The 522,993-nt window shown below is 46.2% G+C and overlaps 14 protein-coding genes and 2 long non-coding RNA genes across 33 annotated transcripts; 9 read left to right on the top strand and 7 right to left on the bottom strand.

Moving 5' to 3' along the window:
- Nucleotides 1-13,674: 13,674 nt before the first annotated feature.
- UNC45B (unc-45 myosin chaperone B) lies at nt 13,675-49,627 on the top strand. The gene is made up of 20 exons (XM_078595841.1): nt 13,675-13,763; nt 21,219-21,380; nt 23,314-23,350; nt 26,985-27,160; nt 30,478-30,567; nt 32,574-32,741; nt 33,400-33,568; nt 34,419-34,589; nt 35,283-35,454; nt 36,042-36,342; nt 37,163-37,257; nt 38,667-38,808; nt 39,471-39,611; nt 40,723-40,850; nt 41,386-41,452; nt 43,219-43,332; nt 43,681-43,796; nt 44,853-44,970; nt 45,661-45,816; nt 47,824-49,627. Exons 2-20 carry the CDS (start codon nt 21,219-21,221, stop codon nt 48,082-48,084), a joined length of 2,784 nt encoding a protein of 927 aa, XP_078451967.1. The 5' UTR covers nt 13,675-13,763; the 3' UTR covers nt 48,085-49,627.
- Nucleotides 49,628-56,678: 7,051 nt separating this feature from the next.
- On the bottom strand, nt 56,679-80,442 carry LOC144719704 (spastin-like). Its single transcript, XM_078595842.1, has 16 exons — nt 79,815-80,442; nt 76,774-76,857; nt 72,496-72,579; nt 71,207-71,583; nt 69,393-69,535; nt 67,697-67,790; nt 67,000-67,074; nt 66,813-66,884; nt 65,951-66,026; nt 65,434-65,525; nt 63,582-63,661; nt 63,186-63,228; nt 61,667-61,746; nt 60,879-60,949; nt 60,307-60,347; nt 56,679-59,191 (listed from the first exon to the last, which is right to left on the bottom strand). The coding sequence occupies exons 1-16, from the start codon at nt 80,293-80,295 to the stop codon at nt 59,063-59,065; spliced, it is 2,022 nt and encodes a 673-aa protein (XP_078451968.1). The 5' UTR covers nt 80,296-80,442; the 3' UTR covers nt 56,679-59,062.
- A 2,226-nt stretch (nt 80,443-82,668) lies between these two features.
- On the top strand, nt 82,669-94,449 carry PLBD2 (phospholipase B domain containing 2). The gene is made up of 12 exons (XM_078595840.1): nt 82,669-83,085; nt 84,023-84,116; nt 85,291-85,449; nt 86,486-86,586; nt 87,701-87,951; nt 88,439-88,533; nt 89,017-89,177; nt 90,631-90,726; nt 91,138-91,209; nt 91,813-91,965; nt 92,594-92,756; nt 93,469-94,449. Exons 1-12 carry the CDS (start codon nt 82,880-82,882, stop codon nt 93,649-93,651), a joined length of 1,734 nt encoding a protein of 577 aa, XP_078451966.1. The 5' UTR covers nt 82,669-82,879; the 3' UTR covers nt 93,652-94,449.
- A 13,034-nt stretch (nt 94,450-107,483) lies between these two features.
- RFC2 (replication factor C subunit 2) lies at nt 107,484-114,852 on the top strand. Its single transcript, XM_078595839.1, has 11 exons — nt 107,484-107,700; nt 108,196-108,265; nt 108,389-108,430; nt 108,905-109,011; nt 109,904-110,005; nt 110,848-110,948; nt 112,408-112,565; nt 112,953-113,018; nt 113,358-113,438; nt 113,775-113,888; nt 114,386-114,852. The coding sequence occupies exons 1-11, from the start codon at nt 107,549-107,551 to the stop codon at nt 114,494-114,496; spliced, it is 1,104 nt and encodes a 367-aa protein (XP_078451965.1). The 5' UTR covers nt 107,484-107,548; the 3' UTR covers nt 114,497-114,852.
- An 8,273-nt stretch (nt 114,853-123,125) lies between these two features.
- ANAPC5 (anaphase promoting complex subunit 5) lies at nt 123,126-152,373 on the top strand. 3 transcript variants are annotated; one of them, XM_078595831.1, is made up of 21 exons: nt 123,264-123,901; nt 124,423-124,557; nt 124,857-124,939; nt 125,143-125,222; nt 125,391-125,468; nt 126,143-126,252; nt 126,933-127,188; nt 128,211-128,274; nt 129,692-129,793; nt 130,164-130,266; nt 130,853-130,937; nt 132,318-132,399; nt 134,599-134,691; nt 135,070-135,266; nt 135,567-135,708; nt 135,905-135,979; nt 137,499-137,620; nt 138,397-138,513; nt 140,567-140,714; nt 150,860-151,031; nt 151,699-152,373. In XM_078595831.1, the coding sequence occupies exons 2-21, from the start codon at nt 124,440-124,442 to the stop codon at nt 151,971-151,973; spliced, it is 2,502 nt and encodes an 833-aa protein (XP_078451957.1). In that variant the 5' UTR covers nt 123,264-123,901; nt 124,423-124,439; the 3' UTR covers nt 151,974-152,373. The 3 variants fall into 3 exon arrangements, with proteins under 3 accessions (XP_078451958.1, XP_078451957.1, XP_078451959.1); XM_078595832.1 differs by lacking the exons at nt 123,264-123,901; nt 125,391-125,468 and adding an exon at nt 123,126-123,229; XM_078595833.1 differs by lacking the exons at nt 123,264-123,901; nt 124,423-124,557; nt 125,143-125,222; nt 125,391-125,468.
- LOC144719700 (uncharacterized) lies at nt 139,830-145,625 on the bottom strand. Its single transcript, XR_013585659.1, has 2 exons — nt 143,771-145,625; nt 139,830-142,752 (listed from the first exon to the last, which is right to left on the bottom strand). It is a non-coding gene; the product is annotated as an uncharacterized LOC144719700 (long non-coding RNA).
- Nucleotides 152,374-152,464: 91 nt separating the features above from the next.
- LOC144719699 (uncharacterized) lies at nt 152,465-189,413 on the bottom strand. 4 transcript variants are annotated; one of them, XM_078595834.1, is made up of 7 exons: nt 184,059-189,413; nt 183,201-183,375; nt 180,400-180,865; nt 161,685-161,815; nt 159,501-159,755; nt 158,305-158,658; nt 152,465-158,149 (listed from the first exon to the last, which is right to left on the bottom strand). In XM_078595834.1, exons 3-7 carry the CDS (start codon nt 180,813-180,815, stop codon nt 157,293-157,295), a joined length of 2,013 nt encoding a protein of 670 aa, XP_078451960.1. In that variant the 5' UTR covers nt 180,816-180,865; nt 183,201-183,375; nt 184,059-189,413; the 3' UTR covers nt 152,465-157,292. The 4 variants fall into 4 exon arrangements, with proteins under 4 accessions (XP_078451960.1, XP_078451962.1, XP_078451961.1 ...); XM_078595836.1 differs by having other exon boundaries at nt 183,265-183,375; XM_078595835.1 differs by lacking the exons at nt 183,201-183,375; nt 184,059-189,413 and adding an exon at nt 182,938-183,194.
- A 17,974-nt stretch (nt 189,414-207,387) lies between these two features.
- On the top strand, nt 207,388-227,645 carry LOC144719694 (tyrosine-protein kinase receptor Tie-1-like). Its single transcript, XM_078595825.1, has 13 exons — nt 207,388-207,931; nt 212,414-212,529; nt 214,978-215,179; nt 215,851-216,059; nt 216,861-216,993; nt 217,289-217,423; nt 217,582-217,704; nt 218,274-218,488; nt 219,849-219,968; nt 220,774-220,885; nt 221,252-221,351; nt 222,129-222,228; nt 224,057-227,645. Exons 1-13 carry the CDS (start codon nt 207,904-207,906, stop codon nt 224,129-224,131), a joined length of 1,668 nt encoding a protein of 555 aa, XP_078451951.1. The 5' UTR covers nt 207,388-207,903; the 3' UTR covers nt 224,132-227,645.
- LOC144720141 (uncharacterized) lies at nt 227,585-242,863 on the bottom strand. Its single transcript, XM_078596648.1, has 6 exons — nt 242,641-242,863; nt 241,037-241,168; nt 238,994-239,061; nt 234,773-234,894; nt 231,112-233,690; nt 227,585-230,454 (listed from the first exon to the last, which is right to left on the bottom strand). Exons 1-6 carry the CDS (start codon nt 242,861-242,863, stop codon nt 230,300-230,302), a joined length of 3,279 nt encoding a protein of 1,092 aa, XP_078452774.1. The 3' UTR covers nt 227,585-230,299.
- A 779-nt stretch (nt 242,864-243,642) lies between these two features.
- KDM8 (lysine demethylase 8) lies at nt 243,643-253,716 on the top strand. 4 transcript variants are annotated; one of them, XM_078595829.1, is made up of 10 exons: nt 243,643-243,888; nt 244,450-244,601; nt 245,969-246,133; nt 247,092-247,234; nt 248,068-248,200; nt 248,697-248,738; nt 249,294-249,344; nt 250,972-251,145; nt 251,888-251,943; nt 252,113-252,245. In XM_078595829.1, the coding sequence occupies exons 1-9, from the start codon at nt 243,735-243,737 to the stop codon at nt 251,927-251,929; spliced, it is 1,056 nt and encodes a 351-aa protein (XP_078451955.1). In that variant the 5' UTR covers nt 243,643-243,734; the 3' UTR covers nt 251,930-251,943; nt 252,113-252,245. The 4 variants fall into 4 exon arrangements, with proteins under 4 accessions (XP_078451955.1, XP_078451954.1, XP_078451952.1 ...); XM_078595826.1 differs by having other exon boundaries at nt 243,657-243,888; nt 251,851-251,943; nt 252,113-253,716; XM_078595828.1 differs by lacking the exon at nt 251,888-251,943 and having other exon boundaries at nt 243,649-243,888; nt 252,113-253,716.
- Nucleotides 253,717-255,675: 1,959 nt separating this feature from the next.
- Nucleotides 255,676-271,125, bottom strand: ASB5 (ankyrin repeat and SOCS box containing 5). Its single transcript, XM_078595830.1, has 7 exons — nt 270,628-271,125; nt 262,464-262,543; nt 261,957-262,064; nt 260,508-260,655; nt 258,205-258,339; nt 257,654-257,977; nt 255,676-256,880 (listed from the first exon to the last, which is right to left on the bottom strand). The coding sequence occupies exons 1-7, from the start codon at nt 270,821-270,823 to the stop codon at nt 256,756-256,758; spliced, it is 1,116 nt and encodes a 371-aa protein (XP_078451956.1). The 5' UTR covers nt 270,824-271,125; the 3' UTR covers nt 255,676-256,755.
- Nucleotides 271,126-283,105: 11,980 nt separating this feature from the next.
- Nucleotides 283,106-292,828, bottom strand: LOC144719693 (neuronal membrane glycoprotein M6-b-like). 2 transcript variants are annotated; one of them, XM_078595824.1, is made up of 7 exons: nt 292,187-292,827; nt 290,764-290,953; nt 290,309-290,465; nt 288,779-288,926; nt 287,900-287,973; nt 287,266-287,331; nt 283,106-285,700 (listed from the first exon to the last, which is right to left on the bottom strand). In XM_078595824.1, the coding sequence occupies exons 1-7, from the start codon at nt 292,188-292,190 to the stop codon at nt 285,599-285,601; spliced, it is 741 nt and encodes a 246-aa protein (XP_078451950.1). In that variant the 5' UTR covers nt 292,191-292,827; the 3' UTR covers nt 283,106-285,598. The 2 variants fall into 2 exon arrangements, with proteins under 2 accessions (XP_078451950.1, XP_078451948.1); XM_078595822.1 differs by lacking the exon at nt 283,106-285,700 and adding an exon at nt 285,709-286,842 and having other exon boundaries at nt 292,187-292,828.
- Nucleotides 292,829-310,540: 17,712 nt separating this feature from the next.
- LOC144719689 (striatin-3-like) lies at nt 310,541-434,809 on the top strand. 5 transcript variants are annotated; one of them, XM_078595818.1, is made up of 18 exons: nt 310,542-311,231; nt 334,164-334,267; nt 363,382-363,455; nt 383,399-383,480; nt 386,136-386,318; nt 393,393-393,549; nt 394,641-394,779; nt 401,171-401,281; nt 410,064-410,207; nt 413,269-413,399; nt 414,019-414,194; nt 419,314-419,361; nt 424,446-424,567; nt 425,353-425,526; nt 426,211-426,348; nt 427,425-427,532; nt 428,397-428,483; nt 431,086-434,809. In XM_078595818.1, the coding sequence occupies exons 1-18, from the start codon at nt 310,950-310,952 to the stop codon at nt 431,253-431,255; spliced, it is 2,430 nt and encodes an 809-aa protein (XP_078451944.1). In that variant the 5' UTR covers nt 310,542-310,949; the 3' UTR covers nt 431,256-434,809. The 5 variants fall into 5 exon arrangements, with proteins under 5 accessions (XP_078451943.1, XP_078451941.1, XP_078451945.1 ...); XM_078595817.1 differs by lacking the exon at nt 431,086-434,809 and having other exon boundaries at nt 310,541-311,231; nt 394,641-394,743; nt 428,397-430,309; XM_078595815.1 differs by lacking the exon at nt 431,086-434,809 and having other exon boundaries at nt 310,541-311,231; nt 428,397-430,309.
- Nucleotides 434,070-439,852, bottom strand: LOC144719692 (uncharacterized). Its single transcript, XR_013585658.1, has 2 exons — nt 439,789-439,852; nt 434,070-439,491 (listed from the first exon to the last, which is right to left on the bottom strand). It is a non-coding gene; the product is annotated as an uncharacterized LOC144719692 (long non-coding RNA).
- LOC144719690 (uncharacterized) lies at nt 434,909-451,343 on the top strand. 4 transcript variants are annotated; one of them, XR_013585657.1, is made up of 9 exons: nt 434,909-439,288; nt 440,527-440,605; nt 440,746-440,799; nt 441,581-441,626; nt 442,983-443,110; nt 445,064-445,181; nt 447,376-447,489; nt 448,243-448,380; nt 449,899-451,343. XR_013585657.1 is itself a non-coding variant. In XM_078595821.1 (7 exons), exons 1-6 carry the CDS (start codon nt 439,138-439,140, stop codon nt 445,137-445,139), a joined length of 534 nt encoding a protein of 177 aa, XP_078451947.1. In that variant the 5' UTR covers nt 434,909-439,137; the 3' UTR covers nt 445,140-445,181; nt 447,376-451,343. The 4 variants fall into 4 exon arrangements, 1 of the variants encoding a protein (XP_078451947.1); XR_013585656.1 differs by having other exon boundaries at nt 448,558-451,343; XR_013585655.1 differs by having other exon boundaries at nt 448,243-451,343.
- A 25,208-nt stretch (nt 451,344-476,551) lies between these two features.
- On the top strand, nt 476,552-518,545 carry FSAF1 (40S small subunit processome assembly factor 1). Of its 2 annotated transcripts, none has more exons than XM_078595813.1 (8): nt 476,552-476,801; nt 499,778-500,056; nt 507,792-508,003; nt 508,950-509,003; nt 510,228-510,323; nt 514,140-514,226; nt 514,630-514,685; nt 518,316-518,545. In XM_078595813.1, exons 1-8 carry the CDS (start codon nt 476,684-476,686, stop codon nt 518,428-518,430), a joined length of 1,017 nt encoding a protein of 338 aa, XP_078451939.1. In that variant the 5' UTR covers nt 476,552-476,683; the 3' UTR covers nt 518,431-518,545. The 2 variants fall into 2 exon arrangements, with proteins under 2 accessions (XP_078451939.1, XP_078451940.1); XM_078595814.1 differs by having other exon boundaries at nt 476,584-476,801; nt 514,630-514,735.
- Nucleotides 518,546-522,993: the final 4,448 nt, after the last annotated feature.

Here is a 522,993-nt window from a genome sequence, read left to right as displayed (position 1 = left end):
CGCTGAAACGTCGCTGGAGAGGAGTGAAGTCCCATGGGTAACCGGTTAAACTGGAACAGCCCCCCTGGAGTCCGAAATGCTGTCTTAGGTTTCGACTCTTCGTCGAGCGGCAACTGCCAAAACCCCGATAACAAATCAAGAGTCGAAAAATATCGCGCACCAGACAATGCATCGAGGGACTCATCCATCCTGGGGAGCGGATACGCGTCAGCCACAGAGATCTTATTCAGGCGACGGAAATCAACGCAGAATCGCAGGGACCCGTCCTGCTTCTTAACCAGCACAATAGGCGCTCCCCACGGGCTAGAGGAGGGCGAAATAATATCGGCTTCTAGCATTTCGTTAACAGCCGACTGAACGTGTTCCTTCTCCATGGGACTCAGTCGGAAGGGATTTAGCTTGACCGGCGCCGCATCGCCCGTTTCAATGTGATGGTGCAACAAATCCGTGCACCCAATGTCATACTTATGTTTACTGAACACATCAGAGAATTCAATGAGCAACTCGCGCAGCGCACCCAACTGCGCCGCCGACAAATCGTCCGAGGCGGCGCATAGCGAATGGACCCACTCAAGGTCTTCCCTTGGCTCAACGTTCCGCGCGGGGCTCGAGCCCACCTGCGCAACCAACCCATCATCCACAGGGACCCGCGCCGCGTGAGCCAGCACGGTGCCCTGCGGAATGACAGCTGGTCGCGACCCCGCGTTCAAAACCATCACAAACGGATCCCTGTCAGCCCGCACCAAAGTGTGAGCCACCGATAAATCAAGACCCCTGACAGCCTTGTTAGAAGGACCCAAAAGCATACTTTGTCCCGAAGCCTCCCTCACCCATGGTTTCCGCAACCGGAAGGGAATCAACATCTGTGAACCCGGGGGCACTTGCACGGTCTGCGTCGCCACCGCTTGTATCGTAGCGCACGCCGTCCGAATGTCAGTAGGGCTCGTCAAAAATGAAATCCGGCGACCCGATGGCAGTTCAATGCATCGTTGATCGATAAGAATTTTAATAGGCATTTTAGCCAAAAAATCAGTGCCCAAAAGACACGGAACTGCCAAAGAAGACGAAACGAAAACGGGTCCCGACAATTTGATATCTCCAATGCAAATGGACGCCCTAACCTGACCAATAATGCCCAACGATCCCCCATTAGCGGCGTAAAATGGCACATCCACTGGAAGCAGCGGACGACATTGGACTGGAAGAATATTATAAATGAGGTCCGATATAATAGTTGCCGATGCCCCCGTGTCCACTAACACCCTAATCTCAACCCCATCAATAGATCCCGTAACAACGGACGAACCCGCCGAAGCAGCCACAATTCTATGCCCCAATTCCGCCCATTCAATGTCTCCCTGGTCCCGGCCGAACCCCCCTCGCCGAACCGAATCCCCGAACCTTAACCGGCCCTCCTCCGCCGCAACGCGGCGTCCCATGTGTGCCGAATAAACAGGCCGAGCGTGTGAGGTGCCGCGACTTGCCGGGGATTGTAGAGATGACTTGGGCTCTCGGTCGTCGTCCAGCCGAGCTCCCATGGCGCGCTGACGCGGAGCGCGGCACCCGGACGCCACGTGGCCCCGGAGGCCGCAGTTATAGCACGTGACGAGGGTCGGAGTAGATCTTGGTTGCTCCGACTTTCGGCCCGATCGCAGAGGCGACCGGGCCCCCGGCCTCCAGTCCCCTGGTCGTCCCGTGGCGAACGCCTCCTCTCGTGGGCTGACGACTTGGGGTTCGGTGACCACCGAACCCGGGGCTGCGACGACAGCAGCGTTGCAACCAACGCCTTGTTTCCGTTGTAGGGCCTCGTGCGCTTGAATACTCGTGGCGACTCTCAAAGAAGAAATATCAATCTCGTCAGCTGTGTTGATAGGGACCCCCAGGTCCTGCGCCAACTTAAGCAGCTGCTCCAAAACCATCGCGTCTTGGCCCTCCTCGTCCATCCGAGGGAACGCAGCATCAGCAAGAGCCAGCAACGCCGTGCGATAGGCCAGCGCGGTCTCCGTGGCCGCTTTCCGTCTTGCGTAGAAATGATGGCGGCACGCCGAGGGAGGTCCATAGACCCTGGCCAACAAACCCAGCGCATCCTTCAGCGTGGAGCGGTCCGACTTCCGTGCAGACCTGAAGGCCGCGAGCGCATCGTCGTCCAGCATGGCGGGCAACGCCCGCAGCGCCGTAGCATCGGACCACGCTGACATCTCTTGATGCGCCAAAAACCTTCGCTGAAATTGGCCTTCCGCCTTGAAGGCTGACAACGTGGGCAGACGCTGCTGAAAAATGAAGTCATCCACCTCGTGGTTCCTCTCCGCCTCTCCGTCGGTGTGTAAGATGGCGGCTCCAGCAGCAGACGTAAAATGGCGGACCCCCTCGCGCGCTGATGACGTCGATGCACGCGCTTGGGAACCCACCACCACGTGGCGCTCGCCGTTCCCGCCAAAAGTAGGCCCAGGCGCAATGGCGGGAATCCCCCATTCATTTTGGCGGGAATCTGCGGGGCGACCTTGTAAAATGTCCCCCACCGTCCCCGCTCCTCCCGACGAGCTGATCTCCGCCAAGATGTTTGCGGCGGCGAGCAGCAGCTCCGCCAGTCGGGAGTGCGCCTCACGAAGCCCGGCGTCGGTCCCCGGTCGCTCGGCCGGCGCCGTCGACGGATCCTGTAGCGTGGGCAAGTCCTCCTCCTCATCCCCCGCCACCAGCGGCCCCGAGTCGTCCAGGTTTTCCTCGCGGTCAATCCCGTGGGTCCTACGGGTCTTCCTTGTCTCCATGCTTGGAAGCCCGTTTCACTTCTGACGCCAGATGAAGTATTGGAAAATGACGGCAGGAAACTCCTTGACGGGAACACACTTCTTTTATTAAATCTTGACTTGTAACGATACAACGCGTGGCCTCTCTTCTTCACAATGCGGTCACCATACAACGGTACAACTCGTGACCTCTTCTCTCCGCCCTACGCTTCTCTTGACTCCCGTAGATTCTGTGCTGCTGGCTCTCTGTGCCTCGTGTAGACTCCGCGCCTCGGCTACACTCTTCTCTCGTCGCGTGTAGACTTTGCATCTCTCTCTGGCTACACCGTATGCATACTCGGCTCGCGTAGACCTTTCTCTCTCTCTGGCTACACCGTATGCATACTCGGCTCGTGTAGACCTTTCTCTCTCTCTGGCTACACACTATACATCGCTCAGCTCGTGTAGACCTTTCTCTCTCTCTGGCTACACACTATACATCGCTCAGCTCGTGTAGACCTTTCTCTCTCTCTGGCTACACACTATACATTACTCAGCTCGTGTAGACCGTTCTCTCTCTCTGGCTACACACTTATACCTTACTCTCCTCTACTCTCCATTACTCTCCTCTCCTCTCCATTACTCTCCTCTCCGGGCTCTATCTCTGCACCTTCGTCTTCATTCTTAGATGGTCCCACTTCTGCCCTCTACTCCTCTGTGCATCACCTTATATATCTCTTCCTCCCGGGAGACGGAGCGGATGCGGACCTCAACGTCGGCACCGCTCCTCAGTTACCCAATCACCACGCGCTATCTTTACGATCCGTTTCCGCCCAGCGCGTGTTTCCACTCCCCGACCAATCACACCGCGCTGCCACCCGATCACTCCCTCTCAGCGCGTCACCGGCACACAGCCAATCAGCAGCACTACCCCCACCCGCGCACTGACGCCTGCTCCTCCCCGTCAGCGCGCGTCACCACACACACACCCGTACATACGCGCTGGCACACGACGTATACACCCAGCTCAAGAAAGCACATATACATGCCCGTCTGAAGTTTGCCAATGAACATCTGAATGATTCAGAGGACAACTGGGTGAAAGTGTTGTGGTCATATGAGACCAAAATGGAACTCTTTGGCATCAACTCAACTCGCCGTGTTTGGAGGAAGAGGAATGCTGCCTATGACCCCAAGAACACCATCCCCACCGTCAACCATGGAGGTGGGAACATTATGCTTTGGGGGTGTTTTTCTACTCAGGGGACAGGACAACTTCACCGCATAAAAGGGACGATGGACGGGGTCATGTACCGTCAAATCTTTGGTGAGAACCTCTTTCCCTCAGCCAGGGCATTGAAAATGGGTCATGGATGGGTATTCCAGCATGACAATGACCCAAAACACACGGCCAAGGCAACAAAGGAGTGGCTCAAGAAGAAGCACATTAAGGTCCTGGAGTGGCCTAGCCAGTCTCCAGACCTTAATTCCATAGAAAATCTGTGGAGGGAGCTGAAGGTTCCAGTTGCCAAATGTCAGCCTCGAAACCTTAATGACTTGGAGAAGATCTGCAAAGTGGAGTGGGACAAAATCCCTCCTGAGATGTGTGCAAACCTGGTGGCCAACTACAAGAAACGTCTGACCTCTGTGATTTCCAACAAGGGTTTTGCCACCAAGTACTAAGTCATGTTTTGCAGAGGGGTCAAATACTTATTTCCCTCATTAAAATGCAAATCGATTTATAACATTTTTGACATGCGTTTTTCTGGATTTTGTTGTTGTTATTTTGTCTCTCACTGTTCAAATAAACCTACCATTCAAATTATAGACTGATCATTTCTTTGTCAGTGGGCAAACATATAAAATCAGCAGGGGATCAAATACTTTTCTCCCTCACTGTAGCTACTGTTGCTACTAGGATAATCCTGGACTGTTTGTATGCCAGTTATAGGGAGGGTGGGAGGCAGAAGTAGCTCTAGAACCCTTCCAAAGTTGGGGTGGCACTCCCACAATTTCAAGCTTTTGAAATAGGGGGTCCTACATTACGGAGGGGAGGGAGCAATCGCCCCATGCCCCCCTCCCACACTGCCGAATAAAAGCATCAAGACATGCCTCGTGTCTCACACTGTTAAAGGCGGCAGCGATTCTCACGCATCTCCCACGCTTGAGAATGGCTACTCTACAGTGAACCCACCCTCTCTCGCAATGCTGTTATGTTAACACAGTCAACATAACCGCAACAAAACTCATTTATAAATTGACAACTAATTTCTTTAGAACTTCCACCCATAAGCAAGCTGAGTAAGACCTCTGATCTCACGCCATCATGAGTCAACCTCACGCCACCCACTGGCTACTGGCATTCGAACCCCTTCTTAAAACTTAAGAGCTCTGAAAAACACATCTTCTCTTTCCAAGGCTCCGTTCATTAGATAAAAAAAGTTGTTTTGTCATAAGATCTGATCTTGCAAATTTCATTGGAAAAGTACTTTTACATTTTTAAATCTGAAGTGGCGAAGTTTGAGGTCTTTACGTGACATTTTAATCTGTTGGCGATTTAAGCCACCATAATTAAAACACCCTTGTTGCGGTTAAAATTGCTTTGAAGTCAGAATTAAAAAATCTTTACAAGTGTCCCGTACTAAAATAGAATTGCAATAATCACCACAGGGAGTGGTCTAAGTATTGGAAACGTGTGGAGGAGGCAGGCATTGACAAAGTATGCATTGATGTATCAGTTATTCAATGAATTGATTCTTACACTGAAGATAATTGATTACCGATTGCTTTGTGTTTCATGTAAATGGTGCACGTACACACTGCAGCCACTAAGGACTCTAAATCACCACAATGGCAAAAAAAGAATTGATTCTGAAATCAAATTGATTCCCAAAATAATAACGTCATCAAATTGTGAGGCAGGGTAATCACTACGCACCTATTATTTACCAACTACACCAGAGCAGCAGCAGGAAGAGGTGAATTGAGCCTGCGTTCTGTGTGCTTATAACCCGAACGCCCAAATTTGTGAGTGCCTAAAGTCGCAATTAGGGCTTGGACAGTTGGATGAGCATCGCCGTCTTCATAACGCCCTAAAAATAGAAGGACGTTCTGCTGCTAGGGACAAAGAACACGTTACCGCTTACCCCTGCAGTAACTGCAGAAGGCTCTGTGTCAGCCGGATCGGTCCGCTTGGCCATGAACACTCCTGCATCGCAAATAACCTTAGGTTTTATAAAATATAAAAACCACTAATTCCAAGCTTCTGAGACAGCCATCTTCGTTTCGACGGGAATGTATTCACCGAAACAATTATGAGCACTCCACACTTGTTTTACTTCTCCAAAACCTGGCCGTTGGCATATTGGTGAGGTGAGAGTCTCACGGACCCTGTAACCTGTGGCACTCTGCGAATTTACTCCAAAATATGTGCTGAACAATCGTGGATTTTCACAGGTTTTAGGAGTTTCCCGCATTTTTGCCTCAACGCAAATGGAGCAAATCTGCTGTGTGGGTCTGTAGTTAAGGATTTTTAAGACTGGGTTCAGAGCACAGCTTGCAAACGACTTGCTCACCAACATCAGTAAAGACGATGACTTTTAATGGACTGACGCATTCGCATTTCATTCGCAGATAAAGTTGGCTAAGAATGGGTTCGGAGGTCGTGTGGTCCGCTAAGAGCCAACAGATATCCTACACAGCAGCTGGACGTGGCCCGACTATGGGGAAAACCCAGGAGGTAAAATGATTTCGTGCAACAGTTTACGTGTGTGGTGCAAATTAACGAAGCACCTTGTTTAAGTATGATTGTCACCTGAGGCGGCTCTCTTCATGTTTACCAGCGCGCTGCGTGCAGATCGTCTGTCAATTTGAGGGGCCACAAGTGCCGGCACTGTTATCGATGTGCTGAAGCACGATCTAATTTGAATTTTAATCTTTATTTAGACTGGAGGAATACGAAGAGCTATGAAGATCTTTTTCACAGATGTCCAGTATGCTGAGGAGCCTCTTCTAACACAACCCAGCAGCCACAGCGTTACATATTTAGAGTCCAAAAGAAGTTATATCTTCCGGGTATTCCAAAACCAATAATCTCAACAATACTTAGAAACATAGTGTCATAAAAAATGAACATTCGAACAATAGTTTTTTGAAAAGGCAGTTGAAAATAATCTTCACACACATATGGTTAGAGGTAACAAATCTGCTGGCTCAACCGTGGTTAAGCGATAGCGCTCCAATGTGTTTTCGGATTGTACCGCGTGTTGATCGTCACGACGTCCGACGTTTCACTCAATGTGCTGAGAGCTCCTTTGGGGACTGAATATAAGCTTTCAGTTTGTGGAACATTAGACATTGTGCAGAATAAGATGTGGTACAATCCGAAAACACATCATGCATGTATGTTGAATGTTCGTATGGTACGTAGCCCAACCGTGCTAATCTGAGGTGCTGGGGAAGGACAACAAACTGAACACAAAATCAGTTCTAATGAAATGCGTTTTCAATATGGATTTAAGAGTGCATAGCTCCAGTGGCTTCCTAATATCGGAAGGAAGAGCGGTCCAGACGGCTGCAGAAGCACATCTCAAAGCGCGCGATGCAGTGACCATCTTTGTTCGATGGTTAGCCAAAAGTTTCTGTGAGGATGGCTGGAGTTTGATTGGTGGTTTATGCTCCTTGATGAGATCAGCAAGGCATTTTGGTTCATTTGTGGTACGCACATCAGAGCTCTACAGCACAAGCGCGAAAACCTATGTAGTCACATTGTTAATATATAAAACGGTTGAGTATACTGTAATCTGTATAAAAACCTACTTACGCAAGGTGATACAACTCAAAGACCCGCAGAGACGGGTTCATGTACCCACTCTTTGAACTGCAATATCCTCAACGTTGGGCATGAATATTTCACAAATCGGCATCATCAAGCAAACCTTAGCTTTCTCTGCAGCTCAATCATTCGCTTGCTGAGGCACGTCCGAGAGAACGCGCCATGGAGGACGACCACCGTGGAAATGGCGAGATAAGAACGGTTCCATGTTTAGGGGTAAGCTGGGTCGTGGCATTACTCATTACTGTGGGCAGGGCATTGAGAGGCTTGCAACCAGCAATCAAGAAACTGCCTGATAATGATGATAAGGATGAAAGATTGAAGATCAGGATCAGCTGATGGTCATCTTATCACTGTCTCCAGTTACTGCAGTATGTATCTTAAACGTTTTTCGCACCGCACGTAGCCAACCATGCTAATTGGAGGTACTGTTGATGATGCTGCTACTGCTGCAATCGTGAGGGAAGGCACACGACACCTCCATCGCAGCACTACACCACCTCACTTCCCCTCTTCTGGGCATTTCAGTTATTTGCAAAGTTTCACAAATTAAAGGAATCATCCAAAAGTGGCCACTGGCAGAAACTAATTCCATCCTATTTTCCCAAATTTGTAATTGATAAAAGAGGTTGCGTGACTAATTCATCCTAATATATGTGATTAATCTTGTGGATTGTGGGAGTTATGCTCAGAAAAAATAGCATGCCAGCTCCTCGCATCTGAGAATGTATTTATCTGCAAACAGCGAGGCCCACTTAAACGTAGATGAGAGGCGTTTCACATGAATCATGAAACAATGAGAACTTGAAAATCGGACCACGTAACTTACAAACATTTTTCTTTAAATTTCTGAAAAATTCCTGAAACACATATTTTGAGCAGCCGGGCCAAATATGAATTGCCCAGGTGTTGACGCGCGATCATATGAAGCTTCAGCTCCAGAATGGGTCGCAAGGTTGCGTAATCTGACAGCTCGACAACGGCTCTATGTCACAAAGAGTAATGACAAGGCCTGACTGATGATCCCATTTTCACCCCCTCCACCCACCAGTAATTACCACAGCATTATTCGTACCTCCTATTAGCACGGTTGGCTACGTACGGGGCGAAAGAAGTTCAAAGTACGTACATTACGCTTCTTCACATCAACACATCAAGTGCAAACCTCCTGACCACACAGCTGTCATCATGTTATCATCGCTTATTGAACACAACACAGAGACATGACAGTGTTCGCATCTTTCATGTGAGATGTTGCCAGGGTAATGTTCAGATTTGCTTGTTCAGTGAACACATGTTGTACTCGAGTATAACAGACAATATCTCTGCAGAACATTCTTATTATTTTTACTTCAATAGTCAATATGTAGCGGGCACGTTATGAATATAATGAAAAGCTATAGAATACAGTACTGCATTGCATTTAATCCAGTTGGGCTCGATTTAGATTTGGCAAATACATCCAAAATGATGGGAATTTGACCAGACAGTTGTTCCTAAATGAATAAAAACTCCTGTAATGCATTACTATATTGGTGTTTTGAGTAATCAACTTCGATTTTCACTTGCACAAAAGCATCGATGACGTGAACATGTCTCCAATGTATAAATGTACATTTTTTAAAATCAATTTGCATGGACTTGCATTTATGTCCTGTTAATGCTGCAATATTACCATGATGGCGCACGATTTCCACTTGATAGATGACGGGAGAAACTTGAGATTGGCTTTTATAAATAGGCTTCTCGACGGGAACCAGCAGGAGTGGTCTCGTGGGATGAAAGTGAATGGGGTTACTTAATGGTTGGGGCCCTGTGATGGCAACCACTTATATTAAGTTCCCAGATGAATATTGTGGATACACGAGTTCTAAATGGTCCTTTCGCAGGTTTTTGCATGAGCCAGCCGTGTGTATTGTACTTAATCTGCTGTTATTCGGACCATTTGCTCTACTTAAACTGAGCTGAGTGTTAAGAGCGGCTGTAATAAATAGACTCTGAAGGTAATTATGATGTCCTGTTATAAATTCGATGCGTTGCATAATAAAGTGTCATAAACAAATGGCTATTGACTCGTTGTTTAATTAATTTATAATCACCATCAATATCGTAGCTGGGATGGCTTTCCAACATGTAATTATCATACATAAAACAGGCTTCATTTATTATTCAAGTACATTTTTAATATGTAACAGTCATAAATGTGTAAAAACAAATAGTTTTTACACATTAATTAATTAAAGTACAGTGACACCTCGATATAAAAAATTTTATATCACCAGCCGAATTGAATGTGAATATAATTTACAGATCTTTGTGCCTATCCATAGCTGGATGGTCATGGGAGTTGTTTCATGTTTAGTGCAGAATGATGCCTCGGACAGGATAATATTTCACTCACCACTGATGTTAGCCATGACCATAAATTTTACTCTGGTTGAGTAGTGCGCTAACCACAGAGCAACGCGAAAGCCTCCTCCACCACGTGCAGGATAACCAGTTTGACATGGGCAGACGTTCATTCACAGAACATTGACATTTATTTACAAATTAAATTTTAGACATGGCTAAATACCGAATCAGAACACATTGGCTGAACATTTCTCAATGGGGATATTTCTGGGACTTTAACAATGGAATGTTGCACATGGGGAAATGTGCAAATCAGGAACTTTATAATGATGATTCGCTGTGCCAGAGGTGGATCTAGAAACTTCACAAGGGGTTGCGGGCACTCCGGAAACTTCCAATCCTTTTCAATATTGCCCTGCATTAATTATACCGTAATAGTATTTTTTTACACAGTGTCTTTTCTACAGGTTGCGGCAATCGCCCCCCCCTATCTTAGACCTGACCCTTCCCCCTGTTATATTGTGTTGTGCTGCCTCGTAGCCATACAGTTCGCTCTTATTGCCTTATACGCAGACATTGTTCAGAAATAACCTGGCCGCAGATGATAGCTCAACGAAGTCCCTTATTGTGTGGATATTTACAGCAGCCAAATACTCTAAACGCGTGATGTTGATTCTAAATGTGGAGGGAAAAACCGGAGTACCTGGAGAAAAATACACGCGACCACAGGGAGAACATGCAAACTCCAAATATACAGCGTCAGAGTCGGGATCAAACCCACAACCTCCTGTATATCAGGCAACATCTTGCCACCGTGATAACATCCAGAACCTTACTCCTATCTCCACTATCTTGTAAATCCCTTCTCTTCACCCAATGCTTTATTTTTACCTTGTATGGACACACCACTCGACTTCTCCATTATGGAATTTTGTAAATTCAACCATAACAGTTAAACCTGCAGGGATGAACCCCCATAACGTGCTGAATTTTATCATAGCTCCCATTTGAATGTCACAGAATTTATTATTGTAATTAAAATAAATATTTTCACACGGATTTTGCTACTTTATATCCCCCAATAATAATTTTATTTTATTTTACTTCATGCTTTAAAGGGGATTGGAATAATTTTCCTTTTATATGGTACTGCATTTTACGTAAAGGCACAACATAATTCCAGTACAACGACAGCAAAGTTTTATAAACCTAGCCGGGTGTCACTGTGATTAGAGCATTCACAGGTCACAGAGATTAAATTACGGTTGGGAGGTTAACTTGGCAGATAACCTCTCGATGGTCAATACAACGAGGAGCACTTTCTGGGCATACATCTGCTATGGAGAGACTAACTAGTTATTGTTAAGTAGTGTTCCAAAGAATAGAAATACGGGCATTTAAAATGTGGTCTCTTTCTCTTGAAACATTAACTCACTAATTAGTGCTTTACTGCATGTGACACCCTTACAGGCTCCCACTGGGTGCTGTAGAGATAACACAGAGCACTTCAGGCAGTTTGCGAACTTATCGGAGCCATGCCAAGAGCACGAGCCAACGTACAATATTATTGGCTACAGCAGGCTCGTCTTGCGCAGGGTTGCAATTTTATGACAGAGCGGCAACCAAAGGAGAAAATACGCCCAAGGGGATGTCCCCCAGTGGAGCTGGAGTGTTGAAAGCAGGGTCGAGGTGTATTTGTGCATCGCGAGACCATTCCAAAATGGCGATGGCTTCATCCAGCAGTGGATAGACAATGGATAGGTCGCTCCACAAACTTGTCGACGGCAAAACGCGCACGATTCCCTCAACACTCTTCCGTGGCCCTCTGCAGTATGTCTACGTGGGCAGGCCCTCATGGATACAAAAAAATGGCTAACAAGAATAAATGTTCATGCTTTACGGTACTGCGCCTATTTGTACACCTTAATTGCGGATAGCGGGATGTATTTGCTGCTTAGTTATAGCACGGTTGTAGAGAGTGTGCTGCTGCGTCTGACAGCTGCGATGGCATCGACAGTGACTGGATACAGCAGCTAAGTCAATTATATATACACAGGATCATCAAACATCATCATCCATCATCTTCGTCACCAGCACAACATCATCAGTATTTACTTATTTATCTTCTCATCTTGTTGGACTGTTGCATAGTCAATATCCCTGAGGTCTTCTCAAGCAGGCATGGTCACAGTTCACTCTGCCATTTCCTGTCTGCGTGGTTACCAACTCTCAAAGGGTGCCTGCCCCTCCAACACCCCATTCCATTAAATATCTTGACCGCGTCATCATCACCAACATCATCTCCTCAGATAAGTGGTGGATAATAGGAAACCTTTAGTGACTCACTGCCCACGACCTTCTGGGTATACACAATCACAGCATGCCCTGCCTATAAACTCTGAATGACGGGTGGTACATGTGTGCATAATAAAACAGTAGTGGTAAAAGGGCCACGGATAAGATATTGCTTTGCTAGAGTGCCCCACTGATTGAAAAGTTTATTTGTTTTTGGTGAAGCAATCTGTAGCTTTCTCACACAGAGTGACAACCTCGATCGTGGAAAGCTTTAATTTGTAAAGCAACATGTTGGGGCTATATATATACTGTACTGCATCTCAACAATTGTTTTTCTTTAGAAATGTACATGAGTGAGTGGCTCATAATGTATGTATGTTGAACTTCTTTTACACCGTACGTAGCCAACCGTGCTAACCGGAGGTGTCTTATCAAGAACGAAGCCAGCACTGGCAACATGCAAGGTGTGAATCTGGGAAATAACGAGTGATGGAGTGAATTGATGGAGTGAGCTAATGGTCTCAGCTTGGTCACAAGTGACTGCCAAGCATGTACACAAATTATGTTGCTCGCGTACTTTAGTATAACCCTTTTATAAGGACTGAAATTATGGAGGAGGATGATGATGGCTCTTTACAGAGCTTAAAGTGCCACTGACTTGTTAGGCCAAATAAAGTCATCTTCCTTGGTGATTCCTGACCTCATGTCAGAGTGATGAGGGACCGCTTGCCAGGACACCATTTAAATGACTGTACGAGTCTAATAGCACCATTCATGTACCGTGTACAAGTAAGTGATAATGAAAATAATAAACATTCTGAATCAACAAATTAAAGTATTGTACACAAAAAATCATAGCTAAGTAATCAACTCTGAATGTTATGGGTAAGATCTATCTGAATTAGAGTAATAAAAAAACATTGTTAATTCCAATATTACAGATATTTGGACGTAACTTATTTCAGTAAGTTAACTAAATATGGAGTATCGTAATTATCAACATATGAATGTTTCTTTTAGCAAACCCAGTCGTAAAAAAAGAGATATTAATAAATTACAGTGCTTTATATGAGTTAAATAACTCTCGGTAATCAGAGACGTGAATTTTCGATGAAATTGTCTTGCATATGAATGGGGCCTGTGCGAAGTCCTTGTGTGCAGCTGCCTGATTCTTTCCTTTGCGAGAAAGCTCTCGATTATTCTATCTTTAGCCCGCAGCTGTCACTATCAGAGGCAGATAAATTTGGAACAGGCATGCACTGCACGGACACTTCCACTAATTTAGGGGGAGTTACAATGCACAACAAGTTAGACATTGCATTATTTTTGCACTCTCGTGTTTTTTTTTGCAGGCACTTTGAAGGCAATTGAATGTTTCATGTGTATTTTGTACAAAGCTTCTTAAAGTGCCGCTCATTTAGGTCATTATTTGAATATTAACGCCACGCAGTTACCCCCTTTCCCTGCCAGTGGCACCTTCCACAGAAAACTTGAAAAGGCAGCGAGTTCTGCTGGTTTCTTTTCTAAAGACAAGGGTCGCCAAGACTCATCAAGCTGAGGTGAGAACTAAAGTATTATACTTCACACATCCTCCTTCAAAATTACATTGCTGAAATACGGTATGCACGAATCTCCACGCTTTTAGCGTTATCAATTAATACTATGGCTTTTGGTGTGCAATATTGATTATTGATGTAATGTACTCTGGAGATATCCGTGGTAATGTAGTACAAAAAAGGATTTAATCTTTGGGCAGTTTCTCAGCATCACCATATATGTTCATAGCTCTATCTGGTGACTTAGTAGCGTATTAAGTGATTAAGTGAAAGCTTGGTGCTGGCTTAAGTAGATGATTCCTCCACATAACAAGCTTGCGCATCCTGTTTGTGCAGCATTAGGCACGATTTTAAAACGAAGTGGAGCATGTTGAGCGGTCTGCTTTAATGCTTGTGTATGGGAACGTTCGCGGGAGGTGGGCCCGTCATGCTTTTTGGCCTATTATCAGAACTGTTGGTGAATGACTGCGTCCCTCATAGCCACATGGGGCATGGGACACGTTAAAAACGCACGTCCTTGAGATAAATCGGCTTGCTCCAAACATGACCACGTTTCAATAAACCCATGTGAATCTGCATTTTTTTGTCTTACATGGTGTGTTTGCTTTTCCCCGCACCCCCCCCTACCCAAGTTTATTAAAGTAATTTTACTTTGCATGGTTCATTGAATCACACCTTTACAATGTGTGACAGAGTAAATTGGTCTCCATTTTCTATTTTTAAAAATAAAATACAGAAGGATGCATCTCGTGTACGTGATTCCACCGGTTTCCGCAATCTGTAGACGTTGGGTCTTTGTGTAAGTGTGGGATGGCGAGGAGAACGGCCTCCTTATCAGTGAGGAATAGGCCCCACATTCATTCCAAAATTCATACATACGGCCATCGCGTGAGTGGGCGAAATGATAGCCAAAAACTCGTTTGAGTGAATGCGAAGCTGTAGCCCTGTTGTGTACACGATATACTCATGACTTGGATTTAAACTCCATCGGTCTTCAATGCAGATACTCAATCGTCATAAAGTGCACGAGTGTATGCTTGTGCTTTTATGGAAGTCTTATCAAACTATAAACATCCCAATGTTAAAACCTTTGTATCACAAACGCTCTGAGAAACTACGCTCTCTAGATAATGTTCATGTTAATCCGGTGGAATGGTTGTGTCAGCAATCAGCAAGGCACCACGTGGCTCCAGGCCATTTGTCTTTCTTGGATGCCAGAAAAATAGTTCCCGCGGGGAAATTATCCAGAATCACTGCATTGGCAACTTGTTATAATTCTTGAAAAAGAATGCAATTACCAATGGACATATTGTCAGATAAGAAAATACAGCACTCCTGACCATTAGTATATCTCTCTTGATTAATGGGTACGTCACACAAGGCAAAATAAGCATACCTTTTAATAATATTGCATACAACATATTTATGTATATCATACCTGTGTACAGTTCAAAAACATTATCTGAATACTAAATGACACTGGACAATTTTGATATCTGTTGGTGACCCGGAGCCAGTGGGGAGAATCCAGATCGCTATCGCAGAGGTCAGTGTTTCCATAGAACAATGTTGACTTGGCACGCATTTTATTGGCTGTGGAGGGAATATAGAATGAGTTGACTCCCAACAGTGATTTAAACCCAAAACATTTGGGTTGTGATCAGGTATTCTAATGCAGCACCGCCAGGCTTAATATATGATACTGAATAATACCGGTGGTAGTTTCTGAACTGAAGTATGGTCAATCCCCCCCCCCCCCCGCCAGGATAACACGTTATGAGAATTTCATCCAACAGCGTTACACTGTCCATGAAGGAATACATTATTTTATTTAGATAGCACAAGTGGTTTCCTGCTCGAATAAGCTTGGCTTTATTCTCACTTTTTGTTTATAATCCTGAGTTGATAGTGGAAACTCCACATTACCATGGCAAGGGAGAGTTTAAGTCTACCGCTGTTGACTTTACACAACGTGGTGCATATATTATTGACCGTGTCGGAATGAAGGGCTGAGTTGATTCTCAACTGGAACTTGAACTCATATCCTTATTAATGTGAGTCAGTCGCATTGTTTTCTCGCAATGTAGCTTCTCAAACATAACACCATGAACATTTACACAATATCAATTCCGTTGCCCATAAAACTAAGATAATCGGTACACTTTAGAATTATCACCAGATTCTGTAGCTGGACTGTGAATAGGAATTTACCCTCAGCTCAGTTCTGAAAGCTTTCGCACTCATGAAAGCTCAGATGTGTACGGTGTGCGTGAGTTTATTACCTCAACACTACCCATGTCCTGATTAAATGGCCACGCAAGGGCTGAGTGTGACGGGATGTAAAACGTCAGCTGCTAAACACTGACGCAAGTGCCTTTGCTGCTGCTCTCCGAACATTCTGGAGACAGCACATGTTGCAGCTCAGAAAATGCCAGAAGGCATTGCCTGAGGGAGACTGAAGTGTGTGTCCACAGTTACCTCATTATTGAATGGCTAAATCTTCATTCTTTTAAGCAGTTTAATCTAACCTGATGAAAAAATGCTTGTCAATGTGTCTATCTGTAACTATACTCACAATCGCAATATTTTATTCACTGATCTAGTAATTTCACACTGAATGGACAGCATTGCGATAAGGACTCACAAACATAACTCTAAGGAAACTACAGCGATACCCATCAACAGTTATGTAGATCCTGTCCCGCCAGTGCCTGGCTAGCTGTAGGTGGAGAGCCCTGGGTAACAGGGTTTTTTTAAAAGACAAAGCCTTATATTGACTCGCCCAAATGGTACTAGGCTCCTAGCAAAATGTATTATTTCCTGACATATTTAAAAGTTTTTTTTATTAATTCCTGACCTATATATTATTATGTTTCCTCGCTGGTTGTAATTTATACAATGACTAGCTATAAAGCCTGACATGAGCAATGTCTGATTACAATTTAATCATAGCAAAGTACACATGGTAATTATTGCATGGTCACCCTCCACTCGAGGATTAAGGGATTTATCCTGATAATAAATCGTATAAAGAGTAATACAATTTATGTTGCGTTTTAGCCTAAGAACTGTCATGAGTGAGGCACCGTACTCATTAAAGGATGCTTACATATTTAAATCTAATCAATTGCAATTAGTGTTTGAATCCCATGCTCCTTAATCTACGTTAGACCTAATTGCCACGTGTGCACTCCGCACACTTCTCACCCAGCATTCCGTGTCCTCCCCCACTCGAAAACGACGTTTAAAGTACAGGGATACACTGATGCTTGCTTAGATGCAGTCTTCTCCCCTATAGCGCAATGGGCCTGTGTAAGATAACAGAGCCGAGAATATGGGCAGATGCCCCACCAACTTTGGATGGCAGGGCAAAGCTATAAACTGTGCCCCCCAAAAACCTTTGTGGGAAAACTTTGCCCACTGGCCCCCCACCACCACCACCCCCGAATTTCAGCGATGCTTACACAAGCACGTAGTGAAAATTAGCATCACCAAATAATTACCATCACCACATCACAAAAACCACCAACACCACCGTCGCCAGCACTACAACCAAAATGACCACCACCATCAACTACAACCGCCTACAGACACGAGCGGTTCACTGGCACGACGGGAGGTCAGGGCCTTGAATTCAATCACCAGCCTTCGCAGAGATAGAAACACGTACTCCTACTTGTTCCCCATGACTTTAAAGAAAAAAATCATGTTCAGACCAACACAGCCTGCAGTTAAGGAATGGCTCACCGCGGCTCTTGAATCGTGTATGTTTACCCACCTGTTGCCGACTCGCCCGCAGCTCACAGCTGACAGCCCCTACGAGTTGTAATGGGGGGGGGGGCTCGCCAATGTGCGCGCAGTGCGAACTTTCACGCGGGGACTGGAGCATATGTTGTTATTAAAGGGCCCTAAATAAAAACACATCAATATTAAAACACATTTATTACTTGCACAGTAAAGTCATTGATTTATTTTCATTTGCTATACAGCCAGATAATCCGACAAATCGCTATCCTTAAACACCCAGTCGTTCGTTAAAGTCGAAGGCGGTATAGTACTATAGTAATAGAGCAAGTGCAGAATCACTGAACCGGAATTGATAGCTCGAAAGCATTTAGCGCGGGGCCGTTGAAAGTGCGGGGCCCGTAGCAGCTACTGCACGTGTAGCAGCAGCTACTGCACGTGTAGCAGCAGCTACTGCACGTGTAGCAGCAGCTACTGCACGTGTAGCAGCAGCTACTGCACGTGTAGCAGCAGCTGCTGCTACTGCACGTGCAGCAGCAGCTACTGCACGTGTAGCAGCTGCTACTGCACGTGGCCAATACTACAGCACCCCCCCCCCCCCCTTGTGGATGCGACGACTTGAACTGGAAGTGGGGTTTTTGGTTTGTTGGAATGAGAGAAGCCGCGCCAATTTCCCATATTTTCGCGTCATCTCCGTTATTTGAAAGCCGCGTGACCCATTTTCTGCTTGATCCAATGTAATGAGCAGATAAGCTCGTGCGTCTGTGTGTTTAACTTCTTTCGCACTGTACATAGTCAACCATGCTGATCGGAGGAGCTTCATGAGGACTAAAATTGTCTTTCCCTTTGAGTGGGTTGCTTATTGCTTCTCTGAAAGGCCTCCTCACCAAGTAAAAGTTGGTAAAACTAAGCACTAAAATTATTTAACATATCGTTGTCGTCAGCCACGATATGCTCATTAATGGTCCTGTGATGCAAAACAAGCCATCTCGCTACTGCACACGAGATCATTGAATCATTCCGTATCTGCAGTGGACGTCCTTGTGGGTCTGTTCCCTCCTTCGTGTGCCGTGTCGGCCTTCATAGGTGCTCGCTAACATCGTTCATCTTGACCGTCAGCTTCATCCACTCTCGCGAAGTCTCTTGCCCAATCCCACTCACTTTGCTGAACCATTAATATGATTTCCCTAACCCTCATTTGCTCTACGATCCACCCTTTTCAGATGATTATCGCAATTGTTACCGTGTCATGTTACATATTTCAATATGAAGACTGGGGTGTAGCTGTCAGCACAGAGTTGCTGTTGCCTGGCTGGACACACCGTGGCTCAGCCGCCACTGGTGTCCCTTCAAGGGTTTGCACGCAACGCCTCGAATGAGTCACAGCAACACCGAGCACCTTTCAGATGACTCCCCTTAATTCGCGACGGTTCGAGTGGATGGGTTTGTATCAAGCGTGATTTATCTTTTAAGTTAGGCTATGGTTTAAATCTTAACGTCACAATATATATTTTCGTTTGCGTTGAGGTGTGCTTTTTCGCTTCGTCCTTGGAGACAAAAAGCTCCTTTAAGCCTGGCGGTCAATACCACCGTGAGGTGTTAATGGTCATGATTAAGTGCTGGTTTTTGTGTGAATTCTTCGTGTTGAGTGCGGGGGTGGATGCAACCTGGCTACGAGCGTGTGAGATCGCACATGGCAATTAGACCTAACTTAGATTAAGGAGCATGGGATTCACACATTGATTGTAATTGATTTGAATCACATTTTTAGCCCTGTACAGTGCCTTGTTAATGGGAGTAATTAAACCAAAAGCCAGATAAAGTGCGTTACTCTTCATACACTTTATCATCAGGAAAACTAGTTTTATTCCCCTCATCCTTGTAATATATTTCCGTCATATTTCAACACACTTCGTATATCTAATAAATATATTAACCAAAGTGGTATAAATGTCCATACATTTTTATTGCAAATTGTTTGTTTTAAAAATTTACAGCCAAATGTGATCTCAGAAAAAACGCGAGTGTACAGCATTTCCAAACGTGCAAATGAGCAGGATGGTGCCAGCATACTATACCATCCTCATCGTTTCCGTGATGTCGTAGATTGGGTGAACTTTCTCTGGTACACATTGGGGTTCGTCACCAAGATGTTCTAAGGAATGATAAACCTCCAGTTTGACACGTACGCTTTTGCGGCCAATAGTATTCATAATATATTATTCATAATATTATTCATAATATATTATTCATAATATATTATTCATAATATTGACAAAATCGCCCGATGAAGCTGGTTGTAATTACCAGCGAAACGTCGTACTCTAGTTGTAAATGTTGTGCGTTTAGTCGGCAACACACCGATGGGCTGAACTAGTAACTAATTGTAACGTTTTTGTTTTCGTGAAAAATCTTACTAATGCGGTATAACCCAAAAAAACTTTTATTACGAATAAACCTCCAGTAATTTTCACATTTTCAGATGACAGGAAGACCCTGAAGCAACTTTCTGGGCACTTGTGCTTGAAATGTGTTTGTAATCATGCAGATATAATTTATTATTTCAAAATTCTATCGTTGTAATATTTTCACGCTTACACGTCAATAGATTTTGAGGTATTTCACGGTGACTTTTTTTGACATTTTGGTGATTGAAAAAGATAAAATTAATGTGCTATTTAAATAACTAGTGTCACGCTGATTTGTGCATGTCTTTAGATACTGAAGTCAGAAAAATAAAACTTACATATCACACGGAAATTAGTTTCATATGCAGCAACTCACGATTCCTAGACATTGAAGGCACAACATTACATGGCCATCTTTACATAATTCTTTGGTGATCCACAGCTGACGTGAGGCAAGTGCTAGAAACTTCCTGTGCTCTACTGTAGACCGGATGGATTCATGCTCGATAATGCGAACGGGAAATGGCTGTGGCTGCTGACCAAATTAATCCTCGTGTCCAGTTGAGTGCTGCACTGACATAATTGGCACCCTCCTCAGAAGGGGAGTGGCCATCCACTAAATGTAAACATATTCAAAGGATTGAGAAAAAATAGATACCATAGTCTTACCCACAAACGTTATTGTTCTGAGAATTGGTATTGATAAGCTGTCTGGTAAGCTGCATAGAAATTGGTTTATGGGTGTTGTAGTTATTGCGATAGCATGATGGACTAATGGACTGACAGACCCGAGTTTGCTGACATTTTCAATAAACAGTCTAACGGCTCCATTAAAAGTTAAACGAATTCTGATGTCATGCAATATTCACATAGTGGGGCAACAATTATTTCAGACAGATATTTACATAAGCTCAGATGCCACAGCCATCCCAACAGAAGCCAAAAGCAATTTTAAATATCCCAGCAGGACATCAGCTCGTGTACAAACCACCATACTATAAGCTGCTCAAACATACTCACTCAAGCATTGCACTGACGTCCCGTTTATCAGCCATGGACAATCCACTGCTAAATGATGGCCTCCTGAGCTGCTACCATCTACTGTAATCCCACAATATAAGAATCCGGCCACCACCTTCACACAAGCTGATTTCATAGGCCTAATTCCTACCAGAGGGGCTCCTTCGATTGGAGGCCCTTCCTCCAGCAGTTGCATAAGCACGCAATTGCAGTGTAGCGCCTTTACCCTATACTTTCATTGTTAGAATGCAGAAAGCTCATCTACTCTCTAAACTGCCATCCACAGATGGATGACCCGGCTCAGCTGCGCGAGGAGGGCAATGGATTCTTCAAAGCGGGCGACTTCAGCAGTGCCATCTCCTGCTACAGCAAGGCCATCAAGGTGTGCCAGACCCCCAGCGACCTGGCCACTCTGTACCGCAACCGTGCTGCCTGCTACCTGAAGATGGTGAGCATACCTTTGAAAGCACACCAATTATATTTGTCGACAAGTGCGAAGGATGCACAGAATGTCAGGAGAACTCACAAGAGCATTGTAATCCCACAGGACAATGTGTACAGTACTGTATTATCACAGCACTGACTGATCCATAAAATCAATAGTGCAAATATGTATACTGATAATTGGTTTTTTTACCCTTCTATCTGGCAACAAAACTGACACCTTTTTTACAAGGAGTCATGTTTGCATAGACCACAATACCTGCAGTCATAATGCAAAAAAAGGACAGTGCACATTATCAGAGTTATGTTTTTTGTTTGCATTATGACTGCAGGTATTGTGGTCTATGCAAACATGACTCCTTGTAAAAAAGGTGTCAGTTTTGTTGCCAGATAGAAGGGTAAAAAAACAATTATCATATTTTTTACTGGCAAATGAGGTTCCAATGGTGTAAATGCTTACCCCGAGCTCTCATACTCTGATGGTGCATTGTCTTTGAGTTGTGCGCCTTTTGGCGTCATCTGGTCCAACCCATGTGAGACTAGGCTCTAAGGAAAGCTGTCTCGGGTGTGGACCAATCAACTTCAAGGACAGTGCACATTATCAGAGTTATGTTTTTTGTTTGCATTATGACTGCAGGTATTGTGGTCTATGCAAACATGACTCCTTGTAAAAAAGGTGTCAGTTTTGTTGCCAGATAGAAGGGTAAAAAAACAGTTATCATATTTTTTACTGGCAAATGAGGTTCCAATGGTGAATATGTATACTGTATAAAAACCTCTCTCATTCTCCTTAGTGATCATTATCTGAACTTATTCCACCCGCCCCCTTTTTCCTTGCTGACATACAGTTCCTGTATCTACAGTTGTTTTTCTGATGGAGTAGAAACCTAGTAAACATTCGTTTGGCCAACTCTTCCATGTAGTCAGAACCATTGGACCAATGCTGCATCCATGCTGGGATATGCCCGGCTCAGTTTTCTTTTTGCTGTTAGTTTCAGTAGCGGGCTTTAACGCTCCGCTATTTGCATCGTGGGGTTGAGAAAATGCCCATCTGTCCCACTGGTCTTCATAGATATGGTGGCCAGTGATTGAGCTGAGATCATCACATTATGGATCAGACCGTAATGTGAAGAACATTGTAATGTCCTCAATACGAATGATGGGACTTCAAAAGAAATTGGTGAACATCAAACACCAATTTTACGAAGCGAATGTGAGTCAATAAAAATCCTCGTTGCATTTGCAGGCTGAGCAAAACTATAAAAAAAAAATGTCTTGCTTTAAAATAGTATATGCTGTAAGCCATGAAATAGAACATCATCATATAATGTCAATGAAGAGCTTGTACAGTACAGTATATGTACTGTACGTATTACGTTGAACTTCTTTCGCACCATACGTAGCCAGCCGTGCTAATCTGAGGTGCGAGGGAAGGACACCACAAATGTACTAAACAAAATGGATGACCTAAGGTTTCCACGTTTAGATTTTTGCTTGACCTGGCAAATGGGGGGATGTCGGGGAAGAAAGCTAAGGGGATAAGGTTGGAACCAGGTCAAGATATTCGGGGGAATTGTGTGATTGGAGCTCTGAGTGGTTATTTATGTGGGTTTGGCCTTTGCTCCAAAACTAGAAATGTAATTAACTGGGTCAAAAACAGGCAAGTGGCAACTTGTATGTGACCTCTCCATGGCATCTGATGGGATATCGGGTTGGCATCACATTTGGAGTATTTTTCTTTATTTCAATTGGAAACCACTTAAAGCTGCCTTCTAACCTGTATTTGTTACGAAGTCTTAATAACTAGGGTAATGTCCTTTTTTGGCTCATTTTTATGCATAAAACAGAGCTTTTGAATACTGCACTGTACTTGGCATGTGGCGTTATATATAAGAGCATTGAATCATTCTGATTTTAATTTGCGTGTGTCAACACAGGAAAAATATGCCGAGGCAGCAACTGACAGCACAAAAGGTACGGTCTATTCACGTGGGCTGACAGGCGACACAGTGGTGTGCGAGCCGACTAATGAATGTAGCGTTGGAACAAGCATGCACATTCAATGTCATCCATTCCTGTCAGGCCATGTTAGTTATTTAGCTGGTAACACGTGTGTGCAATTTGCAAAAACGTACCCTATATCATTTGACGATTTCTGTATGTCTACTCGATAATTCTATCGGCCCTATTGAATACATCACCGTTTTGCAAGCTCTGTCACTTGGAATGTCCAAATGCATGGTCTTATTTGTGTTAATATAATAACTGTATACTGTGGAATCCTACTCATAAGTCTGCAAAGCCTTGACTAGACCGGGTTGATGTATGTACTTAAACCAATATTATTGCCTTCCCATTACTTCCCATTACTTAACGACTGTGTGTGTTTTATAAACAACACCGCAGTGTAAATAACTAAGTGGAGTGGTGGTCAGTGTCGGATTATCCTAGTAGCAAAAGTAGCATATGCTACAGGCACCTCCGCTCTCAACTGTTAGCGACAGTTTTGGCCAGATTAGGTCAGGGGTAAAATCCGGGAAATCATTTTGTGTGCGCATAGCATTGTAATTAAAATTGATAAATACCACACAGGAATTTAGCTTTTTTTTTATTCCAAACAGTGCAGTGGGGGCAATAGCAACGTTGCACGCTGTTGCTTTACACACTCTCGCATCCACAGACCCTGTAAATAGGATACATTTTCCGCCAACCATGGCTATTTAAAACTAACACCTCTCATACACGACTTTTCATAGAAAAACAGACCTGCAGATAATGGGAGTGTTGCCCTCTTAGAAAAGCCCAAGAACAGATATGACCACCCGTTTTGCCTTCTTAATTCAGCTAATTTGGATAATGATGACATTTTTGATAAAAAGCCCACAGCCCATTTAGATTTTAAAAAACGTTGCTCCCAGGAATAGGCTCAGATAAGGTAGAATAGACATTTAGATAAAATAAAATAAAAATTATAATGACATTTGTGAAATCGAGATAACTCAAAGGTCAGAGCGCTGGGTTCAAATCTGGGCAGCTGCCGTGTTCTCAAGTGTAATGAGTCGATGGTCTCAACCTGGTCACCAATGGCTGTACAAAAAACCCCATCATGTTGTATTGAATTTGGGTTTGCACTTGCTAACCAAAGTACTGAATAATGGTTTGATCATCATGCCACAAACAAGCAGAACTTGTGGAAAAGTGCACCCCCTACTGTGTATGGGATCAGATGGTTTAGTTCTCTGATCAATGTCTTCAGCGGCCGTTCCCTGACACATGGAGCGCAGTGCTGGCTCCGTGGGATTTCCGAATGAATAAATAATTGATCTAATGACATGACTCTGCAAGAAAATGTTGAATACATTGGGGGTGTGGGGAATGTAAAACCGATGGTGAAGATGATTCTGATGATTTTGATGATGAAAATATTGACATTAATGGCGATGAGGACATAATTAATCATCGATATTTATGGTAATGATAATACACTTGATAATAATGCTTTAATTTATCCATGAAGGCGTCACTTCATCTTAATGATTATTTTTCAGGATGGTCCTGCATTGGGTTGTATTGTATTGAGCAGTTACTGGACATCTGTGAAAAATAGCTTTATAGCTCATCGGATTCCTCCAGCATCAATGAAGATTCTGATTCTGAGTGCATTTATAGGCAGGTGTGCATGGAAATTCTACATTCTCATGATGGGGGCCAATCATCATGCTCAAAATAATTAACATCTTTGCAGATCTCCACACAGAGGGGAAGCACCACAAAATGCACATACGCACATGCCACTGAAAGCTCCATGAACCCACGTTGCTGTGCTGCCAAATCTTGGCGAGCTCGCAGCACAGCAGGTTAGGAATTTTAACAAATCTCTATGTGATTTACCAACCCTTGCCTCCAAGGTGCTGAATTGCAGGTGTGCACCAGTGCTGATGTTTATACATTTCCCCAAGGTGCTTACTCATTTAAGGCTGAGTTGACCGAGGGGAGCCCCAAGAGAGGTTAAGACACCACGTCCCACTGAAGACAGCCATGGCACCATTGGTTGATATATCACACATCTGAGGCTGTGTAAATACCATACATTGCAGAATTACGGCATAGGCGTGCACCGGCAGTAAATCGTAAGCGCATACATTTACACGTGGAATGCAACAGTTGGCACAATGATTATGCTGATGAAAAATGCAATGCACTGTGATTGATTACCTCGGTTTTGGTATTTACTCAGAAGACACGGCTCTTAAGGAAGCAACTGTTAAGAGGCAGATTCCCCCAAGACATTTTGTCTATCACTGATTAACTTCTTTAACAAATCATTATATGCTAATGTTACTGACATTTTCAGTGGCTGAATAGCCTTTCTGTCAGCGTGCCTGTCACGAGGTTGGTTTGTATAAAGCCAGCCGTACGATTCCATGATAATATCTGCGACGAATTAAAACGTTACGCCATTTGCCGAGGAGTGGACATTATAAGCACCGTGACATCGTACGTCACAACAAGAAGGCCATTGCCTTCCTTTGAAAAATAGAAACACAAATTCCAGTTTTAAATATACCTCGCATACAAATCCTGGTCTTTAATTGCTCAATTTATCTTTTTTGTTAGCAGGTTCTGCGTAGGTTTTACAAAATAAATAAATCCAGCAAGCCTATTAAATGTAATAAAATTACTGTTATCAACTGCTGCCTAGCAAATTGAGTGATGTTAATTTTAGGTAATCTTTTTAAATCGTATTAATATGTGTAATTATAATAGTTAATTTTAAAATTGCAAAAAAAACTCGTGGGATGTTTAGACAGAAATGTTAAAAATTCTATTTGACTTTTAAGGAAAGTGAGCGGGCATGTGCAGGAAAATTCGTGAGTAGAGATGATGGCCAATGCACGAGATGTGTGACAAAGCGGTAGCCATCTCCATCACGACCGCAGAGATGGAGCACTGAGAGAAGTGTATGGGCAGGAGCAAGATGGATTGCGGCATCACGGAAACATGAGGGATGGCAATGGCCTGTGGAGAGGCATTCATATAGTAGTGGACAGACAATGTTTGATGATCTTATATTTCGATTTAAAGCTTTTGTGACGGCATGGATTCATATTCTACGTGACTTTACCTAAAGAACCAAGAAGATGATCATATATGTAGACTCTTTATTGTGCTTATTGTGGAGACAGAATTCTAAATAATCCAGGCGTTTTTGCAAAACAAATAGTGTTGCATTAAATTTGGCGTTGCTTTGAAATCGGCATATATGTACGGTAATGATTGAGTTTCTCTATTTGCGTCTGTGTGTATAGTGGTGGTGTAGCTGTTAGTGCACGGTGCAACAACCTGATGGCCCGAGTTCGTTTACCGCTCACAGCCCACACCAGTGATGATTATCTGAACCGGTCCTGGTCCTTCCTTAGGTCGACTCAGCCTCAAACTAGTATCTCGTGCAATGTGTAGAAATTGTCACGAGGAAGACAAAGGTGTCCAGGCGTTGTGCTGACCACCCACCTCCTCGTGTAACGTGCCAGCCTTCATATGTGCTCGCTAATAGCATTTGCCCCAAGTCTGTTAAGGATAAACGGGAGTCTTTGTCTTTCATGTACAGCAATTGATGTCAACCAGAGTGACATAAAGGCGCTCTTCCGGCGCTGCCAGGCTTTGGAGAAGTTGGGAAAACTAGACCATGCCTACAAGGATGTGCAGCGCTGTGCCACGATCCAACCCAATAACAGGATGTTCCTGGAGACACTGCAACAGTTACGCGCCCGGATTCAGGAAAAGGTGAGTGCATTCAGTGGCTAATGTTATAGCAGAGGACTGAGCCTGCACCACTAAGAGCCTGGGTTCAAATCCAAGCAGCTGCCAGTGATTACACCTGGATCAGGAGAGACGTCAGATTTTGCTGTTTTTTGTCGATTTGGAAGAATGTTCCCGCTTATCTTGATTCAGAGGCTGCCAGATGCGGACAAATATTACCAATTTGTACTGTAAAGGTGTGATTGGAAACTTGAATTGCACTCTCTGACTCTTGCCCATTAGAATGTAATCAAACTTTAAACTTTGCTTCCCCTTGCTGACATTTTGTCAATTAATATCTTGTGCTGATAGAAAGTTGTAATACTGTTCTCATATAGCGGGTGCAGCACCCAGACCCGAATTATAATCTGTGCTTGATAAAATGAAACGTAAAGCAGTCAGATTATTTTATGATCCATCTCTCACCGATTTACTATGGTAACTCGCTCGCCGATGGTGTCGCCTCCTTGTCACTCTTCTCTCGCTACAACCACCATCATTACTGTTCCTACCAAATTTCGATTTAAAGCTTTCGTGACTGCAGGGATTCATTTTCTTGGTTCTTTCGGTAAAGTCACGTAGAAGGGAAGTAATAAAATAATAAAAATAAAACATAATAAAATAATTCTCACGACGTTTCGGCCACAACGCAAGCAGCCGTCCTCAGGTGAAGAATGAGACACCACCAAGCTTGGGGCATATATTTAAGCTGGGTTGGAGGGGGGGAGGTGGGAAGAAGAGCGCCTTGACAAAATAATTTGCATATCAAGAGGAATTTAGCATATGGAAAATGCATAGGAGGTGGGCGGGGGGGTTTCAAATTAATATTATGCCCGTGCATTATGCAGGATTAGCAGTATCAAAGGGAGGGGGAAGGGGGGTAGCATTAACAAAGGAAAGGAATGTTAATAGTATGTAGCTGCAGTTACTAAACAACCACGTAAAAAACTAAAGTATAAACTACATAAACAACTAAAGTATAAACTACATAGCATCATCAGTGTACTTACTATACTCTACAATAAGCTGATAGAGCCCAATGCATATCCGACCAGGAACACATTGCCAGTGAACTCAAACACGTACGCCAAGCTCTTAAGGCTAATGGTTACTCCGACTACACAATCCGCAAAGCCATCACTCCAACCATCAAGAAGGATCCTGTTGAGGAGCCTTTCAAGACCATCACCTTACCCTACATTGCTGGGGTCACAAAAAAGATCTCCAAAATCCTGATTAAACACAAGATCCAGGTCCGATTCAACACAGTACATAAAATCCGTGATCTGGTCCCGTCTGTAAAAGATGTGGTTTCATACATACAGTACCCTGGCGTCTACAAACTAAGTTGCCTCTGTGGTAGCAGTTACATTGGAGAAACCAAACGACATGTCTCGGACCGCATCCGTGAACATAAAGCAGACCTGAAACACGGTAGGACAAACACCTCAGCCGTGGCAGATCACTGTTACAACAAAGTGGGCTCACATGACATTGACTTCTCCAAGACAGAGGTTCTCTGCAAGCCATCTGGCTATCATGAGAGATTCGTTCATGAGGCGATCCACATATACAAACACAGAGACAATTTCAACCGAGAAGATGGATTCTGGCTTAGCAATCATTGGAAGGACGTAATAAACCATTTCGGATCTTAACTGATTGTGTTCACGTTTATGGTGACTTTCAGACCACGTTCCACTCACTGGCATTGTATTCTCCGCAGGGAATGGATTCTTTGCTCCGCTGCAAGTTTCCCTCCACGACTCACCCATTGACACGACGGTCAATGGTACAGTGTATAATAATAAATAGTATAACATTTATATGCTTAATACAATGTACAAAGTAATATATAGTATCGTAATTGTATAGTAAACATATAGCAGTGTGATACACATTAGGGTGGGTAGAATAATACATAGTGTTATATTAAAATGTATAAGGTGGTTTATAGCAATACAGTATATAATTTAATGTTGGGTTTGTCTATGGCAGTATATAGTACGGTGTAGACTCGTGTGATGTAAGAAAATAAAGTTTAGATGGAAGCATATTATATAATTTTTACGACGTAGAATTGTAATGTATTACTTACTGTTAGTAACTCAGCTTATTGTAGAGTATAGTAAGTACACTGATGATGCTATGTAGTTTATACTTTAGTTGTTTATGTAGTTTATACTTTAGTTTTTTACGTGGTTGTTTAGTAACTGCAGCTACATACTATTAACATTCCTTTCCTTTGTTAATGCTACCCCCCTTCCCCCTCCCTTTGATGCTGCTAATCCTGCATAATGCACGGGCATAATATTAATTTGAAACCCCCCCGCCCACCTCCTACGCATTTTCCATATGCTAAATTCCTCTTGATATGCCAATTATTTTGTCAAGGCGCTCTTCTTCCCACCTCCCCCCCTCCAACCCAGCTTAAATATACGCCCCAAGCTTGGTGGTGTTTCATTTTTCACCTGAGGACGGCTGCTTGCGTTGTGGCCGAAACGTCGTGAGAATGATTTTATTATGTTTTATTTTTATTATTTTATTACTTCCCTTCTACATGACTTTACCGAAAGAACCAAGAAGATGTTCCCACCAACTTCACTCTTTGATTTATCCACCAATTTAGAGGACTCACGCTACCAGACTGACTGTTTTGTCATCTCCACACTGTGTTCAACTACCACACTGGAGGTCACAGCATTTCTCGTTCCGCTTTTTTTCTCCTGGCATCGCTCCACTTGAGACTTCACCAACCATTGTTTATTTTCCCAAGCTCTTGTAAGCTTGTTCAAGTCAAGAAACTTGTTTGCTCTTATCTACTCCAAGTGTGATGGTGCTCATTTGTTTTCTCACCACTATACTTTGTGGGCCTGTGGGCCTCTACTCGGAAACTGTGGGGCACCACGGTGGCGAGATGTTAACTGCCTTGCCTGGTATACAGGTCATGGGTTTATCCCGACCCTGACGTCTGTATATTTGGAGTTTCCATGTTCTCCCCGTGGTTGTGTGGATTTTTTTCTGGGTCCACCGGTTTTTCCCTCCACATGATAAGCCATTTCGTTGAGCTTTCATTGTGGCCATGTCGCTTCTGAAAAAGAGCTTTATTGCCCAGTGGGCCTTACCTGGTAAAATAAAATATATAGTTTAATTGAAATAGTAATTTTTTTTTAAGTTTCTGTATTTGAGAATAGTCTCCTCTTTATTAATTTATAAATATTTTTACCCTGTATTAAAAAAAAATGTTTATTAAAATGAGTGCCTTGCGTCCCCTCATTCAAACCAATCCCTTCGCTCAAAAGCTGCATGAGCAGTTCTCCACAGACCGGCGTGTGGAGCAGATGTTTGAGATCCTGTTCGACAGCAGCATCGAGAAGGACAAGAAGGAAACGGTGAAAATCTAAAAGAACATCACATCCTCCAGATTACAACGCAGACTTCCTACAAACACCATCACCTCGTCACAAATCTCCATCACCATTCATCAAAACTGCAGTTACTCCATACTCTGCACCATAACCACCATCACTTGCTCATCATTATCATCATAATTATAAAATTCATGCAAAGACTTGCTCGACCAATATTATAATTTATAATTGGATTATTTTGGTGAAGATCGTGAAGGTATATAGTAATGCCAATTATTGACTACAATCCTCCAGAGCCAATCAAATTTAGTTGTCACGTGGGCAAATATTCAGATTGGTTTGGTTTATTAGCAAAACCGTAATGTTGAAAGGCAAGCAAAATATTGACAATTGTATTTCGGACGTTTCACTGGAGATTACATCCAGCATCATCAGGTTGATAACAAGAGTTCAGAACTCGCGTGAAAGCACTTCCGAGTCCTTAAGTAGATGCCATAATCGGCACAGTCAAATGCAGTAATCCAATTTAAGCATTAAAGTTGATTGTACGTTGTTTGGATGTGATGGGCAGGTTATATTAGCGTGTTAAGATGATGTGTTACATTGGCAAGATAGGTCGCAAAGTCATTACACGACTTAAATAACACGAAAGGTATATAAAATATTCACCAACTCATTTATTTGTGGTTGCATAACACGCGTGTCAGGAAAGGCACACCATTAAATTTGATAAGGTCAAAGTCCTGTGTAAAACAAATGATTACTTGAAGAGATTAAGTTAGAGAAATCAATTAAAATTGAGAAAAAAAATAATTAACTACAACAGCGCCGATAGCTATAAACTGAGTGCTGCCTAAATGAAATAACACTTAACTAAATTCATGATAAACTAAGCCCTGATGGCTATATCCATAATGATTAAACAAATATAGCTATTTAGACTTAATAAATGTATCATTTACTACGATAATGTAACACTAAAAAAAGCTTTTCAATCGACCTGTGCTACTCCCCATGATATTAATTTACGAATTCTAATAACCAGTAAACGATGAAGTAGAATCACAATAGCTTTAAAACTCCAAGCTTCATTGCCAACACAATACACCTTAATATAATTTAGAGTAGTCTATTTTCACCAACCTTCAACTAGACTGGTCTTATTATACTAATCTAACCTGCCAATCACATCCAATCAACTTACAATCAACTGGAATAGTTAAATTGGATCACTGCTTTGTGCCGATTACGACATGGCATCTACTTAAGGACTCGGGTCAAGAAGTGCTTTCACACGAGTTGTGAGCTCTTGTTATCAACCTGATTATGCTGGATGTAATCTCCAGTGAAATATCCGAAAAATAATTGTCAATATTTAGCTTGCCTTCCAACATTCCGTTTTTTTCCAATAACTCAAACCAATCTGCATATTTGCCCACGTGACAACTTGATTTTATTTTACAAAATAAATAAATTATAAATCATAATTATAGTCACCTCTATCATCTTTTACATCACCCTCTTCATCACATTCATTAACATCACAGAAGCATCGCCATCACTAATATGGCCGGTATCACCCACACCACCATCACTTCATAATATAGTGTGTCTTTAAGCACAATTTCTATGGTTTAAAAAAATGTACAAAATGCTGATTCTACTCTGCTGATTTGATCACATAATTCCCAAAAATTACTGGAGAAATAGTTTCAGCCAATACATAAATCAGACCCACAGACAGCCTTACATGTCTAGTTCCAGGAAATCTCTGTACATTAAGGTGCCATTTAATGATCAGAAGGGTGAAGCGTATGGCTTATGCCGTAGAGTGGCAGTCATTTCATAGCTGTGGCTTTTCTTCATCACCTGTGTGCGTCCACAAAAAGAGTACAGATAGAGTGAAATGAGTGGATTTTCGCTGCACGTCCATGTGAACGCCCATAACAGAGCCCCTCACACACTAAGATCCGCGATACCGGATGGCTTGACCGCGAGGCACGCTATGTGCGTTTTTGTTTTTCCAGGCGGCTCACAATCTCATTGTGCTGGCGCGCGAGGAGGCTGGGGCGGAGCGCATCTTCCGCAGTAATGGCGTGGCGCTCCTGCAGCGCCTCATGGAGTCCAAGGATGTCGAGATGCTCCTGGCCGCCATGCGCACCCTCTCGGAGCTGTGCAAGGAGCACCGCGCCCGGGTACGCCGGCACTCCGCCTCGAGCAGCGGGAGCCTTCCGCTTCGTAGAAACAACGCCGTGCTGACTGATGTCTCAAAGTCAAAGCGGTGTTATTTTCCGCTGCGTAGGTTTTCCGTGCTCGTACCGCGCAGCTCTCTGTTTGTGTTTTTGGGGTTGTGCGGTGCGTCCGGCACGATGTCTAACAATGGAGGGGCGGCCAAAGGAAGAGGGGTGCCCAAGCATACGCCTGCCCGCCACGAAGGTGGAGCGATGAGAGGAGCTCATACACAGGAGCTTGATAGCGTTCTACACGCCCATTTCTCAGTTTGGCTATATGACCATCATTTTCTAAATTTCTAAATATGGCTTGCGTACAGTACATATACATTCTCTTTGGTTCTTTCGGTAAAGTCACGTAGGTATAAAATAAATCACGACGTTTCGGGCGCAACACAAGCAGCCGTCATCAGGTGGGAAAGCATGATCTGCTGCTGAGGCAGACTGTTTTAAAAGGTTTGAAATGGGTGTAGCCCAAGGGTCATAAAGAAGTGGGCGGTGCTAGTGATACATTCTTGCTCATGAGACATGTGAATTGACAACACCATGGCAGGTCTATTGTGTTTTAGGCTGCTCTAACAAGGCAACCGTTGTATGCATCCCATCTTCTTTTGTCATGTAGGCCACAGCCATTATGTACCAAGTGGGGCTGGACAAGCTGTGTGGCCTCATGGCACAGAACCACGAAGAGATATCCTTGGCAAGCTGTAACATCCTGCAGACCATCTACACGTCGCTCACCGGCAAGGACAAATCCGAACACATCAAGAGGGAAGAGGCCGTCGTCAAAGGTGGGTTCTGAGGCACTCCCGTCGTCATCATAATCAGAATAAAATTCCTGTATACGAATAAAACAGCTACACTGAGATTGCATGAAGAAAAGTAGTGCAATACACGTTAGAAAAGTCACGGAAAGGAGGCCACGTTTATCGCCAAAATAATTCACGCGATCTGGAATCTTACACTTAACGAAATCAATGACACCACTTATTCAATGCATTGGCCTAAGACCTCAAACTAAACCTGAATCAAAAGGATTCCAGTGCTCGGGGGGCACCGTTTATGGAGCGTACAAACATCATCATGTGTGTGCTACCGTGGAGCTACGAGGTGATCGGTAAATTAGCAGTATAGCTAGTAGTTTGCTCACCTATCTGCTTGGATTCTGTAGTGGTAATTATTCAAGTTAAACAAATCTGGTCACGTATAGAAGTGCCCGTAACTTTTGCTTTAAAATACATGGAAAGAAGTGCATGTTATAATCCAAAGAATGCGTTCTATGTATTTTCTACAGTATATGCAAATATTATGTTTATTTTTCCTACGTTATTGTCATTTTATAACCAAATTTTTTTTCAGTGGCCAAATATGTATGCAGGTCAGATTGAGTGGTAATAGTTGGCCTTTAATTGAAAGGTTGGAAGTTGATATCGCAGTCGATGGCCAACTCAGCCTGTCATGAAATTAGCTATGGAGAGACTGTCCCATGTCTCGAGAATGTGAAATATTTTTCTGCTCATGGACCCAACAGAGATAGGCACTGCTCCAACACTCATTTTAGCAGAAGACACTTCGACTTGCCTGTTTGTGTTACATCAAAGATGAGGAGAACCCAGGGTTAACATTTGTTGTGTTTTACAGACGTTTCAAAGGACCTTCGGCGGATGCTGCTGAAGCTGTTGGACATGCTCATCGACAAGAAGGTGTCAATCCATGGGCGGGACAACTGTCTCAACCTGCTGATCAAGAACGTGCCCTGCAAGACGTTGTACGACCGAGACAACTCCAAAACCATCTTCCTCACCAGCTACGGTGCGTCTGCCACTGCTCATCTCTCCACATTACCCACCACAGAGCAACAGGAATGAAGACAGAAACGTGTCACGACCTCAGCAAAGTAAATTGCAACCGTGCAGAACGAGTAGCGTAAGAAAGGTTAAGTAGTAAATATACAAATAAATAAAATAAATTAGATTTTATGGGAAGGCAAGTCTGAATAGGCGTCTTACTACAGCTCAGTGCACAGCTTAACAATAAACTGTGCTTGAGTGTCTATCCATGAGTTTAAGTAAAAGCCGGCATGGGTGGTTGAAGACCCATGTTCTAGACACAGCCAGGTAGCTTCGGGGGATAATGGATGTGTCAGGGCAGTGAGCCAGCGCAATGAAATTGAGGGTTTGACCCTTTTACGGTCAATATACTCCAGAAATAATACTCTCATGTAAATGGCAGTGAGGGTATTGCATTTACAGTATTTACTTTTGATAGTATAACCGTCCTTGGGTGCAAAGAGGCTGTAAGTGGGGTTTTGTGTGAATTTTTGATTCACAATTGAAAGATTGCTAGTCTAGATAATATTTAGAGTCAAGTCGCGGTGAACATCACGCTGTATGACGCGAAAAACACATCGGAGATTTTGCCAGTGCTGTTCTCAGAGCCACCGACAAAGAACACGGCATTTGAGCGTGGAGACCCGTTGACTTTCAATTGACTTTGCCGCCGCAGGGCTGCCTCAGATCCTGACAGTGGCCGGCGCCATTCCGGAGCTTCCCGATGCTCTACCGGTGACGGACGAGACTCGCTTGAGCGCCTCCGTGCTGCTCCACAAGCTGTACGACGACCTCCGCAACGACACTGAGCGCGAGGTCTACGACAAGCTGTGCGACAACTTCGTCACGTGAGTGGCGCACTGGCGCATGGTTCATCCACATACTGGTACCTGCACAATGCATCTCATTGTGGAAAACGCCAAGGACTGCACGCCACAAAACGTGTAGTTGCACATTGCTAACGCGATCAGCGTTTCTGTGAGGCTCAACCACCACAGATGGTGAGCTGCCCCTCCCATTCCCCTCTCGGCCACACCTACTTTTACATAGCCACGCCCACTCAACCACGAGCCTCGTCCCTCGTCCATACAGTGGGGCAGCCTCCTTGCAACATTGGCCCCGTTTACTGCTCATAGGCCCCGCCTACTCCTCTGCCAACCTCGCCCACTACTGATGTAGCTCTACCCTTTGCCCGTATGAGAATCAAGCATCAATTGAACAAAAAAATTGGACAAAATCATGACCTCTGCAAATGCTTCGGGACACTGGTAGATCCTTTCTGATACCAGTCCCAGCCAAACTTTTAGTCGCTCTAACATCACAAAATGATTGTGTGCACTGCCACAGACTGTAAGTCCTCTCAGCTCTGCAGGGAATTCATCCGGCATTTATTTGCATCACTAATACACGATCGTCCCACAATTTTTTTCTGCAGTGGAAGCTTTAGCGGGGAGGACATGACAAAGAACCTGCATGCCATCCAGACCATCTCAGGACTGCTGGCGGGGCCCTACGATGTGGGAAACCGCGTGCTGGGCCAGAAGGGCGTCCTGGAGACGATCATCTCTCTGGCTGGCTCAGAGTCTGAGCTCGAGCAGCTGGTTGCCACTGAAGCCTTAGTGCTGGCATCTGCCAAGACCAGCCGTGCCACCTTCATCACCACCAATGGCATCACTCTGCTCAAGGATATCTACAAGCGTGCACGGAACGACAAGATCAAGATACGCGCGCTTGTTGTGAGTCGCCTTGCAGGAAGCAACTGTAGTCTCCGCCACACAGCTGATCAGATATAAGACCCATTATATAGTCAGCCAAATGTTGCTGGGGTCACCATGTTATCTGCAAGAGCCTGCTGGCTGGGCTGGAGTTGGAAGTTGTGTCTAATGTTGCAAAGAGCAACTGAAGTGTGAGACTGTTTTCTCGAATCTGCTTCTTTGCCTCCATTTCAGAGATAATTGCTTAGGAAAGATAGGGTAGCACGTGGTGTCTTTGTATAATGTCCACATATTTACCTTTGCTATATTTAGTCTGTTGAAGCTTCAAGTGTAGATCATGTTTAGTTAAGTTAAGTAATGGCCCACCAATATCGTAAAGGTTACAATCCACTCTGTAGATGAAAAAAAACTCAACACATTCATCAATAATACTGCCTTAAAAGGAATATATATACAGTATATATCAGGAAACAATTCAGGCAATGGCCTTTTAGGGCACATTATGAATGAATATGTTGAGTTTAATTGTGATTTGTGCACCACTGCCAATGCAGCATCACCAAATAATTTGTTTAAGCCACTATACAGGATCAGTTGGTTGTCCGGTTCATTTTGCAACATACATTCTCTTTACAAATACATTGCAGTGATAGATGCTTGTCAAGGGTCCGTGTTATTAACACATTGATCTTGAGGAAATAGTGTAAGAGCTGTGTTGGCATACGTCGTTCAGTCTCAGCGTGCAGAGTTCCTGTACATTTGCAGCTCGAGATCGATGTTGACATTTTAAAAGTGTTGACGTTGAAATGTTACTGAGCGCGGCTGCGCATCTCCCCGACAGGGCCTCTGCAAGCTGGGCTCGGCGGGAGGGACTGATTACAGCATGCGGCAGTTTGCCGAGGGCTCGACCGAGAAGCTGGCGAAGCAGTGCAGGAAGTACGAACGCAGCACACTCCCGCACTGCACAGGCGCACATGGCATTCGCTTGCACTGCAATAGACACATGGCTTCGTGCCACCAAAATACAACACTCAAAGAGGTTTCCCACTCGCCATTGAGGCCAGTCAAGATTTTTCTGTGTTTAAACAAATTTGACTCGAATGCACTGATCCTGTATGCGCATTGGGCATTGGAGGCAATGTTACCCATTTGTTAGTCTATTTATTCTACATACGCTTATATTATAAATACCAGACCATTCACCAGCAGGTACACACACAGTGCCACATCGCCCTCAGCTCTTTGATCATATATAACACGTCATCTCTGTAAAATCGCATCAGATACAATATTTGTAAAATGTCATTTTTTTCTGTGTGGTTTCTTTCTGTTGATTTCGTTCGTTAAGAACTTTTACCTTGTTTAATTGTGTAAACTCAGCATTACGAAGCTTTGGAGTACAGTTTGTTTCCCAATATGATAGCCAAATACACATTTATTCTGTATTAATGCAAATTGTTAGTTATAGATGAGGGCAGATGATTTTGTTTTGTTGCGAGCAAACTTCTGCATTAATTCAGTCTGCTTAATGTTTTACTCATATATGCATTCATAGAACGTGCGTGCGCATGTTTAAAAGTATTTTATTTCTAAGTTGAAAATTGCACAAAAATGCACACCTATGCAAATGATTTCAAAGTAATGTTAAGCATCCCTACATAAGTCGCATGAACGTAGCTCGCTTTGCAAACAGGATATATACATTGATGGGCTCTTTGCCTTATAAAAACATGAAAATAAATGTTTAAAGAAAACAAATTGCAGGGAAGGGAAGAGTGGTGGCACAGTGGTTTGCACACTGTGCTATGAACCCGACCGACAACCAGAGTTCCGGCTTAGTAGCGAGTGATATATAGACTGCTCCTGGTCACCCTTTCCCGCAAACAACCTGCTCTAGCTGACCGGCATGGTGAAGTATGTGTTCTGATTTTGTGCATGATTTAAGTATGCGTACAAATACAATTGTGCACGACCAGTTGCATCCGTGTGTGTACTCGTTTTCTACTTAATATGCGTGATCGCACGTGAAACTTAACGGCAGACTGATGCCCTTGGCAGCCGAGTACTACGTAGGCCTTGTGCCGCACAGGGATAGCTGCCATTGGTCTGTGGACGGGTCCCCATGGCTAGACCGCAGCAGGGCATTGGAATGGTCGAGATGCGAGATGTGACGCAAAGCGCTGCTTTGGGTTGCCGAGGCATTTATGCAAAGCGCCGCCGTGCATCCAAATGCTTACTTGCATGCACACACGCATACGTGTGTACATATTCAGCTATGCGTGCAGACACGTGTGCCTGAGTTTGTATCTGTGTCCATGTATGTCCGTGTGTGTGTGTGATGGCAGGTGGTTGTGTTGCCCGACGATAGACAACCGCACAAAGCGCTGGGCAGTGGAAGGCCTCGCCTATCTCACTCTGGACGCAGATGTCAAGGATGACTTTGTGGAGGATGAGGCGGCATTGAAAGCCATGTTTGATCTAGCTCGGGTATGTGTCGCATTGATTTTACCGTTGCCATTCCTTACCTGGAACTAGTTGGTGAGTACTGTGAAGGCAGACCACTGCATACGATGGTGCAATCTAGTGGCATCAGTGCCATGAATGTGTTGAATAAGCTTGACTTGTAACAGCTAAGTATGGTCAAACGGGCATGGTAAGATGATAAGAAACATACACGTTTTCAACTAATGTTGATGCCCATTTTCATGACATGCCATTGCAACCTACTTTACACAAGGGCAACATGTCTTGGCGCACCCCCCTTTGGAACTAAAATATTTATCAAGTGGAAATTTGTTTATTTAATTTATAATCCCATATATGTTTTTAGGAATTTACCACCTTCATGAAAACAATTTAGTGCTCACATTGTATACTCACATCGATATTGACAAAACATTTTAACTTATAGACATTAAATCTACCTATGTATATAGACGACTGATAATCAGCACCATTAATTTACTTTTTTTCTCGTAAGAATCGTATTCCAGTGTATTTATACGTGCATTGCAGACTATTGTCTTGCATTTCAGCAGAGACTCTCACCTGAATATTCGTGTGATATTATCGTGATCTTCTAGATTGGTCATCTCCCTTACACACCATCTCACTCTCTGGTCCCTGTCTGCAATGTTGACCTTGCGCAGGCTGGAGACAAGACAATCATGTACTCCGTATCTTCCGCGCTGGTCAACTGCACCAACAGCTACAACACAAAGGAACGGGTTCCGGAGCTGGTGCAGCTCGCCAAATACACCAAGCAGCACATCCCCGAGGATCACCCGAAGGTGCAAACGCGGGCAACCGCCCAGCCACGTGCAGTGACAATCACAACTATCATTCACCATCGAGGGTGATGTCACCACTGTGCCTCTGCCAGGCTGGGTGCCCTCTAAGGCTATGTGGAATAGCAAAAAAATATTGTCATTTCTAGGTTACAGGGACATACGCGGATGTCGTGAGGTGTGTATGTATGCACGTTGAATTTATTTCGCACTCGCACCTCCGTGCCAATCGGAGGTGTAGGGGGAAGGACAACAAATTAAACACAAGAAGCGAGGAGAGGATTAGGGCGACTGGAGCAGGGAGAGAGAGAGCAGAGAGGAGTAGCGTGGCCGGTCGTTGTGGCAACTGCACTCAACACGACACCTATTTGGTGTTTTGGTTGCCTGATGCTGTTCTTAACCATCGTGAGAATATCTTCACCGCCTCAAGTTATTGGATGTCTGTCGCCACAAGTTGCTGACGAGCCTCCTCTACTGAAGCCGTGTTGTAACTTGTGCAGCGGTCAGCGGCCTGCCCACTATCTGCAGGTGCAGCACTCAGTTTATCTCTTGGGCATGCAGTGTCTAGGCATGTTATTACTCAGCCAGCACAGCTCATCTGCCTGAGGAGCTCACATGATACATTTTGGAAGTATCTTCAATGCAACCAGTGCAAAGGACGGAGGATAGACTGAATAATCTGAACATCTTGAAGCCAGTGGATACTTCCTTGTCGGAGGGTATATGTCTCATCATGATGTCAATTTACCATACCATGGAATTTATTTCACCTTATGCTGTGATATCGTTTTTTGAGAAAAAAAATTCTGAAACGCGTTTTGGGATTTTTCCATATGAATCATGAAAATAGCGACCATGTCGGTTGTTCATTTATATATATTTTCCACCCTTCAAATGAAGCCAAATGCATCAAATTTCGCATAGACAAACCCGTTGTCTGACACGCACACACACCCGCGCGCGTGTGTGTGTGTGTACTTTTAGTCGGGAGGGGAAACTCGTTTGTTTGCCCCCTCCAGCTGGTGCGGAGGTGGGAGGGTGGAAGCCCCCATTGTTGTTCTGCTGGGGCGCGATTGATGACGGCGGGGGTGGGGCATTCCCCGTGTGCTTCTAGGACCATAAGGACTTTGTGGCTAAGCGTGTTAAGCGGCTGCTCAAGGCGGGCGTGGTGTCGGCGCTCGTAGTCATGATCAAGAGCGACAGCGCCATCCTCACGGACACCACCAAGGAGCAGTTCGCCAGGTCAGAGACCCGGTGCCACGCGTGAGAGTCATCACGATAACGGTGTGCCCGTGGTGAAATGGCTAACACACTGGATTCGCAATCCAGACGTCGCTTGTTGGATTCCATCTACCCTGAGCAGCAGGTGAAACAATGGGCAGGTTTTCTTGAACCCCTCCCCACATTCCCTCACCCCCACCCTGCTTAGCTTCTCAGATCAGGCAAGGTCAGGCACATTCAGGTCCTTTAGCCATCTCGAGAGTTTTCTCCAAGTACTCCAGTTTGTTCCCACAGAATACTTCGGAAATTAATACCCATACTTGCTAAGCTATTGGGAGACCCAGAGAGGCTTTTACGTGTGAGTAGACACAGCGTATTTTGATGTTGCTAATGTGCTCACGGCACCACAGATCTCACACGTACAATTACCTGCAAACTGGCTAAACGGGATCATCCGTGCAACAAATTAACTTAACTTAAGCTTGTGTATCATTACATTATTTTAAAAAAATCACTTGTCTCAGAGCTCTCCCTTGTGGAACGTTTGTGCACACAGAGTCTTCCTTGCACTGGCTGAAGACCCACATGACCGAGGCATTATTATTTCCCATGGAGGAGGCAAGGTGAGTGCCATCTCGACTGTAGCCACAAAAAAACAGTGAAATCTCTCTCTGATCCCACTCACATCTACAATCACATCCAAACTCACCCCATATTCTTAATCTTTTCCCTTCATCTTTTCCCTTCATCTTTTCCCTTCATCTATGTATGTATTTTGAACTTCTTTTGCGCTGTACATCACCAACCTTGCTAATCGGAGGTGCGGGAAAAGGACAACAACAAAAACACAAAATCAGTTCTAAAGAAATGCGTTTTCAATTTAGATGTAAAAGTGCATAGCTCCAGTGGCTTCCTAATATTGGAAGGAAGAGCGTTCCTGACGGCCGTAGATTTGCAGCCTGATCTAACGAAACAAAATCAAGTCACTGCATTTGAACAATTGACTGTAGTTAACCACTGGTCTAACTCATGCGTGCACTTGGATATTAGGAGGCAGAGTTCACATGGTTCGTGTCTTTGAAAATTGGGAAGCGCGTATTCTTCTTGCTGCCCTCACGCTCTTGAGTCCCGTGGTTGTGGAGGAAGCTTTACCAAACATTCACCAGGTTAGCTCTGTTTCCTGTCTGTCTGCTGCCCCTCAATAGTGAGAGAGTATTACAGTACAGGGACTCCTCCTACCTTTTCATTCGTTTTTTTGTTATATAAAAATAGCGTCTGAAAATGTTATTGACAAAAAAAAATCACTAATGTTGCTCTTTTGATGTATTTTTTTGTTCAAGGGAACATTTTTCGAATCGTTGACACGTAATTGAATAACACGGCCACTGGCGACAGAAAAAAAAGCTCTCAGCAATCGGAAGAGGACTGGCTAAAGAAGGAGTGACAAAAACAGTCGCTTTAATTACCGCCTAAGATTTTAAAGGCCAATTAGTGTGGAGCAGAGGTGCGGTTAAACACAGGTGCATGGGCAGTTTAAGCTGCTGCGGGGGCTGCATTGTCAGCTTCGTATGAACGCAGATCAAGCGCGGTGGACCACTGGCATCATCAATAACACTGCCTTTGGAAAGAAACAATAACGATAGCAGTGGTAGGCCAAGTAAGCGCCATTGCCTGACAGAGTGGGCTATCTGTCTTTCCAGTTTAATAACAGAGCCCTTCAGTAATACGCCGTAAACACATTCTGCTGCAATACAGTGCCCATTTTGACCATTCTCAAATGACCATTCTCAAATCACCAATGGGTGAAGACCTCCCCAAGGCTAGGTGGTGGGTCGTGGGTTTTTTAAAAATCATACTTCAAGCTATTGAGTGCAGATTGGGAGCGCAGGACTGGATCAGATATCACTCGCCTCTGACGTTAGCCGTGGCCTGAAATATAATTTAGGTCGTCTTGTTAATCGTGTCTTTACCACGACTGCCTGTGAAGAGCGTTTGTCTCTACACGTCGAGCACTGTTTACCTCTGAACAAGGAGTATTTATTTTAACAACCCCAATCGGATGAGCTCAGTCAACTGCCAACAGGATTTTAACTCAAAGACCCATCAGCTCACTAGTTGAGTCTTCTGCTGCAGTGCCACTTTTCTCATAAACAATTATTGTGATAATAAAGGTTACATTTGGTCTGCATAAGAGGCAAAGCAATTATTCAAGTCAATGGATGTCACCCCTGGTTTTCAGTAAAACACTAAAGAAATGGCCACAGCTGTTGCATTGGAAGTTATGACAACGACCAGGATACATGGAGGCCTCGTGTTCATCGCTGACAATGCAATGCCCTGTCCTGCAGTTATGCCTCACGCCGGCGATTGTGCGTGACGTGTGCGCCAGGGTCTAATCCCACTGGCCTTGGAAGGCACAAAGGAGGGGAAGATCAAGGCGGCACACGCTCTGGCAAAGCTCACCATCAATGCCAATCCCCGCATCGTGTTCCACGGAGAGACGGTACGTGTGGTGGGCGTTGGCGACACTGTGGTTTGATCTTCTGCCTGTTTGAGCAAGAGGGAATATATACACTGTACAGCATTACGATCATAGCTCTCCGAATGTGTTTCAGGGTTGTACCACGTGTTGTTCGGCACAATGTCCAACGTTTCGCTCGATTTGCTGGGAGCCTCTTTATACTCTACATAGCACAAACACGAACACCTACACAATAGTAGCGTAACACTCTTCTTAAAGGGGGTATCCGGAGACAGTCTCTTAAACCAAGACATTTAAATCCATTCATCTCCATTCAAACAACACAATGCACGTACTTTTCTACGAATAACGGACTTGTGCTTTGGATAGATTTACGAGGTGGTGAGGCCGCTGGTGAGTCTGCTCAACTCGGAGCTCGATGGCCTGCCCAACTACGAGGGGCTCATGGCTCTCACCAACCTGGCCGGAGACAACGAGAAGCTCCGGTGAGCATTTCACCGCCTACTGTGCCCCACGTGCTCCATCGTGCTCATCCATAAACGCCAACGAGCTGCGCTTTGCATGCAGCCGTTTGGAGATCAGATCCAAAACCCACGAACAAAAAACTCACAAATCCTGGTCATGGGTCATTACAACATTCATCGCTTTGTCGGAAGTCACCAGTGCAGCCAACATAGATGTGCAACTGCGCCATTGCTCATTTGAGAAGGAGGACACTGACAAATTGAGAAATGTTACATCTTGTTATAATCATCAGTGGTTTGCACACTGAAACACCGAATTCCACGATCTGAAGATGAACATAGATTTAGATTTTTTTTTGCTCTAGCCATTATACAACGTCAACATTTCTTCCTGATCTGGGGTCAGGAGTTAATATTTCCCTAAGACACGCACCATTGGCTTCCCAGTACCCACAAAGTAGCAGCCATTTCATTAACCCCCACACAGAATTGATCCGTGACTGGATGTTTAAACTCGCGACCTCTTGAGTTGAGCGCTGTGATTATAGCGACACCTAGCGGGGTGTAGTTATTGTTTGCATAAAAACAACATGGCGACAATCAAGGGTACTAACCAGTAGCGTAACGGGCGTGGGGGCAGGGGGTGCCTTGCCCCCCCTGGTAGCAAAAGCTACGAGTTGGGGCCCCCTTGACAACCACCATGAGATGTTTTCAACAGTTTAGTATTGGAAGTAATGCGGTTGTTTTAACCGTAAAGAAACATAATGTAACGTTATGCAACGTCATTTGCTTTGAATGACAGTAACTTGAATAAAAGAATATTGGAAATAGAACTCCATTTCTGGGATATTTATTTCATTATATAGGCGTCACTTATATAGCAGAGAGGTAATATGGAGCTGTAGTCGCTGCATTTTACAAATACGGAGCGCCCCTACAGTGTTAAATGTTCGAGACCGTGAACGTAACGAAGAATCAAATATTGGGGCCCCACATGACCGATTGCCGCACCCCCTGACCCAACAATGTTAGTCACTACGCCACTGGGACTAACCGTTGGACATTTTTGTCGCGCAGGCAAAAGATCATCAAAGAAAAGGCCATGCCCGAAATAGAGAACTACATGTTTGAAGAACACGAGCAGATCCGCCTCGCAGCTACGCAGTGCATGTGCAACATGGTGATCAGCAAGGAGGTGAGCACGCATAGCCCGTGTCTGAGTGGGTGCCGGAGTTGTCACTTGTCCTGGTTTTCCCAAGATCGTCCTTCTTTTGAAACGGCTGTCCTGGGCAATCTGCAAGCCTTTCCAGGACAATTAGACATCCTTTTTTTGTCAGCTGTGTTTATAATACACCACTCAAGACGACGATGCATCGTCGTGTGATTCGCCCCTCTTCCAGTAGTTTGATTATTCTTCGCATGATATATGTCCCAGTCGTTTTGTACCTCAGAGGTGGCGATCCTAGTGGGCGGTGGCCAACAAACCACAGGACACATCTGCAGAAAATGGGCAGTGCACTGATGGAGCTTGGTCTGCTGTGGTGTTCATCTGTAGTGCGAGGGCAGTCTGCAGAATCATGCACATGCGTAATGAGCATGGCAGTGCCCCAAAGTCGTTCCTGTGACCACGCATATATGGTCAGCATTTGGATGGTTACACACCATTATTCAAATAAATCAATAAGTGTTGCTATTTAGAATCAAGTGGAAAAGAAGTTAGTCATCACATTTTACAATGCGAGAGGCAACGCGAGTATGCTTACAACAACTCCTTCGTGTAAAATAAACGTACGGATCGCACCACGCGTCGCGTTCCCCTTGTGCGCATCGACCGAGCGTGACCGATCGCCGTGCTCCACGTGCCGTGTGCCGCTTGCCCTTGCAGGTCCAGGAGATGTTCCTGAAGGAGGGCAATGACCGGCTGAAGATGGCCGTGCTGCTGTGCGGCGAGGACGAGGAGCCTCTTCAGATTGCGGCCTCCGGCATGCTGGCTATGCTCACCTCGGCCCACAAGTCTCTGTGCTCCAGGGTCCCCACTGTGGTGAGCTCTGCCACAGTTTGCAGAGACTTCTCTCCTTTTTGGCCTCTACAGTAGGTGTTGGTGGCTGTGTTGAATGGATATTCAAATTGTTCACCTCTACGAGTCATTCTCCTTCCATCCCAAAGTTGACACAACACTATCTTTGGTCTTGTACGGGTGAAGACCAAACGCTGTGGACCACTTAATTAATCAATAACACTGCCAATTGAAAATAAACAAATAACGATCACATCCATCTCTTTAATTATTAGAAATGAGATGGTATCCCACCCCGGGTCCTCTGGTTTTACCCTCCACATTTTGAAACATGCATTGAGATTATTTACATTATTTTTCTGCTATAAATGTCCAAATGATAAGCCACTTTGTTGGCCAGGTTGCTTAATACCTCAGTGGGCTTTGCCTGGTAGGATGGAGATGATTTAGTACTGGTAGGAACCTCCTGGTTACACCAGCCCACAGGGGATTATTGTGTCCGTCGTGCAGGGAGGGGCTAGGTGGGGAGGGTGGGGAGGGGCTGGGTGGGGAGGGGCTGGGTGGGGAGGGTGGGGCTGGGTGGGGAGAGTGGGGCTGGGTGGGGGTTGGGAGGGGTGGGGCTGGGTGGGGAAGGGCTGGTCACCCCGTGGTGCCCTTATAAAACTCAACGTTTAACCTACTCACGCCGGCTTGTGCCCGCCCTCACAGTCGGCCATATTTACGGAATACACCACGCCGCCGTTAACCCTGGCCATTGACCGAGCAACCCAACGTTCCTACCAGCTCCCTCCGTAGGAATGTGTTTTTGTTTGTATGTGTTTTGGTGATTTGTTTACCTTTCTTATACTTTGCACTCATATGATGTTTTTGTATTGTTTGTTGTAATTGTATTACCTGTCCCTACTGGACATCTGTGAAAAAGAGCTTTATAGCTCATCGGATTCCTCCTGCAGTATAAATAAATATTCTGATTCTGATTGGAGAGGTTGTGCACAATACCGACCCCTGCTGAGCAAGGATGTGATTTTGAAATTCAGCATAGACTGGGAATCGCGACTGCGAAATCCTAGTTTAGGGAAGTCCCGGCAAATTATTAATAAGATATTCATAAGATGTATTATAATCGAAGCACTTGGAAAAAGTAAGTTCACCACAAGTACGTGTGATTAATGCAGACATACAAAAGGTTTCTATTTCGTGTCTGAACATCTTAACACCTGTTTTATTGCCAGAAAGGGTAAAACTATATTCTTATTTTTTCATACTTTGATACTGGCAAAAAAGTTCCCATGTTAAAGTAAGCCAAGTTACCAAGTCGGAAAACTTATGGTAATTCTTACACTCATTTCAATAATCTGTTGTAACCCAACATGCGAGTTTCCAACACGATATATAACAGCATTTGCTGGGCCATGAACAACACACGTATCACTGTGGAAGAGTTTTGAGGCATTTTTCAGCGTGAGAGATGAGTTGAGGGAGAATAGGATGTTACCAAAGGCAGGCATTGGAATGAATGGAAAAAAGTCAGAATGAATGGTTAACTCCAAGAACAGACTCTGGATGTTAGTCACGAACTGTGCAACAACTCTGGGATTGAGCAGAAGGAAGCAAGTGATTGTGAGGCACGGTGGCATTACCGGCATTGTCCCTGATGATGATGACGATGTGATCTTGGTCTTGTTGTTTGAGATGGTGTGGTGTGTGGGGAGTGGCAGTGCAGTGGTTAGCGCACTTCACTACGATCCCGGCAACCCGGGTTTGATCCCCACAGCCAACACCAGTGACGATTATCTGAACCGGTCCTGGGCCTCCCCTAGGTCGACTCAGCCTCAATTGAGTACCTGGTGCGGTATTTAAACATCGCTACTTGGGAGAAAAAGGCGGCCGGGCATGGTGCTGGCCACCCACCCCCTTGTGTGCCACAGTGTCGGTCTTAATATGTGCTCGCTAACAGCACTTGCCCCAGCGGTATGTTAAGGCTACACGGGGGATTTTTGTCTTTGGTGTGGTGTGTGGCCGGCAATGCAGACGACACAGTGGCTGGAGATCCTGCAGCGCTTGCTGCTGCACAAGAACGGCGACGTGCAGCACCGTGGTATGGTGATCGCGCTCAACCTCATGCTGGCAGAGCGTGACATCGCCCAGAAGCTGATGGAGTGCGAAGTGCTGGAGATCCTCATCGTGCTCTCCAAAGACGAGCGGCCCGAGCGGATGAAGATCACGGAGGCCGCGCGAGCCTGCCTCACCGCAGCGATGGACTATGGCCTCATCAAGCCGTTCTCCCATTGATACCTCCCACCACACGGCACGACACAACGCGACGGCAACAGGAGAGAGGGAGGGCGGCACCGTGCAAGAGCACGATATACAGCGGCGCAGACTCCGTGCGCCACAGTGCGGCATAGCATATTGTCCACAAAGCATCGTCTAGTAGCGGAGCATAACACAACACGACGGCATAACGGTTGCAGAATGCAGCACGGTGTACAGCATTCACAACACCGCACCTCCGAATAGCACGGTTGGCTACGCATGGTGCGAAAGAAGTTCAACGTACATACAACACACAACTGCAAAGCACGACGAGATGATTTCAAGCTACACAGCAGAGCCAAGTGAGTGAGACAGCGATGGGGGTTAACGAGCGCCTCTGATTTGTTATTTGCATACAGGTCTAAACACCGAGCAATTCCCTGTATTGATGACACGGGAGACATGGATATATTTTCAGCAAAATGTGGACGGGTAAAGGAACATTTGCTCACACGTTAATCAGGCCCATAGTTTGTCTGTACCAATTAGATTATTATTTGTCCACTGCACCCATGGGCGGGGGATGTATTATTTTTATTATTATCAGTAATATATTATAAGTGAACATTAATAATTATCATAAATATTATTACAAAATAGGCCATGGCGCACCGTGGCAAAGTCCCGTTACCCTGCCCCTGCATGGCGGGCTGTGTTTGCAGGCCGAGTGAGCACTCTGACTATTCGTCTTTAGCTCCACCGGATTCCCATTTTGTATACGAGTGCGTGTGTATACAGTAGTACGTTCAATCGTGTGCTGTTGAATTTAAATGTTCACCCGGCAAACAGGAGGCATTGTGTAGTGGGGTTTTTTTTGTGTTTCTAGAATTTCTGCTGGTCGTGGTGATCCGTGTTGATGAAGTGTTTTGATATTTCACAGCTACTACCTTCCACATCAATTAAGTATTTTGTACACTTATTTAAATGCTAACTGGTTACCTGCAGTTAAAACACGCTCTCATCAGCCATGATCTGCTGGACTGATATGGACGTGGAGTAGTGGCGATTCTTGATCACGGCTAACATCAGTGGCGAGTGATATCCGAACCAGTCCTGGGCCCCCCTTCACAAACCCACACTGACCAGCGTGGTAAAGTATGGTCCAACAACCCTTGCAACTGGCACGGCGTGGGGAGGCCTTCATTGGAAGTGGATTGGCTGTGGGTTATATTTTTTTACTGAAATGCTACGTGCGACTGTGGACATTTCAAACTGATATATGGACTACAGATGCTCAGAGACCACGTGTCTAACACAGTGAAGTGTTGCTCTTTTGGCTGCGTTGTGACGCTCTCGTGTCACGTGGTTTTACCGGTAGATACACACGTGCTGAAATTTCACGTACCCGGGTTTTAATACAAGGAGTGCTCATCAAATATAATAAAACAATTCGAGTGAACAACAACAGCTTGTAAAGCTTATTAAGCGTGGTGCACAAAAACATTTATTTAAAACATAACATTTGCTGGATTTTTTTTTATCTAAAGCACAATAAATACAGTACAGATAATTTCATCAACACCAAACCCATCATACCTTTGTTCAACAGCCACACACCACATTGGGCAAACATCAAACATGAGGAGACCCCTTGTACACAAATTATGAATACAGCCACAGAAAGGCACCATCTACTTACAAAAGCCGCTTAACAAACATTGACGAAAAGTCTTTGTGTGAAATATATGCAACAAACCCAATGTAATGGTGTGATATGTAAAACAAATACTTTTAGTTACAGCCACGCAACTCGGACACGGCAGATTTTTACATAAATCAAAAGAAAACAAAACGGATACCATCTTACGAGTATGAACGAAGGGAACTGCGGGAGTGCATCTGCCAATGAGTGTTGATGTACACCATGTGAATTCAAAACGTGTAAACCAGGGAACATGAAGCTAACTGCAGCATTCAAGCAATACGTGTAAGCTTAGTAAACATGTTCAAATTTGTTTGGTTGTAAAATGTGATACGTTTTTGTAAATATTTAAATTTAAGGCACGATGCACTGAATACGCCAACCAATTATCAATGGCAGGGCTTAATTTCTCATGGCTGGGGAGGAAATACGGGAAAATATTCCAGAGCCCTACCCTGAACAGCGCCAGATTACATGAAGCCCTGATCAATGTAACGCTCTTTGTCGGCCGTGTTATTCACTGCAAGCAGTAAATTGAATCACTAGAGGCGTCAACGAAAAATCGGTGACCACTGCTGATTGAAGCCCCTAACTGCATCCAGTACATTCTTATACAAAGGGCATGTCACACGTACTCGTGACGCACGCTGTTTCCATCGTCCAACCACGAGTCAGCCACGCTGCTACAGCACTAGCTTCAAGCTCCTACAGTTCCCAATACAACTGTATATGGGCAGTCATGCATTATGATTCTAAATGCCGAGTTCATATTTTTAAAATCATGATGAGGCAGAATGTGCATGACAATCATGAACACTGCTTCTCAGTTTTAGGCACTTCAGCCTGGGGGCAAATTAAAAACAACTCGTGGGATTGATTTTAAACGAGTTACATTTTTATGAAAAATAAGAGGTTTTACCCTTTCTTGTAATTAAATAGGTGTTAAGATGTTAAAACAACAAATAGATACATTTTGCAAGGGATCAAGTCTGCATGAACCACACACACTTGTGGTAATACATGTAAACAAACACGCTCTGATAATACATGCATTGTCTTGTAAACTTGATTCCTTACAAAAGGTTTCTATTTCGTGGTTTAACATTGCAACACCTATTTTACTGCCAGAAAGGGTAAAACCTATTCTGATTTTTGATATTTTGATACTGGCAAAACATTTCCCGTTGATAGTATTTTTTTTACCAGAAGGAAATAAGTGATGGTGAGACAGATGTGGTGGCATCAAAGACTCCTTGAACTTGAGCTCAGTTTGGAAATTCCTCGTGTTACATGTGGACAAACAGAACTGTACCAGCGAGATGACTGCGTGAAGATTCCAAGTGGAAACCACGGTAAGTTGTAATCACGAGCAGCGTGACATGGAAAAGAGTAAGCCACGTGCGCCTGTATCACGGACCCAGATTATAAAAATTACCCGCAAATTGGGAAATCACATCGGAACATTGTCCCCTAGTGACAGAAAATAAGCATTTGTGAAACATAGTTCTTTTGTGAAAGCCTCGTACTATAAGAATGGTACGAATACCAAATGCACGAAGCAATGATTCATAGCTATCACTGGGATGACTCAAATGAGAGTGGCAGGAGTGGATGGAGGCTGCTGCACACATCATCACAACGCTCATCCAGAAGTACCCCAAATATCACCAACCTCAGTCATCCCTTAAGATCACCAAACTGAGCCACCCTGGCAAAAGCCAAAGCAGCAGCAAATTAGTTTTAATTTAAGTACTTTACGCTCACAATGAGAGACACTTTATTTATTTTTGCAATAAATAATTGAGTTTAAAATAATGTTTTTTTACTTAAGCTGCAAATACATTTGAAGATACTGCGGTTGGCGGGCTTAGATAGTCATTTGGAACATTTGAAACGACACATTTTTAAATTGCCAGTCAATTTATTAACCCGTCCCCTCAAAAACACAGCTCATATTTTGGTTGCAATAGTGTATTCAACTCGGCACACCGCTTTGAAAAAAAGATCGAATGCGAAGCAATACATAACAGCAAAGGCGTGTATGATGGAATGTGATTGTGGATCTCTTAAAAGAGCACAACAACAGCCGCCATTCGCCACGAAGTAGTGGTGATGTCACCACGGGCCTCGTACCAGGCTAGGTGCATTTTGAGGCCACGTCAAGTGTCGAAGGCTCGCTGGCCAGAGGTCACGGGACAAACCCAGGTGCCGTGGGTTGACTGACGGAGATGACTGGCAGATGCACCACAACTGTGCCAAGAGCACAGTACACAGTACATGTATACACACGCACATGAACACATATCCACCGCATATTGTGACGACACTATACAGATATTGTATAATGGTGGCCAGTGGTAAATGTGTGTAAACTATCTTTGAACAGTACGCAGCTCAAATACAAAACAAATCACAGTATTAATGGCAGTGATGAAATCAACGATTCTCGCAGAATACCAACACGGAGAGAATGAGTCGGACGACAGCGATTGGGCGGTGAACAGCAAATAGAGCAACACGTGAGAACAATGTTCAACTCTGTGCTCAACAAATGTCGTCCAAAATCACATGCATTGACCTTTTTTAGCGAGTGTAGATATGACATCTTATTTGGCACCATAATCATAAGCAATGATGAATGAGAGCTATTTACAGTGTGTCCGGGATGAATCGGTGCAATCGCTCACCACGCATGCCTCCCAGGCCAGCCCCCCCGTGTGGTTTATGCTTTGGTCGCATTCATATTTGATGGTGATGCAGTACCCGCATTTATTGTGCGATTGGCACCACGGTGCAGGAATGTAAATATGAATTTTCCATCGATGCAAGAGAGGCCCTGTTCAGACAGGACGATGCAAATGGTGACTTTAATATTCAATGGAGCCTAATGGGTTCATGTACATTTTATGGAAAAGTGTGAACTTGTCACCGATGTCGGCTGTGCTGATGAGGAACTGGCCCATTCTACGAATTTCTGAGGAATTTAAGTTTTCGTTATTTGATGTCAGAAATTCTACCGAGTAATACTACTGTAACTAACGGGTCTCTTTTTGAAGAGGGACATACTCAAGTGTATTTGACTATAGTTATGTCGCTTTTGTTTTTTTTCTTTTTCGAAACTGTTGCAATGATAAGTACAGTTGACAATGTTCCTTCAGAGAATTGGTGGACAATCCACTAAGCGCCGCATCTCGATGGACTCCGTCATCCACCACAAATCACGACCAACAATTACCTGGATTTAACCCTATAATAATATACCATTAACATAAGGAACCAGCGCCGCCTATTCGTAGTCATATTTTTTACGTGTGAAGTCGTATTTGGGGATTTTTATTTATCAGCTACAATTTGTGTTATCCCCACCTCCGATTAGCACGGTTGGCTACGTACGGTGCGAAATAAGTTCAACATACATACATACTGAGAATTGTTGTTATATCAGTGTTCTGATTTGTCCCCGAGATCCACAAAGAATATGTTGCTATCAACTAGTGGATTGCGATCCACGTATTGGCCACTGCTGCGTTAGACCGGCATGGTTATGAAATGCACGGCTTTCAGAATTGTATGCACGTTTGGCTGATCGTACAGCCCCTGAGTTGCACAATGATATTGTGAATATTCATGCATTGTGGATACAGTAGCGTCGGGCCCCTCTGCCCCTAGAATAGCGTTTTAATGATTGCCGTCATATACTGTAAAAGCTTTGTATAAGCAGAGTTCTCATACAAGCAATGTATCGTTATATTACACTGGTGGTGGGGGGGGGATGCAGGGGAATGCAAAGATGAACTTCTGATACAAGCACACTTTGTATATAAGCACACGTGGCCTTCCAAGGAATGTGCATATACCCAGTGTCTACTGCGTTGTATTGCTTTAACGCAACCACTCCAAATACCGAACCTAAACTTGAGCTCGATTTTTGATAGAATGTCAGCTGTGAAACACCTACCAATAGTTTTAGGGCAAATGTGGTCAATTTAAGAGCTGTTAATTTGTGTCTTACTAATGCATGCAGCTGGCGATGGCTACTCTGAAAGTCTCATAGTGGGAATGGCCCAGTTGCCATCCAGGTAGGGTTGCCACCTCTCTGGGTTTGACCTGGATAGGTGGCAGTCCAAGAATTGACAGTCCAGGAATTGTCATCTTTGTTCTGGTGGCAGGAATTGATTTGTACCGGGATTTGGTACCGATATTGTGCACCGTAGGCTGACTGAGAAATAAGTCCAGGGTTCGGTGGAAAAGGTGGCAATCATACATACAGGCGAGTCTTGTTAAAATCATCAGTGACTCGAAAATATGAGCGACTGCAGTTGGAGTGGTACTGCAAAGAAAGGAGGTGTTACATCAGCAACGTAACTGTAATTGTTTAAGACAAGCGTGCTTACTCCAGGAGTGTGAGTACCATCAGTGGTTCTGTGGAAAGTGATGTCAAAACCAATATTTCATATGCATATATTGCAGTGTCAAAAATCCCACAGAATGTGCCAGAGCTTGAATAGCTTTGCACATTATAAATATAAAAGTACTTCAGCAAACGGCTCCTGATAGTTTTCGATTGTAGGTCATGAAGTAGGTCATGAAGTCCAAAAAACAAGTTTAAAAAGTAAATAAGTGTTTCAAACATACTGAACTGTAAGATCGCCGATAAAGAGTGATACATCTCATTAGAAAAGGCCAAGGCCTCACAGATGATGTACTACTATGGTATGTTCAGCCAAACTCTTAGAAAACCAGTAAACTGTGCAAGTGTACTAATCACTGGTTACAATTACACATTGCAATGAATTATGCGTGCATATTTATATAAACCTTTAATGTGTACTAAAAGGACCAAAAGTATATATGCAATACCATAAATATTATAACTGTAAATGGTCCACTCTAAAATAGACATCCCACGCTAGCTCCCTACAAGTTTGCTGCGAGGTGAGCCGGTGGAGAGCATAATGTACACAATATAACATGGTTTATGAAAGTATTTACTATTTCCATCTCAATAACAAAAGTACACATTACCATGTAATGTGCTTGTCAACCAAATGGAGCGATATCTGTTAGTCTCCTATTTCACAGACACGTTAAACAAGAATACGAACATCGCAAAGGATGGTATCCAGAAATATGGCTGCAGTCAGTGTACCCAAGAGAGTCCCCCTTTTAAGGAGCCGATCGCCATTGGCGATGGTGGGTTGATAGCGAGGCCCCATCCAAAATCAGACTCAAGGAGCACGTGGCTGGACTACCGTAATAGGTCACCCTGTGCCCTTCGTTGTGTCAGGCAGCCACGTGCTCAGCGAGAGTGATAACTTCGCGTTCTCTCATTTGTGGATATTTAATTTTCCAAGTACACAATTTACATTTACGTATTTAAAATCATGTTTATGTATTAAATTACACATTTTTACCCACCACCTTTGGCAATTGCCCTCCTCATCGCACGTCAAGAGCAGCTGTTCCATGAGCTACCAAATGTTCTGCCTGAGGTTGTTTGGATGTAGGGATGGCTACTCGGACTTCTGTGTGAGGCCATCACGCGATACCAGCATGCGATGCTCAGAGATGTTACAAGTAGAGGTTGTATGCCACTGGAGTTCCTTCATCCAGCAAATCATATCACGAGATATGTCTCAACACAGTAATGCATTGATTTGCTATGCTATGCAAATGTATATCCGAACTGGACATTGTAAGACAGAAGTAGACATTACAGTCTCACAACATCGCGATTGGCGTTATAGTTAAGAGAGATTTACTCACAATGAGAATGTTGCAAGTTGAAATCCTACTTCGCGATGAACTCAAACCATCATCCCTTCAGGGTCAACAAAAAAGTACGTCGTACAGCTTTGAGAGAAGTCAACAGTGGGAATCCAATGTATACAAAAAATTGTCCCAAACGATGACAATGTTGAATTTATACCAAAGGCTCGGAGCCACCAGTGATGAATGCCATCGCACTGTTCATTAAAGCAGGACGACACTTTGGCCCCAAATCATACAAATGTTTAGACTCTTGTCATTCCACCTCATTGTGATGTCACGGTCAGCCCGATTGGCCAGCTCGGCCCGTCGTCAGCAGGGCGAGCCAGCTACGCGGCACTCCCACGGCAGGCGGCCGGGTCTGGTACGAATGGCGCGTGACGCCCCTTCCACCCTGCGGATTGTAGCCAAAAACTCGACGTGCATTGTTTGAGGAATTGCTCTTCTAGCATATTCCATCATTTGGCTCCATTCCAGAAGTAGTGCGAAACCAATCTGTACATGAATCGGGGGGAGGGAGCTTTTTTCTTAACTGAACGCTGTAGAAAAGTTGAGTGAAATTCATACCGTGTCAACCCATACGGTTTAACCGTATTGTTGTCCAGGGAAATTACATTTTCAGGTCCATACGGTGTACAGCCAATTTAAATAGGGCAATAACAAAAATCTATGTGTTTGTGTTTCTCCCTTGTGATGGGACTTTGTAGGATTAAAGTAGACACATAAGATTTGAATTGGTCTGTAATAAGGTAGGCACTGATAAGGGGTTGGCAGGTATGGAATTGTGACACTTTGCAAACAATAAAAAGAGGAACCAGTAGCTGTGTAGAAAATCACAGGGACAGCATGAATTAACGAAGAGCAATATAAGTCAGTGTGGGATAATGTACCCAGTGTGATTATATTGCCATTGATTAGGCACTGGTTATCAGGAAGACATCCGTGATACGAAGTGATCGTCAATGATGCCAAGCAGCATATCCCGTGCTACATTGCATCGCGCGTGGTCATTTCACAGCCATGTTGATCAAATTCATATATTGATGTGTTTGCTGAGGAACGTTTTAACCACAAGATATGCACATTAGCTTGGGAACGGAAGAAATTATCCATGCCAAAAAATGCACTGCTGGATTGAAAGTGCTGCCCGCTGTTGTCTGTAACTGTATGAAACGTACGTAACCACGTGTTGGGGTGAACCCTTACGTCGATATTCATGGAATGCAGACTTAAGATTGAGTGCCTCACTGCTGAGTAAGTAATCACCCACGATTGCGTTGTCAGTAATGTTCATTTAAAGGATTCAATTGTGTTTGCTCGTGAGACTCAAAAGAACACAGTTTAAAAAACAACATATCAAACCTCGAAAGCAGTTTGATAAGTGCATTTGCCATTTTGGTATATTGAAGAGGCTTCGTGAATGACATTTTAATTTTCTTAAGTTTCTAAGTACATCAGAAAAGTATTAAAAATCAATGTCTCCACCCTCTGTTCACTCACCAAAATGTTTGTCTCTTTATATATAATAATAATACCCCTTGTTTCTGATTCACTAGGATCGAACCATGGGTGTTCCCATTGTATAGCCATTGAACCTGACCTCTTGAAACTTAGTTACAAGCAAAAATATTGTTGTGCTTAGGTAACATTAACAAACTGGTACATTTAAAGTTGGAAATTGCAAAAAATGTGTCTGACACTGAAATTACCAAAGCAAAATGCCCTCGTTTAAATATCTGGATATGTCCCACAGATACCATCTGCTAAGAGGACACCAGGCCACAGGTTGCATGAATCCTGAAATTGAGCTGCCTATCTTTTAGATAAGATGTTTTTAAGCCTCAGTACATACCGCTACTGCAATGAAAACACAACTTCGCAAAACGAAACGCCAATAAATATATGGGACTGCATTGTGAGCAGTGTACAAGCACGAGGAATGACATATGGAGTAACCACATTCTTAAATTAACACTGATCTTATTCCACAAAAATATAGTAAACTAATTGTTTTGGACCAGCCCTTCAGAGCAGGAAAAAGAGTTGCCGGTTTGACTGACAAAGTTGGAAAACGCACCTTGTAGTAAGGTACCTTTAAATACAGTAAAACCTCATGAAGCTGGACCAGGTAGGCCGCAATTCGGGGTAAGTCAGAGAGGGTACCGAGAAAAATATTGTAAAAATGCAACGTAAAACTCAGACCGGAACACCGTTTGATCGCAGGTTAATTAGCGAAAAGTCGGATAAGGCATGTGTGCTAATCTTACGTGGTCAATTCTACATGCACTTATTTAGATTGGGAAGTGTAACATGCTATCGTCAGCCATTGCAAAGCAGTAAATACAATGGGTGTGCATGAGCAATTCGAAGGCTAAATACATTATAGAGAATCTTCGGTAGCGCGTGCTCTCGGATGCCTCGATAATTCACGTGCTTTGCTTGGGGTTTCTCTCGCTCTCTCGTTTGCGTTGTTATAGTTTTTACTTTACACATATTTACAACAAACAAAAACACCTCTTCAAGCTCATTAAGAATCAACCGCCGTTTCTTGGGATTAATCGCCAGTCTTCCACATCGGCTTCACGTTGATGGTGACTGATTAAACTCTACAAGGAGTGATTCTGTAAGCGTTATTCAACAATAAAAATTACATTGGAAATATCGACTAATCAGTTATTCACTCAATATATGTTAATTAAAAGAGTTGGGTCTTAATTACAAGCAGAGGACTTGAACGTTACTAACTATGTGTTATTTGCAGTGGGCTTGACAACCCCGGTAACGGGAAAGGCTCTCCTTCAAATTAGTCAGGCTTCAAGAAGTTGTACTGTATCTGGCAAATATTTAAAATGTTGACATTGCCCGGTCTACATTGACATCATGAATAGATTTTCATTACACATTTGATTTATATTTTTGTAACTATTTCTATTTGAATTCGAAGCTCTTAAATGTTTTTTTTATCTATAGTTGAATTTGTCTGTTGCCAGATGTATAGTCTCAGCTGATAAAAGTCAGAGCATCTGCTTGCTCAATAGAACAATGGCAAAATGTTCATCATACCCTAAAAGTATCAAAAACTACACTACATATCAAACAAAGTTAGTCGTAGCCAGAGTAGATTATTTTTATATTTTCGTTAAGTTATTTTTAACAGCACTTACATGAGATTTCCTTCTCCACAACCTGGCAAGCCTGGCTAGGTAAATATTCGTAACGTGAGTGTATAAAGTGGTCCCTACCATGGAATGTTTTACTGTGGTATGAGGTGTGATGTGAGGTCATGCTCAGGCATGGTATCGTCATGTAATGCTCTGTGAGTTGCGTACTGCCTTAGCTTTGCGTTTTCGGGTCGTATCGCGTGTTGTTCGGCAACGATGTCTGACGTTTCGCTCCATGTGCTGGTAGCTTCATCAGACATAGCCAGAGTCGAAGATCACGCGGAATAAAAGGCGGTGAAACCTGAAAATCCGTCAGAGAGCTACACAGCACAAACGCGAACACCTTCGCTCTGTGCATTGCCTCGTGTGGCATCACGAGCAATCAGGCCACAGCGGCCGTGTCTCCGTAATCGCTGTTCCACTTCATGTAGCCTTCCAGAGTGACTATGTTCACACTGCGCTTGATCTTCTTAAGCGAGTCTTCAAAGTCTGATGTTCGGATGTTTCTCACCTAGGCACGCACAATCATTATGAACCGTTGATGTTACACGATAACTTCAACAAAATTCACGAATGATGGGGGAGAAAAAATTTAACCCTTCGTGCCACAATTTGAAATCACAACATTGATAGACACACATTATTATCCGGTTATTAAAACAATATGACAACAGCAGAGCAATGTAGTACTGACAGCGAATTGTACTGTACACAGTGATGAATGTACCATTAGTTGTCAGTGTTAAATTGATCTGCTGCAGGACTTGTACCTTTACCTCTCTCATAGTAACAGAGCGCTCATGTCATTGTGTGGCATGAGCATGAAGAATGTGAATGATGCAGGGTTGTTAGGATCTTGGTATTGTCGCTTTCAGAGTGTTAGGTCTTGAGGCTGGACACTGAATCCTTATTATGAGTGACCCTAAAACTAAATTGATGGCAGTGGTTTGGTTGTGGGCCTTATTCACACCCTGTGAAATTTTTGGGAGAGAGTATAGGTCTCAAGCATGAAGGTCATCTACTTGGAGTGGCGCCCAGAAGTCAGTGGCCAAGGGACAAGATCTGGAGGCAAATCATGGGATATGTGACATGACGACCTCTCAACCCTTTCCCCTTCCGATGACGTACATGTACTGATGACGAACACAGTGTAGGTCATCAGTTTTTCTTACGATTCCGTCGCGATGATGTACACGTACATCAAAACGAAACCAGAAGAAAAAATAAAATAAAACGACTTTATCGGTACTGAGGCTCCCACAAGGCCACGCGGCAGGGCGTGTGGCACAGTTTGACGCCTGCTATCATAGACTGCGGTCGTGTCGCTACAGTTCTCTGCGGTGAGGACAACAACTTTAAAAACATCGGCGATATTACGCCTCTCTAAATAAAATTAGCACCGAGCTGCTTGCGTGTTCCAAGATTCAGAGGTGAACGGGACCCTCACCCTGCAACTTGCAGACATCTCGGAACTAGGAAAGGGATCATCGCGAGTAAAGCACCCTGTGGAGAAAGTAATGTTTCAGCAGTGGGTTTTCCCAGATCGCTGGATAGATCACTACAACAGTGGACTGGGTATAGTTGGCAACGCAGTAGAGTAGGGAGTAGTGCGCATTATGAGCATACCTCATTTGCTGACATGTTTTTCACCTGCTCTGGGTCCAGTTCTGCAGGGGTAGATTTCAAAAACAAACGCGGGCATGCAACAACGGCGAGTATGCGCATCATGCACAGCCATATTCATATTTGCGTGCAGTCATATCCACGTGCACAAGAGACAAAGATCCCCGGTATAGCCAACGTAGACTGTTAGGGCAAGTGCTGCTGATAGAGCCAGGAAAGCAATGCCCCCGACTGCTTTTGTCTCCCCAATGTTGATGTTTTTGCATCACACCAAGTTACTCATTTAAGGCCAAGTTCACCTCAAGGAGGCCCAGAACTGGTTCAGATATTACTCGTCGTTGATGTTGGCTGTGGCTAGGAATTGAATTCAGGTCACCAATTTCATAGTGCATTGCAAAAAACCACTGCACCATCACTCTCCACATGCACAAACACACGCACATTGATTCATAGATTAAAATATATCAGCACATGGTGCTGGCAAACACTAGGTACCACAAAAGAGCCTATTCAGTATTCTCGTGTGCAGTACCATGAACTCTATTTTGGTTACATCATTCAAATGGATTTCTTACCACGAATGGGGCCCAAGGCTGCGTCTTTAGCAAGCGCTGTGAGGTCACTCCCAGAGTATCCTTCTGTGATGCTGCAGACACGATCGTGTGCATTCACAAAGCACACAATACATGCAATACATATACACAGGGAAATGCACATACCACCATCATCATTATTAGCAGCCATCATCTATCGACTGCTGGTGAAAGCCTCCTCATTTCATCTCTACCCCTTACAATATAATGTATTTTCCAATATTTATCCTTCTACACTGTAGGGGCAAGTAATGTGAGCGAGCACTTAACACGACTAATTATGACTAAGTAGTCATTTCAGGTGAGGCCCAATACAGATTCAGATACCATGTGTGCTGATGCGCATGGCTGGGAACGCAACTCGGTTTGTTTGTGCCCTGTATGGGCGTGACGGGCTGAGGGTAGGGTTGCAACTCGTCCTGGTTTTCTTGCTATCATACTGGGGAATCTGTAAGTCTTTCCGGGACTTTAAGACGTTATTTTTTGCCATTGGCGTAACAAGCACCGCTCAAGAAAATGCCTTTGCAGATAAAGTCATTCTGCGCTCTCCCAGTATTGTGAGATATTTGCCCTTCCCCGTGAGAATATCCCCGGCATTTTGGGACGTCGGAGGTGGCAACCCTAGCTGGTGAGTCATTTTGAGAGAAAGGGGAGAGAGATATTGCTCTGCTCACTGCTCCCCTCACCGCTCCCCTCACCGCTCCACTCACCGCTCCACTCACCGCTTCCCTCACCGCTCCCCTCACCGCTCCCCTCACCGCTCCACTCACCGAGCCAGGTGTGCCCGGTCCGCGTGGCTGAGCGGGTTGCCGTGCTTCCCCAGCAGGCGCGTGAGCAGCTTGAGGCGCGTCTGTCACAGCGGCACGTGTTAGAGCAGCGGTTCTCACTCGGGGGTACGCGGACCCCTGGGGGTACGTGGCAATGTCCCAGGGGCTACGTGAGGTGATTTATTAAATGTGTGAAATTAGATATCATACGTGAGAGTCAATGGTGAAAAATCATGCATGAATCTGCCAATATAAAATAACTACGATAACATTTAAATTCATATGGTAACCTAGTAGAATGATATAAAATACCTTTCTAAACTTATTGATCGTAAGCAATGCCATTTTCAAGAGTAACCAGCGAGAGCGTCCGTTGAATTAGTTTTTTTATTCACTTGCAGTTACTTAACTAGTTAGGATACCTCACAAAATTGACAATTGGTTAAAATATTGACGTTAATTTTTCATACATTTATTTCTCAAGACCAAGTTCGGGTCAGCCAAGTGGGTACTCAGTTGAAACAAAATTCAACAAGAGGGGTACATACAGTAACCAAATGGGGTTGAGAACCACCGGGTTAGGCGAGCGGCGTGGCAAATGGACGCAGCGTCGAGCGCGGATCGCGTTGCACGAATTGTGAGTGGAGATCGCGAGGCGTCGACACGCGAGGAGGGAACGCGCCGCGATTGCCGCGGGCGGCACGAGAGGGACACTCTCAAGAATCCGTGCGCGGTTTCGCGCAAAGTCTCCTTCTCCACGCGTGGGCTCTGGTTCCCTCCCACACGACTCAAGCGTGACCCTCCTTCAATAAAAAATAATATCTCCAAGACTCGGTGACACTTCCAGGAGTCAATTCAGGTCACCATCCTTTCTGAGGCTGATTAAATTGTTACCGCTGTGAGAACTGAACAACGCTCATCCTGTGGATGGACTGCCCTCTGATGTAGGAATTTGGAATTTCTGCTGCTGGCCCAGATCTGCGAACAGGGACGAGCACCAGGACAATTTTATGTCTCTGATTTCATTCCGATGACATCCCTATCACTATTGTGGCTTGCTCTCAATGTTCTTAATAGACAACTGTAATTCACAGATACTCATAGCAGTGAGTTAATTCGTTCTGAAACACGCATTATAGTACACGAACCAAATACTTTAACGGATAAAGGATCTGCAGAATTCACGTGGCTTATGTACACCACAGTGTACACACACTAACACGTTTAACAGTGCCAAAACAGGAAAAGATGTTCCATCAGAGCTTTAAACAGGCGACGCCCAGTTACCGTGCATGTTTTCAAACGTGGGAGTAGTCAACAAGTTCATACAGCCGACGGAAAAACAGAGCCCAGGATACTGAAGTCCAAAGCACAGCAAACATCGAAGACAGTGATACATTAAGAGCAAGATGATTGTGGAGGTAGGGGAAAATAGGATATGCACGATGAGTGAAATGAGACATCAAATTGAGACTGTAAGGGAGCCAGAGAAGGACAGAGAGACTGCGATAGCCGTGGGTACCTCCTCCTCGGGCAAGGAGACGTAGATCCTCTTGGAGAAGCGGCTATCCAAGGAAGAGCCATGGGACACAGGACACAGGCAATACCCGTCACGTAACCTCGCTTCCCACAACCCCTTCAAGCACTGGCCAATCTCTCCAGCGCCCTACCAAGCATGTTGCACTTTCACTCCTGGCTTTAGTCCTCAAAGTATCAATTTGCTATTTGAAAATCTCATTTAAAATCGTCACGGATTTTGCTAACGACCAGGCTGAGACCGTTAACTTGATATTCTTGAGAACCCGGAATAATCGCAAATGGCTAAAACCCACATTTTAAACCCACAATCTCAGCAGGCTGTGCTCGACGCATTGACATCGCTCCACCGAGCCACTCCACCACCACGGCCACCACGTACCGGAGCACAGCCTCATCCAGCTCTTGGGGCCGGTTTGTAGCTCCCATGACCAGCACGCGGTCTTCCCCAGAAGACTGCACCTAAAAACACAAAATAACAACTGTGACAACCACCACATAGGATGCATGTTCTGCGCATGATAGTCAAATTGACTGATATATATTATCTTCTTGGTTCTTTCAGTAAAGTCACGTAGAAGGGAAGTAATAAAATAATACAAATAAAACACAATAAAATAATTCTCACGACGTTTCGGCCACAACGCAAGCAGCCGTCCTCAGGTGAAAACCAGGTCCGTCGAGGTGACAGAGTCTGAATGAAACAGCACACGAGCTTGGAGCATATATATAAGCTGGGTGCCTTGACAAAGGAATTTGCATATCAAGAGGAATTTAGCATATTTATGGGAAATGCAGGAATGTGATTAGTACTACATATGCATGTGCATTATGCAGGATTAACAGCATCAAAGGGAACTGCAGTTGCTGCTGCTGCAGTTGCTGCTGCTGCAGTTGCTGCTGCTGCAGTTGCTGCTGCTGCAGTTGCTGCTGCTGCAGTTGCTGCTGCTGCAGTTGCTGCTGCTGCAGTTGCTGCTGCTGCTACAGTTGCTGTTGCTGCAGTTGCTGCTGCTGCTGCTGCAGTTGCTGCTGCTGCAGTTGCTGCTGCTGCTGCTGCAGTTGCTGCTGCTGCAGTTGCTGCTGCTGCTGCAGTTGCTGCTGCTGCTGCAGTTGCTCCCTTATCCATTTTAATATAACACTATGTATTATTCTACCCACCCACCAGAATAATACATAGTGTTATATTAAAATGGATAAGGCAGCAACTGCAGCAGCAGCAGCAGCAGCAGCAACTGCAGCAGCAGCAACTGCAGCAGCAGCAGCAACTGCAGCAGCAGAAGCAACTGCAGCTCCCTTTGATGCTGTTAATCCTGCATAATGCACATGCATATGTAGTACTAATCACATTCCTGCATTTCCCATAAATATGCTAAATTCCTCTTGATATGCAAATTCCTTTGTCAAGGCACCCAGCTTATATATATGCTCCAAGCTCGTGTGCTGTTTCATTCAGACTCTGTCGCCTCGACGGACCTGGTTTTCACCTGAGGACGGCTGCTTGCGTTGTGGCCGAAACGTCGTGAGAATTATTTTATTGTGTTTTATTTTTATTATTTTATTACTTCCCTTCTACGTGACTTTACCGAAAGAACCAAGAAGATGAATCCCTGCAGTCACGAAAGCGTTAAATTGATATATATTATTTTCAGAGCTGGAATTTTACTCGAATTAACCATTTCCCGTTCCAAGACGACTGTAAGTTGCAGGGTGGGTCCCGTTCACCGCTGAATATCGGAACGTGCAAGCGGTTCAGCGTTAATTTTATTTAGAGAGGCATAGCACCGTTGTTTTCAAAGACGTCGTACTCACCGCAAAGAACTCTAGTGACACGACCGCACTCTACAATAGCTAACGCCAAACTATGCCACACGCCCTCCCGCATAGCCTTGTGAGAGCCTCGGTACCGATAAAGTTATTTCTTTTCTTTCGGTTAAGTGCAGATCCAAAGTCAATATGATGGGGGGGGGGGGTTGTGCGTGGTCATTGGTGACTGGGCTGAGACCATCACCTCGCTACACCTGAGAAATCAACAGTGCCAGCTCAGCACTCTGATCTGTGAGCCACGCAGCCACCTCAATGATTATTATTATTGTACTGACCCCAGGGAGATGACAAGCTGTGTTGACCCCCAAGTGGGAGTTTGAATTCGCGTCCTTCCAATTTGAGTCAACGCTGTGCCACTGGCAGCCAGCCGGATGAGCATGTGGGTGCTGATTTCATGCCGGAAGCCATACCCCATCAAACTCCACAAGGAACTCCGTCTTGAGACGCCGGCTCGCCTCATGCTCGCCCTCCCGCCGCTCACACAGTACACTGTCCACCTCATCTGCGTGGTTGCACGCACATGCCAATAGAAATACACATATATAAGCATACACGTACGAACTCAAGCCATTGCCAAATAAAATCTCAGGAAATTTAGAGGGTTGGACTGGGCCACGGAACAACTGGGCATATACAATCATGGCAACGCACAATGACGAATAGCGAATCGTAACGGACGCATGTCATTCGCATCCCGGGTTTCGACTTTGCGACAGAAAGAAGGAAACGTTGATGGGATATGGTGGCATCGATGGCATTCGCCGTGATGATTTCTTGCTCAGGCACCGAGCCAGTTGAACAAAATGAAAGAGGGATCATTCTACGTGGTGAGTGAGTGGTGAGGATGCAGAATGGGGTGGAAACTGTGCAGTATAACGTGGCATGTGATGTGTGCTGCAGTATTGTCGTGGATCAGGGGTGCGGGACCTATGAATATGATCGAAGGCTGCAGCTCCCTCGCCACAGAAAACAAGGCTCGCACCAGCTTCTCGCCCTCTCCCACCTGGACACGCGTGAGGAGACAACGAGAATATGGCCCTGCACTCAAAGAGTGATGTTTGTACAGCAGGACATTGGAGAGCTCAAGGAGGAGGATAAGATACGATGGTCAATCATTCTTTGCCACTCACAATGTGTGGGCTTGCCTCACCATTACTGTATCTATCTCTGAATTGATGTTCAATTCCAGATTAAAGATCACACGAAATGATTCATCACTAATTCCAAAAGCTGCCGGCGTTGGAGCCCTCTCCTACATTAACATTAGCTGCCCCGCCCATCTCTAAACCTTTATCAACAGCTTGCCCTCAGAGGCTAACCTCCCTGTTCCTGATGACGACCGCTTGTGTTGCGATCGAAACGTCGTGATATTTTTATTCACTTTTTTAATTATTTTATTGTTATTTTTTCTATCAATGTGACTTTACCGAAAAAACCAAAGAAGATCTACAAGCTCACTTCCCAGTGCGCATATTTAATGAAAATGTAATATACAAGAAAAACGTAATGTGTTGGACTACACAATATATTCATTCAAGAGTATAACATAAAGTAAACATCATATCATGCAAAAAAGTTACACTTTTTTTAGAAGGCACCAGGGTTCATCCTACTGAGAAAATGGTCCTGACCATAGAAATGTGGAATGTACATGGCCCAGAAAAGCTTAAATGGTCAGCAACAAACCAACAGTGCCATCAAAGATGTTAACAGGTGAGAGTTAACACGTTTGTAGAATTGAGCAAAGTTGTCAGGTGCTTGGGAAGTCGTTTTTTTAGCGGTGACTCACATATTTGGAGGTGAGACTGGCCGCGCTTATATTGAAGAAGGTGGCGCTCGACTCGCTGGCCACAGCTTTTGCCTGAGGAAAAAACAGCGCACCCCAAGAGTGAGTTCCGCAAGAATAGAGCTCTGACGTGATGTCCTGAAGAAAGAAGCACAACACCTGAGAGCGGTGTGGATGCGACACGGCTCACCAGCATCGTCTTGCCGTTTCCTGGTGGGCCAAAGAGCAGGAGGCCTTTGGCCGGTGCGCGGAGCCCTGTGAAGAGCTGAAACACGCGCACGAGGGTGCGTGCACAACATCCAAAGACAGCGCACGCTGCATATGCGCACATTCACAATTACACCTACGCAATACGCTAAACATCCAACATGTTCAATCTTAATTTTTAGAACTTTCGTGACTGCAGGAATTATTATTTGTTTCTTTCGGTTAAGTCACGTCTTTAGACGTGAATTATTTGTTTCTTTCGGTTAAGTCACGTCTTTAGACGTGACGTCTTTAGACGTGACTTAACCGAAAGAAACAAATAATAAGTCCAACATGTTGTGCGTGCATGCACTCACCATGCACATCAACACACAAATTTATATTCATGAATGCCTACACGTACTATTGTACAAAGATCCCCCGTGTAATCTACACAGGCTGTTGGGGCCAGTGCTGTTAGCAAGCACCTATGAAGGTCGGCACGGTGTGTGAGAGAGTGGTGTGATCATAGCCGCATGTGAATTTGGCCCAATGAGTTCTTCCGGATTGGGAGCATCAGTGATTGTAAGTTCATTGCACTGCAAGGGCGCTTGCACATATACACTGCAACACGGTGTTGTCATGGTCAGCGCGTTGTCTTCGTATATATGAGCAGCAAGCGACGGACGAGGTGAGCGCACCTCTGGCCGTAGCGAGGGCAGGATGACGATCTCTTGCAGAGCCTGCTTGGCCAGCTCCTGCCCCGCGATGTCGTCCCACTGCACCGAGAGGACACTGCAGCACAGAGACACCCAGCGCTGATGATGCACACGGCACGAGACACGCAGCGCTGATGATGCACACGGCACGAGACACGCAGCACTGATGATGCACACGGCACGAGAAACGCAGCACTGATGTTGCACACGGCACGAGACACGCAGCACTGATGTTGCACACGGCACGAGACACGCAGCACTGATGTTGCACACGGCACGAGACACGCAGCACTGATGCTGCACACGGCACGAGACACGCAGCACTGATGCTGCACATGGCACGAGACACGCAGCACTGATGATGCACACGGCACGAGACACGCAGCACTGATGTTGCACACGGCACGAGACACGCAGCACTGATGTTGCACATGGCACGAGACACGCAGCCCTGATGATGCACACGGCACGAGACACGCAGCACTGATGATGCACACGACACCAGACACGCAGCACTGATGATGCACACGGCACGAGACACGCAGCACTGATGATGCACACGGCACGAGACACGCAGCACTGATGTTGCACACGGCACGAGACACGCAGCACTGATGATGCACACGGCACGAGACACGCAGCGCTCGACGAGAGCCGGCCACCTCTGAGGTGTACAGGATGCCCTCGTTGTTCACCAACTTGTTATCTGCGAATCGCATCTGGAGCTCTACACGACTAATGCATCGAGAGATGGAGAGAAAGAAAAGTGACGAGATAAAGGGTTGAGAGAGAATGCGATGCGAGATAAAGTGATGAGAAAGAAAGTGATGCGAGAAAGTTATGAGATATTGTTTATGTATTTAAAAGCGTATGTATATATTTAGGACAATATTATTATCAGCAACATTTGCTATCCACGAGCATCTCCGGAACGTATCCCTCACGAATAACGAGGAGTTAATGTATATCTATACACACATATATATAAGCAGCTTAGACATATTACTGGAATAAGAATGTTTCACATTACTGAAAGAGTGGAGAGTTACATCCAAATACATCATGGGACCTCCTTTGCCAGTACCAAAATATGAGAATAGGGTTTCCCCTTTTTTATGGCAACAAAACAGGCGTTAAGATGTTAAAACACCAAACTGAAACCTTTTACAAGGAATCATGTCTGCACTAACCACAATGCTTGTGGTCAGAATGCAAACAAAAAACATACTCTGATAATATATGCATTGTGTTTGAAACTGATTGGTCCACACCAGAGACAGCTTTCTTTCTAACCTAGCCTCAAACGTTGTTAGACCAGAGGACGCCAACACCGTTTGAGACGAGGCTCGAAAGAAAGCTGTCTCTGGTGTGGACCAATCAGTTTCAAACACAATGCAGATATTATCAGAGTATGTTTTTTGTTTGCATTCTGACCACAAGTATTGTGGTTAATGCAGACATCATTCCTTGTAAAAAAATTCAGTTTGGTGTTTTAACATCTTAACACCTGTTTTGTTGCCAGAAAAAAGGGTAAAACCTATTTACATCAAAATACATTATTTTGAATGGCGTATTGTTTCACAACTGCTACAAACTGGGACTTTTAAAGTCCTGGGAAGATTCGACACACACAGGACTCGACGCAGAGCGCCGATGCATGGCTCGTTTTTTCGCAGACCTGTCCACGATCTCATTGAGGATGAGGCTGGCCAGTTTGCTGTCCACGTTGCGCAGGTTCTTGAGTTCCATTTTGCGCGAGGGGGAAGAGAGCGGCGTGCTGCCCCGGCTGCTGGGCCGAGACGAACCCTTCACCCCAGCAGCCTGCACGTGCACAAAGACAAAGACCCCCCGTGTCACCTCAACAAACTGCAGGGGCAAGTGCTATTAGTGAGCAGCACCTATGAAGGCCAGCAGAGCACACGAGGGGGTGGGTGGCCAGCACCACGCCTGGTCGCCTTTGTCTCCCTCGTGGCGATAATTGCACACACCACCAGGTACTCATGTGGGGCTGAGTCGACCTAGAGGAGGCCCAGGACCGGTTCAGATAATCGTCACTGGTGTTGGCCGTGAGCGGGAATCCAACTCGGGTCGCCGGGTTCGTGGCGAAGCGCTCTAACCGCCGCCACTCTCCACGTGCGAAGTCGGGCACAGCAGTGATGAGGGGGTCCAGACTTCTGGTTGCCAAACCAATACATCATGAGGTCGCACTCATTAAAATCAAAGCGCTTACCACAAACGAACCGCAATAGCTCGCTGATCTCGTCAGGGAGCATAAACCATCACGCGAACTCAGATCCATCCTTGCAGCGGCATTTGGCTGGCCATCGAACAAAGACGGTCACTGCATCGCGCACTTTTTGGATGCGCTTCTGCGGTCGCCCGGAATGCTCTTCCTTTCGATATTCGCAAGCCACTTGAGCTATGCACTTTTAAATAATCGATATTGAAAACTAATTTCTTTAGAACTGCTTTTTGTGTTGCGTTTGTTGTCCTTCCTCCACAACTGCCATTAGCATGGTTGGCTACGCACGGCACCACGTCCCCTACACTGGGCAGTGGAAACCGACTCAAGTGCATGCTGGAGGAAGGTCTGCCTGTCTGCTCTAGGATTCTTTAGCGTAACCGCTTCACAGCAGGTGGTAGGAGTTGGCCCAACAGCAGCAGCAGTTTTCTTTGTCTTGGTGTGTGTCTCGCTCGGTGTGTCTCTGCATGTGTGTCTGCCTATGCTGTTTCCATGTCTGTGTTTTATCATTCATTCTTACCTGATGATGGCTGCTTGTGTTGCAACCGAAACGTCGTATTCTATTATTATTTGATTTGATTTTTAGGTGACTTTACCGAAAGAACCAAAGAGCAACAGCAGCAGTCTTTCACAATCTCTCACACACACACACGCACGTTTACCAGGGGCTACCACACAGTCGCCGATTAAAAATATGATATAATTACGTAGTTTATCATCTTTATCGTGAGCAGCTCTGTAATTTGTATTTGTTCACTCTTGGGGTCCGGTCACAAAAGCCCCCTAATGATGCTATGCCACTGCCCACAACGACGAGGCATGTGGAGATGGACACTTAATTACATGCCCAGGGCTGCTTACAGACACCCGTGTATAGAGTTCTATGCGAACACACGTAGATACCCATCTGCAGCACTGGAGTAGCGTGTCACACGTAAGATGGTGCTGTGGAGCAACACCACCAAGAGTGGATAGTGATAGAAACCGTAATATTCATTTTCAACAATAAGTCAGATTTCTGTTATTAAGCATATGCGGGTTGATTATTTTTTATTTATATTACTTTAAAATATATTATATATTTTTTTATATAAAAAAGGGGAACTAATTGTGTCAGCCGCTTGCATTAATGCGATGAGAGCAGCAGCCAATGTCTATGTTGTAGATCATTCTACAAAAGCTGCAGCTGCATGCATTCAGTACATTCATTTACGGTGGTGGCCAGGTGGTTCAGAGTTCAGAGCTCTGACCTTGGTGGTGGCTGAAAGGGCTGGCTGGCTCAGTTGGCGGTACAGCCCAGATGCGGGGCTGGGTGGCGAGCCCTGCCTGGGCAGTGGATTCACTGTCGCCGCTGCTGCTGCTGCTGCTGCTGCCGCCGCTGCTGCCGATGAGGTAGCCCCGGAGGGAAGGGAGAGTGGGAAAGAGGACCCAACAGGCCGCGGTAGGCCGGTCAGGTTGAGACCCCCTCCGGCGCTCCTGTGGCGCTGGTGGTTGCTGCCAGTAGGCTGGACGCAGTGGTGATGATGCGCGTGGGTCCGAAGACTGCTAGAATTCCCGGGGCCCCAACGTGGCAGGGACTGGCTCTTGTGGGTGAGCGGATCCCTGCGTCTGGGCAGGCTTCCCACCTCTACGCAGCACCATACGGAGAGAGCACGCACACATGCACAGTAAGGTGTGTATCATGCTAAGTCGTGCAGTGGTTAATGCGCCTGGTGGCCTGAGTTGTATTCCTGGCCATGGCTAACAGAGAGAGAGTGCTAACAGAGAGAGAAAGAGCACTGACAGAGCACATGGATTACCCGAGATGTCAAAGGGCAACACGGGTTCACCAAATTCCAGCTTCATTAGTGCACTGTGATCCAGTGAGAATGTTGTGTTTTACTTTTGTCAATTCTATTTATTCCGGTAGCTTACTGGCTTAACCTCCAATTCTGGTTTCCTTCAGTCCAGCTTCAAGAGGTGTTACTTTATACAGTGCAGGTCCCTATTATCTCAGCCTCTGACACTGTATGTATAGGTTTTTTTAAATCACATTTATGAAGGATTTTTTTCATGAATAGGCATCAGGGCATACCTATGCTGAAGGTTTCAGGGAAAATATTCTTCTAGTGTTTTTCACTCTGCGTGTTGAATGAATATGCATTAAGGTGAATGTCAAAGTTTACTAAGGCACCGCCTCTGCTTACTCATAACGTTTACCTATAAAAGGCTAATTTCATGTGTAGCTTACTAAATTATAACAGAAATTGTGGTCTCGATGTTATGTCAATTACAATTAAATTCCTCATCGCAGTTATTCGTTTCTGCCATTTTATCCCGTTCTCTACACAACTACATCATTGACAACATAAAGCCCCATTTTTATTCTGATTTGCATTTTAAATAATTCCGTCCATTTTCCCCTCAGGTCTTCGACGTAGGAAACAATGTGCCCCATCTGGCTTCAAAATGCTCACATTGGTTACGGTGCAGTTTGTACGGAGTAGCTGGCACACAATGGTGTGCCAGTGAGGTGGTGGTGGTGGAATGCGGTGCTCACCGAGAAGTTCCAGGCGGTCTTTTGCCATCACCAGGTTCGTTTTCATTTTCGCCTGCAAACGCCGCGCTCTGTCTATCTGCTCTCCTGCGCTCACACACGGTGATCGCAACATTTACACATCTTCATACGTGCACACGAAGACAACAACAAAAATGACAAAGATCCTCTGTGTAGCCTTTCACGGATTTTTGGGACAAGTGCTGTTAGCGAACGCATATGAAGGCCGGCATGGCTCACGAGGGGTTGGGTGGCCAACACCACAACCAGGGCCAGATTAAGATTTTGTAGGCCCCTGGGCTACAGGTACTGTGAGGCCCCCAGTAATATTTTCAAAAGGAAAACAAAGTTAAAGAAAAATCTAATTTATTTTTACAAGGCTAACAACAAATAAAATTCAGCATTCACAAGTAAAATAACTTTTCACTTCATCTCTGGAGGCCCCCTCCAGCTGGCGGAGGCCCCTGGGCTGCAGCCCCAAAGTCCCCACGCCTTAATCCGGCCCTGACCATGCCCGGCCGTCTTTGTCTCACTAGTGATGTTTCCACAACGCTTCAGGTGCTCATCACCATGAGTCAATGTTAACTAGGGTATGTTTCATTAAAGTGTGCCCCACACTAAATACTATAAACTAAATACTATAATAAGGCTGATGTGACACTTGTGTCACACCCAACAGCAAGGGGATTTTACCCCAAAGGAAATAAATACCAATAACCTTATCTGTGATGAGACAACTGAGATTTGGGGATATATTCTGTGAAGCATCACAGACTAGCTGATCCCCACATGGATTTGGCGCCCCATGAAAAGCTTTCCCATTGATAACGGGTGCTTAGCCACAGGTATACTCCAAGGCCTCTGCTGCTGCGTTGTCTTATCAGATTGCACTGAACAATGCGCGGTGCAACACGAAAAGGTCACGGTGCAGAAAAATATGCGGTAAAACCTGAAAACACATCGGAGAGCAATATAACACTTTGTTTAGACCACATATGGTGGCGTGACACAACGTGTGTATGTTCCGCATCTATTTGTAATATGCACCCTTTTAACATGAGGTCGTGTCGGCGCCAAAGACAACATTAAAAAAACACTCGCTGTTATAGGAGAATTCTGAGTAATAGAATAAATACATCTCTGAATCAACATGCCCTAACTCTGTTGTACTATGCTATGCTCCATATTGTATCCACACAATACAACATCGGCTATTAGATTAATGGCCTTCTAGAAGCCCTTGTTCAAGCGAACAAATGGACGAGTTTCCACCTTAGGTGTCGCATCAGCGGAGTCAGTTTTAGCGGATGGATAACGGTAAACATAAGCCTCGAAGAACAACAGGCTGAATATTAAATTTGTACTTGGAGATGTGGAAGAGAAAGTTGATTTACTTATTATCTGTGGGTAGAGCGGATGTACTTTTCTCATTAAAACGTGGAACAGCAGCATGAGATGTTGAAGCAGCTGCCACCTCGCCTGGGGCCAAACAGGGCAGCCGCAACACACGGGGTCTTGCCTGGAAATTCTCATTGGCTGCGGAAATGAATTATATATTACCCATTAAAGTAATTCATTTGCTCATAATTAACTCGGCATGGCAACACCTGGGGCCGGGAGAGGCTGTGCATATGGTTTCAAACTTGCAGCCCCAAAGACTCGACAGGGCAAGAGCGCCCCCCCCCCCCCCCCCTTGCCAAACGTGCAGCCCAGAGGGGAAAGCTGCCGGCATTAAAGACAAATCAGGAATTGAATCTAAAGTGGTTGCGTAGATTTGAAGCGAGGATCTCAGTGGCGGTCGCCAAGCGCTATGACCTCTGACCTACCGGGCCAGCTCCGTCCGGGCAGAACCACTGTGACTGGTTAAGAGCTCATTGAGAGTGGAAGTCTCTTTCAACAGAAACCGAGGTTACAGACGCAAACAAAAGCAAAAAACATCAAATCGCAAAGGCAAAAATGTCAAATTCCGTGAATAGACACTTAAATTGCGTGTGATGCAGATCAAAACATTTAAACGTCTAAAGCAACAACGCGTAAATAATGGAAGCAAAATAAATAATAAATGAGCTAGAAAGCTATGGAAAACGTTTACATCCAGATTGTTCAAATTACGGAAAATAATTACTACTGGGGTAGGCAGGCGCTGTGAACATCTTAAAACAAATCATCTAAAAGTAACGGACACTAACAAATTCATGCAAATTACTGAGTGTCGTACAATTCTGTAAAAATTCTTAATTGAGCTGCAGCCTTCCCAGCTGAGACAGCCACAAAAAACCCCGTGGCGACCCCCCAGGGCAGATTTATGTCTTCAGAGATCCAAGGCAAGCGGACTGAAGCCAAAGGCTTGGGAGCCACCACCGCCCTGGCCACGGCAGCGCACACAGCCCTCCCCCACATCACTCCCAAGGGGTTCCACAGACCTGAGATTACGTCACCCTGCGCTGCACATTCATTACCGTACACTGTACATCAGTGCATGTTAATATGTGTCCTCAAATAATTGGTCATAAGACAGCGGAATACGGTATTTCAAGATCCACGAATATAGTTCTGTGTTATTCCTACAACAGCAAGGATTCTGGAGACCTGCAATTTCATCATCCTCGGCATCATCTTAGAATATGTATTTACTGCAGAGAATCAAATGGTAGAGGGTGGCGTTTTTAGTGAGCAGCGATCGTTCCTTTAGGAGAGATGGAGCGACAAAATCAACTCGCGTGGAGTCCCTACTGTAGGTGGATTATTCCTTTGCAAAACCGTGAGAAGTGATGACATCTTTGGGGAGGCCTTCTTCCCAGAATGGATAAATGAATGCTGAGTGTGCTGTGCTGCGGCGGAACTATCCTCGCCTCGTATGAAACATCAGCTTTGTGGGAGGCTCAGAGCCAGCATCAAAGGTCCCTGCGGTGCCCTTTGTTGAGCAATGTGCACGTGGCACACCGATTCTAGCACGAGCGAACGGCCACACGGAGTTTTGTCCGTGTCTTATAAATCAATCCGCTAGCATCTCTAAGTGACAAAGGTAATGCTTCTTATCAGAGAATGCAAGTTAAAATGTTACCTGTCTTATGAATATGGTCGCAGGAAGCCAGGTAAATAGGAAGATCATAAGTACAATACAATGACATTCTTCTCTGAGTCACGGTTGATGGGCAAGAACATAACTATGCCACTTTCTGTCTAGAATGTAGTACAGTCTATCTAAATGTTATTGTGCAGCATCTTCAGATGCTCTGACATTTAAACAATACAAATATATGTTTTGTCATATAAATACATAAAAAATGCAAAGTAGAAGGAATACATATGCGTGACAAGAGGTGCCAAGTTGAACCACGCTCTCTTCTGGAATGGGACTCGATTGTTGTATACAAATTATCACCTTCAGGGATTTTAATTACCTCTGGATGAGTTGATATTGTTGTGGCTATTCACAGGGAAAAGTGGTATCCTGAGACAAGATCATCATTGTGAAATGTTTTTTCGTTGGTAATTCCTTATCTTTGCCTTCCTTTGGTCAAACACACACCCTTAGTTTTAGCCAGCTATGCTTATATGAAACTATACATGGATACTGCTCGATTACAAAATATGCAATACCTGAAGGTTATATGAAATTAAGACGCAACATATTTTATTCACAATATATTCTGCGTCCCTTTTAGGAGCTGAAAACCATGGCTTACAAAATCCACTGCGAGCGCTTTGCTTTGCACAAAAAGGTGACAGATTCAATCATATCAACCATATAAGAATATATTTTACTCTTTCTGGCGATGAAACAGGTGTTAAAACAACAAACAGAAACCTTTTGCAAGGAATCATGTCTGCATTAACCACACATACTTGTAGTGAACATGCAAACAAAAACATGCTCTGGTAATGTATGCATTGTCTTTGAAACTGATTGGTCCACACCAGAGACCGCCTTGTTCATGGCCTAATTGAAAACTGTGTTTAAGATCTTAACACCTGTCTTGTTGTCAGAAAGGGTAAAAACTATTGTTATATTTTGATACTGGCCTGAAAGGTCCCACATTATCAACCAGTCAATATTTAGAAATACTACCAAAGTTTTCACTTTGAGAAAGTGCACGTGGCCAGTTTGAAATACCTACGTCCTCAAAGTTCTCAGACCAAGGACACCACAGGCCACATCCCCGAGACCACGGTCGAGGTCAAGAGCAGAGCAGGTGTCTTTAAAGCAGCCTCGGGGCCTAGAACTGGTCTTGAGTACCCTTCCTGGCTAAAGCCCAACCTTTACATTGCTCAACGTACCTTCCCCCTCGATGGAGATGCGGATTCCCTGCTCCAGCTGGGAGATGCCTCTCCTATACCACTCCACTGCCTCCTCCTTACGGCCTGGCCCAATTACAACAAGGTAAGGGAGGTCAGCATGGCATGGCAATAACGGAGCATGGGGATAATGGGCAGAGAAGAGGGAATTGGCAAGAAAATTACATTTTGACATAGAAAATGCATAAAGAATGGGAAGTTATGGATAAAAGTGGACCATTGAGATAATGTGGCCAGACAGAAGACAGGAATGGAATGTTAGTAAAAGTTAGCTCACAGGAGGAGTGTAAAGAATAGATTGATAGGCGGAGACGAGATAACAAAAACGTGCATGTAAAAACGCGTAGACAGATTATCAGGAAGAGAAATTGAACATGCAAGATTGCACTATAATGCCAGTGCTGGAGAAATCCTGCATTCATATCCATGCAGTCATCTGGGATTAAAACAAGTTCTCTTGGATAACGGCTGATACAATCTCAGGCAAGGCATCAAAGGCTACGGGAAAATGCTTAATTTGGAATACTCCAGGACTGAAGACAATTCGTCTAATAAGAATATGCAATAGCATCACAGTATAATGTTCTTCACAGGATTTGTATCCAAATGTAATAAACCCTGCATTGCACTGATTAGGAAACCATTCACAGGCTGACGCACAAGAGGGTCACGATAATGAGTCTCAGCCCTGCAGGGTTTCCTGAAAAATAGGATGCAGCATTAAAACTGTATAAAACAGACATGTAAAGTAGACCGTCACACTGCAATTCTGTGCCCTTAGGGGCCGTGAAACAAATGGATGATAGTGGAGTTTCAGCATATGAATGTGGGCAATCATGAGATCTGTATTTTTTAGATGTCCAGGAGGGAATTCAGGCAGCAGCAAACCACACTAACACTCCCCAGCACACATTCACAACAGCAGGTGATTAGCACATTGTGCTATGACAATGACAACCGGAGTTGGATTCCTGGTCATGGCTAGCATGAGCGGCGAGTGATATCTGAACTGACTCTAGGCTGACACCTGTCCCTTCACCAACTGCCACTGACAGGAATGGTGAAGTATATTCAGAAAAACTCCATGACTGAACGGTGTCACGTGATCTCCATCCAGCAGTGGATTGACAAAGGGCTGTCAATTTTATGTACAGATATACATCACCTTTTATTCAGTTTAAATTAGGTTCTGCTGTCAAGACACTGGCATGGCCGATTGAGAGTAATGATGCAGTGGAGTGCCCAGCATGTGAACCAGTGTGGGGTGTTATTCTGCCATCACGTGCTCGAGATACACTCCAACATGGTGTCACAGTGTGAGGTCATCTGGTAGTCCATTTTACCTAAGTGGTCGTTGTCAGAGTCAATTTCAGTTTTACACGTGTTTATGTCTACTCGCTACTGTATGCTTAAGATGCAATACAGTCTAATATATTGTTAATAACAAGCCTACACTGCTTAAATCCATTTCCACACCTCCGATTAGCAGGGTTGGCTACACATGGTGCGAAATAAGTTCAACATACATGCATTCAGTCACCTGTGATTAACCAAAGTTGAGATTAAATCACCTGAGATGAAATCAAGATATCATCTGTCGTAGGTCAACAACTTCAGTGTATTCATCACGTAAAATGTAAATTTTCACTTAATTTATCTAAGATTAATTATCGCAACTTTAATAACACAATGGTGGCATAACCAACTTCAGTAAAAAACACAACGTAAAATGATGCGCTATATGGTGGGTGGTTGGGTCAGAGAAATATTTTCGGGAGTGACGTGGTGTAGTTCTTTGGGTCATCATCATCCTCAGGGACGTGCTGTGGTGGAGCAGACGTGGAATCCAGAGCGGTTGCTTTGCAATGTGACCTAATCTTGACATCTGGATTATGATATGAATGTAAACATAACTGTAAACTTCTTGCTTAAAATGCAACACTCGCAATCCACTGATCTACACACCAAGATGTGGGGAATTTGTTAAATGTCGGTTCGCTCATGTGGATTATTGTCTTTACCTGCCCAAACAGATGTAACCCCCCAACTAAATGTGTATCGGTGCAATTGAGCAATCAGACATCGAGGGCTATTCTGCTCATGTAGCTCAGTACACAATTTCAGACACTCAGCACCTACTCTTTCTCATGACACTGCTCGCACAATCTTGATTGCTATCTCTGCAAATACGTTATAATCGGTATCTATTTACGACGCACAATGCAAGTGCATTCTGAGAGTGTCCAGAACACATGAAATGAAAAACAATTAACAGGGCTCGGGGTTTAAGTGCCTAGTTCAATTTCGCTGAATCAACTCATTCCTCGAGGGCTGTTTCATCTTAAGGAAACACTGCCACAGCAACGCGCACAGTATGCAGGTTACGTAATGGGCTACCCAGGAACACATATGGGAACACCCATCATCGTTCATCATCAAAATGCACACCCACCATATTTTATAGCGAGTCTCAACCTCTGCACCACTCCCACCTCACTTCAATAACTGAACATTTCAACTGATCCCCAAAATCACAGATTGAACCACGCTATCACCGAACCGCAGAAATTAGACACCTCACTTATCCACAATGCCTCACAGTCACACAATGTCCACCACCTGACTCGGCCTATTTTCACAATACCCAACACCTTCCACGAATTAGAAACTCAATGTACAGCACGATCACACGAACCGCCAGACACGTACACCAATACCTAACGCTGTGCTTCAACCCGCCAAATCTCGATGTGCAATATTCCTTTTGGACCCCTGTACTTGTTCCCGGCAATATTGCTACTGTATTTTTATTTTATTTTTGTTGCTATTGTGCTCACGCACCACGGATCCCCCTTGTAAAATAACCGGACAACTGGCTGGGATCATGCCTGTTACAAATCAAATTAACTCAAACATGGTTTAACCACAAGCTTGTTCTCTTCGCACCCATGCTGAGGGATATCAAACCATGCCCATCCCTGCTGCCGCTCGGCCACACGACTTCATGACCCACTGCGACCCACCTTTGTCTTCCTCGTCAATCTTGAGCGCAGCCGAGATGCACTCGAACGCGTTTTTGTGGTGGGCATGCAGGCACTGGGTGGCGTCTTCGGGCCCCTGCCCCTGCTGGCGCTGCTCCCTCTGCCCATCATGGGCCTGCCCTTCCTCTGCCTGCCCCTGCTCCGCCTGCCCTTCGGGTTGCGGCTCGGCACGCCGTGCGTGCAGGTCGCCCAGGCGCTCGCACACGTAGGCGATGAGCAGCCACAAATGGAAGGCGAGAAACCTGAGCACTCCGAACACAGCGAGCAGCGGGTACGAGAAGTTGTGGAGGTTGCGCTTGTGCAGGGACACCCTGTCAGGCTTGGAGCCGCTCCCGACGCTTCCACCTCCTCCTCCACCACTGCTGCCCGTGCTCCCCCCGGTGGCCCCGGTGGCCCCGGTTCGGCTCGGCCGGTGCGGCCCCTTCCTCTTTTTGTTTCCCTTGCCGGCGGCCGAGGGATGCATTCACTCGGCGGGATGGGCAGGCTCGGGCATAACACTTCCACTGCGCCGGGATGGCCGTGGACAAAGAAAAGCCCAGCACAATGGGCGAGCGTGTAATGAGCAGCAGTGGGCAGCAGCAGAAGGCTGCGGACAGTAAACGGCTGCAGTGTCTGGGGGCAGTGGACCTGGTTCAGCACCGCGGACAGCAGCTCCACAGGGCAGGCGGGCGAGTCCATTCGCTTCCGGTGGTTGGGGGGGAGTCTTATTGGTCGCTGCTATAGCTCATGGAACAAAATACTTAAATCTACCGAAGAAAACCCGTGATGACAAATACACACCCCGTCACATGTATTCGCATGACCCGAGCCAATAATGGGGGTTTATTGTTGTTGTTTATGATGACGCAATTATATTTGATGATATCACATTATTGATTTTAATGTTTGAATTGTGCACGCGTTCCAAAACTAAAGAGCCGTATCTTAAACATAAATCAGTAATACAATAATATAAAATGTCGAATATCATTCCGCATAACCAATACAGTATATGCATTTAGAATTACAGGAAAGAAAGTATTAATGACACTGTTTGCACGTGTGAACAGACGTTAAAATACATGTAATTAAAGGCGTATTATTGATTACATTTGCTCGTATAATGTATCGCCTGTACATGAGCCCACGAAGACTGTTTGCGCACCCTCTTGCGGTTGGGCCAACGTTGGTCCAACCACATGCCAACGTTCACCCGAAAGTGTTCATGTTTACTCGACAATACAAGAGTGTAAATTCCGACTTCAAATGGGGAGGGCCATGTGTAATAAGGCATGACCAAGAGATGTATCCTGAAAATCATTCGGTTGAAATAATTACAGCTAATGTAGCGCCTTTCATAAAATCTCGAGCCAATTCTCATAAATGGGGGTGGGGGGGGCTGAGTTAAAATAGCAAATGACTTCTGAAAGATAAATGTGTTTAGGCAAGATGTAAAGATCCCGACCGAACCGAATTCTCTGACAGCCTTCGGCAGAGAGTTCCACAATCTGCATGTGCCACAGAAGTGGAGGCCAGATCGCCCATGGACTTGAGGATCAATCTGGGGATACAGAAGAGATCCAAGTCCACCGACCTCAGAGTTATTGCTGGAACGTAGGGACGCATGCAGCAACTCCCAAATATGTGGAGGTGCGCGATCATTCAGGGCCTCGAATGTGAGGACCTTGAATACAATCCTGAATTTGAGCGGAAACCAGTGAAGGTGAATTAATAGCGGGTTTTTTAGTTAAATCGTGTAAGTATAAATGTGTCGATAATGTAGTCATATAAATTACAGTGGATATCTATATTATTGGCTGGGTTATTCACAGTTCATTAACATGTACGTTATGTATGTACATCCTTCCGTTTGCATCACAGTGAAGTGATGCAGGAATGTTCGGTTACGCATAAACGTACACATAAACAACTCGCTCACAGCACTTGGCCCATCAGTCTTTTGAATGCTATGAAGGATATTTGTATTTTGTGTGTAACCGTGTGGGGGGTGAGCGGTGGCGCTGTGGTCAGGGCAATCAAAGACAAAAGAGGCAAACATCAAGAGAGAGGTCGCGTAGAGACAAGGAAACAGATAGACAAAGAAACGGAGTAATTTTTTTAGAGATATGGAGACGTAAACACATAGACTGGGAGATTATAGAAAGAGCAATGATGACAGACTCAGAGAGATACTGTGCGTTAACTTGGTACAACCACATGCGTTCGGGGCTAATCCGACTGCGACGTGGGTCACCGCGATGCCTTCAATCGAAGCCGGTAGTATTACATCTTGACACCGTCACGTCGAAGCGCGAGGCCCCCCATAGCGCGGGCCCGGGGCGGTCACCCTGATTCGCCATACCCTGGGGACGGCTCTGCTGATGAGTCATGATGAGGAGGAAACCGGTCGATATAGTTCTCTCTCTCTCTATCACTGCCGCACGTCAGCCAGTCGCTCACGTCGGCCTGAAACGAACCCGATGGTAACCTGATACAAAAAAGTATATTACAGTTCTTCAGGAACTGTTGATGTTTTTTTGCATCGTGCACAGAGGGTGAATATGCATGCTGCATGACAAGCCACTCCGTTGAGCCATCATTTGTGACCAGGTCGCTTCTAAAAAAAGAGGCTAATAAGCTCAGTGCGCTGTACCTGGTAAAATACAAAATAAACAAAGTGATTTGCTTACCTTTACTACACTTTGCCCTCCTATCGTGTTTTTGTTTGTCTCGTTTGTTGCTCCAGCCGTCTGACCCCGTGCCTCTACTTGACATCTGTGAAATAAAAAAAGAGCTTCACAGTTCATCGGATTCCTCCTCCTCCTCGTGCTGCTGCTGCGGTCGAAGTCGAGATCGCGAACAGTCACGAGGGGCGTGACGCGTCTCGGTCACGTGACCGCAGTGAGGCTCAGCGAGAGGAAGCGAGAGACGAGAGTGGCGGTGTTTGTGTTGGTGGTGTAAAGGAGGTCTCATAGTGTTGTTGTTGTTGGGGATCCCTCTCCTCACTCGCCTCCCGTCTCCTCGCTGACAGCCACGGGAGACAACAGCGAGGGGACACGCGGAGAGTCATGGGGCACGCGGCGCGGATGATGGAGTTTGTGGCTGCGGCGGTGGTGGTGGTGCTGCTCGTGGCGGTGGATGTGAGCGGGGCCGCGGTGACCCCCGAGCTCGCCTCGGCTGTGTGGGACTCCCAGCGCGGCCTCGCCGTGGTACGAGGCATCGATCCGGGGGCCCTGGCCTGGGCCAACTTCACTGACAGAATCTCCAGCACGGGGTGCGTGTGGCCTCATCACCATCAACAACATCGACACTGACATCATTTAGTCCATTACCGTCAGAGTCACCACCACGCATATCATTTTTGTAGCCGTCATCAACAATACCATCAACATCACTCATCATTGATACCGTCATTACAGCCATCGGCACACACATCACGATTGCAACTACATATACTCACAAACATTACCATCATCATTGTTACAAGTTTGACCAATACAGCCGTTATCATCAACGTCGTCATTATCATACAAGACACATGGATTTATATTACGTCTAAAATATACCGTATCTTAATACGCTGTGCAAAACGTTCAGAGATGGGCACCATTAGGAAAGGAAACCGTCAGAGACAATGAGGAAGCTCAGCCATCAAGCATCACGTGGTCACCAACACCATCATAAGCACGAGGCATTATGACAGCTACTTGACTCTCATCAGCATAGCCATCATAAGTCATTATCTTAATCATTGTCGTCACTATTGTCATCATCATTGAAATGTCGTGTGATATTGTAAATACTCGACATTGATATGAATTATGCACGGTTTAACCACACACCTGTTAATCAGTGGATGTTTCTCAGCTCTCAACTCCAAAGTGCAGAGTCGAGCCAACTCATCATACCTGAAAAGTCGATACAATATCACTTTGTGGGTAGTCAAGTGGTGGGCTTATGAAGAGTCTGCCGCCTGCCAAGAGAATGTGGAATTGTCACCACTGGCTGAGGGCCACGAAGATTCGCACCACTTATCATTTGTCTGAGTGGACACGCTGCAAATATTTGAACAATTCCAAGGCAATAGACCAAACGGGCAGGATTTGATAAGTAAGAATTGCTGACAGTGATGTCTTCAGCTGTTAACATTTACAGGACAGACTGCAGTTTAAGCGAGATCACGCGGCTCTTCTTTGATCTTTGTTTTGCAGCTGGTCTCACCTGACTCTTGCCACAAATGAGAAGTATGACGACGCCTTACAAGCCTACGCTGCCGGTGTGCTGGAGGCCAACGTGACGAGCAAGGTCCAGCACGTACACAATATACAAAGACCCTCTCATCATACTACAGACTGTGCAAGTTCTGTTCTTATCAGGAACTAACTTTAGGCTGAACCATCGTAGGGGAGGCACACAACTGGCTCAGATATCACTTGTGACTAATGTTAGCCATATCCGGGAATCTAACTGAGTGAAGTGCTTGAACCACTACACCACCGCTCCCCACACGTACACACATGGGTGCACAAACAGACCAAAGACCGATGCTCATGGATTCACACTCGCCTTATCTGCCTGCATGCAATATTCATATCATAGTATTTGCCCCCTTTTTATATGTGTGCACCAAATAGCAAATTTACTTTCAAACTGGGAATACAGCTGAGTAGCCTGGGGTTTTAAGGAGGAATTGGAAAAGCCCATTGACTCGTGAAGCAAACTCCCAGCCTTCCTGATCGTCTCTCTGCCCTCACATCTCTGTGCTGTGATTGTCTCCACCTCTCTCCATGTGGTTTGGTGCTCATAGCAGACTTTCTGTGGTTTATGTGGTTTATAACATTACATGTCATATTCTGCAGTAGGAATTGCATATTTATGATACAAATGGTTTACTTCAATGTAGATTATTTGACCTGTTTTGGTTCGAACATTCCATCAACTGCATCAATTTAAAGATCGCACTCACTATCTTAAAGCTCCTCCATGGACTCGTCTTGCTACTTTCCTCTTATCTCACTCTACTCCTCACCATGCACCTTTTGCTGAATCAACCGTGGCTTTCTGTAGAAGCCCTCACTCAACTTTCACTCAGTGAAAGGTCACTCATTCTTATTTGCTGACCCAAATAACTCCCTTCCCAAAACCATCAGTGCTGTCAACTCCCCGCCCCTGGTCCAAGTCCAGGCTTAAGGCTATTTTTCCTCTGCCTATAACTGACTGCTCCTCTATATACAGTAATGTGCTCCCTATTTCTGTACACGGTCTTGAGATGTAGTCATATTTTTTATGCTATATAAATCCAAATTGTATTCTCTTTATAAGGATTCCACTGTATTATGTTTATAATTATGATGCAGGTCATAGACTTCAATTCCGCTTTCGAAACAAATTACTCCATGACATTTGGCAGCTTTTGACATGTACTTGTTAAATATATAACTTGCGTGCGTGTGCATGGTCGGTTGAATGGATGCTGCAGTACATTAAGCTGCAATGGCAGAACACGATGGAAGGATATTGTGCCAAGGGCCCGCAGGAGTCAGCCTACTGTGGCAGGCTGGAGGGCTTCCTCAAGGACAACCTCGACTGGATGAATGCACAGATCGAAGCAGAGCCAGAGAATCCACTTTGGCACCAGGTGATGTTTGTGAAATGTAGTGATGTTAAATACACTGCAGTTATCATGGCTGTACTATGAGTGGGACTCTTATGAGGTACAATAGAAAATGGTTTATGTTTTCACGCATCAAATTTAAATAATGTTCAATAGAAGGCATGCTTCTGTAAAAATGACACGTGTACTTATTCATCTGCAACGCAGACCTGGGGACTTGATGAGATAGCTTACCATACTTCACCATGCTGCTCAGTGTGAGTTGCTGCAGAGTGTGTCCAGGACTAGTTCATATGTCTCGAGCCATCGGGTTCATAGTGCAGTGCACTAGCCAATGCATCACCACTTAATCCTCTTTTATTCATCACTTTTTTGTGACTTTAATTGCATTGATAATTTGCTACTAATTAAAATTGTTTTTACAATGTGAGCAAATATATTTTGTTGGTAAAAAATTTATTTTATATTTTAAAACATTACCCTAAATTGGATCGTCCGTTTACATTTGTTTAGTGTGATTTACAGTTGAAACCACTACACGTGTGTAGTGTGATTAATAGTTGACACACCACTACACGTGTGAACAATGAACGCGTACAAGCCAGGCAGTTGGATAATGTTAGAGATGTAACAAAACTATTCACCAGTTAATCAGTCAGATTAAATAACATTTGTTACCGATTTTGACACGTATTCAGGAGACTCAACATATTTAATCTAGTTATGAACTTATGATACTGGGGAATATGAACCGATAGTTTAGAAATGATTTTACCGTGATGTCATCAATGTGCCACCTTGTTGCCTGACAAGTTGAGAGCTCACATACACGGTGACATATTGCTTAATTCACCAACCGTGCCTTACAGCCACTGGATTACAGGCATCTGCCATCATATTCCCAGCTTGGAATAAGGGTTTAGTTCGCACATTTGTTTACAGGAGTAATTCTTCATGCAGTCACTTACCAGGTTGTACATTCAGCTTCTGTCAATCACCCTAGTATTACTCATATACACCTTGGTACTGCCCTGTCCCTTGTCATTACTTATGTTCCCAGGTGCGGCTGGCCTTACTGCAGTTCAAGGGCATCGAGGATGGCATGAGTGGGAATATCGCCCTCCCCACCGGGAGAATAGACATCTCTCCCTTTGGATTCTAGTATGTAAACTCATCCGGCGATATAGCCATTCCTGAATTCATCTCTTTCTTGGACTACACTCAACCAAAGCCTTTCCAGGGTAGATGGCCGCATTGCGTAGAAACATGCATAGCTACTTCGAGAATACTACAGATGCTTTGCTCCTACATCTTGGAAAAAAAATATTCTTCCTCTGGTCCTGCTGCAGGAGTCTTCATGCACTGGAAATAAAGGCTGCTTGAACAAGCAAAATAAATCACCTACCCTGACTTAGTTTGGCCAGCTTACTGAATGAAGCTCTTTAGGATAGTAAGGTTGATGACAGGCACTTTCACCTTCTTTGAGCTATAGCATAGAGGTGGGATCAGTCATCTAGACTGGATAAACAAACTGGCCTGGCTATCTTAGGTTTACCAAACATTGAATTTGTGGCCATCAACCCACAAGAGGTACTGGGACTCAATACTGATGCATACGGTTTTTTTTTATTCACCTACATATCGACCACACAATCACACTGTCTTCAATAGAGATTGTGACCTTTCTCCCACTCACGTGTTCTTACAAAATATTGTCAAAGTGATATTAATAAGTTAATTCAGACAATGCGAGTTGGTTACTAACCTAAGACAATTATATGTTTCATCGTCTTGGTTCTGAGGACGGCTGCTTGCGTTGTGGCCGAAACGTCATGAGAATTTTTTTATTATGTTTTATTTTTATAATTTTATTATTTTCCTTCTACGTGACTTTACCGAAAGAACCAAGAAGATGAATCCCTGCAGTCACGAAAGCTTTAAATCGAAAATCAAAATTATATGTTTATTAAACTATAAGCATTTACATATGTTTTACAATCACTGCTGCACACATTTTAAAATGGAATGAGGCATTAAGAGATATGAGAATCAGAATCTTTATTTAGACTACTGGAAGAATCCAGTGAGCTATGAAGCTCTTTTTCACGGATGTTGAGTAGTAGTCCATTATACTGACGCAGTTATGTTGGTTTTAAATCAAAATGTGTTTTTACTGAATTATGGTATTCAGGTGAACATGGTAAGCATGTGAATATGGTATTGACGGGAATATTTTGAAACATTTAAACTATTGTATTTGTTTTTGTCCATACAGCTTGGGCCAAATTGCCACCGATTTGGGAGATTTGGAGCAAGTTCTCAACAAGACTGCCGCGACGCAGAATCCTGCCTCTGGAATGGAATATGAGCGTCGTGGTCCAGTGGGGAAGGGCCACTGCTCCGCCCTGATCAGGCTACTGCCAGACGGACAGGACTTGCTGACGTCACATGTGACTTGGGGGGCCTACCAGAGCATGCTGAGGATCGTTAAGAATTACCAACTTGCGTTTCACACTACACCCAAGGGTACGCATGCGTGGACACGCACATGTATAGTTGCAAACGTATCTCGGTAAACTTTGTTTAGAGAGCATAATTGAAAGTAAGACGTGCCATGATTTTATGCCACGTCTTGTGTGTGTACTTAATTAAATATTGGGGTGACTCTCATCTTTATTGATGGGCATGAGCCAGTAGTGGACATTCCCAATTCCCATAACACGGGCCAGAATGTATATAGTTTCTTCACAGTTGATTACCACAAAGATTTTAACTCGCCATCTTCCAATTTTGTTGCATGTTCTAACAACAGCTGTGGTCATACAAATGTGAGTTCACTCTACATTGAGAGATTTTGTACCAGTCACTTTTTTTTGCAGAACTCATAGTGGTCTGTATTACATTTTCCGTCTAACAAATAAACATTGATTTATTTAAAAAATTGGAATCTTGCATTCCTGTCGTGTTAAGCAAGTTTTCAGCTGATTTGGGCCTCTCTCTGATACCGTTTCAGGTCAGCAGGTGATCCCTGGCCACGAGCAAGCCTTCAGCTCCTACCCTGGTGTCACCTTCTCCATCGATGATTTTTACATCCTAAGCAGTGGACTGGTGTGTGCCTCTAGACATTCACATGTACAGATATATGCCAGTAAATATTTGACATGGCGACCTTTCCAGTGTATGCTGGGTATCTGTAAGAACTACTGAAAAGTCGGACATATATGGAGAGGTGCATAGCCACATGTAGAAGCGTGCATGCATATTAGTATGTAGGGTTTATCCGGTTTTTCCCTCCACATTATAAATATGGGTTTAGAGTATTTGGCTGCTATAAATTACCACGTGATAAGCCACTTCGTTGAGTTATAATTTGTGGCGAGGTTGCTTCTAAAACATAACTATATAGCTCAGTGGGCCCTACCTGGTAAAATAAAAAATTGTTCAATCAGTATGCACATGCATTCGCAGCATATTAAAGGTACCTTTTTAAACGTTTTGCTTGGATTTTTGCTGTAAGTATCCACTTATTGTTATCTATTAAAGGTCTGCGGGTAATTCACAGTATAGTTCCACACGTGTTCACGTGCGCAGGTTGTGCTGGAGACTACTATTGAAAACAACAACCCTGAGCTGTGGCACCTAGTCCAGCCAAAGGGGCAACTTTTGGAGTGGTTGCGTAACGTGGTGGCCAACCGACTGGCGACGTCTGGCCAACATTGGGCAGAAACATTCAGACAGCACAATAGCGGCACGTAAGTGAATGCACTGAAACATGTCTACATGTGTGTATTTAGTAGAGGCAAGGTTGTGCACATTAGTGCACTGCATTAGGCTTCAGAAGTGGCTTGGTGATTTAAGAGTTGGAGCACTGAGCCGGTACTGCTGAAATCGAGTGTTGAAATCCGTGCAGCCACTTGCAATTACACCTGGAATGGAATATTTTCCTGGAATGTTACGGTAGCAATTCTAAAGGAGCATTCTGATAATTGGGAACATTCTGAAACATAATTCTTAAGATGAAAGTTGTCTGTCTGGTGTATGGGCCCATATTTGTTAGCAGTCCTGAGCCATTGGAAATTCCATAGTCCCATGGAGGTGATCAGTCTCTTCATAGGACAACTGCTTTTGACTTCCCATGAAGTAGGTTGAGTCATCCTCCTACTGAGATTTTAACTCTTAAACATCGTTTTGAAACAAGTGTGTTGCAGCAACACCTGGATGAATTCCGATGTATTTGTGTATTAAATGTAGCATAAACATATAAACAATGGCTCTATTTTAAACGTTATCTTTTTGAAAGTTGGATAAGAGACTCATGTAATGATTTCATTATGGCATTCATTGTGTATATACGTCGCAACGTATAAACTGCTGTGAGCATATACCATGTTAAAAGGTCTTCAGATGTATTTCATACTTATCACAAAAATGCTGAGCTCCATTGAAACACAATACGTGTAATAAAATGTTTATATGCCCGTTTCATTACAGAATTCAATTGAAAACTATTGTAAATCATCCAATTAATGTGGCGTGTTTTATAATGTTGGTACAGTAATTTGAACACAGTAAAGCATGTAATGAGGTTCCTTGTGGCATGCTATTAAATCACTAATATACAAGCCGCCCTCCGTTATCTCAATTTGATTTACCAAACGCTATCAAAAATGTAATATGTTTTATAGACACGACTGTATGTTTCAATCTGTAAATGAGCACTTGGAAAAACTGTAATGTTAATTCACGGTGTTTCCAAGCGCACACAGGGAGTGGGTTATCATTTATATACGAGCCTGGCGTGTACTTGATTCTGGTAAGAACCACGTACTAGTCGCAGGACCGTGAATGGCTGTGAATAATTAAAGTCAAACAAGCAATGGGGCTGCATTCGCCACCACTGGCAGGCCAGAACAGGTGGCGGTGAGTGACGTTCCACAGTGGTACTCCTTTAGATGGCCCCAAAGACTTGGGCTTCATTGATTCCCAGTCGGAGTTAAATTTGTAACATTACACATGCACGTCTTGCGGACAGAGCTAACGATTCAGATATAAATGCTTGTGTCAAATATTCAGCCAGGCCTTAGCAAAGACTGAAAATCGACTGTTCTAGTCTCATGTCAGGCTGTTGGAACAAAAGTGTTTGAGTCTTTTAATCCATTTTGCACAACTACAGAGCATTGATTATGATATATTATTGTTTTTCAGGTACAACAATGAGTGGATGGTTGTTGACTACAAGCGTTTTGCTACTGGATCATCAAAATCGAGAAGTGGAATCTTGACCGTACTTGAACAGATGCCGTCAGTAACCTTTTATTTATGTTTACTCAAACCAGTGCTACGCTTGTCTTATGGGGACTGGCCCCTGCCATGAGAAGTAGAATTTCCACAGTGGCTAGGGCCACCAAGATATATTTTAACCACCTCTTTGCTCTTTTGCTTTGAGAGATGTTTTTTTCAATTGACAAATACATAAGGGGATTAAATAATAGCACGCCGTTTATCCTCACTTTGAACCCGGCTCAGAGCCATAGCCCTTTCTCTCGAATGGAAATGCACTGGAGAATATTCCATGCCATCTCGACTTTGCTTTAATAGCACCCAGGCAATATTCCTGTCAAGGCAAGATGGATGAACATATTCTAAGTCATTGTGCTGAATACCAAAGCCTCGCACATAATCCTGTATGATCTGCATGTGTGTGCTCCACAGGGGCCTGGTGGTGTCATCAGACCTGACGGATGTCCTTTACAAAGAACAATACTGGGCTAGCTACAACATCCCGTGAGCACACGCTGGGCATACCATAACCCGCCCTCTTTCTGGCCGGATATAGAGTACAGAGCTACTGCTTAAATGCTTCATTATGCATGGATTTTCTTAATACCTTACGTAATTTTAAGATCTACGAAACTTTCGTTGTCATGATAATTTTTGCTAGTATATGCCTTTAATCTGGAGTTTTGGTGGTGGGGTTGATGGATCATGTAGAGTTTGGTGTGTATGTGAGACAACAACCTGCAGGGATTTGAGGTGATCTGAAGATGGCAGGACAGCAATTACATTAGAAGGCAATATTGAATGTATGCGATTGCACCTCATATAACAATGTAAAAATATAATGAGGGGGCTGCATATTGAGAGGTACCAAAAGAGGAGTTTCTTTGTAAGTGTTGTGATGCATGCATGTAATACAGTGCTTTAGAGGCAGAATCGTTAATTTTATAGTATTAAGCACCGCTCTGCGTATTAATACATTTTTCCATAATGTACCTTAACATACGTCATCGCTAGTTTTAAGCTTTTGATGGATAATCTTAAAAAAAAAATTGTCTAGGTACTGGGTAACTACACTGAGAAGCTAATTGATTTCAATTACATTTGCAGCTACTTCCAGAAGATCTGGAATGTGTCTGATCAGCAGGCCTTGGTGGACAAGTTCGGAGACTGGTTTGACCATGACCGCTGCCCACGTGCTCAGATTTTCCGCCGAGATGTCCACACAGTCACCGACCTTCCCTCCATGGTGCACCTCATGAGGTGGGGGTTTCGAAGACGACGCGGGCGTACTCGTATTTAGTGACTCAGCTCCTGCTCGACATAGAGCGCCGAGTCATCATCACCAAAATCATCCTGGGTGTAAATCTCGGAAGTCACCAACATTCTCAAGTGTAGAATTTGATGGTCTTAGCCTTGTGTTGCCGTCAGCAGTGACTACATAACAAAATACATGAATGAATATACATGTTCCACTGAATTTCACCTACCTTAGAGGTTTTCAAAATGTTTTGACCCAAGATCATCTTTCAAGCAGCTGACTACATCACAAAGTGGGGATAGGTAGGGATAAAATAAATAGGATGATCTACAAGTCGGACTTTACCTCGGCATCCGTTGTCGAGTAAGCAAGGTCTATTCAAGTGACTCAACAAGAGATATGGGAAAACGGATTGGAGATGTAGAAAGGAAAAAAACTAAGAAATAACCATCCTAAGTGGGTGTTGTAAATTACTTTGGCCGGTGATGTTGGCCAAGACGGAGGATACAAACTATGGATTACATTCAGCATTGTAGAAAAACCAAGGAAGCTGTGATTTACAGGAGCAAGGTGTCATCTGAATCTGTTTTTGTTCGTGTGTGCATGTGTATTTATGCATGTTGTTTGCAGGTACAACAACTTCATGAATGACCCACTGTCGGCGTGCAAGGGCTGTGTGCCGGGACAGAACGCAGAGTTTGCCATAGCAGCGCGCTGTGACCTGAACCCAGCCAATGGAACCTATCCCTGTGACATGTTGCAACAGCGCAGCCATGGGGCCACTGACATGAAGGTCAGTGGAATACCGCTCTCTTCCAGATAACGTATGCATTCAGTCGGTGGGATAGAGCACTGAATGTCATTAGTATGTCCTTAACTTATTGTAATTAACTTAAATACCGCATATACAATACGAGATATACAGAATACATTTAATTAAGTTTCTGATCTAAAATTTGCAGGAACTCAAAATATATCAAAACATATAAAAGTATGTAAAATATTCCTTGAGTTACTGTTGTAAAATTGTCGGAAATTTTAGTTTGGAAAATTAATAGCATTCACCGTTTTTAAACCGCACACGTTTATTAATTAGAAACTGTAATCTTCAGTTTAACACGGAGGCTTTCGCGACCAATATTCATAATAAAGCTTTTTGGGTTAGATCGCACAAGTATAAATGTTGTGTCGTAACCTTCCACCACCTGACACAGCCAATTAGTAAGGGATTTGTCACGTAAACAAAATGCCAATTAGTTACTACTTCAGCCCACCGGTGTGTTAAAGAGTAAATCCACATCATTTCCAATTTGAGTACGACGTTTCGCTAGTAATTACATCCAGCATCATCGGGCAAAACGATCTAACCCAAAAACCTTTATTTTGAACTGTAATCTTGCATAGTTTGCTGCACAATAGCTCTACATATAGTCTTGTTTTTCATTCGACATGCTTGTAATGTGTTGAGCAAGCAATGTGCTAACATGCAATACTTCTGTTTGCAGATCACGAGCAAGGCGATGGTGCCACGGCTGGAAATGGTGGCCCAGAGTGGTCCCACATGGGACCAGCAGCCTCCCTTCCAGTGGAGCAAGTCTCCCTTCCCCAGCCTCTCCCATGTTGGGCAGCCAGACCTGTGGTCCTTCTTACCTGAGCACATCAGCTGGCGCAAACACTCAGGCCAATAAGAGCATTGTTGCCAGATTAGAGTAAATTCTTACTCTGCAGATTAAAACTAGTTTCTTTGTTTTCAATTTGGATTTACGGAATTCACAATGTTTGGATTTTAAGAATTTGATTCTGGTTTTTGGGCCAGTGCAAGCAGGTGTGGTCTTAAGGTATACACATCTTTAGGGATCAGGCTGGTAGTATCATCATGGTCAGAGCAAAAACAGCCAGGGATCTTATATTCTTTTCTAATCCATGTCTGTAATGATCGTAAGTGTCTTTGTTAGTAAAAGTTGAGTCATCTGTAAACCCATAAACATGAAGCGAAAGTAAACGAAAACAGTACCAGCCGTGTAACTACGTTGCTGCACGAGTGACGTTTCTTCTGGAGTATAAAAAGCAGCCGTAACAACAGGGCCAGTGTAGGCCACCAGGTGGCAGGCACAGATCACAACTGACCCTTGTAACTCAGCCAACCATATCAAACTTGAATTCCCTCCCATTTTCTATTGTCTATTTCTCACAATTATTATACCAAAAATATAATGACGCATTCATAGTCTTCATCTTTATTTTGAGGTGTAAGTCATTGCAGTCTTTTTTATACTTTATATCAGTGTTCTTCACTAATTTTCAGAGGGGGGGCCACATTTGAAACCATTGGGGTATGACAGAACGATGATGATGGGGGGTGTTTTCACATGTTGTGTATTGTCGGGAGCTGCACGTCAGGGGCCGCTAGTCGCCCGCGGGCCTTGCAATGAAGAAGAACACTGCTTTAGATAAAGTCATTGTGAGGAATCACTGCCCAAACTAGACACATGCAAGGCAATCATTTATATACTTTACTGCCTTTGGAGCAGAGATTAACTGTAGCTTACATTTTTTTTGTTACAAGACAGCAGTAAAGTGGTGGTAAATTACATTCAGCTTTTGCTTCAACACCTCAGCAAAACGATAACTGAAATTTATTTGTTCTATTTCAATCATTTTCAATGATCTGGCAAAGCTGACATTGCTTAGAATCAAACATTCACTGCTACAATTTACCAAGTTTCTCCAACCCTTCCTGTATTTCCAGATTGAACATGAGATTGAATGTACACAGCTAATGCAATAAGAATGGTACAGCTTGCCTGCCTTTTGAGTCATGATTTGAACGCTAATCTTAAGTCGCTGTTTTACATGAGCCACACCAAACTGAAACATTTACAAGGAATCATGTCTGCATTAACCACAATACTTGTGGTCAGAATGCAAACAAAAAACACTGATAATATATGCATTGTCTTTGAAACGGATTGGTCCACACCAGAAACAGCTTTCTTTGGAGCCTAGTCTCAAAAGGTGTTAGACCAGAGGGACGCCAAAAAAGACGCCAAAAGCCGTCCTCTGGTCTAACACCTTTTGAGACTCGGCTGCAAAGAAAGCTGTCTCTGGTGTGGACCAATCGGTTTCAAAGACAAAGCATATATTATCAGAGTACTGTATGTTTTTTGTTTGCATTATTATGACCACAAGTATTGTGGTTAATGCAGACATGATTCCTTGTAAAAGGTTTCAGTTTGGCGTTTTAACATCTTAACACCTGTTTTGTTGCCAGAAAAAAGGGGAAAACCTATTCTCATAGTTTGGTACTGGAAAAGGAGGTCCCATGACGTAACCTCCTTGTGCCTCATATTAATACTGCTCCAAATTGAGAATCCAATTTTAAAGCTTACATTTCACGTTGAAAAGTGTTTTTAAATTGGTACATTTACAGATTTGTGACAACCTTGACGATTCGTTTAAGCTTAGCAAATTTAATAACAATTGACAGTGCATCTTGTACTTTTTGCAGAAGGCTAATATTATTTACATAATGCTGTTAAATTAGATGAAACTAATTATGCCAATGGATAAGTGCCTGATCTATCTTGTGGAATTTTGGTTTTCACCAGGTGTACATTTTATGAACATATGCCTATGCAGTGTAAAAGTATGTTGTAGTTTGCAGCCCTTGGCCAGTCCACTAATGGATAAAGGCCTCTGCCTGCTGTGAGGGTTTGATCATACTTTACCATGCTCGTAATTATGGGTTTAATGGGGGGGGGGGGGGCCTAGGACCAGTACAGATATCACTTGCCACTTATGGTAGCCATTTCCAGAATTAAAACTCAGGTTATTGGGTTAATAATCCACTGTGAACTACTGTGCCACTGCTCCCACCCGAAGTATTCAAATGTACCTCAATATAAAGGAGAATTCAGTTTCTCTTTATAGCCAACATATAGTCCACCACATTGTTAGATGTCTTACAGGTAAAAGTCTTCACAGTTTCACCCTTGATTTAAGTTGTTAAATGTGTGGCTGCGTTATACCTCCATATAGTGGATGTCATTCAAGCCCATAAATAACTGTCTGATGCCATATAAGTACTAAAATTGTTCGTGAACAAAATAAAAGATGATACCAAAGGTACAAATACTTAATTAAATGGTCATTTAAAATGGACATGAACCACTTTAACAAGGCAATGGTCATATATTTGATACAGTACGTTGACTTTTTGCACTTGCAGTTTTGTTATTTTTACTTCAAATGAGAACGATAGTAAATTAAAAATAATAACATCTCATTGAATGCTTGTGTATGCCGATTAATAAAAGCTGATTGCCTGCAGTGAGTTTGTTTTGACGATTGCTGATGACGATTTCATAAAAAAAAACTCTGGATAGGTGGTTAAGACGATACAAGAGGCCTGAACGGTGTGTGAGTTAGAAATGCAGACGAGGTTTGGACAGCGTATGGCCATATGCGAATATATGTCCGAGCTAATGGCTTGTGATTGGTTGAGGCGTCCCTAAAAGTATCAATTTTATTCCAAATAAGTAATATTTAAAAAACACTTTTTTTTTACTTTAATGAAATGTACCGCACCAATAATGGAAGAACTCCACGACTCCAGGAAGTGGCCCCGAGGCTTGCCACAACGTTAGGGGCCGTGATGATTTGCAGCCAACGTGAGTTGACCGTGGACAATTAGACCGAAGCCGAAACATAGCATAATATTGAATGTTTATAAATATATTTCTTTATTTTTTTGATAGAATATAGTATTGTCATCAGTATGACATAAGTATACCAAGTTTGCAGTCGATACCACATTGGGAAGTGGGTTAAAATAGAGTTACAATATTTGAGGATACAACAACAACAGACTGAGTTAAATAAAAAGCGTGTAAATAAAAATACTGAGGCGAATGTAGCCACTTTAGCATCTTGTATGGGGTTGTTTTAAAAAATACACCGGCTAGTTTCGTAACGTGTGCTCTATCAAATAAATATGTTACAGCACCGGTGGAGAGGCGATGTGAGCGAGCCCTGCAATAAAACCATGATTTGAGATGGGAGACCATCCAGATGAAGTCGAAGACCAATGGGGGACGGATGTGTTCACACGACAGGAGAGAGACGAGTGATGGGACATCAATGTGTTCGGAGGTGACTAAAGGCAGGAGATGAGATGTAGTCAGAAGATATGGAAGAGCAAGGGGAGAGATGCGTTAGACAACGTATGTGAGACTATGTGGATATACTGTCCTGTGTACTGCCACTCGTATGATTGTTTGATTTTTGAAATAATCACGTTAATGAAATGTACAATTGTACTATTTTCTGAACTGTCCGGTTCAAGACAAATCTTTACCGTTCACGATTTGGCCATATCGCAATGCACTGAACGCGGCTGAATCCCGGTGAGATGCGCCGGGTTGGAGCTGTGATCGATCGCCCGACTCACAAGGACGCCTGAGAGAAGGGGAGGAGACGTGGGTCGACTCGGCTCATCATCATCCCTGCGGGGGGCGATACAACACAGTACCGCTTTGAGGGAGGGGGCATCTTAGATTATACATAGAGTACACACACATATACTCATACTGCATTGCATAGCCACGTCAGTTACAGGTCCGCAAAGTTGGTGAGCGCCGCTCAGCCGCTGTGAGTGCGAGTCGGGAGACCGACGTTTCGATGTCCGACCTGGCAGAGCGTCGTGGTTTAATGTTCACACGCTGCAAGGGGGTGCGTTGTCAGCAGAAGGGGCTCGGCGACATCAATCATCGTGCTGCTGCTGCTGTAGCCATACCCCAATGCCTCATCCAGCAGTGGAGTGTACTATTGCGTTGTTTTGCATAATAAAAACTCCCAAATCGCGAGTACGGTCGCTGTAATTGTCGCCGTGGTGGTTGGTGGGTGATGGGTGGTGGTGGGGGAGGTTCGCGAGTTTTGATTCCCGGCTCCGGCCGACATCCGAACCAAGTTCCCCTTCGTCGACGAGCGCGGTGAAGTTTGTCAACAACGACCACGAGGAGCGACGCGTCTCGCGGCGGGGCCCCCGGGGGGTGGTGACCGTTCACCCGGGTGACCGTTCACCCCCCCGAGGTGACGAGGGAGCCCTGCGGCGGCGGACAGGTGCGGCCACGCTCACCTGCACCACCGCACCGACCTGCACACACGCAACTCGCCTGCACCACCGCCCCGACCTGCACACACGCAGCTCGTCTGCACCACCGCACCGACCTGCACACACGCAGCTCACCTGCACCACCGCACCCGAATAAACAACTCGCCGACCTGAACATGACCACCCACAATAACTACCGACGGGCAACCCCGCGTAGTTGTACAAAGGGAGTCCACACGAGCCGTCCTGCTCAAGGGACTCTGTCGTTGTCGTTGTTATTGCCGTTGTTGTTGTCGTTGTTGTCGTTGTTGTTACGTTCAACTCCCAAAACAAACACTTGGAGGACAGGGCAGGCACAGCACTGACGCTTGCAGGGCACGAACGCCTATTGACTATTCATAATCGTCAACTTATTGACTCGTTTTTTTATTATTCCCGAAGCCGCCAGCTCTCGTCTCACATCTACGTCGATATCTGCCTTCCTTCTGTAACTATTTCCTGGGCTTGGCCTCTACAGCAGCTCATCCTACCTCGCCCTGCCTACCATTCTACTCTCCCCACACCTGCTTTTAGAACCACAGCTAATTAGCTTAACTATATACACACCGACCTACATAACACAATTACCCTACATATTCCTGTCACCTACACCCCTCTACCTACTTACTCGTACATGCGTATTCACCTAACAACACCTGCATACAAAGCTGCACTTACTTATCGACATATAATACACTTTGTATTGTTCATGAAAGCCTTAATTAATATTAGATTTGCAATACTGTGCAGTTTGTTTAACTTCTCATGTGATAGTTATTTTTGTTACGATTTTGGTCACCCAAGTCACTTTCAAATCAAAAGATATCCTGGCCTCTGGAGGTCTCATCTGGTTAAACAAAATAAACGTCATACTTTCTCAGGTTTATTTTGCATGTTTCAACAATTACCTTTGGGTTTCGAAGGAAACTAGTGCTTATATAAAGATGCATATGATGGGAAACACTCATATACAGTATCATAAGATACCCTGTCAGAAGCGTATTTGCTCTACTGCCTCCTTCCAGCAGATGAGGGTATTTTGCACATGATCAGGCCACCTCTAAGGTTACCAACCGATCTCATCTCCAAGTTGGTGAATTAAAGCCATGTGCCACCACACTTAGCCATGTTGTTTTCCACCAATTCCCAAGGACTGTAATCCCAAGTGACGTCTCTGCTCTGTTGCCAGAGTCCCCTGCCTACCGCCACTTCACTCCTGCCTGCATGGAGCCCTTTTCCTCGCTGCTGCTGTCGGACAGAATTTGGGTGCCCCATGCCTACCGCTGGGACAAGCTGGACTGCACGTGCCACCTGATTGCGGTGCGAGCCGGACACCTCAACTCTCTGCTGGAAATAGTGTACGCAGAGGCAGAGTCTGGGACCGAACGTGGGACCCAGGCAGAGTCTTCCTGCACCACACCTGCTGCTACTGCCGACACTGGTTCTCGTGTCGAGCTCAGCTGTGGTCTGAGCGTCGTAGCTGAGGCTGGCACTGATGGCAATGCCATGAATAAGGATGTCAAGAAAGAGAAGAACTGCTGCTGCTGGTGAGTTTGTTCTTGCGTGCTTATGCTTCACTTGTACAATGTATGTCTTTTTGGGAATTAACCTAATAATAACTAAACGCTTTATCAATAACACTACAAATAAATAATAATTATATAACGGGTCACATTTTTGCCATTGTCCCTTTTGTGCTATGAAAAAGGGGTAAAGCCCAAAATGTCAAATTTTTCCTCTTTAGGAAAGTATTTTGGTGAGTGGATTGAGTTTTTGTTATTTGTTCTAGTGCTTTCTTGCCATTGCAATACATTAACAAATAATACTTGTCTTGATAAAACCTCACTAAGTCTCAAAACGTATTTAGGTGGGTTTTGCTTGGTATTTTGGGTCAATTCCTCCTTGAATATTTTAGGCTTGGAGGAAAACTGGAGCGCCTTGAGAAAAATGAATGGTTAATACTCAAAAATGTGTAAAGAAATGTCAACAACCAACTAACTATATTGCCATCTACATGCCATCTCACTGGCCTATGGGTGCGACTATCTCATGCAGGATAAACATCCACTGACCCACACCTCCAAAGTATTGTATTACAGGCATTCACAATGTTGAATATCAGAAATGAGAGACAGGTGTGTCAGAAAGTGGGAGTTGCTGCTCACGAATAAGCATGCACAGGCAGTCCGCAACTTACGAATGCCCGACTTACGATGATTCGCACTTACGAACGAGTTTCCATAAGATGTTTATTTTGTAACCATCCGACTTGTGAACGTGAACTCGCATATGCGAACCCAACCGCGCAACTATTTACAGTGTGACATGCAAATGTACAACATTGATTATTATTTATGAGTGTAACAATGCTTCCCTTTTTTTTTAACAGTAACACATTTTAAAACACTAACCGGATGTGCGTTTAAAAGCAGTACATTGTTGTGTTCTAACTTACGAACCGTTCGACTTACAACATACTGTCTTTTTATAGCGCCTAATTTGTATAGCGTCTAACTGCGACAGATCTCTAAATGCGACCACATTTAAATTGCATCTAAAAGTGACTACATCTCAAGATGTTGTACATAAAGAGTGGGATTTTTTATTTTTGTAGTTATATGGAAATAACTGGTTCTGTTTATTGTGCCCTCAGGATGGGATTTTACAATGTCTGCAAAATTGATGGGTTTTTTTCGTTTTATACTGTGCTCCTGATTGCATTGTTGGCAGCGTCAGCACAAATGAAGATGATAACAGTGCTCCACCAATCAACAGCACAGAGAAAGAGGACACCACCATCAGCACTCAGACAGAAAGAGAGATATTCAAACATTGCTGCCAAATAGATAAAAATTATCAAAACATAATAAAAAACCCTGCCATTGCTAGAGATGCTGAGAGTAATACGAAGCAAGTGCTTCCAGGCTGCATAATGCAAAAGGAACGTAATCATCCAGATGTCATTTATCCCAATAACAAACTGAAGGGTAATGACCAGAGTCAAAACACCACCAATCTGCAAGGTGGAAACATTGACACGAAAGAGTTGTGCAGTTCCAGCAGTTTCCAAGCAGCAGAGAAAGCAAATGTCCCAAACTATCCCATTTTCAAGACTGGGACAGATGTAAACCTTGAACAGAGTTGGTGGAAGAGTGACAAAGCGCTGCACCTTCTCTGGTTAGTCAAACTCAAAGCAGCACAACGCAGCATCCTGGAAGGATCAGACCTTGAGAAAATGGAGAGAGCCAGAATTGCATGGGAAGCAGCCGAGGTTTCTATGAAAGGGTCAGAGTGTGTTCCACGAGTAACAGGAACTGGGTATAATACAGTTGTGCCTTCGATAAGATGGTCAGATTATGTGGAGAAATCGGAAAAGCTGACAAAAGATGATGTGAGCCTTGCAGAGAAACAAGAGAAACATGAAAAGGAATTCAAAGTTGGAAATTTAAGAGAAGAAACTGACCAAAAAGATGAGACCAGATTGGAAGAGGATGAGTCTAGGATGCAGCAGGACAGCCTTGACCACCTGTTCCAGATGATGGACTGCTACTCCAGTTTACCTATAATGCAGGTATGCTTTGTCCAAAAGCTTTGTTTGCTGATGTGCAGAAATTAGTAAATGTGGTTGAACCTATTCTTTCCTTGCACATCTACTTAACGTCCCATTTGATGTTGAGCTTATTTTAACATTTGTAATACACAGTGATGGGTTAATTTATAGTATTGTTCCAATGTTTTATTGAGAAACAACTCTGAAGGAAAACATACATTAAAATTAAGATGTGTACAATCATATGAACATACCAGGAGAGATGCATTTGGCGAAATTGGCAAGATAACATGCACTGTAGTTGAAGGTGATATGCCCGCTTATAATGCGTTGAATACTGTAATGTAATGTGGGTAGAGCGCGCGACTCTATAAAAGTTAAAAGTTACAATTCTGTCTTTCTGGTTCAATTGTCGAAATAAGCGAGGGTTGTCTCACAGGTGACTGACATCCACCATAGAAATATGGAATGTTCAAAATAAACTTACGACCATGAGCCAAGATGAGAATCGATGAAGATAACATCGATTTTATCTTTTAAAACAGATAAGGGAGGTTGCAGAGCAACAACTACAATTTCACATTCAGTCTGGCCCTGAAGAGTGCCCATTGGCGTGGCTCGTGTTGTTGCTCTGGAAATGGGGAGATCGATGATCAATGTTCGGTCGCCGCGTTGATGGCAATCGTGGTGATTTCTTTCTTAACAGAGTGGGCCGCGTGAAGGTTGCCATCTTCCGCTCCATTAATACATTTGAAGAAATATTTCAGATAATAAAACGTGGATATGTTTTTTGTTTATAAGCTTAACAATGTTTATTTGTGATGTTGTGTTTCTAAGATGAGGTCTCTTCACTATATCACATATAAGGAGAGGTTCCCCACAGTTATTTTGAATACTAGCAAAGTCTTGGAAATCATCTCGAACTTGAGACTAACAATTATGGTGATGTAATGGTGATGTTGAAATGCTGATTTGTTACACAGGAAAACACAACATCTGGAGAGACAGGAGGTGATACAATGAGAGTTGGGACCTCTGCTGAAGGAGGTGAGTGAAGTAACCTCTTTGGGTTTCAAACACTGGATACGTGTGTCATTTGAGAGCAGCAAGGCCATGGGAGACAAGAGACCACGGATATAGAGAGACCAGCAGTGACAGAGGCTCCACTAGTTTTGTATAGTGTGTATTCATGTACAAGTTTCCTTTAGAAAAGAACAGATATTGACAGATTTGGTTTTATTGTAATCTGAATGACCAGTGGCAGGTTGAATGAAATTGGTTGACATTTCAAGGAAAATATATGAGAATTCACGAGGTTGACCAACACTTTGTGCCTCTGAAAGTTACACATTTGGGTAATCACTGGGTTATTGCTCATTATGTGATGCCATTAAATATGAATTTTCCCATATTGGAATGTTTTTGTATGCTAAATTTACTTTAAATTGTTTCAACATTAATTTTCCTAATGTCATGAAACTCAATTATCTCAATTATTCACATGTTTGACTTTCTATTTAGCTTTAACATTTGGGGATAAATATCTGGCTGGTTGGTACTGTGACCAAACAACTGACTCAATCATCTCTCCAATAAAAATGAATACTGGAGATGAATATGATTAAATGCATCCCTCCCACCCTATTTAAGATTTCAGTTATGATATTAATAGAAAGATGTTCGCTGCAGTGGTGATGAGTAACATTTTCACAGCACACCTTAGAGGTCAAGTGTCGACGATGCAACAGTTTTAGGACCTAGAAGGACTGAAGTGACTAACACGACTCCTAGGTCATAAACGTTGGAGTACACATAGTGTGTGGTGTTCGGTATGTAGTTGCATTGTGTGGTGTGTTGTAGAATGCTGGCACGTTCCCAATAGTGCATGGTGTGTCCCACAGACAAGCCCGAGAAAGTGGAGGCAGGATGCAAGGGGAATGAGCCATACTTGAATGCCAACCCCTCAGTCAAGGTGCAGGTAAGATTACCACAATATTGAAATAATGCACAAGTTTGGTTTGTTAGAAGCAAATAAAATAATACTTTAAAACATGTAGACAATATACTATAAAAACAAATATACAACTATTTTCCCTATATATAGATACAATTTTAATGAAGTACATTGATTCCACAATGAGAAAATTCTATTATGGCGAATTCGGAACAGTATACATTATATTTAGATGTTTTGTCCTGTAAACCCAAATAGTATTGTATTCTCATGATGATTCTTGTATATATATATGAGTACTGTAAGACACTGGACAAACTAAATAACGAGGGTAAAATTCTTGAGAGACTTCGCATAAAATTATGAAATGTCTTCACCAATGTGGCATCATCGACATTTGCAGCATCACAAACGTCATCACCATCATGAGCATCACTATTCCTTTGAATATTACTGATATGACTAAAACAATATATGTCACCTCCAGCATAGTTAACTGCTGTGCTTATTATAATTTAATCATCCAGCGTGATTTTTTTGACAGGCTCCTGTTTATGGTTCCCCATGTGCCACCACATCCCAGCGCTTCTACCAGTGGATGCCATCCAACCAGTTCACCTGTATCCAGACCGTCTACCTGTCTCAATCACTCTACGGCACCCTCGTCTACCACCCGTCGATGTTCACTGTGCCCAGCTATACCATGGGCAGTGGCAAATTGGCATTCAATTCCTTTAGCCAACTGCAGTATGTGGTGCCAGGCCAGGTGCCACCCACACGAAGTGGATGCATGCAGTCTGTCATAAATTGGCAGGAGCAGTGCACACCATACAACAATGTGGTCTATCAACCAACTGGCTGTAACCAGAAGCAGGGAAATGTTGTTTTCTCACCATACATTAGAGATGCGTGGATTAGAGGTACTAGACCATAGCAGTAGTTGGGTACATCTACATGGAGAGATGGACCCTGCAGACATGATTAAGGTTACACATATTCTTGGATCTTTCGGTACGTGACTTTACCGAAAGATCCAAGAATATGAATCCCTGCAGTCACGAAAGCTTTAAATCTAGAATTAGAACAGGACTTCTCCATAAAAGAGGAATGTATTACATTCAGTGGTTGCTTCAATTAGTGAAAGTTGTATTGATGTCATTTATCTGGCCATTAAAGAAGATAAATGTGAGTAATTTTCTAAATTGCATTTGGCTATGGTGGGGAGCCCAACAGATATGTAGTGGAGACCAGGCTCAGATCGGATTCTCTCAAAAGTAATTCATGACCACATCTTATATATAGGTAGCTATTTGGAATATCCTGAAGCCTACACCAGCCTAGATCATGATGGTCACCAGGAACAATCGAAGCCACCATATGTGCAGCCCACTCAGTGTGGAGAATGTTACTGGGGAAAACCCGATTTAACTTACGTCCACCAAAGTCTCCTTCACTGGTCACTTGTATCAATAACAGATAAACCCATTTTCCTACTCCTGGTACACCTTATAGCCACAATTATTTCATTTAGAGTACTGTACGCTGTGGAGGTAATTACAGTACCTAATAATTATATATAAGATTGTTTCTTCTAAATACTCTCCCTGGATATCTGGTTACTGAGCTGAGTGACCCTGTGGCTAAAACTAAAACACGACTGTAATGCTGAACTTGGTTTACGACTTTAGGCCCAGAAATATATATGCACACAATTGAACAGTATTCACTATTTGACCGTGTTTTCAGCTGACCTTCCAGCTGTTTTTTGTTTAAGAATTTGCACATGACAAACGTTTTTGTGCAATTCGTTCATATTGATTGTTTTTGCCATGATACTGTATAACCAATCTAAATTCCCAAAAATATAGTAATTTTGAGCATAATCTTCGTAAGTGTATCTCCTTGTACGACTCCTTTTCTGATTTGTACTTTGCTTAAATGTTAGTACAGACTAAAGGTGCCATTTCCTTCTTTGTCAATCGTTTTACAATTTCCATATTTTTAAGGTAACGGAGTGGCTGGATTGGTTTCCACTTTGTAAAATAAAAGTTTTTAAAACATGTTTCAGTCCTATTGCCAATTCATTTCTGGATGGCCTTCGCATGCCATGTCAGTAAAAATGATTGTTTGACCATACTTCACGATATTGGGGAGCCCAGGACCGATTTCACTCGTGTAATGTTGGTGATGACCGGCAAATATACTCAGTTCCCCGAGTTTATAAATCAGTGCACTAATCACTGTGCCACTGCTCCACCCAGTTGACTCCGAGGAAGGCAGTTTCATGATCAAAAGGCAAGCAATCGAATACTCAGGGATTTCAATGACTCGTTGATGGCAAGTGGACAATAGGATTAAAAAAAATCTCCTAAATATTGCTTGTCAGTGTTCTTCACTCATTTGCAGAGGGCCACTTTCGCCGATAAGACATCAGTGTGAGGGCCGCCACACTGCTCATTGTGTATTGTCGGGGGCCACACTAAAGGCCACCAGTGGCCTTGCAATGAAGAACACTGCTTATGTGCTTCATTGGCATCGTGCTTCAGTAATTGTGTTTCCTGTGATCTTCATGACACGATTTTGGAGGCTGTATCTACATTTCTTGAAACTCGTTTTGAATTGCCCTTTAGACATGACGGATGAGCGCTCCGCGAACGACGTATTAGCGTGCAATCATATATTAACATGGTCTGGTATTTTGGATTAAACAGCTGCTCACTCTTTTTCATGTCCACGTTCTATTTATTCTATCTGGTCCAGTTAACAGAGGATATAACTGCTCTGCTCAATGACAGGTAGACACGTGAAGCCGTTGACTTCTAGATTCCTTATTGAACATTCTTACTTTACATTACCTTGCACGTACATTTTACACGTGCAGCCTTTGTCAACCCTTTGATGGCGCAACGCCGTCGTCTGACAATACTTCACCTCGATGGTCCATATGTCGGGTCAACGAAGGCGGGGAGCATAGCACTCTTTGCAGTATAGTACAACACATCAATAGCTTATGCTGCAGTGCCATCTGCCGCCCAACAGTTTGCCCGCCATATATCGTTCAAATATATGTGCTCATCATGTAATCTTTGCTTCTCCGTAAAAAATATGTACGCGCCTGACGATAGCTTAACACATGGCACACACAGTGCAGTGCACACATACACACAGTGCAGTACACACACACACGCAGTGCAGTACACACACATTACACACACACGCAGTGCAGTACACACGTAGTGCAGTACACACGCGCAGTGCAGTACACACAGTACACACACATAGTGCAGTACACACACAGTGCACACACACACAGTGCAGTACACACACGCAGTGCAGTACACGCATTGCAGTACACACACACGCAGTGCAGTACACACACAGTGCAGTACTCACACACGCAGTGCAGTACACACACAGTGCAGTACACACACAGTGCAGTACACACACAGTGCAGTACACACACAGTGCAGTACTCACACACAGTGCAGTACACACACACAGTGCAGTACACACACACAGTGCAGTACACACACACACAGTGCAGTACACACACAGTGCAGTACACAGTGCAGTGTAGTACACACATGCAGTGCAGTACACACACACAGTGTAATACACACACAGTGCAGTACACACAGTGCAGTACACACACAGTGTAGTACACACAAGCAGTGCAGTACACACACGCAGTGCAGTACACACACACACGCAGTGCAGTACACACACGCAGTGCAATACACACACACAGTACACACACACAGTACACACGTGCGCTCCCGCCCCCCCTGGTAAGATGGCCGCCCTTTTTGTACGGTGCGGGTTGCATGTCCATGTCGTCACGTCCTGTCGTGCCGGGGGGTCACGTGCGCTGTGGTGGTCGTAACTGTCACGTGGTAGTGGTGGTTGGCGGGAAAGGGGCTGCGTGGCGGCATGGAGGAGGAAGGAATGGAGACGGAGTGCGGGGACGCCTCAGAGCAGCCGGGGACCTCGGGGCTGGCGGCCACACCGCGGTCGCCAGGCACAGCCAGCGACAAGGAGACGGCGGCGGCGGGACCCGGGCGCGTGGGATACGAGCTGCCCTGGTGAGCGGGCACCGCCAATCCCAGCACGCGTTATCCCCCTGACAGACCCAATCGTCATAACCTTAACCCAAGTGGCATGCGTTACCGCAGTCATAATTAAGCACTATCCCAACCCTGGCCTCATTCATACCAATTCGAAACCACAATCATAATCCTGGCCCTAACTATAGCCACCGTGCATCTACTGTACCTCAACTTGTATTGTTCCCTTCATAGTCATGGGCAGGAGCGGTGGCGCAGCAGTTTGGTGAACCGCACAACTAATCCGGCTACCTGAGCTGAGCTCTTGGCCACTGCTACTGTCTGTAACGAGTGGCAATCGTGTCCTGTCCTAACAACCAGCATTGACCATCGTGGTGAAGTATGGCACCACCTCATCCAGCAGATAGACCTGGGGGCTGTACAGTACTTGTACACGCGTGTTTGTAGCCGTCGTGCACGGTTACTGATGTTACATTGTGTGTGCTAATAACATTGTGACGTGACCATGTGTAGGGTGGAAAAATACAGACCTCTCAAACTCAAAGAGGTTGTTGGAAATGAAGAAACCGTGAGCCGCCTAGCGGTAAGACTGCGTACGCAGTGTGTGTGTGGTGTGTTGTAGGAATATCACATCGGTTATCAAACTTCAGTCGGAGTAGAAAATCTTGACCTAAAAAAATTTCTGGTATTTTTCGTGTGCTTGCAGGTGTTTGCCAGAGAGGGAAATGTTCCAAACATCATTATTGCGGTTGAGTATATATATTTTATTCTGGTTTGTTTTCTCTTTGAAGCAGTGTTGATAATGTAAGATGTGATTTAAGCCAGGCTACCATCAGGGTCAACTGCAATCATTTCCATGAGGCTTGTGCTTGCACCGATGTGAGTGGTTCGTGTCATATACACGTGTGTGTGTGTGTGCTGGTATTAGTCTCGGTGTTTGACGTTCATTGTTTTAATGCGTTTTAAAAATAAACAAGCTGCGCAATCTTGACACTTGTGCATGCTAAATGGATCTGCTGGGCATGAATACATGCGTCACGTGGGTGTACTTGTTTGACAATTGGTTGCAGTTGCATGACCTGTAGGCACTGAACAATGATGCATGCTCTGTGCATGCAGGGCTTGGCACATGTTTTTGTATGTATGTTATCTATGCTTCAAATCGGTCTGTGAGCCTCTAAAGAAAGTACATTCGTGCTGGTTCATGTTCGGTTGAATGCAGGGCCCCCCTGGCACGGGCAAGACGACCAGCATATTGTGCTTGGCACGGGCACTGCTGGGCCCAGCGGTGCGGGATGCTGTGCTGGAACTCAATGCCTCCAACGATCGGTGGGAGCGGTTTTACACTTGTTTGGGGTCAGAACAGGGGCACCGCTTTTACACGGCCGTGTTGTGAGCACGCGAGTACGAACAAAGGGTCTGTCTTGATTTGAAGCTTTCGTGACTGCAGGAATCCATACTCTCAAAGAGTAAAGGGTTTGTCCTTAATTGTGCTGTCGTGCATGTTAAACTCGGAATTTTTGTTATGACTTTCAAAACTTTTGCAACAATGATAAGCATGGTTGGCTACGTACGGTGCGAAAGAAGCTCTACATACGTACATTGGTTGCTACTTTGGACTTTATTTTCACGTGTGTACGTATAAGGTGTGGTACACTCAGACCTGGGGTCAATAACAATTGCAATTGTATTTTTTTTTATTAATTGCAATCAAAATGTAATTGCAAATTGCAACGAGGATTGCTCCTGTAACTATATTTGACCCCAGGTCGGTAGAGCAGAGGTGCTTACTTTTGCGTGCAGATGTCTGATACATATCACAACTTGTTTATCAGCTCGCACACACATATCAAGCGCACATCCCGTACAGACCACACGATGCAGAGAACCTGTCTATCATGTACATATCCCTCATTATGCACACACTTTTGAAGAAAATCTAAATGTGCATCACATATGCAGATCATGGTTACCTTGATTAATAGTTAATAATGAGGACAGTAATACTCGTATTATTGGGTAATTGTAGATAACATTGATGCTGCTGATAAACCGCAGTTAACAACGAGTGGTTAGTTGTGGTTGGTAATTTTGAAAAAGAAAAACATGCTAAGATTTGAAATATTTATGACACACACCACCATGGGAGACATAGATAATACCTTGTGGCTTCTTCTTGTTACCAGATTCAGTGTTTGTGATCACTCTAATGTGTACGCAGGGGTATAGACGTGGTGCGTAACAAGATCAAGATGTTCGCGCAGCAGAAAGTAACACTGCCTCGTGGCCGGCACAAGATCATCATCCTGGATGAGGCTGATAGGTAGGGAGTGTGATGTGCTAGAACGTCTGTGTTGTACACTCTAAAGAGTACATTAACTTTACGTGTATTTGTCTGTTAGGATGGATGTTGGGTTATTTGAGACAGTGATTTCCATGATTTTGTGGTACAAATTTTTAATTACGTTGTGTTACTGTTGTGGCCCCTATTTTTGAATGTATTACTTAATGGGAAGCATTACTTGATGAACTGGATCTCATCATAGGAAGGAGGAATTTGCACCATTGCCCTCTGCTTGCCCACTTTGGAATAGAACAAGAATTGGAATAGGTGACAAAGCCTTTGCCGTTGCAGAACCAACAGTTTGGAACAACCTTCTTTCCTCCCTTAAAATCGCAAATCTTTAAAAATATTCTGAAGTGGAAGATCACATTCGCAAATGTGATTTATAACTTTGATACTTACCCATGTCTCTATAGTTTAATGTGAATGTGCCATTTGATTGAGGGGTTATGTGCTGTCTTGGTGTTGTCTGGACTATTGTTTTTGCTGCCTTGCCCAAACTTGATCAATCAGACGTATATATATATATTAATGACTTGCTTACCCCTTTCTCTATTTTGCACTCCTATCGTTTTCTTTGTTTGCCATTGTAACTTGCTGACTCGTCGAAACTGGACATCTGTGAAAAAGAGCTTCATTGCTTGTTGGATTCCTCCAGTCTAAATAAAGATTCTGATTCTGACATTGTTGTATTAAAACGACGCTATATTAAATCACTGTTGACGTTTATCTCAATGATGGGCATGCGTAGAAGGCATTGGTTAAGTCTCCACTCGGTGAGTTGCGTTCCTCTGTGTCTGCGTCCCCTCCACTGCGTGAAGCATGACCGACGGAGCTCAGCAGGCACTGCGGCGCACCATGGAGATCTACAGCAAGAGCACACGCTTCGCTCTTGCGTGCAACGCCTCCGACAAGATCATTGGTGACTGTGCGAGGGCTTTGATGGGCGCAGTGGGAGAATTGTGGTCATTGAGCCACATTGCATTTCCGCTAAATTGATTTCACATTTTGGATGTAAATGTCCTGTAGTGGTTGTTATCACGTACCTTGGAGCTTTCTTTAGCTTGAGTATGTGATGTGATGCATCAAATACCAGTTTTGGGAAATCAAACACGACTTCTCTGTCGTGCCAATCCCACAGTTGTGTTGTGATATCTGCTGTACATAATGTATAATTTGGGTTTAAAATGTGACTGCAACTCTAAACTTTGTTCAAAGTCGGGAACGCACTTGAGGTCACGGGATCTTGGTTGAGAGGCCTGTAGGGGTGCTTGAGCGGTTATTGGAGAGGTCACTTGTCAAAGGCAGAGGAGAAAAGTAAATCAGTATTGTTGATCACTGACACCACCTTCAGGTTTAACCATGATAAATCTTACAGAGCACCCATCCACAATGAGGTCGTCAATTTTATATCCCAGTGGGAGAGTAACTTTACCAAGATTTGCTCCCACCAGGTTACATAAAATCAGTATAACTGGGAAGTGTCCAATGGTTATACTCGGAATGGGTCCCTGCCATGGAAATATGGAATAGCCTGCTCTGGATGAAGGCCACAAATGGATGAGCACTGCTGCATGTTTGTTTGTGTTGTTAGATTTGACATGTATGTGTACATAGATATCTCCAGCATATGGCATGCATATGCACCTTGTTATTTGTTCGTCTTGTAACTATTTCCCTAGATTTTACAAAGCAATAAATTGGAATCACTATTTAATTCAAGAAATATATTTCTGCCATTGTGATTGTCATTGGAGGGTTTATGTGAAATCATCATATACAACATATTTATTGAAAATAGTTGATTATCATCAAGATTTAATGTAGATATAACCTGAACTTGTCTGTTAATTTTAATTAATGCATCATTACATGCCAATTGTTTCTGTAACTAATTGTGGTTGTATTTTTCCCTTGTTAGGTACATAAGCTTGAGTATGGCCATTTGTGTACTGAGTTTGTTTGGTGTGTGTAGTTGTCTACTTAGTTAAGAGGTTTTCAGCTGGCAGCCTGCTGTCTAGATTTGGCCTGTGAAGCCTCCTGGAGTGGAGAGAGATATGGATCGCTAAGATATACTGAGATTTATATTTGAGAGATGAAAGTGAGATAAATTAAAGGGAGAGAGATGTATATGAGAGACCTGAAGACTAGACCTACAGATTAGCAGTCAAATGTACAGACGTTTTTACCTCATTCATTCACTACACCATGTGATGTCAACGATCTGTACACCTGCCACTGGCATGATGTGACCCACCACCACATGTTAATCTTATTTTTTGTGTGCTGGAAAATAAGAGTTCAAGAACCCGGTTCTTGTGTATGCAATATGTGTGCATGAATAATCTATTTTATTGGTTTCCTACCGCCACTATGCCTAGAACCAATCCAGTCGCGCTGTGCAGTGCTGCGGTATTCTCGGCTGACGGACAGCCAGGTGCTGTCGCGCCTGCTGGAAGTGTGTGACCACGAGTGCGTGCAGCGTACGGACGACGGCTTAGAGGCCATCATCTTCACGGCACAGGGCGACATGAGGCAGGTTCGTCAGTGTATGGGGGCTGTAAAAAGAAATGCACACTTTTTATTTATTTGCAAATTGTTCATGCCAAGGACTTATTCAATGATAATGCAAATTATATTGTTTTAAGATGATGAAAAAACCATGCAAGAGTGTTTTAAAGTTTTGAGTTTAAATCCCGATGGGGGAATCTAACCATCTCATCTCTCAGTCATTAAAATTAGTACCGCTTTATGGGACGTCAACAGTCATTATATTTGAGGAAGGTGGACCCATGGCAACGGAATGTATGAGTTATATTACTGCTGAGGGCCAGTAACAGAGATGTGCACTGCCCGACACTCGATTTAAAAGGGGATACTGTGAGTTTTGACTTGTTATGTACGTCTCTTGCGTATGTGTCCACAGGCTCTGAACAATTTGCAGTCCACGCACACTGGGTTTGGATATGTCAACAGTGAAAATGTTTTCAAGGTGCACCCTCCCACCACCAACCCAACCTTCACTGGTTTTCACTTGGCCTTCCCACTGCCTTGTACATTCACTCTCATAGAGCATCATATCACAAAGGCATCAAAGAGATATGTCGTACAAAAGAAAATGCAAAGGAATTAAGTGAGTGATGTTAATTATTTTTTTATTAAGAAGTCATGTTTGGTTTAGATTAGTGCATCAATGTGTGGAGTGTTATACAACTTAAGGTAAACATGGCATCAAATTAATGTGACGTTTTGTATTCGTAGTGAGAGTGGTGTGATTACTCGGTATTTAATGTGTGATCTCATTTGGTGTGTTATGATGTGACATGCTTAGGTGTGTGATGAACCACACCCTCTGTTGGTGAAGGAAATGATTGGGCACTGTGTCAGCGGAAATATAGACCAGGCTTACAAGGTGGGTCACCAATGTATTGTATGAGTGCGTGCGTGCGTGCAATCATTGCATTAACAAAAAAAACATCCTCGCATTCAAACATTGTCCAGGGTTAATGAATGCTCGTTGTCCAGAGCCTATGGTGGGAATTTCACATTGGTGTAATTGTGAATAGCCTGTTAGTTGGTTTACCACTGACCCTGGAGTATGATAGCCTGAGTTATATCTGGTTGGGATATGAATTCTGCCTTATTTTGGCGAAATCCTGTTGCTTTACCACGTGATTTATACCCTAGCAATAGTTATAATAATACTTTCAAGGGTAGAATGTTCTCATCCTATTTACTGACTCCACAGATCATGTCACATCTGTGGAAGCTGGGGTACTCACCCGAAGACATTATTGGCAACATATTCAGGGTTTGCAAGACCTACGCTATGGCTGAATACCTCAAGCTGGAATTCCTTAAGGTTGGTACAGGAGATAGTGGCACATGGGAAGTAGGTTAAGAGATGATGGATTAATGGTTTTGATCGAGGTGGCTTTTGGACATTAGATGTGGAGAGTAGTGTTAGCCAAATGCTTGGCGAGGCGTTGAAAAAAAATGCTAAGGGAGAGACGGAAACAAAGGAAGGCAACACAGAGATGGAGATAGATGGACAGGAGAACAGCAACGTACAGTGCGAGACCGAGAGAGTGAAGGCGAAAGGGATACTGAGATAAAGAAAGTGACTTGCCAGCTAATTTAGAATATACGTTAAAAAGACTACTATTAATTTGGCCATATACCCTGTTAGGTATATGGCTGATAAATTGTAAGTGGTATGCAGTACACACAGTCGTAAGCCAAAATCCTGAAGTGCAGTGTGCCTGGATACTGTGCGACTCCACACGGTTTGTGTGGCAAGTAACGTGCTTTTGTTGTGAACTAGATGCATGCATCAATGTGTCTTTGTGCATTCTACAGGAGATCGGGCTGACGCACATGCGCATCGTGGAAGGTGTCAACTCATTGTTACAGATGGCTGGGCTACTTGCTCGTCTCTGCAACAAAACAGTTGCCCCTGCTGCCAGCTGATCGAAACACCAAGCAACAACATTGTCCTCAGTGATCGATGGCAGTGGCAAGCAGAGCCCATTTATTCTTGTATTCTATTTTGATCAATGATGCTCAATCAACAACAAGTATTGCCTTGGCCATCAGAAGTAAATTTACAAAGGGTGAGTTTGATCCCAAATAGTAAAAAGTAGCTGTATAAAATTGACTGCATGACTATATGAAAACCATCATGGGACCTCTTTTGCCAGTACCAAAATATACTAATAGGGTTTTTCCCCTTTTTTCTGGCAACAAAACTGACACCTTTTGCAAGGAATCATGTCTACATTAACCACAATACCTGCAGTCAAATGCAAACAAAAAACAACACTCTGGTAATTTCTGCATTGTCTTTGAAACTGATTGGTCCACACCAGAGACAGCTTTCTTTGGAGCCTCGTCTCATATGGTGTTCGACCAGATGACGCCAAAAGGCACACAGTTCAAGACAACGCACTACCAGAGTAATGAGGGCTTGGGGTGAGCAGCTACATCATGGGACCTCTTTTGCCAGTACCAAAATATACTAATAGGGTTTTTCCCCTTTTTTCTGGCAACAAAACTGACACCTTTTTCAAGGAATCATGTCTACATTAACCACAATACCTGCAGTCAAATGCAAACAAAAAACAACACTCTGGTAATTTATGCATTGTCTTTGAAACTGATTGGTCCACACCAGAGACAGCTTTCTTTGGAGCCTCGTCTCATATGGTGTTCGACCAGATGACGTCAAAAGGCGCACAGTTCAAGACAACGCACTACCAGAGTAATGAGGGCTCGGGGTGAGCAGCTACATCATGGGACCTCTTTTGCCAGTACCAAAATATACTAATAGGGTTTTTCCCCTTTTTTCTGGCAACAAAACTGACACCTTTTGCAAGGAATCATGTCTACATTAACCACAATACCTGCAGTCAAATGCAAACAAAAAACAACACTCTGGTAATTTATGCATTGTCTTTGAAACTGATTGGTCCACACCAGAGACAGCTTTCTTTGGAGCCTCGTCTCATATGGTGTTCGACCAGATGACGCCAAAAGGCGCACAGTTCAAGACAACGCACTACCAGAGTAATGAGGGCTCGGGGTGAGCAGCTACATCATGGGACCTCTTTTGCCAGTACCAAAATATACTAATAGGGTTTTTCCCCTTTTTTTGGCAACAAAACTGACAAACTGACTTGGTGTCAGTTTTGTTGCCAGAAAAAAGGGGAAAAACCCTATTAGTATATTTTGGTACTGGCAAAAGAGGTCCCATGATGTAGCTGCTCACCCCGAGCCCTCATTACTCTGGTAGTGCGTTGTCTTGAACTGTGCGCCTTTTGGCGTCATCTGGTCGAACACCATATGAGACGAGGCTCCAAAGAAAGCTGTCTCTGGTGTGGACCAATCAGTTTCAAAGACAATGCATAAATTACCAGAGTGTTGTTTTTTGTTTGCATTTGACTGCAGGTATTGTGGTTAATGTAGACATGATTCCTTGCAAAATGTGTCAGTTTTGTTGCCAGAAAAAAGGGGAAAAACCCTATTAGTATATTTTGGTACTGGCAAAAGAGGTCCCATGATGTAGCTGCTCACCCCGAGCCCTCATTACTCTGGTAGTGCGTTGTCTTGAACTGTGCGCCTTTTGGCGTCATCTGGTCGAACACCATATGAGACGAGGCTCCAAAGAAAGCTGTCTCTGGTGTGGACCAATCAGTTTCAAAGACAATGCATAAATTACCAGAGTGTTGTTTTTTGTTTGCATTTGACTGCAGGTATTGTGGTTAATGTAGACATGATTCCTTGCAAAAGGTGTCAGTTTTGTTGCCAGAAAAAAGGGGAAAAACCCTATTAGTATATTTTGGTACTGGCAAAAGAGGTCCCATGATGTAGCTGCTCACCCCGAGCCCTCATTACTCTGGTAGTGCGTTGTCTTGAACTGCGCCTTTTGGCGTCATCTGGTCGAACACCATATGAGACGAGGCTCCAAAGAAAGCTGTCTCTGGTGTGGACCAATCAGTTTCAAAGACAATGCATAAATTACCAGAGTGTTGTTTTTTGTTTGCATTTGACTGCAGGTATTGTGGTTAATGTAGACATGATTCCTTGCAAAAGGTGTCAGTTTTGTTGCCAGAAAAAAGGGGAAAAACCCTATTAGTATATGAAAACCCTTACTGTGTGATAACATTTGTACATTCTTTTTTCTAATCACATTTCTCATTTGCTTTATTTAGTAGTCGTAGATGTTTAAGCTTTATCTGCAGCCACAAACTAGCTGAATTGAATGTATTTTGCATTGAAATACAGTATATGGTCAAAGTTCTGTCATTATTTTCAAGTCATTTATTTATAAATAAATAAAAACTTTCATGTGAGTTATGCAATGTTATTTTATTTCAGTTCAGTCTTATAACGAGGTTAGAATGCACTATAATACACTAGCTCTTGTACGCACAGCATTTTGTTTCAAAACTTCCCCGTTTGAGCATCGGCGATATGCCAGGGTAACTGCCATCTTGGTCAGACCTGCTTTGAGCTGTGCACAACTTTTTAAGTTCCTAATTCTGACGATTGTAGTGTGTGTTTACATTTTAATGCACGGAATGATTTATGTGAATGCATGCAGCTTGACTGGAAATGTTTGCACCTGGAAATTTAAAACTAACTCGAAATGGCTGGTGATAGACTTAACTGTGATATGTAGGTGTGGTTATGAAATGCAAATATAACAGTAAAGGTAATTTTTTATACTCTTGGGTCTTTCGGTCAAGTCACGTAAATAAAAAATAATAGATCACGACGTTTCGATCGCAACACAAGAAATCGTCTTCAGGTGAGAGAGAAAGCTGCTGAGACACGGTCTTATAGGCCTGAGATGGGTGCATCAAGGTCGTTGGGTGGAGCTAGAGATGGTCCAACCACAGGCTGGGGCAGTGGACATCCAGCCTGTCAATACAAAGGCATACAACCTAATAATGAAACTCAAAGAGTCGGTTAATATCGGTAGAAAGGATGGAAACATAGCAAGTTAAGACTTTACCTAGTTAATCACGTCCTTCTATTGATTGCTCAATTTGTACCCATCTCGGTTGAAGTTGTCTCTATATATCTGGATGGCTTCATGAACAAATGTTTGATCGTGGGTTTGCAGAGTACCTTCGTCTTGGAAAAATCTATCGTGTGAGCCCACAGCGTTAAAACAATGATCAGCCACGGCCGAGGTATTGGTCCTGCCGTGTTTCAGATCCGCCTTGTGTTCACGAACACGGTCTGAGACATGTCGTTTAGTTTCCCCAATGTAACTACTGCTGCAGACAACTTAGTGTGGAGACACCAGGGTATTGCATTTCAGGGATCACATCCTTCACAGATGGGATCAGATCACGAATTTTATGTACTGTGTTGAATCTTATGTTCATGATTTTGGAAATATTTTTTGTGACCCCTGCTATGTTTGGCAAGGTGATGGTTATGATTGGGTCCTCAGATGTTTTTTTTTCCCACGGTTGGGGTGACAGCTTTGCGTATTGAACGGTCCGAATATCCATTCATCTTGAGGGCTTGGTGTACGTGCTCCAGTTCACTGGCTAGGTGGTGCTGGTCGGAGATGTAATGGGTAGGGTTTTGATGAGGGGATTCTGGGCTGGATGGTGGGAGTCTGGTTTTAGGTAGGCATCCGTGTGGGTGGCTTTCCTGTAGACTGTCCCAATGAGCCATTTGGTCTATTTTCGATTAAAACTTCCAATAATGGTAACTTGCCATCCTTTTCCACTTCCATGGTGAATTTGATGGCTGGGTGTATGGAATTTATGTAGTTGAAGAATTGGTTCAGTGCTAGCAGGCCATGTGGCCAGTTGACGAACGTATCATCTACGTATCTCTTCCACAAGGAAGGACGTAGGGTGGATGCCTGGATGGCATGTCTAATTTTTCCATGAAAACAGCTACCACTGGCGATAAGGAAGAACCCATTGGAGTACCTTAATCTTGTTTGTAGAATGTACCATTCCAGGTGAAGTAAGTGTTGGTACATCAGCATTCAGTCCTTGGACCAAATATTCAATTATTGCAATGGTGTCAGGCACAGGAACTTTGGTGAAAAGAGACCAGATCGAAACTAACAAGCAAATCAGCTGGAGATAGTGAGATATCTTTAATTATAGAAACCAAATGAGCTGAATTAAGTACAGCAGAGGTGGTCTTGCCAGTGAATGGAAGAAAGGTCTCAGAAATCGGGCCAGTTTGTAGGTGGGTGAGTCAATGGTGGAGACGATCGGACAGAGCGGTCTACCTTTACGGATTTTTGGCAAGCCATAAAATCTGGGTGGTCTAGCAGCAGAGGGTTTTAGAGAGCCGCTTGGTTGGTTCGATTAAAGATGCCGAGCCAACCAAGCGGCTCTCTAAAATCAAGAGGATATCTTGATTTTGGTATAGCTGCCATCATTGAGTAGGTCCTGAATTTTGTTATTGTATGTGGTTTTATCCATGATGACAGTGGCATTGCCCTTGTCGGCTGAGAGGATGACTATGTAATCTCTCTTTCAGTTAAGCAAGCTCAAAACGCTCATCCTTGCTGATGCTTCTAATGGGTTTTTTAGCGTTTTTGAAAATTGCAGCGATTTCTGATCTCGCCACATCTGCAGAAATGTGTCCCAAACCTTTGAGGGCTACGTCGACCTGGGCAATGATATCAACTGGGATGTGTTTAGGGGTGACTGCGAAATGCAACCCTTTAGCTAGTACCGATTTTAGGCTGTCAGAAATTGGGCTGTTACTCTGATAACAATCTTGTTAACGTCTAACTTTTTAACGTATGGATCAGGCTTATTCTTAAACAGGAGGATGAATTAGGCAATCCGCTTAACTTTACATATGGCTGATATTAAGGCGGCTGAAGAAGCTGTCATGCTATCTACACGGTCCCAATCAGATGTAGACATTTTATGTCAATGCTAAGTGTGATTGTAAGAGAGTCTTATCTCAACTATCTAGTTCAAATCGGAGCAATCTTATTCTCTCTGAGATCAGGGCTAGGCCGGCCCTGAACAAGATCCGTTTAGCATTAGGAGAAGTGACAGCAGCAGATGTGAGTGTGAAGGCGATCGGTATTATCTTGGTGTTGCGACATCTCTTCAGACCAGATGAGCCTTCTTGTCTCGAAGTCTGTTAAAAGATCTAATAGTTGTGTGGAAACCCTTCACGTAGAGGCCGTTAAATCTTGATTTAAAGCTTTCGTGACTGCAGGAATTCATACTCTTGTTTTAGTGAACACCAATTTGTAACAAAGTAAATATAACAGGCGTACGGTCTTGGGGTCACGATTCAAGAATTACAATTTGTTTGGTGCACGTTGAATCTAGTGGCTGCAGGGTGTTTGGGAATCAATTGCAGTATTCAATCATCGACGCATAATTATTCTCAACTCGATAATTACTCTTCTTGGTTCTTTCGGTAAAGTCACGTAGAAGGGAAGTAATAAAATAATAAAAATAAAACATAATAAAATAATGTTTTATTTTTATTATTTTATTACTTCCCTTCTACGTGACTTTACCGAAAGAACCAAGAAGATGAATCCCTGCAGTCACGAAAGCTTTAAATCGATAATTACTACTATATTGAGCCAAGAATGTGTGTGTATCCCATGAGTCACGTCACTCCACATGAGGCCCACCCCCTCATTAATATTCATTAGTGGGTGCATTTTTACACTGACGCAGAGGAAGGTCGAGCTGAATTAAATAATTGATGACGCAAAGTCGCTTCAAATATGACGTTTCTTTACAGAAAGTGACGGTAAAAAATAAATATACCCCTCCCTCATTAATATTCATGAGCGGGTGGATTTTTACACTCCCGCAGAAGAAGGTCGAGCGTAAATAAATATTTTTACGCAAATTCGCTTTAAATTTGACGTTTCTTTATTTAAAAAAGTTATTCAAATAAATAATTCTACATAACGAAGTTTTTTTAGTGTCCATTTCTTCAGCACTTGAAACAAAAGGTAAGTCTAATTTTTGCATCTAAATTATGAAACATATACATTTCTTTGTGAATTTCCAGATATTGTTTCGAATTCAAATTGATTACAACCCCAGCGAGCGAAAGCAGAAGAAAATAAAGTATCAGAGCAGTGATTTTGAACTAATTGAAGGTGAGTTAAATACAGTGCTACAGTGACATGAAGTTAGGTGTTTTATGACAGTTTTGTGCAAGAATCACTGCCATTTAATATTACAGCTTCCGTCCTAGGACGGGCAAAAGGCTAGTATATATAAAAGTATTAAATAGCCACAAGTTCAATCGACTCATGACAAATACATTTGTATAACATTGATTATGAAATTGTCATTACTTGTAAAGATCAAGTTAATGAAGGCTAGCTTATAGCCACTTGTGCGATGCATGTTAGCTTGGTTGTCAGTGCCACGTGTCGTACTGATAGCGGCATAGGCACTGCAGTAATAAAGTGGCTGAAGTGGACCTGTCATTCAAGCAAACAGTTTTGATGGAGTTGATGCTATGGCAGTGTGCTGTGGCATAGCGACATCTGCATGTGTGAAGCAATGGGAAGTGGGACACGGGGACTTGAAACACATCGATATTGATCCTAGGAACAGTAACCTAAGAACAGCAGCAAACCCAATATGTAGAGAGAATGAAAGCTCCAGATTGCCGAGTGAGTTGGGAACAATGCATATTGGTCACTACTGTGCAGGATGGGTTTTATGTGATCTGGCTGCTGAACGTTCAGTGCGTTCCTCTATAACTGCTCACACCATACTTGCCACACTCCCTGCTCCTTGATTTGAGAGGCCACTCGCACTGGACCCTTCGCCTGTCAGATTCAGGGGGTCATAAAGCCAAGGAGCCATGAGAATGCTCGATTCCACCAGCGGTTCTGAGTTGGAGTTCTACATTACTGTGACAAGAGCCAGTTTGTGCATCGAACTACCACGGCTGCAGATCCAATGTAACGTTAAAGAGGTATCACGTGCATGGTGTGTAGGACATTCAACTCGTGAAGAGGCATCTGTTGGCCGTGTCATGCTGTAAGTGGGACTATATGGTTGGCGTTTTGGGTTTGTGTCGGTGACATGTACACAATTTGGCATTTCCACCCCATTTGTATTGTGCTAATGTGAATTAGGAATAGTTTTTACATTTCTTCATGTTAATTAGTGGCGTAAAACCTGCATTAAAGGACACCTCTACTTTGGCAGGTTCCTACTGCAGCTCTATGTCCTGGTTAGGTCTTTGCTCTTCCTATTTATAAATACTGTCGTTTCTTTCTCTTAGCTTGTGTGATGTATTACGAATAAAATACTGTATGTATCGCACGTATGATGCATACCAGGCACAAAATGCATGCATTTTTTTAAATTGCTATCGATACAAGTGTTAAACTATCCAACGTAACACTGCCATAGAATATATTAGATTAACATTGTCAGGAACGTTACGCTGAGCCGAACAGTTTCGTAGGCGACGAGTATCGCATTCCTCGTACAAATAAATACACTTGTTAAAAGTATAAAGCCGCAGGAACCAGCGTGGAGAAGTATGGCAAAACAACCCCAATGGCAACAGCGTGTGAGGGAGGCCTTCAACGGGGGGATTGACAAAGGGCAGCTGTCGTTTTGGGGCTTTACAAATAATAATTTAATAGCACAACACAGCTTTGTATAAGCGCGTTGAAACATTGCCATGAAGCCATTGTGCAATGTGCATCTGGCGAGTAAGGGACCGTCCATAAATGACGTCAAGCACCTAGGGGGGGGGGGGTTGAGAAATGTGACGTCACATCAAAATGCGCAACTTTAAATAAATATAGACAACACGTTCTACTTAATTAAATAGACTTTTTAATAAATGTTTTCTCCTACATCAGGTTGCAGCGCCACATTAAATACGCACTACAATGACAATAGTTTAAAGCGATTTGAAGCGTGTTTTATATTTTGGGGGGGGGGGGCAGAGCTTTAAGACGTCATATTTTGGGGGGGGGGTCTGACTTTTTGTGACGCCGTGCGACGAAGGGGGGGGGGGTAAATAAATCGTCCAAAATCGCGTGACGTCATTTATGGACGGCCCATAATCGGAATGATCCAATCAAGTGGCTGAAGATCCTAAGGGAAAGGTAATGAAAGGCTGCGATGTCCATAATAGGTTTTTGGGTTGGATCGCGTAAATATGTGTCGTTAAACCCGTCACCAACCGACAGCAAATCAGTAAGGTTTGTCACGTAAACAGAACGTGGCAATTGGTGACTAGCACATGACACCGGTAGTGTGTTGGAGAGCAAATCCACAACATTTACAATTCGAGTACCGTGACGTTTCGCCAGTCACGACAACCGGCATCATAAGGCGACAGCCAGAATTGGCTGTGTCGGGCGTGTTTAACGACACATTTATATTTACGTGATCTAACCCGAACCCCCCCCGCCCCGCATTATGGATAACTATCGTGTTTATTGAAAACTGTTTGTTGCCTGGCGAAGAAAGCCTTTCGTGAGGAAGGGGGGAAAACTAATCGCGTTCGGCCTCGCTGTCCCGTAGCCCCGGCACGTGTTGACGCTCCCCCAAGTCACGTGCTGACGCCCCGCCCCTGCGGCCCCGCCCCTCCAGCCACGTGACCCCGACTGGATCAGCCCCGCCCCCTTTGGGCAAAGCGGGGGGGGGGGCGCGCGCGTTTCTTGGGCTTCAAGGCCAACGGAGCCCGCGGGTAAAGCGCGAAGCGCGCGTGTTGTGTGTAGTCATTGTGTGTGTTTAGTCACTCACTGTGTAGTCTGTGTGTGTGGTCACTGTGTGTGATTAGTCACTCACTGTGTAGTGTGTGTGGTCACTGTGTGTGTTTAGTCACTCACTGTGTGTGTAGTCTGTGTGTGTTTAGTTATTGTGTTGTGTGTAGTCTGTGTGTGTGTAGTCACTGTGTGTTTAGTCACTCACTGTGTGTGTAGTCAGTGTGTGTGTCACTGGGTGTGTGGTCACTGTGTGTTTAGTTACTGTGTGCGGGCGATACCCACATCGTCGCTCGCCCCGTGAATGCACAAATCGCCTTCGGGATGTCGACGCCGAGCTCGGTCAAGGGAGGGGGGTGGGGCGGCGCTAGGCGCCTGTGAGAGGCTGTGGGCCCGAGACGTCGCCCGCCCCGTTCGCGGCGTCAATGCACTCGCCCCGACTCCACGAAGAAGGGCTTACCCATCACAGCCGTGCGATTCGTGAGGGTTTCTCTCCCGTGACCCGCCCCGCTGGTTGCGAGACGGTGTTCGTCGCGTGGCGAGGAAGCGCAGTGCGGTAGAGGCGCAGCCCTGCAATGGCTGATTCACGCGCCAAGCTGGTGGATAGGCCTCCACGAGAGTGAGCTCCAGGGGGCTGCTCTCGAGATAACAATAGTGTAAGTTGAACTCCAGGTACATTGAGTTGAACTCCAATTATACTGGAGGGGAGGGGGGGTTCGACCTCCCCGCAGATCCTGTAATTGATGGCGCACCGCGATGTGCAGATCCGCGGTGGCTTTGCTTTGAAACTCGCCGCGCATTACGATAAGTTCGTGCTTGCGCATTGGAAACAAAAACTTTCCCCTTGCGGTGTCTCGTGAATGTTTGGGAGTTTTTTTTAGTCCGCGCCCCCCCCCCCCGGAATAACCACACAAATCCGTGGCGAGTGTGACCTTAGCAGTTGTGTCACCGCGGAGAATAGAATTCGCGGATTATTGGAGTGAGATTTTTTTGGAAGTGTTGTGCAACTAACAGCATTGTGAGTGTTATCAAGCAAAACACAAACGATGCAATAACATTGCGAAATACACTAACCAAGCTACGGTCTCATATCGTATAAATGAGTACCGCTTCATGAAAGAGTATATCGTGCCAACTGGTGATCACAATGAATGTGACTTTGCGATGTGTCTGACAGACCAGACGACGTTCCCCATGGCAGCCCCGGCTGAGGGTGGCGTGTGTGTGGGTGTATGTCCTGGCGGTTCCCGTGAGGATGGACTTTCCCCGCACGCATTGGGAGTGCTGGCCCTTTTGGTGGAAGCTGCCAGGAGTGAGGCACCGCACGACGCTGTTCGCACACACTTGAAATTGTAAAGTAACGATCACAAGCATGGTTACACTTCACAATAATCGTGGTGTCGTTCACACTTTTACTGTTTGCACGGTTACCTACGTGCAGTGCGAAAGAAGTTCAACATACAAACATCGTTATGGTAATGGTGTTTATGCTCGTGGAGGCGGTGATTACGATATTGTTGATTATTTGGTTTAAGACGTAGGCTGATTAGAATAGTTCCAGTCAAATTGTAAAAAAGTATTATTTTTAACATGACTTATGTTGGTGTGCAGCTGATGGAGATGGAGTGCATGTGCCCCCCAGGACGCATGCCCAGCGGTGGAAACTCAACGAGCTCCTATTGACTCTGCTGCAGGTGCCTTTAAGTCTGACTTGGGTTGTTTTCAGTGGTTTCATTGAAGTTATTTTTTTGCAGGACAATAATCTGTAAAATATATTGTGGGTTTGGGGAATGAGCCACTTCGAAACAGGTTTGCTGAAATTTAATTCCAACTTTTTTGCCGCAGCAATAAAATTGACACGGCTCGGAAAATGTTGGTTGATGTGTGTGTTGTGCAGGGCTGTGATATTCCCCTCTCTCAGCTGCATACCTGTGTACTTGACTGCTGTATCTTCTTGGCAGATCGTCTCATCCAGAGGTACCTTTCTCATTTCCTCTCTCTTGACTTGTTCTTTCGCTTGGTGTAATATTTAACGAAGGATTGTTATAAGATGCACATTTGACTGCTAAAAAAATTAAGAAAATTAAAATAATTATTGAAATGAAAAATGCTTATGTTGCGACTTGCATACGTGTGATTATGCAGATTTGTTTTTAAAAGATGCATTCCTCGGAGTGAACCAGGACATCTTCATTACTCGTCCATGGGCCTGAGCAATATTCGGTACTTCTAGAGGTGGCAACTATTGAGTTATACCAGTTTGTGCATGTGGTTAAAATAGTGGACTGTGATAGCATACATATTAAATGAGGTTATTGCATTATTTACTTTTATTGGCAATTTTAAGATGTTGGTACAATACCTTTTTTTTCATCTCTGGTGGTATCAACAAGTACAATATTTTGTGCGAGCCCATAGACTATACTGGTGTGGTGTGCGCTTACCTAACCTTGTGGCCATCTACATGTTGTCCCATTGCGTTGTAATAATATAGTTATATTTATTAAACAAACCATCAGCTCAGTGGTGGCTGCCTGTGCCTATACTTATATTATGATTACAGAAAAATATCACTGATAGTGGCTATATGTGATGCATCTTCCCAAATATGCAGTTTAATAACCCATATGGCAAAAGGTCCAGGATTAAAGAAGCATGAGTGTGAGATAAGTGAAGGCAGGTTTAGGAATCGACAACTATCCTCTGTATAAAAAGCCATAAAAACACTGAATACATTCCTGAGCATCTACACCTGTTTTTCCTGCCTCATTGTATCTTGGCATGTGTATAAAGTTTGCAGCTAGAAGTTTTGTCATGGAATTTGTATCTTAATACTGCAATATTGGTATGCATTGTGTCTATTATGGTGTCTGTGGTGTGCCTTGGTTTACTTGCAGGCTGGGTGTGGTGGTGCTGGGAGGCTCACAGGCAATGGAAACCTTCTTTCTTTCTTTTGAGGAGCTCCTATCTGCAACCTCACCCACCATAGGACGACACGGCATACTGGGTAGGACATAGAAACATTTAAAGACGGTGCAGCACTAAACATATATATACGTTTTTTTAAAATACCACCACAATATACATTGATTGTAATGTGGCAGTTGAAATAATAATCTGTAAAAATGCTAATTTTACCTCTCAAATCTTGCCTCCAAGCAAAAATACTTGCAAACACAATGCAGTATTTCCTGCTTAATTTGCATTGAATGACTTACACAGTGGACCGTGTGTCGAAGCTGAACAGGATTTGGAGAGCTTTAACACTTCCTCTCCGCCACCCACTGAAGGCCCCAACTGCCCACGTGACACCCATCTACTTAAATTCTCCAATAATGCCTGCCACGTAAATTTTCCTATCCATTCCCTCTTTTTACCAATGCTCTCACCTTCAGCTCGTATGTCGCTTTCAGAGGTCACCGCCACATAAAATTAAATGTTTCATTCCTAAAACCACATCCTCCCAGATCTCCCTCTCTTGAATATCTGGTGTGGTGTATTGACATCAGAACCAGGGTGCCATTGGTGGTCAGGGGTAGTTCTGGCTACACCACACCCTAGTGTGCTGTCCTGTCTATAATGAGTGCTCAATAATGTTACTTATCTCTGCATTTTATGAGGCTCAATGTGTGATGTTTTTATGTGTTTTTGTGTGTGCCTGTGTACATCTGGACACTTGTGGTATAGGCATGTTTGTGCGGCGAATGCTGTTGGCGTACAACCGCTTGTCGTTCGCTCAGACCAGACGGCTCTGTCATCAGCTGCGTAAATACTGGCAGGGCTACATTGGGGTCACTCAGGCCGACTCTGCAGTTGCTGGAGGTACAATGGAGGTCACAGCAGGCTCTGGGGAGGCAAGGACAGGCTCGTGGCTTGAGATGGAGGCCTCCGACAACGAAGACATTGGAGAAGGGCCCTCACGGGGAGATGAGCCTATGTCAGGGTGAGCCCAATTCGGTTATGTCTGTGAATTATAACTGACTGCATACCCAAGCAGACCTTATTTGGTTAAAAGGATATAAACAGGCATGGCACTAGCTAGATAAGAGATTGACAGTTGGGGTAAAGAGGACCTGGGGTTGGGTGGTCTTGCTCACAGTTCATGCCAACATTTTCATGTTTAGCCTCTGAGGGAGGATCATAAATGATACGACCGGGCAGCTCGTAGCAGAGAAGTGATGTTCAAAATAACAAGGCATCCTCTGGTTTAAACTGATATCGTGTGTAGCATAGACGGTGCATCTGCACATAATGTGGATTTGTTAACTCAACACCTAGTCCTGTCGTATGACAACATGCCAGGAATTCATGACGATTCCACATGGCCTGAAAGTACACCTAGTCTGGCACAAGCATCGTGCTGATACCTCTTCATCTTGGCAATTAGCGACTGCTATTATAATCTTCAGATATGTAACACTAGTGACACAGTAGTTGGAACACTGCAGTGTTGCCCGAACAACTTAAGTTTAATGCCTGTCTATGTACACTTGAACCTTCCCTGCTTCTCCCAGGCGAGCTCAGCTAGAGTTATAACTGAGGACACAAAGGTTATCAGATGAGTTCACGCCACTTGTTCTGAGTGTCCGAAAACAGAGGGTTGATAGGCCACGTAGGAGCCCAGTACTGAGCATCTAGACACTGCTGCTGAAGAGACTACGTCTCCATACATCTGCATGAGAATTGGGTTATATCATCGCCATTGAAAGGCAGTGGTGTCTAAACCATTACTTGAGAGCATCTTTCAACAAAGCTTGGAAGATGGCAGGTTGTCTTATCACCAGTTCTTGAGACGCTTGACTACCTACATCACTGCTTGAAAAAAAGACGAGCAAGGACGAGTGCTGCCACCACCATCATGTCGATGTGTTCTGAGTAAGCTCTAACCCCTCTTAACGAGCTTCAACATAACACTTTCTAGATACGCACTCATTAATACATCAATGTTTGTTGTGTGTCTTACAGCGATGACGATCTAGAAATGGATGCGTTATCTACAAGAAGAGCTGCATTCTTTCTAATACAGCAGGTGTGTACACGTATATGTCAGTCAATGCATTGAGCAAGCAGTCATTTCTGAGCTTCATAGACTCCATAACTTACTTTTATCATTATACTCCTTTAATTAACAAGCCATCTGCCATGTGCCTTATACCTCCACTTCTCTAACACAGATATGCATACGTTGCTCACTTCACCGTTGTGTATGGTGAATATGTCTGATGTATGTGCTGATTATGTGAATGGCACGTGAACGAAAATTGTGGTGTCATACAAAATGTGATGCACATTTCATGAGACGTTGATCACAGTAATATAACATATGAAACCATTCACCCCACATCATACTGTGATTTTGGTGGCAAGCGCTGATCTATTTTGGCGTAGTACTGTCTAAAGCCACGAAGAAGTTAAACGTCAGAAAGAGTATTGTCGTATATCAATGTTCAATGACGTGGCATGGCAACGTGGTGTAATCTATTGTAGTGAGTACGCATATATCCAGCTTGATGGCACTCGCAGATTGTTCAGCTCAAACTGAAAGATAATGGTAATAGTGAGTCTCGGTGCTGTGTCCTGGCTTCTCTTTCAACACTCAATGTTTCTCTTTGCTGTTTGCCCACATCACTCACTTCACACACTTCCAGTTCTGTATCTCCACCTATCTAATGCCATACATCACCGGAATGCACATTTTTCCACTTCTTTCCATGTGGCTGAGTGCTCAATAATGTATGTATGTTATTGAATTTTTTAAATCCTTTATATTAAGTTCGCTTGCTTGCTTACGACTGTGCAAATCTTTCGTTCGTTTTTTAACCCACTTCCCATGATTCATTCGAGCTGACATTTTCCACACAGACTCGTTTTGCGTGACAATTACTGTTCGTGAAAATTTTTTTCCAAAATTTTACACTTTTTAGGACAAAAATATTATATTTAATGACCAATTGCTTAATGGTGCAATGCAATCATCTGACCCATAGGTGGCAGCCATCTCAAGCCAGAGAACGAGAGGACTCTAGCCGCCACGCATATAAAGGATTTATAGTGAAAAACTTTGTTTTTACGGGTTATACTTGTTCACACCACTCAAAACCAACCATGCTTATCAGAGGTGCGATAATTGGAGGTGCAATAATGATGCGTCCTTAATTAGTGTCTGTCGGGACACGTGGAGCAGGAGCTGTGTGGAGTGAGAGGTGGGAGATATTGAACATTGTGCGAGACAGAGGGACACCACAGGTGACCTATGGAGGGAGAACAAGTTACCTATCATGTGTATCACAATGGATTACAGGTCAATTTCCATGCTCTGCTGTGCACGTTATCAGTACCTTGGAGATTGACATACCATTGCATTAGATTGTTTATAATGACCATGGTGTGATTTACGCTGCCATGGTATGACATTGTGCTGCGCTGTTATGCTGCATCATATACAGGCTGACCTAGTGCAGAGAGCAGACGGGGCAGCGCTGGCACCCCGTGACCTACACGCACGACTTTCCAGCCTACTGAGGGCAAACCCGGACTGCGATGAGGCTGTGAGTACAAACCACTATCAGTCATTATTGGCATCCTGAACATATGTTGTCATTATCGTTAAGAGTATGTCTCCTTGCACTGTACATCTTACTAAAAATATTTATGCATAAAAACCTCAGTTTCTATTTTTAGGATGTTTTTGCATTGAAATCTTTGGCCAATTTTTATTTTTACGTAGTTGTTTTTCTCTGGAATGACCAGAGAAAATCCATACATACAAGGGGTTAACATTCACAGATTTGCACAGATGAGTATCGAACCCATGATGATATCTACAAGATTCACCAACTCAACCAGAGTGGATTCATCAACCTCCAAGACACGCATCCCTATGTTAAAACATGCACGTGTGTGTTTCTGGTAATGCAGCACCTGGTGTCGTGCCTGAATGCCGTCCGTGTGCGGGACACCTTGTCATCCCTGCACTCCCTGCACCACTACTACGATCGCGCCACACTCAGCACATCAGGCGGTGAGCCCAAGCACCCTTTTGCTCAACAGAGGGTATAGGTTCTGTTCCTATGATTTCCACTTCTTTATCAGAATCACCAATAGCTGCTGTATTCTGGGTATAAAGTAGAATTTTAATCAACAACAATTCATTTTTCTCCTCCTTGTATATCTGTCAGTAAAATCATATCCGTAGCTCCTAGGTTTGGCCCTGAACCTCGATATACTGAAGACACACTCTTATTTTACCATATAATTTACATTTGCTGAGGATTCATATGTAAAATTAATTAGTAACATGCACCCATCCGTAAGCATCCAGCAGCGATCATCTCTATTGGTGGAAATGAATATTTTGTATGGCAGGAAGCCAACTTCTCAGTCGGTCTGATTAGCACCAGTTAGGTCCCATAGGATCTTCTGCTTGTCATTGATCAGCTGTGCTGTAGTCTGTCATTGTTTGCAGCAATATATTTTTCACTCAGGGCTGAATTGTATCTTGTGCTGTAGACGTATGTGACGTACTGTGTTGTGGTTATGTGCATTGTTTTGTATTATTAAGTAGTGGCGTGCTGTGCGATGGCGTTGTGTGCCACGTGCTATTGCAGGAGGCGTGGAGCCCCGGGGAAGTGCCCTGAATCCACGCTACGCAGCTCTTAACATGGCCGCCCTACACTCCTTCTTTGGACACCTGTGAGTGCAGCTCCTTTTAGATAAAAAAAAAACTAATTACAATAGAGCTTTTTCCCCCACCTCTAGAATTATAATATTGATAAAGGTGGCACTTTAATTGGAGAAATCAACTCACAATTGCTAGAGTGTGAGTTCATTATATAATTACAATAAACCCGCCTCTGATCTCTGCACCTGATTGGGTCAGTGATGATTTCGTCCTGCTCTATTTAAGACCGGAAGCAGGTGGATTGCTTCACTATTCTGGCAAATCACCTGATGATGCTGGATGTAATTACCAGTGAAACGTCGTACTCAAATTGTAAATGTCGTGGATTTACTCTCCAACACACGAGTGGGCTGAAGTAGTAACTAATTGCCGTTTTGTTTACCTGACAAATCCCTTACTAATTGCTGTATCGGGTGATGGAGCGTTATGACACATTTCTACTTACGTGATCTAACCCAAAAACCTTTATTATGAATAATATTGGTCGCGAAAGCCTACGTGTTAAACTGACCAAAATAGTATTTCTGGCTATTGTGTTAAAGGTCTGGAGCAGGGCATGTTGATGTCTAATTACCATGCCAGGTTTCAGACCCCACAGGGTCTCTGCTACTGACACACACAAAAAAGCTCGTGATCTCATGGTAAAGTTTTGCAATCTTTGGGCAGAGCCATAAGGCGTGGGATGTTTGTACCATGCCTAGAGGTCACCTTGGACAGTCTGGTGAGACCTCCATAAATTTAGCTTTTTTCTCGGTCGTCAAGTGTGCTCCACGTATTAATTTAAACTGGGAAGAGCTCTTGGGCCGGCTCTTGCGGCTCGCCTTGAACCATGTTAGTCTTCTGTATTCGTTATTCCAACCCCTTCGGTGTCGCTTTCGATTAAATGTCTTTCGAACTTCTGCCATTTCAAGTCAATTCGATATTTATTTATCACATGGAGAATCCCATTTAGCCAATTTCCCAACTAGAATCATTGGCAAATGGCTGCAGCCACTAACAACAGAGTTACTGTGAGGGCAGAGAGGAGCCCAGCCAACAGCCAGCCAGGAAAGTCAAGGCATAGATTATGTTTAATAGTAGTACGAGTTAAGTTCTGAGGAGTTTAAACATTTACCGTAATTGAAATAATGCAGTGGTTTTGCTGATTTCATATGCTGATGACCGATGTTAACATGAGGCAGACTGTGGAATGATCCATCCGTATATTCATGTTCTTGGTCAGTTGACTCTTGTGTTTTTATGTTGTGCTTTCCACACAAGTAGATCTATTTTTAGCAATTATCACTTTTTTGGTCAAATTAATGAGTAGCCAAATATCATTGTTAATTAAAATTACAACTCGGTGTCATATGCATTCTTGATACACGTGTTGTGCTATTGGGCGACTGCAGGGATGAAGCGAGGCTGGCCCTGCAGGAGTCCATCAGCAAAGCAGAAGGGCAGAACGACCAAGTGTGTCTCCAGCACTGCCTGGTGAGGACCTTGCGCTTATGTTTGGTGGGAGCTGTTGATCTTGACGAGAGGTGTGCGCGTGTAAGAACATATTTGCGTAATACCACCTCAGTGGGCTTTGTCTGGTCGGATGGGGATGGTTTGGTTTTTCTTGTATGTTTTTGGGTGATTTGTTTACCTTTCTTGTACTTTACACTCCTATCATGTTTTGTATTATTTTGTTTTTATATTCTTTGGATCTTTCTGTAAAGTTACCTAGATAGGTTCAAAGAAAATAACAAAAAACTATGATGTTTCGATCACCGAAATACCCAAAGAATATGAATTCCTGCAGTCACGAAAGCTTTAAGTTATTGTTTTGTTGTTGTAACATTCTTACCGCCCCGACTGGACATCTGTGAAGAAGAGCTTATATTCTTGGTTCTTTCGGTAAAGTCACGTAGATAGAAAAAAAAATCTAAATTAAAAGCAAAAAACCCACAACGTTTCGATCGCAACATAAGCGGTCTTCTTCAGGTGGAGAGAAAAGAGGGGGGCAAGCTTCCAAATGCAGCTGCTCATAAGGGCTCCAGAGTGAGTGGGCGGGGGAAAGGGCTGTTTGAGAGACAGGGGGAGAGAAAGGGGTGGGGCAGAGATGGGGGGGAGGAGAGAGGGGTAGAGATGGGAGGGGGGGAATTGCACCTCGCTACGCCCATCCACACTGCTGACGGTAGTAGTTGACAAGAAAACACAAATTCAAATCATGACCCAAAGTGGTTGATGACATCTTTCCAATGATTGCTGAGTTTAAAACCGTCGTCTCGGTTGAAATTGTGTTTGTGTCTGTTTCTATGGATGGCTTCGTGAATTAATCTTTGTTGATAGCCAGTCAGCTTGCAAAGTACCATCGTTTTAGAGAAATCTATTTCATGTGAGCCAGCCGCATTAAAGTAATGGTCAGCTATGGCAGAAGTATTGGTCCTGCCGTGTTTCAGATCTGTCTTGTGTTCATGAACACGGTCCGAGACATGTCGTTTGGTTTCCCCAATGTAACTGCTGCCGCAAGTACAGCTAAGTTTGTAGACGCCGGGATATTGCATGTCAGGGATCTTGTCCTTCACAGATGGGATCAGGTCACAAATTTTGTGTACTGTGTTAAATCAGACCTGGATCTTGTGTTTGTTCTAATTTTTTAAAATCTTTTTGGTTATCCCTGCTATGTAAGGTAAGGTGATGGTTTTGATTGGATCTTCAGATGGCTCCTTCCTCACGGTTGGGTCGATGGCTTTGCGGATTGTGTAGTCAGAGTATCCATTTGCCTTGAGAGCCCGGTGTACATATTTGAGTTCACTGGTCAGGTGTTCATGGACGGAGATACATTGAGCTCTACGGTGTAGCGTTTTGATGAGGGAATTCTTCCGGGATGGATGGTGGTGGGAGTCAGGTTTTAGGTAGGCATCAGTATGGGTTACTTTCCTGTAGACAGTGGCTCATTGAGCCATCTGGTCTCCTTTTGATTAAAACATCCAAGAAGGGTAACATGCCATCCTTTTCTACCTCCATGGTAAATTTGATTGCTGGGTGAATGGAATTGATGTGGTTGAGAAATTGTTTCAGAGCCGGTCGGCCATGTGGCCAGATGACAAACGTGTCATCCATGTACCTCTTCCAGAACAGAGAAACTACATAGAAACTACATAGAAACTAACGAGCAAATCACCTGGGGACAGTGAGATGTCTTTAATTGACGATACCAGGTGAGGTTAAGAACAGAAGAGGTGGTCTTACCAGTGAATGGCTGCAAGGTCTCAGACAGATATCGGGCCAGTTTGTAGGTGGAAATAGAAGTTTAAATGGTCATCGGATTCGTCCAATATAAATACATATTCTGAGTCTAATTCAATATGCCTGTTGGGTGCTGCCAAGGCTATGAAACATGTACAGTATAGGACTATGTATGTAGGTGCACATGTACACAATATACTTTTTTTTTAGATAAGCCAGTGTTAATGACGAGGGTGTTGACTTTTTTGCTTGTGTGCCGCTGTCAATGTGACCATTTAAACTTCTATTTTCAATGAAAATATTAAACTCGATGGCAGTTTGATTCCCACCAGTTTCAAGAGTGCAGTTGTGTGTAATTTCATGTGTATGAAACATTACCGCAAATGTTTTTTTGCGTGTAATGTTGGTGTCAGTGGGTGCTGTGAAAGTCGTGCCCATATGTGTGCGTATACTCAGAGCCTGCTGGCACACCTGGAACGAGCGCGCGGGGTGCGCTGCGTGTCCCAGCTGGAGCTGTCGGTGCGGAAAGCCAGCCAGGTCGGCCTATCGGTGAGTGCCGGGATGCCACGCATCAGTGGCGCTTACTTCGTAAGTCAGTTGAGCCAAGCAAAAGCACCCTGATAGAATCACACGCAATTATAGAAACCTTTTGTCTTTTTTCCTTCTCAACTTTGCTGTCGGTGTCATTCGGTGAGATGAAATTTCCATTGATAACTCGGTCACCATAAAAATATGTTGTTTTCTCCAGAAAATAATTGAACAAGAGACAATAATTGATGTGGAGTATACACTGAGATTGTGTGGTGTGCTTATAACGCATACATGTGATGTCCCTGTTCGCTGTAGTATTATCACGTGTAAGCAGCATTTTGACGTGGTGTGGAATGGTTTGAGTTGACGTGGTGTGTTCTGTTGTTTTGCATCCAGCTGACAAGTTGGCTGGGAGTGCAGGCGTTGGTGTGTGCGCGGGCGAGCCTGGGTGTGCGTCCCAGTGTGCTTCTCCGATCGCTGAGCGAGGCGGAGAGGGTTGGGGGTCGTGCCCAGCACGCCATGTCGGCGCTTGCACAGCGGAAACTCAACAACAGCGCCCTGAAGACAGCACTCTGGAACCTTTATGGGAAAAGGTGGGTGGATATGATGACTCGTTTTCCTGTGTGCAGAGAGAATCACTTTGCTCTTAGGTGCTTCATAATGGATACTTATGTAAGGGGTATATTCATTTGTGTGGTAATTGTATGCATTTTCCGTGACTTGCGCAAATCTGTGTGTGCTCACAGCCTTTGTTTTTGTCTCTATTTTAACACAAGTATTACTTTGTCAACACGTAAATATGATAACACTTAAAGATTTTACTTAGTATTTACCTGCATATGGCTTCTATACTAAAATACTCACTTTTTCTGTGTACGGTGCACGGTATGCAGTGTGATGGCGTGTCAACAGGCCCAGCGCATGGTGTGCTACAAGCCGGTGGTAGACTTCCCATCAACGCACGGGCCCGGGGAAACCAACACTGAGGCACTGTGTGTGGCCCTGTGCCATCTTGCCAGGCTACATGCGCATCAGGTAAGTTCATTAATATATGTGTGTGTAGAAGGGAAGGGTTTAATTGCTGCTCAAGTAACAGTACCCACCAACATGCCCATTCAGTGGTTTAAAATAACAATGTACCAAGTCCACTGGACAACACAAGACAGGGTGTCATTTTAACTCACATACTTGTTTGTTTGCTGTATAACTGCCTGTGTACTTGTTTTACCAGGGCCTGTACCAGGCCTCTATGGAGGTCATCGACTATGCCCGGGAGAAGTTCCCCCACGACACACACGTTTCTCGGGTAATTATTCTGTAATTTACAGCACTTTGTCTGAACTAACTGTTTTTATTTTACCAAGTAGGGCCGACTGAGCTATACAGCTGTTTTTCAGAAGCGACCTGGTCACAAATGATAGCTCAAATGATCACTTCCACTTACTAATGAGAATGGTACGTAATATTATAGCACATGCAGGCTTCTCCTAGCTCTCTGTCTCTCACAGTCCCGTGATGCAACATTCCATCGAGAGCACCTGCACATGAGCTGCTTTCATCGTCCCATCTCTGTGGTGGATGTTCCCTAAGGCGTGTTCCTTTTGCCACCACTCCGTTGTTAGCATGTCTTGTCCAAACCCCCTTACTTCTCGTTAAAGTGCATATGATTCATGTGTTTTCTCTAATCCGTGTGTTCCTCTTCACATCAGCATCCTATCAAACAGCATGTATTTATGCATTTTTGTGCCCTTTTCAGTTAGTTTCCATTTCTTTTGTCATTTGCCACTGTACTCCACTGTCCAGTGTAGAGTTGTCCATGATTTTCTTATTGCAATTTCACTGTCATGAAAACTTAAATTAACGTGAAAATAATGTGCTACGATAAGTTTTACTTGAATGACACATCAATTGAATGACACGTCAATTGAATGGCGTTACATTTTGTTTCCTTTTCAAATGAATCCTGCAATGCCAGGTGGGAGCATTATAAAATTCCCTGACAGGGAGATGTTATTTGTATTTATATTTCTTACACAATGTGTTAATACGTTTTATTATTGGTATACCTCGTCATGCTTACGCTTAAACATGAGCGTGCATATGTTGAGTAAATGTGCATTCATTTGTGAAATTAACATTTATGGGGGAGCAAGGGCACAGTGGTTTACACACGGTTAAGAGCTCCGTAACCTGAGTTCAATTCCCGATAATGGCTAATATCAGTGGCAAGTGATGTCAGAACTGCTTCAAGCCCCCCTTCAATAACCCAACTCGTGTGTTCCATTATGGTCCAACAACATCCATAATCGAGTCAGTGTCAGGAGGTCTTGGAGTGACTTAGTGCTGTAAATCGTTGTATTATACCACATTTGTGACTTTACCTTGAAAAGTATCTCTTTGCTGTGAAGAAGGGCAATTGCCTGAAACACTTTTTTTGTTCTTTTTAAGGCAGTGTTATTGATAAATATGTGCTGAGTTTTATTGAAGTTGAAGTGTGTTAGTGTGCTTTCCACTTATGGGGAGCTGTAGTGTAGCGGTTTAGCGCACTGCACTCCCGACCCGGTGAAAAGGGTTTGAATCCCGCTCATGGCCAACACCAGTAACGATTATCTGAACGAGTTCTGGGCCTCCCATAACTGGTCGACACCTCAAATGAGTACCTGGTAGGATGTGTAAACATCGCCACTTGGGAGACAAAGGCGACCAGGCATGGTGATGGCCACCCACCTCGTTTGACGTGCCGGTCTTCATAGGTACTCGCTAACAGCACTTGCTCCAATGGTATTTTGAGGCTAAAACAGGTCATCTTTGTTTTTTTGCGCTAGTTGTGGAAGCTGGTAGAGCTAGCTGTGAGTGTGCAACGTGAGGTGAGAGCGGGCCGTCCCCACGTCGCAGAGGCGCTCATCCCACACATCACAGCCCTCAACCCTGCCGAGGGCATGTACAGGTACAGCACAGGCGTTTACGCCACAGTGTCGCTGCGTTTTGTACGAGCCACTCGTTATGCAGACTGCTATGCACGCCCGTGTAAAGTGGGTGCATATATCTATGGGTGCAATTAAAATGTATTTAGGAGGCACTAATGTGTTTTCTCCTGCTTTAGTTTCAAATTAGGAGAGGGAGAAAATTAGAAGGGGGTAAGAATGATGTAAGGTCACTGTTTACACAAAGGTGGTTAAATCTCCAGCACACCTCCATTTGAAACACAATTTTAAAAATGTGAGTCCTGTGCTATTGGTGTTGTGTGTGAGGTATTATGTGCTATATATCAATGCTTTTCTGAATAAGTGGTATGCCGCATGTGGCTTTAGTTGGGCTGTACATATGGGCTATTAAAATATTCTGCACATGCTTGTCCATATTTCTGTGTGCTGTGTTCTGTGTATGCTATATTGTGCATGTGTCGTGCATGCTGTATTGTGCTGTGTGCATGGTGTGCTATATATATTCACTTTGTGTGGTGCATGAAACGCTGTGCTGGTGTTTTGTGTGGATAAGTATTATATGCTATGTGCGTTGCTCTGTGTATAGTATGTACCGAATAACGTGTACATATGTATGCGTGTCATATCATACTTGTGTTGTATACTTGCTGTATTGGGTTGTTTCACGTGCATGGTATTCTGTATATGTAGTACTGTGCCATGTTTGTGTGTTGATGCATGTACACTTGGCTCGCACACCATGATGTGTGCGTTATTTTCGTGTGCCGCATGCGTGCAGCCAGGTGAACGTGCTGAGAGCACAGGGCCGTCTACTGGAGTGTGCACAGCTCCTGCAGACTCTCATGAGACTGTGCGAGGAAAACCGACTTGGGTACACACCCGAGCTGCACACCAAGTGAGAGTCGTGTGTGCTGCTTGTGGACGTGGAGCATACAAGTTTTGACCGCAGTGTACCCGAGTTTAGCTGACCTAGGGTCAAAGCCAGATAACACTAACATAGCAAAGCAGCAACCTGCATATGCAAACACCATACACACACATTCGTGAATGTTACACACCTAAACATATCCACGGATCAACATCTCTTGTATACAATTATCACAGCTGATTGGTGTAAATGGAAGCAGAGGCCACATTTAACTTTCAGAGATTTCACCTAGTATGTTTGGAATTTACGACAACTGTTTAATTAGAGCATATATAGGCATTGATCCACTATTAACACATGGTCAGACTGACTCAAACCATTATCTCACAGGTCCTTTGATACCACTTGCCAGTAACGTCACACAGAACCTGTAGCAGCATTTGGCTAACAGAGCCAGTGGCATCACATGACTCACACATAGCTGGTGACATGATTTGACTCACACAGAGCTGGTGACATGATTTGACACATAGAGCTGGTGACATGATTTGACTCACACAGAGCTGGTGACATGATTTAACAATGGGATTGACTGATGTCCCTTGACTGTCACACAAAGCTTCGAATGTTACTTGACAGGGTCTGTGACATCACTTGACTATTACACAAAACCTGTGAAGGAACCTGTGGCATCACTGATGCAGAGCTTGTGACATCACAAGACAATCGCCATCCTCGATGGCGTTCAAAACCACGTGGAGTGGATTTCCAATGACCTCGTAACAACTTGGTAAACTCTGTCAGCTGTCTGTATGGTGACCTTGCAGTGAAAGAAATCCACATGATGCACAGAAGAATCTTGACTTAAAGCTTTCGTGACTGCAGGAATTCATATTATTTTGGTCTTTCGGTAAAGTCACGTAGATAGAAAAAATAATAACAATAAAATAATAAAAATGAGAATTAATTGAATGAAAAATATGTTTTATTTTTCATTGACTTTATGCATGTCATATCATACAAATAATAACAATAAAATAATAAAAATGAAAATTAATTGAATGAAAATATTTTTTATTTTTCATTGACTTTAAAATAAGAAATATTTTTCATTCACTTTATTTGCATTTTTATTATTTTATTGTTATAATTTTTTCTATCTACATGACTTTACCGAACGACCCAAAGAATATGCACAGAAAACTTGCCCTGTTATTTGTTAAATTTATTTTAATAAATTCCTTCCATTTGTAACACAATGAAATGCCATGTTACACTCATATTTTCTTCCTCTGCAGATGTATGCAGAGCTGAGTTAGAAGGGCCATCATGAATGATATTGCGATGCATCAATCAGAATGCTTTATTGTTTCATGACATGATGCCAATGGCACAAATTGGAATACAATTAAGAAAATAAAATCACAGTGATTGGAACCAAATTTGGAAACAATCATCAGAACAGCGCTGTGTTCAGAAGTTGCAGTAGTTCTTCCGTCTCCCTGCACGTCGGCGCTAATCCACAGGAGTTTGTTTTATCTCCCTGCTGCGCAGCGCTAATCCACAGGAGTTTGTTTTATCTCCCTGCTGCACGTCAGCGCTAATCCACAGGAGTTTGTTTTATCTCCCTGCTGCGCAGCGCTAATCCACAGGAGTTTGTTTTATCTCCCTGCTGCACGTCAGCGCTAATCCACAGGAGTTTCTTTTATCTCCCTGCTGCACGTCGGCACTAATCCACAGGAGTTTGTTTTATCTCCCTGCTGCACGTCGGCGCTAATCCACAGGAGTTTGTTTTATCTCCCTGCTGCGCAGCGCTAATCCACAGGAGTTTGTTTTATCTCCCTGCTGCGCAGCGCTAATCCACAGGAGTTTGTTTTATCTCCCTGCTGCGCAGCGCTAATCCACAGGAGTTTGTTTTATCTCCCTGCTGCGCAGCGCTAATCCACAGGAGTTTGTTTTATCTCCCTGCTGCACGTCGGCACTAATCCACAGGAGTTTGTTTTATCTCTCTGCTGCACGTCGGCGCTAATCCACAGGAGTTTGTTTTATCTCCCTGCTGCACGTCGGCACTAATCCACAGGAGTTTGCTGGCGCTGGGGGAGGTGCACGTGGCGTGCGGGAGCCCCGAGCGCGCCGTGCCCCTGCTGCTGCGAGCCTTGCAGGAGGCGCGCACTCAGCACGCCCACGGGCTGCTCAGCAGCGCGGCTGTCAGCCTGGCACACGCACAGGTAGGCATAGCGGTGGCGTCGTGTGGTTGTGATGTGCCCGGGTGCAGTTGTGCGTCCCTGCACACTCACGTGCTATGCTTATGAGGTATGGGCTGCAGGGCACACTGTGGTCATGTTTTCATGATCAGTGGAGTTTCTAGGGTTTACCAGAGATGCGAATAGAGTCTGGATACTGATTTTCAAATTAGAATTCATTACATTATGAATTTGACTAAATACATACAACCACAGGTAGGCAATCCGCCAACCTTCAGGAATCTAAATTTCATGGTAAAATTGGTGGAGCCATCTGTTTTTGTATGCACGTACAATCATATTTTGAACGTGCTTTTTACAATTGTTTCATATTCTTACATTTACATTATTTATTGTAGTTCTTCATGACAAATACTGTTGAATTTAGCAAAGTATGGCAAAATTGGTTGAGTCAAGCACTGAATGGGATTTGAGCTCGCTACCTTCCAACGTGAGTTGGCTACTCTGCCATTTAACATACAACATTGCCGTTTCATGATGAACATAACTGAGAATACGAACTATTATTTTTGTTTCCAATTTTTTTTGTTATTTGACTCATACTTACACCTTAACTGAGTTCTGTGTTGTGTTTGCTCAATATTTATGTAATTTTGGTTCGTGCAAGACGAAGCCACACTATATAGAATAAACCCCACACATAGGGGAAACACTTGATATGCACAGGTAGGTCAAAAAACGTATTATTATACTCCCATTTACCTTGTTAACCTGCAGGCGAGTGACCCAAGCACTTCATGGCTCCATTGCTTAATCCCCCAACGCTGATTCACTGGGGATAAGTACATTCTTTCACGTGTTTTTTTTATTCATGCACAGTTTCAAAAATGTAATTTGTTTGCTATTGTATATGAGCTGTTGGACCACATTTGCACAATTCATGTAACAGGATAGCTATACAGACCCAATTATGAGATATAGTTATCCTTTCTACAGCACTTGTTTGATATTTCACAATGTAATAGGACAGTAAACTTACTTTTATTCCTTGTTGGTAAGGCGTTATTATTGCACTCGATCCCCATATATTGTGGCGCTAATAATGCTCCTCCGGTCCGATACAGGGACCAGTGTAGTATGCAGGATGCGTGTTGCGGTGCAGATAGAGAATGTGCTCATGCAGCACTCCGTACCTCAGGCATATAAACAAAGCAGTTATCGTGTTGTGGAATAGTACACAGTGATGTCACCGTTCATGATCAGTATAATTTTTTTTATTATGAAATGTGAAACTTTTGATATGTTTTGTTGGTCAGTTCTATTCGATATATCGAATGTAAGCATGTCTCAAGGCTGACAGGGATGCAGTGGCGGCACTATGGTTCATACACGGTGTTATAAGCCCAGCACCATAAATTTGATTCTTGCAACAGCCATCACCAGTGGCGAATGATATGTGAACTGATTCTGGGCACCCGTTTACCAATTGGGCACCGGGGGGTGACCTTTATTCAGTAATGGATTGATAAAGGCTTGTACTTTACATTACACGTTAATGTACTTTACCAAGTAGTTTAAACCAATTTTCTTTAACTCGTACTTGTTGTGAGGCTAAGCATTGCATTTTTGGCAGCATAACTGAATTCAAATCTTCTTTCCTGAGGTCTTATCTGAGATCTTGTTTACGTAGATTTTTTGTATTAATAAATGCTGCTACATCTGCTTAATACTAATATAGTTTGATAATCATGTTTTATGTATGTAGAGCTTGTTTCACACCGTACATAACCACCAACCATGTTACTCGGAGGTGCGGAGGAAAGACAATCAACTAAACACAAAAAATTGTTCGAAAAAATATAGTTTTCATCCAATACATGCTATATAAAATAACATGTATTTTTAATCAATAAAATGTATATATTGTTTACAACTTTCGGCATGAAACATAAGCACACATGTCGAGTCTCAGACTTGCGTTGTTTTAGACTTGCTTGTTTCAGCTGTGAGATGCTCCACACAGCAGCAATACAGCTTGCATCAGGGGGAGACTCTTGGGTGCCTACAGATAGTGATTATAAAGGCATTGGTGGCCAATCACATTGATGTAATCATTGTGAATCTGTTCCAGAATGAATACCACTTGTTTACAAAATATAACACGCCGCAGTTAGTAGCATCCTGAGAACTCAATTTTATTCGACCATGCTGACTGCTGTGATAAGGTGTTAGGATATCATCATGTATAGAAAATCCTGCATAATCTTTTAAAGCAATTTATAGCTATGCAGTGCACAGCAAATGATTAATGGTGTGACATAGGGACCATTCGAGTGGTAATTGATCATGCATGTGCAGTTTGTTATTTATACTGTGACTGGTTAATGATCCTTTGTGAGTAATTTCTGGTGAGTGGGTACTAGAATTGTTTAAGTATATAGTGATAATTCTTTGGTTCTTTTCGGTTAAGTCACGTCTAAAAATAAAATAATAAATCAGAATAAAACAACACATTACGACGTTTCGATTGCAACACAAGCAATCATCATCAGGCATGAAAGAAAATAGCAACACAAATCTAACTAGAAAACTATAGACCGACATACACGCAGACAGACATCACAACGGCACACATAGAGAGGAGTATACAGGCACACGAAAATTAAATAACCTAGTAAAATATTGAAATGTGATGTAATACAACACAGAGAGTCGGTTAACACACAATTAACGCATGGCCTGGTTGACTACGTGTTTAAAAATTTGCTAAGTTAGAATTTTAAGTGTGAGCAACAATTATCTAACTAGAAAACTATAGACAGACATACAAGCAGACAGACATCACAACGGCACACAGAGAGAGGACACAAATCGGCTGTGTGAGCAACAAACATCTAACTAGAAAACTATAGACAGACATACAAGCAGACAGATATCACAACGGCACACAGAGAGAGGACACAAATCGGCACAAAGAGATGGTCGTTTCTGTGACGGTCCCTTAAATATAGAGAGGAGGGGGGAGGGGACGGGGGGAGGGAGAGGGCGGGGAGATCAATGAGTTCACGCCAACGTACTACCATTGTAAGTGAGATGATAGACGCGGCACGGGAGGCAAACCTGAAAATTAGGACAAACGCGGCACGGGAGGCAAGCCAGAAAATTAGGAGACAAGCACACGAAAATTAAATAACCTAGTAAATTATCGAAATGTGATGTAATACAACAGAGAAAGTCGGTTAACACACAATTAACGCATAGCCTGGTTTATTACGTGTTTCAAAATTTGCTAAGTTAGAATTTTAAGTGTGAAATTTCAAGGAGAGGACACAGGCAGAGAGAACAAATAGCCAGAAAGAAAAAAGGATAAGTTTAAAACTTCCCCGTAGAAGTGGTTCAATCTTAATTTGGAAGCTTTCGTGACTGCAGGAATTATTCTTTGGTTCTTTTCGGTTAAGTCACGTCTAAAAATAAAATAATAAATCAAAATAAAACAACACATTACGACGTTTCGATTGCAACACAAGCAATCATCATCAGGCATAAAAGAAAATAGCAACAAAAATCTAACTAGAAAACTATAGACCGACATACACGCAGACAGACATCACAACGGCACACATAGAGAGGAGTATACAGGCACACGAAAATTAAATAACCTAGTAAAATATTGAAATGTGATGTAATACAACACAGAGAGTCGGTTAACACACAATTAACGCATGGCCTGGTTGACTACGTGTTTAAAAATTTGCTAAGTTAGAATTTTAAGTGTGAGCAACAATTATCTAACTAGAAAACTATAGACAGACATACAAGCAGACAGACATCACAACGGCACACAGAGAGAGGACACAAATCGGCTGTGTGAGCAACAAACATCTAACTAGAAAACTATAGACAGACATACAAGCAGACAGATATCACAACGGCACACAGAGAGAGGACACAAATCGGCACAAAGAGATGGTCGTTTCTGTGACGGTCCCTTAAATATAGAGAGGAGGGGGAGGGGACGGGGGGAGGGAGAGGGCGGGGAGATCAATGAGTTCACGCCAACGTACTACCATTGTAAGTGAGATGATAGACGCGGCACGGGAGGCAAACCTGAAAATTAGGACAAACGCGGCACGGGAGGCAAGCCAGAAAATTAGGAGACAAGCACACGAAAATTAAATAACCTAGTAAATTATCGAAATGTGATGTAATACAACACAGAAAGTCGGTTAACACACAATTAACGCATAGCCTGGTTTATTACGTGTTTCAAAATTTGCTAAGTTAGAATTTTAAGTGTGAAATTTCAAGGAGAGGACACAGGCAGAGAGAACAAATAGCCAGAAAGAAAAAAGGATAAGTTTAAAACTTCCCCGTAGAAGTGGTTCAATCTTAATTTGGAAGCTTTCGTGACTGCAGGAATTATTCTTTGGTTCTTTTCGGTTAAGTCACGTCTAAAAATAAAATAATAAATCAAAATAAAACAACACATTACGACGTTTCGATTGCAACACAAGCAATCATCATCAGGCATAAAAGAAAATAGCAACAAAAATCTAACTAGAAAACTATAGACCGACATACACGCAGACAGACATCACAACGGCACACATAGAGAGGAGTATACAGGCACACGAAAATTAAATAACCTAGTAAAATATTGAAATGTGATGTAATACAACACAGAGAGTCGGTTAACACACAATTAACGCATGGCCTGGTTGACTACGTGTTTCAAAATTTGCTAAGTTAGAATTTTAAGTGTGAGCAACAATTATCTAACTAGAAAACTATAGACAGACATACAAGCAGACAGACATCACAACGGCACACAGAGAGAGGACACAAATCGGCTGTGTGAGCAACAAACATCTAACTAGAAAACTATAGACAGACATACAAGCAGACAGATATCACAACGGCACACAGAGAGAGGACACAAATTGGCACAAAGAGATGGTCGTTTCTGTGACGGTCCCTTAAATATAGAGAGGAGGGGGAGGGGACGGGGGGAGGGAGAGGGCGGGGAGATCAATGAGTTCACGCCAACGTACTACCATTGTAAGTGAGATGATAGACGCGGCACGGGAGGCAAACCTGAAAATTAGGACAAACGCGGCACGGGAGGCAAGCCAGAAAATTAGGAGACAAGCACACGAAAATTAAATAACCTAGTAAATTATCGAAATGTGATGTAATACAACACAGAAAGTCGGTTAACACACAATTAACGCATAGCCTGGTTTATTACGTGTTTCAAAATTTGCTAAGTTAGAATTTTAAGTGTGAAATTTCAAGGAGAGGACACAGGCAGAGAGAACAAATAGCCAGAAAGAAAAAAGGATAAGTTTAAAACTTCCCCGTAGAAGTGGTTCAATCTTAATTTGGAAGCTTTCGTGACTGCAGGAATTATTCTTTGGTTCTTTTCGGTTAAGTCACGTCTAAAAATAAAATAATAAATCAAAATAAAACAACACATTACGACGTTTCGATTGCAACACAAGCAATCATCATCAGGCATAAAAGAAAATAGCAACAAAAATCTAACTAGAAAACTATAGACCGACATACACGCAGACAGACATCACAACGGCACACATAGAGAGGAGTATACAGGCACACGAAAATTAAATAACCTAGTAAAATATTGAAATGTGATGTAATACAACACAGAGAGTCGGTTAACACACAATTAACGCATGGCCTGGTTGACTACGTGTTTCAAAATTTGCTAAGTTAGAATTTTAAGTGTGAGCAACAATTATCTAACTAGAAAACTATAGACAGACATACAAGCAGACAGACATCACAACGGCACACAGAGAGAGGACACAAATCGGCTGTGTGAGCAACAAACATCTAACTAGAAAACTATAGACAGACATACAAGCAGACAGATATCACAACGGCACACAGAGAGAGGACACAAATCGGCACAAAGAGATGGTCGTTTCTGTGACGGTCCCTTAAATATAGAGAGGAGGGGGAGGGAGAGGGCAGGGAGATCAATGAGTTCACGCCAACGTACTACCATTGTAAGTGAGATGATAGACGCGGCACGGGAGGCAAACCTGAAAATTAGGACAAACGCGGCACGGGAGGCAAGCCAGAAAATTAGGAGACAAGCACACGAAAATTAAATAACCTAGTAAATTATCGAAATGTGACAGAAACGACCATCTCTTTGTGCCGATTTGTGTCCTCTCTCTGTGTGCCGTTGTGATATCTGTCTGCTTGTATGTCTGTCTATAGTTTTCTAGTTAGATGTTTGTTGCTCACACAGCCGATTTGTGTCCTCTCTCTGTGTGCCGTTGTGATGTCTGTCTGCTTGTATGTCTGTCTATAGTTTTCTAGTTAGATAATTGTTGCTCACACTTAAAATTCTAACTTAGCAAATTTTGAAACACGTAGTCAACCAGGCCATGCGTTAATTGTGTGTTAACCGACTCTCTGTGTTGTATTACATCACATTTCAATATTTTACTAGGTTATTTAATTTTCGTGTGCCTGTATACTCCTCTCTATGTGTGCCGTTGTGATGTCTGTCTGCGTGTATGTCGGTCTATAGTTTTCTAGTTAGATTTTTGTTGCTATTTTCTTTTATGCCTGATGATGATTGCTTGTGTTGCAATCGAAACGTCGTAATGTGTTGTTTTATTTTGATTTATTATTTTATTTTTAGACGTGACTTAACCGAAAAGAACCAAAGAATAATTCCTGCAGTCACGAAAGCTTCCAAATTAAGATATATAGTGATACTCGTAGAGTGGTTCGTGATGCCCTGCCAGTGGTTAATTTGTGTATGTTATTAATCCTGTGTGACCATCTCTCGAGAAACGGTGCCTTAATGCGGCGAGAGAGTTTGTGTACGTCTGAGAAGCTGATCGCTATACCGTCGAGAGCCTAGTGCTCTCAGAAGGGTCACCCAAGGCGGGAAGACTTCAGTGGAGACGTCAGACAAAACCCGTTTCGAAAGGTCCCCACATGACCTTTTCAAATAAATTGTGATCCAAGAAAGCAACGGGAAACTACTTGGATTATTTCTCCCTTGAAAACTTCAATGATGACAAGCAAAATCAACAAAGGCCCTGAGTATCGGCGTCCTTTAAATAGGACAGGGGTGCTAAGAATCTCCGAGCTTGTGTCAAAGAACCCTTTCAAAGTAGCAACTTGGAACGTTAGAAGTTTACTTAAAGCAGGAAAACTAGCCAATGTCATACAAGAAATGGATCGACTTAAAATCAACATAATCGGTCTAAGCGAAACTAAATGGCCTGGAACAAAAAAGTTTATATCGAGTGAACACCACATCTTCTGCTCCGGAGGAGAAGAAAACACCAAACAAACATACGGTGTCGCCTTTATAGTACACAAGAAATTAGCGAATAAAGTCAACAACTTTACCTCAGTATCAGAACGAATAGCACTACTACAATTAGCAGGCAACAAAGTCAACGTGAACATTCTACAGGTTTATGCTCCAACAGCAGATAAACAAGATCATGAAATCGAATCGTTCTATGAGCAACTAACCAACACGCTGAAGCCGCTGAAGAAGCACGACATCACTATAATCCTCGGCGACTTCAACGCCAAGGTTGGCCACGGTCGAATGCAGAACATTGTCGGAGAACACGGACTAGGAACACGGAATGAACGAGGCGACAGACTGGTTCAATTCTGCCAAGAAGAACGTTTCAGTATTGCTAACACGTGGTTCCAATTACCACCTCGACGACTGTACACGTGGACCTCGCCGCAAGACTCCGACAACAACATCGTCAGGAACCAAATCGATTATATCCTAATTAACATCAGGTTTAAGTCCAGTGTGATTACAGCAAAAACCTACCCTGGAGCCGATATATCGTCAGATCATAACCCAGTAACAGCTACAATAAGACTCAAATTGCGATCAATACAATGTACAAAGACGAGACGAGCAGACCTGGAGAAACTGAAGAACAGCGCCGATAAAAGACAAGTACAGCAACATCTCAACGATAGCATCCGCTCAATAACAACAGAAACAGCAGATGTTCAGGAGTACTGGCGCTCGTTCAAACAATGCATCACAGAAACAACAGAAGTCATGCTGGGACATCAGCCACCGAAAAAGAAACAACGATGGATGACACATTGTATTCTCGATCTAATGAGCAAACGAAGAATGTACAAAAATAACAACTTGGAGAAGTACAAACAAATGCAACAAGATCAGAGAAGCAATCCGACAGGCAAAAGAAAAGTGGATGGAAGAACAATGCGCCGAGATTGAAGAACTAATTAAAAAACATGACAATTTTACTCTGCACAAGAAGCTCAAAGAAGCTGGTAACATCTACAGACCAGCCTCAACAGCTACATTGTATGCGGACAACAACCAACCAATCCTAAATAAACAGTAAAAAATGGACACCTGGACAAACTATATACACAAGCTCTATGGCGCTGCGAGAACATCTGCAGAAAAAGACCAACAGATGTCGAAAGACGCTCTACACATTTTAACATCAGAAGTAGAACATGCAATCAAAACAGCTAAGTCAGGCAAAGCGTGCGGGCCCGACACAATCCATGTAGAATTGCTCAAACTATTAGACAGTAACAACATACGACAACTGACTAATTGGTACAATCAAATATACAATGGCAATAAAATTCCATCCGACTGGCTACAATCCATCTTTGTGGCCATACCAAAGAAAGCAACAAGCCGGAAATGCGAGGACTACAGACTGATAAGCTTGATGAGCCACGTGCTGAAAGTCTTCCTGAAGGTGATCCAACAGCGCATACGCTCCACATGCGAAAATGCATTGAAGAACACACAGTTTGGCTTCTGCAAAGGACTAGGCACAAGAGAAGCAATCTTCTGTCTACAGATACTACTACAGCGATGCTACGAACATCAGAAAGAAGTGTACATCTGCTTCATAGATTACGAGAAAGCCTTTGACTCAGTCGACCACGACCGACTAGCTGCTCTATTAAAACAACTGGGACTAGATAAAAACGACATCAACTTCATCATTGCTCTTTATTGGAAGCAAACAGCCCAACTCCGATATGACAACGAATTGACAGATCCAACACCAATACAAAAAGGTGTACGACAAGGCTGCCCACTTTCACCCAGTCTTTTCAACATCTACTCGGAGCAGATTTTTGATCGAACACTAGCAGATAAAAACATTGGTATTAAAGTCAATGGACAATACATCAACAACATCAGGTATGCTGACGACACTGCACTGCTGGCCGATTCGGAACAAGACCTACAACAAATCTTGGACGAGGTTGCCACAGAGAGTCAAATATGGGGCTTACGAATTAATAAAAAGAAAACAAAGGTTATGAAGGTCAGCCGAACTACAAGCGAAATAACAATCAAGCTTGGCAGCGAAAAATTGGAACAAGTACACCGATTTAAATACCTTGGTGTAATCATTGACGATCAGTTGAACCATGAAGTCGAAATCAAGAGCAGAATTGAACAAGCAAGGCAAGCATTTATTAAATGGAAAACACTCCTTGCAGACCGCAACTTGAGTACATCACTGAAACTGCGCACACTGAAATGCTACATCTGGTCAATTTTGCTGTACGGAGTAGAGACGTGGACATTGACAACAACAGCAACAAAAAGGCTTGAAGCTTTCGAGATGTGGCTGTATCGAAGAATGCTGAAAATCCCATGGACAGCCAAAACCACCAATACACAAGTTCTGCAAGATATGGGCACTGACAGGCAACTGCTGAAGACCATCATTAGCAGGAAGTGTTACTACCTAGGCCACATTGCCCGAAACGACCACAAATACCAGCTATTAAAGCAAATCCTGGAAGGAAAAATCGAAGGGAAAAAACGACCAGGACGGCCAAAAACGACATGGCTCAGTAACATCAAAACATGGCTACAATTAACAACAGCACAAACTCTACACGCCGTGCTAGACCGGGACCAATATCATCGTGAAGTCGCACACGCCGTTAGGCAGCACTAAAGAAGAAGAAGACCATCGGTCATGTTGTGTAAGTGATCATTGATTCTATACAAGTGCTTAGTTATCCTTTAAGGGTAGTAGGCGATATTGTGCTCGTGGTTCGTGATCCTGTCGTCATGTTGTGTAAGTGCTCAGTTAACGGTTTGTGTGTGATATGTATTCCAGCTGCTGCTGTCCCAGGCGGAACAGGCAAATGCCCTGGTGTGTGGAGTGGTGTGTGGAATCCTGGCTCATGGCGCCATGTGTGAGAGGGCGCGTGCCCTGAGGACACTCGCCCAGACGCAGGCCGCCTTGTCACGCACTGCACACGACTCCAACATCAACGCCTCCCCAGAGTGTAAGGCCCGCGGCAGCTGCAGCACTAGCATACTAATCGACAACCACATACTCCCGACGTCAGTTGCACCCTGCACTGCCATTCACCACTAATTGGCAGGCTAGATGAGGGCATATGATGTGTCAAAGACTCAATGGCAGGAAGGCACAGGACAGACATAGATGTTATGGGTTAACTGAGTAAGATAACTGGCAAATGTACCACCTGTGCTGCCCACTCTGCCAACTTTCTGCTGTTTAGCTAAGCAGTGTTCTGCTCATTGTCAAGAATAACTCCTCCAGCTCCCATTGTTGCTGGAGGGTAGTTGCCATCTTTCGAGTCCCCTCCACAGAGGCCAATCATGACACCACTGGTACCAGTTGTCAGCGAGTCCATTCAGCATAAGTTTGTATGTACCACATCAGCCCATCTCTTAAAACTTTTGTGCATATTTAGCCATTTCTATTAATTGTATGCTCACCGATGAGTGTCCAGATCCAGTCTGTTAACACCCCAAATGGGTTGTAGGGCAGCGAGCCCCACTGGTTCAGGTCAGCAGAGGTGTTCTGTGAAAATGGCAAGCAGTGCCCGAACGATAGCTAGTTGTCCCCTGAATCATCCAGTCACCGCAGAAATTCCCTGTTAATGTAAGAAATAACTCCTCTTGACCCCACTTGTTTTCACACAGCGATGGAGAAGTGCGTGGAGAACCTGGAGCAAGCAAAGACGTACCACCAGATAGCAGGAGAAACGACGCGCGTGCGCGACGTGCTGTACCTGCAGGCGCGGGCTCACCATGCGCTGAGCACACACTATGTCGGCGCGCTCGGCACAGATGTGCAGCACGCACAGTGGGCACACACGCACCACGTGCTCAGGAACAAGTTTTCTCGCGCCTTCAGGGACATGCAGGCAGAAACCATCACCAGCCCGGGTTGCGTTCCACTGGTGGCGTTGCCTTAATTGTCATCTTGCCGCTTGGAATTTTAGGCTGACCTGTGCTCGGCAACTGTTATTTTAAAAAAAAAAATCTGCTCTGCTTGCGCGCGTGGAAGCATGTGTACCGCCATGTACAGCATGTGGCGTACTTTGTTATAAAATATATGGCCACAATGTTTTTCACTCGAAATTTATCCACAACACTATACAAAGTGTGTGAATATGGAAATGTGTGTTCTTTTAATTTCTTATTTTACATTTAAATCTTCCAAAGAACCTTTGCATTGAAGTACTGTACTTGTTTTTGGTTAACTTATGACAGTCTTCTGAATAAAATATACAACTGCGGGCCACTAACTACATTCTTGGGATCTACCCAGTAGAACCAGTAACAAAGCATTTGCTATTAAAACTGGTGAAACCACATTGTAGTCATTTAAAGTCGTCCTTATTGTGCAATCTGATGTGTTCATATGAGCAGTTCATGACTTGACAAGTGAGATGTATGCAGAAACTGATTTCTTAATGAGTAGAGTTTATTCATAGGCACTCAATACATGTTCAATACATGCAACAGGCACTTAAACATGTTTAAAAGTGTACCTGAAAACCATATAACAGTGCATTAAGTGTATCCTCACCAATATGTAAACACGGTCTGTAAAATGTGTCAATATGTACGAATCGGTAAACGTGCTCATGAAGCTACAATTGCCAGATCATGTCAACGATTGGCTTCACTGCATTTCATGTGCATCATTACCAATTGCTAACCATAGCACTAGCAGAAAGCATTTATTAGCAGGACAACATTGCATTAGTGTCTTGTATTGCTACTATCCAGAACCAATTTTAGACAACCACACCCGTAAAACGCATCATTGCTTAAACATTTTTATGTCGTTAAGCATATAATCACGAGTGCTGCACACTGGGTGTTACAGAAAAAAACCCCTATTTGTTTGAGATAGAGAATTGGTGGTGTATGCATCGTGGTGGTGAGGGGCAGCTGCTCCTTCATTATCCATGAGTAGTGATCAGTTTATGTCAGCTTTAGAATTAGCTCGCATACGTTAATAGGTGATGTATAACCCATTATGCATCTATGAGCAAACAACTGCTGGTGACACTCGATACACACATATATAGTTATTGTTATATATGTATAATTAACTTAGTTTTGACAATGCAGTTCCAGTAAACCAATGTTATGCAGTAATTGATCCTTATGGCGGTACCCCAGGGTACCAAATCATACAAACTGGCCGAGGCAATTAAATATTGTATTTCTGGGACACGAGTTTTCCCAGGGGTTTACTTAACTCCGCGACTGGGGTACCAATCAATCCGAAATCGGTGCTACTCCACTATGTCGAAACGCAGCGAGGACGATTGCGCTGAAACCCTGAACGCTCATGGTACGCCCCGTAGCGGTGCATCGTGTACAGCTCGTCGAGATGAGTCGATTGCCGCATTGCCGACCATCAACAGACTAAAAATGACTGCACCCACGAACATTGTGCGAGAGCCGGGATACTCTGGTACCCCGGGCTACCGCCATAAGGTTCAATTGCAGAAGTCTTGCCCCCTACTTAATGCACCAGGCAGGCTGTCGTACAATGCCTTTAGTCCGGTGCTTTGGAGGAGAGGGTTGGTGGCTCCTATACATTTGATGAACTGCCCACACCTGCTGGGCTATAAAGTGAATCAGAATATTGATTGATACTAGAGGAATCCGATGAGCTATAACGCTATTTCACAATTGTCCAGTGGCCAGAGATGGCAGTACATCAAGTGGATGGGTTCTTTGTGTCCAAAGCCTTTGAGTGTTTTCTCCTTTGTTGTGGGGGTTTCTCCAGGTAATCCAGTTTCCTCCCACATGTCACCTTGCTAAACATCCCAAATACAGGATCCTCCTAAAAGCTGAAAGCCTAAAGACTCGGTGGGTTGCCTGGATGAACAAATGGAATTCCTATAATACATACTGTAAATGCAGTGCTATGAAACCAGTATTCTTTCAATAGAGAAATAAGGGGATACTACATGGACTTTAATCTGCAAATGCAAGGCATATGTCTAGTAACACTATCCCCCAAGCTGCAACCCTAAAGGCAATGTAATATTTTAAATGCAAATTTGTTGATGCTTTTAAAACAGTCCCTATTTTTAGTAAATGTGTGAATATGGAGGTGTATATAAGCCAGCCACTGGCAAAGCTCCATGTCCACTGCATTGTTTAGGCACACTTAATGAATAGGCGGTAATTAAAAGCAGACAGCAACTGTGAATTTTGCTGTTGGCATCCCACAGTAAAATGAGGTGTAACTGATGTGCTTACACTTACAAAGCAGCAACTTATACGAGTATGCTGGGTTGCACCTTACAGAAATGAGGCACATCCCTACAAAGGCACGGTTATAAAGTGAACTCGCTATTGAAAATGGGTTCCTCCGTAATCACCACATGCACCGATATCCACAATAACTTTTTCCTCCGCAAATTTTAAACCTTTCAGCATTTAAATACTAAGAGCCTCATGCAAATGCACTGACAAATGTGAGAGGTGGGCAGGCGGCACAGAGATCAGAGCACTGAGCCCGCATCGTTGAAATTCAGGGTCTGAATCGGGGCAGCCACCTGCAATAGTGGAATTAAGAAATGGGTCCTTGGAAGTTTTTTGTGAGGCGATGCCCAGTCACGACCGCACACGAAAACCATCTGACGTTTAATTACATTCTTCACTTCATGTGGCTAAATTCCTGCTCTAAAAATAGATAAATGCAGCTGACTGTCATGCAAATGAACATCTCTTTAGCAGAAGGTTGGACAGTGTAGCACCCCTCGTGTGGATAAGAGGTCACTTTAAGGTATCTCAGAAGCAGTAATGTCATATCACTGCCTGTGCTCTCACGTGGGGCAAGGCACTGTTCTTCCTGCAAGAGTTCCAAATGGACACTCTTCGCATCACGTGATGCTAATAGCACAATTAGAATGACACTAAAACATTTAAAAACTTCTCTAAAAGAACATAGAAATGTTTTACTTGCAAAGTAACCAACTCCCAGAGGTGGCCTACTCTGAGAATATGCTTTGGACGTTAATGTAAATTATTAGAAAACAGTTTGCATGGGCAAAAAGGTAGTAAACAATATATTTTGGAATTGTTAATTTTACAATATAATTAACATTTTAAAAAGTAGAGTACTATAGTGTATAAAGTATATGATATGACAGAACTATGATGTTATTTAGGCTACTTTAATTACTTACTGTTTATAGTACCGTATATGAATACATTCACTCGTATTTATAAAATGGCCCACTACACATACAATATATGGATACACAATGCATACCTATGTTTATACATTATCAGTTTTGTAGTGAATAAAAGTATGCAATCAAAACATTTCAAGCAAAGAAGAGCTTTGCTCCGGTTGTTGGAATGCTTTAAACATTTAAAAATAGTTAAACATTGTTTTATGTAACAAGAAGAACACTTTGGCCCATAGGAAGCAGCAGCATGTGTGGCAACAATGAGCTGCGGATAATTCAAGGGAGGTTATTTTGGATACGATTACTTTTCTGAAAGCCAAACATTAAACTCGCACACCAAAACACACAAACATAAGCCACGGAGCCTTATAGATCGCAGAGACAAGTGCTGTTCATGAGCACCTAACCAACGCACGGGGATATCGCCTTTTAAAATGTCCATGTACTTTTACACTGCATCTAAACATTGGGAAGAGATGCGAATGACCCCTGCTGACAGGCACCTACATATAAAACAAAGTCAAAATGGCAAAGTGCCATTTTTATATCGTGAGAGTAAGTGCTGTTAGTGAACACCTTATACAGCCAGCATGGTCCACAGTCCGTGCATTGAGCCTGTTTAGTCATCTGCCCCCTGGTCTTGTCCGGCTATGATACCACCACGATGTTCATCTGCCCGGAACGTTTGCAGGCATCAAACTGGAAGCATCACGACAGTGGGTGTGAGAGCCTGCTGCCGTCACATCGTGGTGGCTTTACAGCTCTTCTGGGGCCTTCCGCCACTCATTGTGACAGCACGGGGAATTACATTGAAGTTGTCTGCGCGGGGACACCATGGTGGTGTGGGGGTTCTCCCAGGCAATGATTCTGACTACCAGGCCTGACACACCAGTCACGCAGTGCCTGGACGAAACTTGCAGAGCATCAGGTGAGCTTCGTGGTTTGATATCTGCCCATCTACCGGTGAGTTTCATGGCTAAGTTTTTCGCTTAAAACCTGGTCAGACATTGCCAATGGGTAAAATGGTATGCATGGCAGTCTGCATATATTTCTCCACATTAAAGATATTTAGCACATCAGGCACACTTGTAGTGCAGTGTTACTTCAAAATACAGTCAGCACCTGCTTACGTTCTTACACTTGTACTGCCTGTCATGCAACAACTACCCCAGCACTCGCTAGCACGGGGTCACAATGCCACCGACCACGAGTAAAACACCTTAAAGCAGGACTAGGAGAGCGTATAGCACTTTCTTTCCTACGGTCTAAATTTCGACTACCAGCATCATGCTGACCGCACGCACTTGGGCGCTGGGAAGAGGATTTAAAATGTACAATGTAAAAGGCTATTGCAAATAAAGACCGCATCGCCTCAGCTTTTGGCATCACGGCCGCAGTTGTAAACGTCCACGAAAAACTTTGGTGTCACAAGTTATATCTATGTATAAGCCCAGCCCTTCTGTATATTAACAAGGTTATATACAGCAATAAAACAACTAAAATGCACGCCTAAGGAAAAAGCGTTAAGTTCAAGGAAAAATACGAAGCCAAGTGATTGATTTAGGTATGGCTTGGGGGTCTGGAAAGACCAGTGGTAATCCTGTTCGGGAACAGTGGGGCCTGTATGCCCCTAGGGCTCCTTGTGAGCAGCAGTGCCTTCACATGTGATCCCTCGGTTCAAAGCAGCTCCTTGGGGAGACAGGTTCAGGTGGAAGAAGTCTTCAGTCAATGCCGCTGGTTCTACCACACCTCACAATCGCTTATTTCATTATGCCAGATCTTGTAGCAGCGGCATAGTTGACACCTAACCTCAGGGTCTGTCTATAGGTGCCCGACCATATGAAGTAGTGATGCCTGCTTGGTGGCCCCAAAGTTGACATTGTCCTAGAATGGATACTAAAGAGGGGCTAGGAGAAAAGGTAAGATATTAAATTATGAGCATGGGCTGATCACGGCTAAGTGCTAAACAGTTGCAACATCAGAGGGCATAATGAGTGGTGAGGCATCACGTGAGGCGATGGAAGAGGAAATGGTCTTGTCGTTCGAAGTGTGAATTGGAGAGAGAGGCTACACGGCAGTAGGATTCTGCGAGCTTTGTTTGTGCACACGCAGCTCCGTCCCCACGTAACGCGGCAGGCTGGAGGAGCGGCGAGTGCCGGTCGCGCCACGGTTGTGTGTTTGCACGGCGCCAGGTTGCGTGGGGCGGCTTTGCGTGGCGCACGTTTGCGGTGCGCGTGTCGGCGTGGTGTGTGAAGACCTGGCATGGCGCGGCGGTGTGTTCACCGGCACGGCTTGGTGGGTGCCGTGTGGCGACGCGCCGCGGCCGCCCTGCCGGTCGTCGCTCCTCATGTACGTACGGTTCAGCATCTGGCCGTCGCGAACTGGGTTGTGCTGTGACGAGACGGACAATAGTCTCGTCTGACCAAGGCTGCCGCCATTCGTTAAGTTATTTGCAGGACTCGCAGAACGCCTGGCCCCAGCGCCTCCCATTCCTGTCGCCGCAGGTGCAACGGCGATTACATTGTTGACCCGGCCCACTGATCGCCCTCGTGGTACGACGGTGGCGAAGTTGCGTGCGGGGCTCCTGGCTTGCCTGTCACGGAGGGAACGGGATGCATCGCTTGGGATATTCCCAGCACTTGGGCTATTGGAGCGCCTCACTTTGAGATGCGAGGCATCCACTGCACCCAGCATAGCAGCTCCAGGAGGGTACAGCGGGGCTCCAAGGCTGCCAGGGTAACCAGAGGTCGCTCCAGGCATCAGAGAGGGGCGCGACTTTGGGACGGAGCTCCGTCCTTCCCTCTCGTTCGACCTCCCATTGGCCGGGGGTGACAAGAGAGGTGTGGCCTTTATGGGCCGTCCAGGTGACGGGGTCCTTACTGTTGTCTGGAGAGAGGGTGGCCGCAGATGTCGGAGGGAGGGGCCTGTTGAAATAAAGCATAAACATTTTTTGTAACAGTACAGGTATTTTCTGTCAGCAACACACACAATTGGTATTGATGCCTGTCTTTTGCGAAAATGCATCTCGAGTGACATTTTCTCATCGATAATGGATTATGTTTAAGACACAAGGACTCACTCATGCTGCGGTCACGTCGGATGAGATCTTGCGGTGCTCGGTCCCTTGGGGCTCGCTCCCTTGGGGCTGGGTCACGAGCCAGCTCACGAGGGGTCGTGTCATAGGAGACGTGCTCTCGTTGAGCCCGAGTGGAACGGGACCAGTCGAAGCTCACATCGAGCCCCGGGGTGCGAGCCGGCTCCCGGCTGGGATCGCCGCGGGAGGTCGGCTCGCGAGGAGTGGAGGCCGAGCGATGGGGCGACACCGGCACCCCTGAGGGAAACTCCTGGCTGGACGGAGACACGAGGCCGTGCCTCGACGGGGAGGAACCACGCGTTGCAAAAACCGAGGAGGTGGAGCACTCCAGGCGCAGAGCTGGGAAGCGGGGGTTGTGAGCCGAGGAAGATACAGCAGGAGAGATGTAAATAAAAAATAGTAATTTACACTTCTTTGTTGATCCGCTGCTGGATGGAGGCCTCCCCATGCTGTGTCAGTCATGTTGTTTTGTTTGATCAGACTTCACCATGCTGGGAAGTAGAGGTTGTTGAAGGGCAGTGTGGGACCAGGTATTACCACTGACGTTAGCCGTGCATGGGAACTGAACGCATAGTGCAGTACACTAACGACTGCACTACTACCCCACAATTGATATATTCTGGTAAGTTAGACTTCCACTTTACACAAACGTTACATGTGTTGGACCAGGGCTGGAGGTTTCCTGTGAGTCAAAAGTATGAAGCTGAGTGTTTACTGCTGTGTCTTGTACAGCGCATTGAAATCCTCGATGAAAGGTGCTATATAAATATAATTATTATGAAGTGGGAGAGGCTGAGGCCAAGCAGCTTCGTTACTGCGTAGATTTTTTACAGGTCTGCTGTATAGCTCTCCGATGTGTTTTCGGACTGTTCCAAACTGATTTCAGTTCTCAAATACAGTTCCTGAAAAATCACAAAGACGCAAACGTCGGACATCATGCCGAACCACGTGTGGTACAAATAATCGTAGAGCTAAGCAGCTTACATTTATGTATCAGGTGTGGCGAGCAATTATGGGATTGTTGGCGCTGGGCCCAGGCCTGTTTCCGAATATGTATTTAAATACACCTGCGATAAGCAAGGTTGGCTATGTACAGTGAAAAATAAGTTCAACATACATACATAAAAGGTCCATAGAAACAGGAGATGTATGTGGGTGTGTGTGTTCTTGATGAGTCACACCTTCCTCCTGTTGTCTGGCCACACTCTCCACATCTGTAAGGCTGCCCAGCCGGCCCATCCGCTTGCTGGTTCCTGGAGCAACCATCTCCCCAGAGACGGTTGTGTTGGAGAAGGTGTCTGTAACAGCCACTAGTTCCGGAGAGGCGAGAGTGAATGTGGACCCGTAACCACGGCGACCCAGCATGTTGTTCCCTATGTCCGGTGGGAGTTTGGGGATATTGAAGTCATCGCCATGCCAACTACGCCTGCGGGTGGCTGCACTCACACACAGGAGGGAAATACACGTAAAGTTACCATCAAACTTCTGGAAACTTAACCAGGACATTTGGCGAGCTGGCAGTCCCATCAGTGCAACCCACTTTTTAATAACCCGCTCAGGCGCAATTCCTGCCCACACAGTAACATTTTACTACTTATGACCTTGGTCTTGGTTACTGCTCCTTGCCTACTCCTCTTCCAACCCCAAGCACGAGGCCAAAACATTATTACCAGGAAAAAAAGTCGCAATTTTCGCAACCCTTCTGAAATCGTGACTCTCCCAGTCAAAGTTGGACATTTGGTAGCTTTAACTGCTGCACAACAATGATAAAAGTTCCTCTGTTTAGTCTTATAATTGTAGGGAGTAGTGTGGGCAGCATCACATTCCTGGTCTCCCAATGCTCATGTTTACACATAGTACAAAGAGTACGCATTTACAGCAACATCGGGAAGCTTAGAACACATTCTGATGCTACGTACCACGGATGCTATGACAAATCTGACCAGCTGGTATCAGGGTTGATTCTGGTTGGCTAGTATTAACCAGAATCCTCAACTCTTTGGTTGTTTCGGTAAAGTCACGTAGGTATAAAATAAAATAAATTAAATCACGACATTTCGGGCGCAACACAAGCGTCCGTCATCAGGTGGGACAACCACAGCAAGAAACAATTGATCTTCTTGGTTATTTCGGTAAAGTCACGTAGAAGGAAAATAATAAAAGAATAAAAATAAAACATAATAAAAATAATTCTCACGACGTTTCGGCCACAACGCAAGCAGCCGTCTTCAGGTGCAGAAGACGGCTGCTTGCGTTGTGGCCGAACGTCGTGAGAATGATTTTTATTATGTTTTATTTTTATTCTTTTATTATTTTCCTTCTACGTGACTTTACCTAAAGAACCAAGAAGATGAATCCCTGCAGTCACGAAAGCTTTAAATTGAAAAAATAAACAATTGCTGAAGTGGGCAAAAGGGCTGCTGTAACAAGAGGCCATATAGGTAAGAGAAGGGGGGTAGGAGCCAGGGAGGAGAGACAGGGAGGGTGGGAGTGTGGGGTAGGGAGGACACAAGCACGGAAACTTCAAATCTAGACAGAATCCTCAATGCAACACATTACCTAGACATGAGCCATTCCTTTCAAGGCTCTCTTCTTGCCTGCGTGCCATGCCAGGCTGCATGCAGTCCGGGCCCTCCCTACAATGCCCTCAATCCGTTGGCATTCTAAAAATGGATTCATGACTCCAGGCTAAGAATTGTGAGAATGGCCCAGCTCCAATGTTGATGCGATTTATAAGTCTGTACAAGTCACTTAAAATAGTCTAGATCCAGTTTTCATTCAGGTTTATTTGAAATTACATCAGAATCTGTTCATATCGTGAGCTTTATGCCAAGGCTGACTACTGTCTCCTATCAATACGGAGGGACACACTTTGATCTAAGCTTGTTTTACAGCATTTACCGAAATATTAACATCAGCTTTTTACAGCTTATTTATACTGTATTTAAATCCTCACAATTGAAGCTGTGCCTCAAAATTCCTATGTCATGCTCCGTGAATTTACACTTGATTGGTAGAATGTTCATAAATTCTCTACGCTTCAGGAACTTGGGACAATTCAGTGTCATTTAATCACTTGCCTCTTAACTGAGTTTCTACGATAAACCGGTCTCACGCTTGAACAATCTGCATCCAAATGCTTTGCACCGTTGTTTTCTGTCCCAGGTAGCCTCCACCAAGTACCGACTTGTGTTGACGTGTCGCGGTGTGCGTACTGCGCTGCGGCGTGTGCAACGAACGCGTCACTTTGCTGGTGCGCGCACGGCGGGTCGTGTGCTGCGTCGTGGTACGTAAGCCATGCCCCCGTCGTGCTGTAGCCATGGTGGATAGCCGTGGTGTAGCCGTGGTGTTGCAGTGCTGGTTACCTTTTTCTAGACGGCGCGCCAATGCGAGCGTAGCCTCGCGCATCTTGGGGCTCGGGTTGTCGAGCACACGGCGGCTCCACTCCAGGGCATCCCCATCTCGTGTTGGCTTGCGGCTCGGGCTTGTGTATAACCTATGCACACAGACGCACGCACCTCCAATTAGCATGGTTGGATACGTATGGTGTGAAAGAAGTTCAACATACATTAACCTTGACCAGGGGCCACGATGCCACTACTTTAAAACTGATACATTTTGACTCCCCTAAATCTAAATTCTCTGTTATCTTTGATTGCTCCCTATGGGAGCAATCTCTAACATTCTATTGGTTTACTTACAGCCCTTTGTCAATCTACTGCTTTGGTTATGGATGTTGTCATGGTGTAACTTTCATTGTAACTTGATTTGGAGCTTTTGTGGCTGCAGGAATTACTCTTTGGTTCTTTAGGTAAAGTCACGTAGAAAAAAATTAAATTAAATAAGAGCATACGACGTTACACCATGCAAAAATAAAAAATAGACTTTTTTTGGTGGGGGGGAGAGCTCAATAATGCATATATTTTGCACGGCAAGTGAGCTGTGACGTCACATCTGCCATGTGACCCATATGTGGAAGCGTAACGGAGTGTGCCTGTTGATGTCACCCCCCCAACCCTCCGCGGGTAAAGTGAAATACAAATGTGTTGCAGGTCGAAGGCATTCTTCGCGCAGCATTGCTTAATTATTTCAGTCGTTTACTGCCGTTCGCACCCTCAAAGTTGTGTGTGTCTGCAGCAAGCGCGTGTATGTGTACCTTTGGACGCGTGCGTGTGTGTGTGTGGGGGGGGAGCGGTAGTGTAGTGGTTAGCGCGCTGCGCTACGAACCCAGCGACCCGAGTTTCATTCCCACTCACGGCCACCGCCGGTGACGATTATTTGAACCGGTCCTGGGCCTCCCCTAGGTCGACTCAGCCTCAAACGAGTAAGTGGTCTGGTGTGTCAACATCGCCACTGGGGAGGCAAAGGCGGCCGGGCGTGGTGAATCCAAGTCCCGGGCGAAGCCGGGTAGTCAAGCTAGTATGATATATACTCCCCACGTCTAATTACAGGTGTCCTTGAAAAGTCGGCATGGGGCAGCACGACATCACATATCCCACCGTCACAAATCATCCACCCTGACCAACTAACCACCCTCAGTGCAGTATTTGTGCATGGTATAACTGCCATTTTCTAGATATGTTCACATACCTGATATTTTTCGATTTAAAGCTTTCATGACTGCATGGATTCATATTCTTGGTTCTTTCGGTAAAGTCACGTAGAAGGAAAATCATACAATAATAAAAATAAAACATAATAAGATAAAATTCTCACGACGCTTCGGCCACAACGCAAGCAGCCGTCCTCAGGTGAAGAACAGGGCTGTCATTAGGACACTGTCTTTCCGACAGCCGTCCTCAAGTGAAGAACAGGGCTGTCATTAGGACGCTGGCTTTCCGTCAGCCCTGTTCTTTACCTGAGGACGGCTGCTTGCGTTGTGGCCGAAACGTCGTGAGAATTTAATCTTATGATGTTTTATTTTTATTATTTTATTATTTCCCTTCTACGCGACTTTACCGAAAGAACCAAGAATATACCTGATATTTTCACATAACCACCTATACCTCAGTCACCAGCAAATCCGATATGTGGACACTGTACTATATCCTACGTAATAAATCGAATAAGAGTTTACCTACTTATAGATCAAGCAACAACAAATACAGTTTTAATGTAAATATGTAAGCGACGAATGGCCCAGGCTATAATAATTTCTATGACACATGGTACTGTCATTCATTTTAATAAGCGAGTGACCGCTGCCTTCAGTGAGCTGATGAGAAGTAAGAAAATGCTTTGTGTACCTGGCCCATTGTCAAGCCTTGCCTCATGTTTTATTTATTGAATACCCACGGAACATTCATATGTACAATGCAATAACGTATGGCTCCAAGTCTCTGAAGAACAGGATTAGGTAATGAGTTTACACAGCATAAACAAGGGACAGCTTTATTCATAGGCAGGTAATTTTAGCTGGGCAATCCAAGCAATCCAATTACTGGGTTGTCATGCGTATTGCAATATCGCAGGTATGGCCCCAATGTTATACAATTTTGAAATAATACGTTATCATGACTCATGTATCGCAAACTGAAAGTGATATGGAAGTGAATAAAAATCCCTGATCAGCCCAAACCTATTTAATAATGAAAATAAATGTATAAAATGTGATCCACCTACAGCTTGAAATTAGTACCCAATACAGTAAACACAACACCTTGGCTGCTATATCTGTTGGGCAATACCTTGTGATACAGGCAATGCCAATGAGTTATGATCCTATAGTAGTGCACTACAATGTATTTTTATAGCTGTTATAAATAATCGCACATCTGGGATCCCATTGCTCACATCACAATACCTGTTAGAAATTACCTATCCTGGTAGCTTTGAAATGAAAATAAAGGACACGTGTCCATGTTAAATTGAGCAATGAGCTGTAAATCACATCCTTTCGTGGTCCTGAGCAGGTTGTGGAAACTGAAAATACTCACTAATGAGAGCACCATCCTAACGGAGTGGAATTGCAAATTGTTATAAAGTGGGTGGGGACACAAAAGGCTCAACATTTCTGCCTGGCGCAAAACCAGTTTGGGAAATTGAGAGACATTACGCGTTACTGGTTACAGGTGGGCAGCTCTGCCACGACCTCATCATTCTAGAGTGACCTACTTCAGCGAAGTGCTTTGGGAACTGTAGTATCCACATGTAAACACGGGGAGGAGATGGAAGCGGATTGAGCATGTACACAAACGTATCAGAGGCGGTTCTATAGAAATGTCCTAGGAGAGGAATGGTCCCTAAATTTCAAACCTTTGAAACAGGATCCTAGACTAATAATAACACAATTAAATGTATTTTCTTTGGTAAACGTCAAAAAATAACCAATTTTTGTGGTTCTAAATTTGAAGTTTTCGTGACTGCAAGGATCCATACTCTTTGTTTTTTTCGGTAAAGTCACGTAGATGAAAAAAAAATAAACCCCATCGTCCCCTCCAAATCCGCCACTGGCAACTGTGCAGATCTTTGTTATCACTTTGTCGTATACCCGAGTTTTCTCCAGGTCTCGCTGTATCCTTCCACGTATAAAACCCTCACTCCGACGAGCACGGTTGGCTACGTACGGTGCAAAAGAAGTTCAAAATACATACAAAAGGGGTAGCTATCATTAACATCATTAATAGCAGCAAGGGTAACATCAACGATCATCATCACCTTTATCATGAGCATACTGAAATAAGCATGTGGAAGAACCATCCACAGCAGCTGCAACAACATCTGCAGTGCTCAGCAAAAGTATCGTCATGAGCAGCGACAGCATAATCAGCAGCAGCAACAGCTTCATTTTCATCATCATCCCTGAGCATTATTTGGTTTGAGGGATAAATATATGGTGGGTGACTGGACCAGGTGGCAGTCTGCTCCTACTAATCCAATAATCTGGGCTAAGCTTTAATAAAACACCAGTGACATTTTTGAGCAAGAATAAATTGGTAGGTGAATGGTTGCTTAAAGGAGTGATGCTGGCACTGGTATAGTCATGCCTATTATAGATTTGAAGCTTTCGTGACTGCAAGGATTCATACTCTTAGTTCTTTCGGTAAAGTCACGTAGGTAAAATTATTGTTTTAGTTTTATTAATTTTACCTACGTGACTTTACCGAAAGAACTAAGAGTATATAGTCATGCCTCTCCAGCAAACTTGAGGCAATGAAGCTGTCCGCTGGCTAAATGTGTTGGAATGGCAAAATAAAAAATTGGACTGATAAAATAATAGTGACTCCTATGCTGTTGATGGTGCAAGAAGAATACGAAATCTTGGCTTCCCCAAACCCTCCGCAGTTGTGTTACCTTAGTGGGTGACAAGGGGTGTCTTGGAGGAGGGGTGAGGGGTCAGTGTCATGTTTGTTTGTGTTTGTCAGTCGCGTTTCTCAACGCCAGTCCTCGTGACCCCCTGCGGTCTGAACATTCGTGATTCCCACTCTTGTTTATTCATACACCGTACACTTAAGAACATGCACACTGCAAACACTCGATGACTGGTAATTATGTAAAGCTGTAGCTTGGAATGTCCCGAGGACTGGAGTTGACAAACGCTGAATGAGAGTGCATTTACGTTTGATAGTATGCATGTGCGTTGAACTTCTTTGGCACCGTACGTAGCCAACCGTGCTAATCGGAGGTGCGGGATAGGGTGGTTCAGGCGACTCACAGCAAGAGATACAATAGTGATGTCAGCGGGAGATGAAATGTGCTGTTGTGTGTCACGCATCGTGCCCGGTGGGGTAATGAGTTGCGGTGAGTGGGGATAAGGAGTGAAGAGGTTGTGGTGACTGCACTCAGTGTGGAGGATTAGGTGGTTCTTGGATTTAGGGTCGAGGTGAGAGGAATGGTGATGTCAGAGCATTTGAAGTGATATGGGTAATGGTGCCTATCAATAATACATGGGGGAGAGTTCATGAGGCTTCCATAAGAGGTTTTTCTGATCAGATCGAGTCAATAAAATTGTGTCGTTAAACCCGCCACCGACACAAGTAAACGAAACATGGCAATGAGCTACCAGTCCAGCACACCAGCTGTGTGTTGGAGAGTAAACCCACTACAACATTTACAATTCTAGTACCATGACGTTTCGCGGTGTCGGGTGGTGGCGGGTTTAACGACACATTTATATTTATGCGACCTAACCCAAAAAAAACGCTATTAGGGATATTGGTCGCGAAAGCCTACGTGTTAAACTTAATGAGGTTTACAGTAGGCATTGGTGTCCCACACACGTGTATCAGCCTGTGTGCTACTTACAGGAGGAGGGGCCTCCGTGGGTTAACATGGTGGAGGACCGAGATGTGTTGCGTGAGTGAAGGTACGGTTGGGTTGCGTGTTTTTATGGACGAGGTCATGTTCAGGGTTTATGCCGAGGAGGGGAGGGGCAGGGGGGGGTTCGAGGTAATGGACGGCAGAAGGGAAGGAACTCAACTGACCAATCCACAATCAGCCAATGGACAGGGCATACATGCAGTGAGAGCTATGCAGGCGGACATGATTGCTGCATGTATACTGACAGAATTAACTGGGGGTGGGGATGTGTATGTAGGGAATAAGGGGGGAGTGGGGTGATGGCAATTTGTCATGTATTATTTATTTACACGGAAAACCCTGAGGAGCATACTGTACTCGGATGTTTAACCACTTCCATTAATGAGTGTTTGGCATGTGAGAAGAAGCCAGAGTACACAGAGAAACCCACATACACAAGGGGATTGCGCTCAAAGCTCTGCGGGGATACATTCAATAATCCATTGCTGAATTGCCATATTCTGGTCACCTTGGAAATTAATAGGAGTCTGACGGTCAAGTCCACAAACAACAAAAAATGCTTTTAGTAATGAAGTCCAAAATCAATCGAGCAAGGGGTGGCATCTGTTGGCAGCCTGGAGCCAGTGGTGGACTTCGACTTTGTCAGCTGGCAAGGCTCATTGAGCTTGAACAGCTCGTTTACAAGGATGACTAGAGTTAGGGTTGGGTTTTTGTTAGTTGGAAACTTAACTCCCCCATGATGGAATCAGTCTCTCCGCACTACGACCACTGTTGCTAAAATTAACACTGCAAGGGATGAAAATGTCAGAGCTGTCTACAACAACACGGTATGGATATATAAAGTATCAAGGCACTGTACAGTACACGGACAGAGGCGCCCGGGGATTTACGATATTGCGAAGGTGGATGAGGGTGAATAATGAGTTCTGTCTCGAGCCCTCGGAAACAATGGCATCAAAGAGCATGCCTTCCAGTGAGCAGTCTGTCCTGTTTAGCGGTGGGCGAATATAGAATAACTTGTGGAAATGTTTGTGCAGGTACATTATTGATCACGATGTTTGCTTTTACTTTATTTGTTGTCAAGGATAATAAACATTCAGCTGTTTAACAAGAATGCCCTGGGGAGGAGCTTTGTGGAGAGAAAAAAAATTACAGCAATGTCTTGCCTCACGGCAGATGTGGAGTGTGTGTTCACAGGAAGTTCCTGTTTTTTTATGCTAATGTTGGTCACGTGACCAGGAAGTGACGATGTTAGATTTCCACTGTACCACGCGGGCGTCGGCCATTACACAGATAAGTCAAGATGGCGGCACGCATCGCATCTCAGTGAGACCACAGCCGCACTTGTCCATTGTGGGAGCTTAAGAAGCATTATCTGTAAGTTGTTTATATTCCTATAATATTGGAAATGCTGTTGTAATGTTGGAATGACCGTTATAGCAATGTAAATGCCTTTATGGTGCCGTTAAGTTGTTGTAGTAAATACGAGGCCTAGTTAGTAACGAAGCCTGTGACTTTCCTTATTGTGGATGTTACTTGTGATTTAGTAGGTCGAGTCAGACTTGTGCCTATGTTGCGATCCTGAGAGTGATGACGAAGTATCTCATCCACAGTTTAGTGTTAAGTGTAATGCTGTACATTTGGGGTGCAGTGGGATGAATACACTATGTGCCTGTATGCAACACACCAGCTTGTGCCTTTGTCTAGTTGTTCAGGGGCAGTGGCGGCTCCTGCAAAATCTCTCAGGGGGGGCAAATGTCTGGATGATTGATAAGGATAAGGTCCACCCATGCAATGGATAAATTAACAGCTTAAGCATGTAAAGGCAACTTCACTTCTTTAATATTAATGAAAAATAAAGTGACTCTTACAATACATCTTGTTTGCTTCTATACTCACTATTAAAACAAACCACTCAGGTTTATTTTATTAAAGATTCCACTAGGTGGCGACAAATTATATTGTTGGATGAAACGTGCTTACGTATGATGACGTAAGCACGTATGATGACGTAAGCACGTTAGGGCGAGCCCTCCCGGAACCCATAGAGAATGCATTGCAGTGCCCCCGTTCGAAAAAAAACATCTTTGAATGTAAGTCTATGGGACCACTCGGGGCGATTCTCAGCTGGAGGGAAATCGCCCAAAAAGAGGCGGTACTCCACAGAACGTAGCATGACGCTGATTGGACTATATCCAGCGGCACAGTGACGGCTAGCGTGACTCTGTGGTTGAATGACATTGGTGGTGCGTCGCCCAATCGCCCTAATGAAGAAACCGCCCCTGTTCAGGGGTAATGTGGGGGCCTGGTCCTTCCAGGATCTATTGTTATCTGAGACAATGTTCTGATGCTGTGGTGTTCATTGTGTGGGTGTTTCCGAATTATAACAGATGCTGTATCTGTGTTTTCTCACCAGTTTTACCTGTTACAATCAATAAATGACGATCGGAGTTGGACGGTCATCCTGGCTCCGAGGGTTTATTGAACACATGGTTATCTACTCGACTAGCGGTCAGCTCTGCAGCCAGCCCTGCAGCCAGCTCTGCAGCCAGCCCTGCAGCCAGCCCTGCAGTCAGCCTGCAACAAGCAAGGAGCTCTGCAACGAGTCTACATTAAAATCGTGCTGCAAGCATCGCAGCATGGAAAGCCACAGTTCAGCAGGGAGAGATGCTGAAGAAGGTGAACCAAGCAATCCAGGATCTCCCATCCTGCCTCAAGAGGACCAAGGGAGTTCAAGGCCCCAGAGGGAGGTCAGGTTGACGCAACGGGCCTTGGAAAGCTATGAGGCTGAGAAACAGGACCTTGATGCCAGGATACAACGGGCATGGAACCGGGTTGAAGCAGATTTATCTGAAGCTTCAAATGCCTCAGACACAGTGGCCTCAATTCAGCGGGCCATCCAGCGAGTGAATGTGAGCAGCTCAAGCTACAAGCTCCTGGCAAATAGATACATCTCCCTCCTGATGAAGGTGAACACAGATGAGGGCATTGAGGGAGTGCGCAGACATGAGCACTTCCTCGAACTGCTCGATGATAATGTGCAGGCAGTGATACAAGATGCAATGGACCGTGTGGAGGGCTTAAGAGAGACACGATCTCAGCACTCTGTCTCATCCAGGTCCACCACAAGATCTAAAGCCTCAGCACTCACATATATCATCTACTGGTATGGCAGCAGCTCAGGCACGCGCCGCAGCAGAAGCAGCAAACGCCCGTATCGCCTACATGGCTGAAGAGGAAGCCATGCTAATTGAAAAGGCTCACATACAAGAAGAAGCAAGCATAGCAACTGCCGCAGCACGGAGGAAAGCAGAGCTCGCAGAGCAAGAAAGTCTATTAGCAACTGCTGCCGCACGGAAGAAAGCAGAGCAAGAAAAAGCAGAGCTTGAAGAGCAAGAGAGTACATTAGTGGCTACTGCCACACGGAAGAAAATTGAGCTGGATGCTAAGTTAAGCACCCTACAACTCAAAAAGGAAGCAGCTGCTGCAATGGCCCAGGTAGAGGTGCTCGAAGCAGCAGCCAACCTGGATAAGGAAGAGAATTGGAGTGAGTTTGGCACGCAGATACCTGTCAAGGACCGTGATCAACTCACCAGAAAAAATATTTTGGACTGGTCTGAACAATGCATCAATGCTCCTCCACCAAACGATACTGAACAAAGGGTGGACGTTCAGGCATCGCCATCTCCACACCGAATGAACATGAATGCTGTCTACAGGAATGGTGGAAATGCATATCCTGCCCTGGCAGTTAGTCGCCAACTCAGCGTCGCGCACGTGGGGTCAGACGTGGATGCATCAAGTCAGACCCACATTCCAGACAGTCACATAAGGGGATCCAACCAACGTGATCGAAACCCTTTGGGCCCACAGTCCAACGCCATTGCAAATGACGGCATGCTAGGCAATACAGCCAATAATGCCGCCTCACAAGCGCCAGTATGGACACACCCTGGATCAGCAGGACTAGGAGACTTTGCTAGGTACCTGGCTCACCGCGAACTAATCAAGACACGACTCGTTAAGTTTGATGACCACTCTGAGAACTATCGAGCCTGGAGATCTACCTTCAGGAATGCAATCCGAAATGCAGACATCTCTGCAAGTGAAGAACTCGACCTGTTGGTGAAATGGTTAGGAAATGAATCTGCAGAGTACGCAAAGAGGATCCGGTCAGCAAACATTGACGACCCCGCCTCAAGCCTGCATGCGGTGTGGGAGAGGCTCAAGGAGTGCTATGGTAGCCCAGAAACCATTGAGAAGGCTCTCTTCAAGAAGTTGCAGAACTTTCCAAAAATCTCTGGTCGAGACAATAAAAGGTTACGGGAGCTTGGAGATCTTTTGATGGAGCTTGAATCAGCCCAGGCTGATCCCTACTTACCAGGTCTCATTTTCTTGAATACCTACCATGGCGTGAACCCCATCGTAGAGAAATTGCCATTTGACGTGCAGGAAAAATGGAGAACAGCGGGTTCAAGATACAAGTCAGAGCATCAGGTTGCATTCCCCCCATTCTCTTTTTTCTCAAAGTTTATCCGCAACCTGGCTAAGACTAGAAATGACCCGAGTTTCATGTTTGGCACCACGGGGATTTCCAGTCCAGATCTCCCAAAAATGGAAAGGACAACGGCGAAACGAGGAACAGCGAGAGTGCCAATTTCCGTACACAAGACTGAGGTCTCTCCTGCGACATTCGCAAACTCCGTCCAGGCAACCACCACAAAGAAAAAGATAGAGGATCCAGAGAAGCAATGCCCATTGCATGATGAACCTCACTCCCTCCAGAAATGCCGTGAGTTCAGGAGGAAGCCATTGGAAGAGCGGAAGAACATGCTGAAAGAATTTGGAGTGTGCTTCAAATGCTGTGCTTCTACTAACCACCTTGCAAGGAATTGCAAGGCAGATATCAAGTGCGAGGAATGTGGCAGCGACAAACACGCAACTGCTCTGCACACATTTTACTCGAAACCCAGTAGCACTAAGGCTTCCGATCCCGAAGCAGAGCACGGCGGGGAGCAAGGCGAGACCGCCGCACTCACTTCGTCAATCACAACCAAATGCACAGAAGTCTGTGGAGAAGGCTTCAAAGGAAGATCTTGCTCAAAGATATGCCTCGTCCGAGTCTATCCCAAAGGACATCCTGAAAGGGCAGTAAGGATGTACGCCATAATGGACGACCAGAGCAACAGGTCTTTGGCAAGGTCAGAGTTCTTTGATCAGCTAAGTGTAGGTGGGAATTCCTTTCCATACACGCTCAGAACATGCTCAGGACTGATGGAGACAGCGGGAAGAAGAGCGAGCGGCCTCATGGTGGAAACCATAGATAGCACCATAAAGCTAGCCCTTCCTACGGTGACAGAGTGCAACGAGATACCGGACGACAGGAGTGAGATTCCCACGCCCGAAGTTGCACGTCACCACCCACACCTGAAACCCATAGCAGAGTTCATCCCGCCATTGGATCACGCGGCACAGATTTTACTTCTGCTCGGCAGGGACATGCTGAGAGTCCACAAGGTTCGTAACCAACGCAATGGACCTCACGACGCTCCCTATGCCCAGAGACTCGACCTAGGATGGGTCATCATAGGTGACGTTTGTCTGAAGGGAATACACAAACCAGACCACATTAGCACATTCAGAACGAGTGTGCTCACGAATGGACGCACGTCGCTCTTCAAACCGTGCCCCAACCACTTCACGCTGAAAGAGGAACTCGGCGAGAGAAGTCAAGGCTGTACCGTGCAGACTTACGAAGAAACCACCATGACTTTGCTTGTGCATCCACCGTCTTCGTTGGAGTTTGTTCCTCCACGTTTCTCCAAGCCAGTCCTGACTGACGGGAAGAAGACTAAGGTGAAGCCGCTGCTCGTCGCTCTGCTGGTGGTCGTGGCGGTGGTCGCTGTGACCGTGGCCTCTCCGTTCCTCGACTCGGAGCTATCGTCCGAGTGGGAATTCTGGAAGGAGTTCCACGGCAAGGCCCCACAACCGGAACATACCATCTCAAGGCTCGAGCTGTGCGGAGCCATTCTTGCTACAGAGGTGGCGGAACTGATCTTAGACGAATTTGACGTCAAACTGGACGCGGCCAAGTTCTACACGGACAGTAAGGTCGTACTAAGCTACATAAACAACCAAACCAGAAGGTTCTACACCTACATCAGCAACCGGGTGGAGCGCATCAGGAGATCGACGCAGCCGGAGCAATGGAATTACGTTCCAACTGACCAGAATCCAGCAGATCTCGCAACTAGGTCCGTCCCTGCATCTCTGCTGAATCAAACCATCTGGCTGACGGGTCCAGCGTTCCTGTTACGACGTGACGTTGGCCCATGTACTACCAAGGAGACCTTTGGACTCTTAGAGCCCGAGTCCGACAAGGAGATTCGTTCTCTAGTGACAACTTTCGTAACAAATGTTCGACCAAGAAGTCCACTGAGTCCACACCATTTTGAACATTTCTCGAAATGGACGACGCTCGTGCGAGCGATAGCACATTTAACGCATATCGCAGACTGCTTCCATCACCCGATGAGAGGCACCACTGGTAGCTGCAATGGATGGCATTACTGCACAGTGCCACGCACTGAAGACGAGCTTTCCAGAGCAAGGAAATCAATCTTCCGCTGTGTGCAACAGGCAGCTTATGCAAGTGAGATCAAGGCCATTAACAAGGGAGAAGACCTTCCTAGGGTCAGCACCCTCAGGAAGCTAAACCCCGGGATGGACAAAGACGACTTGCTCAGGATCGGTGGTCGGCTAGGGAATGCAAAATTAGATGAGAACGAACGAAACCCCCTCATAATCCCAAGCCAGAGCCACATCGCAATCTTACTCGTGCGCCACTACCACGAGAAGGTCAAGCACCAAGGTCGGCACTTCACAGAAGGAGCAATCCGATCTGCAGGGCTGTGGATCGTTGGAGCAAAGAGGTGCATCGCCAGCACAATCCACAAGTGTATCCGGTGTCGCAAGCTACGTGGAAAACAGGAAGAACAGAAAATGGCAGACCTCCCAGCCGATCGACTCAGTGTGGAACCTCCCTTCACCTCTGTAGGGATTGACGTGTTCGGACCGTGGACAGTCATCTCCCGCCGCACCAGAGGAGGGCTCGCGAACAGCAAACGTTGGGCTGTGCTGTTCACCTGTATGAGTACACGAGCAGTGCACATCGAAGTAATGGAGTCCATGGACTCTTCGAGCTTTATAAATGCGCTCCGGAGGTTCTTCGCCATCAGAGGGCCAGCCAAGCAACTCCGTTCTGATTGTGGAACCAATTTCATAGGAGCATGTAAAGAGCTTAAGATCAATACGGAGAATGTCGAAGATTATTCTGTCAGGAAATACCTTAGTGACCAAGGCTGCACATGGATCTTCAATCCTCCCCACTCTTCGGACATGGGTGGAGCCTGGGAACGCATGATCGGGATTGCTCGACGCATTCTCGACTCCATGCTATGTGATGTCGGGTGCACACGGCTCTCTCACAAGGTGTTGACCACTCTCATGGCCGAGGTCTCAGCCATAATTAACTCAAGACCCCTGATCCCCGTCTCAACCGACCCGGAGTCACCATTCATCTTGACTCCTGCTACACTTCTTACCCAGAAGACAGATGTGCTCACAGCACCTACCGAGGAGGCCAGCACTGCAGACCTCTACAGACGTCAATGGAGACAAGTGCAGAGCTTCGCGAACACGTTCTGGCGTCGCTGGAAAAACGAGTACCTTACGACACTCCAAGTGCGCAACAAGTGGCAGTCTAATAGACCAGACATCCAAGAAGGCGACCTCGTCCTACTGAAGGACAACCAAGCCAAACGGAATGAGTGGCCAATGGGCCGCATCCTCAAGTCGATTCCAAGTGCCGATGGAAAAGTTCGAAAGGTCGAGGTTATGATTGCGAAGCAAGGTGTCGCAAGAACTTTCATCAGGCCCATAGTCGAGATAGTATTACTTCTCTCTCGCAAAGATATGGACAAATAAGTCGACCCGTTGAAGTTGTTATACACTTGTTTATGAGATAGGAAATAAATGGTGGTATCTCCTAGATACCAGACGGGGAGTGTCTTGCCTCACGGCAGATGTGGAGCGTGTGTTCACAGGAAGTTCCTGTTTTTTTATGCTAATGTTGGTCACGTGACCAGGAAGTGACGATGTTAGATTTCCACTGTACCACGCGGGCGTCGGCCATTACACAGATAAGTCAAGATGGCGGCACGCATCGCATCTCAGTGAGACCACAGCCGCACTTGTCCATTGTGGGAGCTTAAGAAGCATTATCTGTAAGTTGTTTATATTCCTATAATATTGGAAATGCCGTTGTAATGTTGGAATGACCATTATAGCAATGTAAATGCCTTTATGGTGCCGTTAAGTTGTTGTAGTAAATACGAGGCCTAGTTAGTAACGAAGCCTGTGACTTTCCTTATTGTGGATGTTACTTGTGATTTAGTAGGTCGAGTCAGACTTGTGCCTATGTTGCGATCCTGAGAGTGATGACGAAGTATCTCATCCACAGTTTAGTGTTAAGTGTAATGCTGTACATTTGGGGTGCAGTGGGATGAATACACTATGTGCCTGTATGCAACGCACCAGCTTGTGCCTTTGTCTAGTTGTTCAGGGGTAATGTGGGGGCCTGGTCCTTCCAGGATCTATTGTTATCTGAGACAATGTTCTGATGCTGTGGTGTTCATTGTGTGGGTGTTTCCGAATTATAACAGATGCTGTATCTGTGTTTTCTCACCAGTTTTACCTGTTACAATCAATAAATGACGATCGGAGTTGGACGGTCATCCTGGCTCCGAGGGTTTATTGAACACATGGTTATCTACTCGACTAGCGGTGCAACGCAGCGCACAGCGAGGCCGAGATAAGCAAAAATCATGAACCTGCAGACAGAGTAGCAAACACATTGAAGGAAAACAACATATATGTTATCATGAATAACCAAAAAACATTACGTGTAAAATATGCAGCATAGCAGAGGTGGGACAAAGTCATTGTTATGCAAGTCCAAGTCGAGTCGCAAGTCATCAAATTCATGACTCGAGTCTGACTCGAGTCCAAGTCACATGACTCGAGTCCACATCTCATAGGTGGGACAAAGTCATTGTTATGCAAGTCCAAGTCGAGTCGCAAGTCATCAAATTCATGACTCGAGTCTGACTCGAGTCCAAGTCACATGACTCGAGTCCACACCTCTGCAGCATAGTGCTCCTTCATATGAGCTGTATTATAATAGTGCCGAGCCGGTGTCAAGTAATGTTAACACCAATATAAATACCGTATGGAATCTGTACAGAGCCATATCACAGGTAACGTGAGTTTCAACTTTTATGGGCATTTCTAAAATTAAACATAACCTAATACAAACTTTAATTATATAAATAATTAACAATCTTACTGTCATGTTTAAAGAGTCCCTAGCGATCTACGCTTGTATGGATATTTTTCACATGCCTGAGCATTTGCCCTTATGACTTTGAGATCGCTGATACCTGTTCCCATGGATGAGTCTAATACTCCACTCACAATGATGGAAAGGAACACAACTCACACAGCCATTGCAAGGCTTAGAGAGACATTCTCAACTGGAGGATTGTAGTTGCGTGATGTGGTAAAGTGGCTTCATGTGCCTGCCAGCACACACCTATTATATAATAGGTGGCCCACCGAAATATATCGTTGGAGAACGCTGGTGTAGACTATGTAACGGCTCTGGAATTGAGCATAAGGAAGGACAATGGTGACCCCTTGACTTCGGTCAACAAACAACATTTTAACACGTAGGCTTTCGCGACCAATATTATTAATAATAAAGGTTTTTGGGTTAGATCGCGTTATTTATAAATGTGTCGCAACCCTCCACCACCCGGCACGGCCAATCAGTAAAAATTGTGTCACGTTGACAATAGACAAATAGTTCATTACTTTAGCCCACCGGTGTGTTGAAGAGTGAATCCACGACATTTACAAAAAATGTAAATGTTACAAAAAAAAATTGTTAATGTTGTGGATTCACTCTTCAACACACCGGTGGGCTAAAGTAGTGAACTATTTGTCTATTGTCAACGTGACACAATTTTTTACTGATTGGCCGTGTCGGGTGGTGGAGGGTTGCGACATATCTATAAATAACGCGATCTAAACCCAAAAACCTTTATTATGAACGAACAACATCTCTGCGGGAGGCAGCCCCTGACCGCTATCTCTTGGTTGCATGTGCTGCCCAACACCCACACCAAACAGCAACTCCCAGCATTTACATGTCCAGGGTGATGATGGTATTTGTATAAACCTCAGCCTCTTCAGAGGGCATGTATATGAATGCTCTGTTACCATGACTACAACTTCAGCAAACATTTGTAATTCAAAAATAAACTTTAAAACACGATTTCACAAGCGTTATATATAACTCGTGAAATATTGTTTTTATTTTGTAAATTAAATTAAGATATGTGGTTGTTTGTATTTAACTTCAATAAACGATAGTGAACAACATGGCATAGAGCAAAGTACAGCGTGTGTTTATGGTAAAAAAAATATGGCAACAGCGGATGCTGGAGGCGACCATCTTTAGGGGCGGCCCGTCCATATAGGTTAACGAGGCGGTCACCTTCGGCACCAAGTTAAGTGGGGCGCCAAATTTGAGGAAAAAAATACAAAAAACAAAGATGTCATTATATCAATTCCCGTGTGCATACAGAGGATATATGAACTATAATTAATTTCTCAACATATCTGAGAATGTATTTGTTGGACAGACGCACGGACAAACCGACTAATTATGCCTCTGTTTAAAAAATACGCTTAAAAAACATTAAATGGAAAATAGGGGCAAGATTTTCCCAGTTTACCAAAAACCTCAGCCTAGATCAGCCGTTGTGGTTTGGGGTTAGGGGCGCTGGTTGCATGGTTCGGGCACCAGTTGCTGGCAGCTAGTCTAGGGCTACCTCTGCCCATATTGATGATGTGCTTGCATAATATTAAAACTCACAAACTTCTCATGTATTGTAAACTATAATTCCGGGTTGTACGTGTATTGTTTTCGGAAATACGTGTAATAAAAACTAGAACGTCTTTTCTTCTGATAACCCTTTTCAAGTCACAACGCATGACGCATGGTGTGTACTCTCAAATCTTAAGATTTCAAGGGCTTCCTGTTCCAGACGGCAAACGAAGTGTCACGCTTAAAATGTGTACCCCTAGCCCTCGTGTTGTATTATCCACTTAAAAGTTAGCTTGGTTACTTGTGAATTCTTCCTGCCTTGACTTTGTTACTATGTAAAGTGATGTATTCTTTCATCTACTCATTAATGGACTAACAATGAGTAACAGCTTCAAGTATGTGGGGAAAAAAAACATACGGGTCTCCTAACTCATGTGTAAATGCAATCCCTTTCACAGACAACCTCGTGACTAACCACAAGACTGACCCAAAGTGTCCGCCCAACAGTGCGACCTCCATACCCCTCTGTGCTCTCCTTTTGTGAGCCAGCAAAAGCACACAGTGTGGTTCAAGAAACTGTGTTTGGCTTGATGGATGTTAACCCACTTCACTGTGTTTATTGCATAACCTGTTTTCTTTACTTAAAGAGCACCTGAGACAAACAGGTGGTGTAAACTGACATATGACCAATACACCATTACCATTAATGTTGTGACAATTTTTTCATGGACGGGGGGGGGTCATCATTGGGTCTTTCCCCCTTTTCAAAGAAGCTCTCCAGCGACGTTTGTTTTTTACTCATTGTGGCTAGGGTTATATCTTGTGGGCTTACCAAAACTATGACTGAGACAAGTACGCGCAGCAGTACGGTAAAGAGGTGCGGACGGAAGTGGTAAATAATAAAACAATGGGGGCGGGCCACGCGCGGACCCACCGCCCTCACCTCGTGCTGTTCCTAACTGCCCACGGACCGGTACCGGTCTGCGGCCCGGGGGTTGGGGACCCCTGCTCTAGAAAACCAAATAAGCTTATTCCGTGCTTATTGTACCTTCATGTTCATGTTATAGGGAAACTCTTCTCTTCCATGTCTCTGTTAACTGCTACTCCTATTATCCACATATTGATTATTTATATTATCCATGTTTATCTATATATATAAAAGGGAAATTTGTGAATATGTGTGACTGTTCAACATTTCTAGCGTACTTCCCGACATGCAGCAAACTTTAAATTTGCCATATGGGTACTTTCCAGACTGTACACCATGCAACAATTATAAAAATAGACTTTTGTATATTTTTTGGGGGGAGGGGGTGGGGGCGCAATAATGCATATATTTTGCACGGAAAGTGAGCTGTGATGTCACATCTGTCATGTGACCCGTATGCGAAAGCGTAACGGAGTGTGCCTGCTCATGTCACGGACCCCCCCAACCCTCCGCGGGTAAAGTGAAATACAAATGTGTTGCAGGTCTAAGGCGTTCTTCGCGCAGCATTGCTTAATTATTTCAGTCGTTTACTGCCGTACGCACCCTCAAAGTTGTGTGTCTGCAGCAAGCGCGTGTATGTGTACCTATGGACGCGCGCGCGCGTGTGTGTGTATGTGTGGGGGGAGCGGTAGTGTAGTGGTTAGCGCGCTGCGCTACGAACGCGGCGACCCGAGTTCGATTCCCGCTCACGGCCACCACTGGTGACGATTATGTGAACCGGTCCTGGGCCTCCCATAGGTCGACTCAGCATCAAATGAGTAACTGGTGTGCTGTGTGAACATCACCACTGGGGGGACAAAAACGGCCGGGCGTGGTGCTGGCCACCCACCCCCTCGTGTGCCGTGCCGGCCTTCATAGGTGCTCGCTAACAGCACTTGCCCCCTACAGTCTCACAGGCTACACAGGGGATCTTTGTCTTTATCCTGTGTGTGTGGGGGGCGCCACGACTGCGTAGCGATTCGCGCGCTGCGCTACGAACGCGGCGACCCGAGTTCGATTCCCGCTCACGGCCACCACTGGTGACGATTATGTGAACCGGTCCTGGGCTTCCCATAGGTCGACTCAGCATCAAATGAGTAACTGGTGTGCTGTGTGAACATCACCACTGGGGGGACAAAGACGGCCGGGCGTGGTGAATCCAAGTCCCGGGCGAACCCGGGTAGTAAAGCTAGTATGTGGATAAAAGGAAGTCAACCAAAACGGTGGGCCATATGCATCCTATTATTCGCAGGTTAGAGGAATCACGTGGATGTGGCAGCTGCTTGCACCAAATTCATGGTGGAGAGGGGAGGATGGTGGTGCTGATCATAGCTCTGCTAATAATGACGATGGTGGTGACAATGACGGCCATAATGATGGTAATGATGATGTCATTGCGTCTACTGCTAAAGCTGGTGGTGAAGATGGATCGCCGACAGCTGCACAGGCACAATCTGCAACATCCACAATGACGGATGCTGTTGCTTTTCTGCAGGAGTTGTGCGGCAAGTTCGTTACTATTTGCACTCATCTCCAGACCAGAAATCACCTGGAAGTGATATCCTAGCAGTGCCAAATAAAAAAAAGTTATTTACATGGACAAATGCGAATAACAGGATCCATCACTTGCAACCCTCATATGTACTCAGACAAGAAGACTGCCATCAAAATCTACATTTCTATGGCAGAGGCCAACCACTTCTCTTTACATCGATGGCAGATAAAACACGAATCAAGTCAGCCCTATCAAGGAGTTCAACGCGCGGCATTTCTGTTGCCAGTTGAGCACTCTACATACATTGCAACCCAGCCTCACCCAGACGAGGATGAATCTGGACAGGAGGCATTTCCAATTAAGGATATGAGCAACTCGAGTTCCAATTAATGTGACCGTTACACTTACCACGTGTCATCCTCCACCACGTCCGTCCTTTGCAGGTCCAGCATGACCACATCGTCCAGAGTATCAGCAGTAGCTGCAGCAGCAACCACTCCATCCTCATTTTGAGCACCACTCTGCGCCGTCGGTGAGCCACTCGGCATGACACCACCGTTACATCGCGCCTGGTTCCCCACTGTCTGTACTTCCCCGGCACGGTGCGGCGCAGCGGTGTCAGTGTCGCTCCGCTTCTTGTCGGATTTGGCGCTGTGTCTCCCGGCGGCACCGGCGTGCGCCTCCCCAGCGCTGTGCGTTGCCGCTGCTGCGCCGGATCCTCGGCGTCTCAGCTCGGCGTTTTGGGTCTCCAGGTGGCTGACGAGTTTGCGCAACCTCGCCATCTCTTGCGTGAACTCGGCTGAAATTTCCCCATTCTCGCCCATAGCCCTTTGAGAGCACGTTGGAGTGACCAATGGTTCACTCGCAACTTTACCTGGAATGACAGAGCGATGGCACACGACCACACAAGGTAAAGAATAATATCAAAAGGTTCTACAGCTAGCACATACAATAAAAGCATCTATACATTATACCAGATTTTTGTGGACGTGAGGTCTGATTGATCGAGGTATTGTATTACTATTATCGTGTAGGACATATTCGGCAAACAATTAACTTTATTTGGAGGGACCTAATTGGGAAACAGCAGAATGTATGTTTTTATATGAACTGAAGAGACGAATGAGAGCAAAATGGAGACATGTTGAATATTTCTGTAACATTTATGTAAACAAGATGTCTTGATGCTATCAATGGCACATGATCACATGAATTCAAATAGATTCAAATTGAAGTGATTCCACGCGATGCCAATTTTGGCTGGAAACGCTTGGATGTGACTTAATTTACTGTAACGTTATATTTTTCAGAATACACGTTTAACATTTTTTTACTGAAATGTTATGCATTCGATCATCGATTATCCGGCAGCTTCGGATAGGTGGGGGCGCCGGATATTCAATAATTCCAGATAATCACTAATCATCATTAGTTAAAATAGCTTATTTTTGCACATTCTTGTATGACATTATGTTTTTAGATGTTGTTATGTCTTTTTTGTTTTACATTTGTTTACTTTGTGAAATGGTCATAAATAAACAAAGAGATAGACAAAAATAAATATCCTACTTCAAAAAATGACTATTTACTATACCGTACTTACCACTCCAGTCTCGAGGACTCTGAATGGGGTGATGTATACAATGCAGTATTTCCATTGTTTAGGTTATAGTATATAGTGTATAATGTACTGTATATAATATTTGACACTCAAGTCAAGCAGAGCTATTATTTTTGTCACGCGCATGGTGCCGATCACTGGACTGGTGGCATGCCGGATCGCCCCAGGACTGCCAGATCACATTGGAAGCCAGATGATCGACTGACTCTATTTAGGCCAGATTTTTTTTTCAGATTTATTCCAAAACATCACGAACACGTCAAATAAAACTACACCATTAAATTTGATTATGACTGTGTATACGACATTTGATTATTCGTGAGTAGGTCTATGCAAGTTATATTTAAGCATGTTTGTATGGGTAGAGTATGTGTGCCCTGTGTCACATGTTTCAATGTGAGAGAGAGCAAAGCGAGTGGACTTAAACCGTGGAGACGTTTCGCAGGAGTTTAATAGTTAATTTCTCCCCCCCCCCCCCCCTTTTAAGTAAAATCACCGACGCGCTCGTGATTACTGTAATTCGAATGTACTTTTGCCGCACCTGCCATAGCTACAGTACAGGTGTGGTAATGACTAAGCTGGTGTTTTAAACCACACCTGTAACCACGGGCTTGCCGCGATAACAAGAAAAAACAAAAATACTTTATGCAGGGAGCCCATGTTGCCATTAAACCCAGCTAATGTGACAACAACAACAGCAACACCAGGTCTGTATCTTCTATCTTCTTGTTTAGACGAGCGAAGGGTGGAAACTCCATATCCCCACAGCGATGAACAACAGCCACTCCACAGGACGACCACTGCTGACTTAGCACGAAGTGGTCACCGAAGTTATTCACCCGGAAGAGGTGACACAGGTCGTGTTGATCAATGATGGTCTCGGATGCAGTTTGAAGCTACAGGCAACATCAGCGCTCGCAAACTCAACAGGGCCACACGGGGCCAGCGCGCATCTGCGTCGACGGTCCAGCACGGGCGATGACAAAATTCCACATTCTCATGACGGGAGGCAGTCGATTTAGCAGGCCGCGTATTCCTATAACACCCAACACACATGTGAAGGTGCACGGAGACCCGGCATCTTTAGCGAAGTCTATCACCTTGACGTTAAGATTTGTCAGGGATCGCTCATACAAACACACTGACAGCCGCCAATCGCCACGAAGTGAATATGACGTTACCACAAGTGGTTGTGCCAGACTAGGTGCACCTTGAGGCCTTGAAGTGTGTGGGGGGGGGGGCTCGCTGCTGGCAGGTCGCGGGGAAGAAAAATAAACTCAAGATGTCACGAGTTAAGCTGGGATGACGGACAGAGAGAGACCCACCACCATCAACCACCTTGTTCTGCCCACGACTCTGGGCACGCAGCGGCAGCTGTGGCAGCAGCTGTGGTGGTGGCGGCAGCAGCAGCCACCTGCAGCGGGCGAGTCGGAGTTGCACGGAGCACAGAGCGGGTGGCGGGTCGCGTTCACTCGCTCACCACTCAGCCGCTCGCTCACCGCCACGTCGCTCACCGCCACGTCGCTCACCGCTCGTCCACCACTCACCACTCGCCACCCACCACCACTCACCGCTCTCCACTACTCACCCAATCGCCACCACTCGTCCACCGCTCGCCCGCCACTCACCGCTCACCGCCACCCGCCGCTCACCTGCGCACGGCGATTGAAGCCCCCCTCCCCCCCCCGAGTGTTTGTGCCGCTGACGTCACCGCCGCGCGCCTGGAGACTGCGCGTGGTGCGCGGTGGAGGCGACCTGCACCGCTGGGCCGAGCCCAACAACAACAATCAACAACAACCACCACCACGTCAACAACTTGGTCCAGCCAACGGCGTGGTGGCCCTTCACGTGAGATCGCAGTGCTCTCGATATCATAAGGCGACGTTTTGAGCAATGTGGACCTTCAGAGCACGTTGTGTTGTATTACGAGGAGGGGGACATTGCCAACATGAATGTGCGTGCGCTATGAAGAAGACCCATTGCCCAGAACGTCGCCCGTGATATCGTGTTCCTTCTGGCCACAGTATTGCTATTGACGAATGTAATGAGGGTTTCGTTATTTGTGCACTGCCAACGCAGCAGCAGTCACCAAATAACGCCCAGGGACTACGACCACCACGGCAGGGTGCGCCGGGTGAGAATGCACCGAATACGTCGAGGACGCGTGCGAGTTGCAGATCCACTGCTGGATGGAGGCGTCCCCACGACTTTCCCGCATGGAGAATGAGTCGATCTTCTGGTGTGGGGGGGGGGACGCCGTCACAGCGGTTCGCGTTGATTGGGCCAAAGGTTTCCATTTGGGGATGCGGGGAGGGCCCACGGGACCCACCTCCCCTTCGCCGGGCTCTGCCACGGCGCGTCGGTCATGGTGAAGTTCCTCCACCGTACATTTTGCTTGGGCCGTGGCGTATCATGGTAAAACGCACATTCTGTACTGTACTGCTACCTGTGAAAAGGAGACTTGGGCAGGTGAAACTTGAACTGCTTTATTCCATTGTCACCGCTTAGGGGCCGTCCATAAATGACGTCACGCACCTAGGGGGGGGGTGAGAAATGTGACGTCACATCAAAATGCGCAACTTTAATTAAATATAGACAACACGTTATACTTAATTATACTTTTTAATAAATGTTTTCTCCTACAGCATCAGAGTGCAGCGGCATTAAATACCCACTACAATGGCAATAGTTTAAAGCGATTTGAAGCATGTTTTATTTGGGGGGGGGGGGGCAGAGCTTTGTGACGTCATATTTGAGGGGGGTCTGACTTTTTGTGACGCCGTGTGACGAGGGGGGGGGGGTCAAAAATCGCGTGACGTCATTTATGGACGGCCCCTTATACACCACAGCAACACTCATCATCCAAACCAACCACATCACACGTTTTACAGTCCCTTATAAACCCCTACTTCACCTTCCTTTCCGGCTCTCCGAACCAATCCGATCAGAGTGTCAACCACTCACCCATCGGATTGGGTGTCGTGCACGTCAGCGCATGCTAACCCCTGCGACCGAACCTACCAACACCGATGTCCTGGCCGTGGCTGCCACTACCCTTCTCGCTAGCCGACGCTACTTAGTGACCGTGTCTGGGCATGGGAACTAGTGATGTGCCTCCCGAAGAATGAGATGCGTGAAGGAGTGAACATGGGGTGGATGGTTCCGGCCGGGTGTCTGAGGTGTGCGCACTCGCCTGAGTTGGGGCGGCTGCTGGTGAAGCTCGGCGAGTCTGGCTGGTCGTCCCAGCCGCCACCGTCCTGCTGCGGCATCCACGAGCGATGTGGCCCTTACGACCACACGATGACAGATGACTTTGCCCCTGCCCGGGAGTGTTGCTCTCGCCTCCTGAGGTACCCAGCGTCGCGGTCGCTGCTCTGCTTCTCAAGACGTCCCTGAGAGTTGTGGCAGGGCCGCCTCCACCTCTGTCCTGTAAGCCTCTGCCAAATGCATGTGCTCCCCCGGTGGCTCTGGTATCTCCATCATTTGGGGTTCCGCGTCATCGCCGAGATGTTCAGCGACGTTTGCTTCAATCGACGCGAGTCCTGCCATTTCCTCGTACGCCTTGAGATGCCGTGCGACTCAAAGCAAGGTGCCGGCTTCTACCCCACCAACGGCAGTACCACCCCTGCCTTTCGTGCCGTGATGAGGAGACGCTCCACCACCAGCGAGTCCAGGACCAGCTCGTCAAGCTACGGGAATGCGGCTTCTGCCAGCAACAGCAGTTTGATCATGAAGACCAGGAGCAATTTGGATGCGTTCCACTGCCGGTTCTGGAATTTTTGTCGAGCCCCAGACGGAGGGTCAAACACCTCCGCCATCTCCTTGTATGATGCCTGTAGGGATCCCCTCTTTGAGTCAGCATTGAGTCATCCAATGCGGTGGGTAGTGCTGCCAGGGCCTCCTCCTCTGTCCACTTCAGTGCCCGGACCACTGTCTCAAAACGGCAAATGGAAACGTGCCAATCTCCGGTTTTGGACGCGAACTTCTCCAACGCACCCAACTGGCGACGCCATCCTCATCCACATTTCCCGGGTCATCCCGTTTGGGGCGCACCTGGGTTTCTGATCCCGATTTGTCCTACTGCCCCTTGCCTGGCCAGCTGCCCTTCACTGTGACCCGGATTCTCCCGCTCTCCTTCTGCTGCTGTCGGCAGGGCCATGGAATGTGGGATAGGGCTTGCTCCATGGTCCCATGCGGGACACACTGTCCGCAGTGTCGATGGTGGTTCGTCCACTGCTGGCTGCTGCGGTGTCCCGGGTTGGGTGTCCTGGGTTGCACGAGGCTTCTGCCATCTTGCTGGGGTGGTGATGCAGCTTGAGGTCCCCGCAGTTGTCTCCCATCAGGCCCCAGCCGGCGAAGCAGCACTGATACTGCATTAAGTAGCTGATCCATCCTCCGATCTCTGGATGATGGTCTGCTGCGGCGGTGAGTCTGCCCCGCCGGGTTGGTGGACGAAGGTGCCCATGTCAGTTGGACTGCTGCCTTGGACTCTGTCGATGAGCCGGGAGATGAATCCCGACTCGGCGGGTCCGTTTCTGGGCAGTGCTCGTCCTGGGCGCCTAGAGTGTCTTCTGCTTGGGTCTCCCCTCGTGGGAATTTGCGTCGGCTGGGTCGGGACATCCCACCGCTGCCACCAGATGAAAAGGAGACTTTGGCAAGAGCACTTTAACTGCTTTATGCCGTTGTCACCACTCATACACCACTTATCACCTTTCTTCAATTTCCCGCTCTTTCCTGATCCACTCTCCAACCAAATCCGATCAGAGTGTCAACCACTCACCCATCGGATTGGGTGTCGTGCACGTTAGTGCTCACACCCCAATCTCTATTCCCCACTCGAGCGTGCCATGTGTGTGATGTAAGTAACCCCTGACCTCCGACCTTTCCCTGGTGCATCCCCCGTGTACGTGATTGATGTGTGTGGCGTGTTGTGATGTTGAGTGCGGAAGGTATGCGTGTTGTTTGTGTGGTGCGAGTGTGTGAGGATGGGTTAGACATCCTCTACACCTGTATATGTGTAGCGACATCGCTGGATGTCACTGTGTGTGGCCGGCCTGGGAAAGGCACGCCATGCAATGTATTGACATCACGGACACCACTGAATGGGGATGCAGTACCGGCCCTAGCGGGGCTCGGGCAGCACTGACTGACAGTGAGTGATGGCACCACGCTCTACGTGCAGTGCCAGCCCCTACAGGATAGGGTGCGAGAGTGCCGGCCTCGGAACGGGGTTGCAGGGGGCCATGGCCCTCTGGTTGACCCTGGAGGACACGTGACCGGAGGTGTCTACCCGGAGACCCCCAAAGGGGGAGGCTGGGGGTGATCACGTGTCAAGGTGGAGATCTTCCTCGAGGATTCCAGAAAGGGGTCGTGGCCAGGGGCGGAGCGAGCCCCGCCACGAGGATATAAGCGGGTTCCTCAGTGGGACCGGCTGTTGTTGTAATCCTGAAGACTCTACGTTCTATGCCCTACGTCCGGAAGACAAGATCAACACGGGGACCGGGACCCAAGCTGGGGTCCCGTCCATAGTAGCTCCTCCCTGTGCTGTTAGTGTAGCTAGCCTGGTGGCCCACCACCATAGGTTGTTATCTGGTGAAGGGGCAGTTACCCTTTCGTAAGTACGTGTAAATGTTAATAAACGTGTTGCCTCCAAAGTACAACTGAGTCTCCGTTTGAGCCCACTACATATGCATGATTGTGCCCCGCCTCGTGGTATAATTGGTTTATATGGTAGTTAGACGACAGACGAGAAAAAGACACGTGAATGATATATAATATAATGAGAGAAATGCAGGCGAAGGATAGAGATGTGAGATGAAAGAAAATAGTTATATATATTAAACTGATGTAATTAAGTGAGAGAGATGTAGACAAGATGTAAATATGGAGTTTTAAGAGAGATGCAGACAAGATAGCGATGAGAGAGAAGAATTATCATTTGTGATGATTAGATTTTTACGTATATTAAGATTTTAATTTGAGCTGATACTATATTTGGTTCATCCCTACGTTTTAATGGTTATCAAGCCCTTAACTAAGCATTGGCTTTGTTTGCTTCGACCGAGCGCCACCACTGGCTGAATAGCATCTTCATATATTCCACCCTGACCAGTCCTAGCACACTGTGGTCTTGCCTTAACGAGTCTGCTTCTAGAGCTATAGCCTCGCAGTCCTCGGGAGTTTGTGACCAGCGACTTTAGGGATCCTTAGCTTTCCTCTTTGGTTTTGATCAATTTCCTTGTTCAGTATTTTTCTGCTAATTTTCTCCAAACAGCCCGTGAATATCCATCCTGTAATCTTCATTGTCACATATCAAGACGTCTCCAGGAAGTGGCCCCTGTGGGTGATAGATGAACCCTGGGCTGTGTCCTGCCATTCTTGTGGGCACGTCTGCTGTTTGCCCGGCTCTTTCTGCTCTCCCTCTCTCTGATTGGGTTTTGGGCTGTGTGGTGATTGTGAGTTTGTTGCCGCTCGGCTCAAATTATTGAGTTTTTACGAATTTGTTAAGTTTAGTTTGTATTTGTTGGTTCCCCTGCTTGGATGTGTTACCCCGTGCCTCCTGCCCCTTATCCTGCCGTTTTTCCTCATCTCTCAAGTCCCACGTGCCAATGTCTTGTGTTTCAGAGTGGCATTGTCAGGCCCTTTTTGGAACCTCCGGGTCTGTTATCCACTCTCCCTGGGACTCCGTGTTGGTGCTGGGGTTCCCCAGTGCCTTCTGAGACTGAATTCGGGTGATACCAAGATTGGTCGCGGATTGTTGCCTTGACAACTCCTCGGCGGTCCTGATGTGTCTTGTGGAAACCTACATTGTTGGGAAACTAAATCGGTCCTTTGTGCACCTGGGGTCATGGTGTGTGGGTGCCGTGGTAGCGTCATGTCTTTTTCCCCCCCGTGGCCTAGTTGAGCTGTGCTGGAACTATACCACGATGGTGTCAACGCTTCCTCCGTTGATCGCTGACGCTGTGCCACAGTGGTGCTAAGTAAGCTCGGCAACTTGCCAGGATCGTGCCGGGGAAGGTGCTAGGCAGCTAGGGATTGCTGGAGTCATTTTGTGGTAGGATGTGGTGACTGTTCTTGTGACATGGTGTGACTGACTGCCTTGGTGGTGTCTGGAGTTATTTTGGAAAACTGATATTGATAATAAAAGGAAACTTACCAATATGTTGTAGAAATAGTTTTCAACATATGGATTGGACACATGAACAAATGACAAAGAAAATGTAACAAAAGCTGATTAGCGTACAAAGTAACATCGAGAGAGGCGTGAATGCAATTCCACTGAGAGGAAGATAAACATGATCGGAGAACAAATACAAAGTGAAAACAATAATGACTGTCGAAAAGTAAGTGGTCTTGCGCAGGACATATTGCGAGAAGGGAGGACATGAGACTCGTGGTATGGAGTGGCAAGCAAAGGAGAGAATGCACCCAAGAGTACATTCACTATAGAGAAAGAGAGATGGCCTGTGGCCTTGTAAGAATATGAGGGATAGCAACGGCATGGGGTGTTCATCATCTAGCAGTGGATAGATGATGGTTGACGATGAGATACTTGTAAAGAGTGTGAATGTGATGCTCAACAATTGGAATACATGTACCACATCAGCTGGAGCCAAGATGATTTACAGACACCCTGTTAAACTAATCAGACATTTCATTCACTTGATTTGAAGTGTTCTTGCCTGCAGGAATTACTCTTTGGTTCTTTCGGTAAAGTCATGTAGAAAGAAAATAAATAAAATAATTGAATCCGACGTTTCGTTTGCCACACCAGCAACCGTCATCAAGTATGAATGAATGAGAAAACAAACCTAGTAAACTTAGAAATGTAATGCAATACAACAGAGAGTCGGCTAACACAACAGTCAACACCCTACCTGGTTAATTACGTTCTTCCAAAGATTGCTAAATTTGAGAGAAAGACAAAACACAGACACGGAGACACATAGGGAGACACACAAGCAGAGAGAGACACAGAGCGACACAGAGAGTCTCTCAAATTTAGCAATCTTTGGAAGAACGTAATCAACCAGGTAGGGTGTTGACTGTTGTGTTAGCCGACTCTCTGTTGTATTGCATTACATTTATAAGTTTACTAGGTTTATTTTTTCATTCATTCATACCTGATGGTGGTTGCTTGTGTTGCAATCGGAACGTCGTATTCTATAATTAAATTGATTTTATTTCATTCACTACATGTGTTTTTTAAATAAATGAAAATTATGATGTTTCCTGTGCGAGCAGCCCACTAAATTTGTGTGCCATTGTGGCTCATGTCTAATCAGCTGCAGCCATATGTTCCGCAACTCCCTACTAATGGTAGCCTTTTAGATAGCATATCCCTTAGCCACAAACAGCTCCGTGCCAGTGGCCAAGAACCACCAGCAAAGAGTTGCCACGTGCACCAACCCATACCCGCCTGCGACAGGAAAATCGAAAGCACACACAACAGCACAATAACTGGAATTCGCCACTAAGTGGCAGTTACACCACTGTGGTGTTTGTACTTGTCTAGGTAAGCTTTTAGGCAACATGAAATAGCGATTTAAGACTTTCTGGCAGGTCACAGGACATGCCCAGATATTATAGGTTAACTGGTTCTGGTGACAGGCAGTTGGATGGTCTGCATGCTACCCTGTGCTTGTTCAATGTGATATAGCCACCTGACGACACACTGCTCATTGTGAGAATCGCTCCTCTATCTCTTGTTGCTGGAGGTAGCTGCTGCCAACTGTGTAATTGCATCTTTCACAAGCTCCCTCCAAAGACGCCAAAGAAGCTGATCTTGACTCCAGGTGTGTTTTTTTAATGAGGGGGTCCAAATTTCACAAGTATAGATAAGATATGGGACGATTGTGGCCAAGGAGATGGGAGAGTCACATGTAGCTTCCATACAGAATCATGCAGCCAATGAAAGGATATTTCTGCTCAACTTATTTTGAGTAAGACCTCTGCAGACAAACCAGAGCATATAATTCGGTGACTCTCCATCCTCTACAATTACCCCAGCAACTCGTAGTGGGGAAGATGGCGTGTGGCCATCTGCCGGTCGAGAAGCAGAGTCTCTAACTTATTTGTATGGGCAGTGATCACCATCTAGCTGATCAGCATACGTAACATGATTAAACAGGGGTCATCTTATAATTGCACCCTGGCATCAGTCAGCCTTCGATTGTATCCGTACCAGATCGAAATTCCACTGATGCTGCCTTTTGGTAACAAAAATAAGTTCAATAGCGTAGAAGCTAGAGGACATCTCTGTCACATGCCAAGGAATTGCTCTGATCCCTGGCCATCCATATTTACCCAGGCTTGCCCATCATCGTGAAAGTTCTTAATGATTGTCAGAAGAGGGTCAGGAACACAAAACAGATGTGCCCGCACATCCTTTAAATTAAAATGTAAAATGTCAATCCATCTCCCAGTGCTGTCATGTGATGGGTCTGTTTGACCATACTTCACCACACTGCATGGGTCAGCAAAATTAGCCCTGGCCTGAAATTAAACCCAGGTCACAGGATACATAGGGCAGTGCATAGCGCAGTATTGTCAGTGTGGGTTGGTGGAATCGGGGAGTATAGATGTGGGGATGTAGAAGTACAGGATAACAATGGATTCTACTGCACAGCCCTCTGCTGCCCACCATGCAGGCCCGCAGCAACCTTTAGCAACCTATTTGGTGGCCCATCCACGCACCATCTAGGCTCAATCCTGATATGATCGGACAAATACCTGATAATTGGATCTCGCTCGAAAATCAGGAGTGACTACCGTAAAAACTATAATACTACCACATTAACACTTTCTTTGACAGAGCAACTCCACAAATGCTTACACATACATTTAAAAGCAACGCAATGGAATTCTTCCAATATTAATCTTACATAAATGGTAGCTGGTGCAAAATACATTTCCTCAGTTGACCTGCGCAGAGTAAGGAGATATGAGCACATCACACCAGGTCTTGAAATAAGGTTCATTGGCATCAGAATTCGAAGTATATTTTTCACTCAGTTGAAGCCCATTGAGCTAAGAAGCTCTTTGTCGAGGGTCACTTGGCCAGCAGACAACACAAAGGCATCCAGTGAAAGAATGCCTGCATATTAACATCTTGAGCCTGATTGACATCACTCTTATAGATTTGTTCTTGCGGAATAGTCTTCTGTTATAACTTGGTCATGCTCTCCTCTGCCGAGTTTTAGGTCAGGCCTTATATCATGGTTCATTCATAAGGACGATGTGCGGTTAATAGTTGAATGCAGCGTGATTAGTAGTATACTGGAGTGTGATGGTGTATTCATGATTGTTCATTGTAATGTGCCTTGTGGTCGTTCGTTCCATAAAAAGGTGTGATGTAAACGTGATATGTTTTTCATCACGGTAAAGTATTACAGCACTGCGCGTTATATATCACGCCAGGCAGCCTGCGTGGAATCGCCGCCCTCCCTTGGCCGTTCACTGGAGAGGTCACTGCTCGACAGATCGCCCCGTCTCAGTCTCCGAGTTGCCCCTCACTCCTTCCGCCAGTCACTGTTCTGTTGCTAAAGCAATGTGTATGATGTCCTCGTAAATATGGGCACTGCTCATCCCTTGTGTTTATTTGTGTTGGAAACATCACTTGCATGATTCGCACGTAAGTGAGCGGTGATATTTGGCAATAAACGTGAGCTTAACCTGTGATCCGTCCGATTATATCATGAGCCGTATTTATTACCAACGTGCAATATCGTTCTGTTCTTGCCAGTGACATGCGATTGTTGTTGTACCACAGTGTGATTGTCAAGGCCCAAAGCTGTAGCAAAAAAAATGTGCTTACGACTCTAATTCAATTGCTGACTATTTGTCACTAATTGATTTTGCTTAAATATGCATCGTTATTTATATGCTAACCGACCACTCATTGCTCAAATGTGTTTGTAATAGTTTCACCAGTATTCACACACATCTCATCAACTGGAAAATTATTCGTGAATATAATTGTGCTTGGAATCAAACACTGTGAAGAGAGAGAGGACTTGGAAAGGCAATCCCATCTCATGGAAGAAATGTTCTGAAAAGCTGCTTTGGAAGTGGTAATCAATCGCAGTCGCAGCGTTATGGTTCGTGCACCGTGCCATAAACTCAGCGACATCATTTCAATTCACGGCCATGGCTAATATCATCGGTGGTTGATATGCCCCTTCACCAACCCGCATTGACCAGGGTGAAGTATGGTCGAACAAACTCCAAGGACAACACAACGTGAGGAGGCTGTAATCCAGCAGTAGCTTGACAAAGGGTTGAACAATATTACTGGAAAAATGCTTTTGAACTTACTGGTGCTGAGAATTCATACGTAAGCTTAACAGTCATAGCCTTTATACAAATACAAATAAACCTGTACGTACATGCAATTCAGTTATAGTAAATATTGCAATCTTAACGAACAGATATTCTGCAAGAAAAAAAGTCGGAAAGGTCAGACAGAGGGGTGGAAAAGAAGATATGCTGTCGCCAAATTATTTATAGGCCGCACAGAAAATGTATACCACTTTGGAAAAACAGGCATTAAAATAGTGGGGAAAGAATTTGTCATTTTGCATTGAATGCGCCAATCGTCATTATGTCAACAAATGCAAATGAATTTACAGGAATTCATCCCAACTGCTCGCATGCAGCACGGCAAGGCTCAACTTAAACACAGAGAGAGAAAGCAACGTTCATGCACAGTCGTTTTTGCAAATAAAACATTTACTGATGGACATATTCAAATATAAATTACATAATATATATATGTACATTACTGTACTATGTTTCCAATACTATTAATAGGTTAGAAAAAAATGATGCTCATGCGCACATTGTGTAAAACTTTCCAAACGTGGGTTTATCTTCGAAACTATTTAATTAGTTGTATGGAAACTCACAGATACTTTTCAGAGAAAAATAACTTTGCATATGGGCAACCCTCATCAATTTGACCGTCTTTCTATGGGGTTAGTGCCTCATAACAACACGATATACTGACGTTTAGTTGTATGACGTTTACGTAAATTATAGAGCCTCCCCGAGACAAATATCCCCTCATGTAGCATTTACTATCGGCTATTGACCGAGTGCTGCGAGCAAGCAGCTACTAAGCTCGGCCCAGGGCAGGAAGGGTGGTGTGCCCAGTACCACGCGTGGCCACTTTTGTCACCCCACTGCTGATGTTTACACACCTCACCAGGTACGCATTTGAGGCTGAGTCAACCTAGGGGAGAACCGGTATGAGTTAAGATATCACTGCCCGCTAATATTAGCCTTGGCTGGCAATACAACTCTAGTAGGAAAATTTGTAGTGCGGTGTCCTAATCACTACGCCACCACTACACACATAACTGTGTAACATATATAACAAAGGCAAATATCCCCGGGGTAGCCTTCATGGACTGTTTGGTCAAGTGCTGTTACGGAACACCTATGAAGACCAGCACGGCACATGATGGGGTTGGTGGGCAGCAGCATACCCTAGATTATCACCGTTGGCTACGTACGGTGCACAATAAGTTCAACATACATAGTGGCAATGTTTACTCATTTGAGGCTAAGTCGACCTAGAGGAGGCCCAGGCCGTGAGCGGGAATCGAACCCGGCTCGCCTGGTTCAGAGCTCAGTTCTCAGGTTGTGAAAAAAAAAATTGCATTACCACGGAAAAACTATTGTGTTTTACCAGTTTGCAACAAATATAGACATATCTGGCAATAAACATAGAGGATGTTTACTTCTTAAACTGAGAAACAAAGGGATCTGCCGTGGTGTGATAGCGCACAAGACTCCAGTGTAACGGTGCCTCTCTCTGTCCACTCAGAAGAGTAACGGTGCCTCTCTGTCTCACTCAGAAGTGTAACGGTGTCTCTCTGTCCACTCAGAAGTGTAACGGTGTCTTTCTGTCCACACAGAAGTGTAACGGTGTCTCTCTCTGTCCACACATAAGTGTAACGGTGTCTCTCTCTGTCCACACAGAAGTGTAACGGTGTCTCTCTGTCTCACTCAGAAGTGTAACGGTGTCTCTCTGTCCACACAGAAGTGTAACGGTGCCTCTATGTTTCACACAGAAGTGTAACGGTGTCTCTCTGTCTCACTCAGAAGTGTAATGGTGTCTCTCTGTCTCACACAGAAGTGTAACGGTGTCTCTCTGTCTCACTCAGAAGTGTAATGGTGTCTCTCTGTCCACACAGAAGTGTAACGGTGTCTCTCTGTCCACACAGAAGTGTACGGTGCCTCTCTGTCTCACTCAGAAGTGTAACGGTGTCTCTCTGTCCACACAGAAGTGTAACGGTGTCTCTCTCTGTCCACACAGAAGTGTAACGGTGTCTCTCTGTCCACACAGAAGTGTAACGGTGTCTCTCTCTGTCCACACAGAAGTGTAACGGTGTCTCTCTCTGTCCACACAGAAGTGTAACAGTGTCTCTCTCTGTCCACACAGAAGTGTAACGGTGCCTCTCTGTCTCATTCAGAAGTGTAACGGTGTCTTTCTGTCCACACAGAAATGTAACGGTGTCTCTCTGTCTCACACAGAAGTGTAACGTTGCCTCTCTGTCTCACTCAGAAGTGTAACGGTGTCTCTCTGTCCACACAGAAATGTAACGGTGCCTCTCTGTCTACACAGAAGTGTAACGGTGCCTCTCTGTCTCACTCAGAAGTGTAACGGTGTCTCTCTGTCCACACAGAAGTGTAACGGTGCCTCTCTGTCTCACACAGAAGTGTAACGGTGTCTCTCTGTCTCACTCAGAAATGTAACGGTGTCTCTGTCCACACAGAAGTGTAACGGTGTCTCTCTGTCTCACTCAGAAGTGTAACGGTGTCTCTCTGTCCACACAGAAGTGTAACGGTGTCTCTCTGTCTCACACAGAAGTGTAACGGTGTCTCTCTGTCTCACTCAGAAGTGTAACGGTGTCTCTCTGTCCACACAGAAGTGTAACGGTGTCTCTCTGTTTCACTCAGAAGTGTAACGGTGTCTCTCTGTCCACACAGAAGAGTAACGGTGCCTCTCTGTCTCACACAGAAGTGTAACGGTGTCTCTCTGTCTCACTCAGAAGTGTAACGGTGTCTCTCTGTCTCACACACCACGTGTATACATTTGTTTGCCTTTGGAAGTAATTAATTAGCAGTAGGCAGCTGAAAATTATCTGCCAAGAGAAAACATTAAAAATTAACCCGTAAAAACAAAGTTTTTCACTATAAATCATTTATATGCGTGGCGGCTAGAGTCCTCTCGTCCTCTGGCTTGAGATGGCTGCCACCTATGGGTCAGATGATTGCCTGCCACCATTAAGCAATTGGTAATTAAATATAATTATTTTCCCCTAAAAAGTGTAAAGTTATGGAAAAAATCTTTCACGAAAATAAATTGTCACGCACAACGAGTCTGTGTGCAAAATGTCAGCTCGATTGGATCACGGGAAGTGGGTTAAAAAACGACCAAAAGATTTACACGGTCGTAAGCGCGCAAGCAATCAAGCAAGTGAACTTAATATAAAGGATTTAAAAAGGGATATTTTTGCCAGTATCAAAGTATGAAAAAATAAGAAAAAAACAATAAGGGTAAAACCTGTTCATATTTTTTCAAGGCAAAACATCATTGCAAATCGTTATTTTGGTGCTGGTTTGTATCTCCAAGGTGTGGACAACCCTTTGATAAAATTAAAACTAATTATATAGTGATCCTGCGCAATGGTGCACAAGCACAAATAACATAACTCAACACATTCGTTAATGGCAGCGTTATTGACGGATGTGTTGAGTTATTTTCTCTTTGATAAACATCACACCGTAATACTTTAGTTGGTAGATATCTTTACGAGAGTAGTAATTATTGGTTGCAAAGTTATCAAAAAAATATCAGCATCATATGCAAAACAAAGACTTTAATAAGAGCACATTGCTGTTTTATTTTCTAGAAAACTGAGCTCTTTAATGAAAAGCAACACGCATCACCATCAACAGTGCATCAACATCAATGTGTTTTACATGGGTTTTAAACCTGGGTGTGACAAAGAAAATACAACTATTGTTGGTGGTCTTGCGTAGAGATGCACAATACTTAGGATAATCACTCCAAAAGAGGAATTACTCCTGTAGATGGGTTTGGTGCCGCATGCATGAAATCCAATGCTTTATTGTTAGTTTTGGTGCATTACTCCCGTAATATTTTTTGTTGCAGTAAGATGTCTCATTCTGGCAGCCTGGTTTCGATTCACAGTCACAGCTAACGTTATCCGTATCACGAACAAGCCTGCTGCCTACGCAAAATCACTTGTCTAATTATCTACAACAGGAAATTGTGTGTTTGCTGCACAACAATGATAAATGCGGGCCACTATGCACTGAACGGGGGGAAAGGGAAACCCAACGATGCAGGGGGTAGATTAATGCCAGTTTAAGGAACACATTTATATCTATTCTGCATTGCAAAATGACATATATAGAGACGTTTACTGGTATTTTGTCCTGTACGCTTTTCTTAAAGTGTATGGCTCTTCTTTTGAAGATACCTTTAGAGGCAAGCCGCATGAAAGTTGGTGTAACTACCGACTATGCTTTTTAAACATCCATAAGCCTGTATGGTGCAACTTACTGCATCAAACACAAGTTTGTTTGCCTTAGCAATTCACAAGATGCCATTTTGCACTGAGACTAGCAAGCTATAGATGCAATCTAGAGCCACTGGGTTTTTTTGCATCCACGATTTTCTCTGTCCACCTTAGCAGTGTTCACTTGCAGATCTCGAGCTCATCCAAACCTTACTGTCGAGCAATGAAAAAGAGGCTGACTGCCATGTGAAAGGATGGCAATAACTTTGTTTATGCATCAGTTTTATATGCACATGATAGTCCGTGTTGTGGGTTTTCTCTCCAACACACCGGTGTCCTGAACTCGTCACTAATTGGCATGTTTTGTGTACGTGACAAACCTGACTAATTGGCTGTGTCGGGTGGTGGCAGGTTTAACGGCACGTTTATATTTACGCGATCTAATCAAGGAAGAAGTTACTATTTTTTACACATATAATTTCGTTCATATATAACAGCTTGTTCTCAGGTACTATCTTTACCTTGAAATTGAAATATGGGGACTGCATTAGCTATGGTGTAGAAACATGGCAAACCCCACATCGATTTAACTAAAAGTAAAATATACAGATGTAGTGGTGATACGCGCTGGCAGTAGGGATCGTGGGGTAGCGCGTGGTGATTGGCTGTGTGTTGGTGACGCGCGCTGACGGTGAGGGATCGTAGGTCAGCGCGGGGTCATGGGTTATGTGATGGTGATTGGCTGTGTGTTGGTGACGCGCGCTGACAGTGATGGATCGTGTGGCAGCGCGTGGTGATTGGTTATGTGCGCTGACACAAGCTGGAAGAAGGGATCGTGTGGCAGCGCGTGGTGATTGGTCGACTAGGGTGGGTGCTCACATCGCGGTCCGCATAGGCTCCGTCTCCTCGGAACGGAGGGCTATATAAGGCGGTGCGCGCGGGCGCTCGGGGAGTTGTTGGTGACCAGTGAAGACGGAAGACGGAGGAGGAAGAGATAGGGCCCTGAGACACCTAGTCCCGCTGTCCTTGTAAGGACCGGGGCCCTGTGTGGCTCAGAGGCGGGACCTTGGGACCCGGGGGCTGGACGTCCGTGTGAGGACCGGGCTGCGGGACCCAGTGGTCGTGACCCATACCCAGGCTGGGGTGGGTCTAGAGGTTCCCCCGGATGCTACGGGGCTGGAATGCCCGTGTGTGTGTAGCCGGGTGGAACGCGTAGCGTGAGCTGTAGTAACCACATGTGTCGGGTGGAACGTGTAGCGTGAGCTGTAGTAACCACACGTGTCGGGTGGAACGCGTAGCGTGAGCTGTAGTGACCACACGTGTTATTGTGGCAAACCAAGTGTTAATAAAGTGTGCTACCCGTCAAGTGGTCTCCCGCCGTAGTTTACTACACTACAACTGGTGTCAGAAGTGGAACGGTCTTCCTGCCATGGATACCAGGAAGACTCATCGGACTCACGAGTGTGACCGGGAGGAAAACCACGACGACTCGGCGCCACAAGACCCTTCATGGGCGCCCAACAAGCGGCTGGGGGCTGACGCCGGACTCCGCCACGCGCACTCCCGCCTGGCGGAGCTACTACTCGCCGCGGCGTCCATCCTAGCGGAGATCACCACGTCTGGAGGAGCGAGAACGTCGACGGACAAGGGCTCGCCTTGCTGATTCCCGCCAAAATGACTTTGAAATTCCCGCCATTTCTGCTGAGCGGCCATCTTTTGGCGGGAACTGCGAGCAACACGTGGCGGGAGTCCTCCAATCCCTGCCGCTTACGTCATCAGCGCGCGCTACGGGCCGCCATCAGCCACCCGCCATAGGGGCTGCCATTTTGCAGGTCGACGGTGCGGCGCGGGAGAGTCACGAGCCAGAGGACGACATCATTTTCCAGCAGCGTCTTCCCGCGTTGACAGCCTTCAAGGCGGACGGCGGGGACTGGGGCGCATTCCAAAGAAGATTTCGCGCCCATCAAGAGATGTCGGCCTGGTCCGACGCTACGGCGCTGCGGGCACTGCCTGCCATGTTGGACGACAACGCGCTCGCGGCCTTTAGGTCCGCACCAAGATCGGCCCGCTCCACGCTCAAGGCTGCGCTGGGCCTCATGGCCAAAGTGTACGGACCACCTTCGGCCTGCCGCCACCAATTTTACGACCGACGGAAGGCGGACACGGAGACCGCGCTCGCCTACCGCACGGCGTTGTTGGCTCTCGCCGACGCCGCATTCCCTCGTATGGACGAGGAGGGGCAGGACGCTATGGTTTTGGAACAACTGCTCAAGTTTGCGCAGGACCTGGGGGTCCCCATCAACACAGCCGACGAAGTGGATATATGTTCATTGCATGTTGCAACGAGTATTCAGGCGCACGAGGTCCTGCAGCGGAAACAGGTGGTCGTCTGCACTGCTGCCGCGGTCTCAGCTCCGGGCCCGGTGGTCACCGAGCCCCAGGTCGTTCGCCCACGGGAGGAGGCGTTCACGGCTGCACGGCCGGGGGATTGGAGGTCGGGGGGTCGGTCGCCTCTGCGATCGACCCACAAGCTGGAGCAACCGAGACCTCCGACGTCCCTCATCACGTGCTACAACTGCGGCCTTCGGGGCCACGTGGCGTCCGGGTGCCGCGCTCCACGTCAGCGCGCCACGGGACCTCGGCTGGACGACGACCAAGGCCCCAAGTCGTCCCAACTACCCCCGGCAAGTCGTGGCACTTCACATGCTCGGCCTACATACACGACACACATGGGCCGTCGCTTTGCGGCGGAGGATGTGCGATTGGGGGTCGGGGATTCGGTTCGGAGAGGGGGGTTCGTACGGGGCCGGGGGGACATTAAATGGTCCGAGTTGGGCCACAGAATAGTGGCCGCGGCGGCCGGTTCGTCGGTCGTTACGGGATTCATAGACGGGGTCGAGGTCAGGGTGTTGGTGGACACGGGAGCGTCGGCGACTATAATTTCAGACCTCATTTATAACATTCTCCCCGTCCAATGTCGACCTCTGCTTCCGGTGGACGTGCCATTTTACGCGGGAAATGGGGGCTCATTGCGTATTATCGGTCAGATTCGGGCGACCATTTGCATAGGGGATATTAAATTGGTGAGACCTGTTTTCATCTCCTCTTCCCTAGCGGTTCCTTGTCTGTTGGGCACAGATTTTTTGGCTAAGATGCCCATTAAAATTCTCGTGGATCAACGTTGTATTGAGCTGCCATCGGGTCGCCGTATTTCATTTTTATCTAACCCTACTGAAATACGGACGGCGTGCGCGACGATCCAAGCGCTAGCGACACAGACGGTGCATGTGCCCCCGGGTTCGCAGATGTTGATACCCCTCCGGTTGCGGAAGCCATTGGGTGGGGAGACTGCGGGACAAAGCGTGCTTTTGGGTCCATCGAATAGAGCTGTCGGGGGTCTGGATTTGGCGGTGGCTCAAACGTTGGTTCGGGCTGACGGGGACCCGTTCGTTATGGTGTTAAACGCTGGTTCGCGGCCGGCCATTATTCCGCAGGGCACCGTGCTTGCTCACGCGGCACGGGTCCCTGCGGAAGAGCGCCTTGTTGCACATGTTGATCCCGTCCCGGCGCAGAAAATTATATCGGGTGATGACCTTGAATGGGTCGATTCGCTGTGTGCGGACTCGAGTGATTTGTCAAGGGTACAACTGGGTGCGCTGCGCGCTCTGCTGATCGAATTCTCCGATGTGTTCAGTACGCACAAATATGATATTGGGTGCACGGACCTGTTACGCCACCACATTGAAACAGGCGATGCAGCACCAGTCCAGCAGAATCCCTTCCGGCTGAGTCCTGCCGAGAAGGAACACGTTCAATCGGCCGTCAATGACATGCTGACGGCCGACATCATTTCGCCCTCATCCAGTCCGTGGGGAGCACCTATCGTTCTGGTTAAAAAGCAAGATGGGTCCTTGCGGTTTTGTGTAGATTTCCGTCGCCTGAATAAAATCTCCGTGGCTGACGCGTATCCGCTCCCCAGAATGGACGAGTCCCTGGACGCATTGTCCGGGGCGCGGTATTTTTCTACACTTGACTTACTGTTGGGATTCTGGCAGCTGCCACTCGACAATGAGTCTAAACCTAAGACAGCATTCCGGACCCCAGGGGGCCTGTTCCAGTTTAATCGGTTGCCCATGGGACTCCACTCCACTCCCGCGACGTTTCAGCGCCTTATGGAATTGGTTTTGTCGGGTCTGGAATGGGATACTTGCTTAATTTATCTTGACGGTGTCATTGTTTTCAGTAAAACTTTTGAGGAACACCTCCAGCGATTAAGAGGGGTGTTCTTGCGGATGCGTTCGGCTAAGTTAAAGTTTAAACTGGCGAAATGCCACCTTCTGCGGAAATCCGTAAGGTACTTGGGCCACATTGTCGATTCTTCGGGGATCTCCACCGATCCCGCGAAGACGAACTGTGTCAGTTCATGGCCAACGCCCACGTCGGTTTCTGAGGTCCGCAGCTTCATTGGTTTTGCGTCCTACTACCGCCGATTCGTGGAGCATTTCGCCACCATTGCCAAACCCTTGCACGCTCTAACAGCCAAAAGAGTCAGGTTTCGATGGGGGCCAGAGGAGGAGGCCGCGTTCTGCTCCCTTCGGGACGCCTTGGTGGGTGCCCCGCCCTTACGTTACCCTGACTTTACGGGTCCCTTCTTGCTGGATACTGATGCTAGTAACACGGGCATTGGGGGGGTGCTCTCACAGGTCGTTGGGGGAGTTGAACGGGTGGTCGCCTATGGTAGCAGGGTTTTGTCGCCTGCGGAACAGCGCTACTGCGTCACCCGTCGCGAGTTGCTGGCTATTGTTTTTTTTGTGCAGCAATTTCGACCTTATCTCTATGGCCGTCATTTTACGGTCCGGACGGACCACACGGCGCTTCAGTATTCATTGAGGGTCGCCCAACCCTCGGGCCAATTGTCATGGTGGTTGGAAGTCCTCCAGGCCTATCAATTTACGACCACTTACCGTAAGGGGTTGCGCCACACCAACGCGGATGCCCTGTCGTGGTTGTCGCCTAGTCCTGAATGTGCGTGCTTGATGGGGTCGGCGCGCTGTAAACCGCCAGGTGCTGTGCCCGAGAGTGAGTTGGTCGCGGCCGCGAATGCGCCGATGGTTGACGTTCCCGCTACCCCTGCGGGCGGGGACTCGCTACTCTCACTGTCTCTCGTTGAGTGGGGCCGACTCCAGATGGCTGACAGCTCCCTGCTCGCGTTGCGTCGTAGGGTGGGGGGTCCCGAGGAGGGTCGAAAACGGGCTGGCTCCTGGCTGCTCAAGCAGGGCCTGCTAATGAGGTGGGACAATATGTCCCGGCGGCACGCACTCGTCGTGCCTTCCGCTATGCGGGGCAAAGTTGTTTTGGCCGCACACGAACGCCTCTTGCATCTGGGGGTAAACAAAACGCTTGCTCTGCTCCAGCGTGACTATTATTGGCCGGGGATGGGGAGCGATGTGGTCAATATACTGAAGGGGTGTGTGGATTGCGCCAAACGGAAACCACCGCCCGTTGCGCCAAATCCACCGCTGCAGTCTATTCAGGTCTCGCGCACCAACGAGCTCGTTGCGCTGGATATTTTGGGGCCTTTTCCTGTCACGCCTAGGGGTAACAAGTACCTGTTGGTTGGTGTGGAATACTTTACCCGATGGCCTATGGCGTGGCCACTCGCCAACCAGTCAGCGGCGGCCGTGGCGGACGCTTTTGTCCAAGGCTACGTCTTGGACAAGGGGGCTCCCGAACGCTTGCTGACCGACCAGGGAAAGAATTTTTCGAGTAAATTGCTGCAGGAGGTGTGCGACCTTTTGGGTACTAAAAAGGTGCGTACCTCCCCGTACCACCCACAGACTGACGGGATGGTGGAGCGACTCCACAGGACTTTAACCTCCATGTTGTGCCAGCAGGTGTGCGAGGCACAGGTTGACTGGGACTTGCAGGTCCCGGGGGTCCTCGCCGCGTATAGAATGGCCCCCCACGCAGCTACGGGGTTTTCCCCATTTTATCTGATGTATGGTCGGGAGGCCGATCCGCCCATGGAGACTCAACTGGGACTTTCCGTGCCACGGCTTAATTCCAAATTGGCCGATCATATTAAATTTAACATTGCTAAACTCGCCGAGGCACGGGAGGCCGCACGGCTTAATTCGAGATCTCGGCAAGTCGCCAACGAGCGCTTGCGTGCACGGAAGTTGTCCGTGCACGATTGGAAACCGGGCGATAGCGCCTGGCTGCACTGCCCTCATGCACCTTTGGCTACGTCGCCTAAATTGTTGAGGCCATGGCGGGGACCCATGGAGGTCGTGCGGGTTGCACGCCCCCAGTGTGTTCAGATAAAATGGGGAAAGCGCCGGTGGTACGTTCACCCCTCCTGGCTGAAACCGTTCTCGCCACCATATGGCCTTCCTTTGTGTCGTGAGGACCGAGCATGTGATGTGACCGACGACCCGGGGAGGGAAATTTCTTCGCCTGATCCTCACATGTTTTCGCCTGATCCGCTCCCAGGTGTCTTGGAACTGACGGCTGCCGACCACCGGCGACCGGATCCCCGCGGCACGGCCGGTTCTTCCAGGCCCGAACCGTGCCTTCCTGGGCTGCCGGAGCCACCGGACGGTCGACAGCGTCTCGTCCCGTACGACGGACCGGCCAGGCGGACTCGCGCTAGGTCGCGCAACTTTTACTGACCGAATAAATGGGGTGGGGATGCGGGCCGACGCGGACGGAGCGTCTCGTCACTACGTTCCCCGTCCGCTCGACCGCTCTATTACCCGTTCAAGGAGCGTGCGGAAGGGGGATCGGTAGTCAAGGAGATACGGGACACGTTTTTTTTCGGAATAACTTTTATTGTGTTGCTCGTCGGTTTGTACATAGGTTGTTGTTGTGTTGTGTCGTTGTGTTGCGTTGTTGTTGTGTTACGGGGCACACTTGGGGAGTGGGGTTTTTGTTGTTGTTTTTGTTGTTGTTTAGCAGCCGGGCCGGCTGCGAGCTATGTGGGGAGGGGGTGATGTAGTGGTGATACGCGCTGGCAGTAGGGATCGTGGGGTAGCGCGTGGTGATTGGCTGTGTGTTGGTGACGCGCGCTGACGGTGAGGGATCGTAGGTCAGCGCGGGGTCATGGGTTATGTGCGCTGACACAAGCTGGAAGAAGGGATCGTGTGGCAGCGCGTGGTGATTGGTCGACTAGGGTGGGTGCTCACATCGCGGTCCGCATAGGCTCCGTCTCCTCGGAACGGCGGGCTATATAAGGCGGTGCGCGCGAGCGCTCGGGGAGTTGTTGGTGACCAGTGAAGACGGAAGACGGAGGAGGAAGAGTTAGGGCCCTGAGACACCTAGTCCCGCTGTCCTTGTAAGGACCGGGGCCCTGTGTGGCTCAGAGGCGGGACCCAGTGGTCGTGACCCATACCCAAGCTGGGGTGGGTCTAGAGGTTCCCCCGGATGCTACGGGACTGGAATGCCCGTGTGTGTGTAGCCGGGTGGAACGCGTAGCGTGAGCTGTAGTAACCACACGTGTCGGGTGGAACGTGTAGCGTGAGCTGTAGTAACCACACGTGTCGGGTGGAACGCGTAGCGTGAGCTGTAGTGACCACACGTGTTATTGTGGCAAACCAAGTGTTAATAAAGTGTGCTACCCGTCAAGTGGTCTCCCGCCGTAGTTTACTACACTACACAGAAAGCTAACATTTATGGCAAGAGCCTCTCTGCTTTTGAGATGTTTTGGCAGTTAATATAAGGGAAAAGTCAACAGTGAGCAATGGATACCAGCGTGTGAAGTTAAAGGTGGCTTTTGATTTAAAGCTTTCGTGACTGCAGGGATTCATATTCTTGGTTCTTTCGTTAAAGTCACGTAGAAGGGAAACAAGTAAACCCGTAAAAACAAAGTTTTTCAGTCGAAATCCTTTATATGCGTGGCGGCTAGAGTCCTCTCGTCCTCTGGCTTGAGATGGCTGCCACCTATGGGTTAGATGATTGTCTGCCAGTATTAAGCAATTGGTAATTAAATATTTAATTTGTTTTCCCTAAACAGTGTAAAATTTTGGAAAAAAATTTTCACGAAAATTAATTGTCACACACAACGAGTCTGTGTGGAAAATGTCAGCTCGATTGGATCACGGGAAGTGGGTTAAAAAACGAGCGAAAGATTTGCACGGTCCCAAGCAAGCAAGCGAACTTAATATAAAGGATTTAAAAATATATTCGCCTGTGGAGGACGCGGGGATCGATCCCGCGACATTTGGCATGGGAAGCGAGGGCGCTACCAACTGCGCTACTCCGCCACGGCCTGTGGAGGGCTTACGCTCTGGGCTCCTATACTGTGACGTTCAGCCAAAGCCATGAATAAGTTCTATTTGAATAAATGTAAAATAAAAAAATTTTGCCTAAAAAGTGTAAAATGTTTGAAAAAATTTTTCATGAACATTAATTGTCTCGCACAACGAGTCTGTGTGGAAAATGTCAGCTCGATTGGATCACGGGAAGTGGGTTAAAAAACGACCGAAAGATTTGCACGGTCGTAAGCAAGCAAGCAAGCACGCAAGCAAGCAAGCACGCAAGCAAGCAAGCACGCAAGCAAGCAAGCGAACTTAATATAAAGGATTTAAAAATAAAATATCACACCTGATTATGATTGCTTGTGTTGCAGTCGAAACGTCGTCAGAATTTTATTGTTTTATATTTTTGTTATTTTATTTTTTCCCTTCTACGTGACTTTACCGAAAGAACCAATACTATTAAAGGTGGCTATCATATGGAATGTTTGGCTTCAGCCAGTGTCGCAGGGTCACCGATGGAGACGACCACCGGCCCATGCCGATTCGAGCAATGATACCGTTTTGACATTGAACCAACGAGAGCTATCGACTTTACCAATTTTCCACCTTCGCACTTTGTATTTCACAGAATTTTCCGGTGCGCAAAGTGCGGTTGAAAAAACTAAAAACTCGTCTAGATGTGCAGGAGGGGGGCGCGGGAGGGGGCAGTTGGTCAGGGGCTGGAGTGGAGAGGGGTACGGGGAAGGTTTGAGTAAATCAGCTAGCAGAAGCAGTGAGGTCACAGCCATTGTGATGTCACAAGTCTCATGGAAGGAGTGAGTAGCTGGCGAATGACGTCCCTGCGGTCAGAGACCATGTGATTTCACCAAAACGAATGCAGAAAAGCAGATTGTGCTGCTAAATATAGTTTGCTTTTGAGGGCAGAGGGTGTGCATGAGTGTGTGTTCTGTGTTTGCGCGTTGTGCCCCTGTCTCTTGTTTTTCACAATACACTGCAATGTAATTTCGACCTCGAACGCAAATCTCAATAAATAACAGGATATGTCATAGAGGAACCACAGGTTGTTGGAGGAGGACATCGATCATGAAAGTGTAATGCAAATCAGAATGATGTTATAAGAGTATTATTTAAGAGTGATGGCGTAGTGGCGAGCTCATTGCGAGGTGATATCTGAACCAGATTTGCCTGGTGCTCGATCTTTACCGTTTAAAATAAACGCAGTTTTACACGCCTGATGATGCTGGATGTCAATACCAGCGAAACGCCGTATTCAACTTGTAAGTGTTGTGGATTTACTCTCCAACACACCGGTGGGCTGAAGTTGTAACTTATTGGCGCGTTTTTGACGTGACAAATCCCTTACTGGCTGTGTCGGGTGGTGTAGGGTGACGACACATTTATACTTACGCGATCTAACTCAAAAACCTTTATTATGTTTAACATAAACTCATTAACACCATTTCTAAAGTAATATTTAAGGATAAATTAATAACATCGACAGTAATTATATTGCACAAACAAGTTATACACTAAAATTTAGATTTAAAGCTTTCGTGACTACAGGGATTCATATTCTTGGTTCTTTCGGTAAAGTCACGTAGAAGGGAAATAATAAAAGAATATAAAACAATAAAAATTCTCACGACGTTTCGACTGCAACACAAGCAATCATCATCAGATATGAAATCCACAGCAAGAAATAATAAGTTATACACTTTTATAATGCATAGTTCATCGACCTAGATCGTCAAATCATGGATCAAACATCACAAATGAAAGAGAACTGGAACAAATGGAAATAAACGATCCATACAAATCTGAAAAAAGACTCTTTCAAAGCACATTGATGCCTTTAAGTGAATCCAATAATTTTATTTGTCATTTAATACGTTGAAAAAAAATTCACGGTTACAATAAGTCAGTAAAATTATTTAATCTATATAGGTATGTATTTCATCATTAAATGTAAAATAAATTGGATATTTATATTCATCATCAGCATCGCCCACTAGCCATGTTCTCACGGCATAGGATGAAGCCCTCATGCAGCAGTGGATCAACAGAAGGGCTGTACGCGCACACATCACGCCTGGGCACATTGTGCTACACGTACCGATTTGTGTCGCACGTGCATTTCCCAAGTTACATGCGGTGCAGTTTACGCAGTTGACCATCCTTCGCCTGCATGCGCCACCCACTCCCGTCTCATCCCACTCCGTCACGGCTACACACCGCACTGATAACCAAACTCAAGCTCTGGCCACAACCTTATCTGCGTGCGCAGACGAGCGCCGTCAACGCTTTCTCACCTTTAGCCGACCCAGCCTCCCCACTCGCTGATCCCCACCCCGCATCACACAAAGCAGCCCGCATTATGAGTTTTGCTCCGATTTCGAACGCAGAGACAGAAACACGCTGAAGGCGGCAGGTGCAGCGGGTAAACAGAGGGGAGTCTGAGCAACTCCGGCTCTCCCAAGACATCATGCTTCCCTCTTGCTTCGTTATGGCGGGTAAGTGCTACACACGCGCAAATGCACAAAGTACAGAGAGGCCTTGCCTTTAAACACCAGGTGATGCAGTCATGCCTGACTGCTGAAGAGACAGTGAAAATCGAATCCGACGTTGAAGCGTTGTTGTAATTATTCCCTGACAAGAAAGCCGTGTGGCTGAAGAAAAATGTTCAAACATACTTTTTTTAAAATGTACGTGGAGGATACAGATTGTATACTCATGTATGTTATAGTAAATTAGATGTTAACAAAAATAATTCATTTACTATAGTAGTAGTATCGTAATAAACAACTTTGAGCATGCACAATTTTGCGAACGGACCGCATCCTTGGAGTGAACATTTCGCTGGATGAGGTGCGTGCTTCGGTGCTGTTCGACAGTCCTTGGTCATCGGATACCATACCAATATGCCCAACTTATTTCTGGATAATTTTAATGACATACGACGATTGCTATGGATCAATACATACAATTAAATAAGGCAAGTGGTGACAATTTTGATTTTTTCTGGCATTTTGACATTTTAAACATTTTTCATGACATAAGCATGTTTCTTAGCAAGCAACACGAGTTAATGATGTTTTTTTTGTATTATTGACATTGTTGTGAACACTGGAGCAGAGGTGTACATTACAGTACATTGTTCATTTACGATCTATTTCAGTGGAAATGTAACGTTTTCATGACAGTATATGCTACACGATATTAAACCATAATTACCACACTGGGCTCTTTAAAATGATCAGAAATTTTACAAGTGAAACTTAGATTTTTTTTGTTTTAAATCCAATGTTACACGCCCTGCTTTGTTTGTGCCTCTGAGCCAGTGGTGAAGATTCCACATTCCTATGGTGGGAACCAGTCCACATATAGGCTATCCACTGTGAATACACACTTAATTCACTGCATGATTGCGTTCACATATACGGTGTGTATAGCCACAGCGTTAACAGTGCTGGGTGACACTGAGCTTAGAGTGCTCGACTCACAGTCAGCAGTTTGCAAGGTGAATTATCCATTCGTGAGTTATTATCCCTCAGTTTATCATCCCTCCAAGGTCAATAAAAGAGTACCGCTTTGTGGGAGGACATGGGAAAATGGAGTTAATAAAACTCACTCAATCACCAACGTAGATGCCGTTCGTTGCCAAAGAGAAACACGCTCACACCACGGACAGGCATGCAGAACATTAACCCAATGGCATTGTTTGGAAATTGCCAAATACTGTTGTGTATGCAAAGGACCTTAGCACAATAATTCTTACCGAGGGGTCTTACATCGTAAGTAGCACCACTTACCCTTCCTTGCCTTTGGCTGGTGGAAAACGGAAGGTGGACATTTTTGCAAACTGCTATTGGCTGTTATGGCCGCTCAGAGGCCAGTTGTCAGTGATAGTGCAACAATAACTGAAATACAACATTAGCTCCTGTTTCACTCAGTGTCAATGAAGGGAGATTTTTACCCAAGGTGTATACAACTGGACACACACACACCAGTGGCCCCACCACGTCTTAATCTAGTAATCTAGCGTTGGTGTGGCAAGCGTCACGTGGATTCTACATTTATTTCCCATAAGGCAGAAATGCCCGTTTAAAGATGTCGCATGCCAAAGGGTAAGCTAACGGTTGCTGTTCACTCCAGTGTTACATCGCATTGTGACATAAATACATTCGAACATTGAAATGACACTGTTACCGAGATTTACTTTCAGGCTACATTATATATTTGTGTTCCTTTTCGTACTGGTAAAACTACGGTTTGTGCTTTTTGCATGTGATGTATTATTTGCAGACTTTGCTTACACATAGGTGCCCCCTCCATTAATTTAAACAAAAATGGCAAATGTTCTGGATAGAGGATAAATGATCAGTGATATGCTATGATTATTGTGCTTTGAGAGAGTGGATTCAACAACTCAGTAGTGCACTCCGTTGACATGAATCAAATGCAGCTACTCTTTTTTTTATTCCCACTTAAATATACTTTTTTTAACAACTTATTCTGTTAGCAGTTTCATAACCAAATTTGGTCAGTTACCAAACAAAAAACTGCTGAATTATCAATTCCTGACATCTTGCTGGAGCCAGATACCTCTAAGAGCCAGTTATATGTATTCCTCTCAAGTACACTATTGTGACATTGGTGAGCACAATATCAGCGAGGATTATCATGTTATAACATATTAATTATCAGTTTGTTTGCATGTTCACCACAAGTACGTGTGATGAATACAGACTTAATGCAGACTTTATTTCTTTCAAAAGGTATATATTTGGTGTTTGAGCATCTTATCAAATTTTTTATTAACATATTCTTATTTTTCATATTATATTATAATGTTGCAACAGTCCTGTAGGGTTGGGGCGGGGCTGGAGAAATGGTTGAACCCCTCACTGATGAGGCCACAGGACCCCTTTCCAAATTCTTAACATTTGTTTAAAGTAACGTCTGGAGAAGCAAGCAAGTCAGCTACAAGACCAAACTGACTGTCTTAAGAACATGCATGTTCAGTACAGCTTTGTATGCCTGCGAGACTTGCACATTAAAAAAGACTGACAGGGACAAAATGTATTGCTACAGAAGGATACTGCATCTAAGCTGGAACCAAAGCGTGACTAATGTAGAAGTGAGAAAAATGTTGCACATAGAAGAAGACCTGATGATGCGGGCAGTGATGATAAGGAAACTGGCACTATATGGACACATATGTAGGATGAACAACAACACGAAAATGAAGAGTGTTGATCATAAAAAAGGAATGGGACTGGAAAGAGAGGAAGACCTAAGAGAGAAAGGCTTGATGACCGCATAAGAGATTGGTGATAGAATGAGTTGGCACTACTTTAGCATATTGGCACTACAAGACAGAGGAAAGTGGAAACAAATGATGAAGTGAGCAGTGGACACCTACGGACTATCTGCCCATGGATCGTGATGATGATGAAAGTTTAAATTTCGATTTAAAGCTTTCGCTTTCGTGACTGCAGGGATTCATCTTCTTGGTTCTTTCGGTAAAGTCACGTAGAAGGGAAGTAATAAAATAATAAAAACAAAACATAATAAAATAATTCTCACGAATTTCTTCACCTGAGGACGGCTGCTTGCGTTGTGGCCGAAACGTCGTGAGAATTATTTTATTATGTTTTGTTTTTATTATTTTATTACTTCCCTTCTACGTGACTTTACCGAAAGAACCAAGAAGATGATGAAAGTTTGTTTAACATTGACTGTGTCATGAACCCCCTCAGCTTTAGTATGAACCACTTTAAACATGGTCACGCTATAGAGTTGTTTTGCTATATTAATATGGAAGTATCATTTGCATGTATGGCATATGAAACCTTGGTGAGTTTAACATTATTCGCAGGTGTATGCATGTACTGTATGTGTATATGCAAAACAGATGTATGTTTCTCATTGTGGATTAAGTCAGCTCATTATCCAGTCAGGGTCAATAAAATGAGGACCAATTAGTGGGCAGTCGTTCATATTTGTCATTTTGAATGACCACTTCGTGGCAATATCGAGTTTCCAGCATTGGAAACTGTAGCAACTTCGATTATTTATATTATAATAATGATAATCCATGATCTATCCACTATTGTATAAAGGCCTCCCCAAACTGTTGCAATTATATTTTGACTTAAAACTTTCGTGACTCAGGAATTCATATTCTATGGTTCTTTCGGTAAAGTCACATAGATAAAAGAAAAAAAAATAACAATAAAATAATAGAAATGAAAATAAAGTTTATAAAAAATAATCAAAATATGACGACCACTTGTGTTGCGATCGAAACGTCGTGATATTTGTATTATTTTTATTCACTTCATTTTCATTTTCATTATTTTATCGTTATTTTTTCTATCTACGTGACTTTACCGAAAGAACCATAGGATATGTTGCTATTATTTAAACGTTTACATTTCAAAGGCTTTGTTGGCAATGGTTTTATGATCAGAAAACAAACCAACATTTTATATTACAAATGGCGTTATTTTCCAGACACAACAATTATAAAATGTTCCATCCAGCAACATGTAACAATGACCATTCATCTGCCTTTTTCCATACATTACGAATATAGCCTACAGTGTTACATTCTCATTTTATGAATAAACTAGCAGCCCGCCTGCCCTTTTGGGAGTGTTTGTCCATCCCCCCCTCCAGCCAGCAAAACCTGTGTTCAATACTGTCGAGTACGATAAAATGGAGCGTGGGCTCCGGGTAGAGGGTAAATGAAAAGTGGTGGAAAACAATTTCAGTTATATCATTGCCTACTTTACAGGATGGGAGATATTTTGAATCGAAGCGAATGGTGGTGATTGTGATGGTGATAATGGTGGTGGGGATTGTAACAACTTTCATGATGATGATGACAAAACCGACTTGTTACGTTTGTTTTAGAATCGATGGTCGTGACATGCTTTGTGATGATGGTGATGTCGACCATGATGATGATGTTGTGTTCTGACCCTCAGTGATCCTGCTGAAGGCTGCTGCGTCCACCAGGCCGACATCTCAAGTACAAGCCGGGGAAACGGCCAAATTAACGTGCAAGGACGCGACAGAATTTAAATATGTGAAGTGGTTGAAGGTGAAACATAGACGCGACTCATTACACATCAACACACGGCGTGTTGCACACCACATGCCGCAGAATATACAACATGCAGCATTACAATATACAACATGCAGTATTACAATATACAACATGCAGCATTACAATACACAACATGCAGCATTACAATACACAACATGCAGCATTACAATACACAACATGCAGTATTACAATATACAACATGCAGCATTACAATACACAACATGCAGTATTACAATATACAACATGCAGTATTACAATACACAACATGCAGTATTACAATATACAACATGCAGCATTACAATATACAACATGCAGCATTACAATATACAACATGCAGCATTACAATACACAACATGCAGTATTACAATATACAACATGCAGCATTACAATACACAACATGCAGTATTACAATATACAACATGCAGCATTACAATACACAACATGCAGTATTACAATATACAACATGCAGCATTACAATACACAACATGCAGTATTACAATATACAACATGCAGTATTACAATACACAACATGCAGTATTACAATATACAACATGCAGCATTACAATATACAACATGCAGCATTACAATATACAACATGCAGCATTACAATACACAACATGCAGTATTACAATATACAACATGCAGCATTACAATATACAACATGCAGCATTACAATATACAACATGCAGCATTACAATACACAACATGCAGTATTACAATATACAACATGCAGCATTACAATATACAACATGCAGCATTACAATATACAACATGCAGTATTACAATATACAACATGCAGTATTACAATATACAACATGCAGTATTACAATATACAACATGCAGCATTACAATACACAACATGCAGCATCACAATATACAACATGCAGCATTACAATACACAACATGCAGCATTACAATACACAACATGCAGCATTACAATACACAACATGCAGTATTACAATATACAACATGCAGCATTACAATACACAACATGCAGTATTATCATATACAACATGCAGTATTACAATACACAACATGCAGTATTACAATATACAACATGCAGTATTACAATACACAACATGCAGTATTACAATATACAACATGCAGTATTACAATATACAACATGCAGCATTACAATATACAACATGCAGCATTACAATATACAACATGCAGCATTACAATACACAACATGCAGTATTACAATACACAACATGCAGTATTACAATACACAACATGCAGTATTACAATACACAACATGCAGTATTACAATACACAACATGCAGCATTACAATACACAACATGCAGTATTACAATACACAACATGCAGTATTACAATACACAACATGCAGTATTACAATATACAACATGCAGTATTACAATATACAACATGCAGTATTACAATACACAACATGCAGTATTACAATACACAACATGCAGCATTACAATATACAACATGCAATACTACAATATACAACATGCAGCATCACAATACACAACATGCAGCATTACAATATACAACATGCAGCAGTATTTGAAAAAACGCGCCCCCCGCATAAATATGCGGACTTTGGCTGATTTTGCGTGGAATCTTGCGATCGCATAATCGCGTTTTTCTGGAGGGACTGATTAGGAAGCCACTGGAGCTACATTTACACTTTTAAGTCGAGACGTAAAACGATTATCTTTAAAACATTTTTGTTTTGTGTTTAGTTGTCCTTCCCCCGCACCTCCGATCAGCACGGTAGGATACGTACGGTGTAAAAGCAGTTCTACATGCACACACGCGTGACCACACAGCATGTAGTCGTCAGTCATCGACGTGCAGACTGAGGCCAAGGGTGGAAAAAACCTCGATTTTTTTGTGCGAATTTTGTCGGGTTATTGGTTTAGTTAAAAAAAATATTTTGTCGAAAAAACCCCCCACGGTTTTAATCTGGCAAGTCAAGTTGTCGTCAATCGGCGCCAGAGTCATCGGATTCGCTGTCCTCTTCGAACATCTCGACCGCGCCGGCGAAGAGGTCGTGAATGTTGCTCTTGACGAAGACGACCTTCTACACCGACTTCACGCTCGGGCTGCTCCTCAGCTCAGAGTGAACGAAGGCCGTGGTGGAGAAGTTCCTCTCGGATGCGGCACTGGACGTGGCAATGCTGGACAGCTTGACGGCGATCGTTTGCAAGCTCGACTTAGCTTCCGAGATTTGATAAGATGTTGGGTTCATTGTGACGCCACTCGACATGCACCGCACACCTCCCCACGCAGCTACACGTGCAGTCCCACTGCGGTACACCGGGAGTTGCCACCTCTCCTGCTTTTCCCTGGATCATAATGCACCACTCAAGGCAATGCATTTACAGGCAGTTCTCCCCTCTCTCGGTTTTTGTTGCTGCACCTCAGCGAAACTGTGCATGATGCGACACGTATTTGTGAATGCGTGCGTGCAGGACGGTAAGCGGCTCCTCTACGCAAAGAAAGATGACGTGACGATCGACTGGCCTCACCTCAAGCACCTGGCCACACAACCGTGGACAAAGTGGCGCGTGCTAACGATCCCCAACGTGTCGCTCACGCACGCCGGAAATTACACCTGCCAGATCGACATCGACGACTCCTTCCACTCCACCACCACCTTGCTAACCGTCATAGGTCAGAACACAATGTTTTGTGCTGGGGTTTTATAGCTGAGAATCGCAAATTATCACGCTGGACGACAATACAGGAAACCTGGGTTTGATTTTGCAGCTCTTGCACTTTTGCGGAAAGCGGAATGTCTGAGACTTTCCTGGGCCTCAATTGAGCTTTAACAGAGTACTTGTTACTGAGCGAAGCGCGGAGACACACGTGGACTCTGCTACTTGTTTGACATTAGTCAATGTCCGTACAGTGTTGCACGTTTCACGTCAACAAAGGTGTCTCAGAGCACTTGGCATTAAATAAAATGTACATGAATTTACACGCACAACACAAAATATTCCACATGTAGTTGAACATAAAGCAACGTGTAATAAGGCAATATAAATGTAAAACAAATGACACATTTGATTATGATTACGACAAATTAATAAAGTATTTGTATAATAACAGTAATAGCAGATTCTCAGCTCACCTCGTGTATTTGTACTAAATTACAGATGCATCCGAAGAGGTAGCTTTATAGAAGAAAAAAATAATCTATGCCGCTTAAATGGCTTCCCCAGAAAATGGTACTTATTGTATCCACCTTGGAGGGATGATAGGCCGAGTCAACCCACAACCAAGATTTTGATTAATGTATTCTTAGAGAGTGCTGATACCAACGTCCTAACCCCCATCCACAGAGAGGCAAATGACGACGCCAGGCCCGGCGTCGACCGTGAGGTCCCCGCTACCCGTCCAGGATGGCCGCAACACGACGAGGGCTAAAGCGGTGGCGCCGGAGATGCACGGCCCAGTCACCAGCAGCGTCATGAAGTTCTCCCTCCTCGCCGTCGGCCTTGCGCTTGCCATCACGTGGATCGCGTGCGCCGCTTTTGCGGTCTTCAAGAAGGTACGGCCACGTCCAAGCCTCTCTCTGTAGCTTGGGCAGTCATCGCGCGCTGCCAAAGGGGCTGAGAGAGAACGTCTCTCACCCACTGTGGGCATTGCTGGGGAGTAATGTGCATGTCAAATTGCCAAAGCAGGTACTTGTAATCATGCATGATGTTATTTAGTTTTAAACATGTAATACAATTTATGTTGTTCAGTACTCTTTTATCCTTGTTTTTACCCCGATTGTGCCATCAGCCTGACGTCACAATGTGAGGCATCCTTTCGGATCTCTGACAGAGCAGTGCAACCCTTTCTGTTGGAGAATGGCCCACGGAAGTGGATATCACAGAGCTTCCTCTGAGATCCCTTCAAGTGATACTCGGGTCCACATCAATCAATAAGACCAATCAATGATCCATACTAATCAATGAGACCAATCTATAAATAACAGATACTTATTTATAATTTTTTATCAGTTACATATAAATTCATCTCCGTTACATTTTCATAAATATGGTTGAAGAACCCTGTCCGATGTAGGGTTGCAACTTGTTCTGGTTTTCCCAGGAACATCTTCTCGTGGTAGCTGTCCTGGGAAATCTAAAAGTCTTTTCGGGACATAAAAAATCCTGGTTATCATCAAGTGTGTGATTAATACATCCCTCACGACAATGTATTTGCAGTCGGTTCTCCCCTCCTCCGGCACTGTGAGCTATTCGTCTCCCGTGATGAGTGCCAATCTGTTGTACCGAAGAGGAGGAGACCCTAGCCATGTGGCGCGGCTTGTTACCAAGCTCACGGAGCGCGCTGATGTCCGCAGGTGCTGCAGCCCAGGCAGAAGAAGGTGGCAGAGGCACTGAGGCTGCTGGGAGGGAACCACAGCCTCACGGTGGTGGGGGGAGTGCCGGTGGAGGGGGTTTACGCACCTCGCGACCTCGCCGACCCGGAGAGGGGTCAGTCCACACCGCTGCAAAGACACACTCGCACGTTCACACATTAACCCAAGCTGCTGACATAATCATCATCGCCCACTCTTACAGTAAAATAGCTTTTTTGTTATTTGTTTCAATAATAAAAGTAATTTAAGCAATAATAAAAAGTAATCGTCTCGTGTACGCCAAGTCGCAGTAATTTAGTTATACTCTGCTAGCGGAGCAATGACGCAGGATTAATGCTCTTTACTGCTAACCACCGTCGTGTTTAATCGAACGATGCGCTGGCTGCGTGCGGCCCCGTGTGCGAGCGCAGACTTGCTGATTCCTGCTCACCGCCTGACTCTCGGCCACTCGCTGGGCTCGGGAGAGTTCGGCCTGGTGCTCGAGGGGCACGTGAAGGATGGCAGCCTATGCGGACAGACGCGTGTCGCCGTCAAGATGCCACTCGGTGCGCGACACAGCAGTCCACGGCGTGTTCCCACCTTCGACCGCCGCTCTGTCGTCACATGTGATTGTCGGCCACTGTCTCTTCGAGCGGCGTGTCCTGCCCTCGCCCGCTTACTAATCTCTGGCCCCGTTTGTTGCGCCCGAACCGCCCGGTGTTAGACGAGGGCGAGCAGTCTCGGGCAGAGCGGTGGCAGCGGTTTGAGCGGGAGGTGCGGGTGATGCTGCACGCGGGCACGCACCAGAACGTTCTCGCCTGCCTGGGCTACAGCAAGGCACCCAACGGTACGGGATTGCCCGCACAAACACAAATATTCCCCAAAGAGCCTTTAGCAGACGGTTGGAGAAAGTGCTATCAGCGAGCAGCTATGAAGGACGAAGCTGTGCACGAGGTAGCATTGTGGTCTGGACCACACCCTTATGCCTTTGTTTCCCCGATATTGATGTTTACACACCGCACAAGATACACATTTTAGGCTTCGTCGACCAATGAGAGGCCCACGACTGGTTGTAATATAAGCCACTAATATTAGCCGTGGTCGGGAATCGAATTAAAATCACCCGAATCGAAGCTCAGTGCGCTGACCACCACGCTCCCGCTGCCCACACATCGGCACGTGCACCACACTTCACCACACTGGTCAGTGCGGGTTTATGCAGGTGGGCAAAATAGACATGGGACCACAGAAGTACAGTACAACACCGAATGTTGCTGTACTGCCCTGTGCTGACTGACACCCACTGGCTCTCCCCATAGGAATTTAGAATTGTCATCAATTTGTCCAGGGCTACCAATGCAGATGAGGGGCGTCCCGTTGCTAACCTCGTCACTTAGACTTGTCACTGCGTTTCAGGTTTTCCCATGGCCATTCTGGAGCTGGCTCCCGGTGGCAACCTGCAGACGTTCCTGCGTGAGTGCCGGGGTCACGTAACGTCGAGGCCGGGCCAGGCTGCCTATGCCGCTGGCAGCTGGGCCAGGGCCGGCAGAGGCTCGGGTCTGAGTGGACAGGATTTCGCCCTGATCGCACGCGGGGTGGCGCACGGGATGGCCCACCTCACCAGGCAGCGTGTGAGTGTTACATGCACGCGCCCTGATGTGCCCACCACAAGCACAAAGGTCGCCCGTATAGCCTGTAACAGACTGTTGGGGCAAGTGCTGTTAGCGAGCACCTATAAAGGCCGGCATAACGCACGAGGCGGTGGGTGGCCAGCATCACGCCCGCCCACCTTTGTCTCCCTAGTGGTGATGTTTACACACTGCACCAGGTACTCATTTAAGGCTGAGTCGACCTATGGGAGACCCAGAACCGGGTTAGATAGTCTTTACTGGTCTTGGCCATGAGCGGGAATCGAAATTCATATCTTTAATATAAAATTAATGACATTTAATTTTTCACATGGCCTAAACACATGTTTTATTTTTACATTGTATTTGGTCTGCAACAATGTAATTACCGAGTAATTATTTAAAGTAACCCTTTGCTCTGGCGCCATGATATACAGCATGGAAGGCGCAGATCGAATAATAACGGATGATTCTGGTTCCCATTGAGACCTAAAGACCAGTGGCATAGCCTCGCAGTGCTATGTGATGAGAAGCAGAGGGCAGTGCAGAAAATAAATCCATTGTTGTCCTGTACTTCTGTGATCCTATGCCTTTGCTTCCCGCCTTTATCCAAGCCGAATTGACCAGCGTGATGAATCTTGATTTGAAGCTTTCGTGACTGCAGGAATACATATTATTTGGTTATTTCGGTAAAGTCACGTAGGTATAATGCTAAAATTTCTCCCTAATCTCTCTTTTCCTAATCTCCCCCATTAACACAACTGACGTGCTTGCGTCCGGGGATGGAATTCCTTTCCCGCTCAGACCCCGCTTGCTTGCCCATCGCCACATAAATAACCTCTTGTTGTTGTAACAGCTCTCTCACTGGTTCAGCACTTCCACTGCTGGATTATTTTTTTTGCCTGAGGACGACCGCTTGTGTTGCGATCGAAACATCGTGATATATTATTTTTTGTTTTATTTTTATACCTACGTGACTTTACCGAAAGAACCAAAGAGGTCAGCGTGATGAAGTGCGGTCAAATAGCCCCCACGACCCACACAAAGTATTGAGGCCCTTATCCATTGGTGGATTGAAAAAAGGGTGGTAGAGGTACAAGAGGAGCCTGGAGACAATATGAAGTTTCCCTAGCAGCAGTTTGCAGCGACATACATTGGAATAAATATCTTCCAAAGTGTAATGCTCTCGTGACTGAGGACGTTCAGGAAGGAGGTGTATTGATGCTGGAGAGATGAAGGGCTTAGCCAGTGGCCAACTAAGATTTGAAATTGCATCCTGTCGTTAGTAGGCTGAGCACTCTGCCCCATGGCAAGCAAGCAAGACGCTTGACGTTGTGTGTGCTTTGTGGTTTGTGCTGTGCAGCTGGTGCATGGAGACGTGGCCACGCGGAACATTCTGATCGGACAGAGCCTCGCACAGTGCAAGGTGTCCGACTTCGGGCTCGCACGCCTTGAGGACGAGCCCGAGCACATCCACGCGCAGGTTTGCCTGCACCACGTCTTGTCTGTCACGTGCTCTGTCAGTGTCTGTCATGTGCTTGCTCAGTGTCTGTCATGTATTTACTCACTGTCTGTTATGTACTTGTTCAATATCTTTGGTTGTGTTAATTCAGAATCCATATAATAAATATATTTAGCATCTGTATCTGTGTCAACTGCAGCTTTGGACAATGGTGTTATTTTTAACCCCGCCACCTCTGGCTGTACTGTGCTCATTTTAATGCGAGGTGTCCCTTGGAAAGCACTCGAACACAAAAAGATCCCCGTCCAGAAATGATGAGTGGGTTGAGAGTAATACTAATCATTTAGATTTATTTGTAAGGCACCTTCCACTAATGTTTCAAGGCACTTTGTAATAATAAGGTTAAGGAAAGGCCAAGTGAGCAGGAGAACTAAATAGAATAAACGGACGAGTAGGTGTATTATTAAGTGAATGAAGAAGGTTCATTATTACATTTCGATGTGAAAATTATCTGCGGGAAGATGACACAATACAAGCCACTAAAAGTAATTGGTCAAGTGGCTTCAATGAAACAAATATAAACATGGGCTGTCAAAGTATTGACCAGGATACCCTGCAGATGCACGTAACATAATGTGATATTTTGAAGTGAAAGTGTGGGCCTCAGACATATGCTGTGTGTGTTTAAGCGAGTGCAACGAACAGTTACACATCACCTTTGATAAGTACGGTTGGCTAAATACGGTGCGAAATAAGTTCAACGTGCATACATGCATACGTGTGTGTGTGTGCTTACGCGAACGTGTGCTGTGTGCACGTACGGCAGGCTCGGGTGCCATTCCGCTGGTACCCCCCTGAGTACTTCTCATTGCGTAGCTACACGCGAGCGGGCGACGTGTGGGCCTACGGAGTGCTGCTGTGGGAGCTCGTCAGCTTTGGTACGCACCGTCGCACACACACTGCCGCATGCACATGGCACACTCTGTATTGGCTTCGTAACGGCATTGCTGGTGATGGTGAGAGTCAGGATGATGAAGGCAATGTTGCCAAATACTTCTATTGAATATGGTAGTGTTGTGGACAGCGCTGCTCTGGTGATGTATATGACAAGAATATTGTTGCCACCGGTGGTGATGTTGACAATTGTGCTGTTTCTGGTGATGTTAGTATGATGATGGCAATGATGTCGGTGACAGCGCTGCTGATGATGTTGTTGGTGACATTGATGACGGCAATTTTGACAGCGCTGTTGCTCATGATTATAGTGATGGTGGTTATGATTCTCTTTCTCTCTATTCACACAGCCTACACTCCGTATGCGAACATTACGTGCCACGTGATGCTGGGCACGCGGTTGTTGCAGGGACATCGCCTGGCCCGACCACCACACTGCAGCCTTGCCATGTACGTGTGCACGCGCGTGTGTGTGTGTGTGCATGGGCATTCTTTTGCCTGTGAGTCTGCATGTGGAGACCTGAGATTCAGTTTGTTAAAGTGATGCAGCTGAGCGCCATTGCATTATCGGCCGGAGCGGTGACCCAAATGATGCGGTGCACATAAATAAAGTTTCGGTAGTTGCATGGACCAGAGAACGTAGTAGGCAGGTGTTAGAAGGGACAGTGGCTGGTGGTCAAGACTAACAATGAAATAACAGGCAAGGGAGGGAACTCGTCAGAGAGGACATTCACCGTGGAGATGGAGCGATGAAATCAGCTCATGTGCAGGTGCTGGGTGGAGCATTACATCACAGGACTGGCTTGGGGAGGCTGATGATGATGATGGAGCGCATAGAAAAGTTCCAAGTGACAAGTGCGTTGATAGCACAGGTGCTCTTGTGTATTCTCGCAATTTGTTGGTATCACACTGCCACTTGGTATATGGAATGTGTCACAACATTAGCCAAGGTTGTGTGTGTGTAATTTACCTGGGGTATTAATCAAAAGCCATGCAATGGTTTGGTGACTGATTGCCGGAAGGACACGGGAGCAGTAGCCCCACTATGCTCACAGCATATGTGGATGCCACTTGCGTACTTGGGAATCTTCTGCTGAAGCAGGTCACTCCGCCCTGTTGCAGGAGCTATGAAGCGAGGTCGGGTGAGAGGTGGCATTGGCAATGATCTGGCTGTGACGAGCTCTCTTGTGCGCATGGGGACCTCAACGGTGTCTCTCTGCCGTTCAGGTACGACCTGATGATGCGCTGTTGGGAGGGGAACCCCCAGCGCCGCCCAGACTTCCAGGAGGTTGCCCGCACCCTGCACACCATCGCCAACTCCCAGCAGGTGAGACCACTACGCAGAGCGCGACGCTTTACACTCGCATAGTCAGCGCCGTGTTACGGTTATTGGGGCCCCAGGATTGTTTTACAATTGGAGGGCCCTTTTTGGATAATCAATTCCTTCCCTTTACTTATTTTACCACCACCCACATACAAAATACGAAACACGACATTATTATTTACCTTCGTTATTTCAGTAATAGTTTTCAAATGTGGCATACGAATTGTAAAGCGAAGTCAAAAGTTAACACCAACAGGACTATTATTGATTTGAAGCTTTTGTGACTGCAGGAATTACTCTTTGGTTCTTTTAGTAAAGTCACGTAGAAAGAAATTAAATTAAATAATAGAATACGACGTTTTGATTGCAACACAAGCAGTCGTCATCAGGTCGAACTAAATTTGAGAGAGAGAGAGACAAAACACAGATACGGAGACACACAGACAGACACACAAGCAGAGAGAAACAACACAGAGACACACAGAGAGATGCACAACTGTGTCTATGTTGTGTGTCCCTGTGTGTCTCTGTGTTGTCTTTCTCTGTTTGTGTGTCTGTCTGTGCGCCTCCGTGTCTGTGTTTTGTCTCTCTCTCAAATTTAGTTCGACCTGATGACTGCTTGTGTTGCAATCAAAACGTCGTATTCTATTATTTAATTTATTTTCTTTCTACGTGACTTTACCGAAAGAACCAAAGAGTAGGACTATTATTATTTTGGCCCACAACAAAGTAATGCTTTGCCTTTAATTACAACATTTTATGCAGGATGTATCATTCATTGTATGTCATGGAGAGGAATTGACCTCCAGTTGCTTAGATCATAGTGCACTTGAAAAACCTTCCACCAATCTCCACCTTATATACATCACACTCTGTACTTTGCACACTATGCACCTCGACCTTAAGACACCATGCTGCACTGTTGACTTACAGCTAGGCCGTAGCCATGGAGTCAACATCGGGGGGGACCAAATCTTCCACGGTGTCTGGGGGTCCCAACCCAGAAAAATATCTAAAGTTGAAAACTAATTTCCTGCCTAAAATATTCAAAAATTCACTAACACATGGGATGGACTCTTTTTTTACCAAAATGTCGAATAGTGTATTGTATTACATTGCTCTGTTTTAACTTTTTTTACCATGTCTTGTTTCATTGTATGTAATGGCAGAGATTAGGGATTAATAAAATACAACCATAACCACAATCATATAAACAGAAATCTATGCATTGATTTATATGAAGACAAGTCCAGATGTTGTGGCCAAGGTATAGCAAATTGTTGTTTTTATTTCCATAGCATAGCAATTGTTTTTTTATAGCAATATATATTGGATGTGTCCCCTCCAATATATATTATAATTACGGCCTTGCCACACCTTGTTAAATTTATCGCGTGCGTGATTACGTGACGAGGGGTGGTACTGTGGTTCGCGCATTGTGATCCCGGACCTTGGATAGCGAGTGATACTTGAACTGGTCCTGGGACTCCCCTCGGTCAACTCAACCTTAAAATAAGTACCGGGTACAGTGTGTAAATATCAGCATTGGGGAGACGAAGGTGACCAGGTATGCTGCTGGCCACTCACCCTCTCATGTACAGTACCATGCTGGCCTTCACAGGTGCTTTCTAAAAAGCACTTGCCCCAAGTCTGAATGGCTACAGGGAGAAGCTAAGTTTTTATAATTGTGTACTTAGGTAATGCGTTTATTTGTGCATACAGTAATGCGCGTGATGTATGCAACATCAATGTGTAATTGCAGATTAATATGTGCGACGTGCATCTTTGTGTAATGTATTGATGCGTGTGTTCGTATTTGTGTTCAATTCAGGACTATGTCAATATGGCCGCCTTCAATGCAGAGGGCTACGTGGACCTGGCCCCACAACCTGGCGAGAAGCTGTGAAGAAGCCCATCCGTTCTCAGGCCAACTATGTTCAGCTAATTCAATTGATTTGATTTTATTAATTTCAATGCTCAAAACTCAGAAATAAAAAGGGGTAGTGTTTATCTAAGCAAAATATGTCCATTACAAGAACAGAAACGATCAATGAATGAGGGCCGCGACCACAATACCGCATGATGGTGTTATATCCCACGTCTGTAAAAAAGAGCTTCACAGCTCATAGGATTTCTCCAGGATAGATAAAGATTCTGAGGATAAATACACCTCATACTTTGTTAATTTGTATAAATTGATCATTAAGGTAAACGTGTAATTAGATTACTTTACTTTGAAAATACCAAATATCAAATTAGTTTACATTACTGCACTTCTACAGTCTTTACGAGTTGTTAATTTGGTGACCGATTGAATAATAATCCTCCAAATAGACGTCGCGCATGATTGGATCTATGATCTAAAGGTAGTGCAAAATTGACCTACGTATTATAGAAGTGGATTAGTTGAATTTGCGAGTGTCTTTTAATAACTGTGCATCAGGCAACTGCAATGATGTATTGATACAATTGAAGTTCTGACACTCAATAGCCATGCATCAGATTGTGCAAAATTCGATAATTTCCAATTACTGGTCATTATTTGCTCATAAAAATCTCGTGCATTTATACTAATTGGTGGGGGGGACAGTGAATGTTAAATGTCTACTGTGAATTGCGACTACTGTATTGTGATTGAAATGGGACCAATGTAATTGGCTCTTATTTTCTCTTCGAATGTCTAAGCCTGTACTCAAGGTTGTAAACCACGTGTTTACACCACTTGTGGTGTATCTATGCATTTAGTACTTAAGTGTCGAGTTTTTACCTCGAAGCATAAATGTGGTAAATGCCTGGGCAGAAGAAGGCCTTAGGCTGGGACTTGCAACCTGCCACAGCCTTTCTAAATTATCACAGTGCAGCTAATAGTGTTATACATAATGAGGCTTTAGTTAAGTCACTGCAAGGAAATTCATTAAATCCTGGAAAGTAGGCTTCCCATGGATAAATATATTAATATGGACATTACATATTATTTTATGTCTCCTCAGCCCCATTTAAACTATTTTAACGCTTTAAATAGCTTCCGTGATTTTATGCTGTTGTCCCAAACACATATATGCTTGTAAATATGACTGAGGTACAATGCTTTTCATATTTTGTTAAATCCATAGACGATAACCCGACTGCAGACTCCTTCAAAATAAAAAATATTCCCAGTGGCCTTTGTTAAAAAAGGCAATACCCGATCAATTTTAACTGACTTAATTGAATCTCGGTCGTGAAGTCAAAACAAAGTCTCATGGTAAACCATGAATGTCAGATATTAGAGTTTACATCATTTCCTTTCAGTGATTTCAAACCAATCCCCTCATGAGTTTCAAAAAACAATTTACGATGGTAGAAACAAAAAGCATTCTCAGTATTAAAATTGTACATACATTGGTATATTGAAGCTAAAGCATACCCAGGCTTTCCCTGAAAATATCTCTACGTGAGATTCCCCCACACCTCGCAAACAAAGTGCTTGGTGTTTTTGCCAACATTCGCCGCAATGCAGCAGTGGCAAATGAAGGTGCCGTAGCTGCCCGTTTACACTTTTCCTTCTTTATTTGGTCCACTGCATTGTGGGTTCTCTTTAATGTGTAGGGAACGCCTGTTTTGCAGTTGATACTGTATCTAAACAGGGCTAAAGATCCCATAGTTCCAATACTCAGGGTTGTCAGGTCTCACGTCGCACGTGCAACGCACACATTGCTCTCGTTACAATCAGGCTTGGGCTTCATGGCACGACAATATGTTCACCACCAACTATTTTGTCCCTAGTGGACGTCATTGCAATTCCCAGACCTTGACAACGATGCGATCTGTTTTTCCATAATAGGTTGGTTGCTGGTTTGCATTTCTTGACGACCATATAGTAACGATGTTCATGAAATAGCTTCCCAGACAAATAGTGTAGCACTTTGTCAATGTAAAAAAGTCAGGAAAGCTTTCCTGCACCAGCTAATATTCAAAACCATATACCTCTCACGTCGCTTGCATCAGCACACGAGTCACGCACGAACTGGCGGCACTTGTGATTCCTGAGCATTTCACAGACTTGAGAATCCACACTTGTTAATGCCACAGCAAAATCACTTCACTCCTCTCCTGGTCTCACGCCATTGTGAGACAATCCCGCAAAACCCGCCGGGTCAGTGACGCATCCTGCGTCTCCCGAGTTGATCTGTGCCTTGTACAACCTCACATTGGCTGCTGTAAATGTCTCATCGCTCGAGAGGTCTTCGTGGTGGACATAACCCACGGATGGGTCATGGTTTACACAGACGTAAACCAGTGGTTCCCAAGCTCTCTGGACCCCTTGGATGATTGTCAACCCTCAAACTAATTGTCGCAGACCATCGAGTATTGACAAATCTGGTGCGTTGTGAAAAAAATATGAAATCTGCAACAGTTCAGAAAACCAATTCCCATGGTTCGGGGAGCCACCAGTGGGCCTGCGGGCCACAGGTTGGGAACCACTGCTCGAAATGCAGAGAGACGTCTTGGCGGTACACCGGTCCTCATATCAAAATTTGAACCGACGTTTGTCTTCCGACTGCTTCGACATCACGAGACCTTAGTTTGACGCTCACCCCGCAAGATTTTCTGACTGGGGATGCGAATCGCGGGAAAATAATTGATTACTGCGTTTAAAAAAATGTATAATGTACACCACCGTTATACCGCCAATACATTAATGGGTCCCTTCCCAGAGATCTGTTCTGTCCTATTGACTAGCATGTTGTAAATTACATCTATATAACCGACGTAAATATACTTTTCTATCTATATACTGTAATACGATACTACTCTTTTTAAGTTGTTAGGTACGCATTTGTGCATACATGTCGACTTGTGATGTGCTAACATTGTCAGAGGAAAATGCGACCCATACCTCGGCGGTTCAACATTGATAGCGCGAGGAGCCCCAGACCGCATTGACTTGGCAAAGCTGATTCTTAGCCAAGTCGACGATCACCAAATTCCCGCAGGTGGCTGTGTAGCCTCAGGGTCAAGGCGCCCCCCACTTCGTGTGCACAGGATCGATTCCCACTGCTGGTAACACACCAAGGTTTTCCTGGTGATTAGCCAAATACGTTACACTATCAACCAATGCAGTTCTCTGTATATTGTTAATTACAGTACCTTCTACATGGTGCCATATTCGGATCTGCTTTGAAAATCTGATCATTTGAAATAGTTCCAACCTGGCTGAATGTTTTTTCTCCAAGGAGGGAACTCAGAGGTTTGTTTTACGTGGTCTCCATCTGATTCGCAAAGCCTGTTTTTGATGTATTTGCCAAATGCAAACCTAAACAATATATATACTACTGAACATACATTTACTGTTGATGTAATACATTGGACACCGTGATGTGTGTAATACTTTGTTTTAATTGCTGCATTTACAAGCACGTATAAATGGTTGTTCTTTATACAGTCTTGATGTGTATTTTGACCGGTTGTGATTGATCAGTTATTACACAGCAGTATGCGCTGGCTGAAGATTGTCGAGATTATCAAGCATTTCGACTGCAACGATGAGGAATTGCAATAGTCCTCATTTGGCACAAAATAAAAACATATACCGATCTCGGTAAAAGGCAAACAACAGCTGGGCTGGGCGAGGGAAGCCATGGCAAGGTCTGGTGCCATCAACTGCATTGGCTGTGATGACCTCTAACCTTGACAGTTTGACACAATGGGCAATAAGAAACGAAAGACAAATAGTTCACTGCTTTAACCCACCGGTGTGTTGAAGTGTCTTTTGTGAACGTGACACTTTTTTACTGATTGGCCGTGTCGGGTGGTGGAGGGTTACGACACATTTATAAATAACGCGATCTAAACCCAAAAACGGTGAATATGAATAATATTGGTCGCGAAAGCCTACGTGTTAAATAAGAAACGAGTCACACTTTTATTTACAATTCGCTTGAGCACAGACTTGCCCAACACATCAAACCCAGTGCGTCTGTCACTGACATTCAAGAGTAAAACATGAACATATGAAACAGGTCTTAAGAAAATATTCTGTACGACTCCCTTGGGTGCCAAACACATTTTGTGCTGAGCTACCACAAGCTGGGAGCTGCAGTGGTTTCCCCCCCCACCACCCAGCAAGTCGATTGGCAGGCTGCATGGGGTAAAGTGCGAGTCCTCCCAATTCTTCAACATCTTGGCCAGTGTGGAGAAGAGGTCAAGTGTTCTCCAGGGGGCCACTCGAGAGCTCCCTCTAGTGGAGGCCCTTCTGCTGGCAGTGTCGAAAGAAAAACGTTACAGGGCTGCACATCTACATTACCACAACATCACGTGTGCTATTTATCTTCGAAGGATTGACTAAATAAGAAATAAGCCAAGCCGGATCCACTTTTCTTTATGATGCAATGCATGGCTATGCTTACATCACGTTCTGAATAAACAAGCTAGTGTAAAAAGAAAGTACATATTTACTTTAAAAGATTTGTTTTGAACCTCCATTATTCAGAACAGAAATATGAAAAAAATACTAGCTGCAGTTAGCTGTCAGTCCTGATTTGAGTGAAATGTTATTAACGTTTCAAATAATTCTCAGGGGGGAAATGTTAGCCATGCTCATGCTTTAGCAAAAATATATCTACGTCATTCATAGAATCCTGGAGAATATGGCAAAGGTGTGACTGCAACGGAGCACAAAAGCAAATAATTTTGTATTGTAATATATACGCATAAAAGCCAGTAGGGCCAAGTCTGTATCGCTCATGAAGCCAAAACAGGCTAAAACGCACAACACTGCACTGCCGCTTAACCAATATTTTGGCGTAAATTAGTCGTGCAGCCTAATGTGTAAAAGTCTATTGCTATTCTCAAGCCTGGCCAATGGTGGCTGAGCTCCAAGTGAAGGGAGGAATTTTGCCAAGATACCAAATAGGAAAACTATATCATTCAAAATTATCTTGGCCACAAATGCAGCTGTCTGTCATGACCTTAAATGTTGAACCAGAATCAAGAGAAGTACCAGAACGCCACTGTTGCCAAGAATGTGGCTCTGCAACCAATTAGAGAATTCACATTTAAGCAGCTGAGCTATTCTTTCACACACACATAGGCAGTTGATTACAGGCGATCCAACACAATTTAGAAATTCTCTTCATAAAAAAATGACACGAACTGTAAAATGAAAGTAACAGCATGGTCATTCCCCCATTTCTTAATGTCAGCCACACTGGAGTCCCACAACCACCATGCGGCAGTTAGGAAGCGCCAAAAAGGCACGGCTCAGCAATGACGCGTGGTACACCATGGAATGTGTGCTCCATATGGCAGCACACCATCCTGGTGCCTCGGACCAGGGCCTGACAGATACATTTCCATTATGCATTCGGTTGCCACGGTGTTGTGGATCGATGTTTTTGAAAGTGTAATCAAGAGCATCCCGTTGCATGGGTAGCATTTTCCTTATAGGTGAAAAGGTAACACTTCAACTGCCTGTATATTCACATATCAAGGCATAAGATCTGCCAACACAGTTATTCTTAAAAGATTTTTCGGAACGAGTTGATTTTCTTCGACCTATCGAAAGCATGGTATAACAGTTTCGGCATCGTCCCTTAATGTGACCGCGTACAATTTAACTATTCTGTAAATTCATTTATTAAGGCACAGGATATGTCAATAAGGATATTCTTAAGAGATTCTTAGGAACATGTTGCATTTTCATGGGGTTAACCAAGCATTTTCTGAACATCAACCTGAGTAGGACGACTGATATTTCCAGGGACCACTTTAGCGGTATCTTTGGCAATGCACTAAAAAAAGGGTCCACTATGATGTCTCACCCCCTTCCAGCGTGCATCAGCACTCATTGGTTAAGTTCAGAGGAACCAGCAGCCAAAGGACTGCTGGCTCAGATGAAGGAAAGCTTACACATTTAATGTATTAAAGTACACAAATGCGCAGCAGACTGCAGGGAAGAGAGCAAGAGGGCAGAGGAAACAAATGGCTGCTGTGCGTGGAGCAAAAAGACACAAGTTCAAGAGCAGACAAGTGCTGCTCTATTCAGCCGGATGAAACATCATCAGTGCTAAACTGTAGGTCACATTCACAGCTTTCAGGTTTTCGTGTTTGTCTGAGAGTCATGCAGCTTAATGGGTGGCCTTGTTGTGCGCTGGGTGGCATACTGCTGGCTAGCGCTCTGCCTACGCCGATCCAGCGCCTCTTGCCTCTTGCGCTCAATCTCTTCAGGGCCGCATCGCTTTGGGCCTCCTAAAATTCGCGCACAGAAAGTGTATGCATTAGGGGTACGGTTAACACAGATTCTTGTTAACCAAGCCTGGCACAGAAACCACAGTAACATCACCAGCACTGTAATTAATGATTGTTATACTGTGCAGATTAGTGTAATTGACACTATCTGTACACTCCAGTGTACTCCATAAGCTATGCTTATGTGTATCGCAGTGTACTGTGTGTAAATTGAGTAATCAAGTTGGCCAGTTATATAAATCTGAAGTAAAAATTTCCCTTGGATTAAACCTATTCAGATAAGGAGTTAGAAGACATGGGATTTGAGCTGTTTAACAAAATGACCTGTCTACCCTATGGATACACGACCCAACTAATCAAGACAATACAATACTCTTTGGTTCTTTCGGTAAAGTCACGTAGAAAGAAAATAAATTTAATTAATTAATTAAGTAATTCCTGCAGTCACGAAAGCTTCAAATCAAGACGATACAATGTTCTATAGTATTCCTTATGACAGGGTACCCTACAGTAAACCACATGGTATGCTATGCTTGTGTGATCTTCATACATTCCACACCGTAATGCTTTGTGCTTAACAGAATTCAAACTTATGCTTGTGGATATCCCACTGCACTTAAGACATTGCTTCAGTGCGGACAAGAGGCCCTTACATACCTGTAAAAGTCACTGTCGTGTCCGTGTAGTGTCTCCGCAAGACAGGCTTCGAATTCGTTGACAGGATGTCAAATGCTGAGCGGCTGCGGTTCAGGGGGCCACCCGGAGCAGCTGGGGGCGCGCCAGTGGCCCCACCGCTCCTCCCCTGGAATTCGCCGATCCTCGGTGGCCCTGGACACGCAGCTGCTGCCTCGGGCACGGTGAGTCTGCGAGTGGGCGGCACCACTGAAGCCCTCGGTTTCGACACAAATGTCTGGGCGCCAGCTGGCAGGACGCTCGATAACGGCACGAGCATGCTCGCCTTTTCGCTCCCTCCTGCCGCCCGAGCCTGCAGCGGCATATTTATGGACTGGGTGTGGCTGGGCAAGACGGTGTTCAGATGCACCATGTGTGGAATGGTCAGTGCAGAGCCGGATTCACCCACGGCGCTCCGTGTTCCCATGCCACCCTGGGCCAATAGCGAAAGCCTGCTGGAGTTGTCACTCACCCTCTCAACAGCCGAGTTGTTGTTCGTTCGGACGAACTTGAAGCTGTGCTGCTTCGTGGGACATGTGCCTGACGATACCTCAAAGCAGACCGCCCCAGCTGTTGCTGCAACACCGCAGGAGGCACCAGAGCCACTCGGCTTCGCATCCGCCCTGGCAGGCGGGCAGTCTGCAGTCAAACTTTCCGAAAGTGTGCACTCGTTGTTCACGGGGTCAATGTCTGATTGCTTGTCCCAGATGCCGTCAACGGGCTCCCGGATCCTGCTCAGGAGCTCGTCCATATTACCAAGGTCATCCCATTCATCCTCACCGATGACAGTACTTGCAGCATTGGGTTTAACTGGGTTGGGATAGGAGATTGGGTTAAGATTGGAGTTGGAATTGGAGGTAGCATTGAGGTTAAGGTGGACATTAAGGTTCAATTTGGAACTGTGTGCAGGATAAAAATTATGGGTAGGGTTAACTTTACAGTTGAAACTAGGTTGAAGTTTGGTGGAAAATGTATAATTAGGCATAGAGTTAACACTCTGGTTAGCTTCAATGGTCTGATTCGGGCCAACAACTCGGCAAGCAATTCTGCCCTTCTCTTGGCGTGAGCTTGTTGCCTTGAAAAACTCACGGTTAATCTGAACCACAGCAGGGCCCAGAGAGTCTGCGCACTCGAGCTTAGTAGACATTTTCATTGCTGCATCCCTCTGACCAACCACTGCATGCAGACTTTTTACTGCGGCCTGCATTGGTCTGTTTGGCCGAAATCCACTGGCACACGGACCTTTACCAGACTGGTCTGCACTCCCTCGCTCTATGCCTGTCGCAATGCTTGAGGACGCGCTCTGCAGTGGCATGCTGGGAAGTAAATTCTGTTTTTCTAGGGAGACCTTATTAAAACCGTTCGGAAAATATGCTGAATGCGCAGATGGCATTGCACTCTGCTTAATAGGGGCATTCATTAAGCTAGATGTAGCTTCAACAGAATCAGGTTTCAATCGAGCAGGCCCTTTTGTTTCCCCCTGGTTGTCCTGCATTTCATCCACGACTAAGGTTCTTGTGGCAGTGGCATCCACACGTTCGGAGTTCGTCACAAGGTCAGACAATTGAGAGGAAACAGCGATGAAGGAACTGTCGTGCATCCAGTCATCATCCTCCCAGTCATCAAACACGTTCTCCATGGGTAGATTCGACCCTGGAATCACACGGGCCGCCGTGACACCATCCCGTGCTGCGCCCTCGGCAAACGCCAACACTGTGTCTCCTGTTTTCGTGTTCGTGGGCCTGGCACTCCCAACTTCCTTATTCCGCTGTGCGCAGTCAGTAGCACCGCTGGGTTCATAGCACAAAGGTCTTGCCCTCGCCCCAGCAAGCGGAGCGTCGATGACGCAAGAAGACAGGTCCCCAGCCAATAATACCTGCGCCGCCTCAGATGTGCAGCGCAGACCTTGAACACTGTGACATGCCGTTTTCTTGGCCAGGCTCGGAGCAGCGGACGCCGTCGCGAGCTTATCTTGGGAACCTGTGCCCACCGCACCCCCTCCACTGAGGGGATGCGACGGGTGCATCGTGTCCTCGTCGAACAGGGCGTGCAAGTCTGCCTCGTACTGCCACCCTGAGCCATTGGCTTTGGGCGTGCTCTGCAATGGTGGACAGAAAGTGAGCTGTGATGGCCGGGGGCGGTCGCCGCTGTTGGCGGACGCGTGTTCGGACGCGGGCTCCGGCGACGGTTCCAGCTCGTGAGGCAGCGAGACGATCACCAAGGAGCTGGACACGGGAGTGCCGAGGATTCGCGTGGGAGTGCTGTGATCTTCGCGGCCGTTTTCTGAGCGTCTGGCAATGCCCGCGCGTTCCCTCAGGATCTCTGCGCGAGTTAGACGCGTCGCCGAGTGGAGAGAGCCCTGCGGCGGCAGGTCTGCTCCAAATGCGGTCGTCACTCTTGCGCAGGTGGTGGCATTGCCATGCTGAGGCGGGGACCGGACGCGCTCCGAGCACACGGTCGACGGGGCGTTGTTGCCGTCCCGGGACGCACGATCTATGTCCTTTGCCATGCTCACCAGCTCCTCAGGGTGCAGCTCCCGACACTCGACCCTCCGTCTTTTATTCCTGCTTAATAAAAAAACAAGAGCAAGTATCTCCATTTAGCTGTGTAGACTCTTATAGGACAGTCACTATTCGTGAGCCTTTAATATGGCTGGTAATCATTTGAGGGGGAATATAGCCAGAACCACAACTAGCTGTCATTATTTCTCTGACTACAAGAACTGCTCATTTAAAATTGAGTTAACTTAGCGGACGCCCATACCTGATGTTGGCTATTAATTTAACTATGATTACCGAGATTACAATACAGTACAGAATGTAATACAGATAATAATATGCCACATTGTGCCCTCACTTTCTCAATATACAATGAAGCACAGACACAACCATTCAAAAACAAATATTCAAATATTCACATGGCAATGACTGGCAGAGCATGCAAATAACTTGTTAGACCATGTGAACAAGACCTGGCGCTGGGTATTTTGACAGAGGTGACTTGAAAAAGGTTTATATCAGCTCCAGCCACCAATTTTCACTTGAGCGAACAGTAAAAAATTAAATAAGGGCGGATATAATTGCAGTGCAGTGGAAAAATATCCTCAACACCCCCCGCCCCCACACTCAGCTTAACTTAGCTTTCTTATCTACTTCCGCCCCCTGCATCACAAAGCTTCAGTTTCAACTCCAGGTTACCTCCCAGCCCACACCCCGCCCCCACACCCACCATGCCCCCTCCCCCCCGCAACAATATAATTCCTCGTCACAGCCATCTCTTACGACACATTTAAGCGATTATGCTTTCGCTACGTTGTCCCCACCTGAAGACGGACGCTTGTGTTGCGCCCGAAACGTCATGCTTTAATTTAGTTGTTTTAATTTATTTTATTTTTTATCTACGTGACTTTACCGAAAAAATCAAACAGTATGGATCTTTGCAGTCACGAAAACTTCAAATCTAGAATTCTCAACACCTCTGCCCACGGTGAATCAGAATATTTATATATCCTGGATAAATCTGATGAACTATGAAGCTAATTTTCACAGATGTCCAGCAACCGTGTGCACATACAAAAGCTCACACATTAACTCAAAAGAAAAAGTCTCCGTGTTTAAATCTAGAGCCGTGGCCTGGCCAATGTTACCCCTGGGTGCTGTGTTCATGGTTGATGGGCTCTGGTGAGAAGGAACTAGATGATGGAGAAATGCCTTCCCCGTCCATCCAAAAGGTCACCAAGGAACCCATACTGTTGGGCATGGGCTCTTCCTGCACACAACACACACAATCACAAAATCAGCACCACATTAACCACTTTCCCGATTCTGTTCCGATCATGTACGTTTACATCAGGGGTCCTCAAACTTTTTAAACAGAGGGCCAGTTCACTGTCCCTCAGACCGTTGGAGGGCCGGACTATAGTTTAAAAAACTATGAACAAATTCCTATGCACACTACATATATCTTATTTTGAAGTGAATAAACAAAACGGGAACAAATACAATATTTAAAATGAAGAACAAGTAACGTTAAATCAACAAACTTGCCAGTATTTCAATGGGAACTATGGGCCTGTTTTTGGCTAATGAGATGGTCAATGTCTGGTTCCATATTTGTCACTGCTAGTCGTAACAAGTGATGCAAGTGTGCATCCGTTAGTCTAGATCTGGTTGGAAATTTCAAATGTTTCATTCTGGAAAAAGTCTGTTCACAGACATAAGTGCTGCCAAAGATGGTTGCCATTTTGAGTGCATGGTTCCTGAGATGAGGATATGTCTCAGAGGGGAGAGATGCATAGAAATTATGAAGGCTGCTTGACTTGAATGCGTCTTTCAGAGAGTCACAATTCTGCAGTTCATCCAGTTCCATTTGGTAAATTGTATCCACATTTTCAATGTCAATAGAAAATGGGTTACGGAAAAGCTGTATCTCCTGTTCATGGAGATGAAGCTCTTTAAATCTAAATTGGAACTCCTTTTGCAATTTTTCCAGTGAATCCACACATGTTTTGTTTGGGAATTGCAACCAATGGTTTTTCCGCTAACAGATTTTGAGTTGTGGGGAGATGGCAGAAGTTTTCCTCCTTAACTTGTTTGATGAGGAGGCCTAATTTTATTTCAAATGCTTTGACATGTGATTGCATATCACAGAGGAGCTTTCCCTTTCCTTGAAGTTGCACATTGAAACTGTTGAGTAGCTCCGTTACATCTGTCAGAAAGGCAAGGTGCCATTTCCATTCTGCATCATTGAGCTCTGGTACTTCTTTGTTTTTTGAAAGCAGAAAAGCTGTAATCTGTGGAAGTAAGTCATAGAAACGTTTCAAAACTCTCCCTCGACTCAGCCAACGGACTTCTGTGTGGTACAGAACATCTTCATAGTCAACATTTAGTTCAGACAGAAATTCCTGAAATTGTCTGTGGTTTAGTGCATGAGCTCTAATGAAGTTAACACAAGATACCACAAATTTCATAACAGAGTTCCACTTCAGTGATTTACTACACAGCGCTTGTTGGTGGATGAGGCAGTGTATGGCTATTGGATGAGAATGGTTATGTTTGTCCATCTCTTGGTTAATGCGAGCAATTACTCCTTTCTTAGACCCCACCATGCTAGGAGCACCATCAGTTGTCACACTGGCTAGTTTAGCCCAATTCAGCTCCAAACCATTCACAGTTTGGCAAACCTTTTCATAGATATCCTCTCCTGTAGTTGTTCATTTGATGATTTGCAGTGCAGCAAACTCTTCTGTGACTTCGAAATAGTCATTCATCCCACGAATAAAAATTAGAAGTTGTGCAGAATCACGAACATCATTGCTTTCGTCGAGTGCCAAGGAAAAATAGGAAAGTTTTTTTGTGGAGTTTTACAAATGCTGATGCAAATTGTCTCCCATTTCTTCAATCCTCCGTGTAATTGTAGGTCCTGAAAGACTCACTGTACTAAATAAACCGGCCTTCTCTGGACACATCTCTTTGGCAACAGAAATAAGGCATTCTTTAACAAATTCTCCCTCCACGAATGGTCTGCCAGTGCACGCTATTAGCTTGGCAACTTGAAAACTTGCTCGCAGTGATGAAATATTTAGCTGCTTCTACTTCACAAAAGTATTTTGCTGAGTTGTTAATGTATTTTTCAGTTTTAATATTTTATCTTTTCTCACTTCTCCGACCAAACAATCATATTTATCTTTATGTTGAGTTTCATAGTGTCGACGTAAATTGTTTTCTTTGAACACAGACACTATATTCTGGCATATCAGACACACAGCTCTTTCCTTGTACTGCATGAAAAAGTAATCATAAGTCCACTGTTCTTTGAATATCCTACACTCCGAGTCAATTTTTCTCTTTCTTGACATCAGTTTCCTAGGGAGTCAAAATTGCTATTAGTAAAATACCAATATATATATACAGCGCTACAAAAACAATATACCAGCAATAACTTTGCCCACACAGAGACATACAGACTGCACTGCCCATCAATGCAGTCTGATTGGGGGAACTCCGCTTTTACCCCAGGCTCACACTGGTGCGGGTGCCATTAAAAAGTTAATTACACCTACAGTTTTGTTCACAGATCGCAGTACATCCCCAGCACACAGGAATATCACTGGGAGTGGAGCCGAGGGGCAAGTGAGGGAGCTGAGGGAGGGAGAGCCAGTCAAGCGCAGCCAGGGGAGGGCTGGCAGTCTTAGGCCTGGGGGGCAAGTCCAGTCAATTGGTCAATTAAACCATTCACCAGCGCAGCCCAATGAGTGCCCACCACCGCAGCTCAATCAGTGCCCACCGCCGCAGCTCAATCAGTGCTCACCAGCGCAGCCAAATCAGTGCTCGCCACCGCAGCCCAATCAGTGCCCACCACCGCAGCCCAATGAGTGCTCACCAGCGCAGCCCAATTAGTGCTCACCAGCGCAGCCCAATTAGTGCTCACAAGCGCAGCCCAATTAGTGACCATGGGCCGGATAAATGTCCTCGGCGGGCCGCATGTGGCCCGCGGGCCGTAGTTTGAGGACCCCTGGTTTACGTCATTGGAATATAATCGATTCCGAACGGAATAGGAAGGAAAGGGCATGCGGGAGGGCGTGTGGAACAGTTTGGCGCCATCTGTCATTGAGTGCGGTCGTGTTTCTACAGTTCTCTGTGGTGAGTACAGTACAATGTCTATAAGAATAACGGCACCAAGCCTCCCTACATACAATTAACGCTAACCGCTTGCGCGTTCAGAGATTCAGCGGTGAATGGGACCCACCCTGCAACTTGCAGACGTCTTGGATTGTGAAAGGGTTAATTCACCTACTCGCAACAAGCCACATTTCTAGAGAATTAGATTGTGGGTTATCAAATGTTCTAGGACACCCTTTAATTCATAGAATTGCCATTGGAGTGACGCATTATACAGGAATCCCCCATTATACGTAAGGGATGCGTTCCTGGGAAATACTACTTAACTCTAAATTATTTAAAGCGAACTCTAATTTCTCACAGATATAATGTTAAAATCATGATTTGCGTTCCTAGCCGATATTCCTGGACGAAACAATGCGTGACTAAATATCATTAACTATACAAAAAGCATACGATTATAAATTAACATACATACATTTTAACTCAAAATAAATACAAATAATTAGATTACACTTACCAGAGATGGTTGAAGAGATGAAGGGGTAGGATCAAATGCCTTTTCATCTGACGATGAAGCTGGAACCACTGGAATGTGCACTAGTGGGGAATCTGCCTCTCTTCTCGACTATTTTCCGGACTTTATGGCGTAATTGCAAAACGTTTAAAAAAGATATTTCCAAAGATAGCTGGACAGCATATTTCTTCTTCTGCTGGTACAGCTTAGCTCCTTGTAGCAGTGAATGCCAATGAATATTAGTGGTGGTGGTATCGTCCTCATCCTCAGCTCATTGATGTTCCAACTACATCAGCTCTTCACCATGGGGGACTCAAACAACTCCACTATGTTGTCCGACTCCTCCACATTGTCGAGTCCACCTATCTTGCGATGCAATACTGCACTGTACACATGTAGTGGGGTGAGAGCCCTCCACGTGCTACGCACGCATTTTTTTCAAATATGCAAAGCATTCTACTTGTAAGGAAATGTTCCCTCATTCACCAGCAACGTATATGCGAAACAACGCATAATGATGCAATTTGTAGCGGGGGGATTCCTGTACCTTTATCTGTATGCCTGTGTGCATGCAAAGGCATTACATAAAAAAAGATTTTCAAACACTGTTCGATGTCCTATTTTGATAAGGGGTGCATGAGTGTGAAATGATGAGGTCTGCATGTCCCGCAACACAAGAGTGGCACACTGCAACAAACCTTTGGAGCACCTCATGCGAATGTGCACCTACCACAGGCTTGAGCTTCTTGATGATGTCAGCCACGTTTGTTTTCGTTAACCAGGCTCCCCTCCGCTCGGCTGCGGCACACGCAGAACGTGGAAGCATGAGACAAAGAGTCCAACCATAACACAAACCGTACCAATTTAATTGTACTGCATGATGGAATCAACCTCACGAGTTTATTATTTATTTTACCAGATGGCTTTAAAGCAAATAGATGGGAAAATAATCTCATCTAAAAGAGCGTTTAAACTAAATGGCACTTTTTCCTGGCACCATCAAGCCCATTTGAAATTACACAAAGCATCAAGCAAACACCTAGCATTTCGCTCTTACTTTAACACATATCCTGCTAGTTTACGTAATATTCTGAGTAACGATCACAGTAATTCAGCAATGAATGGAAGCCAAATATGAAAGGTTTACGTGAATCATAATATTGACCAGAGAGAGCTGTAACAGTCCTGCATCTTGTGAATTAAGTGAACAGGCTGGTATGTAAAGATACAGGAGTTCAGTCAGGCCACAAAAAGGGAGGACAGTTAAAGCAAGGATTCATATTCTTAGGTTTTTTCGGTAAAGTCGGTGGGCTCTCATGAAATTGTCTTTTCCAAGACCAAGGTTCTCTGCAAACCTCCTGGCTACCATCAAAGGTTTGTACACGAAGCCATACAAATATACAAACACAGACATAATTTCAACCGTGATGATGGTTACAAACTGAGTAATCATTGGAAAGATGTGATTAACCATGCAAAAAAGATTTAACTACACTTATTTGGCCAATCTTATTTGACAGACAACTATTACAGGTTTACCATGTTCAGTTGTTTTCACCTTGTCACAGGTTGAGTCACAAACCGTACCTCTCCATAACAAAGGCTCACCCTCTTAAGCCTCACCTTACCATATGAATAAAAAGTGTGCTGTACTTGCCGCTTCCCCCCCCTCTCCAACCATTATATAAACGGAGTGGTAGCTCCTGCAATCTCTCATTTACTTGATACAGCTGTTGTGGCTGTGACGGTTCCACCTGAAGACGGAATCTTGTGTTGCCTCTGAAACGTCGTGATTTTTATTTTACTTTTATTAATTTTAATGTTTTACCTACGTGACTTTACCGAAAAAACCTAAGAATATGAATCCTTGCAGTCACGAAAGCTTCAAATCTAGAGTTAAAGCAAGGCTGTGCAAACGATATCGCGCCTGGGTTCATCAGCAACAGAGTGCAAAGAGGCCGTCCATAAATGACGTGACGCGATTTTGGACGATTTTTGCCCCCCCCCCCACCCATCGTCACACGGCGTCAAAAAGTCAGACCCCCCCCCCTCAAATATGACGTCACAAAGTTCTGCCCCCCCCTCCCCAAAAAAAATATAAAACATGCTTCAAATCGCTTTAAACTATTGTCATTATAGTGCGTATTTAATGTGGTGCTGCACTCTGATGTTGTAGGAGAAAACATTTATTAAAAAGTCTATTTAATTAAGTAGAACGTATTGTCTATATTTATTTATTAAAGTTGCGCATTTTGATGTGACGTCACATTTCTCAACCCCCCCCCATCGCCACACATCGCCACAAATGTCTGACCCCCCCCCACCCCTAGGTGCGTGATGTCATTTATGGACGGCCCCAAAGGATTGGTGGTTGCAGGGGGACATTGTGCAGACCGCGAGGTAAGAGGTAGTTAAGAGATGTTTTAATAAAGTGATAGCTCAGGACAAGGGTGCAGATGTTTTCTAGCCAGCTCGATGATTGAGTCTAGGACGCACACACTTGAGCGAGAGTATTTAATGAGAGTGGAGTTTTTTTTGTAAGAATGAGGACATATGGTTTATCAGCTATTTCAATGTGCAACAAACAAACGTAATATGTAATGCTTAGAAATTGATTTAATGCTAATATAATGATTTAACAATACATTGTCAATAATTGAGGATATGTTAAATTCATTTCTGAAATACATGATATTAAAAATCAAACGTAAAAGAAACAGCAACAAATATGACATGTGCCGTAGAGTCGTGTTCCTTGATGTGTTCTCGTCACCTGTGGGTCCCTGGGAGGGCGAGAGTGGGTTCCAGGAGATGTCGTGTTCAGACTCGCTGCACGTCGAGGTGTGAGCGGCCAGCCCAGACTCGAGAACAGCGCTGCAATGTGCGTTGGAGCTCATTATGTTCGCTGCGAAAAATAACATTACAGGATCTGAACACATTGACGAGGAAGCATGCACATACACTCGCTTGAATTGTCTCACACTCAACCATTCCAGCCCGATTGTAGTGCGCTCATGACGCCAACCATTAAAATGCAAAACGTCGTCGAGTCCAGGGGTCGGCAAACTTCGGCTCATTAAGGACCACTTCTCGTCCGTATTCGATATCGGACACGAATTCTATTGTTTAGTCAAGGGTCACAATACGCGCGTTACATCATATTGTGTAGAAATCAACACTTTCTATTTATTAAAATGTAATACAAATACGCCGTTACATCTCGGCTAACTTTGGAAAATATAGCAAACAAAACTGTACAAATACTGTACCTCTGATTATTTGTACGAAATCATTGCAACATACATACGCAACTGAAAATAGAAAAAAAAAACATTACAAGTATGAGACATTCCTTTAATCCAGTAGAGGCTTTAAAAATAAGTTAAATAAAAAACTTTTTAACACGCTTTCATTTAAATGTACCGCACTAGTAAATGGCAGAACTCCACGACTCCAGGAAGTGGCCCCGAGGCTTGCCACAACGTAAGGGGCCGTGGTCAATTACAGCCAACGTCAGTTGAGCGTGGACAATTAGACCAAAGCCGAAACATAACATAAATAAATGTGTATCAATATTTTTTTCATTTTTAATGATAGAATATAGTATTGTCATCAGTATGACATAAGTATGCCAAGTTTGCAGTCGATACCACATTGGGAAGTGGGTGAAAATAGAGTTACAAGATTTGAGGATACAACAACGACAGAGTGAGTTAGCCCACGTGCGTGACGCTCACGCCATGCGCCACTTTCAAAAATAAGCAACGCGCGACGATGAACGTCGTTCGCGTCGTTTGTAGCCAACCGGACGAATTGGAGGCGCACAAACAAGGCAGCTTTGGTGGGAAACCACCCCCCCCCCCCGGTATTTTGTTTGCGTGTTTAAAATAATATTTTAGTTTTTTGTAAAAGTAATATTTTGATTTAAAACGTCTAGATTTGTGGAGCCCAGCTCTGTACTTTGCCTGTCCTCTCCCTTTCACGCCGTTCCCTCATCACCATCATCAACCGTAGCCCTCTCACCTTCACCAACCCACCAACATTAACAGCCTCTTAATTTAACCTGATTTACTCCAACGTTTCATCTCACAAAGTAATAACAGACTCGAACGCACGCTATTTCATGATAACCGACAAGTGCATTAATGATAACAGTGTATTATGGCAAGGCACACCTTTGTTACAGAAATTGGCGTCCAGGCGTTTTAATGGGACGTTGTATTTTGTAGCTACGCGTCTTTCACGCCATTTGAAACCGCTTTAACACCCAACCACCTGTTAGAAACTTACACCCACGTTATTCTACTGTAGAGTAATGCACGCGTATCCCAGCGTTTGGTTACATGTCACCGATCCTGAGCGCTTCCCCGGCCTCACCCCTCGCCATCCTCCCGAGCTGCGAGGCGGCGGTCCTCGCCTCCCCGCGCCGCTGCCGGCTCAGCCTGGCGCCCTGCTGGGGCCTCTGCGGGGTGTGCGCCCCGTCCACCGCCACCTCCCCTCCTCCTCCTCCCGCCGCCGCCTCCTCCACTCCATCGTCCCGTGCTCGCGTGCCTCTGCAGGTCTCCTCGCCGGCTGTCGGTGGCTGCCGTCGGGTCCGCATGCTGCGCCCAGCACGCCCTGCGCCCTGCCGGCCCTGGGGAGGGCAGTGGGAGGAGGAGGTACCTGGGGGGGCTACGAGAAGGGGGGCTACGAAGAGGGGGGCCCGGTGGTGGTGGCGGAGTGGAGCCGACCCCGCGTCCCCATCGCCGAGGGGTAAACCGCAACCCTCTCAAGTGTCGTGATCCTGCCTTGGCAGTGGTGCACAGGCGGCAATAAAAGAATGTCAACACGCTGGTCGGCAACACTGTGCCACGAAATGTAAAAACGAAAACATAATTGGCGACGTTTCGGGCAATGGCCCTTCGCCAGAGCAGGCAACTTTATCAAAAGCGCCGCCTTTCCCAGAGGCTGCGCGCTGATTGGTTGAGCGCCGAGTCGCGCGGGACCAATCAGTCACGAGCTCGTACCGCGAGTAACTTTATCGACCATTGGTCGGATCGCCGCGTCACGTGGGATAATCGTCACGATCGCCGCCTGCCTATTGGCTGACCGCGTCGGGCGGGGCGTAGAAACCGCCTGCGCGTTTCCGCCATTGGCTGGTCATGGTCACGTGGCGGGCAACCCCCGAACCCCGTGGACCTCTCCCCGCTGCAACTTTATTGACAACGGGGGCGGGGGCGGCAAAGCCCCCTCGCCTGGTGGAGCCAATGGGCAAGCCTCTCTGCTGTCACGTGACCCGAGGCGAGTTGAAACTTTATTGCGGCGGTGTAGCGTGCGCCAGAAGCGCGCACACGGAGACAGCGCGCGGGCGCCTCGGGGAGGGTAGTGGGGAAAGGGAGCGCTCTCACTGGGGAAGGGAGAGCTTCACTGGGGAAGGGGGGAACTTTTGACTGGGGAAGGGGAGAAAGAAGGTGTCAACAGCGAGGAGAGGAATGCTCGCGGCGGGGCTGCCGCCCGACGTGGCGGCGCTGCTGCCGCGCGGCGCCGAGAGCCTCGCGCTGAGCTTCTGCCCGAGTGAGGTCCCCGCCGCGGCGGCTGCGCTCCTGAGGGAAGCCGTGGAAGCGCAGCGCGGAGACACGGCGCGGGGTGAGCAGTGAGACGGGGTGATGGGACGGGGGTGAGGAGACGAGGTGGGGGGTGGAGGAGACCTAAGTGAGGGAACAGGGTGGGGAAATAAGGTTAGGGGTGAGGAGACAAGGGTGATTGATGGATGGGACAGAGTGAGGAAGTAGGGCGAGGAGACAAGGGTGAGTGGTGGAGGGGACAGGGTGAGGGGTGAGGAGACAAGGGTGAGTGATGGAAGGGACAGGGTGAGGAGACAAGGGTGAGTGATGGAGGGGACAGGGTAAAGGGTGAGGAAGTAGGGTGAGGAGACAAGGGTGAGTGATGGAGGGGACAGGGTGATGAAGCAGGGTGAGGAGACAAGGGTGAGTGATGGATGGGACAGGGTTAGGGGTGAGGAGACAAGGGTGAGTGATGAAGGAGACTGGCTGAGGAAGCAGGGTGAGGGGTGAGGAGACAATGGTGAGCGATGGAGGGGACAGGGTGAGGAAGCAGGGTGAGGAGACAATGGTGAGTGATGGATGGGACTGGGTTACCTATTACACTCACCCCACCAAGGCCCTGTCAATGTGTTTCCTGCTCCAGAAATGTCAAAGGCAGCACTGGACGTGGCGTGGGAGGGCCTCAACTCTGCGTGCTGGCGCGACGTGAGTGTGGAGTGGCGACGGTTCTATGCACTGAGCGCCCTCGTAGCGGCTCTGTGTGAGGTCAAGGCTGGGAAAGAAGAGAACCTCAGGGTAGGTATGAAGTTGCTCATGTCCAGCATACATGTATCATCTATGATAATTGGTTCTTTACCCTTCTATCTGGCAACAAAACTGACACCTTTTTTTACAAGGAGTCATGTTTGCATAGACCACAATACCTGCAGTCATAATGCAAGCAAAAAACATAACTCTGATAATGTGCACTGTCCTTGAAGGTGATTGGTCCACACCCGAGACAGCTTTCTTTAGAGCCTAGTCTCACATGGGTTGGACCAGATGACGCCAAAAGGCACACAACTAAAAGACAATGCACCATCAGAGTATGAGAGCTCGGGGTAAGCATTTACACCATTGGAACCTCATTTGCCAGTAAAAAATATGATAATTTTTTTTTTACCCTTCTATCTGGCAACAAAACTGACACCTTTTTTTACAAGGAGTCATGTTTGCATAGACCACAATACCTGCATTGTCTTTGAGTTGTGCGCCTTTTGGCGTCATCTGGCCAACCCATGTGAGACTAGGCTCTAAGGAAAGCTGTCTCGGGTGTGTGTCCTTGAAGTTGATTAACTTCAAGGACAGTGCACATTATCAGAGTTATGTTTTTTGTTTGCATTATGACTGCAGGTATTGTGGTCTATGCAAACATGACTCCTTGTAAAAAAAGGTGTCAGTTTTGTTTCCGGATAGAAGGGTAAAAAAACAATTATATTTTTTACTGGCAAATGAGGTTCCAATGGTGTAAATGCTTACCCCGAGCTCTCATACTCTGATGGTGCATTGTCTTTGAGTTGTGCGCCTTTTGGCATCATCTGGTCCAACCCATGTGAGACTAGGCTCTAAGGAAAGCTGTCTCGGGTGTGGACCAATCAACTTCAAGGACAGTGCACATTATCAGAGTTATGTTTTTTGTTTGCATTATGACTGCAGGTATTGTGGTCTATGCAAACATGACTCCTTGTAAAAAAGGTGTCAGTTTTGTTGCCAGATAGAAGGGTAAAAAAACAATTATCATGTGGAGGACCTATTATATAACCTTCAACAAAGGCCAGAAAACCCTGGCGCAGATCGTAAAACGGTGCAGATCAAGCGGTGGGGCCAATGTGGGGAAGAAGCAGGGTCGAGAAAGGAACTGGTGGAGCCAACATAGGAGGAGAGACAGCAGGTCAGCGAAATTAGCCAAACACGTTGACGAACGTGTTGAGTTTTTTCATTGTTATTGCGCTTTCCGCTACAACCAATGCGGCATCACCAAATAATGAATGTGGTGACGGGGTGGGACCAAATAGGAGGGACAGGACAGTTGGGGAATGACCTTAACGGTGAACGAGGCTCACAGGATAACTTATCAGATCATAATGCCATTTTCCGCATGCTCCATTTGTTTATCTTCCCAGGAGGCTGTGCGGTTTTGTGACCTTGGTCTGATCATGGGAGCGGCGATTCTCGATAACATCCTCATGCGACTGGTTGCTGTGCTGCAAAAACGTCTCACTGGACTTAAGAGGTCCCATGACCGGTTAGACGATGCGCCATGTGACCTCAAGCACCCTGATGCAAAGGTAGCCACACTTGGTTGAAAGTATTGACTGCTGTAAAATTTTAAAACTAATTTTATTTGACCAGGTAAGGGCACACTGAGCTATACAGCTCTTTTCAGAAGCGACCTGGCCACAAATGATAGCTCAACGAAGTGGATTATTATGTGGAAATGTATATCAGCCATATTTCTAAATGTGGATCCAAAAACCGGAGGACCCGGAGAAAAATCCACGGGGAAAACATGCAAACTCCAAATATACAAGCGTCAAAGGCCAGACTGCTCAGGGGACAAGTAATTTAAACACCGCAAATTACGACAGTTAGGGGTTACCACTACTTGTGTTAACTTGTGTTCAGTTTAGCGCACACACCCTAGCACCTGACTCTGCCGCATGATACACGAGAATCTACTCTCTTGTGGCCTGCATGTGCACCAAACTTGGTACGTACACCTAGGGAACGTTATCACCCTGGTTTTGAAAGATGTGTGAATTATGTTTTATGGGGAGATGTGTCCTTTTGTGGACATGTATTTTCACCATACATTAGTGTGGCTTTAAGTTTTAAAACCCTGCCGAATATTGTGCAGATGTATGAATATTGGCACCAGTAGTGTTATCATTGGAGCACTGTGAAACTGCCGAGACAGGCTACGTTTGAAATCTGACCACATCAGAAATATCAAATGGTAATGGGAGGTATTTGTTTTTGTGTGTGTGAACCTGGCGACCAGAGTTCGATTCCCGCTCACGGCCAACACGACCAACACCAGTGACGATTATCTGTACCGGTCCTAGGCCTCCCCTAGGTCAACTCGGCCTCAAATTAGTACCTGGTGCAGTGTATAAACATTGCCACTTGGGAGATGAAGGCGGCCGGGCTAGCCCTCCCTCGTGTCCCGTGCCGGTCTTCATAGGTGCTTGCTGACAGCACTTGCCCCAACAGTCTGTTAAGGCTACACGGGGTGTCTTTGTCTAGGTGTGCCGCCTCTCCCCTGAGCGGGCTGTACCGCAGCTCGTGTGCCCATCCATTGACACATTCCGTCGACTGCACTTGCTGCCCGCTGAGCCCGTACTTCTGCAGGACACAGTCTCCCACTGGCCTGCCCTCACCAAGTGGAGGTCACTGCTCACCTACCTTTCTCACATTTTGTAGCTTGGCTCTGACTGTTGAGTGAGTGCTGTTATCATATCAATTAATTTGCCTATTCCGGGATAATGAGGGGGACCATGAGCTTACACAACCACCATTTGTTTACGAATTTTTGGTAGCACCCTCACTACACAAACATTTTATTACTCAATGCTCTGTTTTATTTAAATACATAATTACTTGATGGCCCCTTTCAATGTACCTTTAACAGCAGAAAAAAACATGTAAACAAAGGATATTAGCAAATAATAAGCCAAGGTGTTGGTTTAAAATAAGCCAGAAACCCAAGAGTTTACATTACAAGTTGATACTGCATTCTGTGAACTTTTTAATCCCCCCTCTATTTGTGGTGAATCAAACTCTTGTCACAAAGATGAAGCCGAATATATTTGTAATCCCTATCATTACCTTAATGCTATGGTGACATTACCTTTGCATCTATGGTGAATGCTCCATTGACGGACACTCTCAGGACTGACCTAGGTGGAGTATTGTTGGTCTTTATGCTGAATAATTTGGCTCCATGATCCCCATCACGAGCCATTCTAACTTTGTATTTAGTAGAGTGTGGTCCTGAAAATAAGTTGTTGTACTGTTTGTCTGTTCCATTGTCTATCCTCTCCATCTTCACACACCACACAAACAATCAGGGTAAGGTATGGCCAAATAATCCCCCTAGCCTGCACGGCATGGAGAGGCCCTCATCCAGCAGTGGATTGATAAAGGGGCTGTACATGTAATGACACTTTTTCCTGCATTCTGTTGGACGAAATGGGTTCTTTGTTTATTGATGTGTGTGCAGCTTGGGTTACCTAGTGCGCATGGCCGGTTGCCGAACTGTTCCAGTGGAGCTTGGCTCGCGCTACACGGACGCTCATTGGACTCAGACTCTCATGACGCTGCAGGAGTTTGTGGAGAAGTACATCATTAATGCGGTACAAATGCACATGATATGCGACCATTAGGAATCTCCAGCATTAAGTGTGTTTTCTCTCTCTATGTGTGTGTCCTCGTGTTGTCGCTCTAGTATTTCATGCAGTCACTAAAGCTCCAAATCTCTCATTGACATGCTAATTTCTCTACCCCCCCTCTCTCTCTTTGTCCCCTCTATTTAAGGCCTCGACACAGAGGCGTTGTTTCTCTGTGTGCCTATGTGTGTCTCTCTCTGTGTTATCTCTCTCTGCTTATGTGTCTCCTTGTCTGTGTTTTGTCTTTCTCTCAAATTTAGCAATCTTTGGAAGAATGTAATCAACCAGGTAGGGTGTTGACTGTTATGTTAGCCGAATCTGTGTTGCATTGCATTATATTTCTAAGTGTACTAGGTTTGTTTTCTCTTTCATTTGTACCTGATGATGATTGCTTGTGTTGCAATCGAAACGTCGTATGATATTATTTCATTTATTTTTTCTTTATACATGACTTTACCGAAAGAACCAAAGAGTAATTCCTGCAGCCACGAAAGCTCCAAATCAAGTTTGAATCTCCAGTATTTACACCACCGTCAGTCATGAACATCTCCATCTCCTTTCATTCATCACGATTCGCTTCTCGAAAGCATACGTCATTTATAACCATTATCCTCTATGTTTATTGCATTATTCTTTATAACCATGTTCATATCATAATCGTTACATCACAAATTATGTTATGTCTGTACAAATACATTATATATGTTTGACCTTACTTCCATGAACAGTTGCTGTTATTGGCATATCTGGCACTAATCCATGACCTTCCCTGAACTCCCTTGTCATTGGTTTATTGGCACTTTCATATCACCTCATCACCCCAGCAATGCGCCATAGTAACTGTTACCTTCTTGAGCCCGTTTGCCTGTGTACCTGCTACTCTGTTTTGCAAACATGATGCAGTAAACCGTTAAATACAGTGGAACTCCTCGTATCGGTGGTGTGTGTTGATAGGTGGTGCACTATTCCCAGATCCCATATGAGTTAATCTGCAAAATTAACAAGTGTTGTGAAAGTAACTGCTGAAAGATAGCATTGAATAATATTATTTTTTTCACAGGAGTCCCAACCAACAGTGGGTTACCTGGCTCAACATGAACTGTTTGATCAGGTGGGACACTTAAGAACGTACATGTACCCACTTGTATACTGACATCCATGTGTATGTATTTATACGCTTGAGTGGATATGTGCGTCTGCAACAGGTATGGGGAACAATACATAAAAACCTTTAGTTATGGTTTAAAATAAAATCGTTACGTTTGGTTGCGGGTATTTTTGAATTCTATTCCAGGATCAAAACATGTTTTCAGAATGGACTTTTGAAATTCCTATGAAATTATTGGAATTGAATGAAAGGACTTCATCGGGAAACATGATTGTAGCATGAACACGTGCTGAACTCTGCCTAATAAAAGCATGTGTTTTAAAAATATGCATAATATTTAGTGTTCATGCATGTGTTTAAGAAAACCAGACAGGACATCAGCTCACTGCATTTAACAACCGTGGTTATAATCCTGGGTAGTTAAAGCATGTGAATTAGACACCAACTTGCGTATGTTCTCAAATCCGTGCGTTCCTATTCTTGTCTATCAAAGTAATTCTAGGCATGTACCTGTCCATGTTAATTTGTGCACTTTTCAGCTTGTGTTCCATTTATGTTGCATTTTTTGTGATTCATTTTGTAATCAGGTATGATTCAACACAGTACATAAAATCCGTGATCTGGTCCCGTCTGTAAAAGATGTGGTTCCAGACATACAGTACCCTGGCGTCTACAAACTAAGTTGCCTCTGTGGTAGCAGTTACATTGGAGAAACCAAACGACATGTCTCGGACCGCATCCGTGAACATAAAGCAGACCTGAAACACGGTAGGACAAACACCTCAGCCGTAGCAGATCACTGTTACAATTCAGTAGGCTCACATGACATTGACTTCTCCAAGACAGAGGTTCTCTGCAAGCCATCTGGCTACCATGAGAGATTCGTTCATGAGGCGATCCACATATACAAACACAGAGACAATTTCAACCGAGAAGATGGATTCTGGCTCAGCAATCATTGGAAGGACGTAATAAACCACTTCGGATCTTAACTGATTGTTGTTCACGTTTATGGTGACTTTCAGACCGCAGTCCACTCACTGGCATTAACTGTGTATCTTGTGTTCTCCACAGGGAATGCATTATTTGCTCCATTGCGGGTCTCCTGCCATCGTTCTCCCATTCACATGTTTCATTGCTTCTACATACTATTAACATGCCCTCCCTTTGTTAATGCTACCCCCCTCCCTTTGGTGCTGCTGATCCTGCATAATACATGGGCATAATATGACTTTGAAACCCCCCCGCCCACCTCCTACGCATTTCCCATGAATATGCTAAATTCCTCTTGATATGCACATTCTTTTGTTAAGGCTCTCTTCTTCTTCCACCTCCAACTCAGCTTATATATAAGCTCCTAGCTTGGCAGTGTCTCATTCTTCACCTGAAGACGGCTGCTTGCGTTGTAGCCGATTATTTGATTTTATTATGTTTTATTTTTATTATTTTATTACTTCCCTTCTACGTGACTTTACCGAAAGAACCAAGAAAACGTACCCAGATGTATACAAATGCACAGCTGATGTTCGCAGTTGTGGTACCAGTAAATGTTATGAGAGCTGTGTTGTTACACCTGCTTGTTTACAAGGGTGTAATGGTGGTGCTGATTACATTAATATTTCTTGTGCAGATCCCAGATCTTAGAAATGATATTGTTATTCCGGACTACTGCTGCGTGTCAGAACGAGAGGGAGGAGATGACGAAGAGGAGGGAAGCGAAGAGGTCGTGATCAATGCATGGTTCGGCCCTGGTGGCACGGAAAGCCCTTTACACCATGACCCGCAGCACAACATTCTGGTGCAGGTACACAAGTGTGTGTTCACCCAGAGGCACTTTGAATTGCTATAATAACAACCATCTACACCACAAATGGTAGTGTGACATCCTCAAGGCACTAGTGCCAACCTTGGCACAACAATATTCTTCATTCACCACTAAGTCACATTTGAATCTTCTGGAGTTTGCATTAGCTGACTGACAAGAAGTCACGGGTCAGAGCTGGATGATATAGCTTAACAGAACAGAGCGACTGGAAAAACAGAACAACTTTAGAACTCGGTCAACTTTCTGCGTTAGCCACACGGTGCAATGCTCTCTGTTTTGAGTGTCACTTTGCTGCCTCCTATTGGTAGAAGCGAGAAGCCATTTGTCTCACAATAGATACGTTGTGAGTTTATTACCCACAATGATATGACAACATAGTTAACTGGCATTCCATTGCTTGCTGGAGCAGGGACACTGACTTATTTTATGACCTTACAAAATATGTGTACATCCTTGTTGTGTTGTCTCTACTACATTGCTGTGTATGCATATTTGGCACAAATTATTAACAGGTTGATTCGATTGTCAACATAAAAATCGGTAGTAGAGATATTTGCATACTTTTTGCAAAACTGAACGACAAAGAACGTTCGTAAACACATGAATCAGGGCTGTAACGTGCATTTAGCTTTTTAATTACGTGACCGTGTGTATGTGTGCGTGTTCATTAATGTGGGTATAAAGGTATTTGGACAGAAGTATGTGCGCCTCTACTCTCCAGAACACACTGACAAGCTGTACCCTCATCCATCACACCTGCTGAACAATACCAGTCAGGTACAAACACTGGCACATCACACTGTTTTGTCTGTCGATGATGTTGACGGTGGAAGCTTGTTACAGCGAGGAATTGTGCTATATCACCCACAGACTGTGAACATTGCCTGTTGTGATGGTCAATGTTTACTATCATCTGTCTCCCCCTCCTACTGTCGTCGTGTCCCAGGTGGACGTGCTTAGGCCCGACACGTGTCAGTTTCCCCGCTTCACCGAGGCCCCGTTCCAGGAGGTGGTGCTGTCCCCCGGAGATGCACTCTTCATTCCTCGCAAGCACTGGCACTATGTAAATTCACTCAGCCACAGCTTCTCTGTGTCCTTCTGGTGGTCTTGATCACACACGCACACAAATGCAAGGGCATGGACGGGCTACATCTCGCTTCGTAGGCTGGCAGAGACGGTGCTGTTCATGGCAAATACACAGGCCAGAATGCTAAAGAATTGGGTTTGTTGTACTAGCACCACTCACACATTTCTGTGCTCATGGTAACACACTGCACCAGGTACTAGGTTTTATTTATTTATAAAGCACCTTGAATCAAAGATCTCAGCACTGTACAAGACAAAGCAGATGATACCCCACATGATAAATTGTAACTTATGAATTGTAAAATAAATATTAAAAGCCATTTGCTGAATTACCTCAAAGTTTTATAAATGTAAGTGTATAAATACGTTTTCGGATGAGCTTAGGCCGAGTTATCCTAGCAGCGATGCAGTGGTTCGTGCATTGTGCTATGAACCTAATGACCTGAATTTGATTCTCAGCCGCAACTAGCATAATTTGTGAGTGATATCTGAACCGATTCTGACCTGCCTTCAACCTGTGCTGACCAGCATGGTGAAGTATGATAAAAACGGCTTCCATGACTGACATGGCATGTGGAGGCCTTCATCTAGCAGTGGATTGACAAAGAACTGTAAATTATAGTCTATGGTTCTTTCGGTAAAGTCACGTAGATAGAAATAATAATAATAAATAAAGTGACTAAAAAATTATACAAATATCACGACGTTTCGATCGCAACACAAGTGGTCGTCATCTGAATATTCTTTTTTATTCACTTTATTTTTATTATTTTATTGTTATAATTTTTTTCTATCGACGTGACTTAACCGAAAACCATAGAATGAATTCCTGGAGTCAAGAAAGTTTTAAGTCAAAATTTAACTAAATTATATTATTAATCGGGGAGGAAGGGTAGTCCAAGCCAAGTTTGTATGCCAATTGCCACTGGTATTGTGACTTTACAAAACCAGTAATGTTTGCTCTTATGGAATTATTTGTAAGAGTTGAATGTTATTCAATATAAGCCACAAACAACACCTTGTGGAAGACCGAACACAGAAGATCCCTGAGTTTAATCTCCCACGAAGCTCATGGTCCACCCTAAACTGCATCTACTGTGCAAACCATGACAATTGCAGATAGCTGATGCAAATGGAAAATAAAAAACTCGTGGTCATCCAGAACAGACCGTATAACGTATAATGACGCAATGCCTGATCCACAAATAAGAAGGAGACATCACAGCGGTGATGACACACTCCGCTACTCCTGACGCAGTTGACTGGCTTGACCACCTGAATGTGAAATTGTAGTTGTTGGTCTGCATCTTCATCAGCCGTATGAAAGAAAAATATTTGCTGAGTCGGTAGACCCATGCTGTTATGCCCTAAATCCAAAATGTGCTAACTATACAAAGTTATCCACTCTTGCTACCTGTACACAAGTCTGTTATCCAGTTGTACATAAAGGGAACAATTGACAAATTTGTGTTTTTTATGATTTAAAGTGTAATTTTGATAAATGTGTTGCATAAGAAACAAGCACACCATATTACATTTAGTCTCAGTATTAAATGTATTGAATCAATGAGTGAGAGATTGGTCACAGGGTATGTAAGGAAGGTTTCTATCACGGTGGCGAAATGTTATCTCCCTCACTTGGTATGCAGTAGGTTATGGGTTCGATTCTGACCCTGATCATGAATGTTCTCACGTTCTCGCCGTGGTCGTGCGGTTGTTATTCCGGGTCATCTGGTTTTGCTCTCCAGATTTAGAAACATGCGTTTAGATTATTTGGTATCAATTCCCACATAAAAAGCTATTTCCAAGGGCTGTCATGTGTGGCCTGGTTGCCTCTGAAAAAGAGCCACTAGCTCAGTCGGCTTTATCGGCTGAAATAAGATCGTTGAATCTGGGGAAAACATTGCACATACCTGATCAGGCACCACATGCTGCCCCCAGCCGCTGCCCCCAGCCGTGTCATCTCACCTGTCATCTGTGCGCCACCACAAGGCTTGGCTCTGCTACGGGTAATTTCATTTTCCTGGTAAATGAATTCCCCTTGAAAGTATTTACATTCGTCGTAGATATTTATTTTTTAGTGGCTCTGTTGGAAAATGTATGTATGCAACTTAAATTGATAAGTACAAATTCATTGACGTATAACAAAGCAATTTAAGTTCGATGTTAAGTAACCTGGGATGTTACATATTTATTATCCACGACCAGACAATCTGTGACACACCATTGTCGACTGCCCAAGTTGGGAGCCTTCTAAAGATATTTGAACTGGAGCTAATCTTAGCTCGCCGTTCCATAGTCATGCTCTGTTTAAATTGTGTTACCCAAAGTCAGAAAACAGCCCTCAAAACCAACTTGTACCAATCCACTGGATGTTTCTTACAATGGTTTTGCTGAAGCTGCATTATTTTAGCTGATAGACGATAATGATGATGGCATGACAGCCAAAGGAGAGAACATGCCAGAGAAGAACAAGCAGTGTTGAGATGGCACACAAGGATCGCTTCATGTGCCATCATTTACGTTCTTGTCCGTTGCCGTTTGTTTTATTCACTCGTATCCATGCCCACGAGATTCTCACGGGGTCTGTGTAGCCTGCGGAATTGTGTAATGTCACCCTAGTGTGGCAATACACTGGATTATATGAGTAGAACCTGCCTGCAAGTGGGACATTGTAGGGAGAGGACTAACCCATTTTCTAGCACGGTGTATCGGTTGCATACCAATGACAAGATTGTTGGGTAGGTGTTTGCCACCCATTCTATGGTGTATAAGACTGAGAAGATGGCAGACCAGGAGCTCATGATAGCTACTCGAGACCACCATATAGACTATAGAGTACGTGTGTATTGCAGTCTCCATTTTACAACAATACATATGGACTTTTGGCAAAGTAAATTGTATTAAAAGGCCAGTTTTACAAACTGCAAAGAAATGGTATAACATTACTTAATTACAACTGCATGGGATGTTGCCGTGGTGTAATGTCAAGCCCACTGAACAGGCTGCTGGTTCGATAATTATTTCACCCAGTGCAGCAGTTGAATCGATCGGCTTTTCTTAAATCCCACCGCCGCTGTCCACCCAGCAGTAAAAATGGATACACCATAGCCGGTCAGTAGGTTGCGTGTGCTACGGTAAAGTGCGGATACTCCCATCACTTTCTAAACCACGTGCAAAGAGTAGTCCGAACTCTGTTCCAGAGGGGCTCTCGAGAGCTTGCTCTCGTGTCAATCCTTCAGCCAGCAGTGGCATTCGCCAGCAATTTCAGGGCTGCACCTTCACCACTCCATATTTCAGCTGTCCTACACATTGAGGTGCCCCCAGAAACAGGACAAGCGAACGTTTAGTTTTGGAGCTATGAGACACCACTGCTGTACATCATTCCGACAGTTGGTTGCAATGACTTCACAATCGTGTCAGTTATACATATAGGTATATTTATTATACAAATTTAAACACAAGTCAATAACGGCAACAAAGTCCATATTTCTGTACATGGCTGGAAAAGGTACAAAAATGAAAACCGGATTCATAATTTCTTTTGGGTTAGGTCACATAATGATCCGACTAAAATCTCTGTCGTTGAGATCCTCCACCATCCGACGCCACCAGAAAATGTGTCGCGTGTACCAGTGTTTAACGCGCCATTTAATGTTTCAGCTCGCGGCAAGTTGAAAGAACAATCCTCGCAAACAGGTTTATCAATCGGATACGGGACTTCATTTCACACCACAATCCAGGAAGTCAGAATCGGCAAGTCAAAACGACTTACTTGATTGTTGTTCACTCTTCCGTGATCTTGATCTGATTGGTGGAGTTTCAAATGAAACATATCTAATTGCTATTTGGTTGTGAGGATTGTGCTTTAACTTATCAGTGAGCTGAAACAATAACCATTTATGCGGCAAATTCTTGTACACGTGACAATTAATTTGGCTGTTAGTTGGGTGGAGGGTCTTAACAATTTCACCAGATCATTGTAGCCTGCACAACAAAAATATATGAATCATAACACTGTCTGCAAAACCCTACGTGTTAATAAAACGAGTTGCTAATTAGTGTAGTGCGTGAGCTTTGGGAAGTGACTTTTCCATGACCAAGGTGCAGTCTACATCCGTAAACCTTTGGGGATTTTGCCTGAAGAGGTAAAAACCCTCCCTCAGGTTTTCCATTCCATGAAATCCATGTAACTTGTTAGATGCTGACGGGTTCATATTATACATTGCCTCCACATTACAATTAACAGCTTGCACATGTAATGTTGTGCACGTCAACAGTGTTGGCAACTTCCCCTACCTGACAGCCACAATCCGCTCAGTGGATTCGGCATATGCACACATTCACTTTCAAGACGTGATGCAACACCGCCAAATTGGCACAAGCAAATGAGCGGGTGAGAGTTAAGTGCATGCTTGTGACATTCAGCCTTGTTTTAAAGCAGACACTTTTATGTTTCTAGTGCGACAGCAAGTACAAACGCGCGCAAGTGTTCGTACAAGCCTAGCAGTACTGCAGGTAGTTGGTGATGATTCTGGGCAGGGGTAGACAAGATATCATGTGCAGTCGCGCTCGACCAAGCTTCTTTCGTATCGCCAGTCTGCATATCTGCGTGAGAGACTGCGGGTCTGCACACAGGTACATGGAAAGAGACAACGATTTAAAAAAACGTGTAGGTAACGAGTGTTCTTTAGACTGCACATCAAAATAGCCAGGACGTGTGACTCATTGTATAGATGCCTCCTTCCTTACCTTTGAGGGTGCTTACCTATAAACACTTGGCACTTCACCAGCATCCATTCAAGAAAGCCTGGTTGCTGATGAGACACTTATGTTGAACCTGGTCCAAAGTCTGCTTGTGCCAAATTTATGCCACTGAAATTAGGCACTTCCAGAATGCCTATATGGAGAAGACCTTGCTTATTTATTTCTCACAGCATATAAGCTCATCTGGCATATATGCTGTCTATGCCTCCCCAATTGGCAGTTCCACAAATTAAACAACCTTGGTAAAAATGTTAAAATCATGCTAATGGTACATATTGATGGTAATTATCTACGTTAAAAAAAATATGGCTTATAGAATAAGTGGTTTGACGCATACACCATCATCCCAGCATGGATTAAATATTCATGTCATCCGAATCCGTCCGACACCATGCAGTTTGAGGAGCATTACCTCTCTTCTACCTAAATTACTGTTTATAATTAGTTGACGTAATATGATGTCAAAAGGCACTTTGTGATTCATCATTATATCCCCGGCAGGCTGTCGACACAGCATGGTACAGCAGTGCATTGGCAATGGGCTGCAAATTATTCTCATTATGATAACGCATCTCAGAATACACAAGCAGATGGCGTATTCAACGTGCAGATGGCGCGTACTGCAGCAACGCACCTTCGTGCGACTGCAGCAACTGTTGCAGCGTGCACTCGGGGTGTGCATGGTGCGCGTAATCCACCGCTCGCTTGCCGTCCGCGTCCCTAACGTTGACGTCGGCTCCGAACTCGAGGAGCAGCCCGACCAGGCGCAGGCCGTGCGCGGTGCAGTACACGCCGCCGTGCGCGCCGTTGTCGCCCCCCTCGTCGTACACGCCCAGCGGGCCGTGCAGGCCCAGCACAGCGCGCACCCTGCCGTGCACATCCATTGTGCTGCTGTGCATCGCGCGCGATGCCACGTGCAGTGGAGTGGTGCGGAAACACCCCTTGTTGACGTCCGCGCCTGCACACGGACAAAGAGATGCCCATTTTCCATCGGCGCATCCGAGCCGTGCCTAGAATGGGAACCTCACCGGTACGGGTGGTTTTCCGCTGGCAGTTTGCCGAGCCGAGCCAGAAACAAACCGCGATGCTTTGGCCTCAGGATACTTTGGTGCTTTAAGATCCTTCGGTATTCAGGAGCAAAATAAAAGTGAATCCTTACAGAGAGAATTGTGCGTTTAACCGCACCTGCACGTAACAGAGCCCGCACACAGGCATCGCGGCCATGCAGGCTCGCCGCATACAGCGCCGTCCCTGTGTGGGGCAGCTCCGCGTCGATGTTTGCCCCAAACTCGAGCAGCGTCTCCAGCACGTCCACGTGACCTGGATGAGAGGAGGGGATTGGGGGTGGAGTTACTGGAGAGGTCTATTGCAGTGGGGAATGGTGGTATAGTGGCTCGTCTATTAGCGACAACGTACAACGTCAGTGGCACGTGCTATCAACATCTCATCTCGCCTTAGCTCGGTCAACTCAGAAAAGATGAGGATCTGGCGCTGTGTATGAGTATTGGCAATCGACAACAGCTCAGTTGGCAACACCATCCCTGTTGACTCATTAGATACCCACTAACAGCAGTTTATAGCACTTTATTGGGCTAAATTAGAGATATTTGTGAGTGCAAATGGCATCTAAATTTGGGACGGTGGGAGGACTGTTAAAGAGTGCGGTGAGCAGGCTTGCGATGACCGGGCAGCTGATGGCACTGGCCGCCAACAGAATGATCAACACAACAAGAAGCAGAACAAAGCAAGACCCATCGAGAACACAGCAAGAGGGAAATAGACGTGCGATGTGATCACCAAACACCCTACCCTGAAAACCCACAACACCTGCGTCTCCTGTCAGAAAGTTTGTGCCACTCAACGACACCCCTTGGGGCAGTATGTCGGGCACTGGCACTCTGGTGGTGTCTCCACCATGCAGCTAAAAATGACAACTGGTGTGGCATGAGCAATAGTCTGTTGCCATGGAGAATTTTCTTGAAATCAAAAGTCACTTATGAAATGTATGTGTAATTTCTTTTGCATCTTACTTAGCCAACCGTGCTAATCCTAGGTGTGGGGAAATGTTGAGACTGTAACAAATTCACAGACATAATGAAGAACTCATTTTCTTAATAGCTGTGAAACTCCTGCCATGCGGTGTGTGGGTTGTGCTTGCCACCAATGGAAGTCTGCGTTGCGTGATGTGGGATGGTGTGACTTTGTGTGCAAGGGTGGGGTGGTGTGACTGATGTATTCGGGTCCGGTTTCATGGTGTGCGGAGTGAGGTGCGTAACATGTTGTGGATTCATGGTAGGCAAAATGTTGTGTGTAGTATGGTGTGACAGTGTATGCGATGTATCATGGTGTGGTTTCATGGTATGCGGAGTGTGCTATGTAGAATGGAGCGGCACAGGGTGGTGATGGTGCACGTGGTGTGGCCGGGTGTGGTGTGCAGAACGATGTGACGGTGCGGCGTGTGGGGTGGCGTGGGTGCAGTTTAGATTCACTTTATTAATTTTTGCAGGAAGGGACCAATGAGTGTTTGCCTTTTTCAAGGGCATCCTGCGACGATACAGATGTTAATTACAATCATGACTACATAGGTCGAGATACAAAGAGCAAGCACCGGTACGTACTTCATATGATATAGGAATAGGGAATCAGTGGAAAACGTACACAAAAAAGCAGGGCTACATAATTTTAGGAACAAAAATAAAGGGGAAAAAATATAATGTAAGAAAGCAATCACATACAGACCCGGCTTACGCCTCTCTGCCAATCATTTGATAAACTTGAGTTTCAGGAGTGAATGGAGGTTTTTCATGATCAGCAATGACTGAATTCCCAAATCTAATGCGATGATATAGCATTCCACGAGGCAGCAGCCACCGATAATGCCCTGTTTCCGCACACCGAATTAAACCTGGGGATTTAAAAGAGGAAGTATGAGGAGCTTTAAGGCTTTGGTTATTTTCTCTTTTGGGGACAACAGGCCCATCAAGTATCTATGGGAGGCTGCTTTTGCCAGCATCAACATGATGAATAAAGAATAGGCATCAGTCTTTCCGGAAAGAATACAGGAGGCGTTAAGATGTTCCAACACCAAACAGACAACCATCACAAGGCATCTAGTCTGCATTCACAAAGCACGTGAGTGGTTAAACATGCAAACAACATGCTTTGATCACATATGCATTGTCCTTGAAACGAAATGGCCTACGCCAGAGACAGCCTCCTTCATGGCCTTTTCGCACTAGTTTTAGACCAAAGAATGCCAAAAGTCGAACAGCACGAAGACAATGCAAACATCAAAGCATGAATAGCTTGGGTTAAGCAGTTATATCCATGGGACATTTTTTTACCAGCATCAAGATGATGAAGAAAATAATGTATTTTGCAGATTTAACCAAGAGAACCATTAAAATCAACAGGGCCCAGTGGATGCTTCTACGGGCAGACTCAAGTTGACGGGACGGTGCAGCGTGCGGGGAGTGGTGTGTACCCACCACGAGTGGCCGCCTCGTGCAGCGGGGTGGTGTGTGCGGCGCAGTAGAGGGTTGCGCCGCTCTCCAGGAGCAGCTTCACGCACGCAGGGCTCCCGCGCACGCACGCATTCACCAGCGGGGTCACACCGTCTATCGTCATAGCATTCACCTAGCCACAAAGACAGAGATCCCCCAGTATGGCCTGAAACAGACTTTTTGGGACAAGTTCTGTTCACGAGTAGCACCTATAAAGGCCGGAATGGCACGCGAGGAGGTGGGTGGCCAGCTCCACGCCCGGCCGCCTTTGTCTCCCCAGTTGTGATGCTTATACACCGTACATGGTATTAATTTGAGGCCGAGTCGACTGAGGAGAGGCCAGGACCGGTTCAAATAATCGTCACTGGTGTTGGCCATGGGATTCGAGCTCTGGTCGTCACGCATGCACACACACACCCAGTTATGCAAATAACAGGACAGGAAAACCTCTGTTAACGACTAATCGCTTAACGACGGGCCTCCATAGAGCACAATGTCTTCTCTTACCGACCATTCCCTGTAAACGACGGGATGTTGTAGGTACACTAATATGAATGCATTTATTAACCATGTTTCTTTTAATATTCTAGATTTATAATGTTGTTACTAATATCCATTGTTTAAATATTAAAAAGTAAGTTTTTCGGGTGAAAAAGGCAACTTTCGATGCTATCGGAACAAATTAAGCCTTTAACGTGTATTTCCTATACTCAATTAACGACCGGTTTCGTGGAAACAATTACCGTCGTTAAGAGGAGTTCTACTGTACTCACATAGGTGGACGCCAATAAATATTCAAACCTTCTCTGATACGTTTTCAGATTTTTGTTTTTCGAAGTGGGAATCTCGTTTGCAATGTGTCTCAGTTGTCTTGTCTGTCTCTTTTGTCTGCCATTCCCGTGATATTAGCCTAAAGGTACATTCACATCTCGCAATGAATAAGTCGATGAATTGTGACATACCTAGAAATTGTATTGGCACACTATGTACCTGTGCATCACGCTTGACATATTTTCGGGATGTATTCCCAAATTTCATATCCATGCAAAATTAAATCTGAAAATCCTACCTAGATATGAAGATTCGAATGACGTGGGAAAAAAGTAGTTGATTCTAAAGTATGATGTCAGAGGGAATGTCACTTATATTACATCATGTCTATGATTTTCCCGCCAAAAGCAGTGTCAGGTGGCCGTGTGTGTGCGCGTGCCGTGTGCGTGCATAGGGGTCGTGTGTGTGTGTGTGGGTGCCATCTGTGTGCACGTGCCGTGTGTGTGTGCGTGTGCCGTGTGCGTGCATAGGTGCCGTGTGCATGGGTGCCGTGTGTGTGTGTCGTGTTTGTGCATGCCGCGTGTGTGTGTGTGGGTGCCGTGTGTGTGCATGGGTGCCTGCGTATGTGCGCGTGCCGTGTGTGTGTGCGCGTGGGTGTAATACCATGGCCCCCGCTTGGATGAGGGCTCGAGCACAGGACACATGCCCCCCAAGACACGCCTCGTGCAGTGGGGTCACCTGGTCTATCGTCAACGCATTCACATTGCAGCCCTGCCAATGACACGTCAATGTGAAGCGTACCATAAGAATATCACATTATTACCGCAGTAGGTGTGTGCACATGCACGCGTATAAACGTGTCCGTGCATCTAGAGCGGGATGGTAGTGTAATGCCAGCAGTGGTGGTTTCGTGGTCGGCGCATTGTGCTACAATCCTGGCGCCCTGCATTCCAGTCCTTGCCAGCGAATAATGATTGTGTCAAGTGACCGAGAACGTCAACTTCAGATGAAATATATACATTTCACCTTATAAGACCAGCGTCTAAAACTATCCGTGATTGGCTTTTGAAATTCACAATCGTGCAGGTCGTATGGTTTCATGCGTAGTTTTAAGTTGTTTTTTTATGTTTTTGCTCGTGTATTTATTTGCGGACCTGCATGCTTACTCACCTGTGCAATGTACGTTTTGAGTGAGAGAAGACGTCCCTGGCTCGCAGCTTCATGCTGCAGGCTCCGGTCGGCCCACGATCCTAACGCACGCATACACAACAACGTGCACGCAAGAACACGCACGCAAAGATATATAAAATACGGCCCCTTTGTAATTCCACAGCTGGAGGAAGGCCTCCCCCATGCCACGTCGGTCATTGTGGTCTCTGGACCATAATTCACCATGTGGGCCAGTGTGGGTTGGTGATGGGATGGGCCCAGGACTGGTTCAGATATGGCTTGCTACTGATGTTAGTCGTGGCTGTAAATCTAACTCGGGTTGCTGGGTTCATTGAGCAGTGAGTGCACCACTGGGCCACCACAAACTATTGCTGTACCACACTGTGGAAGTATTACATACAGACCCACCTCATCTATTCACATTATTCTCAGAGTAGGACGATGGGGTTATCTTTGCAAGCAGGTGGAGGTTTATTTAGAACGAATTTTCATATACTGTACATCGGTAGTGGCTTCCAGGCTGTAACTGATTAAAAAAAAAGTTTACAGCATTACCAATGTATGTATTTTATAACCTTGACAAATATTATTTTTGAAAAAACATTCGCTGACATATGACTAGCTGAGTGTTCTTTTGATATATAAATGCTTTAAAATCCTACTCCTGCCTGAACAATCATTGTGGGTCCAGTATAGTTGGAGTTGTACAAATATACGAGGTTTTCTTGGTTATTATCCACATGCCAACTATCGTTTCAAACCCTCAATTGTGTAAATCTTGTGTGATAATTTGTCCAGGAGAGCTTGACTTAAGATATTGCCAGGGTGGTTCCATTTGCATGAGTTTTTAAACCCCGAAGAAGCCGAGATACGGCCAGGAAAATACTATTTGGGATGGCTACGTTGGAAGAACAGGAGAGGATGCTGGCTGCGCACCTCTGATAAGCATGATTGGCTACGTACGGTGCAAAATAACATACAACAGAAATGTAAGGAATTAAAGAAGGAACAGCGCATTACAGGTCTGATTACTCTACTTCAACTTTTGCTACCCACTGATTGTATTATTGCGCCATTATTTAGCATCATGTTTGTGCATTGTACTCACCAGAAAACCTTTAATAAACACGTAAGTAAATAAATACCCCCAGCATGACGCTGCGTCCTCACCGCTCAAGGTTAACACCAGACACTAATTTTAGGTTGAGTCATCCGTATGGGAGACACAGGTTGAGATATCAATTGACAATGGTGATGTGTGCGTCCAGGAATAAAGGGCAAAACTGAAGCACAACCCCACACGCCCACCCACATGCCCCCAGCCAACTTGAACAACATGATGCCAGCCCCATTCTGGAGCAGACAGCTGGTGCTCACTCACACTTATTGTCACGGGCTTGGAGCTGATGCCTGCTTAGATTAGCCTACATTTCAGACATTACACAAGCAGCTTTGTCAAATTCATCAAGGATATCCTACTCACCAGCAATGTCTGGTTTGTCCAGAAGCATCTCAGGTTGAAGACAAGGGCTTTTCAAACTCAAGTCCTCATGCTTCCTCACTGCAGTTTGTCAGATCAACTGAGACACGTGCATGTCCATAAAATGTGCAGCTGTCTGTGCAAATAATTTGAACGAGTCAAAGTATTCCCATGCTCAAATGAGGGTGCGGTGGTACTGAAATTCCACATTCATATGGCAGGGATCATCCCGTCCACATTACAACCACTGATCACTTGCTGCAAAGCGATACTCAATTTTGTTATTTTTGGATAAAGGATAAAATGAGTTGACACCAGACTGGGATTCCAACTCGTAACCTCTTGATTGTGAGTCGAGCACTCTTGTGACGGACACCACCCGGCTGGAATGACTGCACTTTGGCAAACATAATCTGCAGACAACCAGTGTCCATTGGACGGTCAGTGCATTGCCATGTGGTCGATAATGAGACCTTCAATGCAGAAAATATTTGCATGGGAATGTATAAAGTTACATGGCAATGTAAATAATATTAAATAATGTGAGTGCAGGGGCGTAACTCCCAATTTCAACTGGGGGATATGCAAGATCCGACTGTCGGCCCCCCTCCTTTCTCCAGACTCCTTTCTCTTTTACTGAGACAGCTACTGGATGTTGTTAACCGGTATACAATAAAATATAGGTTATAACTCTCTATACATTATTTTAGTTGCACCTTGTATTTGATTTAGAGGAAGACAGTCTCACAGTGACAGTATTAATAAATAAAAACATTTCAAGGTACAATACTCACAATTAATGAGACCTTTTTCCTGTATGAAATAATGCAACATAAGAATAGGATTTGACCCTTTCTGGCAATAAAACAGCTGTTAAGATGTTCAAACACCCAATAGATACATTTTGCAAGGTATAAAGTCGATATTAGCCACACACACAAGCCGCACGCGTACAAAGGATAAATACGCCCCCCCCTCCTCCGTATGGCCTTGAACAGACTGTCGGGGCAAGTGTTGTTTGCGGGCATCGATGAAGGCCAACACGGCACACGAGGTGGGTAGCCAGCACCACGCCCGGCCGCCTTTGTCTCCCTCATTGAGGCCGAGTCTACCTAAGGGGGAGGACCCACGACCGGTGTTGACCGAACTCTGGCCGGGGTTCGTGGCGTCTGCGCGCTCACCGCCGCGCCACCGCTCTTGAATTCACGCGCACGCGCCCGCGCACGCGCGCGCACCTTGGCACGTGAGCACCGCCCACCCCGCGTCGCGCCGCCGCTTGGGTGGCACCGCCGCCGCTTCCTCCTCCGCCTCGCGGCGCTTACGTGACAGGTCCCACTCTTCCATCTCACCGTGCCTCCATACAACTCCTCAATCACTCGACAACGTCGTCGTTATCGACGTCGCGATGGACGCACGTGCGCGAGGCTCACACCGGGAATCGATTTCGCGCCGCCGATTTTCTCGGACGATTCTGCCCAGCATCGATTCCAGAGTGTCAGAGGTTTGTGATCGAGCTCCAAATATATCCCGAGGAGAGGAGGAGGGTGCGGCAGATGGATGCTCACCGCTCCTCCACCATCTCACTCCTCCACCACTCACTCCTCCACCATCTCACTCCTCCACCACTCACTCCTCCACCATCTCACTTCTCCACCATCTCGCTTCTTCACCATCTCGCTCCACCATCTCACTCCTCCACCATCTCACTCCTCCACCATCTCACTCCTCCACCATCTCACTCCTCCACCATCTCGCTCCTCCACCATCTCGCTCCGCCACCATCTCACTCCTCCACCACTCACTCTTCCACCATCTCACTCCACCATCTCGCTCCTTCACAATCTCGCTCATCCACCTTCTCGCTCCTCCACCATCTCGCTCCTCCACCATCTCGCTCCTCCACCATCTCGCTCCTCCACCATCTCGCTCCTCCACCATCTCGCTCCTCCACCATCTCTCTCCTCCACCATCTCGCTCCTCCACCATCTCGCTCCTCCACCATCTCGCTCCTCCACCAGCTCGCTCCTCCACCATCTCGCTCCTCCACCATCTCGCTCCTCCACCACCTCGCTCCTCCACCATCTCGCTCCTCCACCATCTCACTCCTCCACCATCTCGACACCATCTCGCTCCTCCACCATCGTGCTCCTCCACCATCTCGCTCCTCCACCATCTCACTCCTCTACCATCTCACTCCTTCGCCATCTCGCTCCTCCACCATCTCACTCCTCCACCATCTCAATCCTCCACCATCTCGCTCATCCACCACTCGCTCCTCCACCATCTCTCTCCTCCACCATCTCGCTCCTCCACCGTCTCGCTCCTCCACCATCTCGCTCCTCCACCGTCTCTCTCCTCCACCATCTCGCTCCTCCACCATCTCGCTCCTCCACCGTCTCGCTCCTCCACCGTCTCGCTCCTCCACCGTCTCGCTCCTCCACCATCTCGCTCCTCCACCATCTCGCTCCTCCACCATCTCGCTCCTCCACCATCTCGCTCCTCCACCATCTTGCTCCTCCACCATCTCGCTCCTCCGCCATCTCGCTCCTCCACCATCTCGCTCCTCCACCATCTCGCTCCTCCACCATCTCACTCCTCCACCATCTCACTCCTCCACCATCTCACTCCTCTACCACTCACTCCATCATCTCGCTCCTCCACCATCTCACTCCTCCACCATCTCGCTCCGCCACCATCTCGCTCCTCCACCACTCACTCCTCCACCATCTTGCTCCTCCACCACTCACTCCTCCTCCATCTGGCTCCTCCACCATCTCGCTCCTCCACCATCTCGCTCCTCCACCATCTCGCTCCTTCACCATCTCGTTTCTCCACCTCACTCCTACGTCTCACACTCCATCTAACTCCTCCGTCTCGCTGCTGCGTCTCACTACTGTGTCTCACCCCTCCGTCTCGCTGCTGCGTCTCACACTCCATCTCACCCCTGCGTCTCGCTTCTGCCTCTCACTTCATCTCACCCCTGCGTCTCGCTGCTGCGTCTCACTCCATCTCACCCCTGCGTCTCACTCCCATCTCGCTCCTCCATCTCACTCCTGCATGTCGTTCCATGTGATTTTTATTAAGCCTTATCACGCTTCGGAGTGAACATTCTCTTCGGACTTAAGTTACGCGACTTTCATGTTACACACTTTCAACATACGATGTGAATACTGCCTTCCAATATCGTTGCTAACATTGTGACATTCCTTGCTGTGTCCTCAAATTAGTTCATTCCCTCATGTGACCGAATCAGGACACCTTCCACTGCTGACCAGACTCGTTTACTCGTCTAAAAGCGTTAATCCACGGTGTATACATACATATATTGTACCACTGCTGTTGGACACATTCCCACAACAACAAAAATATATCGATAACTTTGAAAGGTCAGCTTGCCTCCGAAGACGTCGTAAAAATGTGGCTACTTCACGTGATGGCGAAGCCTTCGAAGCGTAAACGCGGCACGTGGTCCTCCCACCCTGTTCTACGCAGAGGCATTGCGCAAGAGCCGCCAAAGCGTCTGCTCTAAAATAAGCTCCGTCGCATCTATATCCATCGCTTAGGAAGTGGCGTCACCTCGAGACAAATCGAACTCTGCCGTTGGCATTTGCCGATTTGTTTTAAGAGATTGATTCCGGAATCGATTCTTGGCAAGATATTCTTCCTCTAATAATACTGCAAGGGGTCACTCGCCCCCAAGGCTGCCACCCCCCTCGTTCGCAGCTAAGTTTAGCTCAGAGAGTACAGCGCTAAATTAAGAACGCCCCCACGATCCAGCTCACAACACACGTGGCACATAAACAGCCCGTAGACACGGACACACACAAAGCAGGGCACACACACACTGGCACTCGCCAGCTGCTCCACTGTCAACGAGCCACGCGTGCGTGTCGCGAGACACTCTGCACAAAGCCATGCGCGGCTCCATCCTCGCCATCGAGTGTATGTTCTGGTTAGTGCACTGCGATCCGCGTGGTGAAGTATGGCCAAATAACCCCCACGAACCGCACGGCGTCAGGAGATCCTTCATCCAGCAGTGAGTGGGCTGACAAAAAAGGGAGCTGTACGATTACATGTCCATGAGAGTCGTATAGACGTATGCCAACTTACACTCGCAAGCGTCGCCATGAGATGGCTAAGACCCCATAGCTACACAACTACCTCCTGTGCGTGAGATACAGACGGGCTTACCAAGTGGCAGAGATGTGAGTTAGTCCAAATCGGTGTCAGATTTACACACACCCTCACGTGTAGGAACATTCGTCAGTGTGTCCATTGCGCACGCGAACGGTGGGCAGCGCTGATCTCCGGTGTCCGTCCTAAATCAGTGGTGGAATTTCCACACCACATTCATATGAGTGGTGGCCAGGCTACACACTGCGCGATCAGGATTTGGATGTTCACAATGTGGCACATACTTCATTTACCGCGGGAAGATCATTGGATGAGCCGACCACGTGCTAAACCACGTCTCAAAGAAACGACGCTGCCACTAATACGGCCAGGTGATATAGATCAGGTATGGGGGGAATGGAAAAAACAATCGTATATCTCGGTCACGTTTCCTCCTATCATCTCTCAAGTCGCTAAATTAAGCGGCAGCAAAGCCACGTGGTATAAGCTCAAGTGAGAACAGCGGCGACTGGCTGCTATTGCCGTGTCACGGTTGAGTACCAAACCTTAAGCGAGATAACCACACACGTTCACTCACCCGAGAAATACCGCCAACATTTAAAATAGCGTCCCAATTTAGTCTACCAGAACCATCGGTGTTAGTCATGCATCCAGTTATTGAGACCGTCCCACGTCCTGGTGCCACTTGTTGGGCTCTCTGATCGCTACAAATTCCGATGACTTGTGGGAACCGGCCACATTTCACATTCATCTGGCAGGAGCCAGCCTCTTCATGTGGAAGCCACTGTTATGCATCGTTATAGTAGCACGAATGGTGGGATAGGTGGCGTCTACAGCCGCTGCGAGAGACTTAAGACAAAAGTCACCCCGTGTAGACTTTTCAGACTGTTGGGGAAAGTGCTTTTAGCGAGCCCCTATGAAGAACGGCGGGGTGGGTAGCAACACGCGTGGCCGCCCCCAGGCCCAAGTGCTTGGTGCTTTACACAGCGCACCGGGAAGTATTACTCATGTAAGGCTGAGTCGACCTCGGGTAGACCCTGTACCGATTCATGTATCCTCCACCGGTGTTGACCGCAAGTGAGAACCACTTGGGCCGCCAGCGCTCTCCACGACGTGAGAGAGACGCGCGCGCACGGCCTCGCAGTGTGGAGCGAGCCCGCATCACCCCGACCGCAACACCGTCCACACGTCCACCCCCGCCGGTGGCGCGTTCGTCCACTGCCGGGTCGCACTCGCGGGTCAATCCGCACGGCCAGACTCGCCAGCCAGGGGGCTCTGCAGAAGCGCCGAACGAACGCTCCCGACCGCCGACCCTCCACCCCCAGGAGTCTATCCACCCCCAGGGATCTATCTCCACACCCAGGAGTCTATCCACCCCCAAGGATCTATCTCCACCCCAATGATCTATCCACCCCCAAGGATTTATCCACCCCCAAGGATCCATCAACCCCAATGATCTATCCACCCCCAAGGATCTATCCCCACCCAAGGATCAATCTCCACCCCCAAGGATCTATCCCCACCCCCAAGGATCTCGACGACTCCACGCCCCCCCCCCCACCGCGATCGTGGCCCCGCTCCCTCCATCGCTATCTGACTCCCCGACACAAATCCACAGTCTAGGGCTGAACGATTTGGGGAAAAGATCTAATTGCGATTTTTCTGACGGATATTGTGATTTGATTTGCGATTAAAATTTTTAAGTCAAGCTTCAGTTAAATATTCACTGTGTAATAGATTTAAAACATGTGATGGAGCATTACCACATAATATCATCAGCATATGAACTTCTCTATATATTCTAATGAAAGGATGAGAACTTAAAATATATGAATTGCTTCCAACATGCATTTATTAAACTGAAATAGAACAAACATAGAACAATTGTTAAGTTAAATACATAAAGTTCAAATTTTTTTTTTTCAATAAGTAATAGGACTTTTCAAATCGCAAAAAATTTCAGCCTTTGCGATTTACTAATCGCATTGTTTCAAATTGCAAATTTCGATTTGAAATCGATTAATCGTTCAGCCCTAAATTCCACATCGCCGCTGGCTCCGCTCCGCAAGGCGGCGCCCTCCTTGGAGCGCTCGGGGGCTCCTCTCGTTGACGAAGGCTCAACGAGAGGAGGAGGAGCGGCTCTTGGGGTCTTGGTCACGTCGCCGGGCTCGGTGAAGCGACGGCCGCCACGCGACCGCCACGCGACTTCTCGTCGCCTTCTCAAGCAAACAGCAAAGCGGCAGAGCGGCCGTGCCCCCAGGAGGCTCCGTCGCAAGCTCCGGGACCCCCCCAGCAGCGTCTGAGACGCGCGCCGCTCCAACGGAGATGAGACGATGGTGCACGGAGGGGAGGGAGATGGGAGATGAGACGATGGTGGGAGGTTATCAAATTGACTCCCTTCTGTCCATTCGCACTTAGCCCCCTCTCGGCCAATTCCCACCTCTTCGTAGCCCGACGCTTGGGCCACACTGGCCCCTGGGGGCCCTGGCGCAGTTGCACCGCCTGCGCACTCGACAACGCGCGCCGCCGAGTGAGAGTGCGCGGCCGTACCGCTGTGCTCCGCGATGCCGTAGAACTCGCTGGCGATGCGCGCCGCCTCCTTGCGGTTCCCCCGCACGATGTAGAAGTGGCTGAGCAGCGCCAGGCTCAGCTTCACGCACAGCTTGAAGCAGAAGAGCGCCAGGATGCTCAGGTAGATGTTTCCGAACTTGCGCGCGAACGAGAAGCCGTCGTCCTCCGCCGACATGCTTGTTACAACAAGTGTGTGTTGCTACGGCTCGCTGGATGCCCGGATAGTTGAGGCCGCCTCTCTGGCTGTTGCTGTACTGGCCGGTTCAATGTTGTTTGTAGTCTGGATGTGAGCCGACTGGCTGGTAGTATAGTCAGCTGGCTGGTAGTATATATAGTCAGCTGGCTGGCTGGGCTGGCTGGCTGGCTGGGTTGGTGAGCTAGTGAGCTCGTGGGCTAGCTGACCGGTGGGCGAGCTGACTGGACTTGGGTGAGCTGGGCTGGCTGGGCTGGCTGCTGTCCGCAAGGCTTGTCGCTATCTGGCCACGGGTCGCTGCTGCCGCTGCGGCCGCCTCCCGTGCGGTGGCATGGGGGGGTGGAGTCTGTAGCATGGGGGGGGGTGGAGTCTGTAGCATGGGGGGGGGGGTGGAGTCTGTAGCATGGGGGGGGGGGGGGGTGTTCTGGAGTGTGTAGCATGGGGGGGGGGAAGGGGGTGCTGGAGTCTGTAGCATGGGGGGGGGGGGTTCTGGAGTCTAGCATGGGGGGGAAGGAGGTGCTGGAATCTGTAGCATTGGGGGGGTGGTGCTGGAGTCTGTAGCATTGGGGGGGGGGGGGGGGGTTCTGGAGTCTGTAGCATTGGGGGGGGGGGGGTTCTGGAGTCTGTAGCATTGGGGGGGGGGTGGCGTCTGTAGCATTGGGGGGGAGTGCTGGAGTCTGTAGCATGGGGGGGGTTCTGGAGTCTGTAGCATGGGGGGGGGGGTTCTGGAGTCTGTAGCATTGGGGGGGTGGAGTCTGTAGCATGGGGGAAGGGGGTGCTGGAGTCTGTAGCATGGGGGGGGGGGTGTTCTGGAGTCTGTAGCATGGGGGGGGGAAGGGGGTGCTGGAGTCTGTAGAATGGGGGGGGGAAGGGGGTGCTGGAGTCTGTAGCATGGGGGGGGGGGTTCTGGAGTCTGTAGCATTGGGGGGGTGGAGTCTGTAGCATGGGGGAAGGGGGTGCTGGAGTCTGTAGCATGGGGGGGGGGGTGTTCTGGAGTCTGTAGCATGGGGGGGGGAAGGGGGTGCTGGAGTCTGTAGAATGGGGGGGGGAAGGGGGTGCTGGAGTCTGTAGCATTGGGGGGGGTGGGGTCTGTAGCATGGGGGGGGGAAGGGGGTGCTGGAGTCTGTAACATTGGGGGGGTGGAGTCTGTAGCATGGGGGAAGGGGGTGCTGGAGTCTGTAGCATGGGGGGGGGGGGTTCTGGAGTCTGTAGCATGGGGGTGGGGGGGAAGGGGGTGCTGGAGTCTGTAGCATGGGGGGGGGAAGGGAGTGCTGGAGTCTGTAGCATTGGGGGGGTGGAGTCTGTAGCATGGGGGGGGGGGGGTGCTGGAGGCTGTAGCATGGGGGGGGTTCTGGAGTCTGTAGCATTGGGGGGGGGGGTGCTGGAATCTGTAGCATGGGGGGGGGGGGGTTCTGGAGTCTGTAGCATGGGGGGGGGTGCTGGAGTCTGTAGCATTGGGGGGGGGGGGGGTGCTGGAATCTGTAGCATTGGGGGGGGGGAAGGGGGTGCTGGAGTCTTGGCGTCTGTAGCATGGGGGGGGGGGGGTGCTGGAGTCTGTAGCATTGGGGGTGCTGGAGTCTGTAGCATGGGGGGGGGTGCTGGAGTCTGTAGCATGGGGGGGGGGTGCTGGAGTCTGTAGCATTGGGGGGTTGGAGTCTGTAGCATGGGGGGGGGGGGGTGCTGGAGTCTGTAGCATGGGGGGGGGTGCTGGAGTCTGTAGCATGGGGGGGGGGGGTGCTGGAGTCTGTAGCATGCGGAGGGGGGTGGAGTCTGTAGCATGGGGGGGAGGGTTCTGGAGTCTGTAGCATGGGGGGGGGGGGGTGCTGGAGTCTGTAGCATGGGGGGGGGAGGGTTCTGGAGTCTGTAGCATGGGGGGGGGTGCTGGAGTCTGTAGCATGGGGGGGGGGGGTGCTGGAGTCTGTAGCATGGGGGGGGGGGGGGGTGGAGTCTGTAGCATGGGGGGGGAGGGTTCTGGAGTCTGTAGCATGGGGGGGGGGGTGGAGTCTGTAGCATGGGGGGGAGGGTTCTGGAGTCTGTAGCATGGGGGGGGGGGGGGGTGGAGTCTGTAGCATGGGGGGGGTGGAGTCTGTAGCATGGGGGGGGGGGTGGAGTCTGTAGCATGGGGGGGGGGTGGAGTCTGTAGAATGGGGGGGGTGGAGTCTGTAGCATGGGGGGGGGGGGGTGGAGTCTGTAGCATGGGGGGGGGGTGGAGTCTGTAGCATGGGGGGGGGGGGTGGAGTCTGTAGCATGGGGGGGGGGGTGCCGGAGTCTGTAGCATGGGGGGGGGGGGTGCTGGAGTCTGTAGCATTGGGGGGGGGGTGCTGATGTCTGTAGCATGGGGGGGGAAGGGGGTTCTGGAGTCTGTAGCATGGGGGGGGGGGGGGTGCTGGAGTCTGTAGCATTGGGGGGGTGGAGTCTGTAGCATGGGGGGGGGGGGTGCCGGAGTCTGTAGCATGGGGGGGGGGGGTGCTGGAGTCTGTAGCATTGGGGGGGGGGTGCTGATGTCTGTAGCATGGGGGGGGAAGGGGGTTCTGGAGTCTGTAGCATGGGGGGGGGGGTGCTGGAGTCTGTAGCATTGGGGGGGTGGAGTCTGTAGCATGGGGGGGGGGGTGCTGGAGTCTGTAGCATTGGGGGGGTGGAGTCTGTAGCATTGGGGGGGTGAAGTCTTCCGCTCGGTGGGGGGGAGGGGTGCTGGAGTCTGTAGCATTGGGGGGGGGGGGGTTCTGGAGTCTGTAGCATGGGGGGGGGGTGGAGTCTGTAGCATGGGGGGGGGGGTTCTGGAGTCTGTAGCATGGGGGGGGGGGGGTGGAGTCTGTAGCATGGGGGGGGAGGGTTCTGGAGTCTGTAGCATGGGGGGGGGTGGAGTCTGTAGCATGGGGGGGAGGGTTCTGGAGTCTGTAGCATGGGGAGGGGTGCTGGAGTCTGTAGCATGGGGGGGGGGGGGGTCCTGGAGTCTGTAGCATGGGGGGGGGGTGGAGTCTGTAGCATGGGGGGGGAGGGTTCTGGAGTCTGTAGCATTGGGGGGGGGGGTGGAGTCTGTAGCATGGGGGGGAGGGTTCTGGAGTCTGTAGCATGGGGGGGGGGGGGTGGAGTCTGTAGCATGGGGGGGGGGGGTGCTGGAGTCTGTAGCATGGGGGGGGGTGGAGTCTGTAGCATGGGGGGTAGGGTTCTGGAGTCTGTAGCATGGGGGGGGGGGGTGGAGTCTGTAGCATGGGGGGGGGGGGTTCTGGAGTCTGTAGCATGGGGGGGGGGGTGGAGTCTGTAGCATGGGGGGGGGGTGGAGTCTGTAGCATGGGGGGGGGGGTGGAGTCTGTAGCATGGGGGGGGGGGGTGGAGTCTGTAGCATGGGGGGGGGGGTGCCGGAGTCTGTAGCATGGGGGGGGGGGTGCTGGAGTCTGTAGCATTGGGGGGGGGGGTGCTGATGTCTGTAGCATGGGGGGGGGAAGGGGGTTCTGGAGTCTGTAGCATGGGGGGAGGGGTGCTGGAGTCTGTAGCATTGGGGGGGTGGAGTCTGTAGCATGGGGGGGGGGGGGTGCTGGAGTCTGTAGCATTGGGGGGGTGGAGTCTGTAGCATTGGGGGGGTGAAGTCTTCCGCTCGGTGGGGGGGAGGGGTGCTGGAGTCTGTAGCATTGGGGGGGGGGTTCTGGAGTCTGTAGCATTGGGGGGGGGGGTGCTGGAGTCTGTAGCATTGGGGGGTGGGTGGAGTCTGTAGCATGGGGGGGGGGGTGCTGGAGTCTGTAGCATGGGGGGGGGGGGGTTCTGGAGTCTGTAGCATGGGGGGGGAAGGGGGTGCTGGAGTCTGTAGCATTGGGGGGGGGGGGGAAGGGGGTGCTGGAGTCTGTAGCATGGGCGGGGGGTTCTGGAGTCTGTAGCATGGGGGGGGGGGTTCTGGAGTCTGTAGCATGGGGGGGGGAGGGGGTGCTGGAGTCTGTAGCATTGGGGGGGTGAAGTCTGTCGCACGGGGGGGGGGGGGGGGTGCTGGAGTCTGTAGCATTGGGGGGGGGGGGGTTCTGGAGTCTGAAGCATTGGGGGGGGGGGGGGTTCTGGAATCTGTAGCATGGGGGGGGGGGGGGTGCTGGAGTCTGTAGCATTGGGGGGGGGGGTGGCGTCTGTAGCATTGGGGGGGGGGGGGTGGAGTCTGTAGCATTGGGGGGGTGGAGTCTGTAGCATTGGGGGGGGGGTGCTGGAGTCTGTAGCATTGGGGGGGGGGTGGCGTCTGTAGCATTGGGGGGGGTGGAGTCTGTCGCACGGGGGGGGGGGGGGTGCTGGAGTCTGTAGCATGGGGGCGGGGTTCTGGAGTCTGTAGCATGGGAGGGGGGGGGGGGGTTCTGGAGTCTGTAGCATGGGGGGGGGGGGGGGTTCTGGAGTCTGTAGCATGGGGGGGGGGGAAGGGGGTGCTGGAGTCTGTAGCACGGGGGGGGGGTTCTGGAGTCTGTAGCATCGGGGGGGGGGGGGGGGGTTCTGGAGTCTGTAGCATGGGGGGGGAAGGGGGTTCTGGAGTCTGTAGCATGGGGGGGGGGGGCGGGGGTGCTGGAGTCTGTAGCATGGGGGGGGGGGTTCTGGAGTCTGTGGCATGGGGGGGGGGGGGAGGGGGTTCTGGAGTCTGTAGCATGGGGGGGGGTTCTGGAGTCTGTAGCATTGGGGGGGGGTGCTGGAGTCTGTAGCATGGGGGGGGGGGGGTTCTGGAGTCTGTAGCATTGGGGGGGGTGCTGGAGTCTGTAGCACGGGGGGGGGGGGGGTGGAGTCTGTAGCACGGGGGGGGTGCTGGAGTCTGTAGAATTGGGGGGGGGGTTCTGGAGTCTGTAGCATTGGGGGGGGGGGGGTGCTTGAGTCTGTAGCATTGGGGGGGGGGTGGCGTCTGTAGCATTGGGGGGGGGATGGCGTCTGTAGCATGGGGGGGGGGGTCCTGGAGTCTGTAGCATTGGGGGGGGGGGTGGCGTCTGTAGCATTGGGGGGGGGGTGCTGGAGTCTGTAGCATGGGGGGGGTGCTGGAGTCTGTAGCATTGGGGGGGTGCTGGAGTCTGTAGCATTGGGGGGGGTGCTGGAGTCTGTAGCATTGGGGGGGGGGGGTGGAGTCTGTAGCATGGGGGGGGGGGGGGTGCTGGAGTCTGCGCGCTCACGGCTCCCAGGAGACGGAGGACGCGGTGTGGATTTCTGGTAGGGCGCGTTTCGGGCATCTCCGTGTACGAGTGTAGGGGTGTTACGGATGGGCTGTATACATAAGATCACACGGGAAACAAACACAGTGGGCGGGGCTTCGTGAGTGCACGGGGAGGTGCTCTCAACGACGTCCGCACCGGGCAGCCTGGGGGGCTGGCCCGGAGTTGTGATCCCCCGGGGCCCCACCCCTCAGCGGGGGGTTTTGGTATAAAAGGGGATGAGCCGGAGAGCTCGGGGAACAATGTTAAAGCTAAACCAGTGAAGACCGAAGATCGTCTAGCTAGAGCCCTGGACTCCCCTGGGACGCCGCCCTTATCAGGGCCGCGCAGGACCGAGCCAGCGGCGTGGTCCCGAGAACCAGAGCCAGTGCTCTGGGACTCCGGGTACCGTAGCCCGACTTACCAGTGTCGGGCAAGATAGCCTCCCCTAGCCCGTTAGTGGAGGACTAGGAGGTAGGTCAGATAGGGCTAGCAAGTGTGTTCCCAGCTAGCCGGGTGAGGGGGCCGATACCCCCTCCAGTGTTGTATGTCCGTAGTTGTGACAACTATCACGGAATAAATACGTGTGCCTCAACCCCGGCGTCCAAGAGTTCTCAACGATATTACATCTGGTGACAGAAGTGAACGATCACGAACATGGACACGCGCCGGACAGCTCGAGCCGGGGTATCGGAGGCGGAGGACGCCGCTGTAATTGTGGAGCCCGAGACGGCTGAAGAAGGCATCGAGCAGCCGGGGCCGGACGCATCCTTACCGCAGCATCGGGGTGAAGGGGAGCCGTCAACAGAAGGACTGAGGCTGGCTCACGCGAGACTGGCGGAGCTGCTGTACGCTGCTGCCGCCACGCTCGAACAGATCACACGGCTGGGGGCTGGTGGACCGCCACGGGGCGAGGACAGCCGACGACCGGTGCGCCTTCCCGCCATTTCAACGGAGCCCAACTTCGAATCTCCCGCCATCGCCGCAGCAGCTGCTGAGGGCGTGGCCGGCCTGAACCTCGGGTCCGACATCGGCCGCACAGTGGCTGCCGCGTCATCACCAGCGGACAGAGCGTCACCACTGGTGCGACCGGCGATGCCATCCGTCGCTCGTGCCGAAGCCCAGCCGAGTGACGGGGAGAGCGGAGTGCGAGCTTCCACGGCGGCCGCTGCGCTGCATCAACGGCTACCTCCACTCAAGGAGTTTGTGGGCGAGGAGGGCGACTGGGGCGGCTTCCAGCGGCGCTTCCTCGCGCACCAGGAAATGGCGCAGTGGACAGGCTCTCTGCGCGCTGCCGGCGCTCCTCGACAGCGACGCCCTCACCGCTCTTACATCGGCGCCGAAGGACAAACGCTCCACGCTACAGATGGCGCTGCAGTTGCTGGCTGCGGTCTACGGACCATCGTCGGAATGCAGGCAGCTCTTTTATGATCGGCAGCGGGGTGCAAAGGAGTCGCCCCTGGCGTACCATACGAGTCTCCTGGCGCTCGCAAAGATGGCCTTCCCACGAATGGACGACAAAGGCGTGGACGCGATGGTAACGGAAAAGATCCTCCTGCTGGCGGACGACCTGGACATCGCCGTCGTTGCACAGGATAACACAGAGATGGGTTCCCTCCAGGCTGCGCGGCTCCTCCACGCCAACCTACTGTCGCAGCGACGGAAGGCCAGCAGGGCAGCGGCCGGGCGTACTGTGGCTGCAGCCACCCTCCCGGCGGAGGAAGTTTGCGCCATCGACCATCAACTGCAGCAGAGAGCGGGAGTACGGGCGGGCCGGGACGGATCGAGCCGCCTCGACCATCCATCATCGTCGCCTGCGCTCCCGCGCTGTTACAACTGCGGCATCCGGGGCCATGTCGCCTCGGGGTGCCGCTCTCCTCGGCAGCGCGGGACGACGCCTCGACAGGACGCCGGCCCTCCTCCCAAGCTCCATCAACATAACCCGGCGAGTCGCGGCACCCCTCATGTTTGGCCCACGCACACACCCGTCACACACTCGCACACCGCAACGAACGGGGGGCCGACATTGCGCACCGTCGCGCCAACACGCACCACTATGGGGACTCAGATCGAACCCAGGCAGTGGTCCGTGTTGGCCCATCGCGTTGTGGCTGCATCGTCGGGGTCGTCAGCCGTGGTGGGGCACATTGACGGGGTTGAGGTGCGCATCCTGGTCGATACAGGAGCATCGGCGACCATCATTTTGGAACTAATTTACAATATTCTCCCTGTCCAGAGCCGTCCTTTACTGCCGGTTAACGTCCCATTCTATGCTGCTAACGGGGGCTCACTTGGCATCATTGGACAGATTCGAGCACAAATTTATATCGGTGATATCAAATTGTCCGGCCCGATTTTTGTTTCCTCCTCGCTGGCGGTTCCGTGCCTGCTGGGGACGGACTTCTTGGGCAAAATGCCGATTCTTATTTTAATAGACCAGGGCTGCATTGAGCTCCCGTCGGGCCGACGCATGGCGTTTCTGCCGTCCCCCACTGCGGCTCGGACGGCGTTCGCAACGGTACCGGCGTTCGTCGTTAAAACGGTTCGCGTACCGCCGGGGGCACAAATGTTGGTGCCTCTCAAACTTCGTCGGCCCTTCGCTAAAGGCATTGGGGACCAGGGAATTCTGCTGGGGCCATCTAGGGCCGGGGTTAGCGGACCTCATTTAATTCCGGCCCAGACCATCGTCAAAGGGGACGGGGACCCTTTCATCGCGGTCCTCAATGTGGGGTCGCAGACGGTGGTGGTTCCTCAAGGGACCGTGCTTGCTCACGCAACGCCGGTGCCCTGTGAGGAACCTGTCGCGAATCACGTAGGCACTGTCCCTCTGCCGCATCCACATTCGATGAAGGGTGGCTCGAGGCGCTTTGTGCGGGATCGACGGACCTGTCGGATTTAGAGCGTCAAAAGCTTAGGACACTGCTGCGTGAATTTTCCGACGTTTTCAGTCAGAACAAATTCGATTTGGGCTGTACCCATCTGCTGCGTCACCATATTGATACAGGTGACAGCGCGCCAATACGCCAAAATCCTTTTCGGTTAAGTCCCGCCGAAAAGGACCATGTCAAATCGGCTGTTGATGACATGTTAGCTGCCGACATCATTTCTCCTTCTACCAGCCCGTGGGGAGCGCCGATCGTCCTGGTTAAGAAACAGGATGGCTCGTTGCGGTTTTGCGTCGATTTTCGCCGCCTCAACAAAATTTATGTTGCCGACGCATACCCGCTCCCACGGATTGACGAATCACTGGACGCCTTGGCGGGAGCGCGATTCTTCTCCACATTGGATTTGCTTTCGGGATTCTGGCAGCTTCCTCTGGACGATGATTCTAAGCCTAAAACTGCATTCCGTACACCGCACGGCCTCTTCCAATTCAACCGGTTGCCGATGGGACTCCACTCGGCGCCGGCGACTTTCCAGCGATTGATGGAATTGGTTTTGGCTGGATTGCAATGGGACTCGTGCTTAATTTATTTGGATGACGTTATCGTCTTTAGCAGAACATTTGACGAGCATCTCCAGAGGTTGCGGGCGGTTTTCCTCAAAATGCGGGCTGCTAATTTGAAATTTAAACCCCAAAAATGTCATCTGTTACGCGAATCTGTGCGTTATTTGGGACACATCGTTGGACGCTCAGGTATTGCTACCGATCCCGCCAAAACGCAGTGCGTCAGCTCCTGGCCGACTCCCACCTCTGTGGGAGAGGTCAGGAGTTTCATTGGATTTGCGTCGTATTACCGACGCTTTGTCGCGGATTTTGCGACAATTGCGAAGCCCCTACACGCTTTGACGTCAAAGGGCGTCCGCTTTCATTGGGGACAGGAAGAGGAGGCTGCTTTCCGCTCCCTTCGGGACGCTCTGGTTAAAGCTCCTCCCTTGGTTTACCCCGATTTTTCTAAACCCTTTGTGCTCGACACCGATGCGAGCAACACGGGTATTGGGGGCGTGCTTTCCCAGGTGGTTGACGGCGTAGAACGGGTAGTCGCGTACGGTAGTCGGGTGTTGTCTCCAGCGGAGCAAAGATATTGTGTCACCCGTCGGGAACTGTTGGCAATTGTCTATTTCATCCAACAGTACCGCCCATATCTGTACGGTCAGCGTTTCACCGTCCGTACAGATCATGCGGCACTACAGTACGCCCTGCGAGTTCAACAACCATCGGGACAATTGTCTCGATGGTTGGAGGTTCTCCAGGACTTTGATTTTGAAACCACGTACCGTAAGGGCGTTCGCCACACCAATGCGGACGCTCTGTCGCGCATGCCAACCACCCCCGAATGCGCATGCCTCCTGGGGTCGGGTCGTTGCAGGCACCCGGGTGAAATATCTGTTCCGGTCTTGGCGGCCGCCGACGACGCAGCGTCGATGACGAATTCGATCGCACAACAGGGAGCAGATTCCCTGTTGGGGTTGCCTGTCACTGAATGGGAGCGCCTACAGATGGAGGATACCTCCCTCCTCGCGTTGCGTCGTCGCGTCAGGGATGCTGGGCGGGGGAGGGGTGATGCCGACGCATGGGAAATGGTCACGGGTCTGCTGATGCATTGGGACGGGAAATCCCATTGACACCGGCTGGTGGTCCCTTCTGGGTTGCGGGGTAAGGTGGTTTGGGCCGCTCATGAGCGCCTCCTCCACCTGGGGACCCAAAAGACCCTCGCCTTGCTCCAGCTTGATTTTTTTTGGCCGGACATGACAAGGGATGTCGCAGATCTGTTGGGGTCATGCCCTCGGTGTGCGCAACGGAAACCACCAGCACGGGAGTCTAACCCGCCTTTGCAGTCTATCAACGTCTCCAGAGTCAACGAACTTGTCGCGCTGGATATTCTGGGCCCATTCCCCGCCACCCCCAGGGGCAATAGATATTTGTTGACCGGGGTGGAGTACTTTACGCGCTGGCCTATGGCCTGGCCCCTGGCCAACCAGTCGGCAGCAGCCATCGTGGAGGCCTTTGTCCAGGGATACGTCCGGAGCGGCTGCTGACCGACCAGGGCAAAATTTTTTCCGGCAAACTGCTCCAACAAGTCTGTGAGCTCCTGGGCACGAAAAAAATTCGTACCTCTCCCTATCACCCGCAAACTGACGGGATGGTCGAGCGTCTGCACCGAACCATCACGTCCATGTTGTCACAGCAGGTTTCGGACTCACAGACCGATTGGGACCTGCAAATTCAAGGGGTCCTGGCAGCATACAGATTGGCCCCCCATGCGGCAACGGGATTTTCCCCCTTCTTCCTCATGTATGGCCGCGAACCTGACCCACCTGTTCGGGCCCAGCTGCAGATCCCCGCGCCGCAGGGTAAAACTAAATTGGCCGACCATGTTAAATTTAACCTTGCTAAATTAACAGAGGCACGGGATGCTGCCATGCAAAATTCCGACCTCCGTCAGAAAGCTAATGAGCGGCTCAGACTGGGTCGCGCGCACGTGCTACAGTGGAAGCCGGGGGACAAGGCATGGCTGCACTGTCCCCAGGTACCACTCGCGACCTCCTCTAAACTGGTGCGGCCGTGGCGGGGCCCTGTCGAGGTGGTTGAGGTTTTGCGGCCTCAGTGCGTACGCATCAAATGGGGGAAGCGCCGGTGGTTTGTGCACCCCTCCAGATTGAAACCCTTTGTTGCGGTACGCAGTCCCACTCCACACACGCGTGGCCAAACATGTGGGGGGTCGACCGACTCAAAGGGTCCGTCTCCGCTGCTCTCGCCTGACGTGTTGCCGGCTGTCCCGCCCCCAGGTGCACCAGGAATGACGGGCTCACGCCCGACAACCCCTACGGGGGATGCCGAGGGTCTCGCGACATCGAGAAGAGATTCACTCGGAAATGGACAGTTGCCACCCGACGGCCCGCCATCCGGGGTTGCCCCGTGTGACGGGCCTGCTGCAAGGACGCGCGCAAGAATGCGCAGACTCTTGTGATGCCCAAAAAGAAAAAAAAACATTATTTTTCACATGTTATGTTCACTGTGTGCTGCGTCGGTGGTGTGTTCCTGGCACATTGGATTGTACGTATGTTGTGTTCACTGTGTGTTGTGTGTGTGCTGGGGTTCCCTGCAAATTGTATATACGTTGGTTTTACGGAATTCGTATTTATTCGGGGGGGGGGGGTGCGTCGGGTTATTTTCCCTTCTTGCTTTTCTGGTTCTTGTTGTTGTTCTCGTTCGCGTTATGGTTGAAAAAATTGTGAGGCACACGCGGGGTCGAGGGGTAAATAAACTTTTATTGTCGTTGTTGCAGCCGGGACGGCTGCGAGCTGTACAGGGGGGGGTGATGTAGGGGTGTTACGGAGGGGCTGTATACATAGGATCACACGGAAAACAAACACAGTGGGCGGGGCTTCGTGAGTGCACGGAGAGGTGCTCTCAACGACGTCCGCAACGGGCAGCCTGGGGGGCTGGCCCGGAGTTGTGATCCCCCGGGGCCCCACCCCTCAGCGGGGGGTTTTGGTATAAAAGGAGATGAGCCGAAGAGCTCGGGGAACAATGTTAAAGCTAAACCAGTGAAGACCGAAGATCGTCCAGCTAGAGCCCTGGACTCCCCTGGGACGCCGCCCTTATCAGGGCCGCGCAGGACCGAGCCAGCGGCGTGGTCCCGAGAACCAGAGCCAGTGCTCTGGGACTCCGGGTACCGTAGCCCGACTTACCAGTGTCGGGCAAGATAGCCTCCCCTAGCCCGTTAGTGGAGGACTAGGAGGTAGGTCAGATAGGGCTAGCAAGTGTGTTTCCAGCTAGCCAGGTGAGGGGGCCGATACCCCCTCCAGTGTTGTATGTCCGTAGTTGTGACAACTATCGCGGAATAAATACGTGTGCCTCAACCCCGGCGTCCAAGAGTTCTCAACGATATTACACGAGTATCATCGTCCCCCTGCCCCCTACCACCTCCCGTTGAACCAGCAAACAGCTCGAGATTGACTTGTTCAACGGCGTTCACTCTCAATACACGGCAACAGTAGTCATGTACTACATGTGCATATATACACAGGGATTGAGTTTGATGTGAGTGCGGGCGATAATAGGTTTGGGAGGGTACCGAATATTGAATACATTGAGACTGCGTGCGGTATAATATATGAAGTACTCTTGGTTATATGAATGTGGTCGTTTACAAAGGATCACAGAAAACACGCGGTGCACTTGGTTATTCACATTGGCACATTTATTTAATTGCTTATATATACTTAAGCAACAAAAATGGTATCCCACTTTAACATACATTTTCATCTGTCATTCCATAAACTATAATATACAGTAGTGCTCTCATGCATATCTTTGCACATAGCACCAATGTGGACTGCATTCGCAGTAATATAGAATACCTTTACCAATAAGCAAAATAAATGTATGCTGGAGAATATCAGCCTACAGATATTTGAAATACATACTTATCATTAAACTACATAGATACAAACTAAAAGTTACGATTTTTTAAAATAAATTTTCTCATGCAGTCATCCTGGTCATCAAGTTTGAACAGCAGTTTTACAATTTGCAGCCTATTTTAACTGTGAATGACACTTGCCGAGCTCTACGCCGGCGAGCACGCTTACCACATGTTCCTCCTGGGATTGCCATAGCAGCCGACTCGATATTATTCACGAAGTATTTGATTCGGACTTCATCTCTGACAATGTCACCCCAATAAGCTATGCACATGCACCCTTACGAATGTTGAGATGCAGACCGACGATTATGCAGGCTTGTAGCACACCAATATCACTGTACAAAACAATGGTGGATAGATTGCGGTGGCAAATAGAAGCAGTTTCTCAACGCAAGGCTGACCCACGAGTGCACCAGAGCAAAATATAAAATTCCCCTATCGTATACCTTGGGTCAATACAGAGCTCATGTCGGGTTTGTGTATATAGCATTATTACATGTACTTTTTTTTGTCAAGTTGCTTGGGTGTAGTTTTTTGACATGTGTAAACAAAATACATGCAATCCCTGAATGTCAAAATGTGCTTCTACAATCATTGAGTGTATGTTCAGGACAATAACTGTACAATATAACATACAGCGGTGGAGCACATGTAACCCAGACATTTTGAGAAGAGTATTGGTGGTTTACACAAATGTGTGAAACGTCCCAAACCCACTGGGCTTTGAGTCGATCAGATGGCAGTGCAGCAAGTGGTTTTAATATGTATGGAGCTGAATTGCTTACTCATGAATTATCTTGGTATTTCGGTTTCCTTCCACATGCCAAACATTAATTAAGAGACTTTACCAAACTGCCCAATCCAGGACCCGAATGAAACTATGAAAACTCAATGAGTCTTTCCTCTTGAAATTTCCAATGCAAATATAACAAAAGTTGTATTTAGTTGAAAAAAAATTCAGTGCAACTTAAATGCTCATTTTTGTGAATATCCCCACATTTAATTAATCATCTAAGTAATTTTCCTTCAGGTCTGCACATTTGCCGTAAAAGCGCAGAAATGCTATCGAGTGCAGTATTTACTGAAGAATATTACTGCCTCACTCCTGACACGGTTGCCCAAAGAAAATGTTTATCGCAGTTCATACTGTAAACCACTCCTGGTATCTATATGCTTTTTAAATGGAACTCATTTTCAGATGATTAAAACATCTATAAATGAGAAGCTATGAGGCTTAAACTAAATTATAAAAAAATATTGGCATATTCTATTTTTTTCATCCTGAAATAAATTACTGACTGTACTTTTGCTCTCAGCAATGGTACAGTATACTTTAATAAATGGTAACAACCTCATTAAGAACTCAGAGCAAAATATCGCAGTTTAGACAATCCAATACTTTGACTGGTCTTCCTGCATCACCAATTTATCTTCATTATTATCAGGCACGATCTAGCCACTATTGGATGAAGACCTCCCCACCTATTTACTGGATATAGTTTTTACATTTGTCGTACTCTTTGAAAACAAATGCCACACTTACTGAACAAAAATGTTGGATTAATATTAGAAAATAGCTTAATGCCTCCACCTTTGTTTTGGCAGTGTCATAGCGCAGCTATTGTACATTGTATTCACATGAGCAATCGTGACAATTTGCATGTAGGCCCTCCTGGTACAACATGCACTTTAAGAGGTGATTCACATTTAGTTTGATAAGAAATACATTCAACTGTATTAACCGATTTGTCACTTTAAAGTTGTACAATACATACTTGTGTAAATGTAATGCATTTTTCTTTCCTCTAATAAGCATCTATCTTAATTAGGTTTTAATGTACACAGTATATATATTTCGCAAACAAAAATGTTTTTACAAAATGTATTTAGCACGTAGAGAGGTGTGCAAACCCAGAAATGCCGATGGTGAATTTAGCTGAATACTTTAAAGTCGATATTACATCAGACAGCTGTGCAGCGTGTGTGCAGCAGACAACATAGTTTATCGGGGTGTTATTTCATAGGGTAATCTTTATACTGTACATTTATGTTTAACATCTTTCATGAAAAAAACTTAAAACAAATTCTACAAGAATACTTACTTTTTAAGTGCAAAGAGACAATCACAATGTTATAATTTAATGAAAATGTATGAAATAGGAATGTATCACTTGGTAACAAAATGTAATAGTTGTGTGTACGTATGTAGAGTATGCATGCTTGTGTACACACATCTAATTTAAACTTCAAGGGAGGTCGTGGTCGGCTTTTCTTTGCAGCAAGCACAAACGACTGCGCACCTCCTGCACGTAAGCCCAGTTCGCTGCCAATACCATTAGGTAGTGAATCTGCAATATTTTTACACAAAGACACAAAACTAGCCACAAGCGCGTGCACACACACACACAGCCATGTAAAGTGTAGGGGCAAGTATTATTAATATCTACTGAAGGCGGGCACAGGAGACACAAGGGGCTGATATGGGCAGAACTATTCGCTAATTGAAGAAAATGGTCAATACTTTTTATCACCAAATAAACATGCGTTTAGATTATTTGGCTGCTATCAATTTCCATATGCTGAGCCACTTCGTTGATTTGATTTCTAATTTGTGGTCAGGTTGCTTCTGAAAAAGAGATAATAGCTGTGTGCTTTGCCTGGTAAATAAAAGTTTAGTTTAACTGGGCAACATTGAAGTTCAGCTAACAATAACTTTATCCAGATATGAATGAGTTGTTTCACATGTAAAACTGGTTTGTTATAGATGAAAACCTCTCAAAACCAGACTTGAGTATGCCGAAAATAGGGTAACACTATTGGAAATAAATCTTTTTCATTAAAAAAAACACTCAAAAGAACACCAAGGCGCACTACCACAGACGGGACTGGCCACAGCGGACCGAGTTCTCTGTGGGGAGGAACAATCTCGAAAGACTACTCACTTCTAAATCTTTAGTAGTCATCTTTTGGATTACTTTAGTATAAATACATGTTAATTTTGATTCATTTGTTTTTTTCTCACTTTGTGAACGAAAAGACACAAATTCGCCCGTTTTCTCATTGAAAATTGGTAAATTTCAAAATATTACTGTCCTGGTCACAAAAGCAAAGTTTGTGGGGAATAATAGCCATTTTCTTTACTTTTCAGGCATAAGCAATTACGAAATAATAGTGTTATCTGAACCTGTCTTGGGCCTCCCCTAGGTCGACTCGGTCTCAAATGAGTGGCTGGTGTGGTGTAAAAACATCGCCACTGGGGAAACAAAAGGCGGTCGGACGTGGTGCTGGCCACCAACTTCGTGTACTGTGCCAGCCTTCATACGCGCTCGCTAACAGAACTTGCCTAAACAGTCTGTTTAGGCTATACGCGGGATCTGTATGTGTGCACATGCCCATTTGTGTGTCTGTGTGTGCACGCGAGTACCCCCGTGTGTGTGAAATTGTGGTGACTCGATGTCCCCCTTCCAACAGGCAAGCCAGCATCAGGACTCTAGGTAAGTGAAAATAAAACTGATTTTATTTGTTACTTTATTTTATGTTATATTTTCTATATAGTATGTTTACAGTGTTACGTGTAAATGTACATTTATACTTATTCATGAGTTTCCCAATGTGTCCCTTTTTTGTTGAACCATAACACATTTCATCACACTGACGATATGGGCATTTAAATACAATCTATAATTGTGTTCTGACTTACAAACCGTTCGACTTAGAAACGGGTCTCAGGAATGAATTATGTTTGTAAGTCGAGGACTGCATGTCACCTAGAGGGGCTCTCCCCCACATTAGTCCAGCTTTACTATAAATGTAGTTCTACTGAGATGAGTTGCAATAATTATAACTCAAAATGTTGTCACCATATTGATTCAAATAACGTGTATTACTGTGATAAAATGTACTCCAACTTTACCATGGCAATTGTAGCCAGCAGCGCCCCAGCCATAGAGACCACAAACAGATGGTACGTCACATCAAACTGTAAAACAAGTCAAATAATTAACACATTCACAAGGAATTACCCACATTGCATACGTAGTGTTTATAGCAAACTGGGCATTGCAAGCATCTGCCAGTCGACCTCACCCAAGAGCAATGTGGTAATGCTCATCTCTGTTGGTGACCTTGAGCCAAAGGTAGAAATTCACATTGATGTGACAAAGGGCAGTTTCCCCATTGGACAACCACGTGACTTCTCAGAATGTAGTCATTTTATCAACCTTGGAGAAATAATGTACTTAGTTAATGCACAATTGGGATTTCAGCTTAAGAGCTTTCGATCCTAAGTCAAAAAATGTTTCTCTAACCAGTGTCACCTGGCCAGATTAGGAAAATGGATGAATAACATGTAAAAATAAATAACAGGTTAAAACAGTTAGTCTACGGAACTATAATGATACCACAAACTGTCAAGAATTCATGACATGTCTGAGGTCGGTAAAGGGTTGACTGTCTCACCACAATGTAATGAGTCTTTAGAGTTAGGAATTCTAAAGGTGACTATTACAAGGCCATAGAAACAACGGTGATGACAGTATTTGTCTCACCTCTGCAGAACTGCACATGTCTTCCAATGCAGTTTCACACAGGATTGTGTCACCCATAGACCAGGGTAGGATCCCTGAAAATGTTAACATTCACCACACGATATACACATCAATTAGTTTTGAAGATGTACCACATTACAACACAATACTGAACTTAAATTAGCATTTCAAAACACAAGCACAACTTAAATTTTGCCTGCCAAAATTTTTTATTTTCACATATTCCAAATAAGTGAGAAACTTTTGCGCCATTAAAGACTGGACTAAGACGTTCAACTCATGACACTAAAGAGCCTGATCTAATCACAGGTGGCTGTCAAACCCAGGATTTCAGTGGTATATGCTCACGAGTGATAAGGAATCGGTCCATGGCCATCTGATCACCTCAGATGACAACTCGAACTCCTGCAAAGTGGTATTCGTTTTATTGATTCTGGAGAAATGTTGGGCTGAGTAGATCCCTGATTGATATCACCGTGTAACAAAGAAATGTGTTCCTGGGTAGTACATTTTATTTCCTAATTGCTTAGGCCTCAAAAGGTATAGAAAATGGCTATTATTCCCCACAAACTTTGCTTTTGTGACCAGGACAGTGATATTTTGAAATGTACCTATTTTCAATGAGAAAACGTGTGCATTTGTGTCTTTCGTTCACGTAAAGTCCGGTTCACAAAAGCAAAGTTTGTGGCGAATAATAGTCATTTTCTGTACTTTTGAGGCATAAGCAATTAGGAAATAACACTTACTACCCAGGAACAAAAATTGTGTTATATAATGTATTTCAATTGACAGTGATTATGTGCCAGGAGTGAAGCGCTCAATTTTTATTCTGTACAATTACACAGTGTGGGATGTATAAGGATGGATTGGGCACCATACCATATTGACGGATGTCGACACACACCGGAAACCCAAGGGCTGAATCGGCACAGGCAATTGATATGGCCCGGAACACCCAGACCGGAATTGCCAGCAATCCAGTTAGAACAATCCACACCAGCATGAGCAAATAGGCCACCCCTACACACTGACATGCAAATATAGGCATAAGCACACACTCAAGTCGCTCTACGTATACAAAAGACAAACTTCCCCTCATAAGCTATACATGTTGGTGAAAGCGATGTGAGAGCCAGCACTTATTTATGATTTTATACAGTGTCTACATCATCTCAAGATGCTGCAATAAGGTTGGCATGATGCACAAGAGTGTGGTGTGACCAGCACCATCCCTGGCTATTTTGTATCCCCAGTGCTAATGTTTAAACATCAAACTAGGTACTCATTTGAGGCTGAGTGAACCTATAGGTTAATATACAATTTGTCACGGATGTTAGCAGTGATCAGAAATGGAATTCACATTACTTTTGACATGCGCAATATGTTGATATCATGATAATTCTGCATCTCCATCTCTTGAGGCTTCCCATGTTTCTCTCTGGACTTCCTCTGCATCTTTGTGTTTGTTACTATCCATTAGGCCTCGGCAAGGTAAGGTAATTTACCCTTTTTACTGGGTAAAAGGGTAAAGGTAAAGGGTAAAGGTGTCGACATGCCAAGGGGTAAGGTAAAGGGTAGGGTAAAGGTAGCTCGGAAGAATTACCCGGTAGGGTAAAGGTAGCGCAAAGTATTACCCGGTAAATACGGTACCTTATTTACCGCTAAAAGCTCTGTGGCACAGTCCGTGGCCTGCATTTAACAAGTAGTATTTTAAAAAAACTTTTTTAAAACACACTTTTATTAACTGTACTAGTAATGGCAGAACTCCATGACTCCAGGAAGTGGCCCCGAAGCTTGCCATAACGTAAGGGGCCGTGGCCAATTACAGCCAACGTCAGGTGAACGAGGACAATTAGACCCAAGCCGAAACATAACATGTAAAAACATGTTTTGAAATATATTTTTTTATGATAGAATATATTGTCATCAGTATGACATAAGTATACCAAGTTTGCAGTCGATACCACATTGGGAAGTGGGTTAAAATTGAGTTACAAGATTTGAGGATACAACGACAACACCAACAACAACAGACAGAGTGAGTGAGTTAAAAGAAAGCGTGTAAAATTGGAATCATCGAGAGTATTCTATATGTATAAAGCGCTCTACCCAGCATTTACCGTTATAAACCTTTTTCATGTGTAGTTCCCTAGGAATTACCCTGTAATCAGGTAATTTGTATGGGGTAAGGGTAAAAGGTAGGGTAAAGGTAGGCTCGTTGTTTTTACCTTTTAACTTTTACCTTACCTTGCCGAGGCCTACTATCCATGTCTCTCTGTAATGGTCTCTCAATATCTGCCTTTGGGGGCCCATATTCCCCCCCCCCGTCTGCACAGAACCCCACTTTGTGACGATTGCCTGAATGTATTTGAAGTGGCTTGTGTAAAGGTGAAGAATTGTAAGTATTACCATAGCATGTATGCAGCGCCCGAAGGTTGTCATGCTGAATGTGCCATACAGGTCTGTGACGGACCCCGTTGTGTAGATGCTTTGAGTAAGTAGCATCAGTGAGCAGAACGCACAGGTGGAAGCTAGCCCATAGCTTAGGTACTGGGCCCTGCTAACACTGCGCACACACACATACACACACACAGGTATATTGGTAGAGATTGTACAAGAAGTCCACAAAACTCCGAGCAAAGCTGACTTGGGTAACACAAAATACAACTAATTTAAATACCAATTGGGTAGGTTTTGGATGGTATTCAAAATGGAACGTTACAAACCAATGCGATAATTAACTAAAGTCTAACCAACGAAGAGCGATGATTACCATATTCCCATAACAATCGTGATATCATCTGAAATGCAATCAATACATTATCCGTAAAAGTGATTCCCATGCCTAAACTGTGCAAGCTTACACATTTTGCATGTGGCTCAGCGCGTCTTCGTCAAGGGTGGAGTAGAAGGATTGCAGGACGGTCACGGTGCCAGTGAGGGCCTCGTGCCCACACGTGCACGCCAGGGTCACTCCCGTGAAGCAGAGGATCGTTGCCAGCAGCGAGGCGTACGGAACCCCTCCCAGGCATTTGATGCAGCACTCAAAACACCCTGCGCGACACGAGGACAATCGAGAGCAACAATTCGGTACAGTATTGTGTCTGTACGTACGGGTATGTTGGACTTCTTTCGCACCGTACGTAGCCGACCGTCATAATCGGAGGTGCGATATACACGCGAACGCACACTACACCCGTGATGCATTTTCGACCACTGAACCCACGACAGACAGGGTAAATACCTCGTCGGGAGTTGGGTCCGATTTCCAAGTGCGATGCACTTGGTGTTACAGGCTGCCTGCGGAGCCCTCTGCTAGCAACGTGGGTGACTTCTTCAGGGACCGCGTAGTAGTACAGCACAGTAGTTTACAATTCACACTTTGCGAGGTTTAAGTCTCAATAGCGGCTGGCGAGGTGGTCAGTGAATTCCCGGTAGCGCAGAGGCGTTTGACATACCGCAACACTTTAAAGTATTATTCTCTCTCCAATTAACGAAGTTTAAACTCGTGTTTTTGTTTTGCATTGGGGAGGAAATGTAGGTATTGATTCACCGACCCCATAATTAACTCGTCTGTCATAAAATATTTTCTATTTGTCCAATAACAAATGAACTTTGTAACTTCATACAATTTCTCAACTCGAGCAACTCATTTATTCAACTACAGCAGTCATTAATAATTTAGGATTATATCTTTAATTGTTCCTTTACTCGGTACTGTATTGCCATAATCATATTGTCACGTTAATCCGACAACCCATTCACCTAAAACGTTGCTTAAAACCATTTCTATTCCTTGAATCCGATCATCTCATTCATGAATAAATTAACTCTTATGCATCGTTTCAGAAAATAGTTCACATTCTCATTATTTAATACTTTGTATGTGGAACTTCTTTCGCACCATACGTAGCCAACCGTGCTGATCGTATGTGTTCAAGCGTCAACTAATTACATCAATAATTACATTCTCACCAGGAATAAAACAAGTGTTGCCAGGGAAGCTTTAATATAGCTCTTCTTAGTCAGAAGCGACGTGTCCCCTACACACGATGGCTCAACGAAGTGGCGGCGGCGGCTTGCCGCCATGTGGACATTTACAGCAGCCAAAGGACTCTCAACAGGCGCGATTATCACTGCGGAGGACCCGAAGAGAAATCCACGCGACCACGGGGAGAAGAGACGCAAACTCCAATGATGTAACCACGACGACCTCCTCCTGTAGACCTGGCGAGGGAGTCAACATCTCAGAGCCACCGCGGATCGGAGGGAACGAACCAAACTCACCCATGGCGCCTCCTCTCCCGAGCCGCGCTCTATCGATCTCAGTTCGCTTACAAGTGAATGAAAAATTGACCAAATGTGGAGTTAGGAGACGGTAATTATGCGATTGAATCGTTGGCAGTAAATATGGAGTGGATTACATAACTCGCTAAATACGGAATTAATCGATCTCGTCACCAAACATGACGGTGAATCACACAGCCAAGAATGAACGTGGAGTGAATTAATCACTAAATATGGAGTGAATCACCGGAGCAGTCAATACACGAGTGCATTCATTATACAGCGAATAGGGCACAGATGACATCGAAACAGAGTGAATGAATGCACCAGGGAGAGTGATCAAGGAGTGAATGAATGAACCAGTGAGAGAGTGAACAACACGGAGTGAATGAATGAACCAGTAAGAGAGTGATCAAGGAGTGAATGAATGAACCAGTGAGAGAGTGAACAGGGAATGAATGAACCAGTGAGAGAGTGAACATGGAGTGAATGAATGAACAAGTGGAGTGAATAAATGCACCAGTGAGAGAATGAACACGGAGTGAATGAGTGAACAATGAGTGACTGGATGCCCGAGGCAGTCGGTGGCCGTGGCTCCGGGTGGGATGCGGTGCACGCAGCCCCCTATCCGTCCCTCTTATTGGTCATCGGGAGTGGCCACGTGCCCTCGTCACAGCCAATCGGCGAAGGCGTCTCCCGGGGACCGTCGCACGCGAGAACGCGAACGGTGCGCTCCGATTGGTCGCCCGCCACGCAGCCCCCCCACATCCCCTTCAAATGGCGGGAACATTATTGTGGCCTCGTGCTGAAGAGCCCCCCCCTCCTCCCGAGTGGTACAGCCCGCGACGAGGGTAGAGACAACGCTGATCTTGGACCGCATCACTTGAATTGCCTGGAAGGGGGGGGGGGTCCAGAGGCGGATTACTTGCACGTTGTAGTCAGCGTTTTGCATTTCTCACGCTGTGGTGCGTGTATTGCCAAGGTAAAATAATACAATAATACATATCAACATTGTCCGTTCATACAAATACTTTGTGCCATTTCCACCTGTGTAATAAAGGTTTACAATTGCGGCTCCTGCAGAGTTCGGAGCCCAGAGCAGCTTGAAATCAATGCAATGCCTTTTCTGATAAGCTAATGCAGAGATAACATCATAACGCCTGAATGTCATGCCGGCAGAGGGCCATTGAAGCCAAGTGGCGCACTCGTTTGACACAACTAAGTCGAAACATACACACATCTGAATTGGACTGACATACCAAGCAGGGAGATGGACTTTGCAAACACTGTACAGATCCTATCACGGACAGATCTGCCAGAGCAGCTGGAAACACGAAGCTCTGCCAGCCATGCAGGTGCGGCAGTGGGCTTCACGATGTCTCAGACTAACCCCTCTGCGGAATGGTTTTGCATCTTCAATGGCGTCGTGGTGCCCCTGCAGAGCAGCCCGCTAGGCCGGAGAGCATCTGGCGGAGTCGGGGGAATGAACACAAACAGCGGATCGAAGAGGCCGCAGCAGGGACGCCGCTGCTGCTGCGTGCAGGCGGCAAGCACGAGGGGGGTGGTGGTGGTGAGAAGGGGTGCAGAGAGACCCAGAGACGGTCACAAGCGCCACGACACTCGAGTCGTCACGACCAGGACGCGTCTTGGTCCCACAGCAACTAAGCCACGACACGGGGTGCAAGTGCCACGTCTCATGTCCCACAGTGGTTAAGGCACGACACGGGGTGCATGTGCCACGTCTCATGTCCCACAGTGATTAAGCCACGACACGGGGTGCAAGTGCCACGTCTCATGTCCCGCAGTGATTAAGCCACGACACGGGGTGCAAGTGCCACGTCTCATGTCCCGCAGTGGTTAAGGCACGGCAAGGATTCATCGGACATTACGTCAATCTACCTTTGGGGGGGAGGTCGGGATAAGTAGGTGGTTGTGGCATTCCATGTCCTCATTAAGGACACGCACCACCCCAATGGACACATCTCACCCTCTTTACAGGCTCTTGGCACCGAGACGTGTGGCTGTAAAGACATCGGTGCCACTCAGCCCACAAGCCCCTGGTTGGTGGGAGCCACCATGCCAGACCTGTTACCACCGCTCTAAATCCAATACGTGAATAAGATGTAAATCAAGCCGCTACGCTTCAATGGGACACGACTTGTGCCCGTGTTGAAGGGACACGCTGCCGACTGCGTGAGATGATGGCCCAGCTGGACGTGCCACCTGCCGCTGGGACACTAGATCCACACCCCGTGGACTGCAGCGGCCAAACGGAGCTCCACATTTGGTCTGGCCGTGAGATACATTGTCGTGGAGGAGTTCCCGCTAACTCCTCTTGCATACCTGCTGACAGCGCCATTGGAAATGGAACACATTGATCAGAAACCATGCAAATCAGAGACGTATTGACTTAGGAAAATAAGTGGGCTTGGTCAGGGCATATCGCAAGAAGTGATGATTACAGATTGGCAGCCAGAGGGAACAATCAAGAGGATGACCACATTGGAGAATAGAGATGGAGTGATAGAATCAGCTCATGCGCAACAGATAGATGGATTATCCCAGTTTATAAATGTGAATTTAATGTTCAGCAGAAATCAAGAGCTATGGCGACAACTTGGAGACGCCTTCAACCAGCAGTGGATAGATAATGGCCAATGATGATTGGTGTGGTTCAAAATCAGAATTTCCCCAATTTTCAGACAAAAGGGTAAATTAAAATGATCAAACATAAATAAATATGAAGAACATTACATGTGTAGTTTAAATACTTTACAATTAAGATTGAAAGCATGAATATGTAATAACAGCCATAGAGGGTTCACGTGGGGATTGGCTTGCCGGTCCCGCTTTGTAGCCAATAAGGGGTGAGCCAGGGAGCATGGCCTCGGCGTGATCACGGCATGTTAGCAGGGGTGATTGGCCTGGCCAATCGGGGCCTCAGCTAATGGGAAGCCGGATCAGAGGCGTGGTCCCGGGATTGACAGGGAACCATCGGGAACGGTCAACGCTGTCTGCGGAGGATTGACTGGGGGGTACCACGTGACGAAGGGATTAAGAGAGAGAGGGAGAGAGAAGTCGGGAGCAGACTTGGGAACGAGAAGAGCAGGAGTCACGCGCGTACGGGGCTCTGGGTGCCACGTGCGCGGTGGGGACTTGGCGGGAAGTCTGCCCGCTTTCCGTTGTCTGTCAGCAACGGGGAGTGTGTGAAGTGTAACTGTGGAAGTTGAAAATAAAAAGGACTAATTCCGTCTCAAGAAGGTTTACAGGAATTTTCCTTCCATATTACATATCGTAAGGGGGCCCGTCACGCGAACGCTGACGCGCTCTCAAGGCTGCCACCCGTTCCTCCGTGCACTTGCCTGACGGGCACGCACCGCTGCGCGGCACCGCCCGCCTCGCCCTGCCCGGTTATGGGGGCGATAGCGAATGAGGACGACCAGAAGGTGTCGGTGGACACCGATGATACCTTATGGCTGCCACATGCGGTCTGGTTACGTGAGCAGGAGGCTGATACTTCGCTGTCTCCGCTACGGAAATTGATAGGGAAACAAAAAGTTAAATTGGCGGGATGGAAGTGGCAGATGTTCCGAGGCAAGTCGGGACTGTTAATGTGCACCGACGGGTTGTCTGACCGACCACGCTTGGTCGTGCCTACTTCGCTTCGCTACGACCTGCTTCGCGCTCTGCACGCTGATAAGTTGATGCCCCTCGGCGTCCAGAAGACTTTGGCCGCGATGCAAAAGGATTTTTTCTGGGCCGGCATGACGGCAGACATCAATGACTTTGTCCGCTCATGCCATGATTGTGCGAAGAGGAAACTGCCTCGGAACCAGTATGTACCGCCGTTACGTTCCATTGAGGTGTCCCGCATCAACGAATTAGTTGCTCTGGACATTCTGGGCCCGTTTCCCCCGTCGGCTAGGGGCAATAAATACCTTCTGGTCGGGGTGGAATATTTTTCTCGATGGCCGATGGCCTGGCCTCTACCCGACCAAACGGCTGCGTCCATCACCGACGCTTTCTTGAACGGGTATGTCATGGATAAGGGGGCACCTGAGAGGCTGCTCACAGATCAAGTGCGGAACTTCTCCTCTAAATTGCTTAAGGAGGTTTGTGACGCGCTGGGCACAAAGAAAATTCGCACTTCCCCGTACCATCCGCAAACGGATGGTATGGTGGAGCGATTCAACCGTACCCTTTCGGCTATGCTTTGTCACACGGTCAGTGAAAAGCAAACCGATTGGGACTTGCACATACCAGGCGTCTTAGCGGCATACCGCATGGTTCCACATGCGTCCACGGGATACTCGCCATTTTTTTTTATGTATGGCCGTGAGAATGTCCCACCCATCGATGTGCAACTGGGTAAGCCGAGTCAACAACCGTCCCGCTCCTTGCCTGATCACGTGCGGGACTCGCTTGAACGAGTTACGGAGGCGCGAGAGGCTGCCAGGTGTGCGACAGCCCGTGCCCAGGCAAGGAACGAACGGTATGCGCGTCGATCGCGTACTCGCATGCCTTGGTCAGTGGGAGACCTGGCATAGCTCCACTGCCCCCAGGTGCCGGTGGGCACATCCCCTAAACTGCACAGGCCGTGGCGAGGGCCCGTAGCGCTGGTGGATGTTCGGAACTCACAGAGTATCCGCGTTCAGTACGGAAAACGTCGGTGGTATGTTCATTCCTCGCGACTTAAACCCTATGTTGATACGCGTGTCGGTCCCTCATCCCCACTAGCTGACCTGCCGGGTTCTGCCGGGCCGATTACGTCGATTGCCACGCTCGTTGATCCCAAGGGGGACTGTGTTGTGCCTCCTACAGATGAACAGGTTCTGAGGGCTGAGGAAGCCCCCGCTGCCCCCCCTCCAACGGGGCCTGCCCTGGACATGACCGAGAACCAACAACCTTCTTCTTCAAGCCTACCACCTCCTGTCGATCTGGCGGCAAAGCGACCATGCGCTGGAAGCGGAGAGGGTCCCGCGTCGCGTACGCGATCGAAATCTCTCCCGTTTCGTTAACGTTTGATCGTCTAGCTGTTTCTTCCCTGTCGTTACCGCGCTGCAGGGGCGCCCTAATGTATGTTGGGTTTTTTCATGGGTGACTCTGTTTTTAAGTGTTGTTCGGCGCGGGGACGCCGTTTCACCCTTTATTGTTAAATGCACCTTGGTGCCCTAATAAGATGTTTTACGGAATTGGTTGATCACCCTTTTCCCAGCCAAGACGGCTGATTTTTTTCACCGGGGGGGGGGGGGGGGTGATGTAATAACAGCCATAGAGGGTTCACGTGGGGATTGGCTTGCCGGTCCCGCTTTGTAGCCAATAAGGGGTGAGCCAGGGAGCATGGCCTCGGCATGATCACGGCATGTTAGCAGGGGTGATTGGCCTGGCCAATCGGGGCCTCAGCTAATGGGAAGCCGGATCAGAGGCATGGTCCCGGGATTGACAGGGAACCATCGGGAACGGTCAGCGCTGTCTACGAAGGATTGGCTGGGGGGTACCACGTGACGAAGGGATTAAGAGATAGAGGGAGAGAGAAGTCGGGAGCAGACTTGGGAACGAGAAGAGCAGGAGTCACGCGCGTACGGGGCTCTGGGTGCCACGTGCGCGGTGGGGACTTGGCGGGAAGTCTGCCTGCTTTCCGTTGTCTGTCAGCAACGGGGAGTGTGTGAAGTGTAACTGTGGAAGTTGAAAATAAAAATGACTAATTCCGGAAGCCGTCTCAAGAAGGTTTATTACAAATACATTGGGTCTATCTGGCTGCTGTCTGAAACAGGGCTCGGGATGTGTCCCTCCATCCGCGTCCCTCTGACAAAAAATTCAATTGTTTCGTTGTCAAATCAGCCTCGTTGAATGTTTCCAGTCGGAGCAGCTTTTGGAGCGTTTAATATATACACTATACTGTGCCCTTGTGCAGATATTGCATGACCAAAAAGAAACCCCTTCAACAACCAGGCCGGAGGTATGGATAGTCAATTCATACTTTACATCTGTGATGAATAGCAGCCATCGCCGTCTGGCACACACACAAAACAAACCCACCCAATGTTGGGAAAGGCTGGCACCTGTGTTAAACAGCAGATGGCGATAATTTTCTGTACAGCATCACACGACTCGGGCACAGCAAACTGGACAGGACGATACTTCCCTTGGAAGATTTTCGTTAAGCGAAATGTAAAACGATGGCGAAGAAATTAATATCACAAATCGCTGTGTTCACATACTGCTTGGATGCGATCACACGTATGCGTGTGTTAATGAGAGCTCAGACATTACATCTTGTCATAAACATGCTTTTACAATACTGTATAAATATATAATATTACAACATTTATCATTTTGCTAACCTGACGAGTTGATTAAATCAATTTTAATTATAATGTCTCCATTACTTCTTCGCCCAAAATATCCACATTTTTTACATAAAACGATTTAGCTTGTTCCATGTATTTTTTTTTTAACCAAGTGTCCCTCGGCTCAAACGAGCATTAGGCGCTACCGTATCCATCTCCATTTGTGGCCGAGTCAGTGGCACAAATGTCACGTTCATAAACCAGGGACCAGGTTCTGCATGTGAGAATTACTGCTGACTCACCATATACCGTGTAATACCATATATATCCTGTCCCCTTTATTAAAGGGGAGAGTGCAGCTCAGCAATTGTTCTCTCGCACACCACAACTGGCAGAAGGGCCTCCACTAGAGGAGACTATGGGTGATGGTCCCCTATCTCTCATACCTGGTTCACAAATATCTCCGTGGCCTCGCCCCAACGTATCATCTCGCTTCCCTCATCTCGTTCTACGAAACCTTCTCGCTCTCTGCGTTCACAATCCCAGCTGTCTCCATCTGTTCCCCCTCCTCCCTGTGCACAATCACGACCACGTTCTTTCTCGCTTCTGGCCCCCTTACACCGTAACAAGCTGACCCTACACCTCAAACAATCAGCCTCGCTCTCCATTTTTCCTTCTTCCCTTAAAACACTCACTTTGTCTCGCTTACCCAAACTCCTCTTCCCCATAATCTCCTTTCACAACTTCCCTCCCCGATCATCGCACTCACTCATCATCAACCACTCATTGTCACTCTCATCATCGTTTATTTCACGCATCATCATCATGCTTATCATGCACTGCTATCCTTCTCATTAACTCATCTCATCACAGTTCTGCTGTACAAATAGTTAATTCTTTATACTGGTAGGAACGAAGTGGACCAGCCACCAATAGATTAATATCGTCCGTCCGTTTGTCCGTTCGTCCGTTCGTCCGTCCGTCCGTGTAGCAACATCGCCCCCTACTGCAAACACTTGGCATGACCCTACAAAAACCGAGACCTAGGCCTCAAACTCTCCCTTCGTATCGTACCCCCGCGTGTGTGAAAGGGAGTTAATGTTTAACAATGTTACATTCCCTGATGTTTTTTTAATAGAAACATTTACATTTAAAGCTTTTACATTAAAAACAACTCCCTACCCCCCCTCGTCGGCGGCTCTCCAGCCGAGCCAGGCCTGGGAATCTCTCCCCCGCTAGGGGTGTATTGGGTGGGGCTACAGCGGCAGGGGGCGGGGCTACGCGGGGCTGGGCGGGGCAACGGCGGCAGGGGGCGTGGGCACGAGGTGGAGGGCGGGGCTACGCGGGGTTGGGGCGGGGTTACGGCAGTAAGGGACGGGGCAACGAGCTGGGGGTGGGGACACCGAGATGGGGCGGGGCCACGGGTGGCCGGGGCGGGGTTACGCGGGTGGAGGGCGGGGCCACGGGGCATCCACTTATTGGCGGCCATTTTTTGCCATTTCATTTTATTATAGCCATTCAATTGTTCATTCCTACCAGCCCACCCCGCAGGGTCCTGTTTTGAGCGCCTTAATCAAGGCACTTTGCAAGTTAAAATAAGATATCTGTTCTAAATGTATGGTCTCCAAATTATCTTCTGAATACATATATCCTGTCTCTTATCTCTCTTCTGAATATATCTCTCATGTCATGTGCTTTCATTTCCTATATTTCCCATCTTATAAAAGCATCCCATATATTGCTAGTACTACTGTCTATATCTGCTATCTCATGTCTTGTCTGAATGCAACAACTACCGACTTTCGTATGACTATATCTCTCTTATCTCTTTTGCATGGATACGGCTCCTATTAATCAGCTATAACATGTAATATTGTTAGCATTATAGCACTGTACATGTTTAATCCTGCAGCTCTTTGCATGTTCGTCAATCTGTTTTGGGTTTGTAATATTGGCACAAACTCGTGAAAATCACTATTTTGTGGGTAGTCAGAAGTAGTTTATTTATGAGAGACTTGTCCCCACGACAGGAATGTGGAATTTTCTTCACGAGTAGGATCACTCATGGAGATGAGAATTACATAAAACTATTTGGCATTGAGATGATAGAAACTGCAATACAGCATGCAATTGCAAACTATTAATTTTGTTAATATGCCTTATACTTTGTGCATTTTGCTGTACTGCACAGCAACCTATTTTACCCGTAATATTAGGTTACTCACTAACAGGGTATAAAGATCCCACGATAAACCTCTGTCAAGTGGAAATTGGTCCTGGGTTTGCTTTGTTTGATCAAACACTACTGGGATACATTAATCTGAAGTGAACATTTTTTTACGGATATGCTCGTGCATTAAACACAGCCTATGACTTATACATTGCACATATTTTTGGTGTTGTGCATACACAAGTGCACACATGCTGCAGAAAGTGGTAAAAATGCACCATTCATATTTAATTGCACTTTGCACACGCAGACAATGCGCTGTCTAAGTGCATATTTCATGAATGGTGTTGGCACATAGTGGGGAAGCAGCAAAAACGCGCTGTGTATTTAGTGGGCTTTGCACACACACACACACCGTTAATCCAATACAGGATGCACGTACCTAGGTGGCACTATTAAGCCTAACCCAACGTTTAGCTGTACTTTGTGTAGAAGTTCTCATCATCACCATCATCAACCATGATCAATCTACTGCTGGATGAAGGCCTCCAAAATACATCTCTATCTCATGGTCCAACAATGCAAAAATTAGTGGTTCTAATGCCTCACGCTGTTCCATCATATCTTTGGGATATAGCACAGCTGGGATATTACTCAACTGGGCTATATATGTGAATACAACTGACATTTTGACCAAAGCACTTTCATATGATGCATTATTATTACTACTACTGCATGATTATGAATAACGTGAAGTTAAATTCCAGAATATTATTTTTCACAATGGGAACAAACTATATGTTAAGCGATTATTTTTATACTATTTCCTGAGTTAGCCTGACTGTATAATTCATGCAAATTTAAAGGGCACATGAAGCAAAAAAACAACACAATTGGTGGCTGCATGAAATAATCCTTGTGTAGTGATCCAAAACTTGCGAGCTGTTGGCATTAACCATGACAATGTTCCTTATTAAGCAGTGCAACCACTCGCCTGCCCCATTACCCCCCATTTATCTTGCAGGTTCCGTCTGCATGCCCTACCAGCTGTTCAGCAAACATATCGCCCCTTCATCTGTTTCTACTGATGCATCCGGGGTGTTCAATCAATCTGTTCCAAGCACATAAATATTGACCCATCTTATAATATTTATTGTAATGACTGCCCTCTCAACCCCCTCCATTTAAGGGCACTGTTTTAATTACTGTAATTTCCAGGTAATTGAATGTTGGCAACTGGCTGGCTCATATGGATATCCCATTGTTCTAAATGGGTCCTGGCTAGATGAAGCACTTATGTACTAGTTTTGCCCTTTTCAAATCATATTTTGTTTCTATACAGTCATACAGTAGTACATCTACGACATAAAATGGGCATGCCATTCTTGAATTTATTTAACCGATCAATGGAATTGGATAATGTATTTTTGTACCATTTATGTATGTACATTATAATATATTACACAGGGCTAGTCGCATGCAATCATTATTATATCACGTAACCAGGCAATGCGCGTTAGTCTATCTTTGGTAAAGATTATTAGGAACAATTTATAGTGTCTCGAAGATGGCGAAACAAGGTTAATTTTCACGTGCATTTATCTTGAACTTGTATCGCACCGTACGTAGCCAACCATGCTAATCGGAGGTGCAGGGGAAGGACACCAAACTAAACAGAAAAAGCAATTCTAAATAAAATTATTTTTATACTCGATGTAAAAGTGCATAGTTCCAGTGGCTTCCTAGTATCGGAGCGAAGAGCGTTCCAGACGACATCTGAAAGAGTTCGATGCAGTGACCATCTTTATTCGATGGTTAGCCAAAAGCAGTTGCAAGGATGACCGGAATTTGCGTGATGGTTTATGCTCCTTGGCGAGATCAGTAAGGTATTGTGGTATATTTGTGGCAAGCACTATGGTGTGTAATGAGTGCGACCTGACAATGCATTTGTTCGGCAACCGGAAGCCAATGCAGCTCAGCGAGTAATGGACAGACATGGTCGGATCTTACAGTACCCGTCACGATGTGTGCCAGATAATTTTTCAAGACGTGTCTGTCGAGTAGTCAGTTGCAATAATCGAGCCTTGTCGATACTATGGTACACGTCACCATATTAGCTATGTCACAACTCAATAGTGGTAGAATGTATCGTAGAGGCCTGATATGAAACTTGCAGGACCTGACTATATTTTGCACGTGGTGAGGTTAAATACCGACACAAAAGTCATCATGGCCAATGCCTTTGTCACCAAACCTCACCACTGCTTCCTTCTACGATCTAAGCCAGTCCTGTCTAAACCAACCCACATTGACCAGCAAGGTCAAGTGTGGTCAAACAACCCCCATAATAGATGGCATGGGGAAGCCTTCATCCAGCAGCTGATTGACAAAGGGTTGTAATAATAATCAGTATTGTAATATTTTTTTCAGATCAATGTAGCATTAATCTCCGAATGAATGATATGTCTGCCCTCTAGTGTCACAATCTGGGAAAAAAATATTTTACCTTGGTTGCCATGGTTATGCCCTATCCACTGCGCAATATTTACCAAAGTCAAACCGACACAGAGTATACATTATTAAACATCTCATTACTTAGTAAAACACCCTCGTATAACACTGTAAACATGGAGATGCTTCATTGATATGTTTCATGCATCATACAGTACATTTATTTCAGTTATTTTAGGCATAACCCATGCACTTTTCACATCTAGATTTAAAACATTTCTTTAGAACAGTTTTTTTGTGTTTAGTTTGTCGTCATTTCCCCGCACATCCGATTAACACGGTTGACGACGTACGGTAATAAATAAGTTCAACATACATTTGGTTATGTGTTACAGATGCATTACTTAGAGCAACCAAACTGATCACTGTGGTGAAGTATGGTCACACTGCCGTTTAAATCAGCCATCATAAGTTGCATCATCACATTTGCATAGACAGTATTTTCTAAGACTCAGATCTGTGAACAAATATTGTCAGTGTTTAAAAATTATAGACAGTACATATCAAAGACAGGAAGTCAAAATCCCAGTCTGATATAATTGGCAGCCCCAGTCTTGTGAAAGGACTCATCGTCTCCATAGTACAACTATTGTTGACTTCACAAGAAGGTACATATTATATACAGTATGGTCATTGATGGCAGGTGACGTTTGACCGATTAATTTGAATGAAACATAGATTCTGTGAAGTATTTAATATCCACGTTATGAGGCCTTCTCTAACACGATATTTACCGTGTGGACTAGGTCACTGGAAATAGTCTCAGAGGTAGCTCTGTGATAGCCACTTCTATGTGCCGCTCTCTAACACAATGAGTAGACACCGCTCTGCCAGATATCCAAATGGATCCTTTGTCTCAAACAAGATGCAAATAGCACAATGAGGATGAATCTCGAGAAAGATTACAATAAAATTAAGTTTAAGACATGGAAATGTCATGCTATTCACAATTATTCATAATATATAAACAATGATATTAGAATTATAGCTTCTCTCACCCGTGATTATCTTCATCCATGAACAGTACCACTGACTTCCATGTGGGCCTTTGCTATTGATGTCCCCAGGGTCTGGAATGCTATTGCCAATAAACTGCAACTGGAATCACTACCTATGAGATCTTCACTCAAAACTGCTCTAGAGGAGTTTTAGACCCCAAGCTGCCACTGCTATTCAGTGGCCTAAAATGAAATAAAATGTTTCGCTCCAGATGACCGCTGCAAAGTATTATCTGTGTCTTGATTTAGTGTGCTGATCTTAAAGGTGCATTGAAAAATGTTGATACTCCGACTGATGTTCCTGCTGTTGTGGAGTGATTCATGCAGCCAGCTATGGCTGCAGAGTTTGGTGGTACATGTTGTTTGTCGTTTATTGTGAAAATTCGGTCACAGTTCCTATGATCACTGTTACATTGCTTTTATGGCTTTATTTTGGTGATTTCGAAAACGTTTTTTGGTTTGGCCATGTTTGTTTGTTAGAGTACGGAGTTAGACTGATGGCCTTAATCTAAGTTGTCTTGTGGTTGTTGTTGTTTGACTTGCATCCCACTGGGATTTTTGCACACAGCGTTGGTGTACGGTGCTTTTTCTGAAATATTTTGTTGTCTTTTCTTGGATTTTATGTTTGCACATAGTCACATAGTCACTTTAAGATGTTTTCTTGTTCATGTTTTTGTTTGTTGCGGTTGCACCCGATTCAAGAGCCGAATGGCTCACATGGCTATACCAAATAAATGAAACTGAAAGAACTGAAACTGAGTTTAATAATGTGCATTGCTTACAGGGTGCTTAACTGCCTCAGCGACTCAAAGCCCTTAACCTCTCAACCATCCCAATGTGCTGCTACTGCTGCTGCAGTCTAGCCAAGAGGACCCCGTGTCAGCTGCGAGGTGTGCACAGCGCCAGCCTGCAGTGAGCATTCGGCCGCCAGTAAGAGGCAATGGTGTATGGTTTTTTATTATCCAAATGAAGTAATTTACAAGTAATTGATGAATTTCGGATCACGTTTCTGATACACACGGCCTACTCTCTTTTTTATATTGTCACAGGATCTGGTACGTCCACTGTGAAGCAGACGGTGTGTAGTTCTCGTCAATAGAGCTGCAGTATTAACTCGGGTGCAGTATTTACTATGATCCTGAATGCTGATTTATTTCTTGTCACTTCTACATTCCGGGTATCAAACCAGCATTCAACTATAAAGTGTTAGAATTCAGGGAGTTGTACAATGTGTCACACACAGCACCTACTTGTTGCCCTTGACATGTATGCTTTGTGTTTTTCAGCCTGGAATATGATTACCCTTATTCGCTACAGCCTCATACTCCCTGGGCATTTACACTGAGCCATGAACTAGCATCTAAATTAAGTTCAACGACGAAAGCAATGCTTCCTACAATTTTTAATTTAAATACAGTTTTTTTTGCTTCCACAAAGACATACTTGCCAACATGATATACTGTCTGCCTCAAATATAGAAAAAAGTAATAACATCCAGATCCCCAAGGATCACATGCACATATAACTGGATGATTACCCACACATCACTTCAGTAACTCACGCACAACATCAGCAGCTATTTTTTGTTTAAGTGCTTGTATGTTTCTTTAACATATGCTTTCACAAACAGCAACTTTATAGCAGGTCAGCTTTGAAAATAGCATAAGTTATAGTCCAGGACCTTCGACATGACGGCTTCAAGTTGTAAGCATGTTCCACGTGAACATGCTTGTTGGGTTTGTTGTCCTTACCCCGCACTTCCGATGAGCACGGTAGCCTATGTACGGTGCGAAATAAGTTCAACGTGAAGAAGAGAATATTGATTCAAATTAAGTAATTGGTCTCGTGTGTGTACTTGTTCTCAATGTAATAGAGGGTTTATTAAAATTAATATTGAATCATCGTTCTCCGTGGGACGTGTTTACCAAAGAAATGAGCGGTGTGTGACATGGAACATTTTAATGTGTTCTTTGTATGGAAAAGTTTGATAAATGTGTAAAGGCGTGCCATGGTGGATTGCGAGGACTGGGACTTGGGACACTCTATGGAGCTTGTCCACTGGCTCGTACTATTTAATGTATATGCATTCTAGCTAGTGGTTAAAGCAGACGTAACAGGGGGAATTTTATGCAAAGGGGGGCAAGGATGGGAGGGCAGGTATGGGCAGTCGACACATTCATCGACCAATATACACTGTCAAGCCTCCATGTACAAAGTAAAGTTATGCTTCTGTCAAATTTATATCACTTAAATAGCTAAACATTTTCAATAATCAGACCACTTGATGGGGAACAGAAGCATTTCCCTTGCTTAGGGGGGCAAGTTATCCTGCACCCCTACTCACTTTAATCACTGATTGCACTCACCCAATACAGGGAGCCCTTTCCACCCACTTGGTCATTCATGATTGGCTCCCTTTCACTTGACCCACACTCCTTCCTGTTACAAATCCACTCTCCTTCCTCTCACTTTCATTCCCAATTTCTCACCATTTCACTCTGCACCTCCGATTAGCACGGTTGGCTACGTATGGTGTGAAATAAGTTCAACATACACACAACCAACACCTCTGCAGTCTACTGCACACTTTAAAATTTTCTGCCACTTTCCCACTCATTCTTTCACCAATCACGTTCTCATACTCGTCTTCGTGTTGGCATAGCACCCGTCTCACAAGGTTGCAAGTTCAAGATCCCGGTCATTGCTGTGGGGTCAATAACTTAAGTACCTATACTTAGGTTTTTTCGGTAAAGTCACGTAGGTAAAAAATTAAAATTAATAAAAGTTAATTTTAAATTTTTACCTACGTGACTTTACCGAAAAAAACCTAAGAATATGAATCCTTGCAGTCACGAAAGCTTCAAATATAGAACTTAAGTACCTCTTTGTGGGAAGTCAACATCGATTGTTTACACAGCAGGGAAGTTACATTTGCACTATGGGCTCAGGACCAATGGAACGCCACCTAACTGATGGTTGAGAAAGTTGACCCACCAACAAAATACGGCAATACAACAGTATTATGACCCCCAATGGCGGGGCCCCATAAGCCCCCGGCTCTCGCATAAACTGCGTTGCGACGTCATTTTATATCTGTTAAAGGCGAACGGTACGGCAATCTATTCCTCTCGACGAGCTCTACACGATGCGCTAATCAAAGTTTTGTTTCTTCTGCGTATTCGTCCTTGCTGCGCTTGGACGACACGACAACAAAATGATACGCACCAGGCGGGTCGCGACGTTTATGTGCGCGGTGGGACGGAGTCGCTAAAAATAAATTCAATAATTACGATTTTGACTTCCGTTTATTCGGGACCCCGGGGTCCCGCCATAAGGTTCAATTTTGTCAAACCAGCCTGACTGCTGATGAGACCCAGAAGGTAGAAACTGGTTCAGAGTTTGCTTACATAAACAAATGCTGCTGGATAATATTGGTATTTAAAGCCCACAGGACGGTGAACTAAAGCATAGTTTACTTACATGTGGAGAATGGAGCATTGCTTAGATTTTAGTTTAACAAGTTATGTATACACGTACTGGTTGCGGGGCTGTGCTGTGTGGTTGTCGGCAGAGGGCAGTGCAGAAAAATAAATTGTTGTGTACCTCTATGCTCCCACGTCTATACTCCCCACCTTCACTAACCCGCATGAAGCAGCATGGTCAAATATGGTCAAATAACCCTCCTGATCCGCACAGCGTGGGGAAGCTCTCATTCGACAGTGGATTGATAACAGAGATGTAGGGCGGTATTCTGTACTGGGAGGCTGCAAAAATAAAACAAACAATGGCCATCGTGTGTGGTTAGGGTTGACATTTTAGGTATAATAAATGGGGATATGCCAGTGTAAGACGATTACCTCACAATACCTGAAGAGGGGAGAACTACTTGTAAATGCGAAGTTTTCAGCCGTGGATTATGGTGCTATTGATAAAAACTGGAACCTTACATGACTTGGGGGAAAACACAGGAGAGGTGGTAACGTTGTGTGCGGTACACATAGAGTTGTGTGTTTTGTTGGTGTAGTGTGAGAAACAATGAAGACCTCTCTGAAGGTTATGCCTATCCCCGGGCACCGTGGCTGTGGCAGACACTTTTATTTCGAAGGCCTTTGCAAGTCGGGTGTGAGGACACGTATTTAGTTTACACTTTTCACCTAAAGCGTGCACTCGGCACTGCTCCGGGGACAACGACAGTTCAGTGTCAGTGAGATTAGTAACCAGCGTCACGTTAAATGCGACGCTTTACAATGGGACAGAGGTGGGGACAGAGGTGGGCCCATTCCGGTTGTGTCGCACCGCTCGTGAGCTCCTTACAGTTGTGTAATAAAGTTCTATTATAGTCAGAGCGATTAGTTACTTGACTTTGTTTCTAACTAATGGTAGCATGCTGTTCATGATTTATACGATTTTTTATCCAACGTAATTTCTTGGAATTATTTGTCATGCACAGTACTATATTTTTTTCCAAAGATTTCATCCCACAAATAATTGTATCCAAATTATTCAATAGCCATCATGACATGATGTGGATAAACAATCTTTTAGAATTGCTTCACCTCGTGGAATATAAGACCACTTCAGGGAACAGCCCTGGAAAAAGGAGACGATGTCAAGATTTGATGGAATGTGTTCTTGAGTCTGTCTTCCCCAACACTGGACGGTGCTCCTTCTAAGTCACTCTTCTTGACCAAGGGCTGAGCTGACAAACCGAGGTCAAAAAATTCATACCACTTTGTGTAAATTCAGCACTGGGTCACTCTGGACTTTGTATTTGGAATGTGGAATTTCAGCCATCAGCCAACAGTGATAATAGTCTATGAGCCCAGACCAAATATTCTACTTGTCGGTACAACCTGAAGTGACATTACATTCATGGTTCCAGTATATTATGTGATAACCATTCGAAATTGGTGTGTTATCAGAATATTCATCTCGTATTAGCTGTATAAATACATTGTACTCAAGTTTTGATTTCTACTCTGCTTCATTGACTATAAATGGAGATAAGCACCACTTCATTTCAAACTTGAACAGGAAGACATTGCTTGTATATTTGTATCATAAGGTATCACTTTAAACAAGATAAATATACTGTACAGTATTTTATTTTTCCTCAACATTAAAGATGTTGCCATGATATAAAAGCACAACTGAACTTGCAATCCAGAGATTGTTGGTTCCATATCCTGGCACAGCAGTTCAACAAGGTGCAAGTATCTTACATCTCCCATCTCTGTCCACCCAGCACTATAAATGGGTACATCACAGCTCGTTGAATTGCAGTCGCATGTGGTTGGGCAAAGTGCTGTATTTTAGCCGTCTGGCTCGTTGTTGTGAGCGTCGCTCTTCTACCCTGTACACACACACCTATGCACACACACACGGATGGCAGAGCCACGAGGAGATGGAGTAATGGGTAGAGAAACATGAGACACGGTGAGAAACAGAGACCCCTCCCCCACTCGCCACTGGGACCTCGTTGATTGCCTTTTGTGACCTATCCTGAAACATTTACAATTTCCTCTCCAACATACCGTGTTTACTCTCCAACACACCGGTGTTCTGAGCTAGTAACTAATGGGCACGTTTAGTTTACGTGACAAACCTTACTAATTGGGTGTCGGGTGATGGCAGCTTTGACACATTTATATTTACGCGATCTAACCCACACAAAAACCTTCGTGGGTAATATTGGTCGCGAAAGCCTCCGTGTTAAACAGTATAATATTCTGATTCTAGATTGACCAGAGCGCTGCAGGGTGGCACGGGGCAGGGATTATTCGCATAAGGCACGATCACGAGAGTACAAGCTATGCCTATTCATAATAAACCTATATTATTGTGCCTTCTACTCCAAATATTTTTTATATAAAGGGTACAAGGACAAAATAAGGCGAGACGGATGAGGCGTGCCGAAATTATTTCCCAAACATCTGAAATGAAGCAGTGATGAAGAAAGGCGACTGCCTTCAACCAAATGCCACCAATTTACACGTGGGTCGGCGTGACGGCTCGCGAGGCCACGTGGTGCGCACCGAGCCACGCCCACTCAGCCCAGTGGGCAGAGCTCAAGTCACCGGGGACTGAGTGACGTCATCTCAACTGGTTTTGCATTCCTCAGTGTATATGGGAGCGGGGCCTCGTCGCCTCCGCACCCACGTGACGTAGTCCTGTCTTATCTGCTCCATGAAATGCAAACTCACTTCGATGACGTCCGTTATTGGGCTGTACCAAATGCTCCGTACGAGGCGGGGGAGTTTAGGGGGGTGGCTGACTCCAACAACACTTGAGAGGACCCGCGGAGCGAGTGCCGTAGGGTGGGAGGGAAAGCGGTCAATGGGTGGCGCTATCTCTCCCCCCTCCCCCGTGAGGTTCGGCGGGTGGAGTCGCCCGCTCCGAGGAGCGGCCCCGTCTCCCGCCTCTTTCTCCTGCAGCGGCCACGGAACCGCCTCCTCCGCCGCCCGTCACTCGCAGCCTTCGCCCTAGACGACTCTGAAGGCTCCTTGTTTCCCAGTCGCTCGCGGTGTAGATGCCGCTTTGAGAGCGAGGAGCAGCGGGAGGAGGAGAGGGGGACTGGGAAGAGGAGAAGGGGAGCGGGGCAGGGACGCGGCGGGGTGGGCAGGGCTCGCCATTGTGCGCGGGGGCGATGGCAGCGGCGGCGACCCGGCTCGTGCCGCTGCTGCTCGTCGCATAGCCTCGCCCATCCGCAGCCGACACCAACAGCAGCAGCAGGAGGAACAACATCACCAGGAAGAATAAAAGCAGCAGCATCTCGGACAACCACCGCGGTCGGTATGGACGAGCACCCAGCCTTGCAGGTTGGCTCGCCCGGCCTCAAGCAGCTCCAGCAGCAGCCGTCAGGGGGATCCGGGCAACAACAACAACAGCAGCAACAGCAGCAGCAGCTACTGCAACAGCAACTCCAGATGCATCAGCAGCAGCAGGGCGGCGAGGGGGGCAGCGAGTCCGGCCGGCCTCACTACTCGATGCCGGGCATCCTGCACTACATTCAGCACGAATGGGCGCGCTTCGAGATGGAACGGGCGAGCTGGGATATGGAACGCGCGGAACTGCAGGTAACGAGGGGGGTTTGGTGGTGCCTAGTGGTGATGGATGTCCTCAACATCGCCACCAGCCGATGGTGTTGATGTTGTGGCTCCGTGCTGGGAGGAGGAGGGAAGCGTCTCCCCTCTCCGCCATTTTGGAGTCAAAATGGCGATGGCGGCGCCGATTATTTTATTTTTAAAGAGCGAAGCGGAGATTTGCGAGGGGTCCCCTCGTGGCTGCGCCTCGCCGGGAGTCGTCTCCCGCGTGCGAGACGGCGCCAAGGGGCTCCCCGCAGCCCCCTCGCCTTTTGTCTGGAGGCGCCGCGGAGCCGCACTGTACGGGGTACAGTGAGGGCGGCCACGGCTCTCGGCTCCGCCGGGCGCGGCTCCTTCCTGGGTTCCCCGTCTCTCAAAGTTGTTCATTTACCAGTGTGCGTGTGGCTCTTGCCGTTGTCCGTGTTCATGTGCCTTCGTCTGGAAGCCCCGTATGTGTGCGGTCACGTCTGTGTGTGCGTGGTGATCGGTGTTCGGCCGCGTCTGTTTTTGTGTGGCCGAATCCGTGAATGCAGCGCGGGGCCGTCTCTGTGTGTGGCTCCTGTGTTTCTACGATCCTGTCTGTCTCCACGGTGCGTGAATGTGTATCCCGCGAACGTGGCAAAGTATCTACGTACTTTTCCATGTTCAGTAAAATACTTTTGGATGTAGAAACATTTTAAAAGTGACATCGATTAGACAATTATAGTCGGCAACAGCTATGCCACCTTCCGTAAATCACAGTCACATGACACTAGTGGTTGCCATTAAAGAAACCAATTCCGTATGAAAAGCAGTCCACATAGCTGCATACATTTGCTCTTAAACAGAGATGTTTTCTTATGGAAACAGACTGTGTGTGTGTTCACGTAACGCCATGTCTGGATCTCTGTGGCCTCGTGTCACCCTTGAGCGCGTATGATCTGGTCTGTCTCTGTACTAGCCAGTTGGTTCTTGTACATCCCAGTCTCTCTGTCCGAGCCTGTCTACAATACATTCCACTTATTCAGTCTAGTCCTCAAGAGTCTGAATGCTTTCAGCAGGCTCCAACATTGGGATGTTTGACCAATTCCATTCATAAATGTTTGGCATTTTGGGATGAAGCTGGTGTACACAGAAAGTAAACGAATGATACTCTATATACACTAACACTCAACTCCGAACAGATGGATTCAGAAATCGGTTGCTGTGCTGCCATGTTGTAGACACCTTACAGCCTAATACTACAGCGTATCCTATTATCACGCAATTAACCAGGGTGAAACGTATGTGGCTTTATAAGATATCTTCAGGTTGGGTTCGTTCAGTGTGATACAATCACATGGCCAAATTATGTTAATGTGGTCCTGTCTGTAAGGCCCTCTCTGTGTCTCTGGCATCATCTTTGTTTTCCTCTATCCTTCTGCTCTGCCTGTGATCAAATCTGTCTGTTGCTATATGGTACCCGTCTATTTCGCCCATCTGTCTAAATTACGTGTTTTCTTGGTCTGTGACTGGTCCTATCTAATTTCCATCTATCACTTTGGTGGCCTATGGTTGTTTATGCCTTGGTGTATTTGCTATTATCTCTATGGTACTCTCGCTCTTTTGACTCTGCCACTCATGGCTTTGTTTGCATAAATATGTATATCTCCATGTACTCCTTTCCATCTCTCTGGCTTGTCTCCTTATCTGTATGACCTTGTTTGTGTAGCCTTGTCTTGCCTCTAGTCTCACTCTATGACCCTTTGTTTTTGTCTTTGTTATGCCATATAATCCTGCCTTTGTCTCTCTGGTGTTGTCTGTCTCTCATTGTCTATCTTTGTATACCTGTCAGGCTGTTCATCATTTTGTCTTTTCTGGCATTGTATGGCAAATATGTCATTGTCTCTATCTTGAAATTCTGTTTATCTTGAGTGTTTTCCTGTGTCTGCCACATTGTGAAGCGTAAGGTTTAAATGTGTGTGCCTGTCTGTCATTCCCAATTTGTGTCTGTTTTGTCGAATTGTCTCTTCCTTTTTAGTCCTTTCACTCCATGCTTGATGTCATCGCTGGAAAGAGATACTCTTTCCAGCTTACTCTTGATTCATCTGTGTGGTTGACCACTGAGATTGTCTTGTCAAACGGAAGGTGCTTTATCAAAGTTGAGATTATTCCGATGTTTATGAGTATTACCCATTTGACAGAGATTGTTGCTTTCGGGCAGGCATTGCCACCTGAGCTCCCTCCAACGAATAGAGCCAACCCTAATGGTTTCTGTCAGTCTGAGTAGTTATGTTTTTGTTTATCGGATTGTACTTGTCATTTAGTCCTGACTCAACTCGCTGTCCAGTGATGTTGAAGCTTGATCCTTTTGTGGATCGATACCTGATATTGATGATCTTTGCAAGTTACATGGAAGCTTTCATTCATTTGGAATGCAATGATTCATTGATTTGAAATATAGTATTGTTGATACTGCTTTAGAGTATGTACTCGTAACCTTCGATTCATTACTGCATGGTAGGAAAATTGATTCTGAAGGTGGAAGTCATATGTTTAAGTGTTTAGCATGAGAGTTGAATCTATTTAGAACTTTAGCATCACATTCACTTCTGAGTTGTAATTTTTGGGGGGCTAATGATTTTTTTTATAGTCGTGAGGTTTACATTTGTGCCAAATTACAACAGCATCACACTTTAACAGCATAATTTATGTAACTCAGTCACAATCACCGGAGGTTCTGTATGCAAAAAACGATTGGCTTCAGAAATCGAATTGACTTCAACAAAGATGTATTGAAACATGGAGATTGCAAGTTGTAACATTTATATCCTTGCTTTGCACTTTTGTTGCTAGAGTATTGTAGTTTTGTTACTTTGATTATAACCCTCTAATATGAGTGATGTATTTCTCAACAAAGTATATATTTTTTTACAACAAAGGAGATAATTTAACATGTAACATTAAAACTACGATATGATTGAATAGTATGCTACATACAAATTATCTCAGTGAGTTCCCTAATTACTCGGCTATCCAGCAACCCAAGTCATAACGAAGCTCTAAAATGTGCTCTCTGAATTCTTGTTTCCTGCCTGTGTTCCTTGGCTCATGCATGAGCTCTCAAACTTCGTGTTTACAAACCCAAGATCTTGACAGTGCTCGTCTGTGTTGATGGCCTGGAATCAATGGTGCAAATTCCACAGTTCCTTAACAGGGACCGGTTCTTTTTACACGACAACCAGAAAACCTAACCCAAGATCACGACTCATTCCCGGCCTCTCGTTTTAAACCTTGGCTTAACCATAGCCTTAAACCCACTTCTCCCTCTTATTGGAATAAGAAGCCAACTTGAGCCGTGTGGAGGCCGACAGATGCAGGGTGCCCGGGCTGGGCAAGGAGACTGCTTCTCCAGCTCTTGTCACCCGACACCGGACCCAGCTGTCGTGCCCGGTCAGTGGGGCCGTTACTTGAAACCGTGCACATGGACGGGTATATATAACGCAATGGGTCTTAATTTTAGACGAGTCGTATTATTTTATCCTCGCGCCTTGGACTTTTTGCTATGAAAACACAACTGAAAAAACGAATATCGGTTATTTTGTTGATACAAACCTAGACTCTCTGTACCGAACTGTTGGACACCATTTTTTTATTTGGTTAATGAGACAAAGGACTTTCAAATTAGCATCTAGTGCGTCATTGTTGCGCCCTAGTAACATCGTGCAATGCCACTCCCATACATTTAATTACAACAGTGCAGGCATGTTGGTTGTCGCAGTCTTGTTGGACAGCCCATATTTGTCACAACCAATGTACGTATCTGTGGGTTGCATCTTTAAGTTACCTCTGTAGCGTTGTGCATCCTTGGTGGATTTGTCAATGATAGACCAAAAGCGCCACATGTGAATGTCTAAATTGCAGCGCAAATAGGTAGGGCGTGATTGTTTTCGACCGTCATTGATTTTTATGCCATTGGGTACATATTTTTATATCTTCAGTGGTTTGAGTGAGATTTGTGCGTTTTAATAATAATGCGTTTCATTTGTCCATGGAAGTCTCACGGACTGTCAAAAATTTGAATGCTTGGCCAATTCGATTTAGGGTTTTTTATGTGGAAGGGAACCGGATGCGGGTATAACACTTACATTAGGTCCACATTGGCTCACAAACCATTTTATTTATTAGCATCTTCTGGGCACCTCACATCCCGGCGGGTTGGAGAGTTTCATAAACCCATGCCTACAAGAGTACTGGATTATCGTCGCCCGGCTGAAGTAACCCATGCCCAACTCGCATCATTGTGACGCTCGCCAAGGCATTGTCAGACCACCGGGTCATCCTGTGCTCAATAGGAAGTCATTTCTCCTCTGCTGCCCCCCCTACTGTATGGAGTAGCCTCTCCCACATTGTCAGCACTGCTTGCTCAAGTCCAGGCTTCACACTCTTATGTTCTCCACTGCCAATAACTGCGCTCCTTAACTGATATTTTGTATCCACCTACTCTACAGGGTGATTTTTTTCTTGCACACTCATACCGTCACCACTCCCAAACTCGCAACGTCTTTTCCTCGGGGGAATATCTCGGGTTTTCCCTGCCGCAGTCCTCCATTGCCTGATGGAGCAAATGTCTCCTATTTTTACAGAATATTTAGATGCAGTCACATTAATGCGTCATTGTCTTGAATATGAATTGGAGTGAAACGTTTATCAAAAGCTCTGTCTTGTGTAGGATTTCACAAGCAAAATGGCAGGCACACGTGTCTTGAGATGTTTGAGCTATAAAGGGCCTCAGCGGGGCTGGGTGTAGTGCAATAACTAAGTGGTAAATGTAAGAACTGCAGCCCTGCTGGTCTGTCCATGGCTCCATGGAGAAGCCCGACAGAAGGATATCTCGAGCTGCCTTTGTTCGCAAATAGCGAGTAAGAGGGATTGTGCAGTTTTGATAATATTTGCCTCTAGCGAATCGGTGGCTAATAATTTTCAACGTGTGTACTTTATTGGGTTTTCGCAGTAATTGATTGTCAAAGAGGGACCGGTAAGTAGGACAATAAATGATTTGTGCCGAGTTTAGCATTGCCATAATGGTTTCCTAAGCAACATGTTTAGCTCTTGATTTTGAACACATTTGCTTGAGTAAATGTCACCGGCAGCAAACAGCTGTGTCAACGAAGCCCTCTTTATCATTACCAAGGTCAACAGTAATCTACAGTTTAAACATAATTGACTTAAGTGCAATTTGGGCTTTATTTTAAGAGATAGAATAAGTGTTACTTTCTGCGAAAAAATCAAACCGTTTATAGTTGATTACCTTATTTAAATAAGTTAGTGGGCCTTGTTTTGTTTATTGCTGCGATAAAATTTTGTATTGCCTCTGCCCATGGAATTTGAAAGTTCTAATTACTCCTGGCTGATGCTACTAAATTGCTGATTTGTCTTATTGTGTTGAACCACAGGGGTCACGTTGAGCTAAAGAATGTCACTTCGTGACTGCAGGGATTCATCTTCTTGGTTCTTTCGGTAAAGTCTTTACCGAAAGAACCAAGAAGATGAAGTCGTGCTTTATTGTTTATTTTTTCTACCTACGTTACTTTACGGAAAGAACCAAAGAGTATAGATGTGCTTGTCATGTATAAAATGCTTGAAACAAATTTAATGGAATTTTTAAATGCATAAATTCTGGATTCAAGACGGCCAACAGTGAAGTGAGCTGTGTTGAAAAGTAACATTATTTAACCACACGAGCCTTTGTAAAAACAATTGCACTCGTTCAATTTGGTGACAAGCTGAGGATGTGGTATAAATACAGCCCTATGCAACATAATGTAAATCTCCATTATACTTTCAACAAAGAGACTAAGTTATGTTTTAAAACACATCCCTGACCTATAGTACATACAACATATTGAAGTGTCATTAAAATGCTTTTTCACGTGCAATTTTGTGTCGGCGAGACACGTCTTCCTCTGGGAACTAATCGGGGTCTGCCATAATTCAGGTCCCATGGTTATGATTAGCCTTGTCTCCCTTTGTTCCAGCTCCTCATCTCTGTCCTCCATATGCCCACACCCTTGTCAACCCGTATACACACACACAGAGACAAATGCCTTCGCAAATCTGTCTCGGAGACTCCTAGACTCACCTTGGGGACCCATAGACCTACACACACCCGTATACTTCCTTGTTCATTCAGGCTCGAGACCTTCCCTTTTCATCTGTCTATGACTGACTGCCTCTTTCTGTCGAAAATAAATGCGCACTGTTTCTGCACAGCAACTTAATATGCGGTCATATTTTCAAGCTATGTAAATCGACATTGTATTGTGCGGTATATAGCAGTGGTTCTCAACCGGGGGCACGCGGACCCCTGGGGGTACATGAGATGATTTATAAATGCGTGAAATTATATCATACATAAGTCATTGGTGAATAATCATGTATTAATCTGCCAATATAAAATAACTATGAAAACATTTTAATCCACATGGGAACCTAGATCGATATAAAATACCTTTCTAAAGTAATCGATCACTAACATTGGTTTTCAGGACTAAACAGCAAGTACGAACAAATTGCAATTACGTCACCGCACGCAGAGCATCCCTTGGTTTGTTTGTATTCGCGTGCAGTTACTTGCTAGTTAGGATACCTCACAAAATGGACAAATTTTTTAAATATTAACGTCCATTATTCATACATTTATTTCTCAAACATTTACGGTCAGGCAAGGCGGTAGTACTCGGTTGATACAAATTTCAACAAAGAGTATTACAGAAGCCAAAAATGTTGAACCGCTGATATCCAGTAGCATTCCTCTGTGCCACCTCAGGAGGAATTGGAAGGAAAAGATCCTGTCTCTTGCCATACATTTGCCAACAGCGTGTCACGTCAACATTGGATTGTTGATTATGGCGGTGTCATTTTAAAATACAGTAATCCCGAGTTTGAGGTGGTAGATGCGTTCCTGAAAAGTACTGCGTTAAGCGAGGAATCGCTCTATCCAATCACACTTGCACAGTAAAATCAGCCTGCAGTCATCCCATGTCGGGACAAAATAATGATTTGAGGCTACGCCAGCGTGCTGTCACTCCCCAGTAGACCTCGGTAAAGTAATTTACCCTTTTTACCGGGTAAAAGGGTAAAGGTAAAGGGTAAAGGTGTCGACATGCCAAGGGGTAAGGTAAAAGGGTAGGGTAAAGATAGCTCTGAAGAATTAGCCGGTAGGGTAAAGGTAGCGCGAAGTATTACCCGGTAAATACGGTACCTTGTTTACCGCTAAAAGCTCCGTGGCGCAGTCCGTAGCCTCCATTTAATATGTAATATATATAAAGAAAACTTTTTTTTAAACACGCTTTTATTAAATGTACGAGTAATGGCAGAATTCCACGACTCCAGGAAGGTAAACGTAGGCTTATTTTTTTTACATTTTAACTTTTACCTTACCTTGCCGAGGCCTACTCCCCAGACTGTTATACCGCTTAGCTGCACAGCTCAGGAAAACCGTTCGTCATTCATTGCTCGGACACCGCGTTATAGCGACGTTTGTTCCGTGTTGTGCGAAATTTGTTTCCAAATATAAGAACCGCGTTATCGCGAAAACGCGTTTTTATGAAAACACTTTTAAGCGTAGATTTACCGTCTGCGTAGGATGGCTCTGCAGAGTCTTTAGCTTGCTTTCCATTTGGCACTGCACTTTGTACTAAATGAAACCTGCTCTGTTCATTGCCTTGACCTCTACTCTAAATTTGGTTTCCATCTATCTTAATGGAAGAAGATGCACCGGTATAAGTTTGTTTTTAATGCTATCGCTATTGACCTTGAAGTATATCTGGGCTGCTTGTTATCACGTATCATGAATGACTGACCAATTTAGAGTGTTCATGTGTCCATGACACCTCTCATACCTGGTACAATCTGTCTTATTTACATTTACTATTTACGATCTCCTCTCAATTGGTCTTCTTTGGTGAAACAGATGATCTGTTCAGAGCGTGGGTCCATTTGTTTTGAAATCACATTCAAATGGTTGTGTCTACTTAATTTGCTTTGCACCATATTTAATATGCTTCCATGTTGATAGCACGTGTTGAAATGTTCTTCTTCCTTCGTGTGGCATTGTAACACGTCCCTCTTAAATTAGATTAGTGCCAACAGGTTATGGTTAAACAATCAAGGATCTATGCGTATGAATGTAGGTAAGGTCAGAGTCGACAAGCAGGTTAATGTAATTGTTTTAAAACTTTATTTTCAACAGAGAAGATTAGGTATGGAAACAGTAGACATAAAGTAAATTCCCACATTATTGTTGACTTAATGTTCACAATACTGTTGTGTGGGAAGTCAATCGCGGTTGTCCTGAAGAGAGATTAGCCGTTGCCACATGTGTACGCCAGTTTATGAACTACAAATGCTCAAATGATTAACAGAGTGATGTCACTGTTTAGTGAAGAGCGATGTCACTGTTTAGTGGCCTAAGTAATGGTGCCCATGTGACATTAGTATGCACCTGAAAACAGGCACACAATTCAAAGGGTGCTTTAACAGAACAGTGATATGACGATATTAAAATATTGATGCTATTAAAATTGTAATTAATGTAAAAATTGCTATGATGTAGCAGCATGAATGTGACCCAAGAAGGAAATGCCAGGGTCTTGCACAATAATATTGTGCCATGGGAAGGAGGCATCAGCCCTTCTTTCACCTCCCCTTACCTGCCTTCCTCTTTCACAGCTCTCACCCAGTGCCTCTTCATTTCTCCGATCCCACACCCACTGAAGAAGCTAAAATGTCATATTTTTCACAGTACAATAAATTGTTATGTGTAATGTCTCTAAATGTAACTGCATCTCAAGATGCTGTACAAGAATGCGTATATGTATTGGGAAAGGCTCGATTAAAAATTACATGGAGAAGGAGGTGGGGGAGGAGGTTGTTGGGCTGAGTGATACAGGGCCAGAGAACGGCTGTAGTGCAATGTTGGCTGACATTGAATACATTGGTGGAGTGGGCCTGCCAATCAGGAGTGCTGACTGCTAGGAGGGGTGGGGAATTCCGGACAGCAGAGTCGAGCAGACGAGGATTGACCACCCACAGAGGAGAGCTATGGGACTGTATTTGGCTGTGCATGTTGTACATTCCTTTATAATAAAGAAGTGAATAAACCAATAAACAGTACATAAATTAACTGACACTTGCTGTAATATTCTGTGGGTTTTGTTTATGACTTAAGATCCTTTCTGGTGAGAAACATACAAAAGAGCATAACATGCAGTGAATCTTATTGGTTCTTTAGGTAAAGTCACGTAGATATAAAATGTTTTTTTAATAAATTGAAAATAATAAAAGCAGTGAATGTTCGTATGCAATGATTAATTGCTTAGAATACAGTATGTTATAATGGTAATGGAACACGGATCGAATGGTGCTGCAAAGAATGTATTATTTATGATTATGCAATTTGGAAATATGAAAGAGTGATGTCCTGCCCAAATGATCATTGAAACTATTCATATCCTGTTTACAGCCCAAAACCCGTGGTGGAATTTCAAGTTTCCAATGGTGGAGGCAAGCCTATCCATAAGACAGTCCCTGTTAGCTTTCCCACAATGTGGTCTTTATTTCATAAACCCCAGAAAGTTGATAGGCCGAGTCCACTTCCTGCCAGGATTTTAACTCGCAACTTTGTGAGTCGCTCACTCTACCAACGAGCAACTCGGGCCGATTATGCTCGTTGCATGCAAACGATATGCTAATATACCTCTTGGCTAATGGAACAAACAAGATAGACCTGAGCAAACTACACTAAAAATAATAATCTTGCATTGAAGTGTGACCCACAATCATAACATGTAATTTTCCCATGAGGAGGACTCGTTACATGCCCACCATCAGGTGCGTGTGGTGTGCTGTGGCTTTGCATGTCAACAGACTGGATTCATCATCAAGTAGTGCCACATTTTGCTGGCACCAATCTTTTATGTGGTCATCAAGCCATTCTCTCTTAGGTCTTCCACTCTTTCCAGTTCCTTCCTTTTTTCTGATCAACACACTTTTAAATTTTCTGCTGTTGTTCATCCTACATATGTGTCATAATAATCATATTTTATGTGCAACGTTTTTCTTCTACGTTGGCCACTCTTTGGTTCCAGCTTAGATGCAGTATCCTTCTGTAGCAATATATTTTCAGTGCCAATATCTTATTTCTGTCAGTCTTTTTTAATATCCAAGTCTCACAGGCATATACATCTGTACTGGACATGAATGTTCTTCAGATGTTCAGTTTGGTCTTGTAGGTGATTTGCTTGCTTCTCCATATGTTATTGAATCCTGCCATTACACCTTTTGCCTTTGCGATCTTCGCTCTTATGTCTTTCTTGCAGTCGTCCAATGTCAGTAGACTTCCCAAGTATACAAATTCCTTTACATTCACAATCTTGCTGCTTTTTATTATTATTTCTTTCTCAATGTCCTCCCTTCCAAACACCATAGTTGTATTTTGAACGTTAATCCTCAGTCTCGCATCCTTTCCTGACTTATTCGGCGTATTAATACTTTACTGCAGTAATATGCTGGAAAGATTCACAAAGGATAGATTGGTAATCACGAAATGGTGTACTGGGAGGGGGTTGGAGGTTTCGTGGATCTGAGTTGACGAAACACTACATGGATATAATGTGAATATGCAAAGTGTAATAATATATGTGTATTTGTTTATTTGTAATGCATATATCTTAATCTTATAGTCTAGGCAAATTGCAGTAACAATTGAGGCCTTGCCAGACTTCAAACACTGTTCACTTTCCATGTGTGGCAGATACAACATGGGCTTGGTTTCTCATTGGATATTGTGGTGACTCATACATAAATGATTGATTATTACGTTTACTTGTTTATGAAACGTGCCTGTTTTGGAATCTGGATCATTGCTGAAGCATAGCTGCCACTTGGTAATATTTTACAGAGCATTCTTTATTTTTATGTACAATATTCTGGAAGTGTAGGATGTTGTGTTAAGTGGTGTAGGATTATGTAATGTCATATTTTGTGTACCTGATTCATGCACTTGGCAGTTGCTGATTTGATTGCTCCATTATCGGTGTGAAATGTGCAGTAAAATGCAGAAGCAATTATATGAAATAATGTTCCCCATGATAAAAAAAAATTGCACCTGTTTAGATCATTATAATTACCCGATCAATGTGTATGTGTTTTATCATGGAGGATGGTGTTTTTGATTTTTGAGTGTCGATTTACATTTGTGAAAGCTAGACAAAAACACGTTTATAAATCATCTGAACCAGTCACCAACCCTCATTGACAAGTGTGGTTATGAATGATAAACACCCCGAATTATTGACATAGAATAGGAAGGCCTTCATCTAGAATTTTATTAAAAAACAGCTGAAAATAGTTATAATGGTGTTGACGCTTGAGTTTATAAAATGTACAGTGCTATACATTACAGTACAGCAGTTTTCTTCACACTTTCTCAAGCACGTGTACCCAAACTGGCTGGCCCAGCTCACATAGAATGTGTAACGGAATATGACCAGCTTTGATGGCATTATGGACTTACAGTGGGAGCCGTTTACTATTGTTTCGTCATAAAGATTTAGTTGCCATAATAATTCAGAGGCCACCGAGCCCTGAAGCATTGGTTTGTTACTTGGTCCACCGTACACCACGCTACCTCTATTATGGATACCAGTAAGTTATTGACGTTTGTCTCTGTGCATTTCCTCATGTGTAGCACAACGGAGGCCTATCCTGTTGGTTTCAGATTTTGTACGCTTCTTAGAACTGGACTATATCATTATTAAATAATTGATTACCCTATGAATTATCGGATTGATTTAGTTGAGAAAATGTGAAAATAGCTGGAAAAGTCTCACCTCTCTTTCCAGAGTGAGGTTTCTCGTTTGGGGCACTGTACCCTGTCCCCACCACCCAGGATGCTTCGCTTCATCTCTGCACTTGTCCTGAGTGCCATTAGAGTAGATTTAGCCACAGACTAATATTTGTTCAAATGTGATGTAAAGACAGGCAATAGTTGCCTTAAAGTGTTAATTGGCATCTTGGAGGACTTCATTTGGTACACACCAGCATTGAGCTGTAGGCGGTGTATTGAAACGTTCAGGACGATGAGAGAACCTTGGCTGTAGCTGTGCTTGGAGCAGCTACACTTCTTCCTCCTTGCAGCATGCCCTCAGTGAGGAGATTCACAGTATGGGCAAGGCCACAAGAGGTGAAGACAGACTTACTCATTAGGCTCATGCCACACACATCCCACCTATTTCGATTAGAAGTAAGCTTGCTAATAGGAGATCCTGTGATCCCTGCCAATGAGAACATGCCTGAGGCTGAATATTCAGAGCAGAATCAACCCAAGACCACTGGAATAGACCTAATGTTCTTGAAGGACCAACCTGCCAACTCTGAGCCTGATACCTTTTGTGATAGATAAGTGGAGAGCTCTACATTCACTGCAGCAACGGTCCTGAAATGTAACCTTCAGAGGACAGCTTGCAGACACAAGTTTAAAGTTAACATGCATGCCTTGGCATATTAAATGCGTTTTGTCTGCATGAGTATTGGGTGGTGCTCCTCTCCATTGGCAGTGGGTTTCCACGTTCTTATGGTAGGACTGGTCCCTACAGGACAAAGCAGTTTTCACGTCCCACAAGCACAAAGTAGTACTTATTTTCTTGATCCCGCAAGCAATATGGGCCAAGTGCACCCCTGATTAATTTGAACTCGGCTTTATATATGCAAGTTGAGCACTCTTACCAAAGTGTCGGCCATCGTCGTGATTGCATGTAAACACGTTCAGAGTGCGCAGGACTTGCCTCTGCTGGAGAGTATTGACGCTGTTTGACCTTGCAGTTTACTTAGGTGCTTGTCTCTTGCTTGTGTAGGGGTGTTAGAGAGAGAGCCGTTATGCATGGCAGCTTATGGGAAACAAACACAGTGGGTGGGGCTACGTGAGTGCACGGGGGGGGGTGCTCTCAACGACGTCCGCACCAGGCAGCCCGGGGCCCCACCCCTCAGCGGGGGTGGAGTATAAAGGGGGATGTGTCAGAGGGCTCGGGGCAGAATGTTAAAGCTAAACCAGTGAAGACCGAAGATCGTCTAGCTAGAGCCCTGGACTCCCCTGGGACGCCGCCCTTGTCAGGGCCGCGCAGGACCGAGCCAGCGGCGTGGTCCTGAGAACCAGAGCTAGTGCTCTGGGACTCCGGGTACCGTAGCCCGACTTACCAGTGTCGGGCCAGACAGCCTCCCCTAGCCCGTTAGTGGAGGACTAGGAGGTAGGTCAGAGATAGCTAGCAGTGTATTCCCAGCTAGCCGGGTGAGGGGGCCGATACCCCCTCTAGTATTGTATGTCTACAGTTGTGACTACTTGTACGGAATAAATACGTGTGCCTCACCAACGGTGTCCAAGAGTCATCAACGGTACTTCACTTGTATTTCAGCCGTGATGGAGCCTTCTGCTCTGAAATTGCTATGGCTTTCAGACCTCCCTTAACTCTCCTTAAATTGAGCTGCTGGTTTTATTTAAAAATGCAGCGGATGTGGTGGGCTTATCGCCCGTTTACGTTTCCATACACTTGCCTTTTCACTGCTGGATGAGTTCCCATTTTTAAACCTTAACCCGTAGTTTGGGTCGTTTACATTTTGGATTGTGCTTATTAAAGGGCTATATGTGAATGGGCTTTCACCAGCTGATTAGTAAATGTTTAAAAAAGATATAAGCACTTAAATTTCGATTTAAAGCCTTCGTGACTGCAGGGATTAATATTCTTGGTTGTTTCGGTAAAGTCACGTAGAAGGGAAATAATAAAATAATAAAAATACAACATAATAATTCTCACGTTTCGGCCACAACGCAAGCAGCCGTCCTGGACGCTGTCTTTCCGACAGCTCTGTTATTCACCTGAGGACGGCTGCTTGCGTTGTGGCTGAAACGTGAGAACTATTATGTTGTATTTTTATTATTTTATTATTTCCCTTCTACGTGACTTTACCGAAAGAACCAAGAATATATAAGCACTTATCAAAGAAGTCAAGTGACCTTCGGACTGCACTGGCAGCTCCTAAAACCAAAGACTGCATTCACGCACTACCTTGTCCTGTTCATGCTCATAATATTACTACATCAAGAAGGGAATGTTTTTCCATAACCCATCGCATTATTGCCTGAGAATTTCCTAACAAACAATTACATGTAAGCATTTTTTGCATTTGTCTTTGGCATAGGTTTTCTAGTGGCTCTTGGTATGTTGAAGAAAAATAAATGTCAGGTGGACTCTGTTCCATTACCTTGACATTATAGGTAGGGACTTCCCTACAGCAATGTGTGTATGGCACACTGCTTCAACAATACAGCACTGTTTTGAAACGGTTACTCTTGGTGTAATGTGGTTTTCAGTTAACATCAATCCTGATAGCCATCTGAATGTTTCACTCAAGGTTGGTGAAATAAATAATGTGGTTTTACAATGTTTTATTTCAAATGTGTGAGGTTGCCCTGCTCCTGATGCGTGTATGTGCACTTACGCTTCTGTAATACTATTTTTAATCCTATGATTCTTCCCTGCATGGTTACTGGAGGATTATCGATTCTTCTTTGGCCGATTACCATATTAAATTCTCCATTCACTCAAATGAGATTCTAACAGGGATGCTGCCGTGGAAAATCCATCCAGGGTTGCTTGCACGAAATGTGCACCATTTAACTTGTATCTCCATGCAAAAGCAACCAACATATAACATATGCAACAGATAATACAAACTAGACAAATAATATAATTATTGAATTAAATTGAGCCTAAATTTTTCCAATTCATAAAATTGTTTGAGTGAGGTTTTGCATGTCTGACAATTGAACAGGGAGTATGAGGTCTTTCAGTGCCTCTGTGTGCCATTCCAATAGTCTACACTACATATCTGCTCAATTAGTCAATTACCTGAGCCTAGCAATGTAACGGCCTAGCACTAACTACAGTTTGCTGAATATTGCCCAATGTGGCTGTGAGTCTCATCAGTTATGCCCACCACTTGTGAAGGCGGCAGTGTTTACAGACTGGGCTTGTTAAATTCCTGTTATTACCTTCCCATTCCCGATTCCATATGCAACATCTTACAGAGAAATGCGTGCCATATTGAAACAAAACGCTGCACTATTAGGTAGGCGATTGTCACTCTTAGGTGCGCTGAGCCAAAGGTAAAATTTATCATTCCTTTGGTAAGGACCCAGTCTCTTCCAAGCGACTATACTTCTCTCTCAATGGTCTTCATTTTTCCACCCACGGAGGGATGAAAAGTTAAGAGATGAATGTCGATAATGAAACCACCTCCAGTGCTATGGGTGGTGGGTCAGTGCAAACTTGGTTTGGAGGATTGGGCATAAGTGTGTGATGGGCCGAGAGTTTTCCTGTAAGTCCACATCCAAAACAACTTCCCTCTCCTTCACTGTTTGTTAGCAAAAACAAAAGTAATCGTAAGTTTTCATGAAATAAAATATACAATTATAGATATCGGCTTGGCAGAATTGACCAGAATCGTCATTGAAATATATAGCCGATGTCGGTTGTTTGGCATCGGGGGCCTCATTACTCTCGGGGCATTTATCGACCATGATACTAGCCCAATATAGACTATAATCTCTGTTGAGACGTATTACACAAGCATTGGCCGTACGCTTTAATAACAATCCACACTGTCAACCTGGCCACACGGACCCCTGCCGTACTTGATCACCAATGCTGATTTTGGTTAATTACCTTGTGAATGTTTTTCTGATATACAATAGTTACATGCATGCCAAAATTAACATGTTTATGGAAATTACATGAAAACTTCTTAAGTTTTGAATAATGTATTCTCCCATTATTTGGGATAAACAGTAACAATAGAAGTAACATAAAAAGCTTTGGCATGCTGATGTCACCAGTGTGAGATGGTACATCCGCGTGTTGTATTACCACAGCAGTGTTTACTGATCTGTGCTTGTATTAAAATAGTTTTCCCTTAAGTGAAAAACACTTAGAAAAATCAACCCTGTTGGATTTGGCATTGCCATGAAGATCACGTGTCCCTATCCAGACAATCACAGTGTGCAACAACAACATTTAACATGGGTATGAACAAAGTTTCTTATTGCAGAGCATAGCTGTATTATATTGTCAGCTTTGTAAACCTTTATTAACACAGCGATACACACGCCATTGTTTTAAGCATCATTGCTTTAAAATAGCACTGCTTAACTTGGGCTGTAAGGAAACATTTAAACAATGAAATGTTACATTTTCTGGCAACTCAGGTATTGTGAGCATCGCATTGCTTTTAAGCATTGGATTGTATGCCTACCAATTAGTATGCACTTGTTAGTCAACCTGTCACCCCCCAGTCACCAACTGTCTCAATGAGATGTCATTGAGACAGTATAATTTCTCTGTCGTATAAATATGAATTTTCTCCGGCTCGCCCAGAGCTATTAATATTTGTTTGGCGCTATACATACCAAAACATGTGTTACACTTGCACACAGATGCTACCACATACATTGTATCGCTGAACCAACCTTATGAAAGTCACATAAAAACAGGTAATTCTATTACCTTTTTTTATCACAATGGAAATGAGCCGGTGACATAGTAGAAGTAAACATGGGTGCAGGAAACTACAAGTGGAATCTTTTCTGGTTTTGCAAAAAAAACGCAACCCAACGTTGTTGTGAGAAATGGAACCAAAATTGCGACCATCCTTGGTGTGCATAATCAGTCAGTATGGGAACATCCAAAATAGTTTTGTTATCCTCGTAATAAAGTGAGATGTTATATTTCTGATACTAGATTTTTGGCAATAATTGTGTATAAATCATTTTTTTAAACACTTTCAATTGTCCCTCTGACCTTTGAGTTTCAATAAAAGAAAATCTTAACTCCTTCTATTTTGAATGACACTACTTAATATCAGGCTAATGACCATATGAAATATTTTATAGCCAATTACCAATTTTCAGTTTTTATGACGTCACATCCTCTTTGTGTAATAGGAGCTAAGGGAACGTAATATATTTTGTAAATTAAGACTCATTCTCACAACTTTAAACTCTACCAAAAGTCCAGGTTGTTGAGCAGACATTCCTTATTTTTAATGTCAACACTCCATTCAGAGGTCCCCATAATGTATGCAAATGCATGGTGTGTATGCAAGAACTAGCTTTATTTAATTTGTACCTTCGTATGCGAAATGAAACATAGCACAGTTTCATCCCGAGACTTGTTCGGCACATTATTTTCGTACTCTTGGGTGATGCGTGATGTATTTGCATTCTCAGGATGCTTTCACACCTCTTTCGTTAGCAATAAATTAGGACCGGAAGCTATTCATATCAGTAAAAAAAGTTAATTAGCTGAACATTATCGTAAATCTCTCACAGTGATTCGTACAACATTGTGATAGGGGAGCTGAAACTATTATTTACTGGTGGCTATGGCTGGGATTCAACATAGTGACAGACTGATCACAAGTCTTTTTTGCAGCCGATGTAGGCCTATCAAAATGTTGCAGTCGCCACACCAGGCTGCATTCCAGAAGTAGTCGTTGATGTCTGGTGTGTGTACCACACCTGTAAGCTCCACTCATGTATAACGCATGTCAAGAGTGACGGACAGGCACTTAAATACACGCTATCTTTTTGTTCTCCTGCCTAACAATTTTTCAGTATTACAATGGATGCTGTTCATTTTTTTAATTTGAGGTTTTGTTGAATTTACATTTCTTTTGGACACATTTGCCCAAGTGTTTGAAGCATAGTGCAAAGCTTGTCTGTGGCTTGAAACAAATATTAGAAGTGAGTTTGAGGGTATTTAAATTTGTGAAATATCTGTTTGAATAATCCCACTTATTACTTTGTGATATGTTTGCCCAGAGATATAGTCCTGGCACACATAACGACTGTGTGCATGTGTTGAAAGTTAATGAACGGATAATCAAAATATCAGAAATTTCACATTCAAAATAATTTAGTCTTCATGACAAATTATGGACTCTTAGGTTGTGCCATTTTCTATTTTAAAGCCACATTAAGGATTGAATTTCGCAATTGTTTTAGTAACCTTGTAGTGCATTTTCAGGGAGGGATCTCGCACTTTATTTACAATGGAACTTGAGCGAGCCCAGATGAAAGCACACATCTTTAGGCCACCCTTTTTGGTGGTGTTTGTATATTCTATGAACCAAAATAAATAACCAATTCATCAGTTCTCACCTAGGATGACATGGTAATCATCTTGAACTATAATAACATAAGTCTCGATGTGTAAATGCATGGTTTAAATATTCAGGAAGTATTAGCATTTGAAATGAAAATTTTACCTCGGAAAATCGTAATAGACGTGTGTAACAAGCCGATTAATGCACCTGGGCACATGTTAAAACAACACTATTTACACAACTGACAGTAGCATTTGGTTAAACCTGCTCTTGGTAAAACATCCGTTGCATTAACCCCCCCTCCCTCACCGGCAAAAATGCATGGCTTCCCAAGTATTACATAAGCTCAGTTCTGCATGTCCACTTGAGTACATTATTGAAGCGTAAATAACCAAGTCTTTTGTATGTTTTAATCAAATTATTAATGTTTGGAAGTATCACGTGTACATATTTATATCCGCTAAATATAAACGTAATTTTTATTGAACCATTTATTTCAAAAGCTATTATAGAGATATTTTAGAGCCAGAGTTTTAGATTGAAGTGGATGTTTTTGTGAAGTAGACATCGATTTGTAACCAGAAAGTAGATGGATTTTCATTGCTGTTTGGAGAGCATTGCCAGTCAAGGTTAAAGAGAGAATTTATTTTCCTTCAAATAGAGGTTTAAGTCAAATCAGTCTTGAGTGTCGGTATGTAAAGTGCGTGTTTTGGAGCTAGTCACTGGCCTGTCGAGTGGAGGAGATAGTCAAGTGGAGTGCGATCAACCACAACGTGGGAAGGCTTCACCCTCTGAAGTGTTTTCTCTTGCCATGTCTGGGCACCAGACATTGCACATTTGGATGCCATTGCATGAAGACCATGGGTACATTTAAGTTGGAATGTGCATTCCTGAACACTTCCTTCCACCGTGGTTTGAATATACTAATCCTTTCCTCACAGTAGTTTACACCATGATTCATATTATAATTGCATTGGGTATGAGAATAGTTGTTTTTTGCTTGAAATTCTGGAAATTCTGAATGCAATTCATGAATTTGAATTCACTAGATTTATTTCCAGACTGGCTGCCCTTAAAACTATACTGCAGGTGACAGTTGAGGTGGAGCCTCCCGTTAAGTCGCATTCATTTGGTAGATGTTTGTGTTCACATATATGATATCGAGAAAGCCATTTGAATGAAGGGGTTAATTTTCTCATCAGCCCAGCTCACTCCCCAATCGTCACCACTCATTGTTGATCCCTTCACCATTGGCACTGGCCCTCCGCTGTCACTCCTGCCCCCTCCCTTGCTGGCCAACTCTTGCATTTATTGCCGCGCAACTCAACGTACACCTGACCTTCACCGCTTACCAGACACTCGCTCACCAGTCAACTGAATGAGTTACTTATCACTCGACACCTCACACACTCCAAATACTCGCCTGACGTTTTATCAGACACTCACTACTCACTTGGCCCTCAGCAGACATTTCACACTCACCAGGCATATGCCACCTCTCACCATTCAAAAGTCACTCCTCAGGATGCACTCACTTGACGCAATTCACACTCACCATGCATATTATAATTTGTATGGCTGTTACCTTTCATACTTTGCATTACGGCTTTCAATAACACTTCAAGTCCAGCAGGCCGGGAATTACTGTTTGCAATTAGCATGCATCCTTGGTTTTTCATAAATTTAAAGTCATAATTGGTCTGTGGGTCAAATTCAAGGCCAAAGGTCACTTTTTCCGGCTGTTGTTGCCCCTACACTGGCCCCTGTAGGACGAACACGATTGCAATAAATGCTGTGACGGATCTATTGACATGCACCGCATAGCTGTTGCCTCTTTCATTGACTTCACCTCTTTCCTCTTTAGCCTTGCCCCTTTTCTTGGTGATCCCACCTCTATGAGACCTTCTTTACAAGTGGCAAAATATAGTGATAGTTTTTTACCCTTTCAACTGGTACAAAAACTGACACCTTTATACAAGGCATCATGTTTGCAATAACCACAACACAAGCAGTCAAAATGCAAACAAAAAGGATCAACTCTAGTAATGATAATGCTATGCACTGTCCTTGAATTTGATTGGTCCACACCCAAGACAGCTTTTCTTAGAGCCTAGTCTCTACATTGGTGTTGGACCAGATGACGCCAAAAGGCGACACCAATGGAGACTAGGCTCTAAGAAAAGCTGTCTCGGGTGTGGACCAATCAACTTCAAGGACGGTGAATATCATCATTACTAGAGTTGTTTCTTTTTGTTTGCATTTTGACTGCTTGTGTTGTGGTTATTGCAAACATGATGCCTTGTATAAAGGTGTCAGTTTTTGTACCAGTTGAAAAGGTAAAACCCTATCACTAGATCCCACCTCTTTCCGTTCACGTCACCACAACGTCTTGGGTTTGTTGGCCTAGGTTAATGGTTTACACATCACTTTGCCAATACCACAGGACCTTGACACATTCTGGTCAAAATGAGCTCTTATATGATGAAACATAGTAAAGTAAATGCTGTAATCATATGACTGACTTATAGATAACTATTGTTTATATTGATATAGGTGTTTGTGTAATGAAAGGATGTAATGTGTGGGTTGTGTATTGACATATAAAAGGAATGAGGTACTTATTACCAATTGGGCTGTACAGATACTAATATCTTCGAACATACCATGTGCAAGGCAAGAAAGGTCTCAGTGATTATATCGGATTTAAATTAATATTTTATTTAATGTGTTGGGTTTCGTCCTTGTGTTTGTATAACTCTCCAATGCGTTTTTGGATTTTTTTGGCGTGCCCTCTGACATGCGGAACATCCCGAATCTTTTGTTCAGAAATTTGACTAAACACACGAAGACAACTTTCTCTGGGGTTGTAAATCTCGAATGCCGTGCACACATTGAAGATGATGTACTCGTCACTCTTGACGCCCGAGTAGATGGGGGTAATCCGTCCAGGTCATCTTGCCTGTGGCCCCAGTCACTACAGAGAAGAAACATGCAGTGTTCTGCTTCCAGAAGCAGTCTATCACATGACCCCACAGCTGTTGTGTATGTACATTAATGATGAAGACAGTTAAGTTTAAGTGAGAAGTAATATTGATAGAAAAGGATAGTTCAGGCTTTCTTGGAATTCAGTACTCGGTCGTTGACTTGCTCTATGACAGGTGAATAACTAAAGATTGCCTGATAAGCTGGTTGGCATACATCCCTGAGAAACCGTCGACATTCCTGGTACATAACGTAATCACAGCAACTACAGTGCTCGGTCAAATTAACTCTCTGCATTCACCATTAACATTTTCCCGACAACAGAATCAACTATTAAGCATATTTATGGTATAAGGCAATGTAGTGAAGTTGTTTTTACACTTTCCGACACAGCCTCTTCATTTCTATTTACTTTTGCGATGCTTGCCCGTAACATACGTGAACTTTAAATTTCAGCATTGTATTCAGCGACCACTTGATTGTATCTGCCATTGTTACATATGACTGTACAGTGATACCTCGGTTCACGAACTTAATTCGTGAACTGACTCTGGTCGTGAACCGAATTGGTCGTGAACCGAGGCACATTTTTCCATAGGGTTCAATGTAAATCCGGTTTATCCGTTCTGACCCTTTTTTTTGGTTTTTGAAGCACAAAAATATGAAACAAATGACAATACACATTACTGTAGTACTGTACAGTATAGTAATGTATAAAGAGAGAACACTAACCTTGCTTGAGATGACTTCTGGCATGGAGGAAGGCAGGTGGGAGGCGGGTGGGAGACAGTAAGCACTCAAACGGGTGAACTGTACAATACAGTAAGTACAGTATTGTACAGTACAGTAGTACAGTACAGTACTGTATGTGCTAAAAAGCACACCAAAAATCAAAAAGTCACTGAAAGTGTCTTCACAGTACTCACAGTACTTCTTTCTGTCTCTGCTTCTCTCCACGATCTTCCTACAGGAAGTCACGACCATGTGACAGCCTGGAATTAGCATAAAAATGGACGCGGCTCCTGTTCGTGAACCGAAGCGGAGTTCGTGAACCGGAGCATATTTTTATGAAATTTTCTGTTCGTGAACCGAGTTGTTCGTGAACCGAAGCGTTCGTGAACCGAGGTATCACTGTATTTAGTGCCAATATGTGATGTGGTACCTTCGGATCAGTTTCATTTGGGCACAAGCTTGAATTTCCATAATTTTGATCTTAGTCCAGATTCAGTAGCTATCCTATATATATACTTTTATTTATTTTTCCAGTTGTATTGCTTCTGACATAACTCTTTGCTTGTTTAGCAACCTTGTCCATGACTTTGGTTTTGATAATATTTATCCCGAGTCCGACTTTGCACCTTCTTAGTGAATGATGAAATCGTTACCTGCAATACATTTTCATTGTCTGTGATAATGACAATGTGTCATATGCCTTGGTTCTTGAATCCATATGTTGGAAAATATCTTCTAATGTTGCTGTCAAATTGTCTTGGTGTGAGTTATTGCTTGCCTAACTCGTCTAATTTGTTTTTGCTGTGGTATGCTGCTGCACTCTCAGTGTATATCTAAATGTATATTCAACAATCTCAATTATATGTAAAAAAATTAAATTTTATTATAAATGATTGGATAAAAATTTGTATGTATGTTAAATATGCTTTGTGGGCTTGACTGGATGCGTACACATGTTTTGTACGTGTATGGGTGTGTGCGTAGGTGTGCATTTATCTACGTTTGTGTGTGTTGTGCGTATTTTTGTGCGTCTAGGCACGCATAGCATTCTTACAAGGAGAGCGGAAGGGACAGGAAAACCTGAAAAAGGACCTGGTGAGGAGAATAAAAATGCTGGAATATGCCCTGAAACAAGAGAGGTGAGTTCATCGGGCTGTCTTTCGCAGGAATCTCAATGCAACATGGGTCTTTATTCTTCAATAAACACAAGTGACCTGTGCTCTAGATGACCATGTGAATGTCTTGTGTGTCCACTAATTTGTAATGTACCTGTACTCGCTGGTGGGGGGGGGCGTTACCGTGACCCAATTAATGAGGTTGTCCATAACATTACACATCACACTATTTACTGTATACAGCTCCGATATACGTGTATGTAATGTTGTAGCATACCCTCACCATGTACTATAGCTTGGCTGTATACAATAAATGGTGGGGGTATTGCGAGAAAATAAGTGTCTGCCCTTAAAGAAATTCACATCGGTCATAAATTGTATATGGTGAAATAAAAGACATTGGATAGGTGTCAACCATTAATGTTGTACAACAATAGGACCTGTGTATCAACATTGCGAATACTCATACGCCCTTTCCCACAGCATGGTACAGATGGAGTACAGGATACAATATTTGCGTGCTCTAACCCAAAAAAAATCTGTATTATGGACTTTCAGAGTAAAAAAAATATATAAAAATACTTATTATTAGGGGTTTTGGGTTAGATCGTGTAAATATTTATGGATGATATTGGACGTGAAAGTGTACGTATTAAACATACTGTGTACATGTTTGGGTGATGTGTTTACCTTCCTTGTACTTCTCCTACTATAATGTTTTTGTATTGTTTGATGTTGTAACGTTCTTACCCCGTGCCTCTACTGGACTTTATAGCTTATCGGATTCCACCTATAAGAATAGGTTTACCCTTTCTGGCAATACAAGAGGTGTTAAGATGTTAAAACACCAAACAGAAACCTTTTGCAAGGAATCAAGTTTTCATTAACTACACATATTTGTGGTGAACATACAAACAAAAATTCCTCCTGCAGTATAAATATTCTGATTGTGATGTACGTCAAATGATGCCAAATTAACATCTGTAATAATAAATCGCGTTACTGGCATCTGTTTTGATCCATATTGCTCACCGTAGATATTGACCTGTTTGGAATGTACCACTCACTCAGTGGGGGGACTATACTAACAGTTTAGCATGGACTTATACTTTAAAACATAAAAAAAAACAAGACAACATTATAAAATCACTGCAACTGTTATTGTACAATGATTGACATTTCTATTGAAATCAATGGAATAGGGTTACATTTTATTTGTAAAATTGTGAAATAATGGGATGCAATCACCTGTGGTTGATAATGGTTTTTCTCTCCGTGGGTTTTAGCAGATATTTTTTAAAATTAAATTGTAAATACACTTTAAAATATGTTTTAAATATATTTTATTTTAATTAAACTTTAAAATATGATTTAAATATAAAACCACTTATTATTTGTGTGTTAACATTTCTGATTGGTAATGTAGTTTTGGCCAATCAACAGGCCGGAAAGCAAGAGTGTTACTGTGACACACGCACGAAACTACTAACATTTATACCTATATAGTTTAGAAGGGCCTGAAGCATTACCACCTTAAAACACTTGGCTCACCAGCCCCATGTCAGCATGCACATTCAGAACCAAGAACACCTCATGTATTTGTGAAGGGTCTTCTGACTCTTCGACAACCATACTTGTTGAGGTAAGTGCATTGACGATTTACAAAGCATTGACTTGTACATCTACCCCAGTTAATCTCAGTTATAGCCTTGGTTCAGGGGTCGCCAACCAAAATAACAAGAAGAGCCAATTTTTTTTCGAATTTGGTAAAAAACAAACTTTATTGTAAGAGCCGCAATACAAGTGGTGAATACAAGACGTTGGTCCTTAATAAATAACGTCACGAAGCAGCAGTCCTTAAAGAGGCGCTTGTGGCTCTGGAGCCGCAGGTTATCGACCCTTGGACGACGATTCCTTTGCATTCAGCACTACGGGGGGCCAGAAGATTATCGGTGTTCACGTAATGTCCCCATACCAAGTATTTGCGTAGCACAAACTACTCTGTGAAGACCGATGGTGTTAAAAGTCCAGCGCCATCAGACCATGGATGAAGAGGGTTCTACTAGTTGCATTATTGGTGATGATAGCAAATCCAGACAAAATAATAGTTATGCTGTTATGAAATTTATGAAATGTCGAGCAAGCTGTTTCCATTAGTGACTGCTGTCAGCCATGTGTTCATTAGCTGTCTTAGATAATGAGGGTTATCAGCACTGTGGGGCTTAAAACTAACAGTGTACAAGGCCCTTTGGGAGTTGGCACAGAGCAGTGGCAGTTAATCCCTCTGTGTGAAATGTTTACCAAATGGCAATGATTTTGATGGGCATGGTGAGATTGACCATTTTCCACAAAATGGGTTAAAATACATTATTTGTAACTAATCACAACAGTGTACAGTTTGCACATGCAAGATTTTTAAGGCACTTCTAATGAGGAGATCTTACCAAAGTGATTAAATGATACATGTGTTTTGTATTAATTTGTCTTAAATATTTATTCTCAATGTTTTAATTTTCAGAAACTACAGTACCACTATTTCACACGTTTGCCCGTTATGGAAGCTGCCTCCCGTGACACTTACACCCACCCATGTCATCGTTTTTATTTTATTTTTGGGGCCCTCTCCCCAGATATGTATTTACTTCCATACTGGGAGAGGTTTAAAGTCGAGAGCTCTGGGAAAGTCCAATATTTCGATCAGCGTTGGATGTGCCAAGGCCCACTGCTCACGGTCGGCAGTACTGTTGGTTACGGGTGCCTTTGGGCCTACTGGCACAGTAGGCCCAAAGGCAGGGCTCACAGGCCCATGTTCCTCAGCATAAGCACATGAGTTCCTGTGCTGATTGTGGGTTGCTGTTGAGGATGTCCTACGCCCACGTGCACGGTGTTTGGTGTTGTTGGCCACGTCAGGCAGGTTTATATCCTCTGTCTTGAAGGTGAGAAGACACTGGGAAAGTGAAGTGTGTCTGTGCATGACTGGTTAAGGTGGATGCCAAGTCGGCTGCAGGTGCAGCCTCAACTAGCACTAAAAATGCATGAAAAGTCATCCCGTGGTGGGAATGAGCCGAAAGTGTAAAAACAACAGTTATGGGAGCATCCTAAAGGGTCACCAGGACCCATCACCACTGAATCGCTGCAGAGGACATCTGTGAGTGCTTGCCATGTCGGCGGGAGCCTCCAGTGTCCCCTCAACAACAACAACAACTGACATTCGCCACGAAGTGGCGGTGATATCACCATGGTGCTTGTGCCAGGCTATGTGCACGTTAAGGCGTCCCCCCATGCCTACCGTCAGCAACGGCCGCAATGGAGTGGCCCTACTTGCAGCAGGCCAACCCTCAGCCACCATTACATGAAAATATGGTGTCTAAAAAGATCCTGAAGGCATATTTTAAACGAGAAGCACGTTCTCATTGCATGTGATATAGCCTGTCACAGTGTAAGTATCCATTGCAGAGGCAGCATCAATAAATAACTACTTTTGTTTGGATGCTGAATGAGCATGGCTTTGTATGTAAGCTTTCCTTTCTGTAATGCTGCCATCAAAATGGACCATGTACTTTAATGGGGCTTATAAACCAACAAGCACTCTTGCGGATCCTCTTACTGGAATTGTCAAGTGCCTTAGTGGACAATACTGCTAGTATGAGCATGAGCAGTGGTCATATCTGTAGCCTGATGAGATGATTAGTGTTACAGCAAAGGATGGATTTTAAGTTAAGAGTACATGTTTTTTATAGAGAGTACCTGTTTTCATAGCAATAGGTTAACCGCCATTTACTTTACATACCTTTGAAATCATCTTTTTGTAATACATTAAACTCTGAATAAAATTCTCGAGCATCCAGAGAAAACTATACCAGCCCCCCCTCACCACTCACCAGACATGTTATCTTGTGACTTCCATGATGTTTCCTCAATCGAAGAATCACTTGTGAGAAAGCAATTTTCTAGTGACAGGGATGTGTGCTGTATATGAGTGGATTGAGAAGCAAAATAAAGAGTGCTTCCTGGTCGGGATTAAAGCCTTCGAATGTCGATTGACTAAACGCATTGCCCGTCAGGGGGGCTGTGTAGATAAATAACACAATTTCACGTAGGTCAATGCTTTTAATCACTTCGTGCAATAATGTGTGCTGTACTATTCTAGCCTTGACAAATGCCTGGCATCCTAATACACGTATCAATAATTGGCCAATATTAAGTAATACATAGGTTTGTAAAATTGTCTTCATTTGGGTATTTTTTGCTTGATCTAAATGCATTATATTTATATTAAATGGAATTTAAAAGCAGATTTTTCACACCTTATATGTAATTGAAGGTTGTTTAGATTAGGCTGTATTGTCAAGTAAATTTGTGGATTGTTTATGTTTATGTAGCTATGAAGTTCGTTTATAGAACATCAAACATATATTTACCACTTGGCCTGTGGCTGCATCTGTGGCACTGAAAGTTTTAAACCGAACTTTTTATTTTACCAGGTACTGCCCACTGAGCTATATAGCTTTTTTTCAGTTATGACCTGGCCATGAATGATAGCGCAACCATGTGGCTTTGTTTAGTTTGTCCTTCCCCCGCACCTCCGATTGGCACAGTTGGCTATGTACGGTAATAAAGAAATTCAACATGTATGTTGAACTTCTTTTGCACTGTACATGACCAACCATGCTAAGCGAGGTGCGTAGGTAGGATGACAAACTGATCACAAAAGTAATTCCATACATCACGTGGAAAAACCAGAAGACCCGGAAAAATTCCACACGACCAGGCGAGGGAGTTAACATTTTGCCAACGCAGCGAGATGTGGTGGGTGGGAACAATTGGTGTGGGTGGCTTCATGATGACAAGAAATTAACGTAGAATAATATAATAATGACACATTTATGTTATGTATTTCCACTATACATTGAATATACAGTGATTAAATACTGTATAAAGTAAGCCTAAAACAGTTTAATACAAACAATGCATCTGTAGTACCGTCGAATACAGGTCGACACCCGGGGTTGAGGCACACTGAGGTTTATTACACCAAACGTTGTGACATACACACTTGAGGGGGTATTGGCCCCCTCACCCGTCTATCTGAGGACACACCTCCTAGCTAACCCTAGCCTGCCTCAGAGTCCTCCTCTCGTGGACTAGGGGAGGCTATCTTGGCCCGACACTGGTCAGTCGGGCCCGGTACTCAGAGTCCAGACCAGCACTGGCTCTGGCTCTGGCACCACGCCACTGGCTCGAGCCTGCGCGGTCCTGACAAGGACGGCGTACCAGGGGGAGACCAGGGCTCTATCTAGGACGTCTTCCGTCTTCTCTTCTTAGCTAACCCAACACTCCCGAGCCCCCCGATACATTCCCCTTTTATACATCCCCCTCCCTGAGGGGTGGGGCCCCGGGGGATCGTAACGTCCGAAGCGCGGACGTCGTAGAGGGCACCTGCCCGTGCACTGACGTAGCCCCGCCCACTGTGCTAGTTTCCCGTAGGATCCCATACATATCAGCTCTACACATATTTCCTCCGTAAGACCCCTACATCACCCCCCCCTGTACAGCTCGCAGCCGTCCCGGCTGCAACATTGACAATAAAAGTTTATTCAGCCCTCGATCCCCCAGCGTGTGCCTCATTTTTTTTTCAACAATAACGCAACGAGAAGAACAACAGGAAGGAAAAATAACCCGACGAACCCCCCGCGAATAAATACGGAAACCGTAGGACGAGCGTATATACACGTGTTTCTTTTCCTGGAGTCCCCCCCCAGCACCCACAGAACACACAGAACACACACAACACACACAACACACACAACACACAGCACGCCCAATAACCGTACAACGCAACGTGGCACGTGCCGGGAACACAGCACGGACGCCCCACACCGTGAGCACAACATGCGAATGTACACCGGAAAGAGAACCCACAAAAGATGCAAAAAAAATATATATTTTTTTCTTCTTTTTTTTTTCACAAGAGTTTGCGCATTTTTGCGCGCGTCCTCGCCGCAGGCCCGTCACACGGGACAGGGCCGGCAGGCCGTCGGCCGGCAGGTCGTCGGCCGGCAGGTGTTCATCACAGAGCGAGTCTGTTGCCGACGTCGCAAGACCCTCAGCATCACCTGCGGGGGTCGTCGGGCGTGAGCCCGTCACTCCCGGTGCACCTGGGGGTGGGACAGCCGGCAGCACGTTAGGCGGGAGCAACGGAGAAGACCCCTCTGAGTCGGACGCCCCCCCACATGTTTGGCCACGCGCGTGTGTAGTGGGATCTCGCACCGCAACGAAGGGTTTTAGCCTGGAGGGGTGTACAAACCACCGGCGCCTCCCCCATTGAATGCGCACGCACTGAGGTCTCAGGACCTCAACCACCTCGACGGGACCCCGCCACGGTCGCAGCAGTTTAGAGGAGGACGCGAGCGGTACCTGGGGACAGTGCAACCATGCCCTGTCCCCCGGCTTCCACTGTATCACATGCGCGCGACCCATTCTGAGGCGCTCATTAGCCCTCTGCCGCCTGGCAGAATTCTGCATGGCAGCATCCCGTGCCTCCGTTAATTTTTCCAGGTTGAATTTAACATGTTCGGCCAATTGAGTTTTTCCCTGCGGCGCCGGGATCTGCAGTTGGGCCTGAACAGGTGGCTCCGGTTCGCGGCCATACATAAGGAAAAATGGGGAAAATCCCGTCGCAGCATGGGGGGCCAACCGGTATGCTGACAGGACCCCCTGAATTTTCAAATCCCAATCCGTCTGTGAGTCAGAAACGTGCTGCGACAACATCGACGTGATGGTACGATGCAACCGCTCGACCATCCCGTCGGTTTGTGGGTGATATGGAGAGGTGCGAATCTTTCTAGTGCCAAGGATCTCACAGACCTGTTTGAGCAATTTGCTTGAAAAATTTTTACCCTGGTCGGTCAGCAGCCTCTCGGGAGCACCTTTGTCAAGGACGTATCCCTGGACAAAGGCCTCCACGATGGCTGCCGCCGACTGGTTGGCCAGGGGCCAGGCCATAGGCCAGCGCGTGAAATATTCAACCCCGGTTAGCAAATACCTATTTCCCCTGGGGGTGGCGGGGAACGGTCCTAGAATGTCCAGCGCGACGAGTTCGTTCACCCGGGAAACCCTGATAGATTGCAGGGGCGGGTTCGACTCCTTCGCTGGTGGTTTGCGCTGCGCACATCTAGGGCACGATCCTAATAGATCCCCGACATCCCTTGTCATGCCCGGCCAAAAGAAATCAAGTTGGAGCAAGGCCAGGGTCTTTTGGGTACCCAGGTGGAGGAGGCGCTCGTGAGCGGCCCACACCACCCTACCCCGTAACCCCGAAGGGACCACCAGCCGGTGGCGATGGGATTTCCCGTCCCAATGCATTAACAACCCACCGAGCATTTCCCATGCGTCGGCATCACCCCTCCCCCGCCCCCGGTCCCTGACGCGGCGGCGCAACGCAAGGAGGGAAGTATCTTCCATTTGCAACCGGCCCCATTCCGTAGCAGGCAACCCCAACAGGGAATCAGAACCCTGTTGTGCGATAGAATTAGTCATTGATGCTGCGTCATCAGCAGCCGCCAAGACCGGGACAGGCAATTCAGCAGGATGCCTGCACCGACCCGACCCCAGGAGGCATGCGCATTCGGGGGTGGTCGGCATGCGTGACAGGGCGTCCGCGTTGGTGTGGCGAACGCCCTTACGGTACGTGGTCTGAAAATCAAAATCCTGGAGAACCTCCAGCCATCGAGACAATTGTTCCGATGGTTGTTGGACTCGCAGGGCGTACTCTAGCGCTGCATGGTCTGTACGGACGGTGAAACACTGTCCGTACAGATACGGCCGGTACTGCTGGATGAAGTAGACAATTGCCAGCAGTTCCCGACGCGTGACACAATATCGTTGCTCCGCTGGAGACAACACTCGGCTACCGTACGCGACCACCCGTTCGACGCCCTCGACCACCTGGGACAGCACGCCCCCAATACCTGTGTTGCTCGCGTCAGTATCGAGCACAAGGGTTTTGAAAAATCGGGATAAACCAGGGGATGGGCATTAACCAGAGCGTCCCGAAGTGAGCGGAACGCAGCCTCCTCCTCCTGTCCCCAATGGAAACGGACCCCCTTTGACGTCAAAGCGTGCAGGGGCTTAGCAATGGTGGCAAAGTCCGCGACAAAGCGTCGGTAGTATGACGCGAAACCAACAAAGCTCCTGACCTCTCCCACCGAGGTGGGAGTCGGCCAGGAGCTGACGCACTGCGTTTTGGCGGGATCGGTAGCAATACCCGAGCGCCCTACGATGTGCCCCAAATAACGTACCGATTCGCGCAACAAATGACACTTTTGGGGTTTAAATTTCAAATTAGCAGCCCGCATTTTGAGGAAAACGGCCCGCAACCTCTGGAGATGCTCGTCAAATGTTCTGCTAAAGACGATAACGTCGTCCAAATAGATTAAACACGAATCCCACTGCAATCCAGCCAAAACCAATTCCATCAATCGCTGGAAAGTCGCCGGCGCCGAGTGTAATCCCATCGGCAACCGGTTAAATTGGAAGAGACCATGTGGCGTACGGAATGCGGTTTTAGGCTTAGATTCATCGTCCAGAGGAAGCTGCCAGAATCCCGAAAGCAAATCCAATGTGGAGAAGAATCGCGCCCCCGCCAAGGCGTCGAGCGATTCATCAATACGGGGAAGCGGGTATGCGTCAGCAACGGAAATTTTGTTGAGGCGGCGAAAATCGACGCAAAACCGCAACGATCCATCCTGTTTCTTTACCAGAACGATCGGTGCTCCCCACGGGCTGGTAGAGGGAGAAATGATATCGGCGGCTAACATGTCATCAACAGCCGATTTGACATGGTCCTTCTCGGCGGGACTCAGCCGGAAGGGATTTTGGCGTATGGGCGCGCTGTCACCAGTATCAATATGGTGACGCAGCAAATGGGTGCAGCCCAGATCGAATTTGTTTTGACTAAACACATCGGCGAATTCGCGCAATAGTGTCCTAAGTTTTTGACGCTCTACATCCGACAGGTCCGTCGATCCCGCACAAAGCGCCTCAAGCCACCCTTCATCGGTGTCCGAATGTGGAGTCGGCAGAGTGGCAGCGTGCACGTGATTTGCGACAGACTCCTCACAGGGCACCGGCGTTGCGTGAGCAAGCACGGTCCCTTGGGGAATTACCACGGCCTGCGACCCCACATTGAGGACCGCGATGAAGGGGTCCCCGTCCCCCCTTACAATGGTCTGAGCGGGAATCAAATGCGGCCCGCTAACCCCAGCCCTAGATGGCCCCAGCAGGACACCCTGGTCCCCAACACCCTTAGCGAAGGGCCTACGAAGCTTTAGGGGCACCAACATTTGTGCCCCCGGCGGCACGCGAACCGTCTGAACTACAAACGCGGGTACCGTCGCGAACGCCGAGCGATCCGTAGTAGGGGAAGGCAAAAACGCCATCCGCCGTCCCGACGGGAGTTCAATGCAACCCTGATTAATCATAATCCGAATCGGCATTTTGCCCAAGAAATCCGTCCCCAGCAGGCACGGAACCGCCAGCGAGGAGGACACAAAAATAGGGCCGGACAATTTAATATCACCGATCGAAATTTGCGCGCGAATCTGACCCATGATACCCAGTGAGCCCCCGTTAGCAGCGTAGAATGGGACATTAACCAGTAGCAAGGGACGACTTTGGACAGGGAGAATGTTGTATATTAGTTCCGAAATGATGGTTGCCGACGCACCTGTATCGACGAGGATACGCACTTCGACCCCGTCAATATACCCTACTACGGCCGACGACCCCGACGGCGCAGCTAGAACGCGATGGGCCAACACGGACCACTGGGCGGGTTCGAATTCGGTTTGCAATGTTGGCCCCCCGTTCGTTGCGGTGTGTACATGTGTAATGGGTGTGTGCTTCAGCCAAACATGTGGGGTGCCGCGACTCGCCGGGTCATGTCGGTGGAGCTTGGGAGGAGGAGGAGGAGGGCCGGCGTCCCGGCGAGGCGTCGTCCCCCGCTGTCGAGGGGAGCGGCACCCCGAGGCGACGTGGCCCCGGATGCCGCAGTTATAGCAGCGCGGGAGCGCAGGTGGTGAAGACGGGCGGTCGGAGCGGGCCGACCCATCCCGGTCCGCCCGTGCTCCCATCCGTTGCTGCTGTCGGAAGTCGGCGGCGTAGACCTCCTCCGTCGGTGGGGTGATGGCAGCCACCGTACGGCCGGCAGCTGCCCTGCTGGCCTTCCTTCGCTGCGACAGGAGGTTGGCGTGGAGGAGCCGCGCCGCTTGGAGGGAACCCATCTCTGCGTCCTCCTGCGCGACGATAGCGACGTCCAGGTCGTCCGCCAGCAGAAGGATCTTCTCGGTGACCATGGCGTCGACGCCTTGGTCATCCATACGAGGGAAGGCCGTCTTTGCGAGCGCCAGAAGGCTCGTACGGTAGGCGAGGGGCGACTCCTTCGCACCCCGCTGGCGATCGTAGAATCGCTGCCTACACTCCGCCGAGGGTCCGTAAACCCCAGCCAGCAATTGCAGCGCCATCTGAAGAGTAGAACGCTTGTCCCTCGATGCGGACGTAAGAGCGGCGAGGGCGTCGCCGTCAAGGAGCGCCGGTAGTGCGCAGAGGGCTTCGTCGTCTGACCACCCCGCCATCTCTTGATGCGCGAGGAAGCGCCGCTGAAATCCCCCCCAGTCGCCCTCCTCAGCCACAAACTCCTTCAGCGGGGGCAGCCTTTGGTGTAGCGCAGCGACCGCCGTGGAGGCCCACACTTTGATGTCCCCGCAACTCGGCCGAGCGTCAGCACGAACGGCAGCTGTAATCGCCTGTCGCGCAGATAGTGACGCTCCGTCCGAAGGCGGTGACGCGGCAGCCCCAGCGGAGCCGATGTCGGACCCCAAGTTGAGGTTGGCCACGCCCTCGGCAGCTGCTGCGGCGATGGCGGGACTTTCAAAAGTGCCGTCGGTAGAAATGGCGGGAAGGTGCAACGGCCGTCGGCCGTCCTCGCCCCGCGGTGGTCCAGCAGCCCCCAGCCGAGTGATGGTCTCGAGTGTGGCGGCAGCAGCGTATAGCAGCTCCGCCAACCTCGCGTGCGCCAGCCGAAGTCCGTCGGACAGCGACTCCCCTTCCTCCCGATGCCCCGGTAAGGATGCATTCGGTCCCGGCTGCTCGTTGCCCCCATCAGCCGTCTCTGGTACCGCACTTCCCGCGGTGTCCTCCGCCTCCTGCACCCCGGCCCGAGCTGTTCGGCGCGTGTCCATGTTCGTTGTTGTTTACTTCTGACGCCAGATGTAGTACCGTCGAATACAGGTCGACACCCGGGGTTGAGGCACACTGAGGTTTATTACACCAAACGTTGTGACATACACACTTGAGGGGGTATTGGCCCCCTCACCCGTCTATCTGAGGACACACCTAGCTAACCCTAGCCTGCCTCAGAGTCCTCCTCTCGTGGACTAGGGGAGGCTATCTTGGCCCGACACTGGTCAGTCGGGCCCGGTACTCAGAGTCCAGACCAGCACTGGCTCTGGCTCTGGCACCACGCCACTGGCTCGAGCCTGCGCGGTCCTGACAAGGACGGCGTACCAGGGGGAGACCAGGGCTCTATCTAGGATGTCTTCCGTCTTCTCTTCTTAGCTAACCCAACACTCCCGAGCCCCCCGATACATTCCCCTTTTATACATCCCCCTCCCTGAGGAGTGGGGCCCCGGGGGATCGTAACGTCCGAAGCGCGGACGTCGTAGAGGGCACCTGCCCGTGCACTGACGTAGCCCGCCCACTGTGCTAGTTTCCCGTAGGATCCCATACATATCAGCTCTACACATATTTCCTCCGTAAGACCCCTACACATCCACTATTCATGTGATTCATTCAAAACGTCCGAGAGAGAAAGTCCAGTTGCGGTTAAGTGTTTCAGGATTACATTTTTTTGTTAATGTGTGCTTGTTTAAAGCCAGCCCTGCACAGGAAAATCAACTTTCAGGTGCTTTGTAATAATTTTAATAAGACATTGCCCATGACTGGGCCTCATGGTCCAGTTTATGTTATGCATTATATGTCTAAAAGAGCCCCAGTGGCTAGCTGTTGTACAGTTATCGCTGCTGTAATGTTTACTTTTATAATTAATGTTCACTTGATCTCGACAATAATGGTGTTCTTAATGACAGTGGGAGATACTTAAAGCAGTTCTGGCCACTCGCCGATTACTATTCGAGAGTCGCTGTGGAAAAGTAAATATGCGTTGTGATTAACATGGACATACAGGTGACTTAAAGAAACTCACCATGCCGCTGGCCCCAGTGAATGACAGATCAACTTTCCGTTGGGTCATTCTCACTTGGCATTCACGTGGCTGTCCATTAATAATACAGAACACATTCATGCGACTCTTCCAAGGGTGTTATTTCCAAAAGTCATCCACATGCCCTTGTTTGCTTCTCAGGTTTCTGCACCAAAATGGTGCGGTTGAACTGGTTTGAGAAAAGGGGCATTCAAACTCTGTGTTCATCTGATGAGGCCGCCTCATTGTTATTGAGTTGTTTTTTTGCCAATTGGAATCTTAAAATGTTTTACGATGTATCCATATTAAATTGCTAAAGTTGCAGTACTGCGATTGCTTGCTCATGCTACTGTTGTCGGCCAGGCCTCTACTTGGAGCGGTCTCTGGAGTCCTTTGGCCTATTCTTCCACTCGACTTGAGATATGGGATGTAAAAACAAGCTATTAAAAGGTTTTAATGTATGCAATGTAAACGTTCTAATAGCTTGGGATTTTTGTTCGCCTAAATAAAAGAGTTCAAATGAGAACGTATATTATTCAATATATTTCAATGAAAGGTCAAATAATGAATATTTCTGCCACCAATCTGTTGGCCAAACCACGTTGTACTGTACCAATGTTATCATATGTAGTTTAACACGTAGGCTTTCGCGACCAATATTCTTCATAATAAACGTTTTTGGGTTCGATCACGTTATTTATATATGTGTCGTAGCCCTCCACCACCCGACACGGCCAATCAGTAAAAAAGTGTCATGTTGACAAAGACAAATAGTTCACTGCTTTAGCCCACCGGTGTGTTGAAGAGTGAATCCACAACATTTACAATTTTTGAGTACGACGTTTCGCTGGTAATTACATCCAGCATCGGGCAATTTGGCAGAATGGCAAATTGGATGTAATGTGATTGCACTGCTCACATATTTTATTGACTTGTTATTTCATCATGGGCTATGTGACATTATTTATGGAAAACTATTTTCTTATTAATTATTATAATGAGCCAACAATATCTGTCCCGCACGTGACGTCACTCCATGTCGACCAGCCCCCCTCATTAATAATCATGAACAGGTTACGTCCTCCACATGGACCACCCCCCCCCCTCTAATTAATAATTATGAGCGGGTGACGTCACTCCACATCGAACAGCCCCCCTCATTAATAATCATGAACATGTGACATCCTCCAAATGGACACCCCCGCCCTTAATAATAATTATCGGGTGACGTCACTTTACATGGGGAGGGCGAGGCGCCTCCTCAAAAGTCAAAAAGTCAAAAGTCACTTTATTGTCAAGTGTGTTACATGCATAACATACAACACAGATGAAATTACAGTCCTCTCTCTTGGTCCCACGGTGCAACCAAGCAATTAAAAAATGAATCACAATTAACAGACATAAATAAACAATAAACAATCGGCGATCAACACAAGATAAATAATCAAAAATGTAATAGACTTAAAATAAACAACAGTCAAGAATTATAAAATGTAAAATATTATTTAAATAAAATATTTAAAGAAATAAGATATTTAAACCGGTGTGGTAGTGCGATGTAGTGCAATGTGCAGTCCAGAGATCAGGATGTACGAGTGAATGTGTGTGTGGGGGTTGGGGGCAAGGGGGGGAGGGTGGGCAGAGGGGGGGAGTGATGGTAGAGCAGGGAGGGAGTTGAGTCTCCTGACAGCCTGGTGAAAGAAACTGTCTTTGAGCCTGCTGGTCTTGGCCCGAAGACTCCGCAATCTCCTCCCTGACGGCAGCAGGCTGAAGAGGCTGTGAGATGGGTGGGTGGGATCACCTGCAATCTTGATTGCTTTGCTGGTGATGCGGGTGTTATAAATGTCCAGAAGAGGGGGGAGAGAGACACCAATGATCCTCTCAGCTGCTCTCACTATGCGCTGCAGAGTCTTGCGGCAGGACACGGTGCAGGTGCCGTACCACACGGTGATGCAGCTCGTCAAGATGCTCTCAACGGTGCCTCTGTAGAAGGTGTGCATGATGGGGGGCGGGGCTCCTGCTCTTCTCAGTTTGCGGAGAAAGTACAGGCGCTGTTGGGCTTTTTTGGCCAGTGATGCAGTGTTGTGACTCCACGACAGGTCTTCAGAGCGTCAACTTATAACCCTCACTACAAAGGCAGAACCCTCACGTCACGCGATCTCCGTAATGCTGTTGAGACGTAGAAGTAAAAAGGACGTCATGATGAACAAGGGATTATAATCTTTAAATGAAATAAGTCTGTCACCGCGGCCTTACCAATTGCACATGAATTGATGCAATGAATATCACGTCGCGGTCTGCTTTTCGCTTGCAAGTTTCAGATTTACTGCAATACACCCATCCTTGGATGGGCAAAAGGCTAGTTTGTGAAATAATGCTGAAAGGTCAGATTCTAAGAAAGAATGCCACCGGTTAAAATGTGGTCTCGGTTCCACCCATAGCTCTAAGGTGAGCGGTGCTGCATGCTGCATGAATGGCTCTTTTATAACTAGCCACCCAGCCTCATTTAAAACTTTGTACGACTTTCCTAACAAATTTGCCACGTTATGTTTTTTTGGGGAGTCTGCTTTCCTCCGTCTGCATTCTCTGCATTTTTGTTAAACCACCCTTTATAGTGCCTTGCTATGCACGCCTTAAGGGTGTTCGCGCGCACGCGTCATAATGTGCGTGGGTGCGAGTAAATGAACGGACTGCATTTGCATGAGCCTGGAACGCTCATGAGGGTCGATCTCAGAGGAAGATGCAACTCAAATCAAACGGCTCTCAACTTATACCAACATAAGATTGAAGCATTAAGTGTAAAGACCCATATCTTAAAGAGAGCGTTCCCACCTATAACATCTGGAAATTTACCATCATTGGTGCAGGGAGAGATGCAGACATCCTAGCTGGGGACACTGACAAAACTGGTCCAGAGTTTGCTTGCATTGAACAAAGCAGCTGAAATTATGCTTTCCCAGAAGGCCTTGTGGTTAACATGAATAGTACACTCCCAGAAGGCCTTGTGGTTGATTCGTATTGTAAAAAATACTTGTCGCTTTAAAGCTGAAGTCACGTTGTTTATTTATTTTGTGACAAAATAATTAGTTTTTAGGGTCTCATCTTCCTTTACTTGCCGTTATGTTTCTAGCAATGCCTCCACTCTTGTTCAATTAAAAGGCCATAGTCAATGAGCATTAGGCGGTGCTCACCTTTGTTGGCAGCCCTAAGTGATTGGTGGGAATGTCATATTCCTGTGGTGGAAGCCACTCTCCGCAGCACCACCACTGTTGGATTTTCACAATTTTAATGATCTAACAGGATGATGGTATGAGCCTCCTGTTTTTTTGGATTTTAATTATACACCTTCCAATTGTGAGTCATGCCACTGAGCTACAGTGTCACATCCTCCACAGCAACTTTTAAAGTAAATGTATGGGAAGCAAACACAATGTAAAACAGAAAATGTTTTTCTATCTACGTGACTTTACCGAAAGAACCAAAGAGTATGGATTCCTGCAGTCACGAACGCTTCAAATCAAGATTGAATGTAGAACAGGGTTGTGTGCAAATGCCTAGAACACTGACATTTTGGACACAATAGGTGTGCTTTTTTATTAATAAACCCAGAACAAGGACATAATTCCAGAGGGAGATACAAATTACAAACATGTGTCGAACCCAGAACAATAAACGTTCTTAATTAGTCCATGGTTGATTTTCCACTCTTTGAAAGTAAAAACCCAAAGTGTACATCAAGGCAATAACTAGACTGGAAGAGACCAGTGTTTTTGCATATTCACTGAATGTTAGTCCCACTTGAAGGAATGCCTTAGAGTCAAAGACAAATTAAAGATTCTTGGAGTTCAGCATTAATTCCTGAGCTAGGCTAAGGTTCAGGAAGGCCTAAGTCTCACTTTATGTGTGGAGTGCCCAGAGGAGGCCTGATGCCTACAAGGAAAGACAACTGACACACTACACCAATTTGCTTTATTGCTTTTTACATGGCTTCCTTTAAACAACATTACCTGAGCCATTTATGGTAATTATACATTACAATGGTAGCTGCTAATCTCCCCATTGGACAACCAGGATTTACTTTTGAAAATGAGTGTTCATTTTGTTGTTTTGACCCTGGAGGTATGATAAGCTGAATTGATCATGCACCGGGATTAATTTATCAGTGTTTGGCAGTTGCTTAGATGTCAGGATGTAAGCTTCCAAATGTTTGCTTGCAAGCTGCTTCCCAGCTGGATATCACCATTACTAACTGGAAATTTAGAATTTTTTGAAAAAAATACACCACATCTATAAAGAAAGGACACATATTACAAAGTGAGAGCAGAGAATGAGTGGAATGGCCACGTGGGCGGTGGGTAAACAACCAGCTTGTTCTGGAATTGGTGGCTGTGCACAGTGAATCATGCTGCTTGTTCCACCCTTCATCTGTTGCCCATGGCGCCCTAATGAGTGCATTCAGTTACAATTGTTCACCCAGTTGTATTGGACCAATCTCTTACCTTGGCGGGATAATTTCATCATAGCATACTGAAAAGCTCTCGCACAAATAGAAAAATGGGTCCAGTATTAATGGTGTTCCCATTCAGCTTTTGCATTCTTGGGAAGATAATTTAGTTTTTGGGATTTAAGTCTGACCAATTGATCCCTCTTGTACCACAATGTCATGTTATTTACCATGCAAGGTTATAAACAGGCTTGATAGGCACCACTCATTATAATTAGTTCAACATCTGTGTTTTGTGCATTTACAAAGTTATTCCAACATTGACTTGCACACCTTGGGATTAGAAATGCACTTCCACCTCTTGTTACAACCTGGATCCTTTTGGGTATATCAGCTTGGAATGGGACATGCCAACAAGTGAATGTCACATTCTTTCAGAATTGCACGACAAAAAGGATGCAGGATAATGTTCTGGTGTTACTTGTAAGTCTGATAAGACCTTAGGGACAAACTTGGGAAAAGTCCTCAAAACAGATGTCTCATTAGTCTTAACTGTAAATGGTGGATGTGCCACTACCCGGCTTCGTCCGAAACTTGGATTCTTGTCTTGGATTAATACACGGCCTACGTGGAGGGTGCGTGGGAGGATGTGTGACGTCAGCAGGCACACTGCTTAACGATGCCGCATGTGGGTGACATCACAGATGTGACGTCCATTATTGCGCCCCCCCCCCCACCAAAATATAAAAGTCATTTTTATACCTGCATTGTGTACAGTCTGGAAGCTACCCACATGCCAAATTTCAAGTTTGTTGCATGTTGGGAAGTCTGCGCAACATTTCGAACAGACACACATATTCACAAATTTCCCTTTTATATATACTAGCGGAAGTACCCGGCTTTGCCCGGGTGAAAAATATATTTCTTAAAAACCTTACATATATATACACAGATACTAAGGTATTGTCAAAGCCCGGTGGGCTGTTTGTACATTTCTCCACCAACAAATATATAAGAGGCTTTCACAAGTCAAAAAAGTTGTAGAAAGTGTGGGGTAAATAGTTGATGTCAAAAGGTTTCCGAAAATTGCGGTCTCCCCCCCCCCCCTCAAAAAATATCTTTACCCCTCGTTGGTATATATACTAACAACACCTTACATACAACAGAGGAAGTGGTATCTATTGACTCTGTAGTAGTATCTACTGACTGTACCGTAGTATCTACTGAGCCAGTAGTAGCTACTGACTGTGTAGTAGTATTTAGTGACTGTAATAACTACTGACCATAGTAGTATTTACTGGGCCTACAGTAGTATCTACCGACTATATACTCGTAACGACTAACTGTATAGTATCTGCTGACTCTATAGTTGTATCCACTGACTATAGTAGTAACTACAAAATCTATAGCAGTATCTACTCACTCTATAATAGTATCTACTGACTCTAGTAGCTACTCACCGTGGTAGTATGTACTGACTGTATAGTAGTATATACTGACTGTAGCAGTATTGACTGACTGTAGCGGTATATACTGACTGTTTTAGTATTTACTATAGCGTTATCTACCAACTCGATAGCAGTATCTACTATCGCTACAGCAGTGTATACCGACTGAGGTCGTACCTGCTATCACTACAGCAGTGCATACTGCTGTGTTGGTACCTGTTATGATGACAGCAGTGCATATTGTGGTGGAACCTGCTATGATTACAGCAGTGCATACTGCTGTGGTGGTATCTGCTATGATGAGAGGAGTACATATTGTGGTGGTGGTACCTGGTATGATAACAGCAGTGCATATTGACTGTACTCATCATTCACCCTCACCATTCACCACTCACAACTCACCCTTACCACTCATCCTCACCACTCCCACTCACTATTCACCATTCACCCTCACAACTCACCACTCACCAACCTCCCTCACCAATCTCCCTCACCACTCTCCCTCACCACTCACCCTCACCACTCACCCTCACCAATCACCACTCACCAATCACCACTCACCCTCACCACTAACCCTCACCACTAACCCTCACCACTAACCCTCACCACTCTCACTCACCACTCTCCCTCACCACTCACCACTCACTCTCACCATTCACCCTCACCATTCAGCCTCACCACTCACCCTCACCACTCACCGTCACAACCACCACTCACCCTCACCACTCAACTTCACCCTCACTACTCACCATTCATCCTCACCAATCACCACTGACCAATCACCACTCACCACTCTCCACTAACCCTCACCACTCAACCTCACCACTCACCCTCAAAACTAACCACTCTCTCACCACTCACCCTCACCACTCAGCACTCACCCTCACCACTCACCCCTCACCGCTCACCACTCACCCATCACCACTCACAACCGCCACTCACCCTCACCACTCATCCTCACCACTCACCCTCAGAACAACCACTCACCCTCACCACTCACCCTGACCACTCACCACTTATCCTCACCAATCACACCCTCACCAACCACCACTCACCCACACTGCTCACCCTCACCACTCACGCTCACCCTCACCACTCACCCCTCACTATTCACCACTCATAACCACCACTCACCCTCACCACTCACCCTCACCACTCACCGTCACCACTCACCCTCACTACTCACCACTCATCCTCACCAATCACACCCTCAACAATCACCACTCACCCTCACAACTCACCCTCACCATTCACTCTCACCACTCACCCTCACAACAACCACTCACCCTCACCGCTCAGCACTCACCCTCACTACTCACCCTCACCACTCACCACTAATCCTCACCAATCACTCCCTCACCAATCACCACTCACCCTCACCACTTGCCACTCACCCTCACCACTCACCCTCACCACTCTCCCTCACCACTCTCCCTCACCACTCTCCCTCACCACTCTCCCTCACCACTCACCAGTCACGCTCACCACTCACCCTCACTACTCACCACTCACCCTCAACACTCACCCTCACCTCTCACCACTCACCCTCACCACTCACCCTCACCACTCACCCTCACCACTCACCCTCACCACTCACCCTGACCACTCACCACTCATCCTCACCAATCACACCCTCAACAATCACCACTCACCCTCACCACTCACGCTCAACACTTACCCTCACCACTCATGCTCACCACTAACCCTCACCACTCATGCTCACCACTAACCCTCACCCTCACCACTCACTAATCACCTCTCACAACCGTCACTCACCCTCACCACTCACCCTCATCACTCACCCTCACCACTCACCCTCACGACAACCACTCACCCTCACTACTCATCCTCACCAATCGCACCCTCACCAATCACCACTCACCCTCACTGCTCACCCTCACTGCTCACCACTCAACCTCACCCTCACCACTCACGCTCACCCTCACCACTCACCTCTCACTAATCACCACTCACAACTGCCACTCACCCTCCCCACTCACCCTCACCACTCACCCTCACCAATCACCACTCACCCTCACCACTCACCCTCACCATTCACCCTCACCACTCACCCTCACCATTCACCCTCACCATTTTCCCTCACCACTCTCCCTCACCACTCACCCTCACCACTCACCAGTCACGCTCACCACTCACCCTCACTACTCACCACTCACCCTCACTACTCACCACTCACCCTCAACGCTCACCCTCACCGCTCAGCACTCACCCTCACTACTCACCCTCACCACTCACCACTAATCCTCACCAATCACTCCCTCACCACTCACCACTCACCCTCACCACTTGCCACTCACCCTCACCACTCACCCTCACCACTCTCCCTCACCACTCTCCCTCACCACTCACCAGTCACGCTCACCACTCACCCTCACTACTCACCACTCACCCTCAACACTCACCCTCACCACTCACCACTCACCCTCACCCTCACCACTCACCCTGACCACTCACCACTCATCCTCACCAATCACACCCTCAACAATCACCACTCACCCTCATCACTCACGCTCAACACTTACCCTCACCACTCATGCTCACCACTAACCCTCACCACTCACGCTCACCCTCACCACTCACCCCTCACTAATCACCACTCATAACCACCCCTCACCACTCACCACTCACCCTCAACACTCACCCTCACCACTCACCGTCACCACTCACCCTCACTACTCACCACTCATCCTCACCAATCACACCCTCAACAATCACCACTCACCCTCACAACTCACCCTCACCACTCACTCTCACCACTCACCCTCACAACAACCACTCACCCTCACCGCTCAGCACTAACCCTCACTACTCACCCTCACCACTCACCACTAATCCTCACCAATCACTCCCTCACCAATCACCACTCACCCTCACCACTTGCCACTCACCCTCACCACTCACCCTCACCACTCTCCCTCACCACTCTCCCTCACCACTCTCCCTCACCACTCTCCCTCACCACTCACCAGTCACGCTCACCACTCACCCTCACTACTCACCACTCACCCTCACCTCTCACCCTCACCACTCACCCTCACCACTCACCCTGACCACTCACCACTCATCCTCACCAATCACACCCTCAACAATCACCACTCACCCTCACCACTCACGCTCAACACTTACCCTCACCACTCATGCTCACCACTAACCCTCACCACTCATGCTCACCACTAACCCTCACCACTCACCCTCACCACTCACTAATCACCTCTCACAACCGTCACTCACCCTCATCACTCACCCTCACCACTCACCCTCACGACAACCACTCACCCTCACTACTCATCCTCACCAATCGCACCCTCACCAATCACCACTCACCCTCACTGCTCACCCTCACCGCTCACCACTCAACCTCACCCTCACCACTCACGCTCACCCTCACCACTCACCTCTCACTAATCACCACTCACAACTGCCACTCACCCTCCCCACTCACCCTCCCCACTCACCCTCACCACTCACCATTCACCCTCACCACTCACCCTCACCATTCACCCTCACCACTTTCCCTCACCACTCTCCCTCACCACTCACCCTCACCACTCACCAGTCACGCTCACCACTCACCCTCACTACTCACCACTCACCCTCACTACTCACCACTCACCCTCAACGCTCACCCTCACCGCTCAGCACTCACCCTCACTACTCACCCTCACCACTCACCACTAATCCTCACCAATCACTCCCTCACCAATCACCACTCACCCTCACCACTTGCCACTCACCCTCACCACTCACCCTCACCACTCTCCCTCACCACTCTCCCTCACCAATCTCCCTCACCACTCACCAGTCACGCTCACCACTCACCCTCACTACTCACCACTCACCCTCAACACTCACCCTCACCTCTCACCACTCACCCTCACCACTCACCCTCACCACTCACCCTCACCACTCACCCTCACCACTCACCCTGACCACTCACCACTCATCCTCACCAATCACACCCTCAACAATCACCACTCGCCCTCACCACTCACTAATCACCTCTCACAACCGTCACTCACCCTCACCACTCACCCTCATCACTCACCCTCACCACTCACCCTCACGACAACCACTCACCCTCACTACTCATCCTCACCAATCGCACCCTCACCAATCACCACTCACCCTCACTGCTCACCCTCACCGCTCACCACTCAACCTCACGCTCACCCTCACCACTCACCTCTCACTAATCACCACTCACAACTGCCACTCACCCTCCCCACTCACCCTCCCCACTCACCCTCACCAATCACCACTCACCCTCACCACTCACCCTCACCATTCACCCTCACCACTCACCCTCACCATTCACCCTCACCACTTTCCCTCACCACTCTCCCTCACCACTCACCCTCACCACTCACCAGTCACGCTCACCACTCACCCTCACTACTCACCACTCACCCTCACTACTCACCACTCACCCTCAACGCTCACCCTCACCGCTCACCACTCACCCTCAACGCTCACCCTCACCGCTCACCCTCACCGCTCACCCTGACCACTCACCACTCATCCTCACCAATCACATCCTCACCAATCACCACTCACCCTCACTGCTCACCCTCACCGCTCACCCTCACCACTCACGCTCACCCTCACCACTCACCCCTCACTAATCACCACTCACAACCGCCACTCACCCTCACCACTAACCCTCACCACTCACCCTCACCACTCACTAATCACCTCTCACTAATCACCTCTCACAACCGTCACTCACCCTCACCACTCACTCTTACCACTCACCCTCACCACGCACCCTCACAACAACCACTCACCCTCGCAACAACCACTCACCCTCATTACTCACCCTCACCACTCATCCTCACCAATCACACCCTCACCCTCACTGCTCACCACTCAACCTCACCACTCAGGCTCACCCTCACCACTCACCCCTCACTAATCACCACTAACAACCGCCACTCACCCTCCCCACTCACCCTCACCACTCACCCTCACCACTCACCTTCATCCATCACCACTCACCCTCACCACTCACTACTCACCCTCACCACTCTCCCTCACCACTCTCCCTCACCACTCTCCCTCACCACTCTCCCTCACCACTCTCCCTCACCAGTCACGCTCACCACTCACCACTCACGCTCACCACTCACCCTCACTACTCACCCTAACCACTCACCACTCACCCTCAACACTCACCCTCACCGCTCACCACTCACCCTCACCACTCACCCTGACCACTCACCACTCATCCTCACCAATCACACCCTCACCAATCACCACTCACCCTCACTGCTCACCCTCACTGCTCACCCTCACTGCTCACCCTCACCACTCACCCTCACCACTCACGCTCACCCTCACCACTCACCCCTCACTAATCACCACTCACAACCGCCACTCACCCTCACCACTCACCACTCACCACTCACTCACCCCTCACCACTCACTCACCACTCACTCACCCCTCACCACTCACTCACCACTCACTCACCCCTCACCACTCACTCACCACTCACTCACCCCTCACCACTCACTCACCACTCACTCACCCCTCACCACTCACTCACCCCTCACCACTCACTCACCCCTCACCACTCACTCACCCCTCACCACTCACTCACCCCTCACCACTCACTCACCCCTCACCACTCACTCACCCCTCACCACTCTCCCTCACCACACGTTAAGGGCGATCCTAAAGGAATCTACAACCTTCGATGATTCCTTTGAGCGATTCAAAGAATCGATTCCTGGCGCATAGGAGGTTTCCATTTTTAATTACAGAGTTTTATTTTCATTCTTATGTTATGTTTTAAAGTTTTCAGGAGTTTTTAATTATATTTTAGCCCCGGTCAACGCCGGATATTTCCCATTCGTAGCAGTTTATATCGACTCTATAACCAACTAATATTAAACGGAAATAAGGCGATTCTAAATGAATCTACAACCTTCGATTCCTTTTCGCGATTCAGAGAATCGATTCTTGGCGCGGTCGGGTTTAGAGTTTTAATTACACAGTTGTATTTTCATTGGGATGTTTTGTTTAAAATGTTTTCAGAAGATTTTAAATGTATTTTTCCCCCGGGCAACGCTGGGTATATCGAGTTTATACCACAAAGTCGACGCCTGACAGACTTGCGTGTCGAGGCCTAGTACCGTGCAGAGCCTCCGGCCTCGCCTAGATTGCCCATCCGGCTGAGGCTGGGTACTGGGGCCGTTAACCCCCCCCCCCCCGCGCTACAATAATACTGTCTAATCGCTATAATTTTATTATCTACCGACCCTATAATAGTAATTGCACACATTGGGGTGGGGGGGGGAGTGAAGAGGACGTGAAACTTTGATAAATTTACCTCAGAGTCGCGTGTTATTGCGTGCGCATATTTTTAACGGGAATTAAAAATGGCGTCCACCCCGCAGCGAAGTTGTTGCTACCAGTTGCCAGGGGCAACCGCCGTGGTCCGCGCCGGTCGGCGATATTAAATAAAAAAATAAAGCGTTATATAAATAAATAAATAGAAATCGCACTAAATCGATAATCGGTCCGATTTAAAGTTTGGAGACGAAAAATCGGAAATGCCTAAGTTTACCGCGGGGCCGGGGGCGTGCCCACCTGCAAAATTTAATCTCGGCGAACCCCACGGTCCGAGAGCTACATCCCCCGCAAGGGAGCGTACGCAGATGGACGGACAGACAGATAGACAAAAAATGAATTATATAGGTTAGATAGATAGATGTTTTCAACCAATATATGCATGTTTATACAAGTGGGAGGAAATCCATGCATGTGTAAGGGATCTGCGAGCCACCCTTACGCACGCGCACCATGCAGACATGAAATCTCCGCACTCAGTATAACACGCACCAATCACACGTACAGGAATATACTAGACGGGAGACGGGGGTCAAGGATTAAAGGGCACTGACGTCACCAGGCGTGCGAGAGACGAGGATGTGTATTGGGAACGAGGGCAGAGATAGAGGGTTTTAAAGGGGCTGTGAGACACGTGTTCGAGGTTGGTTTTGGAATGTGTGTGGCTGTGGGTTAAAGAATAACCAGTCTCCGACTCCTCTTCACATGTGAGGGAGCAGCACTCTCTCATACTGATGGAAACAAATTGTAATTAGTCCACTTGCTGCACTGCCTTCTTGCAAGTCAGGGTATGGTACCTCAAAGCTTACGGGAAGGGAGTTTAACTACATTTGTTCTGTCCACCGACCCTCTCCTCCACAGTGCTGGATTACAGCCATGTGCCATCACCACCTGACACAAATGCCTGCCGCCTTGCCGAGGTTATGGCTCGATGGAATACCAGCTATTGGTCAGCATTCAGTTTGAGAAAGTGGCCAATGGTTCGAAAAGAGGTCTGCATAGGGAATTTAGCGGCAAATGACTTGGCATTCAGTGCATGAGCTACATTTAGTGCATGAGCTACTTTCTCATTTAATATAAGCTTGAAGCACGAATAAAAAACTACATTTGTATACAACGGTCACTGACACTCTCCAGATTTAGACAATAAAACACTATTCCAGTGCCCAGCTCTCAGGGAACTTGGCTAATTAATAAAATGTTACATATGCATCAATTTGATAATAAGTTTAGGTGTAGGGGAACCCCCCCATAGAGAGTGAGTGAACTACAGGCTCTAGTCGCAAGTCCTCCAGGGTAATTTAAAATGGGGGAGCACTGTTCAGAATGTCACTCTGTTTTGTGACAAAAGTGCTCTGTCATTAAGATGAACCAGGGCTAACTAGCGTACATCTTGGCTGGTTATGTGGCAACGACCCATTGAACATAAACATTTGGGCGGTCTGTTATAAAAATGGGCAAGCTGATTTAGGCAACTATTGGTGGAGTGATGACACTTTGGCAAATAGTTTAACGTTTCATGTTATGAAATTAAAGCTTTATGTTTGCAATGCATTGTTTTTAGTTATGAATGCCAAAGTTAATGATAATTTATTTTTAACCTTACCATTGCTCAGGACAACTGCTTTAAGTCCCATGATGTCAAGATTTTCTCCAAGCCATGCACATAAACAGTATATAGAGTAAATGTGACCAAGAGGAGAAGTATGCCCAAGTGGTAGTAACTACGCGTGCATGGCACTAGTTAAGGGGCCACCCGATCTCTTGGCGTGCAGAATGAGCGGTTTCCGGGGACGTTGGCTTAGGGTTTTGGAATTAAATGCCACCTCGGCGCCACGTTGGGGTCATTTGTCTGGGTTGTAGCAGACGCCGTCACCCGCCGAGAGAGGGCATTCACTGGTGAGCGACAGAGATGTAACTCGACCCGCACCCTGCCGCCTGGCATGTTCTTACTGACAAACTGGTGTTGTATCAACGTTCACAAGTGTGAACCTGCGTGGCATATTACGTCAGCCTGGGATATGCCAAAGTGCAATAGACACAGATTCGACGTATATGTTGGACACAGGGAGAATGTGAATTAGGGGCATTTATTTGATAAGGAAAAGGGAGCCTTAATATCTTTACTTGAGTAATTGCCTAAATGGACTCTTTTTCACCCTTTTTATTAACTCACTCTGCTGTTGTCGTTGTTGTATCCTCAAATCTTGTAACTCAATTTTAACCCACTTCCCATTGTGGTATCGACCGCAAACTTGGTATATTTATGGCATACTGATGACAATACTATATTCTATCGTAAAAAATATATTTTTGTACATTATTTTTTACATGGCATGTTTCGGCTTGGGTCTAATTGCCCACGGCCCCTTACATTATGCCCCACGCTTTTAATTTTTAGTCAGTTACAACAACAGTATATTAAACATATATAATGCAAAGTACAGTGGTACCTCGGTATACGTCGTTAATTAATTCCAGAAGATAGGACTTGTACCGAAAATGATGTATACCAAAGCATTTTTCCCATAAGAAATAAAGGGAAAGGAAATAATCCGTTCCAGAGTAAGAAATTCTATTTTATATGGCATATTATACATTAATGGGGTTGTATAAAATAATGTAGACACTACTTATTACTAAAATGCATACATAAATTAAAATAAATGCATAAATAAATTAAAATAAATTGAAATAAAAATAAAATTTTACGTCACTTTACCTTGCTGAGAGGAGTTGATAGCCTACAAGGATGGTGGTGAGGAAGGGGAGGAGGAGGAGATGATATTTTTTGGAAGGAGAAGTCCCCTTCCATTAACTTCAGGAAGATACAATTCTGGGTTTTTTTTCTTTTTTCCTGTCTTTTTTTTACTTGGACCTGGTTGAGGCTCACCAGGTTTGAGTTTTACTAAAAACCTGTCCATTGAAGTTTGTTTTTGCCTTCTAAGAATGTTCCTGAAGTGGGACATTGTCTGGTCATTCTACACAATACTGTTACAGCTTGTTAGAGCCGTAACAGTATTGTGTACGCGGGTACTGTACGCGGTGACTCATCCCGACCCATTCAAGTAGCAAGCGCGTCATATCCCAAGCAAGACGTCGTATCCCAAGACATTTTTTCCTCGTCAAAACACGACGTATACCAAATTCGACGTATTCCAAAGCGGTCGTACACTGAGGTATGACTGTACTTGAACAGAAAAAAATTAACCCGTAAAAACAAAGTTTTTCACTATAAATCCTTTATATGCGTGGCGGCTAGAGTCGTCTCGTCCTCTGGCTTGAGATGGCTGCCACCTATGGGTCAGATGATTGCCTGCCACCATTAAGCAATTGGTAATTACATATAAAAAAAAAATCCTAAAAAGTGTCAAATTTTGGAAAAATATTTTCACGAAAATTGATTGTCACGCACAACGAGTCTGTGGGCAAAATGTCAGCTCGATTGGATCACGGGAAGTGGGTAAAAAAACGACCGAAAGATTTGCACGGTCGTAAGCGCGCAAGCAAGCAAGTGAACTTAATATAAAGGATTTAAAAAAAGATTTGAAACTTTTTAGTACATTTCATAAAAGGGCTAACAAGTACTCTTTGGGTCTTTCGGTCAGTGTTCAATACACAAATTTCATGGCCACTGTGTGCCTTGAACTGGAAAAAAATAATAAGGCCAAGTGCCACCACTGGCAACCGATTGCATACCATGGGATTGACACTGGCAGGCTGGCATCTTAAGCTAGTGTTACTGCTTTAATTTGTTAATTGTAAAGTGTTTATTTTAAGGGTATTAACTTTTCCCCACATGGTGAAGCTCATTCGTGCATGGCATTTCCATCGTGAACAACTACAATTCAGCGAATATCAGGTAGAGTTGGTTGGATGACATGCAAAATGATACATCGTGTGGGCTATCCTCATGCTCAGCAATGTGGTGCCTTTAAGGGACAGTACTGCGAGTAGATACTTGACCTGTCTGTGCTGAGTGTTTTTCAAATGGGTGGCTTTTCTGAGGGTACTTCAGCTTCCTCTCGCAAGCGTAATGTGTCCAAAATTGACATAACCTTGAAAATTAGAACCCTTCTGAAAATAAGTTTAAACTCGATATGGCCTTCCTGGATAATTATTAAAATAAGAATTGTCCTCGAAAATAGCAGTTTTCCTGTATGGTACGTGGAGTTTATAAAGTGTGTAGTCTCACAACTATACAGTAGTGGAGTGATGTTAGACTTTTGGTTGATTAGGCCATTGGGAATGGGCTAGAGTTGTGTATGTGAAGAAATATTCCAGTAAAAGAGAAAAAAAACACTGCCATACAATGACATAGGGTCAGGATCAAGGCGGAGAGAAAGTAAATCCTAAGCAAAACAGAAACAATGTTGTAGGTCTGGACTTCAAAACAGGGAGCTAGCCAGGAATTGATATATTCTGCAGGAGGGAGTTCTAGACAGTGTGGCAGCTGAGGAGATAGAGCGACCTATTGAGAGTGGATGCTCATTAGCAGAGGGCCCAGGGAGTAGAGTGGGATGCGATTATGCTGTGCACGGTGTCGAGGTGCTTTGTGGTGTTCGTGACTCAGTTGTGTTACACATAATCATCGGTGCATTTTAACTCTTCCCACAGAGCGAAGTACCACAAGCTAAAGTATGGCACGGAGCTCAACCAGGGTGACATGAAGCCTCCGACCTTTGATGCAGGTAATCAGTGTGTCATACTCAACCCACAGTAGTTCTCAACATGAGGCAAGGCTAGCTTAGGGGGACATACTTATGTTTTATTCTTCGGGATGTGGGTGTCACTGGCAATCTACCATTTATTGCCCATGATTAAATTAACTTAGTAAATCTGTGATGTGGGCATCATCCATAATGATTGTCATCAAGCATGGCCAGTGGGTGCCTCACCTCCCTGTAAGGATTTTTGAAGGCCAGCTCCTTAAATGCATAGGTACTCTCTTGGTACAAAAGATTAGTTGATCGTTTGGTAGAGGACTATTGTTATTACTTGTGTACTTAGTTGCCCATTATTTTTTCTTCATTTGTTGAAAGTTTTTTTGTGAACTGGAGCAGAGTTTCTATTAACTGGAGCCGAACCGACAGACACGTGTGGTTTTTAGTTGAAAAAAAATCATGGAACTTAAAATGCATATTCCTTAGGAATGCTTCTTTCAACTTACATAATAGTGGGCCGAGCTTTAGGTTTTAGGAGCAAGCAACATCTGGGGTTCTTGGATTCAGCAGGACTTGCATTCTTTGTGAGCACTGTATTGTTCCCAGTGAAAGGTTTCCCTGTATCAGAGCCGCTAACCCAGTGGTTCTGAACGTTTAGTGCACACACCCCCTGGCTGTGCGAGATGCCCTTTTTGGCGGTTCGAGACACACCAGATTTTTTTAGAAGGTAAATGATCTAAAATACTAATTAAACACGGGCATGTAAGTACAACCACTTTGTTTCATCAAACCTATGTATTTATTAACATTTTCCATGTTTTTTACGATTGAGAACCAAATGGGTGCAGTGAAGGTTAAGTACCACTGCACTCACCCATGGGTTTTTATTTCTTGAAGGTGGCTGAGGGGGCATGTAATTCAGGGTCTAAAGTAAGTGTTTGCAACTGTACCTCTTTAGTAAATGTAAATTTGGGCATACACCACCATTGCATATCCACCGCACTTTATCTCAAAATATTCACACCGCACTCCTTTCAAAAGGAAGATGCGACCCACACACCAAGTGTCCACTATACTTTAGATTGAGTTGGACTCTATATGGTAGTGGCTCCACATTTGCTGGGCACTGGAGGCTGTGATTTAGTTTGTTGGTCATGGAGGAGTTGTTTGACCATACTTCATCACACTGGTTGCAATGGGTTGGTAAAGGGGAGCACATTTTTTTCTCGTTTCTTGCAGAGTGCTCGACTGGTATGGGTGCTCCTATCCAGTATAGGAGGACATGATTTATATATGTGTTCTGAAGAAGGGCCATTGCCCAAAACGTCACTTTATATTTTTCATTTGACGGCAGTGGTATTGATGAATGTGAGGTTTACAAATACAAAGTGTGCTTGTGCACCACTGCCAATGCAGTATCATCATATAATGAATGGGATATATGGCTTTGAAAAGTGTAAATGTTGATACATTCTCATCCAGCTGGGTGCCAAATTTTCAGAATTTAAATATGCTGTTTAACATTCCAGTATCCAGAAATGGATATTGTCATCCTGTTCAAACACATTGACTTTTTCTACATTCGTTTATGCTATAAACACTGAAAGTGCTATGGGTGGGGTGAAGGGTTCAGTTAAGGTTAGGGGTAGGGTTAGTTGGTATCTGGTTGAATTTTTTTTTAAATACAGTATATGTAGGGCTAGTATCTGGGGGGGCTATTATTGGATAATTTGATTATGATTAGAGGTAGGGCTTGTGTCTCAAGAGCTAGTGCAGTAGATCAAATAAGTCTGCTTCTTTGTCCGATTGCCATATAGTTTTCACAGAGCTTTTCTTTAAATAATGTGCACAAAATATTCTCTATGTTGCTGGAAGCATCAAAGCAAGGTGGCAGTGGCATTGCCTTTGGTTACAATTACTTGGCATGCACGTTGCTGTTTGGAATATGCACATTTCACATGTTTTAGTCCCGTGTCCTTAAATGGACTGTTTGGAGAGACATGAAGAGGATGACTCATCGAGACTGTAGTCAGCCATTCTCCCTTTTAGTGTATCACAGGTCCTGTGCCTGTTGTGGTAAATACATTGAATTGGCATCCACCGTTGCAGGCAGCTTCATACAGTAATGCTGTAAAGTTGCAGCACCTCACAACCAGGCGCTGTAAATAAATGTCCAATGTTTGAAAGCGCTTGCATTTTTGTGTAGACTTCCCTGCCATGGCATCCGCATGCTGTGGAAAATGTTGACCTTGACAATGTTACACAGGACCGACAATCCCTTAAAAAAACAGAGTCTAGTAAAGTGCAAAACTTTCATGTGCACCTGGTCAGAAAAAAATACTAGTTACTTGAATTTTCTCGAAAACGGTGGCAGGAAGAGCAAGCAAAAAATATCCACCTTGAGCAGTGGAAAAAGCAGCAGTGCTTTTGTGTACATTGCTATTTTGTCTGTTCATCGACACAGCACAGTCAGACAAAATGTACTGAAACACACTGAAATGTAATTGAAAGGATAATAACAATAAATATTTTTCGATTTAAAGCTTTCGTGACTGCAGGGATTCATCTTCTTGGTTTTTTCGGTAAAGTCACGTAGAAGGGAAGTAATAAAATAATAAAAATAAAACATAATAAAATAATTATCACGACGTTTCGGCTACAACGCAAGCAGCCGTCTTCAGGTGAAGAATGAGACACTGCCAAGCTAGGAGCTTATATATAAGCTGAGTTGGAGGTGGAAGAAGAGCGCCTTAACAAAATAATGTGCATATCAAGAGGAATTTAGCATATTAATGGGTCTAAAATCCTACGGCCTTTCACTGGAAAAACCACCTCTGCGGTACTAAACTCTACTGACCTGGTATCCACAATCAAGGGGATTTCCCTGTCCCCAGACGACCTGCTTGTCAGTTTTAATGTGGTTTCCTTGTTCACCAAGGTTCCTGTGCCTGACACCATCGCAATCATTGAAGACTTGGTTCATCAAGGACTGAATACTGGGGTACCCCCCCTGGTGAGACACTGCTTAACCAATACATACTTCACCTGGAATGGAACCTTCTATAAGCAAACTGAGGTCACCCCAATGGGCTCCCCCCTATCTCCGGTTGTAGCCAACATTTTCATGGAGAAATTTGAGACTGACGCCATCCAGACTGCCACTCTACACCCGACCTTATGGAAGAGGTACGTAGATGACACTTTTGTCATCTGGCCACATGGCCAGCCTGCTCTAGACCAATTTCTCGACCACATCAATTCCATACACCCAGCCATCAGATTCACCATGGAAGTCGAAAAAGATGGCAAGCTACCCTTTTTGGATGTCCTAATTAAAAGGAGACCTGATGGTTCAATGAGCCATTCTGTCTACAGGAAAGCCACCCATACGGATGCCTACCTTAAACCGGATTCCCACCACCATCCATCCCAGAAGAACTCCCTCATCAAGACTCTATACCATAGAGCCCAATGCATCTCCGACCAGGAACACATTGCCAGTGAACTCAAACACGTACGCCAAGCTCTTAAGGCTAATGGTTACTCCGACTACACAATCCGCAAGGCCATCACTCCAACCATCAAGAAGGATCCTGTTGAGGAGCCTTTCAAAACCATCACCTTACCCTACATTGCTGGGGTCACAAAAAAGATCTCCAAAATCCTGATTAAACACAAGATTCAGGTACGATTCAACACAGTACATAAAATCCGTGATCTGGTCCCGTCTGTAAAAGACGTGGTTTCAGACATACAGTACCCTGGCGTCTACAAACTAAGTTGCCTCTGTGGTAGCAGTTACATTGGAGAAACCAAACGACATGTCTCGGACCGCATCCGTGAACATAAAGCAGACCTGAAACACGGTAGGACAAACACCTCAGCCGTGGCAGATCACTGTTACAATTCAGTGGGCTCACATGACATTGACTTCTCCAAGACAGAGGTTCTCTGCAAGCCATCTGGCTACCATGAGAGATTTGTTCATGAGGCGATCCACATATACAAACACAGAGACAATTTCAACCGAGAAGATGAATTCTGGCTCAGCAATCATTGGAAGGACGTAATAAACCACTTCAGATCTTAACTGATTGTTGTTCACGTTTATTGTGACTTTCAGACCGCAGTCCACTCACTGGCATTAACTGTGTATCTTGTGTTCTCCACAGGGAATGCATTATTTGCTCCGCTGCGGGTCTCCTGCCACCGTTCTCCCATTCACATGTTTCATTGCTTCTACATACTATTAACATGCCCTCCCTTTGTTAATGCTACCCCCCTCCCTTTGGTGCTGCTGATCCTGCATAATGCATGGGCATAATATGACTTTGAAACCCCCCCGCCCACCTCCTACGCATTTCCCATGAATATGCTGAATTCCTCTTGATATGCACATTATTTTGTTAAGGCGCTCTTCTTCCACCTCCAACTCAGCTTATATATAAGCTCCTAGCTTGGCAGTGTCTCATTCTTCACCTGAAGACGGCTGCTTGCGTTGTAGCCGAAACGTCGTGAGAATTATTTTATTATGTTTTATTTTTATTATTTTATTACTTCCCTTCTACGTGACTTTACCGAAAAAACCAAGAAGAACAATAAATATATCTGAAAACCCTGTGTTATGTTCCAGAAATATTAATTAAAACATGTCACTTAGTGGAACTTCCAGACCAATGTAATGCCAGCAGCATTTGAGTGCAGACCGTAGATTGGCATGTCCATCGTCTCTGCATTCTCCACAAACTTTCCCTAGTCAATGGCCCGCAGCCAGCGTGCCTTCACACCCCACCAGTAGTACGATGTTAAGATCTGTTTGTGCATAGGGAGGCACTGTCACTAAATACAATCTTGGGTAAGACACATTAAAGAATTAGGACTGGCTAAAGATTCTGGCCTGCGAGTGTCTAGCAAGTGGTGTATGATGACATCAGGACCCAAAGCTAAACACGGAAATACAATTTTAAATATTAAAAAATGCAGTAAAAACTTCATGAAAGCACACAGGCTAGTAATAAGAACACCCCACTAAGTAAAATAAGCACCCCAAAGCTAAACACAAATAAAGGAAGTGATAAGGAGTTTAAGAATACACTAGTCTTTAGGTCTTTCGGTAAAGCCACGTAAATAGAGAAAATAATCAAAATAATAACAATATCCACGACGTTTCGATCGCAACACAAGCATAGTACCTTTGTCTTGATTTTGCCAAGACGAAGGTATTCTGCAAACCCACTGGCTATCAACAAAGATTCGTTCATGAAGCCATCCAGATATATAAACACAGACACAATTTTAACCGAGAAGATGGGTACAAACTGAGCAATCATTGGACGGACGTTATTAGCCAGTTTAGGTCATAATTGGCTGTGATGTTCCTATCCTACCTAGCAGTTATTTTCGACTCTCTGAGTTACACTCACTAACACAGCCACCGATAGCTGTGTTAGTAAATGGCGGCTTGCCATTCTTTTCCCGCTCCATGTGGGCACTTACATTGACATGCTAATCTCTCACAATACAATGGCCACCTCCCCACAGCTCCGTAGTACCTCCCCCACATTGGCATTAGCTGCCCCACCCATCTCTAAACCATTTGTAAACAGCTCTTTGATTGGTGTAGACCTACTGAATGTTACGGAGACCTCTCCTACATTAACATTAGCTGCTCTGCCCATCTCTAAACCCTTATAAACAGCCTGCCTCGGCAGATTTCCCCCTCTTTTTTCACTTGAAGACGATTGCTTGTGTTGCGATCAAAACGTCGTGTATTCTAATTATTTTGATTATTTTTTTCTATGTATGTGGCTTTACCGAAAGACCCAAAGAATATGAATTCTGCATTCATGATAGCTTTAAGTCAAGATTTTACACTTGTCTTTGGCAATATTTTAATGGTAGGGCAGATTTGGGCAAGACGTATCCACTTGTTACATCACTCGGAAAAAATAACTTGTAAGTTCCTTTGGTATTGAGTATTCATTTAAATCTTATGTATTTGCCTGGAATCAGGTTCGGAGTTGTTGAAAATCACTATCCCTTTCACAGTTGAGTAGGGCCAGTTGTGGCCCTGTTAGTGCTGAGCTCGCATTTAGAAGGGCCCGAGTAAGTATCCAGATTTTGGGTTCACTCGGAGCCCATTCTTCCACTAGGGTCTGTTTAATAATTTCCACTTTGAGGGAAGCCAACAGAGGTGGTCCTATGGGGAGACTGGATCACATCTTAGAAATGCCATCACTGGCTTAGGGCCAGCAATGGAGATGACCATTGCTTCATTGCTTTTATGTAATTCAGAGAATATTACTTTTTGGCCTTTACAATTGAGACCTTGACAATTTCCATCTTAACAAGCAATATGAGCAGCTATATCATGTAACCTCCTTTGCCAGTACCAAAATATGATGATAGGTTTTTCCCAGGCGTTAAGATGTTAAAACACCAAATTGAAACCTTTTACAAGGAATCATGTCTGCATTAACCACAATACTTGTGGTCAGAATACAAACAGAAAACATACTCTGATAATATATGCATTGTCCTTCAAACTGATTGGTCCACACCAGAGACAGCTTTCTTTCGAGCCTCGTCTCAAACGGTGTTAGACCAGAGGACGCCAAAAGGCGTACAGCCCAAAGACAATGCACTATCAGAGTAATGATAACATTTTAACACCTGTTTTGTTGCCAGAATAAAATATATATAAAAACGTTTTTAAAAACACGCTTTTATGAAATGTACTAAAAAGTTAAAAATATATTTTTTCTGTTCAAGTGCTTTGCATTAAAAAAATTAATATACTGTTGTTGTAACTGACTAAAAATTCTGATGAGCGCTCAGATTCCTGGACTATGTGCATTTCACATCTAGTCCCGTATGTCAACAATGTGATGTCGGGCCTATTGGTTGGTGCATGTAGCCTGCCGTCCACAGGTAAAGGCCACTTGAGGTGTTAGCTTCTTTTGCAGAAACTACCTGGCCACAAACGATAGCTCAACGAAGTAGCACATGGCATAGAGATTCATAGCAGCCATCCAGCAGTACATCGATCGTCACATCGTGAACATGAATGTACTGTAGTGATGGAAGAACTCCACGACTCCAGGAAGTGGCCCGAAGCTTGCCGTAACGTAAGGGACTGTGGGCAATTACAGCCATGGACAATTAGACCCAAGCCGAAACATAACATATAAAAAAATAATGTTTAAAAATATCTTTTTTTATCATAGAATATATTATTGTCATCAGTATGACATAAGTATACCAAGTTTGCAGTCGATACCACATTGGGAATTGGGTTAAAATTGAGTTACAAGATTTGAGGATACAACAACAACAGACAGAGTGAGTTAAATGAAAGCGTGTAAAAAAGGGGAAAAACCTATTTTATTTTGGTACTGGCAAAGGAGGTCCCATGATGTAGATGTTCACCCCGAGCTCTCATTACTCTGATAGTGCATTGTCTTTGGGCTTGTACGCCTTTTGGCGTCCTCTGGTCTAACACCAATTGAGACCAGGATCAAAAGAAAACTCTGGTGTGGACCAATCAGTTTCAAAGACAATGCATATATTATCAGTGTTTTCTGTTTGCATTCAAACCACAAGCGTTGCTGTTAATGCAGACATAATTCCTTGTAAAAGGTTTCCGTTTGGTGTTTTAACATCTTAACACCTGTTTTGTTGCCAGAATAAACTCCGTAAAAAAAGTTTAAAAAAACAACGGTTTTATTAACAACTTCGTTTAACTTGCGGTCGAAAAGTACGTCAATGGTGCCTGAGACACGTGGCGCCTGCTTTTTTGTGCGAGCCGATTCCACAGTTTAGGGACCGTGGCGTTTTGGATCTACAGAAAAATATATAATTAATAAGCCGTCCATACAAATATTTTAATTGCCTGAAAGGAGGCAATTGATGAATAATTTGATGCCGATTTTGATACAGGCATGCATTGTCTCCGGGTGCAAAATGTGGAATTGATTGGACAACAGGAAGTAGACTAACTTTTGATTACAAGATTTGACCACGACAAACACAAGTGAAGTTAAATAAAGCCGTTGATAAAAGGGGAAAACCCTACTATCAAGCAAATATGAGATTGTAATAAAAGTCAACTAATTACCCTATTGTATATTGTATGTACTGCTCGTGAGTGAATGGCATAGATTGAGTAGTTTCTGTCAACATCTCTTACAGCAGACTGCAATGACGTGAATACTAAAAGAGTATGGAAACTCATAACCTACAACCTGCAGCAGTCTATTATGGATATACCAATGTGTATCTTGATACGCGAACAGTGGGAGGAGAGATCTGATTCGTCTAAGTCAGTGTTTCTTAACCTGGGGTGCACTGACCCCCTGGGGGTGTGAGATGCCCTTTCTGGGGGATGCGAGACATGCTAGATTTTTTTTAGAAGGTAAATAATCGGAACACATTAAGTACAGGCACGTAAGTACACCTGCTTTGTTTCATCAAACCTATGTATTTATATAAAAATACAATTGAGAAGCAAAGGGGTGCAAGGCTGCAGTAAAGGTTGAGAACCACTAGTCTAAGTTTTCAGGTGTCACACTTCCTCATATCAACCGTAATCCTAATTGTGTGATGTGCCATTTGCACTTCTTCCTGAGTTATGAGTTCTCTGTGCATATACAGCTGGTGACTGTGCCCAACTTGTTTGTACAACACCGAGTTGCAGTACATTGCAAGGTCATTGTGACGTTCACGTGCATTACAGTAGTGAGCAAATGCCTTTGAAGAATGGTACAAGCAGACTTGGGCTTGTTTTATTACTGGGCGTTATACGTCTCTGGTTCAACCCTCTTCCCACACTGCACTCTGCCCAAAAAGCACCATGTGCTGTGGTGGTCACGTGACTTTGGCGGCCTCCAGTGGTCAAAAAACAAAATGCTTCGCTTTGTGTGGGGGGTTTTTTTTAGTTCAGACCCAACCGTTGAAAAGTGCCAGAGGATAGCTGGACCCACATGCGAAGAGGATATTCACTGCATCCATGTTTATAACCTCAATTGTGTAAGATGTGTAATAAACGACTGGACCACGATGTCTGTCCCAGTGTCCTTTATTATTCGGTTCGTGCTGTACACCCACACGGCTGTCTTTACTCTGTAGCTTCTCCACGGTGCTGACTCCAATGTCGGCCCGATCCACAACAGCAGCTCCGCTGCTGTTTCTCTCACACAGCCCCCCTTGGCTGTACTCTCTGCTGCTCTTCTCCCTCCGCAGCTCTCACAGCTTCTTGCTCTCTCTCTCTCTCTCCGCAGCTCCTCCTGGCAGCCACACCGCTGCCTCTAACAAGCAGCCCCCTCTCTCTCTCTCTCCGCAGCTCCTCCTGGCAGCCACACCGCTGCCTCTAACAAGCAGCCCTCCTGGCTGTCTCCTCCCCAGCTGCACACCACTCCGCAGCTTCCTCTTATCTTCGGGGTTGGCTCCCGATCGCCGTCGGCGCCCCCCCCTCTCCACACTTGCCCGCGTGGCCTCACTCTTTTCCGCTCACACCCCGACTACCTTCCCCTTCCGGTTTACCCGCTTAAAGCCCCGAACCTTACCCCCACGTCACATGACTCCACCCCCCGTGACGTCACCTCCGGAAGGTCGCTTACGCCCGCATTACACCACCCTCCCCCGTAGAAAAATCCCAGCCGACCTCGGCTGACCAATAGCAAATCGTAATGCGGCGAACCGAGCTTCCCCCCCTAAAGGACACTAAGCATATAATGTAACAACAAGAACAACAACAACGCAATGAACATCAACGATCGTACAAAAGCATGCAATAAATACAACTGTAAGAAAAAAATAACAAGACAGCAACAATCAACGAAACGTAAGCGATTTGGAACGTGTGCGGGTCGCCGGCCCGTCCCGGACGGTCGGCGGCCCACTCGCAGAACGGGAACGCGATGAAAGTCGAGGAATGACAGGGGGTAATCCCCCTGTCGCAGCTGGAAGTCCACCGACGTCCCGTGTCCCTAAAGAGTTAGTCTTGGGCTTGTCCTGTGACCGTGCCCGCAGCTGGGTCGGAAGGGCTGCAGGGCTCGAAGGTCCCGCAGACCTGGCAGGCGTCCTCCGAGCAGGGCCCCTCGTCCCCCGCAATGTCACGGCCGGCCTGTCTGGAACAGGTACGACAGGCGCTCCAGCGAGATCAATGGACGCAGGCAGGGGAGAGTCAGCAGCAACAGACCCCGGCAAGGCAACATTGGGGGATGACGCATCATGTAAGGGAGCAACATATGGTTTCAAGCGCGACGTATGCACAACCCAGCGACGAGACCCAATCTGGACGCGTGCTGTCTGTGGGTTGGGAACCGCAATGAGGCGTACGGGACCATGCCAGGGTTTGTGCAATTTCGGCGAGGTCCCCGGACGTACCTGTGGACAATGAAGCCAGGCTAGGTCCCCAACCTTCCAAGGGCACTCCCCCTCAGACCGTCGCGCATATCGCTCGTTCCGGGCCTGGGCTTTGGCCGTAGCCACGCGGGCATTCTCCCGCGCCTCCGTGACTCGGCGAACCGTGTCCTGAATGTATTCAGGAAGTGGTTTACGAGGTCCCTTCACCCCAGTTCCCAATTGCACATCCACCGGCGGCACGTTTTCCCGACCATACATAAGGTAAAACGGCGAATATCCTGTAGCCGCATGAGGCGTCATCCTGTACGCCGAAAGCACCCCGGGGATGTGCAGATCCCAATCTGATTGTTGTTCACTCACGGTGTGGCAAAGCATGGCAGACAATGTCCTGTTCAGCCGTTCAACCATACCATCCGTCTGCGGATGGTATGGGGATGTCCGTACTTTCTTAGTCCCAAGGCCCGCGCACACTTCCGCCAATAATTTAGAAGAGAAATTCCTGCCCTGGTCCGTGAGGAGTCTCTCAGGCGCCCCCTTATCCATAATATACCCAAACAAAAAGGCGTCGGTAATGGCCGCGGCCGACTGATCGGGCAACGGCCAGGCCATCGGCCAACGGGAGAGGTACTCAACCCCTACCAGCAAATATTTATTACCCCTCGCCGATGGTGGAAAAGGTCCCAATATGTCCAGTGCCACCAATTCATTGACTCGAGACACCTGAATCGACTGGAGAGGCGGCACGTAAGGATGTTTCGGCGGCTTACGTTGTGCACACGCAGGGCACGCGCGCACGTGCCCTACGACATCTGTCGCCATGCCGTGCCAAAAATAATGACGTTGCAACGTCAACAAGGTCTTCTGCACCCCTAAATGTAAGAGAGTGTCACAATGGAGGGTTCTAATCAACTCGAACCGCAAGGACGTTGGTACCACCAGGCGCCAACGTTCCTGGAACCCCTCCCGCCACATAAGCAGACCATCTCGGAGAGCGGTTTGCGGCCCCACAGCCGTACTCGGACTCCCATCGTCCTTAGCAGACCGCTTCCGCAAGGACACCAATGACTCATCCATCATCTGTTCCCGGATCCAGACAGACCGCGGCAGATTCAAAACCCCGTCAGCCGGTCCCGGTTCCATCGGAGTGTCCGACTTCTCGACGGCCAACGTGAGCGGCTGAGGGGGGTTTGGAATCGGCGAACACCTATGCGTCCCCGACTCACATTTACAAGGGGCGCGCCGCGGTAATCTGGAAAGTGCGTCAGCGTTCGCATGGCGCACTCCCTTCCGATGTTGAATTTGGAAGGAAAATTCCTGTAGCGTGTCCAACCAACGTGCCAACTGTCCGGATGGCTGGTCAATTTTAAGGGCATATTGCAAGGCCGCATGATCCGTACGCACAATAAAAGAACGACCGTAGAGGTATGGTCGAAATTGCCGTAGGAAAAAAACAACCGCCAATAGTTCTCTGCGAGTGACACAGTAGCGGGTTTCCGCAGGAGACAAGACTCGGCTACCATACGCCACGACACGCTCTACACCCCCTTTAGACTGTGATAACACCGCCCCAATACCTGTGTCACTCGCGTCCGTATCAAGAATGAATGGGTGATCGAAATCGGGATAATCCAATGTTGGGGCCGTGGCCAATAGATCACGCAGACTCCGAAAGGCCGCCTCCTCCGGCTGTCCCCAAACAAACTTCCGTCCTTTACCCGTAAGGAGATGCAAAGGCCTCGCAATCGTCGCAAAACCCGGCACGAATCTTCGGTAATACGAGGCAAATCCCAAAAACCGCCGAACATCCCCCACGGTGGCCGGAGTCGGCCAATCCCGGACGCACGCCGTCTTTTCCGGATCCGTGGACACTCCCTCAGCGCTCACAATGTGCCCCAAATAGCGGACGGACCGTTGCAGTAGGTGACATTTCTTTGGTTTGAATTTCAATTTGGCAGAACGCATCCTCGTGAACACTGTCTCCAGCCGCGTCAAATGTTCATCGAATGTGCGGCTGAAGACAATGATATCGTCCAAATATATAAGACATGTCTCCCACTGCAACCCCGTCAAAACGAGCTCCATCAATCTTTGAAATGTAGCAGGGGCCGCATTCAATCCCATCGGGAGACAGTTGAATTGAAATAACCCCTGCGGCGTACGGAATGCGGTTTTCTCCCGTGAGGACTCGTCAAGGGGAAGCTGCCAAAATCCCGAAGAGAGGTCCAGTGTGGAAAAGAACTTAGCCCCCGACAATGCGTCGAGGGAGTCATCCATACGCGGCAGGGGGTACGCATCTGCCACCGATATCTTATTCAATTTGCGGAAATCAACACAAAATCGCAATTTGCCATCCTTCTTCTTAACCAAGACGACTGGAGCGCCCCATGGGCTGTTAGATGGCGATATAATGTCCGCAGCCAACATGTCTTCCACTGCCCCCCGTACGTGTTCTCGCTCCGCAGGACTCATCCGATGCGAATTTAATCGAATAGGGGCAGCATCGCCCGTCTCAATGTGATGGTAAAGCAAGGAAGTGCGGCCCAAATCCAAATCATCGGAGCTGAACACGTCGGAATATGTCAACAACAATTTACGCAGCGCACCACGTTGCTCCATGGACAGGGAAGAATTTTCGTCACATAATTGAGCAACCCAACGATCATCCGAACTCCTTGGCTCGGAAACCCCAGCAACAACTCCCCGGCTATGTGGACAATCATGGGTCGCAAACGCCGTAGTGGCATGTGCCACAACCGTACCGGCCGGGACACGGACGTTTTCTCCCCCCGCATTAAGCACCTGTAAAAACGGTAATTGATCCGGCCGGACGATGGTCTGTGCCCCCACTAACGCCAACCCGGTTGTTATCGTGGCGGACGGTGACAACAAGACCCCTACTGCTCCTAGCCGATCAGGCAGGGGCTTCCGATACCGCAAGGGTATAAGCATCTGTGTACCAGGTGGGATGTCCACAGATGCGACGGACAGCGCCTGCACTTGTACGGCCGAAGCAGGTCGCCCCCAGGGCGACGGCAGAAACGAGATTTGACGGCCCCCCGGCAGTTCAATACAATTCTCATTGATTTTGATCAAAATGGGCATCTTAGCCAAAAAATCGGTGCCTAACAAACAAGGAACCGCCAAAGATCTCGATATCAACACAACACCCGAGGCCGACACATCCCCAATAGATATCTTAGCATCCACCTGACCCACGATACCCATGCTACCCCCGTTCGCAGCGACGCACGACCCATAAACCGGACGCACAGCCCGCGACGGAATGCCCAACAGATGGAAAATGACATCCGATATAATAGTCGCAGACGCGCCCGAGTCGACCAAAATGCGCACGTCCACACCTTGTATGGACCCCGGTACAGTGGACGAACCCGTAGCGGCCGCGACAACTCTCCGTGCCAATTTGCGCCACTGCGTAACTGAATGACAAGGCCCCGTCGATGGCCTTTCTTTAACAACAACAATAGGATCGCGCAACACAGGTGGTGGGTGAGGTGGAAAGCCTTGCCGAGTGTCTGGTGCGTGCCGACATGCCTGTTTCGGAGGATCTTTAGCCGACTTGACCGGTGCCGAGGCCTCCTGCTGCGGCGGAGCCGGGAAGCGGGCCCAGCAGTCTCTGGCGTAGTGGCCCCTACGCCCGCAGCGGAAACATTCGGCCTCGTTGCGCCGAAGCGCAGGCCTCGCCTCCTGACGGCCCCGTTCTGGTAGCACCGCGCGCGGTCTCGGCCCGCCGCGTCCCGTCCATGGAGCGGAGGCGGCCGTCAGTTGTTGAGGGCCCCGGTCATCCGGAACATAGACGGCCTGCGCAGGGTTCCACCCCAGCGCCTCCTCTTCTTTGACGGGCTCCCCCGTCCACGCCGTCACTTGTTTCCAGCGACGGAGGTTGAATTGCGCATCGAGACACTTAGCAGCCATCCGGGAAGTTAGCTTCTCATGCCCACACACAGGCATGGGGATCCCTAGATCCCGAGACAGCTCCAACATTTTCCCTAATATGAGAGGCTCCAGCAGGTCCTGTGGCGTCTCAGGATAAGCTGCCATGGCCAGCTCCAGCACCGCACCCCTGAACGCCACGGGCGACTCCTCTGGTGCTCGTTGTCGTTGAGCGAATCGCCGATGCGCATCATCTGGTGGCTCATAAGCATCGGCCATTTCTTGAAAAACACCACATAAAGTTGCCTTCTTATCGGTCGCTATGGAACGGAAGAATCGGACAGATTCGTCGTCCAGGAGAGTCGGCAACACCTCCAAAGCCTCCGCATCGGTCCATCTTGCTGTGCGTACCGCCGCCAAGAAGCGGCAGGCGAACGCGCTCCAGTCCCCACCGACGGAAAATTCTTTAACTGTTGTAAGGTGGCGACTCCGACTCCTCTTCCCGCCGTCTTCCAATGGTGGTGGTTGTGATGGCAAATTCAAAATGGCGTCGGCCCGCGGCGTGGCCAAGATGGCGGTTTGGCGCCACGGAGCGCGCAAAATGGCGGCCTCTTGCCGCGTGGGCAATGGCGGCGGCAGGACAGGCAACGTGGCGGCCCGCGGAGCACCACTTGCATCATCCCTCGTCCCTGGCGCGACGAGATGGCATAGATGCGCCAGGACGTCCTGAAGTGCCTCCAGTTGTACCGCCATCGCTTGCCATCGTTGATCCGCGTCTGATGATGTCGACGGACCCGCCACCGCGCCAACATCCTCCACACCCGTTCCCGTGGTCGCCTCAGCCTGGCTCTCCTCCACCACCCCAACAGGATCCGTGGTTGGAGGGAGTTCGTCGTCGTCGGACGAAGAAGCCGATGCAGGCGCCGGATTAACTTTCTTCCTCACTTGTTTCGACATGCCGTTGCACTTCCGACACCAGTGTAATAAACGACTGGACCACGATGTCTGTCCCAGTGTCCTTTATTATTCGGTTCGTGCTGTACACCCACACGGCTGTCTTTACTCTGTAGCTTCTCCACGGTGCTGACTCCAATGTCGGCCCGATCCACAACAGCAGCTCCGCTGCTGTTTCTCTCACACAGCCCCCCTTGGCTGTACTCTCTGCTGCTCTTCTCCCTCCGCAGCTCTCACAGCTTCTTGCTCTCTCTCTCTCTCTCCGCAGCTCCTCCTGGCAGCCACACCGCTGCCTCTAACAAGCAGCCCCCTCTCTCTCTCTCTCCGCAGCTCCTCCTGGCAGCCACACCGCTGCCTCTAACAAGCAGCCCTCCTGGCTGTCTCCTCCCCAGCTGCACACCACTCCGCAGCTTCCTCTTATCTTCGGGGTTGGCTCCCGATCGCCGTCGGCGCCCCCCCCTCTCCACACTTGCCCGCGTGGCCTCACTCTTTTCCGCTCACACCCCGACTACCTTCCCCTTCCGGTTTACCCGCTTAAAGCCCCGAACCTTACCCCCACGTCACATGACTCCACCCCCCGTGACGTCACCTCCGGAAGGTCGCTTACGCCCGCATTACAGATGGATACAATTAGAATTGATAGCAAACACATAATTAGTGTTAGTACATTTACACTTGTAGCATGGATCATGTGTATATTTATGCCATCTGCCTGGCAAAACCGGAGTTTTTGTATGTAACAGCTTTCTAAATTATGGGCCGTCTTACATAACAGGGACAAAGTGCATCTATAGTTAACAATGTCAATTTAAACTGTCTTTCAATGTTTATCATGAGAAGACATCACATTGAAGCTGAGTATTACAATAAAAATAAAATGTGTTCTTACAGGAACCACACATGTTTAAACATTTTATCGTTTTTCCATGCTGAATTTTTTTGCTTAAAGAGGAATGGCTTTCAAAATTTAAATGGCTGCCTTGTCCTAAGCCACATGTGCTCAGGTGCAGATATTGATAGGAAGGTTTTGTTGGGCTAGGGTGCTTGTAAAATAGTTTATATTTTAGTTTAAATCCCTTCATCCTTAATGGCACTGCCAGTGTTTACTTGACACATTGTCATCACTTCACGGCCTTTTCTCTGCCAGATCCTGCCACCTTTGCACTGTACAGTCGACAACTGACTTCCATGGTCTGTCCTTACATCATTATCACCACACTATCGTGTTCAGCCTGCTGTTTTGTCGCTGACCTCGGGGTACCTCTCCAATGCCTGTGTTAGTAACCTGCCATCTTCCATTCTATAAATGTACCCCATCCACCACAACCTCTAGTCCCTGATTGCGTTTACAATGCTTTCTTACTACATTCTATTTTGAATTTGTATGTCTCTGACCCTTTATACTTCAAGTACATTTTCCCTAATGTATATTCCTTTCAGAAGTCTTTGCTGAATTGAATCAGTCGATTACAAATAGCATGCCTCATAAAAGGATTGGATTTAGCAATTGTGGAGCATGCAGTGCTTCATTGCAACATGATGCAGCCTTTTATTTGTATGTAATGTACTCGTGGTGTCCATATGCATGTGGTATTGACCCGGCTTAGGGCCCGCTGACAGTGATAAGTGCTCCTACAGTACATGTATGAGCAGGGAGACCTCATAATTCTGAATTCCACTTGGCCTTTATCCCTATGGTCTGAACAAGCAGACATTTCAGTTGTGCCGCCAGCATTTGGATGCACAGACCGACCTATAATAGCCTCGCTTGCATGGCATGAGCTGTGCTGGCAGATGCTGTGTCCTGCCACAATGTATGACTAATATTCATTGTGTGGTTGAGAATAATGATGGAGTGGTTACCAAAGGAGGGAACATGCCCGAGAGTGGCCGCCATGTAGATGGTGAATAAATCAGCTCATGTGCAGGACGTAGATGGATTGTTGCACTGCGTGACCATGAGGGATGGCAAACATCTTGGGGAGGCCATAATCAGAAAATTGGTGATGGTAAATAACCCAGTTTTAAGTCACAAGAAATGATATCGGTCATTCACTGAGCAGTGTGTGCTGGGCCACTAGAGTAGAGCGCGCTCGTGATGCTGTCGTGCTGGCGTGTGCTTCTGCGGCCACTCCCACCGTCTTGGCCATGAAGCCCATCACAAGGGTGATGATCCCTGAGCCTGTCTGGTTTTTTAAGCACACGTCAAACTATTCCCAAGGATATATGTGTGTGTGTATGTATGTATGCACATATATGCTGGTGACTGCTAGAGGGTTTTTCTTGCTTAATATTTGCTTCAGTGACTCGTACAAATATTTACCAGAATATTTAGGTTATTGAAAATATGTCAATTCTATTCATCATTCTTCAAATTTTCCACGTTTCAACATTTGCTGGGCCATTCAAAAAAAAAATTTCTCACTGCATATTTGGAGGTCTGAAATGAGGTAGCTTTTATGATTTTCCTATTAATAGGCATAGACTGCACTATATTTGTACCAGTTTCAGCTCTTGCCTTTCTAGAACATGATGAGAAATCATATCGGTCATTCACAATTGAGAGTGTGTGTTTTATTAAGATAGCAATGACCATATAATTCCTAGGAAGACTCTTTGCTCATGAGTGGTTTATTGGAAGTATATTTAGTGTTTAAAATGCATTGGTCACCCTAGTGCTATCGGCACTGAACTCAGAGATGGGGATTTTAGAATTCCATTAAAGTCAATGCAGCACAGCACCCGCTATTTGCATGCATTGCTCCTCGTATATGTGCTGGTTGTTTTGTCTTTGCCAGCTAAGCTTTACACTTGCAATCACTCTCTGCTTTCCACCTGCATATGAACTTTCCCACCTCCACTGAACCTGCAGCCTTAAAAATAAACACACGATAGCTGCTTCTGGTCATGATGGTTAATAACGTGCTTTGTATATATATTTTAAACAGCCGTCATAACTTAGAAAATCACTGAGCGAATGTCGTGTGACACTGGCCTGTAACAGTTGTAGACCTCTACAGTAACGACTGCGTGCATTTTTTTCTCTTTTGATAAATAATTTGGTCCAAGCAAATGGATGCACATTTTCCATTAAAGTGCATCTACGATAAGGTGGAATAAGCAATGCCAATGTTTCTGCAGTCTTAGGGAACCATCTGTTTTGTATTATAATGCTGTTAATTTTGGTTGTTGTAGATTCATGCAATGAAAATCATTTCACGTGTTCCTTATCTTCCCAGCTGGTGTCAATCGCTCTACAAACGCGTTTAATTTTGGCCTCGCAAAGATAGGGCAGCGAATCCCACTTGACACATTTTGTCGGGCTGTAATATAGGGCTGCGTGTTTTCACATTGTTTTTATGAATGCAGTCGGTGCATCTACATTATATGAAATTTTATTCCAGCCTACAAATGTTGTTCAGCAGTCTTATGTTGAAAATTGCAACTTAGTTTTCTGTCTCGCAGCACAGTACGGTGTTATTCTAGCTCATCGCACTCTAACGATGCCTTCATGACGAATACAGTATCTGGCTGGGAGAATCCAAAGGCAAAATTCACCCACTCTTCTCTTTTTTTTTAAAGGCGAGCCCTAAGAGCTCACACCAACCATTTAGGGCATCCACACAACGAATTGCACCCTCCAAGCTAAAAAATAAAAAAAGGAGACATTGCAGAAAGTAATAAATTTTTGAAATAGTTCAGTTTGAGTTTTTAGTTTCTGTCCATCTATCCAAATATAAATTGGCCACCATTTTGTTCATTACAGAGGCTCTGCTTCTGGCAATTCTTTTGAGCTGTCACGATTGCATTCCAATCAATCAAGAGTGCGTAGTGTATTTAATATGAAACAATTGTGATTGTTAAACCCAAGTGGAATTGTATTATGGCGTGTAGCTGCACACATTCAATGGAGCAACAGGAATGTAAATATTTTAAGTGACTTTGGGCATCATCAACGGGCATCATCACCACGACCTCTCAAGGTTTACAAGTAAACTTGTATCCACTTGGAAATTAGTGTCGGGCAGCATTAATCTGTTGACAATCTTGAGCGAGTTGTGGAAATCCCATATTCACTTTGCAGGTATTAGTTTCTCCAAAGTACAAATGTATTTTGCTTTTATAAAAGGTTTTTTGGGTTCGATCGTGTAAATATATAAATGTGTCTTTTGCTTTTCCTAAAATTTGGTACTACATTTTTTATAAACCTTGGAGAGCTGATAAGATGAATTGATATTAGGGATTTGAACTCGCAATAGTTGTAATTGTGGCACTGACCATGCCACAGCCCCACCTGGCTAGGCCCATCGATGGCTATGGACAAACCTCTCACTTGGTTATGGTGAAGAATGACCGCTTACATTTTTCTGGTTTGTGTGTTGCTGCAGACCTGTCAGTTGTGAGTTGACCGAAATAACATTTATCTATTACCTGAATGAGTGTCTCTGTTTCTCTTTGCCTCTGCAAACAGGAACACATTGTAGCTGTTTCTTTGCATATTTGTAAGATAACACCGGTTTGATCACATTTCTATCGGCTATTTGCTTTGTGTCTGTTACTTGAAAATGAAAAATTGCTCTGTATTCATTGAATTCGACATAAACGGCTGAGGGATAATAAAAAGCCCCTTTTGTGTTCGCATGTCTTGTGTATATTTGTACTGTATTTGTCACTGTGTTTTCTCGCATCACTCGTGGCAGCGTTGAGTGAATGTCCTATCTGCGCTGGCTCACACTGGTATTCGTCTGTGTTTGTAGAAGAGACAAATGACACGGACACCCCGGTGGTGACCTCCAACAGCCAGCTGACATGGAGGCAAGGACGGCAGCTCCTGCGCCAGTAGGTCACACTCTGCGTCGCCCCACTGGGCAATATCTATTGTGTCCAATATAATGCCTTGCACTGTTTCACACTTTACCCCTCATACTCTACACCACACACTGTAACTCACCTTTCCAGACCACTACCATACCTTGCCATCTATTGCTACAACAGCTGAGCTGCCATGACATTGTCATCATCTTGTTTGTGCCAGGCTAGGTACACTTTGAGTTCAAATGGAGTGGCAAAGGCTCCCAATACCTCACTTTACACATTTCAACATACCACCCAGCATTCATTATATTTTGCACAACACATTGCAGTGCCCCAGTCACTCACATCCTGTACCACAGATTGCACCACATTACTCAGTGCTACCTGTTATAGAATAAAGGCACGATGTTGTATTTCTCTACATTATCAACAAACTATGTGGTGGGCAGCAGAAGGCAGTGCAATAAAATCAATTGTTGTACTGCACTTCTATGCTACCATGGCTTTGCTCCCTGCCTTTATGAACCCGCGCTGACCAGCGTGGCAAAGCACAATCACATAAACTCCAAGAACTGCACATCGTATGGAGGTCCTCATCCAGCAGTGAATTGATCAGGGGTCGTACATGTATATTGTGCATATACGCCTTTATATTTGAAGTTTGCAGCTTCTCTCCGTGGTCGTGTAGATTTTTCTCCGGGGCCTCTGGTTTTTTTCCTTCATATTCATAAAAATACGTTTAGAGTAATTGGCTGCTAGAAAATTCTATATGTTAAGCCACTTTGTTTAGCTGTCATTTGTGGCCAGGTCGCTTCTGAAAAAGAGCTGAATAGCTCAGTGTGCCTTACTTGGTAAATACATAAAATAGTTAATAGTTAAAAGCACACACCGCACTATGACACAGCATTCGGCATTGTCGCTCCCGCCACAAACTCGACCGCACATTGCAGTTGACACGAAGGAACATGCCTGCTGCCGCTCAAGTTGTAATAATGCACGTGACGAGAAAACTATTGATTTCTCTACTTGTATCATGTGTGCTAGGGTGACCGTCTTATTCAAGCATCCTGTTAAGTACCCAATGCTGCTGTCCCAAGTTCTTAGATTACGCTGTTTAATTCGCACGCTGAGGCAGCGGCAGATTGTTAAACATGTGTCTGCCTCGCGCAATCCCAACCGTTTGGCTCCTGTATGTGAGCACTGCGTGCTGAGCGGGTGGTCATTGAATTGGTGGCATTTGGCACGCATTGGGGCATGACCCCAGGGGGCAGACAGTGGTGATGAATTCTGAAGTCACATGTTTGTGGGAAATGCACGTGGCTGGAGCCAGTGCTGTCATCAACATGTGGGGGCCTTGTTCTAGGAGTGGAGCATGAATGGCTGGTGATGATGATTCCAGTCTCATTATTTGAAGAAAAGAAAAAATTTAATCCGCATTTGCATCATGCAGAATAAATAAACTTCCTTTAAAAATGTTGGATTGGCTGCAGTCCCTTCCACATGCGGTGCCGAAGACGCCTTTTTGGCATCCGATGGTTCGACTTCGTCAGAAATGTCACCATTGCATTTGCGACCAGTCTCCTAGCGACTGAGAGCTTAGTTCGATGGAGATGGCTGAACTTTGTTTACATGTCACCCATCTTAATGCGCAAACTCGAGAAAATTGCGCACTCTAGTTGGCGGTTGACGTTTGAAGTGAGGACTGCGACCCTCAAAGGAAAGGTGCCCCCCCCCCCCCCCATAGTCGCTCTCGCGATACGTGGATCAAACAAATCACTTGACACCGGTGTGGCAGCAAGAGCAGTTAATGTGAATGCTGTCGAAGGATGTCAGGCATTTGGCGCAAAGGTCCTTCGCTGACTGCTTTGATGAGTGAATTCATTTCCAAGTGAAGTGTTAATTTTCTTAGCGGATTGTGAGTTATAGAAGATTACATAGGCCACCAATTCCTGATAAAATCCAGTAATCAAAACGAGTCCCAAGTTTTTACTTGTTTAAACACATTTTACCGGTTTACATTTATCCTGAAAACCTATTAATTTAGTTAAGCAATAAAACACACCCTTTACATGTGTTTATTTATGACTTGACCATTCCCCTCACGACCACACTGGTAGTGAGGGGAATGGTAGTGAATTGGTAGTGAATTGCTCTTCAGGCCATCGAGTGACTGTCCAGTTACACTGGAGCAGTTAATGTCGGGCAGTATGTTTGACTTTTGTAAAATTTAGGGTGGGTGCTTGTTAAGTGACGCTAGTTTGTGATCTTCCATGACCACCTGAAGAAGGTATCTGCCAAGACCAAAACAAGGGTCAACCTGGTCAAGAAACTGGTGCACAAATGGAAAATAAAAACTCTCCAGCAGTGTGCGACTGTGGTCATCCAGAACAAGATCATACAATGTATAACAATGCAATGCTCAGTCCACAAATACGAAAAAGACAAATACTGAATAGTTTTATTTAAGGAAAGCAAACTGCTTTGGTATAAAATGCGAGTGTTCCTTTCTTTTCTTTATTAGCACGAACAGCATTAACAGCCATTCTACAGTCACGTGCAACAGTGTCTCTTGGTCCCAGTGCGGTTGCTGTAGTTGTGTCCTTGCTCCCAGTGCGGTCGCCCCAGCTCGTGTGCGTGCGTGTACGCGACGCGTCTGCCATGCCCGCGGCGCTGACGCAGGTACCTGCAGGAGGTGGGCTACACGGACACGATCTTGGACGTGCGGTCGCAGCGCGTGCGCTCTCTGCTCGGCCTCTCGGGGCCGCCGGACCAGAATGGCGCTCCCGACGCCAAGAACATCGAGCAGATCCTCAATGGCCGTGACATCATGTCTATCAAACCCAAGGAGGATGATGCCAAGAGGTGCGTACCCCCGTATGGCAGTGTGTAATTTAGTTGAAAGGTTTCCTGTTGCACGAGCGGTCGTTTTGTTTTCTCCTGGAGGGATGTAAACATTACATTCACTGTGCGGTATACATTTTCTTCTTACGGCAGCGTATTGTGGCAGTTGTGTTTTATAGGCTGGGCGTATACACCAGTGATGAGCTTGTGTGCACAGGTGATTGAGATAATAAATTACCGGCTGGCCTACATCAGAGATCAGCAACAGTAGCCGCCAACTTTATGTAATCGTGGGAGAACATGTGAGTTGCTCCATTCAATTTATGAAAAAGCCCCCAGCTTGTGGAGCGAAACGTCGGACATCACGCTGGACAACATACTGTTTAATCCTAAAACATATTTTTTCTGCCATTTTGCTACACACTTGGGGATTGTCTTCCTGGTCCTATTTTCCTACTCTTTTTTGTCCTGAGCTATCCACCCGAAACATATATTACACGCTTTTATTTAACTCACTGTCTATTGTTGTCGTATCCTCAAATCTTGTAACTCAATTTTAACCCACTTCCCAATGTGGTATCGACTGCAAACTTTGTATACTTATGTCATACTGATGACAATACTGTATTCTATAAAAAAATAAAAAAAAAGTATTTTTAAACATTCATTTTTATATGTTATGTTTCGGCTTGGGTCTAATTGTCCACGTTCAACTGACGTTGGCTGTAAATCGCCATGGTCTTTTACGCTATGGCAAGCTTTGTGGCCACTTCCTGGAGTCGTGGAGTTCTGCCATTACGAGTAGGGTACATTTCATTAAAGCATGTTTAATAAAAAAGTATTTTTAAATGTTACTTATTTTGGACATTTCGTCAGCCTTCGACACCATCAACCATTCGCTCCTTACTTCCCTCCTGAAATCCGACTTCGGTATATGCGGCTCAGCACTTAAGTGGATAGTTTCGTACCTTTCTGACCGGCAATCTTCAGTCAGGGTGGGCATGTCCACATCGCCTGAAACAACAGCATTATGCGGGGTTCCCCAGGGCTCTGTTCTAGGTCTTCTGCTCTTCACAGCCTACACTTCCCCGATCGGCCGGCTCATTGCAAGCTTTGGTATTAAGCATCACTCATACGCGGACGACACGATTCTATTCACCGCCATCGACTCTAGCAATGCATCTGGATTCGAGAAGCTCTCGGAATGTACCACCGCCGTGCAACAATGGTTCACTGCACACAACCTAGCCCTTAATCCGAAAAAGTCAGTGGCCATCATGTTAGGTACCAAGCAACGTCTCAATTCAGCAGCACTCCCCACACACACACATCTTCGGTCACAGCATCAAGTTTACCGACCACTTCAGCTACCTCGGTGTCATCCTAGATTCAACTTTATCCTTCGACCGTCAAACCAACCATATCATCAGCTCATGTAACTTTCACCTGAAGGCTCTTAGACACATACGTACTCTCATCTCTACTGAAATTGCCAACACATTGGCATGTTGCATAGTTGGGTCTCGCCTTGACTATTGCAACTCCGTCCTAGTCCGGACCTCCGCTGGCAACCTAAAGAAACTTCAAAGACTACAAAATAAATTTTGATTGAAAGCTTTCGTGACTGCAGGGATTCATCTTCTTGGTTCTTTCGGTAAAGTCACGTAGAAGGGAAGTAATAAAATAATAAAAATAAAACATAATAAAATTATTCTCACGACGTTTCGGCCACAACGCAAGCAGCCGTCCTCAGGTGAAAACCAGGTCCGTCGAGGCGACAGAGTCTGAATGAAACAGCACACGAGCTTGGAGCATATATATAAGCTGGGCGCCTTGACAAAGGTATTTGCATATCAAGAGGAATTTAGCATATTTATGGAAAATGCAGGAATGTGATTAGTACTACATATGCATGTGCATGATGCAGGATTAACAGCATCAAAGAAAGTTGCAGTTGCTGCAGCAGCAGCAACTGCAACAAAGAAAGTTGCAGTTGCTGCAGCAGCAGCAGCAACTGTAACTTTCTTTGATGCTGTTAATCCTGCATAATGCACATTCATATGCAGTACTAATCACATTCCTGCATTTCCCATAAATTTGCTAAATTCCTCTTGATATGCAAATTCCTTTGTCAAGGCGCCCAGCTTATATATATGCTCCAAGCTCGTGTGCTGTTTCATTCAGACTCTGTCGCCTCGACGGACCTGGTTTTCACCTGAGGACGGCTGCTTGCGTTGTGGCCGAAAGGTCGTGAGAATAATTTTATTATGTTTTATTTTTATTATTTTATTACTTCCCTTCTACGTGACTTTACCGAAAGAACCAAGAAGACTACAAAATAACCTAGCACGCGTCGTCATTGCCCACACTCATCCCCGTCTCGACTCACTAGCTTGTCTCCGTGCTCTCAACTGGCTCCCCATCGCCAGTAGGGTCACATACAAGATCGCCTGCCTCTGCCACAACGCCTTCATATCCGCCTGCCCGCCGTACCTTTCTTCATTACTGACAACTTGCAGCTCAGCACACGGCAGATGCCTGCGCAGCGCGACTCACGACCTCCTCTTGATACCAAGATCCAGGATGGTCATGTCTATGCGCCGCTTCTCGGTGGCAGCCCCAACATTCTGGAACGATATCCCTCTGCACATTCGCAGCATCACCTCAATCGCCTCCTTCAAGAGATACTTAAAAACTCACCTCTACAATCATGCTTTTGAGCGACTCTGAGCTTGGCTCCGCGCCTCTGAGTTGCGGCCACTACGTCTGCAAATTTGCGCGCGTTACAAATTGAACTATTATTATTTTACTCGTACATAAATCGGCCCTTATCAGTATTAATACACAGGAATCCAGAATGAAGCACATTGAAATCCACACATTGACACCACCTTAGAATGAGAGTACACATACATGGCGGAATATCAGTTTGATCCTGTTCGTGTGCCATGGTTTAATGATGTAATGCAGTAGCTATTTAAAGGGGAAGCTTCTCTTGGCGGATGACCAAGGTAGAATTGTTTGTTGGTTTGCTGGTACAACACACATTGTTCATAAGCGATAGTCAGCAGTGGCCGGATAGCAGCCAGGGGTCTACGTTCAATCTACAGCACCACTGAGAGATGCAGCAAAGAGCTCGCAATGATGGGGTTTGTGTTTGGAACCCAGGTTTAAATCACCCCACCATTAAACCAAATTTACAGTCATAGTTGATGGCCACCAATGACAAAAAAAACACATACTAAATATTCTAGTTGGAATGAGCATGTCAATAGAATAAATGTAATTTATTTACAGTAGTGTCAGGATACAGTAGATCTAGATAAAGAAACAAAACATGTACAAACAACCAAGCACACGTAACATAAATCATGTCAATTAAAATAATAGCTGTTTTACTGTAACAAAGAAAGAAAGAGCTCGATGGTTTGAGACAACTGTGCTTCAGGATATAATCACCGTTACATTGTAAGGATTTTAAGTGTATTGGATATGACGGGTGTGGTATAAATTAAAATTTCAATCACTCCTGTTATCAAAGATGCATTTACTTTAGCTGTGGATGAGAGGGGAAGGAGGGACCTGGTGGTGTCTTTTCTTCGTTAATGGATAAAGACCACCATCTCTTTGATGACGTGTGCAATCCAATACAATGATCGTGAGAATTTAAGTAGTTTTTATCTTGATGAAGTGTTTGACTTGCATTGACTGTCGCCAGTGGGTGTTTGTAAGCCATTGCATTTCTGAAGACATTCAACACATTTATAAATCACGATTGTGAAGTGTGTAGAGGAAAAACAATCCAAACCATGAACCAAAAAACACTTCATCAAACGTCCCTGCTACAAAAACTCTTTTATGGCTTTTATAATTGACTAATTAGCCTATCTGGTTCCATTCCCCCTTACTGTGGTGTCTCACAAACCACAAACTGCCCACCGCCCATGATGTGATGCACTCTGAATAATTGCCTTGTCAACTTTGAAACACACTTTGACCGATGATCATTTTTGGCAGCAGAGTTATTTTTGGCTGCAAGTCTCGTTGGCATGAAAAGCATGTTTCAATGTTATTTATGCATTCATTCGCACACTTTTTTTTATGGATATTGTATTTTGCATGCACACCACTTGTAAACTAGCTACGCACCCCAAGTAGTGTGCATATTTCCACGCATTTTTTGTACGTTTCTTGCATGAATCGATACGTATGCTAAACCTACATTATCCTATTCAAGCAATACTCCAACCCTAATATTGCATTTTAAAATAGTCCTCTGACATCATCATCGTTGACATGCTGAGCCACACAGCCAATGCAGTGAGTCACTAGGGTGACCTAAGAATGGTGCTAATGGCCCATGCATGATGGGACACCACACTGGTCATCCCTTTCGTAAGCAATGTGTGCAGAATAGCTGTTCGACTTCCAGCTCAACTTCCAATTGGCAGTCACAAGGAGGCCCCCTGGTCAACCTTTTTCCAGCCTCTAGAATTATTTTTCCATCCAACCCGACTGGTTCTGCAAGATCTGACCATGCCCACCTAGTGCTCGCCTCGCTGCATTTGGCTTCTGGTTGCTGAACGAATATATTCTAAGGTCATACTCATTCCACACAAAGGGCTTGCCATCGTACAAAGACGGTCACTGCATCGTGCGCTTTCAGATGCTCTTCTACGGCCATCTGGAATGCTCTTCTTTCCGATATTAGGAAGCCACTTGAGCTATGCACTTTTAAGTCTTGATTAAAAACTAATTTCTTGAACTGCCTTTTGTTTATAGTTTGTTGCCCTTCCCCCGCATGGGTGGCTGTGTACAGCGTGAAATAAGTTCTAGATACATCCGACTGCACTTAAAAATGTCCACACCTTTAGGTGTAGTCTTGGAGACTACTACACTTGACCTATAGCAGAAAAATGTTAATGCTGTAGGAGTGGACTACGGTGAGCAATGAAACAGTTGTTCCGTTGACAGTGAAATTGTTATTATATTGTTGCACTGGTCAGTCACTTGAATGTCATAGGCACTTGCCTCTTGCTTGAGTGTGACTGTAACCCATGGTGAACAGGTATTGTATGATAGGGTCTAAAAAAAGTCCTGCGACCTCAACACCTATCGTTCATCTCTTCTGGCTAATGAAAGTTTATAGATGTCCTTGTAGTAATTTGTTATACTATTAGCGCTTTCTCAATTATTATCTAGCCTCAAATGAATTGACCCCTCTCCCATTGGACTCAGCCATAAGGTTTCTTAAATCGGTATAATTTTTTTCTTTCAAGGTCAATAAAATGAGTACATCTTTGGTAAATCAACAGTAGTTGTGTCTTATGGCAATACTAGTCCCAGCCATAGGAATGTTACGTGTTGGATACTGTAGTGAATCAATGCAGAACAGAATCCCTCATTGCTCATTTGAGAATTTAAACATTTTTACTTTTTACTTTGAGCCCAAGTCAGCCAAATCTTAACCATCCTGGCCTTTGTTCTTGTAATCTAGTGCGTCGTCAGCTAGCCAGCCCATAATAAGCCTTAGCCCTAGTCAACTCGTTGTCAAAACTGGCACCTAATTGATTCTTAATCAGCCTCGACTCTATTCAACTAGCTCCTCAATTCGGAATTTCAAAATGAAATATCCATTGATTTTGTTCAGCTCTCTTTTCAGCTTCCAGTTTGCACTCGTGAATTAGTCCCTGACTCGCTCACCTTACCCATAGTCAACAAAATCCTAACTTACCAACTGGTAATGAATCTCCTATTGCAAGTCAACTAGAAATGAGCCAAATAATTTCAATGGTACTCGCTTATAACTCACGTGATGTAAGTGAAATCCAGCCATTCCATAATTATAGATTCATTACCACCGGTCAACTAGCCCCTAGCTGGCAAAACTATCCATAACTAAGCTGATAACCAATCTCCCAGCCATTTTCAATGAACTCCCTTAAAACCCAGCCAAAGCGTTGTCCTCGCATGGCACATCACTGTGATACAACCCACTGGTGCCGTTTATCTTCACGCTGATTCAAGCCCCGTGCCGCTATGCATTTCCTTGTAGCCCTGTGCAGTGTCCACTGTTGTCCTTTCCTTCCCACGTGGGCTCGTGCACCTTGGGCAGCAGGAAGGGGTTCTCAGCGCCGGCCATTGTGTTTCCCTTCCCTAGAGACCGCATCCCCTGACTTCATCAGGGCAGCGCCCGCCCACGCACGCTCTGGTGCGGGGAAGTGAAACGCCTCATTTTGACTGTACTCTGCGGCTCAATTGAAAAGAAAATGAGAAGTGTGCAGCCTCCGTCATTATTCCTTTTTTGTTGGTTATTGACGGTAAAGCATTGGAAGGGTGTGCTGATTTCAAGGTGCGTTTTTGGGAAACTTTCCAAGCAGGGTGGTACAGACCCAACGTGCTTTGGTTACCTGTGGTTTAGCGCCCATTTTGTCCTTGTGTATGTGTTGGCATTCATGTTTGTGAAACTTTCTGTGCTATTTGTATTCATGTGTTCTGATGTGATGTGCTGTGGCTTGATATGGTATCGTTCAGTTGGCGTGCCTCATTGTTTAATGTGCCATGGTGTGTGTGACATATTTTGATGCCACACGGTGAATTTTGTAATGTGGTGTAACTGCGTGGTATGACGTGTTATTGCGTGATGTGATCTTCGACGGGGGTGCCACATACTATGGCTTGCTGTGTCATGGTGACGTATGGGTTGTTGCAATTCGGTGTAGTTTGGTATGGTTTGGTGAGATATAATAGACGCTACGGTGCTGAGATGGTAACTACCTCGTCTGGTTTTTAGGAGCGCGTGGATTTTATTCCGACCCTGGTGCCTGTATATTTGGAGTTTGCATGTTTTTTCTCTGATCGCGTGGATTTTCCTCGGTCTTCCGGTTTTCTCCTCCACATTTAGAAACGTGTGTTAAGAGTGTTTGGCTGCTATAAATTTCCACAAGTGACTTCGTAGAGATATTATTTGTGGTAAGGTCAGTGGGCCTTACCTGGTAAAATTTAAATTGTTGCCAGAAAAAAGGGTAAAAACCTATTATCAGTTTAAAATAGTTTAATAGTGTGGCATGGCGTGACACCCATTGACCTGTGTAGGAACGGGGACAAGTCTCGCTCCGAGCCACTGGTACCTTCGGTGGTGGATACCTTCCAGTTCCTGCAGGAGGAGGAGGACAGCGACGACGATGAGGACGACGACCCAGTCGGCCCCGTCGATGAGCGGGATCGGCCACGCGCCAGCAAAAAGGCGAAGGTGCGGCGGAGCCCCCGGTGACATGACCCAGATTCGCCACAAACATCCACACCCATCACAACACCCCAACTCATTACTAACATTTGCCAAGCAAATACCTGGACTAATTATACACTCATTTCACACAGCAGACGGAGACTAGCTACGCAGACGCACACATATCACACAACACAGAAACTAGCTATAACAAAAAATACGCACACTCACCGATGACAGCACAAACCCAGGCTAATTAAACAAGCGCGCGCACACGCCTATGCAACAACACAAACCGGGACTAACTACACACTGATCACAAAGCAAACTAAAACAATCACCTGCCACAAACCTTGACTACACACACTTTCACTTTTGTTGCAAAATCCATAATAATTACTACACATGTCCGTGACTACACAACCGTGACTATCTTCTTGGTTCTTTCGGTAAAGTCGCGTAGAATGGAAATAATAAAATAATAAAAATTATTCTCACGACGTTTCGGCCACAACGCAAGCAGCCATCCTCAGGTGAAGAACAGGTCGGTCGAGAAGACAGTCTGAAATCAGACTCTACGTGACTTTACCGAAAGAACCAAGAAGATGAATCCCTGCAGTCACGAAAGCTTTAAATCGAAATTTAACCGTGACTATGTTTTCACTAACCCCAAGTCTGGACTAACTAAACATACACACATGACTCTACACAACCTATACATGCCAAACGCACAACATCCAACATGAGTCAAGCCCCCACCAACTCGAAAAATCTCCACACACCTTTCATTGGAATGCCATGACCCTCCGAAAAGCTCAGCGAAACATACCCTCCAATGCAACAACCTACACGAACCAACATTCACATCACCTTCACCAGTCATCCTAGCCTGAAATTACCCTCCTGAAATGTTGTTACACTAACTGACCAATGAAGCGAGATGTTGTGACAAATTGGAAAGGGGTGGGGCAAACAGGGGAGGTGGGTACATAAGACGTACAACCTAGGCAACCCATCTATAAGACGGACCATCAGTCACAACATTTACTTGACTAATTTCCTCGTACAGGGTGATGCTGTAGTTTGGTAACAAGTGCCGCTGTGTGACGACGCAGATCGTTAACGAGGGCCCGGTGGACCTCGCTGATGACCTCGACACGGAGGAGGCGCTCAAGGAGTTTGACTTCCTGGTGACCACAGAGGACGGGGAGGGTGCGGGTGAGGCGCGCAGTTCCGGGGACGGCACTGAGTGGGGTACGGCGCTCCCCTCTGCACCCCCACAGCCTCCGTATGGAACACCGTCCTTGTGCCATACTTCACCAGGCTGTGGCAGACCGGCACTTTGTAGACAAGGTTTGGTGGATCGTGCAGAGAATTACGAAACCCCAAAATCTACTGGGCGGCGAGGTGGCCAGAAGATGGCAGTACAGAAAATGGATTTTTAACCCTTCTTTGCAACCGACCTTTGAGTGTTCTCCCGTTATATGCGTAGGCTTGCTCCGGGCACTGCCATTTTCTCCCACATACAGACTACCTAAGGTAGCCCTTCACAGTACAAAGAAGGACCATGGCCCAAAGAAAGCATTACCTATTACATATGTGTTCTTTTAAAACGGTGTTCTTGATGAATACAAGTTTTTTTTTTGTTATATGTGATTGTGGACCACTGCCAACAAAGTATCGCAGAATAATTAACATAAATATAATGAGACAAATATCCTCATACAATACTCTCCTGGGTCTTTAGATCTAGTGAGGCTTATCTAGAAAAGTAAAGGACAAGAGACCCTTGAATATCACGGGGATTAAGTTTTTGGAAAGTGCCATGAAAACCAAACCCACGATATTCAATACTAAAGCCTTACCAAAATAATGGGGTAAGGTACATGGCAACCAAAAATATACATCACAATTGAAATAAATACGGTATTGTGCCAAATAAACTAAAAATAAAATAATTTAAATAAACATGTAAAACCCTATACAAAAACATACCCTAGACAATGAATAGGAGTATAAATACTATAATAGTATAAATACTCCTATTTGTTGTATGATGATGATCCAAAGCGGGGTATGTGTATGTCCACGAGTAGGGAGCAGTAGTGCAACGGTTGGCACGCAGCCGAGTTCGACTCACTCTGACGCCCAACACCTGTGACGATTATCTGAATCGGTCCTGGGCCTCCCCTAGGTCGACTCAGCTTCAAATGAGTACCTGGTCCAATGTGTAAACATCACCACTTGGGAGACAAAGGCGACCGGGCGTGGTGTTGGCCACCCACCCCCTCGTGTGGCGTGCTGGCCTTCATAGGTGCTCGCTAACAGCACTTGCCCCAACAGTCTGTTAAGGCTATAAGGGGGGGTCTTTGTCTTTGTCTCTGTTAGCGAGATGGTTGCAAGGCAGAGGTTGAGGTGCCACTGATATACTCAAAAATACTTTCCTTTTGCATCCTATTACATGCTTTGTGTGGTGCTACCCAAAATATTGCATATTCCACGTCAATTATCTTTGTCCGTGCTCTACCCTTCTGTACCATTGCATTACGGTTCAATGCACCACTTTATACCATAGTATAATAAGGCATACACTAGAATAAGTACATAAAAACTGTACAGCTCAGCATTGTACCGATAATGCGCTAGGTGTTGAATGTTGGTGCTAATCACAGCAGAAATCCATGCTCGTAATCACCCTTGCACGTATTGGCTTAGTTGACACTTGGCCACAGTCGGGCCGCAGCTTGGTGATTACAGCGTAAGGCTTATGGGCCACGCAAATTGCTGATGGTGCTCAACAGCATAGTGATTGTTGCGTATGCCTTTTATTGATTGTCATCGCCACCAGCGTCAGCCACTTTTACCCATTGCAGTTAAATCCTGTACCATTCCCTTTCATCATTTGTGTCATTGTGTCATCACTTGTGTGTCGTGTTTCTGAGTTTGTCATGAGTGTGTTTCCTTGTGTTCAAGGTGGGAATTGTCTCCTAACAGTTGTTTTGGTGGTTGTGTGTATGTTACTTCTATTTTATTTAGTTGCCTGTTGAGGGTTGTCTTTCTCAGTTTTCAAGTCAACTTGTGGATATGGGTCTCTAAGCACACTCTTCTCCCCAAGTCGCACAGTTTGCTAGTTTGATTTCCCTTGCCTATTGCTATGAGCGTCATCTGCTGCAACGAAATTGCCAGTTAAAACGTGTGCCACCAGTTTGTCCTGCCCTCTGTGAATTGGTGTCCTGTGACATTATTCACTTCTGGATACAGATGCTTGTGTGTAAGTATCGTGGTCAAATATAAATATAAGGACCACTGCATTTATCCTTTTGGCACACAGGCACAGGAACTGCTGTGAAAGGAGGGCCCATTCCATATTAATTTCTACAAATACCGTGACGATGGTGATGGTTGTGATGGTGGTATGCACTATACAAGTCCTCGGGTTGTTGCAGGGAAAATTATTTTCCCCACTTGGACAGATCTAGAGGAACTTGTATATCTGTACAAACTTTTTTTAAAAGAGGTGTCGGACCAACCAAATGGTGCAATGTCAGTACCGCAAGTATGTTTCTGACATGTCTTCAGAGTTTTGCAGCCTATCCATGCAGGACACTCCCCTCATATGCATGGGTTATCTCCCTGCACTCTTTTCAGAATCTTTTCAAAACAGGAATTGTCTTTACGACTACATCATGACCTTAATGTTTTGAAAATGGTGGGGGTATTTCTTATCTATATACTTTGTTTACCCCAGTTTATGCTTTCAAACAACTATTGGACTGTGCTCATTCTGTTGCCAACCTGAGCTAATGGTGAAAATTCCACATTCTTACAGCAGTGCTGGCCTTACTAAAGGTTGATCAAAATTTACTTTCCATAAAGTGGTAATCGTTTTTCTTGAGTTAAGTGAGATAATGTGCTCAATCGACCTCCAAACTTTCAACTCTTGTGATTGTGAGTAATGCTCTTACCACAGTGCCACCTATACGGACTTCTTCGTAATGAGGATGAACAAATGAGTGATGTGCTATGTCTGCCAACAATGTTTATCTGGTGCACCTGGCTGCCAAAAAGGTAACATTTTAAATGTCATGTCTTTTACCACTAAGTTAGTGCAGAAGTGCTTAGAGCGGCCAAAATGAGCACTCAAGTAAAAACATTTCCCGTACATGTTCAAATGGCTCTTGAAGTTCAAAATTAGAATGACGTGTTGAGCAGTCTTGGCAATCGCCGTATTCTTATGCCATGCACATCAGAACTGTTCTTAACCTTGAACTTTCGGCCAATGTGTTTATTTGGAATAATGGGCCCACTGGGTTAATTAAACCATGAGGGAGACGAAGGTATTAAATAGATGTTTTATTCTTCATGTTGAACTGGATTCTCAAGACTATTGGATTGATAGTCTGCCAAACCGCAAGATAACGTATTCATGCAGAAGTATTTCTGTGGATTTTAGCCAAGCCGTGAGCTCTTAAGGGTTAACCTTTTTTAACATGAGCATTGAGGAGGAGGACCATCGCATAAGAGATTCAAGTGACCCCAGAAGTAGTAACCTGCTGCCACTTCCCGAAGCCATTCATATGTAAGGCTGTTGCTTGAGGAGTTTTAAATTAAACATTTTTAACCTTATAACAAATCTCAATAGACTAGTCAGTATACCAAAAAAGGACCTAATTATACAGTTTGTTGTAACGTCAGGTGATTCGTGCACTTAGAAAATATTATAATTTATAGTTCCGAAAACTCTTCAAATTTCATTTGCAGTGAAGCGTTTTGTCTCTGTCACAGCACTTAATACATGAGACAACACAAATTACATTTCATAATCGTGATATTTCTCAACAACTTTTCTGTTCACAAAACCCTCACATTATCTTAAGATTCTGTTTTCCTTTATCACTTGACTATTTTTAAAGAGGGCCCTGCTTCTTGAGGCGTTTTGGCCAGATTCCATTTATCATAAAAACTAGAATACTTGAATAAAACCCATGCATAGGAGGGGATAACTCATAACAATGATAGGTCAGAACCCTACTTGCTGTACCACTTTCAATACACTCTTCATTCCTTGACACCAGGTGAGAACCCGCTGAGACAACAGGTATCATGCAAGGGTGGGCCGGCTAGCCCTGTACGTTTCCCAGGGACAGATACAAGGGTGAGCTGGCTAGCCCTGTACGTTTCCCAGGGACAGGTACAAGGGTGGGCCGGCTAGCCCTGTACGTTTCCCAGGGACAGACACAAGGGTGGGCCGGCTAGCCCTGTACGTTTCCCATTGACAGATACAAGGGTGAGCTGGCTAGCCCTGTACGTTTCCCAGGGACAGGTACAAGGGTGGGCCGGCTAGCCCTGTACGTTTCCCAGGGACAGACACAAGGGTGGGCCGGCTAGCCCTGTACGTTTCCCAGGGACAGGTACAAGGGTGGGCCGGCTAGCCCTGTACGTTTCCCAGGGACAGGTACAAGGGTGGGCCGGCTAGCCCTGTACGTTTCCCAGGGACAGACACAAGGGTGGGCCGGCTAGCCCTGTACGTTTCCCAGGGACAGATACAAGGGTGAGCTGGCTAGCCCTGTACGTTTCCCAGGGACAGGTACAAGGGGGGACCGGCTAGCCCTGTACGTTTCCCAGGGACAGGTACAAGGGTGGGCCGGCTAGCCCTGTACGTTTCCCAGGGACAGACACAAGGGTGGGCCGGCTAGCCCTGTACGTTTCCCAGGGACAGGTACAAGGGTGGGCCGGCTAGCCCTGTACGTTTCCCAGGGACAGACACAAGGGTGGGCCGGCTAGCCCTGTACGTTTCCCAGGGACAGATACAAGGGTGAGCTGGCTAGCCCTGTACGTTTCCCAGGGACAGGTACAAGGGGGGACCGGCTAGCCCTGTACGTTTCCCAGGGACAGGTACAAGGGTGGGCCGGCTAGCCCTGTACGTTTCCCTGGGACAGACACATGGTGTCACGTCTCCATCCCTGGCTCATCCACAAACTCCATTTCCTAGTTGTTGGATTACAGTCGTACGCCACCACTGTCGGCAAAAGTGTTGAATTATCACAAGAAGTTAAGCGAGTGGTGTGTTTTCCATATTTACGATTTATTCACTCACTACTAATAATAAACTATTTGCTCTCAAATTACTTGGAATCTCAAGACTCTTTCTCAGAATCTCAGCACTCTGAGGTGGTTTTCTAATTTCTCATTGATTATTTTTTTGGTGGGGGGGGGGGGTCCATCTTGCCAAGGGAAATCTTGCGTAATATGGGAAAATACTCGTGTACAAAAATGTCAGCAACCTGCTTGCTGCATTACTTGCTGTATTGCTATCTACTGGACACGTCAAGGCTCTGCAGGTTGCAATTAACAATTAAACCTGCACATTTCCACGAACCCCGCCTCTGAAGCGAAGGATTACAGATATTTCTCCCATTGCCTGAACTAATTTAGAACAAATACCAAACATTCTCACAGTGACTGGTCATCACAAATGTCCGGAATATTTCCTGCCGCCTATCTGCAAGGGCAATAGGGATCAAATGTGTTTTTGGTTCGCAAGCTGATGGCCAAGCCCATGGAAACGACATTATCCCCATGTGCTGTTCTATTCACGAGATTCCCAACACATCGGTCCGCTTACGTGCTGACCAGTGTGAGTGAGTGCTGGGTTTGGTTGTCAGGTTACATGAGAGTGGATCATCTGAGTGATGATGGGCTCAGTCTCTTTAATGTGTTCTTGAGTGCTAAGTCTGCTGTGTGCCTGTGGGTTGAGGATACTTCTTTTATACATACACATGCACGTGATGCGCACAGATAATTATTTCCCTTGCGCTCATGTGTATACGCTCACACGCATGCAGTGCTCCAATCCCAGCGACGTGTGTTCGATACCTAGATATCATGCTCACCACAGCCAACTGGTATATAAGCCTGGTATGAGTCTCCTCGAGGTCAACTGAGCCTTCAACGAGTGTAGGGGATGGTGAGGGTCACACCACCTTCCCTTGAAATGCCAGCCTTCATAGGTGCTTACCAACAGGTCTTGTTCTTGCAATTAGTTACAACTCAACAGGTTATCTTTTATTGAGTGTGAGGAGATAAAAATATATGTTTGTAATTGCTTTTGGAAGAAGTCTCTTAGGTGCATGCCAAGGACATAGGCCTGCTGTGCGTGTGCAATGCTGCATTCACGGGGAGTGGTGGCCCAGTAGTGAGCGCAGTGCTTTACAAACCTGGTGACGTAATGAGTTTGATTTACAGCCATGGTTAACATCGGTGGCAAGTGATATACCAATACTGGGTCACACCTAGGTCGACTCGGCATTACATAAGTATCTGGTGTGGTATGAACATTGGTGCTGGGGTGTTGAAGGCAGCCAGGCGTTGTCGGCCAGACCACCTCCCCATAGATGTGCCGTGCTTGCTAACAGCACTTGTCACAACAGTCTATAATTCTGTATGGGGATCTGTATATATTTTGTTGTTTGCTGCATTAAAAGTTACATGCATGCCAAGGCAGATACGTGGCCATGCATGCGGCTGTACAAGGTCATGTCCCTGCACCTGTATACGTACTTGCGCCAAGGAAGTGTGTGTGCGTGTGCGCCCGCGCGCATGCCTTTGTTAAGCCTGGCTTGGTGGTTTGTGCCGACGCTCGTAGACAAAGAGGAGCTGTCCCCGAGCGGCGAGGAATGGGACATCGACCATGGACTCATAACCAAGCTCAAAGAGCAGTACAAGAAGGAGCGCAAAAACAAGAAGGGGGCCAAGCGTAAGTCACCTGCAACATCCACCCGGCAGGCCCAACAACTCTTGTGTTCTTGTCATCTTCTCGTCATGTGTCGTCTTTGTAACCGGTTTCGGGTGTGTTCACCTGGATGTGTTTCTTCAGCCCAAAGGATCTCTTGTGTGTACAGTAGTCCTTGTTCATTCGTAACTGTGCCAGTGTGTCTGTACTTGGGTTTGCACGCGTGAGCTTAAGCGGAAGCTTCCTTGCATTTGCGTGGCTTTGTTTTAGTTTTGTTCTTCTGGGATTTCTGCGTTTCCCTTCCATACCCCGAGCCTAATTCAACCTGGTGTGTGTGTGCACATACCGGAGGGTCCTCTGCCCATTCTCACCACAGGGTGCTTTATTTTGTGTATGTGTGTTGTGGGGAAGGTAGTGCAGGGATTCATGCACTGCAATATAATTCCTGCAACCTGGATTTAATTGACGGTTATGCATGTTAGTATCAAGTAGTATCTTAGCCTGACCTGGACCTCCTTTTGGGTGACTCAACCTTAAAATAGTATCATGCAGCCAGGGGGGGGAAACCGAGGAATAACATGCCACCACTTTCTACCACCACGATCGACTTGCAATATTCGTCAGCCTGGCCTATCCCACACGCTGAACGAAAACTTCTGTTTGTGGGCAATCCATGTTGCTCATACTGTACGTGCATTACCCTGTGTTTGCCCATTATCTTTTCATAAATTATTTACATACCTTACACTCTCGGGATTGCAGTGCCCATCTTAAAAAAAGTGTATGGGGGACACTTGCCCTCTCAACATTTGCTAAGTTGGTTATGCCTAGGTGTGCTATTATATAACTTTGTTTATTAGTGTTTATATTTACTTCTCATTTTCCGTGTATATGTAATGAGCGACTTCCGCGACACATCGTGTAGAGGTTACTCTTCTCTTTATTCCACGTACGGACACAGCACAGGCCAACGTTATCGGCTTCCTCTCCAAGTAAACACTCGGATATTAACGTTCGACAGACTACACACACGGTTGATTACACGGCGGGTTCCGCCCGTCCGCTCCCGGTCAGCCGCTGGCTGACGGCGTGCCGGGGAGGGCGGTGGAACTTGGCAGGAGATCCGCCACGTGGCCGAACGACGGAGAGAGATGACGGCGAGCAGCGACTCAGTCCGGACCCAAGACTCCACACATCAACTCCGAGTCCTCCACTTATATTACCGCAGGCGCGGCTAGGCTCCGCCTCCGGCCACGCCCTCTCGTGGAACTTTCTAGCCGGTTCTCAGTTTCTCAGCCGGCCCTGCCCTTCACCTTTGGCCTAGATACCTCTCCCTGTAGGGATTGGATCATGTTTATAATGGTGCCTGTACCCGTGCTTCCCTTTTCCAACCAGTAGATGTCACTATCTCATTACATATAAATAATGCACCACCTTGGTAAAAGGCTATTAGGAGGGTTCAATTTTAAGACTGCAGTATTTAAGTCTGTAGTAAGTAGCCTGTGTGTGCATTAAAATGTTGGTTAAAAATGAAACACCATATAAAATTACATGGAAAACATAATTATAAAAAGGTGGCATTGTGTAACACATTTAACCGAGCCTGCGGTTATGTGTGTTATTGACCTACATTATGTGTGTGATATTACTGTCTAGTTTCTCAAACTTGGTGTTGAGTTATCTGGTTAAACTGGGGCCCAGAGTTTCAATTCCATGGCAGTGCTTTGCAGCTTCCCACTCCTTGATCATGTCCATGCCCAGTGCGGCGCCAACGCTACCTCGCACCCCACACCAGACCCGTGTAGAATGTGGACTTGGCCTTGCTGAGCGCAGTGGGACTTTCTCGGCCTCAGTTTCCAAGATCCATCTCGCTCCTTGTGTGTTGTGCCACATGCCATTGGTTTTGAGCCTCCCATAATGAACGTCACGCAGGCCTGCACGCCCCCCAAGCAAGTTTACCGCTCTCTAGCAGAAAGGAAAATGTATCGATACACCAATTCAGACGGGTGGGTTTTCATTGACCAAAGGGAGGTGAGCCACACCATATCTCGACCTCAGAAATGGGGCCAATGTGCATGCGCAAATGATCGTATGCGTTGATGTATCATGCAGTGCACTCTTTTGTGTTGGAAAGTCTTCTGAATTACAATGCTAGAATCTTAATTTCATTCTTGGCCACCTACATCTTTAGGAATTTGTAGCTTCTTCAAGGTTGATTCAGTCAACAATTATTGCCTGGCGTCTATTGGCCAATATCGGCACTAGGAACACGGAGGGCTGCGTGTACTTGGTGCTGGCCTCACAAAAAATCCCTAATGTGCCACACTGGATTGATTTTATACTCGCTAATGGCACTTGCCCTAAGAGCCTGTGCAGCTGAATTGGGAATAATTGGTTGTTCTGCATGCACATGTGCTAGACTTGTCACCATTTGGAACAGAAGCTGTTTATGCACAATTAGTTTTAATTTATAAACTGCTCCTGAAATAAATCATCTGGCGTCACTTGATTGTGTATGCGGCACAAGCAGTGCCATTCAGGTCGAGTCTTGTGCAGCGCGTGTACAGTACGTTACACTGCGCCGGGTTGTTTGGCTCTCACAAACTCGACGCACGCGGCTAGCGCCGTCACTCATGCCCAAGTTTGATTTATTGCGCAGCGCTGTTTGGCCGTCGCTGTTGTAACCGTAAACTCGGGTGCCATTTCAAGTTCTTTGAAGGGAGCCAGGTGTCTTGCTAACATTCATCCCCGCACGCCAAGTTTGAGACTGGTTTGTTCTCAAATTGGACAACAACCACTGTTCATTTCCCACAGTCCTCTATTTCCTACTCTGGAGGAATGGTGAGCTGAGTTGACCTGCCTGGGTATTCGTAATATCTTGCAAATGTGAGTCGAGTACCCTGTCCACAGCATGGGGCTCAGGGGTTTCTGCTGCCACTTGGCAGCCAGAATAAAACAGTCAAGAGGGTTTAGCTTCACACAGAATCTCTTTGGATAGGGGTAGGAGCCAATTGGCTTGATGTTAACAGTTTAAACAGTGCTGCTAAGTGGAGAGATTGTGTCGAGGGGGTGGGAATAAAATGTACCATGCAATATCAGCCAGAGTTTGAAACCCGTGTCCTTAACATGTTAAAGATAATCTTTGTGCCCTATTCCCTCGGCTACAAAACCCCGACACAGAAAGTGCTGATATTTTTATATTTAACATTAAGACAAGTGTGGCATCGCCTCACCCCCAACCTGCCCTCCCACCACACCCCCTCTGTGTTGTGGAGTCATTTATCCCCCCACTCGTAAAATGGCGGCGCCTTCAATGAGCCAGCTAATGGGATTACAAATGAAAATCCCACAATAATATTCGACTATAATTACCGCTCTCGGTAATCTGATTACAGGAATATATTACGCCCCAGCAACGTTTAGACGCGATGGCATATTTTGAGTGGCCCTTTAAATCCAGTGCTTGTGCTTTGGTGGCGATGTGGCTAGCCCAAGTCGTGAAGATTATTTAAGACAGCGTCAGAGTGAACTGAGGATGGGCGCTTGTCTGAGATTGCACATCGGAGGTATTTGAATGTTAAGCATGATTGTCCAGCATCGGGTACATGCTGTTATTCATGTCAGCCATGCTTTTAGCAAGCACCTATTCATTCAAGGTTAAGTTGACCTAGGGGTATGCCAAAGACAGGTCCAGACCCCCCCATTTGCCACCGATATGAACGATAAGGAGGTGAACCCAGATGGACGGCACCATTACTCTTCGCGCATATAAGCATAAGCTACACTTTTTATTTATACGACATCTAAATGCAACATCTCAAAACACGTTTTGGAAGCGAGGCAGAAGACTGGGGGAGAAGGGAGCCGACCTATGGTGCAAGAGGGAGGAACGAACACCACTGCACTGCCATCGAGGCCAAGTTCAGTCGTGATGAAGCCACCTTGGCCTGGCGCCAATGAGGGCACCAAATAACGGTGTGTTTTAGACGCAGCAAATATCTGTGCTGCATAGAGCCCCCTGGAGGTTTCGGCGGACACGAAAGGCACCGCACTCAACTGATTGCAGAGTACGTTTCCCTCCCCACGCTGTTTGGTCTGCAGGTGGTTCTACCGTACGCCAGGCTTAAGTGCGCACCGGCTTCACATAAGGGGCAATGGGGCGGCACTCATCTTTGCTACCGGCCCTGAATCTCCAAAAATGCATCATTCCCATGGTGGAGGTCAGTTTATTCATAGAATATCCTGTATAGTGGTTTTACAAAGGCGAAGATGTTTTTAAAGGAGCTCTGTGCAAGTCGGTCTCTGATGCTATTTGTGCAGTCAGCGTTTCAATAAAGGGGCCTTTATGAATGAAACTGCTCCAGGGCAATACAGTAAACCCGCTGTGTCCACGAGGGTTACGATCTTGAAAACACTCGTGAATGGACAAACCTTGTTCCAATGGGAAAACTAGGATTATGTTCCTGGTGAAGAGTGAACATGGGGGAAAATGTTTAATGTTTAATAACAATGACTAAAAATAGATATTACATTAGAAAGAATACAGTTTTATTATGATGTTTTGATGACGATGGAGGTGGTGTTAATGAGGAATTCAGGAGGATGACTCCCCGGGAAATGCAGGTGTTTGATAACAACGGCACATAGCTGTTATCATTTTAGCACTGGGGAGCACTCACTGCAACAATTTCCCTGTTTGCATTCGCTTTCTTTTCAATTGACCCCACAGTTGTCTCGTGTATACCAAAATGTATAGACGAGTCGACTAAGTATGGGAGTCTGGCAAATAGGGAATTAACATACATTTAGTAACTCGCGAAACTCATAAATCCAGAACTCGCTGATTGAGAGGGTTTACTCTACTTGGTGACATGGGACATATTTCTAATACTGTGGGTTTATTCATACAGAAATAAGAAGGTTATATGTGACTGAATAAGTTTCTACTCCCTGCAGAAATGAGCAAATATTGACAAATGTGGCCTCATTACTACCAGGATGATAGGTTTTAAAACAAGGGGAGTGGTTGTTTGACCTTTGAATGTTCATCTCGGAATGTCTGGAGTTAACCAATACCATTGATGACACTAAAGAACTTGGTGTTATTTTAAGTCAATTGATATAACATTTCCTAAAACCATTTGATTTATATTATAGACTAGCTGTACTACCCAGCTTCGCCTTGGACTTGGATCCACCACGCCCGGTCACCTTTGTCTCCCCAGTGGCGATGTTCACACACCACAGAAGTTACTCGTTTGAGGCTGAGTCGACCTAGGGGAGGCCCAGGAGCGGTTGAAATAATCGTTACCAGTGGTGGCCGTGAGCGGGAATCGAACTCGGGTCGCCGGGTTCGGAGCGCAGCGCGCTAACCACTACACTACAATGCGTTACGCTTCCACATGCGCGGGTCACGTGACAGATTTGACGTCAGCTCACTTGCCGTGCAAAAAAATATATGCATTATTGAGCTCCCCCCCCCCCCCCCCCAAAAAAAGTGTCTTTTTTTATAATTTTTGCATGGTGTACAGTCTGGAAAGTACCCACATGGCAAATTTCCAGTTTGTTGCATGTCGGGAAGTACGCTAAACATTTTGAACAGACACACATTCACAACTTTGCTGTTTATATATATGGAGAAAACTTTCCCCATCCCGCAGCAGGCTGCTCGGTTAGGGTGGCTGTGTTATGTGTATATGAAGGAGATGCATGTTTGATGAGCTAAGCTGTAACAAAGCTAATAAAAGGTAGCCCATGATCTCTTAGTGTATGTCCATATAGAATATGCTACTGCAAACTAGCAAGTTGCTAATTTGCAATACAGTGTGGCAAAGTATTGCAGACCAAGTCAGATAAAGATTGTTACAATGGATGGGGCATGTGTGGGTGATGGGGTATGGCAGGTTACCGAGTCAGGCATTGGGAGTGACACCCACATGTCAGCATCTTTGCGAAAGATCTAAAGCTGGATATTGATGAGGGCAGATCTTGGAGGCCAGGTGTCCACTATGCCACAGGTACAGAATCGTGCAGAAAAAAATAAACAATGGCAAAGTGTGGTTAACATAAACTACATTTGCCGCACTAACCTATTGATCTTTAACTTGCCATGAGAATGATTATCTGCGTTCTGCATATTTTAATCGCACAAACCTTCAACAAAGGCATTAGTCACAGTATTTTGGTTCTGACCCATTGTATGCAGTGCATGAACCAATTGCTCCAGAGCTGTTGGCCCAAATTCACTAACCGTGCTTGTCCACAGGGGGCTAATTGGACTGCTCTTAAAGCAGGCGCCGTTGGCCTGTGTTAATTGGATTTATATGAATTAATAATGGTTCTACATCATTAGACCTTTGCCAGTACCAAAATATAATAGGGGTTTTCCCCTTTTTCGAGACGAGGCTCAAAAGAAAGCCGTCTCTGGTGTGGACCAATCAGTTTCAAGGATAATGCATATATTATCAGTGTTTTTTTTTGCATTTTGACCACAAGTATTGTGGTTAATGCACACATGATTCCTTGTAAAAAGGTTTCAGTTTTGTTGCCAGAAAAAAGGGGGAAAACCCTATTATAATAATGGTTCGTGGAGCGCTTATATAATGAGGACATATTTAGGTTTTTGTTTGTACAATATACTGTTAGTGCTGACAGGTATGTCACCGCTAAATGGCTGAATTACTGCAATTCACATGGTTTCCATATATTTTACTCCTTGTTTATTGCCATTAGTGTAAGGCTCATGTGTCAATGTGTACACGGCACCTGTTCAGGCATGCAAATGCTGCGAGCACCAATCAAAGCCAGCACTATAAAATGCGCTGGCCAGCACCACACATGCTCAGCTGACTCAACCCTCATCGTGCGAGGTACTCCCTTTAGACCGAGTCAACTTAGTGGATTACTGTGCTAGGTTCAGATAATTCCAATTGTGTACCTGTTACCAGTAGTTCAATACAATGACCAGAGGAATGTCTACAAAGTGGTACATATTTTATCAGCCGCAGAGAGATGATGATCCATCCTAGTCATCCCTCAGCTGGGATTTGAGGTTACAGCATTTCACGCGTGTGTTCAGAGCTGAAGACTACAAACTCGATGCAATTGACAACCTGGTTTATCTAGTGACCTTGGGTTTCAGCTGGCTATGCTCTGACTTGCTTGGCTTCTGAACAACATCGCATTTATCATTGTCCTGATAGGACACATGTTTTCAATGTGAAAATTTGTGGTGTCGGTATTATGGATTACATTATCCATTCCCACGTCTTCTGCCTCTTGCTTTTACAGGCATTTCAAAGTCTTCATATTAAATTGTGGTCTTATGAGACTCCAGCCCAATTGTTGTGTGCTGTGGTTGGGGCACCCCCCCACATCAATAACATTTATTGCCATCATTTCTACAGCTGCTGTCAGCTGATATGTTTAGGTGCCGAAGGATGCTCCGTGCCGGGGATGAGTGGGAGTGAATGTCGGTGCTGAGAGTCGGGGCGTGAGCACAGTGGGCATACGATTGGATGTGATTGTTTTGTGGCAGTGAGACGAGAGCCCCCCACCATCACGCGTGCAGTTGTACTCTGAGCGGACGCTTTGGAGCATGGATGGGTTAGGTGACTTGACGTGTGGCCTCTGGAGTGGTGAGTGGTCTGAATTTTCGGCACACTGGGATAGGTTTGCGTTCGGAAGCTTATTCTCTTGCTGCACATCAGCAAAGTGAATGATGAGGTATAAATGGCATGGCCACGCAGCTGATGGCGGCAGATCAATCGCACACTCGGGAAGAGTGTATTCAAATTCCACCAACTACGTGGTTTAACCAGATGTCTAACCAACCCAATAATGAGCTCAGTAGCAACTAAGTCCAAATAGCTGAATATGCAGTCTGGATTTATTTTACTGGGCTTGATGATGGCGTATGTCTGTAATACAGTGCCTTAGATGTGGGATTGAAGAATTGCATAAAATTCAACCTGCAGGGTGACATAGATGGCTGTACATTAAATAAGATGTTGACCCATCTGTACAAATTTGAGTGTTTTCCACTATATTGTGAGTTTGATAAAACACGCAAAAATCACATCTTTGTAAGAGGGTCTAATGTCCCAATTCAGGAAACTGCCGAAGAATAGTCTTAAGGTTGTGTGAAGCATTCTGGATAAATAATTAACTGTTCAGGCAGAATGACTCCCTGTTCACATAGGCAATGGAGTCTGCACTCCATAGGTGGCCCAGAGCTCATGGAGAAAGCTTGATATTCCACTGGTGAGTTTCTTTTTTGAACAAGCTGTGCTCTTGTTTTCACAAAGTGCAACTCATTAAAATAAATCCAGACTAATTTCCAGGATTTTCAGCCCCTGCAAATCTTACGACACAAAACGTTGAGAAATTAAGCTTACAGCAGGGAAACATGCTTCTAGACCCAAAAGAATTTGGCAAAATTTATTGAAGGTTCTTAAAAAAAATAATTTTAGACACACGCCTGTTGGTCAAAACTGGCTCCATCAGATCACCAGAGAAAATGGCACCCACACCCTTGTGCGACCAACCAGCTTGCCAATGATAAACGGATATGGAGATACCTCCACCGATGTTTCAGCTGACGGTGCGTGCTAATCAACCTCGGGCGTGCCAGTATCACGGCGCACTGCATTGCACACAAACCGTGTGGAGCCCTCATTTACCCCCTGCAGGTTGACCGGCGTTGGTCGCCATCGAGGTGGCACAGCTGCAGTGCAGTGCTGCGAGTGTCGTGATGGACTAACGGACGGGCTCGCGCAGCTGACGGCCGGCGTTGTGCTTGTGGCAGGCCCCAACCGCTCCGCCTTGCAGGACATGCTGGCCAACCTGCGCGAGGTGGACGAGCTGTCCCCATTGGCAGCCTCCAGCCCGCCCCGCCAGCCCGAGGAGCGGGCCGCCCCTCTGCCTCACGACAATGCCCGCTCAGATGAGGGTACAGGATGGCGCCGAGTCCCCGAACCCTGCCCCCCTCGTCTCATCTTGTGCCCCTGTGTCCCGTCCCGTCTTCTTCCTCACCTTAACGACCACGTCCACTGTTTGCACACTGCGCCTGCACATCTCATCCACCCGCATCCCGGTTACCACGCTCATCCCACATCACCCGAACACGATCGTATTGGAATCTTTTGCATGGAGAGGTTGACAACTTTGTAAATTGAAAACCATCTCATATTCAACTTTGTTGTTTCACTCTCATTGGCTATGCCTAGAAACAGAGATGCATACTTATCTTCTAAAGAATCAAATCCTTGTTAGCTAAATGCTTTCACAAATGGCCCACTGTACTCCACTTGATTCGTAGCCTTAGCTTTCTACTCTCCCAGCTACATCTTCAATATCGGAGTGTGTGTACTCAGAGCAACCTACCCAACTCCTTGCTGGACATCCATCTTCACCGACCTTTGTGCTGGGAAGACATCCAAACCACCGCCCCAGTCTCCCACCCCCCCCCCCCACCAGTTCCTGAATGTTCTCCCTTACCTCTCTCCTCACTAATGGCACTCTCTTCTTTTGCCAAGGGAGGCCGCTTCGTGTTTGTTGCTGCCGCCAAGCCGCTTTGCAATACTCTCCTCCTTTGCCCCCCCTCCCCCTCGTGGCCGTGACGCTCGTGGTGTCCCTGCTTGCAGCAGCAGCACGGACAGCTCACGTCCGTCTGCTCCCCCCAGTAGTCTGCTGTTGTGTGCCCCCTGCTGTTCACCCGTCATCTTTGCAGAATGCAGAGAATGGTGGTTGTTGTTGTGGTGCCACTGTGTTGCGTATTGTTGTTCTCCGTGACCCGCTTGCTTTTCTTCTGCAGTCCAGCAATTTGTCTCTTTCACCGATGCTTTGCTGGTGTCCGGGTGGCAATGCCCCATTTTCAACCAGAGCTTTGTTGCCATTCTGCTGGCCGGCTTTCCGCAGCACTTCTTTGTGTCCTTCATTGGCTTTGGTTTGTTTCTAGATTTGAAGCTTCCGTGACTGCAAGGATTCATACTCTTAGGTTTTTTCGGTAAAGTCGCGTAGGTAAAAAATAACAATAATAAAAGAAAATAATAATAAATGAAAATAACAAACTTTTCATTTATTATTATTTTATTTTTGTTATTTTTTACCTACGTGACTTTACCGAAAAAACCTAAGAGTTTGGTTTGTTTGCTACCTGTGCCTTCTCCATGTTTGCTTTTCTTGATGTCGGCACTCTTTACTCCAGCCTTGAGTTGCGGGTGCTGTCCCCTTTTAATTGGGTATCTTGACTCTACTCCTGCCTCGGATGTGGCTTCTGAATTGTGCGTCTGTATTTTTCTTTCTACCAACTTGTAGGCCGTTCCCCGCCAGTGGCTAATACTGTAGAGCTCTCTGTTGTTTGTCTGAGACTTGGGGCATAGAATGAATGCAATTGAATTGCAATATATTCAATTCACCTGTCTCTAAGTAGTAGGTCACCTAACAGTGATGTTTTCAATAAGATATTAATATTCACTGATGGAACATGATTCTGAACGCAAATTAGTACGAATTATTCACAGTGTTCTTCAGCTGAATAATAACTGAGTTTAAGGCTTCACAGAGGGATACAGGTATCAATGTGGTTCTCCGCTTGTTGCAAAGATTCATGGTTTTATTCCAACAGCCGCCCTGGTGATTATTTTGTGGGCGTATGAATGAAATATTTATGCAGTCTGTTTCACGGTGGAAATTTGAAGGATACTGTAATGTCATGCACAAGAGCATAGGCCCTAGTGTACCAGTGTCATGACCAAAATTTTTAACCTTGGCTGAACATTTCTCAATTAGAATAAACTTAGCTATCATTGCCCCTACTACAAAAACTTGCCAGGTCCCGCTTGCAAAATAGTTTTCGGGACTGAAGTTTTCCTGGGTAACCAAGCATTGTAATAATAATAATGTCAGTGTAAATAGAGCATTTCACATATGCCTTGAAAGTAACCTGTCTCAATGAATCCACCCATCAGCACGACCCACTCTATTTGCACACCACTCGTGGTGAATCCTTCCATAATTGTTTTAAGTCCCAACTTGTGATCACTGCTATGCCTAGCCACCTGTGTGCTTTTTCATGACCTTTCCCTCTTTGTACTCACTGCCCTGATCAATGTGTACCAACTTTTTGCCCAGTGGCAATTTCCACTGGGAGTGGGTTTGCTTTGAGCACGTTGTGATTTAGGCGATCCTTATGAGAAACTTTTCTGGCCAAACGTGTGAGGTGTGAGTTGTGCCCTGCAGTTCCAGCCAATCCCTGTTCAGGTATATCCACAATCTGTCAAGATGACAGACACGGTGATGCATACCAGTAACCAGAAGCTCGAGCGTTTTAATTGATCGCATAGCTGTAAAGAACTCCAAAACCCCTGTTGGGTGGCCAGGAGATGACAAACAAGTGGGTTTGTCGAGCTGTCTATGCAGATGTTTTGTTTTCCTTTTGTGAATGGGTTTTTCAGGGTACTCCTTTTTCCTCCTTACAAAGGAACTGGTCAAAAATCGAAATGTCGAACCTTCCGCAAAACGTATTAAAAACTCAAGTGACGTTTTCCTTAGTAAATATATAACCTTGTTTTAAGATATACAGTAGATGATAAATGTTGCATTTACCCATCACATGCTGACTTCTCGAGCACTGGAACCTAAATGTAACTATTTCCTTAAGCGCTTCTAAACATGCAGTAGCCAGATTCCAACACGCAATGCCTGGATATTGCAAAGCATTATGCGATCTTGACAGGTGGCCAGAACTCAATGGGTGATGGCAGAACTCTATAATTAATAACTTTTCTGTTAGACCTCTGGCCGGGAAAGCTCCTTGTAGCCCAACCCAAGTGTCCCCTCAAGCACCGCACCCGTCCTGCAAACATACTGGCCCAAAGCAGCCCCTACATAGAACACGCACATATTGATCTCTGTTCACCCACTTGCTAGTGGCCGGCCCTTGAACACTTTACTTCCCTTCCCATGTCGCCCTCTGCTGTCCCCCCCATCCCCTGCCCCCGGGGCGGCAGTCGAGAGCCCGTTTCCCCGTGGCACAGGGAAGATGTTCATCAGCGGCCCCGAAGAGGCCATGGACACAACGGGCCTCGGGGAGCTTGCGGACCTCACCGTCACCAACGACGCCGATTCGCCCAGCTACGACGTACGCAACCCCGGTCCTGTGCTCCCTGTGTGTCCACGTACAAAGACGAAGGATCCCCGTGGAGACCAAATTGACGTTGGGGGGGGAATTGCTTTTGGCAAGGATCTATTAAGGCCAGCACGGCACACGAGAGGAGATGGTCGTTTCTAGAGCTGTTGTCCGGCCACCTTAAACACGTTGTACACACAAGCGTGCAGGAGTACACAAAAGGTTATATATACATATGTACATACATCCAAAGATCTGTGAACATAAAAATGCACCACACACCTAATCTCCACCATTCCGTTCACATGGTGTACAGTTGTTAATTTTTTGTAAGCGCCTTGGTTAAGGCACTATATAAATTATGTTAAGATAAGACATAAGTACATGTGGAAAGGATAACGATCCCTTTGCATTCTGCCACCCAAATCCCATAACAAATTAGGACATTTGTTAAATTCGTGGAAAAAAATACTGCGTTGCGATTTTGCTCAGCAATCATTGCCCCAGAGCCACTCTTACAAATGTTACCATCCTGGCCTCTCGAGCTCTCACTTGGTTAAACAAAATATGCTTCAAACTAAACGATTGCTGTGATGTATTGCCCCCCTCCCCCCCTCATTCCTGGCCGTAGATTGGCGCCAACAAAGACGCATTCCGCAAGACGTGGAACCCCAAGTTCACACTTCGCAGCCACTTTGATGGTGTGCGGGCGCTGGCCTTCCACCCGAGTGAGCATGTTCTCGTCACCGCCTCCGAGGACCACACTCTCAAGCTTTGGAACCTACAGAAGACCATCTCTGGAAAAAAGTGGGTCCCATTGCAAGACAAAGATCCCCCGTATAACCTTAACAGACTTTTTGGGGCAAGTTGTGTTAGCACGCGTGCCTATGAAGGCCGCTATGGCACACGAGGGGGTTGATGGCCAGCCCCACGCCTGGCCACCTTCGTCTCCCTAGTGCTGCTATTTACACATCGTACCAGGTACTAATTTCAGGCAGAGTCGACCTAGGGGAGGCCCAGGACCGGTTCAGATAATTGTCATCGATGTTGGTCGTAAGTGGGAATCGTACTTGGGTCGCTGGGTTTGTAGTGCAGTGCGCTAATCACTGCACCACTACCCCCCCACTGCACCACTGGTCCCAATGCAATCATCACTTTCACATTCACGCATGCTCTTTGCTGTGTGCGTCCTCGAGCCCGTTGTCATGCGCTCAACGTGCGTCGTCAAATTCCAGTGCCTTCTCTTCGTTTCACCCGTGAATGTCTGCACACTGATACGTGCACACTCGTGATGTGCGGTACTTTGTCTGGTGTCTCTGAACTTAAACATTTGTATGCAAAGCTTTCTCCTGGCATTTTGTGGTACATTACACTCGGCATACACATTCATTCAAAGAATTGGCCAGACTTCCCATTGCAGGGCCTTACCAAAAATGTCTTGAGAATTATGATTAAAGCGGTTGTCTCACTGATTCAGTGAGTTGTAGTGCGGAGGACTGCTGCTTTGATGGTCCTAAGCTAGTGGTGGCAATTCCATATTGCTATGGTGGGTGTGATTCCATAGGACAGTTACTCTTGACTTCTCGCGTAGCCGTGCTCGTTTTATGATTATTATCGGAGCCAACACCTGAGCAGAATTTGTCTCGACATGTATTCTACATAGTGCCACTCTGCGTTATTTAATTAACGGCTGTCGTTACTAATATTTTATGAAAGGAAGTGAGAGTGAATTGAGACAACCAATCCTATTTTCTAAGGAGATGAGGAATAAATAGAGATGAAGAGACTGGCCTCAAGCAGTAGAGCCAAGATGTGTACAATAAACCGTTTTAGGCATTGCACATCTCATTTGATGGCCCTGAGCCAATGGTAGCTCAGGGCTGGAGAGATCGACTTTTCTCATCTCGCCGGATAAGATAAATTTAGGAACATTTTACGTGAGGTCAGTAGTCCTTGCCCTTGGGGATCCAATTGCACACTGTATACAAAATGTGGAATTATCACCACTGGGGATCAGGGTTATAAGCAAGAAATGCAGCATGCCCTGTGCTCTCTTGAGGAGCATACTCCCACTTATATTGCCACCAGACTAATTACTTTTCAAAAGGAATCCTTATGAGTGTTTGCTTACTACTGCATGCAGCAATGTTGTTTGGACTACAGCATCATTTCAACTACATTTTTTTAACCAAAACTCACAGTTGCTGATTTAGCACGTTTGACGTTTTGTGAAATATGGCAGAGAGCATTTGGTAACGATTTACGGTTATGTCTGACCAGGGAGCTCCAAGGGCAGCGCTTGTTTTTTAATTCTTGTGCACTCGGATTTTTTCCTGCGTGGAGGACCATCTGACACGTGCGGGCAGCTTGGTAATGCGTGCGTAAAACGACAGAGGATTGACTCGTGCTGCAGAGACGACTTTACATTGTGAACAGTCACTGCTCCCTGTCCTCGCTGCAGTAGATGGGCAGCATCGTAGCTATGAGTCGTCTGAAAGTGGTGTTTAAAGCAGCCCTGGTCGAAGGTTATGGGGTCCCTAATATAGAACAAATACCAAGGATGAGCCTCCATTCGTGGCAATAGCACACTAGCAGGGTAGTGAACATTGGGTAATCAAAGGATGGTGCAAGTAAATGTACAGACCTTTATTAAGCCACTCCTGACTGAAGGCCTCTCTACCCCGTGCAATTTGTGGGGGTTATATGACCATACTTTGCCCTGATCACTGTGGGTTGGTGATGGTTGGGAGCATAGATAATGTGTGCATTGCACTCATTTGCCCATTATTTATCTCCACAGACAATAGCACCGCTTATTCATGGTAGTTGCCCATACAAGCACTATACAGGCTCATGGCATTGCTATATGCATGCAAGCCTGTTGTAGACCACTGGCGCCCACAAATACTGGAAGATGAGTAGCTGCTGCTCTGTCTCTAACTGCCACCAACCACGCAAAACACGACATGAACAGCTTTCTGATTGGCAAAGAGACTCACACAGCTGTCCTTCAACAAGTGATGGTAATGTCACTCCAGCATTTTGGATGGGCTTAAATGCACGTTGAAATTCCTGTAGAGTGGTGAGCCCCTCCCTAAGTACTCGTTTATGGTTGAGTCAATCTAGGAGAGACCCAGAAGAGCTTCAGATTCGAATTTGTGCTTATGTTATCCTTAGCCAGGAATTGAACCCAGGTTACTGGGTTTGTAGCAGTTTTCAAATCACTGTCATCATTCCCTCTATATTCATACAAGCACAAATTTGAGGGACGTCAAATATAATTTTCCAGTGGTGTGAAATAAAATTTGTTGCGTGGAGAAGTTGTCCAGTAGGGTGTGTTGTGTGTGTGTGCATGATTTTAATCCGCATAAGAATCACCAGCAGCCCAACATGCTAATGATTTGATAATTGCCCTGCAAATACCCCAGGCAGTTTGGCATGTGTTTGCATGCGATGATGAACAACAGCCAGTCTTGCATTGTCGTACAGTGTCTGTCATTAGCATTACCATGAAATCCCTTTAGGGATGCAGTGACAGATGGATTCTTTCATGGGATTTAGTCTCCTCCGCATAGCGCTATTCTCTTCTAAATATTTGATTAACGAATATTGACTGCCATCACATCTAGCAGGGTGGGGGCCAAGCACCCTACTCAAATCGGAAGGTTGTGAGTTCAAATCCTCGGCAATGGTTAACTCAGCCCATGATTTTTCTGGGATAATACAATGTTTACTACTTAGTAGGAAGTCAACAGTAGCTACCCTGTGGAGAGGCTTAGAAATTTCCACTACTGACTCTAGATTTCCAAGAGGTGAGCACCACCCAAAGCTTGTGTATACAGATACACTTTGACACTCTTTGGAATTACAGAAAGGGACATTGCTGCCACAGAGACTGCTGCTTTCGTAATGAGAATAAATGCCTGTTTACTGTAACGCTTGCACGTGCATGCACACTGCAAGCCGGAAACCAAAATCGTATCCGTGGCCAGTCTCCGAGAGCTCGCACATGGGGTGTGGTTAGCATTTTTACCCGAATTAATAACATATTAGATTTTCTTTGTGTGCATGGGTCTGTATCCATCTATCTCTGTGGAGTTGGCATGAACTTGCTGGCAGAACTAAACCTGAGTCCTGTACAAGTTATGGACTGGCTTATTCACCATTGGCATTTGCTTCCAGATTTGAAATTGAGCAGCGGTCTGCTCTGTATTCTTCTGTATGAAAAGATGGAAATATCAGACTTAAATCTTGACTTAAAGCTTTCGTGACTGCAGGAATTCATATTCTTTGGGTCTTTCGGTAAAGTCACGTAGATAGGTTCAAAGAAAATAACAAAAAACTACGAAGTTTCGATCGCAACACAAGCGTTCGTCATCAGTAACAGGGGGGGGTTAGCTTCTAAAGGTAAAATGTGTGGGCAGCGACCGCGACGGTGGTGGGTTTTCCCACCAATAAAAGGGCTGCCCAGTAAAAATTAGCATGATAATGTAAGATCGTTGAGAGGCCAACACGGCAGGCGCCCTGAGGTAGCTATGTTCATGTGAGAGATTAGCATGTTAATGGGAGATCGCAAAGCAAAAACCTCGAGCTCGGTGAGCAAGGTGGCTAGGTTAGGGTGAGAAATTTTACCTGTGACTGTAAAATCAGAGAGCCGAAAATAACAACTAACATCGGAAGGTGGTAGGATGGGAACATCACAGCCAGTTATGACTTAAACTGGTTGATAACGTCCTTCGAATTATTGCTCAGTTTATACCCATCTTCTCGATTGAAATTGTGTCTGTCTATAAATATGAATGGCTTCATGAACGAATCTTTGTTGATAGCCAGTAGGTTTGCAAAGTACCTTTGTTTTAGAGAAATCAATTTCGTGTGAGCCCACCGCATTAAAACAATGATCAGCCACGGCCGAGGTATTGGTCCTACCGTGTTTCAGATCTGCCTTATGTTCACGAACACGGTCCGAGACATGTCGCTTCGTTTCCCCAATGTAACTACTGCCACAGACACAGCTTCGTTTGTAGACGCTGGGGTATTGCATGTCAGAGATCACATCCTTCAAAGATGGGATCAGATCACAAATTTTATATACAGTGATACCTCGGTTCACGAACTTAATTCGTGAACTGACTGGTCGTGAACCGAATTGGTCGTGAACCGAGGCACATTTTCCCATAGGGTTTAATGTAAATCCGGTTAATCCGTTCTGACCTTTTCTTTTGAAGCACAAAAATATGAAACAAATGACAATACACATTACTGTAGTACTGTACAGTATAGTAATGTATAAAGAGAGAACACTAACCTTGCTTGAGATGACTTCTGGCATGGAGGAAGGCAGGTGGGAGGTGGGTGGGGGACAGTAAGCACTCAAACGGGTGAACTGTACAATACAGTAAGTACAGTATTGTACAGTACAGTAGTACAGTACGGTATGTGCTAAAAAGCACACCAAAAATCAAAAAGTCACTGAAAGTGTCTTCACAGTACTCAACGTACTTCTTTCTGTGTCTCTGCTTCTCTCCACGATCTTCCTACAGGAAGTCACGACCATGTGACAGCCTGGAATTAGCATAAAAATGGGCGCGGCTCCTGTTCGTGAACCGAAGCGGAGCATATTTTTATGAAATTTTCTGTTCGTGAACCGAGTTGTTCGTGAACCGAAGCATTCGTGAACTGAGGTATCACTGTACTGTGTTAAATCAAACCTGGATCTTGTGTTTGCTCATGATTTTGGAAATCTGTTTGGTGACCCCTGCTATGTATGGCAAGGTGATGGTTGAACCTATCTACGGGACTTTACCAAAAGACCCAAAGAATATGAATATCAGACTTGTTCAGTTGGTATGATTGTACTTGTTGGTGTGCTGAAACTATCTGTGTTGTCGAGGCTACCGTTGACGGTGCGCACGTGTTGTCGCAGGACAGCGTCGCTGGACGTGGAGCCGATCTACACCTTCAGGGCCCACACGTAAGTGCTGCTTCTTCCACGCCTCAGCTCACGCTATCTTCCTGTGTTTCCTCGGCACTGTTGCAAAATATCCTCATCTCTGTACAGTTGGTGAAATTAGTGCCACTTTATGGTTGTCCTATGGAGACACTGGCCCCAGTCCTGGGAATGCGAAATCTCACCACTGATTCAGAACTCCCAAAAGAGGTGAGCACCACTCCCATGTAGAATTTCTTCCCCTGGCACAGAAATGCTAGCGGAGGTGAGCATCACGACAACGCTCGCGTGATCATGGAGACTCTTCTGCATTCGACAATTTGAGAAGCTTGTGCACACGCACGTTTTGAGACCTTGTATGAACCTGTGAACGTAACTTAAGAAAGGTAACGTTCAGGCACTTTAATACCACCAGCATATACGGGTTTTAAAGAGATATCTTTCAGCAAGCAGGTGTTGCGTTATGTTGATCTGTGAAAGGAACATTAACACTCACATTGGAACCACTTCTCCCCTCTCCTACCCATCTACTGGATCTTGGCAACCTTTAGCGAAAAGGTGACAAATCACCAATGTTTCTGTGAATGGTGTACACAGCTGTTATTTATTAATTTCTATTGTAAGTAGATATCCAGTTGCATGGCAGCGAGTGAACGTCACACAATCTGCAGCAGCAGTAGCATCACCTGTGCAGTTTGTGTTCAATACAAATGGTGTATATAGCCAGGTGGCAGTTTGGTACATTATGCATGCACATTATGCAAGCACATTGTACTTATACAGGAGGATTTCACCACAAATCTGGCTATCGCCTGATGAAGCTAGTTGTAATTACTGGCGAAACGTTATACTTAGATTTTAAATGTTGTGGCTTTGCTCTCCAACACACCGGTGTGCTGTACTAGTAACAAATTGGCATATTCTGTTTACTTGACAAACCTTACTAATTGGCTGTGTCGGGTGTTGGCGGGTTTAACGACACATTTATATATTTACGCGATCTAACCCAAAAAACATGTATTATGGACGTGTACTCTAAACATATACCCGATACGTACTGTTGTACCATGATATTGACTTCTGGTTACATCCTTATCCTACCCCACTCTCGCGCCTCATATCTGGAGACATTTTTCATATCTTCTCTTCTGAATAATGTTTTTGTCTCTTCTGAATAATTTATTGTTTCCATGTATCTCTGTTCTGAATGCATATTCTTGTTCTCATATTTGCATTTATAGCCTATTGAAAATAGAGGTAATATATAATCATCGTAATTGTCAACAAGAGCAACTTGCCAATTTATTTTCCTGTATAGCGATAACAAGATATATCTTGCTGAATTACGTGGTGAACCAGGTTCTCTCCAAACCTGATTCTTTCTTTGGTCAAACCCATTTCCTTGCACAAAACAGTATTTATTAGGTTTAGAAGTAGCAAATTAGGGCACTTGAAACTGAAAATGTTTTTTGCTTTTGATGGTGGTCATTGGGCTCACCACCAATCCACGGTCGATGGTGCAGTTCTGTGGTCATTTGTTCAGACAATGTCACTTGTTTTTTGTGGACATTAAATACCCTTTGTGAACGTCATGAAAGGAGCCGAAATCCCCATCTTGGAAGCTATAAATACGCAACTACAATTTACTAAATCGATAAGCAGATAATGTCTTTTTAATATGGGTTTCTCCACATAAAAAATAAGTGTTTACACTTGCCGTCCACCACAGAGCCTTCTGGGAGTGCATACATTTTGGGGCATCTCCAGAAACGTACAATGTAAAACACAAAAATATGTTTATGATCTGGACGAGTGTCATTAACCATTAGCATCGTTGATAATATAAAACAGGACCCTGCGGGGTGGGCTGGTAGGAATAATACTAATACCGGTACAGGGATATCGACCGCACACACACGCACACACGCGCACACACGCGCATAAACGTACACACGCACACACACACGCACACACACCGCACGCACACACACATACATGCACGCACGCACACGTAATGAAGTTGTGTTGCTACGCTTCCAGTTCGCCGTGAATAACGATCCGAAGCCCAATAGCGCCCATTCATCACGCCGCTCGAGTGGGCCGGACACGCACACACGCACGCACACACACGCACACAGTCACACATATACACACACGCACACACGCACACACAGACACGCACACACACGCACACACACGCACGCACGCAAACACACACGCACACACACACACGCAGGGGGAGCGGGCGGCCATCTTGTCGGACGGACGGACGGACAAACGGACGCGGACGGACAAACGGACGCGGACGGACGGACAAACGGTCGGACGATATAATCTATTGGTGGTTTGGTCCACTTCGTTCCTACCAGTATAACTAAACGAATGAAGTGACAATATGCATCTGTCGTACATCTGTCTTTCCACATGAAAATAGTCTTGTTTACACAACCCGCTGGCCCGACAGCCATCTAGGAGTGAATGATTTCAGCAGCATTGATTCAGTACAAGCAAACACTGGACTGGTTTTGACATACGGTGTCTCATCAGCAGAGTCAGGCTTGTTTTAATCAATGCTGTTGAACTGCCAGATATTAAAGGCAAGGACCTCTTAAAGATGTAGGTCTGAGTTCAACGCAGTATTATATGATGCATAATTCAAAATAATCAAGTGGAATTAGATTGCATTAGTTCTAAAAGTTTAAGCATTGAGAGATTGTTTACCTTTCCACAGTGACCCTCCCATCACGCGTAGGTATAACCTCACTGATCAACCCAACTTCGATTCGTTAATTTTTTCGCCATCGTTTTCAGATCCTCTACAACTCCCTCTTTGGAGAGCGAGGCCTTCCATGTTTCTCTTGTGCCCCCTAGTGGATGAGACGTGACTCAATGAATGAGATCAAAACAAAGGTTTCCCCCCCCCCCCTCTTTAGCTTGATAGAATGTCGGGTAAACGCTGTTAATGAGCGCTTTTTAAGGCTAACTCAGCATGTAGAAGGAAAATGTGGGGATAGCACTCTGCCTGGGCCCTCTGTGTCTGTTATGTTGGTCTCCACACCCTCCCATGCATTAATTTAACATTTTAGGAATGTTGAACTTCTTTGGCACCGTATTTAGCCAACCGTACTAATCGAAGCTGCGGGGAAGAACAAATGAGGATAAATTCACCTAAAGTGGGTGGTGAGGTGGCATTGTGGTTTTGTTTCTTGGCTGGTATTCTGAAGGTTGTGGTTTCAAATCATGGCTGGGGGAAAACCTCACCTCCTTCGTGCTTCAAATGACAACCACTTTCTGGGTTGCTGGAGTTTGCTAGAAGTGGCTGGGTGGCTCGGGGGGGGGGGGGGGGGGCTTGTGTGTCGATGGTGCTGAGCAGACGCGGAGATGAATTGAAATACAGGAAACCACCAGTGATTAAATTGGTATATTGGGTTGTCAAGTAAAATGAGTTGATTGTCCTAGTCCTGTCACTATTGACTGCATGCACATTAACAATCACAGTAAAAAATTTTCTTCCCATAACTTGTCATATTCCAGCTCTGAAAATAAAGTTAAAGGTTTTATTGTTAGGCAGCAGCCCTCGTGAGGGTATGAGGCCTATTTAGGTTTCAGAACTGATTCTCTTCTCTGATGTCACACCCAGGGTCGTCTGATGCTGCTGACTCCCAGAGTTCCAAATGGAAATGTATTCATCTTGTGACATGATGGTAGAAAATAAAGTGTAACTTTTGGATAAACAGTTTCCCACAATAGAAATGTGGAATGTCTACAACTGCCTGAAGACCATAAGTGAAGATTATTTCCATCCCTCGTTTGTTGGGAGCATGGAGAAAGCTGAGGCTGGATTCCAAGGCCAGTTGTACAGTGTGCATGGCCTGAAATTGAACCAGAGTCATTAGGACTGGCATGTCGTTACAGGCAGGTTTAAGGCACAGGGCACACTTCCCCAGGGAGAGTGCATGCATTGGAAAGGTCTTTCTCTCTTCACAAGCCTTGGCCTCGTTCATGGAAAGATGCTGCAGGACGGCTCCATGACTCATACTAACGGATGGGCGATTGATCTTTCCGGTCTATAAGGTCACGCCAGAGGTTCTGAGCACTGCCGGCTGATTAAATTGACGGCCCTGAGTCACCAAGTGTTTGATTAATTGTCTGATTTAAATTGTGAGCGTGCATGCCGTCACAAATCCACAGTTAAAACGGGAGAGAAAAATGTTTAGCTGGAAAGCGTTTATTGACATGCAGCTGTGTCCAGCGCAGCACATTTACTTGGTGCTTTATAGATATACCTCTAGACACCGGATACACATTTGTATTATACTTAGTGAGGTTAATGACGAATTAAGTTTACTGGCTTAAACAGACATTGGGCAGTCGTGACCTTGAGTCTGTTGTGAACATTCCACATAGTTTGGCAGGCTCTCATCTCTCCATGGTATAACCACGTTTGATTTCTTCACAAAATATTACATTGTATCTCCCCTGAGGGGTTGATGGCCTGAGTTGGCCCCAAACTGAAATTTGAACTCCTAACCTTACAATTTTTATTCAAGTACTCTACTATACCCCAACCAGGTATGATGTAGTATACACTTGCAGAAATTATTAAACAGGCAAAGTAATTAGATTTTAGTCAGAATTGGTTAATAGTCTCGTTGTTAACACAGGGAAAGCTATGGCCAGGTGGTTGAAGAGGATCAGAAACGCTGAGCCAGTTCATCTGAGAAATCAGGTCAGCTACTGTTTATTGAGGCAGCTTCTGAAGTGTAGTAGTTGATGATGCATTATATGCATGCTTGCCTCACGACCTTTAACTCTAGCACGTGAACCTAAATACTCTATACTGTTTCAACGACTAGGTCTGAAAGAGCTGAACCATACAAGCACTAATGTGTATTTTCTCACAAAAGATTACCTTTTTAATCCAATTGTGTAATACAACTTTAAACGTCTTCTGTGAGGTCATGCACGAGTTAAAAATGTGCATACCAAAGACCTCATGCCGACTCTCTCGGACCCCAGGACTGCATCCTCGGGTTATAACAAAGCTTGCCTATTCTAAGGCCATGCATGAATAGAGCGTCTTCCCCTCTCCGTGCTGTGGTGTGCAGGGGCCCCGTGCTGAGCTTGGCCATCAGCACAAGTGGGGAGCAGTGCTTCAGCGGTGGAACGGACGCCTCCATCCGCTGCTGGAACATGCCTAGTCCCAACATCGACCCCTATGACACTTTTGGTGAGTGCCCTGACCATTTGCCCCCCCTTGCTGCTCTCGCTTTCTAGAAACTCTCTCTCACATACAGACACATGTACTCACCTTGTCTCCTGGTGCATGGTACCATTACTCACGTAATCTTACTTGTCAAGCCAGCCTCGCTCATCCCTTCAATTTCATTTGGAGTTAATCTTAACCATGAAGTGGTGTCCATGCTGCCGACTCTAATGGTTTGAGTGGGGAGTTATTTATTTATCTATGTTAATACATTCTCACGGAAGCAGCATTAACCAGTTATGTGAAGAGGCAGCCTCTTCACGTAACTGGAGGCTTTCATGGCAGTCTGTTGCTGGGTATGGCTTACTGATGAGGATCTTTTCAGGGTAAAATTTGTACATATATTGTTGTGGATTAGTGGTCGGTATGCAACATTGTCATCTTGTTAACCTCAATGTGACTTCTGATTGATGCACAAATCCAATAGTACCAGGATCTTCTGTATTGGTGCCTCTTTGTACATGTATATTCCTGTTTTACCGTGCGTGTGTGCACATGTGTGATATGGGAATCTGTGCCGTAGTAGCTTGTTAGCACACTGCGCTACAAACCCAATCGTAGCCGCGATTGGCATCAGTAGCTAGTAATATATCAACACTGGGGAGACAGACACGGCTAGGCGTGGTGCTGACCATAGCACCCCTTTGTGCACTGTTTGAGCCTAAAGAGGTGCTTCCTAACAAATTGCTCTCGCCGTGTTTGTATGTGTACATTTGTGGCTATGTGTTCATTGTGTTTGCGTCCCACAGAGGCGAGTGTGCTGGGACAGACGTTGCTGGGGCACAGCGACGCTGTGTGGGGGCTGGCCTACAGCAGTCTCCGGCGCCGGCTGCTCTCGTGCTCCGCTGACGGCACCGTGCGCCTGTGGGACCCCTCGTGCCAGGACTCGCCACCCTGCCTCAACACCTACAATCCCGACAAGGGTGTGTGCTCTATAGAGCCACAGTACCAGATGCAGCACAGCTAGTTCGTCCAGCACTACAAAATTCAATAGGATTCGGATTTGTACACCCTCTAAATATGACTTCATTTCAGGATGCTGTACAGTAACAGGGGGCAAATGTATTTTATGGAGTGAGGCAGTCGCAAAGGAACAAAAGGAGTTGATGTAGCAGAGGAGAATGAGTAACCTCCCACTGAGTGATGGTTGACTGGAGGCTTTGACAGAAAGCATTGGTTGCTATAACAGAGTGCATAGAGGGAATTGGATGACGGGGGAGTGGTATGCAGGGATGAGTATGGAGGATCAGCACAGGACTAGCATCAATGCAATAACAGCCATCGTTTGCCACTGAGGAAGTGATGTCACCCCAGCTCGTGTCAGGCTAGGTGCTACAAAACAATCCACATTACTGCACACAGCATGGACACATTGCCACTTTAGAATACTACCACATACAGAATGCATACAGTCCAACACCCTGTTCAGCTTTGATACCCTGGCTACCAGGGTGATGCCTATTGTTGTGTTTGAAGCGTGTGTTTTCTTATATCGTTACAAAGCTTTGTGTCACATGTGCCTTGGCATTCAGCTGAACGACCGGTGCCAGTACCACAGCCCTGCAGTGCTCACATTCCTCTCCCTCTCTCCGCGTTGCCTTATACAGAGCATGGCATCCCGGTGTCGGTGGACTTTGTGAGCGATGCTTCGCACCTGGTGGCCACGTTTGGGGGCGGTGACACGCTGGTGTTTGACATGGAGACTGCCAAGCCCGTCATCACACTCGAGTCTCGCATTGAAACTGGTGAGGCCAGCAGCCGTCCCTGTGCCAGAAGTGGGGAGTCCATGTTGTTCACGTTGAGGGTAAGCCTCTCCAAAGGACGGCCACTGTTGGCTTCCCACAAGTGGTAATTTACCAACCCCGTAAGCATTATGGGCTGAGAATATATGATTTTGTTCCATTCTGTTTTGAACTTTCAAGTTACTCTTTGCTATAATGTGCATTTCCAGCATCTTCATGTGTACCTGCATATGCACGGATTCTCACAAATAATTTTTTCCAAATTTCTTTATTCGAGTACGGCACTCCAAACTAAACATTAAAACCAACAGCATAATAGATACATTATAACCATTATCCGGTGCGGTGGCACTAAGTAGATCGCTTACACTCATCAGTAAAAGGTTAGAATGCCTGACCTGGCTCGCACCTTTGGGGTGCATACATGCATACAATCAGTAGCACTTTGTGGGAAGCCAATCGTGTTTCGTTGTGGTGAGACTGTCCTCCATCATAGAAATGTGACTTATTCGATTTGGTACAACTGCTGCCATCAAACACTTTCTTTATTCTGTAATTAACCAGTATTATACCAATGGCGCAGTGGTTGGTGCATGCACTATAAAGATAGCAACCTGAGTTTGAATCCCAGCTGTGGCTTATACGTCAGTCCGTGGGGTGGGGGAGGCTATTTTACATCAGCAGATTGGAAAAGATTGCAATTTATTATTATTTACCTTGTGTAGTACTGACATAGAATTTGCATAATATTAATATATTTCTCATAAGTTTACACAATGTGTGTTCATAGCATTCGTAAAAAAATAAAATCCTAATATGCAAAATACTTGGTGTATTTGGTTTAACATGTCAACAGAAACCTTATGAAAATGTCTCCTGAGATTCAGTAGATAGTGGTGGTGACAATCGGTGGCATTCACAATTACAAACTTATTGTAAATGCTTTTGTGTTTCTTTTGTTTTTGCTAAAGTCGTTGCTTCGCTGCTTGGCTGATATTTGTTGGTACTGTCGTGTGCACCCGTGTGTGTCTATATGTGTGTCTACATGTGTGTATGCCCTTGTACCATCTCTACTCCAGACGCACCGCTGGGGAACCAAATAAACCGTGTGGTGTCCCACCCAACGCTGCCCATCACCGTGACGGCACACGAGGACCGTCACATCAAGTTTTTCGACAACAACACGGGTACATCAACATCGTCTGCATTACGTAACACCTTATATGACACGTCATCGCATAGTGATTCAGTCTCTCGCATGAAGCTCATCGCATCCTTCTTCAGGATAATACCAAACAATTTAAAAAAAATTCCAAATTAGAAAAAATATGCTTTTAAATATGATTCAAACAAAGTAATGGATTGAATCTCTCTGATTAGACTTAGTGAGATCCAAAGATTGTGGTTGTAATAGAAAAAAGTGGAAGTTAATTGGCTTACCATTTTGGCCATAACAAGTGCCCATTCGGCCAGGTGTTTAAGGGTCAGCGGGTCGCAGTCATAATGGTCGAGTTAAAATCTGTTTGGGGGTTGATGCAACCCATGGTCCAATGGATAGACTCACCCCTACCATAGGAATGAGGAACATCCACCACTTGTTCAGGGCTAACAAGACGAGCACCTCAATGCTCAATTGTGAATTATATCACGTTGACATTTTTTAAGCATCACAAAGGCTCTTCCATTGCTTGTTTTCTAGAATAAACAATGCCCGACATAGGAATGTATCATTTTTAACTCTGGCTGCCAAGGCCCACTTGAGCAGGGAGACATTCTGGATTTGACTCCTATCACTTGTCCCATTGGTCTCCTGATTTGTAGTTGTATGAATGTATGTTGATCTTATACAGGTAGGAACAACAGGTTTCTCACTGCCCACCAGGGATTATTTGTCTGTCGTGCATATTTGTCTGTCGTGCACGAATGCGCTGTCCAACCAAGTTCCTACCTGCCCACTCCGAAGGAACGTGTTTTCTCTCTGTTTGTAGCCAACTGTGCTAATCGACTTGATACACCTTCGCTCTTCAATGGGGCTTACTTTGCACCAACAGGGAAGCAGGTGCACTCGATGGTGGCTCACCTGGACGCCGTCACCTGCTTGGCCGTGGACCCCAACGGCCTTTACCTGATGTCTGGAAGTGAGGGTGCACATTCGCACACGCAAATAGCACCGTGCATCAAACACCCTTCTGGCCGGCACTTGAAGGGGGTGGACATTTTGTGTGTGGGTCGTGTGTCGTACTTACTGTGTGGGGAGTCTGATGGATCATGTGTTATGGGGTGGATTGGGGGTGCAGTGGTGTGTGTAATGCACCACGATTCCAAACAACCTGGGTTCGATTCCTGGCTGGGAGTAACATCAGTGTAAAATGGCATAAGAAAAATGGGCTCTTGCATGGATAAATTAAGGATCTGAGTGTAGTTAGGGTGTTTTGGAGATATTAAAACAATTTTAAGATGATACAAATGTGATAAAATATTAAACTTAATAATTGTGCTTTATAAAAATGTGTAAAACATTAACACATCCAGCAAGTCTGCAACGAGTTAGACAGATATAGAAACTACACCACTTTTGCCGGGACCACAACTTGAATCATGATGGAGCTGTGAACGTCGCTGTTCTGCAGATGTGCCCATATTCATAGCTGGACACGACACATTCTTCAGCCACGTCCTCATGAAATTCCCATATGCTGCGGTTGGGAGTGGAATGGCATTATTTACCTGACAGAGGCAACCGCTGAAGGGGCTGTTTTATTGGTAGCCTGCCTCACCATCGGAACAGCACGCACGTTTTACCACAATCTAAAGCGATACACGATGTAGCCAGTGTGTTGAAGCACATCTGTAGTCCAGTACTTTGGAGGCAAGGGTTGGTGGATCATGTAGGTTTGTGAAACTCCAAAACCTGCTGGGCCGTGAAAAAGCTTGGAAAAGACGGTACAGCTCTCGCGGGTTTGTGAATCTATGCCTGTGAAAGTGTTTTATCCCTCCCTATGTGGGGAATTTCTCTGGATATTCTGGTTTTCTCCCACATGTATAACACTTTTGGAATTGGCAAACTATCCCAATGTAGGAGCCCTATGAAATATATTTGAGATATCTCGAGGCTTTTCTAGATACATACTTTACTGTTGTTACTCTTTCCAAGTGCGGCATGGAGCCACTGCCGTTTCGGATCACAATGAGACCACCCACGGTGGTGTTCTTTCACGACTTAATTTTGCTCAGTGTCCGAATAACTTGGAATGCAAACCCCTAATGTAGAGTCAGAAGAATATAAAGAGCCAGAAATAATACGACTTCAAATATAACTAATAGTCGTGGTGTGTCAAGCACTTTGAGACTCCCAACTTCCTGGGCTGTGTGGTGGCCAGTTGACAGCATTGTGGCCTCAATCGAAAACACATATTTGAAATGTTTTAACCCCTTGTGTGGATATTCTCCAGATTATTTCAGTTTCCTACGTGAAAAATGCGCATGTATTATCCTCCAGAAAAGCATATCTTACGGCTTTTCTACATAAATAACTGCTATTTGTATGTCATTGAACAACGGAATGATAACATTTCTTAAACAAACTGTATTGTGTGTACTCAGATCGTAAATGTTGTGGTTTTACTCTCCAACACACAGGTGTGCTCTACAGTAACGAATTGGCATGTTTTGTTTATGTGACGAACCTAACGAATTGGCTGCGTCGGGTGATGGTGGATTTAATAACACATTTATATTTACGCGGTCTAACCCAAAAAACCTATATTATGAATGAAATTGGTTGCGAAAGCCGACGTGTTAAACTATAAGCAGATCACTTGCCACGTATTTTATTCCTATTATCAACCATATTTAACAGGGTTTAATATGTAAAGAGCATAACAAAATCTCTATGCCAAGTCACATCGGAAACCAAGACTGACTGTTCAAATATATTTGGAGTTGTCGGAAGATGCGAAATTAATCCAGTTTCTGTGTCGTAAATCGATCCATGGTGGTATTCTATAAATGTCGTGAATGTGGATCATCGTGAATCGAACCGTAGTAAACCGGACACCGCCTGTACTTATGCTGGCCAGTTTTAAATGATCTGTTTAAGTTGTTCAAGGTAAGCTAGAGTTTTGTTCGAATGTATTCCTGGGCCTTTATTTTATTTACAATGGTAATTTTGAAGATGTGCAGCAAGGAAATGTCAACATTCAAGATGTGATAGAATAGTCAAGCAACTAAGGTTTGGCATCTAACAATTACGCAGTGTCCAATATAAATTGTGCACCTCGGTTATAAAGCAGTGGATGACACCGTAGCTGTCATTCAAAAGTTGTACATTTATATCTAAGGTTTTGAGCCAATCAATGGCACTGGCTGTAAGTTGATGGATTGCTTCAGTGTCGCCAATCATTGATATTGATGGGCAGTGAATGACTGTGCTCCATTGTTCCGCTCCACATACATTTGTTACGTCACCATGGCATCTGTGTTAAAATTTATACCACATAGTGATGAAGGCTGTCATCACAAGAGATCAGAGACAATGGTAATGTGGATTGACGTAATGGTAATTTAGATAAATGAAATGCAATGTACCCTCTACCCCAGGTGCCTAACTACCTGCTCATTGGCACAAGCCCTGCACATGTGCTTTGCATTGACTAGCAGCCTGTGGCCCCTACCTGGTGGCCTCTCAAACAGAAGCCTCCTGCACTCCGTATAGCAGTGATCCCTCTCCCTCTTTGTCAGGTCACGATTGCTCAATCCGGCTGTGGAACCTGGAGAGCAAGACGTGTGTGCAGGAGATCACTGCGCACCGCAAAAAGTTTGACGAGGCAATCCACGACGTGGCCTTCCACCCATCAAAGGCCTTCATCGCCAGCGCCGGTGCTGACGCCCTGGCAAAGGTCTTCGTATAACGGCCGCACAAACGCATGCCCCGTCGCCCGCCCACCTCCTGCGGGCTCTCGGCTACGGCGCACGGTGGGGGGAGGTGGGGGGCAGGGGAGCGGTGAGGTGCGTGCCCGGAGGCACCACCACTCTTCGCACTGCGTCCTGCCGCGAGCAGATGGTCCCAGAGTCCTCGGCCGCTCGCCGACACCAACCGGCGACGGGCCATGGGCTCGGACCGCGGGACGCACGTCTGCCAACGCCGGGGCTCAGTGGATTGACGCAGGCGTGGGACACTAACACAGGTCGCGCTTGCGTAAAGGAAACAAGCGAGATGGCTGGGGTGGTGTTGGGCTTTTTTTTTACCCCCTGCGTTTCGTTTCTCCTGGGGGCATAATTACTTTCCACGGTCACTGTAACACTCGGATCCCCGCGCACAGGGCTGTCTGCAACCCAGAACCCCCTAACCCGCTGTCGACTGGTGGAGGGGTACTACGGTATAATAGGAATGTATGTTGGTGACTTGTATAGCTGAAAATGTATTCTCAATTTTATGCTGTTGCCGTATGTACGGAGGGTTCCTCTGCTGTGTTTTAAATACGCTTTGCTTGGCAGGATCTGACGAGGGGCGTGCGTGCGTGCGTGTTGTGTACTCGAGACTGTACAAAGGTAGCACTCCCGCTCGGGGGGATTGTGCCACGATGCACGCTAAGCGCCGGGGCTGCCTCGGCCTCCCTCCTTCTACCCCCTCTCCTCCCCTTCCTCCCTCTCACATCCACCGTGTTGAATGAGAGCTGCATGCCTCCCCCCACTACAGTTCCATATTCCGCCGTGTCAACGTGCCCTTTTTATACGTAGCTGGCCAAACTTATCTGTGCCCTTCCCTGCCAAAATTTTAAAAAGGAACAGAACAGGAAAGGAAAGCAAAGTAAAGCTCTCCCCAGGATACTAGGCCATAAGATGCACTGGGCCTGTTATTACTTTATTATATGCTCTGGTCAATCTTCATCGCAGTGCAAAGACACCAGTTTTGCCAAAAATAACAACCCAAAATGTTAGCTATTCTGTCTGAGAAGGTGGTTATCGATTCATTTTTGTGTTCCAGATGGTGTGAGGAACATAAGTTTGTGGTCATCCCGATAATGTGTTGTTCGAGGCATTGGGTTACGGTAGGGCTGAGATTTGTTCATAGTTGACATGGGAAAATATTTTCTGTCCATTGGAGAAGCCCACATTTTAACCAACTGTTGGGTACCTATGAATAAGTGGCACGCACACAGTAATGAAATGTTACACACGCACGAGATGCAGGTCCAATGTTACACGCTTGCGTGGGGAAATATCTATATTATTTTAAACACAATATGGTTTTTAACAAAAAAGCAAAAACACAAAAAAACATTATGCTTGATGTTACACTTCCCAAACAGGGATTATGCTCGCCACCATTACTGGAGGTCTAGGGCCAGTGGAGAAAATTCTACTTTCTTTTGGCAAAGGGGATTTAATGCATAGACGACCCACTGTTGACATACCAGTGTTGTAACCATCGAGCTCGGTGGAATTTACAGGGTGGGTCGACCTCCATCCGAGATGTAGACTCACGACCGGAATGTTAGTTCAACACTGCCATATTGCCACCCAGCTGGATACCCGAAATTTGCTTCGTCTTGAGGTATATTTGAATACGTAGCACATGAACTTAATATCTGTTTTTGACAACAACCACAGGCAGACTGTTGTCATATGCATCAATAGTTGTACTTGCAGGCAACAGTATTTAGCCATTAAGACGATACTACTTTAAAAGTAACAATGTACTTTTTTCAGTTTAGTGGTGTTTCCAGAAACTGCAGGTCAGTGGGTACAATGATGGGGACAGAAAGCAGTGGAGGGCACCACCAACTTATACGAGGCGCCAACAGATGAGGTAGCCAACAGCCAGGGCAGGGTAGGGGGGTGGCACGTGCAGCAGCTTCAGGCCGCACCGTCAACACGGCACCGCTTTCCATTGCCATGAACACTGACAGATCATGATGTGTGCTGCCTGTGTGTGCGTACATGGTCGCGTTACATGCACATATGCAGCATGTGTTTAGGATAGATGGGAGTGCGTGCGTGTGTGCTTGCGAGTTCATGACAGGCACGTGTCGTCTGCTGAAGTGCTTGTGTGCGTGTCTGCATAAAATGCGTGCGTGGGTGTTTTTGAAGCCCAGGCAGGTTCCTATGCTGTCTGTCCTGCCTCTTGTGATGCAACGCTCGGCAGTTCGGGCGACACCGCGCACACTCTCTTGGGCCATCGGGGCGGTGAGGGGGGAATCTTGTAAAATACAGCTGTGGCGGGAAATGACTCGTGAGGGGCGCAGCTCCACGCAGAGCGGGGTAGTAGTGGTGGTTGTGGTGGTGCAGCGTGTGCACGTAAGTCACACCCGTCACCATGTGATACTTGTACATTAACCTGTATTTACAAAATATCACACGTGCTTGTGAGTGGCTAGCCATCCATCCCAACACTATAGTAGCCTATTTTGTGTTATTTATTTGACAATGCATTTGTCAGGCCAGTCTCATGAGGCTGGGGTGTGTGCAGGCTTGGGGTGGTTGGGAGAGGGATTGTGATATTGGGCCGGTGGAGATTGCGCACACGAGAGTTGTGTTGGGGGGGGGAGCTCGTCCAGGCGATTCCGTTGGCACGTACGCCCCCATATCCCCTCGTGCGCTGGAGGCTCGTTGGGTAGACATACTGTCGTAGCGACGCTAGTGCTGCACCTGTTGGGAAGGAGCAGGGGTCCAGATTGGCGAGCAAATGCAGGCAGGAAACTGTGCAGTCTGTGGAACACGTGGACGCAACAGCTATTGTTTTTTTAATGATTGATTTATCGAAATACACAGCGTTAATCATGCAGATTTGGGTGAACAGCATGTCACAGGTTCTGATTTAATACAGTCATGGTTCTATAAGGAGCAGTGAGGCGTGGGGCTGGTGGACAGATGGGTGTGGTGGGACGAGGTGTGGGAATGGCAGTAGCGTAGGATGAGCAGGTAAGCAGTGGGCATCTCTTACTGCCTTTCCTCAATCTCCTCCCCTACCCACCCACGTGTTCCCTTGCCTCCTGAGACCCCTTCCTCCTCAGCTTGCTTGTGTGCTGCATGGTTTATTGGAGAAAACGAATTCCTAGTCTTCCGCGTAGACTTGAAGCGATTTGCAAATTCACTCCTTTGTTGGCCACCGGTACTCAAACTCTCGAGCGGCACAGTATTGGCTCTCGGGGACGGCTGCATACCACGCAAGCGTGCAAACGTTAATGCATTACAGGAAAAAAGCATCTTGATTCAGAACGGTGTACAGTTGCTTATAGCTATTCATGTAAATTAGTGATGGTAACGCCCTTAATTTGCCCTTAATTATATACCACAGAGTACAATTGCTTACCCTTGTGTTATTTTATAGCTCACAAACAGTTTGCCTTGTATAAAACTAGAAAAAAATTGTGTTCATAAAACTCTAATTATTGTAATAATGCTCTCTTTTCTGGAAGGGAAGTGATAGATTTTGCCAATAAAAAGCAGACCTTTACAGCGAGCTGGCTTCTCTTTAAACTCTTTGTGTGGTGTGGGTGGTCTTAGACATTGGTTGTTTTTTTTTCTGAAAATGCAACAGATGTTTAGTGGTGGTTGCCTTTGACCCCATCGGCTTGGTGACTGGTTTGGTGGACCGCCAAGGGCTGTAGCTGGCAGGCAGGAAACAATCCATCCAGAATGTGCCTGCAGGAAGGAGATAGTACAGCCAAATGGGTTTACAGGTAGGCTACTTGTGCCATGTGTTCTACCTGCTTACAGATGAGTTTATCTAGGATCTAAATTTTCAACTACTGTATGTAAAAAAACATCCCAAACCAAATAATACTTAAATCCTAAGGAGTGTTTTAATCCGTGAAGAAACGTTTACTTCAACCAGTCGACCTAATGAATAAATGTATCCCAGCAGTGTTTGTTTAAACAAAGCAAACCCTGGACCAATGTTTACTCTGAGCATCGGCAGGATGTGCATCTGAATGAGGACCTCCGCCACACTATGGGTTATGAGGTGCATTTGATTTCAAGACGTTGATCCGTTTGGGTTGGTGAAGGTGGGGAGCGTAGAAGTGCTGTACAACAATGGATTTTCTGAGACGTGAAATATTCAAAACCATGCTGCAAACAACGTAGCCCATCAGCAGGTTTCAAGCTTCGTAAGGAATGTCACTGGTTAACTCCGTGTAACAGGCAGCTGCCACGAAATTACACATTGTTGGAGATTGAATTTTCAGCAAATTATAAAATTATAACAGATTTGCAATAAGCGAAGTTTGTAAAAGTATGATTCTTTTCAGCAATTCACAAACAAGGAAGTCCCCAAATATCCAAAAAGCAAGATATCTTGACCCTGTTAAGGTTTGCAGTACAAATGTTTCCATCACATGAAAATACATCTTATCAAAATGTTGAACACGGAGCCATGTGCAGTCAGTAGAGAATAAGGGCCAGAGTGCAGGGCATCTGGACAGATTCGTCTCTTCAAACAAAAGTTCACAGTAAATGGCTAGCTGCAATGCTCCACGAAGGCCAAGCAAACGTAATTATAATTAACATGGTGGGGTGATTGTGGTCGGCTGCATCGCACAGATTGAAATGCCTGCCTGTGGGGTGTCAAGAGCTCCACAAGTGTTCGATGTTTTGTGTTCCTACTGTATAATTACAGTGTAATGTGCGTTTCGATTTGTCTCCCAATATTATCCCAACTTGTCCTATCAGTATCATGACATGACTACATTTCCATGTTTTCATTATTACAGTGGGGAGTGCATCTCTTTGTGTTAGCCCCCAGATATGGTGCCACAGAACCCTACTGTAATTCTGGAGGTACTTATATTTGGCCTTGTATTCACATAGGGTACCACACATTTTTCATGCGTTAAAAACTTAAATATTTGGTCCACATATTTGGCACATTTCAAATTCAGTGAGAAAGTAGATATGCTGTGCAGTCATGTGTAACTTGACTGAGATCACCAGCACATGATGATCTGGTTTGGTCATTGCCTGGATTGTCGCCTAGGATCTCAGCAGTGCTGGCTCGTGCCTCAGTACCATTTTTGTTTCCAAAAACACGTCCCTAAAGTGTTGCAGTTTTAGACAAGCCTCATAATTCAGTCACATAATTGCTTTATAAATACATTTCGTTCATCAGATGAGAGAATTGATGAAACAGTCCTGATTCATGGTGGTCTATGCCACTTTTCTCCCAATTCTCAGCAGAAAAGCCATATTGGTAGGATTTAATGGTAATGTCTTTTCCTGCCAAATAACATGGGGGGAAAAGCCTTTCTGCCAAGATGAATTTGGGCAAACATGTCTACTTTGCACAATAAGTCTTTGCCCTAATCCAGGTTGAGTTAAGATGTATTAGCGGATATGTCATGACATATAAGTCTGATTTCAGAATAGTTTTCGTGGAGTAGCAGTGTTTGGTAAATTAAGATAAAAACATTTAAAAAATCTGTTAGCATGAACAGGTTGTCTTCCTGTTGCATCATCCCAAAGTCCCCTTCATGTATGATTCTGATTATCCTGCTTTACAGAACCTTCTTCTTGGTTCTTTCGGTAAAGTCACGTAATAAAATAATAAAATAAAACAATAAAATAATTCTCACGACGTTTCGGCCACAACGCAAGCAGCCGTCCTCAGGTGAAGACCAGGTCTGTCGGGGAGACAGCGTCTGAATGCTTGCGTTGTGGCCGAAACGTGAGAATTATTTATTATGTTTTATTTTTATTATTTTATTACTTCCCTTCTACGTGACTTTACCGAAAGAACCAAGAAGATGAATCCCTGCAGTCACGAAAGCTTTAAATCGAAATTTTACAGAACCTTGTTTGTAAAGCAGCACTGTGGCATTGGCCAACTTGCAATTGGAAGATTTTAAGTTCATATTTTAGTCTGTCTACTTGGTACACCATCCCTTCAGGATCAGACGAATACCAGTGCGTAGGTCAAAACCGGTTCTGTGGAGAGACTCGAAACTACAGCGATATGCGCGACGTCCTCGACTCGCTCACCAACCGAGAAGAGCACAATCAAACCAACACTCACTGGGATGGCAAAACATGCCTCGCACTTGCACCTCTTATTCCAACTACAGAGATGTATGTATGTTGAACTTCTTTCGCACCATACATAGCCAACCTTGCTAATCTGAGATGTACCTGCGATGTGGTTTGTTTTATTGAATGCTTAGTTTAACAGGATGTACACTACACATGTGTATTAAGGGAAAAAAACTTGTGTGATTAAGTGCTTAATGTCCTGCTGTGAACCTGGCACCACCTATTTTTGATTTCTGACCACGGCTCACATCATTGAAGAGTGATAAACCAAGGAATCCTGGACAACCCTCATCAAACCCGCTCTCAGCAGCTCTGAAATATGGTCAAACCCCCACGACCGACAAGGTGTGGGGTTGCCTTCATCCAGCAATGTATTGAGAAAATGCTAAGTTATTAATATGTAATTGTCCACATGATTAGAAGTACATGCATTTGTTAATAGGTTTAGAGTCGTGGGGAATGGACTGGACATTTTGACGTGACTGCATAAGTAGAATATATTGGCTAAAAACTCGAAATACCTTTTAATGTATTCAGATTTTGGGCTTGAAGACATAACGACTTTCCCATGGAGATTTGACTCCCTGCACATTAGGAGGGGAAGTGATGTACAATTACGTATCCTAACACGTTTTAACATTTACACACCATATGCTTTCTCTAGCCGGTTCACCACCACTCCTGCTCCACAATATAAATCTACCGATCTCCACAATAGTGCCAGATCGCAATTGTGTACAAAATAAAATTCCAATAAAGTTGACCATACCTGAGCGTGTCTGCGAAATACTGTTGCCTACATTCTCTGGAACCACCACCGCCTCAGATCGGGGAGGTGAAAACCACGCCATCCACACACTCCTGAGTACATGAGCCGCCGACTGCATGTTCACTCGGTGATCTTCAATGCGGCCAGTTCGCAGCCCCACGCAGCATGCCATTCGATCACAAATATTAAACGTGCAATTCGTTTAAATAGTTTGATTAGTTTCCAATTGTCTCGCAAACAGGACATTTTAATTGTCATGTGTTTTATAAATGCATTTTGACCCGGTCAATAGATTCTAATTCTAAATATTGTATCGTGATTGAATTCGACACGTTATGCCTCCTACATCTTATGAGTCCCGGTAACCAGATGGTAACATTTGAGATGACTTCTCACCGATTCTGTTCCACCTTGTGGGAGTCCTACTGAGTTTCTGCTTCATGGACGCGTTCATCTGGACATAGCCACGAACTTCTGGCTGCCAGCGGCATGTGAACAGGGGGTCACACACGCGTCGTGACTTCTGCCTCCCGTGACTTGTGCACTACAACTACCGTGTTGTGTCACTTGCTGCGATCAATGTCTCTGGGGGGGCCTGCTTCGCGTTGTGCCTCAATCCCCGTGTTGTGGCAAAACAAATTCCAGCGTTGTGCCAACTCCATATCTACTGTGGACGGTTTTGCGAATCATTACGTTTGGGGTTTGGCCAAACATCTTGAAGCCGGCTCCTTTTAAAGCCTTGAGGCTCGATCGAGGCTTTTTTCGGTAAATATTTGCCAACATTATTGCGAGGATCCGTGGCACAGTGGTTAGCGCTATAAAGCCGGCAAATTGACTCCCTGCCACGGCTGGCATCAGTGGCGGGTGATGATGTTTTTAAATGCCACCAAGCTGCACTGTCCACCGTGGTGAAGTATGGTCAAACAACAAAACCCTTCCACGAGTCGGCCTTCTCCCACAGTGGATTGACAAGGTATACAGTTTGTTGTTGCTTTATGATCCGAGGCGCAGGGGGGTGGGGTGATGGCAGGACGGCAATGGAGGTGAACTGCTCCCAGCAGCAGCTGCTGGTCAAGGCGCTGGCCCGGACCGTTGCGGGCGGACGGGCCCTGCTGGGTGGTGCTCGGGCGGAGAGTGAAGAAGACGGTAGGAGGAGGATCTCTGTGTGTCTCGGGTCGCCCAGGCGGACAGTCGAGAGCTGAGACGCCGGGTTCCAGGTCCTCTTTGCCGCGTGACCACGATGATCCATCCGGTCCCGTCACTCGCCACCCCCCTCGGCCTAGTGGCCCCGCCTGTGCTGCTCCCCTCTCCAAGGCAGGGGTCTAGGCGAGCACGCTGGGTTATCGGTCCTAAAAAACCCCAATAACTTACGGTCTACTTTGAACTTTGAATTAACGTTAATTGTGCTTTTGCTGTGAAAGTGCATGAAGTATTTCGGCCCATGAGCGATTGTATTTAGAGGGATATCCGCAAATGGAATGTTACAAGACCAAACACGGAATTGTGGCCTCGAGACCGTTTGTGGCACAATTGAGGTATTGTAGTTTAAAAACAAAAATCAACTTGAATTATTTTACTGTCATAGCTTCATTCCACAATGTTATTTTTGTTACTCAAATGAGTGTAATGCAATGTGTAAACATTACCACGAGGGAGGCGAAAGTCGGATGGACGTTCCAGCCTTGGTGTTCGGCTGAACGGGGGGGTGGGGGGGTCGCTTTGTGTTTTAATCAGCGGCGCAGAGGGGGGGGGGCCTGGATGGCCTCGGGGCTCATCGTCGTGGTCGCGTCAGAGACGCCGACTTGCTGGGTTCGGGCCCTGGTTCCACCGGTCAGCCGGTGGTCACAGTCCGGTCACGACTGCACACACATTTCCAGGACCTAACATTAGTTTCATGACCACCCTCTCTGCACGTGGCAGGGCATATGGACAATGTACCAGCGAGTGTGAATCCGGGGCTCGAGAGGTCACGCCATAACTCGGTGTTGCCATCTCACATGTTCAGCTGTTCTCATGCGTAGCTGCCACTGGATGTTGGTGCAGCACAATAATACACTGGCACATTTCTTACAAGCTCGAGGTGTGTTTAAGGACCTTACTTAAATCGGCCTGCCAGGTGTTTGCGTTTGTTTTATTTGTAACCAAGTCGGAACGCATTGAGATTGGGTAAAACAAAACCGTGTACATGACACCTCAACGTGGTTTGGACCCTGAGCCAGAAAAAAGCATTGCTTATAAATAATGGGATGTATGTATGTAGAACTTCTTTCGCACCGTACGTCGCCAATCGGAGGTAATGGGTGTGACCCTGACGCAATGCTGCTACAATCTACATCTCAAAGAGCACTTCCCTGAACAGCAGGACTCGTGGTTGTTCCCAGCAGGTGAGCTGCAGGAGTTTGTGCTGCAGAAAATCACTCGTCTGGGTGCGATGATCCGAGAGTATGCACAGCTCATGTCCAGGTGAGCTCATTGGAAATTATACAGTACAAATGTTGTTCGATAGAACACTTTACATGTGTGCATTTAAATATGGCGTTGGTTAATCTCGAAATCTATAATATTTAATTTTCTGTGGATATTTTGTCATAATTGTGCCAAAGCGTGTTGGTGAGCAGCCGTGCTGACCTCGAGGAGCTGTGGAGGCTCCACTGGGGGTGAGTGCCGCCTCTTCAAGGCCCCTGTGCCCGCAGGGGATCTCTGTGGGTCACCTGATTAATTCTCAATCCCACAAAGTCCTTCACATGCTCATGGCTGTTGCTTTCGTGGGGCTCCCTCACCTCTTCAGAGCTCCTCTTTCCCTCTGTGTTCTCCTCTACTCGCTTGGGGTTCTTCTTGCACATTGAGATATTTGTGGGACTCCCTTTCGGCAGATGACATTGTGAATTTATTCACGTAGCAAATCAACAGTTGAAAGTGACGAGCGATTAACAGCTGCTTTACAAGATTGCAAGCTGTAATTCGGAGAATAAATAGGAAAGTATTAGCTTCCAGAGTTTAGTCGTAGGGTACAAAAGATGAGACCATATGCTTTGTCGAGCAGGCCAGTAAGAAAACATTTGTCAAAGTGCGATAAAGATGGATAAAGAGCACAAGTAGATCGACAGACATGCACAGTGATGTGAGATACTTAACGAGAACACTGACCTTTGAGGTACGATTATAAGCAGCAAAGGAAGGCAACAGAGTGAAGATGGTATATAAAGGCAAGAGAGGCAGACATGGTTACATATTCAATAATACAGCTTTTGATTTGATTCTGTTGAGATGTTTTAATCCTTTGACACACCATCTCACATGTGGGAGCAGTAGAGAGTGAGGAGCTGCCGCATGGAGTGGGGCCAGTGTCTCTACAACTATTTTTTAACCTACTCTTGGAAGGAGGACTGAGAAGGGCAACACTTCTTCTGATGGTGTACAATATTTGTCTTTGTACAGGAAATCCGATGTGCGTGATGCAGTGGAGGAACTCCTGCAGCTCGAGGTGGTAGCTCCACTCTGGTGACAATCACATGGTTACACAGCACCTGCCTCTTGTGTCACTGCTGTGGCACTGTCAGGAGCTTCAGTTTTTAATGTATTTTTATATTTCGGTAGGAGCCCGGTACAAAGCATGCACCGTGATGTGAAAGCTGTGCTCCTGGATTGAGAGGAGGGAGGAGATTGTGCTCGCTGCTGCCACACCGAGTGGGGACCGAGAGCGGGTGTTTCAACTTTTATGTGGGGAGGGGTCAAGTGAGGGAAGAAGAACTGAAGTTATGGAGTAGAGGGAGGAGTGGGAGGAGAAGGAGAGGGAGGGAGGGGAAGCTTTACTTAAAAAAAAATTCTGTAATGGGGTGTATGCCCTACAACTGAAGTATATTTGACTGAAATTCCAGTATTAAGAAAATAGTTTTTGGTAGTTTGACAGCAATAAACTTTGAATTGTCTCGCATAAATCTAATTTACCATTTATCATTAGCAGTCTCGTTACTGATTATTCAACAAGAATGGAATAATCTTCGTAAAATCAAAGTTCTTGCTTCCTCAAATCTGCTGTTTTGGTGGCCTGAGCCAACAGCAGAAATTCCACTTTTCCATGACAATGGCTGGTATAATATACATATAAAACCATTGCTGACATCCCACAAATTGGCATGTATTTCATCAACTCTGAAAGGGTAAAAAGCTGAATCAGTACTCTACTGGTATTTCATTCAAGTCAAGTACTCTGACCATAGCCCTATCTGGCTGAATACCACTATACACTCAGGGTATATTGACTAATCTCTCCACCCTACCCATGCCTCGCAGTACAGTCAGTTTTCACAATTGATGATTGTAGCGGCCTCTAGTGGCTGAATGATTCACGTGAAACCATTACAGATGTAAAACATGTATTGTTACATGCAATAAATGTGTGTTCTGTGAAGTACAAAAATACATATGCATCGATTATTTGTGACATTCCTACTATATAATCTAGTGTGTCTACTGTATAGTGTTTAGTTGTACTACATCGGCTTTCAGATGTGATTGCGGGTTGTACCACATGTTGTTTGGCATGATGTCCAAAGTTTCGCTTCTCGTGCTGAACAACAGGATGTGGAGCATGTTGAACTACATGCGGTACAGCCTGAAAACAAATCAGAGAATTAATAAACATACATACAATTTACCTTGTCATACTGTGAGCTACGGTTACTGCACACGTTGCTGGTCCCAAGGCCGATTAGATAAACGTAGGTGACTCGTCTGTATGCGTCTCTCCTGTATTGTCAAGCATTTATTTTTCCCCTGCAAGTGTGTGTGACACCATAGCCTCCCCCACTCTTTCTGCGCCCACTCCTGTGCCTGACAGGAGGAGTGGAGCTCATTTCTGAAGGGCATGGATGAGCGCCTTGACAACGAGGTGACAGCACCAGGAGTGGCAGAGCCAGCAGTGCAGCTCCCGCTAGAGCTGGAGCTCACGGATGCGTGCTGTGGACGGTGAGCCCACTCGTATGTGTGCGCGTACGAGTGGTGGTCGCTTCTGCCCCCACCGAAGATGAACATCAATGGAGAGATGCAGGCAAGGCCGATGAGTCAGATACCTTCTATGACCTGTCACAGGTGTTAGTTAAAGTGGCCCCTCGGCATAGTCATATTGTTCTGTAACTTTAATGCCTGAGTGAGTCATGACGCTGGCACCTGGGCTGGAGTGATTGGAAGGCATGGGCCAGATCAGCTCAATAACAAGGGTCGGAAGTTGCTCAACTTCTGTGCGGCCCATGGGCTTGTAATTATCAACACGCTTTTTCGGCATCGGCGCATCCACACAACATCATGAATGCACGCTGGGTCCAAGCAAGAACATCTGTTGGACTATATAGTGATGGAACAGTGGATCCGGCCCCATGCCCTTGACACCAGGACCTATGGTGGAGCTGATCTGACCACTGATCATCGGCCTTTCATCTGTAAGATGTGCCTGCCATTCTTACACTCTGGTGGTGGGTGTCCATCTAGGACCCTATTCAAACCCATAGTGACCTAGTCTCAACTAGCTAATGAAAGTTGTGAGAATTTCATCATCACTTGCAGCTGGGGTTTAGCATTGTCCCCCCCCTCCTCCTGATACTGGGGGGAAATAGGTGAAGTTGAGGATTGTGGCTCATGCAGTTGCAATGGCTGCTTTGGGTACATGGTTCAAACCTGCCCAGAGACCCTGGCTGATGGAGGAGGTGTTCAAGATGGCTGAGATAAAGCGACAGGCCCACTTCCACTGCCTATAGCATCTCACATCGGATCGGAGAATGAGGAGGCTTACCGCAGCCTTTGCTCGGAGGTTCGGAGAGCCGTGCGGCGCTGCAAGGATGAGTGGTGGTCATGGGTTGCTGAGGAGATGTAGTCTGCCTTCGTAGCTCGCGATCAAATTATTTAATTCCATCAAAAAAGTAACTTGCAGTGCCACACCTATCTCTATCCTCAGGGGAAAAAAGGTGATGTGATTTCCGACCTCAGGAACAGGTTTGCAGATTTGCTGTGCATTTACACTGGCCTTCCTACGATCCATTCTGGGTTTAACCAGGCTGTATTGTGTGAGGAGCCCACCAATTCTCGAAAGATCTGGACACAGTCCAATCGGTGAGCTCCAGCAGGCAAGGCTGCGTTGGATGGGTTATGTTGCCCCACATGCCACCGCATGCCCAAACAGCTTTTGTTCAGCCGGATAGAGGGGGCTAAATGGGCGCGGCACGGGCTAGAGAAGAGATGGAGTGATGTGGTACAGGAGGACGTAGAGCTGAGTGGACTTGCCGATGACTGGTCCCAGCGGTGTCAAGATCAGCCTCTGTGGAGGAGGCTCGTTAAGGACGCGACTGGGCAGTTGGAGGCAGTCGCCCTCCAAAAACAACGGAGGGCGGAGGAGTGACGCTCACAACAACGAGCAGAGTGCAGGCCGGTTAAAACAACAAGTTGGCACAGTAGAGGGCACAGGTGGTGCATCGGCCATTCATTGCAGTCACGCAACCCATGGCACCTGGGTCTATCCCGTGACCTCCTGCCAGTGGGCGTTTGACACTTCACGTGGCCTTAGAGTGCACATAGCCTGGCACAAGTCCCAAGGTGATGTCACCGCCACTTCGTGGAGAATGGCGGTTGTTGCACGAGTATGGGGAGTGTTCATATCATTGTTAGCAGTCTGTACTACAAACTCGACGATCTGTGTTCGGTTCTCGGCCATGGCCAAAACCTGTGGAGAATGTCTGAACTGGTCCTGGCCTTTCCTAGATTGACTCAGACTTAAATTACGACCCGGGCCTGGTTCTGACCACACCACCACCTCATGCACTGTGCTCCGTAATAGGTGTTCACTAACAGCACTTTCCCCAGCAGTCTGTGGAGGCAATGAAAAGGATTATTGATTTTGTATGTGTGTTTTTGCCTTATGGTTGTTTGCAGACAGGTTTCTCTCGCAGAGGTGCTGGGTGAGGACTCTTCACCCGTGCTGCTCGTGCTGCTTCGTCATCTCGCCTGACTGCCCTGACGCGATCATGTCGCCCGGCTCCTCACTCACCAGGTCTCCGCACCTAACACACAACACCTTATCAATATCCCTCAGCCCAATGCCAGGTATTTAGCTAATACTTCATCCTTTCCTATTCGTTAGCATCATTTTCCATTCACTGCATGGATCCCTTCCCTTCAAGTCATCAGGCAGCATTTAGTTTTTTTTTCCTTTTGGCCACATACCCAACATGATTCTTTGGAGAACGTCCTTCATGAAGCCTAAGTCACCAATTCTGACTTCCCAAGATTGTGCTAATTATTCTTCTTTCCTCTTGAAACTCCTCTATAGCTTCCTCATTTATCTTTGCAGTCAGTTGATTTACTCCATTCGTTACCATACCCACATATTGAGACTTCCCATTATTCTTTGTTCTTGTTAGTCCACATTTCTGTCGCATACAACACTGCAATTCTATACTAAGGTGTGAACGAGTCTCTTCTGTTACTTCACAAATCACACTGCTTGTATCATTTATGCTGGAGGATTCCGATGAGCTATAAAACTTTTTTCACAGATGTGCAGTAGGGGCGGGTCAGAAAGTTACAACAACAAAGAATACAAAAACACGAAAGAAGTGCAAAATATAGGAAGGGTAAGAAAATCACTAAAACATATTTTAGCAGGTAAAACCCACTGAGCTATTAGCTTCTTTTACAGAAGCTTCCTTGCCACAAATGATAGCTCAACGAAGTGGCTTATCACATGGAAATGTATAGCAGCCAAATAATCTAAACGAATGCTTCTAAATGTGGAGGGAAAAACCAGAGGACCCGGAGAAAAAATCTGTGCGACCATGGGGAGAACATGCAAACTCCAAATATACAGCAGGCGTCAGGATTGGGATCGAAGCCACGATCTCCTGCATAGCAGGCGAGGAAGATGACATCACGCCACCGTGGTGCCCCTTAAATGAATAATAAAAATAAAGCATATAAGTTGAAATTGCATAAGTACATCAATTCCCAAGCTTGGGAAAGGCAGTAAAACAACAGCAAAAACAGTCCCAGACCACACCAAAACAAGACACAGGCCCTGAATAAAATTGTACCTTAAACTGGAACTACTAATACATGGGTTAGGATCAAAGTTGCAAATCACATTTTTAAATGTAGCTACATCCAGCACTAATCTGCTTCAGAATATTTTTGAAGGAGTATTTATGATATTAAGGGAAGAAACCAGGTTGTTCAAAAACGTTGGTGCTGCAACTGCAAAGGCTTTGTCACATATTTCAGTTCTCGTTCTTGGGATAGTTAAAGGGTAATTAGATGGACGTCTTAGGTTTATTGAGTTTGACAATGGGTTCATAAATTAGCTAAGCATAGCGCAGATTTACTAATAAGGATTTTATGGATAAACAGGGCCATAGAGCGTAGTCCTGCTTTGCACTGCATGACAATGATGGTGCATGTAATGATTCAGCAATTAAAATGTACCCTGATACACATTGTATGTGCAAGAATTGATCATTTTTTATGTATTCATTTAAATGTCGGCCAATGGTGTAAACAGGAATGAGTGGTGGTGCAGTGATTACCGCACTGCATTTCAAAACCTTCAACCTAAGTTTGATTCTTGGTCACGGCTTATATCAGTGGCGAGTACTATCTGAACCAGTCCTGGGCCTCCATACTGACCACCGTGGTTAAGTATGGTCAAACAACAACACCCATGAAAAAAAAACCGCATGGGTGAAGCCTCATCCAGCGATGGGTAAACAAAGTGCTGTGAATGCTTATTTAATTTGTTATAACTATTGACGAAAAACAACAACTGTACAGATAAGACAGATAGCACAACAGGAACCACACAGATGACATACAGTGCAAACAAAAAGAAAAATCGAATGATTCTTTAACCTAATTGTTACCCTGAATGAGTAAACATCACATTGTGATGGAAATTAATCATATGCCTATTTATAACACCACACACCAACATGTACAACACTTCCCTGCACCCTGGCTCACCACACTGCATTGTGCCATACCATTTGTATTGCATCCTCAACACTGCAGCACACTGCATTGAGAAACACAGCACTGGCATAGAACTTGCTACATTTCCCTGGTGTGTTTCTTGATCTTACCAAGCTCTATGTTCCTGTCTGTGTGATCTCAGCTGTCTTTGTCTTTCTCTATCTCCCTGTGCTTACTGCCTGCCTGGCTGATTGCCTGTCTCTGGTCCTTACTGCCGTGTGTAGGGAGACTTGGCCGCGCGGGTGGTGTTGGTGTCGTTCAGTAGCTGCAGCAGAGCTAAGGCCTGGTTGAATGAGACGGGAGCTACTTTTCCCATGCTGCTCGACCCCAACAGACGAGTGAGTAATGTACCGCAATCCGCTGCAGCACCCAATCAAGCCCTGCTCCCTGCTGCAAATTAATATCACTGATTGCTGTGCTAAAACAATACTCCATCCTGCAGGAAAAACATCACTCAGTGCATCACTTCGAGACTACCAAGACACTACTCCATGGATATTGTTATTTGAGGTCAACAAAGCCCTTCAACACCTCTGACCTAGATAAAATGAGGACCACTTCATGGGAAAGCAGTAGCAGTTGTCATCTGGATGGAGTGGCCCCTGCCACAAATGGAGATGAGCACGAACGAGCTCATTTAAGCAGGGACACACAATGATTTTTTGTTACAGTAGAAGCTGGATATTAGCACGTATATATAAGCAACACAACTTTGAATTTCATTGCTGGGGGAAGGCGGAGGGCAACTTTGGAGCCATGCATACTACGGGTATGAGCACACCTAGGCTTCCTGCGAAGGGGTGTGGTTATTACCAAAATTCTGTTTCACAATTTTATTCCTGGTGCATTGTCGGTTGAGCAGTGCGACCCCGTGTACATGAGAATGGACCCTGAAAGGCTTTTCATAGAATAAAAAAATCACTATGTGCTCTTGACGCTCGAACCACCCAGTCACCTTGCATTTACATTTTAAAGTGTATTTAAGATTAACTGTATGGAGAATGGTACAACAAACCAAGTATTGTTTGGAAACAGAAGCAAGTCATCGTTTATATACCCTGCCTGTGGTGGTCTTGTTATGGTTCCTGCAGCTGTTTGCAGTGCTGGGCCTGCGTGTCTCGGTGTCAAGGGTGTGGTCTGTGGCAACGCTAATCTACTACGCTGAGCAGATCGTGGCTGGGCGCAGTCTTCTCCAAACTGCAGAAGGCCCTCCGGAAGACCTGAATCAGGTTTTTGACAGCTATACACACTTGAGCACACATATACAGCCCAGCCAGAGTAGAGAATTTTAGTCCACATTGGCAGCAGAGGAGCAGGAGCGTCCTTTTATATAAACACCTGCATGATCTTAAGTGACTGTAGCAGTGCCCTCATGTCCTGTTTCTCCCTTTCTGCACGTTTCCAAGCTCGGGGGCGATTTCCTGGTGGGGGAAGGCGGTCGGGTTCTGTGGAGTCATCCTAGCCATAGCCCGATGGACCGCCCCAGGCTACAAGACATCCAGGAAGCACTGCACGCTCGCTAACATCTATGCATTTCAGAGTGGCCAACACCACACCCGGCCGCCTTTGTCTCCCCAGTGGCGATGTTTATACGCCGCACCAGGTACTTATTTAAGGCTGAGTCGATCTAGGGAAGGTCCAGGACCAGTTCATATTCAATTTTCGTTACCAATATATTTTACTTTTCTATCCGACAGGAAACGAAGATTTATACGTTTTGGCAGAATTAACTTTTTCAGGAAATATTGAGCCTTGCCTGGTAAAATCAAAATATTTTAATAGTTTATAGAATGTCAAAAGTGGCATTGGCTCGAGTGCATGTAGTCTTGATCAGAACATCGCCCCTCGTACTGTCAAGGCAAACGTGGCAGTTTCCATTAGAAGGCTGCACTGGCTGCCTTGCTCTCTAAGAGCCCCCAAGTGAAATATTGAGAAGCCGAGTTTGTAAATAAAGAGCTTGGTTAAAGAGTAGCTTGCAAGTGTTGAGTTTGCATCCCAATTCTACTGTTTACTCTATGCATCTACGTGTATTTGTGGATGTGTGTGGCCATGGGTCTGTGCGTGTCAGAGCCTCAATGTGTGCTATGCTTTATGTACGTGTGTGTGTAACTGCGTGTGTGTATGTGGTATTGGGGAGGGGAGTGTAGAGGTTAGCATACTGCACTACAAACCCAGCAACACGAGTTTGATTCCCGCTCACGGCCAACACCAGTGACGATTATCTGAACCTGGCCTGGGCCTCCCCTAAGTCGACTCAGCCTCAAATGAGTATCTCGTGCGGAGTGTAAACTTCGTCACTCAGGAGATAAAGGCAGCCGGGCGTGGTGCTGGCCACCCACCCCCACGTGTACTGTGCTAGTTTTGATAGGTGCTCGCTCACGGCACTTGCCCCACAAGTCTGTTAAGACTATAGGGGGATTTTTGTTTTTGTGTCACAGTATGTCTCTCTTTGTCACTGTATGTTTCACATGTGTGTGTGTGTGGCCTTCCCTAGGTCGATTCACCCTTAAATTAGTACTTGGTGTGGTGTGTAAACATCAGCGCTGGAAAGACAAAGGCGGCCGGGCGTGGTGTTGGCTACCCTCCCCTCCTTCCTCTGTGTGCCGTGCCAGCCTTCATAGGTGCCTGCTAGTAGGCCTTACCCCAACAACCTGTTCAGGATATACGGGAGGAACCCTTGTCTTTGTGTGTGTATATGAGTGTCTGTGTGAGTGTCCGTGTGTGTTCCACTGTTACTGGTAATGCAGTGGGGAGTGGAGACTGGGAGTACAGCAGTTCGCATGCTGCGCTACAAACCCGCCTACCAGGTGACCGGGCGTGATGCTGGGCACCCACTCCCCCGAGTGTGCCGTTATCTGTCTTCATAGGTGCTCGCGAACAGCACTTGCTCCTTCAATTTGTTAATGCTATACGGGGAATCTTTGTCCACTGTGACCATTTTCATGTATGTGTGTATCTGTGTGTCTCACCGTGTGTCACTCTGTCCCTGTGTGTGCATGTCTGCGTGTGTGTCATGTGATACTACTCTTTGTGTACGTTTGTCGCAGTTTGCATGTGTATGTTTGTCTCCATTTCTGCACACCACAATCCATACTATCTGGTTCAATCTCCGGTCATGATGCGCAACGTGAGCTAGGTATAGCCATGAACCTGACATTGACTTCACCTAGGTCAACTCAGCCGAAAATACAAGTTCTGTACATCACCACTGCGAATTAACAAAGGCGGCCAATTTATACAAATGCCACTAATCTCCACCAACCCACCTCGCGCTCTCTTCTCTCTGTCTCATCTGCCTCTCTCAGACATAGGCGCTTGCACAACACTCGATAGCACACACATGTATGCAGCATCACATAGCATTACTCATGTACACATGCACATACTCATCCACAGAAGCACACAGCAACCTTCTCTCTACCAGAATTGCGACCATAATGACGGTATTGCCATAAAGCGACCTGATTGCAGGCGAGTGGCATCATCTTGATTCCTCTAGGAGGTCGCATCAGGTAATGAGAGGCAGTGCTCGGTGCTTCCGGGACCTGTATGATTCATAGGACCTTGGGAGTGGGTGATTGTGAGAATAATCAAACATTTCATAGTATTGTAATAATGCCGACACGCATTGCTACTTGGAGCCTTTTATTAGACACAGCACCAACACTTGGCCGGGGCTTCTTTCTTGCTGCTTGAAGCTTGTACTCTCCCCAAACATCACCTCCTCCTGTACTCTCCCCTTTTATACATTTCGAGCCCCTCTCTTGAAGCTTCGCTCGCCCCGCTCCTTTCGGCCAATCCTCGTCCTCCTCCACCAACGGTTGTCACCCGTCGCCTCAACCCTCAACCCTCGCTTCCTGCCTTTCACGTTTTAAACCCTCCAATCCCTTTGAACCTTGCCTTCCGACCAATCACTTCGGAGTCCTCTCTGCACTAATAGGAGGCCTTGGCCTACTTCTTGACTCTCCGTCTGCCTGTACGCTTGCCTCAGGGGAGTGGTCTGTTGCCTCGGTCATTACACCACTGCCCTTTAAAAATAAAACGAGCCGTCCCGGCTAACACCAGGGAGGAATGGCCTACCTAACAGACCACGGGGAGCCAGGGGAATTTCACCCATTAGAACTTGATGGCACAATTTAAGTTTTCCCTGTGTCCAACTTTGTGGCAATAAATAATACATGAAAAATAACAATGTGTGGTGTGTGTCTTTGCCACGCAGATTTTGCATCTCCCACAATTAATAATAGACCAACAATAAGATTTGGGAATGAGGTTCAATAGTCTGCTGCTCCGTCCAGGACAGTATCAGTGCTGTCGTGCACATCTTGCACGGGTCCTCGTTGCCAGACCGCATTCTCTGCAGGGTCCCGCGGCGTGCTGTCCGGGATCACTCTCAGTTCTGTGGGCGGGACAGGATCATGTACAGGTGATATGGGTGCTGCTGACAGGTGCAGCGGCTTGTCGGACACCTCAGTTGCATGGGTGATGATAAAGATACGGCTTTAGGCACGACGGGTGAACATACCAACGGCGACGTCCCGACTGTATACGTACACATTGCAGCCGCTTTATCTGGACTATTTTGACTGGGCCCTGCCATGGCTGATGTAACTTAGGAGAGGTACGTAATGGGACCTGCGGGCAATGTAGCCATGCCTTGTCGCCAACCGCCCATGGAGGTGTGTGATCCTGTTGCATTTTATTTTGCTCTTTAGCGGCCTGGGCTTCCGAGGTGTTCGCCAATGCCGCTGTCCGCACTTCGTGCAGGCGGTCAAGCATGACCTGTAAGGACGCCGGCCGATTTGACATGCCCTGTGGGAGTCTTACCCAGCTGCGTTTCTATGGAAGGTGCAGGTTCCCTGCCGTACAAGAGGTAGAAGGGAGTAAACCCCGTGCAGGCATGTGGGGCCAGCCTATATGCTGCCAAGACCCCCAAAATATAGAGATCCCAGTCGGTTTGTGTTGTATCTACAACTTGGCAGAGCATTGCTGCTAAGGTTCTTTTTAGCTCTTCGACCGTACCATGTGTTTGAGGGTAGTACGGGGAAGTGCATACCTTTTGTGTGCCCAGTGCCTCGCATACCTCTCTTAGGAGTTGTAACGAAAAATGTTATTCCTGGTCGGTGAGGAGCTGCTCTGGAGGGCCTTTGTCTATCACATATCCGTGAAGGAGTGCATCACTAATTGATGCTCCTGTCTGGTCAGGCAGCAGCCAGGCCATCGGCAACCTTGCGAGATATTCAACCCCCAGCAGGAGAAATGTATTCCCTCTTGGTGAGCATGGAAAAGTCCAGAGAATATCGACAGCAACCAATTCATTGATTAGAGTCAACAATGGGCTGTCAGGGAGGCTGTGACCTTTGTGCTGGTGGTTTCTGGCACGTACACTCCGTGCAACCCGCGACCAAGTCATTAACATTAGCGGACATATGCAGCCAATAATAATTGTGTTGCAGGGTCAGTAGAGTCTTTCGGCATCTCAGGTGCAGCAGCTTATTTGCGTGAACCTCTCATGTCAATCTGCCTCGCACAAATGTGGGTACCACCAGACATCGCCGGTGAGCGATCCCATCCCACCACGTCAACAACCCTTCATGCAACATAAACTTAGACCGCATTTGGGAGGTTGGCGCGGATAGTTCTGTCTTCACCCGGCAACGCAAGGGAAGCAGGCTGGCATCGTCGGCCTGCAGCTGTCCCCATTCTGAATAAGTCAGACTCAAAGCGTAGTCCCTGCATGGTTCTTTTTCTGGTAGCTCAGCGGGCTGACCTGCTGCTATCATCGCTGGCGTTTTCGGGACGGTAAGCTTACATCGGCCAGCACCTGATATGCACACACACGGATTCTCTTGAGGCAGCCTTGAGAATGCGTAGGCATTTCTGTGCTTTAGGCCCTTACGATATATAATCTGATATGAGTACTCCTGCAATTTCTCTAGCCAGCGCGCCCGCTGGCCCGATGGCTGCTCTATGCGCAAGGGGTACTGGAGGGCGACATAATCTGTGTGGACTGTTCATTTCGTGCTGTACAGGTAAGGCCTGTATATTTGTACAAAGTACACCATTTTCAATCATCGGTGAGTTACACAGTAACGCTGCTCTACCGGCGATAGAATGTGACTACCATATGCAATGACCACTTCAACCCTGCCCTTCACTTGAGAGAGGACAGCCCCAATCCCCAGATCACTGGTGTCCGTGTCTGGGATGAAGGGCAGGGAGAGGTCCGAGTATGCTAGTGGTGAAGCATCTGTGAGCCGATTTCACAGCGTGACGAAGGCAGTTTCCACCTCTACCCCCTAGTGAAACTTTTTTTGGGCTGTCAACGCGTGCAGGGGCTTTGCGATTGTGCCAACATTTTTTAACAAACCGTCGATAGTAAGAAGTGAAGCTAAAACAACTGCATACATCGCCCACGGATTTGGGGCAATTATCCAACTCGCTCACCACGTGACCCAAATATCGCACCGGCATTTGCATAAAATTACATTTAGCTGTTTTAGTTTTAAGTTGGCTGGGCATACCTTGGACAACACCGCGCAATCGCTGCAGCTGTTCATAGAACAAGCAACCGAAAACAATTACATCATCATATGTTGCCCCGCTAAAACCAGTTCCATTAGCCTTTGGAATGTGGCCAGAGCGGTTTGAAGACCCATCGGGAGGCAATTAAATTGGTATAGGCCTTGCGGTGTACGGAATACTGTTTTGGGCTTCGAGGCCTTGTCCAAGGGCAGTTACCAAAATCCTGAGTAAGTCCAATGTGTAAAAATGTTGCCCCTGACAATGTGTTTAATGAGTCATCAATGTGCAGGAGTGGATATGCATCAGCCAATGTAACCTTATTTAGACAGTGGATATCAACACAACTTTCGGCTGGCTTTTTTTTTTAAGTACCACAGGAGCCCCCCAAGGGCTGGTGGATGGAGAAATTATGTCCGCTGCAAACATATCATCCACAGCCTGTTGCACATGTCGTTTCTCTGCGGAGCTCATGCGATACGAATTTAGCCAAATAGGGTTGCGAATTTATTGTATCAATGTGGTGCGTTGCCAAGGACGTGAGTCCTATGTCATACTTCCACCTGCTGAATACATTGGAGAATTGCAGAAGAAATTCTCTTCTGCAATTGGTTTCCTTGTGCTTCTGACAAGTCCGCATAACTTGTCTAAGTTTCTTCTTCTTTTTTCACACACTGGTTTTCCTACTTTAAGTTTTACCACACATATTTGGCAAATCTAGAATTAATCCCAGCAACGTAACAAAGTGCTGTTTCATCTACATAACAAAGGCTGTCCCATTCACAGCATCCGCACCTTTACATCAGCCGCACCTTAACAACTCTTAGAACCTCCCAGTTCAACCATTCTAGTGATTCTACACAACAAAGACTCATTCCTGGCAGCGGTTTCAGCCGCACCACCTCTACATAACAAAAGGCTCAGTCCCATTTACACGCACCTTTACATCAGCCGCACCTAGTTTACACAACAAAGGCTCATTCCTAACAGCGTGCTCCAGCCGCACCGAACGTCACAAAAATAATATTCAGGGACTACCTTGGCTCCTCCCACCCTCAACCAGTTATATATACAACGACTGTTTTCTTGGAATTTCTCTTACTTGATACAGCTATCATGCTGTGACGGTTCCACCTGAAGACGGAAGCTTGTGTTGCCTCCGAAACGTCGTGATTTTTATTTATTTTTTATCTTACTTTTATTAATTTTAACTTAATTTTTTACCTACGTGACTTTACCCGAAAAAAACTAAGAATATGAATCCTTGCAGTCACGAAAGCTTCAAATCTAGAATTGTCTAATTTTCCTCTGATGGAGTGTCGCTAGCAACTCCAGCTATCACCGTTTTTGTTGGGTCCTCTGCTCTTACAACCATTTCTGCCCCTGCTAATGTCAATCTGCGGGTCATCACATTTGACGGAGCAATCAGAATTGGCCCCGAGTGGGGGGCTGGGGGGGATTGCGCAACAATCCAGGTCCCTCGAGAAGGTTCCAGATTGTGGGCGTGGCCAGGGGCGGGGTGACCCTAGGAGCCCCATAAAAGCCGGAGCCCAGAGCGGCTGAGGCAGTTCGCCTCAAGTCGAAGTCCAGAAGCCACCTGATGATAGGACCCTGGACCCCAAGCCCCGACGTCTTTCTGAGGGCCGGGGCTCAGTGAGGCCAGTGGTCAATAGGCTAGGACCCTGAGGATCCCTCAACCCAACGTCCTTCTCAGGGCCGGGTCTGGATGGGCCTGGGTCGTGACTCACACCTTGGCTGGGTCGAGTCAGCCTCCCCTAGGTCCCGCTAGCCGGAGGGCTATAGGAGCAGTTAGCCCCAGTGGCTAGGGTACGTTAGCCCGGAGGCTGTACCTCCCTAGGTTGTGGGTGGAAGGGGCCATTACCCCTTCGTGTTAGGGACCTAGTGTTGTGTTGCTGTTACGTTATAACGGTTATATAATAGACATGTTGCCTCCTACGAAGACTCCGTCTCCATACAAACCCACTACAGTCGTATCTACTGACTCTCCAGTAGCATCTACTGACTCTACAGTAGCATATACTGACTCTACAGTAGTATCTACTAATTCTATAGTAGTAACTCCACACATTGGGGTGGGGGGAGAAGAGGGAATCACGCTGTTCAGGATTTACCTCAGCTTGTGCTTCTGCAGCAGTAACTGTGCCGTGATTTTTTTCTTTTTGGCATTTTTAACGAAGGAGAACCTCCCTCCCGTCCCCGCTCAGCAAGCTTGTTTGCGTTGCTAGGGGCAACCGTGAGTTACGCGCTCAAAGTTATCATTACGATCAGCGGTACATTGTTACAAAATGTGATTTTCTTATCTTCTTAGTTCTTTCGGTAAAGTCACGTAGTAAGGAAATAAAATAATAAAAATAAAACATAATAAAATACAATTATTTTTATTATATTATTTCCCTTCTACGTGACTTTACCGAAAGAACCAAGATGAATCCCTGCAGTCACGAAAGCTTTAAACCGTGATTTTCTTAGTTTAGATTGGACCAAGGGAAAAAAACAAATAGCAAGTGTTCGTCCAGGCACTTAGTTCATTAAATCTGTGTACTTTGTTGAAACGTAACCCCAACAGTCTGTCAGTTACAAATGTTACAACGATAGGCGTACACATGTTGAGGTGCATAAGACGACTCGGAGGCAGATCTTCAGTAAGGGCTTCCGCCAGTTTATTAGGGGCTTACGCCGAAAACACTTAATGGAATCATATCAAGAGGAATTTAGCATATTTATGGGAAATACAGATATGTGATTAGTACAAGTAGTACAAGCAGTACTAATCACATATCTGCATATGCAAATTATTTTGTCAAGGCGTTCACCCCATCCAACCCAGCTAAAATATACGCTCCAAGCGTGGTGGTGTTTCATTCAGACGCTGTCTCCCCGACAGACCTGGTCTTCACCTGAGGACGGCTGCTTGCGTTGTGGCCGAAACGTCGTGAGAATTATTTTATTGTTTTATTATTATTTCCCTTCTACTTGACTTTACCGAAAGAACAAAAAGATGAATCCCTGCAGTCACGAAAGCTTTAAATCGAAACTTAATGGAATTACAACTCTTTCTCCAGGGGTGGTAGGGGTTCTAGGATCTGTCGCTCGGCTAGCTTCCCGGGCTCTCACCTCTGCGTCGGCCGAGGGATCAGCCAATATCGACCGATCGAGGAGAGCAGCCACTGCTATTGCTAACGCCGGCTTCTCTCCTGACTCCGTGAGCCCCTGGTTAAATCTTCTACCCTTCACGTTCCCGGGCTCCTACAATGACCCCGCTCATGTCACGGGCTCTCGCTTAAGTACCCCCAGGAGACATGACGTCATCGCCACGCCCCGCGCCCATGACGTCACATCCTGTGACATCGCACCGGAAAGTGCGCGTGATGTAATGTCCCCGACTACTACTCTACACACAGAGACCGACAGACAAAATACTATAGGTAGGATGACGAGGAAATGAAATTATGATTCCTGTTTGTCAACTTGTCGGTACTCTAATAGCCATAATTCACCAATTTTGACTGGAAATGTGGCAATTTTAGGCCACAGGAAACATCTCTTTTGTTGCTAGCTAAATCCACTATGTTTAACAAAATGACAGCCATTTAGGACCCCCAAAATGGGAGATACGGGAGTAAACTTGAACTTGTATTAGAGCTATAAATCGGAAATGTTATACACTCATAGTGAAGTTCATGCTTAGAAAAACAAATCTGAAAATTGCAATTTTTTATTTAGGCCTGCAAAAAATTAATTGTCATGCAATATCATTATAGGTTATGATTATTGTATCCAGTATATATGCAATACTCATTGTGTATGTGTAGTGAGTCCAACTGAGTCGTAGACGTTGTTCTTTTAAGAGGCAACAGCTTTATTTGTAACACTGTAACACAAAGGGGTAACTGCTCCTTTACCAGATACAACCTAGGGTGGTGACCACCCAGCTAACTATTCTACACAGGGGAGTTACTGCTATGAAGGTCCTGACTCTCGCTCGGGTCTCCGACCACGTGGTCTCCCTGTTGTATACTAAACCCTTCTTCCAAACTTGATTTTTTTTATATATTATCTTTTACTTGATATATAATGAATGAAAACACCCCAAAGCGCAGCAAACTGCAAAACACCAGGTGTTGTTAAGTAATGAACTGGAGGAGGGCTAGGATGACAGAATTTGCAACCTTGCCTCAAGGAAAGATAAATCCAGGGTGAGTGGTCAAACGAAGTGGGTCAGCTCAAGGCTGTGTACACAGGGGGGGGGAGCTGATTTAAACAACCCTGCACGGCTGAACGTGAGGGGGCCTTTGACCTGAAATTAAGAATAACACTCCCAGAGCAGAAGGTTGGATGGCCACAGTGAGACGAATAAGAGCGTTGTATATCTCAAGGATGCAGACTCAGCTGAATAACAAGGCTGCGGGGGTCACCAGAAGTTCGCGTTCGCCTAGTTAAGACGAAAAGCTCAATTATTCTGTATTGCTATTAAAGTAACGTTAAAGTCAGAATTTAACAACAGGGTAGGCTAAAGTTATTGATATTCACACCCACTCCAATTAAACCAGGCCACAAGTTACGCCTACTGAACCATCACCATCATTAAGTCAATATGAAATGTTATTTCCATACTTTAATATACAACTCGACCCAAAGCATATGACAATCAGAACCTTCCTAAGTCAAAATTGAATCGCACCCAGACAGGAGCGAATAGTCGATATAAGGTTGAAGAGGGAAGGAAATTAAGAGCACGGCGAACTGCAAACGTAAGCAAAAAAGCCGGGAACACACCAACCCAGCGACCCACCAGCCCAGCAACAGTGAGTCGGGCTTCGACAGGCCATAAAAGTAGAAATAATAACTCCCGGGGTCAGGGGACATCAGAAGAAGCAGGCAGACAAAAACCAGAACTGACTCCAAGGTTCAACCGCCCTCACCTACAAGGAGTGACGGAAATTAATGAGGCCTTGAGTTAACGGCGTCAGCTGGACAGCAACAACAACGGCGAGCAGAGACAGAGTGAGGCAAAGACTGCGAGGCTATGAAATGCAACTTCATGTCAGTAAAGCCCTGACCAATAAGTTAAGTTAAAGACATCACAATACATAATATCGTACATAACATCAATGTTAACGCTATTCACCGTCAACTATATTCCGCTTATATAACCATGCAGACACCAAGGAATACGAATTCCTAGGATCAAGAAACTTACCCCTTAACCTAAGATATCGGAAATAAATTAATAATAATAAGCCTATGCATGAAAAGACAAAAGTAAAACTTATGAAAAGCCAGGATAGCGGGATAAATCACCACCAGGTCGAAATAAAATACATAATAAAAGAGCGATGTTAAACCCAGGGTCGGAGAGAAAGGGAGATCCCGGCCGTCTTTGTATCCCCGCAGCGCGGGATGGGAGTGTGTATGCGCTCGGGGAGGCACCTCCACTTGGGTCAAGCACCACGATGGGAAACGACACACCTTAGGTTACATACAGAATCATAACTGGGAAATGGTAAGGGACAAATGTTAATTTAAAACTTTTTAACCATGTCTTTATGCGTCTGTGAGGGTCGGAGGGAGTGTGCCCTCCCTCCAGGTCGTGCAACACGGACAGAGGCGCCTGTGAGACGATTTGTAACGTCTGTGTTTTGGTTCATGAAGAAGGCCAAACAAGAGATAAATCGCACCCAGACAGAGAGACGACCTCGAGGCAATTTGTAACACCTGATTGTTTGCTCGTGGATTTTATGGAGGGAATATGACAACGGAATATACCGTGGGTGATGCACACAAGGACACACGGACGTACGAACACACACATGGGCACACCTACACACGGACGGATCCTGACACAGTAAATCAAAAGAAACCCCGCCTTGTGGGCAGGGTCTAAAGGGGTTTTTCGGCATAAAAGAAAGGACCCTGAGCATTGGAAATCAGTTCGACCAGGAGGGTCGACTCATCAGCCGAGTTCGACCAGTGGGTCGGCTCAGGAGTTCGACCGGGAGGGTCGGCTCAGGAGCTCGACCGGGAGGGTCAACTCAGGAGCGAGCTGCGACCAGCGGGTCGGCTCGACTCTTCAGCTCGTCTGGGACTCAGCCGAGTTCGATCGGCTCACCGGAGCCGGCTCTCGGGGCTCGACTCAAGCGGCTCCCCATCTCCTCTGCAGGCGGGCAAGACCCGCTTGACAGCTCAACTCGGCCTGCGTGGGTCAACCTCTGCCGCGTCAGAGGTCTCTGCAGCTGACAATCGCGGTTTGGCGACGAGGCGACGACCCAACACTGCACGCTGCGAGCGAGCTGTGGGCGCCACCTACCGACCGGGTTCCGAACTACGACAGCGTATCAACAGGCATCCAACCAATTCACCACGGTGACAGAGGAGCGACTGATACGTATGACGCGCACCGCCCCCTCACCACACGACCACCAGGCGTCTGTTTGACATAAAGAACCGACTCCGAACACTGACTATTCAAGACCACTCTTACCACTCAAACACACTCGAACCCATAAGCCATCCGTGGCTGTGAAGAAACACTCGAGACCGAGTGATGGCCATCCGTCGTTTATAAGAGTGTTCGTAATTTTTATCTTTAATACTTAGTGGGCTGTACTCTTAATCGCATAAATTCCCAACAGATCCATCAATACGAATTGATTCTTGGCACCTCCTTCCGCCAAGCCACGCTCACGTGGGGAGTGGTGGCCCACCAGATCCTTATCAGGTGATCTGGTCCCCAATTAGTAAACTTGATAAGATAACGATCTTCGGAAAAGGAGCACCGTCGCAGGCCCTTACTCCGAGCCATTCTGTTGTCAGATAACCTGCCGATGTATCTGTTGAGATTGGTGCCTTTAAGAATAATAACTGTTTTTGATTGTTTTTTTTTATCGCCGTATAATCTTTCAAGTATCTTTCAGTCATAATCGCCGCACGTACTCGCATCCTATCAATAAGGAGTATGGTACTGCGTGAACAATAGTGAGTAATCATTCATTAACGTTAAGGTTTTTCTTAGCATAGTATTTGCATGTTTTAACGACTCTCTCTCACTAACAACCATCGCGTTATGCGGGATACATGTGCCGTTGTCAAAGTGAAATCAGACAATCATTGATGATACTGTATTGATGCCGTGTTGACGTTCCGGGATTGAGAGTTCGCATACTATATCATAGTTGAGGTTGAATTAGTAATAAATTGATTAATACAGAAGTGGTTGTGTGATTCTTTCCTGAAATCTATGCATAAGATCTGCTTCTGCGTTGAGATCTGAACTTGGTGACCTTAATAAACACACTAATACATACTCAGTAAATGTTAAAGCGATAACGGGGTGAACCGGGGACCTAAAAATATAAGCGAGAATGAGACGAACCTAGACAACGATGCCGAGTTAATCTAAGTTAATCTTGCATACTTACACCACACCTGCATAACTGCATACGATTAATTGCCGTATTCCGATCGATAACCCACCCTCGTCACCGAGGCGGGGTCTGGTTATCATAACGACTTGCATTATCATAATTACACCCACTCGCATAATTACTACGATTACCTCTCGAATTGGCATAATTAAATGCGCATCATTACATAAATTAACATATTTCCGGATAATTACACATTTGGCCAAATTTAATTTGATTATTATTATTTTCACTGAATATTCATAACCCACATATACAACATAATAATTTCACCCACGCACGCATACAACACATCAAAATTTTCATAACCAACATATACAACATAATGGGGGCGTCGTCCGGGATCTCTCGCAGACAGTTTATGCATGAATTCAGGAACGAATCACTGTTGTGTTAATCAAAGTGTTGTGAACTAACGTTGCCTTGTGATTATAAACGGGGGTATACACGCGCTCTGAAGGGAAATACCAGAGTAGCAGAGTATAACAAAGACAGCTGGGCTGAGATTATTTGCTCGAGTTGAACTGACGCATCCTGTGATACAATTGTTTATATGTGCTCTGAAGGGGAATTCTAGAGTAACTCACGCCGCACATGAGATGTTAGAATTAAGATACACTCTTAAGTCTATTAACCACACTACGTAATAGAGATGGCACAGGATCCACAACGTTCTGAGTTTGACACACCAACGCATAACACTGATACAGAGTGGACCTCTGAGGAGGAGATGGAATCTATGGAAAAACAGTATCGGGAATTTGTGTTAAAACGTACTGGACGGACTGCTAGCCAGCAGACGGAGCAGAGAGATATATGGGAGGGGTGCCATACAGAAGATGTAAAGGCCCATAGAAGGAAACTACTTAAGGACGTGATGAAATGTGGCAAAGCCAAACGTGACGTAAAAATTGCAGAAATAGCGAGGGTAGACTCGTATCTCCTCGCACAGACAGACAGAGAAAGATTATGGAATGAGGAAAAATTTGAATAGGAAAGACAAGAGAAACTGTCCTTAATGGAGCAGGTAGAGCGTCTGCACGCCCTCGTGAGAGAGAAAGAATCCGCACTAAATGCACCAGTGAAACACCCAGACGCTGATACACAGAACACATACGGGAGTAACAATTTACCACACTCCGAGCCACGTGGACGTAGCCCAGGGCCAGATCCCACAATGAGTATGGCTACTGTGCAAAGCAATTTTGATGAAGTAACACCCTCGCAAATCGAGGAGAGAGAAGAGGAAATAATAATACAAACGGGAAAACATGAGGCCGACCACCCCAACGTTAGAGAGAGACAAATAATTAACCCTAAGTCATCAGGATACACTGTAATGATAGGGCGGAAAAGGGCCGAGCTGGTGCAAGACGGGAAACATGACATAAACAGCACACCAGGCAGACGCACGCTACGCAAGTATGACCGACATGATGCAGATGACAGAGACAGCTCACCAGAGAAACGCACCTCGCACAAACACGACCAACACGACACGGGTAACAGGAGCTCACCAGAGGGACGCACATCACACAAGCATGAGCCATGGGATAAGCAGAAATCACCGAGCCAAGTTGACCCACGTTACAGGTGCAAAAGGCACTACAAAAGTTATGTTAAGCAGAGCCACCGTGATGGTGACGGCTCATCTGACACTGACTCCTCTGACGATGACCAACACGACACGGGTAACAGAGAGAGCTCACCAGAGGAACACACCTCACGCAAACATGACCGACATGATGCAGATGACAGACACAGCTCACCAGAGAGACGCACCTCACGTAAACATTATCAACACGACAGGGGTAACAGAGAAAGCTCACCAGAGGGACGCATGACCCGTAAAAATCACCCACGCAAAACCACCCGCACCACAGATGACAGAGACAGGAATCCCGATAACCATGAAGCACGAGACAAACATAAATACAACACCTCACCTAGCAGGCACCACACACGTAGTAGGCAGCATGAAGGTCAAGGACAAAAACACTCACCACATAGACACCGCTCAAGGAGACCACGCACACCAACCCACAAGCACGAATCACAAGACCCACGTAAGGAAAACAAGAGACACAAGCAACGGGACAGATACGAATCCTCGGACAGAGGGAGATCACGACACAGACACGGGAAACATGACAACAGTGATAGTAGAGACAAGGGTAGCTCAAGTGAGCACTCCTCAGGAACCGACACCACTGATGACGAACAACACACTTTTAACAGTAAGACACTAAAACTAATGGACAAAGCACTCGTGAGAATTCCCTATTTCGATCCACATAACAAGAACAGGGACATACACACTCACATAGCTACAGTAGAACAGGAGGCTAAGATCCGGGATCTGGGTAAATCAGCAGAAAAGGCATGTTTATTATCAAGGAGCCTACATGAACCCGCCAGACCATGGGTAGCCTCCCTGCCAAATAGGGTGAAGAGTGACTTTAAACAATTGAGCCGAGCAGTAGTTAAGAGATTTGGGGAATACTCCACACTATCCGAAGGATTGAACGCGGCAAAGTTGATGACCCAGCGTGTAGACGAAGACCCACGAGATTATCTCCTACGCCTTAAGAAAGCATATTACGCAGGGGACGGGGACAATGCCCAGGGAGATAAGACAGTCTTAAAAGTGATGTTCTTTCAATCATTGAGACCTGAAATAGTGAGAATAGTAGGAATGATGTTGGACCCCGAGACTGCCTCCCTACGCCAGATTGAAAGCAAGGCCCACACGGCCTGGGTGAACGGACGGAAAACCACTAGCGTAGCCAAAACCCACATCGTCACCAGAGATAAAGAATGCCTCGATCTGGAGGGAAGCGAATCTCCAAGGAATAATATTAGCGCCACACGGGGTGGACATGAATTCCCCCAGGAGAGGGCGCCTAACCCAATGGAATCAACACCCGTCCACAACACGCTGAATAACGTTCCACGTGGGGGGAGGAACGAGACCAGAGGAATCTGGCACCCACAGCCGCCACCACCATGGAATGCAGAAGAGGGCGGAGGCTGGAATTATGGAGGAGGAAAAGCGAGTGACGGGCCATACCTACCCCGCGGAGGCCGACGCCCACCAAACCAGTCACCATATCGTCCCCCACTGCCGCCTCCACTAACAATAGAGCATAGACCACCGTTAGCTAACAGGAATCGATATGCTCACCACATTAGGATGGAAAAAGAGCTCCTAGGGAGTATGAAGACTCCCATGCAAATAGCGAAGGGAAGAATACCAACTATACCCACACAGGAGGAGGACACACCCAGCGCAAAGGTAGCCCAAGTGAACGTAGGGAAGACAAGAAGCCCCGAAGCAATCACCGAAGTGGTACCAGAGGGAAAAGGGTACCATCTGGGGGAATTGATTCCCGTAGGACCAGTCGGACGAGTCCACGTGGAAGTAATACTGCAAGACACCCTGACCAGCCAGGGCCTTTGTGATACTGGAGCAGAAATATCCATGATATCCAGAGAATTATTTGACGAACTCCAGACTGCCCTCCAGAGGAAGAATGAAACACTACAGATCATGCCAAGTAAACTTACCTACTCAGGATGTGAAGGGACCCACATGCGACCATTGGGCAAAATTATGACGAAGTTGACGTTCAACAAAATCAACATGAACCATCCCCTATATGTCGTACGGAACCCCGGAAAAGAGCTGATCATTGGGATAGAACTACTGAATCGCCTGAAACCCATTATGAACCTTGAATCCCGACAAATTTGGGCACAGTCAATGCCGGAGCAACAAAGGGACTCAGAAGATGAAGACGTTATGAGAGACTCCACGGGAATCCAAGTGATAACACAAGAGCTCAACGACCTATCAACGACAATCAGGAACGAAGACGAGCTCCCAGCAGGAATTCGAATCACTCAGCTAATGACTAACAGACTGAGAGAAGACCGAAAGGAAGCCGACTTAGAGTCAGTATCACCAAATGACCGTCCCCTCATGGAGTATATACCGCCCCCTGGAGGCCAAACCGACGAACTGCAAACCGATGAAGGAGAACACAAGGGCAAGAGCGTATTACCCTCGGATGAAGCCAAGGCAACTCAACCGATAGTAACGCAAAAGGAACTTTCAACCGAGCCGCCCGAAACCACGAAGGCCTTGGACCCAGACCCAGGACAAGGAGTCTCCATAATAGAAGAACAAATCGAACAACAAATTGAAGCAGCAGACGCCCTCGAGAACGACACTCAACGAAATGAGCTTCGTCAACTGCTCCACAAATACCACTCCCTGTTCTCAGAAGACCCCTATGATTGCGGCAAAACCGACCTACACGTGGTATCTATTCCCACACTGGAAGGAGCGCCAGCGGTATATGTGAAACAATACAAGATTCCACTGGCTGCCTACGAATCAATCCAAGAAACCTTGGAGAACCTACTCAAGAAGAATATAATTCGAGAATGCAACTCAACCTACAACTCACCGATTTGGCCTGTATTGAAACCCACAGGCAAGTGGCGACTCACCATCGACTATAGGCAACTCAACAAAACGGTTCCCCTATCTCGATGGCCAATGGCAGAGATCGACCAGAATCTCAACCAAATAAAAGGCGCAAAAATTCTCACCACCATGGATCTATCAAATGGCTTCTGGACCATGCCCGTGAAAGAAGCGGATCAATACAAGTTGGCATTTACATTCAATGGAATACAGTATACTTGGAACCGATGTCCATTTGGACACTCAAATTCACCTGCGGACTTTAACATATTCCTACACAAGGCAATGGACGACGCAAAAGAGCGAGGTACCATCGTCTATGTCGACGATATACTGGTCAAGGACTCCTCCTGGGAAGAACACCTCGAGAGCCTCCAGCATACCCTCGAGCAGTTAAAGGAAGCAGGCGCAAAGATTTCAATGCAAAAAGGACAGTGGGCACGCAAAAGGGTGGACTACCTCGGGCTCCAGGTCGGCACTGAGGGAATGTTACCCCAAACCAAAAGACTTGGAGCCCTCCTCGCACTCAAATCGCCCACCACAGTCACGACCCTTCGGAGCTTCTTAGGGATTTGCAACTACCTTCGACAGTTCGTGGACGACTACGCAGGAATCGTTCGACCCTTAGTCAAACTACTGCAAAAAGACGAACCATGGGAGTGGGGACAGGAACAGGAAGCCGCAGAAAAAGAATTAAAACGACAGATCACAGAGGCATCCTGCCTAGCATACCCAGAGAAAGGGAAAGAATACTACCTGGAGACCGCATACTCAGATCATAGTATCAGCTCGGTACTGTACCAGAGACAGGAAGCAGAGAAACGAGTTATTGCCTATGCCAGCAAAGCCCTCCGGGGAGTGGAGATGAAGTTCTCCGAGTGTGAGAAGGCGATATTTGGAAACATCTGGGCCATACAACATTTTCGGAACTTGTTGAACGGAGAGAAGATCATCCTGGAAACGAATCATGAATCCCTGGCATACCTCAACAGTAAGAAGATTCGAGAGGGCCGCGTAACCAGCAGCCGAATAGCCAGCTGGGCACTGACACTCCAAGGCCTACCAATCACAGTGAAATACGCAAAAAAACAAGAAAAGTCCAATGGCCCAAGGTCTTGCCGATTTACATGATTGTACCTTTGACAGCGTAGAAGCAGAGGACGAAAAGATACCTCCGGAGGACAACAGGTACATGCCCTTCAGGAAGGAGACATGTGCCGACCTACCAGTGGTATACATCGATGGATGCTCCCAGATGAGGGAGAACAAGCTTCACGCTGGGTCAGGAGTCATTTGGGAAACTGGCCCACTCACAGGGATTCAAGAGGGATTTCAGCTGGGACCAAAGTCAAACCAGTATGCAGAGTTGGTCGGGGTACACATCGCTGTCCAAATGGCATCCGATAACCAAATACGGACCATGGTGGTGTGCACTGATTCCAACTACGTACAGCACAGCTTCCTGCACCACCTACCCATATGGAAAAAAAACGAGATGAAGAACCATAGGAATAAACCAATTCACCATCGAGAACTATTCGAGGCCATAGATAAGATGGTTCAGAACAAGGATATGAAGATATTTTGGAAGAAAGTAAAAGGGCACTCCAAGATACCTGGTCAAGAGAAAACTGGGAACGACCAAGCAGATGCCATAGCAAAAGTGGGAAGCCTGGAAGGCACCCCGTGGAAGCTAGAAGACCAAACCGACAGAGACGGACAACAAGAGTCGACGAACCAAAACATCGCCGTGATAAGACTGGTCACAAGAAGTGGGAAGAACCCGGCAGAAGCTGGAACCAGAGCCCAATTGAACAGTGCCCAGCCTTCCGAAGACCTGATCAGAATTCAACAAGAGGACGAAACACTAAAGACACTCGCCGATCATATCCAAGATCCAGCAGGAAAACCGATCACTACTGACAACTTGAATGACAACAAAGAGCTCGAGATCATGCATAGCCAAATCAAAAGGTTCTCAATGCGGAAAGGGCTACTGGTATACACAAACGAAAAAGACGGTCGACCTAGATGGGTAGTCCCCTCTCAATATCGGGAAATAATGTTACAACACGCCCACAATGAACCGTGCAGCGGCCACCGATGCGAGGTGAATACGGGACAGATGCTGCGACAGGTGGCCTACTGGCCAAAAATGGGGGAAGACATACACAAACATGTGTCCAACTGTCTCGTGTGTTGTAAGTACCAGCCAACGACCTCACAGCATAGGGCACCCCTACAGAGGAGGGGAACAGATTATCCTTGGTCCAACCTACAAATCGACTGGATAGGACCTGTCAACCGATCAACCAAAGGGAACAAGTACATGCTAACTGTGACCTGTGCATTCTCTAAATGGACAGAGTGTTTACCAGCACCCAACAACACCGCGGAAACGACCGCTATCCTACTGATCAACCAAATATTCAGTAGATGGGGTCTACCGTCAACGATCGATTCAGACAAAGGAAGCCACTTCACAGCCGAGGTCATCACAGAAGTGTGGAAGATGTTGGGAGTAAAAAGACAATTACATGTCGCATACCATCCACAATCCTCAGGACAGGTGGAAAGAGCCAACAGGACCATCGTGAGCCTCCTAAAGAAATATGTGTCTACCACGGGCCGCGACTGGGATACGAAACTACCCCTAGTCTTGATGGCCATGCGAGCCACACCCAACCGAGCTACAGGCAGGACACCCTTCGAGATCATGACAGGGAGGCTAATGACCCTCCCAGTACACCTGTTATATGTCCCAGCGGAGGACGAGACCCCGACGGCAATGACGCCAACTGAATACCTGACGGGATTCAATAGTCACCTACAGAGCACATTCGCTATGGTCAGGGACCAGTTGCAAGTAGAGGCTCAGGGGAGCAAAGCATACTATGACCAAAAAGCCAGCCACGCAGAATACCAGCTAGGAGACCAGGTGTGGTACCTCAATTACGAGAAAAGAAAACAGAAGTGCAGGAAATTCCTACCTTCCTGGACAGGACCACACGAGGTGGTTGACAAAATGTCCCCAGTAGTATATCAGCTAAAAATCACAAAGACAGGAAGAGAGCAGCAATACAAGTGGGTGCACATCAACCAAATCAAACCGTACCCTGTGCTGGTGAAGCAAGATGAGGAATAAAGGTGGAAAAGGGGGGGGGGGGGGGAACTAAACTAATGGGCATATCACACTACGATAATGTGTAACATGTTTTCCAGGAAATGGCAGCCCTCCTGCTCACGCTCCTGCTAACGTACCTTGCCAAGCTAGAAGGGAGCCAAGGCCTGATGATGCCACCCAAGAATAACCGTAGAAACTATCTTTTTAACGATATCTCCTATAACACGTAGTCAATAGAATAATTTATCCCTCCCTTATCGTTTTACCTTCCTTTAGAAATTTTTTTTTTCTCCTCTCTCTTGTCACATATAACCATGTTAAGTTGTGACACGTACGCGCGTGTTGTAAGGAAATAGCAGCAAAACTTGAGGACAATCGATGGTTCATGATGGAAGAAGGGTATATATTTTTTTTAAAAATAACCCGTGGCCATTTGACCACTGGTCATTTTTAAAAGGGCGGAATGTTGTATACTAAACCCTTCTTCCAAACTTGATTTTTTTTATATATTATCTTTTACTTGATATATAATGAATGAAAACACCCCAAAGCGCAGCAAACTGCAAAACACCAGGTGTTGTTAAGTAATGAACTGGAGGAGGGCTAGGATGACAGAATTTGCAACCTTGCCTCAAGGAAAGATAAATCCAGGGTGAGTGGTCAAACGAAGTGGGTCAGCTCAAGGCTGTGTACACAGGGGGGGGGAGCTGATTTAAACAACCCTGCACGGCTGAACGTGAGGGGGCCTTTGACCTGAAATTAAGAATAACACTCCCAGAGCAGAAGGTTGGATGGCCACAGTGAGACGAATAAGAGCGTTGTATATCTCAAGGATGCAGACTCAGCTGAATAACAAGGCTGCGGGGGTCACCAGAAGTTCGCGTTCGCCTAGTTAAGACGAAAAGCTCAATTATTCTGTATTGCTATTAAAGTAACGTTAAAGTCAGAATTTAACAACAGGGTAGGCTAAAGTTATTGATATTCACACCCACTCCAATTAAACCAGGCCACAAGTTACGCCTACTGAACCATCACCATCATTAAGTCAATATGAAATGTTATTTCCATACTTTAATATACAACTCGACCCAAAGCATATGACAATCAGAACCTTCCTAAGTCAAAATTGAATCGCACCCAGACAGGAGCGAATAGTCGATATAAGGTTGAAGAGGGAAGGAAATTAAGAGCACGGCGAACTGCAAACGTAAGCAAAAAAGCCGGGAACACACCAACCCAGCGACCCACCAGCCCAGCAACAGCGAGTCGGGCTTCGACAGGCCATAAAAGTAGAAATAATAACTCCCGGGGTCAGGGGACATCAGAAGAAGCAGGCAGACAAAAACCAGAACTGACTCCAAGGTTCAACCGCCCTCACCTACAAGGAGTGACGGAAATTAATGAGGCCTTGAGTTAACGGCGTCAGCTGGACAGCAACAACAACGGCGAGCAGAGACAGAGTGAGGCAAAGACTGCGAGGCTATGAAATGCAACTTCATGTCAGTAAAGCCCTGACCAATAAGTTAAGTTAAAGACATCACAATACATAATATCGTACATAACATCAATGTTAACGCTATTCACCGTCAACTATATTCAGCTTATATAACCATGCAGACACCAAGGAATACGAATTCCTAGGATCAAGAAACTTACCCCTTAACCTAAGATATCGGAAATAAATTAATAATAATAAGCCTATGCATGAAAAGACAAAAGTAAAACTTATGAAAAGCCAGGATAGCGGGATAAATCACCACCAGGTCGAAATAAAATACATAATAAAAGAGCGATGTTAAACCCAGGGTCGGAGAGAAAGGGAGATCCCGGCCGTCTTTGTATCCCCGCAGCGCGGGATGGGAGTGTGTATGCGCTCGGGGAGGCACCTCCACTTGGGTCAAGCACCACGATGGGAAACGACACACCTTAGGTTACATACAGAATCATAACTGGGAAATGGTAAGGGACAAATGTTAATTTAAAACTTTTTAACCATGTCTTTATGCGTCTGTGAGGGTCGGAGGGAGTGTGCCCTCCCTCCAGGTCGTGCAACACGGACAGAGGCGCCTGTGAGACGATTTGTAACGTCTGTGTTTTGGTTCATGAAGAAGGCCAAACAAGAGATAAATCGCACCCAGACAGAGAGACGACCTCGAGGCAATTTGTAACACCTGATTGTTTGCTCGTGGATTTTATGGAGGGAATATGACAACGGAATATACCGTGGGTGATGCACACAAGGACACACGGACGTACGAACACACACATGGACACACCTACACACGGACGGATCCTGACACAGTAAATCAAAAGAAACCCCGCCTTGTGGGCAGGGTCTAAAGGGGTTTTTCGGCATAAAAGAAAGGACCCTGAGCATTGGAAATCAGTTCGACCAGGAGGGTCGACTCATCAGCCGAGTTCGACCAGTGGGTCGGCTCAGGAGTTCGACCGGGAGGGTCGGCTCAGGAGCTCGACCGGGAGGGTCAACTCAGGAGCGAGCTGCGACCAGCGGGTCGGCTCGACTCTTCAGCTCGTCTGGGACTCAGCCGAGTTCGTTCGGCTCACCGGAGCCGGCTCTCGGGGCTCGACTCAAGCGGCTCCCCATCTCCTCTGCAGGCGGGCAAGACCCGCTTGACAGCTCAACTCGGCCTGCGTGGGTCAACCTCTGCCGCGTCAGAGGTCTCTGCAGCTGACAATCGCGGTTTGGCGACGAGGCGACGACCCAACACTGCACGCTGCGAGCGAGCTGTGGGCGCCACCTACCGACCGGGTTTCGAACTACGACAGCGTATCAACAGGCATCCAACCAATTCACCACGGTGACAGAGGAGCGACTGATACGTATGACGCGCACCGCCCCCTCACCACACGACCACCAGGCGTCTGTTTGACATAAAGAACCGACTCCGAACACTGACTATTCAAGACCACTCTTACCACTCAAACACACTCGAACCCATAAGCCATCCGTGGCTGTGAAGAAACACTCGAGACCGAGTGATGGCCATCCGTCGTTTATAAGAGTGTTCGTAATTTTTATCTTTAATACTTAGTGGGCTGTACTCTTAATCGCATAAATTCCCAACAGATCCATCAATACGAATTGATTCTTGGCACCTCCTTCCGCCAAGCCACGCTCATGTGGGGAGTGGTGGCCCACCAGATCCTTATCAGGTGATCTGGTCCCCAATTAGTAAACTTGATAAGATAACGATCTTCGGAAAAGGAGCACCGTCGCAGGCCCTTACTCCGAGCCATTCTGTTGTCAGATAACCTGCCGATGTATCTGTTGAGATTGGTGCCTTTAAGAATAATAACTGTTTTTGATTGTTTTTTTTGTTATCGCCGTATAATCTTTCAAGTATCTTTCAGTCATAATCGCCGCACGTACTCGCATCCTATCAATAAGGAGTACGGTACTGCGTGAACAATAGTGAGTAATCATTCATTAACGTTAAGGTTTTTCTTAGCATAGTATTTGCATGTTTTAACGACTCTCTCTCACTAACAACCATCGCGTTATGCGGGATACATGTGCCGTTGTCAAAGTGAAATCAGACAATCATTGATGATACTGTATTGATGCCGTGTTGACGTTCCGGGATTGAGAGTTCGCATACTATATCATAGTTGAGGTTGAATTAGTAATACATTGATTAATACAGAAGTGGTTGTGTGATTCTTTCCTGAAATCTATGCATAAGATCTGCTTCTGCGTTGAGATCTGAACTTGGTGACCTTAATAAACACACTAATACATACTCAGTAAATGTTAAAGCGATAACGGGGTGAACCGGGGACCTAAAAATATAAGCGAGAATGAGACGAACCTAGACAACGATGCCGAGTTAATCTAAGTTAATCTTGCATACTTACACCACACCTGCATAACTGCATACGATTAATTGCCGTATTCCGATCGATAACCCACCCTCGTCACCGAGGCGGGGTCTGGTTATCATAACGACTTGCATTATCATAATTACACCCACTCGCATAATTACTACGATTACCTCTCGAATTGGCATAATTAAATGCGCATCATTACATAAATTAACATATTTCCGGATAATTACACATTTGGCCAAATTTCATTTGATTATTATTATTTTCACTGAATATTCATAACCCACATATACAACATAATAATTTCACCCACGCACGCATACAACACATCAAAATTTTCATAACCAACATATACAACACCCCGTAGGATGAGGCGCTTCCAGCTTGAGACGCGGAACTTTCAGCTTGTAGAACGAAGAGAGACCCCGGTCCCTCTCCCTTTCCGGTCGGGGCCGCTCTGCCCTCGGCCCCGCCCGCCTTCCCGAACATTCTCATTCCCTCTCGATCCTTCAGAGCTCTCTCCAGACACGTGATCACCCCCTAGTCCCCCCCCACCTGGGGCCCCCTGTATGGACATTCCGGATCACGTGTCTACGGGGTCAACCAGAGTGCCATGGCCCGGGGCAACACTGTCCCTGGGCTGACACTCACCCCCTCCGCCTCGGGGGAGCCCCCACCACACGCTGTGCGTGGTGCCCGCACTATCCCCAGGGTTCGAACAGTTGGGCCGATAGTTTCCACGATGTTGATATCCAACAGTCGACATCGATGTCGTCCACCTGCAGTCGTCCTTCAGTCCCTGAGCCAGCACCCTGATCATGAGCCTCGCTCCCCCTTACATACCAGCTCGGCCACGCCCTGGTAACTTCCAGCACTTTACCCCAGTAGATTCTTCCAGCAGATTCTACTGTCTTCTGCTTCCCTTCTCGAACCTTCCCTCGTACAGTACCCTGCACCTGTTTCCACCCATCTCCACTGACCCCACTATAACCGTTGCCATGTATAGTACCCTACACTATTATTATGCATGATACTGTAATTGAGTTACTAATAAAACTAAAACAACTATGGCTCCAATTAAATTACAATTACTCCCAGAATCACGTGATGAGATGAAGAACCGTCCTTTCGGAATATTACAGCTTGCAGTGCATCAGCCTGTCTCAGAAAGTAACCCGGAAGCATGACATCGGAGATTTTTTTACGGAGTCACTTCAACACAATAACTGCACACTTTTTTACTGGTAGGAACCCACTGGTTCCACCAGCCCACAGAGGATTATTGTGTCCGTCCGTCGTGCAGGGAGGGGCTGGGTGGGGAAGGAGGGGCTGGGTGGGGAGGGGCTGAGTGGGGAGGGTGGGGCTGGGTGGGGGGGGGTGTTAGGGGTGGAGCTGGGTGGGGAGGGGCTGGTCACCCCGTGGTGCCCTTATAAAACTCAACGTTTAACCTTCTCACGCCGGCTTGTGACCGCCCTCACAGTCGGGCATATTTGCGGAATACACCACGCTGCCGTTGACCCTGGCCATTGACCGAGCAACCCAACGTTCCTACCAGCTCCTTCCGCAGGAATGTGTAAACAGGACCCTGCGGGGTGGGCTGGTAGGAACGAATAACCAAAGAATATAAACATAATGTATTATTACACTTGTTTAGCCAGGAAAGCCCCACAGAGTCTAAAGGTTTTTGTAGGGTCCTGTCAAGTGTTTGCAGTAGGAGGCGATGTTGCTACACCTAATCGGACGATACGAAGGGAGAGTTTGAGGCCTAGTTTTAGGCTTTAGGCCTAGCTGTAGGCTTTAGGCCGCTGTGAGTTAATTTTTAATTTAAATGATTTAATTATTTATGTAAAAGCTTTAAATGTAAATGTTTCTATTTAAAAACATCAGGGAATGTAACATTGTTAAACATTAACTCCCTTTCACACACGCGGGGGTACGATACGAAGGGAGAGTTTGAGGCCTAGTTATAGGCTTTAGGCCTAGCTGTAGGCTTTAGGCCGCTGTGAGTTAATTTTTAATTTAAATGTTTTAATTAAAAGATATCTCAGGGAATTATAAGGGAATGTTACACTTGTTTAGCCAGGAAAGCCTCGTTAATTTAAATGTTTTAATTAAAAGCTATATCAGGGACTTATAAGGGAATGTTACACTTCTTTAGCCAGGAAAGCCTCACTGAGTCTAAAGGTTTTTGTAGGGTCATGCCAAGTGTTTGCAGTAGGGGGCGATGTTGCTACACCTAATCGGACATCGGACGGACAGACGATATAATCTATTGTAGGCTGGTTCACTTCGTTCCTACCAGTATTATTATTTCACGCTTTCTATTAACTCTGTCTGTTGTTGTTGTCGTCGTATCCTCAAATATTGTAACTCAATTTTAACCCATTTCCAAATGTGGTATCGACTGCAAACTTGGTATACTTATGTCATACTGATGACAATACTATATTCTATCATTAAAAAATATATATTTTAAACATTTTTTATATGTTATGTTTCGGCTTGGCTCTAAATGTCCACGCTCAACTGACGTTGGCTGTAAATCACCACAGCCACTTCCTGGAGTCGTGGAGTTCTGCCATTACGAGTACGGTACATTTCATTAAAGCGTGTTTAAATTTTTTCATTTTTTAATATTACTTATTAGTGGTATAATATGCTGTGCAAATAGTGTTCAAATAGTAATTGTCACAAAACGAGTTATATTTTATATGGGGGGTTAGCCACCCTCCCATCCTCAAGTGTTAATGATAAAAACGTTGTCATGAGGTTGAATAGTTCAGTCATGTGCAACTGTGTTTCAAAACAAGCTACGACGTTTCAGTGCCTCCCATAGGATTCTGTGTAACATTTTGAGCATGCAAGTCACATGTGTTGAGAGTTGCAAAGTTTCTAAGCCATTCATGTGCCCCACTCAGGCTACCACGTCCTCCCTTGCCCTCTCTCAGACCATCACTAGGACTATGCCCCCTAGGGCTGGCTGACATGTCGCACTTACTCTGGTGCTAGAGAGAGGCTTCAGACGCACAGTAGCTAGCGCGAACACCCTCGTGACACCGTTTACGTCACTGCAAATGTACCAAGATCAAAATTGCGAATTACAGAGGTGGTATAAGAGTGGGTTGGGGGGCTTTTGGGAGGATGCACTTGACAATGAAGAGCAATATACTAATGTGTCTCGAGAAGAAAGTGTTTATGAGTGACTTGCTATGATATGGACCAGAAACATGTACAGTGACAAAAGATGGAACAAAAGCTCAAAGTTGTGCAGAGAAGCATGTAGGGATGCACGATTGGGATTTCACAGACACGTAAAGAGGAACGTGGATTAGACAGCATGTACGTGTTAAAATGTTTATCTGTTAAGTAAAATGATTGAGCTTGGACAGGACTTGTCAATTGAAGGGATGACGACGGATGGACAAACTGGCTACTGAGTGGAGGGAGCGTGCACGAGTAGCGATCTATCGCGCATAAAGCTGATGTGCAGGTTCTGGTGAATTGATGCATCGCAGACCGTGAAGAATAGCGACGACTTTTGGAGGCCTTTATCCAGCAGTAGAATAATCATGGCTGATGAGTGAGTGTAAATGTACTGTAAAGTTTCAAACAGTAAATGTGTATTTATTTTAAATGTATATAAACACAATGTGTATTTTCTACGGTAAAACCGAGGATTGTTTTTATTTTAACTCGCCAAACCACACCAAACTAATTATCGAGAAAATCGGCTTCTATTGCTTAGTGAATGAAAAAAGTTAATTATGAAATTCATTGTTTGGCCATGATTGGGGAGATTTTAAAATAATGATCGGCCAAGGCTTCCAATGGACGCTAGCATGGATTATCTCAACATTAAATCAATGTCTGGGTCGTCAACTTGTTATTTATTTACAGAACACATTCTTGGGTGTCCCACGTGGACTCTCGTGGTATCACCACAGGCACCGCTCGCGAACAGCACTTGCCCCGACAGCCCGTGTAGGCTACACCGTGTATCTTTGCCTTTGCTATCGCGAGGGCTCCGGCATCGTCATTTCCGCTCCCCAGGCCGCACGCGCGGCGCACCACCGAGACCGCTTCTTTCGCAACCCCACGAGACCATGTCTGGCGGCGGCAGCAGCAGCAGTTACGGCGACAATGAGGAGGTGGACGAGGCCGAAATAGAAGCGATCGCCCCTTCCCTGCTGGACGCCGTCTTGTCGAGGATCTACGACTGCGGTGAGCCAAGGGTCCCCTGTGCCGCCGCTGCCACCGCCTCTAGTGGCCGATGTCCGGCGGCCCCGCCAGGAAAGATCGGAGGCTCGAGCGCGGCCCACATTCAATTCTTACCGCTGTTGGTAATTATGGAACTAATTGGCTGCGTGAAGTGAACTAGCGAGTATTCATCCTCTGCCAACCGCGCATGGTTTACTGCGTAGAGACGGCATTGCTACATTAACACGTGCGCGAGCCCCGTCCTGTGTGATTCGTATACGGTATATTCTGAAACCCGTGTTAACAATGTTTTTTATGGTGTGTAAATGCGACTTCGTCTTTACGACGCTGTAAGAAACTAATGGAATATTTACTTCCGGAGAGCGAAAGCAGCAGTCGGTTAAAAGTCACGAGACAAAAAAATACCCGACCAGGGCATGAACGTGGAGAGTGAGATGACGAGACGAGTGACTAGGTAATGAATGGGAGTTCTCCAGACTGTGGGGTCAGAAGAGGAGAAGGAAGGAACCGGCGGGGCGACATCGCGGCAACAAATCACCAAAAATACATTAAATAGATGAAGTGTATACGATAAAATTGCATAAGTACACCAGTTACAAGCTTGGGGATTTTATATTTAACTAGCGGAAGTACCCGGCTTTGCCCGGGTGAAAAATATATTTCTTAAAAACCTTGCATATATATACACATATACTAAGGTATTGTCAAAGCCCGGTGGGCCGTTTGTACATTTCTATACCAACAAATATATAAGAGGCTTGCACAAGTCCAAAAAGTTGTAGAAAGTGTGGGGTAAATAGTTGATGTAAAATGTTTCCGAAAATTGTGGACTCCCCCCCCCCCCCCCCTCAAAAAAATATATTTACCCCTCGTAGGTATATATACCTACACACCTTACATACAACAGAGGAAGTGGTATCTATTGACTCTGTAGTAGTATCTACTGACTGTACCTTAGTATCTACTGAGCCAGTAGTAGCTACTGACTGTGTAGTAGTATTTAGTGACTGTAGTAACTACTGACCATAGTAGTATTTACTGGGCCTACAGTAGTATCTACCGACTATATAGTCGTAACGACTAACTGTATAGTATCTGCTGACTCTATAGTAGTATCCACTGACTATAGTAGTAACTACTAACTCTATAGCAGTATCTACTCACTCTATAATAGTATCTACTGACTCTAGTAGCTACTCACCGTGGTAGTATGTACTGACTGTATAATAGTATACTGACTGTAGCAGTATTGACTGACTGTAGTGGTATATACTGATTGTTTTAGTATTTACTATAGCGGTATCTACCAACTCGATAGCAGTATCTACTATCACTACAGAAGTGTATACCGACTGAGGTGGTACCTGCTATCACTACAGCAGTGCATACTGACTGGTGGTACCTGCTATGATTACAGCAGTGGATACTGCTGAGTTGGTACCTGCTATGATTACAGCAGTGCATACTGCTGTGGTGGTACCTGTTATGATGACAGCAGTGCATATTGTGGTGGAACCTGCTATGATTACAGCAGTGCATACTGCTGTGGTGGTACCTGTTATGATGACAGCAGTGCATATTGTGGTGGAACCTGCTATGATTACAGCAGTGCATACTGACTGGTGGTACTTGCTATGATTACAGCAGTGCATACTGCTGTGTTGGTATCTGTTATGATTACAGCAGTACATACTGCTGTGTTGGTATCTGCTATGATGAGAGGAGTACATATTGTGGTTGTGGTACCTGGTATGATAACAGCAGTACATACCGAGTGTGGTGGCACCTGCTATGATGACAGCAGTACATACTGTGGTGGTGGTGGTACCTGCTTTGAGAGCAGTACATACTGTGGTGGTGGTGGTACCTGCTATGATTACAGCAGTGCATATTGACTGTACTCAGCATTCACCCTCACCATTCACCACTCACAACTCACCCTCACCACTCATCCTCACCACTCACCACTCCCACTCACTACTCACCCTCACCATTCACCCTCACAACTCACCACTCACCAATCTCCCTCACCACTCACCCTCACCATTCAGCCTCACCACTCACTAATCACCACTCACCCTCACCACTCTCACCACTAACCCTCACCACTCTCCCTCACCACTCTCCCTCACCATTCTCCCTCACCACTCACCCTCACCACTCCCCACTCTCCCTCACCACTCACTCTCACCATTCACCCTCACCATTCACCCTCACCATTCGGCCTCACCACTCACCCTCACCACTCACCACTCACCCTCACCACTCACCCTCACCACTCACTAATCACCCTCACTACTCACCCTCACCACCACTACTCACCCTCACAATTCACTCTCACCACTAACCCCTCTCCCTCACCACTCACCCCTCTCCCTCACCACTCACCCCTCTCCCTCACAACTCACCCTCACAACTCACGCTCACCCTCACCACTCACCCCTCACTAATCACCACTCACAACCGCCACTCACCCTCACCACTCACCACTCACCCTCAACACTCACCCTCACCACTCACCCTCACTACTCACCACTCATCCTCACCAATCACACCCTCAACAATCACTACTCACCCTCACCACTCACCCTCACCACTCACCCTCACCACTCATCCTCACCAATCACACCTCACCCTCACTGCTCACCCTCACCGCTCACCACTCACCCTCACCACTCAACCTCACCCGCACCACTCATGCTCACCCTCACCCCTCACTACTCACCCCTCACTAATCACCACTCACAACCGCCACTCACCCTTCCCACTCACCCTCACCATTCACCCTCACTACTCACCACTCATCCTCACCAATCACACCCTCACCAATCACCACTCACCCTCACTACTCACCCTCACCACTCACCCTCACCACTCACCCTCACCATTCACCCTCACCATTCACCCTCACCACTCTCCCTCACCACTCTCCCTCACCACTCTCCCTCACCACTCACCCTCACCACTCACCCTCACCACTCACCCTCACCACTCACCCTCACTACTCACCACTCATCCTCACCAATCACACCCTCAACAATCACTACTCACCCTCACCACTCACGCTCACCACTCACCCTCACCACTCACCCTCACCACTCACGCTCACCACTCATCCTCACCAATCACACCTCACCCTCACTGCTCACCCTCACCGCTCACCGCTCACCACTCACCCTCACCACTCAACCTCACCCGCACCACTCATGCTCACCCTCACCACTCACCCCTCACTACTCACCCCTCACTAATCACCACTCACAACCGCCACTCACCCTTCCCACTCACCCTCACTACTCACCACTCATCCTCACCAATCACACCCTCACCAATCACCACTTACCACTCACCCTCACTACTCACCCTCAACACTCACCCTCACCATTCACCCTCACCACTCACCCTCACCATTCACCCTCACCACTCTCCCTCACCACTCTCCCTCACCACTCTCCCTCACCACTCACCCTCACCACTCACGCTCACCACTCACCCTCACTACTCACCCTAACCACTCACCCTCAACACTCACCCTCACCACTCACCCTCACTACTCACCACTCATCCTCACCAATCACACCCTCAACAATCACTACTCACCCTCACCACTCACCCTCACCACTCACCCTCACCACTCACACTCACCACTCACCACTCATCCTCACCAATCACACCTCACCCTCACTGCTCACCCTCACCGCTCACCACTCACCCTCACCACTCAACCTCACCCGCACCACTCATGCTCACCCTCACCACTCACCCCTCACTACTCACCCCTCACTAATCACCACTCACAACCGCCACTCACCCTTCCCACTCACCCTCACCATTCACCCTCACTACTCACCACTCATCCTCACCAATCACACCCTCACCAATCACCACTTACCACTCACCCTCACTACTCACCCTCACCACTCACCCTCACCATTCACCCTCACCACTCACCCTCACCATTCACCCTCACCACTCTCCCTCACCACTCTCCCTCACCACTCTCCCTCACCACTCACCCTCACCACTCACCCTCACCACTCACCACTCACCCTCACTACTCACCACTCATCCTCAGCAATCACACCCTCAACAATCACTACTCACCCTCCCCACTCACGCTCACCACTCACCCTCACCACTCACGCTCACCACTCACCACTCATCCTCACCAATCACACCTCACCCTCACTGCTCACCCTCACCGCTCACCGCTCACCACTCACCCTCACCACTCAACCTCACCCGCACCACTCATGCTCACCCTCACCACTCACCCCTCACTACTCACCCCTCACTAATCACCACTCACAACCGCCACTCACCCTTCCCACTCACCCTCACCATTCACCCTCACTACTCACCACTCATCCTCACCAATCACACCCTCACCAATCACCACTTACCACTCACCCTCACTACTCACCCTCAACACTCACCCTCACCATTCACCCTCACCACTCACCCTCACCACTCTCCCTCACCACTCTCCCTCACCACTCTCCCTCACCACTCACCCTCACCACTCACGCTCACCACTCACCCTCACTACTCACCCTAACCACTCACCCTCAACACTCACCCTCACCACTCACCACTCACCCTCACCACTCACCCTGACCACTCACCACTCACCCTGACCACTCACCACTCATCCTCACCAATCACACCCTCACCAATCACCACTCATCCTCACCAATCACACCCTCAACAATCACCACTCACCCTCACCACCCACCCTCACCACCCACCCTCACCACTCACTCTCACCCTCACCACTCACCCTCACCACTCACCCTCACAGCAACCACTCACCCTCACTGCTCACCACTCACCCTCACCACTCACCAATCACACCCTCACCAATCACCACTCACACTCACCCTCACTGCTCACCCTCACCGCTCACCACCACCACTCAACCTCACTCTCACCCACCACTCACGGTCACCCTCACCCCTAACTAATCACCACTCACAACCGCCACTCACCCTCCCCACTCACCCTCACCACTCACCCTCACTACTCACCACTCATCCTCACCAATCACACCCTCACCAATCACCACTCGCCCTCACCACTTACCACTCACCCTCACCACTCACTACTCACCCTCAACACTCACCATTCACCCTCACCACTCTCCCTCACCACTCTCCCTCACCACTCACCCTCACCAATCCCCACTCTCCCTCACCACTCACCCTCACCATTCAGCCTCACCACTCACCCTCACCACTCACCCTCACCACTCACCGTCACAACCACCACTCACCCTCACCACTCACCCTCACCACTCAACCTCACCCTCACCATTCATCCTCACCAATCACCACTGACCAATCACCACTCACCACTCTCCACTAACCCTCACCACTCAACCTCACCACTCACCCTCAAAACTAACCACTCTCTCACCACTCACCCTCACCACTCACCACTCACCCTCACCACTCACCCTCACAACAACCACTCACCCTCACCACTCACCACTCATCCTCACCAATCACCACTCACCCTCACCGCTCACCCTCACCGCTCACCATTCACCCTCACCACTCACCCTCACCACTCACCCCTCACTAATCACTACTCACAACTGCCACTCACCCTCACCACTCACCCTCACCACTCACCCTCACCACTCACCCTCACCACTCACCCTCACAACAACCACTCACCCTCACTGCTCACCACTCACCCTCACCACTCACCAATCACACCCTCACCAATCACCACTCACACTCACCCTCACTGCTCACCCTCACCGCTCACCACCACCACTCAACCTCACTCTCACCCACCACTCACGGTCACCCTCACCCCTAACTAATCACCACTCACAACCGCCACTCACCCTCCCCACTCACCCTCACCACTCACCCTCACTACTCACCACTCATCCTCACCAATCACACCCTCACCAATCACCACTCGCCCTCACCACTTACCACTCACCCTCACCACTCACTACTCACCCTCAACACTCACCATTCACCCTCACCACTCTCCCTCACCACTCTCCCTCACCACTCACCCTCCCCACTCACCCTCACCAATCCCCACTCTCCCTCACCACTCACTCTCACCATTCACCCTCACCATTCAGCCTCACCACTCACCCTCACCACTCACCCTCACCACTCACCGTCACAACCACCACTCACCCTCACCACTCACCCTCACCACTCAACCTCACCCTCACCATTCATCCTCACCAATCACCACTGACCAATCACCACTCACCACTCTCCACTAACCCTCACCACTCAACCTCACCACTCACCCTCAAAACTAACCACTCTCTCACCACTCACCCTCACCACTCACCACTCACCCTCACCACTCACCCTCACCACTCACCACTCATCCTCACCAATCACCACTCACCCTCACCGCTCACCCTCACCGCTCACCATTCACCCTCACCACTCACCCTCACCACTCACCCCTCACTAATCACTACTCACAACTGCCACTCACCCTCACCACTCACCCTCACCACTCACCCTCACCACTCACCCTCACCACTCACCCTCACAACAACCACTCACCCTCACCGCTCACCATTCACCCTCACCAGTCACCCTCACCACTCACCCCTCACTAATCACTACTCACAACTGCCACTCACCCTCACCACTCACTCCTAACACTCACCCTCACCACTCACCCTCACCACACACCCTCACCACTCACCCTCACAACAACCACTCACCCTCACCACTCACCACTCATCCTCACCAATCACCACTCATCCTCACCGCTCACCCTCACCGCTCACCATTCACCCTCACCACTCACCCTCACCACTCACCCCTCACTAATCACTACTCACAACTGCCACTCACCCTCACCACTCACTCTCAACACTCACCCTCACCACTCACCCTCACCACTCACCCTCACCACTCACCCTCACTACTCACCCTCACCACCTCTACTCACCCTCACAATTCACTCTCACCACTAACCCCTCTCCCTCACCACTCACCCCTCTCCCTCACCACTCACCCCTCTCCCTCACAACTCACCCTCACAACTCACGCTCACCCTCACCACTCACCCCTCACTAATCACCACTCACAACCGCCACTCACCCTCACCACTCACCACTCACCCTCAACACTCACCCTCACCACTCACCCTCACTACTCACCACTCATCCTCACCAATCACACCCTCAACAATCACTACTCACCCTCACCACTCACCCTCACCACTCACCCTCACCACTCACACTCACCACTCACCACTCATCCTCACCAATCACACCTCACCCTCACTGCTCACCCTCACCGCTCACCACTCACCCTCACCACTCAACCTCACCCGCACCACTCATGCTCACCCTCACCACTCACCCCTCACTACTCACCCCTCACTAATCACCACTCACAACCGCCACTCACCCTTCCCACTCACCCTCACCATTCACCCTCACTACTCACCACTCATCCTCACCAATCACACCCTCACCAATCACCACTTACCACTCACCCTCACTACTCACCCTCACCACTCACCCTCACCATTCACCCTCACCACTCACCCTCACCACTCTCCCTCACCACTCTCCCTCACCACTCTCCCTCACCACTCACCCTCACCACTCACCCTCACCACTCACCCTCACTACTCACCACTCATCCTCACCAATCACACCCTCAACAATCACTACTCACCCTGACCACTCACGCTCACCACTCACCCTCACCACTCACCCTCACCCTCACCACTCACGCTCACCACTCACCACTCATCCTCACCAATCACACCTCACCCTCACTGCTCGCCCTCACCGCTCACCGCTCACCACTCACCCTCACCACTCAACCTCACCCGCACCACTCATGCTCACCCTCACCACTCACCCCTCACTACTCACCCCTCACTAATCACCACTCACAACCGCCACTCACCCTTCCCACTCACCCTCACCATTCACCCTCACTACTCACCACTCATCCTCACCAATCACACCCTCACCAATCACCACTTACCACTCACCCTCACTACTCACCCTCAACACTCACCCTCACCATTCACCCTCACCACTCACCCTCACCATTCACCCTCACCACTCTCCCTCACCACTCTCCCTCACCACTCTCCCTCACCACTCACCCTCACCACTCACGCTCACCACTCACCCTCACTACTCACCACTCATCCTCACCAATCACACCCTCAACAATCACTACTCACCCTCACCACTCACCCTCACCACTCACCCTCACCACTCACCACTCATCCTCACCAATCACACCTCACCCTCACTGCTCACCCTCACTGCTCACCACTCACCCTCACCACTCAACCTCACCCGCACCACTCATGCTCACCCTCACCACTCACCCCTCACTACTCACCCCTCACTAATCACCACTCACAACCGCCACTCACCCTTCCCACTCACCCTCACCATTCACCCTCACTACTCACCACTCATCCTCACCAATCACACCCTCACCAATCACCACTTACCACTCACCCTCACTACTCACCCTCACCACTCACCCTCACCATTCACCCTCACCACTCACCCTCGCCATTCACCCTCACCACTCTCCCTCACCACTCTCCCTCACCACTCTCCCTCACCACTCACCCTCACCACTCACCCTCACCACTCACCCTCACCACTCACCCTCACTACTCACCACTCATCCTCAGCAATCACACCCTCAACAATCACTACTCACCCTCACCACTCACGCTCACCACTCACCCTCACCACTCACGCTCACCACTCACCACTCATCCTCACCAATCACACCTCACCCTCACTGCTCACCCTCACCGCTCACCGCTCACCACTCACCCTCACCACTCAACCTCACCTGCACCACTCATGCTCACCCTCACCACTCACCCCTCACTACTCACCCCTCACTAATCACCACTCACAACCGCCACTCACCCTTCCCACTCACCCTCACCATTCACCCTCACTACTCACCACTCATCCTCACCAATCACACCCTCACCAATCACCACTTACCACTCACCCTCACTACTCACCCTCAACACTCACCCTCACCATTCACCCTCACCACTCACCCTCACCATTCACCCTCACCATTCTCCCTCACCACTCTCCCTCACCACTCTCCCTCACCACTCTCCCTCACCACTCACCCTCACCACTCACGCTCACCACTCACCCTCACTACTCACCCTAACCACTCACCCTCAACACTCACCCTCACCACTCACCACTCACCCTCACCACTCACCCTGACCACTCACCACTCATCCTCACCAATCACACCCTCACCAATCACCACTCATCCTCACCAATCACACCCTCAACAATCACCACTCACCCTCACCACCCACCCTCACCACCCACCCTCACCACTCACTCTCACCCTCACCACTCACCCTCACCACTCACCCTCACAACAACCACTCACCCTCACTGCTCACCACTCACCCTCACCACTCACCAATCACACCCTCACCAATCACCACTCACACTCACCCTCACTGCTCACCCTCACCGCTCACCACCACCACTCAACCTCACTCTCACCCACCACTCACGCTCACCCTCACCCCTCACTAATCACCACTCACAACCGCCACTCACCCTCCCCACTCACCCTCACCACTCACCCTCACTACTCACCACTCATCCTCACCAATCACACCCTCACCAATCACCACTCGCCCTCACCACTTACCACACCCTCACCACTCACTACTCACCCTCAACACTCACCATTCACCCTCACCACTCTCCCTCACCACTCTCCCTCACCACTCACCCTCCCCACTCACCCTCACCACTCCCCACTCTCCCTCACCACTCACTCTCACCATTCACCCTCACCATTCAGCCTCACCACTCACCCTCACCACTCACCCTCACCACTCACCGTCACAACCACCACTCACCCTCACCACTCACCCTCACCACTCAACCTCACCCTCGCCATTCATCCTCACCAATCACCACTGACCAATCACCACTCACCACTCTCCACTAACCCTCACCACTCAACCTCACCACTCACCCTCAAAACTAACCACTCTCTCACCACTCACCCTCACCACTCACGACTCACCCTCACCACTCACCCTCACAACAACCACTCACCCTCACCACTCATCCTCACCAATCACCACTCACCCTCACCGCTCACCCTCACCGCTCACCATTCACCCTCACCACTCACCCTCACCACTCACCCCTCACTAATCACTACTCACAACTGCCACTCACCCTCACCACTCACTCTCAACACTCACCCTCACCACTCACCCTCACCACTCACCCTCACCACTCACCCTCACAACAACCACTCACCCTCACCGCTCACCATTCACCCTCACCAGTCACCCTCACCACTCACCCCTCACTAATCACTACTCACAACTGCCACTCACCCTCACCACTCACTCCTAACACTCACCCTCACCACTCACCCTCACCACACACCCTCACCACTCACCCTCACAACAACCACTCACCCTCACCACTCACCACTCATCCTCACCAATCACCACTCATCCTCACCGCTCACCCTCACCGCTCACCATTCACCCTCACCACTCACCCTCACCACTCACCCCTCACTAATCACTACTCACAACTGCCACTCACCCTCACCACTCACTCTCAACACTCACCCTCACCACTCACCCTCACCACTCACCCTCACCACTCACCCTCACAACAACCACTCACCCTCACCGCTCACCATTCACCCTCACCACTCACCCTCACTACTCACCACTCATCCTCACCAATCACACCCTCACCAATCACCACTCACCCTCACCACTTACCACTCACCCTCACCACTCACTACTCACCACTCACCATCACCACTCACCCTCACCACTCACCCTCACAACAACCACTCACCCTCACCGCTCACCACTCACCCTCACCACTCACCAATCACACCCTCACCAATCACTACTCACACTCACCCTCACTGCTCACCCTCACCGCTCACCACCACCACTCAACCTCACTCTCACCCACCACTCACGCTCACCCTCACCACTCACCCCTCACCAATCACTACTCACAACTGCCACTCACCCTCACCACTCACTCTTAACACTCACCCTCACCACTCACCCTCACCACTCACCCTCACCACTCACCCTCACGACTCACCACTCATCCTCACCAATCACACTCTCAACAATCACCACTCATCCTCACCACTCACGCTCACCACTCACCCTCACCACTCACCCTCACCACTCACGCTCACCCCTCACCACTCACCCTCACCACTCACCCTCACCACTCACTAATCACCACTCACAACCGTCACTCACCCTCACCACTCACTCTCACCACTCACCCTCACAACAACCACTCACCCTCACCGCTCACCACTCACCCTTACTACTCACCACTCACCACTCATCCTCACCAATCACACCCTCACCAATCACCACTCGCCCTCACTGCTCACCCTCACCGCTCACCACTCACCCTCACCACTCAACCTCACCACTCACGCTCACCCTCACCACTCACCCCTCACTAATCACCACTCACAACCGCCACTCACCCTCCACACTCACCCTCACCACTCACCCTCACTACTCACCACTCATCCTCACCAATCACACCCTCACCAATCACCACTCACCCTCACCACTTACCACTCACCCTCACCACTCACTACTCACCACTCACCATCACCACTCACCCTCACCACTCACCCTCACAACAACCACTCACCCTCACCGCTCACCACTCACCCTCACCACTCACCCTCACCACTCACCAATCACACCCTCACCAATCACTACTCACACTCACCCTCACTGCTCACCCTCACCGCTCACCACCACCACTCAACCTCACTCTCACCCACCACTCACGCTCACCCTCACCACTCAACCCTCACTAATCACCACTCACAACCGCCACTCATCCTCCCCACTCACCCTCACCACTCACCACTCACCCTCACCACTCACCCTCACCACTCACCCTCACCACTCACCCTCACCACTCACAACCGCCACTCACCCTCACCACTCACCCTCACAACAACCACTCGCCCTCACCGCTCACCACTCACCCTCACCACTCACCCTCACCACTCACCCTCACCACTCACCAATCACACCCTCACCAATCACTACTCACACTCACCCTCACTGCTCACCCTCACCGCTCACCACCACCACTCAACCTCACTCTCACCCACCACTCACGCTCACCCTCACCACTCACCCCTCACCAATCACTACTCACAACTGCCACTTACCCTCACCACTCACTCTCAACACTCACCTTCACCACTCACCCTCACCACTCACCCTCACCACTCACCCTCACGACTCACCACTCATCCTCACCAATCACACCCTCAACAATCACCACTCATCCTCACCACTCACGCTCACCACTCACCCTCACCACTCACCCTCACCACTCACGCTCACCCCTCACCACTCACCCTCACCACTCACCCTCACCACTCACTAATCACCACTCACAACCGTCACTCACCCTCACCACTCACTCTCACCACTCACCCTCACAACAGCCACTCACCCTCACCGCTCACCACTCACCCTTACTACTCACCACTCACCACTCATCCTCACCAATCACACACTCACCAATCACCACTCGCCCTCACTGCTCACCCTCACCGCTCACCACTCACCCTCACCACTCAACCTCACCACTCACGCTCACCCTCACCACTCACCCCTCACTAATCACCACTCACAACCGCCACTCACCCTCCACACTCACCCTCACCACTCACCCTCACTACTCACCACTCATCCTCACCAATCACACCCTCACCAATCACCACTCACCCTCACCACTTACCACTCACCCTCACCACTCACTACTCACCACTCACCATCACCACTCACCCTCATCACTGACCCTCACAACTCACCACTCACCCTCACCACTCACCCTCACCACTCACCAATCACACCCTCACCAACCACTACTCACACTCACCCTCACTGCTCACCCTCACCGCTCACCACCACCACTCAACCTCACTCTCACCCACCACTCACGCTCACCCTCACCACTCAACCCTCACTAATCACCACTCACAACCGCCACTCACCCTCCCCACTCACCCTCACCACTCACCCTAACCACTCACCACTCGCCCTCACTACTCACCACTCATTCTCACCAATCACACCCTCAACAATCACCACTCCCCCTCACCACTCACGCTCACCACTCACCCTCACCACTCACCCTCACCACTCACCCTCACCACTCACAACCGCCACTCACCCTCACCACTCACCCTCACAACAACCACTCACCCTCACCGCTCACCACTCACCCTCACCACTCACCCTCACCACTCACCCTCACCACTCACCCTCACCACTCACCACTCATCCTCACCAATCACCAATCACCACTCACCCTCACTGCTCACCCTCACCGCTCACCATTCATCCTCACCACTCACCCTCACCACTCACGTTCACCCTCACCCCTCACTAATCACTACTCACAACTGCCACTCACCCTCACCACTCACTCTCAACACTCACCCTCACCACTCACCCTCACCACTCCCCCTCACGACTCACCACTCATCCTCACCAATCACACCCTCAACAATCACCACTCACCCTCACCACTCACGCTCACCACTCACCCTCACCACTCACCCTCACCACTCACGCTCACCCCTCACCACTCACCCTCACCACTCACTAATCACCACTCACAACCGTCACTCACCCTCACCACTCACTCTCACCACTCACCCTCACAACAACCACTCACCCTCACCGCTCACCACTCACCCTTACTACTCACCACTCACCACTCATCCTCACCAATCACACCCTCACCAATCACCACTCGCCCTCACTGCTCACCCTCACCGCTCACCACTCACCCTCACCACTCAACCTCACCACTCATGCTCACCCTCACCACTCACCCCTCACTAATCACCACTCACAACCGCCACTCACCCTCCACACTCACCCTCACCACTCACCCTCACTACTCACCACTCATCCTCACCAATCACACCCTCACCAATCACCACTCACCCTCACCACTTACCACTCACCACTCACTACTCACCACTCACCATCACCACTCACCCTCACCACTCACCCTCACAACAACCACTCACCCTCACCGCTCACCACTCACCCTCACCACTCACCCTCACCACTCACCAATCACACCCTCACCAATCACCACTCACACTCACCCTCACTGCTCACCCTCACCGCTCACCACCACCACTCAACCTCACTCTCACCCACCACTCACGCTCACCCTCACCACTCACCCCTCACTAATCACCACTCACAACCGCCACTCACCCTCCCCACTCACCCTCACCCTCACTACTCACCACTCATCCTCACCAATCACACCCTCACCAATCACACCCTCACCAATCACCACTCGCCCTCACCACTTACCACTCACCCTCACCACTCACTACTCACCCTCACCACTCACCATTCACCCTCACCACTCTCCCTCACCACTCTCCCTCACCACTCTCCCTCACCACTCTCCCTCCCCACTCACCCTCACCACTCCCCACTCTCCCTCACCACTCACCACTCACTCTCACCATTCACCCTCACCATTCAGCCTCACCACTCACCCTCACTACTCACCCTCACCACTCACCATTCACCGTCACAACCACCACTCACCCTCACCACTCACCCTCACCACTCAACCTCACCCTCACTACTCACCATTCATCCTCACCAATCACCACTGACCAATCACCACTCACCACTCTCCACTAACCCTCACCACTCAACCTCACCACTCACCCTCAAAACTAACCACTCTCTCACCACTCACCCTCACCACTCACCCTCACCACTCACCCTCACCACTCACCCTCACCACTCACTAATCACCACTCACCCTCACCACTCACCCTCACCCTCACCACTCACCCTCATCGCTCACCACTCACCACTCACCCTCACCACTCACCCTCACCACTCACCCTCACTACTCACCCTGACCACTCACCACTCATCCTCACCAATCACCACTCACCCTCACTGCTCACCCTCACCGCTCACCATTCACCCTCACCACTCACCCTCACCACTCACGTTCACCCTCACCACTCACCCCTCACTAATCACTACTCACAACTGCCACTCACCCTCACCACTCACTCTCAACACTCACCCTCACCACTCACCCTCACGACTCACCACTCGTCCTCACCAATCACACCCTCAACAATCACCACTCACCCTCACCACTCACGCTCACCACTCACCCTCACCACTCACGCTCACCCCTCACCACTCACCCTCACCACTCACTAATCACCACTCACAACCGTCACTCACTCTCACCACTCACCCTCACAACAACCACTCACCCTCACCGCTCACCACTCACCCTTACTACTCACCACTCACCACTCATCCTCACCAATCACACCCTCACCAATCACCACTCGCCCTCACTGCTCACCCTCACCGCTCACCACTCACCCTTACTACTCACCACTCACCACTCATCCTCACCAATCACACCCTCGCCAATCAGCACTCACCCTCACCACTTACCACTCACCCTCACCACTCACAATCACCACTCACCCTCACCACTCGCCCTCACAACAACCACTCACCCTCACCACTCACCCTCACCACTCACCAATCACACCCTCACCACTCACCCTCACTGCTCACCCTCACCGCTCACCACCACCACTCAACCTCACTCTCACCCACCACTCACGCTCACCCTCACCACTCACCCCTCACTAATCACCACTCACAACCGCCACTCACCCTCCCCACTCACCCTCACTACTCACCACTCATCCTCACCAATCACACCCTCACCAATCACCACTCGCCCTCACCACTTACCACTCACCCTCACTACTCACCCTCACCACTCACCATTCACCCTCACCACTCTCCCTCACCACTCTCCCTCATCACTCTCCCTCATCACTCTCCCTCACCACTCTCCCTCACCACTCTCCCTCACCACTCACCACTCACTCTCACCATTCACCCTCACCATTCAGCCTCACCCTCACCACTCACCACTCACCGTCACAACCACCACTCACCCTCACCACTCACCCTCACCACTCAACCTCACCCTCACTACTCACCATTCATCCTCACCAATCACCACTGACCAATCACCACTCACCACTCTCCACTAACCCTCACCGCTCAACCTCACCACTCACCCTCAAAACTAACCACTCACTCACCCTCACCACTCACCCTCACCACTCACCCTCACCCTCACCACTCACCCTCACCACTCACCCTCACCACTCACTAATCACCACTCACAACTGCCACTCACCCTCACCACTCACCCTCACCCTCACCACTCACCCTCACCACTCACCCTCACCACTCACTAATCACCACTCACAACTGCCACTCACCCTCACCACTCACCCTCACCACTCACCCTCACCACTCACCCCTCACCACTCACCCTCACCACTCACCCTGACCACTCACCACTCATCCTCACCGCTCACCCCTCACCACTCACCCTCACCCTCACCACTCACCATTCACCCTCACCACTCTCCCTCACCACTCTCCCTCATCACTCTCCCTCACCACTCTCCCTCACCACTCTCCCTTCTCACTCACCCTCACCACTCCCCACTCTCCCTCACCACTCACCACTCACTCTCACCATTCACCCTCACCATTCAGCCTCACCACTCACCCTCACCACTCACCCTCACCACTCAACCTCACCCTCACTACTCACCATTCATCCTCACCAATCACCACTGACCAATCACCACTCACCACTCTCCACTAACCCTCACCGCTCAACCTCACCACTCACCCTCAAAACTAACCACTCACTCACCCTCACCACTCACCCTCACCACTCACCCTCACCCTCACCACTCACCCTCACCACTCACTAATCACCACTCACAACTGCCACTCACCCTCACCCTCACCACTCACCCTCACCACTCACCCTCACCACTCACTAATCACCACTCACAACTGCCACTCACCCTCACCACTCACCCTCACCACTCACCCTCACCACTCACCCCTCACCACTCACCCTCACCACTCACCCTGACCACTCACCACTCACCCTCACCGCTCACCCCTCACCACTCACCCTCACCACTCACCATTCACCCTCACCACTCTCCCTCACCACTCTCCCTCACCACTCTCCCTCATCACTCTCCCTCACCACTCTCCCTCACCACTCTCCCTCCCCACTCACCCTCACCACTCCCCACTCTCCCTCACCACTCACCAGAGGTGTGGACTCGAGTCATGTGACTTGGACTCGAGTCAGACTCGAGTCATGAATTTGATGACTTGCGACTCGACTTGGACTTGCATAACAATGACTTTGTCCCACCTATGAGATGTGGACTCGAGTCATGTGACTTGGACTCGAGTCAGACTCGAGTCATGAATTTGATGACTTGCGACTCGACTTGGACTTGCATAACAATGACTTTGTCCCACCTCTGCCACTCACCACTCACTCTCACCATTCACCCTCACCATTCAGCCTCACCACTCACCCTCACCACTCACCCTCACCACTCACCGTCACAACCACCACTCACCCTCACCACTCACCCTCACCACTCAACCTCACCCTCACTACTCACCATTCATCCTCACCAATCACCACTGACCAATCACCACTCACCACTCTCCACTAACCCTCACCACTCAATCTCACCACTCACCCTCAAAACTAACCACTCTCTCACCACTCACCCTCACCACTCACCCTCACCACTCACCACTCACCCTCACCCTCACCACTCACCTTCACCACTCACCCTCACCACTCACTAATCACCACTCACAACCGCCACTCACCCTCACCACTCACCCTCACCACTCACCGCTCACCACTCACCCTCACCACTCACCCTCACCACTCACCCTCACCACTCACCCTCACCACTCACCCTCACCACTCACCCTGACCACTCACCACTCATCCTCACCAACCACCAATCACCACTCACCCTCACTGCTCACCCTCACCGCTCACCACTCACCCTCACCACTCACCCTCACCACTCACCACTCATGCTCACCCTCACCACTCACCCCTCACTAATCACCACTCACAACTGCCACTCACCACTCACCCTCAACACTCACCCTCACCACTCACCCTCACCACTCACCCTCACCACTCACCCTCACCACTCACCCTCACCCTCACCACTCACCCTCACCACTCACCCTCACCACTCACCCTCACCACTCACCCTCACCACTCACCCTCACCACTCACCCTCACCACTCACCCTCACCACTCACTAATCACCACTCACAACTGCCACTCACCCTCACCACTCACCCTCACCACTCACCCTCAAAACTAACCACTCTCTCACCACTCACTCTCACCACTCACCCTCACCACTCACCCTCACCCTCACCACTCACCCTCACCACTCACCCTCACCACTCACTAATCACCACTCACAACCGCCACTCACCCTCACCACTCACCCTCACCACTCACCCTCACTGCTCACCACTCACCCTCACCACTCACCCTCACCACTCACCCTGACCACTCACCACTCACCCTCACCGCTCACCCCTCACCACTCACCACCCTCACCATTCACCCTCACCACGCTCCCTTACCACTCTCCCTCATCACTCTCCCTCACCACTCTCCCTCACCACTCTCCCTCCCCACTCACCCTCACCACTCCCCACTCTCCCTCACCACTCACCACTCACTCTTACCATTCACCCTCACCATTCAGCCTCACCACTCACCCTCACCACTCACCCTCACCACTCACCATGCACCGTCACAACCACCACTCACCCTCACCACTCACCCTCACCACTCACCCTCACCACTCAACCTCACCCTCACTACTCACCATTCATCCTCACCAATCACCACTGACCAATCACCACTCACCACTCTCCACTAACCCTCACCACTCAACCTCACCACTCACCCTCAAAACTAACCACTCTCTCACCACTCACCCTCACCACTCACCCTCACCACTCACCCTCACCACTCACTAATCACCACTCACAACCGCCACTCACCCTCACCACTCACCCTCACCACTCACCCTCACCGCTCACCACTCACCCTCACCACTCACCCTCACCACTCACCCTCACCACTCACACTCACCCTGACCACTCACCCTGACCACTCACCACTCATCCTCACCAACCACCAATCACCACTCACCCTCACTGCTCACCCTCACCGCTCACCACTCACCCTCACCACTCACCCTCACCACTCACCACTCATGCTCACCCTCACCACTCACCCCTCACTAATCACCACTCACAACTGCCACTCACCCTCACCACTCACCCTCAACACTCACCCTCACCACTCACCCTCACCACTCATCCTCACCAATCACACCCTCAACAATCACCACTCACCCTCACCACTCACGCTCACCACTCACCCTCACCACTCACGCTCACCCTCACCACTCACCACTCACGCTCACCACTCACTAATCACCACTCACAACCGTCACTCACCCTCACCACTCACCCTCACCACTCACCCTCACCACTCACCCTCACAACAACCACTCACGCTCACCACTCACCCTCACTACTCACCCTCACCACTCACCACTCATCCTCACCAATCACACCCTCACCAATCACTACTCACCCTCACTGCTCACCCTCACCGCTCACCACTCACCCTCACCACTCACTACTCACCCTCACCATTCACCCTCACCATTCACCCTCACGACTCTCCCTCACCACTCTCCCTCACCACTCTACCTCACCACTCTCCCTCACCACTCACCCTCACTACTCACCCTAACCACTCACCCTCAACACTCACCCTCACTGCTCACCACTCACCCTCACCACTCACCCTGACCACTCACCACTCATCCTCACCAATCACACCCTCACCAATCACCAATCACCACTCACCCTCACTGCTCACCCTCACTGCTCACCCTCACCGCTCACCCTCACCACTCACCACTCACCCTCACCACTCACCACTCACGCTCACACTCACCCCTCACTAATCACCCCTCACAACCGCCACTCACCCTCACCACTCACCCTAACCACTCACCACTCGCCCTCACTACTCACCACTCATTCTCACCAATCACACCCTCAACAATCACCACTCACCCTCACCACTCACGCTCACCACTCACCCTCACCACTCACCACTCATGCTCACCACTCACCCTCACCACTCACTAATCACCACTCACAACCGTCACCCTCACCACTCACTCTCACCACTCACCCTCACAACAACCACTCACCCTCACTGCTCACCACTCTCCCTCACCACTCACCCTCACCACTCACCAATCACACCCTCACCAATCACCACTCACCCTCACCGCTCACCACTCACCCTCACCACTCACCCTCACCACTCAACCTCACCCTCACCGCTCACGCTCACCCTCACCACTCACCCCTCACTAATCACTACTCATCCTCACCAATCACACCCTCACCACTCACTACTCACCCTCACCATTCACCCTCACCACTCTCCCTCACCACTCTCCCTCACCACTTTCCCTCACCACTTTCCCTCACCACTCTCCCTCACCACTCACCCTCACCACTCACCCTCACCACTCACCCTCACCACTCACCACTCATCCTCACCAATCACACCCTCACCAATCAACACTCACCCTCACTGCTCACCCTCACCACTCACCCTGATCACTCACCACTCATCCTCACCAATCACACCCTCACCAATCACCACTCACCCTCACTACTCACCCTCACTGCTCACCCTCACCACTCACGCTCACCCTCACCACTCACCCCTCACCACTCACCCTCACAACAACCAATCACCGTCACTACTCACCCTCACCACTCATCCTCACCAATCACACCCTCACCAATCACCACTCACCCTCACTGCTCACCCTCACCGCTCACCACTCACCCTCACCACTCAACACTCATGCTCACCCTCACCACTCACCCCTCACTAATCACCACTCACAACCACCACTTACCCTCCCCACTCACCCTCACTACTCACCACTCATCCTCACCAATCACACCCTCACCAATCACCACTCACCCTCACCACTTACCACTCACCCTCACCACTCACCCTCACCATTCACCCTCACCACTCTCCCTCACCACTCTCCCTCACCACTCTCCCTCACCACTCACCCTCACCACTCACACTCACCCTCACTACTCACCCTAACCACTCACCACTCACCCTCAACACTCACCCTCACCACCACCACTCACCCTATTCCCGTTTTAAAAACTTACTTACGTGTCGCCAAGTATGCTTAACATTTAGAACAGACACACACATTCACTAATTTAGCTTTTGACATTTAACAAACAAAACCTCAGCTTGTACTACTGTTATCATAGCAGGTACCACCACCACAGTGATGGTGAGTGGTGAGGGTAAGTGGTGAGCGGTGAGGGAGAGTGTTGAGGGTGAGTGGTGATGGTGAGTGAGGGAGAGTGATGAGGGAGAGTGGTGAGGGTGTATATATTTTCCTATGATGACAGCAGTACATGCTGACGTTTTGTATGTTAAATATAAAAGCTAAATGTGTGAATGTGTGTGTCTGTTGGAAATGTTAAGCAAACTTGGCGACACGCAGTTTGTTAAAAAGGGAATATGGCGATTCTAAAGTAATCTACAACCCTCGATGATTCCTTTGTGCGATTGCAAAGAATCGCTTCTTTTCGCGCTTGGGCTACATTTTTAATTACAGAGTTTTATTTTCATTGGTATGTTATGTTTTAAAGTTTTCAGGAGTTTTTAATTATATTTTTGCCCTGGTCAACGCCGGATATTTCCCATTCGTAGCAGTTTATATCAACTCTATAACCAACTTATATTAAACGGGAATAAGCCGATTCTAAAGGAGTTGACAACCTTCGATTCCTTTGCGGGATTCAGAGAATTGATTCTTGGCGCGGTCGGTTTTACATTTTAAATTACACAGTTGTATTTTCATTGGTATGTTATGTTTTAAAGTTTTCAGAAGATTTTAAATGTATTTTTCCCCCGGGCAACGCTGGGTATATCGAGTTTATAGCACAAAGTCTTCGCCTGACAAGTGTGGGGTGTCGAGGCCTAGTACCGTGCAGAGCCTCCGGCCTCGCCTAGATTGCCCACCCGGCAGAGGCTGGGTGCTGGGGCCGCTACCCCCCCCCCCCCCCCGCGCTACAATAATACTGTCTAATCGCTATAATTTTATTATCTACCGACCCTATAATAGTAATTGCACACATTGGGGTGGGGGGGGAATGAAGAGGACGTGAAACTTTGATGAATTTACCTCAGCGTCGCGTGTTAATGCGTGTGCATATTTTTAACGGGAATTAAAAATGGCGTCCACCCCGCAGCAACAGCGTTGCTGCCCGTTGCCAGGGGCAACCGCCCGTTGCCAGGGGCCAACCGCCCGTTGCCAGGGGCAACCGCCTTCGCGCATGCGCAACGGCGTTCTTCGTCATCTGCCGGTCGGCAATTGTAAATAAATAAATAAAGAGGTATCGCACTAAATCGATAATCGGTCCGATTTAAAGTTTAGAGACCAAAAATCGGAAATGCCTATGTTCACCGCGGGGCCGGGGGCGTGCCCAACGGCAAAATTTAATCTCGGCGATCCCCATGGTCCGAGAGCCAAATCCCCCGCGAGCGAGCGTACGCAGACGGACAGACAGACGGACAGACAGACGGACAGACAGACGGACAGACAGACGGACAGACAGACGGACAGACAGACAGACAAAAAATGAATTATATAGGTTAGATTGCTGCTTTGCCCCAGCCGCAGAGTATGTTGCACGTAATTTAAGTTATTTGAAATGGTTTGGCATTCAAAGTGATTTTTGCTGAAAAAATTTATATAAGTGTTCATCACCTGCTCGTGCCTAATGGTGTCTTTTTCGGGAAGCGCGTCTAATTACGTGTGGCGTGTCCTCAGGAGATAACCCGGCTAGGAGCACTCACAGTAAAGGCCCTGCCAAGAAGAAGCAGAGAGAGGCTCTGACGGACACAAGTGGCTCCGACAGCAGGCCTGTAGCCAAAACACAGGTTCCAGTGGGCAAGCACAGCAAGGGTTCCAGAGGGAACCTCAAGATTAGTGGAACAACACGCGGCAAGGGGCTTCGAAAGAGTGGTGGTCGGGAGCCGCTGCCCAGCCATCTGCGTGACCTGCATCAAGCTGCCCTTGAGGAGCCCAAGTCTCCCCTCCACAATTATGGTATCATCACACTTGACCCACTACCTATCGAATGATTTCCTCTTAAGTTCATTGTAGCATAGGCTGCCATATAATGATGTATTGATTCATTACTATTTTGATCAATTCTTGCATGAAAGGATCACTGATGCAGTCAGTGTAATAAAATTTGAATGGAATGTATTATTGACAAATGTAATGCAGACAATACAACTGAGCCATAACTACTGGTGATCTGGATTAAAATCTACAAAATCGTGTCCAAGTCGCCCCCGATTAACAGGATAGATGCATTCTAGAAAATGTTTGTGTAAGGAGAAATTGGGTTAATCAAACACTCATTTCCCGAAATAAATAATAAAAATTAGTGGGTGCGTTCCAAGCCCTCAACTCGATCGACAATTGTATCATTCTCATTATGACTATTTTGGTTAATGCTTTTTATTGTTGCCTTTTATGTATGTGTTCTGCATGAATAACATTTAAACGAAAATAAATAATGGTGAAGGTAACCTAAAGTAAAGAATGCGCACGTGAGCTGTGGTGGGTGGAGTGGAGAGAAAGAGAAATTGTAAGAATAGAAAATCGTTAAGTGCAGAATTTTTATTTTTTACACTTTTGTACATAAATAACACATTTAGAATGTTTTTAATCTGTAATCATAATTAAACTTTTTGTCATGTAAACAAGGAAAAAGATTAGTACACTCACCAGCAGAATGATGAACGAATGCTTGCGGTGATGGGTGGAGTAGAGGAGGGTATCACCACCACACTTCCAACGCTTACCACGCATTACGAATACAGCAAGCCCTCTCTAACCACGGGGGCTAGGTTCCTGGAGAAGGCAAATCCGCAGTCGGTAAATTTCAGGGCCTCTGGAAACATTGGGGACTCAGACTCATCATAGCTTAACTAAGTTGCCTGTTTATTAACTAAACAATGAGTAACTACAGTATATTACACAATAAAACAATGAAACATAAACATTACGTTACATTTACATACCTTGAATATTAACGATGACGATGAGATGATGGGGGAAGGGTTGGTTAGAAGGAGGGGGCTCAGCCCATCCCTCGCCTTCTTCCTCCGAGGCACAGACGCGACGTTCTCAGCTTCACCACTCGCTGCACGCTTCGAGTCCATGATTAAGGGAAAAATGTACTCTTTCTCGGAATCGCAGGAAAAAATAAAATGACGTTATCGGTATAATCTTCTTTAATAACGTCACGCAATACAATGATATCATGCTGTGATGCAGTGACGTAATACCTACGTCACGTGGCTTCCTTAACACCTTGATTACCCGTGGATATTCAAATTTCCAGGCTGTGGTTGGTAAATTGGCATATAAAAAATACACCGTGTATACATCAAACTGTGGTTGTTAAGTCCGCTGTTGGCGAGGGATTCTATACACTAAAGTAAGTTCCCGGGTTGCGGAAGACCTGACTTACGGAATTCGGACCTGAGGCAAATTCTCCCATAAATCATGTAAAAAAAATTCAATATGCAAAAATGTTTTCTTTAGTTACTTAAGCGCAAGTAGTGCAGCATTATGAGGTCACGGATAAATGCCGCAACCTATTTTTAAGTGTATGTCATTAGTTTTTTACTGTATGTACTTTATTTCACACACTTCAATTGCGTATGGTCTCAGCCAACAGCAATCGAAGTGTGTGGTTTTCGGGGGAAATTGTTCAGTTTCCGACATACGAAAAACTACGGTTATCGATTGTTCTCGGGAACCTAACCTTTCTGTAACCCGGGGACTGTGTATTTTCAATATGAACATACTTTTAAAGGTATTGAATTGCGAGATGAAACACGCACACGTCTGAGCCAGTACAAGGTGGAACAAACACTGAGCGGGTGGCTCGCTGCTTCCGCCCACTGCCCGCGACGTTCGTGTTGCCTCACACTTGGGTACTGGACTGTAATGTACGTGGGAACGTGGTGTCAAATTTTGCTTCTGAAAAATTACACTAAAATGGTGTAAAATCGTTAAGTTGAGCTCATTAAACCAGGGTCCAGCCTTACTTTTGTAAATCGTGTAAAAACAGTACCATCATGGTGAGTTGTGGGTAATAACATCAATGTGTTGTTTTACATAAAACAGTCCATTGACCAATGTACATTCTGGACCATTGATTTCTGGTGGCATTTGTTTCAAAAAGGCAATTCCTGGGCTGGTTTTCCACTTAACCTGTTGTCATCCATCTGCCAATTGCTGGATGGGTCGTGCTCAATCTTGGAGCGAGCAAGCGGTTAGCGTAAATTTTATTTAGAGAGGCGTAGCACCGTTGTTCAAGACATTGTACCGTTCTCACTGTAGAGAACTGTAGCAACACGACCGCACTCTATGGTAGCTGGTGCCAAATTCTGCCACGCCCTCCTGCATGGCCTTTTATTTCCGATTCCATTTGGAATTAATTCCATTCTGATGACGTAAACGTATGGAATCGCAAGACAAACTGATGATGTACATGTTCGTCGTAGGAACGGGAAAGGGTTAACTGAGTCCTATTAGCAGGATGTGACCTATTAAACAACTGTTAATTATCTTCTTGGTTCTTTCGGTAAAGTCACTTAGAAGGGAAATAATAAAAATAAAACGTAATGAAATAATTCTCATGACGTTTCGGCTACAACGCAAGCAACCATCCTCAGATGAAGAATGAAACACCACCAAGCTTGGAGCGTATATTTAAGCTGGCTTGGAGGGGGGAAGAAGAGCGCCTTGACAAAATAATTTGCATATCAAGAGGAATTTAGCATATTTATGGGAAATGCGTAGGAGGTGGGCTGGGGGTTTCAAAGTCATATTATGCCCGTGCATTATGCAGGATTAGCAGCATCAAAGGGAGGGGATAGGGGTAGCATTAACAAAGGAAAGGAATGTTAATAGTATGTAGCTGCAGTTACTAAACCACCACGTAAAAAACTAAAGTATAAACTACGTAGTATCATCAGTATACTAAATATACTCTCCAATAAGCTGAGCTACTAACAGCAAGTAATATATTACAATTCTATGTCGCAAAAAATATAATATGCTTCCAGCTAAACTTTTTTCTCTTATTCTTAGGTTTTTTCGGTAAAGTCACGTAGGTAAAACATCAAAATTAATGAAAATAAAATAAAATAAAACAAAAATCACGACGTTTCGGAGGCAACACAAGTCTCCGTCATCAGGTGGGACCGTCACAGCTGAATTAGCTGCATCAAGTGAGGCAATGATTCAAGATGTAATCCCTTATAAGCAAGTTGAAGGGGGGAGGAGAGGGGGGGGGAGCTCATCAGAATGTGGTAGCCAATGAATGGAACGTATCGGGAGGGAGGGGGGCGGGGCTCAAAGACAGCACGGAGTGCTAAGTACAACGCATCGGGAGGGGGGGGGGCGGGGCCAAAAAAATGGACGACGGCTTGGACGCGGTTGCTGCTGCACACGCCAACACAATGGACAGAGAGGGGGAGGGGAGGCCTGATACACATGATAGACAAAAGAACGAAAATGCCCATGTTTATACCAATGCTGGCTGAACAATGAAGAGAGTACTGTTAAAAAATAACTGGGGATGTTAACACTCGGTAAAGTAAAGTAAAATAGTGCCTGTCAGATAAGATGACAGGCACTATTTATGCTAAATTTCTCTTGATATGCAAATTATTTTGTCAAGGCGCTCTTCTTCCCCCCTCCAACCCAGCTTAAATATACGCTCCAAGCTTGGTGGTGTTTCATTCTTCACCTGAGGACGGCTGCTTGCGTTGTAGCCGAAACGTCGTGAGAATTATTTTATTACGTTTTATTTGTATTATTTTATTATTTTCCTTCTACGTGACTTTACCGAAAGAACCAAGAAGATGAATCCCTGCAGTCACGAAAGCTTTAAATCGAAATTTAACTGCTATTTAGTGGTATGATGTTATAGGATAGAGTCAGTCATTCATGAACACCATGGGGCCCTGGCTTTAAACACATTTTGGTGTGGTGATACACACCTTTGATCCAGGCAGGTTTGATGGATCCTTGTAGGGATGTCCAGGACGTGAGTGAAAAATTACCCTGCAAGACAGTGATGTGTTGCTAGAGCAAGTCGTGTCGAGCCACTATGAATCATTATTTCTGAATGCATTCTAACAGTTTTAATAACAGTATTCCCTTTCCAACCGCGAGATTTGGGTGTCCACGGATTTACTTCTGTGTACCTGTTTATCGGCCGCGAGTATCTAGGTTTGAGTATACACGAATCACGAGTTGCGCCGAGTCGTGAAATCAAATTGGCGCTGCCACGTAGCATCTGCCATGTTGCCTCAGACTCACGCGAGGGGGCACTTCTGGGTCTGTTGCTACCTAATCCTGTTTCTGCTCCACGTTGCTACCTCTGTGATAGGTCAGATTCACGCTCCGTCTCACAAAATAATTGTACAGCATAACAATTTACTAATTGCGGCTGGGAAATGTGAGTATCAATGGGTAAGCACACAGTTATCACATCATTGCATTTCAACATGACATTGCATTGATTTAAAGCTTTCGTGACTGCAGGAATTCATACTCTTGGGTCTTTCGGTCAAGTCACGTAAATAAAAAATAATACATCACGACGTTTCGATCGCAACACAAGCAATCGTCTTCAGGTGAAGCAATCGTTTTCACCTGAAGATGATTTTGTTATTGACGCGACTTGACCGAAAGACCCAAGAGTATGACATTGCATTGCGTGACATCATTGTTACAAATTTCACGGCGCTGTGACGATGCTTAGCTGATCAGCTGCCCATCTGTTTTTTTGTACAGTACTGTACAGTACACAATCATTGTGCTCTTCATCATGGACCCGAAGTGTGTAGCAAGTGAAGGTGATAGTGTCGGGTCTGTGGCCTGGAGTAAGAGGGGGGGGGGGCCTGAGCACCACCTCTTTTTAACCACCCCTTCCCCCATCATCTCATTGTCATCATTAATATTCAAGGGTTGTAAAGTGAATGTATTTTTATTATGTCATTGTGTAATGTACTGTATTTTACTCGGTGTTTAGTTAATAAATAGGCAACTTAGTTAAGCTGTGACGAGTCTGACCGAGGCTCTGGTTGACCTAACCCAGGGGTCGGGAACCTTTTTGACTGGGAGAGCCATAAAAGCCAAATATTTCTAAATAAATTTCATTGAGAGCCATATAGTATTTTTTACGTATAATAAATTAAATATGTCTTTTAATGCGACTTCTGGTGCTGCATGGTTTTGCTGATGGCCTTGTAGTCTGGTTCATACGTGGAGAGGTTGAGCTTCATGCAGGCGTTGAGGCTTCCATCAGTTAAACGTGAGCGTAGGTTGGTCTTAATGTTCCTCATATGCGAGAATGACTGCTCACATGCATATGTAGAGCCAAACATGGTCAATTCGGCAATACTCACACGCTGCATTGTGTGGTATGTCACAGGAAGCTCGTTCCAAGTTTTAAGAATCCGCTGGTCTTCAGGTTGAAGATTTTTTATTTCTGTCCACTTGTGTTCCCTCGCCAGCTCTGCTCGCTGTCGCGCAAGACTTTCCAACTCTCGATTAAGTGACTTGAACTTACTCATCCACATGTCTGATGCCTTCAGGTCAGCAACTTCCAGCTCAAAGTCTCCGATAGAGACCCCGGGGATGCATGTCAGGTCGACTTTGTCCACTGCACACTCATGTGGATGAGTGATGAACTTGAAAAGACCAGTGCGCGCACGAAATTCTCCAAAACGTGCTTTGAATGACTGCAGGAGATTGGACTAAATCCAGCTAGCTGCTGGAGATCCAGATGTTGAGTGGAGTCACTTGCTAAGCATGCACCTCTAAATTGTCGCAGTCTTTCAAAGTGCAGAAGACGACCTGTTTCAATGTCCCTGAGAAAGACTTCCAGCTTCCTTTCAAATGCAAACACTGCTTGTTGAAGGGATGATATTGTATTTCCAATACCTTGCATTTTCACATTGAGCTGGTTCAGATGGCCAGTTATGTCCACGAGATAGTGAAACTGCAGGAGCCAGTCAGTGTTGTCTAGTTCAGGATGCTTGACGCCTTTCATTTCAAGAAAAGTCCGGATTTCACTCAGGCAAGCTGCAAAACGGCTGAGCACCTTCCCCCTTGACAACCAACGCACGTTGCTGTGTAAAAGCAGACCGGGATAATGATTCCCAACTTCTTCTAACAGAGCTTTAAACTGGCGATCATTTAAAGCTCGGGAAACAATAAAGTTGACCACTCGAATGACCAGCGACATCACCTCACCAAGCTCCTGGCCACACGTCTGAGTGCAAAGCGCCTCCTGGTGCAGGATGCAATGAAAACTTAGGATGGCTCTCTTTTCATGTTCACGGAGAAGCGCTACAAATCCTTTGTTCTTCCCCAACATACAGGGTGCACCATCAGTACAGCCAGAAATAAGTTTATCCATCGGTAGTTTTTTTTTCTTCATCAAACTCCATGAAAGACGTGAATAAATCCTCTCCTCTTGTTGTCCCTTTCATTGGCAAAACAGCCAAGCTTTCCTCACGCAGTGTGTCACCTGCAGCATACCTGGCAATAATACTGAACTGAGATAGATGGCTAACGTCTGTTGACTCATCTAACGCGAGAGAAAAGTATGTCCCGGCGTTTATGTCCTTAATTTGTGTTTCCTCGACTTGATTTGCCATCATGATGCTACGATCGTGAACAGTTCTTGCTGACAGGCATGTCTTTTATTCGTTTGATTATCTTGTCTCTATTTGGGAAGTCATCAAACAGTTCATTGGCCACATCAAGCATGAATGTTTTGGAATACTCGCCATCTGTGAATGGCTTTCCATTCCTTATTATTGCCAAAGCACCCGCAAAGCTAGCGGAATTCCCGTCACCTTGCTTGGTCCACACACGTAGTTGCTGAAGACTCGTCTGCACTCTCCACTGTAGCTCTTCGCATGCCTTTTTCCTGCTGTCCCCCGCTGGATATTTCGATGCAAATGAAGCATGGTGCGTATCGAAGTGCTGCTTTATATTTGACCATTTCATCGATGCAATTTTATCATTGCATATTAGGCATACCGCAGATCCTGCTCTCTCCACAAATGCAAATTCCTCTGTCCACGCAGCCTGGAATGCACGGTAATCATCGTCTTTTTTTCTTTTCGCCATCTTTTCCGTTACAAGGGTTGAAGCGGATAAACTAGTTGGCTATCTGATCAAATGGATTTTTTCACCTTTACAATGAACCGTGACATGCTCGCGAGCCATTGATTCCCGACCCGACCCACGGGTCACGGGACCCGTGACCCGTGAAATTTATCTTCAAAACTAATTTCTGTTTACTTTAAAATGACACAGTATTATTAAGCAATATCACAAGTATTTTAAAATCAGTTCCAAACTTTTTTTTTCAACTCAAAATTGTCTGGGAGCCATATGCCGTCACCGGAAGAGCCATATATGGCTCGCGAGCCATAGGTTCCCGACCGCTGACCTAACCCCTTATTTCCCTTAGGCCCCCTGCACTTTAACAACCGTGAATTTACCAACTGTGAGGGTTTTCAGGAACCTTGTGGTTCGCAAGAGATTACTGTATTATTTATTTGCAGCACCACACTGCATGTACTACCTTTTAAGGCGGACAAATGATTTGTTGATTATGAATCCAGAACGCTTAAATACAAAATTTTGAGAAAATGTGAACTTCTTCCAATTGTCGCCTTTAAGAACAATTCCTGGCTCTTATGCTTCTATGAATTGTTGGGTGAGTCAGCACCAGCTGGAGAGAGAAAGGGAGCTGCTGCGAAGAACGGAGCTGGCAGTGAAAATGAGGTCGGCAGTGAGGAGAGTGGGGCTGGCCCAGGGAGCCAGGCCAAAACGGGAGGCAAGGCCATTCAGTTGGTCGTGTATGAGGATCCGCGCAAGAGAAAGCGACAGAAGGAGAAGCCACAAGTGGCTAAGGAGAATGGCACGAACCAGACCGCAGTAAGATTTCCTTGACTTACCAACACCACCACACGCCGCCCACAACATTTATAACATCATCATACCTCGGTCCTAAAAGTATGGTCATCACTTTCAGTAGTACAATCTTTGTCAAAGCAGTTTTTCTCTCTGTCGACATCATAATAAAATTATCTCCAGCGTTTCTTCCTCCCTTGCTATTATCAGCATTATTTTCATTAGCAGTGGTGAATGTTAAATTCTTATCAATATCAGCTTTATAATCACGACTCTTAGCATCATCATTGGCTGTTCACAGCACCGAACGCTTTACCCTATAAACTTAACTCTTTCCCCATGGATGCTAGAAACATCATTATCATCAGCAGCATATAGTTTATTCAGTGTCAACAGCATCACCGTAGCATACTTTCCTATAAGAGCAGCGTCATTGCTTCTTATGTTGAATTCCCATCCACAGATAAAGATGTCATGGTCAAAGCAAGTGGTGCCACCACACCTCACAAATACTTTCTACCATTTTATAGTTCCCACAGGTGCTGCAAAGTCGACATAACCTCCCAATATCTGTCATCACAGTATTCTCAGTATCTTACCATCTGTTTTTAGTTTTTCTCCTTGGTCGCCTTCTTTTAGTCCTGTGGTGGCTGTTCCCTATAGCAGGTAGCTTTGTTGACCTTGTGCAAATCCTCCAACACGCTTTTGCCTCCTTTCAGCATTTCAGTAGAAATTCCTCGTTACCATTGACTATAACCATCAACAACACTGACAAGCTGGCAGTCATTTTTATCAGCACACCTCACCTCCATCTCCAACAACATGACAACCACAATCAATAGAATCCTATTTATCGTAACCTACCCTTCTCTCCATCAACATCACCATCAGTGTCGTCATAATTATTCTGCATGTGATCAGTTCTTTGGATTTATGGTGTGCGAATCTGTGTGTGTGTACCATGCTGCAGGAGGTGGCCAATGTACCCAGCAGTGACCAAGAGACTGGGTTCAGCATTGAAAAGGTCTGATGTCACTCACTCTAACCTTACACGACTGTGAAGCTGTTGTTGTAAGAAAGTTTCCGTTGCTGGCGTTAACCAAAAACATGTTTGTTTAGTCACATATCCAAGGCAGGTACCAGTAATATGGGAATCCAGTTTGTTTCTCTTGGAAAGCACATAACTGCTTCGTAACATCTACATGTGCCAATGTGTTTTTTGAGTTGCTCATTGAGACCCGTTTCATGCATTAAGCAGCGTATAGATGATGATAGTCAACAAAACTAAATTTTCACGTGTAATCAGATTATCACTATTTCGCATATACTGGTTGCTTATAAATGAGAAAATGATGGTGCTGCAAAGACTACAGTTATCATTATCACATTACAATGTGCAATTCACAGCATGGGTCTCCATGTGCAAGTTGTATAGTGCTGTTATCGTAGTGACTCTTTTGTAAATGAGATTCAAATCGCATCATTATTGTGAGCCCTGGTCTATACAAGTGCCACTTTGTTCTGTTATTTTAAATGTTGAATACATTTTTTCAAGTTATATGATATTAGTCCAGTAATTAGTTTATATCATTTCCGAAATACCTAATGTGGACCTGTTTCATTAAAACTTAGCAATCCAAAGTAAGCTGTGAACACATTTTTCAGGTGGATATGCTGTGGTTAGATTGCTCACCTCACAATGTGAGTTTAAATCCTCATGCCTGGTTGACTTGACCCATCATTCCTGCAAAATGAATAATACTGATTATCACTTTGTGACAAATGCTACCAGTAGTTATCCAAAGGATGAACTTTCCCCTTTCATCATCTCAGGGCCACCAATGCAGACGAGCACACTCCCATTTTTCTTTTGGACAATGTTAATAAAAATAATCAGATTGCCCTGATACAGTGATTAGCACAATGTGCTACGAGCCCGGTTTATTTGCGTTCAGTTCCCGGCTACAGCTGTCAGTGGTGAGTGATAACTGAACTGGTCCCTTCACCAAACCGATTGGCACGGTTGGCTACGTACGTTGCGAAAGAAGTTCAACATGCACACATGGTGTAGAATAGACAAACAACCTCAATGCCCACTGTATGTGGGGGGACCCTCCCAAATGATCGGATTATGCAACTTAAAACATACCAAATGCAGGATTATGTTATGGGATTACATTACTTTTAAAATATCAAGTATCTGAAAGACCTCCCCCTAATGCTGGCTGTGGTCCCTGCGTGTGTTCAGGCCAGGCTGGAGGTGCACAAGTTTGGGCTCACGGGCTACAGTCGCGAGCGGCAGCGCGAGTGTGAGCGCGCGCGCGCCATTCGCCTGGGCGCAAAGGTAGGGCTACAAGCTCGTGCAGAGACACAACGACACAAACCCCCCATTCAGTCTTGATGAACTTTCGGGGGCAAGTGCTGTTAGCACCTAAGAAGGGCTGGCACAGGACAAGAGGGGTTTGTGCGACCGGTATTATACCCAGCCGCCTCTGTCTCCCCATTGCTGATGTTTACGGACCGCATCAGGTACTCATTTAAGACCAAGTCGACTTCGGTGAAGCCCTGAACCATTTCAGATATTCCTCTTTCACACGCGCACACACAGTTGTTCCAAATTTCTGGCTAGCTTCATTACCTTCCTCCATTGGTTGCATTTGCCTCTCCCTTGCATCAATGCTCTGCACCCTGCACTTTGGCACATACATCACTTGCCACCGATGTGAACTGTTACCAGTAATCGAGCTCAGGTCACCAGGCTTGTAACGCAGTGCGCCAACCACCCGTGCCGCCATTCCCCACCTACAAAAGCGCACACAACATATGACAATGCCGCTTGTGCACTTTGAGGCCACGTGAAGTGTTGAAGGGCCACTGGCAGCAGGCTATGGAACAAGGAGAATTGTCTGCCCCTCATGGTGACTGAAACCAGAACCAGCCCACCAGACCACCTGTATACCACAGAGGTCCAAGTGATATCGGTCCAACCCCTGAGAAATGAAAGCCTCTGTTCTACAGTGACTGTTCGAACATGCCACGTGGCCAACCTCAGTGTTTTCCTGCTGTTTATTGAAAACCCCCATGTACCATGAACACTTGGATATTGCCCTTCAGGATGCAGAAACTTTCAAACACAAAGCATCAGGTTACTAGATCCAAACTCCTGTGCGGAGCACCAGGCATCCGAAGCAAGGACGTGTTCATGTGTACCTGGTATCTGGACTTGGCAGGTCCACGAGCGAGCTTTGTTTTTTTTACCTAATATAAATTACGAGGTGAGCGAGTGCCCATAGAGCATCCAGGCCTCAATATACACTGCCTTCCATTATTGTGATGGACAGTGCCCTGCAGGGCAGTGTGGACAATGAGTGATGTGAAATGAGATCCTGTCTGAATGGAGTTCATACGTACTCAGCATATATACACACACAAAATTACAGAATCGAATAAAATGTTGCCATTTGTGCTAGCATTAAGTGTGTGATAATTATAATTCAGTCCTTTGTCAGTTCACTGCTGAACGAATGCTTCCCAATGCCATGTTGGTCGTGGAGGTGTTCTTCTACTAAACGTCACCATGCTCTTTGGTTCTTTCGGTAAAGTCACGTGGGTAAAACATTTTTTTTATAGATCATGACGTTTCGATAGCCACACAACCGTCTTCAGGTGGGAGTGAGAAACAGGCTGCTGAAGCAAATCTTTATATATAGAGCCAGGAGGGGGAGAGGGGGGGTTGCAGCTTCGGGCAAGAGGGTGGGGCTGGAGCTTGTGCTGAGGAGGTGGCCATTGTGAGAGATTAGCATGTCAATGTGTATTGACGGTATATCAGCCACTAAGGGGATAGAGTGCGCAGCAGGAGACACAGACAGACAGAGAGAGACAGAGAGAGAGAGAGACACACACACAGAGAGACACATAGAGAGACACACCTAGAGAGACACACAGAGAGAGACCCACGCAGAGACACACAGAGGGAGAAACACAGAAAAACACACCCACACACAGAGAGAGAGACACACAAACCGAGGGAAACAACAACAACTACCGACATTTGCCACTAAGTGGCGGTGACGTCACCACGATGCTTGTGCCAGGTCATGTGCACCTTGAGGCCACGTGAAGTGTTGAACGTCCGCTGGCAGGAGGTCACGGGGCAGACCCAGGTGCCACGGGTCGACTGACTGAGATGACCGAGATGACTGGCTGATGCACCACCTGTGCCCTCTACTGTGCCAACTTGCTGTGCTTTAGCCACCCGGCGCTCCGCTCGTTGTTGTGAGCGTCGCTCCTCCGCCCTCTGTTGTTGGAGGGCGACTGCCTCCAACTGCCCAGTAGCGTCCTTCACGAGCCTCCTCCACAGAGGCCGATCTTGACACCGCTGGTACCAGTCATCGGCAAGTCCACTCAGCTCCACATCCTCCTGTACCACATCACTCCATCTCTTCTCTAGCCCGTGCCGCGCCCGTTTAGCCCCCTTGATCTGGCCGAACAAAAGCTGTTTAGGCATGCGGTGATTGGGCATGCGGGCTCCATGGCCCAGCCACCGCAACCTTGCCTGCTGGAGGTGCTCACCGATGGGACTTTGTCCAGATTTTTCGAGGATTTGTGAGCTCCTCACACAATCCAGCCTGGTTAAATCCGGGATTGATCATAGGCAGGCCAGCCTAAATGTTTCTAACCGGCGAAGATGTTCCATTAGGGGGCTCCACGCTTCGCAAGCGTAGAAAAGGGAGGGAATGACTAGCTTTACTACCTGGCTTCGTCCGGGACTTGGATTCACCACGGCCAGCCGCCTTTGTCTCCCCAGTGGCGATGTTGACATACCACACCACTTACTCGTTTGAGGCTGAGTTGACCTAGGGGAGGCCCAGGACCGGTTCAAATAATCGTCACCGGCCGTGAGCGGGAATCGAACTCGGGCCGCCGAGTTCATGGCGCAGCGCGCGAATTGCTACGCAGTCGCTGCCCCCCCCCCCCACCCCCCAGATGCGTTACGTCATTTATTGACGGCCCCAGACGATGGTTGCGGCTGTAACCTCGCTCGCGAGCTACTGCTGCTGCTGACGTGTGTGTGTATGCAGCCTATCGCATAGGATTGCCTAGCGCCGACTGACCGGCTGATAGACTTAGCACTAGCGTTATATTATAAAAATAGATCTTCAGTTGACGTCCGAAAGTCAATATCAGTTTCGGCCGAAACCGAAACCAGACCGAAAGTTAAAAATTGACTTTTGGCCGAAACCGAAAGTATGCCGAAAGTGACCATTTACCAACTTTCGGCGCCGAAACCGAAACCGAATTTCGGTCGGCCTCTAATAACATCCTTCAAATTATTGCTCAATTTGTACCCATCTTCTCGGTTGAAGTTATGTCTGTGTTTATATATCTGGATGGCTTCATGAACAAAGCTTTAATGGTAGCCCGAAGGTTTGCAGCGTAGCTTGGTCTCGGAAAAAACAATGTCGTGTGAGCCCACCGCGTTCAAGCAGTGATCAGCCACGGCAGATGTATTGGTTCTGCCGTGTTTCAAATCTGCCTTGTTTTCGCGAACACGGTCCGAGACATGTCGTTTAGTTTCCCCAGTGTAACTGCTACCGCAGACACAACTTAGTTTGTAGACACCAGGGTATCATAATACAATGGCCACCTCCTCAGCACAAGTTCCAGCCCCCACCCTCTTGCCCGATGCGGCAACCCCCCTCCCCCCTCCTGGTTCTATATATAAGGACTTGTTTCAGCAGCCTGTTTCTCACTCCCACCTGAAGACGATTGCTTGTGTGGCGATCGAAATGTTGTGATCTATTATTATTTTTTCTTTCTACCTACGTGACTTTACTGAAAGAACCAAAGAGTATGGATTCCTGCAGTCGCGAAAGCTTCAAATCAAGATCGTTACCATGCTGGCCAGTGCAGGTTGGTGAAGGGGGGCCAAAGACCAGTTCAGCTATTAATCGCCACTGATGTTAGTCATGGCCAGGAGTCAAACTCTGTTTGCCCACCATAGCGCAGTGTATTAACCACTGCACAACCGCTCCACCCCAAGTGTGTGCCGTTTCGCATGTAGGCAGGTGTCTGTCGGTGACTGCACGCGCATCTCCATGTTTCATATTTGCTTGAACACTTTCATTCATTAAGATTTTCCGCACTTGTGCATGTGCAGCCACCCAAGCCTGAGTATATCAACTACAAGGAGCTCCTGAACCGGAAGCGACAGCAGAAGGAGGAGGCGGAGAAAAGGCACAGAGAAGTATGATGACAGATGTACCCAACAAATATATTGATACAAAATTCCAGTGCCCCACTTTAGCCTTCGAGGCCACAGCCAGCCCAGCAAACGAGAGGATAATGTACCCACCACCATATCTAGTCATTCGTATTTTACCAGTGCTGATTTTTAAACACTGTACCCGTTAGTAAAGGTTGAATCAACCTAAAAGAAGCCCAGTAAATATTTGTATACTGTTTGCTGATGTCCATGGCCAGGAATTGAGTCAAGTGACTGTCAGCCTAGTGTCGTGTGAAAGTTGCATTCACTGCTCCCCACACAAATAATAAGACACATACACACTGCATCAAGCATAATGCAATGTTTATATTGTGCCGAACAATCCAACATCCAGACATTGCTCTTGTTCCCTGACTGCGTGTAGGAGGCGGAGAGTGGGGTATTCAATAAGAAGAAGAAAGGGAGAAGACATGTGGAGAGGTGAAGACCCAACATGCATGACTGCCCTGCCACAGTACACCCCAAACCAAGTAAAAACACAGTCTCATTGGACTATAGCTCTCCAAACTACACTCGGCATGCCCCAATGTGTTTGTCTTTGGATGCCCACCATCTGAATAAATGTGTAGTATGGTCAAAGGTGAGACAGGAGTTTGGGAAGTCCTAGGATAGGGCTTTGGGAGGTTTGGCTACAAGTTGATTGTCTGGTATTGGTCACTCATACATGTTGGTGTCAAAGTGCAATTGTTTGTTCTGAGACAGTGGTGGTATTGAACAGGACAGTGGTAGGAGCAAGTCTTTTCCTCTGTTCGTGGTCATTTGATCGACTGTGGAAGAATGATGAGCAATGATGAGTTGAGAACCTGATTGGGATGAAATTTGTTCTTGCAACCTATTGATTGCTAGTAGAGTGATGTAACCATTGGACGACCACAAGCCCTAACTTACCATGACATGGTACTTTGATCGACCCGGAAATAATGTAGGGTGAGTTTAACAGGATTTTAACTTATGACCTTCAATTTACGAGTTGAGCACAACACACCAATCTAGAGCAGCTTCTGCGCCACAACTACATTTACTCTGGTAAATGTAGTTTTGGGGCGATAACTAGGTAGTAAATTTCGATTTAAAGCTTTCGTGACTACAGGGATTCATCTTCTTGGTTCTTTCAGTAAAGTCACGTAGAAGGGAAATAATAATATAATAAAAATAAAACATAATACAATAAAATTCTCACGACGTTTTGGCCACAACGCAAGCAGCCGTCAGGTGAAGAACAGGGCTGTCGGAAAGACAGCGTCCGAATGAACACCACCAAGCTTGGCAGCGTATATTTACGCTTGGTTAGAGGAGGAGAGCGCCTTGACAAAGGAATTTACATAGAGGAATTTTGCATATTTATGGAAAATGCAGATATGGGATTAGTCACTACTTGTGGAATGTGTAGGTGGTGGGGGGGGGTCTCAAAGTCATATTATGCTCGTGTATTATGTAGGATTAGCAGTAGTAAAGGGAGGAAGTAAGATTAGCAGTAATAAAGGTAGGGACATTTTCATAGAAAGGAGCTGCAGCACCCAAAACCACCACGTAAAAAACTAAAATATAAACTACGTAAATATCAATATACTCAATATACTCTCCAATAAGCTGAGCTACTAACAGTAAGTCATACATTACACTTCTATGTCGCAAAAAATATAATATGCCTCCAGCTAAACTTTTTCCTACATCACACGGATATACCCCGTACTATACACTGCCATAGACAAACCCAACATTAAATTATACACTGCGTTACTATACACCACCTTAGACTATACATTGTAATATTACACTATGTATTATTCTACACACCCTACTGTATACCACACTGCTGTATATTCACTATACAATTACGATGCTAGATATTACCTTATACATTGTATTAAACATTACACTTTTATACTATTTATTATTATACAATCTGCTATACACTATACCATTGACCGTCGCGTGAAAGGTACTAAGAGGAAGCAACTAAATATGTCAATGGGAGAGTGGCGAAAAGAGACTTGCAGAGCGGAGCAAAGACTACATTCCCTGAGGAGAATACAAAAGATATATAGTCAATGCCAGCGAGTGCACTGCGGTCTGAAAGTCACCGTAAACGTGAACACAATCAGTTAAGATCCGAAATGGTTTTTCACGTCCTTCCAATGATTGCTGAGCCAGAATCCATCTTCTCAGTTGAAATTGTCTCTGTGTTTGTATATGTGGATCGCCTCATGAACGAATCTCTCATGGGAGCCGGATGGCTTGCAGAGAACCTCTGTCTTGGAGAAGTCGATGTCATGTGAGCCCACTGAATTATAACAGTGATCTGCCACGGCTGAGGTGTTCGTCCTACCGTGTTTCAGGTCTGCTTTATGTTCACGGATGCGGTCCGAGACATGTCGTTTGGTTTCTCCAATGTAACTGCTACCACAGAGGCAACTTAGTTTGTAGAGGTACGTGGATGACACTTTGGTCATCTGGCCACATGGCCGGCCTGCTCTAGACCAATTCCTCGACCACATCAATTCCATACACCCAGCCATCAGATTCACCATGGAAGTCGAAAAATATGGCAAGCTACCCATCTGGATGTCCTGATGGTTAAATGAGCCACTGTCTACAGGAAAGCTACCCATGCGGATGCTTACCTGAAACCGGATTGCCACCACCATCCATCCCAGAAGAATTCCCTCATCAAGACTCTACACCATAGAGCCCAATGCATCTCCGACCAGGAACACATTGCCAGTGAACTCAAGCACATACACCAAGCTCTCAAGGCTAATGGTTACTCCGACTACACAATCCGCAAAGCCATCACTCCAACCATCAAGAACAATCCTCTTGAGGAGCCATTCAAAACCATCACCTTACCCTACATTGCGGGGGTCACAAAAAAGATCTCCAAAATCCTGAATAAACACAAGATCCAGGTCCGATTCAACACAGTACATAAAATCCGTGATCTGGTCCTGTCTGTAAAAGATGTGGTTCCAGCCATACAGTACCCTGGCGTCTACAAACTAAGTTGCCTCTGTGGTAGCAGTTACATTGGAGAAACCAAACCACATGTCTCGGACCGCATCCGTGTACGTAAAGCAGACCTGAAACGGTAGGACGAACACCTCAGCCGTGGCAGATCACTGTTATAATTCAGTGGGCTCACATGACATTGACTTATCCAAGACAGAGGTTCTCTTCAAGCCATCTGGCTACAATGTAATGTTTAATATAATGTATAAGGTAATATCTAGTATCGTAATTGTATAGTGAATATACAGCAGTGTGGTATACAGTAGGGTGTGTAGAATAATACATAGTGTAATATTACAATGTATAGTCTAAGGTATGTCGTTTGGTTTCTCCAATGTGGTGTATAGTAACGTAGTGTATAAATTAATGTTGGGTTTGTCTATGGCAGTGTATAGTACGGGGTATATCCATGTGATGTAAGAAAAAGTTTAGCTGGAGGAATATCATATTTTTTGCGACATAGAAGTGTAATGTATGACTTACTGTTAGTAGCTCAGCTTATTGGAGAGTATATGGATATTGATGTAGTTTATATTTGAGTTTTTTACGTGGTGGTTTGCCTGCTGTAGCTCCTTACTATAAAAATGTCCCTCTCTTTATTACTGCTAATCTTACTTCCTCCCTTTAGTACTGCTAATCCTACATAATACACAAACATAATATGACTTTGAGACCCCCCCCCCACTACCTACACATTCCACAAGTAGTGACTAATCCCATATCTGCATTTTCCATAAATATGCTATATACCTCTGATTTGTAAATTCCTTTGTCAAGGCGCTCTCCTCTAACCAAGCTTAAATATGCACTGCCAAGCTTGGTGGTGTTCATTCGGACTCTTGTCTTTCCGACAGCCCTGTTCTTCATCTGAGGGACGGCTGCTTCCGTTGTGGCCGAAACGTCGTGAGAATTTTATTTTATTATGTTTAATATTTATTATTTTATTATTTCCCTTGTACGTGACTTTACCGAAAGAACCAAGAAGATGAACTAGGTAGTACCAGCAGGGAGATGACCCTGGTATGTTTGGTGTGTGCACAGCAAGCGGGGGTGGCACGACGACCTTGGGGTGGAGGGCATGCCTGGCCGCTTCCGTGGAGGTGCGCTGCTGCTGAGCAAGGAGGACATCCGTCGCATCCAGACTGGCCGCTCTTAGCACAGCCATCGCTTTCCTCTGCACCCCAGGACCACCTGAGTCTCTAGCTCTGAACTCTAAAGCTATGCAGGGTGGAGTGTGGCTAATGCCTATGTAATAAAGGTCATTGAGGCGACTTCTGGAATCCGTCTTTTATTCAACTTGTATTACAGCTTTCCTTCACGCTGCTGATAGGCAGCGTGAGAGGGATACATAGAGAGAGATGCACCACCACGTGGCAACCCGGAGCCCCGCTCCCGCGTGGCCCCCTTCCTCTGTTCGTTCCCGTTCTGACCCCGTGTCGTTCGTCTCCACCCCTATTTAATACCCGGGTCACGTGATACGTTTCCACCAATCCTGGTTAGCCTCCATGGAATATTCCAGGCTCCCTTGTAAGCTCCCGGGACCACGCCCCTGACTCATCTCCCCATTGGCTATGGCCAAAGCCAGCAGAACCAATCCTTACAGCTGTCACCTTGCCATTACGTCAGTGCCATACCCCTAGGCTTCCCCCCCATTGGCTGTAAACCAGGACCAGCAGAGCCAATCATCATGACGAGTTGTGATACATCAGTGAGCCGGATATATCCTCACATTACACCTAGATGGAAGTGGTGCTCAATTTATGAACCCCGGATGGAAGATGCGTCAAATTGACCTCTCACCAGGATTGTGTGATGCAGTTGCCGCATGGATGACGCGATGAGAAAACTAAATATTACTACATTCGCAACTTTCTCAATGCGAAGCAGGTGCTCTGCCGCAGCACTGCCTGGCCGAAATACACTGGCAAACAGAATGGTGCCTGTTCTCCGGACTTGACAAAACCCACCGTTTTTTATTAACTCAATTTCACTGAGCTGTACTGATTACTATTTGTTCTACAACAGCAGCCAGTTGTCATTAGTATGTAGACATTTGAGAAATTGCTTTAAATGCTTTTTGGTATTTAAATTGTCAACAGGGTTTATTTGTTTAACGTGGGTCTATCGAACTGCTGTCTTAATTGAGCTACAAAATAGCAGTGACAATATTTGCATGACATGTGCTTGTGTGTAATTTCCATAAAAATGCAGCTTGTGAAGTTTTCACTTCACTAAGTAATTTCCTCACAAACAACTCCAGTCAATTCATTTTTAATAGTTACACTTAGCCTGGAAAAATACAGCAGCATACAACATTCAATGTGCAACAAAATAATTTGTATCAAAGTACTCATTGCATTTAAAAAAACAAGCAATGATGAAAATTTACTTTCATTGCAGCAGAATATACTTTTTTTTAAATTAGTTTTTATATTAATATTTTATGATAACGCACCACTAACACGTTCATCATGACACTATAACGTGGTCAAACTAGCTGAGAATGTGCCATACATAATTTCACATTTACCGTGCTGAGAAAAAAAATGTCAGACATGTCGAGTGCAGAAGTTTTCTTTTAACGGATGTATAAGTTGATTTTCTCGGGTCTGTTGAACAATGACTGCATGAAACAAAATATACAGTCGACTCGATTATCCATGCTAATGTAATGCGAGCAAGGATTGAGGGGGGGCGGAGTCTGGGTCACGTGAGGAGAGGGAGGAGTTAGGATCACGTGGGGGAGAGGATTTAGGGAGAGAACCGGAAGGGGTTTGGGGAGTTGAGACGGAGTGAAACGGGAGGAGGCCACGCTGGGCAGTACGGGGAGAGTGGCGCGGTCGCCACGCGGTGGGACACGGCACCATCAGCCATCGGTGTCAGGACGCAGAGGGCTAGAGGGCGGTGGGAGGCTAGCTGCAGAGCGGAGCAGCAGCAGTGAAGCTGTAGAGCGGAGCAGCGGTGTGGCTGCAGGGCGGAGCAGCAGTGAGGCTGCAGAACGAGCAGCAGAGTGGCTGTGGAGTGATCGTCGGGAGAGACGCGGGCCTGAGCGAGGACGCCGTGTTTTGGAGATTCTACGAACCCAAATAAAGGACAACGGAGATCGACATTGAGAAAGAGTCCTTTATTACACTAATGACAGGCAGGATGGCCGCAGATAATTCAAAATTGTGGATAATCAAAAAATATTAATTTCCCGCGGATCTCTATGCCAAATAAATAATGTTTAAGTTAAAATTGAGAACGAATACTGATGATCGGTGGATCTGCACGTGCTCGGTGATGACACTTTCCTGCTCCCGCGCAGAAGACTCGGCCCACTAAGTGGATGGCAGAGCGACGCCAATCAATGTCAATCAAACTCCGCCCACTGTTGTAAAGCTATGCAACTACTGTACTGTAGAGGCGGGCACGTTGATTTCTGATTCACTGGGGTACATGTTTGTTTGGTATAAGCACGTGACTTGTAATAAACATTTCCAAGAATGACTTTAACTTGTTATTATTCATTTGGGCTTAAGGGACAATTCATGAGTTATCATTTTTTGTTAAAATCTCATGTGCGTGGTTAATTTGCAAATGGGATAAACCGCACACGGATAATCAATACTGTCTATAAAAAAAACCTCACCAGCTTCATAACAACCTCGTAAGTTGGGTAACATTTCAGTATTTGGCTTTTCTATACGGTTTTCTGTAATCGGTGATAATTGTGAATATTTTTGTGATACAGCAATCCCTCGCCAACTGTGGAGGTTAGATTCCTGAAACCCCCTGTGGTTAAAACCGTAGTTGGCAAGACTAAAGGCTTATGAAAAATAGGGGGTGAGGTTCCGGGGTCGCGGTTAACACTAATAGAAGCCTAACTACGCATCTTATGCATTCAGTAAACATGAGAAATATGTACAGTACTCTAAAACATGAACAAAAATTACTTAAATATTAATAGTGAACAAAAATACTTGGAATTGCCGTTAATATTGATACCTCCTTTGGAAATATAGCTGCCAATGGGGTCCAGCTCCTGCTGGGTTCCGGGTCTTGAGGACCCGGGGCGCTTCGGACCGACGTTTCTTCCTCCAAGGGAGCTCCTCTGGGGGTCTTTCCGGATACCTTAGAGCGTAGACTGTATCCCACCACTGCCACCAGTGTAAAGAAACTCCTTTGAGACATCCATTTTCGTAGATGTAGCGCTTTATTTCCCTTAATGTATTTACAGTTCTGAGTGTAACAACTGCCACATTCGTAATTGCTATGGTTATCTTCAGTCCCCATGGTTTCCACTAAGTTGGTTCTCAAACAATCAGCCCCAAAGTCCACCTTGGTCATCGATTCGTCCCCAAGCAAACGCCCCGATCCCGGGCCTTGCTCCCCCCTATATCCTCTCTCGGCCCCACCCCTATCAGACGTTGCCCCCCCCCCAACTTTACGATAACGTGTCCTTTATTTAATATTGATTACAGCTACCTGTTTCCAATTATCTCAACGTGTGCCTTCTAGCACTTTCTCTGTACAGTCCCCTACATCAGTATTACTACAAAATTACTACACATTATATTAAAATTCAGTGAGTACATGTGTAATAAAGGACTCCTTCACACTCCGTTGTTCTCCGTGTCCTTTATTGGGTTCTTCCACGCACCCGCTGTTCCTCGCTCCAGCCTCGCCTTCCGCGCGTCCGTGCGCCCTGCGCACCCTCCCCTGTGGCTCTCGCCCACGCCGTCACCTGGCTCCCTTCCGTGTGCTCTCCCTCACCCGGCCCGGCCACACCGCCCTTCGGGTACTCCGCACACGCTCCCTTCTGTGTCTCTCTCCGTGCGATTCCGCACGCTCCCCTGTCTGGCTGCCCCCACGCTCGCTGCCTTCCTGTGGGCGCCTATCCCTTCTCGAGCACGTGGCAATGGCGCCACGGCTCCTTCCACCCTCCTGCGTGGATCCCTCTTTGGTTCTGTCTCTCCTCCCCCCTTCTCCTTCCGGCCCTCCTCTTATATTCACCTCTCCCACGTGACCCAACTCCACCTTCCATCCTGCCTCCGCCCCCCCGTTCACCCCGCTCCCATTGGAGCGAGGTGAGCAGTGGCCCCTCCCACACGCTCTCACTACACCGGCGCGTGTGAGCGGCGCGGAGGCCGGCAACCACCCTGTCCTTGCTCGCATTACACATGTGTAGTGTGAGTTTTCACGAGGGTGGAGACGAACGTTTGGAGGCAACACGTTTATTAACAATGGCGACGATACAGTGCGTAGCGAACCCTTACAACTTGAAGGGGTTACGGCCCCTTCACCCGCTGCCTAAGGAGGTACCGCCTCCGGACTGACGTGCCCTACTACTGGGGCTACGGTCTCTGGGCCCTCTGGCGAGGGGTGACCTAGAGGGGAGGCTGTTCTGACCTGACCCAGCCAAGGTACGGGTCCCGACCACTGGCCTGCATGGTCCCAGCCCTTACAAGGAAGGATGTCGGGTCAGGTGAGTTCGAGAGTCCTAGCTAGCTGAGCTTGTCTTCAACTGGCTAGCTGGTCTTGAGTCTTCCACTCGCTCCCGAGCCTTCCAGAGGTCCGGCTTTTATACAGCTCTGGAGACGTGCCCGCCCCCGGCCACGCCTTCCAGAGAGTTCTAAGGGAGGTCCCGGGGGATCCCAGCACATCCCACAGCCCCCCTTTGTCTCAGAGCTGGGGAATCTAGCGGCCCCTATGGCGGTCCACTCGCTCACTCACTCAA

This window comes from Lampetra planeri, chromosome 7 (assembly GCF_965212315.1).
Source record: "Lampetra planeri chromosome 7, kcLamPlan1.2.h2, whole genome shotgun sequence".
Taxonomy (NCBI): Eukaryota; Metazoa; Chordata; class Hyperoartia; order Petromyzontiformes; family Petromyzontidae; genus Lampetra; species Lampetra planeri.
The sequence above is the reverse complement of the archived record's forward strand: the minus strand, read 5'-3'. Positions and strand labels throughout refer to the sequence as shown.

Bases quoted from the DNA above. Each gene is read 5' to 3' on its own strand.
- UNC45B (XM_078595841.1), top strand. From the start codon at position 21,219: ATGGATGACCCGGCTCAGCTGCGCGAGGAGGGCAATGGATTCTTCAAA. The intron at 27,161-30,477 runs GTGAGTGCATTC...TTCGCTCAAAAG, and splicing joins GCGCCCGGATTCAGGAAAAG to CTGCATGAGCAGTTCTCCAC. The intron at 35,455-36,041 runs GTGAGTGGCGCA...TTTTTTCTGCAG, and splicing joins CTGTGCGACAACTTCGTCAC to TGGAAGCTTTAGCGGGGAGG.
- LOC144719704 (XM_078595842.1), bottom strand. From the start codon at position 80,295: ATGCATCCCTCGGCCGCCGGCAAGGGAAACAAAAAGAGGAAGGGGCCG. The intron at 66,885-66,999 runs GTGAGCCGTGTC...TTTTTTCCTCAG, and splicing joins GAAACGGCAAGACGATGCTG to GCAAAAGCTGTGGCCAGCGA. The intron at 59,192-60,306 runs GTATGCTCATAA...GTGCGTGCCTAG, and splicing joins AAAACATGTCAGCAAATGAG to GTGAGAAACATCCGAACATC.
- PLBD2 (XM_078595840.1), top strand. From the start codon at position 82,880: ATGGGGCACGCGGCGCGGATGATGGAGTTTGTGGCTGCGGCGGTGGTG. The intron at 83,086-84,022 runs GTGCGTGTGGCC...TTTGTTTTGCAG, and splicing joins GACAGAATCTCCAGCACGGG to CTGGTCTCACCTGACTCTTG. The intron at 88,534-89,016 runs GTGTGTGCCTCT...TCACGTGCGCAG, and splicing joins ACATCCTAAGCAGTGGACTG to GTTGTGCTGGAGACTACTAT.
- RFC2 (XM_078595839.1), top strand. From the start codon at position 107,549: ATGGAGGAGGAAGGAATGGAGACGGAGTGCGGGGACGCCTCAGAGCAG. The intron at 109,012-109,903 runs GTGGGAGCGGTT...ATGTGTACGCAG, and splicing joins CTCAATGCCTCCAACGATCG to GGGTATAGACGTGGTGCGTA. The intron at 113,019-113,357 runs GTGCACCCTCCC...TGACATGCTTAG, and splicing joins ACAGTGAAAATGTTTTCAAG to GTGTGTGATGAACCACACCC.
- ANAPC5 (XM_078595831.1), top strand. From the start codon at position 124,440: ATGGCAGCCCCGGCTGAGGGTGGCGTGTGTGTGGGTGTATGTCCTGGC. The intron at 128,275-129,691 runs GTGTGTACACGT...CATCATATACAG, and splicing joins CATTCTTTCTAATACAGCAG to GCTGACCTAGTGCAGAGAGC. The intron at 138,514-140,566 runs GTGAGAGTCGTG...ACTAATCCACAG, and splicing joins ACACCCGAGCTGCACACCAA to GAGTTTGCTGGCGCTGGGGG.
- LOC144719699 (XM_078595834.1), bottom strand. From the start codon at position 180,815: ATGGGCGAGAATGGGGAAATTTCAGCCGAGTTCACGCAAGAGATGGCG. The intron at 161,816-180,399 runs GTAAGTGTAACG...CTGTGTGCATAG, and splicing joins GTGGTGGAGGATGACACGTG to GTTATACACAAGCCCGAGCC. The intron at 158,150-158,304 runs GTGAGTCCTTGT...TTATTTCAACAG, and splicing joins CCGACGTGACCGCAGCATGA to GCCCCTCCCTCCGACATCTG.
- LOC144719694 (XM_078595825.1), top strand. From the start codon at position 207,904: ATGCTTCCCTCTTGCTTCGTTATGGCGG. The intron at 218,489-219,848 runs GTGAGTGTTACA...TGTGCTGTGCAG, and splicing joins CCCACCTCACCAGGCAGCGT to CTGGTGCATGGAGACGTGGC. The intron at 221,352-222,128 runs GTACGTGTGCAC...TCTGCCGTTCAG, and splicing joins CCACACTGCAGCCTTGCCAT to GTACGACCTGATGATGCGCT.
- LOC144720141 (XM_078596648.1), bottom strand. From the start codon at position 242,863: ATGCGGACCCGACGGCAGCCACCGACAGCCGGCGAGGAGACCTGCAGA. The intron at 241,169-242,640 runs GTGAGGCCGGGG...TATTTTTCGCAG, and splicing joins GCTCGGGAGGATGGCGAGGG to CGAACATAATGAGCTCCAAC. The intron at 239,062-241,036 runs GTGACGAGAACA...CGTGTGCCGCAG, and splicing joins GCCCTCCCAGGGACCCACAG to CCGAGCGGAGGGGAGCCTGG.
- KDM8 (XM_078595826.1), top strand. From the start codon at position 243,735: ATGCTCGCGGCGGGGCTGCCGCCCGACGTGGCGGCGCTGCTGCCGCGC. The intron at 243,889-244,449 runs GTGAGCAGTGAG...TTCCTGCTCCAG, and splicing joins GCGCGGAGACACGGCGCGGG to AAATGTCAAAGGCAGCACTG. The intron at 249,345-250,971 runs GTGGGACACTTA...TTTCTTGTGCAG, and splicing joins AACATGAACTGTTTGATCAG to ATCCCAGATCTTAGAAATGA.
- ASB5 (XM_078595830.1), bottom strand. From the start codon at position 270,823: ATGTCGGCGGAGGACGACGGCTTCTCGTTCGCGCGCAAGTTCGGAAAC. The intron at 262,544-270,627 runs GTACGGCCGCGC...TGCGTGCGTTAG, and splicing joins CGGCATCGCGGAGCACAGCG to GATCGTGGGCCGACCGGAGC. The intron at 262,065-262,463 runs GTGAGTAAGCAT...TGTCATTGGCAG, and splicing joins TCAAAACGTACATTGCACAG to GGCTGCAATGTGAATGCGTT.
- LOC144719693 (XM_078595822.1), bottom strand. The intron at 287,974-288,778 runs GTATGGTGCCCA...TAACATTTTCAG, and splicing joins TGTCGACATCCGTCAATATG to GGATCCTACCCTGGTCTATG. The intron at 287,332-287,899 runs GTGAGACAAATA...CTTGTTTTACAG, and splicing joins ACATGTGCAGTTCTGCAGAG to TTTGATGTGACGTACCATCT.
- LOC144719689 (XM_078595815.1), top strand. From the start codon at position 310,950: ATGGACGAGCACCCAGCCTTGCAGGTTGGCTCGCCCGGCCTCAAGCAG. The intron at 334,268-363,381 runs GTGAGTTCATCG...CTCTTCCCACAG, and splicing joins TATGCCCTGAAACAAGAGAG to AGCGAAGTACCACAAGCTAA. The intron at 393,550-394,640 runs GTGCGGCGGAGC...GTGACGACGCAG, and splicing joins GCGCCAGCAAAAAGGCGAAG to ATCGTTAACGAGGGCCCGGT.
- LOC144719690 (XM_078595821.1), top strand. From the start codon at position 439,138: ATGATCCGAGGCGCAGGGGGGTGGGGTGATGGCAGGACGGCAATGGAG. The intron at 440,800-441,580 runs GTGAGTGCCGCC...GTCTTTGTACAG, and splicing joins CTGTGGAGGCTCCACTGGGG to GAAATCCGATGTGCGTGATG. The intron at 441,627-442,982 runs GTGGTAGCTCCA...TGTGCCTGACAG, and splicing joins AGGAACTCCTGCAGCTCGAG to GAGGAGTGGAGCTCATTTCT.
- FSAF1 (XM_078595813.1), top strand. From the start codon at position 476,684: ATGTCTGGCGGCGGCAGCAGCAGCAGTTACGGCGACAATGAGGAGGTG. The intron at 514,227-514,629 runs GTATGATGACAG...GACTGCGTGTAG, and splicing joins CGGAGAAAAGGCACAGAGAA to GAGGCGGAGAGTGGGGTATT. The intron at 514,686-518,315 runs GTGAAGACCCAA...GTGTGTGCACAG, and splicing joins GGGAGAAGACATGTGGAGAG to CAAGCGGGGGTGGCACGACG.